This window comes from Solea senegalensis, linkage group LG1, assembly GCF_019176455.1.
Source record: "Solea senegalensis isolate Sse05_10M linkage group LG1, IFAPA_SoseM_1, whole genome shotgun sequence".
NCBI classification, from domain to species: Eukaryota; Metazoa; Chordata; class Actinopteri; order Pleuronectiformes; family Soleidae; genus Solea; species Solea senegalensis.
Window position 1 is genome coordinate 14241326 of NC_058021.1, and position 544737 is coordinate 14786062.

The 544737-nt window shown below is 41.6% G+C and overlaps 27 protein-coding genes, 3 long non-coding RNA genes and 1 other non-coding gene across 56 annotated transcripts; 13 read left to right on the forward strand and 18 right to left on the reverse strand.

Annotated features, from left to right (window-relative positions):
• Positions 1-41980: 41980 nt before the first annotated feature.
• On the reverse strand, positions 41981-43755 carry foxc1a (forkhead box C1a). The gene has a single exon (XM_044047548.1). It carries the CDS (start codon positions 43406-43408, stop codon positions 41987-41989), a length of 1422 nt encoding a protein of 473 aa, XP_043903483.1. The 5' UTR covers positions 43409-43755; the 3' UTR covers positions 41981-41986.
• Positions 43756-49498: 5743 nt separating this feature from the next.
• On the reverse strand, positions 49499-52785 carry foxf2a (forkhead box F2a). Its single transcript, XM_044019243.1, has 2 exons — positions 51496-52785; positions 49499-49988 (listed from the first exon to the last, which is right to left on the reverse strand). Exons 1-2 carry the CDS (start codon positions 52463-52465, stop codon positions 49816-49818), a joined length of 1143 nt encoding a protein of 380 aa, XP_043875178.1. The 5' UTR covers positions 52466-52785; the 3' UTR covers positions 49499-49815.
• A 1305-nt stretch (positions 52786-54090) lies between these two features.
• Positions 54091-55403, reverse strand: foxq1a (forkhead box Q1a). Its single transcript, XM_044035842.1, has one exon. The coding sequence runs from the start codon at positions 55226-55228 to the stop codon at positions 54374-54376; it is 855 nt and encodes a 284-aa protein (XP_043891777.1). The 5' UTR covers positions 55229-55403; the 3' UTR covers positions 54091-54373.
• Positions 55404-85173: 29770 nt separating this feature from the next.
• irf4a (interferon regulatory factor 4a) lies at positions 85174-91259 on the reverse strand. The gene is made up of 9 exons (XM_044019822.1): positions 91177-91259; positions 90387-90586; positions 90030-90216; positions 89021-89106; positions 88746-88920; positions 87640-87720; positions 87094-87495; positions 86369-86481; positions 85174-86062 (listed from the first exon to the last, which is right to left on the reverse strand). Exons 2-9 carry the CDS (start codon positions 90582-90584, stop codon positions 85916-85918), a joined length of 1389 nt encoding a protein of 462 aa, XP_043875757.1. The 5' UTR covers positions 90585-90586; positions 91177-91259; the 3' UTR covers positions 85174-85915.
• A 663-nt stretch (positions 91260-91922) lies between these two features.
• Positions 91923-96131, reverse strand: dusp22b (dual specificity phosphatase 22b). The gene is made up of 7 exons (XM_044018617.1): positions 95882-96131; positions 95523-95556; positions 95348-95430; positions 94639-94688; positions 93646-93720; positions 92411-92582; positions 91923-92321 (listed from the first exon to the last, which is right to left on the reverse strand). Exons 1-7 carry the CDS (start codon positions 95900-95902, stop codon positions 92181-92183), a joined length of 576 nt encoding a protein of 191 aa, XP_043874552.1. The 5' UTR covers positions 95903-96131; the 3' UTR covers positions 91923-92180.
• A 2843-nt stretch (positions 96132-98974) lies between these two features.
• Positions 98975-107422, forward strand: ripk1l (receptor (TNFRSF)-interacting serine-threonine kinase 1, like). 2 transcript variants are annotated; one of them, XM_044039388.1, is made up of 11 exons: positions 98975-99218; positions 99566-99728; positions 101005-101161; positions 101508-101645; positions 101748-101979; positions 102102-102251; positions 102740-102816; positions 102930-103005; positions 103133-103744; positions 103849-103992; positions 104661-107422. In XM_044039388.1, exons 2-11 carry the CDS (start codon positions 99568-99570, stop codon positions 104957-104959), a joined length of 2046 nt encoding a protein of 681 aa, XP_043895323.1. In that variant the 5' UTR covers positions 98975-99218; positions 99566-99567; the 3' UTR covers positions 104960-107422. The 2 variants fall into 2 exon arrangements, with proteins under 2 accessions (XP_043895323.1, XP_043895332.1); XM_044039397.1 differs by lacking the exon at positions 98975-99218 and adding an exon at positions 100526-100603 and having other exon boundaries at positions 99671-99728.
• Positions 107423-109861: 2439 nt separating this feature from the next.
• opn7a (opsin 7, group member a) lies at positions 109862-115398 on the reverse strand. The gene is made up of 5 exons (XM_044039411.1): positions 115230-115398; positions 114361-114523; positions 113597-113724; positions 111718-112052; positions 109862-110573 (listed from the first exon to the last, which is right to left on the reverse strand). Exons 1-5 carry the CDS (start codon positions 115315-115317, stop codon positions 109956-109958), a joined length of 1332 nt encoding a protein of 443 aa, XP_043895346.1. The 5' UTR covers positions 115318-115398; the 3' UTR covers positions 109862-109955.
• Positions 115399-122060: 6662 nt separating this feature from the next.
• On the forward strand, positions 122061-128790 carry mep1bb (meprin A subunit beta b). The gene is made up of 14 exons (XM_044025517.1): positions 122061-122203; positions 122324-122342; positions 122426-122476; positions 122571-122614; positions 122719-122797; positions 123780-123897; positions 124082-124260; positions 124620-124838; positions 124986-125138; positions 126091-126306; positions 126390-126857; positions 126954-127133; positions 127302-127491; positions 128373-128790. Exons 1-14 carry the CDS (start codon positions 122132-122134, stop codon positions 128581-128583), a joined length of 2199 nt encoding a protein of 732 aa, XP_043881452.1. The 5' UTR covers positions 122061-122131; the 3' UTR covers positions 128584-128790.
• A 61-nt stretch (positions 128791-128851) lies between these two features.
• phlpp1 (PH domain and leucine rich repeat protein phosphatase 1) lies at positions 128852-168446 on the reverse strand. The gene is made up of 17 exons (XM_044028248.1): positions 166535-168446; positions 143740-143936; positions 142607-142732; positions 141675-141823; positions 138911-139057; positions 137508-137735; positions 136326-136528; positions 135993-136053; positions 135220-135315; positions 134517-134672; positions 134007-134207; positions 133092-133254; positions 132870-133000; positions 132664-132777; positions 132068-132262; positions 131513-131741; positions 128852-131432 (listed from the first exon to the last, which is right to left on the reverse strand). Exons 1-17 carry the CDS (start codon positions 168144-168146, stop codon positions 130131-130133), a joined length of 5310 nt encoding a protein of 1769 aa, XP_043884183.1. The 5' UTR covers positions 168147-168446; the 3' UTR covers positions 128852-130130.
• A 1329-nt stretch (positions 168447-169775) lies between these two features.
• LOC122771176 (phosphatase and actin regulator 1-like) lies at positions 169776-214371 on the reverse strand. Of its 2 annotated transcripts, none has more exons than XM_044028585.1 (12): positions 214170-214371; positions 190473-190637; positions 184957-185037; positions 183015-183218; positions 181918-182260; positions 180156-180355; positions 179184-179340; positions 176886-176941; positions 175067-175128; positions 173927-174067; positions 172377-172453; positions 169776-172190 (listed from the first exon to the last, which is right to left on the reverse strand). In XM_044028585.1, the coding sequence occupies exons 1-12, from the start codon at positions 214279-214281 to the stop codon at positions 172175-172177; spliced, it is 1614 nt and encodes a 537-aa protein (XP_043884520.1). In that variant the 5' UTR covers positions 214282-214371; the 3' UTR covers positions 169776-172174. The 2 variants fall into 2 exon arrangements, with proteins under 2 accessions (XP_043884520.1, XP_043884512.1); XM_044028577.1 differs by lacking the exon at positions 214170-214371 and adding an exon at positions 194847-195673.
• Positions 200732-205231, forward strand: LOC122771191. The gene is made up of 4 exons (XR_006360588.1): positions 200732-201345; positions 202680-202897; positions 202997-203091; positions 203450-205231. It is a non-coding gene; the product is annotated as an uncharacterized LOC122771191 (long non-coding RNA).
• A 2127-nt stretch (positions 214372-216498) lies between the features above and the next one.
• On the forward strand, positions 216499-223945 carry LOC122781977 (NAD-dependent protein deacylase sirtuin-5, mitochondrial-like). The gene is made up of 9 exons (XM_044046116.1): positions 216499-216685; positions 217768-217875; positions 218036-218169; positions 219224-219449; positions 220863-220950; positions 221080-221133; positions 221943-222066; positions 222201-222316; positions 222927-223945. Exons 1-9 carry the CDS (start codon positions 216514-216516, stop codon positions 223000-223002), a joined length of 1098 nt encoding a protein of 365 aa, XP_043902051.1. The 5' UTR covers positions 216499-216513; the 3' UTR covers positions 223003-223945.
• A 3302-nt stretch (positions 223946-227247) lies between these two features.
• Positions 227248-232877, forward strand: LOC122777572. The gene is made up of 2 exons (XR_006361339.1): positions 227248-227317; positions 231612-232877. It is a non-coding gene; the product is annotated as an uncharacterized LOC122777572 (long non-coding RNA).
• A 1474-nt stretch (positions 232878-234351) lies between these two features.
• On the forward strand, positions 234352-265681 carry LOC122771664 (adenylate cyclase type 1-like). Of its 3 annotated transcripts, none has more exons than XM_044029362.1 (20): positions 234352-235306; positions 239111-239260; positions 239522-239640; positions 247284-247395; positions 254458-254585; positions 255288-255446; positions 256077-256218; positions 257286-257441; positions 260402-260599; positions 260694-260791; positions 260945-261029; positions 261470-261559; positions 261712-261977; positions 262593-262719; positions 263181-263342; positions 263433-263579; positions 263682-263780; positions 263887-264001; positions 264089-264213; positions 265219-265681. In XM_044029362.1, the coding sequence occupies exons 1-20, from the start codon at positions 234698-234700 to the stop codon at positions 265642-265644; spliced, it is 3513 nt and encodes a 1170-aa protein (XP_043885297.1). In that variant the 5' UTR covers positions 234352-234697; the 3' UTR covers positions 265645-265681. The 3 variants fall into 3 exon arrangements, 2 of the variants coding, with proteins under 2 accessions (XP_043885297.1, XP_043885306.1); XM_044029371.1 differs by having other exon boundaries at positions 263181-263297; XR_006360636.1 differs by lacking the exons at positions 260945-261029; positions 262593-262719; positions 263181-263342; ... (3 more) ...; positions 264089-264213; positions 265219-265681 and having other exon boundaries at positions 261712-261951.
• Positions 265682-267350: 1669 nt separating this feature from the next.
• Positions 267351-273185, forward strand: LOC122771678 (insulin-like growth factor-binding protein 1). The gene is made up of 4 exons (XM_044029388.1): positions 267351-271563; positions 271683-271825; positions 271916-272044; positions 272165-273185. Exons 1-4 carry the CDS (start codon positions 271218-271220, stop codon positions 272288-272290), a joined length of 744 nt encoding a protein of 247 aa, XP_043885323.1. The 5' UTR covers positions 267351-271217; the 3' UTR covers positions 272291-273185.
• A 934-nt stretch (positions 273186-274119) lies between these two features.
• LOC122777543 (insulin-like growth factor-binding protein 3) lies at positions 274120-277930 on the reverse strand. Its single transcript, XM_044038860.1, has 4 exons — positions 277451-277930; positions 276624-276871; positions 275854-275973; positions 274120-274257 (listed from the first exon to the last, which is right to left on the reverse strand). Exons 1-4 carry the CDS (start codon positions 277839-277841, stop codon positions 274132-274134), a joined length of 885 nt encoding a protein of 294 aa, XP_043894795.1. The 5' UTR covers positions 277842-277930; the 3' UTR covers positions 274120-274131.
• Positions 277931-286786: 8856 nt separating this feature from the next.
• On the reverse strand, positions 286787-318139 carry LOC122774096 (tensin-3-like). 2 transcript variants are annotated; one of them, XM_044033108.1, is made up of 27 exons: positions 317677-318139; positions 311241-311409; positions 310990-311040; positions 310378-310500; positions 310120-310184; positions 309008-309091; positions 308276-308388; positions 307755-307815; positions 307491-307566; positions 307262-307391; positions 306983-307048; positions 306211-306312; positions 299503-300681; positions 295992-296149; positions 295652-295784; positions 295446-295529; positions 293513-293645; positions 292850-293409; positions 292682-292768; positions 292456-292587; positions 290628-290723; positions 290267-290344; positions 289832-289909; positions 288732-288900; positions 288575-288643; positions 288328-288357; positions 286787-288101 (listed from the first exon to the last, which is right to left on the reverse strand). In XM_044033108.1, exons 2-27 carry the CDS (start codon positions 311388-311390, stop codon positions 287957-287959), a joined length of 4152 nt encoding a protein of 1383 aa, XP_043889043.1. In that variant the 5' UTR covers positions 311391-311409; positions 317677-318139; the 3' UTR covers positions 286787-287956. The 2 variants fall into 2 exon arrangements, with proteins under 2 accessions (XP_043889043.1, XP_043889051.1); XM_044033116.1 differs by lacking the exon at positions 299503-300681 and having other exon boundaries at positions 317677-318138.
• Positions 318140-319464: 1325 nt separating this feature from the next.
• dspa (desmoplakin a) lies at positions 319465-335747 on the reverse strand. Of its 2 annotated transcripts, none has more exons than XM_044026158.1 (24): positions 335280-335747; positions 333862-333946; positions 333474-333592; positions 333011-333149; positions 330693-330818; positions 330550-330603; positions 330273-330440; positions 330082-330186; positions 329896-329991; positions 329678-329803; positions 328958-329110; positions 328675-328829; positions 328211-328337; positions 327904-328090; positions 327580-327803; positions 327248-327429; positions 326973-327111; positions 326641-326834; positions 326333-326495; positions 326065-326148; positions 325829-325936; positions 325630-325728; positions 323703-325517; positions 319465-323184 (listed from the first exon to the last, which is right to left on the reverse strand). In XM_044026158.1, the coding sequence occupies exons 1-24, from the start codon at positions 335525-335527 to the stop codon at positions 319966-319968; spliced, it is 8115 nt and encodes a 2704-aa protein (XP_043882093.1). In that variant the 5' UTR covers positions 335528-335747; the 3' UTR covers positions 319465-319965. The 2 variants fall into 2 exon arrangements, with proteins under 2 accessions (XP_043882093.1, XP_043882101.1); XM_044026166.1 differs by having other exon boundaries at positions 325020-325517; positions 335280-335745.
• Positions 335748-344784: 9037 nt separating this feature from the next.
• On the forward strand, positions 344785-380595 carry slc22a23 (solute carrier family 22 member 23). Of its 3 annotated transcripts, XM_044031445.1 has the most exons (11): positions 344785-344847; positions 344959-345624; positions 353337-353440; positions 353568-353722; positions 367078-367246; positions 369227-369354; positions 374004-374106; positions 375503-375738; positions 376467-376499; positions 378034-378157; positions 378778-380595. In XM_044031445.1, exons 2-11 carry the CDS (start codon positions 345154-345156, stop codon positions 380024-380026), a joined length of 2772 nt encoding a protein of 923 aa, XP_043887380.1. In that variant the 5' UTR covers positions 344785-344847; positions 344959-345153; the 3' UTR covers positions 380027-380595. The 3 variants fall into 3 exon arrangements, with proteins under 3 accessions (XP_043887380.1, XP_043887373.1, XP_043887389.1); XM_044031438.1 differs by lacking the exon at positions 344785-344847 and having other exon boundaries at positions 344917-345624; XM_044031454.1 differs by lacking the exons at positions 344785-344847; positions 344959-345624; positions 353337-353440; positions 353568-353722 and adding an exon at positions 356955-357313.
• A 4369-nt stretch (positions 380596-384964) lies between these two features.
• Positions 384965-388959, forward strand: LOC122782687 (tubulin beta-2A chain-like). 2 transcript variants are annotated; one of them, XM_044047139.1, is made up of 5 exons: positions 384965-385181; positions 385542-385650; positions 385885-385893; positions 386738-386848; positions 387501-388959. In XM_044047139.1, exons 1-5 carry the CDS (start codon positions 385125-385127, stop codon positions 388583-388585), a joined length of 1371 nt encoding a protein of 456 aa, XP_043903074.1. In that variant the 5' UTR covers positions 384965-385124; the 3' UTR covers positions 388586-388959. The 2 variants fall into 2 exon arrangements, with proteins under 2 accessions (XP_043903074.1, XP_043903083.1); XM_044047148.1 differs by lacking the exon at positions 385885-385893.
• A 917-nt stretch (positions 388960-389876) lies between these two features.
• On the forward strand, positions 389877-393812 carry sec62 (SEC62 homolog, preprotein translocation factor). Its single transcript, XM_044046600.1, has 2 exons — positions 389877-389888; positions 391160-393812. Exons 1-2 carry the CDS (start codon positions 389877-389879, stop codon positions 391769-391771), a joined length of 624 nt encoding a protein of 207 aa, XP_043902535.1. The 3' UTR covers positions 391772-393812.
• A 144-nt stretch (positions 393813-393956) lies between these two features.
• Positions 393957-405413, reverse strand: nadkb (NAD kinase b). 2 transcript variants are annotated; one of them, XM_044020924.1, is made up of 12 exons: positions 405278-405413; positions 402972-403265; positions 402785-402868; positions 401948-402077; positions 400670-400778; positions 400375-400460; positions 399139-399241; positions 398869-399035; positions 396666-396765; positions 395204-395361; positions 394897-394979; positions 393957-394804 (listed from the first exon to the last, which is right to left on the reverse strand). In XM_044020924.1, exons 2-12 carry the CDS (start codon positions 403262-403264, stop codon positions 394648-394650), a joined length of 1470 nt encoding a protein of 489 aa, XP_043876859.1. In that variant the 5' UTR covers position 403265; positions 405278-405413; the 3' UTR covers positions 393957-394647. The 2 variants fall into 2 exon arrangements, with proteins under 2 accessions (XP_043876859.1, XP_043876869.1); XM_044020934.1 differs by lacking the exon at positions 405278-405413 and having other exon boundaries at positions 402972-405262.
• Positions 403212-409961, forward strand: gpr160 (G protein-coupled receptor 160). Of its 6 annotated transcripts, none has more exons than XM_044020971.1 (2): positions 403212-403288; positions 408013-409961. In XM_044020971.1, the coding sequence occupies exon 2, from the start codon at positions 408101-408103 to the stop codon at positions 409004-409006; it is 906 nt and encodes a 301-aa protein (XP_043876906.1). In that variant the 5' UTR covers positions 403212-403288; positions 408013-408100; the 3' UTR covers positions 409007-409961. The 6 variants fall into 6 exon arrangements, with proteins under 6 accessions (XP_043876906.1, XP_043876924.1, XP_043876915.1 ...); XM_044020989.1 differs by having other exon boundaries at positions 403215-403288; positions 408082-409961; XM_044020980.1 differs by lacking the exon at positions 403212-403288 and adding an exon at positions 405863-405987 and having other exon boundaries at positions 408082-409961.
• A 4940-nt stretch (positions 409962-414901) lies between these two features.
• skila (SKI-like proto-oncogene a) lies at positions 414902-443692 on the reverse strand. 3 transcript variants are annotated; one of them, XM_044042254.1, is made up of 8 exons: positions 443517-443692; positions 439890-441174; positions 422643-422732; positions 421768-421856; positions 420057-420199; positions 417295-417665; positions 416647-416877; positions 414902-415348 (listed from the first exon to the last, which is right to left on the reverse strand). In XM_044042254.1, exons 2-8 carry the CDS (start codon positions 441009-441011, stop codon positions 415082-415084), a joined length of 2313 nt encoding a protein of 770 aa, XP_043898189.1. In that variant the 5' UTR covers positions 441012-441174; positions 443517-443692; the 3' UTR covers positions 414902-415081. The 3 variants fall into 3 exon arrangements, with proteins under 3 accessions (XP_043898189.1, XP_043898174.1, XP_043898182.1); XM_044042239.1 differs by having other exon boundaries at positions 422643-422735; XM_044042247.1 differs by lacking the exon at positions 443517-443692 and adding an exon at positions 442694-443509 and having other exon boundaries at positions 422643-422735.
• A 9219-nt stretch (positions 443693-452911) lies between these two features.
• Positions 452912-481251, reverse strand: prkci (protein kinase C, iota). The gene is made up of 18 exons (XM_044036131.1): positions 480732-481251; positions 471272-471393; positions 467141-467230; positions 465377-465427; positions 464487-464572; positions 463988-464125; positions 463793-463850; positions 462498-462553; positions 461365-461538; positions 459808-459905; positions 458991-459077; positions 458754-458889; positions 458534-458621; positions 456350-456475; positions 455820-455899; positions 455407-455496; positions 453534-453649; positions 452912-453448 (listed from the first exon to the last, which is right to left on the reverse strand). The coding sequence occupies exons 1-18, from the start codon at positions 480812-480814 to the stop codon at positions 453361-453363; spliced, it is 1767 nt and encodes a 588-aa protein (XP_043892066.1). The 5' UTR covers positions 480815-481251; the 3' UTR covers positions 452912-453360.
• Positions 481252-482139: 888 nt separating this feature from the next.
• On the forward strand, positions 482140-494426 carry phc3 (polyhomeotic homolog 3 (Drosophila)). 5 transcript variants are annotated; one of them, XM_044045255.1, is made up of 15 exons: positions 482185-482204; positions 482282-482371; positions 483261-483472; positions 484858-485043; positions 485129-485206; positions 485653-485811; positions 485916-486005; positions 486105-486306; positions 487356-488114; positions 489461-489741; positions 490955-491117; positions 491198-491318; positions 492436-492565; positions 492682-492955; positions 493732-494426. In XM_044045255.1, the coding sequence occupies exons 3-15, from the start codon at positions 483296-483298 to the stop codon at positions 493884-493886; spliced, it is 2775 nt and encodes a 924-aa protein (XP_043901190.1). In that variant the 5' UTR covers positions 482185-482204; positions 482282-482371; positions 483261-483295; the 3' UTR covers positions 493887-494426. The 5 variants fall into 5 exon arrangements, with proteins under 5 accessions (XP_043901180.1, XP_043901170.1, XP_043901208.1 ...); XM_044045245.1 differs by having other exon boundaries at positions 482140-482395; XM_044045235.1 differs by having other exon boundaries at positions 482140-482375.
• On the reverse strand, positions 483402-485652 carry LOC122781553. Of its 2 annotated transcripts, none has more exons than XR_006361808.1 (3): positions 485615-485652; positions 485119-485223; positions 483402-483464 (listed from the first exon to the last, which is right to left on the reverse strand). It is a non-coding gene; the product is annotated as an uncharacterized LOC122781553 (long non-coding RNA). The 2 variants fall into 2 exon arrangements; XR_006361809.1 differs by having other exon boundaries at positions 483402-484124.
• A 1960-nt stretch (positions 494427-496386) lies between the features above and the next one.
• Positions 496387-503658, reverse strand: dapk3 (death-associated protein kinase 3). Its single transcript, XM_044044139.1, has 9 exons — positions 503589-503658; positions 502195-502286; positions 500297-500657; positions 499637-499766; positions 499416-499464; positions 499308-499334; positions 499061-499213; positions 498924-498969; positions 496387-497840 (listed from the first exon to the last, which is right to left on the reverse strand). The coding sequence occupies exons 2-9, from the start codon at positions 502254-502256 to the stop codon at positions 497304-497306; spliced, it is 1365 nt and encodes a 454-aa protein (XP_043900074.1). The 5' UTR covers positions 502257-502286; positions 503589-503658; the 3' UTR covers positions 496387-497303.
• Positions 503659-504528: 870 nt separating this feature from the next.
• trnae-cuc lies at positions 504529-504600 on the reverse strand. The gene has a single exon. It is a non-coding gene; the product is annotated as a tRNA-Glu (tRNA).
• Positions 504601-505185: 585 nt separating this feature from the next.
• On the forward strand, positions 505186-516633 carry sppl2 (signal peptide peptidase-like 2). Of its 3 annotated transcripts, XM_044022855.1 has the most exons (16): positions 505226-505305; positions 506515-506631; positions 507197-507379; positions 507490-507579; positions 508199-508338; positions 509351-509493; positions 509773-509869; positions 510136-510252; positions 510964-511045; positions 511139-511213; positions 511300-511362; positions 511473-511572; positions 512300-512377; positions 512820-512980; positions 513216-513256; positions 514797-514863. In XM_044022855.1, exons 1-16 carry the CDS (start codon positions 505258-505260, stop codon positions 514804-514806), a joined length of 1545 nt encoding a protein of 514 aa, XP_043878790.1. In that variant the 5' UTR covers positions 505226-505257; the 3' UTR covers positions 514807-514863. The 3 variants fall into 3 exon arrangements, 2 of the variants coding, with proteins under 2 accessions (XP_043878789.1, XP_043878790.1); XM_044022854.1 differs by lacking the exon at positions 513216-513256 and having other exon boundaries at positions 505186-505305; positions 514797-516633; XR_006360223.1 differs by lacking the exon at positions 514797-514863 and having other exon boundaries at positions 512820-513105; positions 513216-513230.
• A 499-nt stretch (positions 516634-517132) lies between these two features.
• On the reverse strand, positions 517133-540448 carry arhgef18a (rho/rac guanine nucleotide exchange factor (GEF) 18a). Of its 2 annotated transcripts, XM_044022852.1 has the most exons (21): positions 540299-540448; positions 534302-534364; positions 531433-531560; positions 530765-530871; positions 530440-530580; positions 528601-528851; positions 527614-527739; positions 527256-527373; positions 526472-526723; positions 525001-525077; positions 524500-524681; positions 524333-524388; positions 523821-524000; positions 523545-523688; positions 523327-523415; positions 523164-523229; positions 522988-523035; positions 522416-522910; positions 521012-521324; positions 520586-520690; positions 517133-518082 (listed from the first exon to the last, which is right to left on the reverse strand). In XM_044022852.1, exons 3-21 carry the CDS (start codon positions 531495-531497, stop codon positions 517922-517924), a joined length of 2976 nt encoding a protein of 991 aa, XP_043878787.1. In that variant the 5' UTR covers positions 531498-531560; positions 534302-534364; positions 540299-540448; the 3' UTR covers positions 517133-517921. The 2 variants fall into 2 exon arrangements, with proteins under 2 accessions (XP_043878787.1, XP_043878788.1); XM_044022853.1 differs by lacking the exon at positions 534302-534364.
• Positions 540449-544737: the final 4289 nt, after the last annotated feature.

Genomic DNA, 544737 nt, shown 5'->3' on the forward strand with positions numbered 1-544737 from the left:
GTCATTTGCAACAATGGCCACATGTGACGGTTATTCAATGAAGACTCGTTTATGCAGCTTTTATAGGCACAAAGGGATGTGTTGGTTTCACACGTTATAATTGTCCCTGCTCACTTATGTCGGTTACAAGGACGCAGAAAGAATATTAAACAACATGGAGAGGGGAGGAGGTACTGTACTTCTACAAAAAAAATAAAAAAAAGGCAAAAGCAACCTTGGCTGTGTTAGTAGCGTTAATCTACTTAAGCCCATTGTGCAGCGACCTGTGATACACGGCCACATGTTTTAAATGAGTGTTCCGTAGTTATACTATATAACTATTATGCACCTATGGGTCGGTCATTCAACTCAGCAGACAGACAGACCTGCCTCTGTTGTAGTTGTCACTATGCCCTGACACTTACAAGGTGAATCCACCGGCCGCGTTGTCATGGAAATAAACCCAGGTTTTGTTCAACAGAGTGCTGTGTTTTTTTGCAGCCAAGCCATTCACCCTGAACCCCTCAATAGAACCTCTCTACAACACTGAAATAACACACTACTTTGGTTAGGAAAATGTTGCCAGTAAATATAATCCATGCAGCCACAAACTCTTAAAGGAAATTAGTTGTACGTGAACTTATTTTTGAGGAGAGAGTGACAGATCGCTGGCTGCTACTGAGAGTTGTAGTCCTGCAGAACATGTTGTTTTGGACACTTTTGAAACAACACCAAACAAACAATCTTTTAACTGTAAATAGTTTCCTTGAAAATGCACGATAGTAGGTTAAAAAACATGTGTATTGACCAGATTTGTAAACAGGAGCAAGCTGTGTGCAATTTACTGACCTCATGTTACACAATTTCTGGGATTGTAAGTTGAAATTTAAGTTCATGTTGCTCAAGTTCATGTGCTGTCATTCCAAATTTTAAATAGCCGACATTGTGGGCAACCGGTCGTCTGTGCCGGCCAGTGAGCGAGCTACAGCCAGTCAAAGGTTTGACCAAAGGGACGTCCAAACTTGACCGTTTATGTCGGATAAAACCTCTGCGGGGAGAACCGCCTCGCTGTTGCCTTGATGAATGTGTCGGTTCTGTACGGAGACTGACTGGAGTATGATACCCAGACATCAACTTCCACCCAGAACTCCATGTCTGTCATCGTTTTTGCTTTAGCATGTACACAAACATTTGTGGGGCCTTTTATGTACACACATATGCACATAAATCTGCACTGAAAATACAGGTTACACAAAATATCATGACTTTTAGACATAACTTCGTGAAGTATATCTTTTTTCACATTATAATCATCTCACACTCGGTAGCAGACGAGGTTCAATCTAAAATGATTATAATAAGTGCTCAGAGGCATGCACATCCAATTTTAATAAACATTCAGTGTTGGGCAGGGTCGAAAAAGACCTCGAAAAGAGATTTTCTTGGAGAGCAAAAATTGACGGGCAGAAAATATTTGTTTATTGTCAATCTAAAATGATTGTCATTTAGCTCAGTTTGTCTGATATATACACGTGTGGGACTCTACAGCAGACATGTGGAGAGCAACAATGTAAAACACCGTTCCCTCAGTCAGCATCCCTGATTGCATCCAGAGCAATGGGGGACATGTAAAACACTGGCTGCATTTTTTCCTCCACATTTATGCATATACTGAGAGCGGAAAAAAATAGACCCATGGTTTATAATACCTTGATTTCTCTGGAACATGTATCGAAATGTAAACGAGTACAATAAATTCACTTTTAACTGCCTTCCTGGGAATAAGCCACACGGTCTGGACTTAAGGAACTCTCGTGCTTTCATTAAAGCCACATCATTCCTTGTTAAAGTAACAGTGTCCATCTCATAGAGGCTGTGCAGCATGTGTGCAGTGAAAGCATGTGATAACATCTGTGCACAGAGACCGTGTGCTTGAAATGTGGAGGTAATGAGAGCGCTCGCTTTTCACCAGGATCTCCTCACACGTTACAAAATTGACCTTTTTTTTATTGCTAATTTTCTTTTTTCATGGATCGCCTTGTTTATGTAGTGTTGCTTCAGCTGATGGCCTGCTCACTGAAAGATGATGACAATGGCTGCACAAAAAGCCTTCAGTAACGACATTTTAATATGCATCTCTAGGGAAGGTGGCTGAACCAGGTCAGACTAAAAGGAGTGGAATTCTGTTATGGGTGTGTAAATTAACTCTGGCTTCAACTGCATGTTGTAGACTCAGTAGCTTGCCACAGGATCACATGTTCTTTTGGGCATGCAGGATGTAAGTTAGCCCGGGAGAGGAAAAGGAAGAAGGTATGACATTTGCACTAAAACCCTTAGAATTTACAAGTGTGTTTATGCATGGAAACATGCATTATTCAAGACCGAAACAACAGCAACATTCAGAAAATATTTGCCCAGAATCAGGCAGATTCCACTTTTCAGTAGTCATCTAATTATAAAATAGATTTAAAATAATATACACCATTATTAACTGTTAATATACAAACAAAACAATGCATGTGCTCTGTATCAAGCTTTTCCTCGGAGCTCACAGGGCATCAATCAGCAGTCTAACATGTAAGCGTCTTGTTGTCTTGCCAAAAAAACATAGTCTGGGCAGTCAGAGGCAATAGGGATGGAGGGACCAAGAGTGAAAGGGAGAGGAAAAAGACAGCAGGAGAGAGGGTAGCTATGTGCAGGGGAACTGGGGAGCCACTGGGGCGTAATTTAAACAGGGGACGGCTGTTGCGCAGACAGGAAATGAGAGAAAGGCGAGTTCCTGGGATGGGACTGCAGTGAATGTTTCAGACCCAGACCGGTATCAGAAAGAGGAGACTTATGTGGCGTTGTTAAGGGTAACAGTAAGGTCATTGAGAAAAGCATTTCCTTTCCTGATCACTGAGTGAGCTTGTCAGCACTGCTATCTCAGTTCCTCCGTCCCGCACAAATAATTTCAATGGGTTGGATTCAAAGTCTGAAATTCAGGCCAGACCTGAATAAGACCTCCTGTTGCTCAGTCTGTTTATAAGCTCCTCTCTTATATGCTGCTGCTTTGATTTGAGGTTTTGGGCAGTTTCATCCGACGGAAGGAAATCAAGTTGAAAAGGCAAGGATTATTTCAATATTATGTATATAAAAAAAAAAAGAAGAAGAAGGAAAAAAAACAGGATTAAAAAAAAAAAAAAGATTAGTGCTGGTCTGAGAATGCCTGATGTGACTGGTTCTTTTTTTAGTCAGCAGTTTTGATTTAAAACAGACACACAATACCACAGTTAGAAACCCACTGTACCTAACCGTTCACATGTCAGTGTGCTGGAGGAGCAGGCGAGCCCGAGCTGCTCTGGACTGTGTAACAACCAGCCATCTTGTGAGTTCTCACTGCTCAGCCTCATGGAGTCCAGAGTCCAGTGCCAGTCTGCCAGATTACTGCCCCTAATCAATCTGATTAGCCCGAGAGGGCGGACACCTAGCCCCACATCTGGACTACATGCTTCTACTCCCCGCAGTTAAATACGACAGCAAAAGAGCTGAGGCATTCGGCTGCACAGGAAGCGAAGTCAGTGACATTTGTAGCAGCAGTCTTGGTGTTCTTGTGTATGTGCACACTGTTGTGATTCAGCCGAGCCAAGTTCACATTAATGAGGCGTGATACACACAATCATTGGAAGGATTTCTCACGCTCATTAAATTTTAAGTAAGTAAGTGAGATGTGATACAAGGTCTCAGTATGACAGATGGCATGAAAGGAACGTGTGGGAACTGAGGCTTCTGCACTTTAACACAGTCCCAATCTAGCTATTCAAATGAATTCATCTCTACAGTAAAAATTCATAGCGCTCCCCTGAGCTCATTTCAACCATGGTCTAATGACAGTGAAATACAAGGCCACACGTATCAGCCCAGTTCCCCTCACTTTCGCTGCTCGCAGGCAAGAATAACAGCCACATAAGTCATTCCAGGCCTCCTATTATAAACAGGTGTCACTTTGGTGATAAAAAATGACATCTTAATTCAGAGGCGAGACGGTTTGTCAGAGCAGATTAACACATCATCAGAAGCAATTTACTTTTATTGTGCCAGCATCATGTGGGTGGAGGTCGAGCATGTCAGGAGTTTTGGCCTTTGTTTCTCCCGGGGGAGCATCGGAGTGACAAGTTCAGCCTTGGTGTCTCTCAGTGGAAGGAGAATCTCCTGACAGGAGATTAATTCTGTACTGTCACTTCTGGGAATACGCAAGTGTGTATATAATATACTTTTTTTTTTTTTGGAATATGTAACATTACATCAGCCAGACTGAGTAGAGTTGCCTATTATTATCGCTATCATCAAAAAAAACAAGCAAAACATTCATGACGGATAATGAAGTGAAATGCCATACAATTATTCTGTTTATATGGACAGCAATATTCCAGATTATAATATAAAAGCATTTTCTGATGAACCTTTATCAAAATAAGGCCACGCTCGGAATATATTGTGTAACATAACGTCATGCTGTTTGTTGTTTCAAACACAGCGTGTCAGCTGTTATTTCACGTATCTAAAGGCATGTATATCATCACATGTGTTTGACTGCATTTGGAGCTCTTGGCAGTAATGAGGGGTGATGCTTTGCTGCTTTTGAATGTGGTTAGGTTTAGGCACAAAGAGCATCCGGTCAGGGCTACAGAAAACACACCACCAGGATTAATCCACAACAAATCATCTGACACGTGGTCTTCAACTGTGACCTGCATACACATAAGCAGCATTTCAAGAGAACTTCGTGCTGCTGCAGTGGCGACAGCAGTCAGTCCTCGGCCCCATCCAGCAAGCTACTGCATATAAAGGGAAAGAGCATGATTGCTGAGCAGCATGAGCTGCGTCAATTATCTCACCTGTGACTTTCATGAGCCATCTTCACACCTGCACTCACTCCCTCTTGCAGCCGACTGCTAACCACGCCCACCTCCACGGTGATATTTCAAAAAACAAATGAAATCTAGGGTGGAGAGTTCCTTGAAAGTGTAAAATGAGAATGCAATTGAGTTTGTGCGGGTAGTGTAATTCTTTGAGGGACTATTCTCTAAGCAAATCAAACAATAACAGCTTGATTTAGCTTCATTTGTGTGTTTGTATGATATATTCAGAATGTAGCAGCTGTGTATCACATCGACGCTCGACTTTCTTTCTTTTCAATCTACAGTCCTTTCATACTCAATCACAATAACGGAGTTAAACTCGCCTGTTCACTAGCTAACTGCACAGGAGAGCTGACATGCAGTGGTCCCCGCAGGCTTGTGCTTGCTGTGTTTATGGACACACCCGGCCCTAACCGTCTGTTTCTTATAAAGGATATCAAACAGTAAGAGCTGCCTGAGCCACAAAGCACCTGTTTCCGACACTTCCACAACACGTGTGTGCCGCTGTGTTCAAAGAGCCTTCAGAGGATGGACAGACAACAGTTGTCCAGGCCTTTGAAACCGCTGCACATGTAAGATTCAATCAACTGTGGATTATAAAGCTGTGCTATTTTGCCACTGCTATTCTGATACTCCGTCAGATTGTATCGCGCAGGTTTGATCTCCTCATTTTGAAAACACGATGACATGTTGCCGCAACACTCCTCTTTGTTCTCAGGTTTGTTTTACTGTCATTTAAACATGTTTTCTTTTCAATTCAAAGTTTTTTCGCACTGGCTGCAAAAACCAAACATGTAGTCATATCCTGGAGGTTATTAATGAGAACCACCTCTTGAAAAACAGACATTGCATTAAGTCAAATATTATGAAGACACTGATGGCGGTGATGGATAATGAGTGTTGTGGGTTGTGACAGGGGATGAGCCAGTCGTGATAAGGACAGGAAAAACATTTTCAGGAAGACAGCTGGATTTATGTGTCTCACAGCTCCTGCTGTATGAAAGGATACTACCATTTATAAACACACATCAAGTGATAAAGCCAAACCCATAGGAAGGAGAGGAAACTGTGTTATCTCTCTTGTTGTTAGTAACAGCAGGGTGTTTCAGGTGTGTGTGTGTTCACTCCGATGTTCAAATAATTGTTCAGTAAAGAAAACAATGAGTTTTTGCTCAGAGTTAGTAAAAGAAATGACCAAAAAAACAACAACAAAAATGATCAATAAATATCACTTAGTTAATCATATGGATCAGTTCGATCTATTATGCTGTGGTTTATCCCCTAAGCTTGCTGCAATCTCCAGATCATTTACATCCAGGTTAACCAGGTTACCGAACATGTTTTACAATGTCGCCGCTGTTTTGTTTCAGAGTTGTTACGTTAACTGCATCCCAGTTACGTTCTTTCTGCACTGCCCTCCATAAATAGAAACAGCCCATTGCTACTTTTCCACCGACTGCAAGATTTAGCATAATATATGTAGAGGTTTCCGCCAGTTCCCGACTGTTCAGCTGAACATGTCTCCTGACCCACCAGGAGGAGTCACTCACAGATTTCCCACCCATGAAAGTGGTTGGTTGGATCACCCAAACAAGCTGGTGGAATAACATAGGAGGGGTGGGGGTGAAGGTAGAGTTTGGGGAGCAAGATTCTACTCAATTCAAAGTAAGTGAGTATTAGCATTTAGGTTCAATGGACACTGTTTGCCAATAGACATGGAATCACATGCCAGCTCTGCAGAAATGGGGCCTGCAGAAGGGCCAGCAGTTCATGACTGAGCTGGAAGTTACCTAGGTGTGAAGCACAAAGTACCATTCTATGCATCCCCTGTGCTTTGTGTGTGTGCATGTGTGTGTGTGTGCGTGCGTGCGTGCGTGCGTGTGCGCTCATTTCTTGGCGGTTAAGAGGCAAGTCATATAGCTGTTGACCACATTACCACAGCAATCACGCAACACAAACAGGAAGTTGTCGAAGCAGATACAAATATGGATGCTGAGTTATGTCATGTCAGCCGACCGCAGTTCCTTAGTGACAGAGACCTCTTTGTACATGTTAATGTTTTTCATCTGGATGTCATCAGCTCTTTAATGCCGTCTTGGTCCACGCAGACTCTGAACCATCTCTCTGCATGGTTATGTTCAGTGGACGACTACATACATTTACTGTCTGAAACATTCAGACAAACATATACATTAAACTGCTACCACCACTCCTCCTCCTCCTCCTCTTTCTTCTATACCCTCTTTTCCCCCTGACCCCCACAGTAATGAAAACAAGATGTTTGTATTCTCCTAGGACAGTGGCGAGCAAGCAGTGCAACACTAGTTAGGGCTCCCACTCCCCTCTTCAGTTTGGACGCTCTATAAATACTCTTACGACATTCTTAAATATGTGACAAAATACATTAACACAGATTTTATGGACACACATTTGGATGGTAAAAATAGCATTACAACATCCACCAGCCTGGCACAATAAAAAGAGAGCTGAGCCTTGCAGACCTGCTGAGAACTATGATTACCGTGATCGACTAAAATACAAAGATTATTATACTAAAGGGGACGTGATAAATGTGTTTTTTTTTGTGCCTGAGGGCAAGTGTCTGAATATACTGTAGACCTATGCATTTTCCACAAGGCAAGGAGTATTACTCCCAGACTCTACACCTGATCTTCATTTTTCAATTTGTAACCAATCTACTCCCAATTAGGCACCAAATTTAAGCATAAGCACACCAGATATTCATCTTGTTTACATCAAAGCCCCCAAGGTATCACTGTACCCGCCCTCCTCCACCTCCTCCACTTAAGCCCCCTTCAGAAGTATCCCACCCAGGTGAAGTTCTGCTACAGTCTGTCACTGTTCTTTTCCTGCCACACATTATTTCTAATCAAGGTCAGTTCACTTTGGTACCTGCTTTGTTTGAAGTCAGTCATCTGTCTGTGTGTCTGAGGATGGATGGATGCTGTTTTGTCAATTCTGCATCTGTGGTCTCATAATCAAAAGATGCACAGAGGCTAAACTATTCTCCATAGATTTATATTTGCTTTGTATCTTAGCTGCTTGCTTTTCTAAACTTAAAAGTGTTCAGTTTAAAACCTGTGAGTGTGTGAACTTTGTCCCACGAGTTATCCATTAACTTTGCTTTTCTCCCCGACTTACAGGAACTGCAGGTTACATCCTGACAAATCTTTTGTCTGTATACCGTGTGCTATATTTTTCATTTTACATAATGCAAGAGCTGCTTTTTTCATGATTTCACTTTAGCAGAGGTTCCCTGAGGAGACCCAGCACCACCATGTCAGAACACTCTGTGCCTTTCGAAGGAAACCTGGGTTACTAATTAAAGTACAAATTCCCTAGTAACAGAATTACACGAGCAATGAGAGCGCAGGGATTTTACGGAGTTGTTAATCACCTCTCAGTATTTTCATTCGTCATCTATTTTTTTGTATAAAGAAAAAACAGCCCAGGCAAGTCAAATATTTGGGCAGTATCGAAAAGCTTTAAACCTCCTCACATGTGATGGAGGTGAACAGGTTAAGCAAAGCTTTCTACCATGTCACGTCTTGCCATTCAAGTCAAGCCAACGTGACTTTGCTCCCTTCAGTAAAACTTGGGTAATTGATAAAATCATTTACCATCAATTAAAGAGCACTGTGTGCAACTTACTTTCCGGTGCTCAAGCTAATGTTCACATACAATGACACTTAAAACTTAAATAATAATAATAATAATAAAAAAGCCTGTCTTGCTTTTGGTCACGTTACTCAACGTAAACCAGCCACGTCTGTAGTGTGGAACTCTTATTTTGAAAGCATTTATTATAAAGTCTGCATGTGCACGTATGTGGTGCGAGTGTGTATTTCTGTCCGTGTGCGCTTTGTTTATTCTGCCGTTTCTCCAGAAACACTTTAATGCACACTAGATGTATTGTAATAAAATGTTTGTGTGCGAGTGTGCATGTGTGTGCATTCCTTTCTCCCTCTTTGTGCGCTCTCAAGCGTGAGAGTGTGAATGTGCTGTGATTGACATCTGTGTTTAGGAAACTGTCTCTCTGAACATTTTTGGTCAACTGAGCATCTCAAGCTGCTGGTTGTTCCGTGTTTCTGGACTTGAATTACAAGTTCACACCATTGCTGCATTCGTGGAAATCACTCGTCTCAGTCAGCGGACTATTACCTTTATCAGGCAATTGTGCACATTGTCACTTTTGGTTTTAGCCCTGTGACTGCGAGGTCACAGAGGCCCAGTGTAACACAAGCCATGTGGACGACACCCTGGGCTCTCATATACAAGGTCTTCCAAGGGGAAGCACCCCCAAGGGGCCTTTTTGCATGAGCACACAGAAAAAGCAGTGATTCTCTTGTTTTCCACTGAGGTGAGACAGAGTTCCAGAAATTCCAAGCAGCAAAAATCGTAACATTCTTCAGGACTTGTTTCGGTTTAAGTTGATGTGATGGCGACCGTGTTTTTTCAAGGTATAGGCCACAATGTGAAGTGTGAGTCTAAACCTAATGCAGGTTTTTATACTGACCAAGCTGATTTCACTCATTAATCAGTCAGGGAGGCGGGGTGATTCAGTGAAATCACCTGGTGCAGTGATTAGACTGAAAACTTAAGTAGCACATGGACAGACCAACTGGTTTGGTCACTGTGTCGCAAACACAGCAGTAGCAAGATGCTGGATATGGGGGTGTTTGGAGTCATTGTTATACTGTGGCAATGTGGCATAATCAAGAGAATAATCTAGTGAAAGCTCTAACCAATATGAACACATCAGTGTTTTATCAGCATTGCACCGTGTCCTCACTTTTAGCCTCATAAGACAAACAAGCTGCGATTAGTCTGGACACTGTGCGTGTTGATGTGAGAGGGACATTTTTTGAAACAGACATTTTACCAGCCAATAAAACAACCCTGCAAAAAAAAAATGTAAATAATAATTTAACAGGTAATAAAGAATAAATGACGAAGAGCAACTTGTTAACAGATCTATGGAGTCCACTTCCTGTAGAGGTGCCAATAAGCAGCCAGTGACTGGAAACTATTAACAAAGACACAGAGAGAAAATATAAGTATACCTTTCAAATGTAGGTTGTTCAAAGTTAAAATGACGGAGGCTGTACACGGTTTAATTTGAATGTATAATATGTCAGACATTGAATGATATATAGTAATGTAAGATGGTACAGCATGATGCAGTGCACCCTCAGACAATCCCCATGGCAATATTTCCCATAAACGTTTCAGGGGAATATTTAAAATAGAGAAAGGCTATCCAGCACAAATATGAATGGCTGACTTTAAACACCTTAATGGCCCTGAGACTAGGACTTGGCACTGACTGGAGTTATGAGTAATATCCGTCTGCAGGCAGCTAGTTCATTTAAGGGACGAGCAATAAATGGCTCGAGTTAGGGGGAGGAAAATTGTGTGATTCATTTTAAACAAGGTATGGACTTGTCCATTTCCTTTTGTTTTTTAGTTCCAGAGTGGAAATCATAAATAATAAATAACAGCCTTGTGATTTCACATTTAGTGTGCAGCACAATTGTGCACTGAGAAAAGATGGTTAAAAAAAAAATAGAATAATAAAATCCAGATTTCAGGTTCGAAGGTCATTAATGCCTTTCTGATGTGAAGCTCCTTGTTCAAACTTTGACCTTCTCATCAGACGGCTCTACCCTCAAGCTATTCCAAAGTCACCATGACGGTACGACACACATTCTTCAACATGTTCTCTCCAGTGACACACGTTTTTTAAACAGTATGTGTCCTTTTCTGTTTTAGCCTTTGTAATCTCCATACTTCCTCCTCTAAAGCCAATCCTCATGTTTTCTCTAGCACTGCCTGTCCCAACTTTGAAGGGGAAAAAGCCCATTTCCTTCTGGTTCCAAGTTCTCCCACTGAGGGACGGAGTGTGTCCCTAAGTTCAAGCAGCACCCCAGGCAATGTTAGGGATGAGGAGAACAAGAAATTGACCAGTGCTAGAGCCAGGCAATACTCTCCAGAGTGTGGGAGAAAACTGCAAGGTTACTGACCTTACAGGGAAATAAGAAAAGCTTGAGAAAATACTCAACAAACAGGAGGCAGATCACAGCCTCATCTTCAACTCATTGTCATGATAAACGCTGTCTGCATGACATCAAAAGGTCACAGCAGGGTTTTAGAGAAGCCAATAATCAAACACTTACCCCCCCCAATCCTGATTTGTTAGTTTTACATGAGAAGGTTTGGTGGGTATTTTCTTATAACTCCATTAAAATGTTCTCCTCTCTGACTGATCTCTGAAGGTTGACCAACACCATCACATAATAATAATCCATCAATCCATTATCTATACCATTCATTAAACAAGGAAAGCTGGTACTGAGTGACAGATAGCACACACTCTGCAGAGTTTCCAAATCAATCACAGGGACAATATGAGACAAACCTGGGCATTTTGGAGTCTCCATTATGCTGATACCATGAAGCAGGAGCACAGGGAAAGAATGTACACAGATATGAGAAGAACAGGCAAACTGAAAGGCAAAAAGACCTCGGTCAAAGTGGGAAATTAAAATAATAATTTGTATTAATACACATAGATAATGGGCTTTTCAGTATTTTGTAACCACTCATTTTAACCAATTTATACTAACATAACAATTTCTTTTGGAGTAGGTTAGTAGAAATAACAATTATATAAATGCCACATCATGGATTGTGATGGCTCTTTTCTCTCTGTTTCCAGGGTATGCACACACACAAACACTCAAATTACATACACGATGAAAGTGATGACAAAAACACTCCTGCCCAAGGTACCTGCATTATGTCCCTGGGCTGAAAAGTTCCAATGCAACATGGGAGCACACACAATGTCAGCTGTACAACATGGACATCAACCGTCATGCTCTTTCAATGCTCTTCCCTGACATCTCACACATTCATCATTCAAACTTATGGCAGATACTCGACATGGAAAATATCATTGTGAAGAGAGAACTTGAGCCGTCACTTTTGCCTGCACCGGCACATGTCTGGATGGCACCACTGCCAATAACGAGAGTAGCAAAGGAGATTTCATCAGTGTCTGGGTCCATGAGTTTGATTGAGGGGGACAAGGGTTGAAAGACAAATTTTACCACAGGCCAAGATTAGACAGTGGCATGATGAATGTTCCCCCACGTCTAATGAAGCTCCTGTCTCGTATTAGCCCAGGGTGAGGGAAACAGAAAGGGAGAGAAGGAAGAGAGGCTGCAATGGGGGGCCAGGAGCAGAGAGTTATCTCATGCTAACTTAGTTAGCTGATAGGCTCCAGGGATACAGGAGGAGAAGGGTCAAGACCCCAGCCAACGTCCCCCAAGGGACCGAGGCACAGAGAAGTCAACATTCCTGAGAAACTCTGAGACCTTCCTCCCCTAGAGAGATGGAGAGATGAGGAAAGGAGTGATGGAAGGAGGAGGCAGAGCCTAAGAGAGAAAAAGAATCATAGGACTCTGCATGTTCTTTCCATGTGTCCTCCTTGCAGAACGGTGAATATACAACCACACAAAAACACACACCTCCATGCGTCTAGTACATTTCCCCGCACTTCTGCAATCTCAGGCATTAGTAGAAACTCATAAACTCGCAGTGACCCATGTACACTCATTCCTGTCATTATTTATGACATATTTTTAGGAAAACTCCTAAAATAGGCTTGCTCTCCTCCCCTTGGTGAAGACATTTCCAGAGCAGTGGTGGCTGGCGCCTGCAGAAGTCTGAGGAGCAAGAGGAATTCTTACTAGCTGTTTGGCAGGGAGCCATCGTTACAACAATGTAGCACATGAGGTTTATCATTTACATGTGTACGCAAAAACAATTTGCATAATCTCAAGATGTATTTGTTTATGAGGCACGGTTCTAAAGGAAATACACTCGCGTACTAGCTGATCCAACAGTATTTGGCAGATGCGGCGCTAGGAAATACCATGGGTGCAGCACACGGATGATGACATTATTCACCCTCTGTTATGTTTATTCTGATGATACTGGAGCTGTGTGCCCAAATTATGGCTGTCTCTTGCTTGGATCTGTGTGGTGGATATCCACTCATGATTATACTCTATGATAAGCTCTGAGATTTACAACCTGAAATCCCTGTTATTATCGTGCTACTCGTTCAGTATGTAAAGTGTGTAAACTATGTGTCCCTTGTGTTGCACCCACATTTTGAGGTTTGACAACAATTTAGCTCCTTCATTTCAGTGACACTGTCTGACCTCACAACTAAATCTCCATCACTCCCCCTACTGTACAGACAGCACACAAGGCTCACAGGGTTGTAAATCTGTGCGACGGCTGTGTCGGGTCACTGTTGTGAAACACTATACGTACAGTTTAGTAGGAGGAAAATGGACGGTTAAAGCTGAGGCGGCAGCTACATATTATTTTTGTATGCATGTTCCTCGTGCAATAGGAGTGCATCTGCAGGTATTTTTATGACGTCAAGCAACTGTGAGAAGAAAAGCAAATCACAGGAAGTGCAGAATCGCACAATGACATGTTTGTTTTGGGTTTCAAATCAGCTCAAAGTGAGTCCAAGCACCAAAAACAATGATTCCGGCCTGCTCTGTGGAGCAGACATTATTTTGTCCTGTGTGTCAGTGTTTATCCTTCTACATCAGATCTAATACAGCTGGGCTTTGACAGCCCTCATTCTATTCTCGATCCCAGCTTGTCATCCTCCTGTCACTCTTGACAGCCCACACTGAAGAAAGCCCATGCAAACATTTAGGAATGTATGGGAAATATAGCTTTTAGGAATGCTACTGGCAATTGCTGCCAGCCAACAAAGAAACAGAAGGCAGTTGCAAGCTCCCAATCAAACTTCTCTGTATTCTCCATCACTCATTGATAGTCTTATTTTGCATTTAAGTAAGACGAAGTAAATGAAGCATTGCCAGTAATGGCACAGTGGTGAGTCATTGGTTTGAGTGGGAGCCATGCCCTCCAAACACCCCTTGTCTGGGCTAAAACGCTGCAATATCTGGCAGTGGGTGGATGGTGTACTCAACGGGTGGAAGGATAGTCAAACTTTCATCGTTGGTTAAAAATAGCCTGCCTCCTCTCTCATACAAAAAAAGGCCCTGCTAATAATCACAGCTCTGTACTTGCTGTCTCAAGCATCTGGTCTGAGAATGTGTCATTTTTTAGGAGGGGCCTGGGAAACTGCAGACACCACGCTTTCTGCCCAGAATAAGAACCATGGGAATGATTGAAGGGGTCTTTTTTTGTGTGTGTGGGCCGCTGAACTACAACTCGCCTGTTTCCAGGACTGGACCGCCTTCGTCGAGTCTCTGGGCTGCTGAGCCAGGCATAAGTCACTCAGCGGCCGGTTTGCCAGAAACAGATGATTTTATGGTAACACATAAATGGAGGGAGACATGACGAGGTCAGGGAATCATGGACATGGGAGAGATGTCGTCTCTCCAGGGTCAGACAGAAGTCTCATATCACTAACTGCAAGTGTCTTTGAGTCGTATGTGACATGCAAATAAATTCAAATTACTATACTTTTAAATCACTGCTGGCTTTTGGCCTATTTTTTTTTTCCAATGCTGTCCTTTACACTTGAGGTTTGCTTGACATTTTCGGACATATACGGCTATTTGCCTTAGGTAAGAGCTGATGAAGGATTAATACCACTGTCATTTTTGTCTTTTAAATGAAAAGATACAGATATCAGCCTTGGTCCACATAAGCTGTTTTCAGACATGCACTGAACTCCAGAGATTGTGTGAAGGGCCTGTACGTGTGAACGTTGCGCCAAAGATTTTCCTGCTAGCTCCCTAGTCTAATCTCTGGATTCTGTCTGAGTGAGCTCATGTGAGAATGTTGCAGGACGAACGTCCAAGTGTAGTTCTTCCTGCATGCTTAAGTCAGGCATCACGGATCCTTCAAATTCTACTAATGCTGTGAATTTATCTCACCCAAAGTCCCACTGTGATCATCATATGGGCGCAGTTTCCTCCAGGGGGTGTCCACACTCAAATATCTGGACATTACTCAGAGTTCATGTCTGAAAACAACTATAGATAGACTAAGTGTCCCCAGTCTTTTAACTGACTGCTGGCTGCCACTTGGTATTTTTTCATGCTAATATGACGGATGTAAATCTTCTCAGCAAGAAAGGGAACAGATATATTTCCCAAAATTTCAAACCGTTCATCTGAGAGCACTAACTGTCTAACCAAAAATCAGGCCCGGTTTTTATAGCCTGAGGGATTTTGTTTTGCACACAGGACGGTTATTATACTTCCCATTCAAATGATAGCTGCGCCATTTCTTGATAAGATAACATTCAACATTGATATGTAAAAGGCAGTCGTCATAACAGTGCTAACTTTAAACACAGAGCATTCAGGACAGTTCAGGAAGGTTTCCTATACACAACAGTAGTCCTTATTGTCTTATATGAGTCTTATCAGCAATATGTAATCAACCAATTTGGAGGTGAAGTCAGCTAAACTGCTTAGTTAATTTTAAAATAAATTGTCTTATTAAAACTGTAACAACTGGGGAGAGTTTTAAAGGTCTGAATTAAAAATAATGACAGCCAAAACACGCAATGTATATATATATATATATGTATACATACAGTATATATAAAACATATAACTTATATATAAAATTTGCATGGATGATTTATTTTAGCAATGAAAGTGTCACAGAACTCATAAAGTATTACCGTTGCTATTTCTACATTATGCTGTGTGTAAAGTGATCGGTGTGGACTGTCTCAGGCAAGAAAATGTGAGCTGCTATGAATATCCCGACTGAGGAGAGTTTGCCACTGCCGTTAACCTGGCTAACAATTACCTGTTATAACAGACATGAGGTGTTCATGTGAGACAAACTGGTTAATGAGTGCTGTCGGACGAGGCCTTGTCATGAGCAGAAGCCTGAGCAGAGGAAACGATCATCAGGAAACAAGCTTCAGCTGATACACAGGACAATTGTGATGTTGCAGTTTTCAGATCAGATGTGCTGAATGTTAAATTGCACCATGGACTGGCCAAAACAACTTGTTTTGACATAATCCGTCTCCTCACATGCACAGAGCACACATAGTGGACTGTGATAGAACTCAGTCGGGCTGTGGTTTGCACGGAGATGATAAAGATTAACTCTGAATGTCCGTGGCATTCATCTTATTTGAGAGTAAACCGGTTAAATTTGAACGAGAACATTTGCAGACTTTCGCAAACAACTGCATATCCAACTGACATATGATGTGGTGCTGCACAGATCGGTTGTGATTGGTTGTCATAACTTTGGTGTACCAATTATGGCTCTTTATTTTCCTCACATGTCACTCTGTGGTAACACCACAAGGAGCAAGCGACAAACTGTGAATGAGGCACTTGATTTCTTCTTGGATTGTGGTTCTGCTGAGGAAGAAGTGGTAACAGAGGACATCTGTGAAAAAGAGAGTAAAAAAGAAAAACTGAAAGTGATCAGTTACTATCACATACTGCAACTCATGAACCAATGCAAATGAATCCTCAGCTCCAACAAATTGAAGTTCAATCACAAATGAGCCAGAGATAAGAAAATTTAAATGGCACTCTTCCTGTTATAATATGAGAAACAGCGCGCACACAGTTTAATACTAAACCACCATTTTGTTTATACATCGTCTAATTGCATACACTGATAAAAAAAACCAAAAAAAACCCGATACATCTCAGATGTGTTAGCTTTGTAGGTGTATGTCCTGTGCTCCAACGTGTCCTCGGTTGGGTGCACTGAGCCTGTCTGCAATAGAAATAAATCACATATAAAGTATAAATGTGTCACTCCATAGTTAGTGTGTAACCACAAACACAAAATGCACAGGACTGACAATCTGGAAATTCCACACAGACAGCAGCACACTGGGTTTTGTGTATAACATAACTCGCATTTTACTATTTTGAAAAGCTTAGAATATTTTTTTTATAAATATTTGCTGTACATTCATTGCTCTTCATGGATTGTCTTATCCTACAGTTTGAAATGTATTCACTGGAGGTCATAAAGACTGCAGTACAGTAAGGGAGCGCCCGGTGTGCGTTTGTAATCGGGTCTCCACTTACTACCAATCACAGCTCCATTACTACTTCGTTTTAAGGCATTAGAGATGTCAACATTGTTAAGGCATGTGTATTGTTTTCTCAGTCAAGGAAAATTAGAAAATGAATTCCTCTGGGCTGATGTGTGTTCTCAAGGGGGGTAAGTGAGGGCCGCGTGCATGTGTTGGGGTCAGAGGGTGGGTGTCTGTGTGCTGAGGGAAGGTGGCAGTGGGTGGGGGTGCTAAATTGTGCTCAGTCAGTGGCAGATCATTTTCACTGAGACAGCTGAATTGTGGGAAAAGAGGAAGCGTCGTGGCTCGGCCATTTGTTTTGCTTGCTGCAGCCTCTCTTGCTGAATATATACTGATTAAAGGTGCAGATACATGCTTTTCTACCAGACATGCCAGTGTTAGCGTGGCAGACAAACCTGTTTTGGAAAAGATTGCCTCTGCAAACTGCAATGCGCAGCTTTTTGACAGGATGTTGTGGTACAGGTATGGAAGGAAAAGAAAGAGCTCATAAACGCAGGCAATTCCTGTTTTTGTTTTTTTGTATTTCCATAGCATGTTCATTGCTTGCTCACTGAGAAGTAACTATTGACCTTAAACAAAGAAACTCCTCTCTCTCTAACACCCAACAAAATCCCCTCCCTCCTCCATTGCTTGCAGGGAAATAGTAGCTCCAACGCAGTTGAGAGCCGTTATGGCATTAGGACAACAGAGGCGTGGCTGGCCTTAAATGAGCGGACAAATTGTAGCGCAAGAAGCAGGAGGGCCGGCAGCCAGCAGTGGCACATGGGAGGTGGCTCCTGAGCAGCCCAGCAGGGTCAAAGCGGCCTCCCTGCCATGTGAACAGGAAAGGTGTGTGAACTTTTGCCTCGTCCCGCTCAGTCCATCATGCAGCAAATGGAGCACATCAGCCACATTGAGAGAGAGGCTGGCTAGAGTGGCAGTAGAGAGGTGGGTGGTGGGGGTAGGTGAACACCTCACACAGACTCCCTTTGTGTTCCGAGCAGTGGTTTGCATTACTATTGGGGCTGAGGGGCAGCTGCAGACTGCAGTAAAAGAGATGGGCGGGCAGTATTGGAGCTGTGCAAGGAGAAGACCGTATAGTTGGAGCAATTACTACTTAGTCATTATCATGCTCACACAGATGATCATCTGTCTTCTCATTTAAGGTGTCACCTGGTCTTCATTTGCTTCTCAATAACCATCCGTTATTGAGTTGTGTGTGTGTGTGTGTGTGTGTCTCAAATGGGACACAGTCATTTCTCGTCTAAGCAGTTGTCTTTCAGACACAGGTGGAACCTAAAGCATTAATAATGACTGCATTTTATGTGTCGGTAAGAGAAAAGTCATACATACTGACAAAGCTTCATTTAATGGAAAACAAAGATAATTTAATGTTTTCAGTTCCGTGTGTGCTTGCCCTGCTATGACTGGTCAATTAGTCATCTTTGAAAGATTGCTGCACTCTGTTTAGTTTCGTTATCTATTGTAGAAATATTGGTAACCAAGAATGCAATACGTCATGTTCACTCTTCTGTGCAGCATGTAAAGTAATACATCTATTGAAAATATGACAACTATTTAAGTTTTGAAATTCTGAGGTTTTCACCCACAATATTCTTCCTATTCTGATGGATATGTTGCCAGATTCTTTTGTTTCTTCATCACAGTGATATGTTAATGTAAATACCACATCCTCATTAAAGGTGTGGAGCTTATCTTTCTTGCATGTGACAGTATATAAGAGGAAATGCCTTTGATCTGGTGGGTATAGAAAGGCCTCCATCCAAACCTGCTAATCCCATAAAAAAAAAAAAACATTTAATAAGCAAAGATCCAGCCCCTCTTCCTCTCGTCATATTATTATACCCTTAAATGCACAATAACGTTTCATGCAAATGTACTAAATTTGATATTACTTTTACTGCAACGGACTCTATTCTGAGATTTGAGCAAATATAACTGGCCAGACTGCTTCACTTCCTCCCATTGGGAGCTGAGTGGGAGTTCAAAAAGATTTAGAACGGAATATTTTGAGATATGTTTATTGCTCTGGAATAGTTGTCGGGATATTTTGGTAAATTTCCTGTATATAATTTAAACGGTTAGAGTTTGGATGTTAACGTTCTACACAGCAAAGCTGCCATCGGTAGTTATATGGTTATTAATGGACAATTAATGGGACCCTTTGAGATCATATATGGTGTTCCTGTATGAAATAGACAACATCTGCTTTAAATATGTGTAGAATACATGAGACACAAACAAAAGGCACAATAAAGAATTATAAAGGTCCCCTCTGTTCTTTTTAGATCCCGTGGGGAAAGGCAACGATTGTTTTCATTACTGATCAGCATATATGGGTTGCATGGACAATTAACAATAAAGCCATACTAAAACAAAAGTTGAAATGAATCTACTAATTGTATTGCGTTTTAACCAGATCTGGGAATGTGAAGATAAAGAGAAATTCAGTCACATAATTGCATGGAGAAGCTAGAGATTTTGTTGATCGCTACAATTGATTTAATTAACTGCAAATCTCTTGCTATGACCCTTGTAATCCTGTTTTTTTGCCTTTTTTCACCCGCTAAAAATTAAAGTTTAACTATAAATAGAGGTGGATAATGCAGTTGACCTGTGGGGTTAATTCTCAGGCTTTTGGATACTTTCATCCCCTGGAGGCCCTCAGTCCATGCTCTCCTCAGGTTACATTACCATGAACTCGAGAACCACCACAAGGAAATGAGTTCATATGGAGAAATGAAGCCAGGATTTGGTCTGCTCGGGCACCTTTGTAGGCACTCCCAAGATGAGAGGCTGGGCCTAAGTCCCGATTAATACCCTGATTCCAAGCTGCGTCATGAGGTCAGTAGGAATTCAAATAAAGACCAAAAGTGTGAATCACTGAAAAGACTGCAGCAAACATGATCGCTTTGTCTGCATGTGTAGTAGTAGTAGTAGTAGTAGTAGTAGTAGTAGCTTTCCTCTTTCAACACTTTGTCAAAAAGATAGGCAAACTTACACGTGAATGAGATGAGAGAACTTTCAATGAAAATGTTCCAATTAATGCCAGATGAAAGGACTTGTTGAGTGCAGCCACTTGGATATGTGTCTCTAAGTGCCAGGGAGCCGCAGTTTTTCCTGACTAATTGGTCCTTTACATAATCCTTAAATGTTTTTACATAATCGCAAACACTGTTTACACATGAAAACGGAGCAGGATTAGTGTTATAAAGTACCTCATAGTGCCAGGATAAATATACATCTTATTCAACAGGCCCGACTGTTTCGGCATTTATCTTCCTCCATTTGTTCACTAAATCAAAATGCGGTTGGATATTTGTGTAACGTGGCGTGAGTACACATACAGAAGTCAAACAGCAGACGACACGTCAGTCAGTCTACACCTTAATATCCACTATTTATTTGCCCGTGTTGGTGACACTTAGGACCTCAGGCTATGGGATTTATGTCACACTACTATGATATATGCATCATGCTACAACACATTCACACTTCACACGTCACTGTGTTTGTTTGTACACTGTGGTGAGCACCGCCACAGTCACCCCCTAAATAATAAAGGAGCACTGATTGCCTGAGCAGCTGAGGGAAACTGACGTCTGGAAGCTCCATTGGAATTGCTACTGTGGTGTACTTGAAGGTAAAAGTGCCTCCTGGGGGGGCTGAGCTCTGGGAAAATGGCCACTCAAGATTTGTTACTGCAGGCATCGGCTAACACACAACTGACCATCATAGCATCTAAGCTGGAAGACCGTCATTAATGCAACATTTGTAGTCAATTCATTGAAAATGCACTGGATGTGTCATATTATAATATATAACTATATCAGGGGTTTTTTTTCAATGCAAATCATGCACATGAAGTTCCAAAATCCTGATGTAGATTATCAGAGGATTCATAAAACTTGATTGTGCATTCCTAATGTAAAGTTTATTAAGTTTGCTCGCACGTTAATGTAAAGCTATTAACATCTGGCTTTCATATGGGAACGGATGGAAAAAATGTGTACAGCATGAGAAACATAACAGCATGCTTTGCCCCACACCCTGCATAACCCATGATTTGATTTGTAGAATTTGTAGTAAATGGGTAAAACATGCAGAATCGCTGTTATGGTTTTGAGAAGCATGAAAGGTTTGCGTATGGATCACGGTTATGCCTCAGAAAATAATACACAGGAGGAGAAAAAGGGAAAAAGTTCCTCCGGAGTGTTTGGCCTGTGTGTGGCCTCACAGGAAGCAGCACCACAGATTCAGTGTAGCAGCAGTTTTGCTGCAAGGTTCAGACAGTCCAAAATGTGCTATGCACTCACTGCTGACCTTTTTTTTAACCTGTTTGTATGTAGAACATATATATATAAAAATGGTCAGGATTTATCAGTCTTTCAATTATGATCCATTACACACCTTACAGAACTAACAACATAGCTCTTGTCCCATGGCAGGATGTCACGCATGAGTCCCTCACAGTGTGCAAACCTGTCCCAAATCACTCCTGCTCCAACTGCACAAGCCCCCCCACCGCCTCAGCACAGCCTAGCCCCCAGTGCATGCATTAATCTTGTACACCGGGGAGGAAAAAAAATTCAGCAGCTGCCAGTGATGTCCCACCCAGCAAGCTCAGTCCCAGGAGTTCTACTAATTCCAAGGTCATGCGGCTGCATTGGTCCTTTTCCTCTCAGCCCGCCTGCTTACCTCAGCTGCAGGGAAAGGAGAGGAAGTGAGGGACACAACTGTGGTGGTGGACAGAGAAAGTGAGCCTGTCTTTCAAAAGCAGATTTGTGGCTGAAGATGCAACAAAGTCGAGAGCCCATGCTAATGAGATCTGTATTTCCAGAGGAAAGTAAATCTGATTTAACGGAACGTTGCATTGGCGTTCCCGCTAAATCTCATTGTTTTAGGTGACGTGAGAGGAGGGAGACTTGACCTAAATTAATCTAATTACAGTGAACACAATGGGGTGTGCTGCACGGGCGTGGGAGAAAATCGTAAAACAAAAGCCATGTCAATTTTATCCGTAAAGTTAATCTTTAAAAAAAAATAAAAAAAATGTAACATTGTGCACAATATTACCAATTCTACCGAGGAGCAAGGAAAACCACATTTAATCATGCAATACGATCTGGAAAATAGAATTTCCATATTTTTTGGAATGAACAACCAATTGCAAATTAAAGCAGTCAGACGAAGGACCTAAAAATGATTAGGCCACGTGCATTTTTAACTGAAACAAATAATGCTTACTTGTTTGTCCCATTCCTTGTCTCTTTAACTTTAGGCAACCACTTTAAGAACTGTTCATACACTCACATGTTGCGTCTGACTCTCGTACTTCAGTTCTGCATGAGCAAAGTCTTTTAGCCCCGTTTCCTCAACACTTCTTTTCAGTACAGGCAGCGTGTTGAAAGGTTGCCTTCTTTGTATTGGTCATAAGTGAGATACTCGTGGTAATAAAGGGCCATCCCTGTCAGCAGCATGAACTTTCTTGCCAACCTTGGATGTGCAGTGAAGGAGGGAACGGGTCTCCAACTCCCCATGTGCACAAAATATTAGCTTACAAATTCCCGCTAAGTGTTCCACAATACTGAGCTTGTATGAAAACAAAACGATCCCCTGTTTGAAGTCATGCACAGTGCAAAGATGTGCTTAACCTGCAGAGTTTAGCGCGGCACCTAAGCTTTGGTGTAATCAGATTTTACTTTTGTCCTTTTGTCAACCCCGGGTTTGGCTCTAATTCAATCAGTGAGTCCATATATTCTTTTGTGCTTCAAGCATGGGGCCTATCAGACTGTAGCATTAATCATGCCTTTAATCGAGCTCTCCCACCAGTGTCCAACAGACTCATTAGCCGGACCTGCGATGTGGTAGTCATAAATCCTTGTGGTATGTGACAACCATGGGAGAAATGACCAGCTTGCTGATCCACCTTGTTGGACATTGCTGAGAGACAGTTGTGAGAGAGATGCAGGGACCGGGAGAAAGAGGTTAGCTATCACCAGGTCCCACAATCCAATCACCAGCTCCGTTTGGTGGGCAGTGAGACCCTGACAGTGGGAGATGAATGGGAGGGAATTATCTACTCACTCGGCCAGATAATTGCTCCATTTGGCCCTGAGTTAGAGAATAGCTTCTAATTAGCTCCCTGCAGTCGCTTAGACCTTCACTCCTCCCCCAAAAGAAAACACTCTAACACATGTTGGAGGTTTAACCAACTGGGTCACTTTGATGACACCTAAAAAGTAGCAAACTCCTCACCCAGTTGGCAGCAAGTCTCATTTGAATGATTTTCCACTTTAAAGGAGAAAGAAAGTCCAGTGTTAGTAAACCTCGCTTACCAATTTGGTGCAAGTTGGCTTTCATGCTGTGGCATGACTGGAGGATCTGTCATCTGCAAGGGTTTTTTTCTCATCTTAGGTGTTTGTCGTATACAAATAATCATGGGGTGGTGTTAGAAAATGGTTATGTCTATAAACCTGCGGGGGGTGGGGGGGGGCTTCAATCTTTAATCTTTAAAGCTGCAATAACTGAATGTTAAGTGAAATGCACAGGTTTATTTACTGGTGTGGAAGATCTGAAAGTATGATGAATAGGAAGCTGCAGCTGCTTACATTTGCTTAGCATGAAAACTGGAAACAGGAGGAACAACAGGGAAAGGTAACACAAACCACCTGTCTACCTTTAAAGCCCACCACTTACCACGCTAAGCTATGTATGTTTGAATGCTTTCACTGCATACAAAAACCACACAGTAAAAACAACACATTGTGGTTTTCCATCCTTTGGGGAGTTATTGCTTCCAGCCAAGACTTAGTTTGGTACATATATTAGCCCAGAGAAGCTGCAAATCATGTTTACATGCTGTTACGTTCGCAGACTAAATAAAAATATGTGTTGATTTGGTGAGCTTTAAAGATGGACACATGCGCCCAAATCATTGTTAAATCAACTGAGAAAATAAACATCTAAAGTTACTACACCAGATTTGAAGAGCCTTTTGGGTCATTATCACCTTACTGGCAATAAAGAGGTGAGGCACCTTTCACATTGACTGGCATTTTTCACCATCAGTGGGGGGCCATTTACAACCCAACTACTCTAATTAGCATTGTGTTTATTTGTTCTCACAGTTCAAGAGCAACAAACTTCAGCCACTTCCTCCTGTTGCTGATAGGATTCATAAACTTCAGAGTCTCAACAGCAGCAGGGCCTTATACACCACGTTGTGTGGATGTTAGTGCAGCATTGTTGCCTCTATAATTGACCTCTAACCTTTGGAATGATACATGTGTTTTTTGTGATGAATCCAGATGCCTTTGGCAGATTGCTACAGTCTGAGACATACAATGAATGCGTAAGTGGTATTAAAGATTAAACAGTCCCGTTAGGCCAGTCGGGGCTTCTGTGTGGTAGACAACCTCCAGTCCTGGCAGCAGTAGAAGGCGGTGACAGCTTTAATGCACATGCCTGTGTCCCTGTGATTGGACCACATGGGGACCCCTGACACGTGGAAGCCTGCGGCGAGTGGCCCGACTCTGGGCTGCCGTTGGGGTTGAGTGAGGTTAAAGTGGGTGATGATGGTTGGAAAGGATAGTGTGTAAAGCATTGTGATATCCACTCCGGCGTGTGGCTTCTGCTGTTGACCTCTGATATGACGAGGACAGTGAGCCACAGTAGACATGGCGTGAATGTGACATGGTATGAGGTGTAGTTACACGTGTTAAAGAATCCAACAAGCAGGCAAAGGCTGTGTGTGGGGCTGTAGGAGATGGCAAACGCACCACTGTTGCTGAATGTAATGGTTGAAACAAGCCTCAGGCCTATTTTGCCTCTTAGTATTCATGAACATTTCATGACAGAGTCAATTTCAGGTTAATATTTTCATATTTGTGGAATTCCATCTCTTCTGTCAACTGTTTGTTTGAAGTGATCTGAGATATTCCAATGTAACCACAGGAACTAAGGGTTGTGGAGATTTCACTGACTAAAGGGGTGGGGGAATAATAGGAAAGGCACCATGGGAAAATAAACTGCAGCCAGTGATCCCTGAATGCAACACAATCCTTTCTCAAACCCCCCTGTTTATGGATGTTGGGATTTCTATTTGCAAGAGTGACATATTTCTCATCCAGATCACATGACTGATAGTCGGAGCAGAGATGGAATGCACGCAGGGAAATTGCGTGCACAATGATTTGTACGGCACTATCACATGATTTGTTGATTAAACTGACACATTCAAGTGCAGGCAAATACTTAAACACAGACTCGCTATCAGTCAAAAAAAAGGATCAGCAATCTCCAGCAGTATTATTAAGTCATTAGTCATTCGTTGTGTTTGACAAGCAAAGAATTATCACTATTCCCTAAAAGGAAGGTAAGAGCAAATAAGGTGTAAGAGGACCTAAAGGATTGCAAATAGGCAGATTAGCACCTTTTTGGTGACTTAAACACACAGCCTGCCTCTAAGGGTCTCTTAATCAAAACAGTAACAGAAGGAATAGTTTGACACCGTGAAGCAATGTGGAATCACAGGAATTGTTGTATTTGGGAAAGCTTTAGGCGCAGTAAAAGGTAGTGAGTCGTCCGGCTCCATTAGTGACAAATAAACACGATAAAATGCAAAAACAAAGACGACTCGTCGGCGATCTAGAAGTACAGAAAAATCTCCTTCCCCACTCTGGTGTTTCCCCAGAAGTTAAAGCTGCCATGTAAAGTAGTGTACAAATGTGGCTGCACATTTGCTACGTGCTTTACAGTAGACACAAAGGTAACAGGAAGTCATGCAGCTTGTGCTGTGTAATACACAGGAGAGCCGAGTGTGTGTGTACACAGTACATGTTGCTGCCTGTTCTGGCTCTTGTTGAATTCAAATTTCTGTGAAGCCTCCATGGTCATCTTACGGAATCGGAGACGGCGAAGCGGACGACGTGCTTAAAAGGTGACCCAGATGAAACTGTCTTGAATAGAAATACGCATCTCTATGGATTTAACTTCAGATAGTTCAATGCAGACATTTTACATATTATATCGTAAATGGCTGTATAAATCACCCCATAAAGCTGACAGTGGTGAGCTGAGAATGTGTCACACATCACCTCTGGGAGAGTGAGTGTAGCAGAGCTCAGCAAAGTGGATGGAGCTGATAAAGCTGGATTGTCTGGCTGTAATCAGAGCCAGATGTGGTCAGGCCCTCGCCATGGTGGTCCGACCACATCTGCAGCGTCAGGGGGGAGGAGGGGGGCGGGGGGGGTACAGCTGGATGACCTTTGACCCGGAGAAGGGAACCACGAGCCAAGGCTGACAGCTGCCATAGACGAGGCAGGCGACCTGCTATCATCTCCTTCACTCACATGGTTTACGACTTAGCTGAAAAGATTTGCATGGACATGTCGTGTCTTCCTCAGCTACTTTGACATGTATACAATTTATTAGTTCTACGTTATTATTATTTTATATTAATATCGGTTCAGGATTCAGCCATTTTGCTGTCACAGAACTCTTCGAGAAATGTTTTACGAGTGTGTTTGCTTCTAAAATAAGCTGAGCTAAAATTGATAATGATTAAATCTTGTCCTTCAGGCAGAAATGAAATATTCAGCTTTCGTATTAGCACCAACTTGGCCTCTATATCCTCAGCTGAGCTGAATGTGTTTGGATATGATACATAGTCAAGTGCACATTTATGAATTTTACCTATTTAAGTTTATCTTGACAATATCCTGGCATCTTGAGCAAACCGCTTCATATTACTTTCACATTTCATATATCTTCCCTAGCGTGCGTATACAGACTCACTTTTCTTCAATTTCTAATACCCAGCAAGTTCAAAAGCAATCTGATCTCCAAAAAAAAAGAGGGGAAAAAAAAAGAAAAATGCAAACATCTGTGCTGAGTTGAATTTATATTGGTGAGATTTAGTGATAAAATATATCACCTTTTACCCACATTTCCATTTTGCGTACTCTTAAATTACAAGAAAAGAAAATATCACTGTACCTTGACTTGCTTTAGCGAATTTACTTTACCGTTAATATTACAAAACATGGGCTATACAATACAAATATCCACATTTCCAAAGCTGCCAGTAAAAGCTAATTGCTAACAGTGAAGCCGTCACTGCGGCAGGTAAACTGATTGACATTATCTACACGTTCACTATTAACCCAGAGGTGGGATCTGTAGCCGGATGATGGACAGCCTTGTGGTTGAAGCATGCCCGGGGCTATTAGTAGATCATTGGAGGAGTTACTTTTCCCTTCACGTCCTCCACTGCCCTTGGAGGAGAAAAGGATATTGATGTGATTCAGCTGTTGAACAGAGAATACAAGATAGCTGTTGAGGTTAGTTATTTATACCACCGTCATGAAATCTGTAATCCTGTACATGACAAGGACTATTATTATGTGGCTTCTGTTTTTGTTTTTCAATGGTTTGCTGAAAAATGTCCAGCGCGCTCATAATTTGACATGTTATTTTATTGTATTTATTTTTCTTTCATATTTATGAATACTATCCGTTCATTCAAAAAAAAAAACTCCTCAGGGTAGCTCGATTACATATTGCATATTTGCACTTCTCATGAGCATTTGACCTTATGTATGTCATCTCATTATGTACAAAATGAGTTTTACATGTTTCATCAGTAGCGCACACAGGTAACACCCCATATTTCTGCCAAAAAAGACAATATTCTTTATCCTGCAAAGCCCTTTCATATCTGACCTTGATAGATATGGAGTACAGGCAGTCAAACAAAACTCCCTATATGTGGCGCAGCGATAGGGGTGAGTCAGCATCACCATGGCAACGGGCATTCTATCTCCCGTGCTTGATGATGGATTTGCCATAAGAGAAGAGATTTGTCTGTCTTCACAGCTCCAGAGATGAACGAGGTGCTGCGTGAAGTATCGTCACAACGACCTGTCTCCTTAGTTTCACTGCTTCAGGTGCCTCATGCTTCCCTCCCTGCACCCCCCCGTTTTACTACAATGAAGGTATGCATCTATCAAGACGAACAGACCTAAATCATTTCTTGCACCCAAGCTAGGGGTTGGAATGCCAGGGCTGATATGGCTGACCACATTTGAGCTTGAGTGTGCATGCTTCGCTCGTGTGCATGCCTCTGCTCAGGTACATATTTTTCTTGCCTGCCGCTCAGGTTTGCTCTGCAGCGTAGTCTAAAAAGGACGCGAGAAATGAGTGCAGGCAACGAAGGTAAGACAACCACCTATTTTAAGTTCAGTTTATGATTTTAAATAACCGGGACTACGAAACTATTTTAAGCAACAATGATGGGTAAATGCGGGGTTATTTCAGACACCTTTTGATATGAAGTTTCAAAAGAGGTACAGTTGTTTGGACTAATTAATAACTACACAGATTTAATGAACAGATCATCACTTTACAGTTATTATATTATGAATTAGAATCTGACTTGAAGTACAGGTCTGGTTCTGGAAGTGAACAAACGCTCCCATGGTGATATAATCTTGTAAACAGAAAACAAAGACGCTTTGTTCTAAATTATATCCTTAAATTGGCAACTAATGATTGGAGAGTAATGCACATGGTTGCAAATATTGTTACGGGTAATAATAATAATAATAGCAGCAGATTTAACAAATTAACTGCATAGCAACAGTCCCACTGAGATTTCTGAGATGTGTTTTGATTGATGAAGTTCAGTAGTAAAACCATTAGTATGTTGGCAACGACCTATTTCTCCAACAACTCCATCAATTACATAAATTAGTGGAGAGTGCATGCAAGCATTTCTGTGCTTTCAGAGGTCAAGCAGTGTCACTGCACTCCATTACATACAGTACGTGTGATAATACCAAGGACTCTGGTAAAAGAAACGGGCGAGAAAAAAAGATAGAGAATGTAAAGTACCTCCTTCAGAGCTTTGGCATTTCCTTCTGGGATATCCCCCCTCTTATGACCTCTGAGGGGAAAACGAGAGATGGTGGAGAGGAAAAAGTGAATGTAAAAGCTGGCAGTCCATTAGGGTGTGTCCTCTGGAGAGCTGAGGGGTAGCAAGCTACAATGACCTTTAATGGATTTGAGTGACAGCCAGTCAGTGCTGGATCAGCCAGCAAGGAGTGGCTGGAAAGAGGCCCTTTCTCTATTGTTCTCTCTGTGACGGGCTCTGCCATGCTTCAGTGAGGGCAGGTGCTTTAGGGTGTCAAAATAGGAAGACCCACAGATAGGCTTGGCTGCTGTCCATGCTCCTCTGACATGTGACAAAGGATCCACTCTCACCTCGGCACAAAAGGGAGACCAAAAGTGAGAGCAGGTCGTCTACAAAGACTCCGTGCTTTGCTTTAACGGGAAAAGGCTGAATAACCTTTGGACCTCAACGAATGTGTGTCTGGAAAGAGTTGGTCATCTCGTCTTTCTTCTTTTGTGAGTGTGCCGTAATATGAATATCACAATGATAACTGACTTTCCACAGATGATGATATACGACCGTCTTCGGACCAACTCAACCAAACAGAGTTTTCATTACCTTTTCAATGAGCAATTACAGGTGCGTATGCCACTTAAAAAAAGATTTTAAAAAAAATAATTAGAATGTAAATCAATATCTTGCCAAGTTGAACGCATAATTGATGAATAAAAGGTCGCGCGGGAAGAATGGCAAATCAGAGCAGGACAGTGTCCAACTGAAGAGCAAAAGAAGGAGCCAAGTTGTTATCAAAGCCCAAGTGATTATTTTCCACAAGATTTTCCTGTCAGGATGTTATGAATGTCTCCATGTTCAGTGGCCAGTGATAAATGGTGTCGCTTTTGCTGTGCTGATGTCATATAACAGCCTCAAGGCCCAACTTCCTCTCCAGTAAGTGTGCTCTGAAGGATGTACTCACTATGTCCTGTTCAGGATAAATGGTGTGTGTGTGTGTGTGTGTGTGTGTGTCAGAAGTATATAGATGTCTCTGTGTTCTGTAAACTTTCCATCACTGTAAAAAAAAGATCTTCTGGGGATTTTAGCCATTGGTGACTTACACATTTGCCCCTTTTTAAAATCTCAGAAGCCTGAACACATTTCTGTACAGAAGCAATCAGATCACTCATTACAGTTGTGTGGAGGGCCATTATTTACACTAGTTACTGCATTATTGATTATATTCCGTCCCCAAATGTGCAACGTGAGGGTGTAATGTATTTATGTTGGCAGTAAAAAAAAAAAAAATTCTCCCCTCTACAATAATGTGTGCCATGGCATAATATAAATAGCTTCTTATGCCGTGTTTGTTTTCATAATATATCTCGCTTTACAGTACGACTGAGTGATTATGTAAAGAAACCGCTGCTGCTTTGTAACCGAATGTGTTTTTGACACTAAATGCGTTTCAAACATGGGACTTCTCTTCAACAGAGTAGATTTGTCAAACGCAGAACCTCTCTACTCAATAAAGTGTAATCTAAAAGTTTTTGGGTTTTTTTTAAAAAATACAACAGCAAATAATTGAAAAATTTGTGTTATGTGACATAAATGTTAGCATGAAGATGTTGTGAAAAGTTCAATTAATGAATTGAACTTAGTTTTTTGGTTCGTTTTGTGACACAAAATGAAGTTATCTTTACCTTGTTAACCAGTTTTGTTAACAAGGTATCTATGATAAACGCTGAAACTGGTTAACAAGGTAAAGAAAACCTACTTATTTCTAAAAAAAAATCCAAAAACCTGTTGCTAACATTTTGAGATAGTAAGCAGAGGAATATTGATTACCTTCCCAACCAACTCTCTCTCTCTCACACACACACACACACACACACATACAGTGAAAGAATTCAGGCAGAGTAGACCTAGCCCTCTGCCGCTGTGCCTTCTATAAGCAGACCACAGCCTTTCACATGGCTTCAGACAAGTAAGTGAGTTTGATTTGTAGGTTTAGGGCCACCCTCTCATTTAAAAACATTTCTGATGTATGCATGTGCACATGAGGATGTTAAGAGGAAAAACATGCATGTTAGTGGGCAGCAGAATGAGTTATATGCCAAGCAGCAATGCATGAAAATCAGGCTAAACGTGGTTGTTTTTATTAAAGAACCCATGTCTCACATGGTTTGAATGTGATCAGATCACATGTTGTTATGTTACACAGCAGAGGAACATAAAGCTAATCCTTTCCTGGACCTGCTCTTATCACTGTCTCTCTCTATTTTCTTTTCTCCAGGTCTCTCTATTTTGTTCAATATCTCTTCCCTTTCCACCGCCAAGCTTTGATTGATGCAGTCTTTTCACTTTCATCTTTACAAAAGTAAACGCAGGATCAACTTATAATATTACTGGCCAGAAGTAGATTAAGAATGAAAATGAGCACCTCATATATATATATACATATATATATATATATATATATATATATATATATATATATATATATATATATATATATATATATATATATATATATATATATATATATATAGATATAGATATATATATATATATATACATACATATGTATACATATACATATACATATGTATATATATGTACACATACATACATACATACATATATGTATATACATATACATATATACACATACATACATACATACATACATATACATATATACATATATTGTTGATTAGTCAGATAACCTTAAAACAGGGCGGAGCTAACAGACATTTTACCAGATTGCCACCAGCAACAAAACAGTATATCATCTTTCTTTACTATCAAATCCTGCTTATGTTCAGTGCAGAAATTGAAACTTCTGATATGTGTAATGTATTTTCTATAATGTGTTCATCCAAGGGCACTTCAAGGGTTAGAGACATCCAAGTTTAGTGGCTTGTAATCTGAAAAAGAAAAAAAAAAGAAGCTGATTTTTAAATCCATCTGTGTCCCTGTGCTCACGGGAGTGAGTGTAATTGTTGGATTACTTTCTCCTTATTTTCCTCTTAACTTTATCTTCTTTGTCAGTGTGTCGGTGCGATTGCAGGCTGACTAAGTTTCTCCAGTTCCAGCAAAGTATGTTGCCATTGTTCTCAAAACTCTGCAGCCGCTGATGGACAACACCACTGATTCCCTCGCTCTTCCTGTACAGACCCAGACAGAGCGGTTTGCTTCACTGCTCTTATCATGCATGTCACTGTGCCAGGAGTGCAAGAAAAAAAAAGTGGGAAAGCTGGGGGAGTTTGTAGAAGAAGAAGAAGAAGAAGAGGGTTTTTCTTTTATGCTCTTTTGCCAGACTGAAAGCCAACATCCAGTCTGAGTCGACGACTGAAGGAGCAGCATATTAGTTTCAGTGTGTGCATTGTTTGCGACGGAGGTGGGAGTTAAATACCCTTTTTCGATTGATTCAGTTTCTCCCTGTTTGGGCACGACAAGATGCAAGATTATTGCCACTGATAAGATAAGAATGTAGCAGTCGCCTGCTCTGGTTGCTGGTGCAGAAGGAGGAAATTCCTATCTGATGGGGTTTTCAAATAGGATTTTGAATGGCCAGACAGGGAAGGAGAAAAAATATTTACACTATTGACATCTCCTGGAGTTGTAGGCTTGGCCTCTGGGAAGTGTTGTAAACAATAGAAACACATAAAATAAAACAGTTAAAGTGAGACTTGCTCTCAGGGTGATTTGTCGCCGTGTGCGATGTGTTGGTCTATATATTATGTCTTGACGTGTGCTGAGAACGTGCTCAGCAAATGTTTAGAGATGATTTGCTCAATGCAAAAAGAGGTTGCATTGTTTTGTTTGTTTGTTTTTAGACACAAAATAAGATCAGACTTCTATCAACGTCAATCAGCCGATGCCAAATGAACTTATATCAGTTGGAATGTGCTGAGACTTTATGCACATATAAGGAGTTTTTGTCATGCTAAGAGTGACCTCAGACCCTCTGCATGTTAATTCCAGTATGGCAGTAATGTTAGTCAGCATAAAAACAAGGAACAGAGTTCATGTGGGAAGATGAAGCAAGAAAGTCAAAGTCATGGGCCAGGCTGCTTTTTTTTTTCCTTTTTCTTAAAGACATTGGGCTCAGACTCAAACAACATAAAACTATTTTGTTACATTATTACTCTGGAAATCTTTCTTTTCAATTAGTATTTGAAGCTACTATTTAAAGTGAATCATTGCAAGTGAATTCCCCCACTGCGGAATCGATCAAGTCAAATTTAATCTATTATAATCTAAAGTGAGCAATCAAGTAATAATGAACCTGGAAGAACGGTCACTGTTGTTTTATCGTCTTCCCCAGAAAAAGGTCAAATCTAGTCTAGTCTATTATTCCCACAGTGGGTCAGGATATAGGTCCAGGTGTTCTCGATGCTTCCTTCCGTCTCCCTGACCTTACTGTCACTAACACATCAGGTCACAAATATTTCCCAGACAAGATCTTTGAGTCAATGTGTCCACATCAGATATATATACAGTATATATATATATATAAATTCATGTTGAGGTTTATGGAAGAAACACAAGGTTAACGCATATACACTACATATTTCTGTAATGCTCACATAGTCTTTGCCAACAAAGGAAGCCCCTATTATACATTGCATGATCCTATCATTTAAATCACACACAAAGCTACTGTGTTTATTTTCCCTCAGCTTACATTTTCTGTATGGACTCGAGACAGTGGGAGTCCTTCTCCACTTTGCTTTTGCTGAATCCTGAAAAAACACCAACAGAAGCTCGAGCCCAAGACGCTTGAAAGTGGGGCGACTTTACTGGACTCTTGACCCGACTGTCAAGCAGTTGTCAGACCCCTTATGCTTTGTCCTCTCGTGTCAAACGCAAGTCAATTATTGAGAAAGTGCACGAACAGAGGGGTCAATGTGTATTTACAGAGGTTAAATTAAGTGTGTAACCTCCGAGCTGAAGATTGATGGTTGCCTTATACGAGCCAATGAAACACACAGCCAGGGACTTTTGTAAACTTTAGAGTGGCGAGCAGCCCTGCTCCTCAATTTGCATGAATTGCTGTGTGAGGTGACTGAAGTACAGAGCTATTTATTTCAGTGAACTGCTGGGGGACTGCAGCCCTGCAAGCAGGCCCAGCGCTTTCATGTTTCCCCCATACGGCATGCCCCATGCAATCCGCCCGCCTGTTATGAGCATGAAGTAAACAAAACATTAGGTCATCATAAATCACCGGCCAATGACATGTCTGGAGCTGAGATTAGACAACCAGAGTAGAGCAGTGGAGCACGGAGCAGGGAAGCCAGCCTCTCCTCCTGCAGCCTGCAGCTAATTCTCTCCTCCTTGGTCCCAATGTGTAAGACCATTATTAAAATTGCAGCTCAATTAAGATAAGGCTAAATGACTTTCTCTGTCTCCCGCTTTGATGTTGAGGGGATTTTTCTCCTTTCTACATTTGAGAACAGGGCAGTTTAAAAGGAGCAGTGGGAGATCACTTTGACCACGCTTTGATGTTGGAGTCGTAGACTTGCATGGGGTTTTGTGTTTGATTGGAAATGTGCATGAATTTATTTTATTTAAGTGAATGCTACATCTCATTTGCTTCATGGCAAAGTCAATTAAACCCTTTGACAGGATGAGGTAAGAGTTGTGGGTCAAGCACTGATGTGTGCAAGGCTTTTCTTTTTTATTGTTGTAAACTTTTCATTTTCAGTTTGCCACAGAACCTATAAGCACGGAAACGTGGCTTCTTTTTTTTTTTTTTTTCCCTGGGTCAGCTCACGTCTATGCTGAATCAGTGTAACTGAACTTGTTTCCTACTGTGTGTAGAGGGTGGTGTGCAGACAAGAATATGCATATGTGCGTGTATGTAAAAAAACCCCAACAGGATAAAACACTGTTTGTTAATCCCAATGGAGGATCTGATTGCCACTGACAAGAAATTATACAATGCAACGCATTGTTAATGTGCAGTAGAAGAAGAGTGACTGATGTCTTTCAATGTTTGCTTTAAAATCCGCAACATTTTAATATCCACAAAAACATTCTTGGCATTTTAGCAGCAATATATTCTTCCACCGCAACTAATTCCGACGCTGAACCCACTCCGTGTCCTTTGTTCATCCTTGCTCTCTTTGTCGTAAAGTTCATGTATTTGCCTGACTTCTCACTTTAAACACAATGGCAGAAACATCAGAGGCCCCTGGACTGGGGATGTTTATATGAGCAGAGAGAGAGGCTGGAGATGGAACAGAGATACGAGTGCTGATCTGTGAAAGGCACCACCGCTGTATCGCTGCCGCTCGCCATCACACACAAACACCATCTGGATGCCTCTCGCCAGACAGAGAAGACCTCACACCTGCACACTTTGCAGTAAACACACACACACAAAGAACAGCTGATTTGAATTGAATGAAAAGTAAAGCACTGGCATGGGTTTGGATTTAGAGAAAAAAAAGAATTTATTTGTTTTTCCCTTCTTTTTTGCTGCATTCCACAGACTCTCAGCTGTCATTTTGTTTTGATTGCTCTTAACAATGCAACTGAAAATGTTTTTATATATATACATATATATTTCACAAATAAGATACATTTATTATGTGTGCAGTTATAAGAAGATTTATTTTGTGAGCCTGAAATGTGTGCTCATGTTTATGGCTTGGAATGAAGTTTGTGATAAAACCACATAGTAAACAGAAATAGTCTGAGGTATTTTTTAAGCCATCCATTCATTTCCTTGGACCTCATTCACCCAAACATCACCGACCAAATGTGTTAACATTAGAAAGACTGAGGAGAAATAAGAGAAAGGAATGACACTGCTTAACACCCCCCACCCCCGTCTGGATGTGCAATTGCTGACATGTTGATTTTCCGTGTAGTAGCTCTTGAGTTTTCATCACTTTTCCATCAGATAATTTCATGACACGCTGACCTGAACTAAATGATTGACAGAGCAAATATGTGATCAGATGTTTTCATCTCCGATGGATCTAAAAAGAAATAGCAGCGGAATCTGTTTTTAATAAATCAGCTCGCGGAACACTGGATTAGTGTAGTCCCCAGGAGCACACAGCGGTGTTTAACATTGGCTTCTTTTCGATTGCACACACTCACTGCTGCCATGTGATCTTCAGAATGAAGGAGAGGGCAGCAGAGGGAAGGTATGACAAGGCAATGAGTGGGACATAATTCAAGAAGTAGTCTGCTGTGGATAGTTTTGGTCACATTCATTTAAAACTGGATCTCCTCTTATTAAAAATCTGTTTTCAACTTTCCCCCCTTTATTTTAACGGGAGATGATCATTTCTCTGCAACCCAATTCATCATCGTTTCTTTGTCTGGATAGTGTGACACTCTTGTTTTCTTTTCTGTTTTTCAGAAGAATTACAGGAGTCAAAGATGAGATGGATCATCTCCAGCACAAGGACAAGAGTCTCCTGAAAACTGATGATATTTAAACACATATTTAAATAAAATAAATTCCAGTCTGTGTGTGCTGTGATTTCATTATCTATGTTATCTTTGGTGAATTTACTGGGTTATTTAAATTAATGTACACATGTCTCTATTCATCTACTCACTTTAATTATTTTTAAATATCAGGAAAACGATTTTAGATTTTAAAACAAATATGTATTTTGTCATTTTCTAATCCTTTTTGTCGCCATTATTATTATAATACCAATGTTTCTTGACCTGACTGTCGATATTAATGTTTCTGACCATTAAAGATGTGACACTTTTTATGCCTTAAGTCTTAAAGACTGAGTCTGTGGCTTCCACCGTCTGAAATTGACACGAAACCCCACGACGGGGAGACAGACACCAGACAACTGCCACTGTGGCTCAGATAGCAGGAGCTGAAGTGGTCGTCTCATGTCACAAGTTACACATGTTCAAGGTTGTTGATTTGAAGATGTGCACAACATGTTTGCTCGTGGGGCAAACTTTGTTTAACCCCATGAGAATATGCCATTTGCAGTATGCACGTTCTTACTCCATGACGCATATTTAATCCACTGCGTAATAATACAAAAAAAATCAAATCAATCAAATATGAAATTGTATTTTTTAAAATATATATATATTATAAGATAATAATTCTGAAATCAAAATAATTTTAAAAGCTGGCAAATTCGTCATTCAAATCATGTGTCTAACGCTCCGGTTTATTTAATGGTTTTTAAAATATTGCCTTTCATTTGCTCTTACATACATATTTTTTTAATGGTAGTATAAAAGGAAAACAATGTGTGAAAATACAAATTCAATCAGCCAGTGAATAAATATACTGTAAGAATGTTCCCTTTTTATATACCGCACCTGCGACAGAATTAAACTGACCCCGCGATTCAGATTAAAAAAGAAGGTTGTAAAATCGACGGGTATGAGGCCTTAAAAAAAAAAAAGAAAGAAATAGCCAATAACCATAAAATTAAACTACCTGACAATAAATTACTGTGTGTCATGCCGGTATAATTGAGACATTCAAGTGGCTAAAAGGGTGCTATAATTAGAAACCGCAAGCTCGAGCTGCAGAGAAGCAGGTTTTGTGTCACTTGAAGGCAACTCTGTTCGTTTTTTCGCTGTACTCGTCAGGGCTGTCGGGTTATTCGAAGGTCGGCCGTCCCCCCCGTCCCCCCCTCCGGTCTGAATCCACAGTACCCCATTATCCCACCTTTCTCAGGTCTGCGTGAGTTCACTTCATCAGGCTCGAGGATGCCGATGCACGATTTCAAGATCCAGAAGCCCCTCAAGTGTGCTTGCACGTTTACGCGCTGCCTGTTATGACAAAGCCGGGTGAATCATTTCTTCGACAATTATCATTTGTCTTTAAAATGAGACGTGCAGGACGAGAGGCTGCATGCAGCGGGGTTGTTGTTTTTTTTCCTCTGAGAGACAAGTGGTGGACCTCCAACCTCTCACTCGTTTGGCCGCAGTGCAGACAGAATGTGAGTCTATGGAGTCTTAATTAGAAGCAGATGGCGCACGGAGCTCGACTCTAGTACACTATATAACACAGTTAAACAAAAAATAAAACAGCCAGCATTTTCCATACTGAGCTGAGTTGGTCATACAGGTGCACACAGTCTGCTGCAGCGAGATTCCACTGCATCTACTCCCTTTCCCTGTCCTCCCCATTTAAAGCGAATGGAACATGGGATGGGGTAACAAAGAGCGCATTACAGGGGTTGCTTCTGGGAAACGGTTTGGCTCTGTTGCACGTATTTTACGCACAGCTACCGCCCTTTACAGCCAGTGAGGATGGAATAACGATCTCGTCCTTAGATTAACCAAAATTTGCAAGCATTATAGAATATGGACTCCGGGGTCCAAGACTGTCTGTGTGAGGAAATCCACCAGAGAGACGGTGAAAGAAAATTGTGGTGTCTGATCCCCGTCTACTCCAAACTACATTAAAAGATACAAAAACAAAATGACAGATTAAATAAAGACAAAGTCTACAAATACATATATTTCTGTTATAGGCTCCACTATATTTGCTGCAGCTTCAGATAATTTATCAATTACACCCATCTGCCCTTTGGAAAACCACGTCCATGGCGGTAATGAAAACAACACAACATCAAAGCTAAAAGGTCAAGTTTAGCTTTGTCACAATATCAATTCTATTCAATTTGCTTTTACTCTATCTTGTCTCCACATAATCTGTAAATAATTAACACGTTTGCAAGCAGCTGTTTCTTTTGTTTTCTTTTTTCATTTTCATAACCTCCAGATTATAGTGGATCACTAGACACTCCCACTATCAGACGTAATCCAGAATATAGCTACATATACAAAATGACTGTATAGTTCAGATTATTATTGTTTAATCGAAATTATGTTTCAGGCGAAAAGGAGAACATTAAATGTTTGGGGTTTTTTTTTAGGCATTTTAAATGAAAAGAACAAAAGAAAAACGTATATGTAGTTTAGATTTGTTGAATATTAAAAAGGCATCTCTTCCACAGGCGCTTTTGTCTTCGCCATTTGACCCAAAGCAGTGAGGGAAGTTGTGCATTTTCAGGAATGTAGCGGAACGTTTCAGGAAAAAAGGCAGAGTAAAGTCTCAGTGCTGGCTTTAAACAGCTGGGTCCTTCTCTTCACATGGGTTACAGTTAAAGAGCCCTAAAACTCTGACTGGGAAGATTTTACCCACATATGCATCTTGTTTTCGTTGTTGTTGTTGTTGTTGTTGTTGTTAAAATAACAGCCCTTAGCGTTGGGCTGGGGTCGTATCTGTTCAAGTAAATCTACCACAATAATTGCTCATATGACAGGAGGGAAATTAAGTAGAAATTAAACATTTTGCTGCAGGAGTTCAGGGGAATGATGAAGGTTTCAGACAAAACGCAAATACAGAGTATGATCTGATCTCACTCCCCTGCAATGATTTCCAGCGCCAAACAGGCCACTAATATTATCCTCTTAGATTGTTGTTGTTATTTGTTTTTATTCTTATTTTAATTGCAGCTTTAATTTACAGTTAAATAATTGCAAGTCTCCCTTTCCCTCCTCCTCTCTCTCTCTCTATTGTTGATGGTGCTCTGGCGGCCGACATCCTCCTCGTTGACCCCCGTCTCCCTCTCTGGCTTTTCCGTCTCGTGAAAAACGATTCCAGCTCTCTGATTGAATTTTATTCCTTCCTGACCTGGTCCATTCTGTGAGGGCGCCATCAATCTTACGACTAACACGACGTTTGTTTATTAGGCCTAAACTTGGGAAAGTATCTAATGACTTTTATGGACCTGTGATTGTAGTCCGTGTCGGGACAGACAAGCGGGATTTTCACTGCAAAGTCTTATTTTAGGTTCTGGCGCGCGCTCACACACAGATGCCACTGTACTGTCTGACACATTTAAAGATGCCTTGTTGTGATGGGTTGTGTTTTTTGTTGCTGTCTGTGTCTCGCGCCTTGTTGTTTTTGAGGCACAGAAGCAACCGAAAATTAGATTGTTCCCCACTTTAGAAGCTTCCATTTTAAAAAAAATAAATAAAGACTATAGTTTCAGAATAACAATTTACACGCTGTCACGTGACACCGTGTGTCACCAGCTCGTCTAAGGGAAGAAAAATATGAATATGCAAAAATATTATAAATTAATAAATATAGTCTCGAGGCTGTTTTTGGAATTTTAAATCTGCAAACTGTAGTTTGTCGTATTTATTTATTTGTTGATATGATGTTGTTGTTATATTACATGCAGGCTGTGAAACAATGGCGCTCCTGTTTGGTTACTGACCTTTATTATTATTATTATTATTATTATTATCATTAAAATGATTGTAATAATAACAATAACAACAATAATAATAATAACAATAATAAATAATAGTAAAATATAGACTATATTTTAAACAAATAGTTTTTTTTACTGGCAAAATGTGTTTTTGCTAGTGATGTGTTAATGACGCTTATATTATTAAACATTAATCTATTATACAATTGTTGTTGTTTTTGTTTGTGGCCCTGTGAACTATTTTTTTTTAATTATTTTATGAGCATTTGCCATTTTAAATTAATATAAGCCAAATAATAAATACAATTGAATGTTAAGCTGCTTTGACGCATTTGTTTTGTATTTACATGACTGATTACAGTTCTTACCGGGAGCTTCTTAACAAGGGGCCTGCGGTTCATAAATACGTTGATAGAATCGTGTAAACACATTTTGGGGACGGTCTAATTCATGATTTGTCTTTTAATGTGATTAAATGAGACGGAGTCTGTGTCACTCTGAGAGGAAGCAACAGTGAAAAGGCGTTTGAGTCTTGGATTAAAACGAGTGCCAAAACCTGGATTGCAAATAAAACCTCAATTTGACATGTCCTCCATATTTGGGCAAAAACAAAAAAATCTCCTCACTCTCGCAATCAATGTTCCCAACAGCCTGGAGTACAGGAAGAGTTCAGAGTACATTTTAAAAAACAAAAAAAAAACTGAGCTTGAGGGTCGTATTTTGTCCACAGCCACGTCAGTGTCGTGTCAGGCTGCTCAGAGTTCAAACATCAGGAGTGAAGTGACAACGCCACTGTCTTTGGCATGCGTGGTATGATATTAAGGAAGCACTGGTATGCGCCAGTAAACACACAAACGCAATCCAAAACAAAGTTGTGATGCGTGCTGTTTGTATTTTCCAGGTCTGGGCCCTCGAGGTCATCTTCACCTCTAACCATCTCTCGTTATTAATGTGCGAAAATAGAGGGAGAAAATAAAAAAATCCATAAATATAAGAAATGATTTACGTCTATTTTCTTGTTTGTGGACGTGCGCATGAATTGTTTTCATCGCATATGCCCCCAGAGAAATATCACTCGCACATACATATTATTTTTAAAAAGAAGATTGGTGTTAGCAGCTGGGTTGGCAGTCTCCATTAAACTGGCTATTTATTTCTCAACTCACATCATTTCAATAAATGGAAACTGCAGGGAAGTCAGATCAGATTAATGACGAGGCCTGTTTTCCCTCCACACAAACCGAGCACGGGTCAGATTGAGTGTAAAATATCAGCAGCCCGTTTTCAAGTCTCCAAGAAACGAGGCGTGACGTTAAAACTCACATAAAATGACAAATTTATTAAACAAAAACAAAACAAAATCCTTCAAAAATACGTTTCAACAAAAATGAAGAATCTTTGAAATAGTACGGCGATATACACGTTCCCTTTTTTTTAACTTTTATAATGGAACATATTTTTTGGACAATTAAGGCAGTTCAAATTAGAAACACTTTTTTTGGTGTTTGGTCCATAATATCCTGGCTACAGTTTAGAAATAAATTACTATATGCAATTTACACGTCCATGAAAACATCTTAAGCATATCACATAGAAGCCACAAAAGCAAAGAGAGACTTACGTGTTATTTGGCAGTAACACTGTTCTTTAGAAAAACCAAGATCAAGTCTTTTTTTTTTCTGTTTCTGTTTTTGTTTTCTGTCTCATATTAGTCCGTGTGGTGTGGGCGGAGGAGAGGAGAGGAGAGGAGAGAGGGGGGACTGGGTTTTATTGAAAGAGTTCAAACACCGTGAGCAAAAAACAAAAAAAAAAAATATGGAGCCTGTCTTTCTTATTATTCGTTTTCTTTTGGTCAGAACTTGCTGCAGTCATATACAAAAGCTCCCGAAGTGCGATAGATGGATTGGCTCGGGGGGAATGACATCTGACAGCTGTTATTCCCATTCACCGGCGAGTTATTCAAGCCAATTCTCTGGGATTCAAACATCTCTCGGACTGAATGGAAGTTCTGCTGCTGGGCTGGGTACGCTGCGCCCAGATGGCCCAGGTCTCCGGCCTGGTTGAGGTACCATGAGGTCAGCCTCCCTTGGTGAGGATGGTGGCCCTCCTGGCCAGAGTTTAGATTACCGTGGCTCAGGGAGGACGCGGTGGTCGTGACAGAGTAATCTGGCAACGTTTCGTCCACGGTGGTGCTCGGTGCCAAGTGGCTCGATCTGTCCCCGGCGTACAAACTCATGGCTTGCATGTTACAATGATAGGTTGCATTGGAGGTAGTGGAGATTGAGTTTTGGTTACACTGTGAGCTAAAGACAGACGTCTGATTTGGGGAGTAGTTTAGGGACATTGACGGTGTTATACCTGTCCTGGCTGAGGCGCTGAGGCTGGAGTTGAGCTCTGTGGCCCCTTGTGGAGACCCCCGGAGCGAGGTCATGATGTTGTCCACGCTGAAGCCCTGCGTCGAGGCCTGGCTGTGGTGCTGCTGGTGGTGCTCGGAGCTGTCCATGCCAATGGAGCGGCTGGAGGGGATGCTGTGAGGGCTCCCGCTGGACATGCTGCTGCTGTCCGGGCTCTCGATTTTGGGCACGGTCCTCAAAGAGGGTGAGTCGGCCTGTGGCGGCGTGACCGTGCCGTTCTCAGTCTTAATATCCTGGACCCTGACAGGCTGGGAGCCCTGCACCGGCTGCTCCTGATCCCGGCCCTGCTGCCTGGGCGGCACGTCCTTCTGCTGCCGCTCTTCTTTCTCTCTCAGCGCGTCCTTCTTCTTGAACCGCCGCCTCCTCCTCAAGAAGCTCCCGTTTTCAAACATATTGTAAGAGTCCGGGTCCAGGGTCCAGTAGCTGCCTTTGCCGGGTTTCTTATCATCACGAGGCACCTTGACAAAACACTCATTGAGCGACAGATTGTGCCTGATGCTGTTCTGCCAGCCCTGCTTGTTGTCTCGGTAAAATGGAAACCTCTCCATAATGAACTGGTAAATCCCGTTCAGGGTCACCTTCTTGTCAGGAGAGTTTTGGATAGCCATAGTGATGAGCGCAATGTAGCTGTAGGGAGGTTTGACCATATCCTTAGGCTGAGGCTGCGGGGTGTACGGTCCGTACGCACGGGCCATGCTGGCTGGGTACTGGTCATGAGCCGCATGAGAGTACATGTTCATGGGTGCTGGCATCCCTGTGTATCCTCCACCGGCAGCGGCCCGGTAGTAGCTCGGATCACTGCTGATGTACGGCACGACGCCCAGTGAGTTGGGGCTGGAGACGGAGTAGCGAGCCTGCATGTCTTCACCTTGATCCGACGACAATATAAGGTCCCAAATAGGCAGACGGTCACGGAGAGCTCCACTTCTCCCTCCTCTGAAAGCTGGTGCGCTCAAATCACAGTCCCTCACTGCTCACTTTAAACTACAAAGTGAAAACAGAGAAGTGGCGTCTAAACAGATGCTGGGTCTCTGGTGCGTTCAAGCCGTCCCCATCTCTGTGTCTCTGTGAAACAAACGCGCATTGAAAAACCTCTTTGGACTCAGGACATCCGTCACCAGACAGGACTTTTTGCGCAGTTAAATTCTTTCCTCCTTTTTGCTGCCAGTGGAGCTCCTCCCCAAATAGTTGAGCGAGCCGTCCAATGGGAAGGCAGGGGGAGCAGTGAGAGCGCTCCTGGACTCACACTGGGCTTTTTAGTAAAAGCAGAGAGAAGGTGTCGGTAACTCCCAGCTCCACTTCAACAACGACCTCAGACGTGCCATAGCAACTCACATGTACACAAATCACACCACTGAGTATATGTTCCCCGCACTCTATACCACAAAACTACACCATATATAAGACCAATAGAAGTTAAATAGAAGTATATGGTCTATAGATTAATATATACATGTTAAAGCGTTATTTAATTCTGAGATTCGTCTAAAATTCAGCTGTTTTTACGCATCCACCGAATTATTTGATCATGATTTTCTCATAGCTGCCGCCTTCATTCTCCACTTTAAAACTGTTAATTATTCTAGGAATAATAAACCTATAAATGGTTCAGTAGTTTGTTTTTTTTTTGTTTTTTTTTCTGGAAATAGTGGAGAGCAGCAGCAGATCTCAGTGAAATCAAAGCAGTGCAGAAGCTCGCGTCGTGAAGTGCGATCTAATTAAAACGGAAAGTAAAGAGAGTCTGTGCTGATAATGAGAGCAGAGACGGTTTATTCTACATCAACGTTAGAACCGAATGGAACAACCTTGTTTACAGACTGTCTGTAATATAGTGCGTATTTTCGACTCATTAATTGGACAAAAATAAAATTGATGATAGGGCTATATTTGTAGTCCTGGTGCACATTTATTCATAAATTATTTCCATTTATGTTTGCTTCTTACTTTAATTTAGTCACATATGTGATAATGTACTGAATTTGTCTTATTACAAAAACAATCTGGTGATTTTATTCCGTGCTAAAGCAGAGTGGGGATTTTTTTTTTTTTTTTTCAAGGCTGAGTTTTGAGGAGTAATTAAAAAATAATAAAACTTTGACCACAGATTAAAACGTTAAAATAAACACACCTCGGAGGCCTCTCGGTCTCTCGCTGCTGTCTCAGGCGGCCGTGTATGAAAGTTGTTAGTGGTCATTGTGAGGCAACGTTACAGCGTTAAGTATCGCTGTAATCCTCTGCAGGTCGTCTTAATTAAATGTCCGTGCATTGGCCTGATGCTGCGCCGGTTTCTCCTTACATGGACCTGGGCATGAACTTTTTCCACCGCCCTGGGCTGTTTACACAGTTCACGACGGGCCTTAAACCGCGGCCTGCCCACCCAGTCCACCTTAACTCTTTATTACTGAGGACACAGACGACTGGAGCGCGGCTGAATGACACGCTGTACGCGTCAAAATAACACAAACAACAGGCTAATAAATCATTTCATTTACGAATTGAATTGCAATATTATGAGACGATCGTTATTGCACAGATTTAATTGGTTTTCTAATAACATGTCACGTTTTATTGTTTGTGTTTTATTTATTTTGGACTAGTTTTACATATTTTAAAATAATCCATTCAATAAGCTGAGTATGAAAACGGCCTATACTTAGCTATTTATATAATGTCATCATGCCACAATATACACATGTTCTTCAGGTTTTTTTATAATTATTATTGTAGATAGATAGACAGACAGACAGACAGACAGACAGACAGACAGACAGACAGATAGATAGATAGATAGATAGATAGATAGATAGATGGCTCCCTCTAGCGATCACGAAGAGTCAAGCGTAAAGCTCACAATGCATGTCTCAGTTGATTGTCCAACCGAATTCTCTAATGAACTGATGTGAAGTCAGATTAGGTATATATTTTTAGGTCAGAGGTCTCAATCTCGCGACCCGAGGACCACATGTGGCCCCCAAATGGATGCCATACGGCCTGCCACTTGAGATCATGTTGTAAATTTATTAAATTGTTTGTTGTTTCAATTTTTGTTTTACTGTGCATCATTCCATGCCAAAACAAACCGTCCTTTTCACTAATTTTGAATCCTTTGGAAATTGCCATGAATATAATTTTCTTAAATATCACGAGGCAGTTTATTGTGATATTATGAGCACAGTAGCTGTGTACTCTAATACAGAGTATAGGGCCATACTCGAAAAAAAGTACACTTTTGAGTATAATGTCGTAATTCTTCAAATGTTTTTTTTGTTTTTTTTCCCTCAGTGTGGCCCCAATACTAATTTGCAGTCTTTCACCCAAAAAGTGTGATTTGTTCTTTATTTTCTTCCCCTCCTGATCAGTCTAGATGCTCATTGGCCTCCAAGTCATTTGAGTTTGAGACCAAATTAATGGAAGTCGATGCAGGGTCCTAAGAATAGCTGTGCAAACTTGTGTGTGTTTGAGGAAGAGAGGGAGAGGGAGAGAGAGAAAGAGGCAGGGTGATCTACTCAAATATCGTTCAACAATGAGTGCAGAGGTTCCAGATCATTTATGTGACACTGCTGCCACTATGTGGTCAACCTTAGTACTGCAGACACAGAGTGATCAGGCACTCAGAAATGAGAGGGAAAAAATCCAGGGCCTGAAAAAATGGAGATGTACTACTGTAGTATGGGTCTTGTATATGCATGTATGAGTGACGTAATCATTATAATAACAAAGGCAAAAGCAGCAGAGGCTCTTAAATGACTTGTATTATTATGGTTTTCTTGACAAGATCCAAAACAAGAATAAATTATTTAACTCTCAGTCTGTGATAGCAAAAAACAAACAAACAACATCTTCAGCGACATGGGCAGTGACCATAATAAACTACAAACTCCCATTAAAAGTCAGCACAGTACAAGTGTCCCATTCAAAATGCCTGTTCATAAAAAATACTGTCATTATTTTAACAAGCTCACACACTCAACAAACCAAGCAGCAGAATTCAGTAGAAATATGATTGTAAATCCCCAAATTGGGGGACCCTGACAGAGTCAGCACGAACAACTTTCGAAGAAGGATCACGAAAAAAATTAATCCTGAGAGAATTTTTTTTTTTTTTTCTTAAATATTTTAAATGTGACAAACACAGCTCAAATAACAACTAAATGAATAACCACATATCAAACTTCGTATGGAACCGCTGCGTCAACCCACTTGGTGCATTTCACCGCATTTCTGGATCTAACACTGTGACACTTTGTCCAAAACACACGGCATCCAGACTCCATTGACTACAAAAGCAGTTAACAACAAACCATTACGGAGATAAAAGCCAAAGAATAAAGACCACAGAAATCGATTCCCCGAATGACAACTGTAAACAGCTCTTACCTTTAATGTTTGTCAGTGAAAACGTGATTTTCTTTTGATTTTCGGCTGGTCAGACGGACTTCCTGTGTTACATTTAAAACATTCCTGGCGCACTACTATATCATGAGGCAGAAGCCAGGTCGCATCAAATCCGGATGTTATATTGCTTCTCATTGGCTATTAAAGCTGTCAATCAAATTTTCGAGCCGACAGGCTCCCTCGCTGAGATACAGGCCAACAAAGAGAGACACAGCTCAATGGCCCCATCTAGTGTTCGTTTTTGGAATGGAAAATATATTAAAGTCTGCAGGAACGTTGATATAAGGCAATACACTGTTCTATTGAACATTAACAGTGACATAAAAGTGGGAAAAAAGTGGTTTAATACATGAGAAAATACAAATGGCATAGATGTTTCCAAAATGGGTCAAAGTCCTCGTCTGTACTCTCTGTATTAAAACCTCTCTAATTTTGTTCCGCTTCACTTGATCAAAGTCAAACTTTGCAGAGATGAGGTTCACATGTTGTACTTTGATTTGATTGAATTTAGAGCTTCATCTCCATCATTCCAAAGAGATAGTCTTAAATAAATTTAATAAATAAAAAAACTTTTTTTTTTCATTTACTCTTCACCAGTAACACATGCAGTGATATTTACACATCTTAACAAATCCCACAAGTGTTCCCTTTACCATGACACCCAAAGTATTCAAATAGACCTTGTGGTTGTAGTGATATACTCATTTCATTATGAGTGTGCAATTTTCGAGCAGATATCTACAAAATAGGCTTAGGGCTTAAGGGGTGATTCTAAAATGAACATAGTGGTTATTGCCAGATGGGCTGGTTAATTAATGAATGATTATCATGCACAACAATCTCCAGGGTTCACAGAGGTGTCAGAGGTCAGTGGGGAATAGTCACGCTGGTTTGAAATGAAGGGCAACACTAACTCAAATAACCACAATGAAGGACTTCAGACCATCTCAGAACAGGTCAAACCATGTGAAGCAGATGAAGCAGATGCAGCAACAGAAGACCACTCCGTGTGTCACTCCTGTCACTGTATTAGGTGTCCTGTGTACCCAATAAAGTAGCTGGTGAATGCATGTTGTCCCGCAGCCATGAGCCCATCATACTCATGTATCATCATGCTCATACTCTGCATGGATAAATGAGAAGGACAAACACATGTGGCACCAGATAATAGCACTGACTTGGCTCTCTCTCTCTCTCTCTCTATGTGTACTTGTATTTTTTAACTCTTTAGGACCATTTCTGGCATAAACACTAACCTTGTCAGGACCGGTAGTCCTCATGGAGACCTAAACCTCGTCTTGGTGTCATCCTTTTCTGGGGAGCTGGTTAGGTTTAAAGCAAACATTTGAATTGTGGTTAGGTTAAGGCTAGGGTTAGACGTAATGGCTTTGGTTAGGCTGTCTAAATGAATGGACGTGTGTGTGCGTCCTCTTGTATGGGTATCTTTATGAGGACCAAAAAACACAAGACATAGGGAGTGACGACATTTTGGTTAAGTGGGGACATTTTGGCTGGTTCTCACATTCTGTCACCCCTTAAAATGACTTTTGGGGGGTTAAGACGTGGTTTTAGAGTTAGGGATAGAAGAGTTAGGTTAAGGGTTAAAGGTAAGGTGTTTACATGGTTAAGGTTAAGGAATGCATTATGATGAATGTCCTCATTACTACGCGTGTGTTTTTCAGCACAATTTACAGTGGAACAAACTCTTCTTCTTATAAACCCTGAATCCATTGTCATAATATCTACTAATTATTTTTAATCACGTGAGTTTATTTTTTATGAAGTCAGGCGTTAGCTGCATTTGTTTATAATGTATCTCATAGTGATTATTTCACTTAAAACAACGTCTTAAGTATGATTCATAGGCCTGTCTGTGTAATGTATGTATTGTGTTTGTGAATCAGGAAAATAGCACTGTATTTATTTATTTATTTATTGTCTCTTCAGTATAGCTGCTCTACATAATTATCTGTCTTTCTTTTTCCCAAAACTAGATATATGGGTTAGTCACCAATTTTAGTCCTTTAATTTTCAATCTCCACAAGGTGGCAGTACAGTTCCTAGCAAGAGGGCTGATCAAGACTAAAACATTAGCGTGTGGTATCCACAGTTGTCTGGAATAAATGTTCATTGTTTCTCTTTGCCAATTAAACAACAAGCATCAGAGAGTTTTTATTCAGAGGAAACTAAAACACTGATGGCTCTAAAATAAACCTCAATGTAGGAGCAGCTAAAATAATGATGAACATTAGTTTACTCTGCAATTTGTAATGCCAAAGTTGTGTCAGTAAATACTAAGATTTAAAAGTGTTTAATGTCCGTAAAAGTAACAAAGGATTTGAGTTTTCGGTGAATATATGGATTTTTCTTTTTTAAATCTCAAAAGCTAATTATCAATTTATTGTTAACATTAATCAAATAATTGAACATCAACACAAACGTTTCTACATTTTAATAATGTAATAATAATAATAATAACAATAACAATAAAATTATATGCTATCACTAACAAAAAGAACAGCTTTTAATACATTAAAAACACCGAAACTATTCTTTGAAAATAAATCTCTTTAATGACGTAGAACATCTTTCGGGTAACATCAAGAAAAGAAAGTTAAGTGCGCAAATAAACATAAAGGTAAACAACAAAAAAGTGTTCTAGTTTTCAATTAAAGAAATGTAAATACTGCTTATGCTTCATGTTCTGAGAAAGTGTCACAACAAGCCCTCATATTATCACACTCGCCATTAAACGGTTTAAAGGTCAAAATGAACTCAAATGAAGTCTGAGTCTTTAGAAAATAAAGATACTGTAATAAAAGAAGTGTTTGATTCATCAGTGGACAGTTGTTGTTTTTTTTTATCTTTGCTGTCACATGACACAGGGCTTCACGTCCTGACACACACTCTGGTGATGGTGATGGAGCTGATGGTAATAAGATCCTCCGCTGCTGGGATGGAGGGAAGAGATTCCGTTCAGGTTCAGGACGAAGTCCTTCCTGTCACACACAGGAGCTGAGTGGCTGGAATATCGAGACAGACCCACTGTAAACAAACGGGACAAGTCAGGTGAAATAATCACTTTTTTAATTTGGGTCAATCTGGATTAGTTTGCCACCTGGTTCACATTTGTCAAATTGTATTACAAATGTTGGATTAAAAAAAAAAAAAAAAATCTGTGCTTTAGGTTAAATACTTAAATTGTATTTACATATATATTTTTCCCTAATACTTTGTTATTATTATTACTATTGATGATTGATTGATTGGCTTTGATCAAATATTCACAATACTGATTATTCCGTGATCAGTGTCGCTGAGGTTGCCAGGTTGTAGAAAAAATAATTTGGTTGATATTTACCTCTTTAGTCTGTAATAACACAGTAATATACAATTTAATAATGACCACATTTTCTTATTCTTCAATTAACTATTGATATAATTTCTTAATTGGCGGAAACTGATGTGACTGTGTTTCGCTTAATAGGCGGATTTTTTGTTGTTGTTTTGTTTTTCTGCAGCTTTTCACCAGAAAGTTGGTCTTGCTGATGAACTAAATAGCTAAAAAGAAGGTATAGATTATATTGGTAAAGGAAATTAAACCTGGTAAGATGCGCTTATTGTTTAATATGAAGGACCATTCAATCATTGGTTGATTACTTAGCGCACCAATAAAAAAATACGAGCTTATGATTATAATATTATAATTTATATTATAATATAATTATCATTTTGTTTGTATTATTACAAAGAGGAACCACGTTTGTTCCACTGTGGACTAAAACAAACTCGTATCATGCAAAATTAAAAGATAATGAAACAGAATCAACGATGATGATGTTTTACTGAAATCACTCATATCTGACTCGTGTGTTTTTCATTGTGTCACATTTAATTTCCCTGTTCAGAATAGGCCTATAGATTTGAGAGAGTCTGTATGTGTTTTATTTTATTTTTATTAAGTATTATTCATATTTTTAAAATATTGTACTGTGATATATTTGATAGCATATACGGTATCGAGGGATTTGGGTTTAACACAAGGTAATGGTGACATGCATTTCACACACAGTTCAGCGATGATAAATGTACGATTCATATGACTCAAATGTGACCACATGGTACTCGTTTTGGAAGAAGTAATATGTTTACATTTCATTTCTGTTGTGTGTTTCTAGTTTACTTTGATTTATATGGAGCCTTCAGTCTGAAATAAAGCTACAGTAATGGATGAAACATTTCAAATTCCAAACGTAATTTTGGACTCTATTTGAGTTTGTCAGTTATAGTTTAATCCTTGAATATTTTCAGGGTGTTAAGTCACAGATGTATAGTTTCACGCTTAATTTCCTTTTATTTATTTATTTATTATTTTTAAAAAAGGCTATTGCAACTCTAACACACTTAGATATAATATGCATTGTTAAAATCCAATTTTAGGCACTGTGTAAATTCAGATTATGTATGAAATGTTACTGTTTTCACTTTAATCCTTCCTACTCATCAGGAGCAGACATTTAGTTTGAAATATCAGACTCAGAGACGTTCAAACCTGAAATATCAGAAGAATCTCGTGCGTTATGGTGCAGATAACCCTGGTCCAGAGAATACGACGACATCCCCGTGTGCAGTGCGGAGGACGTGGGGCTGCTTGATGCCAGTGACTGCTGTTTCATGTATGAAGCCACGCCAGGTGAACTCCAGTGTGAGGCTGCATTTGCGTAAGGCGACTGACAGTCCAGAGGTCCCACCATCGCTGCAGAGGACTGCAGCGGGCTGCTGTTGCTGTCCGGGCAATAGTCCGCGTTCGAGGCCGCCTGACACGCAGCCATGTACGATGACCCGGAGCTCGATGACATGTGGGGGACGTGGTGACCCCCTGCGAGTCCCTCAAAACCACCTGGCACTGGATTACCCATCAAGTCTATGTTGTAACTGCCATGGCACGTTAATGAGCCTGGAGGCGACTGGAAATCAAAGTTTTGTGGCAGCATGGACGCACCGAACCCGATACCATTCATCATCCTGTACATGGGCTTCAGGGCTTGACATTTCCTGCGGAATCCCCGAGGTCTACGGCGAAAGGAGCCCTCCTCGAACATGAACTCACTCCCCGGGTCTATGGTCCAGTAGTGTCCTTTGCCAGGCCGACCGAGTCCTTTGGGCAGCTTTATGAAGCACTCATTCAGAGACAGGTTGTGTCTCACGGAGTTCTTCCATCCTTGGTATGAACCCCTAAAGAAAGGGAAGCGGGCCTGCAAAAACTGATAGATTTCACTCAAAGTGAGTCTTTTAGTCGGCGAGCTTTGAATTGCCATCACAATGAGGGCGATGTAAGAGTACGGTGGCTTTTCTGGGCGCCTCAAGCCCGAGTTTCCCTTCTTTCCTTTCGCTGATGCAGTGTGCGCGCTCTCCATCACTGGCTGTGCGCTCAGCAGAGTTGCATTCAGAGCACCGGCCGCTTGGTTGCACCGTGAGGGATTAGATGGATCCAAATGTTGGTGGGAGCTTTCTGTCGTCATGGTTGCGCCTCTTTTTTGGATATGACCACTGTGGTGTCTCTTTAACACTTGGATAACTCTCTCGTCGCTGTCAAACTGTTTTTTAAAGGTTGCCTGAAGTGATAATTAAAGACGTGAGCGTCTCTTTGCGATGCTCCGTGCACGAAACGCCATCCGCTGGGCCACTTTGCTCCCTCTGTCCATTGCTGGCAATAATCCCATATGAGAAGGGGAATGAGACTCCTCCACTCTGCTTAGGGTTATCCACTCGTCCAAACAAAACTCGACCACCTATCAATTCTTAAATCTCTCTCTGCCCCTCTATCCCCCCAAATCCCTCCAAGAAATCGCCAGGAACTACTCCCTCCCCATCTGGCTCGGATCCAGACTAGAAGCCGGACACGGCACAGTGGAGTATAAGACAAATCTCCTCCCACGACTCTCTTTCCAAACAACCTCCGTCCACATTTGTCAGAGCAATATTTGTCACTATAACTTGACAAGTCGTGATAAATAAAGAGACGAGTTTGGATAAATGACTCCCTTTGTATGATATAAGTGCAAAAATGTGACGATGTGGTTTCGTGTTATAAAGGTGCACATGCAGGAGAAGGAGTCCTGATTTGTTTAGGATCTGTTCAGGGTTAAAGCTCTGACATGAGAGGAAGCATGCTTTTTCCATCAGAGCGTGCCAACATACCACACACAGTGCACAAGTGTCAGTTTACCTCTTGGGGCCTGGATTACATCTCTGGAGAAATGAAATGATTGTAAAATCGGGAGAGTAAGGCACAAAAGGAGTCGAACACCGAGATTTTCAAATATCGTTTATGTAACTCTGTTGCTGTAAATTGATTCTTCGTGCAAGGAGGCAATTTGGAGAAAGTCGTTACACTTTAATACCACCCCCCCCACACACACACACACACACACACATACAGAAATGTCCAAATCCACATCTATGATGTAAATAGCCGCTTTACAGGATATTTGTCAAATGTTAGAAGAATAGGTCCACATGGAAGACGTTTCTGTCTATTGTGGATTTCAGCTGAGTTCAGGATGCAACATTTGTATAAAAAAACTCTTTCCTGCGCATGTGGTGACTGAGGCGACAGCTATTTGGGGCGCCAGACAAAAAAAACATAAATATTGAATGACCCTATCCGGCTGCAGTGACCCTCTTGAGTGTTAAAAAATAAATACTTTTATCTTAATTTATCAGCAAAGATGAATACATACAAACAATAAGACACAATAATAATGATTAGTATTTTTATTATTGTAATAATAATAATAATAATAATTATTATTATTATTATTATTACCATCATCATTAGTATTATTATTATTATTATTATTATTACTGTCTGTAAATGCATGTCAGGTATGTACGTGGGAGGTTCTCCACCTGCAGCCTCTCCCACAGCAGAGCTGTCTAAGTATTTTAACGAGGAGTCACGTGACCACGTTGACTGTGTCGACCTGTCACGCAGGTGCCTGATTTGACTCCACAGCAGCCTCGTGTCTGCGTGTACTTGTACCATCAGTTGTGTTAGAGTTAGAGTTTGGTCAGTTCTTTTATTTTAATTGTGAGGAGCACAATTTCAAACAAACAAGAAGAAGAGACACAGATACAAGCATAGTCGATTTTAACACGTTTATTGAAATAACATCAACATTTACCATTAATTCAGTAACAGGTACAACAAACACATATGTTTATAAAATATTATCTTTGATAGTGCTGTAAAGCAAATGACCAGAGGTACAAAAATGTAACACCATGCCACCACAATAATATCTAAGTCAATGTAATGCCAACGTCATCCCCAACACAAGTGGGAAAAGTCGTTTCTTTGGTGTTTGGTCCTTTCCCTCCATCATCAGTGCACGTTGAAATCATTTAATCATCACATAAAAGAGAGTTTATCTCTGATATTCGAAGACTGTCTGTGAGGCGTGCAGGCCAAAGCCAAAGTCGTTTGACACATGCGGAGCAGCACAGGGCTCCATGTGGCACTGCGCCTTTACGCACGGAAATGAGGCAGGTGTATTCGAGTGAGGCGTCATTAGCTCAGTGTAGCACGGCCAAGTGAAGGCAGGGAGGGGAGGGAACGGCTCCTTGTTTGAGTCTCTCTTGAACGGCGTGCTGAGAATGCTGTCTATTGCAAATGAACTGGTGAACTTGGGACCTGAGTGCGTCTTGGTGACGGCCGCAGACGGCGCACTGCTCCGCGGCTCCTCCGCTCTCTCGGAGTCTTCCTGGGCCGCGCTGAACCTCTTGTTGATGCGCTTTCTCCTGCGCCGAAACACGCCGTCGGCAAATGTGTATTCGCTGTGGGGATTCAGCATCCAGTAATTGTCCTTCCCCCAGGGTCTCGATGGGTCCCGGAGCACTTTAAGAAAGCAGTCGTTAAGTGACAGGTTGTGTCGCACCGAGTTTCTCCAGCCGGTGTAGCTGCCCCTAAAGAAGGGAAACTTTTTCATCAAATACTCGTTTATTTCCGCCAAAGTCAGGCGACCACACTGGGAGTCCCGGATAGCCATGGCGATGAGAGCGATGTAGGAGAACGGGGGTTTGGGTCTCCGTGTGTACGGCTTTGACTTGCTGCTGCCGCACGGAGTAACAGGTGGAGGAGGGCTGTGCGCCACGCAGTCCCCATCCGACCCCAGCTCCTCCTCAGCAGAACTAGAAGAGCGCACACTTCCTCCATCTGCATCACTCGACATCTCGAAATGTTTCATGTCATAGTGGTTCCCGCACAGCACTTCCAACTTCATGATTTCTTTTGTCGTGTGTGTGTGTGTGTGTGTGTTGTTGATGATGTTTTTTTTTGTTGATCCTCTGTAATCTGCCCAGTTGTTGTCCGCGTCAAGTCGGTGTGTGCGTCAAGATGCAGCCTGCTTTGAATATGATCCAACGATTCCCTCCGCTCCTGTCATACCTGCATGTGGACTGAAGCCTATCTCACCTACAGTGTGTGCGAGCAGCAGTTTATAGCAGGCTCACCTCAGGACCAACCCCAAGAAGGCGGGGCTGGACGGTTCAGAGCATCATCCAATATCTTCTCCTTGTGCGCACGACATTCTGTAATAAAACCACGGATCATAATAAAAGTGTCGTCATGACTCCACATGAAAACATTTACTATTGATAGGAGAAAAAGTTCACCGGAATCTCCATTCACTGCAGCTTTATCACTGTTTCACCTATGAAATTTGATCTGGCAAACACCTTGGGACGATTTCACCTGAGACAACCAGGTGGCGTATTTTTCCTTTGTATTTCTAAGGTGCGGTGCCTGCAGGTACACGGTAAGTCTGTATCATTTGTCAATTTCATGCAACATTGTAATCACAGCCATAACTCCCTGTCTCCCTTTACACATACCCTCGTCACAGTGAAAACAAATCTTTACAGTGTTTGTTCCATGTTGAAGTGAAATGTATAAGTCAGTAAGGTAAAATAATGTCAAATGTGTCAATAGCATATATAGTAATAGTGTCAAGATCTATCATCCCAAAGCAAACTCACAGTCTTATGAACTTTATATATTGAATGAAAAGCCGAAACTGGAACTAGTGTTATTGTGTTTCTGTCCTTCAAAATAAATGCCCAGAACCACATTAGTTGGATAGTTTTTTTATGAACTATTGTACATTTCTATTACTACCTACCAATTTTCTCAGTGTGTGTGTTTATTTGTTACCTCTTTAGGACTTTTCCTCGACTGAACACTGACCTTGTCAGTGCCAGTAATCGTCACGGAGACCAAAACCTGGTCCAAATGAGGCAGGACCTCATTTCTGAGGAATTGGTATATAGGGTTACAATTTGAATTATGCCTTAAGACGGATGTGCAAATGTGTGTGTTTGTGTGCACCGTTTGACAAACATAAAACAAACCCCCAACGTGAAGATATATATCTAAACACTAAATGATGTCTCAAAATAGCAATTGAGCCAGTGTCTCATTCCAGTTTATTGCCACTCTGCAGGTCACGTCTCCTCCCCCCCTCCTTCCCGGAGGTTCACCTGGCATATGTTGAACTCAATAAACCCTTTAATTGAAAGTCTTATTTCTTGCAAATTGTTTCAATTGGTTTCATTGGTTTTGCTACAACGTTGTCACAGAGGAGTCAGAATGGAAAAATAATATCCTCCTTCTCCACCTGGAAACCAGTGTTGTCATCACACTATAGCCACTGAGGTGTTGTTTCTGTGCCAAGTGCTTTAACCTCTGTTTATGTCAACCGTATTTTTCAAGCTGCTATTTTACATGAAGGTTACACATGTTTGTGCTTGGCGTGAATGTTTTGATTTTCAGGTAATAATCGGTTTGTGTTAAGTGTGACACCCAATCCACGGTGAAGTCACTATTTTGAAAGGTAGCATGTCAAGGATGGATTCCTGTAAGCTAACCACACAATGACAAGCGCTCACATACCGTGTATTCATTCTGTTCGCTGCATGTAGCAGCTTGTGAGGCCATCGTGTTCGTGTGTACATCAGTATCTGCTTAATAACAGCTTATCTGTTGCAGCTTCACAGGCAGAGCCACAGAAGAATATGCTTTAACTCATATACAACCAAACATGATGGGGGGAAAAAAAAGACACCACTTTCCAGTTCAGCATTTTATTTATGAGTAACTCCTTGTTTAATTTGTGGTTAATAAATCAAAAATGAATAAAAGTATAGACACAGGCAGCATGGATTAAAAATAATTTCATTAAACAGGAGATGGATTGCAAAACATGTGCCAAACTCGAATTATGAACTTTAGCATTATTACCAAATGAAAAAAGATAACATCTGAAAAGCACGAGTAAATCATTTCTATTAATCATTAAGCAGGCCACAGTTATTAGACTGAACTTTGTTGTCTGATGATTTTTATCTTTACTGTTTTGTCTTAAAGAACACAGTTTGTTCACTTTTACAATGTAAACACATGGCTGTGTAAGTATTGTATAAGTATCTGTGAGAGCTATTTTAACTTATCAGTCACAAATGCTTGTACCGTTATCATAAAACAATTTGCACTGAGTTTTAATGTGTGGGTATATATAGTTACACTTTCCCCAGTTATGTAAATATTGTCATTATTTGATTTTTTTTTACTACAGGCTCTTATTGTATCGTCCTTTCTTTTACATAACAGTAATGTGGTGACTACTATGCAGACATTTTCACTATAGAATGCAGTATGCACCTGCAATTCCTGTGAGAAAACAACGGTAGTGGGACGAGCAAAACATCACGTGCGAGAAGACATATAACATGCAAATTTGATGTCACTGTTAATGTGATTGTGACCTGGAGGTGTCACCTGTTGATGAGCTGGAATGTGAAACACAGTGACGCATGTTGTCAAACTCCACACTGCTTTTTTTTCTTGCTCAGTGACTCTATGTTGCTGTGTTTTCAGCTTATGTAAACTGAAGACAACTCTTTTTTTTTTTTTGTCTTTTTAAATCATGTATGTCAGACTACATTGCATGCATGCTGTGCGTTTATAAATACTATAGCCACAGGAGAACATACTCGGAGTTGACTGAATCTAAACATCAGAGAGCACGGGATCTCTGCAGTCGCTCGCCAATTCTTGTACGTTCTGAGCTCCACTTAAACAGTTAATTTGCTGGCACAGCAGGAACCCATGATAGAGACACAATCCCATTATTTATAATACGTTCCCTCTGTCTGGTTGTTTGTGGGAGAAAAAAAAAAAGGTTTTCCAATCTGATGGAGGGCACAATGGAAAAAACATAAATCTTAGTTGACAGCAAGTGAAAACAATAAAAAAAAATATTAGACATGTGGTTGTTCTGAATCAAATGTGATTATTGTTGTTCCTTTCATTGAATTTTACTTTCAATGTTCACTCTCGGACTTTGTGTGTGCAGTGTTAAGCACTTTGTTTTGGTACGTGTTCTATAAATAAAGATTATTATTATTATTGTTATGTACAACTTGTTTTTTCAGGCCAACATTTTCACAGCAGCAAATAATATTGCGTAATATTAATAATCACTGACCCATTGATTGGCATGCGTTTTCCTTTTCATTGTTGCAGCGTTTGAGACAAGAGTAAATAGTTCCGTGACATTTCCAAAAATAACACAGATGATACAAACCTGAGGAGGCTTTAGGAGGATTTAGTGTGCATACCTGCCTCTGACAGCTTCTCATGTTAAAGTGTTTTTGCAGAAGATTATGCTGCTGAGAGTGTAAAGATCACTGAGTGGCTTCAGAGTCACAGGTGTAGTCAGCGGTTCAAAATAGAAACAGGATTTAATGTTGATTCCACGAATTCCTTCATGCTATTTATGGCAGTCGTGTTTATTATAATTGTACAATACAGCCCCACCTTGAAATATTTCATAAGCCACTAATTATAGTATTTTGACAGGTCTGTTTTGAAACCACGTTACCAGTGTCTCAGTGTTTAACTGGAGCATCGGCTTTGCACAAACATGTGCATGTTCTTACTCATCATCAGGCAGCTTATAATAGCGATGGTTTCTTTGTGTGTGTGTGTAAATGGTCCCACCCTCATTCTGTCTTTTCAACTGAAAACGTCTGGTAAATTATCAAAGTTTATGTTTATGTGTTTGGAGCCTAGTTGTTTTGTTGACCATTGAATGCACGCGCATAAGTCATCGCTGACATACAGACTCATGCAGAGATGACACCAGACAAAGTCAAAGTACTCTAATCTCTGTGGGTGTGAGAAGGAATGAATACAAGGCCTGACCTTGTGCTACTTTGGGAAGTTTCTGTTTGGTCTTATTTACTTCAGAGGTTAAACGACAGAAATAAATGAGAAAGCAGCTGTTTTCCCCACTTCTAATTTCTAATATATTAAATAAAAGTAACGATTAATAGGTGAATATATCTTGTAGCGTAAATTCAAGCTGCATATGTTCAATTCTAGACTGCGGTACACTTCACATTTACTCACCAGCTGTTGTTATTGTGTATTTTTCCGATGTTTCCATCTTTATAAACAACATTTGTCTCAGGCTTTATTTGCACGATAATAAAGGTCACTGACAGAATAGCAAGGTGTCCTAGAAAATACTGTACAATGTTGGGATAAACAGAAAAAAACAATTAAAAAGAACTGATGTAGTTTCTGTGAGGGCTATCTTAGTTTAGTTCAGTTTTTGGTAGAAAGGGGGAAGCCATTTAGTGCAGAAGAATATGTCCTACGCACAAGCCATCTGTGTGAGTTTGCAATTGAACTCCTCTCTCGTGTTTAGACAAAAAGAAGGGTGTTGAAGTAAACACTGCCAAAGACACAGCACAGAGGGCGGGGTTGTCATTTAGGCAAATGGGGAAACAATTTCCTCGCAGAGAGGAGGTAAAACATCAAACACCGTGAGTGATGACAGTGAAAGCATTAAGAGAAGGGGCCAGTCTATGTTCCACATTTATTCTCCTCGGCGTTCTGGGTTCTGCTTCGGGGTCAGACAGAGTCTCCTAAGCTGTGACTGACAAACAACAGTGCTACAAATCTGTCACCGTCGTCACAAAGCAGTGACAGCAAGAGTCAGATAAACATCTCTGTCCGTGTATACAGTATAGTATGTAGTAAGTTGCTCCTCGGTTCTTTTACTTCTATCCGTATTAACTCCTCCTCCTCTTTGTTTTGTACTTAATGTTATTCACTTCAGTCTGGAAACAGCGGACAACAGACTGTTTTGCAGCGTCATTGTATCATTTTTTTGCATTTGTCACCTTGTGTTCCATAAACAAATAGCTTAGATGTTATTCACAGGCACACGCAGCAACTGTTGACTATCACCTCTCCCGATCTCTCAATTTAGAGACACATTGTCCTAGAGCAAACGGTAAACTATGTCCTGTGTGCTGAATGGATTACGGTGCACGTTTAATCACTACAAATGAGCACTTTTACTGTTAATTGTTGTCTTTGTACTGAAGATACAAGTCACCTTTTAAATGGACAATTACGCTGCCAAGCAATTAGTGAATAAATAGTTGACATTAATGTAATCTAATAACTCAAAAACACTTTCATTCAAAATGACTAAAGTCAAAACCTAATTTCTGAAAAATTTGCAGAATTATACTGTAGATGCAAATGTGGAACAGGAAGTGTACATATTACGTTTCCTCACTAGGGTTATATTTATTTTATGTAATAAATAGTTTTCTTCAAGTATTCAGAACATTTTAAAATGTGTGTGTGTGTGTGTGTGTGTCAAATCACACTTGCCAAACAATAGAAGAAAAAGATAATTGCTAATATAGTCATCATCATCCTAAAAATAAATAAATACGCTCATGAAAGTAATGTGATGAGCGACACCAAAGCAAATCTTTTACACACATATTGTTAATATTATTATTATTATTATAATTACATCCACAAACAGTGTTACATGGGACTTACTAACATGGGTTTAAATGTTGCTAAGAGCTAAATGTGATACTTGTGAGTACAGACCAGCAAACCTTCTTTCAAGTTCTTTGGATGTAGCAAGTAAATGCTAAGATTTTAAACAGGGAAGTAAAAGTGAATTGCTGGTTTAAAAGAGGTTGGATATGTTGGGGTTTTTTTGTCTTAAAAACAAGTCTGTGTGCCAGTGTGACTACTGACCAGTAATCTGCATCATTTATCTGCAAGAACAACAGTTGCGTGAGGCCATGCTCTGCTGCCCTGTGCCTAAACATTTAACCCTGCTCTCCTAAATCAACATGTGGGTTCTTGAGAATTCAGACGCTATCAACATTTTTGATCACGCTTGTATTTGGATAATCTCGATTATTCAGCTTTCGTGGTCACACTGACCACATGAGTGCAACGTTATCTCGGGTCCATAAGCGATACAAAAACCCGAATTCGATATCAACAGCCGCATGTCACCGAACAAAAGTGTCATATGTACTGACGTGCATTATCTTCACCACGCTATTAATCTGATGTGTACAAGCTGACAGGTTCTGGCAGCTCCTGTGTGAAAAAGTACAATAACTATTTACAATAACCTGTTAAAAAAAGAATTAAAGCTGTTCGCAGGGCTTAGCCTGCCCCAACCACACTCAGCTTGTTTTGCCTGCCTTCAGGCCTGGAGGCATCATTTGTGCTGGCAGGGGAAAAAAAAAAAAAAACGTCTGTGATGGGATCCCCTTCAGGTGAAGTATGCTTAGATAATATCACCGTTACTGCGTCTACACGACCTGTTTGGGTTATTTTCAAATGAGAGAAAAGAAGACGGGGGAAAAAAATGCTCACAGCGTAGACAACAAAGGCACCTGCGTGCAAATGGGAGGAGTGACTCCTTTAGGTGAGTGCCTGTAAAACGTTGGCTTTGCACGAAAGCAACACAGGTTTACCAGCACACACCTTAGTTACGCCGATTCAGATGGGAGTCAATCAGAGGGCAAATACCATCTTGTCAAGAAGATTTAATATTCTGTGGATCCAGGATAATAATCTTTATCATCTTGTTTAATTTTAAATGTTTAATTGCCATATTATATATTTGTTGCTTTTGTTACCAGGGTGTCTTTCCTAATTTAATTACCCCATCCCTGTAAAACACCACAAGGCAAAATAGCTGTAAAAAATATTTACTCTCGTGCATTTAGCTGGAGACCAGTAACCCCAATCCTGTGTGTGTTTGTTCTTGTTTATAACAGCAGGTTTTTGTCTGTGATCACAGCATAACTTTATAATCCTTTTTCCCCAAAGTCAAAACTAGATTTTGGATGTAAATGAATAAGGCTATTTAGATGATTTGTGCTTAAAGTGAAATAGAAGCAACGTCTGTTTCTCGTGTGGTCTCTGCCGGATACCATAAACAGATCTCCCAGGTGGTCTGACTGTGAGTGTGTGTGTGTGTGTGTGAGTGTGCGTTGTATCGTGCATGCATGTGTCTGTTTCTTTGTGAGCGGTGGTTTTTAGCATGTTAGAACCCATGTATGTGTGTTTAAGAGGGAAGGAAAAAAAGGGGGGGGGATACAGCACTCGTGTGGAGGATAGCCAAGCTCTCATGGATGGAGGCGCACTCATCAGAGCCAAATGCAATCTGACAGCTGAGTTTAATGATATTTATTTCCAAGCCACACACTTCCAGACCTGCTCTGGGTCCATTCTCTCCACTGGACCTAAACTCAGCGCAATGTCTGAAACCTGGTGCGAGTTTACTCGCAATGTCTGTGAATGGAGAATGTTTACAACATTTTTTAAGAGTGTGTAAATGAAGTGTGTATGGCTGCACATTCATCGTACTGTCTCTATAAAAATGTGACTGCACACACGCTGACAGGCATAATGGATCTTTTATGACAGTCTGGATAGGCACAAACCTAACTGAAGGTGAAGTAACCTGCTCCTATACCGGCCACCCTGAGGAGATTAATAATCGTTTGCGGCAAGTCCACACATCACTGTTTTTCGGCCCCACCGCAGAGCTGCATCTCCTCGCAGCTCTGTTCAGTGTTAGCCCGAGCACCACAGGCCGCAGCCGAGCTCACAGTGGAGCTGCAGCAGACACCGTTTTCTGACCAGATCCATGCTTTGAAAGATTACATGTTGGTTGTTTGGTCCCCCTTTTTGATCTGTGTTAATCTCACCAACTTCTAAAAAGGCTGTTGACAGGTATTTATAAGGCAAATGTGTGTTACCCTATTACTTGAGATGAACGTGCGTCATTTTAAATGAAATTTCCCACCAACTATTGGATAAACGGGCATTAAAGGTACTATATCCTTGGATGTACAGTGCATGGATATCACAAACTAAGTTTGTTTTTGAGCCATCGTCAAGTTGCAACTTGTCCAACACTTGAGAGTATGACTAAATACCGTATGTGCAAAATCAGTGACATTGCTTAATTTAATGTTGACATGCTACTAAAGTGAGCTTGGAATGCCTTTGTTAGCGAGCATTAACTTATAATTTTCTGGCATTAGAATGCTGACAGAAGCATTTATCCCAAATTACAATCATGCTGTGAAGATGTAATAACAGACAGTTATTTTTGCTGAATTTTAAAGAAAAACAACTTTGTCAGGTTGGATTTGATGTGAAATATCAGGGTAATACTATGTCACACAAACTAAGACACACACTGTGTGTATATATATATATATATATACATTATATATCTATATACAAATATATACTCAACAGGTCTATACGCTCAAGTTTAAACACACAGGTGAACAATAGTGAACTATAATTGGAACAAATGCAATCATTTGTGAGTGCATACAAACCATAATCTCTGGTTGGGTGAGATCTAGTGTTGATGTAAATTGCAGTTTATGGCTTTTACTTGACTGACTTTTGTTTTCATACAGTCCAATACTTGTTAAGACACGGATGACCTAAATATTTTGTAAGTGAGCTCTACAAACAGTTGCCATGCATGTCAGTGTCTTGACACCGAGAGAAAAAATCCTCCACGTTTTAATTTTTAAAAAGAGACAATCAAAAAACGTACAGTTGCGTTCAACGGCAATACTGGGTTGTTTACTGTTGCTGACATAATGAGTGTATGGAAAGGAATGTAGGGGGTGATACAAGTATACAAGAGGAGTGCACATTTGTTGTACTTTTGTTGTAATTTACTTTATAACTTTTTAACCGTCATGTGGAGGATAATGTGGTAGAAGATGAGTGAGTGAGTGTGTGAGAGTGAACTTGTCTCTTTATATTCTTTTTATTATCTCTTATCAGGTAATTATATTTTCCACTTCCTTTATTTAATCCTTTATTTATTTCCTTTACAAATATGAATTGTATATCTCCATTTATTTTCTTGTATCCTATGCAGAAAGGAAGTCAAATAAATAAAGTTACGTCAACAAATATTTGTGCGTGTGTGGGAGCCACCATTTAGAAATGAGTACAACTCAAGTGTCACGAGAACAGCCTCCCGCAGCATTGTTTAGTCTTGAGGATCTATTATGCTATCAGCTGTTTGGAACAACCTTTGACAGTTTGTCTGTCGGACAGCACACGTCAGCAGGCAGTTAAAAAGAATGTCACTACTCCAGATGTCTCGCCCATTTTACGCATGAATTACTGTAATAGGATCTGACAGATAGGTGAAGGTCACATAACTCATGGAAAGAACACATTTTAGAAGTGCTAATGCAATAACTTCCACGCCAGCAGTAGTCTGAGCCAAGCCAAAGCACGTCTCTTTACCTTATATTATTATGCCTTGATGTCCAATGTAAGTAAATATTATTATGAAATAAAAATTCATATATATGTATATACACATATATATACATGTATATATATATATGTGTATATATATATATATATATACACATATATATACATATACATATATATACTGTATATATATATATACATAAAATAATAGACTATGCATCAGCAGTAATTGGTTTCGGATTAGCAATACTTTTAATTTTATTTGAGATATAATATATCTGAGGTCATGTTAATGGCTCATTTTTCTTGTTTTGCATGAAGTCCACTATAGCTGATTAGCTGATGCACTCAAAGACAAACGTAGGTCAAGGCTCGCGCTGCAGGACAAACAATCATTCAATCAGTCCGTGCCAGTAAAGTGCGTGAGAGGCTCTGCTCCACCCCATTTCATGAATCATTCCTCATCTGTCCAATCTGTAATGTCAGATAAAGCAACATAAATCAGTTGTCTATATAAACATTCTTCATAAAGGCTGGTGAACATGTGTGGTTGAAAATGAGCCAAGTCGTTGTATGATTCATGTGGGTAAGGTTCAGGCCAGACAACAGAATAATTTAATTTGCATCCACGATCTGGTGAGCTGGAATTCAACCAGTGTAAATAAAATGTCAAGTCTCTTATGACCTCTTGAAATTTCCTTTGCTGCTGTGGTAGATCCATAGACACAAGGTTTCGATCACCCGGCATTTTGAGAAACTTCAGTTTGGGGCTTTGTTCTCTACAAATTGGTCCCCCTAATAAGTGTTAATATGATATGAATCAAGATTTCCTCACGAACGGCTTAACCAAACACATTCTGCAGCATTTCAAGTGAATCACAAAGATTCATTTGGAAAGGCAGAGTCAACCAGCAGAAATCTTTCCAGTGAACAGAGACAAGTACATGCACAGTTTAACTGAGCTCAGGCTGACTTAGACAGGCAATCGGACAACTTGCCAAGTCTGAGTCTACATGTGGAAGAGAAAATTGATCTATTGGCCATGTATGTCTGACTCCGCCTCCATAGGTGGTGCTGTATCTCTCTATGAGCTAGTGTGTATTGAATCAGTTTCCTATTTCTCCTTCTACTTCCAGGTTAAAGACCTGGGAGGAAATTCCAAAAAATGCCAAGTCTGTCTCTAGTCCGACTAAGCGTATACATGCAGGAGTAATCAGACTATGGCTGGCATTATCTGGGAATATTTGTTCGACTAAGACTAGCTCGATTTTAGTCAGACTAACGTGTTTACATGGCATTAAGAAAATTGGATTATTGTCTGTTAACTGACCGACTGACCCATGTTCAACTGCTGTTCACATGGAACCCTTCTCCACTTCGGCCTTCAAAGTTCTCATATGAATATTTTTGACTACCATACAGTTAAACATACAGTGTCTTGCAAATGCACATTCTGACAGTTAAACTTGCAACAAAAGACCCTGAAATAAAAATATACCAAATAACCACCAGGGAAGTGACTTCCCTGGTTGCAAAAAAAGTCAGTTTGAATGGAAGTCTATGGGAAAATAAACCCACTTCCCACTTGATTTATAACATCAATCAACATTGTCCTGAAGCGTTAATGGTCTCATTCACTAGTTTCAGCTCTTCTTCAATAGAATATTATGTCAACGGTGTAAATTATGCTCCCTTTTGTGGGGAAATAGAAAATAAAGCACTGCACCTACGAGTGAACAGCAGTGTGATTGACAGGCTCTAATGTCCAAAAGCCTGCAGTTGCAAAATGTCAACATGGCGCCAACCAAATCACCACAATGTGACAACCAGGTAGTACCTGTTTATAAAACGAAGACTTCTTCTCATGAGATCATTTTGAATGTGGATATATCAAAAAAATATGTACAAGAGAAGTTTAGCCTTTAAAACATTGAAGAATGAAGAAGAAGAAGCTGCCGTTATACTGTGTTCATTCACAGACACACAGCTGTCCCACTCTCTGTTTTATTTTTTACTAACATACCACCTACAACCTATTCGATTTTCATGTGTCAGTATAGCGAGCAGAGACTGAAAGTGAAAGTGTGCCCTCAGCAACACATGATGAGAGGAGAAGATAACACAACAATAATGGGCTGTGATAACAACGAGGGGTTTGGCTAACCTCGGCTAAAGCTCTGTGTTTTGCTTTGTTATCCACACACTGTCCACATTACGCCGTCTATATTTTATCTCAACTGCAGAGCCTCACTTTTCTCCTCCACTGGCCAAGGCATCTTCTTAGTATAGTGAGGATTTTGTTTACATTTGAAAACATTCTCCATTTCCACCCCACAACTACAGCTTACTTTGTGAGTGACAGGGTCTGTGGTGCAACCAGAGGTGCTCTTACACTCTGCGGGGGCCCCAGGCAAAGGAGCTAATTGGGGGGCCTCCACCATAGCTCCCCACCCTCATCACCTGTACACCATAAACCATTTCAAACAATAAAATCAATTAAATATTCTCTATATAGCACGCTCTCGTTGGTCGGAGTATTTTGATAGTGGAGACCTTTTCCCCCACCAGTCAGAAGGGGCCCCATTAAGGGGGCTTTGATGTAACAGTAGTGAGCTGCATATTAGTGGGGTTTTAGGGGCTTCATGGATGTCAATGCAAAATATAGCATTAGGCCTGGCTCTCTGGGGCCCACTTCTTATTTATGTTTTTTGGGGCCCAAGAAGTGCCGCTGCACGACACTATACTCATAAAGGGGCCCTGTTAAGGGGGTTTGTAAGTAACGGGGTGAACTGCATATTAGGAGGCTTTATGGTTGTCATTGAAAATGTACCAAAGGGGCCCCCTTTCTTGGGGGAATTACCTGGTACGCCTGTCCTGTTGGTGCACCTCTGACCGCAACCAAACCACCAAAGCGAAACGTAAGGAGAGTTTGCAGCAAATGGAAGTTTAGATAGAGCCACTTAATTCATTTCAACCTGGGGGAAAATGCGGCTTTTGAAAAATAGTTATGAGCATGATGGTACTAAAAACCTATAATCCCTTTGTCATCTGTTTTGACAAGGCAAAGACTTTTCTGGTGTCTCCAAAAGACACGAAAGACACAAACAAAGGAAAAGCCATGCACATGTGCTTACCCAAGCTTTGAACCTTTGAAAAAAAAAACAAAAAAAAAAACCCAATCACCTCATGACAGACTAAACTTTGCTTGCATATAAAAATAAAGTTAAGGGAAAGTAAATATGTTGTGTGGAAGCAATCTTATGCAAAAAAAAAAATGTGGAGAAACATTTTTGTTTGGTCTGCTCGATAGACCAAACTTGTGTGTGTACTCTTCAGTGCCCACTACAATGAGTCACCAGCTGTTGTTGCTAAACAGGGAAGTTCAGGTTCTCTGTCAGTTTTCTCTGAAAAGACTTTACCTTTGTCAGGAAACTGGCAGTGGGACAACTCGTGAAAAGGATGTTTTCTTTACTACACCCAGTGTTTGTCAGGTCTGAGGAGGGAAGGTGGGTTATGAGGAGGTCGATGGAGAGCTTGGACCAACTTCTATTTCAATCTCTCCAAAGGACGAGGATGTCCATCCTTTTGGGAGGAGTGTGTCGCCTGTCTCTTACCTTTAACCCAGACTGTGACGTCAGATGAGAGGAGAATGCAAACAGACCAGAAAGCAAATCCCAATTTCATAATAGTTTTCTTTGCCAAGGCCATTTGTTGAGTCTAAGGTGTTTGTAGCTATTTTGTTGACAAGAAAATGGGGAGAGAGCACACTTTAAATGTAGAATATTTACAACAGTGACCTTTGACATTTCAACTTGTTACTGCAATCTCAACCGACAACACTGAAGAGGTGTAGTTGCCCGGTTTGACCCTAAAATATGGAAATAAGATGCTGCACTTAAACACACACATGCACACACATAGACATGCACGCCGATCACACTGCCTGTTTTATTTTATACACACTGAACCTTTTTTTCGCTTGTCAGCAACAAACAGAGACTGAAAGTGAAACGGTGGCACAGAATGATCACATGATGAGAAGACCAAAAATGGTTTATGTACATTAAATATCCACTCACATAATTATTGAGAGAGAGCTTTAACACCAGCGCGTCTGTCTCGGCCCATCAACAACTCCCCGTCCACTTTCGGACCCTCATTTTTCTTCTCTCTGTGGTCTAGATGTTTTTGAGGGCGGTGGTGAGGCTTTATAAGTCTGGTATTGTTCCGTATTCCAAATGCTAGCAGCTAGCTGCTCCGCTTTGCTGGTATCCCATGTGTTGAGTGCTGCTAGCAGTGTTATTGGGCGGTTGGCAGTGGATGGCACAACAGAACAAAACATCAAACCAAAACATGAACGCAGTTTTAGCCTCCACTATTGTTATCAGTAAAGCCACGTTTCTTGTCATCTCTGATGACACATGTCATGTTCTTTTTATGTCTTGTATAATACATTTCATTCATAATCACCTTTAAAGCATTTCAATAGGTGCCGGTTAAGCAAAATCACAATCTAAAAGGGAATATCTGCTAACCTTAGAAATTGTGATTTGCTGCGATGATGTTTTTGCCCTGTAAAAAAACGTCACTACTGTAAACACATTAGTGGGAGCTTTTAGGTGTGGGGATCCTCTTTCTTTTCAGACTTTCTTGTATATTTTGTGACACAGTGTTTGGTACCTGATCTGGGAACAAGAAGCGTGAACTTAGCCCATAAACACAATGGTCGGCCAGAGTCAAAGAGTCAGACACGATGAAAGCACTTCCCTTCCATTGACCTCTTGTCATTCCAAGCCCGCTGTGTTGTGGAGAAAGATCAAAACAAAAGCCTTTGTAATCTGATCCTCATTCACCATCAAACAACCACTACCAACAAAACAACAAACAGTGAGGTAAAAGGCCACAAAAATAGTTAAGGAAAGGCCCATAATGCCTGACAGTGTGGAACTGTGGAAAGAGATATTCGGGGCTGTCTGTTCCCTTGTCTGCTTTCTGCAAGTTGGTCTGGACACACCTTTCTATTTATTTCCGGCAAATTCATTGGACATAATCTCTCCGCTTAAGTTTCCATGGACAAATTCCAAAAATGATTTGAGAAAAAAAAAAAAAAAGAGAAAAAAAGATAGAATATCCTCAACAGTAGAAAAAACGCTGGTCTCTCAAACACATGAGAAAACCAACAATTAGTGCAGACTATCAAGTTACAAGAGAGCTAGAGAGTAAGACTTTTGGAATCGCTGGAATTCCTCGCAGCGCAGGTGCAAACATTGTAAGCTCAGCTACAGTGAGTGGGGAAAAAAAAAAAACCTGCAGCTTTGCAGAAGATATCAACTGTAATATGAGTATTATTAAAGTCTCACATGTGTTTGCTGAGTTTAGGCCCTTTTGATGCAATGAGGGTTTTATATTGTGCAGGATTAAAATGGGAAAACATCAGCAAGCACCACCTAAGTGTAGGAGGTTGTATTGTCCTTTCAGAAAGCCACTAACAAAGCATGACTCATCGTGGCACTTAAGGACGGCCTGAGAGAGACATTTTTTTCTTAATCCTCTGTGGCTTCCCTTAGTACGCAAACTATTCAGATATAATGGAGAAGGGTGTTGTTTTGAATTATAAGAAGAGAAGACGAGAACAAAGAGAGTGGAATAATAAGAGCACTGAAAAATGCGTGTGGATGAATGGCAGTTGTTTTTGAGCATATCACATATCAACAGGTAGTATTGTCTGTCTGCACCTTACCATTTATATCCATGTGCGCAAGCAGCACAGCACAGAGACAGTAGACAAATAAGCATCAAATATCTTAAGAGATGACCTTTCAGTACACGTCAACAAATAAACTAGGGTGGTGCCATGTTCCTTTATTGCAGCAGCTGTCTTAAAATACACCCATGTTTAATGCTCGCACTGACACGACACAATAGCTGCTGGAATACTTTGGAAGAAGTCAATAAAAAAACAACAACAAATGATACCTTAGATTTTGTTAATTGTGGGTCACATCGTAATAATGTTTTTTTAGGAGAAACTGACTTCACTTTAAAATGAAACATAACCTCAAAATATGCCTTTTTTATATGTGCTGGGCCTTACTTTATCCCAAAAGGCTGCCATAATTCACTTGGGAAAGAGAGGTGAATGGGGGAGTCCTCTGTCTTTCCACCTCCATTACATGAGATGTAACTATTTATCAAACAGTGGACATTTAATTTTGTGTTGCACACACCAATGGAAACACTGTTAGGTAACACATTCCCCCAGGGTGGCACAGTTGGATCACATGAGTAAGAGGTGGTTCAACTTGAGCAAAAAAAAAAAAAGAAAAACAAAAGAAACAGACAAACAGACCACGCCCCAGCCACACTGTTGGAACCTAACGTGTACTCAGAGCAACCATCTGTGCAGTTGACACTTAGGTTAATTTGAGGTAAATTGGCATTGAACGATGAGTGAAATGAATTACATCAATAGATAATATCGATTAAGAGAAGTAGAACAAGACACAATCAGATGGAAAAAAAACAATAATTAAACGTCTCGGTTTGGCAGCAAATGCATAAACAAAATTAAGGTGCTTGGCATGATCACTGCCCAAAGTTTATGCTTTGTGTTTTTCAGTTCGAATGAAGTGCTGTAGGTAATCAGGTTGTCTCACTAACCGCGGTCATTGCCCTACGTGATTTCACTGAAATATAAATGGGTTCTGACACTCCAGTGCTATCAACGACTGGCGTTTCACGCCTTAGAGATCCGCACAAGACGGAACAGCAGCCAAAATATACAGTGCGCGGCAAGTTGGGAATTTCTCTTTCCATACATCTGTGCGCATAATTGTACGGGATTGCTGTTGATGTAATAACAGCTCTTTAGAAACTGCCGTGCATAAGCAGTGAACGATGTTTTATGACTGTTTTCAGCCTGTGTTGAGTGGATACGCATGCTGCTAAGCAACTGCTGTTAGTAACACTGAAAAGACATTAAGATTACTGTAGCTATGAACACCTTCTCATTATGATTTTGGCAAAGGTTAATGGCATTAAACACACCCTTGTAAAATGAAAAGGCTATATTTGGACCTTTGTATTGCTGCTAGCTTTATCTTCACGTACAAGCTGAGGTAAGGTAAAAAAAAAAAAAGTATATATTGACATCTTTTGACACTGAAATCAGATAAGGATAAGTGTGTTAAGACACCCGTCTTAACACCTGGACGCGGACATGCTTGGAGTCATGATGGCGGACGAGTTTGACACTGAAAGCAGCGTTACAAGTATGAGAGCTGTCAGTTTGGGTGAGGTGCATTATCTAAACAATCAGAGGAGAAGTAATGAGACACACATACAAACAGCCATGAAATGCCTAAGTGTAATTCCTCTGGGAATTTTAAAGCTTATTTAATAAGCCACCTGATGAGTAAGACACAGAGTAATGACACAAACATTGTATATAGTAAACAGTAATGACTAATGTCTCTATGGAAGGGAATTCTCTCGGATTGGTGTTGACATGGGTGACTCCCGTCTGGCACGCGATGTGGGCTTAAGGACATAAACAAAACCTGTGTCTGGCTCTTCCCAAGACTCTTACCAATACCCAGCTTTCCTGATACAGGAATGTTCTGGTCCTGATAGAGACCAGGCCCATGTATCCCACTGAATCCATGTACTACTGACCCCTGCCAACTCATACATATGACATATGGGTCTAATCTTATCAAGTAAAAGACATACTTTCCGTGATTTTATTCTCTTTTTCATAAGAGGAAAACAACCTTGATGTATCTCTCCATGGATCGGGGCATGCAGACTGCTGTGAGGCAACAATGCTAGCCACTTCACCACTGTGTGCAAAACACATTTAGTTTCTGCTGCTTCTGCAAAGATGTTATTAGTCAATCAATTTTTTTTTAACCTTCTTGAAAGAGAAAGTCGCTACGTTTACAGTATATATAATCTATTTTGCTCAAGTTCACATATTTTACCTTGAGACACGTGTTCTTGAGTCCACTTAAGCTCTCTTTTACAAGAGATAAGATGTCAGGTTAATGCTTGTTACGTTCCCTTTGTTTTTTATGATAATATAAAGTTATATGATACCGTCTTTTGAACAATGGACGCTGCAACGTTATTGCCTTTATAACCCATATGACCCAACTCGAGGGTTACGTCCTGATCTGACTCTTAATGTAAAGCGTGTCACCCTTAACGGTCGTAGTGTGTAACAATGAGACATCGAATGGTGAGACTGCGGAGTGTAACAAACGGAGACTTTATTGCTTGCATCTCCCTTTCCCAAGAAGTCTCAGACGTATGGTACGAGAAAGGATGTAAACACTCTTTCACAACTCTGTCCACTCTCCCACCCGTTCTGCCATTTCCTCCTTCTCCATCGGTTTGCGCATCGGGGTTTTTGGAGCAGAGTTGTTTCTCTTTCGGCCGTGTGGAAATGGCAGCCTTCACAAAGCAAGACCCTTGCCTAAAGTACGCACATAATGGGCTCATGCTGAGGCTGCAAAGGCAGACGGTTTATTTTAAAGCACTTGTGAAACATACTTAAAAGGTGCTGGACCTTAAAGATTAGAAAGAAGTCTCACACACGCAACACACGACACATACACAAGATGGGGTGGAGCTGTTTGTTGAGCTGTTGCTGTGTTACTGTGAATATAATTCTTTATATCTGCAGCCCTGCCACCAGGTTTGTGTAATGTCTGTTTAATCTCCTGGATCATGTTATAAACGTGGTTGTTGACCTCATAAGGGACTGTGATAAGTTACATCTTATCGGCCGCAGGGTGATCTCTCGTTTAGTGCTGTGGTGGGGGGGGAATGTGGAAACGCCGCATGTAAAAGGTGAACTGATAAAATAAAAAGGCTTTGCTCATGATGTCCGGATTAAATGAGTTGTTTAATCAATTAGCACTAATCTATTGATACAGTCATGTCTGGCACAATCACGACTAGTTTACTCTTTCATCAGCAGACACAATTCACAAATAGGCTCATAAAGCAATCCCTTTCTATGGGTGTGTGTGTGTGTGTGTTCTTGTTAACTGTTTTCACAGCTGAGGAGCACCAGAGAGGCCTGTCCACACCTCCTGACAGCTGTGTTCTGCTCAGTCACGCTATCAAGGCACAGCCATGGTCTTCTCCTTCGAGTACAGGGCCCCCTAGAGTTGAAGTTACACATGCAGCCGTCTTCTGAGAGTCTCCATAACAGAATACAAAGTGAAACCAAGTTGAAAAAAAAAGATACTAATAATAATGCTAATAATAATAATACTAACAATACTAATAACAACAACAACAACAATAATAATAATAATAAGAATAATAAATATTCATGTCATGTATGTCAGATGAATATTACACCTGCACTTGATAATGTAATTAATAGTGTAATAACTGTGTCCTTTGTCAAGTGTAAGTGCCCTTACATCAGCTTTATGGCTGATAAGACTGATTACACATCAGCAATTAATCATCCTGTTGAGCAAGCAGTTGTTTATTTGATCATATCAGGGGGGAAAAAAGTAGCAGAGAGGGAGAGATAGTGAGGGCAGGAACCGAAAGGGTGAGATTAGGAGCATGGAGATAGTAAGCATTTTAAAGATGTGGAATAGTAAATGAGAGACATTATAATAAAGCAAACTCTGCCGTTTCGTTCAGCTCAGGGTATATAAGAGTGTGGAAATTATCATTATGACGCAATCAAATAAGAGAAAGCTACAATCAAACTGGGGAACTCACCTGCGAAGCGGATACATTTGACCGTTGTGTTTCCTGCTGATGAAGAAAACGAGGGAGTGAATAGAACTTTGGATAACTTGGATAACTATGGCCTTGAAGAGGGTGTGTGCTGTTCACACACACCTCTCACCTAATATGCTCTCAGACCAATTAACGAGCATTATGTTTGCTTTACTCCATTATCATTATTATTATCTCAAAGGGTGCAGTTTTCACAAGCTTTACAAAGCTCTCGCTATTTAGTTAAAGGCATTAGTGCTTCTTTGTGTACATAGTGTAGAAAATAAATTGACAGTGAGTGAAAATATACAATATTGATCAGTGTATACATACTTAGGTTTACAATTCGGTTTTGCACCGCTGTCTGTGACTCATTTTACAAAACAGCTCAGTAGCTTTAGAAAAGCTTCTTTTTTTTCCAGAAATGTCTCCTCATGACATGGTGTTTACAGAAAGTGGTGATGTAAACTGTTTAGACATGACTTGCTCTATAAACTAATTGCATAGAAAGTTTTTATCTTTGAAAACTAAATGTTATATTTTGAATTAAAATATAAACCAAAGACAGCCGAAGACAGTTTTCGGTTGTCCTTAATTACAAAAAAAGTATTCCTGCCAATCACCTGTGCTAGACTTTCTTTATTTATTTGACCGTGTTTTTTAGTGATATGTAATTCTGTATTTTTCACAGCCCACATCACTGAAAACTGATGTTTTATCAAATCTTGGTGGCCAGCCGTAATTTGCCCTTTGATTATTTCATCTGCATTTCAGTTGAACGGTCCAACACATCTCGGTCCAAAGTCTATGAGATCTTCATGCCTGCGAGGGTGAATTCATATTGTTTTTGTATTTTTGGACCACTGTCATCATGTGACCCCATTTTGTTTTGCCGGTTTTTCCCTGTTCTTTTTTTCATAATGATCACGCAAAAGTGACAGAGAAAGATGTGCACAGACAAGGTGAAGGAAAACAGTGAGTCATCTACTTAGTCCAAGACTCGGAGGAAAACATACACTCATCACCTCATAAATTATCCAAAACAGACTAGTGCTGACAAATATTCTGCAAATAAGGCGGTGTTGATGGCCATTATCAGGTCACAAGGTTAAAGCAAAAAAAAACATTTTTATCCACTGACAGAAAAAATGTGTTTGTAATGTCGCATTATATCTGGTCCAAATACTGCAATAGATCTTGAAAGTCGTGAAGACGTGAAAGCAAAGAAACACTGAATTAAAATGCCAGATGTGAGTGTTCATGTCAGGAAGTCATGAGTGATAGAAGGAGTTTGACCTTAATGAAGTGACAGTGGGAAGATCAAAGGTCTGATAGTACTGAAATGGAGCACACACACAGACACGGAGCACACACGTCTAGCACCAGTATGCCACTATGGAACATAACGCATAAGAGATTGCTTTATAACGAAACTCATGTCTTCTTTTGGTTTCATTTCTTTGTGTCAGCAGAACAAAAAAAAAAACAATCCCATCAAACCTGTGCCATTGTAAAACCTTCCATTATTGTAAAATAAACATACTATAATAAACCCAATATACTACTTTCTTCCACGTGGGCAACATGTTCAAGTCATTCTCTGGATGCCTGCTGAGCACAGAAGTCTGAGAACGATTGTATTGTTATTACCATGCAGTTGAAAGCCGCGTGTCAAAGAGTGTGTGTGTGTGTGTGTGTGTGTGTGTGTGTGTTCAACAGTGCCCCCTGCTGGGGAAAAGACCAGTTCAACTTTATACAGAATGGAGGTGAGCGCTCAGTTATTTGTTTTTGCGTGCGGAAAGGTGCAATTAAAGTGGTTTTATTAATTATCTCCAGTTTATTTATGGTGATATTACATCTATTTGGAAAATGTGCTATGTGCTTCCCTGCTCCTACAGGACCATATTGTTTCATTATGACTCGTGTGTTCTCTGAAATCTGAGAATAATAAGTTATACCAAGGCCATTGTTAGAAAATTAAACAATATGTACAATTAACAAATATGATCATTATTACAGTTCCATTCTTTTCTGTTTATTTCAATTAATGTTGAATTAGCAAGTATTTTATGTAAGAAATATAATTTATAATAAGTGAAATTAATGAAAAGTAAAATAGGAATAGTCTGTTTGGCAAGAATAACAAATGTTTCGTGAACAATTAGAAGGTGTGGACTGCATTGTGAGTTTAACATTTATTTCCCTTTTAAATGTTTAACTTTTTCTTATATCAAGAAATTGAATGTGAATTATGTGCATGATGCATTTTCTTTTATAAAAAAAAACCCATTTTGTATTGCCACGTTGACTCCAAACAAATGTTTAAATAGTAAAAATTTAGCTTAATGTTCTAAATGGTCACTTGTTTTCAAAATTGCAAAATAAGGAAAATGATAAATAAATATGATATTATTATTATAATAATAGCATTTCTAATAACAATGTCACATTTCCCTTAAATCCCATAATCTTAGGAATGGACTTCATTATTTATTAAATGAATTAAATTACACTATAATATTGACTTCTGTGACGCAATCTAAGTACATCAAATATTTTCTATATATACATATGAGAACCCTTGTCTGGACAAACCCACCGCATGTCATGACTAAGACCAGACTGGCTCACTATTTAAACTGCAGCCCGACACACAAGAGCCCCATTCATATTCTATTGACAGACCATCTTGTCGCTAATCTTTATTATCACACAGCAAATGAAAATTCTTTGAGCAAATACATCTGGGAGTTGCTGCCACCGATGTTCTGCAGGCTGTTTAACCCAACACCGAGGTTGTTTCCCTGCTGTACCCGTCCTAGAATGTTGTTCTAACCGAGGTTGTTTCAACCACAGTGCTGTTAAAATACATTCTCCAGGGGCCTTGCAGAGGACTTAGCATTTAAGCAGGACAGAAAGCTTTAAGTCCCATTTAATGGAAGGTCAATATTGATGTTAAGTTTTCAGTGTGCCCTTTTCATTTTTACACCCTGAAGAATGTAATCGCAGTGGTGCACTTATCGCTGCGTTATTGTGTTTTCCCATATTCCGATTTCAGCCTCCGTCCTAAACTGAACACAAGTCAGAGGCCGAGTGGACTGTAAATCGCACTGTTCTGTGACATCTGAAACTGCTTTCAGACACAATGCGCATCTTTAATTTATAATTGTCCTCATTTTTAACAATGTCTTCGCCAACGATGTACAGAGAGAGTAAGCACCCATAAAACAGAGAGATGACATCACTGTGTAACATAATAAAAGAATTACGAGTAATCGCAAGTTATTGAAAGTAGAGAAACAAATACGTAAATAAATAACTCCAATCAAAATAAACACCTAAGAAAATGGGGTAAACAACATGCATAGTATAAAGCAAGGTTATGCAAGCCTCGCTCCTCCAATTTAGCCTTTTAGCTGTGGTGGCTAAGTGTCTGCAGGTGTAGCAGTGTCAGTGCCACACAGCCATGGCTGCACTCCTGCTCTGACTCAACTTACATGATATCAGACAATGAGTGCAAAATATTCCTCAAAATGAGAAAGCCAGTCTCTGCATCTGTTTAGATTGAGGTTGTGCAGCTCAGAGTTGAGGCAATCGAGGATCTCCTGATCCCTGTGTTTACACTTGGTTGGTTTCCTGTAAGGCTGTTGAGGGAAGGGACACAGCACTCGGAGACCAATCAAACATAAACACTGAACAATGGTATGATGGAAGGTGGAGGATTTGCAGACAGCGTTTTCGGGGTTATTACTGGTGCCATCCGAGGACAACTGAATCCACGTGGAGGTAAATGATTTATAACATAAGTGCATACACGAAAAAAGGATAAACCATTATCTCGGGCCCTTCTCAGAGGCTTTATCTCAGTGAGCCTCACCCTTTCGGGGTGATTTGTAGTGATATGCCTAAGAGCCATATCTGGAGTGAAAGTGACTTTCATGACGCAGCTCTTTTATTCTCTGGGGTAATTATGCTAAGTTGTATGTTTATGTTTATGCTGACTAATAGGCCCCATGATGTCCAACAGGCACATGTGCTCGACCTAGTAGCCATGAGACTATCAGACGTGGATCTGACAATTATCAGAGAAATCTTGTTACACTATTACAGCACCATGTCTCCTCCGAGAAGGCTTGTCTTGAGCTCTAGGACCCTTCCTATGCCTCCAACAACTGGACCCCCAGATCCTGGGTGGTCTCCAGGCTTAGCTGCATAATAACGGTGCCTCCAAGAAGATGTGGAATACAGTGAGAATGCCTCATTTCAGCCAGATTAGAATTGCCTGAGAAACTCGATGGGACCGATAAGGCAAGACGGTTGAAGGCTTGGTGTGTCACAATAAGGTAAATGAAATGTTTGCAAAATGGAAACGTGAACCCAAAAAATCTTATCAAAGATTACAGTGATTTCACGAGTATAAAGTATCAAATTCCTTGTATTTGTTGTCTTGTAGGAGTGGTAATAAGGGGAGGAGCATACAATAATGGAGCTGCAGGGGAACGTGCAAAACAGCCGAAGATGGGGCGCTGAATGCTTTGCTCTCTACTGTGTCTACACTGCCACTGTCCCATGTCCCTGACCTGGACCTGGACTCCATTCAGGAGCAGAGGATAGAGAAGGAGGTGTGGTCTCCTCTCGTCTAACCCATTTCCTGCCTTCCACACCAGCTCTAATTGGAAATTTGGGTGGCCCTGTTTATTTACATGGTTGAAATGCGGCGAGGTTGTATTTATATTTTCATGGCGCGTTCTCAGCAGTGCTGCATTACATAGCCTTCCCCTGAGATCACTGTGGGAGTGGGAGAGGAGAGTAGGCTCGCCTGATGGTTGTGTGTATGTGCGTGTGTGTGTGTGTGTGTGTGTGTACAAAAACACAGGGGAAGAGTGTGGAGGTTGTACGAGGTCTTATCTCCCTCACCGTGGATCTGTACTTAACGATCCAGTTTCATTGTACAGAGTGGATGTGAAGACATTCTCGTGAGTTGGGGTCTGTCTAAAAAAAATATGAGTCGGAGAGAACGAGTGAATGGCAGATTTTTCAAACACATGCACATCACAAAGAATGCTAAATCATAAAAGACAGACTCATTCGACACAAAACAAATATTTCAAAGGCAGTTCACAGGGCTGGGCCTGACAACCAATATAAGTGAATGTAAGAGCATTTGTCAACCAGGGTTCAAAGTTCAATTCAGTAGATGCAGTAAAAATGCAATGTGGTGCACTCCCCATCGTGAAATTCAAATGTAAATATTTAAAAACATTAAATGCAGCTCACTTTTGTCTTAAACGCCGATATGGAACGACGTCTATCAAAGCTACAGATGAAAATGAGAAAGGAACTGTTAAGAAAACACTCTTTACAAGGCTATAGAAGCACTTAATTTGCACTCTCTAATACAAGGGTCTCGCCGGTCCTGTAAGTGTACATGGATAAAAGTGATCCTTAGATGAGCCATGTCAGAGTGGTGGCAATGTGTTTATCTTTCAGACTGGGCCTGCTGAGTGGTGGAAGGCAGAGCTTTCTGGTCAGACCATGACTACAGAGAGCCTGGACCTGACACTGGATAAAGTAAATACTTGAACACACAAACACACACACACACACACACAGGGTTCTCCCGTCTTCCTCCCTGCCCGTCAGCTGGAGACCACACACCCAGACCACACAGAGTCTGAGAACGGCCTGAGTCAACTCTCACGCAATGCGGCCCATGAGCTGTCACTCTGACCACCTCCGTCTCTCTGTCGGCACTGGTTCTTGTGTGTGTGTGTGTGTGTGTGTGTGTCAAATGACACACACACACATAAAAAGAATCTTTTAAGTTTGGAAGGACAGAGAAAATGAGGAACCTCAAGCTCTCACATTGTATAGGGTTTTGTTGGGGGTGAGGGGCAAAATAAGTTTGTGAAATTGAAGCAAAATGAATTAAGGAAATCAAACTGTATGCATGTGTGTGTGTGTGTGTACACTCCCACATGTGTAGGCCTAATAGATGTAGTATGTTTGTCTTAGAGGAGGGGGGTATTACAGAAAGTCACGCCCCTGAGCCATCAAGAGTGATCAAATGTTTTTTTGTTTTTTTTTGAATGCACCAACTCTTGTAGTCCAGCTCATTTAATGTGGGACCATTGTGTTCCATAGTTTCGCTCTTGAGCAACCATCCAATGACACATCACTCCCTGCTGGTCATTTCGTATACTGCACCTGCATCCACACACACAGACTTGAACAGTGAAACTTGGGCTCGCATTGTTTCATACTGTACATCCCTGGAGGGAACCGTGGTACGATGATATGGTTAAAATAAGAGCAAATCAGTGTTTCAGACTTTTCTATATTATCTCCAATGTCAGTCCAATCCAAACTAAACAGACAGTCAATCCCCTGCATTCATGCCAGGTAGCCCGGCATATTGTTCTGCTTATCAACCCATATCTGTTTATACTCATCTCCCAAAGTCATCTGATTGTTTCTCATTACTTACGCTGCTCCTCATCCGACAACTGTTTTTGCTTTCCTGCCATCGTAATGTATTTGGTCGAGTACATTGTTATCGGAAGAGGCTCACATAAACACAGGCATCTGAAAACAATTCAAGCTGATTAATTGTGATGATAAAAAAAAATATATACAGCTGACGAGCAGCATCTCTGATGCCACCTGTTGGTCATGTAAGATAATTAATTTATTGTTATTATAATAATAATAATAATAATAATAATTCCAAGTTACACCAGTGATGGATTGATTATGTGTGTATAGACACTATATCATGTGTTCTGTCTGTTCATATTTTTCACTTGTGCTCTGATTGTCTGCTCCCGTGCTACAGCGTCACGAGAGCCAGACCATGAGCCGGTGAGTGATGACTGGTGGATTTGCAATGTCAGTTTGAGAGGTCAGATGTTTTAAAAAGGAAAATGAGGTCAACACCTTCCCAACCCCGGGGGTCAAACAAGAAGGATCGGCTCGAGCTGACGAGGGTTAAACAGCACTGTCATCAAATCCAGGGGTCTCACAGATTCCTGAACCTAAACACACAGAGGTCACTGACTTTGAGTCTAATGGGTTTTCTTTTTTTTTTGTTAAATAAATAAGGAAATTTGTTGCACAATGAGTTTTGAATACTAGTGTGCACAGACACTTGAGGCAGATCCTCAAATGGGAAAAAAAAAGACATCCCCCCTTTCCTGATTATTAATAGGGAGAAAAAGCAATATCACATATTTATTTATTTCTCTCACACAGATGATTAATAAGCCTCTACTCGACATCCTTTCACGTCACTGCCACTGCTCTGTCTTGTAGAAGTCACAACTTAAATGCATTTGTTAAGTATTTTTGATGAATGCACACTTTTAATAGGGAGCTGATGTTATGGGTCACGTAAAAACAATAATGTAATGTGTGAAGACAAAAGGGTTTGTGTTTGTGCAGCACCTGGGGTTTATTTATTTATTTTAATTTGACCTTTATTTAACTAGGAAGATTATAACTTGTATTGTGATCGCCCAAAAAAATGCACTTTAACAATTCTGGCTTGTCATAAGTAACATGTTTGTTTTGTATATTTATTATGTGTGATCTGGTCTAAAAATGTCAGTGTTCATATGTTTCGCCTCCCGTCTTATTTGTTGTTGTCTCTGTGATTTTGCGTTGCTGTTTTTTGTTAGCATCAACCAGGGACTGAAGATGGAAATTAGCTTCTGGCTACAATCTTGTATATTTACATGCATGCATGTCTAGTAATATGCCTGGTCCCTATTTTAAATAAATAAATGAATGAAAAAAAAAATTTAAAAACCAAAACCTGACCAAGAATGTAAAATGTAATTTCATACTGTTGTGTCAGATTTGTATATGCCAATTGTTCTGCGTTCTGTCTTTTTCTGCTTGACACCGTCTGGGTGGAAAATATCCTCATATTGTGTAATTTATCCAGTGCTTTTAAGCCACTATGACCACATCTGGTATACATCACCAACAAACACGTATAACAGCCCAGAATTGTACTGAACTGAAAACGAGGACTGAGTCGACTCATCTTTACATTGTGAAGCAATAAAAGCTCAGATCAATTTCCTTTCAAAACAAACGTAACATGAAGAGTCCCTGCTGTCTAAAACTACCGCTACACTAACCAGCAGATGTCAGCATAACATGGTCAAGTTTTTCTCGTTTTTTTTTTTTTTGATGCTTCAGATCCTTATCACACATAAATAGATAAACACAAATCAGTGCTGCTATTGATAAAAACTCATCACAATAGCTTTAGGTGTCTGTGAGAGGTGCAGTGAAACACCAAAAACAGAAGATGATCCGTGTATTCAGGACAGTTAGAGTGGGACAAGAAAGCATTACACAGTAAATGTAAGTGTCTTGTGTTTCATATGATGTGCCAACGGCAGCCTTATCGGTCAAACGTATCATTATCACTGAGTCAAGATGGAACCAATAGAGTCGAATACAAATACTGCAGTTGAGCTGTTGACAGTTTCATTTCTCTCTAAAAAAAAAAAAAATCCTGTTTGCCATTGTTCGGGAGACTAGGTTACGATTTAACAGTTTGTTTCAGAGGCTTCGAGTGAAGGGCCCAGACGGTGTCGCTTGGACTAACGGCTGATATAGGCGGATGAGCTTGAGCCTGACTACAAATGATGTGGCTTCCTGCAGAGGGGAAATACCATGGCAAATGTGTGACTGTCTTTTTACACCCCTCTAACCAAATATGAGTCTCCTTCTTTGCAGCCTTTGGTTACATAAAGAAAAGAAAGACAAAAGAAACACAGCACATGTACAACAAAAGATTTGATATATTTGATATTTTGACATAAATCATTCATACATCCAGTTTATATTAATCATTATATTAACCCTTGTCTTAATCATAACGCACTGTTTTCCAGCATGCACACTTTTAGAGAATTCATCTGAAGCTGGCTTTGCATATTTTTACTGTAATCAGTGTGTGTGTGTGTGCAGGTTTGAGTCACTAATGTTGTAGGTGGGGGAGTAACATTTTTTTATCCATAAATGTCAAATTCTGATAACAGAAATACTGCAACTGTGTGATATACACCCACCCACACAATTTAAACACACATACACACGACAACTGGTGTTCTAAGTATTTGTTAAATTGTCACAGCAGACAATCTGGTCACATGGTCACTGGAAAAAAAACGATGTATGGTTCACACAAAGACAGTGAGACACATATACACGTCTTGTGCAGCTATTCTTCTTAGGACAGTGCATTGGCCCAACCTTATCCTTAATCTAACCACAATTCAAATCAGCCCTAAAACTAACCAGTTACTCAGGAATGGGGTTCTGCCTCTTTAGGACCAGGTTCTGGTCCGACAAGTGCGGTGTATGTTCCAGAAAATGTCCCGAAGAGGCAACAAACGCGTTGTCTCACACCCTCACAAACGCACACTCTCAAAAGTCATTCCCGCCTCTGATTTTGGTCATACTTTTGAAGCCATTGTGAAAGTGATGTGGTTTAAGTGTGAAGGAAGTACATGCAGAGATCGAAACTCAGGACCACAGAAGAAAAACACAACACAACCTGTATCCCTCCAACTGTTACATCAGTCTTTGGGAGTTCAATGACAATCTCCACCTCTGACTTTTGCATTTTGTTATACACACACAAACAGACACACACGTGTTTTAATTGTGTGTCTTTCTTGCTTTGTTTTTGAGGTTTCAAGTATTTCTTCTGGGATGTTATACAGCCCGTTGTTCTAGGACTTGGGAACTAGAGCGCTACTCTCTGGCTGAACCTGCATACAGACCATAGAGGTAGTTTTCCTTCCCGTTTGTGAGGCCACTAGTTTCAGGTCAAGAGGAACAGGTAAAGGGTACCTTGCGAGTTATGAGATGAGTGTGATTTTTCCAGCCAACGTTTCTCTACAAAAGACCACCCACCAGTCTTTTCTGGTGACACTGGCCTCAAGCAGCTCTCTCTTAAACATGCTATTAGGATTAACAAACAGCCATGTTTACTTGCAAAGATCTACAACTGAAATTACAACCATAAAGTATTTCACAAGAAAAAAAATAAAGAAATATTTACAGAAGACTCCAACGAATAATTAGAATATTTTACAAAATAAAAAGAAATATTTACTAAATCAACTGCTTTCATGGATTCTCTATGCATTATGATTTCTATTATCTTTATTATTATCATTATTGATTCTACAGTTGTCTACACAAACTCACAGGTTTAAGATCTAATGCTGACAATTACTGGACAAATATGTGAACACTGGCTTTGAAATAAAAAATAAAAAACAAATAGTGAGCAATTGTCAGCTTGAACATGTAATACATAGTAAATTGTCACATGGAAATAGTGGCTCAGTCCATCAAAGAATCGCAGAAACTGCATTTTCTAATTTAGTTTTGACAAATGATTTAAAAGGAATCAGATGTTTTTTTTCTGAGCCAAAGAAATTCAGTAGAAATAGGTTCAGTAGAAGTAGGGTTCAGCAGAAGTAAGGTTCAGTAGAAGTAGGGTTCAGTACAAGTAAGGGTTCAGTACAAGTAAGGGTTCAGTAGAGAAGTAGGGTTCAGTAGAAGTAAGTAAGGATCAGTAGAAGTAAGAAGTAAGGTTCAGTAGAAGTAGGGTTCAGTAGAAGTAGGGTTCAGTACAAGTAAGGGTTCAGTACAAGTAGGGTTCAGTACAAGTAAGGGTTCAGTACAAGTAAGGGTTCAGTACAAGTAGAAGTAGGGTTCAGTAGAAGTAAGGGTTCAGTAAGTAAGGGTTCAGTAAGGTTCAGTAGAAGTAAGGGTTCAGTAGTAAGGTTCAGTAGAAGTAGGGTTCAGTAGAAGTAAGGTTCAGTAGAAGTAGGGTTCAGTAGAAGTAGAGTTCAGTAGAAGTAAGGGTTCAGTAGAAGTAGGGTTCAGTAGAAGTAAGGGTTCAGTAGAAGTAAGGGTTCAGTGGAAGTAGAAGAGGGAAAATAATTGAGATAACGGCCTCATTACGACACCACAAGATGAATGATTTACATCTCATAATACAGTTTGTGTGTGTTTCTTTTTTTTTCCCTCTACAATGGCCTGTGCGCACGGATGTTGCTAACCATTTTCAACAACAAGTACTAGATGTCCCACTGATAATAACAATGGCCGTGTCAGCTGTTACCTCTGGAAAATGCAATAAGTACTCGTTCACGCTCGGGTTATTTCTTTGACACATCAGTGTTAGACTTGGGGGCCACTCTTCCTGTGCACCTGTGCTAGTACTTCCTGTCTCAGTCGCCCTCTACCCCACCCTACCCTCCCTCAAACCGCATCCTTTACACTGTCACAATAAATTCTTTTAGTGAAAAAAAAAAGACTATGGTGCTTAAATGAAAACAGGGTCTTCCCCATCTCTACCCCTCAGACAGTTCCTGCCATATACAGTACACACTACACGACAAGACATGATAAACACTCAGTGGTTTACATTCACCTTCATACTCTCCAGTGTGTGTGTGTGTGTGTGTGTGTGTGTGTGTGTGTGTGTGCGAGTGCATGAGTGTGTGTGTGCTTGTCACTCCTGAATATGCTGTAGAGGTTTCTGTGAAGGATAGTCGATTGGAGACGGGCTCTGTCCCTGGATGTGGTCATAGCCTCGCAGATGGTGGCCATTGTTCTGTTGGTAGTAGTACACCAGTTTTCTGGCAAACATTGGCTCCACCTAAAAAAGGAAATATTAATCCTCAGTCAATAATTATGCACATGTAAAGTGACTGCATTTTTCACATGCTGGACAGTCTTTTACCACTTCATCTTGCTTATTTACAGTCAGTTTGACTCCCAATTAAATTTTTTTTTTTTCAGCTAATCCACAGGTAGTGCAACTGTATGTTGCTGCTGTCAGGATTTAACCCATTTGTACTTGGTGTGTGGGAAAAGTTATAAATAATGCTAACTGTGTTTTCACTATAAGAATGAAATGCTTTAAAATTGGTGAACCGAGTGATGGGGTGATGTTTTGTTTTACCTGTGCTGTGATTATCTTCCTTTGCCGCTGTGGGTCAGGGTACTCGTCTCCAAAACACAGCACCACCTGGTGTCTCGGTAGATTTCGGCCATTATGGGCAAAATCTTGAAGCTCTGAACAAAAGACAAAGAAAAGAAAGGATACACAGTGAGAAACGAGCCTTCCCCCCCCCCACACACACACATACCATACCATTTAAAAATACAGTGACACTGAAAACTGCTCATGACATTTTCCTCAATTATGACAGATTTTCTGGAAACCACTGATGGGATGACGGAAATTTTAGTGTGAAATGGCACAGAAAAGATCATTTTTGTCACACTGTGGTGGCCCACACGAGGTGGGTGGGGATTCCACACACACACACACCCTTGCTGAGAAAGTGACTATAGCTTCTTAGCTCTAACTCAAGAGGGACTTACCCAGCTGTGGCACCTGCAGCCGCTCCCTCATCAATAACATCAACATCATCATCACAGCCTTCATCAGCATAACCACATCTATCATTGTACTGTGAATAGATGACGCAGCACCGTCATTACTGCATTTTAGTTATTATTCTGCACCAGGGATGAGACACGACGACAGAATGAGAAGCTTTATCTGACATATCAGTGTACTTCCTCTACCACAGTGAGGGACACAGAGTGAGCACACAATAATACAGTATTGTCCAAAGGTTTTAGTCTAAACCTGTAGATGAAAACAGTATTTGGTCTTACCAATGAGGAATTGCTGTGTGTCAAAGAGTTTGCAAGGCTGCTCCTTCTCCAGCTTATTGGGTTTATCCATATATGGAGCCAGAGGTCCTTCCCAGTATACTCGCCCCTGGCATAAGCGCTTAGCATACAACCCGTCCGGCATCATCCACAAACGCACCCCCTTTTCCAGGACGTTAGGAAGCATGTCAGCACCTTGCCTCTGAGACTCGGGGTACGGGAACGGAAAAGTGATGGTTTCTGCCCCACTGTGAAACTTGTCCTCTGGGCATGGGGATAAGCGGGTGGAGGAGGATGGAGAGGAGGAGGAGGAGGATGAAGTGATCCGACAACCCTCTGGACTGGTGGTAGTAACCTCCTTTACCAATGAATCTCTGTAGTATAGAGACACATGTAGGCTGAAATCTGGAAGAAAGACACAAGTTTTAAGCCATCTTTTTAAGTGCTTAGTTTCATTACTTAGCCGGATTGGACGGACATAAAACATCCCGCTACATATTGTACAATGTATGATTTTAAATATGCCACGACCCCAAGATGATGCTATACCTGTGATTACATGGTTGTGGTCCATTGTATAAACAGGGGGTTGTGACTCTGCAAAGTAGGTGTGGAAGGAGAGCTGGAATCCTGTGCAGAATAAAATAAAATGATTACTAACCAACATGGGGCTTCCTTTCCAAACATATGGAAATAATCTTTGTTCTAGATCGTTTCCCTCTAATCTAGAACAAAGGTGAGTAGCGTGGAGAGTGAACGAAAAACCCCATTGCATGCCTTTACTGTAATTGGTCGGCACCTTGCAGTAAAGGGACAGAAGTAACACGTCTCACATCTTCCAGGCATATGCAGCAACAACTGAACTGGCCGTTTCGCATGAACAAATTTGTCTCCAGTTGTTTGTGCACACACCACTGATCACGAGGCCATAGCCGTTTCACAGCTCCCTCCTTCCTGCATCTATGTATTCATGGCAACTGTATATGTTTGTCTTCTCAGTGCGAGTTTAAACTCATTTAATTCTGTTACTGCTAGTTCTGTAATGTCCCCCTTACACACAACAATCAATATAGGATTATTCCCATCGCAGAAATCATGTGATGGGATACAATCTTAAGTACATTAATGTCAGCTTATGAGAGGGAAAGAGAGACATTGAATTTAGAGAGTGAGACCGGATAATGAACAAAGCAGAGAATCAGACCCACAAACTCTTCTTTTGTGATTGTTTAAAGCACAAGAAAAAGGCTTTAATGTGAGTACAGCCATGAACTGAGGCAAGTGCAACTTCTGTCTCCGATTACAGACACGTGTCCTCACAGACTGCACTTCACCTAATATGCTGCCGCTCCCTGACACAGAGGCTCTGTCAGGAAAATGACAAGACATTCAATACTGAACCAAGACTGACTACTTAATGACAGATATTTCTAGTACTAGTCGTACTTTCGCAGTGACTACTGAGCATTTTTATCACACTATGAAACTGAGAGTGTAGTCATAATGAAGTTGCAGTTAGCCAGATGCATCTGCATAAAAAAAAAAAAATGCCTGTTGATATTTTACAGGTGTGTATTTTCAGTTGCTCATAGTTTTGCATAGTTTCAGGAAAAGAACGTCTCCACCATTACATGATGTGTACAGCTGGATCTTACCATTTTCTGCATGTGACCCAGGCCAAGCCCGGCTGAGTGCCGACGGGTAGTGACACTGGTCATACTGAAGTTCCGCATGTGGCCCTTGGAGATGAGGAGGAAGAAGCGGTTGTGGTTCTGCTTGGGAGTATTCCCTCCAGTCCCGTCTCTCCTGAGAAACCATGTACCCGGGCAACTGGGAAAGGAAAAGAAGACGCCATTAAACCAAAAACTGTTTTGTTTTCAGTGAGCGAGGTCCAGTTTATAGGATGCAGTAGCAAACAAAAATTGCTGACCTGGTTGTGCAGAGGCGCATACTGAGGAATATAGCCAAGGGCATTTACATGTGATTGCGTCTCCTCTATAGTGCCTGCCCTCAATCCTGTAAATAAATAAAAACCATCAGTTCACTTGTCAGATCATTTACCCACAAATCATGTCCATGCTTTGCTATGAACTCAGCACTTATAACAGTATCTTCTCCTCCATGGAAAGAGAAATAAACCTCTCATTGAAAAATAAAGATATAGTGATATAGTTGAATTGTGAGATAAGATAATCCTTATATACGGGGACATTTGCAGTATCACAAATATAACACAACAGTATATAACAGTATATAACCCGGATATATGCAACATTGTACAGGTTTAACTATAAACTAAAATAAATGAACAATATTTTGTTGACCTAATTAGCCTGATAATTTTTCTTTTTGCAGGTTTCAAACTGAATATGCTTTGTGCACCTGTGAAGTTTTGCTGCAATTAATTTTAGTGTCAGGGTGATTTGCTGCAAAGTGAGTGCAACACACGACTCCGTCAGGTGCCTCAGTCGACAATCGGCTCCAGAGAGAAGGTTTCTGCCCTGACAATAAAAGCTGTTGTACTGTGGCAGAGACTTTGTTATGCAAGGCTGGAGGTCGTCAGGCTGCGTTATGTGCACCCTGCACTTAGTAACTGAAGCTCTCTAAAAAAAGCACTCTGGCCTTTTTGGTACATGCTTTGGCTTCCTTTGTGCTTCCTGCCTCAATAGAATCAACAGCGATGGTGCATCATGTGAAAAATATGCCAGCAGCCTATAAACAATGTGAGCCGATTTGTGAAATGTTGCATCATAGTCTATATACAAATGAACCATAGACATTGCATGGCTTTGAATACTGTTGCTGTTTGTATCAAAGTCCCACTACATCATAAACTATTTTACCCAAACGCCTCGTCTTGCAAAATGTTACACTACACATGTGGTTAACAAAAAAAAAAAAAAAAAAACACTGCATCTTGCATGTATTTTATTAAATACCTTTCTTGGCTCCTTCTGGAATGATCCTGTAGACTTTGTAGGGCTCAGAGATGTCCAGCTGGCTTCTTTCTACTATCTCATCAAAGTCATTGCTTTTATTAAGTGCACAACGTAGTCTAGTTTTCCATGTGGGGGGATCTGGTTTGTCAACGCCTTCCTTATACTTTCCTTTGAACATGGCCCATGCCTGAAACAGTCATGGAATAGATTCATTTAACTTCTGTTACGCAGACATACAAAGCAATGCAATATCTGCACATCCATAAACATCACTCTCTTCTTTTTAAAAGTAACTTATGGCGTTGTCAGTTACAGTTCAGGTTGCAGCGTGAGCAGACATGGAGGGGATGACCTGACCTTGAAGAGTGCAGCATCCTCCTCTCTGTTATAATCTTGTTTCCCTGCATGTTTCCATGGGATCCTGAAAATACTCTTTTCGTCATTCTCCCAGACCAGACCAGGATATCGCTGGCTGTCGATCTGCTCGATCAGCCACTGTCTCAGTTTGCCGTTGCCGCAACTGACTGACAGGCCGCTGTCTTCATCCAGGTTCATTTCTGCAAATGATTTGATAAATAAATAAAAAAACTGAGCATTGCAAAAGAGGGGACGGCATAGTGAGACTTTGATTTTCCCTGAACCTGACAAATATTGAAGAACTGATTTAAAACAGTGATCAAAAATGTGCAACTGCCCATTAAAATGTAATTTGTCTTTTGAAAAAAGAATGTTTTGCCAAGGGTTACTTGGTTGGCTACCTCACTCTGAAAACTTACAAGCGATGGCTTTCTGAGCATTTTTGTTTCCTGTGATGTTTTTGACACTAGGTCACACTTGTATACACGAGGGCAAGAGGTAGTGGTTAAAGTGTTCAACAAGAGCGTGACTCCTTTGTGATACATGCATGAATACAGACAGAAGTCATGTATAATCATGTTACAGAAGCATGTTGCAGTTAAGCCTATAGCTTGTAGACAAGTTTTTGAGAAACTCGTGTTTCATAATTTAAACATAATGTAAAGATTTAAACTCATCCCCTAAAGTTGCTGTGATGCCTAATAATACCAAACTTCTAATGGCAAACGCAAATTCATTTAACACTTCTTTCTACTGATGAGGCTGCTGAAAATAAGGAGCGAAATCTTACCTTAGATCATGTGAGCTCCTCCACCGAAATCTGTTTCAAAGCCCTCTGTCGTTTTTTTAAATGTTATCACATCTTGAATTCGGTCCAGGGAGGAGCCTCTCTGGCTCTGAGAAGTTCAAAAGGAGATGCGCAGCTGTCAGCCGTTCATTTCTGTGAAACTCAGCGCCCACACGGCACTGCAGTGGGGAATCCCTCATAGTGACACCCTGAGCAGACACCCAAAAGAGTGGAACATTTACCTGTACCAAAATATCCACCCACATATTTTTTCACGTTTCTAAAAAATCTGTGAGTTCAAACCAACTGCTGCTGACTGGAAATAAGAAAGTCTGCAGGTTGTTATTGGGGAAAGTTTTAATTTGGCTTGGTGACTAATGAGAAACCAGAATTGAGAGAAGTTGCACATGGTGGAGGAAATGTACTGTACTTTTCTAAAGTACATTGTTGCCATTACTGCCTTCCAGTGGTTATCTATACACATGCCCACCAATCTATAGCATTTGTAACGACTATCGTACTGTAGTATCTAACCATGGTGAACATAATGGAGTTATTGTTGGTTTGTAGTTTTTAAAACTAGTTGAACAGAAAGGCTGAGATAAGGACACTGCCATGGTGCTTTTGATGACACAAACATGCATGACCTCCACTGCACATGAGACAAACAGGAAGAGAACCAGGAAACAGACATGTAAACATAACACAGAGTGTTTCTTATCACCTTAACATGACAGTCCACTGACAAATCTCATTACTCCTTTTATTACACTGTTCAAAATCACAATGACAAAAGGTACACGAAATGCAGTCCACGACATTTATAAGTTAGAAAAAAAAAAAAAACTGAACCAGAAACATCAATAATAGTAAAAATGGATATGTGCTCTCCATAATAACTGTACTGGTGATTTTCAATGTCCATCATATATACTGCAAAAGCTCATTAGACTTCAACACAGGTCCAGAATCAGACTCAGCCAAAATATCACATTCAACAATTCTGATCAAATACCTACAGGTGGGGTATTTGTCTCTTTCTTCACCTCTTCACTATTCATTTTGGACACTGTGGCAAGCAAGTCCCGTATATCAGTGTCATCGTTGAACGGGTTATCCTCGTATTCCCTGCGCAGCCATTCTCTGAACTACAGGAAAAGAAAAAAAAACAAAAAACAGTAAGACGGAGCATTTTGTCTCCAACTCTATTTTCCTGTGCTCACTTCTCAGGACTGACCTCATCAACATGAGCAGCTTCGAACTCCTGGAGCTGGCGCTGGAAACCCAGGTTGGGGCCGGCACAGGGCCGGGCCACTCTCACTGCAGCGAGTGCCTCCTGCCAGCCCAGGCCTGTCACTGTCATGATGTAAGCTACTACAAGGGTGACGCTGCGGGACACACCTGCCAAACTGTAGAAAGTAGTGGATGAAGAGAGTTGAAGACCTTAATATTGTCGAATACGAAATTATGCTGGTAAGACTACATGTTGAGTGTGATTGTCACATGAAACTAAAAAAAAAAAAACCAGGATATGACATTTAAATGTCATATCCTGGTTTTTAGACATCTGAATATGTTTGCATTTGCTCACACTTTTAACAAAACAGTAACTTCAAGAGTGTATATGCCACAGTATCCTTGTTCCTGAACGATGCAAATTCTTGTGAAAAAAAAAAAAAAAATGAAAATGATGAAACACTTAAATCCTGACAGTGGATTCAATTATTGCTGAAAATGCTAAATCAATTAATCTGTAGGTTTTCTACAGTATTTGTCCATGTAAGTATCATAATCCTTACAAATGACATAAAGCATGTCAACATACGACATGCTTTATGCTTTAGAACAAGATGATGAAAACACCTCACCACAGTGTAAACATACACATGAACAAATTACCACAGTAATGGAAGACAAACCGAAACTACACAGACGGAAAGAAAGACACGGGCATTGACATGGGTAAAACAATAAGGAACTGTTTGGAACAAAGGCACTTTAAGTAAATAATACATTCCTGGATAAATCTGAGTTATTTTTGACAAACATGTATTAAATTAAATTTTAAAAAAAACGGTGTCACTTCAACCCCCCGCACTCCTCCTGTGGAAGATAAAGCGGTAGAAAATGGATGGATGGTGTCACTTCAAATCTTTTAAACAGCCACTTGTTCCCCTGTGTTTCTGAGAAAACCCTGCGTCGAACACAATGTGGTCAGAGTTGTTACTGTACTCTGTACAGTACTGTTATGGGAAGTACAAGAATAAGCCTTTGCTTATCATACGATCTGGTCTGTGCAGCCGTTCCACATGGGTTCACCTGTGTACTTAGCTGATCGCAGTTGTCTGTGTGTTGTGTTATAAGATAAATGAAGTCTAGTTCAGAACAGGAAAGCCCGGATTCAAAAGTCTGTGCGAGTGAAAGTCGACTCAACCTTTCAGGTGAAAGCATGACAAGGACACTTGCTCTTACCAGTGAACGAGGCAGCCCTCTCCTTTGAGGCGGGACTCGTGCATGAACATTATACTCTGTTTAAAGTGCTGGGTCCTGTGGAGAATAAGAAAGTGAGAAAATGCCTCTTATAATAAGCAATGAACACATTCATTGGTGACAATTGTAGGAACTGTAGAAAAAAGGTGACGTGCTATGCTGCTAGCTATGACATGGAGACTTAATGCCCCCCTCTGGCCTTCTGTAAATCAAAACCTGGTCCTAATGAGGCAGAACCACATTTCTGAGGAAGTGGTTAAGTTTAGTGCTGAATTGTGCTTCAGTTAAAGTTAGGGTGAGGCATTAACTGGCTATGAATAAGGTTAGGGATAACACTTTCTTAAGGCTGTTCAAATAAATGGAAGTGCAATATCCTGTGAAGAGTAGCTGCATAAGCCTGTGTATGTGCGTGCGTGCGCGCGCATGTTTGCACCCGACTTGTCAGATCCCTTCATTGCTCACCCTGGATGGTTCAGAATGCAAGAAGAGTCATATTTCACATAACAGATTTTTAACACCTGACCACCAACTCTGAACCTATTGTAAGAGGTATGAGTCAACTGGTGCAGTAAGGGATATTAGTGTGCTAAGTATGGTGTAGTTTTGACTGTGTGTGTGTGTGTGCGTGCGTGTACATGTGCATGTGCATGTGCATGCATGCGAGCTAAAGGGGTATTCCCTTGCTTGCAATATGCACACCACCCTTATCTCATGTTACCTTAGAGCACCTGGAGTACAGTCAGTACATGTCCTTTACACATGCACCAAGAGCTGAACCCAGTTGTGCTTTAATGCTCTAGCGAGAGAATAACTTCACATTGAAATGCTGAGCTTGTGAAAGCGTATCATTTACACGTTAGCTTGGAGAATGAACCTCAAACACCCACACAAAATGGATATTTTACAGAGTCTCTTTCTTTTTGCCTCGGCGTTTCATTGTTCTGTAGCGTCTGTGCTGCACATGTTGGTACTTACAGGTTCTGTGTGGGCAGGTCAGCTGCTGAAATGCAGAGATAGGTCATCTCCTGAGGGACACAAGGGCACTGGTTACCGGTCAGCAGTCACTTGCATTTAACAGAAATCAACAAACAGGTAGTAAAAGCTCTCATCAAAATCTCCTAAAGAATGCACCCATGTTTTCCTGAGGATGGACATGGATTGTTTCCTTTTTTGTAAAATAGCAAATAAATTGGTATTTTTGGAACTGCAGCTGTAAAGAGAAACTTCATACCAATATCAAAAGCCATTAAAAAAATAATAATGACATGAGCCTGCAAAGACAACACTGGCCAAGGCAAGCTAAGCCGCCTACTCTTAAACCCACGCAGGCACACAGCTCAGCACACAGTCAGTTAACAAAATGGTATCTGCTGGCATCTGGCATGATACTCCAAGTATCACATGAGGAAGAAAATGCACTCCTCATTGTTTACGCATGCGGTACTGTCACCTGTTTGCTCATGAAGCAATGCCATTGGTGACACCTCATCCTGAACAACCTGACAGACTGGTTTACGAACAGTGTCCAAGCTCAGTCAGGTGCATCGAATTACTACACCAAGGTCTCCGCCAATCAGACGCGTTCAGCCAAATCTGCTTGATCCGTCAACTTAAAACTGATCAAGAAAATGAAGGTGAAGTCTGGACACAGGTCCAGTGCATGGGGAGGTGGAGAACTTCTCACCTGGAGGATGGGAGCTGCACTGTCATGAATGGACAGGATGTGTGTGATGTTGTTCCTGGCTAACTGTTCTCGGTCTCTTGCGTCTGACAGAAACATCACAGGCAGATCATGGGGAGGGTGCAACCACAGAAAGGAATCAAACCAAAAATAACACAGCATACACTTAAAAACACACCTTTGAAATTTCCCAGGTATAAGTCAGGCAGGACCTATAGATGACAGGGAGGCAGACAAACATCAATTATGTAGAACATCCGAGAACATACTGTGACTCAAGTGTAAAGCACACATTTGTTTAGACTTGCATTTGCCACAACAAACAGATCAGATGCCACTATAAGCACGCACAATGTTAAATGTATTGTTTATTTCCTTTGAATGGGACACGTCTGCATTTACTGAATCAAACAAATGACACAACTTTTTCATTCTTTATTTTTCAAAGCCTACATGATTCCAAGCCCTCTCCTTATTTACACCACAAGACCACTCGCCCGTCAACTCCAGCGCATGCAACAACAAATGGAAACATACCTTGTTGATGCCATTACCCATGCTGAAAGAGCCGGGCTGAAAAGAGGCGCCACGCTGTGCTTCCTCGTCGTGGGAAAAGTGCTTAAACCAGGCAGCAGCACGGTGTCTGCAGGGGAACAAACGCTGCAGCTCCGCGTACAACAGCCAGAGAGCCGAGCTGAGCTGAGCACTGCTGCCAGCTGCCACTGTTGGCCAGGCTACCGCACAGGAATTCTGGGAGTTGTAGTTTGTTCACCTTTAAATAGCGAGGACCTAACGAATGAGACAGGTGTGATCTTGACACAACCTTGGATTTGTGTGATGCTATATATATATATATATAATATATAGCATATATAATATCCTGCCACATGGCCCAGTGACACCAAATACGTAATCCCTTCAAATGTGATTGATTATGCCACAGAGCAAAATTAACCAGACCTCATAGTCATTTGGGATTAAAAGGCCAAATGTGGTGTTTAATGTAATACCCACGTGTGAAAAAGAATATGAAATGACTCTTTTATAGAAACTATAAAAGAGTTTCTTCCACCTGAACCAAGGGTCTAAGGACAGAGGATATGTACAGATTGTTAATCCCACTGATGGACTCTTTTGTGATGATTTGATTTAACATATTGCAAAATAAAAATCATACATTTTCTTTATAGGGCACTTTTAAGAAAGACGATCTCGAGTTCAAAATCACATGTCCCTCAACTCCAAAACATCACATAGAAAACATAAGATTATTCACACATTAAAACAGCTTTAAAACAATAATAATATTTTTTTAATTTAAAAAGTGAATGATTCCTGAACAGTGTTGTTTGAGGAGGGAGGTATGGCTATGGAGAGAGCTGTGTCACATGTATGGTGCTTGGTCCTGTGTGGAGGAAAGAGGAGGTTGGAAGTTATGATAAACTTAAATAAATATTTCTGGGTGAACAGGAAGTACAAGTGACTATAATTCTCAGAGAAACTGCTGCACAGACACGGCGTACAAATTCAGTGGCATTAAAAAGGACGGGCAGGACTGGCTAAAGTGGTTATGCCATTGTTTTACAGCCTGGAAGATTTTCCAGCTTCAGAGTATCATCTACCCATACCATCACTGTTGAAAGGTAACATTAAAGTACTTCTGCACAAAATTCACATATCTGTACTGTACTTTGTATTTTTGATATTTCTATTAACTTTTACTTTATTAAATAAGTACTTTATGCCATTACATTTTTGCAACTGAATTACAACCATCTTCATTACCAAATAAAATAGAAGAAAATATTGCTTTTCAAGTCTTGATGACCACTCAAAACTGCTTTACACTACAGTTTTGCCATTGACCCAGCACATATTCTATCACACTTCTTGTTTTCTTCATACAGCTGTCAGGAGCAATACGGGGACAAGTGTCTTACCTGAGGACTTGCCAGCATATAGACTAGCCCTCCACGTGAAGTACTTCTGAAATGTAAGTACATTTTATATCAGAAAATTACTTTTGATACAGTAAATGTCATACTTTGACTATATAGGGACCTGTCAAATCCCAGGGCAACAACGAGCACAACTAGGGACACAACTCTCCCCAGAGAAGTCTTGCAAAACCCTAGGGGAAGAGGAATACAGCATAACCAATGGGATGCTTCTGCTTCTGCTTTGCTCTGAACAGGGGAAGTAAACCACACGGAGGAACACTGAACCATCAGCTTCCTCTTAGTAAGATGATCCAAAATCCTCTTGATGTGGCAGATGGCCAATAATGTCCACCAATGCTTGTTCCTGTAAACTATCTTGTATCTCTGTCACAAAAGCCATTTGGCAGTTTTGTACTAATACTCCTTAATGACATCAACAGGAAGTAATATGCACTGCCCCATACTGGCACAGGCCACACAAAGTCATACAGTAGGTGGATAGGTGTCAGCTGGTTTACATTTCTGATGAACGGTTATTATTCTTCATGGCGCCGCATGTGACCATATCTTCAGACTAAAGACGAAGAGGCAAAAATCTCCCTTTATTCTTTTCTTTATCACTTAGATATCACTTAGCATGGCAAGTTTGTTTTTTTATTTTCTTAAAAAAGACAATACCATATTTCATTCATGACCATGAGACCTATAATTTACCAGAATATGACTGACAGTGATGGAGAATATTTCACATACAGATTTGTTTGTGATATGATAGCATTGAGTAAACTAATCTGGCGTGGCTGGGGATTTTTCTATAAAACCTGAAGATTACCAGCAATACATGTGAGTGTCGGAGAAAACACAAACAAACATCTCACCCAGAGAACAGAGACAAGGCAAGACAGGTAAATATGATACGGCATTGTTGTGGTTTTGTGTGCAAAAGGAGGAATTTATAGTGTGGGTGTTTACAGAAGACTGCGCTGAATGTAGGTCTACGCACTGTATGTCATTCATCACCCACACCGTCAGACTACAATTCAGGTGGTTTCCCGCTCTAGTTTCACATCAACCCTGTTTCTTCAATGAACTTCAGTTTTTTCCCTCCCCACGTAAATCATTTAGCTGAGCTTCTTTATTTAGAAATCATAAAAAAAAGGGATTTGTTGGCTTGTTACATTTCTTTACGTCTGGAAAGCCAGAGGTAATAACAGACAGATACAACATGCATTCACGCCATCAGGCTGAGGTGACTCATTTATTTTACCATCAGTGTGACTCAGACCTGAATTTCCCAGTGCTGTGTGGACACAGAAATGCATCCATCAATTCCAATATTCAAATCAGAATTGTGTTGCCTTAGTATGTCGTCCTTCGTCGAATATATAATGTGGCCATGTGTCAAGAGAGAATAGTCCTATTGGAATCCATGCAACCGAGAACAATTGCATCAATGCAAAAGTGAAGATCTTTGTATATAAATGTGAATTGTCAGATCTCATCAGTGTTGAATCAGAATTTAACAAAGTGGCTTGTAATGTGAACGTAGCCACTATCACTTCTCAAACTGACAAACTGAAGCTGCTGCTGTCCTGTTGTTGATGCAGTTGTTCTGTCTGCAATCATTGTTTTTGACCAGCATGTGGCAGCAACACCACACGACAAGATCACTATGGCTTACTCCGAGTTTTATAAACAAATTCAAAAATGAAAGACAAATTAAAAACACATGCCGAAGTTGTGTTTACTTGTGGAATGTGTTTTTGGGCCATTTTAGCCACAAACATCGGAATCTGCTCGTTGTCCTGCTCGCTGATCTATAATCGACTTGTATGGCTGGCTGTAGTTTTTGTGTCGCCTTTCTGCCTGAAGACGTCGAGGAAATCCCGGAACCACAAGCAAAGTGTACCTTGGTGACTTTACAGCCAGTTTAGGTAACCGTTTTCTCCGGGTTTTTGTGTGTTTGTGCATAATATAGTATTTTTTTCAGGTGGCGGTTACAGTCAGTGTTCCATTTGTTCGCTATTGTACCGTAACTTTAGTCTTGTTACCGAAAGTTTTGTTAGTATATCAGGCGTTAGCTTGAAGTTTCACTTGTGGGTCTATCACCGTGTTATTACTGTCACGGGTGAATGAGTGACAGCTTCCCTCGGTGTTTTGTTTTATTTACTTGGTGGTGGTCTTTCTCAGCATGGCAGTGTTTACATGGACGGTACACACCACGGTTGACCACTTATAGATGAGAGTTTATCTGAACGAAAGTGTTTTGACTTCATTCCAGAGATGGCCACCGCGCCAGAGTCTTCATTTCAAATGAGGTCGGCCGATCTTATAAAAAAGGAGCCGCTGGACTATGGAGGATTTGGAGACGTTTACCTGTGTTACCATGCAACCCTCGGCCAGGTGGTGATTAAGACCTTGTACACCGGCTCTCTTCGTAACGAGTAAGTTCGGTTTGTGTCTGCTGGGTATTCCCCTCCGACTAGTGCTAAGCTAGATCATGTGTCTGCCTGGAGACTGAAGACAGGCTTTGCCTATAGAAGTTAGTGACACTGATTTTCTGTATTTGACAGGACATACAACGACGGTATATCGTTATTACATTAGAAAAGACATTTTATAAATTCCCTTGTGGAAATTTCTATATTCAGTAGCTCATTTAAAAAGAAACACAAACGCATTTAAAGCAAACAACCATACACAAACAGTGAAATGTTACAAGTGGGGGATGTGTAAAAAAAAAAAAATAGAATGAATAAAATTGCATTACATGCACACACACAAATAGAATTTGTCATTGTAGAAAAATACAATGGAAAAAAAGAACACCGCAGAAAAGACTTGCTGAAGCGTTGATAACATCTCAGGAAATGAAAACCTTTCCAAGTACAATATGTCGATCAAGTGCAATTCAGTTGTAAAATGGACAACATATTCCCCATAAGTGCTTCATTGCTTATAATCAAGGTGCTACTTTCTTTGATGAGTCAACAGGTCAAAAAAGTCATAAGGAAACAAAGGAAGCTAAAAAAAAATCTGAATATGGTTCAATAATATTAAAATACTGTACATCCCAATCAAACTGCACAAAAAATCCCCAGGCACTCACACTGTAACCGTGCTTATACAAAAAAAACTAATTTAAATGTATGAAAAAGACATCAGTATACAGTATGATACAAATGGACTATTGCTGAATGACTTTGTAAAGTTACTGTTTGGCTTATTTCCTTGTCCGTAGTCTCCACCAAGAGACCTGACATTTCGATTTCTAACCACTTCCTTTCAACTCAGACAAGACACATCAGTTATGTGAAAGGCAGGTATAGTTACAGCATCTGTTTCCATCACCAGGGCAATTAAAGAATAAAGATGTTATTTGACAAATAGTATGATTTCATTGGTTATATTTTCTTTTAATTGAATTGACACTTCATTATTGATTTAAAACATGTATCACCACTTTTATAATGTATTGCAAGAATACGAACTAAACATGTACATTGATTCCAACATGTATGAATTACATCATCTCAATGATTGTGTCCGAGAGAAGAAACAATTGAACATCTGTCAAATTATGATTGATCGGATATCATTTGTTTACAATAGTACAACCGGTGCATCCTCACTAAGACTGTTATAAGATGCAAGAAGAGGCAAGTGATGTCTCTTAGTTTGCTGCCATCTAGATGTCACTGTATTTGCTAAACCTTCCAGGGATAATAAAAAGTCACTGCTGGCAGAGGGGAACATCATGGCAAGTCTGAACCACGAGCGAGTTGTCAAGTTGCTGGGCGTGATCATGGAGGACAGAGATTGCTCACTAGTTATGGAGCTCATCCCCAGAGGCAACCTGCTGGCCATGCTAGAAAAAGTGAGTAGACACGAAACACTGTCACGATAAGACTAATTCATGCCTGTAGTTTCCAGGGCTGCAACGAGTAATGGATTCATCAAGAACTAATCAGTCACATATTAACAATTATTTAATAAACAACAAATTGTTGTGAGTGAGTGTGTTGTTGTTAAATAAAACATGCTTCTTAAACATAAGTATGTTCTGGTTTCTTTGCTCTTCTATGACAGTAACTTGAAAATCTTTGTGGATTTGGTCACTATGACATATGGGAATCACTGATTGACATTTATCTGAACTACCTGACCGATTCATTCATTTATTGAAATGAAGGATAAATTGTGTGGTGTCTCCTTGTTCCTAGGTCACTGTGCCACTGTCCATCAAAGGCAGAATCATATTAGAGATTTTGGAAGGGATGGTGTACCTCACAGAAAGACATGTCATTCACAAGGACATCAAGCCAGAAAACATTTTAGTAGACAAGGATTTTCACATTAAGGTATTATACACACACTTTTGTCTAAGAACACATTTATGGTGCGGACATTGTGAGTAACACAATTGTGGTAATCTGATCATTTATATCCACTTTTTTTTTTAGATTGCAGACCTGGGCCTGGCCACCTACCAGACATGGACCAAACTCACGAAGGAGGAGTCTCGCAGGAAGAGTCGTTTGGGCCAGACTGCTGGGACAAGAGGTGCTGGCACACTGAGCTACATGGCTCCTGAGCACCTGGAGAGTATACATACTGTATCCACTGAGAAGTCTGATGTCTACAGCTTTGCAATCGTAGTTTGGGTCATTCTCACACAGGAAGAGCCATATGCAAGTGAGTGTGCGAGTCAAAAAAAAAAATGCCCCAGTCCTAACAGCGAAATTAATTTTATCCCCAAACAATTTGCGTGAATAACTGGCCATATTCGTAACCCAAGTGTCTTTTTTTATGGCCAGATGCCAGGAGTGAGGACCATATCATCCAGTGCGTTCGCAAGGGTGACCGACCAGCGGAACGCCTCATTCCAGACAACACTCCCAAGGAAATAATTCAGTTTATGAAGGATTGCTGGGATCACAATCCAAAGCGACGACCAACATTTACAGGTAATCACATGTGTTGTTTTAACCAGTATATGAAAGAATGGCTGTGTGATGTGACCAAAGTCACTTATCTGATAAGGCTGCTTGGGTTCTCACTACACTCCCCTATCTCACACCAATTAAGTTAAAAAAAAAAAAATAATAATAATTTTGCATTCTGATCACCACCAAAATCTAATAATTTATTAATTGGACCAAAACCGACACACCCAGAAAAGTTGTTATAATTATATATTTAAAAAAAACAAACCGGCATCTCCAGCTTTTCTGGACTGTAAATAATGCATAGATAAAAACACCCACTGTTATCATACTTGTGATTTTTTGCAATATGATTTGCTTCAGGCAAACTGCTTCTTCTTTCCAAAAATCAGAATAGGATTTTTCACTGCTTTTATTTTCAATTTTTCTTGAGCTTTGTCACTACAAAGTTTCTTCCCCCACACACGGATCTTTCTTGTCATATCCTCCCTCCTTTCCTTCCATTGCAGAGGGCTACGCCATTTTCTTTCCCTTGTACAAGGAAAAGCTTGAACCACACATAGAGGAGGATTTACTTCAGCTGAAGGTAAATATTTATATCGCATTTGTCAAGTAAAAAAAAAAACCATTTACTGTGTGAATTTGAAGTTGAAATATATAGTAACAACAGAAATTATACATTTGTTGTTTTTTTCACAGAAATCATATGAAGGCCCAGATGATCTTGTTGATAAGATGAAATCGTTATCAGTAACAAATGAATGTTTTTCAGCAGGTGAGCCCTCTTCGTTATTGCGACCTAGATTGACCTAGATATGATATGCACACTTATTTCTGTTGCCTGATTTACATTGAAATTATTTTTTGGGGGGGATTGCGTCACCCATCTCCTCACCTGACAGATTGCCCCGCCCCATTGTTGAGTTCAGACCGAAGTGTATCAGTGCCAGTCGAAGCCAGTATTGAGGACCTGCACGAGTACGAGCCATCGGTGGAGCCCATTCAGACAGATGCACAGGTTCTCATCCCCCCTCCAGCTGTGGATGAGAAACTGCAACGGGAGCTTCAGTACCACAAATGTGGTAGCTATAACGCTAATGCACCGCTTGACATGGATCGGTGCTACCAACACAACAACTCAAATCCCTTCCTGCAAAACAACTACAGCACTTCAGATCAACCTATAGGGCATCCAGAACAGGATAGACTCCCTGTATCCTCTGTCCATTCCTGGACTAAAGCTGAACCAGTGCAGCCCTCCAGCCACGACGAGTGTTGGCATCGCCCTTCTTCTGGTCTCTATGAGTCCATGAACTCTACTTCACCTACTCCATCCCACTTGTCAATGTCTGCCAGCTATCCCTCACTAGACCAATTGAACCAGATACCTCCACAATCCAACTTTGACTGCTACCCCTCTTGGCCCGGTTACCCGGTGTCTGATACATCTGCTCCTGACATGACCTCTGGGCGTCTCTTGAGCCCTTCTAAGAACGGCATGGCTCAAGATACAGGTACTGAAAGCATTTCCTGAGCAAATTTGAGGAAAATTTGGTGTTCAAAGCTCCGCCTGTCACTTTTGATAGTTTAAGTATTTATTGTTTTGTGCTTGTTGCAGGATCTGTTTTCATTCAGCATGCGAGAGGCATCCAGATTGGAAACCACAATATGATGACTATCAGAGGTTTAGAGCCCTTCCAGAGTGCATCTGCATCTGCATCTGCAAACAGTTCTCTTATCAAAGAGGGCATTCAGAAATATGGTAAATTATGATTTTTACATTCAACATGTAGGAGCATATTCCTGTTGAATCATAACTATGCTTTCTTTAGGTTGCAGCTCTGTTATTGTCATTGAACGGCACCACGCCAGCTCCTTAACTTCCTGTTAGTTGTTGTTAAGGGGAAACTAGGACTTTGTAGGGTAACATTAGTGATTAAAATCAAAAATGTTCACATTTTCTTTTAGTAGTAGTTTTACTACTGAGCTCTGAGGGATTCAACATGAACTACATTAAATCAAATGTCAACAGCAGATCACTGATACATCAACTCCCTAATCAAGCTGGCCTATCGAAAACCAGGAAGTGATTATGCATGTAGTCAATTTATAAGTAATATTTTACTAGTAAAAAAAATGTTTTAATCACCAGAACCCAAAGACATTCAGTTTGACAAAATATTGTGACCTAATTTTTAAATTAAGTTTCTGGCCTGTAAATACCATTACATATAATATGCAAACTGAATATGGAATATCAAATAAAATGTATCTTTGAAACAAATAATCTCTATTTTAATTCAATGCACAACAATATGTTTAATAAAAGGAATAACTACCTAATTTTGTACTTTAATGCATCTTCAGTTAAAGGCTCCAAAAGATTTAAGGCTCTACTAGATTAAACTTAACTTTGCTCTGTGTATTCAGAGGACCATGCAGTGACTGAGGAGCACCTGGATCTGCTGAGGGACAACATTGGAATCAGCTGGAAGCGTTGTGCACGTCTCCTGGGTCTGACCAATGTGGAAGTAGAGACCATAGAACACGGCTACCAACGTGACGGCCTGCCAGAGATGGTGCACCAGATGCTGGAGCGCTGGAAAATGAAGGAGGGAAGTATTGGCTGTACAATTGGGAAGCTTTATCAAGCGCTGCAAGGAAACGTAAAGTTGGATGTCTTCCAGAAAATGGTGGACACCTGCGCTGCTTCTTCCCCGGTCTCATAACTTTTTTTTCCCCCCATCTTCTACCAAGATTATCTCTATTTTTCTAATTATGGGAAAAACAAAATCGTTGTTAATTTCATACTTTGCCGTGTAGAAAAATAACCTTAAGCGTATTATTCCACTTCCAGCACCTGATAATGTTAAGGTTCAATCACAGCAAGGAAAATCTGTTTCTCAGAAATCATCAATTGTGTTATGGAATAAACTTTGACTGTTGCTTTAATACTTTACCCCTAGTGCTCATGCAGCACAGATCTGTGCCGCAGGTGCACCCATGGTAAATTGCCATGGGAATAATACACAACTCCTTAAATGGACATCATGGGAGTGTGTGTTTATAGGTCACGTATTCAGGCTTTAAAAAACTTTTTTTTTTCTTCGTCTCGTTATGTGTTGCGGAGCCAAAGTCATGATTCATTTGATGTCACATTTTTAGTAGTGATAAAATAGCAATAGTTGTGCAGAAGTCACAAAACTCTTTTTGTTCATAAAAACAAGCCAAGTGGAATTTGTGAATTTCACAAATTCTATCCAATTTTAAACATTTTGAGCACACTACTCAAGTGTGTTTATATGGTTGGTGAAAATTAATTTTTTTGTTAATTTTGTGCTGGAAAAAGATACAAGACACTTTATGTTGGACATTCTTATAGCCTCTGTATATACTGTATGTTTGAATATAGTTATGGAAAAAAACAGCCAAAATACTCTGTGGGCTAATGCTACATTCAGGGACAATCATGTGATGTGTGGTTAACATTGAGTCCAGCCAAAACAAACAGAACAAGTAAAACCAACAAGTCTGATAGAAGCTGAAAAAGGTGCTGTTGTGAATACAGTTTCCCCCATAACAGTAAAACAAATGTACATTTTATTTTATTTCAGCCCCATCTGAACGTGTCAGACCCTCAGACCTGCTTCCAGGTCAGAAACATTGTGGCACTGACTCTCATTTATAACGTAGGCCACTCCCACTTCACACATGTGCTGGCAGTCACAATAATTAGCCTCCACCTGTTGGGAGTGAGCAATCAGTCAAGGAGAGTTTGACATTTTATCCATAGATAAAACAGAAAATGCTAACACAAAAAGTATTTATAATAGATAGTACAGACAAGGTTTTGTTATCAAGCAGACATGTCTTAAATACCTTTTTAACTTTACTATATGTCAAAAAAACACTTAAGGTCAATGTTCAGTCCATGTAGTGACAGAGTTTTTAAATGGTGAATCCAAAAGTGTTCACTCCTTAAAAGTAAAACCTCCACGGATATTCAGATGTTTATATTCAACAAAGTGTACTGCGACTGGATAGTTCATATTTACGCGCTTATGCCTCTCTGTTCTGCAATTTGTGTTTTTGATGTTCTGTTTTTATGGCAAATATAAATATTTTTCCACACTTTAATTCATGTTCTTTAATAAATCTGTAATTTACATTGGATTATGACCTCAGATCGTCAGATGGATTATCAGAGAACATGAATGAATGTAATGACAAACCATTTTCAGCAAAGAGGATTTTAAATAAAACTGTTGTTACTTAATACAGAAATACAGAACATAAGGTTCTGAAAAACAAAGCCACAACTAAAAAGTAACTATGTGGTAAGTTATAGGTGTGTAAAACAAGTGCATTAAAAAAAAAACATGAATTGCAGAACACAGAAGCATGTTTGGTACAAAAATATGAACTATTTAACTACAACTTTGTTGAATTTAACCATCTGGTTTCTGGTTTTGTATAATTGGCATATTTATCTCCTTTGTATACAGAAGTAGTACATTTAAAAGGTGTTTTATGTCACGTATACTGATGTTAAAACCTTGTCTGTGCATCTATTAAAAAACGTTTTTTGCATTGGTAAATTCAGTTTCTTTGTAAAACAGTCAAACTCTCACTCCTGGCTGATTGCTCACTCCAAACAGGTGGGGGCTAATTAATGCCATTGCCAGCACATGTGTCAAGTGGGAGTGGCCTACGTTATAAATGAGAATCAGTGCCACAATGGTTCTGACCTGGAAGGAGGTCTGAGGGGCTGAGAGAAATGTTTTTTTTTACTGTTTTGGGGGAAATTGTGTTCGCAGCAGCACATTAGACCACTTTTTGTCACAGTGTTTCTGGTCTTCAAGGAGACCTGAAGGCTGAAATGTCATCTCAGTGAAAAGTGTGCGAGACTTATATCGATTTTTAGTGTTGTTTGTTAGTCATCAACACCACAAGATGATGTGTGTTACTGTTTTCACTATAGGTAAAATGAAGTAGCTGTAAGGATATTCTCACATAAGAAGTTACTTGTTGGCCCTGAATGGTACCAAGTATTTTTGGATTTCATATCTCATTTTATTTCTTGACATGTCACTCACTATATATATACCGGTTTTTTTTCACTGATCTTTATGCAACACTCTTTATAATATGTGCAGCAGCACAAAAAACCTCTAAATAAATTGTTAACATGTGTCATTGTTAATGGGTGTATTTTATGAATTTAAGGTTCAGCATTTTATATATAAAATGACTAAATGTTTGCCGCCCCAGTCAGATTGTAGATCAATACACCTGAGTGTAAAAACACAAAACCCAAACACGTGCGAGGACAAATCTTTCTGATTGCTGTTGTAATTGTCGTCCACCGTTTTTGAAGCGTATTTTAATGGATTCCAGATATAACTGCTGTTTTTCTTACACAGATGGGGATTGATAAACAACTCCGCTAATGTGAGAAAATGACTCCTTTCAAGTGGTGAAGGATTAACGATAAGGGTCTGGGGATGCAAATGTCAGCGGGCTTTTTTCCCAGTAACTGGAACAATTCAATCAGATTTTAACAATGCTATTAAAATGGCACCCCGGTGATCAGTAGATAAAATCTAATTAAATACTTACGTGGGCTTTGCAACATGAAATGTAAAAAGAGTCATTTGAAAAGTGGCGAGACGATGTCTTTAATCTGATTTTTAAGTGAAATGGCCGTGTGCTTGTGAGAAACTAACACAATAGTTTGAGATGTTGTGTGATATAGATTTGGTCATGAGTATGTTTATTTTTCACAGTGAAATAACATACAATAACTACTATGAACAACTTGGATTAGTATTATTTGTTTGACTTGTACCTATACAGTGAGATAATAATAATAATAAAGTGAGTTACTTAATTTGAGAAATAGTCCATTTCCATGCCATATGAAAATGGCATGACTTTACCTTCCAGTCATACAGGTAGACAGGAAGTGTTGTGCCATGCCGTAATGATAATAGGCTGCAGTGTTGTAGTCTGCAAACAGCATGAAATTGAATAAGCACCATTAACTATACACCTGTGTAAACGATAGTGTGCTGGTGTAGTCAAGGAACAACTCCACGACAGGTCGGACTATGGCTGTCACCACATACACGTTTTTACCCATTTCACAAGTGAACCATGAACAAACCGTGGATATAAAGGTACTAAATAACGTTCGCTGTAGGAATAATGATTTACTGAGACAAGCAGCCAGTGACCTGTGCACAGCATAGAATTATGGCTGAATGGCGAAAAGTCCACTTTAGTTTGACGATGCAACAGCGATGTAGTGACACACAATCTGTAAACATGTTTTCAGTTTCATTTTTTGGTCTTTTGTTCACAGAAAACACGTAATGTCAAATTATGTCAATTATGCTCCTTCAAAAATGTTGGTGTTAAAACTTTAGGATTGTATGTCATTGTCAATCAAACCACGCTTATGTTCTTGGTTAGATTAAAAACCAGAAATCCAAAAGCGACAGAGTTGATATTAATTCACAACTCGAAAAAAAAAAAGGCTAAATCAATTACAGATTGGACTGAGAACAAAATCCATTTCGAAGTAAAGCTGTTACTCTTCAAGCTCATAGTCCTATACCCAAAATAATGCATAGAGGTTAAAGTAATAAACGACATGTTTGTAGCATGTGGTACATTCCTGAATGAGATTTCCTGAAATCAAAGAAAAGGCATTCTGTAAACATTGTAAATTGAGATAAATTACTGTGGAAAAATCTAAGGCAGGTTTGCTGTAAAATAAGAATGATTTTCACAAATATGCATTTGGATTGTTTGAAATGTAAAGTAATCCAACAGAAGACATGTTTAAATCAAATGGTACACTTGCACAAAGTTGGGGAATATGTAGGATTATATCATTAAGTGAAACCGAAGTAGTCGTGTGGAAGAGCCAGACTCTGCTGCCATGGTGAGATTGTGGAGGAAAGTTTGATGTCACAGGTCAAGGTAGTTACAAGGTCTCTCTCAGACAAAGATTTCAAAGCTGACTGGGCTCTTTTGAAGAAGCTCTAATGACACAGGCAATGTTGACACAGCCAAGCACACTGAGTGACCAGAAGTGTTCACGGAAGAATGACAACAAGGCCAAGAGACTCAGCTATGCATCAAAACGATGAGTCAAAGTGATTTGACTGTAACAGAAGGCAGAGAGCAGGACAGTAATGACTGTCTGCAGGCGACAGTGAAGCTTAATGGAGGTTCCTTGCAAGTATGGGGCTGCATTTCTGCAAATGGAGCTCGAGATTTGGTCAGGATTAATGGCGTCCTTAATGCTGAGAAACACAAGCAGGTAGTCATCCATCATGCACCATCTGGGAGCCGTTTGATTGGCCCCAAATTTATTATGGCCCCAAACACACAGCCAGTGTTGGTAAGAACTATCTTCACAAGTAGTAGTGATGATGTGGCCTGTACAGAGCCCTGGTCTGGGATTACATGATGAGACTGAAAGATTTGATCCACAGACGATCTGAGGTTAGTTCTCCAAGATGTTTGGAACAACTTACCTGAGAAGTTCCTTCAAACCCGGTGCAAGTGTTGCTAGAAGAGCTAATACTGTTTTGATTTGATTTTCATTCTTCTTGGCATCATTCTGCATTTTGTAAAATGATTTAAAAAAAAAAAAAAACAATTACAATTTATATTTGTGAAAGCAGTCTTACTTGACCCAACACCTGCCAAAAATCAAGGCCAAGCCACTCTAGCATGACCTGGGACCATCTCTAAGTTAATATGGAGGTTGTCTGTGTCGGAAGTCTTTTGTGCACACATGGCGGCCAGCAGAGATTTCTTGTGGCACACTCTTTGGGGAACTGGTGTGACTTTATCCACAGATGAGTCTTTACTAGCAGCCGGGTTTGTGACGCCGCACATTTGAGGGTAGCGTTTGAAGCATTCAAACGCATCCTCGCACTTGTCACAACTGTGATCCTTTGACGACACCATAGGAGGCTGAGCTGCAGAGTTGGACGAGGGGGTTTGGTTGGTCGCTCTGGGAATCATGCGAAGTCTGACCCTGATCTCTGGCCTGGTGCAGCACTTTGCCGGGCTCTGGGAGCAGAAGCAGCCTCTCAGACAGACGTGGCACAGGGTACCCACGTCCCTGTGCATCATCCTGCGGAAGGTTGGCCTCAGCATTAGGTAGATGATTGGGTTGTAGATGGTGGAGGACTTGGCAAACATAGCCGGCATGGCAAAGGCCAGAGGAGGGATGTTGTCGATGTGTCCAAAAGCGGCCCACATGGACACCACAGCGTACGGACTCCATGCCGCAAAGAAGCCGATGCAGACGGCAACACTTAGCTTGAAGGAGGAAAAAGGGCACATGGGAGAAAAGTGTACTTTTAAAAATGCAAGCTTTGGAAAAAAGGTTTGTTTATTTATTTAGATGTATGTGCTGTCTATATTATGTAAATGGGTTTATGAGCTGTGCAAAGACAACATATAATTGATATTAAATGTTTTACTTTAGATCTGTGTCAAATAAGCATTTGTAGTTTTCAGTTTATAAAAAAACACAATTAATTGGGTTCTTTAGCTTTTACTCAGGAGCGACTATTAATCACTTACCACTCGTTTTGGAAATCTTAAAACGGAGGGACTTCATAAAGTACCAGGGCAAAACAGGTTGATCAAACATTAGCTGAACTAGATTAAACGGTGTATTTTCGGGGCTCTGTTTTCCGCCATGAATCAATACTCATTGTGTGTGGTAGAATATGTATCACAGCAGGATGTAATATCAAAGGATAAAGCAGCAGTAGAAGATGGATGGATGTAATATGGGACTGATTTTGAAGGACTTAAAGTATCAATGATGGAACATGAGACTTACTCGAAAGAGTTTGTTTTATAAATGGCACAAAAATATATTATCGTACGATCACGACGCCGACAACCATTCTGATCTATTATAAACGCACAATCCAATCTATGACGCTCTCTGGATTTGGGCGTTATTCTACACAACCTGGAAAAACCTGTAGACTTTCTCCTTGATTTCAGTCAGAGATAATATGGAGAAGAGATGACGATGACTATTGGTCAGCAAAAGCTGTGGCATTCCATCCATCACAGAGCAGACCAGAGCCAATTTCTGCTAATGAGAAGCTGCGCCAATGATGCATCTGTTGAGGTCACTGCCGATTTCTTCAACAAAAGAGGAACTCTCCAGAAAGACAAACTCCAGGGTCTAAGAAGCGCTTGTCTCTGTCACTTGTTTCAAACATTCAGATTCACATCAGAAATGGGAATGTGCCAAGACTTGACGACTATTTTTGTCTGTGTATGTGTATCCTGCATGTAGTTAAGAGCATTAATCAAGAAGATTAATAATACTCTTCTCGGGTGTGATTGTTTTCAGGGGAGATGTGAAGTTTACCAAAATATGGTACGTCTAAAAAGCATGAATTTGTTTTTGACATGACGGAAGTAATGTCCAACTTACCTTTACAATAATAGTCTGGATGCTGCTCATCTGCGTCTGCCTCGATGCATGTTGCTCCATCGTCTTGCGGGTTGTGTGCACTGTGACCAGAATGCCCGTGTACGACGCTACGATGGCGCAGCACGGAAGGATGTAGCAGAAGGTGAACAGCACCACGGTGTAGGAGCGCGCCGTGCTGTGCTGATTGGATTGTGTCCAGTCAATGCAACAAGCGGTGCCGTATGGTTCGGGTCCATATTCCCCCCAGTGGGCCAGCGGGGAGCAAGCAAATAGCAAAGCATAGACCCAAGCACAGGCAATCAGCAGATGGCTGTGAGCGGAATTAAACCTGTTTCCTGTCAAAATGAGAGTTTATAGTTTGTTATTCAAGTAGTTAAATGATCTGGGAAAGATTATTATGTTCAGCTCTTACCAAATGAACATGACAATAAAAACAACACATGCACAAACACACACGCTTACTCCATCTGACCACACATGAAGACAAAGGTGTTTTTAGATGGTCACGCTAAAAGATCATCAGCATGCTATAATTGACATCAATGGGCCATTTTAAAGTAGAGATAACGGCACACACTTTCACCAGTCTTTCCTGGAAGAGAAGGTGAACACGGGGGTAGACACTCATAGAAGAGTTTGTCAGGGAAGGGGTTAAATGTATGCAAAGCTCAAGAATTGGGTGAAAAGCACAGACCTATAGACCAGGGGTCTCAAACTCAAATGACCTTGGGGTCACCGAGCATCTAGTAGCATCCAGTAGGAGGCGAAGTGAAACATTTTGGAGGAAAAAGCAACTATGCAGTAGGTTCTGGTCGATATGAGCTTTAAAATGATATCACAACATCCTGTCATGATGGATATTTCACAGGATTTCAAAATAAAAGTGTGTTGACATGGAACGATATTTAGTACACAATAACGATGTACAAAAACATTAAGAGGTGGGTCACATAAAGTGGATTGGAGGGCCGCAAGTTTGAGACCTGACATAAATGGTTTGAAAACGCCTGTTTTTGAACAGTGAGACAGACTCAAACAAAGGTTCTTTTAGGAGAACACTTAAAATAACCAGATTAACTGTTCATATTTCAAATTTAACACTCAAAATCTGGTGTTTGTGTACAACTACTGTGATAGATTTCTAAATAAAATGTTTCGTTTGTGTTTATACACTATTTTAACCAGATATGAAATGGGCAAAAGCCCTCACTCGGGACATTTTCTGGCCATTAAAAGAAGTCTTTGAGGCTTATTTTAAGGGTTAATACTTCACTGTTTTAGTAATGCTCTAATACTGTGTTGTTTCATCTGCTGCTGATACCACAGAGCTGATAAACATTTTCTCATCGATTTTTCACAACAGCGACAATAAAGAGCTGTTCTATTCTATTATTACAAAGAATGTGCAGGACAAAGGCCAAATGGACAGCGCGCTATACGCTAACTCCATGCCTTTTTGAAGCAAAAGGATGTAGATGGATGGCGAGTGACGTTGCATCAGCCTTAAGTGAGGACTGTATTCCTGCAGTGCGTCATAATGAAATGAGAAAGTGAAGGTTGGATTAAGGTGGGTTTTTTTTTCAGAATTAATTGGTACAGCTGGGAATTAGCAACTCTTTTGTGTGACTACCGGGGGAAAACACACTTTCTTGGGGTTAAATAGAGGGCCTCTATCGCACTGCGTTGACCAGCATCACACATAATGCTTGAGTGCAGCCCCTGCACTTGTTAGGCATCAAAGTCAGGCTAATGTGCAGCGCTTCAGAGGGATTATCATTTCGCTTTCCTTCCACAGATAAATCAACAATCAGCCACTTAGGGATGTGGTGCTTAATCCTGTGCCATTTTCAGTGACAAAACAGCTTCTCTGCACACTTACCATAGAGTGGGTAACACACTTTGACAAAGCACACCATGCTCAGCAGGGTTAGTGTGGTCAGGCTGCAGATGCCAAACAACATTCCACAAAAGGCATATACGGAGCACATTGCTTTCCCATACAGCCACCTGTGTGGGAGGCCAAGTGGGTGTGGGAAAGAGACAGAGACGGAGGAAAGTGCAAGAGGAAAAAAACGGAGTGGAAGGATCAATGAGAAGGTGAGGGAGGGAGAGGAGAGCGTCACATGAGCGTCACACACCGTAACTGCAAAGTCAGGCAATCATACTGCGACCTAACCATGTAAATGAACCATGATAGTTTGGATTTGTATGTAATCCGTACCTAAACGCAGTCTTCCTGATTATGTGAAAGGCAGTGTCAACACTTAGATCCTCCTTATATGGACATCCTGGTGTTAGTAGATCACATATTCTGGTTTTTTCATCGTATCGCATTTTTAATAGTGATATACAGCAATAATTGTGCAGAAGTCACATAAATAGACTGTTTTTCTTTTCTTTTTGTTCATAAAAACTGTGAACTTTGAACTGTGACACATTTCCAAATTTCACAAATTCAATACGACTGTACATTTTGATCACTTTTTGCTCAGGTTTGTTATATAGTTAATGTTTTCTGGGTTTTTTTCATCAGATTGTCTAGGTTGTGCTTAAAAAAAAAAAGGATGCAAGACACATTCTTATACCCTCTGTATATACTGTATATGTTTAATGCTACAGTATGTGCCAGGCGGAATACTGTACCTGTGGTAGATGCTTGACGTTATCGCCATAGGGTAAAGGGACAGCGTCAGGCCCAAGTCACTGACGGCGAGGTTGACGATGAAGTACTCGGCAGGTTTCAGGAGGTGCTTTTTCTTGTAGGAGACGTACAGCAGCATGGTGTTCCCAAACAGTGAACAAACTCCTGCAGGAAAAGGAAAAAGTTTAGATTTTTGGGGATTTACACAGAAATTGAAGGTACCACTCCATCACCTGAGCAGTTACGAAGAAACAAATTAACATGTATACAGGGAAATGGGCAAAACGGCTGGCTGTATGTGCTGATAACATGAACCCCTTTCATATACTAATTACTGTATACAGATGTGCACAGAGGTCCATGAGCATAGTGCATGTAACTCCACCCCACTGAACATTTAAATACAACTATGCTCGCTGTTTAAAGTTAGCGGAGCACAACTTGAATATGAAAGAAACACCATATAATTTGGCTTTGTAAACTCAGTGGACAGCCTATAACCACATTGATTATAAGGATTCTTCAGTAATGCTGCAATAACCCAAGACTGAGATAAAAGTTAATTATTTTTCCATTGACGGTCCACCCACAGAATTTTCATTTGCGAAGAACCCTAATGTCGTTGGGTTATTACAACAGATAAAACATGCACTGCATTTCCACTATGGCCACATTTCCACTATTGTGTGTCTGTGCCTTCACACTGTGATGACAATATACTGATAATTACAGTGAATACTGTATAGTAAGTGCTGCAGATGACGGCTTCACAATGAGACGCCGTGCTTTGTTTCACCTATTTCACCTTGAGCAGAAGAAATGGGTAAAATCGATGGTTCTCTTATTTTCAATTTTACAAATGTTTACTCACCAAATAGAAAGTAGACAACAGCCACTGTTATATCCACTGGCACGGGTATGTTGGATCGGAATGCGAGGTCTTCATCTAACAGCCCCATCTGAAAAAAACAAATTTAAATGCCATAGAAAGACCTTCACAGAGAGGCAGAATAATGAGAAACGAGGAGGACGCCGTGTCTCTTTTGTGTACAGTTGCATTTCTTTAGTGCAAAGAGCTCATACAAAAGCATGTCTTCGAGCCACACATGTAGGTCACGTGACTGACACTCTCAGTTGTCATGTTCTCATTCTGCCTCAGCAGCTGAAGTCTCACAGTTGCAGATCAATAAAGTATACGAGGGTCAATGCGCAAATGGTTAAGAGAGAAATTCGTTATCAACAGTCACTCAGCAGTCAAGGCTCATGGAGCATTTTGAATGTACAATTAAAAAGCAGCTGTATAACTGTAACAGCACTCACTTGCCACTTCATTAGGTTACGCATGACCCCTAATGAAGTGGCAGGAGTGGCACATTGTGCTGTTGTAGCTCATCTGCTTCAAGGCTCTGTACCTTTGGTTGTAACAATTTTAATTCAATGTTGCTCTTGTGGAATTTCAAACCTGACTGACCATTCTGCTCTGACGAAACAGAGGGACATTTTCTCTTTTTGGACCATTGTTGTGTGTAAAAATCCCAGTAGATCTTCAGTTCCTGAAATACTCTTAATAACACTTTCTGCCCCCCCCCATTCTGATGCTCAGCTTGATATCTATGTCAACATGCCTAAATAAATCTAGTTGCTGCCATGTGGTTGGCTGATTTGATATTTGCATTAACAAGCAGTTGAACAGATGTACCTATAAAGTGGGTGAGTCATACAAGAATCCTGGTGGGAGCTTTTGTTATTCAGCATGCCGAAATCACACTGCACCTTAGTATCCATACATACATGTAAAACACTTTTATTTATGTTGGAAATGTATAAAATCATGATATATAAATAATAATAATAATAATAACTGATTACTGTTTTTTTTTTCTTCACACAAGAATGTCCCTTAATCACAGAATTACACTTAATGAAGAATGGCTCAATGAATGTTTCTTCATGTTGAAGATTGATTGTATATTCTGTTTTATGAATGAGACTGACACATCAATTTCCCCCTCAACATGTTTCAAAGTGTGTGTGTCTGTTACTATTTTACCTGTTGCTATTTTGTCAGTTCACACTCTTGTATAACATGTATAGCCACGAGCACCTGGAAGACAAACTGTTTTGTCAGATTAAGATTATTTGATGATGATGATGATGATAAGCATTCTGCTCATCTCCCTCATAGATAATAATAATCGGTCACTGTCTGGCCATACATGAAAAAACATTTGCAATTGTATCTGTGCAAGAAACGTGCATTGGTGAAACGGATAACAAAACAAAACCGGTTTGGGCAACAATTAATACTTTAGATTAGCCTTTAATATTATGTCGTAAAAAAAAATATGAAACAAAAAGCATCCTGACTTGAGTAGTAAATGAAATTTGAATGGCTCCGTGCGTAAAAGCGCAAAAGTCACCCAAAAGCGCTTTCCTGCTCGAGTGTTTGAGGGCTTCAGGGTAATGTCTCTGTTTCACAACAGAACGAGACATTGTGAGGTTGTCACAAATGTTTCTAGAATTGGAGCACATATCTGCGCACATTCCAACACCACACCTTCATGGACTAACACAGATTCCTTACCTCGGCGACCAACTTGATCCAATGAAGGGTCCCAGTAAGTTTCCCAAATATCACTTTTCAACCACGTTTCATTTCTGTGCCAGTGATGCGCGCTCTTCTCCCAGCAGCGATCACACTGAGTGGAAGCAGGAGGCTGCACTGCAAGCTACAGATCCCACCAACTGTGGGCAGCTCTAATCAATTAATTACGTCACACATACACACAGGTTTGCGCAGCCACTCTCCTTAAGAGAACCTAAACAAACCTAACCGTAACCTATGAAATCTTAGCCTTAACCTAACCAGTTCCTTGGAAATAAGGTTATTTCTCCTTTAAACGGGGGTCTCCTTAGGGTCTACTGTTCCTGACAAGGTCAGCGTTTATGCCAGAAAAGGGTCAAGTGCTGTAGGAATATTAAATATCTGAAAACTCAAACGATCAGAAAAACAGTTGTGATTATTAATCCATTAATTTCTATTGTAGCATCATGTGTGTGTGATGGGATTATTACAGCCCGCCCTCATCCATGTATGTAAATGTGTTCTCTGTTTGAACAACAATAATTTTGGAGTCCTCTAAGTGAGATACTGTTCATTTGCTACATTTAAACATGGCAATTTGAAAAACATTTTTTTTACTCTGTATGCAAAAGAAATACGACTCCATTTATAATGTGTTTCCTTCACCTTAGGCACATCCCCCTATAATTCAGTGTGACGTACTTTTAATATGAGACGCAGCACAGTGGGGAGGTGGTTCAATGTGGGGTTTTACTTCATTTAGTCCAGCTCACATGCAGCTTATGGCTGTTTTTTTCCTGCGCTTCCTCTTCCTCTTGTCCACTGTCGTCTCCTGCAACTCCTGTGCACCAAAGGACGATGGATAGACAGTAATGTTTAATCTTTGGAAACCTTGCGCTGTTCCATTGACTTCATTGGAATTTAAATTAAAAATGGTTTGAGCAACCTTGTTCCAAACACAGGTGTCGTTAGTAACGTGGCCCCTATTGTGCTCGGCACACTGTGATGGTCTATGGGATTCTTGTCCATGTCCCTCCTTGTAAACACACCTTTTTTCAATTGTGTGCATTTGGCCCGCGGTGATGTTCAAATTCTCACACAAACATAAAAATCAATCAGTCACGGTGGGTCAAAGGCACCTGTGGAGGAGTTGAAGAAAAATAATTTTGAATTTGTCACAGCAAATGCGGAAAGGGAAACAATCCAATTTGTCACACCTTGAAAGTATAGGCATGAATTATCTTCAAAAGAATTACACACAGTGGAAATATTGGCATGCCTGCCACCGGAAACTCTTCTTTCTTACACACACACACACACTTGAAACAAAAATCCTGAGCTGAAAGCCCAATTCAGTGTGTGATGGTGACGTCAAAGATTTAATTGTGACGGTGTCTGAGGGCTATATTGAAATGAACGTCCACGAGGAGGTTAAATGCAGTGCGGACATCAAAGTGGTCCAAATAGGAATACAGGACCAGCATTTAACACCAGCTCTGTGTCACCAGGAGCGTTTCCTCGTGCAGGTGCTAATGATGAGGGAGGATTGGGCGGAATATTAATTGCCTGCCTTTTCCTGAAACAAATGATCGGTAATGTGTTTGTGCACGCGCAGTGTGCCTTTCTGTGCTTTTGCTTATGAACGGTGCAAGATTACATTTACTTCGTTTGTGTCGTTTCTGTCATTTCAAATCTGCTTCTTCTTCGTCTTCTTGTTTATTTCACCTGCAGTATAACCGTAATAGATGGAGCAAAAATACAGAACGGGCCCTTTGCTAACCTTCTAGTTAATGGAATAGTCCATGTAAAGCCTTGCTTGCCTCAGGTATGAGGAGGTATGAATAAAAGCTTCTTTTTGCTGTAGTTGAGATCCCCAAATAAAGACTTGAGAAGCAAAAACTTGTGACTTGTCCGTCACAAGTTTCCTCTTTGCAAAAGAGGACGTAACCGTCGTACAGAACATGAACACCACACATTGTACTCACAAAGAGCCTTGAAAATCAACAATGTCTTATACAGTGTGAGAGAAAAGTGTGTGTGTGTGTGTGTGATTATCGTCTGTCCTTGAGCAAAGGAAACAAGAGTGAACAGAGTGGGCACTGATATCAAAAAGAGACAGTGTCCCGTGTATGAATCGAAGCAAGGGAGCACATATTATAAAAGGTCACACCAGGGCAAACGGTAAAAAAAAGAATAATTCCATTACATAGTGGAATATGCATTCTGGTTTTAATGGAGCGGTACTGTATGTCCTCTGGCAAAATAAGAGTCTCCTCTCGATCATTTATGTAGGACAGACATTACTGATGTGAAATCAATCAGAAAACTCGGCCATAGAACGTTGAAACATTTTAAAGTGCTGCACATGTTGCCACATTTCAAACTCTCCATATACAACCGGCATGTTGAGTTTGATCCATTCAGCAATTTTTTTTTTTTTTCCCCTCTGGACCCCAGAGCAATGAATCTGCTGCAAAGCACTCTCACTCATGCTGCCACGCGCTGGACTAAAGAGCCACAGGCAGATCAGCTGAAATAACCAGGACTTTTTGAAGAATGTTGCTAATTTGTAGCTTCACACGGCGTCGGGTGGACATTTATTCAGTCGTCCCATATATGAACATGGAGGACTTTTATTTTTTGTATACTATATAATGGCCCAAGGAAGATATTATAAGATGTTGTTGGGGATCCAGATGTGGATTCAGGTGTGTGGAGGAGACACTGAGAGACATCTGTATGATTTTGAGTATTTGATAGTCTTTTTCCAGCAGGTCAACATCTTGCATGGATCTTTCAAAGCAGCCATTAGAGTTTGACAGTTCAGGTTCATAAATCCACTGAGTCCTGACTGTGAAGCTGTGAAGTACCAATCCCCAGTGGCGGAGAATGAAGATGGTGGGTTCACTTTAAAGTGTCATAACAGCTGTATGGTGTTGAGTACAGTGTTTTAATGTCCATCTGTTTTATCTATGACTAAGTAAAAAATGGGTGGTTTCTCATGTTAGAGAAAAAATATCACTTTTCAGGAAAATCAAATAAAAATCAGTGCTATTACACCAGGGAGCAATCAGAAGTGTTACTATTCTCTTAATCTCATTTACTAAACTTATTTCACAGGTTATTTTAACCATTCCATGTGTTGACATGATCCCCTCACATTACAATACAGTTATGAACGTTTGAATGTTAGAACATATTGATGAGGGAGAAATGCACTTGAATATCCCTGATATTTATACTTTTCTAAAAGACAGGAAGTTCTCAAAACCAGGTAACGTTATACTGTAAATGCAAGTGGCGAAATGAATAAGCCTTGGTTATAATAATACTTTTTGACAAAAAAGCATGGCTTGTTTTTCCTTTCCTCATATGCATTCATAACAAGAACTTACAAAGTCCAAAATGTCTTTGCGTAAACATTTTTCAACACCTTTTGCAATTACTATGGTGTTAAATTCCATGTGAATTAGCAACATTCGTGTGTATTCCACAAGAGCATTTCAAAAGTGGACTCCATATTCTGAAAAGGAAAAAAAGGAATCTCTGTAGATATGGATACAGAAAATAAGAGGGAACCTACATGGCAAATACCCTGCAGTTCTATATTCCATTATGAACCAGAAATCAGAACTCAATTCAGTCATAGGAAAAGGGTAAAGCTGATTCAGATGAATTCAAAGGTAGCATGTCCTATAACACAATTTACAAATGTCTCAGACTTAGCGAGAACAGACGAACCAGAACGTTCCCTCAAGATTCAAACCGCGCTGCATTATTCTCAAATTTTGTGTGAAATCACAGGGAGAAATGTGAGCCTGAACCACATCAGTTCACCTCCATTAGTTCCATCTATATATCATCTATATAAGCAGACGTGTTTTAAGTAATATAAAGGAAGGGACTGGAAATATCAATAAGTAATCACCGACGCGTAATACACAAAACCACCAACGCACGCAAGGTTTGCTTGAATGTGGCAGCTGTGTTTGATTGTCCTACTTCGACTCGACTAATAATGGGCAAAATGAATGAGTCATAATAACAGACGACCTCTTTTATATGCACATCATCATAGAAGACTTGATATTTCTCCGATCTGACATCTGAAAAGGAAAATAACACAATGTATTTTCTATAAAGTTCTGCTGTTGAGGCTAAACTTCAGCATGAAATGTGTCCTTGTCGAACAGAGAACTGGGGATTGGTTTGTAACTGCAGAACGGACAAAGTAAATAAGGGAGTGGGGTTTCTTGATTATCCATCCGTCCAATTTCAACCGCTTTATCCTCCACATGAGGGTCGCAGGGGGTGGGTACACCCTGGAAAGGTCGCCAGTCCATCATGGGGCCACATGGCGATAAACAACCATGCACTTACACCTGATCAATTTAGTGTCCAATTTATCTAATCCCCATATTGCATGTTTTTGTGGGAGGAAACCCACACACGGAGAACATGCCAACTCCATTCAGAAAGAAAGAAAGAATTCTTCAGCCCGGGGTCGCGAACCTGGGTCTTCTTGCTGCGAAGGCAAGAGTGCTAACCACTGCACCGTGTGGCTCTGTGTTTTGAATCTGACATACGGGCATAAACGGTCAAAGGTCAGGTACATCTATATAGACACCTTTTTCTAAATGGATCCATACAGGTAACTTGAATGTGGCAAAGCTGGTGGTGACCGATGGCGGTTTGAGTATCTCAGAAACTGCTGATCCACAGGGACTGTCATGCACTGTCGTCTTTAGGGTTTAGGATGGTCCAGAAAGAGCAGCATTTCTCTGGGTAGAAATATCTTGTTGAGGTCAGAGGTCAGAAGGGAATGACCAGACTGGTTTCAAAACGAGTCGACATGTGTACCTTATTATAATAATAATAATAATAATGTGTGGCCTGTGATTATATTTGTTTGTTGGAATCCAACTAATTCAGTGCTTTTTTTAGTCGACTGCGTGGCTGTCGGGCTGCCCCCAGGTTTACTCGTTCACTCGGGCTAATCTGCAAATGTGTAAAGATTTTTTAACAGATAGCAAAGCAGATTGAAGTTGTTGTTGTGCAACTTGGACCTTTTACGGCTCTGTCAATCATTGACCCGAGAACTCATCTATTTGATGTTATTACCTGCAAAGTCTTCAATTATTGCATCGAGAGAGTCGGAGATCGGTACGTGTCCCTTGCTGTCTCAGAAGATGGCAGGAAGACCCACGGGTTTACTTGTTCTTCACGTTGTTTGCATCCTTTGTGGCCTGACGCTTTGTTCGGTGAGCCATGTATATAATCTGTTTGTTGCTGTTAACTAGAAAACGTGATCTATTTTTGATTTTTTTTTTTAAAGAATTGCATGTGTAACATTTCTTACTTTCCTTTGTGTTTTGTTTTAGCCCACAGCACAAATACCAGGTAAATGTTTCTTTAACACAAAGTGAGGCTCAAGTTGAAGTTTAACTTCTTTTAACGACTTAAATCCTTCGTCTCTGTCACAGACTATGATGTGGACAGCGGACAGGACCTTGACATTTTTGACATAAATGACGGTACGCAGATTATAAAAGGGCAATTTTGCTGGAGACGTGATTAATATTCAGTTCACTGCAAATACACTGTTTTGTGTGTGTGTGGACACTACAGAAGCTGGACTGGGTCTTTTTGAGGGAGACATTGTCCTTGATGAGGTCTGTTCATTTATTTGAATGTTTATCATTTCCGCACGATCGCATTTTGTACACACTCATTAAGCCATTACTGTCCCTGTGATTGCTTTTATTGACCACTCAAGAGGCAGACTCGGAATTCCATAATAGGGGACGAGTACAGGTGGCCAAAGACGATCCCATACTACATGGAAGATGACTTGGGTAAGAGTGTTTGTTCAAAGAGCAATTTACGGTCATTTATTTGGTCGTTTTCGAACGTAAAGAAGAGCAAACGGCCAATTCACAAGCAAATCAAACCATTCACGTTCTTCTTGTGTTTGAAAAGGTGTGAGAGGAAGTCTAAAACTTGATTTAATCTCACCCCTTGTCCATGAAACGTGAATTAATTCATCAACGCGGCTTCCTGTCGACATCTTTCTGCAACATTGCATCACATAATTTCATACATATGGCATATACAGTAGGAGGAAATGAAGGGGAAATTAAAGATTGAATTCATTCATTTGTATATTTTCAATCACTTAAATGCTTTTCTACATCCACGTCTTTTAATGATGTCAGAGGAAAGGATATTATTTCTCAAGTCATCAAGAGAAACTTGAACCAGCAGATCATTTGGAAGAACCACAGTAATGTTTCCCACAATGATAAGGAATATGAATAAATATAATACATCTCAAACTGGGTTTATGTTCTGCCTCCATAACAAAGATTAAAATCCAAACACAGAATAAGGAGTCATCATGTGAGAGCATAGTTCTCGACAGAAAATGAACATAAATATAAAGTTAATCTCAAGAAAGTAAATGGCATATGAATGAATGAATGAATGGACTATGCAATAACTATTTTGTCCTATTTATAGTACATGAAAAGTAGTGGATTGTGTGAAGACAACCCCCAAAGGAACTCAAATTAAAGGAGAGAAAAATAGAAATAGAAAGTGCTTCAGTACAAATCCACAACCCAACTCCATACCATGTGTTTGATATTTACCCACTTACAACTGAGGTAGTGAGTCAGAGACACGTGAACTTGACTGACTTTAAAGGCTCTCACATATCCACCAGAGGTCTTTTGTGAAATACATGCAAAATTACAGCCCGACTTGACAGGGGAATTTGAAAGATTTACAAGTTTATGCATTCTTCATTTAAAAAGAACTGACTTATCTACTCTGCAGAGATCAATGCAAAAGGTGTGATTCTGAAGGCCTTTGAGCAGTACCGGCTAAAGAGCTGCATTGACTTCAAGCCTTGGAGCGGCGAGGCCAACTACATTTCGATCTTCAAAGGAGGCGGGTGAGACAGAGAGAGTCGCTTACTTTTTTTTTTAATGGTCTGCTCAGATGAAAAGACGGGTTTGCTTTACTTTGTGAAAGATTGCATGCGTTATTCTATCATTGCAACATTGCATGTCCTAGATGGCAGAATATTTGATCTGTTTTTTTGTTGTTGTCTTTCCCACCCCGCCCCCCAAAAAAAGTTGTTTCTCCTCTGTGGGAAACAGGAAAGTTGGGAAGCAAAGATTATCTATAGGAAAAAACTGTGACCGCATTGCCACCATTGAACATGAGTTCCTTCATGCGTTGGGTTTCTGGCATGAGCAGTCGAGGGCGGACCGCGACGACTATGTCAGAATCATGTGGGATCGCATCTCAGAGGGTATGGAACCTTCTCGCCACAGAGTTGCCAATAACTTGAATGCTGTCCATTCTCTGTCATGATTCCATATTTGCATATGCATGATTACGTGACGTTACAGTCAAATGAAAGGAGTTCATCCAGCATTGCTTTGGTTACACGAGTCATAAACATAAACATCTTCATATAGATAAGAAGTGTATCACAGCTTTATTGACCTCTGCTCATTTGATTGTTGATAAGTCAGATCTGTTAATGGCTGCGATTACTGAATTTATTACTTTAACCGCAGCAAACTTTCAGCGAAACGTGTCAGGCATTGAAAAACAACTTATTTTGCAGAATGTGACAATGAATTAAACACTGTTATTCGACTACAGGTAAAGGACACAACTTCAATACCTATAATGACACCACCTCCAGCTCACTGGGCGTCCCGTACGACTACGGCTCCATGATGCACTACAGTAAAAACGCCTTTCGCAACGGCAGCGAGCCCACCATCATCACCAAGATCTCTGCTTTCAGTGATGTCATCGGCCAGCGTATGGAGTTCAGTGACAGCGACCTGCTTAAGCTGAGCCGCCTCTACAACTGCAGTAAGAATGAGTACTCTTACTGTTTTCAATTCAAATTCTATTCCTGCAAGATGTCACTCACATGGCTTATCTGTGAATCCGCATGAATGTTTCTGTTATGTGCGATTTAGTTTATAGCTGTTCAAAGTCCTTGCCCTGTTTTCCTAGCTCAGGGTTCCACCTTCCTGGACTCATGTGACTTTGAACGTGAGAACATCTGTGGTATGATCCAGGGACAGGGAGACAAGGCAGAATGGGTCAGGCTGGACAAAGCTGCTGGAGGGCCTGACAAGGACCACTCTAACATGGGCAAATGCACTGGTGAGAATCACTGTGTGTGGCATAGCACACGGCACAACAAATGTTTTATTCTAAACCATGGTCAGATGACACACACAATGCTGATTAAAGCCAAACGGCTCCACGTTACCCTCTCTGTATGAGTCTGTGCGACTCTCTCGCTTTCTTTCGGTACAGCAGTGTGTTGTTTTGTTGGTCTGTGTGGAGTATGGAAAGGTGAGGCAGAAGAAGCACACGGTGCAAGTAAAGTGAGACAATTTCATAGCTGCAAAGAACACGAAGAAGAACATTTAAGTGGATTCTAAATATAAACCTGGATGTTCAGTAAGACTTTCCTAAGGTATTTTAATCACAACGCACATTCCCTGCCATGTTACTGTGACTCACTTGTTGACCAGCAACCTGATTTATATCCCAACACGAATAAACTTTATTTGTATAGCATCTTTCATACAAGGATTGCAGCTCAAAGGGCTTCACAATAAAAGGACAACAATAAAACACAACACAGGGTGGAAGGAAAAGGAAAAGTCTATAGTTTCAAGAGGTTCAGAAAAAAACCTGTTCTAACTTTAAAATGAACTAAAAATGTAGATGAAACGCAACACGGGGTGGAATAAAAAGGAGATGGTTAAAGGCTAGAGTAAAAAGATAAGATAACTAGTTAAAACGAGTCAGATATGAAGAAGCTTCTTGGATGAGAGGTGAAATGTGTTCAACTCAAGCGAGTCCAGTCGCCTATAGCTGGACTGAGAACCTTCACTGACATGACACTCAACAATATTCAGATCCAGATCTAGTAGACCAACTCTTTAAGTTCAGACAGACCCATGAGCCAATTATTCCTTAGACACATGTGTTATGCTGTCAGGACATGAGGATTACCATAAATTAGAAAAAGAGCTATACACTACTTGCTATACTGTTTACATGTAGACACATGGGGATAATCCAGTAATATTTGGATCCTCAGGCTCTGGATATTTCATGCACTTCAACACTGGCACAGCCAAAACTGGGGACACGGCACTGCTTGAAAGCAGACTCCTTTACCCCAAGAGAGGTTACCAGTGTCTGCAGTTCTTCTACTACAACAGCGCCGGCCCCAGCGACAAACTGAAGATCTACATCCGAGAGTATGACAAAGCACACCCCAACGGAACTCTACGCTTTATCAAGACCATAGAAGGTGACGATTGGGAAATCCCGTTACTGCTCAAAATCTTGGTATTGTCATTGTGCTGGTAAATCAATTCTGTCTTGTTGTAACAGGATCCCCTCAGGAGCTGTGGCAGCTGCACCACGTCAGTCTGGATGTGAAAACAAAGTTTCGTGTTGTCTTTGAAGGGTGCAAGGAAGGCACCGGGCTGCCAGCAGGCGGACTATCGCTGGATGACATCAACCTTTCTGAGACCACCTGCCCGGAGTTTATATGGCGCGTGAAGAACTTCGGTCACGTTATAGACAATACTCCAGTAAACACTTCTATCTTCAGCCCGCCGTTTACCTCAAAGGAAGGTTACACTTTCCAAATGAAGCTGTACCCCAGTGGAAAGGCAGGATACCCTGGTGAGCTGTCGGCCTACGCTCATCTAGTGGCCCGTGAAGGCGATACCGGGCAGAAATGGCCCTGCCCCTGGAAACAGATAACCATGATGCTTATGGACCAGCACCCACACATCCAAAAGCGCATGTCTAACCAGCGCAGTGTGACCACTGACCCCAACATGAAAGTATCAGGTGCAGAAAGATCATACCTCTCAGACAATCTTTGGGAAAAACATTATTTGCTGTAATACAACATTCACACACCCTTTTAACGTCTTTTTAAAACAGGCTCTGACACATTTTTCTGGGATGACCCACGTAAGGTGGGGCATGAAGTCACAGAAGCAGACGGATCCAAGTACTTCCGAGGACCAAGCTCCGGAACCCCGGTGTATCTCACGCACCTCAGAGCCAAGAGCAGGGATTTCATCAAGGGAGGGGACGCCATATTTCTCCTGTCAATGGAGGGTAAAAGCACCAGATACGTGTGACATATGAATCCTCTACTGTGTCCAAACATGAAAGGTTTACTACCCAAAGAGAACTAAGCAGTGGATCTAAACACCAGTCAGTCATGTAATCCAATCGCTGCCTGTTTATTTCATGTTCATCAATGCCTCCCTCTTCCATTTTCAGATGTGTCACATCTGACCCAGACCCAGACCCAGCCAACTACACCTCCTGCCACCATCACCACCCCCATCCCCATCACCACCACCCCCACTCCATCGTCCACTGGCGCGGTCACACCCCCAGACGTCTGTCTCAATGTTCAGTGTCAGAATGACGGCATCTGTGTGGTGGATGAAGGGAAAGCTGCCTGCAGGTGAGGACGTTTCTGAACGCACCCACTACTCCGCCGTTCTTAAAGGTCGACTGTGTGAGAGGAATTAGTCACATCTCGTGGTGAGGGCGCTGATTGTAAACAACAGATGACTGCACCCCCTCACCCCCTTCTTTTCCCACACATGTCAGGAAACTACTGTGACCCCCCCGTCCCCCGCCCCCCGCATACCAGACAGGATGTTTTTTTTCTTTGCGTACTAAGCTTCCGCTACAAGACACGAAACACATGCTGTGGCTGGTTCTGTCTGATCGGGCACATAACATGTATCTCCATAAATAAAAAATATACATATAAAAGGCTTATTCTGGGACTGCAAAATACTTTATACTTATGTAATGTTAGAAACTCACTAAGTATTATACAGTCGTAAAAGTAGTAGTAGTATCTCTGCCAAAAAACTGTCTATTACAAATTGGTCCTTTTTCAAGAGGTAATAAAAAATTGCAGCTTTGGGCCGCCCATGGCCAAGTGGAAAAGGAACTTGAAAGGTTGCTGGTTTGAGTCCCTACTAAGGCAATGAAAGGGCTGGGGTACCCCTGAGCAAAGTACCCAACCTCCATTGCTCTCTGGGTGTTGCTCAGTGGCTGCCCACTGCTCCTAATTCTAGGAAGATTTCATTAATATGTCACATTCTCAAAGGTGTTTGCTTAATTTGTACAAAACATGTGTTACCATTTTGTTACCTTAAGAGTTATCTTTGAACAAAGACAAATAAGCATATTTTCCATTCCTTGTTGCATATATTGTTCTATTTCTTCTGGAAGTAAACATTTCTTTTGGATTTGGATACAAACCAGAACAACATTTCATCTTGATATACAGTATATTTTCACTACTACTTTACTCATTTGTTGTTCCAGATGTGCAGTGGGTGATGACTGGTGGTACTACGGAGATGGCTGTCAGTATAAGGGCACCCTCATGGATAAGACCACGCTCGCACTGGCCACTTCTCTGTCTGTGCTGGGAGTCATGATGGTGGTCACGATAGTCAGCGTCCTCTGCGTGAAGAAGAAGTACAAGAAACGCGACGACGGCGGCTTTAACATGTCAAACATCCACGCCACATAGAAACTGTACCGGAATAAAGCTGCAAACTGAAGCAAAACAATTCACCACTTCCAATGAAATGCTCATGATACATTGCTTTGGCTTAAGATTTCACTCCAGTTCAACTTGTCACATTATGCGAGATTGCCCCCTTCTGGTCATTCACAGTAACACCACTACAGAGGGAATGAGAATGTTATTGTACTAAATAAAACTGCTTTTAAAAACTTTCGTTTCATATGCATTTCTTTACGACACAGGCACAAAAACAAGACCCAGACTGGAAGAATTATATTCACAAATTTAAAATTTATTATTATACCAAAGACAGGAACATTTATGTTGTCACTTTTCCATGTGGATATAATTTGCTCGTATTACTGAACTTGACACAGTCATGCCAGTGATAACAGTGGGGGGGGGAGGTGAGGGGGGGAGGAGGGCTAATGTTAGCTGTGTGTCCGTGTGTGTGTGTGTGTACTGTAAGTGCATGCATGCAAAGATATGTCAATTAGTGTTCATTCGATACAATGACGGTCTATTTTATGGAATGCCATATTTCAATTGCACATAAACATTTGTGTGTGTCTGTGTTTCATATTTGTGGGTCTACTTCATGTAATTCAATGTTAGTGACACCTCCATCACAGCAATCTCTTGGCGAACCACATGTCATCCTCCCTCTCACTGACATACACGTACGCAGTTCCTTTTAAAAGCATCAGTATACAACATTTCTCTTATTTACAATCATGGGGGGGGAACAAAATCACCATTTCTCTCAGAGAAGATTAGTAAAAAAGTGACTGAGTCACCATAAAGAGTATGCAACTCCTAGGAGTTAGTATTTAAATTTTCTACAAAAAAATCTATGCCATTTTACAGGACAAGAGCCATGATTTACTGAAGAAAAACAGTATTTTAAGTGCCCTATCTACAACAGTTAAGTGTGGTATTACTAGTGTACCATTCAACAAAGTTCACTGATAATAAAAAGATTATGCGTCTCCGTTTTCAAAAAAGTTCTTCCAGCAACGTTGCCGCTTTCACATTAAAAGATATGGTAAGTTCTTACAAAACAAAACAAAAAAAAAAACATTAAATTGTTATCAATATTAACAAGTGTTGTGGTGAACTAATGCTATTGCAAAGAGACTAGTGTCAATAACATACTCAGCTGGTTGTCTCGTAAAAAAAAAAAGAAAATCAAAGAAAGAAAAAAAAAGATTCCAGTCATCGAGAAGGGCGAGATCATAGACGTCCAAAGCTGTGTCCACAAGCTTTGACTTTTCAAGAGGGTTAAGTATCATTAAAGGGCTCGTTTGCTCATTTTATTCTATGATTTGTCTCAGTAAAAACCGGCGTAGCAGTTCCAACTTCATGGTTCTTTCGAGGATAAGGCTGTGTAGAGCTTCAGGCTTTCATGTGCAGCGAAAGCCTCATGAGGGAAAAAGAAACGCACTGTGTTTTGTGACCGGGTAAAAATCAGAGCGGTTGATGTGGACTTTTTTTTTTTGTGCATGCTGCCACCACTGGAAGGGAGATGAGGCTGCAGTCGGTGTTGCTGCTCAGAGAGGGGTGTCGTAATAGTCCATGGGCTGATCGGTCCCCGAAGACTTCTGCTGTTTCTGCTGATGCTGCTTCATGATTTCCTTCACCTCCTCCTCCAGCTCAGGGGGGATGATGAACTGGTCATCGGGGTCAGGCTGGGCAGGAGCAGTGAAGTAGCCTCCGGGTTTCTTTGAGGGAGCATCAGCAGCCACCTCAATGAGGTTGTGACTCTTTTCCTGGCACGCCACTGACCCGTTAACCCTCCTCTTCCCTGCTAACTTTCCTCCATCCCCACCTCCCTGCCATGACTCATCCCTCTCTAACCCATTCTCAACCTCCCCGAGGCTCATGTCAACCCCTTCGTCCAGCGGCTCTGGGGTACACGGCGGCGGCGGCGGCGGTGGAAGAAGAGTCAGTAAGGTGCGCTCCTGGCTGGTGGATGACGTTTGCGGAGATGAGGAGGAGGAGGTGGAGGAAGAGGAGATCTCTGCTTTGAGGCAGTGGACATCCGCCTCCACTTCCACACGGCTCCCATTAGAGAAAACACCCGCGATGGGCTCCTCGTCCTCGCTGTCCAGCCCACTGGAGAATGTGGCACTAGATAGCTGCCGCTGGAAGGAACCCGCTAAGCAGGCAGGGTGTAGGGCACAGCAGCTGCGGGCAGAGGGCAGCTCTGAGCCTGGGAACAGGTACTGACAGGGCTGAGAGGTGGCGTGGGCCTGCTGGTGCTGTAAGGACAGCAAGTGAGCCGGATGATGCAGGTGGAGGTGCGGATGGTGCGGCTGGTCATGCAGCAGCACCAAGGAGCTCTGCGGCGGTTCATCGGACGAGGCAGTGGAGCCCACTTCACTGCTCATCTCACTGGTGCTGATTTCACTGCTGATTTCACTGCAGGAGGAAGGGGGCACAGGTAGGGATCCGTCTGAGGGACGCTCCTTGATCGCAGAGGACGACGAGGGATACGTGCCCAAGCCAGGGCTCGGTGGCGGCTGGGGAGGCTCGGAACAGCAGCACGAGCAGCAGTCCTCACTCACACTGAGCTGGACAACAACAGCGCTAAGGCTGTCGGTGCAACCGTAGCCCTGTGCTAGTGTGCAAAGCTTCTTAGCCGCAGCAAGGCCATCCGGGACATTTCGAACAGCTTCTACAGCCTCAGTGGGAGACACAGTATCCCACAGGCCACGGCTGCCTACGATGAAGAACTCGTCCTCGGATCTGAGTGTGACTGTTTGCACATAGGGACAAGGGATGACTGATGGGTAGAGGAAGGAGTAGCCCATGATCCGCGTGGAATCGGTCACGCCATTCACCTTGTTGTCCTGTGGAGAAGCGTATGAATGTCAATACAGCGCTTACGTGAACACACTCGACGTTCATTTCCACTGGCAGTGATGTTTACCTCCGTGATGATGGCCCTGTGCTGCCGTATCCTGCGATATTCCTCTTCCAACCCTACATTCTGGAGCAAGGACAGCGACACCGGCTTCCCGTCACGGCACAGGATGACCTGGCACTTGCCCACGTTCGCTGCTGTGAGGGTAAAGCAGCCACTGGGCTCAGTGGGGTCATGGCGAATGTGACACAGAGCTGCTGAGCCGCCCAATTTCTGACCAGCAGTGCCGAGTTTCCTGCGGGGAAAGAGGAGTTTAATTGTGTGGATCGTTCACTTGGTTATCAAAAGTACCACTTTCTGCATTCCATGTCCACAGAGAGCTGCGCACAGTTCCATTTATAACAAATGCAATGCATTTCACCATCACTTGTATGTCCTTAGGTGTCTATGTTTATGTTGTTGTCTCTTTTGACCAAAACAGGAAAAGTGTTGTGCTACAGGGAGGCTACACAGTCAGTAGTCCATGCATGGAAATGAGCGGCTTATGAAATCTACTTTAAACTGACTTTAGCAGACCTCGGTGGACACTAACATATGGTCAAAAAGCAAAATTCTAATGACCTTTGCATGACGAGGAAGGTGTTGGTCATGTAGTCCTCTTCGCTCTTGGTCTTGTGTAGTTCTTCAGCCAGCACGTCGTTCATCGTGCACTGCAAGAGGTATGGCACTTCCACGTTCCGGTCCCCGTCGAACACGCCGTACAGAGCTTCGCGACTTCCACAGAAGCTGTTTACAGAAAGCGCCGCGACGCACAGTCTGAAACGGAAAAATGACAAAACAAAAGAAGGCGTTTAATAGAGACGCGTGCTCTGTTGGGAAACAAAGACTACCGGCTCTTCTGTTCACAAATGAATCACAATACACGGCACAATATTAGCCTTGGACACGACGCGTTCTATCTTCTATTTAACTTCTAATGACTGCACAACAGAACCATCATCACTACCTGCCTATTCAACATCAACTATGGATCCATAGAATCAATGTACAGTGCACTACCTATTGTTCAATATTCCCTTCATTTGAGTAATCTGGATTTATGTGTGCCCATCAAGAGGCTTGAATCAGTGAGGTTTTCTTTTCTCAAGTAAATGTGACAGCCGTCATTTTATGTTCTCCTTTTTATTTTTTTCCATCATTGTCTGAGCGGAACTCACTTGTTCTTGACGCCGGAGGCCTCAGTGTAACCATGGCTCCACACAGCAGGCCCACCGGATGCCTCATTGGAAGAGAAGGTTGGGGGCGGATCAATGCGGAAGCAGCGGATATTACTGGAACACCACAAAAGTAATCAGATCCACCATATAGCGGATATAATGATATATGAATCACAGAGGAGTCTCATTCGATGACGGTTACATACTTGAGCTGCTCGAGGGTCTTGTGGTCCAGATTGAGACGAGGGTTTCCCGTGAGGTCCAGCTCCTGAAGCTTGGGAGGCAGGTTCTCCGGAAGATTGATCTCACTCAGCTCATTGCAGCTCAGGTCCACACACTGACACACGGAGGAAGCAAGATGTCAATACTCAAAAATCAGATGCACACAGAGACGGCTTGTGGGGATGTTTCACTGCTCCAGGGCTTACTTTCATTTCCATCAGCTGCATGACCTCAGGAAACACCTCAATGGCGTTGGAATGGGCGATGAGTGTGTGCATCCGCCGGCAGTTCATGATGGTGGTGGGCACAGTCTTCAGCATGTTTCCGCTCAGATCCACCTCCTCCAGCTCCTCCAGCTTAGCCATTTTACTGATTGGGGAGAGAAAAACTATGAGTGAGGTTACATGCGCATGTGGAATAGGACTGAAAGACGTCACTTAGTTAGATGACAGAAAACCTGAAAGTACAAGTAGTGTGTGGGTGGTAACTTTTAGTAATCTGACCCTTGCTTTCACGATTAAGCAAGTGAGAATTTGTCGTATTTGCTTTTCTTTTTTTTCCCCACAATACTGCACAGCAAGCAGCTTTAAGACTCTTGTTCTGACAAAAAACGTGATGTTTTAAACACGGTAACTGGTGGAGTGACTGGCTTATTATGTGTAAACGTTCTGGACATGACCCAAGCTTATGACTATTTGGGACGACGTAAGTGTTGGAGATTTTCAACACAGACCTGCCAAAGGACCCCGTGGTATCACTACTTGGTATTATATTAGAGTGGGCACATATTCGCCTCCTTCAGATCCTTTTTGCTGCAGCTACTGTACCAGAAATTCTACAGCATCAATAGGAATTCACATTTGGTAAATGACGGAGACCTGCCGTGTTTTTATGATTGTCTTGGTCCAACTATGTGTTACTTTTATTTAACAACACTTGCCACTATATATTGACTTTTTTTTTACATAGCAATGAAATGTAAGTTTTGTGTGCAGGGTATTGAGAATATAGAAGAAGGGGAACGGCGGGATGAAGGTGGTAAAAGATGTCTAAAAATGAGTTCCAGGGGGAAAAAAGTAACTAGAGAAAGAAAGAGAAAATGGTTGGAGAGATATATATACCTGGCTGGGAAGGTCTGCAGAAGGTTGTAGGCCATGTGCAGAACTCGAAGGTGCGTATGGCCGGTCAGCATGGGAACACACTTGTCTGTCAGCCGGTTGTTGGTGAGGTAGAACTCCTGCAGGATGCTGTGACTCTCCTCTGACAGGCTGGAAGGCGGCAGGTGCTCCAGCTTGTTGGCCGATGCATTTACGCATCGTAAGCTGAACGTGACACATAAAGGAGAGACTGTCAATAAATTGCGACGAGTGACTTGAATTAAAAACATCCCACTTTTACCCCACCCAAAACTCTCTTCACCTCCTTCTATCCTTGCGGAGCTCACTTGTTTTATATTTGCCTGTCATTCTTGCCCTTGAGCAGCTTGCCTGCCGTTGATTAAAAAAATCCTATCCATAATTTCTGTCCTTGGCCTTGATGTACCTTCTTTTCCCCCGCCGTGCTTAATCTTCCTGTCAGATGATCTAATGAAGACAAAAAAATGCGTTCCGACAACGATGATTTGACGCTACCTGACGGATTTGAGGAAAAGGTTGCAGGGCAGCTCCACTAGTTGATTGTGCTGTACGTCCAAAACCTCCACCAGAGGGCGCTCCACTCTTTCAGGCAGCTTCTGTAACTGGTTGTGTCCTGCACTCAGTTTCCGGAGACTGTTGCTGCAGAACAACCTGCAGCACAAGCAACATGCAGATGGTCAGGAACTAGACCAGATGGTTCATAAACGGATGGATGGATGAATGACAGATAGATAGGTAAATAAGTAGATATAGATTGATAGACACAACTGGACCGACATGAACTGTAACTGAAGTTGACTAAAATAGTCATGGAAATGAGAGTAAAAGAGGAGAGGACGACGGGGGCGAGGATGAGCATGTGAATTCAGAAAATAGCAGCGCCTCTAGTGGAGCCTGCAGCTTAAATTAATCATCCTGACACTTATTGGGTAAAAAATAAATCTGCAGACACTGAGGGGACCAGTGGACGAGACGAATAGAAAACGGGAGGAAGTGAGCTGACCTTCCAAATCTATACAAAGAGACAGAGAATGGGTGAAGGCTGTGGAGGTTACAGGGTATCTGTGAGATTTATGAGGCGTCATGGGGGACAGATGACACGCCAGCAGAGGGCGGGGAGAGTCTATCTTGCACTGTACTCCATTTACAGGCTCACAGACACAATCCCTGAGAGGTAGCGAGACGGCGAGAGACTCACCGCGCTGGGAGCTCCGTGATGAGGTTGTGGCTCACATCCAGAACCTCCAGTTTCTTCCCTTCACACAGCCAGTCTGGCAAGGACTCCATACGGTTTCTGCAGGAGGACAGGAGAGTGATGACAATGATAAATGCTGTGCAATTTATAAAGTGAGACACTGAACATGGGATATAATGGGGAAACCGTGTGCATTGCAATTCTCAGCAGTCTTGCTCCAGAAAGAAAACACAAGGCGGGGATTGCAACTCTGAAAACTTCTTTTTAATTACTTGTAAAATGAGTCAGTTCATCAGGTCGCCAGAGTCTCAAAGGCACCGCGCTTCACACAAAAACAACTCATCATCACAACTCGCAAGACATAATCTGATGTGCTACACTCTTGTCAGCCAAGTTGGAAAAGGGATTTAAGAAGAAAAGGTTTTCCTAATAAACTGGGTGCTTCTCAAAAATCTAATTGTACTGCTCTTTCCATGACCAATCGAAGCTGAGCACAGATGCCTACCTGCCACTTTTGTGAAAGGTCAGGGCTGATGTTAAACAATAACAGACTTTCTGCTTTGACATTTCACCACATTAGGAGGAACCTTGCGTTGTGTGTTTATGTCAATATACAGTTACGGGGTCTTTTCGGATGAATTTTCTCACTTACAATCGACAACAACAACCAACAGTTACTGCTCTCGTGTCCTTGCAGGGCACGGAGGATCAACTGTAAATGCTTCACTCACTTTTTCTGACTGTGCGTGCGCACTTTTGGGTTTTTTTTTTCTCACCTTGAGATGTCCATGTAACTCAGATTGGAGGGCACGGGACTGACATCCAGTTGGCAAAGCTCTGTGGGGGGAAAAAAAAACAAATGCATTAACCTACAGCAAGGACAGACACAATATAGTACAATACAGGTAGATGGAAAACGGAGGGGAGAATTTGTATGGGGGGTGCGACAAGTCAGCCAGAGAGACAATGTGACTGCAGCATGGCCTGAATTTATTAAGAAAATACAGCAGTGATATGAGAGGAGAGATTAATGGCTGTGATTTCCGTTTTAGGGGAAGGTAAGACAGCGGAGATGTGACACAGCATAAAGACCTGACCGACAAACCCACCGTTGTTGGAGGCGTAGATGCCTTTGAGCAAGCAACCCTTGACCTTGAGGCTGCCGATGCAGTTCCTTTCACAGTGAAGCACCTCCAGTCTTGGGAAGACCGAGGCATCCAGTTCCATCAGCCTGTTATCCCTCACATCCAGCTGGGTCACATGCCTCAGTAGGTCAGGCTCATCTGGCACCATGCTGGAGATTTTATTCAGTCTGACAGAGGGGGCAGAGATGGAAACAAAGGTTCAACTCCAGCTGGACTGGCTTGAACTGCACATGCCGGTGATGCTAATATATTGTGCAGGTGCTTGAGTTCTGTATAAGTTTTTCAACAATACTGTCCAGGGCAACAACTGACAAATAAGTCATATTATTCTGTTCCAAAAACAAATGCCAGCATTTGGATCACAGTTTCCGATTTAATCGGCGACAAACTGAAGTTCAAAAATTGGTTATTTTAAAACAAAAAATCAAAACGCTGAGCTGGGTTCTTTGATCACTTGATCTTTTCACAATCTCATGGTTATATTGTCCGTTTATCTTTGTGGTTTTGTGTTTTATTAAATACTACAAATGTCTCTGCTGTAATTAATCCAACATTGTGGTTTAAACCCATTAAAAAATGCTGATTCATTGGTTGTCTTCAAAAGAAAATAAAATCATATCAATCGGCAAACGGAAAAGTGGCAAATCCTCACAACTGTGAGGCTTAGAACAGCAAATCTTTAATACTGCTGGGGACGAATTACTGGAACACAACTCACTGGATTTATTGAACGTGTGAAAGACAATACAAAAATCAGAAATACAAAGTGATCTTTGCCCAAACAGGTGAGCGATGCTGGAAAACATATTGATTGACCCAGTTTAAGCAAAGCCGGAGGGAGTCAAGTATTAACTGGAAAATACTGCAAGTCACTCCAGCTCTGTTCTTTTCCAAGCAATGGGAAGACACCTGATGGAGCCACCTCAGGCAAATGATTTCCTGATTCCGTGCTGTGTCGCCGTTTGATCCTGCTGTGGCTTCCTCTTAGTGTTTGTGTTTCTATCCTTAGTGGACAAATCTGTCATTGAGTGCAGTGATGGACACATGTACTCTATGACTGGGACATTTTGACATTTGTTGGATTATGTCCTCATCAAGATCATTTTTATTTATACTAATAACATAATTCGCCCACACTTGTTGTACCTGAGGTCAATGTGTTTGACTCGGAGCAGCCGGAAATTCTGCAAGATGAGTATCTCTAGGTTGTTGCCAGCCATACACAGCTTCTCCATGGAGGCCAAACGCTCCAGAACCTGGGGGACGTGGTTGAACTGGTTGAAGGAAAGGCCTAAATAGCTCAGTCTCTGGATGGAACCCAGCTCATTGGGCAGATCCTCTAGACTGTTGCCGTCCAACAGGAACGTCTGCAAACTAAAGAGAAGGAGATGAGCACGGTTCTTTATTTTCCACTTGCAGCGTGTTACAGTTGACACCGTACGAACCGTGACTTGGTCTAAATTGCAGCGTTTGTGACAACAGCACTTTACGTCCAGCAGATGGCAGTAGCATCATAAATGCCCTGCTGGCCACTGCAAGAATTTACAGGCATACCAGACCATACAGGCATCTCATCCAGCTTTGTTTCAATCCACATACCTGTGAACTTATTTTCAAATGAAACTCTAGTTTAAAGAATGTGTCACACCTACAGCGAAACGACGGGACAATGATTGTACTCTGTTTATATATTTCTGAATATTATGGCTTTACCACACGGGAGAGAGCTGATAAGTTTAAACCCTTTTGAGATATACTATGAGGAAAAAGAATGCTCTTTACTGCGTTCCATTCTCATGTAACTCTTGATGTAGAATTGTTTTGGTGCTGAGTAACGTCACAAGGTCAGGGAACAAACTGAATATCATTTTTCAGCCACGAGAGCCAAGTGACATCATTCATGTAGGAGATAACAGCGTCTTACTGGCAATAGAGTCCTAAAAGTAATTGAAGGAGCTTTCAAGGAAAAGGTGTGTACAAGAAGAGGCGGTTTAAACTATCTGCACAACAGATTAATAAAAAGATAAGGCAGAAAAACACCAGTGATGGGCCATGACTTATAAATGTCAATGGAAAGCACCACAGATGATCAGAGGGAATTCAGTTTGTCTTGTCTGCTCACGTGCTGAAACAACAAAGTAAACCGTGGCAGTTGTTTTGCCATGTGCTTGCTGTTGGGTAACGTTTGGCTTTCGTAGACGTTTGACACTCAAACCAGCAAAAGAATGCTGTTCCCCAGCACCGGTTGAATGAAAGAGCTGGCTAATTACCAACATCATAAGTTACCAAAAGTGGGGAGAGGTAAGGTAAATATGGAGAGAAATCAGTGACTCGGCATTGAAATCAGCCACACACCGAGAGGAAGAACAGCTGTGGTGTGTTTTGATTGGAACTGAACTTTAGATCCCGGTATGTTTATCAGAGAGTTAGATCTTGATGAAATGAAACCCAAGACCGCCTCACAATGCGGCCGCAGACCTTCGGACCCCTCTGTGAATTTAAAGTTGGTTCTCATCAAATCAGCGTCTGTATCAACAGTTGTTACTCACTTGGTCATAACTCCCACAGAGCCGGGGACAGAGGCCAGGTAGTTACAGCTGAGGTTGACCTCTGTCAGGGTGAGTATGTCACAGATGGCCAGAGGAAACTGACCGAGGTGGTTGTTGGACAAGTTGAGGCTTCGCAGGCGAGAAAACCTGCAACACGACAGAACAATGAACTACAACATGAAGTGAAGAGCAGAAGATTCATGACTATATGAATGAACATATTAATGGGAAATGGCAGCAAGAATAGCTTACAGTGAATTCGACACACCCATAAGCAAAGACTTTCTTTCAACTACTTAGATTGTTGAGCAAATAAGCAAGGCAGTGACGTGTGTGTTGTTCATTCAAACACCGATGGCCACTGCTATTTGGTGTGGTGACCTTCAGAGGGGTTAGCCCGTCAGTGGGGAGGGAACCGAGGGAAGAGGGCGGAGCAGTGGGAAGGACTTGCTCTGGCCTTATTTACCCATCCACACAAATACTCACACACACACACACACTAAACCCTGTATCACTTATCATGTGCAGAGATAGAGCAGCTATGTCAAGTCAGACACTGGCAGCACACCATATTAGCACCGCAAGCCTGGAGCAGGTGCCTAAATTGGCGAGATGTCAGATGTTTCCTACCCATGTGCACAAACAGGCTGCTCACACACAACCACATGTAGTTCATCATCATGATGGAGGGGGGGGGAGCAAACAAGATGTCAGGGCTATTGATTAGGACGGGCCAAATCATTCCAGCTGAGGGAGACTCCTGCAGGCAGTGTGTGGGAAAATGTCATTTCATCATTAAACAACCCCCCTGCAAACTGCTGAGTAATGCTCATACCCCCCTCAGACTCTCCGTGTCTGTGTCATGCTCTTTCATTCCATCCGATCGTGCTTATTCTTCCTCGCTGCGTTCCCTGTGGCTCCGTGGAGCTTTTTGGTCTGACGTTGCGGTACTATTTTAATTTTCCTCTACACAAATGTTATCTGTCTTAAAATGAACAGCGACACAACTCTAAATATTGGCTAATTATGTGACATACAAGTGCTAACGGTAACAACTTTTTGACGGTATTGTTCTTCCACTGTGCTGTCGCTCCTAAGAAGCCAAAAGATTGGTTAAAGAGACTTTAAAATATGCACTTGGCCTTAAATAACCACACCCCCTTATCTCAAATTCTGTCTTTCTTCTACAACTCTGACCTCTGCCGTTCCCTTTCCCTCGCTCATTTCCCGATTCTTATGTCTGCTCTCTGTCACTGACCTGCTATACATATGTAAATAAACAGGCCAAAGATTCAATCGGACGCATGGAACGTCAGTCTTTACCCTAAGCGGGTGATGACCTCTGTCTCGGAGTGAGATGCATGCTGGGGGAGCGAGAGCTAGTATCCCAGACAACTGATTATGCATATCTGATTGGCAGTTCAGCCACCAGTTAGTATGTGGCCAGAGAAAAGAGAAGGAGAGAGAGAGAGAGAGAGAGGCGTGTGGCAGGTTCACACATTCCACTGCTCTTGGAAAAATACAAAGCACTATGACTCCATGTTAAATGTCAGGGAAGGCCACTGTTTATACTGCAACAAACACACACTCGCACAACTCTCCACACCAAAACACACACACACACACACACCCAAATTAACAAAGTCTGCAGTCCATTTTTTTATTTACTCCAGATCTTTTGAATTCAGTCCCTCTCTCTCTGGAATAATGTGGCAACGCTGCTACATTTCTCCTTACGTCGAAACTCCCCTTTTTTAGCCGCTCATCTCTTCTCGTTACTGACCTCCTTTCCTCTCGTGCTGGGTCAAACGCGGATGAGCTTACTTAGGGTTTGGCAGCACAAAATGAACGCTACCTCGCCTGACTATCAGGGGATCGGTGCATTACTTGGTAAGATTTAAAAATATTTCGGTCACATTTTTTTTGTTTGTCGTTCAAACAAACACGAGTGACCTTTACACTGGATTATATATACGTCCTGACAACTTGATCTAACCTTTTACCTAAAAAAAATCCAGCAAGATTTGTCAATATAACGTGCCTTTTGGATCTGTAGCCTGCAGCCACTTTTTCAAACAGGAAAGCTCTCTCTCTCTCTCTCTCTCCCTCTCTCTCTCTGCAAACACAGACTAGAGCACAACTGATTCACATTCAGTTAGATGGGGGGAAAAAAATAAACTTTTTGCAATAATCTTCAGAAAAAATGACGGCCATGCGTACATGCACGTTTATGCACACACACACACACACACATACACATGCTGACTAAGTCTTGGATGTGGGCTTTAATCTGGGACCCTGATGAGCATGCAGCAGATGGTGTCCACAGAGAGAGAGAGTGAGGGAGGCCGGGGATATTAAAAGCTTCCCTGCAGAAGTAACAACCCCTTTTCACCTTTGAGCTTGTTTGGCCTGGCCTGGTACAGCTCAGCCCGCCCTGGCTAGCCCTTTTGGACTCCTCCATGTGCCAATGACCACAGTCCAGTCTAGATTGTTCAGATCAATGGCATCAATAGGCAAAAACTTCACCTGTCCAGACGAGGCAGCCACAACCTGCTGCTTTTTAACAGCGCAGTCCATCTCCCATTGTGTCCACATTATGTAAAGCTTCGCTAAAACCTTCCCAAGTCTCATCTTGCCCACTCAGCACAACAATCTCCTCGACCTATAATGCCTCCTCACGTCCCTGCTCTCCTTTCTCGCCATCCACCTCTTCCTGCGTCTTTGTCTCCTTGTAATTCATCCTCAGGTGTGTTTACTGTACCTCTGCAGCTGCTGCAGCCGCTGGTCTGTGGGCAGGAAATTGTGTTTGAGGTTGAGATGGGTGAGGTCGTGGCTGTAGAAGAGGTTGGTCGGAAGTTGCTCCAGGCTGCAGCAAGACAGGTCCACCGAGTTTATTCTCTGGGACACCATCTAGATGGAGGTGGGGGATCAAAGTGGGCAGAAAAAAGAGAACGAGTTAAGAGTTTAATAGGATTAACTCCATGTAAAACTCTACTGGTTTACTGTGTGTAAGCTGCATCTAATGGGTCAAATGTCATTCCGTAGCTCATCTTTTTGAGGCAGAGCCCGGGGAAAGTGGAGCTGACCTAAAAAATCAAACATTACATCATCATCTAAGGTAGTTAACTGCAGGTGTGCAGGGCCGTTAACCCCTGATCATTTGGTAGTCAAATGTACAGGCACACGGGCGCTGCTCTCTACAATAAAACAACAGCATTCAAACGCCGGCCTCATCTACATCTACAGCACGTGAACATGAGCCTTTTTCGGAGGGGAGCGAGGCTTGAGGCTCAGCAGTTGTCACTGGGGCACGTGCTGCTTCTTTCCAAGCTCCTATTCTGAGTGGCCCTCTGGGTGCGGGTGACATGCATGTCCCTGTTAATATTTAGAAAAAGGGTTTCTGGCTATGGCCTACTTGAGTTCAAATGAGAGAAAGAAAAAAAAAAAGAGAGAGAGAGGGAGAGAGCCATGAGTGGTGTTTATGCTCCCAGAGACACTTGTGTACACTACAGAGTGGACAGCAGTGAAATGTGCCCTTTTCATTGCACTTAGCTTAAACGCTCCCCTATGTTCATACTTCAACTCGCAGTCGTGCGTAATATGACAATGCAGTTGACGCAGAAGTATCATGGAGAGCACAATGCTAATAATCTCTGCGTCTTGTGCACACACACACACACACACATGGGGTACCTTGGCAGCGTGTCTGTGCCAGCGCAGGTGCTCTGTGAAGCTGTCAAAGCTGACGTAGTACGTTTGACTCTGAGGACCCGCCGAGCTGAAGGCCAAACAGTGATTGTGCTTCTTCACCTCCTCCACCTGCAGCACAACACACAGGAGCGACATTAGCGTTTGAAAAACGTGTATATAAATGCCAAAAGCCCATGAGCCTACAGAGTCACACAGTGGGAAGAAATGGAAGCAAGAGGAAAAGCTGAAACATGGACATCCCAACAGATTAGTTCACTTACGAATCGGCTTCTGCTGAAGGAAATGCGATGCCGGGGAACAATTACGGTCAAGCAGAAGTACACTTATATGAGGCACGCATGATCATATGATGGACATGTGCGTGACATCAGCAAGAATGACTGTATGTGAAATAGCTTTATTCGACACACACACACAAGCTCTTAGGCACATGGACTTTGTGAATGAATGGCTGACGAGTTATGGGGACTGAAGAGAATGCTGGCACTCACAGCAACAAACTCCCCACATGCAGGCACGTGCAGACGCAATGTGTGCACGAATGGTTGGGCAGAGGTCATGTATGTGTGTATGTGTGTGAGAAGTGTTAAGGTGTGGTGTCTTGTTTGTATCAGGCTTTCCTGTGTGGCACTACAGATACAGATCCATAAAGCTATAAAGAGATAAAAAAGCTCATTTTTACGTAGGCGGTTTACAGAGGGACAATAAAGCAACTTGGATGTGAGAGGGATCCGTGAATAAAAACGAAAGATTTTAGCGTGTCTTGACTTCCGATGAGAAGACAAAAAAAAAAAAAAAACACGTTTTGACTTCGTTAAGCCTGGCTTGCATCATTTCGGTTTGACCTTGAGCTGAAACGAACAAAACAGGAAGCCGTCTCACAACTAAAGGACAAACAGTTGTTGAAGGTGAAATGTCATCAAGGACATGTTTCCCTGCAGTAGTCATTTGCAGAGGGTAATAACACTTTGTCAGGTCACTCTCTGCTGATATGACGATGATGGAGTTTAGCATCCAAAGCATAAATTACATAAAAGCATGAGGTGCGGAAGGAAAAAAAAAAAAAAGTCTATGCAATGCCAGTCATGTCTTGCTGCTGTGCAACATTTACGTACTTTTCCTCCAATGAGCGGCAGGATGTGCATCTTCCCTGTCTGGCTCTCCTTGACAGAGGAGACGATGAGGCAGGTGCCGCACAGAATGACCTGCCGTCTGGTCCAGCGGTTGACTGGCAGCTGCAGCTTCCCTTTACGAACGTTGTATGTCCCTGACAGCTGGACCCGCTCTGAGCTCTCAGTGCTTTGTGGTTTCCCTGAAACAGAAAAACAGAAAAAAGATGACAGTGGTAAATGAATAAGTGACCAATGGTGGCACAGAACTTTTCCCAACAGACACAAAAGCACATGATTAAAGGCTCCATCTTACACTCACCGCACAGCAGCAGCAGCAGCAGCAGCAGTAAGTGGTGAACTATCAAGTGTTTATGGACATAGCCTTAATCTACTGGAACTATAAGAGCCAACAACCACACTAGCAGTGTTGATGAGACCATGCATCAGCACATGTTTAACAGCAGTGTCCTAACTTGCTCACAATGACAATACTATGCTTACTAGACCAAAAATGTAATCAAATTAACAATAACAATAATAATAATAATGATAATAAACTGTATTTGTATAGCACCTTTCATACAAGGAATGCAGCTCAAAGTGCTTCACAATATAATGGAAATACATTTTAAAAAGCACATAAAACAGTAAAACACAACACGGGGTGTAGTAAAAAGGAGCTAGTCGAAGGCTAGTCGAGTAAAAAGAGTATGTTTTAAAATGATTCATTCAATTCATTTCATTCATCGCATTAGCTAAACATTATGTGACATTTATTTTTCAAATGACCATATTATTACAATTCATTCAGAAGCAAACACAGACAAAGTTTTTTTTAAAGTAATTTACCAAAAAATTACTTTTGAATGACCATTAGGGAACTATTACTTAAGTTTTGTTCAGATATTTTATCGATTAAATCATACAAACTCAGATATAACACAACTATGTATCCTCAGAGCACCACGGACATCTGTACAGAATTCCATGGCAACTCACTCTTCAATGGTTGCTGGAACATCTAGACCAAAAACATGAAAAAAAATGAGAAATACACCCGTGGTGGTCAGTATGTGTTCCCCATAAGATCTGAATGCATCACAGTTGTTAGATGTCCTACTTCGCACACAGAATTGAGACATTTAAGCGTCAAACTCGATAACTCAAAAGCAGGTGCACCGCGTCTACATCATGCTCTTACAGTCTCTGAGTTGCCTGTATTAGGTTTTTAGCCATCTGTCTTGCTCTCCTCCATGTGCCCCGTACTCTTGCTTCATCACTAGCCTGCCAAACCTGACAGTCAGGCTGCTTATCAGGCGTTCTGTCAGCCAGGCTGTTTTATCGTTCTGTCTAAACATACACCTGCTTTGTGTCTACTTCCACCTCCGCAAAAAAAACCTCCCCGGGCTGGCATGTGCTGTCCTCCTCCCCCCCTGTCATTTCACTTGTATCTGTCCGGCTGCCTGGCTTTTGCTTTCTCCAGTCTATCTATAGTCCTGTGCTTTTTTATTTTTATTTTTATTTTTTTAGCTTGGAGCATGTTTAATCTCCCCAGTTTTTTTCCCATTCAGCTGAAGAGATTCATGGCTTGGTTTTGACGAAAATGTTCCTTTCCAAGCGACAGATGGCATTAGAAAATGTCTCTACGTGTGCCACGGCCTGCTATAAATTGGCTGCATCCCTCTTGCTCTTTCACACCTATTTCACTTTCACTACAAATACACGGGAGGCTCTTCTACGAACACGCCCCGGCTATGCTGCTGTAAAGGAGTCTGCCTATGCTTGTATACACTAAGCGAACAAACATGCTGCCACCCCCGAGCGCGACTTCACATGGCGTGCCAGCATGACGGAATCAGAGGCGTGACATGGAGCGTGTAAGAACGGCGTTGATGGCGTTTCGGCCTACTATACTGGCTCCCCCTTTTTACAACCACATCAGTCTGTCTCTGTGACTTTATTCCACAGCGAGATGGAATAAAGTCACGAACGTGTCGCCTTGAGCCGGCATCACACATGTCGCTTTACTACACGCACACAGATTGAAGCACCGAGGAAGAAAGATTCAGTAGGGCAAACAAGTGCAAGCTTACTCTCGCTCTCATGACTTTAAATAATTCAGTTTTTCACATGCCGTCTGTACTGAGCCCCGCTTTCATCCAACACACTCGGCAGAGTGAGAGCGAGCATAACAAGCTGACCAATGTGAACTGATGTGGCACATATGTACACATTTTATTTGAAAGATTTTAACTACCAGGTACACACAACGGTGACTACGTCGACCTTCGCTGAACAATCAGTACGCCTGTTTGCGAGAGGATATTTGCTCTGATTGAAGGCCGAGTGTCGCACTGTTGTTAAATCTTAATCAAGAACTCGTGTTTGACGGCAAGGGTGAGTTGTGCTGGTATGCTTACAGTACAGCATAAAGAAAGCACACGAAGCTAGAGGCCATATGTTAGAGCAGGAGTCTGTAGAAAGCTTGTAATAATTAGGGTCTGGGCGCACAAAATGTATTACTTACGCTTTCTGGAGAAAGAGCATCGCTGCTTACTGTACTGTACCACACACGAGACCCGAAAACCACCATGTATAAGATATTATTTCTACAGAAACTACACTCATGATTCAAGATTCAAGATTCTTTATTGTTATTAAGCAAGCATAACAAAATTTCCTCCCGACATCGACAAAAGAGTTGAAATTACTTTGATTTGTGGTTGTCAGTGGTTCTGGAGATATCTTACACTTTTACAGTAAGGGCTATTTTGGACCTTCTTCTATAATAAGCTGCACATACAGTGACTAATTAAGATGCATAAAAATGTCCTTCGGAGTTTTAATAACTGACGGGTACGACCAGGGTGAAGCGGGAATGATAGGGAACATGATGCAATTATCTGTTGGTTTAGATATGCAAAGTGCTACTACAATTAATTAATCTGCCTAACCTAAGGAAGAGGTAAAATCAGTCAATTAAATCAATCCTTAGATGAGCTATCGGAGCCACCGAATTGCATCTAAATCCATGTGATATCTTGCTACCAGACAGACAAACCAACTGGGATGACTGAACAGACTGATTCCCCCCCTTTCCAACTGCAATGGCTGGCAGAGCAAAGCAGCAGGAACATATTTTCATGACTGAGCTTAGGAAGGGGGTTTGTGTTGCATTAGACAAATTATTCACAAGCTTTTAGCCTCAATATGTCACATGGGCATAGTCCTACTATTTTTAGGTCTTTTGTTGGAACGTGCTCTCTCCCACACAAGCATAGGCACAAATACTCACACCATGCTCCTCCTCCTACTCGTCCCCCTTGCTGACATCCATACACACACACACACGTTGACTGACAGTGATTAACCATCTTCATATTATGTGCATCCTTAATGTTCATGGACCAAAAACAGCAAAAGGTTTTTTTTTTTTTTTCTTTTCCAAAGTGGGAACAAATGGGGCTGCTTTCGTGAGAAGAGAAGTTGGGAAAGGATGTTGTAGCTTTACGACTATCTCTCGTGGATGTGGGATGACTGGACGGAGGCAAGCGTGTCAGTCTAACCATGGGACTGCGCGGTGGAGGAAGCTGAGAGATGGGTGGGACTCCCACGTGAGCATCCTGTTTGGAGCAGAGACAAGCGGGATCTCGCGGTGACCTTACAGCAGGGGAAGGAAGTTATAACAGACAGTTACATTCCAAATGTATGAACCGCTGGCCACCTACACGAGGAATATTTTGGGCAGCCATGATGTTAGTCATTGTGGTGCATCCCATAATCTGTGGGAGATGCATAAAATGAGAATTTAAAAATAATAGATGGGGCCCAGCAAGGTGGGTGTGTTCATGTGCAGAAGTCAAGTCATCGGCTATTCCTGGACCTACTGCATGCAGGAGCAGGAGTAATACAGTGTGTGTTTGTGTTGGTTACTGGAGAGGACTTCCTTCCTTTTTCCCCAAAGCTCAGGAAAAGCAGTTTCCCCTCTACAATCGGTCCAATACCCATGTGTGTGCACCCCTACCTTTCTCACACACACACACACACACACTGAACCAATGAGACAAAACCTTCTATGTCTAATCTCACTTTCAATGGTGAAAACTATCTCTTCAACAACATCAAGGCAAGATCAGTGATTCCACATCAATGAATTGTACATGCTGTGAAATGCTTGGTTTTTAGATATTAAAATAAGTCAGTTTCATTGAATGGTAAATTCTGTAATATGGTAAAAATATTTACCATATAGATTTCAGTGTCCTGCTACAACAAGATCCGAGGCAATTTCCTAACAGCGAGGACACTAAGCCCGAGAAACACTCATTACTGTATTATCCATGTATAAGCGTGCAGATGTGTAACAGCTGCTAGTGACTGTCAGCAAGTAGCGCTCTCTGAATACTAATATTTCTTCAGGGAGATAAAACACAAAGAGTACAAGTCCAAATAGGTCAGGTCAAAGAAAACGATCTCGAAAGGGAATCGTAATCAACTTCCCGACAACGACGATGACACACTTTGGATTCATTTACTCAATAAGACACAGACAAAAAAAAAACACATGACAACTGCTAGTCTTGAATCGGCCTGCAGGACACAACCACTTCCTGTTTTGAGCCACAGTTTGAGTTGCCTTGGAAGACGGTGAAGCTGGAAGTGAAAGCAGAAAAAGTGGAGCCGATGGCAACAAAAGTGATGGCGGAAGCTTTAGTCTGTAGAATATTATTAGCAGTGTTGTAGCTTACTGCTTAAAACCATTATTATAATATATTGTTATTAAACCTCAGGGTTTTTGGGGCTATATCAGCAAAATAAACTACTATTAATATTACTATTCACTATACCACCCTTGTTGGACGCCCTTCTGCCCCTGTTTTGCATCGCTGTTATCTGCACCCAAGGTTGACCTCTCTCCATTCATCTTAGATTTACCGGATCAATGTTTCTTTCCTCTAAGTCTTCTCAGTAACGACAACAAGGATGGGTCCCTGGTTAATCACCCTGACCTAGTAAATGCAACCTGACATCAGCACACCTCCACTACAGGGCTGGGCATGGCGTACCGTAGGGCATCGATGACCCACATTAAGTCTCAGCAGAGCATGCGTAGCAGCACTCTTCCGTATTCTATAGGCGGTGACAGATGTGATGGTAAGATTGTAGGACCTATAAATACTTCTAAGCCACCATAGTGGGTTGTTTTATCACCACTACCAATTCTTTTCTTTTAAATGTTCAGCTCTTAGGATTTATTTCAACTATGAAAACATTTAAAGGGCCACTTCACCCAAAAAATATAATTATTTTTACAAATTTCCAGAGATACATGTGTTACTGGATCATCAGACAGTGGATTTGAGATACATGTCTCATCCCCACAACAGCAGAGGATGTTGGGATTGAAATAAATGAATGAAATTGCAAGTTCATTATTCATTAGGCAGCGATTATAAAAACACAGTCATCAAGTGTTAGAGATACTAACTTGTAAAGCGCTAACAGGAGTTGAGGGAAGCTGGTGGAGAAGAGAAATGGAAGTAGATGTAAGGCTATTACAGTAACTGCACTCTCCTCCTGTTACGCACGCACACAATGTTCAAATTCATCCATTTAAAGGTGTGGGGCTGCAGGTGAGGGAAGGATAGGCTTCCCATATCTGATCAGATATGGCTTTAAGCCCAAATCGCCCACTCATTTACTTGCTTCTCCATCTCTCCTCCCCGTCTCTCCCAGTCTTCGGGGATGACTTGTGGTGATTACCCAGATCCAAAGTGACAGGCTGTGTTAAGCCAACTGTCTGCTCAGGCAGCAGTTGACGAGCCTTGCTAGAAGGTGGCAAAGGCCATCACGGGTGACAGGCTGCTCGCTGCACTCACCTACAGTACACCACGATCCCCAACCCCCACACACACACACACACACACTTTACTTCCTTGCACCTCACACAAGGATGCATGTGCAGAACTGTGAACACGACATGTGGTGATGGGAGTTTTTCAGTAGCGCCGTTTAGCTTCACACGTTCCGACATGAGTGAACCTTCATTAGCAGCCTCTTAATCGTATAAACATCCTTTTAAAAGTTGCCACATGTGCTCACATAAATGGGCCCATGGAGGAGCAGGGGACGCCTCTGCCTCTGGGACTGACGAGACGTTACCGTGTGGAATTTGTCAAGCAGTCCTTTTGTGTTAAAGAAGACAGGGTAAATAAGAATTCACAAAGGTTTTTCTATTCATATCTGCTTTTTATATATCCCCACAGAACCAGCATTTTTTGGGAGCTACGTCATGTAAATAATGTAAAGTGTGGCGTTCAAGATGGTCCATACTGAGATGTCAAAACAACTAATGAACGATGCTCTCCAGATGAAGTCCACTGACGTTTCCCACAGCAACACATTTCTGGTCTTGAGTAAAACGTCTCAAGAATTAATGTTTGAATTTCCATAAAGTTTAGTGCAGATGAACTGTAACGCATCCAGAGATTCTCTAATGTCTTTCCCCTGCCATCATAACATTTGTGACAGAATGATCCCGACCATAGTGTCCATATTATTTATAGTTTTTTTAATTCATGCAATGTCACCTCAAAAGTGTCAGCCAACTGTGAAACAGCTGTGTGTGTGTGCAGTGTTTGGACAGCTCCATAAGCACTTGATTAGGTGGATGATCATTTATTTAATAATCCACAATGCAGCTTGCATTTGTTAACTGTTCAATGACTGAAACCATTAAACATGATTAGGTTGTGATGCCTTTGAGATCGGTGAATGTTTGTAAAAAAGTCTGTTAGCGTCTCCTTTTTTTAATCTATCAACAGTATATGAACATACACCAGGAGTCCTTCCACTCTTTGTAAAAGCTGAGAGATACTCTGCTTTGTGCTCCTGTCCATTGTCAGTCATCACCAAGTATCTTTCAGCTTAGAAAAGCTCAGCGGAGGTGATGCGTCTTAACCCCCAACCTCCACAGCTATCAGCTGGTGATACAGCATTGTGTCCTTTGACCCAGGAAACTCTGAGAAAAAACAGCCACTATGGCCCGAGTGACCATGACAAATCCACCCATCCATCCCCACAGAGATGGCTTGATGGACGCCCTCAATTTCTGATAGCTCATCTCTCTTAAACGTGTCACCAGGAAGGACACAATCGAACAGAAACACATGCACAGGCAGACACTATACAAGACCTTCACTTTCAGTCCGGTGAAACACATCCTGAATCCAAATGAGGTCACAGCCTGCAATATCTTCCCCATCAAACCATTATTACCCTTTGTCCCTGGGGAGAAGGGAACTAAACACCCCACTGCTATTAGAGGCATTGTACAACTCCAGCTATTAGGTCAGTGCATTACCACCCACTGCCTGTAGGGGCAGTGTATGAATGCATAAAAACAAAAGGGGATGAACTGAAGAGGATTTGTAGTGCTCTGTAATGCTGAATTATCTTTTCTTTTTACTTGAATTTGACCCACTAGCTCTTCTTTATATTCAATTCCGTATATGACTTAACACCTGAGAGGAAAACACCTAATCTACTTCCCATCCTCACATATCAGATTATTTTAACCTGATGGGCAGAAGCAAAACGTGTGTATATCATGCGTAGAAGTGACAATAAGTCACTCATAACTCACGCTTGACAGCTGGAATGACGAACTACAATAACATAAGGCCCCATAGGAGCTTAATAAACCCCACTGTGCAGCTATGAATGTATTTAAATAAAGGATTTATGTATCCGTAAGTGAAAGGCATAATAGCGTTTCCATCGGCAGCATAGTCCCTCACACCGCTCACTGCATTGTGCACATGCTTCGCCGTGCCATTCAATCAATATCCCTCCAAAAATAGAATCTGCTACAGAGGACAGCGAGGAGAGTTGCATTATGGATGCTTTAAATGGAATGTGTCGGCATCAGTGAGTGAAAAATTAAGATTTTCCCCAGTGATTCCCTCTGTAAGTGGAAGGATCGGAAGATGACGTACATAGATGTGTGTGTGCACCCCCTTCTCCTCTCCCGGCTCCACTCCTGCTGCTGTTATGTAAGAAGTGTGTGTGTGTGTGTGTGAGAGTGTGTGTGTGTGAGAGAGTGTGTGTTATGAAACCTTACATTGGAAAACACGAGCCTGTGATCAGCCGAGCACACAGACACACACACACACACACACAGGGGCTCCAGAGACTGTTTTCACCTACTTGTTTGTGTATAAGTGAATGCAAATGTTGTCACCATGGTGGACAAAAATGCCTGTGTGTACTCATGCAAATAACATCTCAGTACGACTGTGAGGCTACATGAACATGAGCAGAGCTCCCACATTAACTATTTTATTATGTTTTAAATGAGCATGTGTATAATTATATTAATAAAACATGTATTAGAAAATGAATAAAATGCCATGGGGGAAAAACACAGTGAAATGAATAGTCCGTAGTTGCACACATGTAGCAATCCAAGTAAATTATTTTATGGTAAGAAAAGAAGGGAGTAGGGTTAGCAAAATGCCATTTCAACATACTATTTTCAGGTATAACACATTGGTGCTGGTACATTTACAGCTACCAATAACCATTCATTTAAAAATATATAATGCTCCAATTGTGCAACAAGTATTCAAATGGGGTAATAAATAACCCACAACATGACTTGATTAAAAAAGTTTTGATTTAAATCTTTTTTTTTTTTACAAAGAAAAGTCTGAAGTCTAATTGGTCTGGTTCAATCAATGCAAAAACAATTCCATAAAGAATAACCACTTGGATATGTTTGTAATAAACACATACTATAGCTACACAATCGATTAATGCCACTACTTGATAGTTAATTACATTAAACACAATGCAGGGAAAAGTATCACATTGCTATTAGATAAGGTGAGAAGCACATTAACCATTAGCATACCCCATTAGCTGTAAGTAGAACGCATAAATAGACAAATAGCACACCTTGGCCACATTATCTCAAGGGGACTTCAAGGAAACGTCAAACACGGAATGTAAATGATGTGCTCCGTACTTGACTGGATTCAGTGAACCAGTGCATGTGCAAACTGCAAATAATGTGTACCGTGCACATATTCTCATGACATCATCTGGACTGAGCAGCCATCCCTAGTCATGTTCAAGAGGAACCACATGTGTTTGCTCCACGTATGACTCAGCTGCACAACTGTCATGTCCTCTTAGGCCCAGGATGTGCTGCCGGCGTGTGTTCCTGCCCTCAGTGATGTCATTTAAATGTGAGCTCTGGGACTTTGAGCCTTTTCACCCACACCTGGTGTTACCAAAACACCCAGAACTGTATTGTGTTTGCTTTGTCAGACACTGTGTCTCAGCCTGCTCAGAAATCAACTTTGTGATATAACATTTACAGCGAGCGACCTAACTAAAAGCACGCATGTGGTAACGTTACATCGGCAGAGGCGATAAGAGAACAGTGAGGTCTATTTACCGAAGCAGACACGTTTTGTGACAAGACCTTACATCATAGAGCTGCAGACTAATTTCACGCTTAAGCTTTAAAAAAACCTTAAAAAGACTGTGACGCGTCTGTCAGCTGCGGTGTGTGTGTGTGTGTGTGTGTGTTTTAATACAATGCATGCAAACTGTCAGATGTACTCTCCATCAAACCCAGTGTTTATGTAACGCTGTTCAATGAAGACTGACATAAAATGCATGATGAACTTGTTCACTGGTCCGGAAGAGGATGACTATTCCATGTTGGGAAATAATGAATAACCAGTAGGTCATGAATGCGTGAGAAAAAAAGAAAATGGGCGGCCGCATTTCCACACACAATATACGGCAAGCCTGCACACGTGTGAACCGAGTTACTGCTGTGTGATAGTAAATAGGCAGGAGAGCCATGGTGCCCAGTTATGTAATGTATCTCTGTCTTGCTTGCCCTCGCTCTCGCACACAGATTATAAGTACAAAGGTTTGAACTGTGTGTGTGTGTGAGCGCATTTTTTAATGTTTCAGAGGGCAAGGAATGTCTCAGTTAAACTGAAATGTCTTAGTTTATACGGCTAATCTTCCTTCAAAGCTCCTTCCCCTAAGTGTATTACAGCAGGTTTCTGGATCCCCGGCTGCCATCCACACTCTCAAATCCTCTACCTTTTTTCTTCTGGTGCAGATTTTCTGTGTGAATGTTTCATGCGTCCGTCCTCGGATTCCTCACTTGTGACCCTGCTTACTCACAACATGACGTCTCCATCCAGCTTAGGCATGCAGGTATAGCAACACAAAGACGTGTTGCTCCGTCACTGATATTTCTCTCTGACTTCCCCATACGATGATTAAAAAACGAAAAGGGAAATTCCAAAATGGACCACGTGTCCTCAGCACAGCCTGTGCCATCACACTCAAGGATACACTGTTGACAGCTACGGGTCACTGCTGTCCAAGCACAGGGTGGCACACGCTCATGAATGTTGCAGCACTTGCTTTAAGCCTGACAGATCTCTGTCGAACACATGAGGACACACAAGCGGGGTCGCGTTGGGCATAGTGTGCAGCAAGAGAAAGTTGCTGCACGTAGTGAGGTTGCAATTCAAGCTAAAGTCAACAAGCTGTACGACAACACCGAGACAGGAGCTTATAACCAATGTATGACATGAGGCTTACATTGCCACTGTGGGCTCCATTAAACCATGTGTAACCCACATCACACTAAAGCTTGGAGTCATAACATATGGAGCACAGATGAAGACCATGGGCAAGCATGGCGCATACATATTTTCCATGGATGGCTGCATTTTCAATTTCTCGCAATAACAGGAACGAGTCAATCCATTTGTGGACAATATTACAGAACTCTATTTAAAGATTTAGTATCATATCACCATTAAGCTGAGTCAGTGGCAAGAAAAAGAACAGTTACAGTTGATGCAGCAGCACTTTCTTCCTTGTACGGCTCAAGTTCCAAAAAGCTGAATCCAATATTTTGCCATTATGCAACTTCCAGGTCAGTAATAGGCGGACCTCTGTCCAGATCTGGACCCAGATGCAATCCTATCGTAGACCTAGACCTAGACCTATTACCATAAATCATTGATAATGTCCACATTTTGACAGAGCATTTGTATTTTAACTGGCCCAGCTTTTCTAGGCTTTATGGCAGTAGCGGTCCATGATACTAGTGATATATATAGAGATGTATATACCATAGCATAATGCATCACAGAATGACTTGCCTGTCATTCGGGGACAGCCACACTGATCATGTGATACATGATTTTCAGGGGTATTTCAAGTTTGTGAGCGAGTAAGCCCCACTGCTTTTTTCTTGAGGTTAGAGCGCTCGCTCATCTATTTCTATCACAAGTGGCACACATTTCATTGTCATCTAATGTCCTGTTCCATTTTCAGAGTTTCACTTCCCAAAATACATTTGTTTTTTCAGCAATTTATATAGTAAAATATTTGCAGAAGTGACTAGAAAAGCCCTGACCTGATTTACTTGATTACAAAGCAACATTTAAAATCATACGTTGGCATTATGGAAGGTAAGCCCTGTGTAAAAGCATAAGACACACACTGCCTGTATGAGGAGGGAGGAAGAATGGACATTTTAGTCAACAAATTCAATTTAAATCACTTAAACTTTTCATTTCAGTCCATAACATTATTTTCACATGTGCATCTACAGTGCATTTTCATTTTGTAGGCTTTTTACCTTTTATGTATATTTCATTTTTATTTATTCAGTGTTAAAAATTTATTATTATACATTATACTTGATTTGAAAGTAATTTGTTGACATTTAATAGCCACCAATGCGAATACGGCATATTGGGTTTGGATTTAACCACTTAACCAACTACACTTGGTCATTATGATGTTTCAGAATTTTGCTTAATGAAATTTTCCTCTGGCTAGACCTCTTGGGATTTTAATTAACTATCTCTGCTCTACATTAAAAGGGAAATATCTTATACACTTGCTCAGACAGTCAATTCAAATATAGCTTTTGACAACATGTTTTTTTTCAGTGCCTATTGTCAATATATCTGCTTTTAAAAAAATATTCTCAGGTTATCCTTTTTTATTTTACCCAATTCCTACAAGCAGTTTCTTAATCACAAATATTATCTCATGGTTCAGGACACTGGTTGCTCAATAGCAGCGTCACTGTGTCACCTCAACCTCCGCATTCTGTCACTCAGGAGTTGCTAATGGTCTGTGCACAGCAGCAGCAGCAGACACTCCACACTGCTTTGATAACAAGCAGCACCTTATGCTGGATTGAGGGAGGGGGGCTTAAAATGAGAGCAAGAGAGAGCAGAGAGAGAGAGAGGTATTGTAATCTTAAGCACCAGTACAATAACCCCCCTCCATGACACAGAGGTTTATGTTTACCCACCTAGAACTCAACCACCCCTTGGGGAAGTGCATCAGGGGAGGGTGAAATATGAGAGCCGGGGATGAAGGGACAGCAGCGATACAGGAGCAGGCTGACGACACGTCCCTGTGATACTGAGGCTACAGGGGTGAGGCGAGAACGCTAATTGGTGAGATGGTGTCACGCAAAAGGTTAGAACGGATTGTGGCGGAGTGCACGTGCATGAGTTTGTGTGTGTTGAAGTGTATGTCAGTGATTAATTATCTTGCAGGCACTCCCGCCTGTTTGTCGCCCTGGGTTTCCCCAGTTCATTTGTACCACTGTATTAATAATGCTTGTCGCTGACAGAAATGAAGCAAGGACATATTGCATTCAGAGCTCGACGCTCCCGGTTCCTTGAGCCAGAAGTACTTCCTAGAGTGTCTCCTCCTTCGGCAGCATTATAAATCTTCTTTTAGCCAGTCTGACAGACCACAGGAGCTACACAACAACAGACATCCAAAATTAGTCCTTTCACGATGGAAGGAACACACAATTGGTGCAAATACCCTGAATAGAATCAACTTCACCTTAATAGTACCCTTGCATCCGCAGTTGAATTTTAATTACTGCTTAAATCTTTATTTTTAATGCCACCACAATCAACCAAACTTTAACTGCAAAGGAACAAACTTGAATGACCAATGAATAGCCCTCTGTATTCTTGGATGATTTCACAATGCTACTAATTTAGTCCACTAACACAGGCTGAAGGCCAGCATGGATGATTCAATTACACAGTGATAGCTTAAATGTCACAAAACGTTGCAGCACTGATCTGAATTCTATGATATTAGCCAAATATTTTACCATAGCAGAAATAAGAATCAGTTATACCTAAACTAAAGAGAACATAGCATAGGTGCAGCAAAAGGAGTATGGGTCACATGTGACGTGACGGTGTCAGTCTGAACTCATAACTCACTTTCATATTGTGCATTTTACATACATTTTCAATCACATCCCGTTACCACGGTAACACACAATCGGCATTTTTAAAATGATACAGCTGTGGAATTAATCAAAATGTGTGTTTCAATTACGATCCCAAGTGATTAAAAATCAAAACAAAATGGGGGCTTTTATTCTGAAAATGGTGCTTTTAATGTTGTAATGGTGTTTGATTTCCTGTCCTGCTTGTCAACCAGTCAACACAGGCATTCAGGGGTTAAACACACAACGCAAGTAAAGATATATACAATCATTCATAGTTATTTTAAGGTAACTTCAAAAGGTTCATTCAAAATATCACGTTTCAAGCCCCTTTTTTGGTTACGTGCACTAAATTCCATTTGTGTCAAGTTAGTGCGTAATCGTTTGAAGTAATTTATTTTGACCCATAATCGAGCAGCACTAGCAGTGTGAGCATTCACATGTGCCACCAGTTGACAGACTGAGTGATTCCTGAGTAGAGAGAAGAAGATTTGACTAATTTTTAAATATGAAGCACAGACTACCACAGCAGGGTACTGCTGTGCCTGCTTCAGGCTGCTGTCTGATGCGGTTTTGCTCGAATAATTAAAGTCAAATATTTGCGCCATTTAAAACCACAATTCCTGAAAAGCTGAAGTACGTCCAAAATGAACGGCGATTGGAAATACAGCGAGTGACTTGCTCGCTGTAAATAACGAGGTTTAAAGTCTGCCAACAAATCTGCTGTCAAATCCATCATCGTTGCATTACATGTGATGCCAGGAAATACATTAACAGTGTGGTGGCAGTGGCCTACAGAAGTTTGCATCATTGTCTAGAATTATTAGCTTCTAATCCAAGATAAAGGAACGGTTAAACCACTTTGAGTTGCAGCTTCCCCCCCGAGAGCGGACGAGCGACACAGATTATCATTTGTTATTGTTTGCGCTTAACCTCTAACGCCGTTAATATGAGAGGCTATGAAGGACTCTCATAGCTTAGCTAAATCTGGTAGCAAACCACTTACATTAAAGGCTGCCATGTTGTGGTAACCGCTGGACAGAGGAAAAGACGCAGGGGTGATCTAAAACAATAATTAAGGTAAATAGGAAGTGGTACATTCATACGACTTTAGAAAAAAGTGAGTTATTGTTTTAGTCCGACTCAAATTGGACTTTTAAAATAACACCCAAATCCTCTGCATGTATACGTTCAGTTAGAATCAGGCTGGCAATGGAGCTCCATACAAGCTTCACAGCTCCCACCCCTAGCTTTATAATAATAAATAATAGAAATAGAATGTAATAAGTACACAGAAGACATGGAGAAATCCAGACCTGTACACTTTTTAGGTCTGATGAAGAGACTTTTTTTTGCTCTACCAGCACAAACAATTAAATACTGTTAAGTTCGTGGATGGTATGATGACTCGCGAACAACTACCACGTCTGGATAACTAACAGTTTCCACCTAAACCCGAAAACCCGCAAAATATTAACAAGCAGAAAGAAGGTATATCACCACCTAGTGTAACCAAGGCAGACACACTTCATTCAATAAATCAATTCCCCTCTAGAGCTTGTATACACGGACCTTTTCAATAATATATGAAATTGTGTCTGATGCCGGAGCCGTGGGATCACTGAGGAGAGAGTTGTCGATGAAGACGCACAGTTCCTGTTCCTGAATTACAGTGAAGCAGAGTCCACAGCGTAATCAGACCCCAGATCAGTAGTTAAAGCGATCGGTCCGGGTCACTGCAGATAGACCGAAAGGGGAGCGAGAGTAGAAGAATTAAAGGGCAGCTCTCTCCTGATGATGCACAGGGAAGGGATAAGTGAATGAATGAGATTGTGATGCTGTTGCACATTCCCCTGCCCCCACGTGCTCACTTTTTCTCTTTCTTCTCCTTCTACCCCCTCCTCCCTTTCCTTGCCTTTTGTTTTGTTTAAAATTTAACAAGGTCTGGAACAGTGGAGAGCTGAAACGGGCATCCGGGGTGTTTTGGCTCGGCTCCTTGTCACATGCTGGGGCCATGTGAACACAGTGGCACAGGGAGGAGTAGGAGGAGGTGGGGTGCTCAGTGAGAATCGAGGAGAGAGAGAGAGACTAAAGAGAGGAAGTATTTAACCAGAGGAACTGGGAATCAGAGGAAGCCAGAAAAGAACTGGGTGACAGCCAAGTGAATGTTAATAAAACTGTACTTATAAAAGAGACACCACAAACGAAACAGGAACTGGAGACAAAATAACAAATAAAACCACGAGCAGAAAGAGCACGCACCAAAAAATGCAAAAGAGACGGGCATGGAGAGGAGAAGAGAAAAGTAACTTCCTGGTGCAGCAGGTGAATCATCATTGCTTTTTTCTCCCAGGGCCTGAGCGGTGGTTGAACTGCACAGCCGATAGCAAGTGACATGTTGATGATTTGACACTGGCTGCACGTGCGGCAGTGAGTCTGTCTGCACAGATCACTGGACATTTAGTTTCACGCATCCAAAACTCTACTACACCGACTGGCGCCGGAAACTGTGGGGGAACGAGGGCACGTGAGCGCAGAGCGGGAGCGAGTGAGCACGCGGCGCAAGCGGAAAAGGCTTTTGGCCAAAGCGTGAAGCACATGCTTCAGCTGGTGATCAAAGATGTAATTAACGAGCATGGCAACACTAACACGTCAGCACACCTGGTGAAAAGTGTGCCTCAAGGCACGGGGGAACACAGGGGAAAACAAATGATGGTTTTCTTTTTTTGGAGCATGCACAGAGCAATATCACTGGAGTGGAGTGACAAGTGATAACGTAACACTACAGTTTAGTGTCGCGTAATACGTTGAACCATTTTGAGGCTTATAATAGTCTGCTTCAGGATGCACAGTTTGATTAATCTGTTCAATCTGGATGTTAATCTGTAATGACACTGATAATGATGATGATAATGATAATTATAATACTCTTCCCGGGGGGGAGATGTCAAGGGCCGAAGGGAAAAGGGACACTACATTAACTGAAACAAAAGCAAGCCAGTGACATTGGACGCAGTTAGCGGGTTTCCAACCATGGTGTGATTGCAGCCCTCTGCACATTGCCAACCATAGATGTCTCATGAATTGTCTCCGCTATGAACTAATGTAATCAGCCGTTACCCAGAGCCACCTCTTATATCTCAAGGCCCAAGGCTGCTTAAATTCCCGTAAAGAAACGCCCCTGAATCTAACTTTTCTGAAAGGTCACTTGATCTGTATTGTTGATTTTCACATTTCACTTTATTATATTTCTGGAGGCATACAGGGAAAGTGAAAACAAGCTAAGAACACAAACGCTGATGTGTTATTTCTCGTCGTCATGTCGCTCCCTGACAGATTGCCTATGCTTTGAGTTCTGTTTGTGGTCTCTACCAACACCTGTGGGAAATATTTGTCTCCTCAACTGCTAAATGCTCTACTGTGTCCCTCCGCTATTCAGTGACTTTGTCAATGACTCCCTGTTGTCTGGTGCTGTGCAGGTATCATACAGGCAGGATCTTATTCGGGCTTATTTGCAGTTTGCCTGTTCCGGTGGAAAAGACAAAGCCATTAGAGCAGTGAGTGTGACAGTAGCATTAATGCTGCAAGAACCTCCTGAAATCCAATGACATGTAAGCAGTCACATGACCCATTAAACTGCAAACACATATGATTATAGCAAATTGTATTTGATAAAAAATTCAAAAAACTTCTGTTTCAGAAAAGTCTGAATACTTTCTCCCAACACTGAACCACCACAAACAACAGACTGTACATACTGTATTTACAGTATAGTCAAATATTGCAAAGACAGATTGCATTGCAGGTTTTCTGTACTGTACTGTACTGTATTGCTGCCTCGGATAAGTGGAGGAAGTTAAATGGAGGGCTGATAACTGATCAGACAACGCTGAAAGGGCAGTTAATGTTCGTGAATGCCGCTTCAACAAACATACACAAGATATAACTCCTGGGAGAAAGTGCGTGTCTGGTAAATGAGCCACTCTAAAACTGTGCAAAGTTATACCTATGTCCTACTGTTTGCTTTCAAAGCCCTTCCCCTAAAATAATCAGTCACCAATGAGGAAGTGTCATTCTTGTGCTTCAGCATTTTTTTGAGAGAGAGAGAGAGATGAACTTTAAACTGGGTCACTTCATATCAACAACTCTGCCCCCTCCTATTAGAACAGAGTCCATAGAAACAGGATCAGCTCCACTCAACCACACCTTATGTATCTTTGTCCAAATTAAACAAAGACAGATCTGTGGGCAATCACTCAAAGTTCCAAATTCCTTGTTTTCAAGACACTCATCTATTTAGGTTTTTCATTTCTGCATGGCAAAAAAAAATGCATCTAGTTGAGAAATGACTGAGAAATGCATCTACTTGCATTTCTCCTGTGTGTTAAATAAATTGAATTGCAAATATGTTGTTTTAAACACAACATGAACAGGCTCTCTGGAGACTAATACTTTGTAAAGCAAATCAGTGTAAGCACCACTGGAGCGTTGGTATTTGAAAACCTCCCATCCAGGAATTGACACACTTGTGTCCTGTATACTCGCGGGCGGACATGCAGGCAGGCTGTGCGCTCCCTAATCGGAATTTCTGGGCCTCTTTAATGCTGAGAGTTGCAGATGTTGTCTGGTATTAGGCTGTGCTGCTGTTGATCAAAGCTGGGGAAAGTGAGTCCCCGCTGGCCAGCCTCTAATCCTACCCCCACCCTCCTGCATGTGGTCAGCGTAAGGGCTGGTGAGACTGTCAGTCCGCTCCATGACCCCCCATTGAAGGGGTTTCTTCTGTGACCGTTCTCGGTTTCTGGGAAGGACTCAGCAAGGGCAGTTTGACAGACAGCTGAGAGGCCAAGCTGCTCCCATAGGGCAGGAAAGCCCCTGCCCTTCCCAAACCACCACCCCCTTTTCCTCTCACCGCTCCTCTTTACCAGTGCCATGTCTTAGACTGTGCCGGCAGGCAGACAGGAGTGACAAACCAGCGTGACATTGTTCAGCCTAGATTCAGCCGCTTACCACAAAGCAATGAGAATTTCAAGAGCATAGCCTCTCTTTTTCTTTTTCACTTATGGTCACAGGGGAACACAACTGTACATCAGAATACTCATGCTCACTCTTCTAAGTGTATTAGATATGTAAGAAATATTCAAATGTACTGTTTAAGTTTTTGTCTATTTTTTTTTTAAATATTAATAAGGGGCAGACCAGTACTGGAATGAAAAGCCCTATGGAGGGATGAAGAGATATGGGAAGAGAAATGGAAACTGTCAGATGGTGTGAGGGAGGAGGAGATGTGAGGAGAGATAGCGAGAGGAGAAGGAGGGGGAATCGATCATGAGAGAAATTGAGGGAGGGAGGAAGATTCGGTGTGAGAGGAAAGAAGAGGAGGGTGGGAAGATGTCAGCCAGGAAGGCAATCTATATTAGACAGAAAACAGTTCCCTTGGCTTTAACTGCTACAAGCTGACACCACCATCCCGTCCTTGTCTGCCTCATTTGAGGCCTCAAAGACACGTACACATCCCGCTCAAGCTCCGTGTATGGCCATGTTCCATTTAAGGCCGCTTACACACATGGGGTCAAGCGTGAAGAGAAATAACGCACATGAATCTGATCTGGCTGATTGTTCACTGAAGGTTTTTGCATTCACTGTGCACTTGCCCGAAATCAAAGTGCACACTGGTGTATTGCGTACTGGATTTGAGCTCTGGAACGTGTGAAATCTGATTACACAATTACATAATGACTCAGCAATGGGCCATTTAGAAAGACCATTAGCTATGGAGTGAGAACATACAGGATGAGGCGGCTATAATGTATGAATTGTTGAGGATGCTGGGTGTGCTAAACCAAGCCATGTTTTATAGATTTAAATGAAACTGTATATTGCATTGCATAAATCCCTGGTGACTTGTAAAAGATAATTCATATTACAAAATTCACAACCTAATCACAGGGAGGGATCCTCCTATTTTTATCAGGATAACCTGCGGCCGCTCATAAAACAGCGAACCTGATGACGGCCTGCTCTCCTGCATTTTGAAATGGTTCTCATGGAGAGGCAGGAGTGAGTGAGTGTGTGTGGGCAAACGTGGGGACGCTAACCACATAAAGACGGCGACGTGGCTCAGACAAGACGGAGTGAAGGGGGATTCTCTGCTTAATAGCTGCCACAGAGCTTGCTGGAGAAAGCTTCATTAAGCCTTTAAACCTTGCAGAGTCACTTAAGACATCACGTCACCAATGGCAGCCTCGTCAGAGGAGGCCTTAGCGAAGAGTGGAAAGATACAGCCACGGATTGAAACTCTTCAAAGCTTTCAGAGAAAAATCTCCAATCTTGTAATGTGCCTACATGGACTAGGAGACGTCGAGCCTGTTACTTGTGCTCTTGAGGGCAGCTTTTAGTAATACTGATATAGTGGTACTTTAAAGTCCTGGGGTCATGCAAAGGTTTTTATATCTGTAATACAATAGATCCATATCAAGTTAGATAGTGAAGCAGGAAGTTGTAAATAAGTAAGCAGATGCAACAGTTCTTATAAAGATAATAATCATTTAGTCATTTTTGACAACCCAGCTCGACCATAGAGCAATGAATTCACGAATAATTATTTCAAATTCCTAACTAAGCAGAGTGTAATTGAGCATGAAATTGAGGTGAAAGAATTAAGATAAATACACAGTCCTATAACACTGTATGAGTGTACATGTGTTGTTATGTAAAAGTAAAGTCATTATCCTCAATATTTCACTGCTCGCCACTGTTTTTATTAGTTCTGCATGAAGAGTTCTTCGTGCCAAGTTCACCTTGCTGGCAAATACCTGAAACACTCTGGGAATTACCTGAGAATTGGGTGCAACATACTGAAGCTGTTATTGAGCCCTATATTGTTTCACAGAAGCCGGAGCTATAAACTTGCATGAAGCTGAAAGGAATAATACACTGATAGATTCTAGGCCAGTGTGTGCCAGTGGTCATTAATTTCACTCAAAAAAGGAGGCCAAGTCTTAACACGACTCTGGGTTTACAAGAAACTGCTCTTAAAAATCTCAACATTAACAGCGTGGGTAGGAGAGAGTTCAGAGAAAATGCAGCAAGTTTGCTGAATTATGTGGATGAAGAGCGTTTGTGAAGCTGAGTAGGCTAATGAATCTAAATTATTTACTGCTCTGCTTTGATTTGGTTAAGAACTCCAGGTCCTTCGCCTCTAAGGAACCCTGTGCCAGTGTGGGTTAAAGCTTAGAGTGCCATTTCCTTTTCTTACAAGTCTTCACACGCAAGCACAAACAACCATGTTACTCTCTACCTCTGGCTACCTCTGGCTACCTTTACTACTTAGGGCTGTCCTTGGAGAAGAAGCACTAATTAAGTCAAGTCCAGTCAAAGTTAGTAAGTGCCACAATTACCTGTATCCTACACTTATCGTATATGGATGAACGTTAACAATTAAGAAAAAAACCTGTCAACCAAACCTCAATCTCTTGAAGAAGAGCGATTTATTTAAAGCTATGGCACTCTACGTGTCTGCAATAGAATGTATATGTATGGATTGTGTGACACTTTCATTTGTTTTCTCCCTTCTCCTCAAAACCCTAATGAAGCTGGCTAAGGCATGACAAGAGGCTCCAGTGTGGGCAGCTCTGAAAGGATCAGCGGCCCTTTGATCAGCCTTCTGTACATGCTTGTGTGTGTGTGAGTGAGGCAGTGTGTCATGTAGCAGGGCATAGTGACTTCTCTGGCCACTAGAGTCTGCACTCAAAGCGTGACCTGACCCCTTCAAAGTTAAACTGGCCCAACGAACCTGGCAAGACGCACCATGGCAACTCAACGGCCTCACCCCGTCGCTATCCTGCTTCGCTACTCCTGCCTCATTTGCCTCTCTTATTATCAACACTAGTTTACCATTAAATCAGCACACACAGTCCTCCCACTGAGAAACGGAGCAATAAAATAGACTTTAGATACTGGACTTCCTGTATCAAAGGCCACTCTGCATGCACAGGCATGCAGACAAATAGGCCTTTAGTGTGACTGAGGTCTACAGTTGTGGCAGCTGCGCCTGAGAGTCAGCCAACAAGTCAGCTGAGGCTGTCCCTATCTCGACTATCTGTGCAGGACAACCATTCAAAGCCAGCTCAACATATGTCAGCACGGTATCCCCTCGCACACACCCGTCCCCACCTCCCTTGCCCCCTCACTCTTCTTCTTCCACAGCAGAGGTGTCTGACATTCTAGGGGAGCCAGCGTACATTCCTCACATGCTTCGCTCATGTAAGGAAACGGCAGCAGTTCCAGCGAGACATGTCACAAGGGCATTTGTTCCACTTTCCCTTTACAGTAAATTCCTCTGTGTGCATGTGCTCTTCACTGTCCTGAATGAGAATTTTGCCCTAAGCCTTCTCACATGGGATCTGGATGTAGGATTTATTTGTTTTTTTTCCTAAAAGCACATCCATCCACATGAGCCCAGCTGTGACTGCTCATACAGCCTTGAATAAAAACCTGTGTTAATTAAAGCAATTTCAAGAGCACAGCAGTTGATGAACCTCATGTGACTGTGAAAATGTGAACAGAACAAAAACTTTTGACCATTTCAGTTTGGTACTGAGTAACCTTTAGTTCAACAGCCTCTTGGATCAGGAGGCTTGAGCTTCAGAATGATAGTGCCTCTCTTAGTATCTCTCTTCCATACATGCGTGGGGAAGAAAGGGGCTTTCTGAGCTTTGGGAGAGCACGTTAAACCAGCTTGGCAGGCTGTTAGTTAGTGTGACAGAGGCTTCGCTGGACGCCAATAAGACAGGCACTGTGCAGCATCTCAATGACCAGAACTCAGTGTCCACAGAGAGGGTTTATGGTCTCCCAGCCATACTGCTCCCACCCCTACTCTCCATCCAACCACAAAGGCATTCAGCGTTTTCATTAGGATGATAATGGGGCAAAAGCCGGAAAGGGCCCCATGTCTGAGCACCATAAGTTGCCATGATTCCTTTGTAGCAATGTCATGTGTGTCCATGGGGGCACGTTGTGCTGCTACAGTCCAACAGAAACAGTTCAGGCCAGAAAAAAGAGAACTGGACATTTTAAGGAAGTCCCTAAGAGAAGGTGGAGCTGGCAAAGCAGCATCCTCTGGACCATGAACTCACTCTGACCCCTTCATGACATCACACAGTTAAACCATCAGTGGGAAGCACAGACCTTTAATGAGACCACTCTAAATCAATTTTGCACTTGTCAGCAAAGGTCTAGTGCTGCACTCACCTTCTCTGACAGCATTCAAAAACAATATGTGGAAATAACACCTGTTACAGAAGGGGTACAATGATGGTTTTGTTCTAATGTGCACCTGGCTGTTTGTTCAATAAAGGTAAACACTGCAACACCAAGGCGTTGCTGTCCATACTGAAATAGGCAAGTAAAAAAATGTACAGAAACCTGATGATGAGAGACTGCAATTGTACACAAAACCATAATTTCACTCACCAGCATAAAAACGTAACAAGGAGCCAATTTCTGTGTTGAGCCCTTCCTCCTGAACTCTCCACGGATCCTTAAATCCAAGCTTAAAGAGAAAGTCATTCTGGATCTGCAGAGGCCTCTCATCTGGGCTAAGCCTCCTGATAGCTTCGCCATGCAGCTGCACATAGAGCGTGGGGCTGGAATCACATGGATTTCCATTGTGGTCTGCTGCTGACCTTGATTTTTCATCAATTAAGCCACAGTCCGGATCTTGGGTGTCAGGTGTATTACCTGTAGAACATGCTGTTGACAATGAGCCGGCACTACTGCTGGTTGGCAGGCTGCCCAGGCTGTGTGGGCTCTGTCTGCTATCTGGCCCAACACTTTTTAGCATGTCATGTAAAACTCCCAGGCTGCATTGCTTGTACTTGGCAGTGATGCCAGTGGTGTGGTGTTGGGAAATGGGGTCCATACTTGTGCTTGACACAGGACAGTCAAGGTCCAGCTCATCCGAGGAGCTTGCATACATGTCCTGACCCTCTGTGGCACTGTCAAACGTGGGGCTGAGGATGGATGCCTCAGTGCCCAGGATCATGTCATCGCTGAGAGAGTCCCTGTGTTCGCTGAGCCTTGTACCGGAGCTCAGGTCATCAAAAGCACTGCTCTCCACATCAGAACCAGAATTTATTCCATAACTGTCAATGCCATTCCTGTGCTCAGAGTCATCGTCATTGGGAGTATCTATGTTAGAGTTTAAATCTGACAGTGAGCAGGTTATGATATCCTGGGACTCTGATTCAGGGGTGAAAAGTTTTCCATCAACGTCCTGTTGCTTATGCCTTTCATCTGCATTCTCCATGAGCAGCAGCCTCAGTCTGTCACTTGGATGGTCCCTTAATTCTGTGGCCTCCAGTATAGGCAGGTGGTTACATTTCATACTTGGGTCTTCGATCACCTTGCATGAATTATCATCACTATATTCATACTTCATGTTGCAGTTTCCATTTTGGTCTGTCTTGGGGCTGTCTTTACTAAAAATGCGCACAACAGAACTGGACTTACTGCTCACTTTACCCAGACGTAGCGCCACCTCGCCGGCTGTGGTGTCCATAGTGCAAAGGACCGGCCGGGGATGTGAGGGCGTCAGTCTGTCATGGACATGTAAGCAGCCCCGGTGGAGATCAGCCCTCACCCACTCGCGATCTGCGGACTGCAGCTGCATGTTCTGCCGGTGTTTAAGCAGCGTCTTTCTGTCCAGACTCCGGGTGTGCAAAGACGCAGAGGACAGGGCCGAGTTCATCTTGGCACCGCAGGCGGCGGTTACAGCTGAGGTGGCGGTGGCTGCAGCTGCGGCGGAGAGGTTCCTCTTCAAGCGCCTTCGTCTCAACAGGAGGGAGCTGGAGTTGCTGGATGAGCTCCGGCCATTAGACGCCACAGCTCGGTTTGACGCACTGGATCCCGCGGTATGAGACAGGCTATTCCCGTTCCTTACCTCTGCGCGGGAGGGTGCCAAATGTCCACCGCCATCATCCGTTCGAGTCCCCCGGGCGACGGACAGTCCGCTGGGCTTCTTCATTAACTTCGCCGCGCCTCCATCCGACGCGCCATCCTCAGCGATAGAATGCACGCTTTCCATCTCTCCCAATGAAAAGTCCCCCACTCGAAATAAATAGTGGTGCGCACTCACTTACACCTCTACATTTAAAAGCCTGAATGCGTGCCCTCCTTGCTAAATGTCCCTTACCCAGTCCCTGTCGGAATCTCCTCCGCTGCTCCAGAAGAACATTTTACCCATTAAATCCAGTGGGAAGAGGCAGGGCGCAGCGCAGGGCGGAGACGAGGAGCCGCGTCCCATTTGGAGCTGAACACAGTGCTGGAATATGAAATGAACGTCGGCCGACCTCCTACGCAAATAGTGCCTGTTATATATTCATGAGGAGGGCACAAGATGGGGTCGTTAACAACAACGCGGTGCAGTGTGGGAAGTGTAGTGCGCCCACAAGAGGCTCAACGGCGGAATGAAGTCGTCGTCTAACTACGTTTCCCATGATGCTTTTCTCCAAGCGAGGCGGTGAGCGGATGAGAGGAGTAAACATAGCTCGTATAAAATGTTTGGGGTGCTGCTGCGGAGGTACGTCCTCTTAACTACTGCAGTGTTGTGTGTGTGTGTGTGTGTGTATGTGTGTGCTAACGGCGCACTAACGAGCTGTCACACTGCTCAATGTAGCCGCACACTCAACAAAATGGGAACTCGAAAGCTGTCAACTGTTGAATATGTGGAGTTCCCACGGTTAGCTGCAATCACTGTACTTATCCCCCCCCCCACTTAATGAAGTCCTCCAGATTCCGGTGCATGGAAAAGTGAAGCTTCCCTGTGGGTCCAATTATTTTTAGACGAGTGGTGACGAGGCAAATAACTTGAGCACCATCTCATCAGGACGCCATTTCACAAGACCGTAGCTCAGACTGACTCAGGGCACAGCTTCTTTTCCTCTGTGATTTGTCGCCATCTAGTGGAGGTTCCCCATTTTCCACGATGGTGAAGCCACAGGTTACTTTAAAAAGGTTCCAGCATGTGACATGAAGGAGGGTTTTTTTTTGGCATAAATGCAAAATGGAAACCGTAAATATGTTTGTACAAGTGTATAATCACTATAAATACAAAGACAAGTTTGGTGTCCGTACCCTTAGATGAAGTCTTTCACATGTAGGCCTACCAAAGGTGAGGAGCTTGCTTTTGTGGGGCCACATCATGCATTTCACATTTTAAAGCACTTCTTTGTTGCAGCACATCTCCATAATTTGATGACTATACTTAAGATGGAGAGGTAAAGTACTCTGAAGCTGGTATAAACTGTACAGATGTTACAGGCAATATGCTGCTAAACAAGATCCACTTTACTTTGTTATTTTTGTCATGTATTGTCATGTCACACTTATTGTAAGTCATTTTGGATAAAAGCGTCTGACAAATGACATGTAAAGTAATAATGCGTCATGTAGGACAACTGTTTCTGAATGAACTGAATTTGTGAGATGTACAAATAGTTAGTACTATTGTATGTCGATTTATCAAGCACTACAGTCTTAAATGGATACACGTGGAATATGATTTAAATCATTTAGATTAAGATTTAGGAGTGTTAAATGATTAAGTGTTAAATTACTAAATGTCCCTAAAAATGCCATATATGCAACTGGGATTTTGTTTTAAATAAATATACACATTTTAAAAATAAATAAATAAAAATACAGTACAAATGTATTCAGAGATGGAATTTAATCTGCATGATGTATCCTTAACATGGTATGCATTTCAAAAATGAAAAAAAAAAAAAAACATTTTCAAATGCATTCATTTGCTCCATCAACAAATAAAAGGAAACTGATTATTGCTGAATTCATGTTCCTTGACTCCAGCAAAATGGAAAACATCATGCTCAGCCCAGGGGCTCATGTTGTTTTTGTTTGTTGTTTTTTTTGCAACCAAAAATGAGAATAGGAGGGTTTTTATATAAACGCGTTCCTATTACACTAAACTGTACTGAATCTATGAATAGAGAAAATTCTAATAATGACGTGATAATACTGGGACCACACAGAAAGTTACAAATAAAAACAATGTCATTCAAAGTCTCTGACGTAGTCAAATTTAGATTAAAATGTACCGATCCAAAAAAAAAGTGCTCAGAATTGTGACAAACCCCCCACGGCTTCACATTCAAACCATAAAGTGCAAAAATAATTGTCCGTGTTCTCAGTCAGTCATTTATCCATCACTGGTTGAGACCATGACATAAAGGGAGAAAATGTTTTCTTCTTTGTTGACGGATGCATCATCAAGTAGCCAAAAGTTTCCACCGCTCCTATTTTCCCCTCATCTGACGAACAGGAATTTCATATTGTGAAATTAAAAAGAATACGATAAAAATAATACAAAATATTCTGTGTACATCGAGCATAATGAGAATTGGAATACTGCGTACAGCGATCGGGTAACAAGACTGTGAAAGTAAAGAGACAAAACTGGTCACGGATCAGAAATCCAAAAATATTTGTACATACTTGGGCCCTGAATTTGAAACAGTGACCATTGTAAAGCCAAGTGCAAACAATTTTAGCAATAGAAATGCAAGAATCCTGACTTGTTGAATCCACTAATATCAGTGCTCGTGTTGTTTTCTTTTAAAAATGCATCATGTTTTGTGGCAGATTTGAGAACTGATTCAGATCCTAACCGACTGTCAATGAGCCCTCGAAGAGGCAGCTTTTTTGAAAATATTTAAAGGTGGATCAGTCAAGGAAAATGCAGAGAAAGTCCTCCTGAATAAAGCTTTTCTAATGTAAAGTATAAAAGAAAAATCAAAACCCTGAAGTGAGACGCAGTGTATAAGCACAGTAAAAAATGGTGGGAGTACACCTGCAATATAACCTTTTACTATACAAACAGCATATTGCTTGGTCAAAATGACATGAGTATAAAAGTAAAGTGTATAGTACAGTGATATTAATGAGCAAAGATCATTAAATACACTGTTGCAAAAAATTAAATTAAATTAAAAAAACACAAGAGAAAATATCATGGCGAGTCTATCTCTCAATATTCTATTTTTAAATTCATCTATCCAAAGAGCTGGAACACGTAAGATGTTGTTGCCTCTATCAAAAAAACAAAATAATATAAAACATAATTGTTGCACACAACGGCAACAAGAACGTGTCCGTCAGCCGCAGACGTACTCATATTAAATTTATATGATTCTGACGTGAATGAAACTTGATCAAGCATAAATCTTTTTCTTCTTCTTTTTTGTTCCTCTCTTAACGTATCCTCCCTTACTTGGTATAAACAAAATGTACATTTGGAGAGCGCAGTCGTCTTTGACCAATCTCCCGAATTCACAGTTAGCAATTAGATGTCAACATTGTCGGTACAGTGAGAATTTACACATAATGAGGGAAGAGACGTCAGGACTACATGATAATGACATGAAGCAGACTCCAGGGGGTGCTATAGTCTAGGGAAAGCTGAAGAGAAAACTATATTGCACATAATCTTAATGTTGGGACTCCTCCCTCCCTCTATCCCTCCCTCCCTCTTGTGTTTCTTTCTAAGCAGTTCCTCCTCAAGTCCCAGCAGGTGCAGCAAGAGATGGATCTCCTGCTGAGTGAACTCAGAACAATCAACACTGTGTACTCATACAGAGCTGCCCATAAGGGCCGGAGGAGTTCAGAGTGACGGCATAATAAATAGGCAGAATTAAAACATGTCCACTGAGACAAGTCCACTGGTGTCAGTCGATGAAGTGACGGTACAGTTGCCCTCTGCAAAAATAAACACAAAACCCGTCCGCTGTCCAAACTGCCGGTGAGCTGAGCGCCTGCCGCGGAGCTCAGCAGAGAGGCGTTTGAGAGACAGTCGAGCCAAGTCCACCGAGGGGCGATGTTACACAACTGGAGCCATTGTGTGCTACTACAGTGGATCGAGTCGTGGGCGTCTGCATCCTGTGGTGTAGTACCGACTCAGTTGTGTGGGTCTTGAAAAAAGGCATTTCAGAAGACATGGCCTTATTGTAGAAACGGGCACCATTTTACTGTCCAGCACTTAAGGTTCTCAGTGGAGGAGAGCACCAGTGCGGCGCTGCTCGAGACAGTGGTGGTCTACTATGGTCTGTGAAACCTGGAAATACACACACACATAAAAATAAGAAGCACTGTTTCATCTCATTTCATCACCTCGGCTTAAAACCCCAGCGCACACACTGTCAGTTCAGCCAATTATAAACTGCAGCACATGAACGCCACCGCCGCCGCTTTCCTATTTAGGCATGCACAGTCACATGCACATACACGGATTCTGCATTACCTGGTTAAATGGCGACTTGACTCGTGCACCTCCATCTCATTGCTTTTGAAATCATTGAGTTCCTTCCGTATCGCTGCCTGCAGAGCACAAACAAGAGACAAAGATTGAGAGAAGACGCAAAAAAAGGGCTTAGTAGGCAAACTGCAGCCTCTAAAGCCCGGCCTCTGTCCATTTAGCATGCTTCGTGAATCATTTATGTTCATCTCAACGCCCATAAATGATTCTGCTGAACTCTCTTCTCACTCCAGTATTGTCCTCTTGAGACGTCCAACAACTACAATGCTCTTCAGTCTGTTGCTGGTCTATGGAGGTGATCAGTCTGTGCTTCTTTTTTTTTTTAACCATAAAAAAACAAATGTCAACCAAAATGATCTTTAAGCACCTCAACGCATATTGCTGTATATTCAGGTGTTTCCTTACGGAATTAGATTTGTGTCAATGTTTTCAATCACCACTTTTTAAGAAGCAAATCATGATTTAGTCATACAAAAATATTGTATTTTATTGTATGTGCTTGTTCTTGGTTTTTTGTTTGCGATTCAGACCATGGGCGGGCCTTAGGAAGCTGCCTGCCGATTGGCTACCGAGCTACCATCCGTCTGGAACTTATAATTATAAGTATCTAACCTTTGTCAGATTATAAAACGTTGGATATTTACAACCAAGCGCGCGACTACTTCCCGGTCCATTGAGTGGTCGCTCCAAGATATTGACTTTCAATCATTGCAGTAACAGCGTGAAGAATGACAGTATAAGTCACTGTAAACAAATGGCGTATGATGCACATGATCGACTTAGCTTTAACAATGTTTTTTTTGGCCATTCATGTAGATCTACACATTCAGATTTGGGACACTGTAACACTGCTTTGCCCAAAGCCACGATGTCTTGCACGATTCTCATCGTGGGGACGAGCCAAGAGCTCCTAGAAATAAAAACTGGTGTGCTGTGCCATTTTAATTACCTGCACCACCCCCCCCCCTCCATAAATGTCATGTGTAACATCAACACAGCAAGGATATGGCTCTGTTTATGGTGAACAGCATGACTTCAGGGTCTGACAAGGAGAACGCACAATATTCAAATCTGTGCTTAATGATATAAAAAAGGAGGCCACAGTTTAGCGTTGCAGATGAAGGCTCCTGTGGTAATTCTTCTTGTCCGATCACCCTCTTATGTAAGGAGGAGCTGTTGCGTAATAAAAGCGCAGGAACCCCGCGATCTTCACGAGAGGATCTCAGGTGTGAGGATCCGCAAAGCAAAGGAGGCAGAAATATATCTGCCCCATCAAGCAGTCATTAAAACTCAGAGCCAGGGACTGCTGGGCAGTGAGCAGCAGGACAGCTCCAGGGTGTTTACTCACTAACGGAAATAAAAACCGCTGAGGTGGAACTTTGCCGGAACAAGAGAAGGGATACACGTCCTTTCAACCACAAATCCCTGTGGTAAGGACTGCGTCAAATGAGGCAGCGTGGGGAGCATGATGATTGTTTTTGAAGACATTTGAAGGAAGGGGCCTTGAGTATAAGGTTAGATTAAGTGCTACTGGCCTTATCGGCTGCTGTGAGCCGGGTCCAGGGTTTATCTGCCCGTCTGTCGTAATCCTGGGCATCTGACACCTCCACGTAGTCACTGAATCGGATGAGGATTTTGGCCTGTCTCAGCTCCTCTACAGTCGGCCTCTGGCTCAGCTGGAACGAGAACAAAACAAAACGGAGATGAAGTTTTTCTATATACTGTGATTGTTGGCAGTAGGGCTGTGTAGGCCAAGAACCTGGTCATATGATACAGTACATATCCCAATACAAGAGCAATGATTTATTGCAATGCACTGGTTTAATATAAGCCAAGTGATATGTTGCATTTTTTCCCCATAAAATTAGTCTATTTAAAAATAAAAAAAGCAAGAGTGGAAGGAAGGAAGGGGAGAGAGAGATGGCTGAAAATCTGCAGCCATTTAGCAGTTGTACACAGAAGCATTGTCAGAAAACCTCCATCAAGGATATTCCCATGTCGATACTGCACTTCAAATAACAGAGATAGTATCACACAAATAAATATTTCAATACTTAAGTGTATATTGATATTATTTTTTACTCCCCCAGTTTGCACATTCTCAGGTTTTGTGTATTTACCAAATCCAACCTTCCACTTCGCGAGGTCACTTTGCACTTGACAAAGAATTAAGTCCAGTGCATCACTTGAGTTTCTCTCCGCGAACGTTACTACATTTGCTACGGTAATGTGAAACGAGTATACCATAAAAACTGTTTACATAAATCAAAGAACAAACAGACTGATATGCACATAAATTGTCAATTAAATAAATGACATATAGTAACATAATCAATAGTTTATTTTCCATGATGTAAATTATTCTGCTCGTATAAAAAAAACAAAAGGGAGATATTTTTATTTTGAGCATGTCTGCAGGTGAGCACAGAGTGTTATTCATTATCTGAATGTGATGGGAACATGCTCAACACCTCCCAGTGCGGTCCGAGGACTTGGCAGCCAACGTGCTGAAGGGCCAAGGGCAACAAGGACACGCGTGTCTCCCGGGGTGAGCCCGACACACAAGACTCCTCTTCCCACCACAGATGAGCCACCAGCACGGCGTTTGTTTGTCGGCAGGCGCTCGTTTCAGAATGCATTTCATGTTTGGCTTTTTGCACATACTTTAGACTCACCTTTCGTGTTAGCCGCCGTTTTATCTCCCTCTTCTCCTCAATTTCCTCGAGTTCGTTGCGAGCTGTAGGAGGACGAAATGATTAGAGTTGATGCTGCCAGTGTAGACGCGAACAATCAGTGGACCGTTTACGAGATTTAACGGGGACCGAACCCAACATTTGCATATTGTGGCTCATCAGAATCCCACTAAAAACAGAATACGTCTGTCATGCACCGTCAGTTGTGTTAGTTAGCTTTAGTTCAGTGTCACTTCCTGTTTTATTTTGTGTTAGTTTTAGTTCAGTGTCACTTCCTGTTTTATTTTGGTAAGGGGTTTCTCTACTTCCTGTGAGCACCTTGTCTGTCTTGTTCTGTGTCTCGCCTGATTGCCTGATTGTGTTCACCTGGTGCTCATTACCCTCCCTCCCTACATATACTCCCTTCTCCCACCTTCAGTTGCCAGTGCGTCTTACGTATGTTGTCAGCGTCTGTGCCACTCCACGTTTCGAACCAAGCAAGAGATCCTTTTGAAGTTATAGTCAAGCTAAGGTTTTGTTTGTTTTCTCATGTTTGTGATCTAGTTTAGCTTAGCGATTAGCCTTTTTTCAGAGCTGTCCAGCTCACCTTTTGTTTGTTGGTTTGAAGAGTCAATAGAGCTCTTTAAAACCTCTCTCCCCGTTTCTGGTCTCATGCATTTGGGTCCAAGCTTCGTGAAAGTTCATAACAACGTCTCTCAAAAGCTGTTTAATACTATTAGCTATGGGTATCGGGGGAGAACGATTGTTTTGTTCCTTTCAAGTTGTCCCGTGGCTTTTTTGGTGCATGTTAATGATGAACAGATTTTTGAAGATGCTGATCAAATTCTTGTTGCGTCGCTCCCTAAAATCCATCCATATGTTGCTCTGTACATTCTGAGCCAGTTACAGAAATAAAACCTGCAAATCAGAACAAGGGAGACGAGAGCAAACAAGGACCGTACTGAGACACTGTTCCTTGTTTGAAGAAGCCTCGGCTGTCAAACTGCATTTGTGCTTGTGCTGAACACATAGTATACTACACGCACACACAAACATGGGACTGGGTGCCTCTCTAGTAAAGAAAGGCCCTTTTGTTTAACCTTGGTACTGCATGTGTTTGAGTGATGGGAAGGACACAGCTCTCAGTCACTCATGAATTTTCAGACTTTTGTGTATTTGCTAGCTGCACTGTGCCAATCACACAGGGGCTTTAGGGAGCTCAGGATCTGCTATGAAATCAGTCTTTGATGTGCGAGCTGCAGAGTCCCAGGCAACAGAACTGCTTTTTTTCCCTTAATGGTGCATGTGACATGAGTCCTCTGAGAGTCCTGTTGCCTGTTTCACATGAAAAAGCAGACCCAAGGAGGAATATGTATATCACTAGCTTTGACATAACTTGGCCTCTCAAATTAACGGGATGTGCTACATGATGCCCGTTTTTTTCAAAAGGCTGCGACAGTACTGAGTCCTGTACCACTTCAATGTCTATCACACAAATATTTAATAAGCACCAGCATGGTTCTCATTCAGACTAAAAACCAAAGTTCCACTGCCCCTGTGTCATCATGAGCAGATATAAACACAACAGTGGCAACATGGTGGATTAAAATGAGTTTATGGGAGCATCCCTTCAGTTAATTCAGACAATCATGTGTCCTTCTCCATTTTCTAGCTTTTACTGACAAAAATCAAGGTTTTCATGTTCCGACCCGATCTATTTTCAATGTAATAGCCTCGGTTCAGGAACTAGAACCATGCTGGAGCTCAGACAGTGGAAAGTGCCATTAGAGATCATGTCAAATAATAAGTTTACCACACTCACGTTTGAGGATGTTCCTCTGTTCAAGCTCCTCTGCTGTGGGCCTTTGACTCAAGCGCCTGGTGAGAAATCGCATACAAGAAACCACTGAATCAACATGGAGGAAAAAGTTTTTCATGTGAGAAAAAAGTCAAAGAAAATCTGTGCAAATGATACACAAATGAGGGAAAAGCTACTCAATTCATTTCTTTTTCATTTTGCAGAGTAATCACTTCCCTCCTGTGACGGCTGCTCCTCACAAAGTTGTTTTACTCATGAGCAAAGCATATTCTTCTTTGATAGCTGAAGGGTTTGCATTTTATCTAAGCTCTGGCCTCCTAACACACAGACCATGCACTTCCCACAACGTCAGTCAGCCATGACCGGGCCTCTCTCGTCTACATAAGCGATAACAAATTGGTGCGATAGAGAAAGGGGGTCTGCAAAAGGACTGATGCTGAACGGGGCAAATGCAATTATGACATTTTCAAATGCAAACTGAAAGGTTATTAATCATGAGACATCGGAAACACAGTCGCGATCACACTTTTCCCGTCACGTCAACATCCGGAGAGAAAATCTTTTACAGTCGTCTTCAATTCCCTCTCAAATCTGTGATCCTTATTCTCATAACCGTGCCAGGGCTGTGCAGAAATAGACCCAATTAGACAGTGGATCAATGATGGTCTCCATCTCGTTAGAGAAACTTTTTGGCCCGTAAGCGACTGTTGGCAGAGTGAGGTTCGCTCCGCTCTCAGCCAGGCTCGTCTCGTCTCATTTCTTGTGTCTCCCACCTGAGGGTTATCGTTCGGTCAAGTGGAGTTCTCTGCCTAACTGCACGGTCTGGGCAATAACACATCTATACAAACACAGCCATTGAGGGGGGGAGCATGCACAAACATCAGTTACCAAACATTTTCTGTCCGTGCCTGGTTTATTTTAAGGAGTGTCCATCTTGTTGGCTCTCTATTTGCCTGTTGTGGCATAAAATGTTTGATGGGTATATCATACTGATGCTGATAAAGCAGAGAATAATTAACTCACCTCTGCAGATATCCGAAAGTGTTTACAGGTTGAGCCTTAGGCGAGGATACACGTCCATGATAAGCTAGCCTTAGCTAAGCTAGCCTTAGCTAAGCTGACAATCTCCTCAGAGTATCCTCTACATTCCAAACTATTTCGGTGAGAGGCAAAAACTAAATAATGTATGAATTCTTACTAAAAAGGGAGCAAAAAAAAAAAGAAGAAAAACAAAAATCACAGCAACATTCTCAAGGGTGAAAACTCAAACTGTTAGAAATACAGCTCTCCAGGGTTTTCCCAGCGAATCAGGTCAACAGAGGAGAGCTAAAGTTAGCACGTCCTTAAATAACATCGTCATTATCAATCCGAGTGGCCCGACACAAGCAACATTGCCGCACACCGCGTCGGGGTGGCAAAAGAGCATGAAATGAGGAAATTTCTAAATGGGTCCGACACTGTGCGAAGGACACAGTCAGTGACAGCACTTTTTGAGAACATGTCAACTAAGCACAGTACGCTGCACGCAGGCCTTCTGGGTCCTGGGTTCTAAACACAGTGGGGGTGGCGATGTTCAAAGAACGCGTTCACAGAGCAGTGAAGTCGAACGAGGCTTGTAATCCGTTGGGGAAATGAAAATCACCATGTTGTTAGATCTGCCCATTTACTAGAATTCAAATGTATGACACATGTATACAAGTTTTTGTGATTTGTATAAACATTACACACTAGCAGTGTGTGTGTGTGTGTGTGTGTGTCTAAACTGTTGGTATGAAGTGTCTTGCGTGGTGCTGTTGTGTGGAGGAGTCGGGTGGATATAGTTTGGCACATGCATCACCGTGGTGATTCAGTGAGCGAGGGAGGAAAGGGAGAGAGAGAGAGAGTGTTAGAGAGAAGACAAGTGAAAGAAAAAGGAGAGGAGGGGGGGGGCAATGTATGCAATGTAGGTCAGCTCCATTTTCAGAGCCTCATTCTAATGAGATAAAGTGTTTTTTTTCCTTTATCGGATGTCGAGAGGGAAGGGAAAAAAAACCTGATATGATGTAAGTGTTTCAGGAGGAAAAAAAAAAAAAAGGCACATGTTTGCATCAGCTCTGGACTGCGTCACAGCGTAATCAGCCAGGATATTGGTGCCATCGTCAGCCCAAATCAAGACAAAATGCTTCGTCTGGCCCGAGAATCGTTGGTGCAGTTTCCCAGTAGAGCTTGTTAATCTGGCTGCTGCAACATTTCCTGAAAATACTTGAGCCCGAGATCCATTTAAGTTTAAAATAAATAAATAAATAAATACACGTGTCTCACCTTGTGAGTTTGGTGCCTATCTGCTGCCTAGACTCCAGCCTCTCCTCATCTGTCTGCATGGGCAGGATATTCTTTTCCTCCAGCTCTCGTTTGGATGGACGGTTACTCAGCTTAATGGCCAGAGAGTCTTTTCTCAGCACCTTCTGAGCCAGGGAGCCTAAACGTGCACAAAAAGGTCAAACGTGAGCTGAGATGACAAAATAAAGCACAGATCCGGGCGCAAATCCACTTGCTCCTGCAGCTCATACACATTTAAACACATTATACCACGGTAAACAGGTATTAGAGGTTTTGGCTGTGTAGAATAAGATAATAGAAGCACCAGTGAAAAGTTTTAAATAAGTAAACAGGGACAACATAAACATAAGGAAATATGAATAATGTATACAAGAAGATAAGACCGGGGTGTAAGCACTAAGCAGGATTGCTTAGCATCTATATAAGCTAATTTGTCATCACTTACTTTTAATTACTCCCAAAATATTGCCTTTTTTTTAAATACACGTTGTCTTTATTTTCTGGTTTGGATTATATCGTTTGGTTGTTCACACGTATAGGGGTTGTGTTGTTTAAAATGTGTGTGGAAAAAATGTTTTGCTGTTAAACCAAGTTTACTTTAAAGTGCAACTTATCTTTCCGGTGCCACATTAAGGTCACGCTTTAGCACATCGGGCAATTTCCCCTCACACATGACCACACACAACCTTTTAAAAGCTCCAGCACGCGGCCATGTGAGGACGTCACAGACTGCCCTACACAGCTGAGCAGATTTGGCGAGAGGCGGTGAAAAAAAAGTGTTTCCATGGGCGACGGCATGATTCTGGCCGTGCTTTGAAGGTCAAACTACATCTGCACTCCATCTGCACTCCTGGAGCCTTGAGGTAAATCTAGCAGTGCAGTCAGGCAAGTTTTTTGGTGAGTTTTTCAAAAAAGAATAAATAATCCATATATTTATTAGATTTAACCACTCACTTGTAAATAGGGAGTCGTCGTCGTCCTCGTCGTCCTCGTCGTTGTCCACTTCGTCGTCCTCGTCCTTGTACATGCTGGGCAGGTCTTCGTAATCGGACTCGTTGGGCATGTTCTCCTTGTCGTCCTCGTAGTCAATTATGACAGACGGTGCTTCTCGCCTGTCCAGAGGCAGACACTGGCCGAGGCCATGCAACGCCGAGCTGGTGGAGAAACAGAAGACATACTGTGTGTTAGCAGAGGAAAAGAAATTATACAACCCCGAAAATACACAATGAAAACACGAGGGTTGATCGGGCGACTGAGCACCGGGACCGACCTGACTGAATAAGTCTAACATTCATTATGTTTTGATGGTGGGAGGAAACCGGAGAGCCTGGAGGAAACCCACGCAGACACGGAGAGAACATGCCAACTCCACACAGAAAGAGCGGGAATCGAACCCAGCATGAGTCACTGCTTATGGTATAGGCTACACCATTTGAAAAATAAGAGGACGAACTCCGGTACAAGGAGAGGGCAAACCTCGAGCACGGCTGCTTAGTTCCTTCACAGAATCAAAACACTGCACTATCTAGCAGGGTTCATTATTTAATCGTGTTTTTTTGGAGGGTTGTTTTTTTTTTCATGCTGAACAAATCCATTTCACCAACAAAATCTAATCATTTCTTCCTTGGGCCAAGACTTATGTCTCCAGGAAATATAATTTAACCTCACTTTTTTTAGTTAGTTTTGAGTTCGGCAGCTCACAAACATTCGGAGTTTAAGAAAATCTGGACATTCTTATGCAATACTCTGAATTACAAAAAGGATTACGTAACTTCTATTTATTTATTTTGAATTTAGTGGAAACAAAAAAAAAATTTGCAAGCGCTATTTTGCACACATTCGATAAGATTGATTAATCACAGACTCATTAGAGCCTCTTATGACGAGACACTGTTATGTAACCACTTGAGGCTTTCAGACTGATTGTGAGCCATGACAGGACCATTACTTCCTTATCCGTGCCCAAATGGCTCTGGTGCAAGAGAGATCCTAATGTAAGAGGTTACATAATGTCCAATCCACTGCCCTGTCCCTTTTTTCCCCCCTCTCTCTCTTTCTCTCTCTCCTCCAAACAAGAAGCAGTGTGGCACTGATAAAGAGCAGCTGGTCATGTTCCGTCAGGGCAACCTACACCGCGTGGCCCTGCCCACACATACACACATTTACTGCGAAAATTAGGCCACGCTGCCCTGTGAGGCAGTGGACTAATTTAGACCTGTACACCAGTGCTACATGGCAGGACATGACCTCAATAACACCGCGACAGATTTGAAGGCAGTGGAAATGTGGCCACAAAAAAATTGAAGAGGCAACAAACACAACAGGATGATCGATGTTGATTATAATGTTCTTTGGTTCAGTAATTCCTCCGATGTGGTGTTGTTTTGACAGATTTCCTTTTAATAACTTGCCTTAATAACTTCTTTTATATAACTTTAATAACTTCAATATTTGTTTTTGGTTTTTCTTATAAAGGAAATACGTTGTGAGCCAACAAAACCAAGGTCAGTCATTTAAGTGTGTAACATTTAGGAGACTTTATTGGCAGAAATGACGTATCCTACTCATAAGTATGTGTTTGAAATTCTGTAGTCTCACTACTAAATGTCACCGATTGTTACAAAGTGGACTTTTGAATACACTCAAGTTTAAACCAGGCAACAAAGAAAAGACCGAGAACCATAATCCCTCTGTGACTGACGCTGTCGCTACTGACCTTTCAAACCTCTGCATGGAGAGCGCCAGCGTTTTGTTCAGTTCCTCAATGATGCGGCTGGGTGCATGCAAGCTGCCGTACTGGAGCTGGAGTGGGTGGCCGTGACTCTGGTGATGACCGGACAAGCTGGCGAGCTGGGAGGGCAGCAGGGTGCCGTGGAGGGACGACATCCCTTGGGGAGAGACACACTTTTGGAGAGCGCTGAGGGGGTTGGGCGACGGGGAGGGGGAGTTCGAGGAGTCCAGTCCCCCTGGAGGCACACAGATCATCACTTTCTTGGGAGGCAGAGGCGGGGAGTGTTTTCCTCCGGGCATACAGGGCAACTTCACTGGCTGGCAAGAATCTGAAGGGAAAGAAAACGGATTTTTACACGTGATGTTTCATTTTATTTGATGTTTTGACAAGCATACAGTACATCTATGACGTTGCTTTATTTGTGCGTGTACTCTATGTGATGTGTGTAAATGTTATGGTTGTTGTGTCTTTGTGTTGTTCTGACACTGATGTTTTAACTGCACACTGTCCCCTTTTTTACAGAAAGTCATGAATAAATTATAGTTCTAGCCGCATTTAAAAACTTCCACTACACTGCGCCGTTAGAGACAGATAAACAGAGCCTGCGGACGATCGGACACGGCTCAGGCGTCAGTGCCGAGTGGTGGAAATTAGGCCAAGGTAACGCCACTTTCCTGTAGTGACAGATTGACAATGACAGAGAGAGAGAGAGAGAGAGAGAGCCCAGCTGACCTAAGCAGAGACGACTGTAATGAGACTAGTGTAATCCTGTGCGCAGGTGGGGTTTAAAGCAAAAGCAGTCATGGCTTGGCTATCAAAACAAGTACTGAAATACAAGCCTTTCCGATGTATTGACAACCCAAGTGTGCGTGTATAACAAATAATAAGGTACAACAAATAAAAACAAGAAAAGTCAAACTTAGAGAGGTGTAGAGATACAAAAGATACAAAATGCCTATTGCGATATGCACAGCAGTTTGGATTTTGCATACGTTGTAATAATTTATTTTAATAACAACAACAGTCTAGAAAAATGAGACTTCCAAATATCTAAATAGAGAGCGTCATCTTAGGCGACTGACCTGTGCTATGGTTTGGGATTCTAGAGAAAGGCTTTGGAGGGAGAGCAGGAGGCTGTTTATGGTACAGCGGTGGTTTGGCGGGGGTATCCTGAAGGTCACCTGGAAACGTGACAGATTTCTTGGTCGGCAGGACCATAGACGACTTCATGGAGGGCTCCTGAGCGTAGATGCCGCCGTCCATAGACGAACGGAATTCAACAGTTGCTGAAACAGAGGCGACAAAAGTTTAAACATGAACTTGTGGCATTACGTTTTAAGAGACAATAGGAACGGGGGCAGGATTCCACGCCGAGACTCGAGTCTTTTATCACCAACGGAGGAAAGCAGTAAAGCACTTTGTCATACATTTTGCTTTTTAAATCGTTTACACTGCCGAGCCATTCGACGGTTTTTGCATGGTCACATTTTATGGCCGACATAACATTGTGCAGTTCACAATGCTGCTCATATTCTGACGAAATTGGCGCATTTATATTGAGGTTCCTACGTTTTATTCTAACTGAACAGTCTTTTGAACGAGATATTATAGTCAATCTCAGAAGCTATCAAACAATATTAGTCTTAGTCATTTTGAGTTTAGTTACTTTAGAAAACTCTCCACCATTTAATTATGAATGAAACTGGCCATATCCAGCCCAAGGTCATACTCGAGATATGGTGTCAAAGCAGATTAAAACCCAGCGACCAATCAGAGGAAAGACTAGAAAATAGGTTTTTCCTAGAGTAAAAAAAACAAAACTTCTTTATCAATGTGTTATTTCTTTGTGAATTAAGCCAAAGCAAAAGTTTTGGATCCATATGTCAGGGCAAGGTCATGCTGTTAAGATAATTGAAATGCAAGGCATGAATAGACCATTGCTGATCTATCGAGCTGCGCACAAGTTTTTAATTCTTTCTTTTTATAATGCAAAGTAGGTTGTCACTAGGCAGGAGAACTGAGCACATCTGGCCTCATTAATATGTATTCCGAGAGGTGACACAGTTATTGTGTAGAAAATGCTATTAAAAAAAAAAAATCATTCTTCAAATCATACTACTGGTCAATTAACTTGGCTGAGCAGCATCTGCACTTTTGACTGTAAGCCTAGTATTTGTTGTGCAGGGACCCGACTAAGACACAGACCCTTGACCTTACTCAAGACATGGCCGCCATTATTATTAGGTGTGACTTAGATATAGATATTTTTGTGTCGCACTAAGAACATTGTAAAAAATACTGTCAATATTTGGAAATGGGATAAAGTAGTAAAGTAAAGAGTGTGAGTTTATACTTCTGCCTGCTCCTTGTCAAACATGTGACGAGATGTAAACGTGTCTTAATCTAACCATCTATGTTTGGTTGAAAGCATTGCGCTATCATCTGTTTTATCTTTTGTCGCCACAGCCTGGCAGCCATGTTTTCAGTAAGGGGAAACGTCCCTGGCTCGAACCAGTGCCAGTAACACAAACAACTGTACTTCATAAAACCCCGACTATCCCTTTAAGGTTCACCCCGTTCTTTAATGGTACATCATATGTGCTTCATTTAAGTGGAACGCGACTTTTATAGTTATGTAATGTCTTGATAATGATACAAAAAGCTTCCTTTGCTAAAAATGTTCAAATAAAAATTCTCATTCACTCTCCTCACATTTTTGGCAAACTTCCTCAGCTTCACTAATTTTGTTTTCAATGCGCTTCGGCATGAAAAAAGCCCCTGTCAAAACCCTCGCTTCGAGTGTGTCTAAGTCAAGAAGATGAAAGAGTTCATAAAACGCTGCAGAATATCTATAATGAAAGACGGGATCTCTGAGTGACCCGTGCCTAAATTTCGCAGAGAGGAACAGTCGAATGTGTGATTAACGAGGAAACGGATAACGAATGATTCGCTGCTCACAAACTCTCCTTGCACTCGTCGCTTTTTCCCTGCTTGGATAAATTTGCACAGTTTAGATCGGCTCACCTTTTTCAAAGATCTCCTTCAGCACTCCTCTCTTGATCAGCTCGTCTCTGCTCTGTCGCATTGACATCTTCCTCTCCAACGCTGAAGGGGGGAGGGGGGGAGGAGAAAAAGATAACATGGAAATTATTCTCAGCACATAATCATCCTCCTTGGGGCTTTTTAAAGATTCACTGATAAAACGTAATCAAATGTATGCTTCATTTATTTATCTAAAATAGGAATAAATCTACATTATAACAACTGTTTTTGCTCATGAGAGAATGTTTTTCAGACAAACCACTGGGTCTCGGATTTAAAAAGAGGTTAAAGGGTGAAAGGAAACACTCCAGCAACACTTCTCGTGGTCATGCATTATGCAGAAGAAGACATGTCCCACAGCTACTGTTTGTATCGAACTTCAAAAGTTGTGCCAATTAACATCTATTATCAGCGGGCTGAGCGAAAGTGCTTCCCATTCCATTTGAAAATCTACCCCTGCATAGAAACCAATTAAGAATGTGAAATGAGGCTCAGGAGCAGCACTTGAGGACACTGTGCAGGAGTGACCCCGCGTGTCCCTGGAGCGGTGTGCTTTACATATGACCCGACAGGCCTGTCCTTGCTTTGTCAGAGGGCAGCACGTGTTCAGCGGGCAAAAACAGAACCACACAGCGTGAATCCAAGAAAGCACCGACGCCTTGACCTCTCCTTTCCTTGCCCTCAGACACGACGCGGAAATTTGGATAGTTCTGCGCTCCAGTCGTCCACGGCGGAAAACAAACCGTGCGCTCCATTTCGAGCACCTCCAGGATACCAGATGTTCAATATCACTCCAAACTTCAAACATTTTTATTTTCCAAACAAGATGACAACAGCTCCAAGCCAGGAATTATTTAAGGACATAACCAAAACATCACCAATATGTTTAGTTCCACTGCAGCCCGATAGGAAATGGGGACTGAAGGTAGTGTGACATGAAAGGAGACCGTGGCTCTTGGAATGCTAATTCCCCCCAGTGACAGCACATTTAACATCAAGTGGACAGTAAATCAGCTTAAAGAAGTGACCAGGAATCAATGCAAAGGATTGGACGGAGAACGAAAGCTGACACATCATTTAATTGTCTCCCTAAACGGGCATTAAGAGACGCTCAGTCACAGAGCATTTTCATTTCACTGAAATCTGAATATTCAGGGTTTTCCATTAACAAGGTATCGGGTTATGAAAAAAGTGAATAGTGCGGTGGATTGAAATTAATTTAATTCTCACTTACTGTGAAACTGAGGGGGTTGGTTCTCATAAAAATCCCCATAACACGTTATATCTGAGAATTATTGATGAACACAGAGTCATAGAAGTTAGTGAGATATTATTATGGCGGTCATTAAAGCTAAATCAGTTCACTGAATAAGTTCACTTCAGTTAGACGCAGATATCCCAACAGTGTTTTGGGGGTTTTTTAAACAACAAAAAACAACAACAAAAGAAGATATTTACAGATATTTTTAGGGACGCACAATATTAACGGCAAACACAGCAACATTCGCCAATATGATTATGACTAAAATAGTCGTACCTCCTTGACTTCTATGCTAGCGCCCCCTACAGCTATTGTTTTTTAATGCTTATTTATTGTGTACAATAAAGATATTTTATACTCACATCTGCTGCGACACGAGTATGAAAAATAGCAGGTTAATTTCACTACAGAAGAGACTAAATGACTTCAGCAGTTCAAAAGGAAAGACGTACATTATATATCGGCATATTGGATATCAGCAAATAAGTAATAATAGTTGTTTTTGGTCTTTGGTCATTTCTGCTCTCATTTTCTCACTCGCTATCAAATACAGATTTGTATCTAATAAAGTAGAAATGATGATTGTTGAATGTGGCAAAACAAAAACAAAAACAAAAAAAGACCAATCTCTCTATGAGACATCAGCATATTTAAGAGGGGGGAAACCCACGGCTAAGCCGACGTTAAGCCGACGTTTCACCCGAAATGAAAAGTAATTACTCAAAGCTTTATGACATAACCGTCACGGGGTGTACACAGTTACACAATGGAATGAACTTCGAAGCCGTTATGAAAAGATTTTTTTTTGTGTGTGCTTCAAACTAGAGAGGAAATCGGTTAACCTGTAATGGAAAACTGTAAATACACAATTTTGTTTAACATTTATTGAAATGAGTGCTCACTTCATAAGGAAAGCCTTGTGAGGCTGATTGACTGGGTCATCAGAGAAGTGAATTAGCAGCTGTCAGCCTGCACTAATTCATATCCGAGTATGAAAAATCGGACGCCGTCGTCCTGTAAGTCACCCCTCCGGTATCATCAAAGTCGGATTTCGCACGGCCTGTGTTCGGGCTGCCATCGGCGTGTCATCGCAGCCCAACACTGCAGCCGCACAATCTGTGCCAAGATGAGAAGATCACACTCTCACCAGGGAATATTAGCTGAGAGCATATTAAATTAAACTGGCATATCTAAAATACAGTCTATATTGATCTGAGAACACTGCGCTTAGTTTTTGGGGTGTTTTTTGTTTTGTTTTTTGAGAGGGGGATAAAATATATTCCACTGTGAAGTGACCCACATATTCAGAACACATCCCACCGACCCTGAGGCTCAGTAGCTCAAAGTGGAAGCTTTAACTGAGGCAGTTGCCCTCAGCCTGGCTGTATCAAAACGTTTCAGCTTTCAGATGAACACATCAGAATGTGATAAAATATGACCTTCGCGTTCTTCTCCGTGCAATAACTGGACAGGTGCGGAATCTGCAACGTCTCAATGGAGACCATTTAAACGGCCGCTGTTCCCGTTGACAAATTTGAAGAATCACTGCCTGGTACCATCTCTCCCCGGGTAAGATGGGAGAGCATGAAAAGACGTCAACATTGTCAGCCCTCTTTCTCTCTCCTGAGGTGAAGAGTATGTCGCCCCCCCCCACAGAGCTGGCCCTCATGTGCTTAATATCACACACACACACACATTCATAATCCTCCTCGACTGCGCTCGCCGTCCAATTATCTGTAACAACATCTGTATACCCAGTGGCTGGTCTGCTCCCCGCTGACACGGGGGAAACATGATCAACAGTAAAGCTCTGCAGACCCCACAACTATGTGTGTAAGAGTGCATGATTGCTTTGAAATACATTATATGGCCTTAGTTCATATGGATTTCGGGGCTTTGCTTTACCAAGGCTGCCGTGTTTCTACAGCAGCCAGAGCACGCGAAGTGGAAGCTCACGACTGACAAAAGGACAAGATCCTTCCGAGCATTCGGAGACCATCATAGTTCCCTGACACACCTGCAAAAGGAAGGGCTGAGCAGAGGAGTCGCCCTTTTGTTCCAATCTGCCATTAGATCATTCTTACACATTGGTCATACTGCATGTTGCAGCACTTATAAACCAAGGCAATCCTGAATCCGGATCCAGTATGTTTAACCACCAAATTCTAAATCATTTCTTTCTTGGGCCATCACCTACAGTACATCCCCCAGATGATGTCACCCACATTTGTCCTTTACTTTGTGCATAAAACCCGCTCACTGTCACAGAGACAAACAGCCGAAAAGACATAACCTGCTTGGCGAAGGTAATTAAATGAGGGCAAATGTGCAGTGTTCCATTTAAAAAAAAAAACACACAGATCAATAGCGGGACAACAGGTCAACCAAGATCAATACTCTTCCCTGGATGAGATAAACTGAATTTTCATCACAATTAAAGGGGCTGGCTGGAAAAGTACTGGTGATTATGTAAACTGTCTTTCCTGTGATAAGTAGCATCGATATGGAGAGTTACTTTCCGAGTATGGAAAACTGAATCAAGAGTCGTATCTCTGTTCCACAGTTGTCTAGAGATCCATATATAACGTTAGACTCTTGGTTCAAACCAGATTAAGGAAGAGATTACCCGACAATTTGATCGTATCACCGCATTCTTTTGCACGCACTGAAAATATTACGCTGGATATCAATATTTCACGCCAACACTATGAAATACAGATTACCACAAAAAAAAAACTCCCTGAGCCACTTCCTGTCATTTGAATACACAACACTGAATTTGACGCCTGTGTGGCCCCATTTCGCTCATTTGAGTCTTCAAAGAAATAGGGTTCATTGCATTCCATCCTGGAATTGATGTGACAGTACGGGCGTCGCTGTTGTTGTGGCGCTGGCGCTGGTGCTGGTGCTGCGACTGAAGAGCCCCCGCTTTTGCGACTCGCAACTCGGCCCGCGCGTAGAAACTAGAGATGACCTCACAACGGGGTCGCACACGTCAAGCCTCGCGCTGACATGTTGAACGACGGATGCTCCTTGTGCAGTATCTCAGCGCCAAAAGAAGCAGCAGGAAATGTACGCTCGCAGCTCACACCGTCAAGAAATGCTTTAGCTCGTTTCATTTCAAATGGACTCGTCTTTGATGTTGTGAAGCCCTTTGTAATGGAAATGTGAAGAAAAAAAAAGTGATCTATAAATAAAGCGTATGGTTATTTATCATCACGCAAATAAAATGAATGCGACGACATGATCAGATCCAAATGCTGGCCGCCATCAAAATGGACTGAACAGAGCAATAGCTGGCTTTGCGAGTTATTTGGAGACAGCGGCATTATGTTAGTACAAAACAAGTGGATGACAAAAGCAATGAAGAGAGAGCTTTTACACACGGCACCACTGTGCATTGACTCCATTGTGACACACACACAAAAAAGGCCCCTTTGTTGCCGAGTACTGTTGTCTCTGACTTTGGCAGGACAGATGCTGTTATCACAGGGCGTGCAATCGACAGACACTCTACAGATTTCCTATCGCTTTTGTGCTCATCTTTTAACTTAACGTTGTGGGAAGCTGCACCAGCACCAGTGGACCAGTGGGCAAGAAACTTGAGCGGATGGTCAAATAATATCAGCCAGACAGTCAAATGCATATTTTGGGCTTGTGAAAAGCAATGGCGATAACAAGAGAACACATTATTCCCAGCGCTCACAGAACACAGCGGCGAGATCGTCTCAAGTCACCGCAAACATGATCAGATCAGACCGAGAATGATTCAGTCGGCAGATTCACACCATGGAATAAGAACGTCCTGTCCTGTTCAAACCACATTCAGGCCTCTGTGCAACAGGAAGAGCAAGAACAACCAGAGATGAAGAAGCAGTCGGACTAAATGCCGCCGCCTCCTCCTCCTCCTCCTCCTCCTGACCACCAGGCTGGCAGCAGAATCCAAGGCAAATAAATAGATAAAGCCACTTCTGAAGAGAGCGTGTCCTTCACGCGCCCGTGACAACACTAGGCTGCAGGATCAAAAGGAACTCCAAAGTGAACTCAACACACAAAACTCAAACTCTGCACTTTCCCTGAATCAATTTGCTGCATTTGCAATCACCCTGGAGACTAAAGCTTAATATATTTATTTTGCTTTTGACCAAAGGATATCCACAGACTCTCTCTTCAGGGTTTATACCGCGCCCAGTGTTTGCATTAACATTAAATTAACCGAAAAAATTAAGCTACATACCAGCAGAGGTCTGCTTGAACTTCTCACTCTTCTTCTTCCTCCACTTCCACGGCTTCAGGAGACGTCCCAGAGTGGCAAACTTGCTCCGATTACGGATGGGTGGAGTGTGAGTGCCGGAGAGCAAGGACTCGGAGCGCATGGCGGCCAGCCTCTCTATTTCCTCAGCTGTATGGGGAAGAAAAAAAAGTCACGTCCAAATGTGGTGATATGACAGTAATGACACAGGAGAGGGAGCAGTTAATGCATCACAGACTTTTTGATTACAAAGATCCGAGCACAAAAGAAAAGAAAAAAAAGAACCGGTGCCAGTTGGCCTCCATTATTCCCTCGGAAACGGCATGAGGTTTGCGAGGTGATAAACAAACCTCAATATCAGATAGCGTTCCACTCCCGAGTACTGTCTGAGGCTCCATCACACTGAGTGGTTGACTTGAGCTTGCCAAGACACACTAAACAAACTGATAAACACCTCATTAAGAGGGAATCTATCCGCTCCTCATCAAATATTCACAAAGCACAAAACCTTTCAGACCTTCAATTACTATCGGACCGCAAAAGCTAAATCAGAGTTTTGCTCTGATAAAACGGTCATTGAGCATTCTTGCTCTTCTGAAGATTGTATGACAGAGCAGGTGATTTAAAGGGGAAATATTATGCAAAATAAACTTTTTAACCATTTTAATACTTATATTTGTGACTCTGGAGACCCTACCAGTCGCCAAAGTGTGGAAAAACAATACTCAGTCATGTTTAGCCGATGTTGAATTCCCTGCGCTTATGACGGCAGCATGCGCAGTTCACCGCAAATGTTACCGCCCCACCAATAAGTTCACTTGGAGAGCTCCACCTTAGCTCCACCTTGTCCCTGCGAGAGTGCAGGCGAGGGAGGAAGAGGGCGGTATTATGTCAACGCGGAGGGACAAGTGTGCTGTTGGTGGTTTACACAATCTTCCAGCCTCAGAGGATTTTATATATGAAGCTAATGTGCCGGATAAAGTCAGCAAACGTGTGTTCACACCACTTCGCATCGCAAATTCAACTCCTGGCTGATTGTACTCAATTACATTGTAAGTCGCTTTGGATAAAAGCATCTGCTAAATGACCTGTAATGTAATGTAATGTAATGTAATGTAATGTAATAGGGAAAAATAGGGTATAATATGTCCCCTTTAAGTGGATCCAGCCACTAGGGGTGCTGCTGATCTTGTGAGAGAGAAGGAGACACACACACACACACACACACACACACACAGTGAGACATGTGTGTGGTGAGTGGATGAAGTGGTGTTGCTACTGCATATCGGTTGATCCTCCATTAGTGGTTCCGTGTGCGCCCTGAGAAACGTAAGTTGTGTTGTTTTCTTACTGGATGCAGTTTGTCATTTGTCTGTTTACAAATCTGCTCGTTGAGACTGTATCTGGTACTTGAGTGTGTACCTCCAGCAGTGTTAGGTCATTTATGTTACAGCAAGGCCACGGACTACTTCTTTGTTGTCAGTTCCATAGATGTGATATCATATCATGTTGATGTTCCATATAATGTTACACTATGCTAATTAGATCACTATGTTCAGGTTGTGTGCTGTGGTCAAGCATAGTGAGAGGTGTTTATTGATGGTTGTTGTGGTTTTGGTTCATTCCAGAACCACATATCACTTTTGTAAGTGTTTACACTGGATTAAAAGCAACTTAAAAAGGATCAACTGTTTCCTGCTTCATTCTCATCCAAGTCTTGGGGGAACGTTATAGACTGTGTTCTAACAGAGTAAGATGTCAGCTGCAGGCTGATCACAAAGTGTATCAAAACGACATCCGACTCAGATTTAACAGTTTTTTAAACAGCTTTAAAGCGAGCGTTTGTTAGCTAATAGTGGTGTTTGAGGGCAGTTTGCATCCATTACTGCCGTTCTCCTGCATTTAATCATCCAATACTTCATAAATCTTCTTCCATTGTTTTCTGGTTCTTGGTGTTTTTCTTCCATTTGTCCCTCCTTCCCTCTTTTACCCTCTACTCTCAGCGTCTGTTTTTTTTTTTTTTAATTATGTCCCTTGTTCACAGTAAACAGACGACCAGGTCTAAGACTTTTCATTGAAGTCATAGCATGAAACCAGAGTTTTTGTGATTGCATGAAAGTTTTGTGATTGCATGAAGTCTACTCTCCCTTTTTTTTTTTGTAGACAGACACTGGTTTGCTTTCATTTCCCATACGGCATGAAAATCAAATTGTCTCAGGCTGTAATGAGTTACCGAATGACGATAAAAACTTGCAGCTCTGGGCAACTAATGTTGTCGAGCCGTGGATCTCAAACTGTGGTACACGTACCACCAGTGATTCACAAGCTTCCTCTGGTGGTACTTGGAGGAAAATCAGAAATGTATCTTAAAGGAATACGTCACCGATTTGCATGTAGCTTTGTATTACTAGAATAGGGGTAGCATTTTTGAAAAATGGTGCTTCCCAACCTCCGTTTCCCCTGAATTGAGAAATATCTTCATTCTTGTCTTTGTTACGTGCCCCCCAGTGACACTTGGTCCTGTTAGCGTAACTGTTAGCAAAGATGGCAGGTCCCGTCCCCCTACGAGTGGGTCTAAAAAGTGTGGAATTAGCGTTGCAGTTTCAAGGCTCGGACCAAGTGTCACTGGGGGGCACGTAACAAAACAAAGAATGAAGATGTTTCTCCACTCAGGGGAAAAGGTTAGGAAGCACAATTTTTCAAAAATACCCATATTCTAGTAATGCAACAGATTATAGATCCCTGACACATTATAATAAAACAGATATGATTCTTCCCGTACAAAACAATGCAGGAAAAGTATAGTTTTCCGTAGCCTAAGCAACAAACCTGTGGTCCTCCAGTGTGTCATATTGGCTACTGTATCACGGTGTATTACACGCCAGTCAACTCCTCTGTGCCTCTCAGGACAGCGTGATAAATCATGTGACTGTAATGCAGGGGAAATCACTCCCATGGACCATTACTTGGATGCTCCGGTGCCTCGGAGTCAGAGCCAGCCATCTTTGCATTCCTGCCACCACCCACTCTATAAATACCTCTAAACTAAGTCACAGCTGAATGAATACAGAAATGAGTTTATATGCTGAAGACAGCAGGACCAGGGATCAAATCCAAGCCAGCTGAATCGCCAATACTTTAGTACTCTGCTAATGTAAATGGGGAAAAAATGCGCAACTGAGCATCGTTTCCACCACATCAAACACTTCATTCATAACACATCGCTGTCATGTGGATGAAATAAAGAAAAGTGTGCAAGTCATGATTGGTGGAAAGGGGGAATAGAGGGTGAGAGAAGGTAGAGAAGTATCATTGGTGAGTGATTGTGAAATGTGGTCTTCATACACTCTGACTCTAATGCGATGTAAGTAACAGATGGGATTGGTTTTAATTAAAAAGCACAAGAGATCTTACCCCCTACGGTAAAATCCCCAAACCAGAACCCCGACAATTAAGGGGGAATTATGATGTAACTCTTTTATCATTTGCTCAATTGATAAAGAAAAATGTGGAAGATTCTCTTTCATGTGTCAGCATGAAACTGGAAACTGAAATGTGGCAACTCTGACACACTATACAATATCCTTTATTCTTCATCATTTTCTGGAATTGCTAACAACTGATGGGACTACTTTTTAGTTAAAAACAGAAGAAATTCAATCCTTTTAGCACTGTATAGTCAAGAAGGGGGTGTGTTCCTTTCAAATTCAGAGTAACTACAATTTGGGAGTGTGATGCAAATATTGTCAAAAATCCAAGCAAAGCTCAATCAACAAAGAAGGGTAAAAAGGTAGAAGGTCATCAAACTATAGCCTTCCTTCCAGACTGTGTTACACATAGCCTCCATTCACTGCAACACAAGCAACTGATGGGTCTGCTTTTAATTAAAAACACTTGTTTGTACACCAAGATGGCTGAGTGGTGATGTAATGACACTTAAGTGGAAATGGCTTAGTGCAAACAGCCTGCAGACTCCCGTGCCTTTTTAATGACACCCATCCATAGGCGAAATAGTTGAGGGGACACAAAGACACATTCCCTCCTGATTTTTGTGATGCAAATATAACCGACAAGCAGCAGCAGCTCAAGTCCGAGCACGAGCACATATGGGAAGTTGTTATTCAGATTACTACAGCCCACAGAGACACATCGACCCACTGAGCTGCAGGACATTATGACACCAGCAGACGCACGCGGGGATGGAGCGCGTGATCCACGGGCCAAAACGCGCAGGCAGCGCGGCACACAGAGGCATGGCCACGACGAGCACTCCGTGGTGCATGATGGCTGTGCCGCAAGGCGACTTCATGGGCGCAACCGCACACACATGCCACTATAGTGTCGAGTAGAAATACTCACCGTCCTGCGTGTCGTTCCCGCGGCTGCAATTGCTGCAAATGTGCTTGATCTCTTTCCCGATGTGACAGTGGATGGAAAATGGCATGTTGTGGTGGTGGTGGTGGTGCTGCTGCTGCTGCTGCTGGTGCTGCTGGTGCGGATACTGGCCGTGGCCTTTCTTGCTGCTCAGGGACATGATTTTGACCAGGCTGAACGGCTTCTTCCGAGGTTTCTCCACCGCCACGGGCACGCTCTCTCGGCAGCCCGTGGAAAACCAAGTGCCGTGCATGATGGTGGGCGCGGGATCCACCGTCGGGTAATTGGCCGTCTTGAACATTTTTTTTCTTTTTTCAAAACGAAGCGGTGCCTCCGCGCGCGCGGTGTGTGGGTTGGAATTAAAGGGCCATCAATTGAGTCCTATACCTGTCCACTGCGCACGCACACACACACACATACAGCGTCCACGACCACTGAGCCACAATCTGTCGTTCTATACTCCCACACCTTTACCTGAGATCCCAATATGAAGCCTGCAGGCTGCAGCTACAGCCACCTCTGCTGCTGCTGCTGCTGAATCCAAGAGAGCTAATAATAAAACGGAGGGTGAGTAGTGAATGGCAGTGGCAGCCTCTCCCTCCCTGAGCTGCACACTGCAGTCGGTTAAAGCTAATCCGCGATTAGTGGAGCCGAGCAGTGAGTGTCTGTGATTGGCTGCGCAGTGAGCTCTTCTAATAGGCCAATGTGGATGTGGAGAAAGTTGCTCTTTCAAATTGTTTTCACTTTCTTCTTCTTCTTTTTTTTTTTTTAATGAATATTCATTTTTACAAAGTACAGTGTATTAAACCACGAATATTTTTATGTAAATCAATTCATAGATGGAATAAAGGAATGCAGCAATGGTCGACAATATTTGCCTGACAATAGATACATCTTGCAATGGAATTGTGCAACCTGACAACTGTATAAGTTTCTTAAGTATGATAGTTGTGGTCTAGACCTAATGTAAAGAAGAGTGGATCAAGACAGGAGCCCTGTGGAACCTCAGCGCTTAGAACAGTTAAAATATTAACAAAAAAACTACAGCATTTTAGCTGAAACAGTAGAGAATGAATGAATTGTGTTACTTATTAGGGGATTGTATCTACTTTCAATGTGTACCATATTATTTATTAAAGCTGTAGTGTGTACGTTTTTACATTCAAAGTATTGTCAGATGAGTTCACACAATATGAACAGAAGACAGCAGTTAAATTTAAGTTAAGTTCTGGTTCTCTGAAACTGCTAATATACATGCGAAGGAGGTGTACATGTATTGGCCATGTACGTCTAACTCTGCCTCCATAGGTGGCGCTCTATCTCTCTATAAGCTAGTGCGTATTGAACCAGTTTCCCGCTGACCTTTACGCCACAGACAGTTCTGTACATGTGAACCGTGATACAGATTAGATCGAGCATGGCTCAAGACGCCGCCGCTGTATGAGTTCCGGCAACAGCACTGCAGTCCATTTGTCATCTCCTTCTACTTCCGGGTCAAAGGTTGCAGTCATGGTGGTGTTTAATGGTATCCCGGGACACCTGTGAGCACAGTGTTCCAGAGAATCCAGGAGAAATGGAACTATGAATGGCATTATCCAGGAATGGTAGTCCATTAGTCGGACTAATGTGTTTACATGACATTAAGAAAGGGTAAAAAGTATTGTCTTAGTCCGACTAAAATTGGTTACCCACTGGATTTTTAAAGTTCAGCTTTTAAACCAAACTGCACTTTTTTCCCTCTCTCCATTCCTACACACATATTAATAATCAACTAATGTGACTTAATCCATGAATGACAGCAGAGTAAAGCCATATACAGCTACTGTATGCCATGAAGAACAAAAAAAGAAATCCATCCGTCTAATTTGAGCATAAAAACATACAAGAGCTGAGAGAATTTAGATCAAAGAAAAGACAAACAGCGATGGGACCTTCGTCAGAGATCAGACAGCTCAGCGCTTCAGCCTGTGAAGTAACAGAGAAGCATCGAGTATTCCCTCTTTTGTAAATCCCAAACTCCAAACAGCAGTTGATCCCTGAAGGTCGCTGTGCACATTGATGGCCGTGTTAATTAGGCGTTAATCACTGGAGAAGATAACAGAGCCCTACGGCATTTCCACTCACATTTCCCACAGAGAGCTGAATGGTTGTGGGCCTGTAGTGAGCATCTTTTGATGTTCCTTCAGTGTCCTCTCTCTGGAATGAGGGACAGAGGCAGTTGATTTACTACCACCATGGTGTGATGATGCAGTTGTCTCTGTCTGTCTCTTTTGTTAATATACCCGTTTTGGAACTGTCGCAATTGAGAGATATTATTTTTTCTGTCTTTGCAACAGAGGGACAGAGGTTAAGGAACAAAAAGGAAATGATACAATAAATTGTGACTGGGTGTGAGAGAGAGAGAGAGAGAGTGAAGAGAGGAGGGAGAATGTATGGTTTAATCTTTGCAGCATCACTGAGAGTCATAACCACTCTCTTCATATGATTCTGTATTCTATATGGAGCTTTCTAAAGATTTGTCCCTCAAACGTGATCGTCCCTTGACTTTTTCTCTCCCTGTATATTGTGCAGCAACTGGAAGGGAAACGCAGTCGAGAGCATTCTCACAAATTAAAGCTACAACACTGGTTGTTTGTTTGACTGCAAAGGAGAACGGTCACATGTGGCAATGTGGTTATGTAAGTGCTGTGTCAGGCAGTGCAATCAGGGCTCCATGTGGGTTTCGTCACAAGGCAAGTTGGGAATAAATAAATAACACTAATAGCAATAATAATGAGGAGATTGACGTTAAATACGACGAACGTATTCTCACGGTCTATTATCAATGTCAGCATGTTTCCTGAGGTAAAAAAAAGGACTGATTTATTTCAGATCATACATATAGTGTCTGGGTTTGTTTGTTTTTTACCCCTAGTCCTGACCACAGAGATAATTCCTGTGTGATAATGTTTTGTAGTTTGTCACACACAGATCTCATTGAACTGCTTTCAAACACGCCGTCTGTGGATCCTTACATGAAACTTTGCCTCATCCAGATTAAACTGGGATCAGCGGGGGGTCTTCAAAATTCCTGTGTGTTGAGAACATTCCCGACAAAAACTGTCTCAATAAGCTGAAGCTGGTGAAGTCAACTCCTCAGCCTGAGATGCATTTGCTGATCCTCTGTGACTCACATGCTTTCACACAGTGTTGTTGCCATGACACTTCATTAGATGGTTTTGTGTGTGTGTATGTGTGTGTGTCTAAAAAAGCATTTATTCTCGAGCAGACATTTTGCTTGAAATACAGTAGACATATTTCTTTTATTTTTATTTTTTTTTTAAAAAAAGGATTCTGGTTTGAACTGGTTTCCTTGGAAGTGGTTGCAGTTTTTAGGCGAAACAATCTTACAACTTCCGACTGAGCAGCCTGTCACCACAAATCTGCTGTTCCAGTTCTCCTTGTAGCTCTCTGTCTCTTCCCATCTGTCGCTCTCCCTCTGCGTTATTATCTGTCTTTATAGACACAGGCACGGCACAATATGAAATTAGGGAAGGTAAAAGTAGGGGTGCCTATTTGCTGTTAAATGATAATTATATGCTTATTTTAAGGAGCACCATTCCTCACTCTGTGTATGTGTGTGTGTGTGTTTTAAGCTGCAGTCACTGTATCCTCCTTTAGCAATAAGCTCTGTCAGGCAGCAGAGCAATGCAACGTGATTATATAAAGTCTGCAGACTGCAACACTTCAGATGGAGGAAAAGTGATGTACTGGTTTTGAAGAGAAGGACACAGAACAAGAGGCAAACAGATGTCAAAGAAAATAAACACTTGTGTGTGTGTGTGTTGACACCTTTCATTAGCAGTCACTGTGAATATCAATGTTAATATTCTGCTTGGCAGACAACAGGAATGCTCATACCGGCGAGTGGTGTGAGGGATTGTGGGTCAAAATGCCTGAGACTTCACTCACAGAAAGCTGTAAAGAGATGACTGCTTGTTAAATTTCACTCCTGCCTGTCTGTCCTCCTTCTCCTCTTATCTGTCTCACACAGTCTCAACGTGTTTCCTGTTTTCTATTACCTGCAGAACCACAATGTACCAGGATCTAATGTATTTATGAGAAATTTAAAAAGCCATGTCCATATCTTTTGTCTCTCTATGATTATTATTATTATTGTTATGTAAATGTCTTTTGATAGTTTCACCTGTTTCCGATGTGTATCGCAACAACTGTGCTAAACAGAACAAAAAGACAGACCAAAATAATGAATTCGTCCGAGTGTAATAACCATCTAACATGTAATGAAATAACATAATAAGCATAATAATATATACATGCAGCTAACCCCTTTGCTACTGTATTTGCATTACTGCAAAGCTGCTGCTGTTGCTGCTTAACATATTCAAAATGTTACAATGCTGCCATCTAGTGTGGGGTTTCCTGAATAGCACAATGTAAAACAAACAACTTTAAAACAAATATTGAATACATTAAAGGCAGCTTGTACATATATTTTGTTATATATATATTTTTTATAAGAATAAAAGAAGTTTACATAAATAGAGGAGAATTTGAATATTGTCAAACTATATGTTGATTTAATTTGTAAACTGGGGGATTTGGGGTTTGTTTCAGATTATTTAGGTTTATCAATGTAAATCTTTTTCTATAAAATAAAATTAAAGGGGAAAATGTGCCTTAATCCATGTCCTTTTCTCACAGATGTATTATTTCTTAAATGATGACATCAATCGCCGGTGCAATAGTCCACATCAACCCGGAATAATTTTACTTGAATACATACTTAAGTATGTGTACGTTTTTTCCTGCACCAGTATATTGTGTAACTTTGTAAATTCATATCATTAACTTTATTATTGAACATAGTTTCATGACTTCTGAACCTTGAGGTGCTAATGGAAGAGATTATGTATCCCAGCTGGCATTAACCACGAAGATAAAGGACTCCCCTTCCTCGACTGCGGTCAAACTGACGCTGACTTTTAACGCCCTCCTTACAAAGGTTTATACGGTAAAAAGCCTGCAATGATTTAAACTGATTTGAAAATAAAACACAAAGAGCGCAGTAACTGAGTGCACGTTTGAAAGCACATCTTTGAATGGGAAAAAAACGTTTCAGAGACCTAATAACTGGACTTGAGCACATTAATATTAACTAGTGTACTGGATATCAGACATTTATGTAGAGTCCCACATTGGCACTTTTTGGAAAAAAAAAGATCAACTTTGAGAAATAACAAAAACACATTCACGTTCATTCATCATTTGTATTAGTTATTTTTTTCAACAACTTAAAGTCATTTTTGTGAACATTTAATTTTGAATAATGAATTAAAGTAATTCATTAGCCTATGTAAATGTGGGACTTTGTTTTTTTGTTTTTTTTCCAGAGCAAAAATGTTGTTTTTATTATAATTTCTTCAATTAAAAAGTGTGGACGTTTAACTTTTAATTTTTCAAACTTACTCTCCGGTAAGTCATAGATGTCCTGAGTACAATGTTTTCTGTGTTTTCAATAAATCTGTTTTGTTAGAGTTTTCTTAAGGTTAAAAAGTGCCAATGTGGGACTTTTGACTTGAAATGTCTCTAAAACTGTAATGTAGAAATGTCCGATTTCCAGTGCTAGTAGATACCACTGTGCTGAACATGACAATATCAGTCTTGTTCAGGACTTATGCAGAACTCTCTTTATACAGTTGTTTAAAGTTCAGTTATCAGGCCTATGAAATTGAAGCTGTGATGATTTTCATTATTTATCCCATTCAGAGCACATACTCGGCGTTTTTATTTTGAAAACCGGATGTCGATACTCTAACAAATCAGCTTGACTCATTGGTTCACAGGCTTTTTACCGTAAAATCATTTGTAATGAGGGCGTTAAAGAAACGAGTGTCAGATAGTTTGACCACAGTCTTCCACTTACACAAGGTTCGATGTCTCAGAATGTTGTTTTTTTCATTTATTTATTCATTTCTTTCATTTATTTTAAAACCTGTTCCTAATGTCGTTCTACTATGTCTTGACATACGTGCTATGATGTTTTTATATTTGAATGTGATATAAATAAATACACACTCTTGTACGTACGAAATTACGTATTATGTTTTCCACGTTCCAAATGGAAGCAGGGAGATACTACATTTTAGCATGTAGCTTAAGTAAAACAAAGTCCACAAGAACGTAATGAGCAACACGTTACTGGACCATGGTGAGCGTACAACGAGCATTAGCTACACGCTAATGTTAGCGTTTAGCTTGACAGGCGACAGCATGAACCATGTCGGCTCCTGTTGACGGAAATGGTGTCAGAATATTGAGAGGCGTGTGATGGCATCTATGCTAACTTGGTCGCTTGTGTCGCCGGGTTCTCTCTGCGGCTCGTCGTGCCTCCTGTGCAGCTCGTGTCGGCAGCTCTGTGGCAGATAGTGAAGCAGGGAGCTGTGGTGCACTATGGTCTGCTGGAGGAGTCCATCAGCTCAGGGTAAGAAGAAAAATAAATGTGCCACTGCTACTGCTGCTGCTGCTGGATGTGTCACTGTAATTACAGTGGCGGTGATGCTGTATTCATGTAGCTCTGTGCAATAATGCAATGTAATGGCAATTATTAGCAACGTCATTATAATGTGTTTAGTTGAATGTTCTCTTTCATTATCATTGTAACAGAGTTTAATAGCTACTGTATAATGTCTATATTATTATTATTATTATTATTTGGGGTTTAATTTGTTTGAATGGGTCTTAAACGTGCGGCCCTCCAATCCATCTCATGTGTCTTTTTTTTGTATGATATATCACTTTATTTTGAAATTCTGTGAAATATCATCCCAGATATTGTTATTGTGATATCATGATGCATTATCTTGATATAACTTTAAGCTTTTAAGCTGAAAGGTTTGACTTTTCTTTTCCCTTCCTGGTCTGACTACATGCTCATTAGCCCCCAGGTTATTTGAGTTTGAGACCCCTATGTTAAAGGGATAGGTTTTTTTGTTTTTTTTTGAAGGATGGCAGCATGAGCTATTGTCAAATCATTAACCAGCCTGGGACATTTACACTCTCCCCCACTGCCAGCTGGGTCAGAAGGGAAAACCGTAGATAGTGTTGTATAAAGTGGTTTAGTGGTTGAGGGCAACCTGTATGTGAAAAAATATATTGAATAGCCACTAGGGGGCAACTCCTGATTGCTAAAGTAAGTCAGTTTGAACAGAAGTCTCAAATGCATGTTTTATGTCTTCTTCAATAGAGAACATGATGTCAGTTTTCTATGTTCTCATTTGAAGACAAGAGATGATAAAGTAACGTACGGCACATTATGGAGACCAGTTGAGCTTGAACTCAAATCTAACTCAAGTCTAATTTGATGAAGAATAAGATCAAGAATGTCTCACAATGTCTTTCTTTTGATACTCTTGCCTTTGCAGCAAGAAGACCCGGGTTCGAGCCCCAGTTGGAACAAGGGCCTTTCTGCATGGAGTATGCATGTTCTTCCTGTGTGTGCGTGGGTTTTCTCTGGGTTCTCAGGTTTCCTCCCACAGTCCAAAAACCTGCAATATGGGGAGTAGGTAAATTTGGACACTGACCATAAGTGTGAGAGTGAGAGTGACAGGTTGTTTGTCTCTATATGTGGCCCTGCGATGGCCTGGCGAACTGTCCAGGGTGTGTCCCCGCCTATCGCCCTATGTCAGCTGCGATTGGCACAGCACCCCCCGGTGACCCTCCTGTGTAGGATAAAGCGGTAGAAAATGGATGGGTGGATGTTTGTATTGATAAAATCTAGCATACCTTTCTATTGTGTGTCTTTTGATATGCCAACAGGTGGTGCTAGAGTGTTGCCGCAGTCCTGTTTTTATCAGTTCCCAGACCATCCAGCTACATCTGAGCAGAATGAACAGCGTCATCGCAAAACAGGATAATCGGTCTCCATCGCTGTCTGTTTTTGTAATGAACTCTGATTAAAGATCTGATTGACAAACTTCCTGCAGCTTGTTCACGCACTATTGGATGAGCAGTTCCAGAGGGATGTATTTTATGAGGTGAGTGGATGATACTGGAATTTATGATTTAAAAAATGACACCATAGGGGGCTTGCTAGTATAATGTCAAATGTAATGAATGGTTGTTTGTTTTTTCAGTGTTTGGCCCTAAATATGACTCTGCTCCGGAAACAATAATGAGGAAATTTCTCTTAAACCTTCAGAAGCTGCTGCCTGTTCCAAACCTTGAACAAGTAAGTAGTGGGCATACACTCCCGGGGACTGATGCAGTAAAAATAATATTATAGATAGCAGCTGTTGTTTGACAGCTGCAATGTTTTTACGACATCTGTTGTGTTTTTGTCATGTACTGTAGACGTCTCTCTGGCTCAGTCTCTCTCCTTCTGTCTTGAAAGAGTGTGCAGATTTCATAAAACAACCTGATCCTCTGAATACACTTATTCAGCATCACAAACATCACGGGCATGAAGTCGCACAAAGTCATTATTTTAATTGCAATTATCTTTTGTATTAATAAATGTTTTATTTTATTTTATTTTATTTTTTAGATATTGGCTCTATTTTCTGTTCTGTTTTGTAATTTATTTATAGCTCCGTCTCCCTCTGGCGATGACTGCATACTGTCCAGCCTGTCCTACCACCTAACAAACGCCGTCAATGACGAAGGAGATAAAGTTGTCATATCTGGATCCACGTGTTTCACTGAGGACGACCGCGGCGGCAACGCACTTGTAACCGAGTTTAAACAGGATGAAGAAGGAAGTAATGTGACCTTTTGATGGAAGTGAGTCTGATGATGATGAAGATATGGACAAAACTTGCTTAAAAACTCACACTAGGACTAGGAAACATCAGAGCAAATGTTCCACAAAACGTCCTCGAAGAAAAAGGCAAAGAAACACTAACCATTCTGTCATCGGTGGGTGTAATTTCCAGTCACCTGACAGTGAGACAAGTTCTGAAACAAAGGCAAGTCGAACTGAACCACCGAAGAACTCCACAGGCCTTGCAGATGATTCTCACGCCTCGTCCTTCACTATCAAGTGCACCATATGTGAGAAGACTTTCTCAGAAATCATTCTATTGAACTGACACTATGCCAAGTTACTTAAAATCACAAGCTCGTACCCTTGCGCTTTGTGCAAGAGAACCTTTGTGAGGCTGTGCCAATTGGTGCGGCATCAGCAGAACCAACCGCTGTATCAGTGCTCCACCTGTAAGAAATGTTACTCTAAGCAAGGACTTTTAGATAATCACAGGAAAGCACACACCGACACTGTAACGGCACACCTTTGTGAAACGTGTGGGAAAAGCTTCAAATCGCTCGCTTATCTGATTCCGCACCAGAGCAAGCACCAAGAACAGCAGCCCAGTGTGTGCTCCTACTGTGGCAAACAGTTCAGCACAAAACACTGCCGTGAAAGCACACATGGTGAGGCACACAGGTGGTTACCCGTGGCCCGTGTGCAGAAGGAAATTCTATCAAAAGACGTACCTTAAATGGCATCTGTATAAACACAACGGGCAGCAGCCATACCTCTGCGACACGTGCGGGAAAGGCTGGACCAAGGTTCACATGGTCCAGCATGCTCACCAGTGTCACTTGGTCCGAGGCTTGAAAGTGCAACACTAATTCCGCACATTTTGTTTGACTGTGTGAATCATTTTCTGATATTTTCTCCCCCTCCAAGGCCTACAAGAAACTCAAGGTCGTTTAACTCCAGAGACTCCAGTTGAATGAAATTACCAGAGAAATATACTATAGTATTGGAAACTGTCTGGCGAAACATGCACAAGGCTGTATGACGTGTGCGGCCCAGAATGATTTTATTTTCTACGTGGGAATGGAAAAAAAGTTATTATTTATTATCACTAAACAGTGAAATTAATGGACAAGGAAAAACAGAGTAATTAAAGGGCACATTCACTGCCGTGTTGTACTTCATATATAATTTTAATAATGCAATCTTATGTACAATCATCTAAGAATTGACTGCAGGAAAGAAATTATTTGATGTCATTTGGTTACTAATCAGTATTAATCAATTAATCAAGTTACTGTAATATAAACATATCAATCCAATAAATAATTTCAGCATTAATACTGCACCTTGTGCAGGAGCCCACTGTTGCAGGAACAACTTTGCTCCACTAGATGGCAGTGGTGCTCCATTAAAAACTGCCCAGTTCAGCTCAGTATTTTGAGCTCTGTAACTGCAAGTTGATTTAGTCATAATTTCACAGACCAACCTCCCATGAAATTGAGACGACACCAGATTTCTATAAAAGCATGTAGAGGCAGTCGGAATTAAAATGTGTTCTGAACTACATCATTTTCTGGTATTTAAACTTATTATGTATGAGTGCAATCACCTCTAGGGGTTTCGGGGGAAAGATGCCTTGTTCCTCATATTGCCTGCACAAAGAGCGAAACAATGCAGTGTTCGCTGTTTTCTGCAGAGCAGACAACACAGTTTGTTTCTCCATGTTGTCCCCCTAATTAAGAAACGGTGTTGTGGGCAACGTGATGGAGTCGCAGGCTGCACTTCATGCATGAACAACTCCGTAATGACTACACAGTAATGGATGCATGTGAGGACTTTTTGTGTTTGTCATCTCGAATGAAAGGTTTAATAAAACAAAAGGTAACACTGCACACTTGAGCGGTGGACAGGAAGCTATAAAAAAAGCAATTTTGAGGTAATAAGGTTTGGCTGTATTGTATGCTCACCACATTACGCTCTTTGACAGCCGGCAAGTGTGTGTCATTACAGAAAAATAAAGTCAGATAAAATGAGAGCTGTGAGCGCCGCAACACCTAATGGTAGCAGGCTGTGCTGCTGCCCTCCTCTGGGGTGCTCTGTCTTGTCTCTGTGATTTCCCTCTCAGTGAAGCTGCAATCCATCCAGCCTGTTTTTTTTTGATGATGAACACCACAGTATGGAGTGGTACTTAAGAGCTCAGGCCTCCTGTGGCCTCTTGTGGCTCTGCTAAAGTTAGGATGAGCACATCTCCTCCTCTTCAACGCAGGTAACGATGTTACATAACCTGTCACATCAGAGGCTGGCTTTTTTCTTGTTAGTGATGAGCGAGGACTGTTGACACAAATGCACATATTACTATCGGATAATTCTCAGTGGATGGAAATACAATGAGTCACCTCAAATCCACAAGGCCTTCTGGAGCCGACACAGCAACGGCTCTTGATTTGACCCCATGCCGTCACTGACACAGAAACAGAAATAAGACCAACTCTCGGTAACACTTTGCATTATAGTGCAATAACAACATCGTAAAGGTATAGTTGTGCGGTATTGATTAGTAAAGTCCAAATAGCACTTTTCCAGTCTTGATGACTGGGCACAGCCGTCAGGAGCAACATGGGGTTAAGTGTCTTGCCCAAGGACCCACAGCGGTTGAATTGAAAGACAACACGCTCTACCACTGAGCTACCGTTGCCTCAAATGTCCACACTATGATGCTGCAGGATACTACGGGCTTACTGTGTATGATCCGCATACAGTATTTCATTTTATTTATGCCGGAAGCCCTTCCTGTCACAACCCTCCCATTTATCTGGGCATGGGACCAACACTGGGTGGCTTCCCTGTGGTTGGGGTCAATTTAGAGTGTCCAATTAACAATGAGCAATGGGGATTAGGTATCTTAGCTCAAGGGTACCCAATCTTTTCAATTCAATTCAATTCAACCCAATTCATATCCATCCTGTACTGATACAAGCTACAAGATATAAGCGGATATGTAAATGGGTGTATTCTATAAATACCTGATGGTAATCCTCTCCAATAATAGATTTGTGAATCTGAGGATTAACAAACATCCAGCTCATGAAATATACTCCCAACAGTGTTTTCTGCCTCATTGAAAAACCTGATCATCTTGGCCAGGTTTGGAAGTGTAGGAGAAAAAAAAAAAACAAAACATGTTGTGAGCACAAGCGTTGCAAGCAAGACGATTTGAAGTAACACTGCTAAGTGGTGCAATGCAGCTTTGATTGAATTGAGTCCCAGTTTTGCAGCAGTGTTGAAGTGGCTCCGACTCTGGAAAGTCTCTTACTCAGCAGAAACGTCCTAAAGAGCTGGTGCACTCTGGGAACAGCTCTGGAAGCAGCGAAAGCCTCGCAGTCATCGTTTGTCATGTCCATTTAATGGTGTGTCCCCGCCATTACGGTTGTGGGGATATCCTCCACCCACCCCTAAGGCATCTTGCTGGATACTGTGTGTTGTTTGTTTGAGAACTTCATGTTCTCTATTGTTTTTATGCGTCGTCCTAATCTAATGTCAGTGCATTTTCTTTCTAATGAAATTGCCATCACCGTTCAAAACTCCTTTTTATCTCACGGAAACGAAAAACCCGCAGTTCTTTAACAATTTCTTGTCAGATTACAGCGGCATCTTTACCCCCACTCTACTCGATGTGCTGCCACACTAACAATAAATATGAGCCACAAGCAAATCGCCATGCAGCTTTTCCTCACATTGGGAGGATTTCGAGAAAAAAAAAGGTGCTATTTCTCAGCTGGTGTGTGTGTGGTGAGCATTTTCTTTAAACCATCTTGCTACATAGGTTGGCAGGTGTTGTTAGCCAGGCGACACCAGTGGTTTATTAAATCCTTTTTTGCAGTGGAGGATAGTCAAGGATATAGCTTTGCTATTATTATCTGATTTCCCTGCTCATGTTTTATTCAGGCCTGGGATGCCTCAGCACAAGAAAGCCTATATGTGCAACCATTTGGGCGAAGATGAATGCTGATGCTCACTTTTTGTGATGCAAGGCTGTTACAGCCGAGCATATGATGGTCTCCTTAAAGCACGTGCTGCGTGCATGTGATTTGGGTTTGGGGCGGTAAAAAAGGAGGGATTGGAAGAGACGAAGACAGAGAAGTTACAAATCTTGGCACTAATTATCACCACTTTGCAAAACACTTTTGCAAATTGCCTCCAGTATCTCTTCAAACATCTAAAAATATTACTCATTCATCAGACGCTGCGCTGGCTCCAGCTCAAAAAGTGAATCTAAAATTCAATTTACCCTGTTAACAACAAGTACAGAGAGCTCAATCTCCCTTCTTCTTGACTTTGTGGTCACCTTGTCTTTTGGATTCCAGCGGGGGGGGGAAAAAGAGAACTAGATCTTCAAAGAGTTCAAACGTGCAAAATCAGCACAGCACAAAATATGCACACGTGTCCCGTTTGTGCCGCGCTGTGTTTTCTCGAACGCAACGCTGCAAATCCGCAGGTAAACCAAGCAGCTACATACAACTGTGCAGCGTGAATATGTCCTGTCCCACTATGCAACCGTCAAGTATTGATTGTGCTCTTTCGGATAACAAAGCTTTGCTGGACACAGATTGCAACGAAAGCAGCAAAAGGAGAGAGAAGCAGAGGGTGGTGGGTGGTGAATGAGTTGAGTTTAGCTTTTTTTAGAGTCTTGTGGCTGCAGCACTGAGCCTTAAAACATTCAGTTTTCGTACACTCCCAAATCCTTGGCATTTGTTAAGCTTTTGCTTAAAGGATTTGCACATTACTTACAAACGTAATGCTGCCATGTTTGTTTGTCTCTAAATGTGTCCCTGCGATGGACTGGCGATCTGTCCAGGGTGGTACCCCAACTATGTCTGCTGAGATTGTCACAGCACCCCCCCCGCGACCCTCACGTGGAGGATAAAGCAGTAGAGGATGAATGGGTGGGCGGATGCTGCCATGTGTAACTGCTATGATGTTATTAAACTACGTCCTCCACCTGAAATCTCTGTCAAACAACACTTTCAGATCTGACTGAGCTGAGGGAGCATTTGCGCATAAAAGCAACTGGTAGTGACATCACATCACAAGAACCCAAACTCATGTTTTGAAGCTTCCAGAATCACATGTTAATATGTGTCACACTTTATTGTGTATTTTCCTCTCTATGGGAGCATCATTTACAAAATGGTCTCTTTAATGTGCTATTATGTGCTATTATTGACTTCACAGAGGAAACTGGAAGACTTTGGTATGAAGTGGCCGTACATTTATCCCATCAATCCCATCAATCCCATGTGTTTTTCCACAACCTGTTCAACCCATTTGCAGCCATTTCCCCTTTACCAGCACAATGTTGCCGTTGCCTCCATTTGACATAAAACGAACCACTTCCTGTGTGCAGTGAGGAACTGTCATCGGACCACAGACGATCTAAACACTACAAAACAGAGAGAGTTTATGTGGAGCAGCCACAACCCCTGGATTATCCCAGCATATTTATTCTGTTTGGACTCTCTCTTGGGTTTTGAGATATGTTTCTAGTTTCCTGTTTTATTTTGTGCTTCTTCCTAGTGTGTACACCTTGTCGAGTTTGACTTCCTGCCCTGGCTTCCCTGTTGATTGCCTGCCCCGCCCTAATGTGTTTCACCTGTGTCTCGTTAGCTTCACCTGTGTCTGATTGTCCCCGCCTCCCTAGTGTATTTAGCCTCTGTGCTCCCCATGCCATGTTTCAGTCCTGTCTGTTGCTTTAATGCCTGCCTTTCTTTTCTTTTTTGCCTTTTTGTTAGTTGGATTTATCAAAGACTCTCTTTGTTCATTTTGTCTGAATCAAACACACATTGGTTTACATTTAGAATCATTTAGAATGTACAAAAAAAATACACTCTTGAACAAAATCTCATGGGAAGTCCTCGTATTATGTCGCGCAACAGCTGCAATGCAGCCAGGTTTTGGCTTGAGCTTATAGTCTTTTTGCATTCAGGCCAAGTATAGTGGTCACAGATCCACACACCTCCAAACTGCATGAACCACCCAGCTGTTCAGCTTAATTAACATACAACTACTAATAATAGTACATACGCCAGGACAGGCCCTGATCATATGAGGACAAGTTGACCTGTGCGTCTGCGTCGCGGCTGCAACGTGCACAGAAAAACAACGACTGAATTCAATTTACAGTGCCATTTCAATGCTGCATGGCATTTCAAAACCAAGTGCAAATGCTGGCATAATGAGATAAAGATTTATTTCAAGATTGTGTTACATGCCATTCTAAATAAACTAAGCTATTTAAATGAACCCTTATTTTTTTTTTAGAACAACAAAAGAGCAAAACTACTCTGTTGAAACTACATACAAAAATGTATTTGCAAAAAAATGAAACGCGCATCATTTAATTTCATGGTGTTTCCCAAATAGTGTTCACAAAAGGAGTAGAATGGAGGGATGGAGAAGCAGAGGAAAATGAAGTTAGCCTGTATCATGTGAGGAAAGACGCTGTGTGTGTTCTCCTCAGTGGACGGATATCAGAGGAACATTTGAAATGCTAATGCCTGTAAATTGGAGTGTTTTTTTTTTTTTTTTGGTGTGCAGCATGAGTCTGCAGAGGAAAGCAAATGGGACCGGGCTGCTGAATGATGAGCAAACAAAAACAAGCAGACAAAGCTCTTCCATTGACACGGATGCTGAATTAGAAGCGATGCCACTGGTGTGCACGTACCACTAGTCCTGCACTTACATATGCTCACGTGCACATATCTCTGCATCTGTGCTAGATAAGATCCTTAGGTAAACAATAATGATTATTCCACACACAATCCCTCAGTTTTCTATAGTCCAGACCAAAGTGAGTGTGTGTGTGTCTGTACTTGTATTTATATCTTTGTGAGGTCCAAAAAAACTTACAAACCTATCTGTGTGAGGACATTTTGACCATGTGGGGACATTTTGTCAAGGCCCCACAACTTCAAAAGGCCTTTTCAGGGTTAAGACCTGGTTTTAGGATTAGGGTAAGGGGCTAGGGAATGTGTTATGTCAATGATGTGTCCTCACTAAGATATAAAAAAATGTGTGTGTGTGAGAGGGGAACTGAGCTGACAATGAGAAGATATGAAGTTTAATAACAGGCTGTAATCATTGAAATCAAACCCGTTAAGTAGGTCAACCATCCATCGACTCCTCCACCCTGTAATATTTTATGACAGGTGATAGTGCTGTTAATGGCTGCATAGTAACTGATGCCATCTTTGTGACTGCAGCGTGCACGGCCATTTATCTGTGGGGCAAATTAGATTAATGCAGATGCTAAACAGGCAGATGCAATGAAGCAATGTTTCATACATGCTCCCTGATTCCATTAGACACCCACGGCGTCTGTCATTTGTACGCTACAGCCTCATTTCGGCAAAAAAAAAAGAGTCAAAACCTGCAGCAGAGACTGAATCTACGCAGAGATGACTGGAGACCAGGACTGTGCAATCACAAATTCAGCTGGGCCGCATTTTCAACATTTTCTGTAAGTCATTTAAAACGTGCATCAAAAAGTGCATTTAAAAAATAATGAATAGAACTAGTATTAAAAATACTTTGGTCATACCTGTCCTACACACACCACAGAGAGCTGGAGCTATTTTACATAAAAAATGAAACATGTTTGTCATCTCAGGTGCAACTCAAAATGCATGAAATCAAAAAGGTGCAGGATATTAGCATTTGTTTCTCTTTGAAACATGTGTCATATACGAACCACAGACATCTCAAAGTGCCTTTAACAGAATACAAAAAGACTGCTATCAGACTATACTGTATTGAATTGATGTACAAATATTTGAGGTTACAGTGAAAAGTGTTTCTCTATATCTTTCCATCAGATCAGCATCAGAGAATCAAGAAAAATATCAGCTGCCTAAACACAAAACAAGAGAACAGGCTTGACCCTAATCCATTACACACATATAATACAAATCACACACAGCAGAGGCCACAGTAAACATGTCTTTATAACCTGAAAGTATTGGATATGAATGTGTGTTTTATAAGTGATGAAAACATTACAGTTCCCATAGCTCCAAAAAAGAAAAAGTGTTCTCAAAAACCACCAAGTATGTCCTTCCCCTGTGTCCCCCTTACCTTCCTCTATGAATGTGGTCATTTTTGTATGCAGCTTGTGTGTAAAACCATTATAATGACCCCATAAAAGCGTTAAAATGTGTATAAAACAAAGAGTAACCAAAGCTATTATCTTATTTGAACCTGCACTACAGACATAATTGCTTGGTTCTTGTTTCAAGTCCTTTGCAGCCCTCTGGTCATTCATCATTATTAAGCACCTGGGCGCACAACCATGAGACTTTTGGTTTCCTTGGCAATAACAAAGATGAATCCTGCTCCACTTCTTTATGTGGAAGTGAGTCAACTGTGCTGTTGAACATATCGCCTCCATGCCACCCCCATGCTGTGTATGAGGTCACTGTAGAGGAGGGTAATAAAACAGAACCATGGAGACACATTTCAGTGTCCTGTCATTGACAACTTGTCCCACCCCACAGGCTAAACGCTCTCTGGTTTGAACAGATTTGCATCAAACTGCAAAAAAAGGCTTATCTGAGAAAAACACACCAGAGGCTGCAGAGAAGGATTCATTCATCCAGGAGCGATTCATTCATCCGGGAGCGCACACCAGGGCAGCGTTGCTCTTTTTCAGCGCCGCCCATTGCACACCTGGGAGCAGCAGTCATACTGACACCAACAGAGACATGGCATGTGAGCAGAAATTAAATAAACTGATTCATTGGGCGTTCACAACCATATACAACTCTGCCAAAATGGCAGGGTTGGTTGTATATATCTGTCTTGTATCTCCAAAACCTGAATGTTTTTTTAGGATATGAGACTGTTGGTATGAGACACTCATTCATGCATTTTTTTTAAAATAAATAACTTTACCACTATACGTGTACTATACACAGCAACATATTGAATGTCTCTGACCAAAAAGCTTACTGTAAAAATGTTTTTTGTTGTTGTTTTTTTTTTACAAAAAAAATATATGCACATATAATATAAGTTATATATTTAATAATCTGGATATTTGGCATTTGGACAAAGTGTTATCCATAACCAAATCTAACCCCAATCTTAATCCAACCACAATAAAAATCTTAACCCTAACCAGTTATTCAGAAAATACGTTCTGGCTCATTCGAACCAGGTTTTGGTCTGGGGTCTACTGAGGGGGTCTACTATAGGTCCTGATAAGATCAGTGTTTATGCAACAAACACACATGTACAGTATATGTGTCATTCTCTGTTGCCACACAATAAAAACAGCTGCCAGAGCAAGACCACCGATATCTAAATACAATATAAAATAAGATGAGGATGACATAAAATCAAATGGGGAATGTATAAAGTGAAAACAAAGCATCTACAAATCACTTCCCCAAACTTAGCTGCAGCATAAGTTCTATTAAACCCCTCATTGAACTGGCCTACAGCCAAACATTACAGTGAGCCAGAGGCGTGGTATACTCCTCTCTCACTGACTGCTGAGTGGATAGATAAGGGTGTGACCCCAGCAAACCGAGGTGCATGGGATTACATAAAAGAGCACCAGCTTTCATATGCACCATGGGAACAAACAATGTGGAACTTGATGACGTCAACGCGATCATTACGCACGTGGGCACACACCAATCCTCCCGTTTTAATGTTAATGAAACTAATGGGAGAGACAAATAAGTAAACAAGCAGCTTCTACGCGATCTGTCCTCGGTCAAACACAAGGCGTGTGTCTGAATTACACTATGACGTGCAGACGAGCTGAACCCCGTTGACTGAGTCAGCACAAAAATGCCAAGTCACCATGGTAACAAGGGATGCAACGCGCTTTGTGAGGGCTGATGGTGGAGGCAGGAGGCAATTGACAAGGACAATCATCGCGGGTTCCTTCACAACAGTTTGAAATGCAGCGATGATAAAATGCACGAGTGATGCTGAATGCACCGGATGTCCCATTCCATTCTGCACCGCAGCAGCTGCCAAACGCTCGGACTACTACAGGTCACGTTGACGCTTCTTCACATTATGTAACTGCGTTGAATCGCATATAGGAAACATGCACCCGATCATAATAAACACGTGAAGCGAATTCAATGCAAGGCTACATACATTAAAATAGAGTAAACGTCATGTTTATCTCTAACGATTGCGCCAAAAAAACAACAACACACCAGCATCAGTACACAAAGTTGCATAACATTTTACAAACCCCCTCCTGTTTTACGGGAAAAGCACATCTCGCCATGTATTATTCCGAATTCAGCGGGGATCAACATTCAACTCAGATACTATAACACGAGTTATTAGTGTTGGCATGGCTGTTGTGGTGACATTGTGCTGATTTTAAGGAAAGTATTTGGGATGTGCAGTCCACCCACATGACATGAAATCTGGCCAAACATCTCACATGAGGAGGAGGAGGAGGATTTGGAGACAGCATGGATGGATGAATGGATGGATGGATGGATGGATGGATGTGCGCCTACCTGTCCGCAGGTTGAAGGAGAGTCGGGCTTCAACCAGATAAGGTGTGTCGCTCTTGGAGCGGAGTCTCCTGATCGGTCGTCGGTCTGTGCCGCTGTCTGGAGTGGTCGCCATCAATTTGAACCACTGTCCGCTGGTGATGCTGGCTGTGGTCGACGCGGGGCAGACGCGTAGCCGCGGACCTCTCTCTCTCTCTCTCTCTCTCTCTCTCTCTCTCTCTCTCTCTTTCTCTCTCTGTCTTCCTCTCTATTTTTCTCTATATTTGTCTCTCCCTCATTCACTCACACACACCAACACACATTGGGAGGTTGCTATTGATGGGGGAGGATGAAGTTCATACACAGTCACACACCCATAGAGAGAGAGGGAGAGGGAGAGAGAGAAAGAGAGAGAGAGGGGCGGGTAGATAAAGATGGAAAGCATAAAATAATAATCATAAAAAATACAAATTTTAATTGTAATCGATAAAATACTATTTTTAGGCATACATTTGTCTAATGAGCAAATGCAATTTTCATTTTAAATGTTTATTCTTACATGCAATTAATTTATAGGGACGGATTATTATTATTCAATTTCAACATTACAGTTTTTGGTACAGCGTTGTCGGTCTTGGACAATAAGACATCACATTGATTGAATAAGTATAACTAAATAACTAAAAATATTTTCAGTACTAGTTATTACTAGTTAGTACTAGCAGCGTGTGCAACAACCGCATCAGAGCGGGTCTCCCGTTCCAAGTTTCGAGGGGATCAGGATTCGCAAAGAAAGTTTGTTTGTTTTTTTGGTGAAAAAAAAATCCGAATTTGCATCGTTGCCATCGTCACGTCAAGATATTCAACATGCACCATCGCCCATGTGTTCTGAGTGTTTCCACTGATTTTGAGTTTGGTACGATGGTCCCTGTCAAAGTTATTCCCAAAATGGTAAAGAAATTGTGTAGATCAGTCACTGTATGGCACTTCCTGTTTACAAACGTGTTCAGGACGGGTCTCTGGTCTCACATATCAAGTTTTAGGTGGATACAACAGTCTCTGTTCGAGTAGCATCAAAAACAGTAAATGTCATATCATCTGCTGTCACCAGGGGGCGGTGTTTTCGTCTATCGTCAATCCTTGCAAGTTTGGTTCATATCGGACCAGGATTCACAAAGTTGTAACAGTTTGTTTTTTTGTCGTAAAATCCGAATTTGCATCATTGCCATTGCCACCAACACCATGTAATGATCAAATTCAGCAGACATCATCCATGTGTTCTGAGAAATTTTTAGTTGGATACAATGATCTCTGTAAAAGTTATTCCAGAAATCGTAAAGAAACTGATTTTTTTGTGTATTTTCTGCTGTTTTCAAATTTTGTTTGGTTTGGTTTGGATTGGACCTTCCATCGCTAAAATAATGTTTGTGTATTTAATTTTTTTTAAATTTTTCTCTGCCGGCAATTTTGAAAGGTTTTATTTGAGACACAATACTTTGAATTACTACCCTTTTGAATCTTGCACCTGGCAAATTCTCTGTATTACAATACAAAAACATAAAATCAAAACATAATAAAAACCAAAACTAATGACAAATACCAATCTATTCTAACCTTGCATTATACGCTTTTGTTTTATTTTTTATTCTACTGTGCATGTTAACTGCAATATTTTTGAATATCTATATTTTAAAGAACCAACGACCTTCCAGTTAGACAACTTGCCCTTCCACTGAGCCACCATGGCTCAATCCTTACTATAGAATAGAGTATAGAATAGAATTGAATAGAATAGAAAGTACAGTAAATGTCATATACTTAAAGACTTTTGCTTAATATTACTTTTTAATATATATGTATATATATGTAAACATATATATACATATATATGTTAAAAAATATTATTATTAAAAAAAATAATAATAATAATAATAATTTTCTGGTAATATACTTGTACTCAAGTTTCACTTTTGGGTACTGTATACAGGACTGTTTATTTTTTTCAGTTCTGGCCTCACAGATTTGCAGGTTGTGGTGCAACGCTGCCATCTGCTGGACATGCAGACCTATGAAGAAACCAGATACATATGAGCCTCACATTATATAATGATATCCCTTCGCGATATTGCAATAACAATACAGTATGTGTGACAGTAGTTCACAGAATGATGATTTATTGCATCAGCCCTATCACTGCCAGGTTTACTTGTAGACTTATATTTATAAGCTAAAATATTAAGGATTAATTTATATTGGTAAGGAAGAAATTATAAGACTTTGGAAATCGTTAGATTTTTTAAAAAAACCCATTTTTATACATATATACTAAGAACTATAACTAGTAATTCCTGAGGAGAATGAATGGATCATGTTGAATGAGTCATACTGCAATCTACAACTAGATGGCGCGCACAAACACAACACACATCAGAGCTGGAGTTACGACGGCAGTGGCAAGTTTACGGACTTTCATGTTAGTTGCTGTGAAGTAAACAGAACCATAGCTTTCTCTTCCTTTGGAGGACATTTCACCAAACACGGTAAGTACTGCAATGTTGTTCACAGCAATTCATTCAAATACAGATGTGTCACTCCCTTTTGCAGCTAAAAATGTCCTCAAATACGCGTTTGTATGTGAGCGTTTGCTCCTGTATGTAGACAGCTAACCTAGCCGAGCTAACCTAACTCACTACGTTACAAACGTAGCATTTGTAAGGGGCTATGCTGCATGTTTGCAAAAGTTAGTGTACTGTACTGTCAATATATCCTCATTTTTTACGTGTACAGGCAGTTAGTTTTCTGTCAAGTGACCAACTGCAAGCAGTCTGAGTTGTTATCGCTTTAGATGTTACACATGAAAACATGCAGCACTTTGTGCGCAGCTTGTAAAACTAGTTCATCCTTGATGGACGCGCCCAAATGTTTGTTTAAAGTGGCATATTTCTCATGCCTGCGTCCATGCTACCATTTAGTATTTATCTCGCACAGTATATGTAATAGCAGTTTGGTTCTTGGTGTGATTCATTTTGGCACTTTTAAGCAGTTAAACAGTTGCACAAATGTTTTGTTTGCCCCCCCACGGATTGTATTGTACCACATGTAATACAGATTGTAGAACATAGAATATATTGTACTATACATTAATATACACACAATATATTTGTTTCTACACTTAGTTTTAATTATTAAAGGTGTATATTTTATTGATCAGAGCTTCCCAAACCTCACAAAAAAAACCAGCAAAGGAAATCTATTACATTGAAATGAGATTATATTGTCCCTATTCCTAATTAAGGTGAGTTCTTGACCTTACCATGTGAAGTGTCTTCTTGATATAATGTATGTTGTACATAAATTTAATTGAATGATATATAATTGTCTCTATTTTCCAACTGTGAGTGACAAAATAAAACATTAAACATATTTTAATATGTTTAATTTTAATATTTAATATTTGATAAATAGATTAACTCTTAAGGCCTACCTGCATTACATCCTGCAAATTAGTGAAAGCGAGAAGAGAGTTTATTTTGATATGTGGGGTAAACTTAAGCAACAATTCATTTCCTCTTTGTGTTGTTATTCATGTTTTTTTTCCTCTCTCTCTGCTCCTGTGAAACAGTAATGACAATGCTTCTTCAAAGCCGGGCTGTGTTTACCCTCGGTATTCGCATGTGCTCCACACATGTGACAAAAGGACTTCTGAAAGACACAGTGAGGCCTAACTCAGGTAAAAGGGAGTGAGTGCACCTGGATTACAGTGTTTCATTATGTCGAGGCATAATGAAAATGTCTCTTCTTAACTTGAGATTTGCCTGAATAGCATAATCACAAGTATCACCTACCTTAAGAAGCACCTGCTGATTGTTTTAATTTTCTTTCCCTTTCAGATTTGTCTGAATTCCGGGAGGTCTTTTCCAAAGCTAAGCACATAGTTATAATCACAGGGGCAGGTGTGAGTGCGGAGAGCGGAGTGCCAACCTTCAGGGGAGTACATGAGAAGTGGAGGAAGTGGATGTCTCAGGTACTGAATACTTAAAAAGGGAATACATTTTTAATATTTTCAGGGTGAAATTGTGTCTTTGGTATGTTTTTTTTAGTTGAGATTTAGAGTTTGTGTGTGTGTGTGTTCTATGCTTACATAATACATCAACGCAGCCCAGTGGATTTATCTTGGCCAGCAACAGCCACTATAGGGAGAAATGGTGTATGTTGCATCATTTATATTCTCGTCTTTGCTGCAGCAGTATTTATATTCCCCAAACAATCAAGAGATTTTAATAATCAAAGCAAAAATCAACATCCTTAATCGTCCTTAATGAACGCATTAACATATACTGATTTCCTGTTATTATTTCAAATGAGTAAAATATTATTTCATTGTAGATTTGCCAGAGTTGCACATGGTGCATTGGTCTTTTTAGCCCAACCAGTTGTGATGTCGCCCATAAGAAGCAAAACTCCTGTTTTAAGGCCTCTAGAAAAATTTTGTAGTCTATTTTCCACTAAGGTGGAACAAAATTTACAAAATGGACATCATGCTCTATTGAAGGAGAACCGAACCAGAGGTTGAGACCATTAACTCCTCAGGAAAATGTTTACTGATGTGAATCAAGAGAGAAGTCGGCCTCATTTTCTCATAAACAATTTAAAAGGAGTTCTATTTGTAGCCAGTGGAGTTGCCCACTGGTGACTATTTAATATATTCTCATTTCCTGGTTGGCCTCAGAATAAAGACTACATCAATGTTTTATATACAGTCTATGTTCACCAGTTAGCTGTAGACAACTGGACCTGAGGTCAAAGTTAAGGTGAAAACATTTCACCTCTCATCCCTAAAGCTTTGTCAGTTCATCAGACATCAGAACTGAACTCCTGAAGATGACTGACCTTGATGACGAGAACCTTCACAGACATATACAGTTTAGCCTCCTGTTGGCTCCCCTCCCCACTTCTTCTGTCAGCTTTCATGTGATAAATGCAGCATACCTGCTTAATTCCTGCCTCTGAAAAAAATGACATTCCTTTTTGCTAACATCGTAGTTTTTAACTATGATCTAAAATATTGATGTATCTAGGACCTGGCCACTCCAGAGGCCTTTTCTCGCACACCATCTCGGGTCTGGGAGTTCTACCATTACAGAAGGGGGCTGACATTGAACAAGAAGCCAAATGCTGCTCATCTGGCGATAGCAGAGTGCGAGGCCCGGCTGAAGAAACAGGGACGTGAAGTGGTGGTCATAACCCAGTGCACAGACGACCTTCACCGACGGGCTGGGTCCAAACACATTCTCCAGATTCATGGTGAGAGCTAGAATGGGGCAAAACTGCCGTGCATCAGAGTGTAGTTTGGAACTTTCAAAGGTGATAATAGACAAGATCATGCTAGTTTTCTGTTGCACAAAGAAATAAATGACCCTAAAATACAACTGGTCAAATCTGTTTCAACTAGATACAAAAATCCAAACATAATTATATTTCCAAAAGCGTCATACAGTGATTGATAAAATATATGCAAGCAGATTGCATGCAAACTGAAAGTTCAGAGTCAGTAATTACTGGGAAATATGACCGCACCACAGTGAACCGCATGGTTCTACTTGGATATGGAAACATTTTGTGAATCATAGTTGTCAGTCTCCCAAATGAACATCCCTTAAACCCACAGAGTTAGTCACCAATTTTAAGTGCCCATGTTGTGTTTTTTCAGGGTTTTTCTATTTCCACTAGTGTGTCGCACAGTTGTTTTTGTGTGTGCACATAAATGCTCTGCAAAGTAGTAACACATACATGACATAGTGACTCTTTCACTTCAACATTGCTCTTCAGCTCTAATCACCTTAATGTCATTATCCATTATTTTATCTGAAATCCAAGCAGCCTTTATAACACATATGTAAACTGTCTAAATACTTGCAGTCGTGATTGTATGTCAGAGTTGGGTTAGGCTTTGAACTTAACCAATGCAAATCACAGTGGTGTAATAGTCATGAGCAGAGAGTGACCTCATTCTTCTTTGTCTTTATACGAGGGTCTCTGCTTTGGTAGCTGGTCTGGCAAGTGTATCTGAGTACCTCAGGAAACACCAGACCCTGTATAGTAAGCACATTTGAACACTTCCCTGTCATATTTATGTATTTAGATATTTTTTGAGCAATTTTAAGCCTTTATTAGATAGAATAGTCAGCGGTAATGGTGGGTAAAGAGGGGGAAGATATGCAGCAAATGCCAGCAGGTAGAATTAAACCCAACCCAAGAATTCTCCCAACTGAGCTATCTTATTTTTTTCTTAAAGCTTCAGGTTCAGAATGTGTCGTGTATAATGTGTATGTTGTGATTACAAGTTTAGTGACACAGTGAGTAACGAGCCGCTGGTTGTGACAGAAAGTAGGTCAAAGTTCCAGCTGAAAGTGACTTTCTGGCTTCACTTCCAGGTTTGTTCTTTGGCTGAAAAGGTTTTAGACAAGGAACTGGATAATAGCAAAATAAATATTTAGTAACTTGATGCATACATTGTTACATGTCTATTTTCATTGGTGACTGGCCAGAATGGGCACGATGGTTTACTTGAACTAGCTGTCCCAGTCTCTCTTGTTTTGGTCTGATGTTTGTGTCTAACTGTGATGGTGCTTAAATATTGCACATTTACAAATCCTGTGGATGGTAGATGTTATCTGGGTCTTTAGAAAGCCTGATAGAACCATATTGTGTTTGCAGGAAACCTGATGGAGACACGCTGCATGAGTTGTGGAGATGTGACTGTGCACGCGCGCAACCCCATATGTGCTGCCCTAAAGGGCAAAGGGTAAGTGGGCGGCACCTCTGAAATATGCGCAAACACTGAGTAACGCACATTCGGCCTGATTTCATCAGGTTGACCTCTGTGTGCTCAACGTGCTATTTAATCCACTGTGTTTGCTCTGTTATTGTGCAGTGCGCCGGGTCCAGATGTTCCTGATGCCAACATCCCAGTGGATAAACTGCCCAGGTGGGATTCTTGTTTACTGATATAAGTGCAACATTATGCAACCCTCTGAAAAAAGATGTTTTGAAATAATTTTTTTACGGGAAAAATTGTGCCTCTTCCACCTGAACTCGCAGTGCATTATGTAAGTTTGGTGAGCTGTTAGGAACACTTAATGATAGTCATTGACTCAAACTGTCAGAATCAGGAGCAGCAAGTTCAGGAGTAAACACTGAGCTAAAGAGGTGGAGGTAATCAAAGCTCTGCTTTCACAGTGTTGTGTTTGATAGAACAACATATCCAGCAAAAGTTAAATTCTGCAGATGCTTTTTCTACTTTTTTGGGTATGTATTTTCACGCCTATGTCTGAGATGACAGTTCCAGGATTTATCAGGCTCAGGTTGTAGAAGAATGGTTCAGGCAACATGACACATCCTTTTCTCACTCAGTCATTACAGTCCAGACCTTCACCCTATGAAAGTGTTGTGAACAGCAACACTTAGATTGTGGTGAAGAACACAGGCTGTACCTTTGAACCGCGTAGATCAATGGGAGTGCTATCTCTACCAAGTTATGTCAAAAAGAGCAGCTTCTTCATTTGTTATGTGTTGTAAACTCCAGTATGTGACTTCTATCACCAAATATAAAATGTTTCATGGATGCTTTCTGGTGCTCTCGGCTGTACTCCAACTGTATGAAGCTGTCTTGCTTTACTGACACTGTACGGTTCCCCGGGGACACAAAAACAAAACACTGCTATACTTACAGAGAGAGAGTGTCATGTGGAGCTGATAGGCCGAATCTGCATTGTGTGAACTATTCTGTGTGTCAAGGTGTGAAGAAACTGACTGCCATGGTCTGCTGAGGCCCAACACTGTGTTCTTTGGAGAAACTCTGGACTCCCATATCCTGACCAAAGTGGAGAAAGAGATGGAAGTCTGTGATCTCTGTCTGGTGGTGAGTTTATCTCTGCTTTTGCCGCCTGCGTGCATCTCACGTCCGTCTTTTGTGTAATGTTATGTATTTGTTCAGAATGCATTTTTTCCAATGTCTCGATGCTGGTGTCATTGCTCTCTCTGGTTTACCCGCAGGTGGGCACATCTTCAATCGTTTACCCGGCAGCCATGTTTGGGCCCCGCATTGCATCCAGAGGCGTCCCAGTGGCAGAGTTTAACACAAATCCAACACCCAAATCCGAATACTTCACGTAAGTCAGTCAAAAAAGCTAAGAACATCATAAAATAGTGCATGTGTATATTGCTATTTAGTGCCATCTGCTGGGCCATCATAGGCTACATCCAGTTCTTGAAAGAGTGGCACACTCCAAAGCACTTTGAACCAAATGCATGAAGTGGAAGGTTTTAACTTCCAGGAGTTGTACAGGTGCTTGAAATCCTTGAAAATGCTTTACATTTAATGTTGTGTTTTCAAGGTTTGTAAAGTGCTTGAATTTTGGGGAAACAAAAATAAATGGAGAAATGAAAATCTGAAAGCTGCTCTGTCTGGGCCTTGCTTTCCCTGTAAGTCTACTTACAGGCAGGTGGAATATGTTGAAATAATAAATGTCTGTGTTTTCCTTTTTATTTCTTATTATAAAACACAGCTTTGGTTGCTCATAGTGATAATTTTTGAGTATATGCTCTGTGTGTTTATAAACATATTTCATCCACAGTTGTAAGGTGCCAAAAAAACCTTGCAATCGACATTGAATGTGCTTTAAAAGTGTGAATTTGACCTTAGAAAACGTATAGGAACCCTGAAATTCTGACCTTCAGCTTGTCCTTGTTTTTCTTTCTTTGTGTGTGTGTGTGGTATAGGTACCATTTCCAGGGTCAATGTGGAACCACACTGCCACCGGCTTTGGCACCACATGAGTCTGAGGTTACTCACTGACTGCACAGACAGCAGTTTGTCAGTGGCTTCTATAATCTAATGCAATTCACAGGTTGTTTTTTTTTCCCTTTGCCTTAAAATCAGTTAAGCTGTTGATGCTTGGTAGCGGGCGAGCTGTAAATACAGTACTTAAGAATTTTACGACTTTGCGATGGAGCTTTTAATACTTGAATATGTAACTCATTAAACTGGAAATGGGATTTTGACTGTTGTATAATGTAATGCTTTTGCAGATCAGAGGAAATATGCAGCTTGATTTAAGAAAGGAAATGTACTATAGTTCTTTGCATAGGAAAACATTTCCCCGGGCATCGCAGGGTTTTGTTATTCATAATATATTAGATGCTGGGAAGGGATTGCTGTATTTTAGTTTAAGATATATTGTGCTCTAAAATTATGCTTTTTTAAAAAAACATGACTTCTGTCAGTGCCAATGGAGAATTTTCCTCTTTTCTATTTTCACCAAATGAACTAATGTACAGACCGAAACATAATCTTGTGCCTTTCAATGCTGTTTACACAACCATGACCAAATGCTCACTTTAAACCTCAATTGAAATACTTCCTATGTTACAGGTCTTGGCTAGGTTCAGTTTTGTTTTGACAGACAGAGCAGGTCAGAACTATTATATCCTCTTGCTGTGTAACTCTAATGAGTATAGTTACATATTGTGGATTATTAACATTCATGATACATTTGATACTTTTTTTTTTTTTACACATTTTACTGTCTGTTTTCGTAGCGACGCACGTGTTCAATCACCGTCTCTAGTAGTCGTCCAGTAGATTATTGTCAACAAATAGAGAGCGACCATATGATATTTAACGTTTTGTAAGGGATCTTTGCGGAGACGCAGACACAACATGCAGTTTCTCACGCTGTATTCATTTGTAACTTTCGATGTCATGACGCAGAGTATAACCATTAAAACACTAAGTTGTACGTTTGCCGTTTTGTGTCATTGTTACAGTGGAGTTACTGTGGCGTGTGCTACACTGACTGCACTGTTATTACCCAAAACAAACAGTAGATGCCAGCATGTAGCTTTTACAGTAATATATACTCTGAGAAGGAAACAACCTCATCCACTCAGATCCTTCCTGGCATAGCGAGGCCTTCGATGAACTCAGCAGAAACAGTATCCGCCTAAGGGGGAAAGATTAAATAACACAAAGTTGCAGTTATGTGATAGAGATCTTTATGAACAGTATTATATTGTCGTTTGTGTGTGTTTTTTCTTTCAGATAATTCTCTGCAAGTAGGAAAAATAACATACTAACTTTACATTGCATTGGCAGGAATTAAAAGTAATCTCTTGATCAGAATGAGCTTTTTATATTCATATCAGGAGCCTGGTCAGCTCAATACATATGACGCCATTTTGGCCACAGTAGCTCACAGTGGCCAAACAACATCTTTTGACTTTTAATAATAGACGGCTATGGTGGTTCTCCATCACCCTTGGAAGGGAATTTGTAAGATGAGGGATATTCAGCTGCAGCAAGCGACTCCACCGTTGAATGTTTACACACCATACTTTTCCCTTTTCTTGTGCTAAGTCATTTTCAGAGACATAATTCTCCCAACTGTGTGACAAATAATGTTCTCGAGAAAAGGAGAAATGAACAGCCTAAACATGACTCAGCTGAAATACTTTTTGCTGGGTTTTATTTACATTTTTACCGTCTGGGCATAGTGAAGCATGTGATTTATAGGTTTTTAGATTGTACTGGATTTTACTTTTTTATCTGTCCGACATCCAACTGACCGATTACTTAAATATAGTAATCAAGGACAGATTTCTTTGTCTTATTTAATATTTTTGTATGATTAAGGTATAGTAATGCGTTTGTAATAGTAACATAATTGTAATGCCTCTTATTTCTGTCGTATCCCCAAGTAGTATATTGGTAATCATAATGGAAAAGCGTACGACATAAGGGAGGATGAATTTCAACATTTTAATATGGATATGATCAATTTCTATTCATAATTATTTATCATATGAAGGTAATGCACTAAGAGCCTATAGTAATTCCCATTGCCAAGCTTTTATTGGAGATTACTTTGGAAATAATGTGATATTACTGTAATATTATGTCCTTAGTCTCACACTACTGGCAGTGTTATTGGAAAGGATAATGAAAATTTAATGTGTATGAAATATATTTGGTTTCCTCTTCCATTAATTGTCCCACGATCCCTCGGAATGTCTCTGGCAAACCCCCACTTTATGAAACACTTTGCCTCGTGCTTCCTTAAGGCAAAAAAAAACCCCTCCCAACTCTTTAAAATGGTTTATCTTCATTGACTGACTGGTCTTACAGTGGAAATGAGAGAGATATAACGCCACGAGCCATTCATATCAGACGTTAGATGTTTACTAGTCAACGGTATGATACAGTAGTGATGGCCATAAAGGAATTAAGAGAGTGTACAGTACCTCTTTCATAATCTGTCTTTTATATCTTGCGGGGGATCATTTACGAGTTAGTTTGTGTCCCTTCTGCAGCTCTATATAGATATATTTTAGTCAGAGCCACAGTTGTTCTCCACTGAGACTGCACATGTACTGTGAAAATCTCCTCTCCTGTTATTGCTGCTCCAATGCGTCGCCTCGCCACAGCTCTTTCTTTGCTGCATAATTAGTGTCCAAATTAAATCCTTCTGTCTTCCACAAAGTATCTCCACCTGTTCATGTACACCATTTCCTCATTTCCGCTTCTGTTACCCCTGCCAAGTCCCATACTTGTTATCAGGAGTGTGGGGGGAAAAAAAGTTCCTGGAGATGCTCTGGAAAGAAATCTCAAGACGGCTGATACAGGTTGCCAGCTCTGCTCCTGTGGCTCATTCATGAATGTGTAGAGTAGAAAGGATGAAATAGTGTAAGTGGAAAGGTCTTCCCCTGACCCCAAAGTCTTTGGGTTAATAGAGTCATCACCATTGGTGGCAGTTCTACAAATACCTTCCTGCCTCTTTGAATGAGGAGGTAAATTGACCTAGAGATGGCATTTGTGAGTGAGTGTGTCGGCATATATTGGTTTTAATGTGACTGTCAATGGGTGTGTGAGAGAGACTGAGAGGATTTGTCTCCGTTGTTTGGGAAAAATCTGAGATTGGTTTTTGATGGCCTGCTGCAACGTGCGTAGGTGTGCTTGCATGGGTTTGCACCAAAGGGAATCGTGTCATTTTCTTATTTGCAGACGCATCTGAAACTCTGTTCTACTGTATATACCAGGGTATGTGATCTGAGGAATTTTGACTGGAGTTCGTAGAAATCGAAAAACAAATGACAAAATAATTTTTAGAGTCTCCTTATCTTTTGCTCCATCTTAATCTACTTTCACTATACCAGTATGTGAAGTATCTGTGAGGATGAGAGAATATCTGTGTGAAAAGTCTATAGCTGACTTTCCTCGGCCGATATATAACACGTTTTTTTAAAAGTTGGTGATAATGGTGTTACCTCAAGAGCTCAATGTTTTCTCAGGTGGTATAAAAAGTTTGATAACTAGACTAAACTAACTCAGGCTGGGTGAGGAATGGCAAATCTCATTTTGTTTTAAGTCATTAGTATTTGTACTTTCAGAATTGTTTTATGTGATGCAATTGCATCAATGAGCGCACCGTTTGACGTGTTTTATCAGGGAAAAGCACAGGTGTGAATCATAACTTAAATAAATGGCTCTGTCCCAGTCCTGCAAGTCACAGGACAGCGTGACAGCGAGCCAGCGTGCCGCCCTGAAACTGACAAAGCTTAATGGAACTCATGGAACTCGGCCATCATTAATTCTTTGCTGTGCTATTCTTACTCTGACCTGTCAAAATACTTGCCATGAAAAAAAAGCTGCTCGAGGATAAATTAGATGATAGGATTTTGCTCTGTTGTAATCTGCAAACAATGAATCCCCCACTGTCTTACTTCCATTTTGTCTTGAGACACACGTGCTGTGTATCTTTTTGACTTTTGTTGTAATCTCACACTCGTTTGGCATAGTTTGCGAGGATATTGTTTTATCATTATTTGCCTGGCATGCCAAGGACTAGATGTAATGTCATAGAAGGAATTTAACTTAAATGTATGCCAAAAATATAATCTCAAAGCACACTATGCAGCTCCATTTCATCCATTTGTCAGCTATAGGGTAATCCATCCGTCCATCTATCTGTCTTCTACCACTTTATCCTCCACATGAGGGTCACGGGGGGAGCTTTGCCAATCTCAGCTGACATAGGGCGAAAGGCGGGGCCACACCCTGGACAGTTTGCCAAGTCTTCAACTGTATCCTATGTGGAAACAGAGGCTTATGAAAGGTGAGGTCTTTTTTCTATTTATAGCAACTTTCAAATCACAACACACACAACAGAACAGTCTATACACACACATGCACTAATCTCCTCACGGTCCCCTGTTCCTGACCTTTCTCTGAACTCTGTGTTTTAAACAGTCTTGGCTTTGTTAATAAAGGTTTACCATTAATCCCCTCATCATTTGCCACGAGGAACATAATTGCTTGGCAACAGTGTCAGTCATCACCCTCCGCACGTCTCTCTTTAAAAATCAACTTGTTCCCTCCCACCTCACAGTGTATTTTCTATATTCATTATGGCTTTGTTTTAGTAAATTAAAAACAACAGTTTTTTTAAGTCAGTCTATTCCCCCCATTCCAGAGAACAGCACTACATTTTGCTGATGCTGCCGTGTCTCTTGGTCCAATTGTAAAGGAGTTGTTGTTTGAGAAAAGCCGAGATAGGGGCTCAGGTGCGGACTAATCTGCTCTAACCCTACACTAATTAGGATCAAGGCTAGTGGCCACTTTCCTGTGGTTATTGATCACCGTCCTCACTACACCCCGAGGATTATTTGGCATCATACAGACAGCACATGATGTTGTCCTGAATCTTATTTGTGTCGTTGAAATTCAATATCCAGCTCGTATTCAACATCGCGCCTTTCCAAATGTTGCCGAGTCTCTCCTCAAGTCAGGCCTCCCGTCGGCCTGCTGTGTTTTCGTCTGTTTCTGACCCCGCTCAATATTCATCATCTAGGCGTCTGTCTCCAGCTCTCACCCCCCCATCCCCCCCGATTTCTACCCTAATCACCGTCTCTCTGTCATTTCACTTGAACTAAATACAGTATGAGCTTTATTTGTGACAAACACATACAATAGTATATTCATGTCAGGTTTTAACCTGCCGAGACATGTAGAGTGTCCTGACTCTCTAGAGATTTATTGTACTTTATTATATCTGTCGTCATGCTCCATTAGACTTAAAGCTACACTGTGTAACTTCTTTCGACACTTCTTTGTCATTTCAGTCATTCTTTTGTAGCTGTTTTGCTCCATCTGATGCACTTTACATTATACTGAGAAACACTATGGCCCCATTGACACCGGGCATCAGAAAGCATTTCATGCGATCAGAAAGCGCTTCACCACATGTACAGATTGCAAAAGATTTCCAGCAGCATGGTCTCCTCAAAAGCGGAATGGTAAACAGTCTGTATTTATATAGCGCTATTATAGTCTTGATGACCACTCAAAGCTGCTTTACACTACAGTTTTGCTATTCCCTCACACTTTCGTACAGCGCATCTATGTGCATTCCCGTTCACGCGCACGACTAGTGGCGCCGTGAATGACTAAACAGTTTTGTCGCCGCTTTCACGTTAGCTGTGGTTCGGTAACTTATTTCCAATCACAAAGTTGTTGTGAGGAGAGACACACTGGTGCTGCATCAGAGACTCCATCCATTTTTTCATCTTTTACCACTTTAACCTCCACAGGAGGGTTGCGGGGAGTGTTGTGCCAATCGCAGCTGACATAGGGCGATAGGCAGGATCCACCCTGGACAGGTTGCCAGTCCATCCAATTTACCTAATCACAAATTGGATTATGTAGAACGGCTCCATGTAGAAAGGCCCTTGTTCCGACCGAGTCGCGAACCCGTGTCTTCTTGCTGCAAGGCCAAGAGCGCTAACCACTACGCCAATCGCGTGGCCCCATCGGAGACTCATTGCATTGAATTTACACTTCTTTCTAATCTGGTCACAACGCGTCTTTGACCCACCTCCCGAAGTCATTTGGCAGACTTACAAGTGGTCAGACGCTATCCCAGGAAACGCATTTTAATGCCAGGTGTAAAGGGGGTCAGAATCCAGAGGGCAGAGAGCACTTTCAGTCACTGAATGTGCAGCGTGTGACGTAGTTTGGTCTACGTCAGTGTTTTTAAAATGACCACATTTCTCTCCCGCTCCCTCGCTGTGTCACTCTGAACATGACAAGCATTCAGATTCAGCGGGCCAGCTGACACTGTGGGATGACAGCTCTTGTGGGAGGGGACAGTTCGGCGCACGTACTGAATGCAAACGCACGCTTAGAAACGCGCCACGCATGCACACACTCTCACTCCCCGCCTCTCCCAGATTACTTGAACTATCAGAAGCGTTAAGAGGATTTTACCATGTGAGAGAGCTGCACTTGAATCTCATGCACCTGATGGCTATTGATCCAGCCTAAGCTTGCAGAGACAGACACAGATGTAGTTGTGACTCCTTTCTTCTTCTTTCTTCTTCTTTTTTTTACCACAAACAAGCACGTGAATTTGCTGCTTCTTCATTTTCCTGTGTTTCTATGGTATGTTCAGGTGCAAAGTACAACACTTTAAAATAGCATAAAGTACCATTCAAGGAAACAAACTGATCAGCCTCATATTTGATGGTAATGCAAGGGAGCGGTGTAAAATTCAGGTGGGTTTGTTGGCAGAATTTGTTGTCCTTCATTCGGGACAATAATTGATACACCAGGGCAAATATCGATATTTTTAACTAAAAAATTGCGGCGCTCTAAAGTAAACTGTCACTGCCAGGTTCACTACATGTTCAATACATAGACTCTCTGCACTTTGTTCTCTATGTGGTGAATAAATAGAGAAATCCTGCTCTTTTAACTTTTCACTTTTCACTTGAGTGTCTATATGAAGGAAAGTATCGTGTATCGAATCACATTGTATGGCATCGCGTTGCATCGCGATTCCCACAAGGGCTTTAACTAACTTTGCACGTAAAGAACCACCTCTTTGCTCACTCTCAACCCTGAATTCTGAATTTAGCCCGCTGGCTCGGGATGAGGCTGATGATACCAAAATGTAATTTCTAATTTATTGTGTTTCCTACATATTAATGCAGATCACAAACTGAAACATACATGCAGTATATTTTTTTTTACAAAATAAAAGCTAACTAACATAATATACTTAAAGCACCTGAAAATGAGTATTGTTTTTCTATGGCAAGAATACGTTTGTCTCACAATAAAAGTATTTGTTTTCCCCAATACAGTCAAGCGCTGTTCAGTGACCTTGTGTATGAACTGCTTCTGCATCATGGATTCGTAACATTTATCTCTTGTCTACTATGTGTTTGGAGAGGCGACCAATCACTCCCTGTGCTGAATGGAGGATAAGCTGGTGGATTTTTTTCCCCGAGTCCGGCTTTGATTTGGTTATTATGTGTGGATTATGTTTTCAGACCTGACAAATGGAGTTGTGAGGTTCCTGCTCAAGGCTGGATTTGGACTCATTTCTTTTAAGTTTATGTGAAATATAGATGACTTTTGGTCACATTTGATTCATGCCCTCTATTCTCTATTCTCTCTCTATTCTATTCTATTTCATCAGTCAAAGGGAAAAGTTGTGAGAGTAACGTGACAAAAATATCATGCATATCAAGCTCTTATTCTCAGAGAGTTGGCATGGTTTCGCCTTTTGCTTTTCTTTTTTTTTTCTCCCTTCCGAGGTGCAGCTGTTTCTCAGAGGATTCTGCACACCTGACTGACAATCGTCAGAAAAGGTGTTTTTTTTTTTTTTTCCTTGTCTTAGCACATTTTAATTAAGGCTGACATTAGCTCATTCACAACATGCATTGCCAGTCTCTCCTGGGCCTTTCTTGGCTGTTTCATTTGCTGGTGTTGAGCCAATGTGTCTGTGTTTGTGAAACCTGCAGTGCTTTAACCACATCTGGGCACTGGTAGTACTTCACAGATGTGGTCTTACTTTTACAAAATGATTACCCGATGACAGCAAATGTAACGCACTGTTTTAACTGAGGCAGCAACTCTCAACATTACTTATTTTTATTTGTTCTTTTTTTTATTTATTTTTTTATTATTATTTCCTTTTCATCCCTCATGATTTGCGAGCTTTATGTTTCCAGATTCAGAACTAATGTGCCGTATGGGGAAATTAAAGGCTGTTGAAATAATCTTCAGAATGTGACATTTCTCACTGCTCCGTTTAAAGTTGCTAAGATCCCCTTTTCTGCTATAGATGAGCTTTTGTAAAAGCTGTTATGCAAATAACACGTGGCGGTGAAGATTTTAATTGCTCTAAAAACAAAAAGTCTTTAGTCATCAAGCTGACATTCAAATAACAGTTTTGCAATGTAAATATGCCAGACACATAATGAGCTGTTTGACATAGTTGTTTGTGACGCTCAGCTGTTTCAGGACTATCCATCTGTGCTGTAGAAGAATAAGGGACAGAAATAAGAAGACATTTTTAAAAAAAAATATATATTTATGTAATTTGTCGTTGGTTTTTTTTTTAGGGGGGAGGAATGCAGCAGGACACAGGATGCTGTCTCCTTGTCCGATGCCCTTGGCGTGCAGCTTTGCAGTGTGAACTCCCATAAGACCTCTCTTTGTTCTCAGAAGATGAGGCCTGGCAGAGTGTGACCACACACTTACCTGAAGCCATCAAAAGCAGATGGAATTACACTTTTGTACCATACAATGCCATTGGCTTTTATCCCGCAGGCCAAGACAGTCCAGTGAAAAATACGACACACCTTTTACTCAAATGAAGAAATCAACTGTCAGTCACTGGCCGTTTAAAAAACAACAACCTAGAAATCTGCATGTGTAGATACATAAATGGCAAATTGAATGTCAGATCTCAATCTCGTCGGAATGCATATTTTGACATTTACATCAAAGAAATGCGAGATGTGTTATGAAACTGCAAACCACAGCTGTAATTACTGAGATTAATTGTGCAACTGTTACACAAGAAATATTGAAATATTGATTAAGGGCGGTGACAGAAAATCAACAGCAGATTAATGACACTTTGCAGCAACAATGACAGCCTTGTTTTTTTTTGTTTTCCCATTTGCATATTACATTTGAGAGAGCCCTGTCACGGTCTCCCTGTCACTGACAGACAGACCACAATAACGCGTTAGTGTTTGTGTCTCAGTTAATAAAATCCAGCGAAAAGTAACAAGAGTAAAAAAAAAACCTTGTAGATAAGACAGACAGCGATGTGTCCTATATCCTGTGTCCCACATCTTTCTCTCAGAGGAGCAGGGAGAGATAAGACAGAGGAGTGAGACTGGAAGGCAGACGAGAGGGTGAGGCAGGGGCCAGTGTTGGATAAACATACACAGACAGAGCTACAGTATATCCCGACAAATCAATGAGAGAGGGACGGCGAGTATTTTGCAGTTATCAGTTAATAGTCTTGATTTGTCCAACTCCACATGCATGTGCTAGAGTAGGAGGACAAAATTAGGGTTTTGTATTTTCCAATGGAAACATAATAGACATATTATTTGTTTTTTAATGATTCAAGAAGGGCTTCGATTTCCCAAAGGCCAACATCAGTGTTTTCTTGTTTTTGTTTTCTTTCTGGCAGAGTACTGAAAATCCAAAGGTTACAATTATAATTATTATTATTATTATTGTTGTTGTTGTTATTAATAATAATAACAATAATATTAATAACATTTGCAAAGCTTTGTCACCTTGTTAGCAGCACATTCAGACGAGTGATTTATTTAAGTATCCTATATAAAACAAGCTCTTTGATGCTTCTCTGTGGCCTGATTGATGTTTTTTTCTTTTTTACAAAGCAATGCTTCTGTTTTCTTTGTTTCTTTTTTTTGCTCAGAATTTTGTGCCACGTTGTGCTTTTATGATGCGTTCCTATTTCCATGGAACAGTCCATCCATTTGTCTCTCTCTCTTTGTTTACCTGTCACACCGATGTAAGATCAGTGAGAGCTGAATATTAAGAGAGAGAGAGGGAGAGAACAGGAGACGTGTGAGTGTTGATTGGTAGCATGGTCAAGTGCTGGACTTTGGCATGGACCATCCATCTGTCACTTTCTTACACCCACCCTGGCACTGACGGGTCATGGCAATGGCAGCCTGAGACAGATGACTAATCTTTCCCTGGTAATGAATGTGACAGCCTCCCCTGAATGCCAAGAGAGCGCTGGTCGTGAAGGTGGTTCCCTTTATTGGGACCAAGGAAGTCATATGATGGATATGATGATGGTATGCAAGCATGTCAGTGTCTGCAGTGCAGCTGCTATACATGCTATAGAAGAATCTCATGAGTCATGGTGTAAAAACATTGACACACCAGCTTCCTTGGGACCTCTTCTGGTGTAATCATTGACTTTTTCATGAACCAGCAACACAAACCTGAATTGGTTAGGGTTAAAGGTAAGATGTGAGTAAGGGTAAGGTTATGGTTTTAACTTGCTATGGTAAAGGTTGGGGACACAGTTTTAGTAAGTCATTGCAGTGGCCTGAAAAGAATATTTGTGCATGTAGTAGTCTGCGAGGACCAATTTTGATTCAAAGCTATCTTTGTCCCTATTTTGACCCTTTGTGATGTTAAGACTTGTTTTTTTAATGGCTAGAGTTAGAAGTAGGTTAGAGGGTTAGGGTTAGGCTTTTGGTTGTGAGGGTAATGGGCTAGGGAATTTATGTCTGAGTGCCCTCACTAACAATGCTGTACTGTATATATTCTGGTAGAAACACTGAGTTTATTTTTATTTTTTTTTACTTTTTCAGGACCAGCTATTCTCATGGGGACAAAAAGCCTGGCCCTAATGAGGCAGAACCTGATTTTTGAAGCTCTGGTTATAGTAAGAGGAAACACGTGAATTGTGGTTAAGTTAAGGTTGGGGATTAGTTTATAATTAGGCTGCCCAAATGAATGGGATTCCATATGTGTGAGTGTGTGTGTGTGTGTGGAGGAAGGATAAGGAAGAGCACAAATGAATGACATGTAAAAAATTAGATTGCACAGGATGTGGTGAAGGAAACATGTCATGTGGAGGAGGAAAATATGAAGGGCCTTGTTATTATGGATGATGCATGTATACAGTATATGCACTACTGTCCTGTCAGGTTGGTGAGTGAGTGAGTGAGTGAGTGACGCTCAGAACCCGCACCAGTCAAATCGTCTTGACTGTGTTGAGAAGCTGAGACCGGTCTTATCTTCACCTCATAATGCGCAGGCGTGATCCTATCTGAGCCCAGCAGAGAAAAAAAACACCGACACCAGCTGAACTAGACGTTGTGTGCGCTGCTTCTCATGTGGCGCGCGAGCGAATGCATCATTATTATTTTTTTTGGCAACGATATTTGTTTACCGCTCGCGAGCAAACACAGCAGAGACATGACTGTGTCTTCGGTGACTGATCTCGCCGAGCAACACAATCCAACCTGTGGATAGTGTGCGTGGAGCGCGCCTGTGGCCACCGGCCAGTCTCCGCGGTCTGGGACGCTCTGCCTCGTCCAGCCCCGCTGTGCGCGTCTTCCACGGTTGGTTCCTGTCTGCGTCGGTGTGGGACGCGCTGTTCCCCGCCTGCCCTCCGCTGTGAGCAGGTATTCAGTTTATGAATGGCACTGACATGGAGGAAATACCGTTTCAGAAAGTCAAAACCAGGCGGAAGAGAAGTCACTGTCCTCCGAGTGTCCCCTTGAACACCATCGCGTGCGAGGACGAGTTCGACTGCAAGGAGCTCGAGTCCCTTTTCCAGAACTACAACCTGAAGCTGGAGCAGACGTCCACGCTCAAAGCGCTGGCCGTGCTCATTTTCATGTCCTCGACACTGGCCGTGGAGGAGTTGCTGTCCGGCCCCAGTCTCACCATCTCCAAAGGGTCCCACCCGGTGCACTGTGTCATCTTCGTCTCCCTGTTCATCGTAACTAATGTCAAGTACCTGCAAGTGACTCAGCTCCAGCAGATTGTCAACCTGACGCTGCTCTTCGGCTTCACTTTCTCCTTCCTCTGTTGTCCCTTCTCCCTGGGCGCGATGGGCATGGAACCCCCGACCTCCCCGGAGCAAGGCATGTGGCAGCTCATCCTGGTCACCTTCGTCGCCTATGCGCTCCTGCCTGTGCGGACACTCCTGGCTGTTGTGTTTGGAATAATGGTGTCCATCTCGCATTTGATTGTGACAGCCACTTCAGTCACAGTGAAAACACAGAGACTATGGAGAACGGTACGTGTATGCTGCAAACTGATTATGTTACACCCATACTTTTCCTTAGGCCTGCTGTTATTGTCATGATTTAATAGTGTGCGGGCTCGTGCAGTCAAACCCAGCCTTTCGAGACCTCAGTTCAGCACCAAGGACAGCTCCATGTGGTCAGACTTCAGGGTATTTGTTCAGGCTTTGATCAAATTCTTTAAAAATGTATTTCTGTCACTACTTGTTCCAAATCAGCACCAACTGGGTCAATAGAACTGTGAGCCATAAGAAAGCCTTGGAGATAATCAATTTCTTTTTCCCTAACTCTAAAAATTGTGTGAGGAAACATTTTAATTGTTTTCAAATCAGTATTGAAAAAGAACACAATTGGCAAATCACAAAGGTTGCACTTTTTCTATTTTCGATTGTTCTGTCTGTTATGCAAATTTAAAAAAACACCCTCACATGTGGTCGAAACGATTAATATATTGAGATTTAAAGTTTTCCATGTTTTGATGTTGTGTGATGTGCAGTGACACCACATGACAACCCATTTTAACATTTCAAATTCAAGTTCAGAGCCCCAACTTTACATAGTGACACAAACCCAATGCAAATATAAGTCAGAAAAATCACAATTGGATATTTTACCAATGTCGTTCAGTCCTAATTGACAGGATTTATTTAATTTGCCATTTAGAAAAGCCACAAAGGTTCTAAAAATGCCAATATCTACTAATAATGGTTGGTCGTAAACCAAATAAATTAAAACACTTCCTTTCGTGATGAGTATGTGCATTAATTCAACTTGAAACAGAGTTAAAATCATTGTTGCATATTCAGAAACGCTCATCAACACCTGCGATTACTGGCATGAGCACCACGCTGCTCACGAGAAATGTACAAAAGGAAACATGTCTTCAATTTATGGTTTCGACACATAGTGAGCCACTCTATAGGCCGTCGCTATAATTGGTGCATATCGAAACGCCCGGGAAAAATAATGAATATAGATAAAGAAAGAGGAAAAAACACACAGGGTTCTCTCTGCCCATGGCTGTTTCCCTGGGGATATGATTCAGGCCTGGAGGAACAGGCTAGCAATGAAGAACCAAGTGTGACATCCTGCTAGCATCAGAAGTAGAGCAAAACAGAAGGGGCACACACACACAGACTATGCTTTAGTCATGAAATAGAGGGCAAAGTGATGCATGTTATTGGAGAGCTGAATTGGAAACTGGTCCAGGACTCTGCATTTATATCTTTATACCTGTTTCCATGTTTCCATGAAGTCACACATACACACACACATTCCTGACTGTCAGCAGGTGTGAGGAGGGATGATATGTCACATCAGTCAAACCCTCCCTCCCCTTGGTAATGGAACATCTCTGCCTCCACACAACATGAAGATTGTGCATTTGACCAAAGTGAAAACAAGATTTGATCAGTTCATCACTACCTCAGATGATGACAGTTATTTGCCGGGGAGATTGTTTTTTTTTTCCCGTATGCAGGCAACGAGATAACCCGCATAGCCGTGTAAAGGACTGTATTAGCTGCACTAGCAGAGAAACCTAACCCATTAAGCTTAGCGATGAGCGGCGTGGTATGAGCCTGTGTGGCCCAGGAGCGCTCATACCCACCACCCACCTATACTGTAGGTCCCAGGATACGGTGCATTTATGGCTCAATCCAGCTGTAACAACGTATTATTGAAGTGAAGGTAAAGTAGAACTTGGAAGAAAAGGATGGTACAAAGTTGTCATAAACGGCATGCGGCCGTATATGACGTTGTTGTCCAGTTTAGGGAGTTTGCTTTTATGTTGCTGACCTCTAAGGTCAATTAAGAGTGATAAGACCTTCAATTTCAAATACTAAAGTGATGCTGTGCATGTGAAGGTTCTCAGTCATCCAGGTCATGATGTTCTTCAGTAGTTAACTGTGGGGACAACTGGACTACTTAAATTCTGACTATCTAGTGGGAAGAACTCTGAGGCTGACACCGGTCGAGAGTCGTTGAGTTGAACAGTGCAGTGTGAATGGGCCTTGTATGCTAAAAGTTATTGCACTGAGCGGTTGTAATTTCCTCAGCGCGTGAAGGGCCTGTCTTACCACACTGGGTGCGATAGCTCCAGGAACGAACACGGCGCAACAAGGTCAACGATTGCTATCTGAAGGGAAACTGGGTTACCACTGCAGATAAGCAGAGGAGTGAGCGTGCTACTCCACTCGACTGAAATGTCTGCATTTACTAACTGGAGGCTACAAAGTAACTTGAGTGTCATTCGGAGAGGTCGCCGCATGCCCAATCGTCTGACAAGCACAATACCTTGCAGCTGCCTGCTGAGTACACTTCTTCCAAGGCGTCCTGTTGTCCACTGGACTGGGAAGCATGCATGAGATGTTAGTGAAATGTGAGAAAATATTATGGCAGTGTGTCTGTGATGCTCCCTGGAACATGAATGCCATGAAGTGAAAGTTGGCCATATTCTGTAGGGTCGCTTCTCATGAGGTTACTGGGGGAACTGCTCATGATAAGATATGAATAGAATATAATTATTGCTTGTTTGTGTGCATGCTAGAGGTTGAACACAGGACCTTGTTTGGTTTGGGAACAAATACATAACAAGTCAACCCGCAGTCAAGTTGAAAAAGAGCTCTTTATTTTCTGTGTGCCCTGCACAAGGTTGAGGGAGTCATGCTGCTGTGCATCCGACATGATGGATGATCCAGAGCACCGATTCTCAGTTTTAATGTCACCGACACATAAAACAGATAAACAACATGTCCCACCGCACTCTCACCTCTCTGAAGTTTGTCAGGCCTGATGTAGGCTTGATGCATTTTACTCCACATGTTGGAATCCACAGTAAAAAAAAACCCTGCAATTAGAACAGTCCCCTACACGCAATACTTCATCATGGGTGAGTTCGATACAAAACAGCTTCATTTAGGCACATGTCAAGCAATAGTATATATCAGTCTGTCTCCCAGATCAAAAACTATGTAATTAATCATTAAGAAAACAGAGAGAGACTCTGGATTAGTGTTAAATGTACCTCTTTTAACACTAAACGATTTAAATACACATTTGAATAGTGTCAAATGTAACTCCTTTGTGCTACTTTAACACTGAAAAAGGTTCAATTTAACACTACTCCAGAATGTACTCAGTCTTGGCCATAATTTTTGTTCAAGTTACTGTTTTAGTGTTACTTTGACACTTACACATTTGCAAGTTCAGTGTTGTTCACTGAATTCTATTTTCAGGGCATTTCATTTCACCTACACTTGCAAACGTGTGCATACTGTATCTTACATGCTCTACGTATGGATGTGTTTTATAATATACATGATTTTATTTAACCAGGTAAAAAGAGATTAAAAATCTCTTTTTCAAGCGTGACCTGGCCAAGAAGGCAGCACAGCAACATGGTCACGCGTTACATTGAATGAATTAAACGCAGCATTCAAGGACAAAACCAATTATGATACAGGTGCAGTTTCTAAAATGATCTTAGAAGCAGTCACATCCACCGAGGGAGTTTCCCCTCTCCATCCCTCAAAACCGACTTAAACTCCCCCACAGAGATCAATTTTGACAATTTCTGGCAATAACAAAGGCATATCCTTTGGCGCACACATGCAGAACATTTAATGTATCCTGATTTGACTAGTTATGTTGTATTTATAGGGACATAGAAAAAAAACAAACATTGCAGCAACCGTGCGACAACTGCTACAGTACATTGTGTGTGTTTTAAACAACTTTAGTAAAGAATTTAAACCACATGGTGGTGCTTCTTTCTTTTCTTCTTTCCCTGTTTGCAGTTGGTTGCCAACACAGTGCTGTTCACAAGTGTCAACCTGTCAGGGCTGTTTGTGCGCATCCTGACAGAGCGAGCCCAGAGGAAGGCCTTCCTGCAGGCTCGCAACTGCATCGAGGAGCGACTCCGCATGGAGGACGAGAATGAGAAGCAGGTACAGGGAAGTGTACTGTACACTGGTGAATCTGTGGGTAAAATTAGATGTGTGTCGCCCCCACCCCACACACACCCCCACCCCCACCCCCACCTGCTCTGGTGCTGTGAGTCATTTTGACACGTTATTCGTTTCTGTTTAATTTCATACCTTTCCGTCTCGCACATTTGTGATATCTATCCTATTTAAACTTACTTTATCTTTCCCTTTCCCTTTCTCTGTAACACACACACACACACACACACACACACACACACTCAGGAGCGTCTGCTAATGAGTCTGTTGCCCAGGAACGTAGCTATGGAGATGAAAGAGGATTTCCTGAAGCCCCCAGAAAGGATCTTTCACAAAATCTACATCCAGCGCCATGACAATGTCAGGTAGGATCCTCACATCAACCCGATATATTGCATTTAGAACCAACGTTATCCAAAAACAGGAACCCATTTTATGATGGAGTTAGATATTTTCACTTTATTGAGTATACTAAATTATTACATATGTGTACAAGAATGAATCCGCAATGCAGTTAGAGCTCTGTTTTCCTTTGATTAACGAGACAAGCAAACATTTTACTGTAAGTAAAAAGAAAACGCAAGAAGCTACAGAGTAAGAATACAAACAGCTAAAAGCATGTCTTTTATTGTCAATATTTTTCAATATGTAGTTTCAATATGGAAATGCACAATGTTTCCACTGTTCCGTTTTCATTGTGTTTTGAACAAAGTTTGTCTGCATTTGAGAAAAAAAAAAGTGCTGCTGTGACAGAGTCTGTGAATTTTGGTAACTGCGGTCACTGAATGCATTCTGTGTGACAGTGAGCTCCACACACACTCTGTTTTGCTGACATTGTGAGTTCAGTTTTGACCTGTAAAACTGTCCGTTTTTTGGATGTTTGTCAGAAAAATGTAAACTGTGACAACATGATGTTCACATGTCCAAAATTTTTCTTATCATCACTACCATTATGTGGAGTCACTCTCTGCATTACTGAGTCTTCCTTGTTTCCTTTTTTTATCTTTTCCTCTTCCTCCTTTCCTCTGTGTTCTGAGAGCAGCAGGGAGGCTTGAGCAGGAGAGTTTGCTTAGCCCCAGGATTAAGTTGCTACAGGGGATTAAATGCAATGGAGACAAAATTCGTGTTGCATAATGCTGGGGGTGTGTGTGTGTGTGTGTGTGTGTGTGGTATGTACAATTGTATTTGTTACCTCTTTAGGACCTAAACATTGACCTTATCTTTGACCAGAAGTCCTTAACATAAAAGCAACCTGGATCTAATTGGGCAGGATGTCATTTCTGAGGAACTGGTTAAGTTTAGGGCTAACATTTGAATTTCACTTAAGTTAAGGATAGGGTTAAGCATTCCAGTTTTGTTACATTTTCAAAACTCGTCATAATATGTCTGCATTACCATTTCATTCATCTTAGCTTAACAGTTTATATAAAAAAAAACCACATTGTACATGGCTCAAAATAAGCACATTAAAGTCTCACTCTGGAAGCAAACACTGTCACTGTCAGCACGCTGAACTACAAAATACTACAGCGAGAATTACATACAACACATGTTATCTTTAAGGTTGACTATTGACTGTATCATTTATTGTATTTTGTACCAAGAATGAATCGTCAATGCAGCAATCTACGTTTATGTTTCATATGTCTTTTCATTGTGATTTAACATTTGGCCACATGTTTGTTTTTTTTTGTTGTTTTTTTTTATCAACATCACATCTTATATCTTCCTTGGCCTTGGCAGTCCACCTTGGGAAGAGCCTTTTAGAATATCAAATCAAATCCTGGCAGGATTCGGGACAAAATATATCTGCTCCTTGCATTCATGGCGCCCAGCAAGGACAGCTTGTCATGTGGAGAGTGGTCATAAACCTTCCACCTCCACATGGAGAAAGAATCGTTCTATGTGGTTCAGGAAGGGCAAATATGGAGGCAAAAAAAAAAAGCACACACATTTTTTTGGATGTGCAGCAAACCAGCACATTGGTGGAAAGCCACATTATCCATTCATTCATTCATTCATTCATTCATACATTGTCTACGGCTTTATCCGCCACATTGGGGGGGCTCTAAATCTGGAGCCAATCCCAGCTGACATAGGTCGAAAGACAGAGTACACCATAAACATAGATAGGTCACTAGTCCATCTATTCACTCTGTCCAAATGAGGGGAAGTCAATGCAGTGTCCTCAGAAGAATAGCTGCACAGATGTTTGTGTGTGTGTGTGTGTGTGTGTTTACGTGCAGTGTTTAAATATGGACACCTCTCGGTGGAGCTCCGCTGATTGCCTTTGTGCCTCAGACTCTTTCAGATAGCGCCACCCTTTGAGCGTGATCTGGACTGGATGCAGATGTGATTTATGTGATTGGGCTGGACTGTAATTAGAAAGTAAACAGTGCACAGTTTTCGCAGGGTTTACTTCATTATGTTCTGAGGCTGTGGGCAGTGTTTGATCTGATTAACATTCCAGCCTCGGAGATATTGTAGCAATCAGTCAGTAAGAAAGGAATATGGCTCCAAAGTGTCAAATCTGAGGTTTGTTTAACAAGATACATAATGGGTAATATTAAAAATCCCAGAACCCCATGCTGATATTGACTTTCCCCTTTTTACACTGCCAAAGATATAATGGTTTAATTGATAAAGCATTTTTATTATTCATATAATTCATAACATTCATTGATTATTATGAGCCTGCACTGTTTTGTACCGTGTTTAATTCACACACATTTTCATTATACCCATCTACTTTTGTAAATATAAAAAAACAATAATTCACTCCAAAATTAATAAATAAATTGTTAGAAGAATGTCAAGTGCAGTAGATTGAAATGTAAAATGCTTCGAAAGCGCTCAATCATAAGCATATGAGAAAAGAAGTGGTTTGTAGTTTGTTCCACTTGTGTGCAGCATAACAACTAAATGCTAAAGAATGGAAAACAATGTTAAGAAATCAAATCACATTGCAAAATGTTGAGTGTGGGGTTCCCCAGGGCTCAGGGTTGGGACCATTGTTTTTTATATTGTATATTCATGATAAATGTGAGGTTTCCAAAACACTGAATTAGTTTGAAGATGATACAAATTAAATATCCTGTGAGGATAATTTGGACCAACTCTTGGACACAGTGGGGGATTTATACAATTTAGTTATGGGTCAACTATACCTGCAAAAAACTGATCGACTGTCTCTCTGCCGTTCATAGATGCTCATTCATCTTGCAATGTAAAATGTAGTTGGCACCTTGCATTCTCCTCTGTGTTACCCACATTTATTGTCCAGACATCAGCACATCCTCTGCCCACACACTGCAGCTCCACAGGGACCCATCCAAAACTTAACCTATCAGTTGCCACATGGCTCGTGTCCTCTGCTTTGTGATTAAATTCAAATCACATTTGCCAAATTAGCTGGCGGTAATGCCTCCCACAGAGGGAAAGGGGAGATCATCGTCAATGGGGGAATAACTTTCCTCAAATATGTGCCGTTGGAGAGGACATTCTGAATGAGAGTTTGAGGGAGTTTGAATTAGACATTATTAGATAGTAGATAAGTTCTAGTTACCAGAGGAACAATCATGCATGGCTTTTAAATGTTAAGTGCGGAGATTTGTCTGGCGTTGAGTTTAATGAGTCAGCAGCTTGAGTTTGGGATTGAGGTCTTGACCTGTGAGTAGTGAGTCGTGAGTAGAGGCTGCAGTGACTTACAGCTGTGGCTGCGGAAATATTCTTAACACAACTGTACCCATGCAGATACAATAACCTACATACACAAACTTGTGTGTGTAAATGCGACAAAACGCTGGAAGCACGTACTCCCCAACTGGGGAATATTTACATAAAACAAATACAAGCTTGACACGAGTGTCACCCAAACAGAGTGCTCTTGCAGTAGCATCATTTGTGACTCTGACCACACAACCTTAAGATCTGGTGTCAGACGCGCTACCATTGCACCACAGAGTCTGCCTGTGCCTGGATCATCTGCCTCCATCTTGCCCTATCCCTTGTGTCTTAGTTACTGAAAAATCGAATGGCTTCTCCCGTTTGATTCTTTATTTTTATGTAAGGTAGAACAAGTTGCTAGTGTTGTATTTGATCACACCGTTGCATTACCGCCACCTTTTTGTATCTACCCACAGACATTTGAGAATTATTTTGTTTCTACCAGCCGCTTTTGGCACAGAGAATAAGTTTACAGACAATGCCACCGTAATCATTTCTTCGCCAAACTGAAGTTTCTGCTCCCACTTTGTCTTCAGTGGTACATTACAAAGCTGACCTTGTCTTTGAATGCAACGCAGCGCACACATGCTGTGAAGTACCTGTGGGTGAAATGAGGAACACAGCCAAAAATAACCGACTGCACTGAAGTTCGCATGAGGTTGCACGAGGCATTGGCACTCAATTGGCTCCTCTGTGTGGTACATCATGTCAGGTTCACAGACACACACAGGTGCATCGGTTGTACTTTGTGATCCAGAAGGTGCTCCGGTTAATTTGTCCCCAAGTTCCTCTGACAAACCAAACCTTGTCCCCGTTTTAAACATGTGTCACATGTGTATTGCTCTGGACAGACGTTGACGTTTGACTTCAAAAATCACAGAATCTGAACTAGTTTGCCACAAATAAACGAGTCAACTCCTCTAAATAGCCACCAGTCAGTTTTCTCTCTTCACTGACCTGCTCGGTTCTGTAAATATGATAATCATGTTTCAAGTTGTTTTTATGTGAGACATTCATTGAATTGAAGACTGTGGTAATTCAAATTTAGGGAAAAAACAAAACAAAAAACCTGAGATGACACCTAATCTACTCATGAATGATTCTTACAAATGAAGCAGTGAAGCGATGTTTACTTTTCCGCCCAGCTTCTGTTTTTCCAGTCCTTCAAAGCCATTCACAATAGGCCAGAGAAGTGCAGGTGAAGTTGCTGATCAGCAGTTTCACTTTTCAGAAGCTTTGTTTAAAACAATTAACAGTAAGAACTGAAATGGTTTTGGCTTTGTGTGCAGAGCAGTGGAGAAGCAGAATTACTCGTGTTACCTCAAGGGATTAAATAACTGGGCATGTGTTGTGTAGGCAGATAACTCCAAATAAATTAGCTATTTATCCAAGGTTTTTTTTTGTTCTGTTTTTTTTTTTTTTTAAATCCCATCGTGGCCACTGATCTTGAAAAACAATTACTGCTCTCAGATCAGCTCCTTTTTTTCACAGTTTAAGTGAATTACACTTTAAGAGTTTACTCTAGCACACAACACAGTTGAATGCACTGAATATTTTGTTATACCCACAGTTGGTGGCAGATTGAAGTCCAATGCCCCTCATCACAGTGACATCTGTGAGACAACAAACTGACATTTAGCAGCTCCCCTTACAGATCCAGCACTCTGTCACGTCATTTCAGCCCACATGAAGACAGCAGCCTGGCATGAGTGCGAGGGCTGCAGACATGCAAGTTGTTCAGGACAGTCAGAGAGTGATGGCTAATCCCCCTCACTGTTCTAAATTAAGACATTAAGAAATCTAGAGTAACCTTTTCCCTCCAGGGCACATAAACTCCTCTGTGTAGAGTTTAATGTCGAGCTATTGACACTTTTTGCGAAAGGAATTTTTATTTTTGAGTGGAAACGTGTGTATATACCTCAGCGGTAGTCCCTTTCGATTTATTTATACATGTTTAGTTATTTATTAAACCCAACTGAGCTGTCTGTTAGCTGTCTCTCCAATAATAATATGTGGGAAACTAAAGTGCCACACAGTTGGTGTGGTGGTTAGCACCAGGAACAAGGGTCTTTCTGCATAGAGTTTGCATATTCTCCCCGTGTGTGCTTAGGTTTGCTCTGGGTTCTCTGGTTTCCTCCCACAGTCCAAAGACATGCAGATTTGGCGATTGGGTAAATTGGACACTCTAAATTGACCATAAGTGTGAGAGTGGATGGTTGTCTTTATATGTGGCCGTGTGATGGACTGGCGATCTGTCCAGGGTGTCACCCCACCCTATGTCGCCCTATGTCAGCTGAGATTGGCACAGCGCCAAGATGGATGTATGGAAAGTAATGAGTAACAGGTAGTCCGATAATCATTTTCAAGCCCCGTGTTTGCAATTTCGAGAGCGGCATCAAAGACCATATTTGGAAGAGAGGGAGGAGCTGGGGAAGAAGAGCATGGCGGAGCTAACTGAGAGCATGAGTACCAGCAGCTGTCAACCACACCATAGCCTTGTCCTAAAGGTTTGGTGAGTAAGATAGATAGATAGAGAGATAGATTTTATATATATATATGTATATATACATATATATACATATATATACTTATAAAATATAAATAAATAGAAAAAAAATAATCTAATGACTAATTTTTAAAAAACACTTATACCAATGCCCCCAAAACTGAGGCGTGCAGCACGTGTCACTATACATAATGTTAACCTTTGCCACAACATTTAGATTCTCAGAATCATTTAACCGGCAGATGAACCTGTGCATTACATTTCTCAGAATTCTAAGAATTAGTGACATCTAAAGGTGAGACTGAATATTGTAATAAGGACACCTCCACTATGGTTGACTTCACGTATCACAAAGGTTGCCATTCTTCTTTGTTTGCATTGTAAGCTTTCCTTTCAAAATGGTAAACGCATGCGCTGGCTGGTTTGCCTAAAGTTCATATAGAAGTCCACTTAGGGATTTAGCAAATCTACCAATTTATGTATGGTAGTATATTCAATTTCTGTCAGTAAAGCATCCTAAATGATACACTTTTTAATTTGAATCTAAATGGGGCCATCATTTATAATATGGCATGTCATGCTGTATTGAAGAGGACCTGAAACTAAACAGGATTAAAAATGTGACACACAATAAACCAAGTGCAGTCGTTTCTCATAAACGTACATACAAACAACAGTCATCTTTTTAAAACCTGTGGAGTTGTGGCGGTGGCGTAGCAGTTAGCAATGTTTCCCTGCATCAGAAAGACCCAGGTTTGTGTGTGTATATGTGGGTCGACACCGGGTACTCCGGCTTCCTCCAAAAACATGCAGACGGACACTCGGACGGACAGATGGAGTGTGAGAGTGAATGGTTTGTCTCTAAGACGGACGGGCGAACTGTCCAGGGTGTACCCCGCATTTCACCCAATGTCAGCTGGATTTGGCACCAGCTTCCCCGTGACCTGTATGCGGAGGATAAACTGGTAGACAGTGGATGGATGGATGGTATTATGTTACATGTCCCCTGGTGGCTATTTAAGATAATACCAATTTTAACACTTCCACAATGGCAGCACTGTCTTGACCCAAAGACGTCTATGTCTCAAATGATTCACTGCCCCATCCTCTGACCAAATTACTCTCAATCAGAACCAAAACTGCATGACACGGCCGACAACATGTATTAATATGTTCCTCCACTTATGAATGAAAAAGTCAAGTCACTTTAAATAAGCTAAATTACTCCCCTGCATGAGTAAAAATTGAAACCTCAGGCACTTTCAGTCTGATACGCCAACTCTCTGAAGAGAATAGTACACGTTCACCTCGAGAGGTTGACAACACCTTGATGGCTGCATTATTTCTAAGAATGGCTGCTCTCCAGCTCCTAACAGGACGTGTCTCCATCCTGATCCCCGTGAGAATGCTCTCATTTCTATTTTGAGTTGCTCTGCTCGACTGTGCTGCCTGTCAGTTAGAGAGAGGGAACAGGCTCTCTCTCTCCCCTCGCTCTCTTACACACACACACACACACACACACACACCCACCTTTTTTTTAACTCCTGCTACAGGTCATTAATTTCACTGTTTGATTAGTTTGCCGCAAACACGTTACCCAATGAGAATGTTCAAATTGACTTTGGCAGAGGCTTCCTGAATATCATTTAAAACAAATTCCTCGGCGCTAATCTGATCAGGCACTCAATAATCTTGTTTTTCGTTTATACAGTATAACACGGCGCTATAAATAACCTGCATTGACTCATTCGCTTCTTTTCTTTCTCTCTCTGACAGCATCCTCTTTGCAGATATAGTTGGTTTCACCAGCCTGGCCTCCCAGTGTACGGCGCAGGAACTGGTTAAACTGCTAAACGAGCTGTTTGGAAAGTTTGATGAGCTCGCCACGGTGAGTCCCTTCCTTGATCAGATACTCCTCGGCAGCGTTCAGTTTTGGGTTGTGCGTGCGCTTGTCCTGCTCTGGCCACAGGCTGCCGGCCGGCACATGCCACTGCGGCCCTAGCTTAGCATAATGTCACAGAGAATCCTGAAGGCCCATATGATGCTTAATGTGATTATCCAGCGCTTCATTTGAGAAAGAGTTGACAGGCCTCTTTAATCTAGTCCAGATTTACCGTGGGCAAAACCTCGCCTCCACTCTGGTCGCATGAATGAACTGAATGAAGAGGCCACTAAGTTGCACTCATCCCAGTCTTTCCTGGTTGGCGTGTGGAAAAGATTTCAGCTCGCCCATCTGTCATTATTTTACCCTTTGTGATTTCAGTGCTGAAAATCCTCTCAACTGCTGCTGTTGACACTCTGAAATGTGGCGACACCGCCGTCAAAATGTCTTCTTGGCTTCATGTTTTTACTCATAATATCGTTATACAAGAACAATGCACAAAGAAACATTAACGTAAAGTACTAGGTTTTAGCACAGTTGCTATTTTCCACCCGTAGTCCATGGCATGGTACTTAGATTAATAATTAGGAGGAAAATCATTAAAATTATTACTTGATTATTAAAAGCATGCAGCGCTCCAGAATCAGAATAAACATGTCCCTCCAAAAAGTATTGTGTCCACTGGGTTTTTAAGTCAGGTGAACTCCTGCACATCGTCCTGCCACAACTTGTCTGGCCTCTATTACTTACACCAGCCATATGCCTTTGTTAAATCCACTAATCCATGGGATTACAACTAACCCCTATTTATTGTCATAGAAGTTTTCATTTTGCTTTTAAGACGATCTATTTTAAACTTGTTTGTTTACCCTGGACAAAATTATAACAACAAAAAAAAGACTCTGTTAATTTTGGATCAATGAAGATACACATGATTTTGATGTTCTGAAGGCATTTGGTTTGAAGAGACGCTGTCTTCAGTTTATTTTTGTGTCTTTGTGATTCTTTTAGTCACACCTGAATAGATCATTCCAATTTCCACTCGGTTGTTGGCACGGAGCCTCGTGTTTCACCGAAAGGCCGTCCCCAGCATGGAAACATGTCGTTAAATCTTCTAGCCTTTGCCCCGACACAAAGGTCCACTCATTCTAATCCACTTTGGCAGGAAGTGGCAGCATCACCAACTCATAGCTGTGGTCACTGTGGCCACGCAGACTCTTATCGTTCCATATGAAGAGCGGGCGATGCCACATGGCCACTGGTTATCGTCTCATTATACCATTCCAGCACCATCCCCACACCACCTGTCCACTCTTTAGACTCGTCAAGCTGCATGGGAAGTGGGCCAGGAACTCAGTGTTCTTCTGAAGTGCTGCTGGTGGAGAAGAACAATTCTTCCTCTCCTCTCCTCTCCTCTCCTCTCCTCTCCGTTTTCACATTTCATTAATTTTTCTAAGAGAAATTAATCAGTGTGACTTGTGAAAATTCTCTTTTTGACTGACACAGTAGTCTACATATGTATGTATGCTCTGGCGTGGCATGTGTTTCAAGTAGATATGCCTCACCCAGAGGGATCTACCAATATACATTAATCTTGCGAAGGTAATGGTCAGTAATGAAAAAAAAAAAATACCACAAAGAGCCTCGGGTCCTTGTTGATCCATGAATAATAATTTTGGCAGTAGTAGCCAAGTTCAGCAAGGCCAGGGTCTTAAAGATGTGGATTTTTGCAGTTCTGTTTAAAACAAAGTCCAGGGAAATGTGAACTGTGGCGTGTTACGATATTATGGTTATTAGAGAATGACAATCGATGCCTTATGGCCAGATTTATAGAAAATGCGAGAGAGTTTCTTTCTGTAGAACAACTATAAAATTGTGTTTATGGTTCCGATGCTCGCATGGTCGTCTCTGTATCCTGTTTGTGGTGTCGAGTAAGCTCTTATGGGCTGGGCACTGTTGAGTGCATGGCACTTAAACAGATCAATTCAACGTAGGTCTGTGCAGGCAGAACGACTCTTTCGTACAAAGTTAGTATGTGCTGTCGGATCAAACCAGAAACAAGTGCAAAGGTAGAAAATCTACATTTATATAGGAGACTTTTTCACACTGATCAGTATTTGCCATTTGATTCCCACCACCCACAAGATGAGGACACAAGCTGAGAGTAATTATAACTCTTCACCACCAGGCTGAGGATTTGCCGACTGGCACTGAGACAGAACACGTGGGGTGCAAACAAATCTTATCACCCCCCCCCAAACCAGACTGATACACAGTCATTTTTTCGGAACCAATTATTTTATTTTTTTTACTTTTTCTTTTGTTTTGATTTTTATTTAGTTTGCTATTACAGATTTGCATAGCACAGATTCGCGATAGCAGTATTTGATTCTTGGGGATAGAATCAATAGAACACGTGAATGATAACAAGAGTGTAAACTGACACACCAACTGGTCGTCAGCTGTCCCTAACCACTTCCTCTCTCTCTGACTGTTTCCAACAATCTGTCCAGATCCGGAAACGACTGTTTCTGTTGTGATGAATAGATTGTTTTTTTGTGATGTAACAAAGCCACATGCTTTATATTCCATTTTGTGGTGGCAGAATTTATACACTAATAGATCGCTTCTGGATGTGTGTGCAGAGTGTATAAAGTTGCATGTATGTATGCGTGCATGTGCTGTTTCCATGGCAGAGATCCACAAAGCTTTTCATTCTTGTCTGTCTTTTCTCTTTTCTCTCACAACACCTCCCTGCATCACAGCTTTCAAACTCCCCCACTCCTTGTCTCTCAGCTTGTTGATTGACATGCAGCAGCCTACTTCCCTCAACTGCGTCTTTTATGCCCCATGGTTCTCAGCACTGTGCCTCTGTCAGGTTTCCATTTTTAGGATGGCTCGGTGATGTATCCGTCTACTATCTTCCTACATCCTCAACAAGTCAGAATTTCCCAATTTCTTTCAGTTGTGACATTTTAAAACAGCCATGTGCAGCACATTTAAGTCCATTCAGAGTCTATTTGCACTTTTCCCACACTGCGTTTGAGAGAATAACCATTCACCCAAGAGCATTTCTGATCTTCATTTGCCAGAACTTTCATATTTGAACATTGTAAAAACAATCCTTATTTAACAATAAATAACTTGAGATTCGGTCTCACGTTTTCTTTTCGTGAGGAAGCAAATTGTCCCTCAAAACACTAATTGCAGATGAGATAACGCAAAATCTCATGCCAGTAATAAAATCACACAAACATGGTTAAGATGTTAAACTGTGTTATTTTTAGATTCTGATTGCTGGCTCCCATAAACTACAGTCTGGGTGTTAATGCAGTTCAATGTTCTTTTTTTATACCACTGAATCCCTGCAACACTGCAGGATTTCCCCCATAATGCCATTTTGCCGTGCATTCGATCTAACGAACGTCGTGAAATCATCTTGCAACACTGAACATTTGTTATTTGTTATGTCTGTTAAATATATCTAGGTTTGCTTCACACATCTCTAACACCTGCTCACTCCCACCCACCAAGCTGAGGTGTGGAGGAGGTGTTGATATGTTACATTATTTGTGTTGCACATAAATTATTCCGCATTAATTCAATGAGCGAGCTGCTGACAAAAATAATGGAAGGAGTCACTGCTCGCTTGCTGTGGGAGAACTCCGGTGGGGGGAAATGTTGAGGGAAATTGTAAAGATTTTTTGCTAAACACAGCTCCATTGCAATGAATCACTGTCTGCCAATATTGATGAAGTGTTGACATGAAATCCTTCCAGCCAGGGCAGATCAGAACAATGTTTTTATATGTATAGCCTAATACGGAATGCTAAGAGCAGAGTGATTGCTTTTCGTTAGAACAAGGAAACGTAATTTTGAGCTGTGTTCTGCTACACTCTGCATTATTCAAACCAACGGAGGGCAGATTCAGAGATAAACAGGAAGCAGAGATACTGTCTCTCGGTGTCCTTTCAGCCTCCCAAAGTTACAGAAGTGGAAGCCATAATCTGCAGTCCATCAGCAATGTGTACACAGCACTGATCTTTGTCTGCGCATCAAACGCTGCTTCTCTCTCTCCTTCGAGGACTTGTAGGAAATTAACTGCTGCTGCTCTCAGCTGGCTCATCTTTTTCTCCCATAATACTTTACCGCCCCGTGCTTTTCTCTTTTGTCTCTTTTTGTGTCTCTCTGTGTTTGTTTCTGTGCACTGAAGTGGTTGCAAATTTGCATCCCCTGTAAACATATGCAGCAGATTACTGTATATGTGAGGAGCCTGGTAACACCTCAGACCTCAATGAATACAGTTTTTAGAGAAAATAAAATAAATAGTGCTACCAATTTTCTTCTGCACTGATAACCAACCAGATTGCCCACAATGCTTCACATGCATCACATGACAGTGGTAATCCTGCTTGGGTCTGAATCAGCGCCTAAGCCTTCACAGTTGCAGATTAGCATAGGAAAAGTACAGAGCATAGGAGTCTCTGTAAGTACCAGGGCTTTCCCCTGCTTCCTGTAGCTTCAGCAGTGCCTTACAGTCCCATCTGTTACGGCTCCACTGTGACCGCAGTTACCCCAAATTTGTTTCTGTCACATTCAAACGGAAACGTTTTTGGTTTTTTTTTAATGAAAGTGAGGAGCGAAGTAGCATCTGTGTTGCACGTTGAATGCATTTCCAGCGTTGGGGTCATTTTAGCTCAGTGCTTATTCCACTGACCATAGTCGGTTTTACTTATGTTTGATTTGAGGAAAAGAATAAATCATACTTTTTTCTGTTTAAATTCCCACAAGGAAATTAAGAGAGGCACAAGCTAGGGAAGAACAAAAAATGTAATTCATGTGCATAAATTACATAAATGCCCACCTTTATACTCCTAATACTGTGTATTATAAACATAGTTGCAGCATATGAAAATCAAATAGATGGATATAAGTCAGATTTCATTGCTATGCATTGCTGTTATGTTTGCACCTATTTTATTTCCCATGCTAATGCACACTCAAAGCATGACCACAGCATGTAGAACTTACTGATATTTGGCCCCAACAATCCTTTGCTCTTTCACTTTTTAAAAAAAACAAAGCAAAACAAACTTGCATGGTAAATATAGAGCATCTGAGCATCCATCTTGTCTTGTGCCCACGATGTGCATAATTATGAGTCTTTGTGCTCTTCACATGCATGGCCAGTGATCCCATTACCTCCATGGAAACAAAAAAAAGGGGGTTATGAGAAGGCGTCTGCGGTAACCCAGTCTCTCTGGTAAAGTGAACGTCTGTTGCTCATATCCTCTAATAATGGGTTATATATTTGTATGCCGCCTTTTCATGCCTCTGCTTATTGTCCCTAAAAAAGTGAGAGAATGACTCATCTTATTCCCTACAGTGAGACTGATCTGTTGATTTAACTTGACATTTTGGGAACCATTTCAGTGTCGGTGTATATTCAACATTTAATTCATGTAAATGTAATGCATTTACTGTATAGAATTATATTTATTTTTTTATTTTTTATACATTTCCTGATTTATGTGGCTATTCGGTTGTAGTAAAATCCAAGTATCCTTTACTACTTGGATGTTACCAAACATTAATACAGATGATTGGTACATCCATGTATCAGTGAGGCTCTTGGCACCTTCTTTCTGTCAACTTTTTATTTAATACATTTGCATTGGGGCCACACGGTTGGTGTAGTGGTTAGCACTCTTGCCTTTGCAGCAAGAAGTCAGGTTTGCGACCTGGTCGGAAACAAGGGCCTTTCTGCATGGACTTTGCATGTTCTCCCCATGTGTGCGTGGGTTTCCTCCCACAGTCTAAGAACATGCAATGTCCGGCCCGCCTTACAAATGTAATCAACCCCAGAGATAATATGTTATGTCTTTCCTGCTCCTTAACTGACACACATATTAGGAACACACATCAAGTTCTTTCACCCATAGAAGAAGTCAATTAAATGTGAACTTTGAAAACACACAGCCGGAACCAGAGGGGGGTTTCGCTGCCTCTCTTTTAGCTTTATATGTCTTGTAAAAAAATGATTGAGTGCATCAAATAATGCTGCTAATATTTGAAGTTATTTTGTGAGTACTCCAACTGATGTGTTTAAAACTTTGACAGGCGTCCAATGTTGATACTTAGCCTCTTCTGAGGCTCTTCCATTTGCACTCTTAACATGACACATATCTAATTGAAAATGTTTATCTCTACTTGATTTGTTTCTCCATTTAATCTATAATCTTGGTTTGTTCTGAATTTTATTTGTTATTATTTGACGTAACCAGGCCCTCGATTTGGACGCAGTTTTAAATGTTGGCCCCACTTGTAATGGACTTTGACACTGCTGCACTAAAGTGAGTGTTTGGTTCTATGTGGTCCGGTGATGGACCCTCATGTAGAGGATAAAGCAGTAGAAGATGGATGGAAATGTGCATGGCTCTTACAAAGAGGTGGTTCACTGGACAGACTGAACTGCAAAAAAATTAAAATATGTATTAGTGTAATTGACTTGAATTCAGTGTATCGCCATTTTTTTGGACTTATTAAGGCTGAAGATACTTGAGAATTTAACTAATTTCAAGGTATTTCTTTCCTTGTTTCAAGAAAACAAGTGCTATTTTCTTGCTACACTGGAAGATCATTTTGCTTGAAACAAGTAGGGTTATATTTTCTTTCTTTTTTAGAGGCATTTTTTGCAGTTTACTCTCACTTTGAAAAATTAAAAAGGAAACAAATTGTATTTGCTTCTGAGAGTCTGAGAGTTAGTGTCTGGACCATAAACTGTCTATAAAAATGCATGGAGTCGCCCAGTTCCTGGTCAATCAGGCAGTTGAATTGAACTGAATAGCCACCAGCAAAAAGAAGTTTGTTTAAATGGAAGTCTAGGGGGAAAATGAGCCTACTTCTCACTTGATTTAGTCAGTAAACATTTAATGGTCTGTGAATCAGTGAATTGGACCAACATGTAAATTCTGTTGTGTAGAAATCCTGCATTTGCACATAGTGGTGACCTGTTTGGTCCTGTTCTCATAGGAATGCCTCTTTTTCACTGTGTCTTTCTGTTGACAGGAGAATCACTGTCGCAGGATTAAGATCCTGGGGGATTGTTATTACTGTGTGTCTGGACTGACCCAACCGAAGACAGATCATGCACACTGCTGCGTAGAGATGGGCCTGGACATGATTGACACCATAACGTAAGTGAACCCAGTTTGTTGCTGTATTGAAACAGGAAACGTAGATGAATGAAATTATCTAATGAGCTTCCGGAGAGGCACCGAAGAGGCTGGAGGAAACATTTTTCTCTTACTTCTTGATTTTTCCCCATGATTTCCTCCAAACTGCAGCCTGTGAGTAGCCATGTGTGCTGCGAGTGCATTCTAACACTGAACATTGGACAGCATTTGGCTGAGAGAAAGGCCTGTAGAGCTTTTCTTTACTGAGCTCGAAAGGTGCTTGTTTTACCTCGTGTAAGCTTTGCATAACATGGAGGTGGGGGGGGAAGGAAAATGAGAGACTGAGATGCAGCAAAAGATCATATCAGATACTTTCATGACTTTTCAGGAGGCGCGTTAATTAAGATCAAGCTTTGTGCTCTGCGCTGATTAGACAGAAATGCTCAACATAGCAGTTTTTCCTCTCAGTCAAAAGTTGTGTCAGTCATCTGTACCATAACACATGAATATTTCTGTTCATATATTATTCTGAGTCCTCTATAAAACTGTCAAAAGTGTCACAGATTCTATTTGTGGCTTCATTTGTAATATGTCTTTGCCAATGCCTCATTCTGTGGATCTTTTTAGGTGATTCCTAATCACCGATATAGATTTATAGATTCTGATAGAGCTATAGATACTACATATTGTCTCTGATCCAGCCCTTGTGTCCTGTTCCTGCAGGTCTGTGGCAGAGGCCACTGAGGTCAACCTAAACATGCGTGTGGGCTTGCACACAGGTCGCGTGCTCTGTGGAGTGCTGGGTCTCAGGAAATGGCAATACGATGTTTGGTCCAATGATGTGACCCTGGCCAATGTGATGGAGGCTGGAGGGTTACCTGGGTACGTACTAGACTCGGTGCCATGCGCGTTCATGACTCCTCCATAACGGTGCACTGAAAAGTACTGTGTAGACTATATGGAAATGGATGCAGTCATGATTTTACTGGCACAGTTGTTGCAAGTGGAAATTCACATTTATATCACTTGCAACAAGACTCCTATTGTTGACATGCTTTACTGACTATTTCCCTCTAAATGGGAATATAATTTACACAATTGATACTGTGTGCTGGAGAAGAGCGGAAAGAAGTGACTGAGACATTTAACTCCCCAGGAAAATGTTTACTGTTATAAATCAGTGGGAAAATAGACTTACATTCACACTGAGTTCTTTTAGCCCCCTGGTGGCTAACTACTGCTTGTGCCCTCCTACTACTTATTCTACTTTTTAAGTATAGAGTCTTTTTAGTATTATTATTATTTCTTTATTATTGAATGTCTACTAATATTAAGTCCACATCACGTAATAAAAAAGCTGCATTTACAACACTTAGAACAATCTCTTTATATCTGCTGAGACTAAAGATTTGTACACAGTCTGGATATTTATATTTAAGTGCAGAATTCAGACTAGTGGTGGGGGGACTAGTTGTGTTGTGTGTCATGCATTCTGTCGTCACTGTTCTACAGGAAAGTCCACATCACCAGATCTACACTGGAGTGCCTAAATGGAGACTATGAGGTGGAGCCTGGAAACGGTCACGAAAGGAACGCCTTCCTCCAAAAACATGAAATTGAAACCTTCTTTATAGTGCCATCTCACCGACGGAAGGTGAGGCAGACTCGTTCTGCACCGAGGATTCTGCATGTACTTCTGTGAGGCAAATGAATGAGATGACAATCGCATCGATGGCTCCGAATCAGTCATATGTCATGGTCTGCCTTTGTATTAGTCCTTGTCCTTATCTAAACCTCCTAATACATAGGCTGCGCACTAATCCACATTAACAGACCTGATGTACGTACGTATGTGTTCAATCAAAGTAGGCTATAGGTTAGGAAAGCAGGCTTATCTTGGCCTGTCTTTACCTCTGTGCCAGTATCGAGAATAGAACTACCCTTTAAATTAGAAACATGGTCATCTAGTGCAACTGCAACATCTCTTGTCGAGCTTATGTGTCTTACAGCCTGAAACATAAAGGACTGTACACATACAGCGATGTGCAGTGCGTGCTAACAGATGTGCCACAAGCAGCTGGAGAGAGAATTTCAGCATCTATTCGGCATCGTCCTCCTCCTCCTCCTCCTCCTCTCCCTCTGCCTCTCCTCGTATGATTATTTCTTCCTGCAGGTTCCCATGTTATGGGAGATAAGGCTTGCACATAGGTCACACACGTGTCCTCACGTGAACCTGCAGCATCCCGGTTGCGTGTACATTTCTTTGATATGCAGGAGACTTGGCTAATCCTCTTAATATAGCTGATGGTTAGACTTCATCAAAGGCATGGCTCAGAGAAAGATGTGCCCTCACTAAGCTGCGCTGTATGGGCTGCCACTCTCTCCGCTATAGTGTCTTTAATTACTTCTGCTTAAGGACACATTCCCATTTATCAAACAAAACGCACACATTTCTTCTGTGTAAACGCCACACAGACATTTCCTCAAAACCTTTGACATATACTCAATCTTGATTACATCTTCTAAAATAGTGTTTTGAAGGAGAAACGAGGACAGCGGAGTAATAAAACTATTAAAATCACCCAAGGGATGGAGCCACCTCATGTTATCCACTTTTTTCTAAATTCCTGAAGCCATGTGTGCGCTTACATAATACATATATATATCACTGTGTGGGGTATCATGATTTAATCCTTGTTCCCGTGTCTCATCTGATGACAGATATTCCCAGGATTGATTCTTTCGGATGTCAAGCCCGCCAAAAAGATGAAGTTCAAAACTGTGTGCTACTTACTCGTGCAGCTTATGCACTGCAGGAAGATGTTCAAGGCTGAGATTCCGTTCTCCAACGTCATGGACTGCGAGGACGGTGATAAGGTAAATATCAATACTTACCTGTGTCTGTGCTGGTGATGTATCTGTGTTTATGCTATGAATTAAATAACTACAGACTATTCATATACAGTCTAGGGGCTCTTGTAGGGTAAAATATATAGTAAAGGGTTGTTTTAATTACCTTGATTTTTATATGACCCCATCTGGCTTTAAAAAAAAAAGTGATTTATCCAACCATTATTATTGTTAATCTGTATTTTAGGCTGGTCGTTCCGCAGCATTTCAGGAATCTTAGCCGCAGGATTCTGACTGTATTTTTCCACATTGTAAATGTATATAATCTGTAGACATGAGCTCCACAACAAACTCTCCCAACATATAGACAGTTGTGCAACATGCAAGACACAATTTTGAGTTGTAGTTTTGTCTCAAGGGGGATTGTGTCACCCATTTTTTCCCCCACTTGCTCAAATGAAGGATACATTTAAAATCAATATGCTGCTGTGTTTGTTTAATTCGACCAAATTTGACCATCTATTTCAGATCTTTTACTCATAAAACTTGACAGAATCACAGTGTAGAGCTTTTATTTTCTTTTTTTTTAAATCCCAACTTCCTGTGGGAATGAGACATGCATCTCAGCTCTGCTGTCTGATGATCGAATGACACATTTATCTCTATAAGTGAATAAAAGACTGTATATTTTTTGGGTGAAGTGGCTCTAAGTAAGTGATTCAGTAGATCAGGGGAGTCAAAACTCAATTAGAGCATGGGGCCGAAATTAAAAACTGTGTCCATGTCGAGGGCCAGATGAGGTAATATAAAAAAAAGATCACCACAGATGATTTTCCACTGTCGGTTTCCATCTTGTCTTGTCTTGATTCCCTCTGCTGTATTTCAGTACTATTTTTACTAGATGTATATAGCTCAAAGAGAGGGAGCCAAATACAAATTAGGGGCTGAGCCCCCTTATAAGCCCCCTCTGGTTCCGGCTATGTGTTCTCAAAGTCAACATTGAATTAATATATTTACTTATTTATTTATTTATTTTTATTGGCAAGATAACTTGATTTGTGTTATATAAGATCTTTTTATTTACTATATATGTGTCGCTCAATTAACTTACTACGATGTCGTGTGTATAGAAAGTGATTCAGGAGTCACAGGAATTCAGAAAGCTCTAAGAACTCCCCCTTTCAACTCAGCACAAACAGCTCCCAGTGGACGTACAGTGTACTAAAGCATAAAAAGGTATAGAGGGTGAGTTGTGTTCAGAGTGTACAATCCCATCATCTATAATGACCTCAGCGTGTTGCTGCTGCCAGAGACCAACATGCCATTTACCTTACATATACTGTCAGTGACACTGGCAATCTGGTTAAATGTCAAAGAGCTTATTTGACCTTGTGTGAAGCCTGGCAACTGTACGGTGTGTGCGTGTGTGCGTGTGTGTCTGTTACATACATTGTGGCAACAAGCAAGATCAATCAAAATGATTTATATGAGGGTTAAGAATCACTTAAGAGTTTGCGAGGCATGTTGCCGTTACAGTTAAGGTCAGGACAAACATATATCATAACGTGTGCATGTGCATGTGTAGCACAACCAATTCCCCAGTTTTATTTTGATGTCGCGTAGATGTCAAGAGCTGTTGATTTTGAATGTTAAACATCCGATGAATTGTCGTTTTCACATTTTACGGCATTCATTACCCCCACACTGCACGCGTCTCCCCCTTATATGTCGCCCTTACTGGTAAAGACGGCGTCCTCGCGGCGCAGACAGGAGGTAGATTAAAATAAAACAGACAAATGTAATATAAAAACAAAGGAGAAAGGGGTCGACAGGTTAAGTCTCATATGTGTACACCCTCTGCTGAAAGGTGGTTTTACATTCAGGCCACACACTCACAACTATGTGAAATGGCATATGCAGTCACAGCACGACCAGGGAGCAGTAAGGACAGGAGATGAATGAAAAGGATTTTTGGTGCAGCAGACATGTCGACATGATGTGTACTACGGTGAGCACAATATGGAACGTAAGAGAGGGCGTCAGTATCTGCAAGCCACCGTGTTGCTGCTTTATAAATAACAAAAGGCGAGAATGTGACTGAGGCACAGTGAAATGAGGGAGATTGGGAGGCAAGGAGAAAAGAAAAACGAGGTGGAAGGAGGGAAGGAAGAAATTGAACGGGGGAAAGGAAATATGAAAGGAAAGATGGATCAGGGAAGGGAAGGGAGGTAAGACAGAATTTACGGAAGAAAGGGAATGAAAGATACAGGGGAGGTTTTTAGAGAAGCAAGGAAGCAACTCACTAAAAAATGAAGTGAGAAAACACTTGGTAACCGTTAAAGGAAAAAATACAAACGTAGAGCGATAAGGCAGGGAATATAATATGAAAAAATAGACAGGTAGGAAAGAAGGCAAGGGTTTTGATAGACGCAAGAAAGCTGAAGAAGGATGCACTGGAGTTGTGAAGGATACAAGGAAGTATTAAAAGGAGGCATGCAGATATGGGAGAAGCAGGGAGGGAAGGAAGAATTAAAACAAAGCAACGAAACAAATCAGGACACATGACTGAAGATCAGGAAGGAAGGAAGTGAGCTGTACATGCTTATATATCACCCTTTGATTCGTTGTTCACCCTTTGATTTCCTGCATGTACTAGCATGCTCACTTACATGTACACACACAGCATGAAGAACCGTCCATACTGTCATGTAAACTCTCTGGCTTTGCTCCAGTGCCCAGTGTTTTTGCAAAGCTGCTCACTCTGGCTGCCGAAGACACTCAGAGCCAGCAGGGTGCATTCAGTAATTAAGTTAAGTGTCAGGGCAATGCCCTAATTTGAAAGTATAACCAGATGACCATGTTTATTGTTGACTCTTATTTCACCCCTGTTCCTAATGCGATAATAGTAGCACAGAGGGTACAGTGCTGCTACAATTCTATCTTGTGAGTGAAAATGTTCTCTCTCTTTCTCCCCACCTTCCCAACAGCGGAGAGCCATGCGTACAGCTCCACAGAAGCTGAGGAACCGTTCCAACACCAACCAGGCTAAAGTGATCCAGAGCAGCCCCCGAACGCGGGTCAACCGCTACATCGGCCGGCTGATCGAGGCCCGGCAGACGGAGTCGGACACGGCTGACCTCAACGTCCTCACACTCATGTATAAATGCTCTGAGCGTGAGCAGAGGGTGAGGGGGGCTTCAGACACAGTGGTTTGTTTTTGGACGCGGCCTCCACCGTGAGCGTCGTCGGTGTAAACGTTTCTTCTCTGTCGTCACACAGTACCACCAGATTCCAGACGAGTACTTCACCAGCGCGGTGGTCCTCTCTCTCATCCTCGCTGCCTTGTTCGGCCTCGTCTATCTCCTCATCATACCACAGTACGTGCTCAGCGCTCCCATTTGTTTCCCCTCTCTTCTCACTATTGTTGTTTGTCACCTTCTGTGCTCACCTCTCAGTTACTCGGATTCTTGATTTTTTTTCTAACAACCAACCTCTCCATCTTCATTACTCCCCCCTTTTTTTCCACTCAGGGGCAAAGTGATATTAGTCCTCCTCGTCTTCTGCATCTGTTTCCTAGTAGCTTGTATCATGTACCTGCATATCACTAGAGTACAGGTAAAGAGAGATGCTTACATTTCTTATCCTTACATGTGTTATTTATTTATTGGAATTCAGTGTTTGTCTGTGTGTTTGTCTGACTGTGAGCAGCATAACTTGAAACATTTTCTAGGTTATGGCCTAAGGGTAGAAGAGATTTTATGTGGATACAGATTGGGATTGAGGATTTTTTTTTTTTTTTTGAAAAACTATTTTTAACCTTGCCGGATAGTGGACTGTGTTAACACTGTGGGAAACCAGAGGTTTGCACTCTCTGAGTTTTTATTCTGTCTTTATTCCTGCACCAACTTTGACTTCTGACAGATTAGTTATACGTTATGAACTATATTACTACCGTATGTCCTTTAATTAACGTATAATAATATAAAGCTATATGTGCAATATAAATACAACACATTTAATGATACTCAGGCATCTATATCATCCTTCTTTCTTAGTGTTTTCCAGGGTGCCTGACCATTCAGATTCGCACTGCTCTTTGTATTCTCATAGTGCTCTTAATCTACGCTGTGGCCCAGGCCTGTGTGGTAAGTGAGAAAGCAAAAGCAAAAAAATGTCATTTTGCCACAAATGACCCACCATACTGGCTAATTTTTGAGCTGTAATTGAATTTCCTGTTTGGTGTGAAACTGCTAAGCCATCATCTTTATGCCCGTATCCTCTTGTGTGTGTTTGACAGGTGGGCTGCATGCCCTGGTTGTGGGCAGGTAGTGCCAACACTAACAGCTCCATCGTCATCATTGATAACATCAGTGGCACCAACCGCACTATGGCGGAGCTGCCTTGTGACGGTGCCCGCTACGCCTTTCTTTCCTGTGTTGTAGGCACCCTCACGCTGGCACTTTTCCTGCGTGTCTCCTGGCTGCCAAAGATGGCGCTAATGCTCCTTCTGGGGGTGCTGTATGTCACTGTGTTGGAGCTCAGTGGCTTTCGCAGGACTGCGGGGTGAGGTTCACAGCACAACATGACCGGCACCCCCCACACACACACACAGTTATACAAAAACACTTGGACTTTGTATGTCCGGCATTTCCTGAAGTTATGTGATCGTAACACACACACACATCAACGTGAGAGGCCTCACATCCAATTATTAACAGGAACAAACGACCAGAAGTACTTTTACACCGTACATGTGCTGAGACGTGTTTGTGTTTGTGTCTGTGTCTCTGTGGAGGAGTCTTTGCTTGTCTCCAGCCTACACATTCATTTTCCACCCTTTGAAGCAGCACATGTGCTCATTAGTTCCAAATCAGAAACCTGAAAGGACAATGTGGGCTGGATGATGAGGGAAGCATATAAGCTGCTTCCACCCATGAATGAGGGGACTGGTTATTAAGTTATTAAGATTAGAGATGACAAACTCATTGCTTAGGTGCAGGTATGCATCGGTAAATTAAGTTGCGCTTTGAATCCATACATTTAATTTCATTAAATGTTCACTTTCACGAGTAAAATCTTTCTCTTGACACAATGGGGGGTCCATTTTAACCTGCCCGTGTTTGTAGTCCTCTGTGTGGTCCAGTCTGGTGCTGACTTGTGCGTTGGTTTCTTCCACAGTGGGGGGTCCTTCCACATCCGGGGCTACGAGCCCATCCTGTCTCTGTTGCTCTTTGTCAGTGCCCTGGCCCTCCACTCCAGGCAACTTGACCTCAAACTACGCCTGGACTTCCTATGGGCTGTGCAGGTCAGGAAGTGTGTGTCTGTATGTGTGCATGAATTGAAGAGAGGCTTACATTTCATTATTATGATTATGCACATTTTAATGGAAGTGTTCTGCAGGAATGCTGCCATTACAGCTTTGATATATGTAAACTACTGGGTTATGTAGGATGGATTTGTATTTATAGGCTGCCAGCTGCCTGTTCTTTGGCAAAAACAAGGCTAAGAACCTTGTTTTTGCTTGGTTTCATTTGGCATCAGAGGTGTAAAAAAAAATTACTATTTTGCATAGTGGGAGTGAAGTGTTAAGTTAAGATATTTACCCATTTTGACTAAGCAGAATTATTTGTGGAAGAAAGCTCAGGTTGTCCACGAGGATCATAAGGTGTTTTACTGACCCCGTGTGGTGAAAATGTGGAACAAGCTGTCAAGCGCTTCTCAGGCCTGTCTGAGTGCATGTTGTGTGTGTGGTGTATGTGTTGTCAGGCGGAGGAGGAAAGAGATGGCATGGAGAAAGTGAAGTTGGACAATAGGCGGATCCTCTTCAACCTTCTGCCGGCCCACGTGGCGCAACACTTCCTGCTGTCAAACCCCAGGAACATGGTGAGCCCCGCTAATACACAGGCAGGCAGACAGACAGAGAAACAGGTAGATAAAAAAAAGGCAGAAAAAAATGGAGGAGAACACCAACAAACATGTTCCACACTGCTATTCTGTGTTCTTTATTTTTGCTGTTAGGACCTATACTATCAGTCCTATGCACAAGTAGGTGTCCTGTTCGCCTCCATTCCAAACTTCAATGACTTCTACATTGAGCTGGACGGAAACAACATGGGCGTGGAATGCCTCCGACTCCTGAACGAGATCATTGCCGACTTTGACGAGGTGAAACGCTGTTGTGTTCTTTTGGTCTTCTCATCTCTGAATATACCCCTCTGTTGCTTGTTGGTTGCATTTTGCCCTTTTATGTGAATGTGTGTCTTGCAGCTCATGGATAAGGAATGCTACAAAGACATAGAGAAAATCAAAACCATTGGCAGTACATACATGGCAGCTGTGGGCCTCGTCCCCACCATTGGTACAAAGGTGGCATCTCATTTTGTGTGTTTTAGTGTACGCGAGTGTAAATGGACACTGACAAAAAAAAGTCATATACAAAATAGACACGAGATGTCCAACTTTCATTTTTCAGGCCAAAAAATCAGTTTACGACCATCTGAGCACAATAGCAGACTACGCCATCGAGATGTTTGACGTTTTGGATGAAATCAACTATCAGTCGTACAATGAGTTTGTCCTGCGAGTGGGTACGTCACACCTAAACATGACATATAAAAAAGTGTGAGTATGGGGAAAGCACATGTTATATTGTGCGTGTTTATGTATTTACACAGGTATCAATGTTGGTCCAGTGGTTGCAGGCGTGATCGGGGCACGGCGACCTCAGTATGACATCTGGGGCAACACGGTGAACGTGGCCAGTCGCATGGACAGCACTGGAGTACCTGGGAAGATACAGGTACCAGGATAACTTGAAATGGAAAACTCCTAAAGCTCTTCCCTAGACTGCTGCTCCTCTCGTGGCTCCGATTCCCATTACGCTCAAATAAACCATCGCCATCATCCGTCCACTGTCCACCACTTTATCCTCTCACATGAGGGTCGCAGGTCACTTGAGCCAATCCCAGCTGAAGTGGGGGTGGCGAAAGGCGGGGTACACCATGGACAGGTCGCCAGACCGTCACAGGGTCAACACACAGAGACAAACGTTCACTCTCACATTCACACATTCACACCATTGGGCAATTTAGACATCACATCATATTCAGCATAAACCCCAGGTGTTCTGTGATTTTTACGTGTTGTACGTTAGGAAGCACAGAATGCTTGACCTTTTTGAGTGAAAGCCTCTTAGTTTTCAGATTCAGTCAGCACTACAGTAAGTGGCTTTGATTGATGCGACGCCCTTTAACAAGCTCCTCTTCTGCTTTTTTAACCAGTTACAAACTGCTGCATTTACAGAGATGAGTGTTCTGAAATTGGAAATTGAAATGATTAAAACTTTTTTTTTTTTTTTAATCCTGTATCCAGGAGCCCTTTAAGGCAATCTTTCATAAGGTCATGTCCTGAGTAATCCTGTCAGTCAGACTAGCAACAGTGGCTCACTGGTAACGACTTTTAACACATAGGTCGAAGGTTTGACTCCCTGTGTGTCCCTGATACAGAGCGCCGCACATCGACGTGTGCAACTGCAGTGTAAAACAACAGATATGGAGCATTTACAAACACACATAAATGGCATAGTCCTTGATACAGGGATTATATTAATTAACATTGACATTAAACCCGTTTTTAGCACAGAAACATATCTTCATTAAATGACACTTGAGGGAAAAGACTTCTTTTCATAAACAAGGGAGACAAATAAAATAATATTTCATGTATGTGTGGAATGTACAGATGCTTTCTCAAATGTGAATCTACAGTAAATACCTATATTATTTTCCCTGTCTCTGTTACTCAGGTGACAGAAGAGGTCTATCGCCTACTGAACACCAACTATGACCTGGTGTGTCGTGGCAAAGTCAGCGTTAAGGGGAAAGGTGAGATGCTGACCTACTTCTTGGAAGGGAAAGTTCAGGGTGTGGGCACAGCAACCACCTCTTCAGTGGTGCGTTCCGCCAGCTTGGCGCGTCGCATCCACTCCTGTGGGAAGACGAGCGTCCCGACCAATCTGGGCAGCGTCTCCTCTGCCGCCAGCCTGACCGTGCACGCCAGCATGGGCAGCAACGTTCTGTTGAACGCTGCCAACAGCAGCAACAGCCAAGTAACATGCCTGCCGTCTTCCTGCGTGCCCGCAGTGGGTGAGGAGGACGAGGAGGAGGAGGACATAGAGGTGACGGAGATCCAGATTAAGGCTGTGGCAGCTGTTGCCGATGTAGCAGTGTAGGAGGAAGGATGGGGACGATGAAAACTTAGAGCTAAAAGGAAAAAGGAAAGGAAAACCCTGGCTGGAGGCCTATAAAAGACAGGGCTGTCCAGGCGTTTACTTTAAAACCAGAGATGCTGGCAAAACCCAAAATAAGCTCATTCAGGACATGAACTTTTGGAGAAATGATCTGGTGATGCAGACAATCATTCTCACTTTTAGGGATTTTTGAAATGCTTTCCACGCTGTGCAAAAGTGCAGTGAAAGAGGAGAGAGAGATATTTGCAAACTTACTTGCGCTTTTAATAACATCTCTTTACCAGATAATTAGCTGTGTGGCGACCATGGGTTCCCCATCAGAGCCAGGTATTATGTGCATCTTCATCATTTAATATGTACAGTACATTATATTCCATGTGCAAGGGGATATATGTGCACTGGTATTGTTTAGAGACGACTGAAACACTGCGCTACTGCTTTTGTACTGTCTTTCTGATTATGGCAAGGATTCATTGCATTATTTACAGGATACAACGGTGTTGTTTCTTTTCGGTGTATGTAAGCATGCGCGTGTGTGTGTGTGCATGCATGATTAATTCTCAATTGTAATGAAACAGCACAAAATCTTTTTTTATACTCAGAGCTCACTGGACAAAATAGGCTTTTTTTTTTTTCTCCCCTGAGATTCACTCACAGCTCATGCATGACTTTAATACTTTAACACTAAGTTGACAGCTATTCAGGAGTTCCCATTGAATGAAAACCAAAGTATTGAGCTTTCCATATTTCTTGTTTTAAATTTCACCCCATGTGTTGCCTCACCATTAAGGCGAGGTTGAGATGTGGCAGTGGGTTGGACATATGTGGCTTGTTAATCAGACATCATCAGTAAAATGAAAGTGTTATGGTTTAATAAATACCCAATACTCTTACCAGGTTGCACACAGATACTGAAGAGGCAGTACAGGACATTGAAAGGGTACAAACTTAAAAAAAAAAAGAAGCTATTTTTACTGGTTGAATGTGAGCTGCTCTGAACACGGAAAATACATTACATAGAGGACCAGTGCACATCCTTGCGTGGACACACAAATAGACACCTGAGCAAGTCACGAAAGGCACACAGAGGAGAGCACATCCATTACTTGAACACGCACAATGAGCACATCACCTCAACAAATGCACAGCCCTTTCCTCTGCAAACAAATCATGTACATTCACATATTTACTCGGGACACCTGGCTGCTGCTGCTGCTGCTGCCGTCTTTCAGGCACATGCAGAACTGCACCCACCCCACACTATATTCAAGATGCGTCTGAAATTGTAAGCTTTAGCACATCTCTCTCAGATAGTCTCGGCAATTGTAAAGCGCATTCAGATTATACTCTGGTACCGTCCATACCATGCGCGTGATACTCTTGCCGGACATGCAAAAGTGTAAATACATCATATTTGAAGTTTTTTGCCTTACTCGATAAGCTTACCGTGATTGCAACCTGCCTTTTTAGATATATTCACTTTGATATGCAGATCATACTTTTTTTGTAAATAGCCAAAAGCTGTAAACTATGTTGTATCTTGTACAGTGTAAAGTTGGGTTATTAAATATTTTGTAATAAAGACAATATTGGTGTATAAAATACACACACGAGTATGTCTGTGAAGGATCAGCAGGTCATAAATTGTACTTTTTATGGGCAGTTTCCCCCTGTTAGTTTCACTCTATAAAATTTAATTTCGCACACTTAAGTTTATGGTTCCTAAAAAAATGACACAGCTCCTACTTTACAATAAAAATATGGCCCGACAATGACAGCTTTATTATGCCAGTCACTGTTTTTTTTTCACAGACTATAAATGAATAAATGTCACAAATAGTGATGTTGTGTTTTTCAGCCTCTTGGATCATTTATTTCCAGTATGATACAAATTATTATTATTTATGATGAAATAAAGCAAAATGTGTTCAGTGACAACTGGCAGTGCGTTGGTTATATTCATGTGTTCTCCTTACAGAATGTGCAGCTGCTGTTGTTGTTGTTGTTGTTGTTGTTGTCACTGCCTGGTCCAATTTTACATTAGGCAATGAAGGGGAATATGAGGTAAATGATTGTAATAATAATAATAATAATAACAAAACGGCAATTTCAATATAATATACATTTTACCCGTTCGAAAAGATCACAACAACAATCTCTGGAAACAGCACCAGCAGGACAAGCGGATGATGAGGACAATGCAGCCCCTTCAGGTAAGTGTTTTGCTACTTTGTTATCTCTGAATGAATTGATATGATAATTCTCTGATCAATGCATCTGTATGTCAAATATTACAGCACCTTGTGACTTTTTGGGGGGATTTCAAATGATATTGTATAACAACAATCTTTTTTTTATTCTTATCACCATCAGACAACACTTCATCTGTAGCTGAGATGGAAACAGGGTCGTCAGCTGCTGCAGCAATGGACAACACAGGTGGACAGCAGGGTGACACACTGAACATCCCTGCATTCACCAGGGATCGACTGGGTGCAAAAGAAGTGGAACAGAACCAGGAAACTAGCTCACGCCAGGACCAACGTGGAGCGAGTTTATTGGTTGTGGTGTCGTGGTCGGCGGGACCTTCACTCCGAGGGTTCGTATGGGTCTAGTCCTTTCACTCCTTCTATCTTCTGCAAATACCGCGCCTTTTCCTTCGCGTTTAATTTCTCTCGATATGGACCCGCTGCGTTCGCCTTCGCCCTCGCCCGTTCCATTTGTTGAACTTTTTCGTGTTTGTGTTCATTTGTGTGCGTCGATAGTAGCTAAAGAAAAAGACGTAAACAGCCGGACTATTTGGGACTACCGGCATGTTGCCTTTAACCCCCCAGAATGCATTGCGTGTTGGTCACGTGGTCTGGTGGGCCCTAACTGTCAAAACGTATACGGACCGTTAAGCCTGCACCTACAACAACAACAACAACAACAACAAAAAAGCGTCACCACCTGTCTTTGGATTGAAGCTCCCACACCTGACGACAATAATCAGCTAATGAAAAGCTAAAGCTGCAGGTCAAGCTCTGTCATCCAGCTGCATGGACGTTCAGCCGCAAACTGTAAGTTTTTAAAGTGTTTTTTAAATTAAAAACAACCTTTGAAAACGTATCACTGAGCTGAGTTGCCGTGTTAATATCATTTAGTGTTCACTAAATAACACGGATGTAAACGATACAGTGGCCATATCTGGAGCCCATCCAGGAGGAACCGGAGCAAGAGGATGAAAGTAGTGGAAGTGACGCAGGGGAAGGAGGAGATGAGGATTTTCAAGTTCAAGTGGGAATGGAGACTGAGGATGAGGATGAGGATGAGGATGATGATGCTCCACTGAGGGTTCTCAGGTCAACAAGACTGTCTGAAAGTTTTCTTCAAATTCAGTCTACTGGACAAATGGAGGAGCCACACGTGTCAGATCTCAGCACAAGTGAAGAAGCCACAACATCTGAGCAGCCGTCAGGAAGCGAGAGGCAGTCCAGGAGTCCGCAGCGGAGGAAAAAGGTCAGCATTATTATCACATTTCACACAATGTCAACACACTGCTCAAAAATGTGATAGTGAGGTGTTGATTCTAAAGATGCCTAAGATCAGGAAGCAGAAATGTGTATCGCTTAAGAGGAAGAAGAAGAAGAGGAGAAGCAGCAGGGGGTCATCTCTGGTTGTGAGTGGTCATTTTATTGTAGGCAAAGATGACTCCACCTCTAAAGATATTCATTCTCATCTATGTGTTGTTGTTGTTGTTGTTGTTGTTAAATATCCAGAAACCTTTTTTCACGGAGGAGCTGTTTCCTCCGTGGCTGGTGGAACTGATGGTCAACATCGAAGAGGCAACAACACACCAGCTGGTGATTGAGTAACAATCACGCGCTGATTGTGGGGATGTTCAGTGATGTCGCTCATGTCAGACATTGACCTTGTTAGTGAGCACAGAGCAGGAACAAACCTCCCACACACAAAAACACACAATAGGAAGAGTCGGCACTGCCACAGAGGAAAGACAGTAGATCAATGCGAGGGTCACAGTTGTTGTTTTTCAAATCAATAGTAGTGAATAAACGAAAAGAAAGAAAAGTTTATGTACCATAGGGCATATTGTTTTTTATATGGTCACCTTAGGTTGGAGTAATTTTATGTAGTGTAAAGACCTGAGAACCCGTGTCTATTTTCCTTTTGACAGAACAACTGGGGCCAGTTTTTCTTTGCTGGGTTAGACTTATTTTCACAAATTAAGTGGAGCAAACGTTTCAAGAGGTGAACATACAGTATTAAACGGGCTTCACTCGTACTTCATCACTTAACACGTTAAAGCAAAGAACAGTTCACAAAATTCACCTCTGTCACTTTTTTTCCACACTCACTTCACAGTAACATTTCAGCAAAAATGATTTCCAATTGGTCTGACAATTCAGGATAAACTAATTATACTTTAAGTGCACCATGACCTGTTTGGTATATTGCCATGTGGACTGCCATGTTTTCACAATAACCCAGAGTTATGAAGGCTACACAGTAGTTAATTTTGCTTTATGTAACATTCTAGATATAGAAATAACTCAGTATTATAATATATATTATAACTCGGCCTAAACAAAATAACAATACATTCCAAAATTTAAAATAAATTAATATAGAATAAATTTAAAGCATCAGCAATAGAGCCGGAGTTGGCTTGTGACAGTAAGGAGAATAAGAAGCATTATTTAATTTGATTTTAGTCAGATTTCAGTCTATTAAACTAATTTAGCAGGACATTTCTGTTCAAAGAACAAATCTCTTAAAAAGGGAAAGCCTGTGGTCATACAGCGTTCCGAAACATGATGTTAGTCTTGTGCTCTTACTGTACTGTCGAGGTTGGCATTTGCCATAGATAGTTATGACCAATACTACACCAAGGAAGCAGCCATGCAGTTACTACTGACTGTCTTCAGATAAACATGTTGTGATTCTAGCAGGGCGATCCATAATGTTAGGCTTATGCAATGTTGAAAGCAAATGACCTTGTTTATCTGTCTCGCTGATAAGAGGAACCTCCACCAAAGAGACCAAGTGGACAAACAAGGTTTTTCGTGTCAAAACAGTGTCAAAGCACAACTTTGGTCGGCGTCGCTGAATTAAAATAAGCGTTTGACAATACAGTCGCACCTTTTCCCTTCACCCGGCATCATCTGATCCCCTTCTGTGTTGACACATTTCTTGACAAACCAGTATCCATGTGGTGGTTTTCATAACCTGAAGTACAGACCAGGATCAGTAATTTGCTCATACGGAGACAAACAGGGTTGTTTTGATGTGCCAACGTCAATATTGACGACCAACCCCCGTGAACCTGGATCCACGCACATCCAACGGGGTCATCCACGCTTTACAGCAGCTTTGTAAAAACAATTTTTTTTTTTTTTTAAATCTACGTACACTGTCAATCATTTACCTCCCTGGAGGCCAGATCTTTACATAAATACTGCTGCTTCGGGGAAATCCCATTAGAAGGAAAACTAGAGTCATAGAGAGCAAGTCTCAGAAGTGAATCCAAGAGCCGAAACTTCAGCAGGATTAAGGAGATGCCTGGATTATTTGAGAAGCTGACATTTGTGGCAGGAGTGGCCCTGGCTGTCGTCGCTGTAGTGAGGTCTTCCCCTTTCGTGGGACCGGAGCCAATACGCTGTGCTCCCTGCACGCAAGAGAAGCTGAACGAGTGTCCCGCCGTCCCAGCAGACTGTAAACAGATGCTGAAGGAGCCGGGCTGTGGCTGCTGCATGGCCTGTGCCCTGGAGAAAGGGGCATCCTGTGGAGTTTACACTGCCCACTGCGCTGTGGGTCTGCGCTGCACTCCCAGGCCCGATGAGGTCAGACCTCTCCACGCTCTGACCAGAGGACAGGGGGTCTGCACCGAAGATGTGGACCAAGGTAATCTAAGATTTCCCAGGTTTCATAGCATGTGCTACACTTTGATTAAAAAAAAGCAAACCTTGGAAATGAAGCTCAAGCTCAAACAAGTTGGTCTCTTTCACATTTATTTGACACAGAGGAAGCTGAGGTGCTCCCTGACCACAGCTCCACGCACCACTTAGTGGGTCTCAACCTTCACGTCGACCACCAAGACAACACTGAGGGCCAAGAGAGCATCAAGTCCAAGGTCAATGCCATCCGCAACAAACTGATACAACAGGTGAGAGGGGAGAAAAGCAGCTGACCTTGAGGGAGTGTGGTTCCACAGAAACGATTTCCTTCTGACTCATGTTGATGCTGTTTTTCACAGGGACCCTGCCACTTTGAACTCCAAACAGCTCTGGAGGTGATCGCCAGCGCTCAGCGGAAACTTGGAGAGAAGTTCACAACGTTCTACCTCCCAAACTGTGACAAACACGGCTTCTACAAGGCCAAGCAGGTGGGGGGGCACTTATAGCATTTCACAAAATAAGACTTCTTCCACTTTGTCGAGAAAGATAGTTCTGAAGCAACCGAGTGATTTACTCATGTGGTTTCCCGACTCTTATTTCTCGTACAGTGTGAGTCATCTCTGGTCGGACCGCCTGCCCGCTGCTGGTGTGTCTCCTCCTGGAACGGCAAGAGGATCCCAGGGTCGAGTGACCTGATCGTTGATTCAGAGTGTCACCAAGAAGTCACACTGTGAGGGACACACATACACACACTCGCCCCCCCCCCCACTGCATGTGTGAGCACATAACATGTTTCTTAAGTTAATCTCTGTCTGCAACCACCTGGTGAAGTGACTTCCTTTTTAACAAAAAGACGTTTATTCCTTTTTATTTACATGACGTATGCATCGAGACTTATTTATTCACTACTTGTATATTCTTCCAAATGTTAACCATTTGTTGTTTTTTAGATTTTTATACATGTTTGTTTGTTTGTTTGTTTTCAATTGTAAACAGGGCAACAGTGTATACATTTGTGTTTCCGACTAAAAACTCCAGCGCTAGAAACCACTGGTCCACAGTTATGTCAAGCACATTTTCAGGAGTCTTCAGGATTCTTTCTTTTTTTCACTCATTCAAAACTGGAGCTGTGCATGGCACGAAAACCATACAGCTGCTCATTCATTCAACATGTTGACATTGTCTGAATGTATCTCCATTGGCGTTTCCTCAATGGGCATTGGTGGAAATACTTAAAGTGCCACAAGTATGTGCATAGTGGTCAAGCACAAACATATCAGGGTTCATCCAAGCCGCTCTGAGATTTGGGACTCGCTCTTCTGCATTTGTCTACCTCTTCTAGGACTGCAGGTCCACAGGTTTAGCGGGTTTAGAGGGTTGCTTAGGGTTTTGTTTTTTTTCTCGGGTACAATTTTCATTGTTTTCTCATATTCTACTTTCTTTATTTATTACAATTCACCACGTGTTTATGCTTTTGTTTATTGTTGAGGTCACATGTGGTGGACAGTTTTTTGTGAATGCTATTTGCCAGGAATGCTGCTATCCCACCTTTGGGTTGTATAAAAAACAATGTAGAAAGTCCTCTTACTCTGTGGATTTGCATTCAATTAAATATATTATTTAATCCTTCATTGGCATATTTTTGTTTCATTTTATTGTCTCAGTTTTGTTTTCACTTAGTCACCCCCCCCATGACAAATGCAATAACTTGGTGATTTTATATTGCCTTTATTAAGGAAAATAGACCTTTGAGAGTTGCATTGAACATGCAAACAACATATGCCTAAACCAAGGCAAGTGAAATTATCAACAGCTACAAAGAGATCAGAGATAAAAGTTTGTGGCCTTTATACATACATACACACACACACACATATATATATATATATATATATGTGTATATATAAATCAGCTTATGCAAAGTGATAAAAAAAAACAACAATCTCTTCCTGTGGCTTGAGATCCAGCTTAAAAACTTGCACTGTACTGTTTTAGCTGTAGTGCAGTCAAACCCCCCCCGAGTAAGAAACCTCTGCAAAAAGTGGAATTCATAGACTTCGGAGTTCATAGTAAGGCACTGCATGCTTTCTCTGAGAGACATATCTCGATTTTCTTTTATGGTCGTAATGGCCTCACACGATGGCTTTATGACAAATAACGGGCACACAACATCACAAATGCGGTGTGCGGATTGCGTAAATAGAGAGCACTCTGATCATTGTCTGTGATGAGCACAAATGTCCCCGTGTCTTATAATCCGAAAAAAGCTGAGACATCGTCCTCTCAGATGCCCGTCCAGCTTATAAAGTGTCCATGTGTCACAGAAGCACAGACGGCGTCTGAAACACTTTTTTTTTTTCTTCCTTCCTCCAGGTCCTCTTCCTCTGTTTCCCTTGCACTGCCTCAGAAAAAAGGTCCCACAGGCAACAGATAGAAATAGCAAACATCCACATATCGGTCGAGCCATCTCTTGACCTCTCTTCCAATATCCTCAGTGTTTCCGTTTGTTTACAATTCTTCTTGCTCTCACACCCACCCTCCCTCCCTCCCTCCCTCCCTCCGTCCTGCTCTGTTCCTATTGGCTCTCGGAGTTGTAGTACTGGGTGTCTCCTCGCTCCTTCCCATCGAAACCTGGCAGAGGCTGCCCGTATTTGTCCACACACCAACAGAAGCCGCGCTTTCTGCCTCGAGATGGACGGCACTGAAAGTGAAGGAAGGGACAAGGTGAAAGGAGGAAAATTGTAAATCGTCTTGAATGTGTAGCATTATGGCTAACAGGCCACTTTGCTCAATGAAGCAGGGCAGCGATAGTTAGGGGGCATTAATGGTCAGATTGTGCTGAGTCGACTGAGCCTTGGCTATCCAACACACTGTGGTATTTTGAGCTGCCTTTATGGTCAACCTCCTGTTACACACACATATAGAGACCTGTAAGGTAAACAGAAACCTGGTAAAATATTTGCTTAGTCCCGTTTGTGAACAACTGAGAACCAAGATCTATTTTCAGAAGCTGGTGGCCAGGACGAATCATCTGTTGCTGATTATACCCCACAGCTCCAAATTATGGGTACTACAAATGACTTACAGAGTCTGTGGAGCTACCCAAGGGCTGTTATTTTACTGCCAATTTTACTAAAGGTCAACCTCCACTCTAGTAAAACATGTAGCCATTCATTTCAAGGGCTAAAGCAACTGTGCTGCTGCTGCTGCTGCTTCACTGAGGAGTCACAGCTGATGCAGAGAGGAAGACATCCTTGTTTTTGCTCCATATTTCAGCAGGGGATGATTGAGAGTCTGATCTGAGCTGAGACAGAAATCTCTTGCTAGGGTTAGGGTTAGACTCCTGTTGCACAGACCTTTTGGAAAGAGGAGGAACTTGTAGAGTCATGTCTACGTCTTTTGTTCGCGGACAAAACGAATTGTTTGGTGGCAAAACGCGTGCAATGAGTAAATATTTAAGCGGGATTTACCCTACAGAGGTGGCTGCTGCCTCCATGAGGCCTTTACTGTTATTAAGAGCTGTAATAAGAGATGTTTTGCTTAAAATCAAGCAAACGTCTAAATTAAACTAACCAACGAATGAAATGTCTGCCACTCCTCCAGCGCCCGAGGGCTCTGCAAGGTACACTAAGTCCATTCTACATAAACAAAGACAATGAGCCCAGCGTTGTGAGGCTGGTTATGAGATGATTGCAGGTCAAAAAGAACACTTCCATTAAGCAGGAGGGACTGCTATGTAATAAGAAAAGCTGCCTTAGTGATGCAGTGGCGTGGGAGCCCTAAGTGCCTCCATATGAATGCGTCAGAACCACTCATTTATTACAACCCGATCGTGGGTGAACCATGTGAGTGTGGGGATGGCTGCAGCTCTATTTCTGGGCCTGCCTCTGAAAAGTCCAGCAATTATGGGGCGAGCACATCGGGTGCCGGCGGCCACCTTGACGTCTGTCTCCCTGGGAGGGTTCCCGTTAGACGGCCATCGTCCCAGCCGTCAACCCCACTGGGGTTTGGCCCCTGTGGTTCCTGTCTCCAGAGTCAGTGGCTAGGGTCTACCTCACTGGTGTGGTGGTGCAGTGATGAGGCTCTAATAGCTACCAATGAACACAGAAGGACAGCTACAAATCTGTAATTGGGCTGCAGGAGACCTGAAGTTTGAGTCACTAGACTCCAGCGTGTTTTTTACACAAGTCGTAAAGCAGTCGGGAGTTTTATCAAGTCAACGATATGTAGACTGCACGGATCTGTGATTGTCCCGCTGTCAGTGTCAAACAATGGTCCTCACATTGTGCCGCTTTACCTGCTTTTTCTTATAGAAGCCCTTCTTGTCACAGTTTGGTATGCGGAAACCTCTGGGGTTGAGAATGTCTGTAATTTTAAGGCTGCTGAGAATGCTCTCAATCTCTCGCCGACAGGGACCCTACAGAGGAGGAGAAGCGTTAGACAGTTAGTGCACTTCCCATGATACGCACACACACACAAGTCTGCTGTAATACTTTTAAAACAGTGAGGGCTGCAGTACGAAAGAGGTGAGATGCAGTGATTTCCTCTGAGCGACTTGTAGGGGGATTAACGTTTTGCCAAAGCTGCTTAGAACTCATGTTCTTCACACAAAAGGATGGGGATCGAGTGAATTCAAAGAGCTCATAGACAGAGCCAAAAGGCTTGTGCTCAAGTCCAAGTACTCCCAGTCACTAATCAAAGCAGCCGGTCAAACCCCATTACTTGCGTGTGCTCACTTCTCTGTCCAAAGAGGAGATCGAAATAGCAGCAGGGCTTCCCAACAGCCACTCACATAGACCAATCCATCATTTGCTGGCTCTCAGTGCACCCGGCACGCGGACGCCTTGTGGCCAAACAACCGCCTGACCCAGGTCAGCCGCAGGGCCATCGTACCCGCTCGCTGCCATGCCATTCTACTGCTCGTGATGTCTGCCAACCGTCCGCATGCGCCGCTACCCAAAACATCTCTTCACCCGCAAAAGAGGGGCACCAAAACACAGACGAAGAAGAGAAAAACATTCCTCCAGTGTGCTCTGAAGACAGAAAAATATTGGTTGTGGTACTTACATACTCAGGCTCCTGTTTGGTCTCCAGAGAGTTTTGTTGGTCTGTGATGAGTGGTCCCGGGAGCTCGTCCATTTTAAAGCTCTGGGTTCGCTTCTGCTGCTCCTGTCTCAGGGCTTCTGACTTGGCAGAGGGGGAGAAAGGGTGAAGCGGAGGTCTCACGGGTCCCGAGGGTCTGTGGGTGCTGTACAACACCTGGAGGCCTGGGCCAGTGGAATTACGCTCCTTGTCCTGGTTGTCGATGCTCTCTGCTGAAGTTTGAGGAACAGCGTGTTTTTATGGTGTCGATTCACAAAAGTGTACGTGTATATTTGCATTTGTGATGATTTGGACAACAGAGCACAATTTCTTTGTTAGAAAGCATTTCCTGAAGCCATATTCATCCTTCCATTTTGACAGGATATTTAGAGAAACATGCACATACACAAATGTGTTTTTCTTTTTTTTTACCTAAACATTAGAGCTCATTCAGTGTCTATTCGATGGGCTGAGTAAACAGTTAATTTAGTCTATTTCAGGACAACGATTCAAAAGCATCCTAACCTGAAAAATCAGCACTTAGTCTTTGCTAAATGATGCAGAGTGGCCCGGGTCCTCCCACCTTTCCTGACATTAAGTTCCACATTTATTTTGTTAGTCTAAAAGGTAGAGATCAAAATCTTAAATGACCTTTAACCTGTCCCATCATCCACCCATGTATTTATTTAGTTATTCTATTGGTCAGCATCATTTGACACATGAATCATGCCACAACAACAATCTATCCAGGTGTTATCAACACATCTGGAGCTGTACAGTTTTCCGGGACACATGTGGACTGACGTCTTTACCTGGTAATTCATTGACTGGAAGCGTCGGTCTGACGGTCGCTCTCTTGTGAGTTGCGTTCGCACAAATCCCCCGTCCCTCCAGCAGAGCCTGCAGAGGTTTCGTCTCGCCGGGCTGATGTTGACATGTCAGTCCGGAGCCACATCTCCCGGTGTACACGCCGCACGGCTGACCGAAGCTCAGCGCGCAGGTCATGCAGCAGCCGCAGCCCGGCTCGCGGACTCTCTCCGCGCAGTCCTTGGGCAAGGGTTTGCACAAAAGGCGCGCTGCGACGTCACACGGCTCGCATCTGACAACAGGTCCGAGCGCACCTGACCTCCGCGTGAACGAGGCGAGGACAAAAGTCATGCAGAGTGCGCGAAAGCAGGAATCCATTGCGGCGTCTTGGAGCATATGGTGTCAAAGAGAGGAAAGCACTGTGGTGACTTTTCTCTGGGCAGCTTCTCTCTCATTTACTTAAAGCCACCGGCCAAAACATCTCAATATATAGACACCAGTAACTGTAGTCACACCCCCGAATAGCTTGTGGTCTACTGATGAATTGCCTCGCCTGCGTTATGCCTTTTAAACCACCAGATAAGTGTGCTGGAGCAGCAGCAGCAGCAGCAGGGTTACAGTTAATGTATGGCTCTCTAAGAATTCGGATTGAAATAAATGGGCTGCAAGGAAAATGATTGCCCAGTCATTTTCATTTTCATTTTACTTTTTATCTCCTAGGAGATTTGGTTGAGGTCTGGATTTTCTGCATCATTTAAAAAAAAAAGGAAAAAAAGAAAAGAAAAGTCAGGTTTTTAGACATGCATTCTGGGAATTATTTATGCAAATCCAAGAGCAACATTATCAGGTCTCATTTAGAGAAGCCCCGAATGCTATGTGCAGATTCATTCATAGGGGGCGCCAGTGTGTGTTGTTGTTTATCAATGATGCGACAAAGCTGAAATAAGGTGAAGGGGGGAAGAGAATGCTCACTATGTTCACGTGACTTTTTCCATTGATCTGACATCTGATTTGAAGGGATTTGAATGCATCAACTGAAGCCAACCCATAATTATTACAGCACAAGCAGAAACAAGTAATGAATATGTAAACATGAAAAATGTGGAATGTAACAAAAGTACTTAAGTACATAAAGGGATAGTTTAAGTTTGAATGCACACTGATGCATGCACTGATGTTTCCATGAACCAGCCCCGGGGGCACAGACACCCACTCTCCCTGACAATGTGTGCCTTCTACAATATCATAAGAATGTGATATGTTATTTTACCTTTAGACAGCTTTTCAAAAAAAACTGCTCACTTTCCTGCACCAAATATAATGGAGGAAATCTGCATTATTAGCTCATAAGGGAAACAGGAGAGAGAGACGTTGGTGCAGGGGAACGAGAGTAGTTCACAAACTTTCAGTTTCCAGACGGAAATGACTCTCAAGCGGCAAGAATAAAGCGGCAAACACACATTCTTAAGATATCGCAGACATAAGCAGGTGTAGATTTTATGAGGTGAGTCTTAAGAAGTCTTAAGAGTCTTGTTAAGAGGCTCAAACCCTTTCCCTTTTCCCCCCCTGCAGTCCCTGTTGTGTGGCAGCCATGTTGGGTCATGCAAATGACCGCAGTAGTGCTGATAATGTGTCAATACCTCATACAACCACACTTCAAAAAAATATATAATATAAGTATCACATCAGTTACTTTTTCTATTCGCCCTCATTTACTTACTACTTCTTATACTTGAATCACAGTGTATTTATATGATAATTTAGCAGCGTGATATCAGCATAAAGCAAATTAATTGACATTTCTGCAGATTAAACCAGTCAACAGTGTCTGTTGCCATCTAAAAGGTGATACGATGTTTATTTACTTAAAATCTGGGCATTCTGTAGAGCTATGGCTTTGTTTACTTTTCTTTTTACAAAGGCTGGAGAGATGAAAGTCAAAATACAATTGTGCCAGATTATCTGCCGCTGATTAGCTCATTACCAGAAATCCCACCATGGCCAAACTCAAGTCAAGATGACCTGCCCTTTGATATCCAGTGTTTTTGTTTTTATGTCACGCATAAAGAATGTCCCTCGCATACCTCGTGTTTCTCCAACATACAGTAAGGCAAGTGGTCTTTGAAACTTGTTAGGATGTGTGGCATAGCTGGGCCTGTTCTTGGACATTAGTGAATGCCACAAAGCACAGACCTTCAAGTAAGGACACATACCACATGTGTAAGTGAGAAAATTCCTACGTAATTACATCTGTAGCATTTTTAGGTCCTCTATTAATTGGTTTCAGATGAGAGAAGTAATACAACGGGCGCAGAACGTCCAAATTACCTCAAAAGAATAACAGCAGGGGAGAGGCGAGGTGCACAGTTCTCTTGGACCCCAAAGTCAAATCCGTTGCCAACAAGCCCTGGCGTACTGCCGCCTGTTAACAGACAGGTCTACAGCAGAGCAGCACTCTGAGGAATGCTAAACATTTGTTTCATATGCTGAAAAAAAAAGAAAGCCTGCTGATTTTCCTCCCTCTCCTCCGCTCTGAGCTGTGTGGAAGGGGGTCTCTCAGCCACCTGTGCATATTCAGAATAGCAGAGGAGCACATCGTTCAGAGGGAGTAATGCACTGGAGGAATGTCGTCCCACAGAGCAGCCACTCAATAAAGCGGGAGTGTGAAGAATGTGCTTTTGCACACACACAGGATATTACTGTACATGTGTTTAACATAACCTGCTGTCAGAGGCTACACTGGCCCGGCCACAGCTGCTTGTCTAATCCTAATCCGGGGCAATTTTTCAACAGTTTTAAGATGACCTGAACAATTCTGACACGCTCACTCAAAGTGTCCTGCACTGAATCCAGTGGCCAGGATGCAGTTTACTGTCAGCTGTTGAAGTGAAGCCCTAAGCTAAATATAAAAGTGCTACTTAATAGGTGTTGGGAGCCACTGTGAGCAGTTATTTTCATGCTGGTGCTTTATAGTGCCAGTGACAGACAAGGCTGGAGGCATTATGGTTTTTTGTTTTGATGTTCTTTGTCCATAAGTCCCCTTCTTGTCAGCATTGCATTTCATGGAGGGAATTGTTTTAAATTTGGCACAAACGATCACTTGGAGTGAGGATGAGGTAATTACATGTCGATGGTCAAGGTCACTGTGACCTCCGCAACCCGTTATTATCAAGAGAATATTTTCAACATTGGCGCAAACGTTCACTTTGACTCACAGATTAACTGCTTCATTTGAGAGTCTATAAAGCGGCGGTGTCAAACCGCAGAATGAATTTGTTGAAAATACAATCTCAGTTCTAGATGTTTGTGCCTTTGTAGCTCTACTGGGATTTGTAAGTTGCAATGCACACGTGCAATTTCAACAATATTATGCTTAAGTTTACCATTTAATCGTATTTATCTCAAGACATTTTAGGTTGTTTAGGTCTATTTGAATACTGTGGGTGTCATGGTAAATGGAACACTTGTGGGATTTAATGTGTAAAATATCAGTACATGAGTAAATGAAGATGACACACCATAAAAATGAAAAGAATTCAGGCTCGTCTGAAAAAAAAAAAATCACAGTCCAACATGTGACAAGTCCAGGCGAGGCCTCATTTGTATTTTCTCATGTATTAAACAACTTATTTCACTTTTATATCACTATTAGTGTTCAAATAAAACAGTTTGTGGCTTTGTTTCAAGGCTCCTGCAGACTTCTATATGTTTTCAATTCCAAAAACGAACACCAGATGGCTCAATTGAGCTGTGTCTCTTTAATGGCCCCTTATCTCAGCGAGGGGTGGGTCTATATGAATGATCGACATCATTGGCTTCCTTACTGCCAATAGAAGCACGCTGTAGTCTTGATTGACAGCTATGTTAGCCAATGAGAAACAGCAGAACGCCCGGATGTGACGCGACTGGCTGCTGCCTTTCCCCTAGGTTTCTTAAGTGTGTTTGAGACGCCCGGAATGTTTTGAGTGTAACACAGGAAGTCCGTTTTTTGTTTTCACTGAAAAATCAATGGATAAACGTCAAAGGTAAGAGCAATTGTAAAGGTTTTGTACGCTGTCTTCATTCTCCGTGATGCTTTGTTGTAGACTGCTCTGACTACTGTCAAAAACAGCTTTCAGTTGGTTTGATGCAGCGGTTCCATACAATGTTTGAGATGTAGTACTTCATTTAGTTATTATTTGAGCTGTGTTTGAGCTGTGTTTGTCATATTTGTATACAGCCGTGTAGCCCGGATTCTGTTGTTTAATTTGATGTCCAGCATCAATATATTCTCTCTCATATTCTCTCACTTTTCTCGGGATCCTTCTTCATGATTCTTTTATGCAGAACCTCTCAGTGTCCCCCAATTGGGGGAACTTTAGAGTAAAGATAATGTAAAACAAAGGAAATATGTATTTATATGCTATTATCTGACTGGTCCAGCCCAGGAACTAAAAATGAGTTTGTCACCCCTGGTCTAGAGGTGAAAAGTTAAATGTACAGTAGTCATTTATACCACTAGCTGTCACTCAATCATGACAATAACAAAATATCTAGTTTGATGGTATTGGACGGTGTGGAATCATGGGATTTGTTGTCTTCCTTGGTTTCTCTATGTGTTGGCAGAATGCACAGCAAACAGCAAGTCTGTATGTATTTAACAAACAAACAAACAAATTACAAATATTAGAATAATATTCGTGGCTCGGGCCCTAAAAAAAAACAAAGGACAACACACTAGCTAACTTGTAGTATTGAATATTTCCCTCGATTTTTACCCGGGACGTTACAGCACAGAATGTAAAGCAGGTGACGTTGCATAGAAATAGATATCTGTGGTTTTAGAGAGTGATGGAAATGTTTTGGCTAATGTAAATCCACTTCTCAACAAACTATATAACATTAGTCTTGTAGGTTTGAAATATTGTAATATTCCATATCTACTGTATATCTTAAAAGTCCCAGTGGCCATAAAACATGTTTTTGGCTTCAACATATTGTATAAGACTGGAAAAAAACCATTGGCCAGCAGAGGTATACAACCTCTGGGTGGTAATTCTAATTTAACAGCAACTTCCATCTGTTGAGGCCCGATTCACTTGAGATATTATGCAAAGTTAATCTATGGCAGTGATAAAAATAGTTTACATTATTTTACATAGTTGACATTATTCATGTCTGCACAGGGTGCCTAGCATTCCTCCTATTAAAAAAAAACCCTCAGATGTATGTTTTTGCTGCATGCCACATGTAATCATGCTTCTTTTGGTAGCGCACCCCACATCTGGTACTCTTGAGTGTGATTTTGTGTTTGAGTTCATCACAGAGATACAGCGGATGGTGTTACCGTAGCAATGTACACACATCTGCAGAAAAAAAAAGCCAGAGCTCACAGATTGAAAATGACCTAAGTTTAATTAGCTGTGTGTGTGAGGATGTGTGTAATCAGCTCCCTTTCCTTTTTTGGGGATGGATGTAAGAGTCCATGTGTCCAGAGAGCAAGTGTTCATGACGAGCGGGTAGAATCTGTTCAGGAATGAGACTGTGGCAGATCACATGACTAGTCTTGTAAGGTCACTGTTATTCTTTTTGCCCCAATAGTCTCATGGCTGTCTCATAATTGTCCTGTCCTGAGAGCTTTTTGAAACAGGCTCTCATCACAGATGAACTGGATGTAAAGGTCTTTGTTTTGATTAATATGATCATCTCTTTCCTTTGATTCCGCTCTGACTGGCACCCATACAGAGCTCTGACAATTATCCGATTATTAGATGTGGTTGGAATAGTGGACAAAAAAGCCAAAAGGGCAAAGGCCACCTTTCATCTAATTCCAGGGTCAGTTAATTATTTTTTTGGAGTGGTGTGTTCATGGAGCTGTCATGGTCCCTGTTTCTGGAGGCTTGGCCCCTGAGGCAGTCCAAGGCTGTAATTACGCCTGAGCGATGTGGAGGACGGCGAGAGAGGGAGAGAGAGAGAGAGAGAGAGAGAGAGAGAGAGGAGCTCTCAGCACTCAGCCTGACGGATTGCAGAGCGCTCGGAAGTGGGCTGAGAGTGGCGCCGCTCACTTTGGGCCCCGAATCACCCCCCCCGCCACTGCTCCCCCAAGACTGTATCACTTCCTTAGTCTGTATAACTTCTTGTATACACACCTTTGAATGTGTAATCACACATGCATGCACTGCAGAACATACAGTCTGATTTTTCTCAAACCTTGTTATTTAAAGCTGCAGTGCGTCACTATGGGGGGATTTTAGTTTAGTAGCCTGTGTTTGGTTGTCATGAACGGAGACATTATTGCACCGTACCTTTTTGCTACGTCCTTCATGTGAACATTTTTTCAGACCTGACTGAGGGAGTGTTTGTGTATATATATATATATATATATATATATATATATATATATACAGTACCAGCAGTGCAGGGTTTGGTGGGGAGAAGAAGCAGCAGAATTTAATTTTGACCCTTCTGTTACCATCCTGTACTTCTCATCAAAACTATGGACTGCTGATCTGTCCAGGGTGTCAGCTGAGATTGGCATAGCACCCCGCGCGACCTTTGTGTGGAGGATAAAGAAGTAGAAGACAGATGGATACCGGAAAGCAGAGAAATAGAGATTCGCGCCCATATACTTGTCATTATGGTAGTTCTCAGGACTACCATAATTGATCCTCGGGATAGAACGGCCGTCCAATCACAGACCAGGTTCACCAGCGCGCCACACGTTTGTGACGTCAGCTTCTCAGCACTGTATTCCTGAATGTTTCAATAACTGCCAGATATGGAATGTGAAAGTTATCTGGAAAAAGGGGCAGAAGCAGTCACTCATTGAACATTTTTTTGACAATTCTACAGCCATAAAATCAATATAAATCCAATAGAACGCCAACTTGTTTGCAGCCGTCTTGCATTACTAGTGTAATATTGCTGTTGCCTCAGTCTGTCTTGCCATGAAAGAAATCAGTCCCTGTGTGCAATACGGATATGTCACTAGGTGACATGACATGTAAACACTGCTGTACTGCTCTAACAGAGAGAGTTGTGTAGAGCTGATGGGCTTAATCAGTAGTGTGTGAGATTTGACAGTGGTTTGGTACAGGAGATTTGTATATAACAAGACATACCATACAGTTTTTTTTTAACACGGAAAGCATACTTGTATTAGGCTTAATTCTACATATCGTTTTGCTTTTGATCCCCAGCGACGGTGTAAAACAATTTAAATACAATCCAAACAGACAATCATTTCTCACTGACACTGACACGCCATCACTCATCGTAAACAAAGACAAAATTGCAGCTGGTAGACGATGAGATATCAGACAGGCCCTACAATGCTCCATTTATTTTATAAGTGATGGTGGTCTGTGCTTTCAAGGTGTGGTGTAGTGCTGAAATGAAAAGAAAAAACAGAAAAGAAAAGACATGATACCCAACCCTGACAACTTAATCTGATTTGCCTTCTACCATGTCAGTATACAAGTCACATTACTTTTATAATTTTTTTTGCCCGTTATTTAATTCTTATTTGATATTATTTAATAAAGTGGAATACGTCAAAGGGGAGAAAAGAGTAAATGTAAGGGATCTACTCGACATACTGTACATGCATGCTGTGTCATTTAAGATCATTTCACTGCTTCCTGCTAAAATCACGGTCCCTTTACAGCAGTGATGGCCGTGAGTAAATGTCATTCCTTACTTTCCACCTCTGCGTATATACATATACATAACATCTCCTCCTTTGACCCGACATGAGCTTTGGCCTAATATGAGAGCTCAGTTTATCTCACAGTGCGTGTTGTGGTTTCATGGTCTGGTGAAAGCTAAACAGGGGCCTCAAATTGTGCAGCCATCCCAGAATGCACTTTCTATTTTTGCTCCCCAACCTTTGTTGTGCCTCGGAGGAAAAAGATGAGCCCTGCCCCTCTAATTAAGTGGTCCTTAAAACTTAAAACTGCAGAGCTTTTAGAGAGGGGGTTGCTCGTGGACTGAGGGTGCGCTCTGTCCGCTTGATAAACAAGACTTTACGGGCAAGTTGGTTATTGTACTGCATGTGACAGTATATAGTTTATATTAGCTCACATCAATAGGTGTGATTATGTTGCAGATACTCATCAGTAGTGGTGGTGTTTTCCCCTTTACATAGGTCTCCCATATTAATGATATGCTTGGTAAATATTGCAACATGTAAATCAAACTTGAAGGAGAGTTACTGCAGTATCTCCACTGTCGCTCTCTCATGGTTTCACACACTGTTATTACCTGTGTGAAATACTGTCTCTGCTGACAGCTTTTTGCTCTGTATTCCAATGATGTTGCTTGGTCTTTCTGGACTTTCCCCAGATTCTTTTAGTCCGAGGCCACCGCGCACTAAATAACAGAGGAGGATGGGCTCTGGGCTCTGTGCAGTTGCCACACCTGGGCCCTCACTTCCTTCCTGCCCACCCCGGGAATTCTTCACTTTCACTACCTGGAGGGGGGACAGTGGAGGGGGTGGGGTGGGGTTAGTCCTGTCCCATTATACCTTTCCTCCCTCTTAAGCTTGGCTGTGCAATTGTATCCCCTCTCGGCACCATTACAGTAGCTTGTCCTGGCTTGTGTGGAGGCATGGCTCCTCTTTTACTACACTTCAGAGACAGTGGACATGTGTTGTGCGGTGGATAAGTGCGAGCACACAGCCACAGACGAATGAAAATGCACTGTATGCATGTGCCAAAAACACAGGTATCATAGGTATCTGTTAGGTATCATAGGTATCTGTTACCTATGGGAAAAAAGGGGAAAACAAACTATATTACAAACCATTCCTCTCATGTGCAGGTTTTGCGTTGGTAGTGACCTCTGCTGGCCACAAACTCAACTGCAACTCTTCCTTTCTCTTCAGTGACAGTACATGCACTTTTCTGCTATGCACTGTAAGGGTCATTGCTGCTGATGAAGGACAATTAAGCTGGAAAACTTCCCAGGATTTAAGAAAAATGTGAGGCCTGAGTCTTAATTCGCCAAGCCAAGCATTGTTCAAATAACGAAGCAATTGCAAAAACATAAACAAAATGACCGAAAATAACTATTAGTATGAAAGTCTATAATAGAATTTTAGATGAGAAGCTGTAGCCATACACAACTAGATTCATATGCTATCAGAGAGCGCGAAATCCAAATAACAACCGTTTGACATTCACTTTTAGATTATAAATGTTTTCTTTTGTTTATTTACAGGACACATAGAAAAAAAGAAAAGACGCAACATCAATATACAAATAACACCGTTCACATGATGCTTGTTATAAACAGAGGCACAGTACTGTGTGAGATAAGTATGAGGTACAGATAATAAAGTCATGGAAATGATAAACAATGGATGAATATAAACAGAGCTTTATTGTGGTGAAAGGTCCCCCTCTGGGTAAAATGGCTGCCTAAAAAGGAATGCGTTTTTTTGTCATCGTCTCATATACAATAGAAATTCAATGGGTCATTAAACGTTTGTGTCTTTCTCGCAGAGAAAGTACAGCGTCATTTGTATACGTCATTGACAGATGACTGACTGAATATGTCAAATACTTAATGTGCGCAACTCTAACACGGGGCCGCTTTCTTTCATCTTGCTTTTACTGACGGTCAGTATTTATGACACTGAGTTACTTTAGTACACGTTATTTTTTTTAATACAATTTGGCAGATGTGAGCGGAATCTTGTACACAAAGTACTGCTGTGTATTTAAACCAACTTCTGTCAATATATATTAGCAATAAAATATGTTTCTATGGTTCACTCACGCGCACGCACACACACACACACACACACACACACACATAAACTGGCAGCTTTGATGAGTTTTCATATAAACAAACATCGAAGAAAACAATTCAACAACTTCAGAGACGCCATGTACATGCTGCACATGTACAGAAGGCCTTGGTTTCAACAACAAAATAATAATTGCATAGATAAAATACGTTTATAAAGTCCAAACACAACATTTTGATATACTTCCTCTGCACATTTTAACCCCCGAGACTAAATGTTGCATGCTATACAAATGAGATTTAATGACTACAACTTTACAGAATGTAAATAGCTTAAATGAAGTTTTTTTTTGGGTAAGAAAAACAGTAACATGCAAACAAAGGATTTTCTTGATTTGTCCATACAAAAAAAAATTATATACATGACTAAGAAAAGCAGCTTTTACGTATGTACTTAAAATATGATGGAAATGAAAAGTATATCTTGCTGTATGAGACGTTACAGTTCATCAGATCAGTAGAAAATTATAACATACTGTATTTCATGTGATTTTGACGTTATCTAACTTATTTGGCTAATTTACAGTTCATTTAGATTTTTTTACCTTAAAAGGATAATGCCATAATGCTGGTAAGTGATAACAGTGTAAGTATAATATCCAGTTATCATCCAGGGTTAATGTTCACGTCATCATCTTCGGTCCAAACATCGTGTCCCTTGTTCAGTCTTTGCTCAGCATTTATTTGTTGTTCGTGCTCTCAGCCTGCGATCCGCCGACTCTCTACTTAATCTTGTGTGAACTGATCATCACCTTAGAGACAAAGTTGACGATGGCGCTTGCGGGCTGCTCGGGATCGTGCTCGGCAAACAGGTGACAAATGTTGTCCATGGAAGTGCCGCTCTTCCTCGCCACGAAGCCAAAGATCCTGCAAAGAGTAGGGCAGTGTAATTGAGAGCCTCAAACTAAGCCAAGTCCCTTTTAAAAAAATAACACACCAGAAGATGTTTCTACCTCTTCACTCGTAGATAATGTCCATTTCATTTTAATGGCAACAAAAACATTATTTATTATCTATAATGAGACTGTGAAAACAACCTGTTAAACTGAGTCTTGACAAAACACACAACTTTCTGAAGCGATCGTTTACTTACTTTGCAGAGGGGCAGCCATCTTTCTTCCACCTATGTTTAGTGAGAAAAAAGGATACATGAGAATTTGCTTTATTTCCATGGGTTGATTTGTTGATATTCCTTTGCTTATGTCATTTCTTGCTCAGGCTGTAATTTTCCTAAGAAACATTTTGTCATGCCACGCCTTCTTGGGAGTAATAGCAGGTTTGTGCACCAATATCCATGACTAACACTCAGTGACATGTGCTCGCAGACTTTAAATACTCACTTTCTGTCTTGAGGGTCCAACGCACAGAATATGACCGTATTGACATTGTAATGCCTCCTGAAGAAGAGCCTAAAAAAGAGACAGAATTATGGTTATTGTGATAAGTGGACCTCTTCTCGTACTGCGAGTGTGGTGTAATTGTGTGTTTGCAGCGTACTTCCTCTGGTTGTCAGTGAGGGTGATTCCCTGGGAGGAAACTTTGAAATGGACCACAGTGGACGTTGGTGGAGGGTTGGAGCTCAGTGTCATACTCGTGGCCTTCTGCACGGCCTGGACGCCTGTCAGGGACTCCATCTCCACTGATCCCAAGAACCACACGTTACAGGCTGCATGGGCACACAGATTCAAATTACACTTAGTTTACACCAGCTCAGTATAAATAACTGAAGTGTCTATAGTTGTTACTTACAAATAATAATAATAATAATAATAATAATGACAGTTCTTTAAAAGGAGACTCAATGGTACTTTACTTTTAATGACAGACCAGCTTATACAGAGTTCAGTTTCAAATAAAATTAAATACAGTAATGTTAACAATCGTAAAACAAAAAGTTCATCTTTTTATGTGTATTTGAATCAAAGTTATGATTCATTTTAAACTGAGAGTAGTGTTAATGTAGAGAAGTCACAAAATAGACTGTTTTTTATATAGCTTTTGTTCATAAAAAATTCGATTTTGAAAATCAACGTGTTCACAAATGAAAAATAATAGTAATTGAATGTGATTGCCCATAGGTTGAGCTGAAAAAAGCATATAAGACACTATAATGCGCATTCCTCTAGCCTGGTGTTCCCCCACCCTGGTCGTCGGGGAACACTGCCCTGCATGTTTTAGATGTTGCCCATGCTTCAACACACCTGATTCAAATGATCGGCTCGTCATCAAGCGCTGCAGAAGCCTGTTAACGAGCCATTCATTTGAATCAGGTGTGTTGAAGCAGGGCGACCTCTAAAACATGCAGGGCAGTGTTCCCCGAGGACCAGAGTTGGGAAACACTGTTCTAGCCTCTGTATATATATGTTTTAACATAGTATGGGGGGAAAAAGCAGGTCTCAGGGTTAAACTAGGACAGTGACAGTGAATTACAACACCAGTTCATAACAACAGCAGGAGAAAATAACTAATATGTGAGTACGCATCCATTTCCCAAAGTGTCCACAAGGACTGTGCCAGTATTTAAGTACAGTGCCATCACTGGTTTGTCATGATGTCTTTAAATATCTATGAGTGACTATCTATGAATGCTCACTTACCTGCGCCCTGTTTCAGCAGCTCAGCGGCAGAGTTCATGACCGTTTGTGAATTATTTTCCACAACATCTTCAAGGGGATCTACGAACAAGAGAAGCATTAACGTCAGTGCTAGTATTTAGTGACAAAGACACACAGCAATGGGCCATAACAAAACAACAGAATAACAAAAACCATTGACTCAATCAAAACATGTGTTGATTCACAAAATGATTCAGTGACCTGTCGTCACTCTACAATAGCAGATTTTCTTTTAGAATGATCAGCATTAATCTTGAGAAATGAAAGAAATGGGATCTTCCCAGTTTGTCGGTATTAATAATACAATCTCTTCAGCAGGCATGCATAGCAAAATCTAAGATGTATTTATTTATTTTATTGTAGACATGACGTTCCCAAAGAAAATACAACTTTTGTGACTGTGTTTTTAAAACCTACCTCTGTCAGGTATAATGAGTTTGCAGGGCAACGCCAGGGGAGTGATAGAGTGTTGGCAGACCAATGCAGTTAAACTTCCTGTAAAAGAACGACATTTACATCAAAGTTATTAAAAAAATAAAATATTAATTAAAAAACTTAAATTGTATTACAGTAAGCAAAAAAACAATTGAACCATATAAAATCAGTTGTTACAACTGTTTTAATCACATAACACACCAAATCAACTGCCGCGCACCAGAAGAGGGCAGTGTTGTGCATGAATGCTTGATCTTTGGCGCAGTGTAGCCAAACTGCCAGCAGATGTCCCTGTTGCGAGGCAACACTGCAAGATGGAAGTTTAAAGCGAGCAAGTACTCACCAAAATAGGGCTCATTGGGGCACCCCTTCAATCGAACTCCCTTCTGCGTACACTCAATCAGAAAGTGGCGTACTAGCTCATTGGACATATCACCCCCTGTTGGAAAAAAGGTCAGACAAAGGATAGAGACATAAATGTTTCCTCACAACCGTATGTGGTGTGTTTCTAACTAAACTGTCCATCCATCTGAAACACCCTACACTTCCTCCGACCTAAATTATAGCTCTGAGCGTTTATCGCAATACGACGTGTAATTTCCCAGCCTGGAAGAGTTACATAAAACATATTAAATCACCACATTCAATCTCTCAGGAGATTAATGGGATTATGATTCAACAGCAGCGCCTCTGAGGGAGCAGGAGGAGTCTCGAGTGAGGAATGTCTGGATACAAAGGCTTGGAGAAAGGCCAGCTCCTTAATGTGGGTTGGGTTTCACACTTTTAAGGAGCCACAATGCCCTGAGCTGAAAGTGGGGAGAAGGACCGTGTCATGATGTCACCACAGGTGCTGTTGGACTGCAGAGGGGTGAAGCAAACAAAAGGACAGGTGTGAGTGGGGGATAAAATTAAAGGGTTGAACGCGGTGGTGGGCTGATTGAGGAAGGATATAAGGGCATCCTTTGTGTGTTGTTGTTGTTTTTAAGAATATTCCAGTGTGCTTTGTTTATACGTTGGCTGAGATTTAACATTCTCTTGTCCTTTTCTGAAAAGGAAAAAAAGTGATGATCCCTTAGTCTTTGTTTCGATGGTGGAACATAGCCAGGTCATTTCCTTCAGAAGATCATGTTAATAAATCATGATAATAATAATATTAAAAAAAAAAGAAATCCCTTCCCCTACTTCCTGAAACAAACAAACTGAGAATGATTATATCCAAGCAGCTTGTTTTGAAAGCAATCCCTGGACATACAGTTAAGTGGGACAGGGAGCTTCCCAGGAGAAGGCCCTTGGATCAGAGTCAGCTTAAGGACTCAACACACTCTTTGTGAAGGGGGGAAACTTTAGCTGCACATCGAAGACTGCCAATAGGGGTCTGTGTGGCCTCGTCGCAGCGATGCCCAGGAGAGAAACACAGAGTCGGGAGCTCGAAAAACACACAAACGAAGGAGGGGACTCTCATGTTCCACCAGGAAGGCGAGTACAGTGGGCTGTAACTGTAGATGGCTTTGTGTGGGATTGTGGGATTTAGGATTCCCATGAACTCCGGTCGACCAATCCCTGATATCATATTTACATACAAATACATATTCAATCTGTATCGTATTCAATTTTGAGAATGGGATGAGAAGCTTGACACCACGCTTGCTGTGTTCCTCTGCTGCTTTCATGTCATTGTGCTAAACAAGACTACCACCGGTTTACCTTCTGCCTTCAAAACAGGTGCCAAAAAAGCAAGAAGGAAATAATCGAATAACACAGTACACCCCATGACCACTTTATTAGGTAAGTGGGGCACTAAATAAAGTGGTGTGCAGCTTGTGGTCTTCCACTGCTGTAGCTGCATCTGCTTCCAGGTTCAAGGTATCATGTGTTCAGAGATGATCTTCTGCTGCCTTTCTATCATTTCAAACTAGTATGAGTGGAAATGCCTTGAGAACTTCCACTCCCTGGATATTTTCTCTTTTTTGGACCAGATCCGAAATACTTGCAACAACCAAAATAACTTGAATCACCTTTCTTCCCGATTCTGATGCTCGTTTTTGAACTTCAGCATATTCATCTTGACCACACCTACTGTACATGCCTACATTGCATAACAAATAGTTTGAGCAGGTGTACCTGAATGAAGTGTCCAGTGAGAGAACATGGGTCATTCACATGTGTCTTACCTTTCTTAGACTGTTGGAGAACAGAGGGTGGGGGTGTGGCCACTTTCATTGCCAATCCATAGGCTCCTCTGAAGGAGTGGCTGTCCCTCACGATGAAGCAGCCAGGCTCCTTGTCCTTCAAGACTAAAATGGCTGAGGGATGAGAATTAGAATAATGAGGCTACGCTACACTTCTGTATCTTTTTCTTTTATAACTTAGAAAAAAAAGTGGATGCACAAGGCCTACCTTGATCCCTTGAGATGTCTGGCTTATACCAGAATTTTGAAGTGTCCTGGACAAATTTTACAGTCAACTGCTTGTTGGCTAGTACATCTAAAAAAAGAAATACAACTGTGTTAATTATATAAAATGATACTAATGGGGCCAGGGTTTCTTCATCAGTTCATGGTTTACCTGGCAGTGGCGAGGCTGTGCGCGGGGTCTGAGATGACAGGTCAGGCAAAACATTAGGGAAAGGAATACTGACAGAGCTCCCACTGTGGGGACTTGAGAACCCACTGAGGGCCGGAGAGGCCGTGCCCAACGAATGCTCCCCATCTGACGTCCTCTTCTTTTCAGGCAGAAGTGGGGGCAGCATCTGGGATATCTGTGACTGATTCTGCCCATCCAGGGATGTCAAAATATCCCTGTCCATGCCTCCGTTTCCCAGCAAAGGCAAGCCGGAGTTTGGGCAGTCCGTGCCGTACCCGACACCAGAGTCATCCTGCTCTTCGAAGCTTTGACCTTGATTGTGGGTGAGAGGGTAGCGAGCCATGCGGCTTCGCTGACTGCTTCGGGGAGAGCTGTGGGCGTTGGGCACAGGGTGAATGAGGGGATGGTGCAGTGGAGGGGAATGGTGGCCGTAGTCAAGTGACATGGAGTGCTGCACTGGTTGTCTGGATGAGTTGTAGCTGCTTAGGGAGGAGTGGCGGGTCAGGACAGGATGCTCGGGCCAGGACTGGTTAATGCATGAGCTTGATTTGAGAACAAAAAAAGGTACAAAGGACATTAATATTGTTTCCTCTTTGGTAATATCACAAAAACCCAAGACTAGCAGACAGTGATATCACTTTCTACCTGTCTGTCTGTTGAAGGGTCCCAACCATAGAGGCAGAGTGGGTTGTATTTAGCATTCTGTGGCAGCTGATGGAGGAGTCTGGCAAACTTTCAACTCCAACATGGCCAATCATCTCTGAATATTCCCGGGGTTCTGTGTGAGGGCAAGAAAACAAACAAGCGTGTTTATGAACAAAATCGAGACGGTGCTGTTTGTGTTTTAAATCAAATAAACATAAAAAAATAAATCTTAAGAAGGAAAGAAAAACAAATAAGATTATATGATATGGGAAATCCACAGCCACAGGAAATGAAAAGAATTCCTCAGTGAAGAGTTCTGGGTTTTTTCAAGCAGCAAATAATCAATAATAGAGTGAAAATGAGATGAGAAATCTATCCACATGGCCTTGAACCTGGTCATCAATCTACATTAAACCAATCACCATTTACCGCTACCACAATCCATGAAGTCAGCAAATCAAATTTGATTGCAGCTAGAAATTAAAAGCCTTTAACCATAATTATCTAAAAGCTTCATTTTAATCAGTCATAGTATGGAGCCGCTGTGACAGCCTCAACTCTCGGTGACCATGTTCCAGCTGAGGCTTCACAACCAGCGTTTCTCTGGGTCACTGGAACAAGAACAGAGATTCAGTATCTTCTTGTCCCTGTTTCCATTGTTTGTGTACACGGAGACAAAGTTTTCCTGTGTCATGTTTCTTGGCTTGCTGTAACCACGGAGGCAGGCCTGAATGTGGCTGCGCTGTCCGAGGTAGTTAAGAGACAAGAGACACAGCAGGGGCACAGATCTGCTCCCACAGCCGACAACCTTTTCACATACTGTAGATCTCTATGGAAACCAGCCAATAAGAGGTCAAAGGAGAGTAAAAATTCAAGTAAAGGTTGAGTTCATGGATGAATATATGTGGGTTGTCCCCGACATGCGCAATCTGCGACAACACTGATGCAAATACATGCCAAATAAAACATAGTTAACTCAATTCAAACCATCTGGGATGCAACATAAAAGGCAGCAGACAGACTTCACACCAGTTTTTCCTAAGACGCTTCTGTAAATACGATCAAATAACCAGTGAAAAACAACATGAAAAGGATTTTTGAGTCCACAAATGCTGCTGCTACAAAGTGCTATAAAGTTTCACATCTCCAAGAACAATCTTACAGCGAGTGCGCTTTCCACCTCCTCAGATAAACAACACCAAAAAACGCTTCACACCCACCGAGAAACACAGTTTTAGGGCCCAGTTTTTGAACAAAGAGCAACACTGTTAATGTCTGAAAAGGTTTTCTTTGGGCCGTGACCACACAGCAATTCTCCAGGAACCAAACGAGACCAGTGAGGAATCTCCCTGCTTTAGCATTTATGAGATGTCTTTGTCTCACACCCAGAGCCCGCCCCTTGTGTCAAAGTTGCTAAATTTACACAAACAACAATCTCACCATTTCAAGTAAAGCCGAGGGGACCTCAGATAGCTCTGCTCAAATGAGATAGAGGACACTAACAAGCCATCACAACACAGACTTGAAAGAAGACGCCTGCAATTACCTCCCACTCGCTACATCTCGCCATATATCACTACTTTTTTCCCCAGTGGGAAACACGAGTTAATAGAAGGATTGGGGGAAATGCAAAGAGTGTGTGCACAAAGAAAACAGTCAATATGGTTTTTTTTCCCTTCATAAAACTTTGGTCAATTGTTTAACTTTCCGTAATAAGGTGTCTCAAATCCATAGAGTTACTGCTGATCTGTATTTTTACTTCACCACACAATGGTGCCATTTCCGCATTAAAAAAATACATACCGGTAATTATATGGAGACTTGTTTTTCTATACAGCTCCACTGTGTCTAATTTTAAACGCTGCTGCTGAGTTCACAAAGAAAGACTATTTTCTTCCCTCAGACTGAAGGAGTTTCGTAACAAAAAACCTACCATGGTCTTGTCTGTAGCCTCCATACGACTGCAGGCTAGGAGACGGCGTTTGTCTGAGGAGATTGAATTCTGACATATTTTTCACTGCAGACACAAAGGAAACAAGGACTAAATTAACCCCCAAGACAACAAATCACGCAAAAACAAAAGGGACATAGTGCACCTTATATGACATGCACGTGACACAGGATGCCTACACTGCTTACCATATGGTGTAGGTGGAGAGATGGGGAAGGCAGGAGTGGGTGGAGCCATGGCACTTCCGGCATCGACTCTGTTGTCCATATCTGGGCCCTGGGCCCTGACGTCAGCACTGTCACTCCTGTACAACACACGAGTCTGTACACACAACCGACATACACATCTATTCAGAAAAAGTATATTCAAACTTGTGCACAATTTATCAACTACTACGTAGTTATATCTGTAAGATGTTTGGAAAGTTATTTATACACATAAATTATGAACATTCCGCAAATTTCTCCCGCGACCCAGCCTTTGGGAACCGCTCCGTTACATACTAGTGTTCACACATGCTGTACTGACCTGGGACTGTGGCAAACAGGGTGAATATGTCCTCTGGCCCCTGTAGTCCTCTGTCCCACGCCACCCTGAACTACAGAAGCCCGACTGATCCGTGACGTCACTTCCTTGGCGACTCAAACTCCGCGTGACACCCGCTTGCACCTCACTGGACTGAACACCTGGATACACACATAAAACGTCATAAAACGTTAATTTTTTGATTTACAAGCATCACTGGTTTCAAGGAAGTAAAGGAAGCACACAAAAAAAAACACCAAGGAAAAATAACAGAGCTGTGAGTTTGGTACAAGTTATTCACCTGGACAAACATAGTTTGGAAACCAATGTCTAGATAATATAATTAAAGCAAATGTCCTCATTTATAGTTCTGCGTTATTGCACTTCAACTCGACAATGTTGCTGTTACGTTGGTCTGTCTTGGCATCAAACCAATCACTTCCTGTGTGCAGTGCGGTCGCCGGGTGACACACAATTCTAACACTGCTACACTGCAAACTAGAGCTGCAACTAACGATTATTTTCTCGATTAAACATAATAAATTATAAATGATCATTAAACCTTAAAAAAGGTTGATCGGTGTTTGTCAAACCTGGAAATGATGTCTCAAATGTTTTGTTTTGTCGTTATCCAGAGCAAATAAATTAAGAAAATACTCACATTTAAGAAGCATGAACAATCGGAAATCTTGTTTTACTTACGAAAAAAGTTTCAAACCATCGATTCTCAAATTAGTTGTCGTTTAATTTAATAATCGATTCCTCGGTTAATTGTCTCGGCCCTACTGCAAACACAGAGAACCGTGTGGAGCTGATAGGCAGGATCCGCACTGTGTGAACTCCTTTGACGATGACTTGAATGTAAAGAAAGTTACACACTACAGTTTAAAGTTACGCAACTTACATTGACTCATGACTTCTCACTGTAAGACGGTGGGGTCTGAAGACATTTTTATTTTGTCAGCCCATCCAAGTAAAATGACCACACACTATTAACACAAGGGACAATTACTACACTACACAATGTTTTGAAAGGACAGCTGAGCAGTTCCAGGACACCGGCTGGTGGGCTAGAGTGTGTGTGTGTGTGTGTGTGTGTGTGGGGTTCAATGTTGTGATGACTGTGAAGAGTGCTGCCACTCAGCACCGGGGTGTTAATTTGAGCCCTCCCACCGAGCTCTGGCCTCCCAGTCCTGAAGAATGCTAATGGTGCAGAAGTGTTACTGTCAGGGATCATTACTCACTTTGTTCTAAAGGTGACTGTATATGGATGACAGAGACGGGCTCACATCTACTTGGTGTTTCTCCCTGCATTTGCCTCTTGTTTACACCTGTCTGCAGGAGTTTGTATTGGCGTGCAATAACTGATTCAGCGGCTGTGTCTACTATGACAGCATGTTGGTTCAGAGGTGTGTTAATCAGTCATGGGCTTGAACACAGTCTGAATGTGAATAACTCACTTGGAATGCTGTCATTTGTGCACCCTGATATGATCTCATGAGTCTTGTAAGTAATACAATACAGGACACACTGAATTTGATAAATAAATATATCCCCCAACTAGTGCTTTTTTACTGAGACAAGGGCAGTGGTAATATATCATCTTCTCTAAATCTCCTTGCTCCTCGCCCCTATGTTAAACATACTTAATTGATCCCTGTGTATTATCGAAACAATTGACTTGGTCTGCTTTTATAACGCAGACCGAGTTTGCGCTAGCTTCATTTGATAATAATAACACAGAAACACGCCTCTGACACACCTACAAACCATTCTAATCAACATTAAAAGCACTTTTTTTTTTACTTCAGGTTACTTGCTAATTCACAAGTACTTAACACACTGATGAAAGAAGTATTTTTATAATATATACTTTAGTAATACCACACAGCGAAACTATGCAAGTCCAAAATACACAAGTTTTACATCAGCAAAATGTGCAGTACTTTAAGTAGGAAAGTATATATATTGCTGTGGGTTATAACTTATACTGTCGGGGCGTTAATTGTATTCATCATGGTTTTTATGATGTCCATATATTAAGCGATGTGTCCTATGAGAACTAAGTATGACATGATTTCATGAACCCCAGAAAACAGGCCACTTTCCTTTTAAAACAACGCTATTTCCTGCTGATCAAACATAGGCATTTTATTTAACTTTAAAAGGAGAAGACTTATTAACCCATTAACACAAATCAAAATCCATCTGCCCAACACAATGGCTGAATGTGTTAAGTCAGACTCCACCACTCGCCAATATGCACAGGCAGGTATGCCTTTGGAAGCTAATGGAAAAAACTTCGCCTCAGGGCCCGGTTGTTCCTCTTTTGTAAATTCCTCAGGCCTCCCCATCTTGTGCCCCCTGCAACCACACGTACATGCTGGAGTGTGATTCATGCACCACTAACTTCAACTTTTAAAACATGACTGCTTTCGGCATTCTCTTTGCCTCCTTGGATTCCAGTTTATGGAGTGCTACTGCAGTAGTATCACTATTCTACAGTCAAGAGAACTGAATAAACTAAATCTGACGACATTGTTATCGTTCCAACGCGACAGAAACGTGACATTTTCTTCATGTTTTATCACTACGGTAGGGTCAGGGGAGGGGGAAACAAACATGACAGTGAATAAATCGATTTCTATGAAGTGCTCACAGTGTGGTGTTAGAATCAAACACTCCGAGAAATTCTTTTGCACGGATCACAGACTGCATCCTTGACTATGGTTCAGGGATCAGTTTCAACATGAATGAAGGGGAAATAACTTGGAAATCAAGCGTAGATACAAGTCATGATGTTGCATAACTTCTGCAAGCACAACAAACCTAACAGCAACAGCCGAAGCAGATATTTTCACATATCATTGATAAGGAATCAGTTTCATGGCAACAACATGAAACAGTAATAGTAAGAGCAGCTATTAAAGATGACTAAATCAAAGTGTCCATGTTATATGCAGTACTTCACAAAGTCAGAGGGGAAGTCTGAGAAAAAGACTTTGAAGGACTTTGATATTGCAAATATCAGTATGCAATCTCCATGATCCAACATTACACTGCGGTAATGTTGAAAAAGGTCGATGACAGCTGCTCTCCCTCTCTTCATGTACCAAACTGATCCTGTAGTCAGATAGCTCTGCAGACAAGTCAGGACAGAACTCCGTCCTCAGAAACATCCGTAAAACATCTGAAAACCTGACAACAACCCTGCTATTTCTGCCACTAAAACACGCCTGGTGGAAGAGAGAGAGAGAGGGAGAGAAGGCCTGCTTTGTTCGGTGAACTCTGTGGTGCAGGAGAAGACAGAGGAACATCCGAACAACTCTTTTTGGCTAATATTCTCAGCACGTTCAATGAATTGATGTTATAACACATCCTCGACATGTTTAGTAGACATTTCTAGCAAAGAGTTTCATTATGAATGGATTACATTTCTTTTCTCGTCCACACCACATCATCACCACCACCACCACCACCACAACCACACCCAGACAGTATCGGACTATCTTACCTGTCTGCTGTGTGTTTGTCAGGGTTGCTGCATTAGTGTCGCCGATGCCGTTTGAGCATTTGCCGACTGAGCCGTTGACACATGCGCTGCCGTTCCTCTTAACGGAGCTGCTGCGGCTCGATACCGGCACGAATGTGGGATCCAGGTCCATGATCAGCTGGTTAAGCTGATCAATGGAGTTGTCGATGTCCTTGGTTAAAGATTTGAACTCGTCATCCTGATTGTTGTTGTTGTTGTTGTTGTTTTTCGTTGTCTCTTCCTTATGCGTTGCCATGTCTCTCAAAGAATCTACTGCTGTGTCTCTGGTAGAGCTCTGCAGTTCAGTGGGCAGGATCGCTTTCGAAGAACTGCTCTCCTGCGTGTTTCTCGGGTATCTTTCCGTATTGGTTCCTTCATCTGGCATGTAGATAAACTGTTGTGCAGCAACCATCTGCTGCTGGCGAACCCAGGACTGTGTGGAATAGCTTCCCTGTCTGTAGACATGCTGCTTGGGCATGGGGACACTACTGGGATTGGAGGAGGCCACAGAGTTGCTTCGGGAGCTCAGACAGCCCCTACCAGCCTCAGCATATCCTCTGTCATATTCCTCCATGGGAGGGGGAGCAGGATGGTGGAGGTGATGCTGGCTTTGGCTTTGCTGCTGCTCCTCTCCTCCAGGACATCCAAAGCCATCTGACAGCAGGGAGTTCTGGCTGCTCTTGTGGCAGGACGATGATAAGGTCCCCAAGCTATCCACACTGTGTAGATCATGACCTGTTATAACCTCATCATCCAGGATGTCCGTTTCCCTCTCTCCAGGACGGGGGTCTCCGTTGATGTGCACTTGGGCGGGGATTATCTGTTGGATGCCCACCCTAGGGCCTTGCTCATTCATCTCCTCCAGTGAGGGCTCCTCAAGACCAAAGCCACTTAGAAGGCGCTTCAACTGGACCTTCTCCTGCTCACTGGGGCCTTGGTTAGCCTTGATGGTAGTAGCTGTGGTGACAGGTGTGGGTCTGTCTGCCCACAAGGAAGTGCTGGACAGGCCCGAGTCACTGCTGACCGAGAGGGCGTGGTCGCTGTGGTCAGGGCTGGAGGTGGTGGAGGTTGAGCGGGCCCCGCGGGCCAGTGTTGCCTCTCCTCTGCTGGGGCTCCTCTTGTTAGTTGCTTTGTCCTGGGTTAGGCCTTGAGAGCGCGGTGCTGCAAAATAGAAGAGATGTAGCACTTCATACTGTCAGCTGGTATGGGCACACGTACACACACTGAGACGCACAAAACAGCAGAGACTCGAACAGACAAACACACACAAACTGCTAAAGATACAAACAAAGCAGAGACTCTTGTTAACAAGCACAGTCATGTCATCCCACAAGCTCCATCATTCAGAATCTGTTATTGAAGCTGAACACTTACAGTCGCACCTCACCTTTACGAAAAGCATTCCACAGAGCAACACAGAGCACCAGACTACAAATAACGAGGACATTAACACAGCGGCAGAGAAAAAACATGAGTCATATCACTGAATTGAGACAAATCACCTCAATAGATTAGTCAGGGAAATTAACACTGAGTAGATTAACCAAGCTTATTAAAATTCCTCTTTTTGATATTCTGAGAGCTTACTTTTTTAGCAAAATATGCCAATTATTTAGCTAATTCAATGCCCATGTTATATAAGAGGTTAGGTCCTCTGTCTGTCACTACAAGAGTCAGATGGCTGAGGGTCTTGAGTGTCTGACCCCTGCATTCCTCACCCTGCTGTGATTAAGCCACCCTACTCCCTTACTTGCCCCCTGACCCCCAGCATATGTCCAAACAATCTCCTTAATCTTCAGGAGTTAAAGAGGAAACACCGAGGTCACTCATTTTGGAAGGAAGGCACAATAAATTTAAAAAAAAAAGAAGTAAAATCTGCCTGAAGTTGCACAAAAGTAATGGTCACTAAATCTCAGCAAAAGAAATGACTCCTGTGCTTCTCTTCCAATTTACTGCCTTGAGTACTTGCCTTTCAGTTAAACCATGACTGGAGGACCTGCATGATAAAGGCTTCCCCTCCTCCTGTTCTCAGGAAAGCTCCTGCATGTATGTATGTATGTATGTATCTCTTGCCCCCACCACCACAAACACATGTGGAAGCTGCATTCTGCCTCAGTTCAGACCTCCACGGAGGTCATTTCTCCCGGGAGTTTTTACAAGTCCTCCTCATAACATTCCCTTTAAAAAAAAAAAGGTGCAAGCAGGTTTTAAGACAGATGTTTCCCCCTCTGACTCAACACTGACCATCTTTCTCTTTCTCCTCTGTCATCCTGCCTCTCCATTAACTTCCCTCCCCTTCATGGCCACCCAACTGTCTCTAGGGGGGAAAAAAAAATCCTCTTACCTTCACTGCAACTACTGCCAGGTGAGCACAAAAAACAAGCCCCATCTTAGGTAAAGCAAAGCTTGAGAAGGAGAAAAGGCCACGCAGACACCCAAGAGTGTGCATGGCTTTTAACCAGCAGATAGTGGTCAGGGTCAAATCAAGAGAGTTTGAATAAGTTGGCCCAGCTTTCTTCCTCTGCTGAGAAGGTGAGAGTGTTTGCACTCCACATAAAGGGGGGGGTTACCTTGAGATCTCCAAATAAGGGCAGAGGAATGTAAACAAGTGGGGTGGAGTTTTCTGCTGGGGGGCGGGTCGAGGGAGAACAGTAACCCGACCTTCTTCCCTGTATTAAGGGACTACCCCACTGGTGGGAGGGAGATTGGGGGGGGGTTCAGAGAATGAAAACAACATTCCTGCAGCCAGACTTCTTTACTCTGGAAAAAGACCCTTTCTAATTAAAGCGAAAACCTGCCTCTCTACTTGGTGCTCTGGGCATTTTTCATGAAAAGCAGCTATGCAGTCTTGCTCTTGTGTATCATGAAATCGCACAGCTGCTGTCCTACTCCTTCCTGCGTGTGTGTCCTCGTGTACAATATCCCCATGTAACAGATGGGCCTTAAACTGGGATTCAATTAAAACTGTTTTACCTATCGGGATTCCACTGACATCGACACAGACCAAGGAACGGTTAACCAGATATGTTATGACCTCGACAACAATCACTCAACAAGCATTTATAGCCAGCATTCAAGATGTGGATCATTGTGGTATAGTAGAGTCTCCGAATAATCCACCAATTACAGTGCAGAGAGTGGCGTAACAAGAATTGTTCCCCCCCCCCCGAGCTGCTCTAGTATCTGTGGAGCAGATCTGGTGGTGTATAGCTATGTAATTACCCAACCCTCTCCATTCTTTCTTGGTTACTATCATAATGTGCATCGTCAACCATTTTCTTCGGCCGACATTTCTGCGCGCGTATGTGTAGACGACAGCCCTCATTAAACAGGAACATACTGGGCACACAGTCAAGTACAGAGAGGAAGAAGCTACTCCCATGTCACTGTATACAGTTCACAGACTCTTTGATCTTGGAATTGTTTTTGAAATGGTATATGGCTTTTGTTGCATTTTTTGTGTTCTCCTGATCGCCACACTGGTCTTAAGCGTTATCTTGTCCCCCTGGGACACGTCAAAGAATTATAAAACCAAAAACAAACAAACCTCAGTTTAGTGAGATTATAGTTTAAGGCGTTTGTCTCTATATGTCAGCCCTGTGATAGCCTGGCGACCTGTAGCACGGGGTGTAACCTGTCCCTCACCCAGTGTCAACTGGGATTGGCACCAGCTCTTGTCGCGACCATCAACCAGTAATAGACCCGCTTTTTGATATGGTCAAAAAAAATTCACTTGTGATTATTTTGACGGATGCTACGGTCGCAATATGGTTCATAACTGGTACAACTGATCATTCTATCCATCTTAACTGGTATTTACTCATCTGCCAACCTACAAAACATTTTTTTTTGTCATCTGAAGAGCAAGTATTTTGGATATTGCACTTTGTCATATTGGGATTTTGATTATTCTATGATTAATTGTGCAGGCCAATGGATAAGCAGTAGCAAATGAATGATTGAATGAATGAATGAATGAAAGCTCATGTTGTTTCCCTTTAGAACCCTCACCAGGATCTATAAATTATAACAGTCAGCTATCAAGAGGAATTGTCATGGCATTATATTTATTTTTATTTGGGTGAAACAACCATAAGTAAATCTGTGAATATGAGATTGTCTTTCAGACTTCACCTCATGACCACATGATTTTACCTTCGACATGAGCCATAACCATAACAACATGTGGATTTTCAACTATTCACTCCTCAAGCCACTCGACAACAAGCTGTTTTGACAGTAAACTCAAGTAAACGTTCTTTCAGGGAAAAACAATCTTTTAAAATTCACCTGCCAATTCACACACGCGGAGATAAACACACACTGTTTATCTCACTGTCTGATAGATGAAAAGCCATTGAAGTAAATTAGGCTTTCTTTTCACAACCTTAGCACTGCAGTGGCAATGGTTTTTTTTTTACTCCCTCCTCGTTGCCAGCCTCTCAATGACAGCCCCTCAGAGGCAAATTGGGTTGGCAGGAGGACTGGTGAGTAGATGTAGAATTCCAACAAAGCTCCCCAATCTTCCGTCTCAGATATAGCGTTTACATGAGAAAACAAGGCTGTAAATATCCCACATGAATGCTCTGGAATAAAGGCAAGAAACAAATACAGCGTCTTTGCTGTGCCTTGATCAAACCCTGGCTGCTCTTTAATTGCATTTCCAGAGGTGAGCATAAAATTCTGCATCCATGTGATTGGACATTTAAAGCAGAAATTAAAAAACAACACACACACACACACACACAAGAGGCAGCTCATTTTAATCAAGTTGCTTATAAAAGCACTCAATGAATACTGGGAAAGGGTGGATCTGTGTTTTAATGCCACCACCACTTCGCTCTATTCTGGGAGGTTGTTGTGAATTCTGTGGCTGAGTGGAGAGCAGCGACCGCAGCAAGGACGGGACGCCCCGACAGGGTGGCTCTCAGTGTGTGTGTGTGTGTGTGTGTGTGTGTGAGTGAGTGTAGGCACTAGTGAGAATGTGTGTGTGTGTGTGTGGGATGGTTAAAGCATGCCTTTTCATTTGATGAAACAACAAAATAGAAATCTCTTGAGAACTCACTGTTCTCCCTCTGAAACCAGCATTCCCTACATACAACAACACTCCTCCCTACCCTTCACACAGAAATAACACCGTTCATCATACCGATCACACTGCAGCCTTAAGACTTTCCGACACTGGGGTGAATTTCAGCTTCCGTCTCTTTTCCTTGCAATAATATAACGCAGGCAGACACTGTGGAAACAAGACTTTATGTGCCACTCATGAGTAATAAATCCTGGTACCAATGTCTGCAACAACTGAGCGAGTGGGGACCTTGAGTGCATGTTAATGCAATCAAGCCACTCTCGCTCACTAACATGGGGCGCAGGACTATGCTGAAAGACTTTGTGGAAGTGAGCAATAGCACTGCATTGCCAGAAAGTAACAGTAATACCTCTTTTACACCAAAATAAGTGAGTATACCTAGGTTATTTTTTTATATATACACGGGTAAACCCACTTTAAAAGACGATTGACTAATGTCGCTCTTCCACTACACAGGTCCAGCACAGCTCGCCTCAGCTCGGCATTTCTTTTCAGTGTCCTGAATCATTAGACTCAGATGATTAGAAAGATTTGTTCACAGAACCGCCCAGTACTTCCTGCATGACCGTCACTAAATACGCAGGACCCCTCTGTTACATGTTTAAACATTGCCTTGCTAAATGTTGGAGATGCACGTCTTAAGGATCTACAGTTTGGCACAGTTTGGTTTGATTCTTGTGTCGCCCGTTGTGCTCATGACTCCTCGCCAGAGCAGGTACTAAGAAAGGTACCAGGTACCATCGCTAATGAAAAAGCAAAAAAAAAAAACAACAACAATGAACCAAGTCGCGCTGTGCTGGAACTGTGTAGTGGAAAAGCGCCATAAGTAAGTCATGTCATGAATACACCAATCACTAAAGCGGGAAACACAACAAACACATGAGAAGTAAGCACCACTGCGACCATTACTTATACTTTTATAGCTATTACTTCAGTTCCTCTATCAAGCTCAGAGCCGACTGAGAGAGTTTAGTTTGCTCGTCCTAACGTTGCACCAGAAAAAAAAAAAAAAATGAAATATTGTGTTAATCTGACTAAAACCAGACTTTTTGTAAACATGTAAGTCTGGTCATTTCGCGAGTGGGAGTTGAATTACTATGGCTTTTCTACATTGACACCTAGAGTAGTGGACGCAGACACATTTCATTCAACACTGTATATCAGTTCCCCCAGGACGAGGACCGTATTTCAGTTAAATGGTGTACTCAAGCTCAATATGACAGTGTACGGAAACATACTGAGTGTCAAATTAAAGAGGAAGAAAGTAGCACGTTCACACTGTTGCCTTTTTTTCAGTTTCTACTGATCGGAGCCAGTGCTCATGAAAACCAGTGTCTGCTGCAGTCTGAGTCATTTGTAATTGAGAGTAAATGCTGATGTATCCATCCCCCAAAGAGGCAAACGTCAGGTGTTAGTGTGTTTTTGACCAGTGGGAAGAAAAAAGCTCAAGAGAGAGGAGGTGAATTTAAAGGCCTTGTGCCGTCTCCCATTCATAAAACAACCACTGTCTGTCTTCCTGCTCCAATCTGGTTCATACAGGAGACTTAAAACCAAAAGAAAAAAAATGACGCATAACTAATGCAACATTGCAGCAGTACCTTCACCGTCGCAGATATTCTGATAGGAGTCCCAGCGAGTTAGAGGATCTGCTGTGTTGTAGTCCACAGTGACATCTGCGCCATTCTGCCATCTGTCTGCTCCTGGACACACACAAAAACATGATTGTAGAAACTTTATCTGGCTGTTTATCTCTGTAATGTTTATGTTACTGTAACATATGGACTTTTCTGGAGCAGAAAATGCTATTAACTATTAATATTTTACAACATAATATCATACATTTAATCTATATTTCCCAGTTTAAAAGCCGTATTTATACTGGCGCCCTTTGTTAGTGGAATTGGGCGAATATTTAGGTGAAGTAACAAAAAAGTTTTATTTTTCATATTTTTCTATTAACCTTGCAGATGTAGTTTAATTTTAAATGTTATCTGCAGTGTTTCGTGTGGCTGAGGGGCAACAATGACTGGACAGTCAACAAAACAACAAATCAGCCTCTCTGAGAAACAGTGACATAAAATAGTGTTATACTTGGGGAACGATATTTAAAAGACACAGCACGTTTCATTTCGGTGAGACTCCAACAGCAGCACATGCTGTGCTTCTTTACCCCCTCTGTCAGCACACACTTGTTAGCTCACACTGCATTTCCCCTCTGCAGCATTCCACATCCCCTCTCACCAGGAGGCATGGGGGGGAAGAACAGTGCACAGCACGGCGCAGTGGGGAAAATAGAGAAAGACCTGCTTTTCTAACCGAATCCCCCTGCAGGAAGTGTTGAAAAAAGCTGAAAAGTTATGAACCGTCTACCTGGGATTCTCTCTGGTCCCTCGGAGAACACCAGTTCCACTTTACCAAAATCTGGAAATCGGGGATCTGGAATAGAACCGCAAAATAAAGCTGTTGTCACACAGAAATATAAAAGATGAATTCTCTCACCACACATCGCATGTTTAGGAAAACAGGATTATCGGCCTCTGCCGAGTGTAAATTGAGTTCAGAACGCCTGAAGAAGCTTCCTGGAGAAGAGGAGTTACCGAAAGCTAGTGTTGGCACGTTGAGACCTGTTTTTTTTTTTTTTAAGTCTACCTTTGCTGGCAGTCTCCATGTCCTCTTTTTCAAACATCAGGTTATAGCCCTGCACTGCTCCCGTGTGGAACTGTAGCCGGAAAATAACGTCACGCTCCGGAGTGATGTCGCTTTTGTGATAGCATTTAATCTGTAAAAGGAACAAAAAATATATATATATTGTGATTACTTCAGTGACAACCGAGGTCAGAACTTCCTCTGAAAAAGGCCGTCCTGTCCCTTTCCCTACCATGATGTCCCCTTTGAGGAGCTGGGCCGGCTCCAGTGTGATGCACACGCGGTCTCTGTGGCCTGGACCAATATGACTGTTACAAAAACAACAGATGAGTCAGTCGGAGTGAGCCAGAGTTTGTAAGCACAGCAGCAAGGATTACAATCCCTATTAAACTAAACATTGACAGTAATTTGCTTTTAGGTGTTCCGACACTTTCTTGAAGTAAACAGTCGTGTTGAAATCAGTGCACCACATTAGAAATCAGTGCAAACTACTCACTAGATTCCAGATGAATACACTGCCTGCATTCCCTGGTAGACCCTGATGTATGGCCGACACACTGGGGACAGAACAAATGAAAGAATAAATATAAAATCAAAAAAAAAACCACAACAGTTGAGAGTGGCTTCTCACGTTGTTTTTCTCACAACCAGGGCTTGATAAGCTGTTGTTGTGAGAGCGAGATTCGTGATGAAAAACCTTTTGTTGTTTCAGTGAAATTAGCGAAAACAGCAATTTACTTGAAAAACATGGGTGTGAATTCCCATGGCTTTACTGAGAAACCATAATGACGTTCTTTACTATGTTTATATAGGTGCTCCAATCTGCCTGAGCATGCATGTGTGTGTGTATTTCGTGGGAGGACATAGAAAGTATAGATATGTCTTCATTTTGTTTACCGCTCCACCTCTGATTTGGTTGTGTCTGGGTTTGTTAATACTGCTGTGGAAGGGGCGACCTTATTTTTGTTGGAAACGCATCGCAGCTGTGTGTCGTTTGTAAACAAAACAATTGTTCACCTCCTGTGCCTTCGAAGTTTGGGATCCCATGGAGGATGAGACAGTGGAGGAAGAGAGGCGAGGCGTTGATCTTCATTGATCCACTTAGGAGACTGTTCAGGATCCAAACATACCTGACGTGAAAGTAAAAGAGTGGTCAGACAATACACGCAACAGCGGCCAACACATCCGGTCTCTTAGTAACGACAATGCCTGGTACACATTGGATTGGATGTTGGACATTGGATGATTGGACATTGGACATAAGGTTTTGTCTGCGCCCCGTGTTTGGACCGAAATGGGAAAAAAAGCTTTCAGTTTCTCTACCCCCTCCGATTGGAATACCCTCCAAACTTAAAATAATAATTATGATAATGAATACACTCGAGCTAGTACTGAACATTTCCATCTGTTCCTGTTTCCACTATATTGAAGGTTTAGTTCAGACAAACATGACAACAAAACAAAGTGAAGAAACTAGTTCAGGCCAAGTGTTAGTGACGGTGATTCATAGCGATACAGAGAGTTAGGTTACGCCAGGTTACTGTGGGATCCAATTGCCGGCGGCGATAAAAGCTCTTTCGATTGAAAGCGCCGATAAACAGCAGCAGGACACACACACACACACACAGAGTGTGTTTGGGACGCGCATGTGTTTGAAAGGAGAAGTGGGACAACAAAACAACCGCAGGTAGCACATGGCGAGGTGCGGTGTTGCTGTGCAGAAGGGCGTGCTTGTGTTTTGGGTCTTACCGTTTCTGCGAGGGTGTCATCAGAGCTGAGACCTTATCATCGTAGTATTTCCTCATGGCGAAGCGGTCCAACGCCTGATCAGCACTTTGAGGGAGACAGAGAGCTACATTAAACACTTTGGGCAATTACGTCTCGAGGGAGATTATACTCTTGTTGCTCTGTAATTGAAATGGTGTTAATCCTGACACACACACACACACACTCATACACATGTGTCATGGACAAGAGTGAAAGTAAGCAGAGAGACAGGGGATTCCAGCAGAGAGGAAGAGAATGCCAGCTTTAAGTAAACACAGAGGGGGAGAGGAGGACAGAGAGAGGCCAGAGTGTGTGCACAGCTCGGCTATTCAGACAGACCTTAAACCAACAGGCCATTCACCACAGCTCTGTTTCTCTCTTGTCATCCCTCTCCCTCTCTTCCCGCTGAATCTATTCTATTGTAAGCCCGCCTCATTGTTTCCCTATCTCTTCCTCTTTTTTTTTTTTTTGCCTCCTGTCTTTCACATTCACCTTGCAAACCCCCGGGTTCCCTCAGTGGGACACAAACACCACGGGAAGCAGAGATTGGCCAAATCGAAGGCTTATGTGTGCCCATGCCATGCAATGACTGTTGTGTGCAGAGAGGATCTACGCGGTGGCACGACACCAGGCCGTCCCGTCACACGTCTGCCACAATTCTTGACATTAGGGCTCGATAAGAAGCAGCCGCTTTGAATTTGTTTGACCACCAATTGCTGGCAAATTAGGAATGGGTTTTCCTTCACACTGAATAGAATTCTTGAAACCGACACTGTGGCCAGAAGCTACGACAGTAACTTGCATGTTTCAACGTCGATTCATGCAACTCAATACCTGATGACTCACGGTTTAAATTGTCTGCTTTTCCCTCAACTTTGAGGTGACTTTTCAGCCTGAATCAGCCGTGATTCACCGATGACACTGCTCTGCGGTCCACAAACGTACAACATGACCCTTCCACGCATTGCTGAGGCATGTCGTTGTTGTTGTTTTTGGTTGCCGCCAGCAATGAGTGGGCACATTACGATAAATCCCTATATTCGGGGTATTTATAGTTACATCACATGCAAAATGTGAGGCACGGTAGCGCTTACCTGGCTGAGACGTCAGTAAAATGTACAAAGGATGAAATCACGACGCCGATTCGACCCTTGCCGCCCTAAAGAACGAGACGAGGACAACAGGATATGACTCACGACATAGAAAACTTGTGGTGTTTAGAAGATATTAAGAAGACTTTTTAAAAGATGGAGGCCTTAAACCAAACCAAATAGCAGTTAATAGCAGTTAAAGTCAATGTCTGTGTACTTATGTGGCGCAAAAACGACATGGGAGAGCCTGTGATTCCTCACCCTGCAGTGTATAACCACCACGTGTAAAGGGTCAGCGTTGAGCCAGCTCTCCATGGCCTTACAAATGGTGCAGATCTTATCCAGAGGTGGAGCATGCAGGTCAGGCCAACCCGTATCCAGGGTCTGAAAACAAATCATCTACTTTGTGAACACGGATCATTTCTGTCGACAAAAACAGAGGTCACATCATCTATCCCCGTGTGTAACGAATCAATATTATGGTGTTTGTGGTGCCTTGTTGTTAGACGCAGCTCGTCACAGAGGATGAGTCAAATCTGCTTTGCCACTAAAACAACAGGCTGCTTTCGAACTGCACTGCAGTCCAGACATTTCCTTGAAATTATCCAGAGGGGCTGTATGTGAGAACATAAATGTCCACAAATGTCTGCTCTGGACATTTTCAGGAAGCTAAGCCTTCCTCTCAGGCCCCTGGTCAAGTTTCCAGACCATGCTAAATTCTACATATTCTTCTACATATTATGTGCAACAGCAAATCATGAATTTGGAGAATCCGGAGAGCTTTTGGTTCTTTTCCAGACATCTGCATATTGACAAACTTGTCTTGATAAGATTTGAGCAACTTAGGTGCAGGTAATGGCCACTTAAACTTACCTTAGGGTTCATTTTCGAGAGATCATGTCTTCTCTCTGAGAGGTTGATAATCTACAGAAAACAAACAACAACAAAGCCAATGATGTGAAATGTTGCAGGAACAATCACTGCATATCACACTTGATCAATTATCGCGTGCCAATAGTTCACGATAGCCCATCTGCACACTCGTCAGTGGTGTCTGCACTTTGACACGTGGCTACGACGCAGTTTAGGACGAGACAGCGAGCAGCACACAAGTGAGCACTGACCAGGTAATTATCGGCATGCTTGGACTTGAGCATTCGCGTGACATCCTTCAGGTTGTGTGAGTAGATCTCCTCTGTGCACCCTTGGGGGAAGGACACGGCAATGATACGTTCCGTGATATATGTGAGGTCTAGCTCATAACCTTCCTCCATCTCCACGTTTTGGGACTTCCTGTTTAAAAAGAAAAGGAAAGAAAAGCAGACATGAAGCTTGATTAGTTACCTCACACCATTTCCTTTTGCGGCAAGTGACACAAGTGAAGGTCAATATCTGACGGTCAAAGTCCTCCGCTTTAGTCATTGTGTCCACATTTCCCGCAGATATCTTTAAAGAATGGCACAGCGTGTCTTGTTTGCACAGCGACGGTCAACAGTACTGTACTGTATACAGTACTGCCCGAAACTAAAAAATTTATCAAGGGTCTTCTTGACAAAATACATTATTGCTGTTTATCTGGAACAACAGCGACAATGATTTAGAGTTGCAGTGTTCTGGATGAAACCAGTTGCTTCCTGAAGAGAGCCCACCCAGCCCCTTCCCACACACACACACCAGTGCCAACACTTAGTTGAAAACTAATCGATCGATTATTAATCGATTACTAAATGAATCGTCAACTATTTTGATCATAGATGAATCGGTTTGAATCTTTTTTTATGACTAAAAGAAGATATCAGGTTGTTTTAGCTTCTTAAATGTTCTTCGTTTCTTTGCTCCACATAACGAAGAAATCATTAAAACTGAATCATTTTGGTTTGGGGACAAAACAAAACATTGGAGAACATCATCATTTCCAGGTTTGACAAATACTGATTTGTCGTTTTTTTAAACGTTTTTTCAGACATTTCATGGACCAAGCGATTACTCGAGTAATCGAGAAAATAATCGACAGATTAACCTATTATGGGAATAATCGTTAGTTGCGTCTCTAGTTGTAATATATATTTAGGATAATAACTGTGAGTTGTAGCCTTTGCCAATAGTGGGCCACACAAGGGGACACCAAAAGCAAAAAAATGCTTCAGAGCCCAAAGTGACATCTTCAAATCACTTAAGTTACGTTGTTTACGCTGATGGAATCTAAGGCTCCAGTATTATATATTAATGAGGTTTGAACCATTAATCATCAATTCACATTCAAGAATGTGTCCACCAATTTATTCTGCGTCGTGACTGCAGCCCGCAGGCTGAAAGTTTGAATGGGGCCAGAGAGGGAGCCATATACCCCGGACAGTGCAGCCGCAGTTACTACCCCTCAGAGTGGAATGAAAGAGGCCATGTGTATGAAGAGGTCATCACTGGGGAAACAAGGCCGGGTGTTTTGAGAGCTTGTGTGTGTTGGTGGTGTGTGTGTGTGTGTCTTGGGGGTGGGGGTAGGGTTGGGGGGGCTTGGGGATTGGTGGAACTAATGGCGGGTTAGTCTATTTCCCTAGAGACTCCGAGAAAAAAAGTGTTGACTAATGGGAAATTAATGAACAGGTCAGCCAGTACTTAGGCTCTGTGTATCTCCAGGGCAGGGCTATGGGAGGAAGGATTAGTTATGTTTTGGAAGTGTCAAAGTACTATGCTAAGTAGAACTGGGACGAATAATTAACCAGCACTTAACCTCTACATGAAAGTGAGAGATTACTACTGAGACATTTCAAATTTTTGGGGGCGGGAAATTCCTCCATTTCTTTGAGAGCGTTTAATGACACCACTCATTTTCTACATGTATGTAATAGCCTGGGTAAACCCAGCAGAGTCTGTCAGCAATCAGTTATCTGGCAAGGACACCGCTTTGGCCAACTTCATAATCTACTAAAAAAGGGAACCAACCGCAAACCCTTGGCGTGCTAGACGCGACATCTAGCAGCTTTTCTATACATCTGTCTTTCCATTCAACTGTTGCTTCCATTCTAAGCGACTCGCTCCACGGAGCTGCAAAAGTCGTAAGAAGCCATTACTAGATATTGGCATCACTTCCAAAACTACGACGGGCAAATTTGTTGACACGTTTTCCATCATCTCAGTCGTTGGTCTGATTGGTTGTAGGTCTTCGATTGCGTACACCCATTCACTGCCAAAAAGTGTCCGCTGCCTCTTAAAAGTGGGAGGTGAGGGTATGTAAGGTAGGGATAATGAAGCGATTGTTGCTTAAGGCCAATTTGTAGTTTGTCTTGTCCACAAATCTTCTGAGGTCCACTAAGGGCAGCTTGACATAAATATCATAGTTCTCCATGACATATCATAGTCCTCCATGACATATCATAGTCCTCCTTTGTTGATGATGGGCATCCATATGGAACATGGAAAGTATGGAAGGGCGTTAAGGTTCTGTCCGAGTGTAAGACAATCTGAAAAAACTCAATTAAAAAGTTGCATCTTATGTCTTTAATCCACGCAAAGGCTGAGGATTGTGGGTTTCTAACTTGGTGCATTGATATTCTATACACGTTCCAAGACCCAGTGTTGCTACTTCTTTCATTTTTGGCCATGGTGTAGTGCTAGTAAATGGATGTTGTTACATCAGGATAGACCCAGGCCCTAAATCTTAATAAGTAATAATCATGAATGAGTATATTTACCAAAAATTTAATAAACGGTTCTATAATAACTCATATCCGTGTATATAAACAAAAACAAAAGTTTCTTCTTTATAATAATCATTATTAATAATAATAATTTCACAATTATAATTGCTTTGCATCTTTGCACTATAACCAACATCCCTTTCCTCCTAAGACCTCTCGCTTCTCCACTCATCGTTCAAACCAACACGAGCAACTTGCCCCGACACGCACTGAAGATAATTGGTCTTTAATTTGCACTGACTGCTTTTGTTCCTAGTTTGAGGCACAGCATTAGCTCACAAAGGCAGAATAAGCAGTGCCAAGGAACTCAAATCCCGAGCCCACCCATGGCACTGAGAGCAAGTCTGGTAGAGGAGTGGGGAGACTTGAGAAAATGGGTTGCCAGGTCTCCTATGAACAAGCTGCAACAGGTTTACTAAGGTCAGGATGCTGGGGGATTAGGGTGTGTCTGGCTCCCCCAGCGCCGAACTGTGCAGGTAAGAGCTTGACTTGGCTGAGTGGGTGCTGTCAGCTGCGTTCACACAAGCATGATCAGCTCCAAATGCCTTTTCCTCAAATACCGAGAACAAAACTGAGAATAAATGAATCAAACATTCCATTCACGTGTGGAAAAATGCAGTGAGGAGACTGAGTTGAACAGCGTGTTAGAGTGCTGGGATACAGACTTTTTCTAGTCTTTTCTATTTCAGGAGCCACACCCTTCACCTGGCACACTTGATATGGAATCTTCCATTATGTGTGAGCAGGTGGACCGTGAGATGAAAGAGGACGGCATCATATAATAGGACATAAAGTGCAGGGAGGACTGTATCGAAATCCAGACATCAGTAAGTCAGCCTCTAAGGGTTAAGCCTAATCATGTGAACGATGACCTCATGGTTGTTTTCATTTCTGTGTTCACTGTGGCGACAACACTCGGCGAAAACTTTGCCCGCTGGTCTGTTACAAATCAAAAACGTACAAAAAAGTCCCTCCTGGGCCTCCGAGTCGAGCCACAGCAACCAAATCCATTTACGGGAAAGTTTATTTGTGTGTGATTGGACTGGTTGCTACATGTCTACAACTGGATTTTCAGTTACGGGTCTCTGTGTGGTCATCATCATGCAGCTTGCTTTTACATAAGTCAGTGGATGAGGAAATACAGTAGAAAAAAATAATATATATACTATATATAGGCCTACATATACATAAAATGCTACACAATCATTTCATCATCAGCCATCAAAGCTTTACGATGTGTGTTTGTTTTCTTTTCTCCAGAAAGCAGCACAAAGTCCACAACACAAAATTTTATAGTGCTATGAAAAAAAAACGTGGAAGATTTATATACCGGAGAAGCTCAAACCACCAAACTTTAGTCTATATTTACCAAATGAGAGACTTAAATCTACATAATCCATCTTCATTTAAATTGCCGGGACGGATAAAATCATCCTGAAATCAATCACATAAAAAAAAAAAAAACTCCACAAACACGTTGCCTCCACACATAGGAAAGTAATTACGGCATCCCTCCCCCCACATTCACACTGAAATTAAACTCAATTGCTTCTGTTGGCTCGAACTTCTGGTTTATGATTGACATGTTGTGGCAACAGCCTCCATTTTTGACAACTTGAATGTTTGTAAGAGGTCCATTAACCTGGAAGTATGTGTCTTTAATAAAAAAGAAATGGGTGATATTTATCACTACTGGAATCGGGGGGGGGCCCGCCTTCTGGGAACTGGCACTGTTTTGTACCTATGGAAAACTGCACCTACACTAATAGTACACGTACATCTCTTTGGGAACCTCTGGACAGATTAATGATCTTCTAAGCTGTTTGTCTGCAAACCAAGTAACACCTAAAGTGCCGTAAATGCTTCAGGAAGTCTGGCTGCTGGGGGGGGGGCAGGCGGGGGGACTGCTGGACTTTTTTTTACTTGAACCATTTGTACTAAATTTCTTCCTAGTGCTTTTAGTACATGAAAAAGACCCATCCATGCCTGTTTACCACTCCATCAGATGAGAGGAGCTGTATAATTAGAAGTGATGTGTCTTGCCCTTGTCCTCTCCCTGTTGGTACTTAGCATTCACATCTAATAGCATCTAATAACCCTGATACCATCAGCTCCACTGTTCCAAACCTCCCCATATTCATACTTGGCACCAGTGCACACCTCATGCTGTTTGATAACATGTCCTCATGACATAACAGGCTGGTTTAAGAGCCCCGAGAGAGACACAAGGCCATAGTTATTCTTTTCCTGTCAGGGGCTCCATGTGTTTACGCTGTGGCTTTTACACCCATGAGAATTTTTTTTTTTTTTGAAATTTACAGAAGAAGTTTATTATGCAAGCCTGGAACTCTAACATGTGTTTGTGCCACGTTTTGATGAGATATTTTGAGGGGGGATAAAAATGACAGTCCCAGCTCTAAGCAAATCTGTGCACCCTTAAGGCTTCTTAAGTACTCCGTAATTACGTATTTTCTATCCCAAGGTCATAGTGGAATGCGTTCCAAAATGGATTAAATTCCCACTCATGCTCTTTTGCTTTCCCATCCTTCATGGCCTTTCTTTATGACATGCAGTCTCTCTCCTTTTACAGGTCTCCCTCTCTCTGTATAATAGCTTGCACATGGCAGCCAAGTGACCGAAGCACTGCTGTGACAAAGTGAAATGAGTGCTCTGTCCCATGTTGTTCCTCCCAGGGTTAGATCACAGTGTTCTGCTTACAGTCCACAAACCCAAGCCTTTGCCAACCCACCTGTCCAAACCACGCTATCAAGATGGCCATTCATCAGTTGCTCACTCAGCCCTTTGTAAAAGCCGCCTGTTATCAGCCGGGAGAAAAAATACCCGGACACTTTGGGTTTTCTGACGCTCATTTCTTTTGCCCTGAGGGGCAGATATTGTTCATACGACTCTGACCTCAAAATAGAACCGGCAACAAAAGCTGTAATTGCCAGTTCAAAAACATTTCTCCTGTCTTTCTTGGTCTGTAATTAAAGCTAATCTCGAAAGAGTTTCAGCCTCCAAAGTGCAGGAGAACAACCTGTAAGGTTTACATCGCTTTTTAAGGGGGTGGACAGAAATGCAGGTGTGTGTCCGATTTCCAAGCAGGTAAAGGGAGGAACTGACATTTAGGTGAGGATGTCCCGATGTGAAGGACAGTTGTGCATGGCATCAACAATGGGTGCCTGAGAAGCATCACCCAGTCGCAAATACCATGCAGCAGCAGTAGTGTGCGCCAAGAAAGAAAAAAAAACCCATGCTTTTTCAATCTGTTTGTCTCCATCAATATCAGCAGGATAGTCCAAACAGCACACACTGGGTCTGGTTCCTTTTGGAGCTCTGTGGACTCCTGGGAACAAGTCCTCCATAAGAGTGGCCCCATGTGTTTCACATTATAAAGATCTCCGGTACACTGAAGCCCACAACAGCAAGGAACCCCAAATTATAGTGCAAAACACAATTCATTGAGGGAAACAGAAAAGAGGACTGTAAAAGCTAAAGCTAAAAAAAGACACAAAGGCAAGTCACAAAGAGGTTCAATTCAAAGGCTTCTTTCAATAATACTCATTCACATAAAAAATAACCACAAGGTCAGTGCCTGCTCAGTTTGAATGAGTCCCTTCAGTAGGTTTTAAGTCTCTCCCTCTCACACTCTCACACACCTCCTGGTTTTAATAGAGCTCAAAGCCTAAGTAAATACAGACTGGTGCCATGTTGTTGCTGTGTAGATGTGACTAAGCAAAGGGCAAAAACAGCAGGAAAAGTACTGAAGTGTGTGTGTGGAGGTTTGAAACGCACTGACTTTAAAAAGCCTCCCTGCCATAATGACTGACCATGGAGATGTTCAGACACATCATCTTTACCTTACCTTTTCCAAGATGTGAGTAACTCCTGAGATTTTTCTCTTCTCTTCTCTTCTTCTTCTCTGTTATTCCCTTTGAGAGTCCGAGCTGCTGCCTTAGCTGCTGCTGCTGCTGCAGGAGGGAGTGGAGTGTAGTCCTGTTCTGAGTCAAAGAGCCTTCACACAGGCTCACAACACACTGGGCTCATTTTCCTCTGCTGGAATGCGCTCTCAAGTCTGATCACTACCAGCGCGGTTTTTTTGGCTCACTTTGTCCCAGATGAACTCGGTTCTCTCTCCTCGCGTTTTTCTCTGGTTTCCCAATGATGTTAATCTGGAAGTTCTTCCTGGCCTGAACTGCTGCTGCTGTTACTTTTCCTTCTCCTGTTGCTGCTGTTGCTCAGCCCCCCAAAACACTTCCTCTGGTCCAAGGTGCCGCTGCAGCCGCCGCCACAAGTCCTGGCACGGGATAGTCCTCCTCCCACTGCGCCGCTAGGGGCTGTCTCCCTTTCCCTCCCCCCTTCCACACTACCTTCCCCTATCTGTGGCCTCCTCCTCCTCCTGCTGCCTCCCTCCATTTGTTCTCACGCTTACCAAAGGGCGCCACTCGAATGTTGGGCCCTCGAAAAAAAAAAAAAAGAAATACTGGGCCCCCGACCTTAAACAAACTGAAATATTCAAACGCCATTAAAAGTAGTATTGCTGTGACGGAAATTTACTAATAACGTGTACTATTGTTCAAAAAAAATGTTTTGAATGTTTGTTTTTTTTTAGGATTAAGGTTAGAGTTTCAATTTGTGTTCATCTTCTGACCGTTAGCATAGCCGTTAGCCTTGTTTATATTTATTTTTAAGCAAACGTTACTTATTACAACCTGGGACAGAGCTCAATATTCTTTGCTGTATCTTTATTTAATATTTTATTTCATTTTATGAACACCACAAAAAAACCCTCATACAACTGAGTAAGGGACCAGTGTAAAAGTTCACATTGTCTGCGAGCACCATTGTGCGGTTGTTTCCAATTACACTTGTTATACGCATGGATCACAACAAACCAGTGCCAATTTTTGACATGGTTGAAAAACCACTAATTTTAGTGTGAAAGAGGCCCAAATTTACTTTTACATACAAGCAAAAGTGAAAATACAGAATTGAATAACTTTAAAATTACAAATACATAAAAACTCCAATTGATATTGTCAAAATATGAATATAATAATGTATGGTGTATTAAACGTGTTGTTTATTTGTTTCTTGTTCTATTATGTGTTATATGTTGCATGTTATTGTATACACAAAATGCTTTTTCCCCCACTGTAATAAGAACATTTTCAATCAAAATCCTACAGATAATCATTTAAGAAATGATGTGTCAAACCAGCTTTATGTCATTCGGCCTCAAATCACAACATTGTTCTATCAGATATAAAAATAAAACAGGTGCCTATTATATGAAACTGGTTTCCTTTGCAAAGTAATGGATTAAACATTTTATATTTTGGTAAAAGTAGAATTAAATTTCAAGAATAATTTCAATCTTGTCCATTATGATGACTGACATGTCTGTATTTTAATCCTCACCTTCTAAGATCTAATTTTCTTCACTTAAAGGTACAAAAGAGCTTCATTTGATATTTTTTTTGATAAGTCTGCTCACACACAGATGTAGTCTTAGCATGAGCCCTAGTGCCATCCATTGGTGACAATGGGTATTGCATTGGTGACAAAAGATATTCATTGACTTCTCTCTACAGTGTCAGGTTTTAGCTTCAGATGCAATAGCTGGTGAATGAATGAATGAATGAATAAATGATGTGTTGTGACAACTTTTATTTATTAATCGCTTGAATAACATTTTAGTGGCAAGAATAGTTGATCAATACACCATCTAGTCAGTTATCTATTAGCAAAATCTCCACATTTGTAATTAGTAAAATGTTTTTAAAAAAAAATCAACAATACATGAGCTAAGCTGACATACACAAAGAAAAATACAAAAAGCCTAATTTGAGGGCAAGCTGATGTTATGAAAACAAGCATTTTTTGAAATAATACGTGGTTACATTCTATTAAAAAGCAATGTTAAAATGAGTTGTGAGAATGGATATGTTCATTCTACATGTATGCAACAGAACAAGAGCATGAATTACATTCAGCATTATATTCAAACACCAATGCACCAACATCTACTACCAATACATTTAATATGAATCTGATTCAGTTTTTAAAACAAATCTCCTTAAATCTATCAAAAAGAGAATGTAGCAAAAGAAAAAAAAACAAGTTTAATTGTACTCTTTTTTTGTGCTATGCATTAAGAGTTGTTGCTGTAGGTGGTACTGTTGGAAGAGAAGCTGTAGGTGTACGTAGAGGAATAATCTACACTGCCTCTACGAGATCCACTTCTGGAGCCAGCATGGGAACCAGGTCTGGACCCAGAGCGAGATCCTGGGTTGGAGACATTGTAAGGGCTGCTGATGCCTTTACTGGATATTGAAGAGGCCTGCAGCATCTTCATACCATTGCTTTCCTCCACCATGCAGCCATCCATCGCTTGCTTGTAGGAGATCTTAAGTTTTGTCTTGGGACAGGTCAGATTCTTCTGGTGATTGCGTGACTCCTGAAGCTTCTGTGCCCCTTGACCATCAAGCCACCCTTTACGGATAGCCTCTTCAATGGTAATGCGACGTCCACTGCCAGGCTCAATCAGGCCTCCTGTCAGATACTGAAACTCTATAAATCTCTGACCTGCCTCATAAGGCAGCCATGTCTCCTTTACTGCTTCTGCTGCAGACATTTTTCTTTTAGTCTTCACATCCTCAAAACCAACATAGGCTTTCTGAGCAGGTTTCAGCTTATTTGCCATGCTTTCATCAATGATGCTTTGGCGGACCGCGTCCTGCAACGACAATCTCTCACCAGTGGCAGGGTTGATAATACCACCTGTGCATGCCTGTGCCTCAAGCAACCTTTGTGCTGTAATGGTGTCAACAATACCTCTTCGGTGGCCTTCAGGAATAGTGATCTTCTCCAGTGTCTCTGTGTCAAATATGGCTGCCACAGGGCTCTGGTCATCGAACATCTCAGGGGGTGAGACAGTAATAGAAATACTGTTGAGGCGTTTACGGACAGTAGGAGAGGATGGTGCAGCCTGAGTGGGACTGCTGCAGGTGACCATGTCATCAACACTGCTGGCTGAGATTGTCAACTCAGAGCTGCTGTTTTTGCTGATAATTTGGTCAGCGAATTGGGTCAAGGTTAGTGTTCCAGCACGATATTGATCCAAACTCTTCTGTTCAATGATTCCACGCTCAAGACAGTCCTGGATGTCATACTGACTTCCTGTTTTCCGATCCACTATCACCAAACGTGCAGAGCCATCTGACGCTTTGATAGTTATTTCCTCCCACTCACATTCCTGTTCTGACAAGTCCAGGAAAGTGTCATAATCAATCAGCTCTCGGTGATAGGCCTCTCTCACTGACATCTCCAGCCCAGTGTCTGGGTCAACGATTACAACCCGCCTTTTACGGAGGACATTGGTACGACTTTCCTGTGACTTCTGGGCCTTGTTCTTGTCTTTGAGTGGAAGGAGTATTAGGCCTGTTTTGGCATCTGTGATGCACCTGTCCTTCAGCTGGAGATATGTCAGGTTTTCCTTTGTATTAGGATCAAAAAACCCTTTTGTGTCATCTCCCTCATAAGTTAGGATCTCATTCATCTCCTCATCAAAATACCCCCTTTTGTACGCAACATCAACATCAATGCGATGGCTCTCTTTGGGGTCAATAATCCCACCACTGGCAATTTGTGCCTCAAGCAGACGGATTCCATGACCTTTCTCAATAAGATCTTTCTCAATAGCCTGGAAGAGGGAGATGATCTTTCCCGTGGCTGGGTCTTTGTATCCAGTTACTGCCTTCTCTGCAGACAACAGCTTATTCTTGAACTCGTTCCCTATCAGGGCTCTCTTTGAGGCTTCCTCCACTGTCAAGAAAACATTGTTGACTGGATCAACAATGAAACCAGAAGCAGCTTGTGCCTCAAGAAGCTCCAGAGTGGTTCCTCTCATCATTAGACCTTCCCTCATTGCTTGATAAAAAGGCATGATTCGGTCCTTGGCCTCATCATAAATACCTGCAATACAGGTAGAGCCATACAGATATGTCTTCAGCTTGTCTTCAATGTCTTTGCTGGTGAGCTTGCCCTGGTTGAGCTTGTCAATGTCTGTTTTATCAAGAAGTTCAGAATTTACAAGGTCTGTAATAGAGACTTCACCACGGAGACCCTTTACTGTCATGGGCTTTTCTGGACCACGGAGCAAAAGCAAGCCATTAACAGGTTCCACTGTACATTTCTTCCTAAGGTCACTATAACTTATCTTCTCTCCTGTTGCAGGATCCAGGTAGCAGGTGGGTTTCTTGTTCAAAGCCCTGTAGAGCTCCTCATCAATAAGATTGCGATCCAAGGCCAGATCTTTTGGAAGGAACACACTCAGAACAGGATCCAATATGCCTCCAACAGAATCTTGTGCCTGAAGCAAGCGGATGGCCGTGTCTTTATTAATGTGACCTTGTTTGCAAGCCTGACCTACAGACAACACTTTCCCAGAGTATGGGTCTTTAAAGCCTGTGCTTGCTGCTTCAGCTGTCACTAGGACGTCTCTGTCTTCTGAATCCACAATTCCTCTGGAACAGGCAGTATCGACAGGCATCTTTTCATTAAGTGTGGGATCCACTATGTAGCCTGTTGCTGCTTGAGCCTCCAGAAGCAGGAGGGCACTCTCTGGGCTGAGGAGTTTCTTGTTTTTGGCTTTAGTGAATGGCATTTTCCCTTGAGCACCTGTTATCATGCCAGCAATAATGCCAGTACCCTTTAAATTTAACTGGATATCTACAGCTACCTCATCCACTGACTTTTGTCCCTTTAGGAGCTGTTCCAGGGTGGCTTTACTGATAACGCCACAGTCGCAAAGCTGGTGGGCTGTGACTCTTCTTCGCACAGCATCGAAAACCAACTTGGATGGATCAATCGTCGGGACCTTCTCATCTGTCTGTGTCTGTCTGTTCAGAGTGCTAGGTCTCTGTTGCAGTCTCTGTATCTCTCTCAGCAGTGCATCTCTCTTGAGAGCCAGTTCTGATGCCTCCTTTTCAGAGATCAGCAGTCGGCTTTTGTACCGCTCCTCAATGGTCTTCAGCTCCCTCATGAGCCTCTCAATCTCACTCTTGAGGGAGAGTCTCTCACGATTACTCTTTTCTCTGTCTGATTCACACTGTTTTATCAGGCCTTCTCTCAGCTCATATTGGCTCTTCATAGAGTTGAAATCCTTGAGGAGGGAATTCTTTTCATCCAGCAGCCGCTGTTTGTTACGGACCTCTGTTTCAAGTGTGAGCTTGATGCGTTTGAGCTCATCTTCTGTGCGCTGGTGGCGATTCTTGTCCTGCTCCAGCAGTTTAAGTCTAGATAGCAAACTGTCCTTTTCCAGCAGAATTTCACTATATTTGCTCTGGGATTCGTGCACACTGATGGATGTCTATGAAGAGATAAAAAAAGACAATGTTATGTCAATGCCAAATGTTTTTCCAGAAGCAAAAAGCCACAAGAACAATTCATGAATTAATACATCCACATTAGTCATGAAAGTTATTAGCAGCATGTAGCACTGTTTAACAGAAACTGTAATTACTTCAACGATTTCACAATCCAATTATATGTTCTGCTGTCTTATATATATACATATACATATGCACAGATGTGTGCATACATTTTTAACATTTGTTAGTATGCAGCATTTCATTGCGATTCTTCTACTTAGTATTAATATCATGCTACTATAACTTATTAATATTATTATTACATTATTACGAAGTAAAAGGGTGAACATGCATATTCAAGCAAAAGTGTGTTTGCAAGTAAGTGAATTTCATGTAGTAAAGCGGGACTAATTTAATATCAGCCTCAAACACCTACAACCATTAATGCAAATGAGGAAAAATGATTAGATGAATTGTGAATTATAAAGAGATGATCCTTCAGTGCAATCAAAAATACCTCAATAGATTGCTTTTGGATTTTTTCTATTTCCAATTTAAGCTTTTCTCTCTCCTTGGTCAGGTCATTGATGAGAGCCTGGAGCTCCGCTGTCCTCTTGGTGCTACTCTGAAGTTGGACATGCAAGGCTGAGATCTGTGTGGCACTCTCTCCATCAATGGTGTCTTTGGAAAACTTCAGCTCGTCTCTGTCTTGTTTCACTGTCCTCAGCTCCTCTTCCAACCTCAGCCTCTCCTTTGTCAGGTTCTGTGTCAGAGTCCTTAGCTTTTCAATCTCTGACGTGTATTCGTTAAGCTGGCGACTCTTCTCCTCAATGGTCTTATACAGGCTTTCATTTCGTAGGTTAAGCTCGTGAATTTTCGCCTGTTCCTGCATGAGCTTCTGTTTCAGTGTCTTCAGTTCAACTGTTACAGCTGCCAGTTCCTCCTTAGTGACCCTATGTTCCCTCAGACTCTTGTCCAGAGCCTCCTGGAGCGCTCTCAGGTCCTTCTCATACTTTCCTTTACTGTTGGAAACCTCCAGTTGCACTGATTTCAGTGTGTTAATTGTGGTGGTGTGCTCTCTGCAGGTATGGGTCATCCTTTCCAACTCAGCTTCCATTCTCTTTCTACGTGTGAACTCCTCCTGAGTTGCTTTCTTCTGCTTCTCTAACTCAGCCTCCATCCCATCCAGAGAGGACTGGAGTTCTCTGATACGGCTCTGCAGCCTGGCAGAACTCTGCTCAGCTTTTGTTTTCTCACTGGTTTGCTTCTCCAGCTCCACTCGGGTGATGCGGATCTCTTGCTCGGACATTTTAAGCTTGTTAATTGCCTCTAGATAAGAAGCATTCTTTGCCTTCAAATCTGCCTCAGCCTGTTTCAGGTGATTGATTTCTAATTCCAGTGTCCTCCTCTTCTTCCCCTCCTCATCCAGGTTAAAGGTCAGCACACTGATCTGCCTGGACTTTTCCTGATTGCTTTTGGTGACTTCTTTTATTTTGAGCTCATCGTCTTCTCTCTGTTGCACAAGGGTTCTCAGCTGCACCTCCAGCTCACTGCGGATCCTTGTCTCTTTTGTCACGGAGGCCCTCTGCTGGCTTGCCTCCTGCTCTGCTCTGCCTTTTTGATCTTCTGTGTGAGCAATGGACAATCTCAGTCTCCTCAGCTCCTCCTCTAAATCTCTCTTGTCAATTGTGAGTCTGTCAATTTGCAGTCTTAGCTCGGCTGCATTTTCTTCTTTCTGCTGCGATGCTTTCAGGATCGTGGTCTTGGTAACGTGGATTTCTGTCTCATATGTCTGCTTAAGTTGTTTAATTTCTTGGGTGCACTGTGTTCTTACCTTTGACATTTCTGATTCAGCATTTCGTCGACGTGCTGCCTCCTCATCTAGCAGCATCTTCATCCTCTCTAGTTCACGTTCCTTGTCCTTCACGCTTTTTTCTAAGTCAATCTTGGTCCAGTTGAGCTCCTCCAGTTCCTTCTGTCTGCGGCGAACAGCCGCCTCAAACTCCTCTTGCTGGCTGGTGTAGCGCTCCTCTGCCAGCCTCTTTTTGCTCTTTTCCTCATCCAGTTGGTATTTAATACGGGTCAGCTGGTCCTTTAGATCTTGGAGTTGGCTGTGTGAACCGTCCAGGCTTTCTTTGGTAGAACTAGCATTCACTGCTATTATTCTCTTCTCTTCCAATATACGAAAGTGCTCTTCTTTTGACCGTTCGAGCTCCAGCTTGTAGCGAGCTAAATCATCTTCCAGAGACTTGTTTTTCTGATTAGAATCCTGAAAGTCTCCCTTCATACGCCTCAGTTCCTCCTCCAGCATCTCAATCCTGGTGTTTCTCAACTACGGACAGCAACAGAAAAAATAAGTTTCAACAATTTTCATATTGTAGAACAAACACTTCATTGAACTTCTGCCTTTGTTTGCACAACAATCAAACAAATCACATACTTACCTTTATGTCTTCCATATTCTTCCGCAATTCTCCTAAGAATTTGTAGTAGTCACTAGAGCGGGTAAGGAGCTCTATGTAGTGGGATTGGAGGTCAGCTGCCTGTGGATGAATAAAAGTTTATAGGCGTTTTTAAAACTACACATAAAATTGATGTAGTACAAGTAAGAAGACTAAATGTGTAAAACATAGAGTCACTTACCTCTTGTCTCACGACAGAGGCAGGGGACTGTATCATTGTCCTCTTGATGGGAATATTACGCAGAGTTTCCAGGCCTGAGCTGTAGGAAGCCAGCTGAATCTCATAGTCCTGAAATTCACATTCAAAAAACCTTAGACTTCACCCGTTTGTACTATTAATAATGAAGTATCAGCTTGGCAGTGTATGTGCAAAATATTTGAAGCTGAAATATAACTGCATGCAAATCAACCACTCACCTTAATAGATGTAGCACAGGTGTCTGCATTTTTATTAACATCTTCTACTTTGTCCTTCTTTCCTTTAATTTCAGTGTGAAGTGCCTGTGGGACAAAAAAAGGGGCATTAAATTCACTGATTAATGGTTCTTCATGTAGACATCCAGCTGACACTTTTGAAACACATTCCACGTGTGCCCCCGTATAATGTTTACACGACAACAACAGTGCTCACTGCTGTAAGCATCTCTTTTCTAGTCAAAACGGTGTAAATAAGGAAGAGGCGTGCCTTCTGTTGATTGATGTGGTCCATTAGGATCTGCATGTCACTGAGCTTAACCGTCTGAAGCGTGTCCTGACGCTTCCTGGCATTGTCTATCCACTGCTCCAGGGAAGTGCGGTCCTGCTGATAATGTTTCAGCTGATTCTCGTGCTTCTCCAGGTCCCACATTCTGAGGAGGGAAGTGTGTGTGTGGGGGGGGGGGAAGTAGGAAACAAAAGGAAAGTTTTCATGTTTTTGCCAACTATGACAAACATAGGACATGGGGAAAGAAAATATTTGGGGGTGCTGAGGAAATGTACACTATTGTACTATACCTGCTATCAATCTGGCTTTGGATGCGGCGCCAACGGTCAGACATCTGACCAACCAGGTCAGAGTACTTGGACAATTCCACGTCACATTTGTAGAAGGATCCAGATATTTGATCATTCCAGTGCACTGCTTTACCCAGGTTTGACTCCATGGACGTAAGCAGGTCCCTTTTTTGCTCCAGATCACTCTTCATTTGCTTTAAAAGAGCATTAGAGGAAATAAATATTTTTAATTACACATTAAAAGTGAATTTAATTAGGAGGGACAGCTAATTCATTACGAATATTGTTGTTCTACATTAAGTCTAAATCAAAGACATTAACTGGTGTCAAACCTTGAGTGTGCTGCGATAGTTTTCCACCTCTCGAAGGTCCAGGGAGGTGGTCTCCTTCTCTACAAGCCGAGCTTCATGGACTTGAATGATATCCTCAGCCTGGAGAAGGCTCTGGAGCAAGGCCTTTAGAGCATTCAGCCTGTTGTGAGGCACATTGTCATTCAAGAAAAATGCAGCTGCAGCTTCAGGACCCAGTTCATTATTCTGTGAAATATTAACTCAAACATGGATGGAATAAACAAAAACCTGGTGAAATCAGAGTAAAAGAACTGTACCTATGAAGGTAGGCTGAGTAAAGACCCTGCAACATTCCTATTTTCTGGTTGATGATTTCTTGTTCAGACCGCAGGAACTTGGCTTGCTCGGAATCAGCAGGTAGCCCTTCCAGCTGCTTAGTGATCCTTTCCCTGATACGCAGGTACTCGTCATGAATTGAGTCCAAATCCTGGTGCACCGTCTGGAAATCAAGAAGTGATTTGAAATGAGTTTGCAAGTTTGCTTGTGGTCGTCCATGCACGCGGTGATTTTGTGTTCTTACAATAATAATTTTCCGTTCAATTTAACGTTTTAATTAGATAAAAAAAAGTGAAGGGATGTGATTACATACTTGCAGCTTCTGGATGTGCACTGAGCACTCATGCACACTGTTTTCACCCAGGGGAATATGGAGATGACTGGTGAGACCGGATTCGGCCAGCTCCAACCTACGTCGAATTTCTTGCAGACTACTAAGCAGGACCAGGCTCATTTTGGGGACCTTGGGTGGTGGAGTTGTTTTTGAGGGTGCAACCTTCGTCTCCTCTACGTCGTTTTCCTCCCCTATAGTGTTTGCTGGAAAACAGTGCATACGTCAATTTGAAGTGGATAAAATGCACTTACAGGTTTATAGAACTACCAAGTGAGGGATCGGTGAGAGACATTTTACACTCACTGTTAGAAAGCAGCTGGATAACAAGTGTATCATAGTGGTTGTAGGCTTTATCAAAGTGGCCCTGGATGTTTTTCTTTTCGTCATCCCCAAACAACTCTGACGTTTGGCTGGTCCGCAGGAACTCTTGATAGTGAGTCTCCAGTCTTTTGATGATATTGCGGTACTCATCAGGATGCATCTTGGACAGCTGTCAAGTTGGTGGAGATGGAAAGTGAGCGAACGACATACAAATTAAACATTTTACCAATTTACATTTATATGCCTTAAAAACAATAAATCTTTTAAAAAAGTATTCCTGATAGCTTACCACGCTGACGGTGAGAGAGTTGATGTAATTGATGTCTTTGAGGCAATACTGCCATGAAATAAGACTCTTGATATTGATGTAGAGCTGATTCCAGATGCCCATGATGGCTTCATAATACTGCTCATTCCTAGGGACAAGAACAATCCATGACGTCGCCGTAAAGCAAATTACAAAACAAATCCACAACCTGAACTACAAAATATGGAACCATTGATCTATATGTGTTATAAATAACACAGTATGTACAGTGATACCTAAAGACAGTGACTCACATTTTCACATTATTACCGGCTGGGTTGAAATATTTTCTCATTTCTCGTTCTTTAAAACTCACAGTTTCAACTGGATAATCTCGACAAACCCTTACATCATGGTGGCAAAATTGAGGCTGATTTTTTGTAGTTTCCACCAAATGATAATTCCTCACATTTATCATTCATTCAGTTCATTTATTTATGTCTTACTTGTTGGCAAGTCCGATGCTGAGTGGGTTTGGTGGAGGTATGAGCAGACACACAGACGGAATTAACATGTCCAGGCCTCCGGGTCCGGTCACAAGCCACTTGCTGCGCTGGGAGTTGTCCTTCAGGATGCCTTCGTTTCCTTTAAAAATCCCAATCTGTAGTGGGAAACAGGACAATAACACACTGAGCTGCGGTTGTTGTGTTTCACTGTCTAGATCTGTTTGCGGGTGTATATAAATATGCAATTGAATTTGTGTGAACGTGGGTAGTGCGTGCATCCCACCTGGTCCTGTTTGAAATCACATAAAGCCTGGATGATGATGGGGCTGCTGCTCCTCTCCTCAGGGTTGCGAGGTTTCAGGCGGACAATCGTCTTGGACTTGCTGACCAGACTCTGGACCTGCCTCTTGTTTTCAATAATTCTCTCTCTCTCTCTCTGTGAACACGCAACAGTAGGTGTTGTTAACTGGGTCACTGAGAAAGTCCCGCGCGCTGCAGGTCGATTGAGAAGCATTCAGTTTGTACTGTCAAAATAAAACTGGACTAACTTGATGAACAGGCATGCGTATTTACACCCAGGTCAAACAACAGATCACATTTTCTGACAGTGTTTCCTGGTTATGTCCTGCAGCAGGTTTTCTTGCAAGTGAGAAACCATGTTGTCATGCTTAGAGCTATTGGCATATGGTGATATCTGATCAGCATTCTCCGAGGGAGCATTAGCCGTCAGCTATGTGTGTGTCTGAGACGACAGTGAGATAACTCATTGACAAAATGACGACGGCTTCTCAAGAGGTTAGTGAATGAACTGCACTGATGGTTTCTCTCAATGGAAGCGTTGTTTAGCTTGACAGTTGGTTCAGCCAATCACTTACAAAATATCTGTGGTTACTATGTTTGTTTTTTTGCAGAGGATTCTATGCAACAAACCGTCTGGTTCATCAGGTCATCACTACTACAGATAATTACGTATTTCCCTGGACTTAGGAGGGTATATTATTACCTCCAGGTTTTTCAGGAGATCAGTGAGGTTTTCCAGTGGGGTGTTCTTATCACAGGTGAACTTGGTACGGATGGTCTCGTGCTGCTGCTGCAGTTTTGCGTAGGTGTCGTTGGCCTCCTTGAAAAACTTGAAGTAGGCAGCAAAAAGCTTTGATTAGGGCTCATAGAAATACATAGAAACCAGACTCGTGAGCAAAAAGAGACGGGCTGCAAACTTACTTGGCTGTAAGCGGCATTCTCCTTCAAATGAACTTGGATACACTTGGTGATCTGAAGAAGCCAGCTCCACTGAGTCTGCAGGGTATCCATGTAGGCCTAAAGGAACACATCGTCATGAGTAAAACAAACAAAGAAAACACACTAAGTAATTTACTTTTTGAAAGTAAATTTAAAAAGACAACTCACTTCAATTTTATCTCCGGCAGGATGGTTGTTGTTCAGAAGTCCATCGGCTTTCATCTTCAGCTTGTTTAGCTCCTTCTCCTTCTCCTCAAGGTCGCTCATCATCCTCTGTCAGAGTAACAGAAAGTAAGGATCACATAGGCGACATACAGTATGCAACTGATCCTTTAACGATAATGTAGTAAAGTGCTTACCGAGTAGCTCTCCTGCTTCTTGGGGATGTAGTTGTCCATGTTTTTGTCTCCCCAGTCAAACATGAGCTCCTCCTCCTCTCGCTTATTCACCCACATGATGGCTCGAGAGATCTCCTCGATGATGTTCTGAAGCTCACGCAGCTGAGAGAAGCGGCTGTGGGACATTTTCTGAAAGAGACGCGAGGACGATTTATGAATGTGATTTTCCGAAAAAAAAAAAATGTTATCGTGACATCATTTTTAACAATCCAATGCACTTTTTTGTAGAAGATTGTACCTGCAAGCTATCCCATTCTTGGTCCAGGATGGAGAGGTTATACTTGTCACCCCTCTAAAAGACATATTTTAAATACAATAATTAAAAATCAGACACATAGATGACCATTGTCCATACAAACAAGAAAGGGAATGACCACTTACCAGTTCTTCTCTGGCGCGGTCTACTTCATGGCTCCTTTGAATGGAACTGTGGGTTTTGTTGTGGCTTAGGATTTGCTTCTCGATGGTGGCCGAGTCATCTCCCCATGGCGCTGTCTCAATCATACGCTACAAGATGTAGAATGACAGTCTTTGAACTAAATTCTACACACAAGTACTATGGCAAAATCTACCCTGAAATACAGAGAAATAATACATTTCAAGGACTGTTCCTTTAAGAAAGTTCGACCAAGTGAGACAATACGTCACTTATTCACTTTCTTAGTATCACCTTGATGTTTTCTGACCTTACCGCCATCCCACTTGTTCTAACTTTTACTTTTAAGTTATTTCCCTAAATCATTTTTTCCTTTTTTGCATTCATTTGGTCCTTGAAAAAAACAATACCATCCATTTACAGACTGTAAAAATTAAAATATCAATAAAAATCAGCAGCAGCATATTAGCCGTCATGTTATGGGCTGTTTTTTTCTATTTCTTCGTTATGGGAGAAGAATATTTGCAAGTTGGATAATTCACTTTTTGAAAGAGCTTACAAATGTGCACAAATGTGTTGTTAACAGCTTAAATTGTTTAAAAGGTCTAAAAAGACTGTATCGAACTGATAGATACTCATGTTTTTGATATCACTGTAGGTATCGGACACAAAAATGTTGTATCGTGCCAACTTTAGTATTAACCCAGTGGCAGCACTGATAAGATAACATAGTCCTTTATTTGTCCCGTAGTGGGGAAATTTACATTGTTACAGCAGAAAAGACAGTAATGATAAAGATAATAAATACTAATGAATTACAATATAAAAGATATTAACACTTAAAAATTAGTTAAAATAGAATGTAGAACATACACTATAGACAGTTTGCAGAATATACACAGTATGGACTTTACAGTATCAATATGTATAAGTATGTATAAGTATATTGCACTTTGAAGGGAGGAATGAGGAGCCTGGTTCTGTGTGGTCTACTGAGAGCTGTGTTTGTTGTACAGTCAAACAGCTGCAATATAATATAATATAGAACATTATCATAATAGGGCTCTTTGCTATTTTTCTCTATTAATCTATTAATGAGGGTGAAGTGTCCTCCCTGCCACTTATTCCTTTAATTGGTGTTTTTTCCACCTTTGCCCTCTAGGTGTCAGCATATGATAGCTAAGTCTGTTGTTAGGCAGGAAACTATTCCAACAATTCTCTCTTGATCTGCAGCCCTCAGCTTTGATAAGAGCTCTGCCAGCAAATCAACTTCAGGCGTGCCCTTCTCTTAACTCTTTACTCTCTCCCTCCCTCCCTCTTCTCTGTCTGCACTGTTAAGGCTTTTGTTCTTTCACCACTCCCTTTTCCTCCATGGTAACCTAAACTGAAGCTCAATACATGGTGGCTGTAAAGAAAGCCTAAACTAAGAAGTGCATTAAAGTCTAACGCTGAAAGGTTAACAGATACAATAGCAGCACTTGTGATAGGTTTTTTTTAAAAGTAGGAAGGAACATGGATGGCATTATACAGAGAGGTGAGGCTGCAAGTGGTGACAGAATGACAGGGTTTCAGGGTGTGTTTTTGCAGGGTTGGGGAGGTTGAGTGTGGGCGTAGGGCGTATTCCTTAAGCATGTTAGCAATCGACTGAACTGCTCTGCCTAACTGACTAAGAGTTTCAAATTTCACACTCCTTTACTTGTACTTTTCTTCATCGTCAAACCTCCCTCTGTCCTCCATTTCTGCCATCCCGCCCCCCACCCGCCCTTTGTCCAATGGCAGAGCTCCGTCATCTTCTTTGTTTCAATCGGCCTGCACCTCTCTTGGCCTCTTTCCCTCACGGATCGAGTTTTGGCTGAGCGTCCAGATGGTTTCAGTTACAGGAGGTCAGAATAAGTGATAGGATAAGTGCACCCCCCCCGCACACACACACCCATACACGCCTCCCTTCACAAAATGTAAAAAAAAAACAAAAAACAGTGCATACTAGTGCACCCACACTTGCACAAACATGCAGGTGCAATTACTCCTACTGCTCTGACAGGTACGTAACCGTTGGCCACGGAATCAAAGTTATACCGATACGAGAATAGAGTTAAACAAATCAGAAAATAACACTGGTGCACAAAGCAATATACTATTATCGTTTAATAAAACCTCTGCATAGATTATAAATAAATTGAGTTCTGGTTTTTGATAAACAGTCGTATAACTACTCACTTTCATTTCAGTATTTTCAATAATTAACACGAAAAAGTAAAATATGATATATTGTATGTTTTTTCGGCGGGTGTCCTTAAATGCCTCGTCAGTGTGAGGAACTCACCTTCTGCTGAGCAATCCAACCCATCGCATCATTGAAGACCCTGCCCCCGTCCAGAGAGCCCACACTGCCCCTGTTCCGTCTTTTGACCATGCCGACCTGCTGTTGGAGCGTAACCTGCATGTTCTGAAACTGGTCGACGCTGCGGAGTTGTGCAAAAGAGGAAATCCTTTGTGAATTTTCCACAGACACTCTTGATCTCTCGGCTTCAAAGAAGTCGGGGGGGTAAATGCGGCTGAGCAAGAATCATGTGCTGTAGTTTTTCCCTTCTCCTCAGTATTGCTCTCTCAGTATGAGTTTTGATACGAGTGCAACAGTTAAATTCTGGCAACAACATACCGCCCTGTTTCTGTTTAGTACCACGTTTATACCTTTATTTAACGCAGTCATAATTTAGCATATTATGCAAATTCAACACAATCTAATGTCCACTTGTCACACTTGTTTACGCTGCATCTTCTCTCACCTTTTGAAGACATCATTATGTATACGCATTTGCTGCATCTCTAGGCCACACATCTTGAGCTGTTCCAAGGTTTCCGCAGACATCATCAACAGCTTCTCCACCTCCACAGTTGGGGCCCCCTATAAGGTCACATAGAAATAACACCACACACAGGATTATACTTTAGAGAGATTATAGAAAAGAGAGATTACCTGCTTTTCAGGCCTCATCGGGTCATTTTATTTATCCTGACACAGCATCATCGTGTTGACATGTAAACAGAGACGTGTACAACAATGCAGTCTGTTGTCTTAACGTCATTCATTTGATTCACTTTCACTCTCTAGCTAAACAAACCAATTTCGTTATTTTAATTTTTTAATTTCCCCTAAAAACAAATTGTACTTACACCCTGGATCATCATCTTGGCTCTCTGCAGAAAATCATGACACTGGCTTGTCAAGTACATCGCTCTCTGCTGAAAGGCCTGTGGACTGAAAGGAAAACATAAAACATTAAGTGTTAAGACAGCAGTATACTGTGTGTTAAGCGCTACGTTTACAAATAAACACACAGGGATTATTGTAATTGTTAGAAGAAGAATATTGCAGGGAAAATGATTGAGCTACAGATGTTGTTGTTTATAAAAGATAAGAATAATAAAATGTGTATGTGTATATGTAGGCAAGCATAAAGAGCTTTATGTTAGCATAACATAAATACTATTAAGACAGTTAGTAAAAATGGTTGTTTAATAAATTATTGATGTCAAATCGACATTAAAAAAAACTGTTAGTGTTATGGACCCAGATGACCCTATTTAATAAACATGACATGGCTCTGAATTGCAGAAATCAGCTGTCTTTGTGTGGGAGATGGACATTAGTCACTTTCAGGTCACAACACAGAATGACTGACATCCTTGCACGCAGCATACAACTCCCCCATACATACACGTAAGTACTGACAAAATAAATAATCCTTAGAAACACAGTTGAGAATGTAGGGAAAACATTTTTCTATAAAGAAATAGATAAAGTTCTGGCACGGTCAGTGGGAGGATGGTCAAGGAGTGGGCGCACACATTTCCCCTTGATTTGAAATGGGCAACGGATGAGAAACGCCACATTAAAAATGGACTATACTTGCTGTGCTTCTATTATGAAAAAGAACTACAAAATAGCACTTTTTGGCAAATGGGTCATCACACTCTCTGCCTTTGGACTGATTAAACATGTTCTTTTATGACACACACTCACACAGTGTTGAGCTGTAAATCAATGACTATATGCACCGTGCTATGACTTTCTTCAACGGCAATACAACAAAAGGCCAATATACTGTATATTTTTATGTTTTTTGCATTGGCACAAAAAAGACACACGTTGAGGTATGACAGCTATAATATGTTTTAATGTTTTACCTTATGATAGTTCAAATTAATTAATTAATAAATGTATTTATTCATTGAATTGACTGACTTCAACTTTCACTGTTATTATCTGACATTTATTAATGATGTCGACTGATTTGAAAAGGTTCTATCTGTGTGTGTGTGTGTGTGCGTGCCTGCGTGTGTGCGCGTGTGTGTGTAATAGCCTTGCAACACAAGTACACTTCACGGAAACTGCGTGATGACACTCAATGACAAATGAATGTAAAATCATAATTCTTCGACGCCAAATGACTAGGATTCAAACTTTTGAAGTGTGTGCATTTAGAGAGAAAAAAACCCATTGCTTTTGAATGTATATTAAATGGTTACTTTGTTGTACATGTACGTGTTTCGTTTAATGGCAACAGGTGTTCAAATAGTAAAACTCTTACCTGATTCCACCACCTGAACCTCCGCCCATGCTGATGTGGGTCTTCTGGCCTCCGTGCCCCCCACCGTGCATGGAGCTCTTGGAGAAGGTGGTGTAGGTGTAGCCGCCGTCTCCGGTCTGGAATTCCGGTTGGAACCCGTTCCCACTCATCAACACCTCGTTCCGAAAACTGGCCCCCATTAAATCCGGTCGCGAGTTGCTTCTGGTGCCCATGGTGGCCAGCCTCGACGTGGAGCCGGAGAGACTCATGTTTCGCTGAGTTGTTGCGTCGTAGTTGTTGTTTGTGTGGCAGCAAAGTCCCGCTGAGCTCTGCCGTCCAGACTGCGGACAGACCCTGCGTTAGTTTCCCCTCCCAGTCTCTCCTGTTGCGCAGATAATGGTGCGACTGCTGTGAATAGGCGGAAGCTTCAGGCTTATGGTTCGGACAGAAACCACACCTTTGCTGTGTTCACGAAACATTCCTGCAACCGCTGGGCTGTGTGTGTGTGTGTGTGTGTAAAAGTCTGTGTGGGAAGATTATTATAAGATTGTGTGGAAAATAAACTTTGATAGGACTCGGTCTTGTTTTAGATTAATGTTTAATGACTTTGACATGACTCTGTAACTTTTACTCTCATCTGTTATTTGTCTGTCTGTAACCCTGTCTTTGACCAGGACCAGATTTTTAAGTTTTCTTGGTTCATAAATGAACAAATAAGTAAATGAAAGGATAGCAACTTAATAGAAATATGGTTTAAACTTAAAATGAGTGGCAGTGTGTATTCAACTTTGATTCTGAGGCTTCTTTCAGATGATTTATGATACATCATGACCCTGTAATTTGTCATTTTGTCTTTCTATGTCGACCTGCCAGTGTCCTCATGTCAAATATTTTTGTCTCAATGGGGCTTTCCTGTTTAGAAATAAATAAATAAATAAAAGGCTATTATAATAATAATGGCTACAACAAAAAAATACATTACAATTACAGTTAGATGGGGGCAGATGTCTACTTTATACTAATCTAGGTTATTAAGACGTAGATATCGCGTTATAAATAAACCTTTTGATACTTAACATTTACTGCGTTTGAACGTGTTATTTAGTGGATAAAAGCTTAAAATTTGTTCTTTAGTACTTTATGATGTTATACTTTTGTTGCTGTATTATGTGCTAATAACAGCTACTCAACATAACCATATTCTCTCTTATCCCCAAGTGATATTTTTTTATTTTAATTTACACTAATAGGCATTTTATTCTGTCCTATTATAAAGTGTATTATGCTTTATGTAGCTAAAAACTATACCTTACATTGTTCTTTAGTCTCTTAGTGTGGTTAGTGCACAATAGCAGATGTTTTTCTCTACAAAGAAAATAAATTAAAATAGAGGGACTCCCTCATGTATTTATTTCCCTTGCTTTAGTTTCACTCCAAAGAGCTTGATCAGAAAATAATCTATGACCTGTTTTAGATGACTATGATCACATATTACATATTTGCAAGCAGATGATCGAGTGTATGTAATAAAGTGGCTGGGGAACGAATCTGGAAGCATTTCACAAAGCCCCTCTGGCACTGTGCTGCCACGGAACCTAGTTTGAAAACCATTACACAGTTGTGTCTCGTTGGAACCAGCTTTTTTTTGTAGTGTCCTTGTGTTTTGCATATACAAAAGAGTATTTCATGCTACATGAAAGCACTGTTTACTACATTTTGGCAAAGATAGTGTGAAAATCTGCACACAAATACTGTTACAATCAAGTACACAGGTATGAATAGTTTCTCAAATTCCATTGTATTGTCACTAACAACGAACAAGGTACTCACTGAAATTCATTTATAAACGCATGAGTTACAGTTCTTATTTATGTTCCCAGCGATGTTTGGGGGGTAGTATTTGCATTTTTGTTGGAGTCATGTAAATCTTGGCAAGTGAAAGCAGCATATCCAGTCAGCAGTAATTAAAAAAACACAGCCCGACAGAGCAGAGATAGTGGTTGTGCAAAGAATTTCTCATCCTCGGTTCAACATTCTTGAGGTCAAAAGGAGATCATTTGAGTGTTCAGCCTTGAGTTGCTCAAGCCAAACACCCAGTGACAGCAGCAAGTTTTTACGAAATAAATGAGCTCCTTTTTTGGTTGAATGTTCGTTATTATTTAAAAAAAAACAAAAAACAAAAAAAAAACTCAATCTCCTTAAATCTTATAAAATGGATCACACATAGGCGTGTCTGAGCTCTGAAAAGTGAAAGGCAGATAGACAAAGACACAGATTAGGGCGGGTCACACATACCTGGTGTAAAGTATGAAGGTGACTTGGGTGTGGAACAACATTAAAAAAAAAAAAAATCAGCGAAACGTCTGGAGACTATATATAAATAATTAGTGTGTTAGTTGTGTTGGTGCTTGTGTGTTAAACGAGGCGTCTTTGTGAGGAAAAGGTACAAAAGATTTAGTTATAAAAACAAACACGTAGTATTTGTAATGCAGGCCTTGTAAGACGGCCTTTCATCCCCACTGGAGCAGGAAGTAGTTGGCTTTTGCTGACGGACATATTGTGCCCTCTGGTGTTATAGCCCTGAGCTTTTGCCATTACACACAAACACAGTCCATCACATGGGAGTGTGAGAACAGACAGAGGGACACACACGATGAGAGGGAGTCCTGGTCATTGGCCAATGACTCTGATGAACCAACGCCCAAAACAGGAATTTCCATAGAAGCATTACTATGCCTTTCTACACCACATTCACACCTGTTGGAGAAAATATTGGCACGGTTTGCTTGAAAATTAATTCATGATTATAATTTTTTTTCTTTTTTTACTTGCAACTGTCACATGACATTTGTAATCGTGACATTTTCTCGACAAGCCAGTCTCGGTGACTAAACACATCCACTTGCGGACACACCCTACACCCCCGCTCCCCATCCCCACCTGGTTCAGGTCGGCTTCGCTTTGCCGAGTTTCTTTCTTTCTGTCAGCTCTTAATACCACTTTGCAAACACCGTCCCTGCAAGACTGAACTTGTGCGACTTTCCAAACGTCTCCTCACTAATTGCAGCTCTCATGCCAAAAAGACATTAGACTGAACAGTGGGGCAGTGACCCAGCGTAAATGAGATAGCAGAGGTTAATAAGAGGCAGGGCCATGATTCGGGACTCTCGAGTTGAAAAGGGTTTGACCTCCTGACGTGAAGACGTAACAGTCTGTCTGCATTTGTATATGCTGTCATATTGAGTTGTCAGTGTCAAAGCAGTGACAGTGAGGTGTGGCAGATACTACAGGGATATTTTATTACTAATCCTTGTCTGCACCGGAGCCGCCCTCTGCTTTACACCTCCTTTTGCTGCTTCATCAATTCAGAAAGCGGGAGAGGGAACTGTTTGTGCACTCTCCATTCACCTTTACTTGGAGTAAATATTTAACTTTGTGTTTGCTGTCTACACTAAAATCCACTGTAGGCCATTGTTTCCCGGTTCCTCTCTCTCTCACACATACACACACGCACACACACACAGGTTAATTGTGGAAAAGTGACATTCGGAGTGAGAGGGACTCACACAAACATGTGTGGGAATAAAATATGATTCATCAAAAACAATGCAACAACAATACGACAGTAACTTCCCTCCGACGGCCGGGTTATGTTGATCAGACACAGATGATATCATTTCCAGACACTTGTCCTGACATCATTTAATGAGTAAACTGTGGAAAGAAAAAAAACTAACATCTGGTTTAGAAATTACATGGACAACTAACATTGTCTCACTTATTAACACGTCCTGATGGCAACCTGTAAACACACAGATGGTTCCTCAGACTTTCCACACTGTCCTCACAAAAGATTAACTAAATAATGTATTAAAAAAATACCTCATATTTCATGAAGCATTACACTGTGTCTTTATAGAATATCATAAGCTGTTTCGCAAGTATGTTTTACTACAAAATCGCTTTATCTAATCACCTTCTCTTCTTCTAGTAGCTTATCTACAAAAAGATAAACATCTTTTTTTTTTACCCCTTTTACAGTGTTTGTCCATTAGTGTGTGTGTGTGAGCAGGGTTTTTATATCCCCTATCTGCACAGGTGACATTGACTTCAAAGGGATAAATCACACAAAATTGCACCTGCTATCTCTTGGACTTTGACATGACATGGTTATATTTTTGCTTTGTGGACGGTTGTATTTATTCCTATTTTGTTTTTAAATAAAAAATATCCTTATTGACGTGGGGAGGTCACTGCTAAAAGTGAAAAGTTCACCAAGAACAGTGTGAATACCTCACGGCAGTGTGAACCCTCCGGATGACTTTTCTACACCTCATGTGCAACCAGACAGTTTATGACACAGAGATAGACGAGGAACAACACACACACACTCACTGTTGACTCATAGCATCGCATATAGGGGCGTATCCTGGACACACCTGCAGTGGATTCAAAAGAAAGTTTGAATGATAACACAGGTAAGATAGTGTGATGGTGTAACGTTCAACTGGTTTCTGTTGGAGCGCGTCCATAAAGCACAGTGCAGTGCACACACACCACGAAAGGCTCAGGAGGGAATGCAGATAATGTTGATTGTCATCTGTCAAACAATAGATAATAAAAAAAAAGAGTAGAATAATGAATACAAATTCAGACTTTTTGTATGTACTGTATGTGTGATTATGAGTGTGATTCTAAAAATCATACAAAGAAAGAAAGAAAGAAAGGAAGGAAGGAAGGAAGGAAGGAAGGAAGGAAGGAAGAAAAAGTTGCAAATGCTGCAAATAATTATAAGTGATGCTAGTATCTCACTCTGCCTGCAGGGGGCATCAGTGTGCAACTAAACACAGCAGGACATTGCAGGTCATTCAGGGCTCCTTAAGCCATACTTCATGGGGCCACTCGAGATCTGTCAAACGTGCTTTGCATGCACCAACAACTTGGGGCTGTCCAATAATGCGGAAGTTATACGTTTGTTTTAAATGTAAATGAAGTTGGGATCATGTAAAGAAAAAAAAAAGAAGCTCCAGTATAGTGAATTGTGTGAGCACTTTGTATTCCATTTCACTGCCTTCTTTCTGGTGATCATTGTAGTGCAAGATTCAGCACCCATTGTGTGTGTGCGTGTGCACGCGTGTGAAGTACTATCACAGTGTGGCCAGGAGGGTGAAGCATTGCTAAAGATACATGTGCTGCAGATAAGGTAAGAGCACACTATCACATGGCCAGATAACTATAGGCTATATAAAGCAAGTAGGTGTAATTCAAACATGACAGATTACAAACTACTATAATGTCTGCATATTTGTACTATTGCAAAGAAAAAGCTTGTTCCAAATCGAAGGCATAATTCAATCTATGTATTTTTGTTGTGTGTAGTTTATGCGGGCCGTGCCGTACAGAGATCACCATCTTGAGCTTCTACAGCTTGTTTCAGGCTGTTGTTTCGACAGCCGGAGTTTTGTGTTTTGACTGTTCTTTGAGTGGAGAACTCCTTCCTTCAACACACTCTGTACTCTCACCATCAGATGTCACTGATGCGTACACACTCGGCCACTTGAGATCATTGCAAACCCCTTTTTTGATGCAGACGAAATCGTGGGTTAGACATTTAAAAAGAGAGGAATTGATCACCGCAGCTTTAAACATCAGTAAAGAAAAGTTTTGAGTTGCCAGGTTGTGATTCTTCATTCATTCTCCTTTGGTGTTTAGTTGCAACCATTTCCTTGTTGGAAGGCGGTCATTGTCCTTTTTTTATAATTTAGGATGCAGTATTTGTTGACCTGTTTGTTTGACTATAAAGTGAAAAATATGATTTTTTTGCCTAATTTTATGGGATGCAATCGGACTCAACTAATGTGCTTATTGTTACATAATATTATTAACATTATTGTGACTTATTAGTACATTACACCTGACTTAGACACACATTTTTTTCATTCACTGCTGTTTATCCCAAATTTTATTGAATTTTAGAATGAGGGCGACTTCACAGAACTTATGTTTATGGTGAAATGATATCATCATCCTGTCATTGCAGCTGTTTGTCAGGTAGTTAAGCTATATCGGTGCATGTGTGCTCTACATTCTCTATGCAAGAGACGCTGTAAAGACTGTGGCACTGGATTCATCTCATTTGTTTATCTAAAATGTGGTTATCTCTGCCATGCATGTCAAAATAAATCCACATTACGTGATCATTTTTTTTAAATTTCATTATATGATATAGGTTTTTACTTACTCTAACGAACCTGCACAAAATGTTATAAACAGTAGGAATGACCTCATCTAAACGCTGCGCTGATCCGTCTTAGTCACAGACCAACACAGACAGTGTAACTGATACAGTGTCACCAGCAAATGTGAACTGATCAGAAACATAATTAAAACAACATCACGTCAAAAGTCTGTCTCTTACTATTTGACGTGATGCTTCTCTCAGTCAGACCAGTCAAGGACGGCCAAAAACATGACTGTTTTTACAGCGTGCTTGTCCTCTTTCCCAAATAAGTAATCCAGACTTAATCCATAATCCAGACTTTTTTCAAAACATGTCTTCAAGACCTTGACTTCATGTCGTTTTATACTTGCATTGTACCTGTTGTGTTCAGAAGAAAACTTAATTTTAATAAAAGCATGAATTAATGTAATGGTATGAATGAATGAATGAATGCAGAATTCACAGTTAATTATGTTTTACTGACGATCACAAATCCCAAAAGCGCATCAATTTCACAAAATTCTACAATGAGCTAAACTTTGTTTCCAGACTTTCACAAAAAAAGTCTACACTCGTTATGTAGACAAGTGTAGACATATGTTGAAAATGACATAATACGTGGTTAAGATTTGATTTCTTTTACACACTGCTTTACCACAGCATTAAAATCAGATCGGTTAACTGATTTATTGCTATGGTTGATTGTGTAAATCATAAGGTCTGATTTTAGTGTATTTCTTTTCTTCATTTTATATGATTTATATGATATGCTTGATCGAAAACCCCTATTTTTATTGTACATCTCAACATTTTTATTCAAGTAGCCTGCACACATCTAATCATTTACTACATATTTAATTTTGAACATTTGGTGTTACGTCACATGTGACTTCAGAGAGCACAAATAATCAGAATCAGGGGTGTTGCAGTGGGACAGGCAAAGCAGGCGTCTGCCAGCGGCCCTGACCTGAGAGAGGCCCCTGAGAGCAACTAAATGTCACAGTCTTCTGAAAACTCCCTTTGAATTGATGACTGGCTATATGTACAAGAGACCCCTGAAGACCCCCTAAAGATGCCACTATAGTCTGCTTCGTTATTCCAGAATGGCAATTTATGAACCATGAAGGGCACTTGTACTTCACAAAAAGTCAAAAAGAAGAAAAAAGGCAATAAATACCTTTTTCCCAGACATGAAATCCAAGTAATTTCAAGATATGTGGGTTTTAATATGTAAGTTGGCCATTGGCCTTCACAAGAGCAGGAGGATCTCTGGAGGGTCTAGATGAAGGTTTGGCACCAGGCCTGAGCAGGAAGCGGGACGTTCACTCATTCACTTGCTGTTGATTCCCCAGACTTTGTTGTGGTGCATTCTGACATGAATTCATTCAGGTATTAACAGATATTATGCTAAGAATCTGGCAGGAGAAACCCCATCATCACGACTTCTGGGGATTTAACTTCACATAGAATCCCCTCCAGACAATCTCCAGAGTTCAGTGCATGTCTGAAAATACAGCGAACATTAGTTCATCATAGCGCCACCAGGTTACTTTTCAAAATGTGTCATTAACAGAACAAGCTTTTATAATTTAGTTTGACTTAGTTTCGCTATAAAAGGTCTTATGATAAGACTGCAGATTGTAACGGAGATAAAGGACAGTCATTCTTTTTTATTTGCACCGTGAGCTTTCACTTCAAAAATCAAAAATGGACACTCTGGCTCGTTGCACTTAACCTTCGATTTGTTTTCACACTTGCAGTCACTCGAACAGTTCCGTGATTGGTCCGAATTTTGTGGGAAATTTGTTCTGTTCTCTGGATTTTTAGATACAAGTGTTCAGTATATGCACATTTCCAATTGGAGTGAGCAACTAAAGGGTAGACGGAGAAAGCAATGCCACATATCTCATGATGATAAGAAACTGTATCCAGACACCTCCTATTAGAAGACGTGTTCTGGAGGCATTAAATGATCTATATCCCTGACAGTTTGTATTTCAAAGACGCATCATAAGCAGCTTTTATAAGCGTGCAGCTCGAACTCTGTTTACCAAAGTTGTTTCTGGCTGTTGGTCGTACCGGTTCCCTAGGTAAATGCAGCTGAGTTGTAAATTGTGTGCAAACGAAGCGTTTCCCATGGAGCACCCCCGGTTTGGGGACAACAAGCTAGGTGTTAGGTGTAGCCCTATCATACACTCATGCAAACATAGTATTCCAAACTATTACACACTGAATCTTTATGAATAATAATGATAATAATAATAATTATTAAATTTGGTAAACATACAAAAAAAATCATCTATAACTAGACACCCCTCATCCCTATATAACCAAGCCTTTAAAAATAATGGATAAAAAGGCCCATCTGTTGGCTTCACTGCTAATTACTGAAAAAGTCTAACTTACTTAACTTTGAATCATTGGTTTCCAAATTTTCAGTGTTGTACAACAAAGGTTTAGTGCTGGCTAAGCGCAAAACAGAGCTGTACCCAGTCAGTGTTTGAGGTACATTAGGTTTAGTTGACTTGTAAGTTGTGCTTGAGTGTATGTAGTTTAGTGTGTAGTTGTTATGTATACATGCATTTTAATTTGAATGTGTTATGTCATGTTAGCATGTCATTCTGTGTTTTAGTGTAGTTTTAACGCATTTGATCATGTGTATGTTATTATACCGTTCATGTAAAAGCCCAACTAGGTTGTAGTTGCTAACAGCTATAAACTCTAATTTTGCAGCGTTAAAGAGAATTGGTGTTAAAATGAACTCTCTCATAAAATTCTATTCTATTCTAATACTAATAAATGAATAAACCGTTATTTTTGATTAAAGATGGCAAACATTTCCAAGAGATTTTTACGCATGTGTTATTGAAATCACATAAATATTAAGTAATAGGCATAAACTCGTGAATATAATAATGAGCATAGTGTTCCAGTTACAAAACACATTTCCCAGTTGTGAAGCCTTGAGATGTGTGATTTGACTGGCACGTGACAGTTTATTTTGCATAATTATTGTGAATGTTCATTACAATACTTTTATTATCCCGAAGGAAATTGTAAATTAAAATATGTTTCTGATTGTTTTGTTTTTATTTAAATCACCAAGTCAAGACAATTTGGTTAGTCCCTGTGAATGACTAAAATGCTAAATTATTTAAATTAGTCTGAAACTGTTGTGAGGTATGAGGCAATGAGCGTTTTCCCCCAGTGAGGATGATAACCAGGTGGCCATGTTGTGAGTTTAGAGTCGACATTATAGCTTTTGTGGGCAGGTGTGTTACCTGTGGCTCCTTCAGGAAGGAAGCAGCTCTCTCCTGCTGCTGCTACAGCTGACCGACGCGCACAATGATGAAACACACGACGGAGCAGGTCGTCAAGTAGCCTATCCCGCCTCGCACGGAGTCACTATCTTTGTTTGTTTGTTTTATTTGTGTGTTTGTTTGTTTACGAGCTTTCGGGGCTGCCCTCGGTTTGTTCCAGGTGGCGGCCGCGCGGAAGTGCCCCCCTGACAATAAAAGAGGTGCGTCTTGTTTCCACACCAGCGGACTGACTGCGCACGGCGTTCACCGCCGCCGGGGCTGAGGGGCGCTGACGCATTGTGGAGTCGACAGGGGGGAGTCGCACTGCAAAGCCCGGCTTCGCAACACAACGGAGGCATCTCTCGGCGGAAGCGCGATGGCCGTGGTGCAGCTCGACACGGAGGACCACCAACCGGAGAACGGCTTCGTGTCCCCCGACACCACGTCGCCGGGGCTGCTGACACGCATCGACGGCGCCGTGCTGCCGTTTCTCGGGGGCTTTGGGAAGTACCAGAAACAGCTGATCGTGCTGACATGGATTCCGGCGTTATTCATCGGATTCAGCCAGTTCTCTGACAATTTCCTCCTCGCCCAGCCGAACAGCACATGCGTCCAGCCTTTGGCCAACAATGCGACTAATAATCGGACCGCGGGGTTCTCCTCGCTGCTGTCGGACAGCTCACGGAACGGCAGCGCGCGGGCAGCTCACGTTTATGCCAACGGGAGTCACGGTGGCTACAATGACAGCAGCGGCAGCAGCAGCAGCGGCAGCAGCAACACGCAGTGTAACTGCAGCGAGTGGACATTCGAGCTGCACACGGGACTGGTGCAGAACGTGGTTACCAAGGTAAGGATGAGCGTGTTGAGGATGGGCGTCCTTTTCTCGTCTCTCCGTGGCACACTATCTCCTCCATTCCTCCGTGATTGAGTCACTTAAGTGAAACAGTGCAATTGTGGCCCTTATCAACAGCACTCTTTTAAAAGGACACCTTTCAGGCAGCATCACACACTCCAGGGTCAGTGTGTAAGCCAGGGTCACTGCTCTTCTCATTGTTTTATTCAATCAATTCATCATTGGGTTCAATACATGTAAGAAAATAGTGCAAAACGTCAATCAGTGACTACAGATATGTAGAATTATTGTTATTTACTTGAAGAAACACAGGGATTCATCCATGTTATGTCATGAAATGTCAAGAAAATGGTTAAAAAAAAAACCTAAATATATTCATTTTACTGTCAGGGGAGCCAAGAAAGCCAAGCATATACACATTTCAGAAGCCAACAAAGAAAACGTTACCACGTCAAACACTCCCACCGATGAATCTGTCGTCTAAGTAGCTGGCAAGTCATTTTAGTAGTAAGCAAATATATTGAGTCAACTGTCAGAGGAGCATAGAAACCAGAGCCCATTAGTATTTAACAGGCAGGGATCACAGAAATGGTTTTAATTTCATTATAAAAGAAACGCCCACATCTGTGATCAAAGCAGTTGACGAGTAATTTAACAGTTGATTATTTGTCGATTGATTCATAAAATGGCATTCATAAATGTCTTGTATTGTCCACAATCTAAATATATTCCGTTTTCCTGTCAGAGAATCACATTTAATAGGCTGAAAACACAATTATTAACACTCATAAGAAGTAATCATTCATCCCAATTGCTGGCGATTGATTTAGCGGTCTGTTATTAATTGATTAGCTGTTGCTCCTCCGAATACGAACTGTGCTTAAATCACGTTCCCTTGACAGCTTCTTGAAAGTAGCAATGGCTGTGCCTCCACTGTTGCGTCCGCTGCATGTATTTCCAGCTCTGAGTCATTTCATCACTGAGCCAGGACTTGGCTCAACATCGGACCTTTATAAATCTATCAGGAATGTAAATGGGAGATTCCAGTTCTTCCATTCCAGCTCTCGCCAGGGCTGACACAAAGTGTGACCTATGGCAGAGAGAAGTGCAACACGCATTGGCACTTAAGGCAAAACCTGCTGACGGGGCCCGGTGGAATTTGCCTGTGTGTTGTAATGCACACAACAGACACGGTGCCTTTTTTTTTTGTTGTTTTGATTTGGAGCAAAGGCCATTTGTGCACCCTTAAGCATAACACACAACCTCATCCCTGGACAAACATCACCTGCCATAACAGTGCCACAACCAAACAGCAGCGTCGGATGCACAACAGCTCCATAGTTGGTGTTCCTGCTGGAGGAAGAAGGCCAAGCTGCGATGGTGCTCGTTTACATCAAGATTTTATCGTTGTCTAGTTTGCGTGATAAACAATGTGCGAAATCTTCACAGAGCTTGAGGAACAGGGAGAGTAGCTGTGCTCATTGTTGAGTTTTTATCATTAAGAGTCAAAATCTTGACAGACTTCCAGCCATTTTTAAGAGTGCGATGTTGAAGTTGGGCTTTGTAGTTTCCCAGTGCAACGGCTGAGGTCGTCGGACCCCAAGCTTTACGTCCACTGTGATGCCAACAGCCTCGTCATTTTTTTTTTTAATCATTGTTAATGGACTCATTTGAAAGAAGCAACTAAAATGTAGCTGTTGCTTTTCAATTTAAGTATGAGCTCGGGAGTTCTTTTTAGTCTGGATTTCATTTTGTGTCCGTTGGGTGATTTGGTAGGTGTGGTTGCACAAGAAGCATTTTATTCCAAATATTCAAAACGTGCAGCTGAAAATGAAGTCATACTCTGGGGGAAATCAATCAAGTGGGCGTTTATTATTACAAATGAACCAAGAAATGTACTGAGGCTTCTTTTATAACCACTTCAGCTCTAAAACACTGTTGTGACCTGTAGATACAAACCTCTCTGTTGCCTTTGCACACATAATGAGAATGTCATGTTGACACTACCACCACAGCAGACCAGTGACGGGGTAGAAGTGTGTCGCAGTGCTCGTCTTCCCCCTGACCATTGCAGGCCACATTCTGACAAGGTCACCGTCGGGGAGGGATTGAGTCGGGTGACACGCAGACGAGTCTCCAAATGGAGCCAAAAGTGAAACAGAACTGACCCTGACCTCACAATTGTCCCTCCTGGCAACCCGTCACCTCGCTGTCCTTATTTTCCAGACACCGGGATGACACTTGCAGCAGGAAGTGATGACGTGGCATTTCGTTCCTGTGTTTGGATTGCATAGGCATAACTCCACATGACTGGGCTCAGCGGCCTGTGACACACGATCCCTGAAAAGCGGAGCCAAGGCTCGACACCGATGAAATGTGCCAGCAAGTGCTTACCGCGTACTACTCGGTTAACCGCGCCGTGATATCAAATGTGGTTGACATGTAAATAAATGTAGGCGTCGGCCACTTTAGGTTTTTACCGAATCCGTAGCGCAGGAATGCCTCCGTGCTCAGTCGTTTGTCTGCAGTCACAGAGACGACAGCCTTGATGGAGGCGGCAGAGGTTGAGGTGCTGGTGAAGGATCCAAAGTGGTGAATGTGGAGACTCAGCCTAATTGAGTCAAAGCTCTCCTCAGGGTCCATCTTAATTGGACTGAGCCTGAGAAATGAGAATGTATCATTACTCCGAGACGGATAGTCTCTCTGCAACTTAACCCTGAGCTCCCATTCAGATGTGGAGCAGCTGTACATGCTCTCTAAGACAGTGGACTGAGAGTGTCTTCACAGCGAAGATTAACCTCTCTATCGATCCCCCTTTTTGTAAGCTGGCTTCAGGCGTATTCATCAGCGACACGTGGCATTCAGGAACTGATAATGATTTTTGTGTCTGAAACTGAATTTAGGACTTTTGGTAATACTCCGCGGCTGGACGCGTCCCAAACGACAACACCGTCATGCATTTAAGATGCAGTCAATCTGGAACATGGTTTTTGCTTAGTTTTCAGTCAGTAACTCCCCTTTAAAATGATGAAGTCTTTCAAATTCTAGGGAGCATTCTAAAATCTCAATCTCGTCCATGTTTTTCTCTATTTTGCATTTTTAAACTCCACTACTGTGTTGAATTTGTCCGTTTTATTTTATATTAACTTTTGTCTGTTTGATTTATCTTCTTATATAAGATGTAAAGTGTTTAGAAAGGAGCTTACAAATACAAATTTATTATCCTTATTATTAGTTTTTCTGCATTGAAATGATGAGACTGACGCCTATATTTTGTCGACATGCGTATGTATATTAAATCCAAAGAATCATTTTTATTTTTTTCCATTTTATTGCGTGTAGATGTCACCATAATAATAATCGCAATTCAAAACTCGCTCTCCAGTTGATCTTCCCTCTGTGCCGATTAAAAAAAACTGCAATTCAATACATGAATGTTAAAAACATCATTTGGTTCTCATCCTAACATTACATCTTGTTTTAAACCTATAAAGACGGAATTAAAGCTCGACTTAAAAAGGTGTATCGCAGATTAAACCGCGATGTGTCAGAAAGAATTCTAATGGATCACGACTGCTCATTGCCGCTAAAAAGCTAAAGCTTTCCCCACATGGTGTGAACAAAACCACACCAGGGAATCAAACAATTCCCATGATCCCATGCTGCTACCTAACTAGGTCTTTTGTTCTGGTTTTGATTAAGAGAACCCTAGCGGCACAAAATGACATACTGTGCGTTTAAATGATTGTTTTATCGCATACATCGTCGTTGATTCATTTCTTTGTGTTTGTTGTCGAGCTGAAAGTCAGTCCACAGATGAACAACCGCCAACTCTTTACATAATGATGAAGAGATTGCTTCCTGTTGTCTCATGTGTGCAATGTTTGAATCTTACATTTTGGCCAATTGTGTCATTATTCTCTACAAAATAATGTGTAGTTCTGCAGCAAAGTACTTGGTCGTAGCATGAAAGTAATCATTTCTCGCCCAAGTTGACACCAAACATAGCGCCAAGTGACACAGTCTTTTTTTATTATTATTATTATTGGTTTTGTGTTTGTATTTCATGTGAAATGATGGCGCCGCTTCCCCTCAACCACATTTAAAGGCGGATCTGTAGAAATGTAAATGAGTGACGCTTTAACGTGAGCTCGCGCGTATCTGTGCTTTGCAGAACTACGCGTCGGTCGTAGCAACTGGGTTGGAGCGCTGTATGGATGTGATATGCGCGGCATGTTGAAAAGCACATCAGTAGGGACACCCAGACCCCAGCATGAGTATCTGGTGGTTACACGCCCATAGATGTGAAAGATGATACTGTAGTTGAACGCCACGCAGGCCTCATCTCTGCTCTGTCCCCCTTCTCGCTGTTTACCCAGCTGGCCCGGCTCCTTCCACAGACTCCAGATCAGTGTGGGACACTTTTGAAACAGTCTCAGCTGTTGAAAGGCGATGACCCCACTGCAGATACCCAGTCAGCACACAATGACAGCCACTCGCAGCGTCAGCTGGGAGGACAGACGCTTGTGCAACTGAAAGATAAAACTCGAGTTGAGGCTCCTTGCGTGTGTGTGTGTGTGTGTGACAAGAGTGTGTGCGGCACATCTGATAAGTACTGTTTTGTAACGGGGAGGAACGGGCGTTACGGGGCGCCTGACCCTTGGCCCTGCTTTGAATGTGTTTTTGTGGATCGCGCGATGGAATTCGTTGTCGGCGGGTCGTCTCTTTGGCGACCGCGACGTGTCGCCGTGCTCCTCAACTGTCAACAAACGCAGGCGATGAATAATAGATTGACAGGAAAGGGGTTTATTGTTGTTTCACTGTCACTGATGGTTGCCTGGAAAATGGAACTTTACAATCACGCTATTGTCGCTCCTCCTGGTGTGTTGTGTTGTGCCTGAATGCCACAGTAATGAGTAATTTGTCACATTTACATAATACAAAATATGCTTGAGGAAATGTCGCATCAGGCTATGTCTTCATTTCCTGGACTTCTTTTCGAGCTGAGATAGAAAGTCAATGTGTACGCTATAGATTTCTATTCCCTTTCTTTTTTGTCTCTGCCACCACATTACAGGATTGCATCCCTTGAGTGAGGCAGTGTTGCTCAAACTTGCACTTGGAAGCAGAAAGAGTCAGATAACCACAGTGATGGTCTGTTGCTAGGCAGTAACTATGCAGCAGTGTCTCCATGTTTTTTTCTTTTCCCCTATCCTCTCCTCACAACTGCTTTTAAGCATTTCCCTCTCTGCGGCTTCCTGTGATGCCATCTTTCCCTCTCCTCTTTGCATTACTCTCTAGCTCGGCTGTATGTTCTCTTTCTGCATTGTATAATCTCAATTCCTGCCTCCTCCTGGGCTTTCCTTTGTCTCCCTCCCCTTCCTCCCCCCTCCCTTTGAACCACCCCACCGCTCTCTAGTTCATCGAGTGCAGAAATGTGCAGCTGCAGCTGAGAGTGTCTTCATCTGAGCTAATGAGACTCGGCCGGTGTGTAGTCCGATTTGGCGGCCGGTCATTTGCGCGAGGTCGACAGACACCCTGGGGACTTTAAGTGACTTCCTCACGGCCCCTCATTGTTCTGTATTTTCTACCTAATAGATTTATATGCGTCTAACTGAACTCCATCTCACGCTGGCTCCTATTCATTTCTCCCAAATTAGCAAGACAATAGCAAGGGAGCAACTGGCAGAAATTACAAGCTGCATTTGACTCTGAGGTTTCTTTTGTTCTGATATAACTGAGAATCTGTCTATTTTCTTCTCTCTTTTTTTTAACACTCATGTTAATAGTAGAGTATTAGCCTGGAGAGAGAGAGACCCGGTAAATAATGCATACAAGTTGGGGGCAAATGAGGCACGCTAATGATACTGTAGCAATGACGACCTTTCATTCTCTTGCTCTCTCGGTCACACATTTCCAGCCCTTGTGAGACGCCGCTGCTCGGCCTGTGCCGTGTGACTTGAGAATGCTGATACAGTGCGACGGTATTGGTCAGCTGTCTGCGCTCGAACTGCAGCTGCCTTTTTCTGTATAGTCACCAAAATATTATCCATGTGACTAGCACTGGAACCTGTGTAACTGCAGACTCAGAGTTTAATTTCCATTTGTCATGGCCCTCGAGGAGGGAAGCTACTTTTTTTTTTTTTAGCACATTTAGTTTTGCTGTGATTGTGCAATGCGAACTTGTTTGCTTCCCTTTGTCTTTTTCCTCTGCTGACATCAATACTGAAACCATGAATGAGTGGCATGCCGGGATCATGTGATTGTCCCGGTGGCCCTGGGTAATCCTGGAGCGTTCCATTTTGGACGAGTCACTAAAGGGGAGGTTACAGCAGGTTAGAGAAATGGAGGAACAAACTAGACTGACGCTGTATTAAATATATATGAGTTTACTTGGCATAGTGAAAAGATGTGGTGAGGCCGCCTCCCTAATGCACCTGCTATGACCACCAAACCAATACTTGCTCTGTCCTGTTGGGAGGCACGAGTTGAATATTGCTTGTTGGAAGCAATTCTGTATCTATAAATGATCATTCTTGCATTAGAATATTGAGTAGGGCTGCACAATTAATCGAAATCTTTATCAAAATCGCAATAAAGCCTCCTGTAATTTTCAAATCACAGGAAGTGCAATATTTCCTGAAGCCAACATGTGTAAAATGACCATCCTTCCAGTCATCTTCTACCACTTTATCCTCCACCTGAGGGTTGCGGGGGGGTGCTGCGCCAATTTCAGCTAACAACCATCCATGCTCACAATCACACCCATGGTCATTTTAGTGTGTCCACTTTACCTAATGGCATGTTTTTGGACTGTGGGAGGAAAACCCACGCACGCACACACGGGAGAGAACATGCAAACCATGCAGAGAGACCCGGGTCATGAGTGCTGTGTGAAAATTACCATTTCAGATTCCTCCGGTAAAATAAGCGGCAATTAGACGTTCATTCGAAATCGAGCCATTCTATTTTGATGGCGTCAAATTACACGTTTTGATTGTCACAATGATCACACAGTCAATATTGAGCTGAAACCCGCAAGCACAAGCTCCGTCCCCAACTCGCAGCATCAACAGTACCTGCTCGGATCATTCCGTAATCATGTCCGATTGTTTGTCAAAGTTGCTTCTCGGTCTCGCGGCAAGTGCACATACCCCCCACCGGTCTTTACGTTTGCTGCTGCTGCGCCTCTGTGCAAGTGCGAGCTTTACGAGGTCTGTTTGTCACAACTTGTCTTGGCGTTCTCAGTTCATGCAGAAGGAATTACTCACTGTGCATTGTTTACACTCGGCGATCCCTCAGAGTTTCAGTCGGCAAGTAAACTTGGCCTGTAGCTTAGCATCTTAGTGGACTGCAGAGGGTGAGAGAATCAATAATAAAATAGGTCACCTTTCAGACCTGATTTCAGGAAACGAGGGCGATTAATGGAGATGACTTGATTCTTGCTGTGGTTTTGCAGATCATTTTGTACGTGGCGTCACAAGTTAGGAGTTAAACCTGAGGACATTAACAAGTGCATACATTTACGGGGAAATCACCAACTATTGTGGATGTTGCTTGATATTTACTGTACATGGATAAGGGGCGCTTTGTTGTGGAAGGCCATGATTGAAAGGGACAAAAATGACTCAATCAAAAAACATAGAATAATGAATGTCAAACTTGCTTGTCACTAATGTCTGTGTTTTCTTCATGTGCCTCGACAGTGGAGTCTGGTGTGCGACTCGGCGTGGAAAGTCCACATCGCAAAGTTCTCTCTGTTGGTTGGATCAATATTTGGGTACCTGGTGTTCGGGATCCTCGCAGACTGGTAAGCTATTCAACAAAGTGCAGTCACGCTCATATTGAATGGCACATACAGTATGTCCAATAAAAAATGATATATTTAAGTGCCCGTAATCCTTTTTCTTGTCTTTTTTTTCTACCATTTTTCTTAGGTTTGGCCGCCACCCAGTGCTGATCATATCAGTGCTGTTCATGCTGGTGTTTGGTCTGTCTGTGGCCTTCTCTGTCAACCTCCCCATGTTCAGCACTCTGCGGTTCTTTGAGGGCTTCTGCCTCGCGGGGATCACGCTCTCGCTCTACGTCCTCAGTAAGTGTGTAGCTCCCAACCCGACTCCCGCCCCCCTGTGGTAAATTGATAAATCATGATTTCAAAGCTGCAGTGCAGCCGTACTGAGGGAGCCTCTGTGGGTATACAGTAGCAACGCAGGGGCAAGTGGGGAAAAAGAAGTGTTTCACATTACTGGCACAATTTTACCGTTGCCTTTGGGCTCTCTTGAAATAGAAGGAGTCACTTCCTGTGTGCTGTGTGGGAATGTTGCCGGGCAACAGTGTTGTGTTAATAAATAATAATAATATAAAAAGTACACAGAGTTGTGGGAATATGCGCTACACCTTTTAATACATTCAAATAAGTAATCTTTGTACATGAATTTGTGTCTCCCCCCCTTCATGAAATCTGGCGTCTGTCCATTCACTATACCTGTGTCGATTGTTGGCCTCATTTGAGCCGTTTGAAAGCTACTTGTTGCTTTGACTCACTTGTGTAAGTGTTTCCTGGATTCAGTGTTTGCACTAAAGTAGGCTGTAGGTCAAACAGGTTTGTTTGAGAGGCTGCGTCGAGGAAATGGAGCCGCTCTCATTTCACTGGAAGTTCAAAGCTGTAAGGGGCGTGTTTTTTTTAATACGTCAGTATCACTGATTTGTATTGTGACCAAAAATGACACTGGAAACTACTACACATTTCATACTTTAAATTAAAACTTTATATTGCGCTTTTCCAGTCTTGATGACCGATCGTTGGGATAAATAATCATAACAGAGAAAGTGGCAATCTTCTTCGCTATTTACTGTTCATTGAGGTGCAGCAGCACGTCTTTTATTTAGATTGTAATCCACGTCGCTGCTCAATCAATACCCTGATAATGAATGATGGCCTCACTAACTTCACTCATCACGCGGAGATGAATCCTCACTCTTGACGTGACCTTTTCTTTAGATGAATAGCTCTGTAAGGAATGTTACGCGGGTTCCAAAAACTGTGCGCGAGCAGATGCTTTGATAGCCTCCTGATAATTGGTGCTGCAGCCGATGCACATTATGGGCTCGGCAATGCAGTTTTTTTTAACAACATCAATTGACCAGTTTAGAGGGAGGTTGCTGGAGTGAATGGAAGGGAGGAAACAAGGAGGGTGTAAGGTGATGAAGGAAGGAGTCTTCAGCATCCCGGTCTATATTAGGCCGTTTTATTACCGGGGTAAAAGGAGAAGGGTGGGGCAGATGGAGGGGAAAAAGCCTGCAGTTGGACCGGGCAGCACGCCTCTTTTATCATATTTAAATGAAATTGGCAGGAGCGTCCATTGCTTTCACAATAGCCTACAGTTTAGTGTTCAATAAATCAACCCTTGTGGTTGGAATCCAATGAAGTGAAGTGAAGTGATTTTTTACAACATTACCCTCTATGACTTCCATACAGTCACAGCTATTTATTTTCATTTTTTTAAAATATATGCCGTGCTTAACAAATATTCATTAGCCGTACCTAACATAAAAACAAGAAAACTTACATATTTTAGAAATCTTTAAAAGTGTCATTGTTATTTATTTAGCAAAAGACAAACTGAATTCACCCTTTTTATGCACAGATTTGGGCCGTTTTTAACTATAATTTGAAACCTGAATCAAGAAATAATACTGTGCTTTACTATTTCTTCTGTTTTTTTTTTTTTTCGTGTCATGGAAAATATCAGTTTGGTTAAAGAGCTTCTACATACTGGTGCGTTAACCATTACATTAATGATTTTGATCATTACTGCTGCAGCTAATTTATAGGGCAGCTGTGGCTTCGGGCGGTGGTCTAATACATTTACTAAGCACTGCACAAGAACTGGGAACATTTACTACATGATGATGGTAGAATGAAATGAAATGAAATGGTATAGCAATATTTAAATGTAACTTAGCTGAGCTAAGGTTTGACTATCCTTAATAATGCAAATGCATATATTTATATTCATGTGAGAGCAGAGCTACAATGTAGCAGGGCTGCATTCCAAGTAAATGACTGAATATCGTCAGCGAGAGTAAAGGGTTTTAATTATCGCTCATATATCCTCCTCCTCCTCCTCCTCCTTACTTTCAACTAACACGTCCTCTGCCCTGCTCCGCCGTTCTCTGCCTACCCGCTTCCTCATTTGAATCCTCTGCCTTTTGCCTTTCATGTGAAATTAAACTGCAGAGTGGACAGCGTTATTGCTCTCTTGCTTTTATTCTAACGTGAGATAACCTACTGTATGTATGTGCGGTGTTAATGTCACACTGTAGCCTCCACACAACGCGCTTAGAGTTTCTGCAGTCAAAAACAGCGGTCGCCAAGCTTGTCGGTACCATGATAGTGTGGAGTTTGGGTAAATAACTTGTATCGAACAGCAAACACAGGATCCTCGCAGTTTGCGGCTTTAGTTTGGACTTTTAAAGTTGGACCTTGACATGTTGTCCAATCGATGGGATCAGGACAATTTTTTTTTTGTATTCAGTTGCTCATGAAATAATGAAACGTATTCAGTCATTGCGCTGCTTTGTGTCCTCATGACTGTTTGTAATTGATCGTTCAGCGCCTGTTTTAGCACCGTGAAGGAAACTCGGCTTGCAGCGGGGCTCAGCCGGAGTGACGTTCCCTTTTAGCTTTGCATATTTGTGTAGGTTTCGTGTCGCTGCACTGCCACCCTTATCGCGCATCATGTGTGGCCTCGGTCACATGATATTTACCCTGTAGCTGTTCTGTATTGACAAAACTCCAAAGGAGTAGGTCCAAGAGGAGGAGGTGGAGGTGGAGGTGGAGGAGGAGCGCAGGCAGAGAATCAATGTGAAATTTTATTTCTGGTGCGGTTATTTAATGACATTTGAGCAGATGATGGGAGTTCAGCAAATGTTGCAGTGTACCACCGAGGGCTTGACACAGTGCGTCGGTCATGTGACATCCACGTACATGTAACGTAATAAAACACATGATCCTCTTTTGTGGCTCGCTTTGTTTGACTCTGCTTACAAAGGGAAGTTGAAGCCAAATCCCAGCTTTGGCTATGCTTGCTCTAGAGACGTTGCACTAATCCCCCTTTCTCATCGGTTTGCGAGCGATTCATGCCCCTTCAAGCCCAGTGCCGGTGTGTGTGTGTCATCATTTTGTTTTGAAAATAGCAATATGAGCATTCAGACTGTTCTGTTTGGAGTGGCTGACAGCTTTATTATATATTGTAAATTTTGTAATTAGCACCCTCCCCCCCTCCCCCCCATTGATCCGTGTAGGCATCCATCAGAAGAGCTGTGAGGATATAGATGAGCCTCTTTGTAGGAGTGTGAAGCGTTTTCGTTCCACCAGGAAAGGCCTTTTTGGACCGGCGCCCAGTGCAGTGGTGTGACATGGCTGATATGATATGACACTTACTCAGCTCCTGACGTTAACTGCCAACACACTGAGACAGAGCAGAGAATTGGTGGCGGGTTTGTTTTAGACGGTGGGAGGGAAATGGGACCAGCGAGTTCAGCGAGGAGGAAAACAATAGCCTGTACAGCTGCAGAGGAACATGGAAACTGCAAAGGGGGGGGATATAGAAAGTGAGACTTTTTTGACGAGTGTCCGACAAGTGGATCGTCTTTCGCACGATGACTGATTTGCTTGCAGGTTGGTGTGGTTGTAATGTTTTCTTTTGCTGACGAGATGTCATCGACACGATCCAAGTCACACTGGTCACATGTCTGATATTCATCATTGAGACTTGGGTCATGTGATGATGTAGTGTGAGCCCTGGAATAGGGACAAGGAAGTTTCGTTTTGTGTAGTTATATCATGCATTTATTTATCTGTTAGATCCAAGGTCCATGTAATCACTGCTCGGATCACTTTTTGAAGATTGCAAACTATTGTGACCCAATGCATGATTGACTGTTTTGCTGCCATTTAGCTGTAACACCTTTTTATTTTAAATAGATTAACCAGCCAATTCCAATAGAACAACTGCATTGTAGGCATGTTTTTTAATAAATGGCAATCAAATAAAAACCTTCTCTGATATTAGGGCTGCAGCTAATGACTATTGTCATAACTGGTTCATCTGTTCAATGTCTTGTTTTGTCCTCAAAACAAAAACACGGAGCAAAGACACCAGAAAATATTTGCATTTCAGAAGCCGAAAAACCAGAAAAACTGTTTAATTCTCCAAAATAGTTGATTAATTTAGTAGTCCATTAATAATTGATTAATCAAGTAATTGTTTCAACCAGTTCTCTGCTAATGACTGGTCTAGTGAGTGCAATCTCATGTTTCCTTTGTTTTTGAAGTCCGTTATCTGACGATCTCTCAGTTTGTGGCCAGTCTCTGCGGCAGTGAGACACCGCCTCGAAGGCTAATGCATCTCCACGGTATGTTGGATCCAGAGAAGTAAACCGGCTATAGCAAGTCATCTGACTCAACGCTGCCATTTATAATGCGGGGGTTCCGTCGGTGAGCGTCTATCTAGCGCTTGTAGCATCACCGCGCCGAGCGAGCCAGCAAAAAGCCCAGCTCACGGTGTCTGTGGTACTGCCCCCCATATACAAGCCCTCGCTGCAACTCGCTGAGTCATGCTCGTTGGCTGCACCGAGTGTTTGTGTGAGAATTTTAGTGATCAGCTTGAGGCGAGGTGATTGTGTAGCGGGGCAGTGGGCCAGAGCTTGCTCTCTGTTTATACACAGGCCGTATCATGCACTCGCATCTGTTGTTGTTTTTTTTTACCCCAGGACGGATCCATTTCTACACCAAATATCAGTGTGACACAAGGTTATTAGGCTGACAAAAGTACGCGTTGCATAACGCGCTGAAATTGAAGGTTAAAGTGCAGCTTCTTGCCAGTGAGCATACTGTCGGTGTGTGTGTGTGTGCGTGTCCTCCATCTTGTGCCTTCTAATTTAGTGAAAGCAACCGCTAAATAGTCTTAAAAAAAAAGCAGGAAAATTACACGTGACGTTAAACTCTTAAAGTGCTTCCTCAATTTCCATGTCTGACGAGGAGGTGGCATGTCTTTACATGACAGGGCTGTGTGTGTGTGTGTGTGAGTGTGTGTGTGTGTGTGTGTGTGTGTGTGTGGGAGAAGCCAGAGAGAGAAAGAGAAAGACAACAGGCAGAGCACATGATTCTGTTGGGTCACGCATCATAAAGAGCGTCATGACTTTTCTGTGGGTGACCTTTGACACACATGCTCATGATTGCTCTGTGTGTGTGTGTGTGTGATGATCTACAGCAGTGTTTCCCAAACTCTTTACATGGTAACCGACATGTTTAAAGATAAATTACATTGTTGACGAGAGCGAATTTGTGCTGTTATGTATTTTACTAGAGCTGCAACTAACGGTTATTTTCATAATCAATTAATCTGTCGATTATTTTGTCGATTCATCGTTAAAAAACCCCAGAAAATATCAGAAAACCTTAAAAATGTTGATCGGTGTTCGTCAAACCTGGAAATGATGAAGTTCTCAAATGTCTTGTTTTGTCCACAAACCAAAATAATTAACTTTGAATGGTTTATTTGTTATCCAGAGCAAAGAAATGAAGAAAATACTCACATTTAAGAAGCTTAAACAATCGGAAATCTTGTTTTAATCATGAAAAAAAAGCTTCAAACCAATTAATCAATTATTAAAGTAGTTGTCGATTAATCGTCTCTATATTAGCTCTATATTTTACCAGACCATTCAGCTGTCACTTCTAGTATCATTTTGAATAAGTAAATCAGACATTGCCAAGAGAGGTAAATACATTCATCCTCTATCAGTCTCGAAGGGGGAATTTCCTTCTCTGTATCCTCTACTAGAAACCTTCCTAGAATTAGGAGCAGCAGGCAGCCACAGAGCAGCACCCAGGGAGCAATGGGCGTTGGGTACCTGGTGGGGACTTGAACCGACAACCGTCCAAGTTCCCTTTCCACTTGGAAAGCCCTGCTTGGCCGCGGGGCTGCCCTATGTTTGCTGAATTAGTCACGGCTTTGTTTCGTGCACGTTATTTCATTATTTTATAATTAACCAGCCAGAGATCAGGGCAATCCCCGCAATGCCTTCAGATGGTGAGCTGCGTTAAATGCTCATCCAATTCATGTAATTGTTCAAAACTATCGTCCGAGAGTGTGAATTTGTCTTGTTGTCGTTCGTTTGGCAACACTCGCCTGTTAATATGCACCACAAAATGCCAATAATGAGACCACATCCTGCACTAGAATGACCTCGTTTTCCAAGCTGATGTAATTCTGTGGTTCGGAGTTACACAAATATACACAACATGCATTATTTATACAAGGACTGTTAAGAGGTTTTTTTTTAATTATTATTATTATTATTAGTGTTATTTCATTGTTCATGAATAGCTTCATTTAAATGTACTTGAATGAAATGAATGAAGCTACTTTTTATATACTTAGTATGTATTCTCTTCTGTTTTAATTGTTTTTATTTATTTTTTAAAAGATGGTGAATGTTAAAGGGGGCGAGAGGGGACTTTTTGTTGTTGTGTGTTTGTGTCATGATTGTAAATGTACTCAAGGAAGTGAATGCAAGCACTGGACTGTTTATCAGGAACACGGGGGAAGGAATGTGGTATTGTGGCAACATTAATAAATTCTATTAAATAAAGTCTATTGCAAAAGTCTATTGCAAGAGTATTTGCTCTGATCATGTGACGCTTTTGGAACAAATCCAATCAAGCAAAGCACAGACTGTTTCTGAGTGCACAGGCCCTCTGGCACAGCATGAGATACACAACGTCTACACTTAAAAATAAACACTCGTTTCATATAGGAGATGAGACGAATGTGCACTGATAAAATAAAGCAACACTCTCGACTGGTCATATATGATTGGGTTTGCCGTATATCTCAGTATCAGTGTGTAAGTTAAGTAACGACGTGTGACGACACATCCCCTCTCATCTGAGATGTTATGTATATGGGTTTGTTTCTGTATGTACAGGATGATCCTTGATCATTTTTTGACTGTAATGTGGGGACTACCAAAATACTACGGGCACTGAACCAAAGTCACTTGGATATGACTTGTTTTGCTGACTCTGTACTTTCACTCCTGACATTTGAACACAAATACTCTGCCTGTACCTTCTGTACACTCCTTACATTTCTAAAAACAGGCTCTGTAGGTATTGTAGTCGCAAACCAGTAGTCAATAGATATTGGATTGAAGTTAACCCTTTAAGGGTTTTTTTTTTTTTTGCTTATTTTAACCGGGTCAGAAAATGTCCTGTGAGTAAGTGCTTTTGCCAATATCTGGCAGTTATTTACACTTTACTGCATGTTAAAGTAGTGTATTAACAATTTAAAATGAAGAAAAACTAAAAATGTATTGAGAAAAAACACTGTAGTTGTACACAAACACCAGGTTTTGTGTGTTAAATTTGAAATGTGAACATTATAAAGCATATTTTCTGTCTCAAAGTGTTTTCCCAACTCTCTCCTCTGGTGACACAGACGCAGATTCGCCGGCTGGCTGGCCTGCTGCAACAGCGCGAGTGAAATTACCGTAATAACCCCACGTTGTTTTCGTCGTGCAACTTCTCAGCTTTCAGAAACTGTTGGAATTTTGCCGATAGCACAAACCGTCGCGTGATTACAGTAACGCAGAGTGCGTGCGCGCATGCATACGCGTCGTCTGTGATGCGCTCGGTGTTAAATACTGAATCAATATTTGTACTTCTGACTTCTGCACTTCTGTGTACTTTTGCTACCCCTGCCTGTATTTAGGTGGATTCTCTCTGTGGTAATAATACCACTGGTCTATTAACGTCAGCACACAGATGAGGTGTAAGGGTCACGACAGCTCTGTGGGATTTTCTGTGTACATTGATTCCTTTATGTCGCTGTCGGGTTCCCGTTTGTCGGTACAATCTGGGCTGACGGCAGAATTTTGTTTGCCGTTCTCCTCTCGTGTTTGCCACTGATGGATATCATTCAGTCTGTCCTCAGCTGAGTAACATGTGCCAGATCTGGACTCTGGAGAGAGAAGCTTTTCATTTCCTTCCATGTGGCTATGCCTCCCGGTTACAGCAGCCAGGCCTGCCTCACTCACACTCTCGCCACTGCAGAGATGTTGTGCTGCGATCGCACTGACCCGACTATGGCGACGTTTTATGCGTTCTGAATGTCAAGGATGGCTCTGAAAGGGAGGGAGGGTTCGACTTAGACTCTACTGTCTACACGGTGCGAATGCTTTTCAGTTGAAGAGTGGCGTTTTCCACGGTCCACGCATTGAACTGTTCTCATCTCTCCCTTTCTGGCTGTTTGCTGATTAATAGGTTAAGGTGCAGACCGAGTTGTGTTTTTTTTGTCCCTCTGAGCAGGGTTAAAGTTCCCTTTTTATGTGCAGCGTTTGCATGTTTGGTTGCCTGACAGACTTCCTCCCGTGACACACATTAGACTTACAGTACTTGACTTCCCACGTGCGTTTTTTCCTTTTCTCTTTCCTTATTTCATGATCTAATTGATTTTTTTCTCCATGTTTTTGACGAGTGTAAAAGACTGCATGACATAAGACCTGCAGCTATCTCACGCTGCAAATACCAGAGTGAAGTCCAGTTACCGGCCAAATCAGGACACTCGACCTTTGCACTTTATTTTGATGAAAGAAATAGATGCTGTGTCTTACGTGACACAGATGGTTCCAGTGTGTTAGGGAAACAAAAAAAGACTCCCATAGTTCCCATAGAAGGAATATCTTGGTTTTTGTACTGCTCTTTGTCTATGTGGGAGGAAGCAGGGTGAAGTGGTTTGGTAGAAACGCTATCAAAAAAGAAGAAGACGAAAGACCTCTCCTGGTTGTGGTTCATTTGATTGATGATTGATGGAAGTTTTGCTCACAAAGGTCAAAGGAAAGTGTGGCTCGTTGGGGCTTGTTGACATTCTTTCCAGCGCCTGATAAGAGACTAATCAATGACCTTATTCCTCATGAATTGGCCTCTTTTATTGCTTGGTAGATGTGGAAATACCTCAGAATTACTAAATACATAGGACACCCAATACAATAAACTTCTACTGCTGAAGCACATCTGCAAACTTTGGTTGAGTTATTTGAGTTATTTGAGTTACTGCTGGAAGTTAATGTTGCCTTTTTCAACTTGTTTTTCAAACCAGTCAATTCTTCTCTGACCTCTGGCATCAACAAGGCATCTTTAGCCCAGAGAAGACTGTTTACTGGATATTTTAAAACCCCCAGTGCGTGTGTGTGTGTGTGTAAATCTAAAATACTGATGCTCAGTTTGAACGTCAGCAGGTCATATCGACCACCATTGTCCACATACTTCGATGCGTTGAGTTGCGGCCATGTGATTTGCTGATTAGTTATTTTGCAGTTGAACAGGTGTACCTAATAAAGTGACCAGTGAGTTGACAATGTGGTCTGAGACTGCTTTATTAATCCACTTTGCTCATATTGCGCTCAGGTTTAAAGTCTGGTCAAGGTCTTTCTTGGGTTAATTTTTTTGTGGTGTGGAATAGAGCTGCAACTAACGATTATTTTCTCGATTAATCGTTTGGTCCATGAAATATCAGAAAACCTTAAAAAATGTCGATCGGTATTCGTCAAACCTGGAAATGATGATGTTCTCAAATGTCTCGTTTTGTCCACAAACCAAAATGATTAACTTTTAATGATTTCTGTGTTATCCAGAGCAAAGAAATTAAGAAAATATTCACATTTAAGAAGATTAAACAATTGGAAATCTTGTTTTAATCATGAAAATAGCTTAAAACCGATTATCGATTATCAAATTAGTTGTCGATTAATAATCTAATCTAGCTCTAGTGTGGAATAATGCAAATCTTAAAGAGGCACAAAATGTGATGAAGAATAATATGAAAGCTTAACAGAGGATGTTTTTTTTTTGTCTGTCATTATACTTTATTGTCCTGTCACACTGCCCTAAAATTCACTGTAAACAAAGCACAGCTTCTTTTGCTCATTTGTACCCAGAAGGATCTGGATTAGTACACTGTAGAATCATCAGAACACAAACTTGGAAATCAATTTTCATTTCCTGTCGTTAACCTGACAAAAGCCTTTGTTTCTTGTCAGCTGGACTAAGTCTCTTCATGCTTCGTCGGGACAGATTCTTGGTTGATTGTGGACCTCAAGCGAAAAGTGTCCTCCTCTCACAACCACTTTAATTAACGTGGGATAAACAAGGCTGCGCTTACACCCGCACTGTTGGACTTACTTTATGGGATTGCCGTTTGCTACCGAGGATTCAATTCACATTTCGATCCAGTCGACGACAGAGGTTCGTTTGGTCCTAATCAGGGAAATGCGACTCGCTGACAGTGCTGCACTGGCCTGTCAATCAGAAGTGGTACCACAAAAACTAATTAGCAGTTCAGCACATCCCTGAATTGATCCATCGTTATCCATCCGTGACTACAGCTTTAAGGGCGGAGAGGTTTAACAGTGTATCGATAAAAGAGCAGCAGCGATGGTGCATCTACCAAGTCGGGTTTGGATGAGCCTCACACTGTCCACCCACATGAAGATGAGCCAAACCTGTAAGGTCGGTTAAAATAAAACAAAACCTCCTTAAAACCCTTCATTACCTCCACCATTTATGGTTTATTAGTGTTGTTAACATTCATGCTATTATATACACAGGTGCCACTTTTAGTCCCCATTCAGAGTTGGTATCAGCACCCTTCTTTACAAATCTAATCTCGGAGCCTTAAGTATGCATCCTGGATGTGTCTGCTGTGACCCTATAGACGCATACACTGGTCTGTGAGATTAAAATGATGTTTTATCGACTCTGACTGTACAAAATGTGTCGGATGTGATCGGTCTCTAATCTGCCCTGATGAAGGATTGGGTTCATGTAGCTCAGGAATGTGGCCCCACGAGTACTCGCATCACCCCGGAATGTTGTGTTCTGTTCAGTTTGGGATCGTGAGTAGTCTGGATGTTGATACCAGGTCTGAACAAGGTCTTAAAGCAATAGCGCTCTCTGTACTCGGCAGTGAGCGGCGTGCCGTCGAGTGCTCTTCATTTTCCTATTTTGCCAAAGTCAGCAAACAAGCCTAAGCCTATTTGAGGATTGTCATTGGCGTTAATTGGCTCTTGGCTTGATTGTTGATGATGTCATGTCCACGTCCTGCGCAAATGCATTTAAATGTGTGTTTTAATAGTCCAAAGGTCCCATTTATGTTTTCATCCCAGAGACCCTTAGTCAGCTTCTGTGGAAAGTGTTTATATGTGACATCAGATTAGGTATTGGTAGATTTGTCTGTAGGACACAGGCTGCAGCAGGGCATTGTGGGAATGCTGATCTAGTGGGTTGTGGAGGATTAGGGTCACTAGGACTAAGGAGCTCAGGCTTCCCTTTATTTCATTGCCTCTTGTTCCCATGCTGAAGTTGAGTTCAGAATTTTATCCTCATTGACATTTATGGGCATCAGTTTGTACAACTATACGCCTTTACCCGTCTCACTTTGTAAAAACATGTTTCTATATATGGTACGATTCAGTGGTCCGGTCCAAGCACATGACGCCTTTTACATAACTGAAGTAGTCACATCTCATGTCGTCCATAACCAGTGAACCGCCACTTTTCTCCCAGAATCACACAGAGACTAAGTCCCGAGGTTAGTTGGTTCAAACTCAGCAGGTCTTGCACCCATCGCCCTCCACTCCGCTCATTGCCTCTGTCATTCCAGCTGCGATAGTGTCCGTGAAACAGAGGGCATTATTCATGTCCTCAGAAGGGGGCAAGTCCTAATTTAAATTCCGGTCTTTTCCACTGGAATGAACTGTGGCCGCTGACACCCACTGTATTATCCTGGCCCTGTCACCTTGAAAGACCCATCTACAGAGTGCTCACATTCCTGGGAAGCAGGCAAGACCCATTAGGAAGAAGGGAATAATGATGTATAACAAACGGGGTTGAATGAAGCAGGACAAAAGATTTAGGTGGGAGGGTAAGAGCAGGATTACATTAGTTTTCGCTCTCTTGGTTTGATTTAATGCTGTCCACTACACTGCAGTAACTAAAGGTCTGGACTGTCTGTGGTTGCTGACTACCAGTGTGGGGTGCATGCTAATGACCGAGTGAATGAATCAGTGCCATTCTGATAGCAGAGAGATGAATACAAGGAGCCTCTTTCTAGTTGGATCACTCTCACAGCGGCCTACTGTCTTGGTCTGTCTTCTGTTCTTCTGAACAACAACTGTATAAAGTGATTTGTCACCGTTATTTACATGTAGCTTATCCCTAAAAGCCACCTTTAATTCGTGCTTACACTGCAACACTGGGCCATTATTTAATTTCAACAAAAGGCAAGGTAAACGTTTCTTTCACAATTCTAATTTAAAGATAAAGTAGTTCATTTTATTCAACTGAGGACTTGGTCAGTTATGTTGTAATCATGGCAAACATTGCGAGTGTTGACGATGAATAAAACATTCTCTTCCTGTGGAGAAGCAAGTCCTCAAGAGTGGCTTCATGTGGAGTTCATCTTCGATATTACAACTCTTTACGACATTTGTGTGCTTGGCCCCACTTTATGATGCTGTATGCAAAAGAACACTCTTCCACCAAAGCGAGGTAGTTACCATTGGTCTACATTTATTCATCGATTCATTTCCTACTGCTTTATCCTCCACATGAGGGTTGCAGGTGGCTGGAGCCAATCCTAGCCAGGGGAACAGTCCCTCCCTGGACTAACATACAGAGACAAACAACCATTCACTCCCACATTTACACCTATGGTCAATTTAGAATCCAATTAATCTAATCCGTGTGGTTTTGGACTGTGGGAGGAAGCACAAGTATGCAGCGATAACCCATGTGCACAATGTCAGAACATCATACTCGACCTTCTACCTTTTTAAGGCGACAACAACCACCGTCTACGTTCACTGTGCCCTAACAGTGCCGATACATGCTAATGTAAAGGAGACAAATGTGGCAATTCTTCAGCTTTGAGAAGCTGAAACTACCAAATGTTGGATGGTTTTTTTTTTGTCTCAACACCAGAACTGCTGCCAAAGCACAATCCCAGTGTTTTCTATTAATGACATTGGTTCCCACACTTCTTTATTAAAAGAGCAGTCACTTACTCTATTTATGGTGTATCTCTGCGTTAAAAAGTCACAATATCAATACTACAATCAGTCATGGGAATGCCTTGGTGTCTGTGTTGCATTAAGACAAAATGAAAGCCTCTTTCTCAGACTAATCATCATCAGGATCCGTGCTGTGACCTGTCTGCCTCACCTAGTCAGAGGTGCCATTCTGTTTTGATAGTTGAGTCATCAACTCTGGGCCTTTTGCTTCAGATCCAGTGTTCTCATCATGACGAATACTTTTGTGATGCATTTTATGGAAAACCTAAATAAAAACATGCTCTCTCTTTCTCTCTTTCTTTTTTACAGGGATTGAGCTGTGCCTGCCAGGATGGCGTTTCTCCATGACCATGGTGGCCAGCTTTGTGGTGTTGGGTGGTCAGCTGCTGATGCCTGGGGTGGCGTATCTCTGCGGCGACTGGCAGGTACTTCAAGCCGTTATCATCTGCCCCCTGTTGCTGATGCTGTCCTACATCTGGTAAGGAGGAAACCCCCGAGTATCTGCTTCACAAAACACTTGTGTTGTTCTCTCTCTTCCTCGACAGCTGAAAGACACGATTCCTTTTGTCAAACGAATCTGTAATGTGTTACCCTATCAAGCATTAATTGTTTGTATAGCTTAAATGTGGCATCGGCCTTGATGAGCCAACGCTGCCGGTGCAGATGTTCATGCTCTGAACAGACATGTGGAGAAAGTCTTGCTTCCAAGGACATTTTTTACAGCAGGGAATTCCCAGCCAAATTAAACAGAACATCTTACCGTGAACCCATTTGCAATGACCTCTACTGTGAGCGCTGCAGCTTGGACTTGGGCAATAAATACTCTCGTATTCACCTTCATTTGTTCTATAATGATGCTCACAGTAGCAGAAAGTCAGCGGAAACAATAAAAAAAATTTATCTAGACATAATCACAATGTGTCTCAGACCTTGGCTTCCCTCCAGGGTTTACCTGAGCTACAATCGAGACTTAGAAATGATTAAAGGCACTCGATAGAATTATCTGTATTGGATACACATTGAAGTTAAGTTAATGTTGCTGTTGTGGATGATCTTACATTGCTTACGATCAGATAATGGAGCATGGCGAGTAAAATCAGGCACAAGAGTGTGACAAAAACTGGCAGTCATGTGTTCATTTGTTGGTCTCACTCATGAGACACAGCTTTACCCTGCAAATGGTGTGGTTTGTGACACTGATTTCCCTACACTATATAATGGCCCCGTTCAGACCTGGTATCAGCGTTCCTCCTCAGTCATCCGATCGCGTGTGGACAATGCAAAGTCATACTGTGTCACACCTGACATTACAATGCGTACTCCAGGATGTGTCTCCTTTTGAAAGCATGTGATCACATCTGGCATTCCCCCCACCCTGTGTTCAAACACGGCAAAAAAAATGATGCTTTTAACAACTTGTCTGGCTGTACAGATTGTGTATATTGTTAATGTTTGTAGAGATGCATATAGAGAGAGAGCTGTACTCACACTGCTTTAACACTAATTAACATTTGAACCATATTCAAAAAGACTTAAGGTGTTGATTCACCGATTTGCATATAGCTTTGTATTACTAGAATAGGGCTAGTAAAAATTGTGCTTCCCAACCTCAGTTTCCCCTGAGTCGAGAAATATCTTCATTTTTTCTTGTTACGTGCCCACCAGTGACACTTGGTCCGAGGCTCTAAACTGCAACGCTAATACAGCACTTTTTAGACCCACTCGTAGGGGGACGGGACCTCATTCCCAGAATGTAAACAGTGTCTGCCATCTTTGCTAACAGTTACGCTAACAGGACCAAGTGTCACTGGTGGGCACACAGCAAAGAAAAGAATGAAGATATTTCTCAACTGAGGTTGGGGAGCACAATTTTTCAAAAATACTACCCCTATTCTAGTAATAGGCTACAAAGCGCAATGCAAATCAGTATTCCTTTAAATTTGTGGTGGTGGCTACAATGCTACAATGCATGATCCCAAATTTGGCCTTAAAACGCTAAAAAAACTTAGTGCTGTCCGCATGTGATGGGATGGATTTGGTGATATATCGTCGTCCTCCCTCGTGTGATAAGATAATAAGATAAATATTGATTCTTTGAATGAACAAATGAAGACCCTCTAAAGTAAACAATCCCTGTCCTCGCTGCTCAAATGAACATGGGAAACTTGGGTGGAAGTTACCTGGCTGAAGAGGAGGGAGTTTACAGCAGGATAATGGTTCAAAGCATAGACTTTATGCACTTTGTTCTCTATGTTGTGACTAAATGGTCTCGTATCATGAAGTAATCTGTGATTCCCACATAGTCCATAGTCTTTGTTATGTAAGCACAAGACATATGTCTACATGTGTCACTGTCAGTGCCATGTCACCTCTCATCTGCATCAAAATGGAAGCGTGTCGATTTACATTAAGTGAGTCTCCCTCTAATTAATTTTACCTTCTTGTCTTTTTTCGACAGGATCTTCCCTGAGTCACTGCGTTGGTTGCTGGCCACGCAGCAGTACTGCCGCTCAAAGTGGATCATGGGACACATAGCGACTAAAAACAGGGTGAACGTGGAGCTGGACACAGACAACATCCTCACAGGTAACGCTGCATACATGGATTTGCTGATTTTTCAGAAACAGGATGTGTGCACAGACAGTACACGACCGATGTTATGTGGCATATTTTCATATACATATGCTGCTGTCTTGTCTTTTAAGTGCTTTTTTTTTGCATGTAGATGTATCCCCCCATCTGCGCTTTCCTAAATAAGCCAGATTGACAAGGTTATATCTATTTTCTGTCTTGTTACCATAGTAACACGCCACCTCAGAGGCAGCAGTGGGTGTTGAGCATTACATTATGACACTCTAGAAGGTCCATTAATTTCATTACAGCCCGGATGGGTGGACATGAGCTGCGTTGATGGTGTACAGATGCCAGATGGACGCAGGTCAGGAACTTTGACCCCTGTTAACTGTGGTCGTAGGACCTGCCAGAGGCAAAGAGCAAAGAGCAGATGTGTGTTTTGTTAAATGTTATAGCAAATATGGGACTGTATGTGACTCAAACAGTGCTGTGTCTTTTTACAGTAAATCTTTTTTTTTGTCAGCTCTGCAATCGCTCACTGACACGGGTGCTGTGTCAGATGAATTTCAGAGAATCTTTGTATGAGATCGATATAGATCTGGCGAAAATGTAAAATGATGGCGGTGGGATGTATGATGAATGTTTCTGGTGGCTCTGTGTAAACCCTGTGATGAGTAAGCAATTTGAAAAGTAAACAGTAAATGACCTGAAAGCAAATATTCATGTGGGCTAAGGGTGTGCACCAACACTCTAGACACTTCACCTGCTTTTTGCCTGCAGAGCGTTCCATAGCAAAATGTCATTAGCTTTACTAAGTACGTCTCAAAACCATCAGCCTCTGTTTCACGGCAACACAGCGATGATGGAAGATCGCACCTAACAAAACTTTAATAATCGCGCTGATTGCACAGACAGAAATCATCCTCATCAGACGTCGGAGAAACACTGTGGCAGCGATGTGACAAACGCGCAGTGAGCATTGATAATAATTTTCAATGTGTTGCATTTTTCATACACGCCACACAAACTTTTATGGGCCTAATGAATGATCAGTTGAGTGAATTATCTTTATTGCACATTTTTACTGCAGAGCCATTTCTCAGACACATTGCAAACAGGCATAAAAAATCAAGCCGCGTTGTCACAGTGAAAAAAACGTAAACTGTGCCTCTGCATCACATTTTCAGTTTACTGCTTCACATGTCTCTTTTTTTGTATTTTTTTTGTATTATATATAATTATATAATACAACTTACTATTGTATTTTTGCTTATTGCTCTTTTTTTTGCAATCATACCTGCTCACTGCCCTTTCGGGTGCAATAGATGAGAATAATGAGAGGACAGATGCTTACGACACTAGATGGTAAGCGAGGATCGTGTAAATGAATATGGTCTAATGATTCTCAACCGCAAAATCGCCCATGAGGAATAGATTTTAATTGGAGTTTATATGTAAAACATGTACAACAGTGATCTTTAGGATTTAATATGTATCGTAATGTGTGTCCGCAACATTTGGAGGAAGTGAAAGTGTGTCTGCTTTAGAGCAGCTGCAGAGAATTATCACGTGATGAGACGACAAGACGACAATAATAATACCATGTAAAAAAAATATATATACTGTATATGTATATATATGTGTATATATATATGTGTGTGGGTATATATATATATATATATATATGTATATATATGTGTATATATATATATATATATATATATATATATTACATGTCATATATTACATATATATGTATATATGTATATATATATATATATATGTATATATATATGTATGTATGTGTATATATATGTATATATACATACATATATATATACACATAGCTATCTAATCCACAAAGTGAAAGACAGAAGGGAGGGAGAAGTTCTCTGTTTTGCTTCCCTGTCTGGGAGAGTAGTATCCACACTGGCATCAACTTCCTCTCCTCTTTCAGTCGTCTAGTTTAAAATACTGTACATCCTCACTGTAGACCCTTGATTTTTTTTCCTCTCATCTCGTCCAGATGTTTTTGAGAGAGGTATTGAGGCTAGTATTGTTCAGATTTTCAAAAAAATGTGCTACGAGCTGCACTGTTAGGTGGTTGGCGGTGGTTTGTGCAACACACCGAAACACCAAACCGAAACATAAAGAGGGTTTTACGGCCCGCAAATAACATTTATTTTGTTAATATACTGGATGCACTGGTATTTCAGTTAAACAGTCGGTTTAGAAGTTTCCTGAATATCTAATGAATTTCTAATGTATAGGGAGTCGTCCTTCAACTCAAAGGTTGCAGGTTTGGTTCCCGGCCTGGTCATCACGACTGTAAAAGCTCTATATAACTACAAACCATTTACCATCTAAATATTAGTAACTTTGACAGACTTTGAGAGCTAAAATGCACAAAAAACCTAGTTCTTCTTCCTAGTAATTCACTACTATGTTTACAATCATACACTAAGGCTCAACAACATTCATGATAGGATAGCAGGCGTGCTTTTTTGTGGCTTCTCTGTGCCTGACGCGTTGGGTGTGCAGTGCAGTGACGGTGCCGAACGCTTGCTCTTAGACTAGGCTCACTTTGCACTCGTAACCAATTCAGTTAATGCATGATAACATTACAGACTAATGTGAAAGTACTCTGTCGCAGAGCCACTCGGTGGGAAACTGACGGCACATTTCAGCACCCAGAGACTGTGCTGGTGCAGCTGTGAGTAAAGTGCATTGCCACAGACACTAATTTATCCTCTTGCGCTTTTATAGTCACCGTCTGTCCCCAGTCCTTACAGCAGTTTCCCCGTCTATCAAGCGCCAAGCGTTACATTTCAATCAAGGAAATGGATTAATTACAAACTGAGCATAATATTTCGGCGATTGAACAGAATCGCAGTCTGTAAGAGTCTTTGGTGCGTGGCGATGTTGCTTGGTGACCTGATGAAGGTGATGGGGGATGAAGAATGATGACTCAGATGAGGCTGGGAAGACTTGGTGCGCGTGACAATAGAACTAAGACAGAAAGAGACGATAGGTTACATATTCATTACTTTGCCATCTATGGTGTACAACCAGAAATACTTCCACAGCTTACTTTTAGTTTTTAGCGAGAACATGGGTCACAGCACCTTCTGCTGGACAACTTGGTAATAAGTTCAAACTCTCTGCTGTGCTTCTAGGCTGTGTATTTTAAACCTAACTGTGTTTTTTAAGGTTCAGGTTTGAATAATCACCTGTGACTATACGACAGAGTTGCACTTGTGTTCATATTAAGGATCAGTCATTGGTACACCTTCATATAAATACTCTAAGTATTACTAAGTAACTACATTTGTACCTTAATTGCACAGAGAAGTGCTGACCCTCGTTTTCTTCACAAGATCATTTGTTGCTTTCTGTTCCGTATGCCCGTACTGAATTGGGTAACAGAGCTTTTGTCCATTCTGCACCTTTTGCCTGGAATATGTTGCAGAAAGGAAACTGAGTTCATTTTGTTGAGCACTTGTTGTGGTGCTATTGGTGTAGAAGAGACCAGCCAATGAACTGGTGACCTCAGCACTGACGCCCCGGGAAGTGAAAGTGGAGGAGATAAAAGCCGGGAGAATGGGAACGAGTCTGTGATTCACACAAAGAACAGACTGGTCCTCCTCACTGACTGATGCTAAATGTACTTAGCGCTGATGCTGCTGCTGCTGCTGCTGCTGCAGAGGAGGAGTTGGCGTATGATGACAAGAACTGAGACGCGACAAATGCACGTTTAATAATTGATTAGATCAACTGGCGTGAGCGACTGTCATGAGTCGGCCTTACTCAGGGAATCACTGGGAAAGCCTGCGTGATACAGTGGAAGATAACCCCCGAGGCAGTGGTGTGAAAGGCTGTCACATGACTGAGTCATCTCAGTGCCACAAAGCAGAGGTGTGTTGCTATGGCAACTCGCAGACTGATACCAAAACACCCAGTGTGGGTGTTGCACACAATATCAGCAGCAGCTCAAGGGGTGGAGCCCTGTCAAGGAACTGTGGCGTTTCCTCGGTAAGCCCCGCCGTACAGTACCTGTCTCATCTGGCAGCAGGACAATGATTGTGTGGGAAGAAACATGCTCATTAAAAATGCACGTGGAATTTTCTGTGGTTGAAATACATCAGGGGGCTGCTTTGTCCTATTAAACACAGATTGGTGTTGACAACTGGCAAACAAAGCAACAGACAACAGGATTTCATATGCTGCTGTGTTTGTATAGACTCAGAAGCTACTATTGTAGGGACACAGGACCCAGAGAGCTGCCCCTTGCTGGGTATTTTCTTCAGACCCTTCTCCCTAGAGATAGTTGTGCTTGGAAATCCCAGTAGATCAGCAGCGAATCACTCAGACGAGCCCATCTGGCACCGACAACCGTGCCATATGTTCAGAGTCAATGAAATCACCTTTCTTTCTCATTCTGCTGCCCGGTTTTAAGCCTCAGCAGGTGTTGAACAGGTGTACCTAATAAAGTGGCCAGACAGAATATGTTCAGACCTATTTTCTGAATATTTAAAAAGATATTTTTGTCAATAGTGTATAAATCGTATTGTGAGCTAGAGTTCCTTTATTTCAGTGTGGTGTGGTTTTAGAGATTCCCTGACCACACTCTCAGAATAATTTGATTATTTGTTTATTTCCAGAACTGCAGAGAGCTCTACAAAAGAAACCCAAAAAGACATGCATCGTGAAAATGGTCGGGACTCGAAACCTGTGGAAGAACATCGTTGTGCTCTGCGTTAACTCGTAAGTAGTTAATACGCGTTTGGACATTTACTATGTGTGACAGAAATGTGGGTAACACTTAGCATCACATTGCAGCAACAGTGAGGTCATCGGAGAGTAATATTATAGTACAACCCAGAGCTGAACCAATTACCAATTGTTTCAGCTTCTTAAATGTGAATTTATTTTAAATTTCTTTGCTCCATATAACAAAAACATCGTTAAAAGTGGATCCTTTTGGTTTGTGGACAAAACAAGACTACAAATTGTTACCACACTAACACCACGTTGCTACTGTACTGTATTGTTAAGTGTTATTGAGGCGTGTGTGTGTGTGTGTGTGTGTGTGCAGTGTGTGTGTAGGGCGAGGCGATGCCAGTCAGGCCATTTTGTACTGTTTAGATGCCACTGTTAACCTGGAGGCTCAATAAAGCATTAATCAGTGGCCCTTGATGCTTTTGCCCTTCCACACTTGTGCTCCTCCCTCATTTTCATCTCCAGTGGGATACCACCACCACCACCACCTCCTCCTCCTCTATTTTTTTCCTCTCCATTTGAGACCTCATCTCATCTCTAGCCGGGCAGACCCAGCTTTAGCTCTGCTCCTGTGCTCCGTGTCCCTGACTCCCGAATCAGCATAAATATTACATGAGCTGTGTCCTTATGAAACATTAGGCAGCCGGGAGAAAAGGGTGTGAGTGTTTGCTTGGGGTTTTATTTTTTTTAATTTTTTATTATTTTATGAGCCTGTGTGTGTGTGTGTGTGTGTACGTGTACGTGTACGTGTACGTGTACGTGTACGTGTACGTGTACGTGTACTTTGGGGTGTATGCTCTGTGTGTTAGTGAGCCAGTGTGTGCATGTGTATAGGACATAAAAATTGGCTGCTTTTTGAGATGAGCATGAACATGAGGAGGCCGTATATGTGTATATATGTATATGTGTATGTATATATGTGTGTGTATATATGTATGTGTATATATGTATATGTATATATGTATATGTATATGTATATATATTTATTTATTTATTTTTTCCCCCCGTCAACATCTGACAAAATAACTGTAAATATCTAAAGTTTGTCAGATTATTAACATTAGATACTTACAATTATTTTATCGGATATTGACGGGGGGGTTCCGGACGGACGGCGACTCCAAGCGTGCAACGACTTCCGATCCAGTGAAGATATCAACACAGATCTAATTCCAATCCTATTTAGCCAACTTTTTCAGTCATTAGTCATTATCAGGGGATCTTGGCGGAGTTTGGCCAAGATACATGTTGGTAATGGAGACTGTGTGAAGAGTTTTGAAAAAGTGGCTTCAGCATTGACCGTTGCTAATATCCTGTAATGTAATGTAGCCGCCGTACTCTCTGACACTCTCACCGCTCTCCCCTCTGCTCTTTAATGCAGGCTAACAGGCTATGGGATCCACCACTGCTTCGCTCGCAGCATGATGGACCCCGAGGCCGAGGAAACCACCATGTTCCACAACTTCTATGCAGACTATTACACCATGGCCGGCATTGCAGTGGCGTCCTGCATGGCTCTGTGTCCGGCCGTGGGCCTGATGGGCCGGCGCGGCGGCCTCCTCATGTTCATGATCATCACTGCCCTGGCATCGCTGCTGCAGCTGGGCCTGCTCAATTGTGAGTGAAGACATTTCAATTCCACTTACATGTGAAATTCAACCCGTTTCTGGTGTAATTTGAGTGTGCAGATAATAATAGATAACGTAATATTGAGAAAGCACTCTCAATATTCAAGAAGCTCTGAAATTCAATTTTAACGGGAGGACATAAAACTCTCCATTTCATCCAGAGTCCTTGGTTGCATTTTAGTGGCAGTTTGACATTTTGGGCAAAAGGCTTGTTTGCCATCTTGCTGAAAGTTATATGAGAAGATCAATACCACTTTCATGTCTGTGTGCTAAATATAAAGCCGAGTGCCAGTAGACATTTTGCGTAGCATAAAGACAAGAAGCAGTGGGAGAAACATCTACCCCGGCAACATGAAACTCTGTGTTTCTACACGACTGTTAGTTTGTGTTTAACATGTGTAAGTACATTTAATTGTGTCATTTTTTTTTGTGCATGTATTCGTAATTATTCTGTTAGTCAATGTGTACCAAGGGTTAGGGTGCACCAACAAGTGCATTTTAGTTAGTTACAAATGAGCGAGACTTAATGTTTAACCACAGTCAACATGTCAAGTTGTTATTGTGTGTTTTGTAACACTGTGTGATGTGTTTTGGGCAACACGTGTGCACGTTTTTGCTCTTTAATATTTGATCATGGATTGAATTCATTGCCTGAGTACATGTGATTTTGTTGTGTTCTGTTTCTCACTGACAGATTTGTCTTTTGTTCTCCTCTAGTGCTGGGGAAGTACAGTGGCCACCTGAATATAGGTAGGACCTTCTCTTTATTTCTCTGCTGAAGTCGTGTATTCACTGATGATGTCTGAGCTGGGCAGACAAACCCCCCCTTACTCTGCCTTTTGCTATCTGAATCATATTAAACCTTGACTTTCATCACGTGACATCATGACGTTGCACATTAGGCATATCATTTCAAACCCTGTGCAGAACCATAATGAATATAATGTGACTCACTTTTCAATTATTTATCTTTGTGTCCAGGACGATGAGCGTCTTTGGTTATAGAGCTGCCTATCTCTGCGTCGACCTTTGCTCACTGCTCTCCTCTGTTTACCAGTACATCTGCACACTAATTCCCCGCTGTAAGAAGCAAGAGCTGATCGCAGAGCAGTCTCATCTCCCTATGTCAACTTATCTTATTTATATAAAATAAAAAATAAAAAATAAAAAAATGTGTTGAACCAGGCTCCGGTTCTGAGAAACTCGTAGTGCTGGGATGGGAAACCTCCTGTTGTTGTTTTTTCTAATTTAGCTTTTAAATCTCCTCAGTGTAATGCAACATATCGTAGATATATTAAAAACATATCAATTATACACTTATTTGCAACATCAGATTCATTTTTAAATACTAAAACTGTTGCGTTTCATGCCTGCAAAGATTCCAAAAAGTGAATACTTAATTTAACTAATGTTCATTCAACGTGGACTGAATGCCACTTTTTACACTGCCAAAAATGCCTCTTATAAAACAATAAAATATAACCACTATTAGGGGAAAATGACTTGTTTCAAGCTAAATGATCTGCCAGTGCAGCAAGAAAATGTTATCTTGAAACAAGAAAAAAAAATACCTTGAAACAAGTCAAATTATCTTAAGTTTCTTCAACCTTAATAAGTAAATAAGTTTAAAAAATAGTGTGATTAGTTAACTATATTGAATTCAAATCAAATGCACTAGTACAGATTATCATTTTCTGAAGCTAGTTTTCTTCATAATTTGTGTTTTCATGTTGTTATTTTAACGTGCACAATGTCAGATTTGAAAAAAAAAAAAACAACAAAACTTCCTTTAACTCGGTTCCAAATGAAAAGTTCAAACTTGCACATCCGGGTTACAAAGGCTGTTCAGTTCAGCCGTTTGAAAATGATCCAACCACTTTTGTATCAGGTTACATCCCCTGTCAGTCACATGATCCCAGATACAAACGTTCTGTCGACAATAGACTTTCTAAATAACACAGTTTACAGGTATATATTCAGTGGTTTTTATTTGTTTACAATAGTGGGTATGTATGGGATATACGTTTCACTAATCGTTAAATAATAATAGTTTTTGCTAATAATTCCCATAATTTATGGAAGCTATTCTCTTCTCCTCTCCTTGTGTGTTATTGGTTCCATTCTGTATGGTGTTAAATGAAGCATAAAAGCTGAAATATTAGTATGTAATGAGATAAAATATCTCAATATTTTACTTCAATAAAATTCCAGCCCTTCTTTAAATGTACAGCACTGCTGTCTTTTCTTCACTGACTCTGGATTGTCTGTCCTGCTTTGTCTGCAGATAGCTCGGGTACGCTGAATAAGAACTTCTCCATTGCCTTCTCCATCATCGGCATGTTCTCCTCCCATGCAGTCAGCAACCTGAGCATCTTCTTTTGTGCCGAGATCACGCCCACTGTGATCAGGTAAGCTCTCCAAAAAGCCCTGCGACTGTCGCGCCACGAGTGGGGGGAAGAGGAAATGTAAACATTTTTGCATGAACGAAACACAGGGTTTTAGAATACATGTTTTTAAGGAGATCAGTCCACAATGTGTTCATGTGGCCTCTACCTTTTGAACGATTGTTGACCTGGCTTAAATGAATCAGTTACAGCGGATGGTGCTGCCACGGGAAACGGTGAGTTGCTGCAAACAACAGACTTGTTATCCACGATTTGTTCAAATTAGCCATACCTCCCTCCCTTCCTCCCCCACCCGGGAGAATATATGACACAAAGCTGCATATTCATGATCTCAGGTTATGTAAGTGGTATTGTTCTGGTGTCTGCTTGAAGGGCGCCATTCAGTGGTGACTATCGGCAATGGCAAGAAAAGGGATTGAGAGTGGAGGGATGTACTGCAGCACTCTGCTGCTGTTGGATAAAAAGGCTGCACTCTCCTTAATTTACAGTATAGATTACACTAATCCTCTTGTGTGTGATTAATATGTTAATGAGGATTTTCTTCTTCTTCTTTTTTTTTTTGTAGATATATCAGGTCTACAATGACTTAATCCTACAGTGATCACTCTTTCTTCTTCTCACAGGGGTGGTGGCCTGGGCCTGGTCCTGGCCAGCGCTGGGTTTGGCATGCTCACTGCACCCATAATGGAGCTGCACAATCAGAAGGGCTATTTCCTTCACCACATTATATTTGCCTGCTGCACTCTCATCTGCATCATCTGCATTCTCCTGCTGCCAGAGACGCGCTACCAGCCCCTCCCTGAGACCCTGGCTGACGGCGAGTGCTACTCTCGGCAACCTTTCCTTCACCCGAGGAAACCGGGCGAACAGCGCCTCCTGCTGGCTCAGTCCGAGAGCAGCAGGGACTACACGAGGGTGCATGACACACCACTCCACGAGGCGGCAGCCACCGCGGTGTCCACCATGGACTCCACTGCCTCCTCGGCGGTGGATTTGACCGCTCCGTCGGTGGGCGACATGTCCGCCCCCACGTTCATGGAGGTACACGCCGGCAGGCCTGAGCTCAAAGACCCCCACAGCCAGTCAGTGTCGTCTTTATCCACAACCTCCCTCACAGCAGTGGGTAGAGACAACATCATATGTGCCAGCAAAGAGCACCTGCTGTCTTCCACTCCTCTACACAAAGCGCCATGCATCACAGACCCGCTCCTCACGGGCGCTGAAGAACCTCCAGCAATAGTCCAGGATTCTCTGGAGCCCGCAAAAGATTCCGCCCTTCTTGAAATCAATGACGCCGGTCACTCTTCTTCAACGGAATCCGTCGCTTTAACTCCTCCCGTCCCCGAAACTGCGCCCACCTCCTTAATGGTCACGCCTATCATCGAGCCGCCACCGAGCTCCACGCTGGAATCCCCGAACCCTGTATTCAGTGACATTGACACCATCTCCATGGAATTTGACCCGACGTTGCCAGAGGACACTCGTGTCACTTTAGCTCCCACTACTACTTCTACTCCCCGTGACTCCCCTACTCCATCTATGCATGACAGCCTGCCTCCATCCCCTGCTCCCTCTCCAGTCCCTGTGACAGACTGCACCATTTCCACTGACCCTCCGCCTTCCATTAGCACACACTCTGACACCCCCATCCAGTTAAAAATAGGAGATGAATCTCCATCTCCTCCTCCTTCACCTAGAGACTCTCCCACACCCGTTGTTATAGACTCCCAGCCGTCAGAGTTAGAATCCACTCCCCCCCCTGTTAATGATATATCTCCTCGTCCTCCTTCTCCCCCGAGCCAAATCACCGTCTCCCCTTCAGCCACTCCGCCGCCCGCCACCACCACCACCACCACCACCACCACCCATTGACTCAGACCATTCACCCTCAGAGAACTCTCCCCTCCCCTCATAGATACTGTCAACACCACTGCACTGTCTGCTACCATCCTCCCCATCACAGACATTGTGCATAGCCCCACCCCGGAATCAGCCACGCTGACCGCTACAGACACTGTACCAGGTTCAGCCGCCTCCCTCGTCCTAGACACGGCGCCATCTTCCATCACAGATTCAGCCTCGACAGAAGCGACCCCCTCCTCCCTAATGGACTACACCGTCTCCTCCCCCATAGACTCTGGTGTCCTCCCCATCAGGGACAGTGCCAGCATAGAGAACAGCATTGCCAACAGCGTGGCTTTGTCGTGATGTGGAGCCGCAGCCAGGAGAAGAAGCTTTACGGCGTCCAACAAATTGCCAGAGAGAAGGGAGAGGGGGCAAGAACTATCCTGCTCACACTTCAGATATGTAACGAAGACTGTCACCACCTGGAGTTGAGTAAATATGTGTTAGTCGATTGTTGTATGTTTCTCAATGAACCCCCTCCCCTCTCCCCCCCCTTTTTTCCCCGCATTTAGCCAATAAATGAGCCCACCAAGTGAGAGAGTGCCAGAGGCTGGTTTGTGACAACGTGACAGTATCTTCTGCTCCTTTTTTGAACGTCACTGGAATTCACCAGCCTATAAAACTATTTTGTTGTAACTGAACGTGAGATTTACAGTTTTGCCATTTTAAAAAGAGACTCACAACCATACCTACAATCGCTGAGATGTGAACAAAAACAAACACATCTAATCACAGGTACTTTTTGCTCACGTATCATGTCTGTCTTAGAGAATAAAATCGCTTTACCTGTGTGGGCGAGAAAACCTGAACGTTACAGTACTCTTTACTGTTCTACAGAGAAGAAAAAAAACAAAAAAACATCCAAATTGGGAGTGATTTTCTTTTTTTTTAATTTCTAAAGACGATGCCAAAAAAACTACTCTGACCAAAATTAAATGTAGACACAGTGCTAAAACATTTGTATTGACACAGTATTTTTGAGGAATACCGTGTCGCGGTCCCCTGCCATTGAATGTATGTGGATTCAAGTGATTTAGACGAGGCTTCTTTCAAAATTTAGAAATACTAATGAAGAATTAAATTCATTCTGACAATTGAGAGATTCATTAATTAATTAATTGTACTAAAACTGCTTTCATAAATACGTAGTATTCCATTTTATGGAAAGTGATATTAGGCGGAGAAAAATTACCCATATTTTGTCGGTATGAAGAAACTTATTTTTCCAGTCGTTTGAGTCGATAAAAAATGTATGGTATGCAAATGCTTTTCTTTTGTAAATGTGATATTGTAACTAAATGCATAATTAGTTGTTGAGCTTGATTGATCTTTTTTTTTTTTTCTTCATCTCAAAAGTATTATTTTTGAACAATCTCCCATCAGCGCGTCCTTATCGTACGAGGCTGTGCTTCAATTCTAACAGTATTTGTGGCACCTTCCATATTTTGCAGTAAGGGGACAAAGCATGAACATTTTTTTTTTTTGTGAAAAACAAACGAGCAAACCGTAACGGAAAAAAAACAAGAGAAAAAAAAAAAAACAAGACACAAAAGCTATTTTTTGAAATGAAACCCATGGATGGCAACTGTCACGTCACTAACCTTCGGTGTGTTTTCCAAATCGTGCTCTGGAATCAAAGTACTGTATGTCGGTGTCTTCACGCGCAACCCGAGTTTACCATTAAAAAAGAAAATGCAATATTTCATACATTTATCGTCATCACAGGTCAAATCCTTATTTACAGCTAAACTTATTAGTGATTGTGACGCGGCAGAGTCGTTCTCAAGGAGGCACTTTGGCGACACTGAGGTGCGTTCGTGTATGGACAACGTTATACTTAACTGCGGCGTGTGTGTGTGTGTGTATGTGTAACTTGACAGCTGTGGTTACGTGCTTCATACAATGCAGGTTGTGAGAAAGATGTGCGATTATGGATAGACTACTGTTTACAACAATCTTCATAATAATAATAATGATAATGAGTAATAATGCTACTTACACTGTACTGTAAAACGTCAGAGCCAACTAAATGATGTCTCATCATTTCAAATGTAATATCTGACAGTATAATATATGTATCATCTTACATTTACTGTATTGATGATCTATTAAAATGTCATTCAGGAGATAAAGACAACATTTAACAGGATTAAACGGGACATTTTCTGTTATTTTCTCCTCCTGGGTTCAATGAAGTACAACTTCACAGGTACTTTTATTCACCAAAATTTGATTTTTATCCAAGTTGGAGATGCACTGACAAAGCTACTTGTCTTTTGGTATATGAATGACTGGACTGACCTGGCTGTGTTTTTCTTTTTTCTTTTTTTCTTTTTTCTTTGTTGTGTTTTTTTTTTTAACTGAAATTAAGTTTGAATCAAAGTATGACAGCTTGTTTCAGGGTGATCCTTTAATTAATTTATCCTCAAATCAACTAGCTTCCTTTTTAAGTGGATTCATTTAAAGGAATATTTGAATGTCCGATGTATGTATGCTATGCTGCTAAGCCTCAAAGCACAATGCCCTGAAATCATGTGATAACTGGTTTGGTGGAGCTTGACATCTTAACAGTGAAAAAAGGGAAATTGGATTGGGATTTTTACTCGTTTAATTACAACGTTTGCAGTAGAGCCATGTGTGATGTACTTTGTGGGGACGGGGAGAGGAGCCTGGATTTTTATTGAGGAATTCTTGGCACCTGCAGTGGAGACTGGGTTGACTTCATTGGTCAGTAGCTTCGCGTTTTCCCCCCGACCTCCCGTTGTCTGTGAGTGTCGTTTCTCTCTGTCTCTGAGTGTGCGTATTGCAGATATTGAACTATGTGTGTCCCCAAAACTCCACCCGGCACCAGTGTGAAGACAATGACTCATCAAAACACAGGCAGAACCGTTGCTTCCATTTGAACAGCTCCCATGCGGCTCTTTCACCGTGACCAACGGAGTTATTTCATGTTCTTTGTAAGCATTTGGTTTGGATTAAATTTGGAATAAAATGACAATAAAATTCAGTGAAAGCAATGTTAGCATAAGTGATAGAGACAGACACTGATAGAAAATGGTTTCTATCTTTTGTAAATAGCAAATGTGTGGAAACACCTAGGTTTGATGACTTAAAAGCTCCTAGATGGTAGTTATGGATGGAAAAATATGGTATAGATTTTCAAGTTGACACGAAGTCCCCAGTGTACACATTTCAGGTTTTGATTCTCTCGACCTTTGCGACTCAGAATCTCCTGACGGGAGATTTGAATGAATGTAAAAAAACCATCGATTGTACCATTTATATCATTTCCAACTGTTTAGTTTCATTGTCATTGTTTTTTTTTTGTTTTTAACAGACATAATGCACTTGTATATAAGCCATACTAGTTGTTAAAATAAACCACTATTTATTGATCAACGGTGAACCTCTGTGAGTGTTTTCTTCTTTTACAGTAAAAGTCGAGTGTGTAAAAGTGACATCTAATGGTAAGACCAAATACTCCTCCACTCATTCCTCCCTTTCCCAAGCACACCAGGGAACTACGGTGGCCTTTGCATACCAGAATGGATGCGGTCATGTGATGTATCTCTGGCTGAGAGAGACAAGCATGGACAAGTCAAACCACTTCCCGCTCGTCATTTCATAAGAAAATGTTGCTAACCTGGAATATGATTTACAGAATTATCCTCTTGCTGTATTGTTTAGTTTATTTTGTCGGGTTGTTGTGAGGTTTAGGAGACAGGAAAAGAAGGGAAACAAAAGCTTCTTGTTCTCCTTTATCTTTTTATTGTGGTTGGCAAAACATGTGAAGGGTGTGTTACCGCAACCCTTATTGCTCTGCCACTGGCGTGCTAAGAATTCTGGGATGTGATGACAACCCACGGCGCTGTGCTGTGGCACATCCGGACGACGAGTGCACACTCGGAGCACGCAGCCTTGACTATTGAGACCGGGTTTTCTGAGCAGCAGTGCAGGAGCCGATTATGTTGAATGTTGGCATGTCACACTTTTGTTTACAGATATTTCACAATAGTATTTCGTCTGCACAATGTGAGTCACACAGGTGGCAGGAAATCACATACACAGGTGATGGGGAGGGCGCACAGTTCTCACCAGACCATATGAACAAAACCCAAAACCCATATCTTTGTCAAACGATCTACATCGACAAATAACAAGAACTACGATAAAACACACGGGTCTGTGCAAGGGCGTAGGTTTGGTTACAAGACGGGTGGGGACACTCGCACTCTCCTCACAGCATTTGCGCACACATACTGTACATATTGCCCTGTCTCTCATATTGGTATGGACCAATATTGTCCATCGTCCATGCGCAAACCAAATGTGCAATTTGGCAAAGTGAAGACTCCAGAAATTGACTGTAGGTGTGATTGTGAGAGTGGATGATTGTTTTATTTCTATGCGGTCATGTGATGGACTGGCGAACCTCATGTGGAGGATAAAGCGGTAGAAGATGGATGATGGGTGGAAAACAGATTTAAACTGCCATTATAAGTAGAATTACCTTCTTAAACTTTTCGTGTTTTCATCTCGATTTACTAGCACAATGTTGCTATTGCCTCCGTCTGTCTTGTTCCCAGATGACAGGAGATCATGGGTTAGCGTGGAGCGGATAACCCGCATTGTTTGAAGTCGTTTGACAAAAGGCATTTGTTCATATTTAGATTTAGAAGTTACATACCACAGCTTTAATCGACACACATTACCATAGCCCTTTTTTTTTCTGATTTCCTGGCAGGAAAATCACTAGACTTGACAGGCAGTCCACATCTCCTCTGCCCGGGACCGAGTGATGTCAGGAGGATGATGCAGCAGGATCCTGTGGTCCACTGCATCAACCCGGAGCGCTCCTATTGGCCGACGCGGATACTGGGATGCTGCGCCGAGGTGTAACGTCATCCGACCAGCAGCACGTTTATGAATAACGCCGGACCAACACCCGCCCTAGAAATGAGGCTGTAGGTGCTGATTTGGACAAACACGTCGGTAAAAGACTGAAGACGGCACGCCGGTGAAGTCGAGACAAACACGCTCTCTCTATCCGCATCCGCAGCGCACCATGAGGGAAATCGTTCATATCCAGGCTGGGCAGTGTGGCAACCAGATTGGGGCGAAGGTAAAACTATGACTAAATAACTATTAAGATGAGAATATAATATATCAAGTTGGCATTTTAATGCGCGTTATTGCCCCTGGTCTTTATTTCCCACTGATTAATGTTGATTAAAATAACCAGTTTGGCGACCTTTAGGGCTCCGTTTATCGTTTTTTTAAAAAAAAGTTGGCGGTAGATTTATGATGCGTTTATGTTGATGTGAACGGTTCAGCTGGGCTGGGGTGAGCTGCAGCTTTGAGGCCCCCACCACTGCAGCTGCATACGCAGTTACACACACAGACACACACCTGCCGCAATGGCTCCTTATATTACCTTATTTCTAAATGATGGTGGTGATCATTCTGTTTGTTACATGCTAAGTTCTGGGAGGTGATAAGTGACGAGCATGGCATCGACCCCACTGGTACTTACCAAGGTGACAGTGAGCTGCAGCTGGAGAGGATAAATGTCTACTACAATGAGGCGTCAGGTGACAATCACACTTGTTTCAATGATTTATATTCGTGCATGTAGATTTGTTATAGCGCTCATTATCTTTGCATGACCTTCCACGATAGACCTCATTTGAATGACACAGCAAGAGGAAAGTAGGTCCTACCATGAGACTAGGAGAAATCAGGACAGTGAACCTGCTAAATCAATCTCTCTCTCTCTCTCTCTCTTTCTCTCTCTCTCTCTCTGTGTGTTTTCACTCTCTCTATAGGAAGGACAGGTATCTGCAGTGTGTCACTAGCTGCCCCCAAGCTCACCGCGCCACTGTCTCATCTCAGTGTCTGATTTTATTGGTGTGGCATGTTGAAGGTCATTCCAAATGCATGTGTCACCGGCTCGCACGGCCGCTATTTATTAATCATGTCAATTAGCGAAAAAAGAAGACGGTGGAGCAATGATGCTTTCAGAAGAAGTCAGGGCAGACCGACGATGAGATGTACCCACGGGGTCATACGTCACGCATCACGTGCTTTGGCTAAATAAAAGGCCTTGCACACAAAGCAAACACAGGCTGCTGACATCATATTCATGAACTGCAACCCTATCCCATTTCCTAGCAGCAGGCATAATTGATCCTTTGTTTCCATGTTGCATGCTGACATCAGAGTCACCTACTGGGTTACTCGTGCATGCAGCACCCACCTTATCGAATGTTTCTTTAAAGGGAAGAGAAAGAAAGTGTCAGGCTCTTTACATAGGCAGGTAGAGGAAAGCAGGAGGCAGGGGAAGATCACATTTTTGTTTGAATAGAGTCTGCAGAGCTCAGCACTTGGAACCCCCGCCGGCTCAGGGTAGTGCAGCATGCGGAGAGGATGCCACAAGAAACAAGCTATAGCCTGCACCACTGCAGTTCTTAAATATCAGGGTTAAAAACACTTATAACCTTTCTGATCAGTTTACTAAATATGGAGACAAAATGATTTGTTGAGATACAGTGGAAGGTTTTTTCCATAGCTCAGTACAAAATGACTTCATCAGCACAGAGACTGCTATTTCTTACTCCACCCTTCTATCCATTACTTCCCTCTGTCTCTCTCTATTTTCTGCTGTTGTTCATTCAAAAGGCAGCAAGTTTGTCCCAAGGGCCATTCTTGTGGACCTGGAGCCAGGAACCATGGATTCCGTTCGCTCTGGGCCATTTGGACAACTTTTCAGGCCTGACAACTTTGTCTTTGGTGAGCGGACATTAATTCGTCGCCGTGCGTATACAGTTTAATAGGTGTGTGTGTGTGTACGTCAGCAGCTGCGGACTACCATGTCCTATGAAGGTGAGTTTCTCCTAGGAGTACTGCAGAGTACTGTGTGTTGGGAACACGCAGTACTCTGCAGCATCTCTGCGCTGCATTGTCCACATGCAGCGGTGTCAGGCTGAGTAAGCTGTAATGGTGACTCAGCGAAAAAAACAACAACAATCTGCTCGGCAATACTGCAGCAGTGCTGATTACAAATGAGGATGCAGGAGCAAAAGACTGCAGCAATGGATGGCTAGTGATTTCTGCTTACCAAGAAAACACACAAAGAGGAATTGTCTGTCTTTTTTATTACATATAAAAAGTATTTCAAGGTCCAGTGTGTAACATTTAGGGGGTTGTAAACTACCAGAGGCAAAAAAGAACAACATTCTTCCTGGGATGCAAAAGCCACTGTGGTTCCCTGATGCCCGAGGGAGAGGGAGGGGCAAGGGGAGGAGTCCTCCACCAACCACCATGCTGGACCTTAAGGGTCACAGTTCATCATGTTTAGTCCTTAATAATTTGTAAAGTATGTCTTAGCAGAAAGCAGTGCAATAATCTGTCAAATTTGTTGTTAAATTTTCAAAAAATACAGGTCAAAGTGGAGCGGGAAACAACTGGGCCAAAGGTCACTACACTGAGGGAGCTGAGCTGGTCGACTCCGTTCTGGACGTGGTGAGGAAGGAGTCCGAGAACTGCGACTGCCTGCAGGGCTTCCAGCTCACGCACTCTCTGGGTGGAGGCACAGGCTCAGGGATGGGCACGCTGCTCATCAGCAAGATACGCGAGGAGTATCCCGACCGCATCATGAACACCTTCAGCGTCATGCCCTCCCCGAAGGTGTCCGACACTGTGGTGGAGCCGTACAACGCCACTCTTTCTGTCCACCAGCTTGTGGAAAACACAGACGAGACCTTCAGCATCGACAATGAGGCCCTGTACGACATTTGCTTTCGCACCCTGAAGCTGACCACACCCACCTATGGAGACCTCAACCACCTAGTGTCAGCCACCATGAGCGGTGTGACCACCTGTCTCCGCTTCCCCGGCCAGCTAAATGCTGACCTCCGTAAGCTGGCCGTCAACATGGTGCCCTTCCCTCGCTTGCATTTCTTCATGCCGGGCTTTGCCCCTCTCACAAGCCGAGGCAGTCAGCAGTACCGTGCCCTCTCTGTGCCAGAGCTCACACAACAAATGTTTGACGCCAAGAACATGATGGCAGCCTGTGACCCCCGTCACGGACGCTACCTCACTGTGGCGGCCATCTTCCGGGGCCGCATGTCGATGAAGGAGGTGGACGAGCAGATGCTGAGCGTGCAAAACAAGAACAGCAGCTACTTCGTCGAGTGGATCCCAAACAATGTCAAGACCGCCGTCTGCGACATCCCGCCCCGCGGCCTCAAGATGTCGGCCACTTTCATTGGCAACAGCACAGCCATCCAGGAGCTGTTCAGGAGGATCTCGGAGCAGTTCACGGCCATGTTCCGCCGCAAGGCCTTCCTCCACTGGTACACCGGAGAGGGAATGGACGAGATGGAGTTCACAGAGGCAGAGAGCAACATGAACGACCTGGTGTCAGAGTATCAGCAGTACCAGGACGCCACAGCGGACGAGATGGGCGAATACGAAGAGGATGAAATAGAGGATGAGGAAGACGTCCGCCATGATGTTCGCCACTGATTCTAATAACACTGATTACAGTGACCTGGCATTTTTGAATGAATTCCCTAAGTCCCCGCCAATAGTAATTGTTGCTGGGCAGCCAAAACCACGCTAGTGATGCAGGTGTTCGACTACATATTGCATTGTGCGGAACATGATGAAATACAGTATAGCTGTTAAGCAAATCGACAAATACACTGCATATAGAAAAAAAAAAAGCACGACTGGTGTCACAATTAAAACATGTGCAACTGTTATATTGTGTGGTTTTCAAAGTCACGTTTTTGCCAGTGTCGAAGAAGTAGTATGGTCTTGTCCTAAATATTTTTGTAACATTCTCTTCAATGTGCACTCACTCCCTCAAGTCTCTAATAAAACATCCACTCCTCTCATTACGGCACATCATGTCTTTATTTGATACACAGGTTAAGTCTAAACTCATCACAATCTGCGGGAGACTCTCAACTTATCTCATGGAAAGACCAAAACAATAATGAAAAACAATTGATCAAGGTGTTTCCTGTGTATGACAATGGCTTTGTATCCTTCCTCATTTATGGGAAACACACTGTATCATAGGCTCTGTAGTTTATTTTAAATAGCTCTCACATTAAGTGTATTTGAAAAAAACATCACTGCAGTTTGAGAAAGTGCTTAAGTGAAATCTCTGGGAAAGTCTCTGGGTAAGTAGCAGCAGCAAACAAGTCACACAGTCCTAAAGAAGCGAGCGACTGACTCACGTTTGCTCTTCTTTCTCAGTTTGGTGTCATTTGTCATTTCTGAACAAACCCGACTAAATTATGAGTAGCAACGAGTGGAGCTACGTGGACTGACGGGTGACCACCTTTTAGGAGGTGGTTTGTTACACAGATCCACACACTGACACACTTCCTATAGAAAAAATGCAGACAAAGGAGAGGAGACTAGTTTGTCAGTGACAGATGACAGGACGAACCCATGATGACAGTTAAGTTGTTGTTCACACCAATAGTGAAGAAACTGAAATATGTTGAAATTATGGCCACACCCATGTCACAGCTGTCAAGGCCCTATCAAATTTCAAGAAAGGTTAACTCTATCTCTCTTACATTCTTGTCTATGTCTGTAAGGAGGTTCAATTCTTTAATGAAACTCAATCAGCTCTATCTTCAATTGGGAAACATACTGTTAAGATGCTTCTTTTTTTTTATCTCAAGGACATCTGTCTTTTGTCCCTATGTCTGAAAACGACAACTGTAATTATTATACTTATCTTACCTTCATTTAAACAGGAATTCCCCTGAGAAAGAGATCTCTTCACGAGGGAGACATGGCCAAGACAGCAAGAGGACAAAACTGTTTAAAGAGAGATGTTGTATTTTTCTATTTTCTGAGCTTACACAAAGGTTTGTTTTGCCGCTACAGGTGCATGATTAAAAAAACAAAAAAAAACTGCTGAAGTAGCTTCCTTATGTAGTCCTGGATGACCTGTGACTTTCTACTTTTCAGCTCAGACAAAACTGAGGTCATTAGTTTTGAGGTCATTTTTGACCAGGATCTGCCATTTGACTCACACATAAAACTATGACGTACTATTCCAGGGATATTCAACTAAAATTCTATTAGGTCCACTCCGAGAAAATTTTCTCAAGCAAAGGACCAGAAGATCATAATGTCTAACTTGCATTATTATTTAGTAGTGGGATAAACTGAAGTAGCCTAGTAGTCTGCATGTAATCAACAACTGACTGTCAAATATAGAAAGAACTCAATTCAAGAGGAGAAGAATTCAAAAACTTTACGACAATATTTATTGGGTGATTTTGGACGACATACTAAACTATGACTTTTTTGAGTAATTTTGGACGTCATACTATACTATGACTTTTTTGTCACATTTTGGATTACATACTAAACTATGACTTTTCTGTCACATTTTGGACAACATATTATACTATGACTTTTTTGGGTGATTTTGGATGCCATACTTCTCATTTTGGAAGACATACTATACTATGACTTTTTTGTCTCATTTTGGAAGACATACTAAAGTATGTCTTTTTTGTCAAAATTTGGACGACATACTAAAATATGACTTTTTGTCTAATTTTGGAAGACATAATAATGTATGACTTTTTCGTCAAAATCTTGTCGACATACTATACTATGACTCTTTGTCAAAAGTTGGACGACATACGAAACTATGGCTTTTTGTCAAAATTTGGACAACATACTAAAGTATGACTTTTTTGTCAAAATTTGGACGACATACGAAACTATGGCTTTTTTGTCAAAATTTGGATGACATACTATACTATGACTTTTTTGTCTCATTTTGGAAGACATACTAAACTATGACTTTTTTGTCAAAATTTTGACAACATATGTAACTACTAAGTGGCTTTTACAAGTTGCTGTCCCATCTTAAGCTGTGTCCTGTCCTTAAATTTGAGAGAATTGGTCCTGAAAAGTCCTTGAATTTGATCTCCTTGTAACAGCCATTTCCTCAGTTTATCCTTTCTTCACTCACCGTTTTCCCATTTAAACACAAGTTTTGCAATAAATGATGTGATGTGTTTCATTTTAAAACAATAAATTGTGCAGTTACAGTAGTTAATCTCACTGGTTCTCTCTCTCTCCTCAGCTCGCTGCATCCTCTTCCTGATCATCTGGTTGGTGACTGGTGGGCGCCATCACTTCTGGTTCCTCCCCAACCTGACAGCAGACGTGGGTTTCATCGACTCATTCCGGCCACTCTACACACACGAGTACAAAGGGCCACGGGCCAGTAGCAGGAAAGGCTCCGACAAGACGGACGACAAGACAGACGTCAAGGACGGCACCACGTCCACCAAGGCTCAGAAATCAGACAGCGACGACAAATCAGACGGCGAGAAGAAGGACGGGGACGACGACGAAGAGGAGGAGGAAGAGGAGGAGAGCAAAGGGGCAGGACAAGAGGAGAGCAAAGAAGCAGAGATGGAGGAAACGGGGACGGACCGCCAGTCGGACACGGACAGCGACCGGCGTGAGGACGAAGGCTCGCAGCACAGCAACGGGAACGACTTTGAGATGATTACCAGAGAAGAGTTGGAGCAGCACACAGAGGGGGAGGAGGAGGAGGAGGAAGAAGAAGACGACGAGAAAGAAGACAACAACGACGAGACACAACAGAGGGAAGAAGACGGTGGGAATGAGACTAAAGGCCAGACTGCTGAAACATAAACTTCTAACAATCCCATCACTCTCTACTTTTCTGTCTCTGTCTCAGTACCTTCCTCCCTCCTGTGATCCAGGACCCGTCTGGTTCCAGTCTCTAATTTGAGAGTCTTCATCTCTTCTTGTTGGGATTCCACCAAATGGTACCAACAGACCAGAGACCAGGGTAGACACAACATTTAAAAGTCAATGGCCACAAACGAAGGCAGAAAATATTCAACAACTGAAACTTTCAGAGAAAGGAAATGACAGAAGAAGCCTTATCACGGATTTGATTCCTCGCACTTAAACATGATTTATGTTCAAATAAAAACTGCCACCGGACATGTTTGCCTGAGGAAGTTGTCAACAAAAAAAAAAACATCACACCAACAACTTTGTCCTTTCAACTCCAAATATTTTATTTATGCCCCATCTCTACATTTAATCTGACATGTTTTGGAGGTGAGGTCAAATCCAAAAGTGAGAGCTGTGGTGCTGAACAGTAAGAGAAGACATGTGCTGCCACTTTTCACTGTCCTTGCTTTTTTTTTTAATGTTTTCATTACCATCTTTGAGCTCCATGTCACTGATACAATCACATCCTGTTTGATAGCTTTCTCAGGCGGCAACACTTGGCAGCAAGCTGACCCACGCGCGCGTCAGCTTTGTAACAAAGCCGGGTGGGTGGACCAAATCCTATAGTTTACTATGAAAATGAGAAAAAAACTAAATCAACCATATTGTTCCCGGATAGAGTATATGTGAAAGATCAGAGTAGCACGGCTCTTTGAGGTACTAACTTTCATTGTTTTGTTTTTTTAAATTAATGGTTCATAATCCCAGTCTGAAATATGTCTCGTTCATGTTTAACAATTATAATAATAACAATATGGGACTTGTGTCTCAAGTGTGAGCGACTGGGTCACAGCTGCCACACGTCATTTTGTTTTTCAAAAAAAAAAAAATTATGGCATTTTAAGAAGATAACTCATGAACAGAGACGCAGAAAAAGTGCCAAACACTAACTGCACATACAGTGATGGATGTGATGCATGCTGATTTAACAGGGAGGGAGTGCAGTGTCAAACTCAACTTTGACAGCAGCAGGTTGTTTGTGTGTAGGTTAAAAAAAACAAAGATTATTGGTCTCAATGAAACCGTTGGTGTTCACATCTAAACCCGTAAAAAAAAAAGCTGTTGTGTGAAAATAGTGGGCGTTGTTCCCTTCCTCGTGGCTCCAAGCTGTTTCTTCACATCTTCCTCTGGGTAGAAAGTGTTTTCTTCTGTAGTCATAGTGAGGATTATATTTAAGTATATTAAAAATAAAAAAAATAGAAATTTATCATTTATATATGGATTATATTGACATCAAATAAATACAGTAACAAACTATAAAACCGCTCTCTTCTTTTGTACTGGGAAAAAATTATTTTACTCTTATTATAATACTTGTTTTTTTTATATATATATGTTTAAGGGTGTACTCGTTATCTAAAGGCATCGTCTATGATTAGAAAACCATGGGAATATTAGAAATTGTCTTTAATTCTTTTACTTTATTTGTTACTGTGATGTTGAATGTGTCATGAGGTCGGTGGTGCTCAGCCACAGCTGCACTTCTCTCACCAACAGTAGTCAGTCATTAACCCCCGAGGTTATAAAACGAGTGACTTGTGTAACAGCGCAGTCTGCCATTTCCTACGCTAATAAAAACACAATATGTTTAAAAAAAAGACTTTGCGTACGCTCACCTCAACTGTATTCAGTAGTTTGTTTTCCTGCTCTCGTTTATTTTCTTTCATTCCACACATGGGCAAAGTGCATCTCTGTGTCCTCTCGATTCCTAAAAGAGAGAAAATAACTCCCCACTTGTTCTTGACTGTTATCAGTCTGTTGTATATCGTACTATTATTATTACGTCTCTATGCTGCTGCTGCTGCTTCTCATCGCACATTTCTAGGGGAAATAAAAATGTTTTATCTCTGGTCTTTGGATCACCTTCGCCGTTCTGAAGACTGTCTCACACAATATTGGAGTATAATTTAATAAAAAAACAACAAATGGATGTCTGGAAATATATCTGTATCTTATTGCAATAAAAACAAAAAAAAGATTAGAAAGCATGTGAGTATTGTAACATTTTCTACATCTTTGAAGTGAAATAATTAGTAGATCGTTGGTTCACACAGAACAGACTGGACCAAAAATGGAATGTTTTAAAATCTTTATTTTCTTACAAACTTCTGTTTCAGGGCTGTAACAGTATTTAGTTGTCGATTAATATTAACTAAGTTTTTCAATTTCTTCAGCTTCTAAAATGTGAATATTTTCAGATTTGTGGACAAAAACAAGACACTATCCAGGTTTGGAAAACACTAAACACCAAACAAGAAAATAATCGACAGATTAAGCGTTTACGGCGTTTACGATTCTCTGCGTAAAATATAAACGGGCACACAATTCTGAAAAACTATGTACGTTACAGAAACAGCACAGGACTAAAGATACACGGTAAAGCCTCTGTATCACAAATTAAAAGTTTCTCTTCTTGAAAATATATAATAAATAGGTAAATGAGGTCAAATAAATGAACCCTAACATCTTGTATATGTACACATTTACAATTGTCTAATTTTTCTAGCAAAGCTCGTCAGCGGCTGAAAAGAAACCTGTTTTACGTCACGTGATTACACAGCAGTGTTTTTATCTAATCTAAATGAGAGATATGCTTTCTCCCTGTGAGCGTCAGTTCATGGGAATGTAGTGAATGATGATGACTCAGTATAAGATACTGTATCAATGGACATGCTATTCTGAGTGGAGATGTGGAGACACCCTTCCCTTTATTCCCTTAATTTCACTAAATCACTCACTCACTCACTCAGCTGCCGGCCAAGAGTTTAGTTTTCAGTGTCAGAGTCGGAGACGTCGGCCAGTCGCGCCTGCCTCTTGCGCACGTTCCAGTGCAGACACTGAGCCAGGCTTTCGAACCAGTCGTACACCAGGTCGTGGCAGCAGATGGACGGCACTGGGTAACACGACGTTGTGATCTTGATGCTGTTGGCAGAGAAACACAGACTTCAATAATCAATAAAAGTGAGGAGGAGAGGGACATTGTACATGGAATTAACGGGGAATTGAACTCGTACCAGTCTCCGTGCTGGATCTCCTGTCTCTTCCTGCCGTCGAATGACACCCACGCAGTGTTTCTGGCATCTGGAGACAAAGTGATCTGTTTCAGGAGAGAAGAGGACAAAAGGAGACTTGAAGGTCTGCGTGTGTGCGACACTGCTGCTCTGAGCTAAATGCTAATACAGTCATAGTGGCATCGTTATCATGGTTACCGTCTGACTTCATTATATCACGCTGAATAGGGTTGTTCCTCGTGCAATACAATAATTGATGGAGACTTAGGGTAAACTTAGGGATATATTATAATAATAATAAAAATAATACCATGAGCTCCACCCCAGCAGGGACAACAATGGGCCTGAAGGAGAGCGAGTGAGGACAGATGGGCGTGACCATGATGGCGGGGACGTTAGGGTGGATCATCGAGGCTCCTGCTGCAGCTGCATACGCTGTGCTCCCTGTGGGCGTGGACACAATCACACCTGGAGGACAGAAGTAAGACATACAGGCAGTTTAAAGATACTATAGGCATTAAGCTAGGAAAAGTATTTAGGAGAAATTGACATTAATTGATCATTAACTATATTTTGAGCATTGATTACTCGTGTTTTTTGTTTTTTTTAATAAGTTTTAATTAAAACAAGCTTTCTGATTCTTAAATGTGAATATTTTCTGGTTTCTTTGCTAGTAGTTGATTGATCAGGAAAATAATCAACAGATAAATCAAACATTTATCGTAAGTTACAGTCCTAAAATCCAATAATAATAAACATAATAATAGTATGTTTTACTTGAGGCACCTTTTAAGACATCCACTGACACAGACTAAGCAGGTAATATAAATACCTACAAAGGTCAAACATGAACTACAAATAATATAAACTGGTATCTCATTAAAGGCTAATTCTGAAAAGTGTGGTTGTGATTTAAAAAAAACAAAACACAGTAGCAGTAAATGCACTATTTCACAGGGAGCCAGTGCAGGGACGCACAAGTCTGTGATAACAAGGACATTTGGGGGACGGACTTCTTGTAACAGACTATTCAACATGTCAATATTAGCAGAGAGAGAGAGAGTTTCACAGATGCAGAGACAGCTTTGGCTCTTCTGTCACACTGAAACTAGGGCGTTTATTTAGATGAATTATTCACAGAAAGAAAAATGGAGAACATTATAACATCATCTCTCTCCCTGCGGTGGCTGCAGAAACGCTGCAAACTCATCTATTTCTCTTTAACTTTCCACTTTCCTCCAGACATATTATGCACCATCAGAGGACAGACTCTCTCTCTCCCTCTAGGGGGAGCCATACAGATGCTCAAACTGTGTCTGTGCACTGAAGCACGCTGTCACAACCAATATCCACTTTTTTTTTCCACTCGTTTTCAACTGCAAAACACTTTTGAACAAACTGCAGATTTGGGCACATCTCGCAAGAGTCGATTCACATTTTATTCAGCTCGTATCAGCTCATCATTTTTCTATCCTGTAAACTTGTTTCTCCTCTTTCTCACATCTGCCCTCATGACTCACCGGTGCCCTGAGATTCATTTATCAGAGCGTGTAATTCATTTATGACCAGTGCATCTGTCAGGATACAGGGTGCTGAGCATTTTCTGTGAATCTGTGGCTGTCGAGTATTTTTCCAGTGATCCTTCCTTCTGCAGCTTTGACATAATATTAATAAACTATTAAAATATTAATAATATTTTCTTTCATTTAGAAAACAGAGACATTAAAACACAGGGGGCAGAAGTGTGTGTATGTGTGTGTGTGCATTCTCACCGTCTCCCTGCACTGAGGTGATGAGTCTTCCATTAAGGTACAAGTCGACATTGGAGAGGTAAGAGGACGGACCTCGATCGACCACCACCTCATTCAAAACCTGTACACACACACACACACACACACACACACACACACACGTTTGGGTACATTCAGCTTTTGTTGAGCACATACAGTATATTAATTGTGTTACTGCAGTGCCATCTATAGGCCAAATAATATAAATGTTTTACTGTAAGGGTACTGTGTATTCTATCTATGTCTACATCTTTTTTATGAAGAAAATGACAAAATAGACTACAAACAATAAAATATGTGGGCTGTGAGAGGATACAGACAAAAAGAGATATTATCGATACTGTATATTGTAAAGAGAATTCTATCCAATTAGGTGATTAATGAGTCGCCAATATATGCAGAGCTACAGGTCTGAAAAGTCCCGTATGACACGAGGAAAAGTACAAGCAGAGGAAAAAGCTGGTGAGCAGTCAGACAGCCGCGCACAGATCATGTTCCACACTTCAGTCAGTCAGTAAGAGAAAACACAGCAAAGCAGAGCAGAGCTGTGAGGTCTGGCAGATGAACTGACGTCAGCTGAGCACAACCCAAACATCCTGCAGACGTGATGTAATGTGAGGTCCAACTTTGGCTCAGAGACCAGAACAATCCATCACTGTGTTTTATTGATGAGACACTAAACACAAAACCCCAGGAGAAAGGAAAGAGAACACTGAACTGAAAACTCTGTGTGTGTGTGTGTGTGTGTGTGGGTGTCTGTGTGTGCGTCTGTGACAGTCTGCAGCAGTGAAAAATGTTGTTTAGTCACAGTGTGTCAGACCGAGAGCGTCAGAGCTCATTAAGTATTGACTGCCCTGTTGACGCCACGGTGTCCATGGCAACCGGCTCAACAGGACTTCACAACATCTGACTTTCTCTCCAATATTACCTCTATTATGACTGTCGCCCTGGCAACACAGCTGATGCTCACTGAGATAGTCGCATCTGCGTGGACACAATTACACCCGGGATGGAAGTAAAATGAGGCTGACACACACACACATACACTGCCTCCATCATCGTTGTGATGCTACAGCATCCTCTGACGTGCGATGATCAGGAATGAAGAAAGTGGACAAAAGACAGTCGCACCAGCTGTTTATGACCAAACACTTCCAAGAACTATGAAAACAGAGGAACATAGTGTTTCCTTTTAACTTTCCTGTATGAATTTCCACTTCATCTGCAGAAAAGTCAAGTTAGTTGTGATGATGGATTAAAACACAACAGCTTTTAAAATGCAATTCCACTGACCGAATAAAAACGACCACTTTAGTGCAGCTGTTGTTTGTGTTCACTAATCGTGACTAACGTCTGGTCCGAGTGCTTGTAATTAATGAACATAAAGAAAACATGCAGACCTGGACAAGCAAAGTGTCCTATACAAAGTCAATGACCTGCTGATTATATAATATTCACTGCCACTAGATGTCTCACTAGCAATAGCATCTCTGACAAATACAAATGCTTCATCAGACACACCTCCTTCTTCCTTCCTGTTCAGTAAGTTGTTCATGATAAAGTCTATATGAAAGATGTAATAAATCACAAAGAAATACACAAAGAAAGGCACAAATAAGTAAAGATATCCTGCTTACACAAGGCCAACAAAAGGAACGGTTGTGTCGACTGGTACTGTCTCTTGTCCACAGGTCGGTTCTACTGCCTCTGTGCTACAAGTGACGCAGAAGACACTTTGAAATCCTATCTGTAAAAATCTGATCAGAGTCGCATTCGAAACCACCTCCAGGTGTGGTTTTAATCAGCTTTTTTCAGAAGTCATGTGTTATTTAGCTGCCCAGACTGACATAAAAAATCAAGCTCAATACAATAAAAAGATGGATATGCTTAATAATCATAATAAACATTTGGACTGCAGTCTAAACAAAGCCATAGAGTTGTGTGGAGCTGATAGACTTAAATCAGCATTGTGTGAACTCATTTGATAATGTTTGAATGGAAGGAACATTTGTTTAAGTACACACTGTACTACAGTCTTTAGAGCTACTAGAGCAGTAGAGCTAACTTTGCCCCAAAAAAATACTACCCTTTAATAATTAGGACTTAATGTGAAATATATACACATTGTTCAGATCCTGGAGGGGCTTTTTGAAAAACATGTCCACCTTGACATCTTTGTCCTCACCTGCAGCTGCAGAGTGACCTTCCCAGCCTCACTGTTGGTGTGTACTTGAGTAAGAACTCCATTGTGCTCCTGTTGCTGTTGCTGCTGTGGAGGCTCTGGGCTTCTCTGAAGCATGTCTTTCACCACCTTGACCTTCAGACGACTGCGCAGAGTGATGGCTGCATTGCCTTGGGGAAAAGAATCCACATTTAGATGTAAAAGTTAAAATATTTTAAACATCTTAACAAGTTTGAAGACAAACTAAAGTTGCTGTATACAGCTGTACTCTACCTTCAAATACTTTGGCTACTTCCGTTTTGTATGACTCAAACTTGAAGGGTGTCAGGAAACCAAGTGAGCCAAGGTGGAAAGCCATAACTGGAGGAACACTTCCCTGCAGAAAAGAGGAAGACATTCAGTCTGAGATCCTCATTATTCATACGACATTCGTCGTGTGCAAACTACACACAGACATACTCCCAGCATTCAGAAATGATCCAAACTAGGGCTGCCACAAACGATTATTTCAATAATCAACTAGTCACCGATAACTTTTGCGATTAGTCGACTAATCGGATCACATGTAAATTGCAGCTTCTCGCACCAACATGCAGCTGCTCGTATATAACCATCATTAGCTTACAGCTTGAAGTGTTTAAGGTATGTGCTGACTAAAAATAAAGTCAATTTAGATGGTAGTTCATTTAACTTTTAATGAACTTTGCAGCTTGTAGCAGCATTTCTGACATTTTTTTAATGTGATAAATAAAATAAAATGAAGGCACAACTCTGGCCTTTAACATTTTTGTTAGCTGTAAGTGTTTTGTGCTTTGTAAAATGGAACCAAAAACTATGTACTATGAATATATATTATAAAACATTAGCGTTATCACATTTCCTATTCAAACATGATGTGGCTGTTATAACCTTACAGCAAACACATAGCATACATATGCTAAGGCTAAGAAAATCACCATTGTTAATATTAACGTTTACAGCTATAAGTAAGTAGCTCACTGTTGACGTTAATTTTACCAGCCAAATAGCCAATTACCTTACCGAGACGATAGTCCCTCTTTGTCAGAAATGTAATCAGCCACAACGTGCTTCCTTTTCAGATGCTTGTACATCACTGTCGTACTGACATGGAAGGCAAGTTCTGCCTTGCAGATTTTGCATTGCACATTCTTCTCTTTTATTTTGGTAAAATGCTCCCAAACTTTCGAGCTCCGTTGTCGGCTAGCCAGGATACTGTTTGGGCATAACTTTTCCGGTGACATCGCGGCTAACCAAATCTGGCTAAATCTCTCAATATTATGATGGTACATCCTACAAACTTAATTAAGGAGAGGACTTATTATGAACAACTAAACATTAAAATAAATCTTCAAAACAGTCAGAGAAAAGAATTGTTTTGAATTTCCACAAAATTATATTTCCAAAGTGACAATCTTGAGTTATTGGATTACTGTAAGGTAAGGTAAGAGATCCAAAATCAGATTGATGAAGCAAACGATGTGTTATTACCTGGAAGAGAGAGGAGGCATAAAGCAGTGTCCCATCTCCACCCAGACAGATGATCAGGTCAATGCAGTCAGAGATATCATCATAGCCTGCAGGTGGATGAAACCACAACTATAAAACACTCGAAACGTCTTTAGAAATAGCTTCATTGGGGGTTCAATCTTTTCTTAATGGTTATTTTGACAAGATTCGGCGAAGAAAGAACCACAAACCGAGTACTTCTGTGTTCTGACAAGTTCAGCACAGAGATGTGACTAATGATAAAACGGTGTCTATTGTGTTTAACAAGAAGTCTCACCCTCTCTGAAGGTGCAGAGCTGATTGCGTATGGAGCCGAAGGCCTCGTCCTTTGACAGCGTAGCATCATCTGCGACCCTGCGCTCCACATACACCATCATCTGCTTCTCCTGAAAAACCCAGATGTGCTTTAATAGTGACAACAGCCAAAACACACTCAGACACAGTTGAGCAAAGGCCAAACGTGTAATTTAATATGACAGTGTTTAATGGAAATTTGATACACGTGTGGTAGCTCCAACTCGGAGAGTTTGCTTTGAAAACATGGAACCACATGTGGTTGTCAGACCAGCACGTTATCAGACATACACACACATTCATGTCTGGACTACTTCCGTCCTATTCTACTACAGTGAGGTTACTAGTGAGGTTTTCTAATGCCAGTATACATCAGTTGTGTCTGTAAAGCAAACATACCTATATTTTTAAATTATGTTTGAGAAACATACAAAATACAGACTGAACATCCATAAATCACATTTTAATCACGAATATTGAACACAAGTCTTATTTATACTGTCAAACATTAATCTCAAAGCTCCACTGCAGAACCTCAATCACCCTCCATGGACTTCTGAGTAATTACCAAAGCAGTAGAGTTTCTGACCTACTTTTCTCTTCTGCCCCTCCACTCTCACACACACAAACACAGACAGGGGTGATGTCTTGTGATGTTTCCTTCTGCAGTCATTTTGTAAAGTTATCTGCTGTAAATCTGTCTTTTAACATACAATTACTTGTCCAGACTGCAACCAGGAGCTGTGTGGTGTGGTGAAGGAAATTGCAGCAGCTGTGATTGGCACATGCAGTCACATAGCACTTGGTTTGCTTTGCATTCTGTCAGTGAAGCACACGTTTTCAATACCGCACGATTATGTTGCGATGGAAATGCGATTGTGACATCTTCTGAACATCCAGGTTTATTTTTAGTAGTAGTTTTGAAACTTTTCATGGGGCTTAATGTTATTTTTATTCCTCGCATTCTTAGAATGTCTCAGCGTGCAGCTCGGAAATGTCACCACCAAAAAAAAACACTCACCACAGACACAAAAAACAAATCACTGATATACTGAGAGGAATAGAGAGTCACACAGAGTGAGTTGTGTGGAGCTGACAGGCTTAATTATCACTGTGTGAATTGAACTGGTTTGAATGTAGCAGACTTTTTTTTATATATATTTTACTGTTACACACCAACAAACAAACAAAAACTCACAAAGACCCACATCCCATTATGACATCAGAACATTATCACCATACAGCTTTTAAAATAATGTACCTCCACTAGAAATCTGCAGAGTTCTTTAAAAGGCTCCACCAAGCTTTCATCTCTGATTTTTCTGATGACCAGCACGTTGACTGGAGGTTTATTCCATGTGAGCCGCTGGCTGGCCGGGTCCTGGATGTGCCTGAGAAACAAGAACAGATACAGACCGTTGACGTGAGTGAGTAAACAACCACCAACAACTTATAAACACAATAAGAAAGATCTATTAACCACATAATTATAATTATTTCACATAAATTGATGACTGATTATGTTTGAAAATTAAGATTAAATTTAAAAAACTATGAGCTGATAAAGACAGACAGAAAAAGTGATTAAAACACATAAAACAAAATAGAGTCAGAATATAGTCTGTCTTTTGTTACATTTTCTGGATCGTGACAGCCCCAAAATAGTCAAATGTTGGAATTGTGTGTTCTCAAATAAATAAAGCTTACACTGCACTAACAACTGAAGTCATTTAGTGTAATGACATTTTTATATTACATCTGTGTCAAGTGAGGTCCGAATTCCAAACTTCAGAAGAAAAAAGTGTATCTTAATCTACTTTACCATTTGACTCTCCTCCTTTGCATAGTGAATGGCAGGCATTTTACAGATAGTATTCAAGGTTCAAGGAAAAAACTCTGATCAGCTGACAAAAAGCCTCTGTGATCTGTTCAGTGAGTCATCCCATTGAATATAACATCCAATCACAGCATTCACATCTATCTTATCTTACTCTGTTACACAAGCACGTTGTGTCAATGTCCCCAACAAACAGTAAAAGTATACTCTTGTCAGTTTGTTAAACACAAAGTTTATCACATTCAGCACCGTCAAGCTTACATGACTGATGTCGGGTTGGGAAGAATACAGGCTTTGGGTCCGAAGTGAGTGGCTGGATATGGTCCATGTAGAAAGTGGGCTCTCCTGTGAAAAAAAAAAAAGAAGTCAAAACACCATCACCTCATGTCCTGGGTAGCAGAGTTGTGCCAGTGGCATGGAAGACCAGCTGGCGACCTGCAGTGCAAACCTCTTAGGTGAGCTTTCCGATGTGTCGCTTGCTGACCCAGAGGGCTCCAAGTGCTCGTGTTGGCCTGGCAACCTTCGCCTCTCCATTTCCCAGAGCAGCTGTTCATGACCATCCCCCCGTCGCTGCGACCTCTTCACTTCCCGCCGTCTCCTTGGTGACTTTGATGGGTGCTCCCTGTGCTTGGAGGGCCTGGCTGACTCGGACAGCAGACCAGGGGGTCCTGAGGGTCGCACCATACTCCTGTCGGGCACTGCCGAGGTTCCCAAGGAGGGGCTGGTCTCTGAATTCTCCATTCTGCAAGGGAAGAAATGCTCTATGTAAGACTTTGAACTTCAGTATGATTGGTGCAGAAGTCACATGCCAGAAATCTGTGAAATGATCTGAAAAATCAATACTACATCGTAAATAAATCAATAACCGAACAGTCACATTCATGGAAAACAACAGCAACCACAAAAAGGTCCAACTGAAAAAGCTGAAACCAGAGAATCTTTATGGTTTGTTTTGACTTATCATTCAGCAATTTAAATCCAATTTTAAAATTTAAGTCTAATTAGTCCAAGTTAAACACAGATGGTATTTTTTCCTTGGGCCAAACAGGAAGTGAAAATATACCAAATAGCCACTAGGGGGCAAACCTGAGTTTGAATGGATGTCAATGGAAAAATTAGCCTCTACTTCTGATTTATTTATAACAATTTAAGATAATGGTTTCAATCAGCTCTCCTTCAATGGAATTATGGAATTATGTTCCCATTTAAAGGAAAATAAATTATAATGAACGGCATGTATCGGCCAACAGCAGCCTGGTTGCAGGTGATGTCTCTGAACTTTTGCTGCAGATCAGGATTTTAAAAATTAGAGATTAGATTATTTTGGGTGATGTTGCAACCAGTTGTCACCTGGTCGATCAATGTCCTGACCTACACTCAGTTATCACTTTATAAAGAACATTGAGCTCAAACTAGTGCCATCCCACATAATTATCCACGTTATGGATTAGATTTTGGTGGAGATCTAGTAAGTGGCTTGGTGGTAGAACTTTGAACTGGAAGGTTGTGGGTTAGATTCTCGGCTCCACTGGCCTACATGTCAATGTGTCCTTAGGCAAGGCACTTAACACCACAGTGTGTGTGAAAGAGTATGAGAGACATGTGAGTGAATGCAGTGTAAAGCAGCTTTGAGTGGCCATCAAAACTAGAAAATACACAGTGGGAAACTGACCGGCCTTAGCAGAAGTGTGCTGTACTGTTTGTTGTTGTTTGTATTTGTATTGTAATCTGTTGTGAAGAGTAAGAAGACAAGGTATTGAAATAGATGCACGTGAACCCACACAAACAGTCTGCTCCACAATAAATTACTTTAAACTGATGCAGCTAGGTTAGATTCTCTTTTGTATGTGGCTGCTAATGTTATTACTGTTGCCCCTATTGTAACTGGGATTATTGTTGTATTGTTGACATAGTTGTTGTCACTGTATTATGTAACAAAAGCATAGACTATCTCTTAGAGGTCTGTGGGCTGTACTATGAAAAGAGAATATTGGGTTAGTGAGGTACTAGAGTCTAAAACCAGAGTTCACCATGTCAAGAGGTGGCTCTCTTTTAACCAACTGCAAGCTTAACCTGGCCCAGACCAGAAATGTTCAGATTTGATCTCATGCTCTTTGAGGTGAATCAAACTACCTGTTCTCTCTTGAGGCACTAACGCTATGAACAATCTTTAATTTAACATAGCAGCATATCGCCATCAACGGGCCCTTGTTCTTAACTGCAAATTTAAATGAGTTTAACAAATGTTTAACCATTTTTGCTCTGCTCTGAGGACGTCGAGCCAGCTTAATCAGAAAAACCCTGACAGCCCTCAATAACACAGTTTGAACAGAAACGAAACATTATAAAATTAAATAAGAAGGGTAAAGATGAAATAGCGGTTGCATTAAACTGCACTATTTTCGCTGCGTGAAACAAATAAACCAATGAATGGGAGTATATCGAGCCAAGGTCTGCAGTATTTCATTTCATTTCACATTACATTTACAAAAGTCTGTTTAGGTCAAATTATTCTGCCCTTTTCAACAGTGACACCGAGTGACCGAAGTGAACACCCACAAAAATGACGACAAAGACCGGCCTCAGCTTGACAGCTAACGCTACCTAGCAACAGTTAGCACGTTAACCGCTCCGCATTCAACGTGGATACGGGACGAAACGCCGCCTTACGGTGTCAAGAAAAATACGCAAACATGCCAACGGTCAAATATGTATTCTAAGACAAACTGTGGACGTCAACGTCTACAAACTGACATTAATCGTACAGCCGGGCTGGTTTGCTGTCCTTCGTCGTCTTCTGTTGGGTTTGTTGGTGGTAAGCAATCAGTTCAAATGAGCATTACCGCCACCTACTGGACTGGAGTATAAAGAGATCTGGCAGGGAAAATACTACGACTACTACTACTAATAATAATAATAATAACAACAATAATGCATAGAATATGTTGCAGTGTATTACAAAGGGTGTATTTCTTTAATGTTAATGTAGATTGTTCCAACCGTCTTCTGCAATTCAGTGGGTACTGATTTAGAGAAGTGTGAAAATATGATGAATCAAATCAAATAATATTTTATTGTCCTCACATATTTTGATTATAATCAATAAAATATATTTATGTAATTGAGAAAAATGAGGATGGGGCAACAGTAGCTGTGATTGAAAAAAGCGTTGCTTATAGTCATGCTAAAAGAAAACTGTAGTATAAGGCACTTTTGTGGTTGTGTCACTCCCTGCATTCACAGCACGTTGACACAACTTCCTCATTCAGGGCCTGGTGTGTGTGTGTGTGTGGGGGGTGCTTGTGTGTGCTCCTGGGTTTAAAACACGCCTTTCAAACAAATATCTTTTCTTTTTTTTTCTTGCTGGGTGTAGAGCTTTTGATGACAATCAAGAGGGAAAAAACAAAGAAGCAGAAAAGCAAAAGTCACTCCTTTTAAATATCAGATGACTTTCATTCACAAAGGTAATCAATCCATCACTTTTTTGTCTCTGCGTTGTTTTTAAAATCAGACTCTCATGTCCGGTCTTATCAGGTGTCGTTTCAAAGGTCTGTTTCAGTTTGTTCATTAACATGATCTTGATTCATTTTGTTCAGTTTAACTGACTGAAACTTGTTCAATGAATACATATACATATATAATTTTCTCTTACCCTTTGCTGCAATAATTCACACAACAGTGTGTGTGAAAACTGATGCTTAGTTCTCTTGTACCAATATTTGATCAGTGTCACTTCCTTGTCAGCCTGGGCAGCTTTTCACCATCTTATCTGAAACAGTTCATAGTTTATTACATGAAAGGAGACCCAACAGGTGTAACGCAGCATGAAAATAGCATTGATCCCAGAGAAGGCATCGATGAGAAAATGGAACATACAGTAAGTGGGATCATTAATCAGCTACATCACTCCTTGGTTTTCAGATGGAGGAACAGATCGATAATTAATGCCACAGATGCAGACAGCGATCTGATTTCAGCTTGCAAATCTTCAACTACAAATCAATAACTAAAGCTCAACACTATTCAAATATCTAAATAAATATAGATTTCTTTAATGTCTTACCCTTAGAACACAGAGCAATTCAGCTGCTTTTTTCCATTACTATGTTAAAACATACAGTATATACAGAGGCTATAAGAATGTGCAATATAGAGTGACATATCCTTTTTTTAGCACCACCTCGACAATCTGATGAAAGAAAACTGTTAATTTTCCCAACTATATATTTTTTTGAATTGAATTTGTAATGTGAATTTGATTGAATTTGTAAAATTTGGAAATACGTCCCAGTTCAAGGTTCACTCGGCTCGTTTTTATGAACAAAAAGAAAAGAGAAACACTCAAATTATGTGGCTTCTGCACAGTTATTGCTACTGTATATCACAACTAAAAACGTGACATAAAATGAATCATAACTTTGACTCAACAACACATAAGAAGACGGAAAAAAAGCCTGAATATGTGACCTACAAACACACACTACGAGCAGCTGCTTACTGCCGTAGCTCGACTTCATCAACTCATTGTCTTTGTCCCTGTTTACGAGCACTAGTGGGGAATCAGTTTATTGACTCGAGTGCGCTTGTTCTTTGTGTTTTCAGTCATAACCCAAACTGTTGCCAGCCATTTCGCTTTACTCGTCCGTAAACCAAAATGATTGAGTTTTGATACAAAGAAAATATTCACATTTAAAAAGATAAACAATCAGAAATCTTGTTTTAATAATGAAAAAAAGCTTCAAAAAGATTAATCACTTATCAAGAGAGAAAGGTGACAGAACAACAACCTCCAGCATTTAAAAATGAAAGATTTCTATCAGGTTCACCCATACTTAACACATGGAGGAGGGCAGATCTAACAACGATAGGACCACAGCCTGTAAGGACGCACAGTCACAATCAGTGAACACTAATTTAAAATGACTTATACATTGTATATGGGAATGTGACAGCGTTCTGGAGGGAGGTGATGGACAAAATTATTGTGACAATTCTGTCCGTAAAAACCTCACTATATCAATTTATTAACGATGCTATATTACAAGCAAAGTGTCTGTTTGCTCTAAATTGGAGCTGAGATTAAGTGTATGGCACAGTGCATGTCAGTGGAGAGGATAACGCTGTTGTTGTTTTTTAAATAAATTGGGTGTGCATGAAGCGATCTGGAAACCATTCACTGATTAAGCAGAGAGCATCTACAGTCTTAAAATGTAAAACAACACTGACATCTGTACCTTGCTTTGCACTGCATAGAAAAATAAATAATAAAAAAAAACCAATAGCAAAATTTGAATGCAGTAGCTGGTGTTTGACCAGAGGGAGGCAGTAGATGCACTAATTCTTCTACAAACATCATTACTAGATGCACATACAGTATGCACTGGTTTACACCTGAAACATATGGTTTAGTGTTTTGGTCACACTTTACAACCACACATTAGAGTTTAGGTTGTTTTTTGTTGTTGTTTTTTTAAATGCTCTTCCTTCAGGCAGAAGCAGCAGCCGAAGCAGTGGTCTCCATAATGATCCAGAGTTCTCTGTGCTCTTCTGGTTAAAAGCTCCTCCAGACAACAAACCATGAACATCTCCATCACCTCCATCCTGCTCGGTCTGGGGGGGAAATGTCTGCTCAGCTGGTTGCTGGTGTTTCTCCAGAGGAAGCACATCTGCAGAAGCTTTATGGGGGTCTTCAGTGTGTCCCTGTCTGCGGTGGACACGGCCGTGAGCCTCCTCTTCACCACCATTCACATCCACGGTGACGGACACCTCATGCTCTTGGACTTGCGGCTGACCAGATACCACATATGTTTGCTGGTTCAAATCCAAGGGCAGATCTACAGTGCTCTGCAGTGGCCTCTTGTGATCGCAGCAGCTTTGGACCAATTCTGCACCATTTCACTGCAACCTCTCCCCTCCAGGGCAAAATGGATTGTGCACTCGTTTGTGACCGTCCTCCTGTGGCTCCTCACTGCTCTCTACGTCTTCCTGCTGTCTGACTTTGTTCCCGTCCTGGAGGATGTGTCTCACCACCTGCTGCAGCAGTGCTGGGTGTTTCACGCCGCCCAGATCCTGCAGGTCATCACCTTGCTTTTCCTGACTCTGGGCTGCGCAGCGCTGCACGCTGTGTGCAGCACACGATTATTAGAAAAGCCTCCTGTGAAAGAGCAAATCACAGACCACAGCAGAACTCACAGCAGGAGAAGTGTCGCTTGCCAAGTCCTGTGTATATTTCTGAACACTTGGGCGCCTCTCCTGATTTTTCTGGCCGTGCTTCTCCTGCTCCCCCTGGGAATACCGTCATACCTGGGTCTGAATGTGGCCTGGCTCTGCTTCCTAAACAGCTTTTTGATGGTGGTCATTTCATGTGTAGTCTGTCCAGCCTCACAGTTGGCACAAAGTGTGGCGGCAGTGCCAGCTGACAGCTTGTGTGAGTGGAGGTTTAATTTTAGCTTGGCTGCAGAGAGAGAGAGGGACACAGCATGACTACACAAACCACTTTTATGTAGGACACGCGGTAGACGAAATCAAGTAATACGATGAAATCTGTGGTCTGGTGATGTCTTTTGGTCACTCAGTCCAACACTGACTGAAATATCTCATCAACTATTTAACGGATTAGCGTGAAAATATAAGATAAGTGGATTTTTGGTAATCTGAACAGTTCCGTTTGGTACAGTGTGGTACAAATGTTTTTGCATTTCCGTACTAAAATAACTGATCCCAACCGCTCCATCCTTCCCTTGGGGTACCGGAATAAAAAGGTACAGCATGGTTAGACTGGCTCCACCCAACTGTCAGCCGATTGGGTGACAGAAAAACTTAAATATCCACATTCTCTATTCTCATACAAAGCTTGAAGTCTTGTTGAGACAAACAGCCACAAACCAAAGCAGGTGGATGCAAAAAAGAGCTGCTGGATTTTCGAATCTCTCTGATGCAGCCATCGAAAAAACACAGGCCTGTACCATTCAAAACCGTACTGTACCAAGCTGGAAACACAGACACTGACCTTTCAACAACTACAGCTTTTCCTTTTAAATGATTTAAACAGAAAAGCAAAGGTATTACTGACTCTATTACACAAGCGGTCACTAGAATGGAAGCAGTGGAGGTATCGACTGAAATGCTTCACATGTAAATCGTTGTCATGCGTCGCCAGACTGCGGTAACCAGCCATTCAAATCGTGTAAGGAAAATATTCCCCAACACAGGCACGAGCCAGTGGTGTCACATTTAAATGTTTATGCAACGTACAAATGGAGCTTTTCAGAGAAGCCACCAACGACGGACATCGACTGAGCGACATTAGCAACCATTGCTAGCAAATGCACCCTGACAGAACTGTGCTCTAAAGTCAGTCAGGCAGGAGGAAGTACTGAACAAGTCTTTTTAATGAACTGATTCTAGTCACTAGTTTGTCTGTGTGTGTGTGTGTCATGTGTAAAACGAAGTCACGCCTGCAGATGACTCCGCCCACGTTGAGTAGGTACTATTTTTGCAGTGGAAAACCAACTTGAGCTGTGCCGTGCGGAGGTGAGGTGAGGCGAGCTGGGACCGTAGGTGGAAAGGGGGCTATAGAGAGGCAATAAATCAATCATAAAGCACACAAATGTGTCCAAGTTGAAACAGAAAATGTAGGGGCCCCCCAGGACCCTAAAGTGCCTTGAAACTACCCTGGATTTTTCTCCACCATGAAAAGGCTTTTTAAATTGATTAAAAAGTAAATAAATTAGCTGCCTCCTTACTTAATATTTTAATATTTCACATTCAATTACATTTTTTTTTACTTCAGACCAGAGCACAAGCTGATGAGCGCGATCGCAGAGGAGAAATTAAATATTCACAGGTAAACCATTCAAAAAGGAGACACGGGAGGAAATAACTCAATGTTCGGGACAGTTTCCTTAAAAGATAATTGAATATGATAAATGATCCCTTTAGTACATAAAATGTGGGATTATTAGGCTGATTCTGCAACAGTTATAGTAAAAAAAAGATGTCACTTGGAGCTTCTTTGCACCAGATAACGACGAAACACAGACGAATCTTTTGATTTCTGCTCTAAAGTTTTCTACTAATGGCAGCAAACTGACGTCGGTGGTCGTGAAACTGAGGCGCGTTACTGTTGATGTGTTAATTACTGTATGTTCAGGGGCAGCGACTATAACGATCATTACCATTGATTCATCCGCAGAAACCTTACCTAATTAATCATTCAATCTGCATGTCAGACAACAGTTAAATGCCTGATGAGTTAAAGCCCTGATTAAACAATAAACTGATAAACCAAATTGTTGTCACTGATTAAGTTATTGATCGACTCGGTCGTCTCAGTTCTCGCTGTGATGCGCACACGTGTGTGTGTTTGCTGTGGGACGCCGGTGCGCAAGCGTGAGGAACGAGGATCATGTGCTGGTGAGAAAAGGCAAACAGACAGCAGTGGTTTGACACTACAGAACTTTACTTGAATTTGATCCAAGTTCATTGTCTATACAGGGCATATTTACAGGATCTGAAATCAGGGAAGAGCAAACAAAAAATAAGAAAAGAAAAAAAAACAGAACCCAAAAATAAACACTAGATACAACTGAGGTATTAGCTAAAAGCATTTACAGGTATGTCATTTACTAGTAAATATCAATGATGATAAACAGTTAGAGATGCAGTGTCTTCTGCTTAAAAAACATCTTTTTCTTTTTTTTATATCACAACATGAGGTAGGAGAACAGTGTCTCGATTCATGCAAGAACAAAAGTCTCATCACACTGTAGTATTGGCAACGTAGTATGCAATGGTCATACACAGACACTGCATTTCATGTTTCTCAACAGCATCGTGGGGGGGAGAAGGGGTTCTTATCAGCAAAGCCATAAATATTTACTTCTTTTTTTTTATCTTTTTTTTTTTAAATCAATTGAAATTAAACGGTAATATTCTCATCAACTCTCACACCAGCATAGTTTCATCACCTATGCCCTCGCCCACACCCCTCAACTGAACTCAAAGGTCACCTTGGATTAGTTCTCTTCACTCTGTAACTCCTGTATTTGAATGCACCTGTCAAATGTCCACACTCTCATAACACTGCAAAAAAATATATATATTTAAGAAAAAAGAGGGGAAAAAAAAGGCCCAGCACGCCTTGTTACAACTATCCTTTACTTATTTTCTTTTTTTCCATTAGGGTGTTCAATTAAAGATGCTAAACATCGCCCCCATGTGTTTACATTTTAAGCACACAGAAAATCATAATAATCATATTAAGTGAATTTGCTATTGTGATGGATTCAAATGTCTTTTGTTGTTGTCGTTGTTCTGATGAAGAGGTCATCGATAGAGATTAACACTGATTATCAATCAGAAAACAACTACACACGAAGAGCTACAAGAGCACTTTTCTTTTCTTTCTCCTCCTTCCCTTTTTCAAAGCTGCCGTGTGTCAGTCAGACGTGGAAATTCAAAACACTCACACACACACTCACATCATCTCTCTCTCTCTCTCCTATACGCACACACATCATTTCCCAACCAAATTCAGCTACATCTTATGTGGCTTATACTATCTAGCTTCTGAATCAATAATGACAAACTTGCACATATTCAATGTTCATGCATAGGAGCCATCTCTATAGTTTGTGTGTTACATGGGGGTTCTTCTTCACAATAAACTGATTGGTAGAGAGGCCCGGTGACACTTAACATAAGGGGCAGCAAACATGCAAAAAAAAAGAGGAATCTTTTTCATTTTTCTCATTTTTTCCTTTCTTCCAAAATGCATTTTCTTAAACAAATATTTTTTTTTCAATTTAGCAGAGAGGATGATGGGTAACAGGAGAAGTTACACAAACAAAGCGAAACAAACGCATCAGCTCAGAAAAGCGAGGAGAACGGAACATGTGAGACAAAGTATTATTTTTCCTATTCTGCCGTTTGTCCTGCGTCACCGTGTATCAGTAAACCATGCATTTCACTCCCTAACATCCGCTCGACAAACACGTCGAATCACGACGTCTGTAAAGATCACTCAACATAAAGAAATAAAAAAAAGAAAGCAAAAACATTTTGGCCGCGTGAAAGCCTTAGATCTGGTCCAATTTTTATAACCTTTTGAAGATTATTTATATAAGAACAGTTAATATATTAATGACTACTGTATTTACAAAGTGAATATAAATCTTTAGTTAATACGTTAAATATTTTTTTCTTTCATAGTTTCAATAAAGGTTTAAATGGAACAAGAGTAGAGTGTACATTTGTGGCATGGGCTTGATTTCACTGGTTTGCACCTGCACTTGCATTTGTGACCATCAACAAACCACGACTGCACCCTGCCCCGTCTTTAACGTCTGTTATTGTAAAGGGAAGCTGTGTAAGAAAATCTGCATCAAACAAGATGGAGCACAGTGGAATGTCTATCAATTTGCATTTAGAGCAGATGCATAAAAAAGCTCAGCCGTTTAGCCGAGGCCGATCCCCTTTCTCTTTTTGAACAGTTATTTACACACACACACACACACGCTCACACACACACACAGGGATCTCCTCAGTGGCAATAAAAAGCGCTTTTGCCTGGCAACTGACACAATAAAAGTCCTCTCTTCTTCTTGGTGGATCTCTGCTCGCTCTCCTGGGCTTCTACAAAACACTGCACACCCCCAGCTGATCTGGCACAGGAGATGGATGGACGGGTGAGTGAGATTGAGTGTGTGATGACAGGTCAGTGGGAGAGATGGGGGGGGGGTGTATCCTGTACAGTCTCACCCAAGGGTGGGCAGAGGCCCCCATTCTGATGGCACAAAACAAAAAAAGGGCTCCCTCTGTACCCCTGGCGCCCAGGCCACCCAGTCTGCTTGTGGGGGAAAGGATGCACCATTCCCTCCCCTCTCTTCCTCTCCCTGCCTGGTGCTGTTTGTTCAGCCAGGCAGAAGAAAAAAGCACCCCGGACTAACTGCTTTCACCTGCGCCCCACATTCTCTGACAAACAGGGTGGACGTGAAACTGTCTGCTAACAATGAAGTCAAGTGATTCAAAAAAAAAAAAAAAGAGGAGGAGAAGCCCAGAAAACAGGGAGCCACTGGAGCTTTGATCATCTGCTGGGAACGCTGGGGACCATTGTTCTGCCTGAATGCCCTGCACGGCGCTGACACACTTGAGAGTGTGCGCGCATGTAAGAATGTCGTATGTGCAGCTCCTGCAGCTCCTGCACATACGAGACGCCACCTTTCTTCTCTTCTCTGAGGAACAAGCTTGGCCGGGCTCGGTCGACCCCCGTGTCCAGACGCATTCCTTTCCCAGGAGACTCTGGAGGAGGAGGAGAGCACATTGAGTGCATTACACTGCTCATGAGCTTGTTCATGCCAAGCCTGAAAAGAGCACAGTGTTTCCTGTCTAGGCCAAAGCGGGTGAAAACCACAGTGTTAAGGAGTTTCCCAGCAGAGGGCAACAGCCCCAGCTTACAGCAATGGAAGGTGTGAGGTCTCTGTTGGGAGGGAGGAGGGCGAAGTAAGGGGTGTGTGTATGTATGTGGAGTCACTGGGCAGCTGGTGGATCAAACGATAGACTGTTTGGTCTACAACATGAGAGTCCAGGTGCCGCCAAGCAGAGTGAAGAGGAAGCTGGTCTGTGTTCGGAGCAGCTGGAGTCCAGGCCAAACAGTCTGTTAACTTTCTACCTTGTGTGCCTCACACTCAAAAACAGTCAATTCACTCAAGTTCAATGTCACTACTGGCATATTTTCCTTACAACATCTGCTTAGAATCTTTTTTTTTGTACAGTAAAGGTTCTCCTCCTCCACATAGATTTGATATCTTAACATGTTATACTTTTTCTTTCTCTGTATTTTATAGGAAGCAAAAAAAAAAAGAAGAGTTTGTTTAAATGTCTATGCAGTTTCCTGCATTCGCTGGTACTTGAGCACCTGGGCTGAAGGTACAGAAAGATGGAGAGGAGACACAACCAGGTGCTGTTACGTGTCTGTGGGCACCGGCTGCTGTGCCAGGTAGTATCGCGAAGTGACCGTGTCCGTGCTGAAGTCTGAAAATCTCCAGAATCCAGAGTGAGCGACAAGGGGTGAGGTGAATTGGGGGGGATGGTTGAGTTTGTCTCTCCTCGGCCAAACTCCCGTCTGTGAAGCAGCTGTTTTTTTTCAGTAAAAACTATAAATTAAAAATCATACATGCCACAAAAAATATTTAAATACCGTTAAAAGAGAGGACAGAGGGAACAAAAGAAATAATAATAATAATAATAATAATAAAAATAAAAAAAACACACACACACAAACCATAAAACTTTTTTTTAACTGATGTTAAATTACAAAAACAAAAGTCAGTCCTCAACTGAAATAAGAGAGACAGAAAGAGAGAGAGAGAGAGAGAGTGGGAGGGTGAAATCCACAACTTATAACAAAACAAAAAATGAAAATAAAGAAGCAGCCTGGGAAGATGTGGGGCGCCATTCTGCTTCAGGCTGAATTGTTTGCGTCTGTAGAGGCGGTAGGTGATGGGGATAGGAATGAGGGAGATGAGAGGGGAGGGGAGGCACTCAGAGGAGTGGCAGTTACTTCTGGCCAGACGCTGGGGCCTCTGAGATACAGGGAGAGGTGGAGGAGGAGGAGGGCGGGGAGTGGGCATTAGGGGGTCCAGTTGAAGGGGTGAGAGGAGGAGAGGGACTGCCTCCCACCACGGCAGATCGAGCCATCTGCTCTTTGAGTTGGGCGATGGTGTGCTCCAGCTTCTCCCGAGCCTCCCGCTCCCTGCGCAGCTCCTCCTGCAGTTCCTGACGGTCCGCCTCCGCCCGCTCCAGCCGCTGACGAAGCTCTGACAACTGTGGACGACACAGACATGAAGTCAAGCTGTGACTGCGACACATTAGGAGACACGCAGTCTAGTGTATATATACATATATACATATATATATGTATATATATATATGTATATACATATGTATATATATATACATATATATATATATATATATATATATATATTATAACAGGTGTGTTTACTCTCACATGAACACACGTGAGAATAAACACAATAAAAGTGTGTCAAAAACATCAATATTCATGATACCCCAACCCCACTGTAAAGCAGCAAATCCTCTCACTTCCAAAGTTATATTATCATACATCACTAATGTACCAACATGACAGTAAAACATGTAGATTAAAAATTAAAAGACAAAATTGTGGTGACATTTTCTGGGGATGTAGGCTGTGGTGATCCGAACAGGGATCTGGATTCTGCAGTTAGTTTAATAAAAACTACAGATAAACATCTGAATTCCCCAGAGAATATGACAAAAAGGACACCTGCGCATGATTCTACTATGAGCAAGGTGACGTGAATTCACAAGCTGGGACTTTAAAAACTTGTTAAATTGAAGAATTATAACAAAAAAAAGGACAACGTTTAACCTAAGTATAGTATTAGTCATAGCTACGCAAACATATGCACACCCTCACTCGCAAATTGGCAGACGGCCTGATTTTGATGCCAAGGAGGGCAGAGGTGAGGAGGAGCTGGAGCTTCAATAACAGAGACGAGGAGGAGGAGGAGGAGGATACTGCAGCACTGAGCTCGGGCCAACAAAACACAGTCTATCTCAAGATTAAGACTAGCTGAAACCTAAACAACGGATCTGAATGCACACATTTTGTCAATCACTGAAACAACTTGAACCACATCTCAAGGCTTTGGTAGAAAACAATCTGCACTGTTCTCAGGTGAAACACATGAAAGATGGGAATATTTAAGAGTGTAAGGTATGGTCATACTCTTCCCACCAAAACTCAATGAATGGGATCTGCCTCCATTTTGCCCTTTCCGTTGTGTCCTCTTCTGTCTGCGATATAATCACTATCCCTCTCCTCTGCACGGGACCAAACCATCCCAACCTTGCCTCTCACTAACGGTGTGAAATTGGTGCTGAGCTGAAATTCAAAGAACTAAGTAAGGCTTAAGAATTACAGATGAAAGACGCGAAATGAATTTATTTTGGTGCATCTCCACCTTCTGACGCCTTCTTGGCTTGAATTTGATTCCAACTGGAGTAAGATCTGAGATGAGCACGATGCAGGCCAGTGTGCATACTATATCATTCTGTATCAAATTCTCCTGTACCTGTGCTGTATAGTGAGCCTCTTGCTGGCGCTGTACCCCAGTTTCACATGCACATGCCTGCTGCCTCAGCTGCTCCAGACGAGTCTCCAGCTCCAGCTGTTCCTGGCGGGCCTGGTTTAGTTGCCGCGCCTGCTCGCTGTGCACCGCCTCCAGCTCGCTGCGGAGCTCCCGCTGCTCGGCGCTCAGCTCTCGTAACCTTGCTGCCTCGCCCCCACGCAACGCCTCCAGCTCCTGAAGGCACAAAGACTAAAGTCAGAGGACATCATGATGATGTGATACCTGACTGACCGTTGTCGGAAAAACAGCTCGACATTTCAGCTTCTATCAGGAGACAGGTGTCAAATATACATTTGGATATGGGCGACTGTAATTCTATATGTCCACGCTGTCCAATAATTACACAATGCTATGTATTAACCAAACAATGTCATTTAGATTAACTGTGCTGCTGCTGCTGCTGCTGCTGCGGAACCATCTGGTACCTAAATGTTTCATGTGATATAAGGGAAACATGAAGGGGCCAGTGGAAGGTGAACGTCACCTCCACATCCACATCAAGGACACTTTTAATAAGCGTGGACACTTATGGTCTAGTTTATCTTGGGCTCATTTATCTTGGTCTTTGTTCTTTCCAACAAACCGACTCACCAGTTCCAGCTGCAGCTGCTTGTGCAGGGTGGAGTTCAGCTTCTCCTGCTGCCTGCTGTACATCTGCATGATCTCCACGACGATCCTGTCCTTGTCGTCTTCCAACCCCCCCACTGCCGCTGCAGCGCCACTTGCGGCGGAGCTCGTGTCTCTTGCCGCTACTTCCGTTACCGGCGTCAACAACGATGCAGGCGGGGGAGGTGGAGGAGGGGTGTGGGCGGGGGTGTGGGAGGCTTTCTTGCAGCTCGGGCTGCTCGTCTCCATGGAAACTGCCTGGGTTTGGCATTCCCGCTCAGTGGCCGAGGAAGCAGCGGCATGTTGGGATTTGGCCTCCTCAGCACTAGCAGCGACGGGAGGTGACGCATGGAGATCTGGGGGGGAGAGAGGAGGATGAAGGAGTTTAGAAAAAAAAAAGAAGACAGAATACAAAAACAATAGGAGGAGGTTTAAAGACGGAGGCGCAAACTCCCGCCTACGCTTCGTAACACCCTCGCACAACCTCACAGAAGCTCACACCTCCTTTCTTACCCTGAACACGCACGCAAGCACAAGCACGGCATGGCAACAGCTAAGGAACGAAACACTCGCCCACAAATTCTCTGTGTGTGACCTCAGACACAGAGAGAAGAGGGAGGAATAGGAAGGCGCTTGTGTGGGAGCTTGCACCACTCCTTCCAACTCTGCCTTGTTTCCTTACTGTGGCCTTTAACGTCGCACATCATGGGGAAACTGATCAAACGGGGCTGTGTTACACTACCACACACACACACACACACACAACGACGACATGTGGACACATGCTGCAGTGGCGCATGTGTCGGCGAGCAGCGAAAGAAGTGGTGACGGAGAGAGCGCGAGGAAGACTGGGTTGTTTACCAGAGTAATGTATTCATACAGTATGTGTGTGTGTGTGACAGGAAACAGCATGCTCTGTACACAGCCTGTCTGGCGCTGGAGAGAACTCTCATTTACGGACTCAAGATGGCTTATGTGTATGTGCGCGCACACACACACACACACACACACACACACACACACACACACACACACACACACACACATGTAATCTGGAGCAGTCACACACACACAATAGTAGAAACACACAAATAAGAGGAGTGAGTCATTTGGTGGTGGATCAAAAGGATATAAGTAGCAGGGGAACAGAGAGAGCGAGAGAGAGAGAGCGCACAAAACGAGTGAAAGGCACACAGATAGACTAGTAGTGGAAGGCTTTCAGCGAGCAGAAAATAAGAAAGAAAGAAAGAAAGAACAGGCGGAGGATGGGGGAAGTGACAGCAGACTGAGAGGGAGGCAGAAAGAAAGGAAGCCGGAGAGGATGGATGGATAGAACAGGAGGTTCAGGAGGAGACAGATTGGACGGAGAAGAAAAAGGAGAGCACGATGCCAGAGAGATGAGAGACAGACTGACAGTTCAGCACTGAGTAATAACGGCAGACGGAAACTACTGCTGTGATTCCCTTTCTCACCCTGACACTCCACTGACACACATACACTCACATACTGTACATGTGTATACACACACATACACACACCTCTAATGCCTTAATATACACACATTCTAATGTGCACATAAACTCATACAGTAGAGAGAGGAGGTCACTGCCTTTTCACCCCTCATGCTCAGTGGTGAGGTTCCCCCAGAGTCTTTATGTGAAGGTCAATGCATGATTATGTGTGTGCCGCTGCAGGCTGCAATGTTAACTATGTGTGCGTGTGTGCGTGTAATGCTTGGTGGTTGTATGTTTACAGTAAGCACGTGTCAGCTCTTTGAGTGTGCTACATGTGCATGATCTGCATGTCTCTGCTGCTTATGTTGTATGTATGCAAATGGACCACACTCACTGTATATGTGCTCCATGTGTTTAGAGGAGACATGTCAGCCCTGATTGTGTTTCTACTGTACAGACAAGCTCGCACAGCAGCGCTGTTTCTCTTTATGTTTAATAATCAATTATCGTCCCTGCTGCCTACCACAGACTGTGGCAATCATTTAACCTTAAACTGGTTCTAATACAAAGCTCAAACAGTGAATTCTATATTCTTTAGGTGCAGCTTTTATGTGATTTCTGAACATGACATTTCAGTTAACTTGCCACCTCAGCCAATCATTTAATGGATGAGTTGGAGACAGTGCTCCTGCCCGTCCACATGTTTTCAGCTCTGCTGTTTTTATAACATAATTGCTGCTGCATTTACTGACACAAAAGTAGGTTTTTCTTTTATTTAATCTGATTAAACTTGAGTGCAGTGTTTTGATTATAACAACATGCAAATGAAGGTGTTTGACAAATGGATATTCATACTTAATATGTTCTTCAACATATCATGAGAACTTTCTATGGCGATGCCTGTTTTTTTTTACAGATAAAAGCCAATAATTAATGCTTTTTTGCTCCATCTGATAAGAAAATATTTAACACTTTAATGATAACAACAAAGTACAAAAAATTGCTTACCTTCAGTAATCGGTTATTAAACACTAATGGTTTGTCTCTCCTATCTACGTTTTATGTCTGCACTGCAGTATATGCAGTATTTTCATTAAAAAGAATTAGTTAAATCATACTACAACACTGGCGCTTTACAAAAGCAGCCTGACCACCTTTCCCCATAACAGATGAATGAAGCTTTGTCTGCGAGAGAGAGCATATGTTCATATTCCCAATTTAGAACCTGGATGTGTGAGTTGAAATGTGTTAAAGTGTGTGTCTCTGTGTATTAATGTGTGCACTGTTACTGACCCATGGGTGGCTCGACATGGCCCAGCACTCTGCGGCTGTAGTGGCACTTGAGCAGCGCTCCAAGCATCTCTGGGCTCATCTCCGCCTCCCGCTGCAGAGACACGTTGGGAGCCACCATCTTATCATACGTGTACAGGTAGTAACTGGGAGAGAGAGAGGAAACAGATAGAGGAAAAATTCATTTAAACATGTAGATAAACCCTTACTGTACACAGGACACTGAACATGCATTTGAAAGGTAATTTTATCCTGGTTCCACTTGAACACTCAGGTGTAGTAGTATGCTGTTAGTAATATTCATAGGCTACTCTGACACCAGTATCTGTTCTTTATTATTCTCACCATAATGGCAGCAGAGTCACCTTTCACACACTTCTCTGACTTTGCAGTTAAGACCATAAAACGTTATGAGTTATGTGCTTCACAGTGCCCATATATAGATTTAACAACACATATAATGCTGATGTGGCATTTACCTTTAGAAACAGAGTAGTAAAAGACTGGGTGACTGCTTTAGTCTACAATAAGTGCACATCTGAAGACATGAGTTGGGAAAAACACAGTGTGGAATATGGATATTTCTTATCATGTGTTTACAGGATATCAGCGCAAACAGACCTTCAGCTTATCACAAATGTTCAGGTAGTGGCTACAACCGAGACATAGATAGGGCCTGGAGATGCACTGAAGCCATTGACAAACACTATCTGTCTATTTCTGACTGCATGGTGGGAAAAGGAGAGAGGAGAGAAGAGAGCTGAGAGGAGAGGATAGGAGAGGATAGGAGAGGATAGGAGAAGAGAAGAGAAGAGAAGAGAAGAGAAGAGAAGAGAAGAGAAGAGAAGAGAAGAGCTTTGAAAACCCTCCCCCACAGCAGTCCCCTCCAGACAGCGCTGAGGCTGGAGCTGTGAACTAGGTTAAGCATGACAGCTCAGTGGGGCTCTGCCTGAAAAACTACAGCACAACCAAGCAGGCCCTGCTCCCTCTGCTCTGCATGGAAAATAAAGTGCCGCCTGCTTTGCCAGGATGAGAATGTGAGGCGCCATCATATGAAACGGCTGAGATGTGATTGAATAATGTAAGCAAGGCTCCGTTTAGACGAGTAAGCCACTAATGCGTTTGTAGCAGCAAAACATTTCATTATTACAAAGGCTGCAGACAAACTGCTCTGAAAAGGTGACCTGGAATCTAATCCTGCCATTTCATGTGACTCAATGTCTGCCAGCCTAAACACAGTCAGTATGTCAAGGCAGTCACGTGTAGCTATGGCGCCATTAACCACCTAATTCCATCCGCTAATCTGGGTGAGATTAGTGTGTGAGCGATCAGAGCAGACGGTATGGACTGGTGAGTGATATCGAGCTAAGAAAAGAAAATGACTGAGAAAGAAAAGTAATGCTTGTGATGATCTCAAGGCAGACAAACATTTCAGCCATAACCCATTTTTCACAACAAGGCATCCTCTTACAGCATCACAGCACTTCTCTGGAAGCAAGCAGAGCAAACTCGGACTTCACAAAGAGTCAATATGTTCAGATATTTATCAAACACAACAGGAATTGGAATATCGTTGGGGGTTGTAGACAGTTGGTTGAAGAGAATTTACAGTTAGAATACATTATAAATGCCTTTTTATTCCCACCATACTCGCAACAATATATCTGCGATGGTGTAGTAGTGCTGTTTAGTCAAGGTTAATAGGATGTAGTACCTGGGATGGACCAGGGTGGGGTGTCCTGGCTCCTCCTTGATATCCGAAAAAAGACGATTGAACACCAAAGTAGGTGGAGACGTTTTCCCCTGTGGAAAACAGCAACAACAACACACATGCACATAAATATGACAATACTGCAACATTTGTCTTTTTTAGCTTTTGTGTTACGGCAACAAAGACACAATGGCTGCTCTTCAATCCTCATTTATTGATCTTTGCATACAATTTTGCAGCTGAATGGGTGAATAATCACAATGGCAGATCAGATGCATGCCAAAGTGCACACACACACACACACACACACACACACACACACACACACACACACATACACATGAGTACATGGAGAGAAACAGCAGGATAGGAGAGGGAATGTGATGTACTGCACATGGCACTTGGGGTGCCATAATTTAATAAAGCTAATATATGCATGCATACATGTGGATAAGGAATCATCCATCAGGTATCACATGAAAGTCAGTGTGAGTGTGTGTGTGTGTGTGTGTGTGTGTGTGTGTGTGTGTGTGTGTGCGTGTGCGTGCGTGCGTGCGTGTGTGTGTCGGAGGAAAAATGATCATCATGATAAAGACCATCTTCCCTCTGTATGTGTGTGAAGCTGGTGTGTGCTGTGCAGTGATTGGGTGGAGGTAAAGAGCTCTATAAGTATATTCCTGACAGGTCAGAGAGGAGAAGTGTGCCGCTATGAATGAATGAACAGGGGGTGTGTCTGTCAGTGGGGGGTAGGGGTGGTGACCCTGAGAGCTGACCTGTGTGTAGAGGAGGGGGAGAAGTGATAGAGGATGGGACGCAGGAGCAGGAGGAGGTGATGGAGCGATGGATGGATGGGTGCAGGGGGGGAACTGACGACTGACCTTTCTGGCAGGGTCAGCATCAACCAACTTGCCACTGGGTGAGCAGAGGTCCGCAGAGGATTTCCTCACCTGGCTCTCCTCTTCCGCCGCCTTCTGAAACACACAGAGAAAGAGCGCCGGGTTAAACACACACACGGCAAAGTAAAACTGACAAAAATGGAGCGCACGGGAAACATTTGTACGGATCCTCGCAACAATTAAAATGATACACACTCGTGTCAGGCAGCCTGGGACCGAGAAGCCAAGAAGTGGAGGGGAAAAAATTACAGCTGGCATCCCGGTCACGGGGGGGGAAAATAGAGACAAATGGCATTTAAACCATAGGAAATAGAGACAAATGACATCCAAGAGATGGGAAATGGAGACAAATGGCATTAAAAGTGAACAGCCCAAGTGAGCTAGTGCCTGAAACAGCCGTGATACAGTGTTGGAGAGAATGAAGGTGGCAGGGAAATGGATAAGTAAAGAGCAGAGACTGAATGAGCCTGTTGAGGAAAGCCTATGAATAAAACACAAGTGAAGCCATGCTGGTAAGTCAACATGGCTACAACATGGCTTGTCATTATGCATTTCTGCACATGAGATTCACTGTTATACATACGATATGATTGGATATGTGCATGTTGACTGCTTATAATTCATCGTGTCAGCTTCGTACCCCATGAGCCCTGTACGATCAAATAAATACTGCCGGTGCCGCCTGTAGTTGTGCAACTGTGTGTGGGTATGTGTGTGTTTGTTGGTGTGTGTTTTGAGCAAATCCAGGCCACACTCAGCAAGAGGCCACAAGCTGATGGAGTTGATGCTTATCTGTGGCAGACAGGCCTGACAGTACACACACAGGCAGCTTGCAGTTTACACATACACACACACACAGTGCACAGTCACTGTAGGAACAAGAAAAATGTACCATATGAGCTGGTGGATAGACCTCAGCAACAGACAGAAACAGGATGGAGAAGGGAGGTGTGGGAGAAAAAGAGGGTGGCGGAAGAGAGCGGGAATCCAAAGAGAAAAAGAGTATAAAACAGAGAAAGAAAGAGAAAAGGAAAGAATCAATAATTGACTTACTAGCCTTTTAAAGCTAGTAAGAATGAGCACAAACGGACACACAACAGTCACTGAATAATAAACAGCCTTTCATCAGCTGGACTTATGGTCTATATTTTGGTAAAAAGAGATTTTACCAAAAGCTAAACAGCCTCTGAAGAAAACTGCCTAATTACTGTGACGGCCACGAATCACATTAGCAACTAATAATCACTCTGTGCCTGATGTTTCACACACCGTAACGATTACATGCCAAAACAAGGACATTACAACTTCACACGCACACGCGCACGCGCACACGCACACACACACACACACACACTCCATCTACACATTTGGTTGAGTCTTTTATCAAGCAAAAACTGACTTCTGAAACATAAAGACATGTTCCTGTTTTATATTATTCACCTCTGTGTGACATTTTAGACTGAATCATTCACTTTTCTGCAGTAAACCTTTCTATTTTGACACAAAAAGAAAACACAGGGAGAGAAAAAACACAAACAAACAACTAAAGAGCCTGTGAATTCATGTGTACAGTGTGTAGGGGATTGTCCCTTATTTACAAGGGCATGGGTAAATGAGCATGTGCATGCAAATGTAGGAGGCTGGAGCCATATGCGTAGCCAGGTATGTCTGTGAGTACGTATACAGAAGGGGGCTTGTCCGCTTATAGGCGCTTGTGGTTGGTGTTTTTTCCTTTTTTTTTCCTCCAGAAGGCAGCACTGCAGCACAGAGGGAGGGAAGAAGACAGAGAGAGAGAGGGAGGAGGGGGACAGAGATGGGACAGAGTAGAGAGGAGAGAGGAGAGAGGAGAGGAGAATTGACAGAAACAACAATAAACCCTCTGCAGTGGTGTGGAGGTGAGCTGGATCTGCGTCAGCTGGATTTTCTCCAATATCAAGGTTGTGTCTTTGCCTCTGTGGAGGCGTGGAGGTGTGTGTGTGACTGTGTGTGTGCGTGGGAGTTGAAAGCACTTCTAGCGATACATCCCAAATCCCCCTGCCCAGGTGTGTGTGTCTGTGTATGAGATAAAACGCAGACAGGGGGCAAGGACAGGGCCAAACTGACATTAACACCAGGTCACACAGCGGTCTTTCATGTGACTGACCCCCACGACAGCAGATGTGCTGAGGGGAGAAGCGACAGCTCATTATAAGGAGGTGTGTGTGTGTGTGTGTGTGTGTAATAAATTGAGGAAAGCATGAAAGGCATTTGTACATAGGTGTCTGTGTGTCCAGCGTCCACATATAGAACATTTATGTGTGTGTGTGTGTGTTGCACTAATGGCTGCCTGTGTCTCTCCCTGTAATTCCAGCTTACCTGACAGTTGACAGCTCGCCGCCCACCACCCACACACCCCCTGCTCGTTATTCCTGCTGCTTTATTTCTTAATGAGTGTGTGCGGGTGCAAACGTTGGCACATTTTAACACAACTGTTTTCCACTCCTCCTTTCTCCCCCCATCGCTCTCTCTATCTCCCTCTCACCATCCCAACCGCTAATGGGCTTTATTAATGCACACCATGCTGCTACTCAGTCCTAATCTGCAATAATGAAGCACCTCTCTTATGTAGGTTGCTACTGTGACACACATAAACCTACAGAAATGTGTGCGTACACACACACTCACAAACAGACCCTAACCCTCCTATGTCTCTAGTCCTTTGTCAGACTGAAGCTCGCCTTATGACAATGTGGATTAGCATTCCATACACTCACTCAACTGAACTCTGACCTGTTGTTCCTAATCACCAGCAGTCTGCCTGCCACTGCAGCCCCACACACACACACACCACTGTACACAGTTACATGACACACAGACATGTGAACTTTGTGGCCTATTTCTACAGTCTCAGTGCAGTGCCGCTACCATAAGCACACATAATATGTCTCCAACAGATGCATTAATGGAGCCAAACGTGTTTTTTTTCCTTGTGTCTGTGTTGCCTGAGTGCTGCTAAATCTGACAATAACAAGTAACATTGTACTACACAGCTACCATGGCCACACATTCCCAGTCTGGCAAACGCCGGAGGAAAAGTAAATGCAATTTCAGCCACAGACAAGAATTTCTGCGATGAGCTCCCGGTATTTCCCACAGCAAAGTACGACATCTAATATGAAACAGGAATACTTGTCTCGATTATCTTCTCAGCTGGAAATGTACCACAGTGGGTGCACAGGGAGACACAGAAGTTTATTTTTTAAAAACTGTGTTTGTTTTAAGCTTTCGCAAAATTACACCGAGTTTTCTTCGTGAATTTTAAGACAGAATTTTAACACTGCCCGGAGCGTTGGGTTTTTATAATTGGCTGGGGTGGAGGAAGAGCCGCCATTTAATTCATGAAGAATACTGTACATATGTAAATGGAATGAGGGTTTTCAGCTCCACACCCACCCACACACACACACGCGAGTTAAAAGCCACTCGTTTTTATTTTCATTGCCGAAAACTTGAGACAGTGAGAGTTAGTCTCTTTCTGCAGTAGTCAGTTTTTACCCATTCCAATAAATGAGGAACATTAAGTGTAAAATACATGTACATGTACACACACACACACAGACACTCACCCACATAGTCAGGCAAAGTGCAAACAAGTCTGAGGTCAAGCTCTTCCCTTCTTCCTCCCCCTCTATGTCTCTCTACTCCAGTCACGTGGACACTCCAGATGACTGCCGTCTCAGTGCGTGCACGCACACAGTTGCTTGTGGCTATAAATACACATGCTGTCTCTTTACATGTATAATAAAACACATACCCTACACACACACACACGTATCCAGTGAAGTGTTGCGTTTTCCACGCAGTGAATCTTTCTTTTTAAAATTTAGCAAAAACATTTAGCAAAAACAATTGTGTAGATAGCCTCTGAAACATTGACATAAGCTGCTGGAGTTTGATCAACTGGCAATGATCCTGAGAAGCTGGAGAATATCTGAGACACTAGCACAGTTGAATCAATTATAACACAGTATACTGTGTCTCTTTCATGGAAAGTAGCCAAACACTTTATTGTTTCAGTTTCTTACGTCTGAGTATTTTCTGATTTTATCTAGAAGTGTTTAAAAAAAATCAAACTCATGTAAAGAAAAGTGATTCTTATCTTCAAAGACTCAATTAAATACGTCCACAAATCGATTATTTAAAATAACATTGCTTTTGGTTTTGATTGGCACAGCCTGGCATAGACCAGTTCCCTAGAAAATGAAAGCTTTCGTTTTATGATGATTAATGATGATGAAGTGAGCCAACGTACGGTATGTCATACCCTCACAAAACTTTCTATGCAGGATACGTTAGAGCAAGTTTAGCTAAAATAAATAGACAGATGAGCTCTTTTGGCAGTTTTAAAAAAGACATTAACTAAATGTTTAAGCTGTTCAATCAAAGCAAGACATCAACACATCAGCTTAGACTGGGAGGCAAAACAATCAAACGTTTAAGAAAACATGACCAAGGGAGAATGTGCTTCAGAAAATCTTAAACTGTTAAACTCTGGCCAGGATTCATAACACACGAGCCCCAACTAGTCACACCCCGGATGGCAACACTTATCTAGGGCACAATAAAGAGGACACAGGCCTTTGTTTGAACTTTGACGGCCTTGTGTGTTTTTGTGTCAGTGAGTACGTTATTTAAAATCTATTTCAAATTCCTTTCTGGCCCTAAAACTTATAAACACTGTTGGGTCCAGTTGTTCTCAAATGTGCTGAAGTGCTGGCATCGGTGGCTTTGTATGAAAAGTGACACAAACCCCAGGCAATCGCTGCAATCTCATTCATGGGGCAGTAACTGTTGGCTCACAAAACATAACTGTGCCACCCATCCTCCCGCTTCCTCTCCTTCCTACTCCTCCCCCTCCGGGCCATTCATGCACCTGGCATTCAAGAAGGGGAGGAATAGGGCAAAGGATAGCGGCAGGCGGCAAATGAGGATGGAGTAATGCAGCTCATTCTCCTTTTTCCTCTTGCAGCAAGGAAGTAAAACAGCCTTTATTTGGGTTTCTTTTCATTCAGGCTCAGACACCAGGGGAGAAAAATAGGAACACACATACACAGACACTCAGAGACAGTCAGTCACGCCCTGTCTGTTTCTAAACCACATCCTGTTCTGCTGCGGTTGGCAACTGAGTCAAAGATCAAGTTAGAGATAACGTAAGATGTATACTTCCTGGACAGACCATGCAACAACAAGATATTGTAGCTCTTTCACTGCCTAACTTGAATTTGATCTATGTCATCTTGTCCTTTCGTAGCAGTTAGCATCAGACTTACTGTATAAGTGTTTGTATTGAGAATCGGATATATTCACTGAGGTCCGATGCTCTAGTGGGCACATATTTCCCCCCCACACTCACACAAAAGACACCAGAGGCCTTAATATGGAGGTCTTAAGCCAATAAGCTGCACTTAAGTTTAGCAGACAAATCAATATAAGACCACAAGGGACGCAAGCAGTTTTAGTAGTCTTTCTCATTAATTCAACACTGATATAAGAGTGCATGTGATCAGTTCTTTGGCGAATTACCTGCAGTGAATGCCTCAGTCTTACTGTACATTAGTGTATCATGGAAAAGTAACAAATATTCCAGTGTATTTGTTCCACAGAGAGTTAATTACTCAATCATCGCGAGGCCATGATTGTTCCACATATTCTGCTCAGACTACTCAAACTGTTTGATTCTTCAATGTTCAGCCACTGGACACGCAGATAAGATTAAAACAACGCAACATAGATGAGGACAGGTCTGACAGGTGGACGGTTAAACAAACAGGTGACACAGAGGAACACAAGAAAGGATAGAGAGAGAGAAATTAAAAGGCCGGCGGCAATCAGCCAAGGAGGCAAAGAGACAACATGTGACTGTCTGTCTGCCTCCCCTCAAACACACACACACACACACCTGTTCCTCCCTCTTTCCAAACACTGAGAGAAAACAGCAGAGCTAGACAAGCACAGTGATAAGGATCAGCCAGACTAGTCATACCAAAGTCTCTCACACACACACACACACACACACACACACACACACACACACACACACACAGATAAGGACGGTTCATTCCCAACTTGCTTTGGCTTAGGGCCTAGAGCACATTTTGCGTCACATGGGTGATCCGTCTAGACAGTCATCATGCACACACACACACACACACACACACACACACACACACAAAGTCAAGACACAGGCTTTCTCCTCCCAGCCAGCTCCTTCCTCTATAACTACAGCTCCAGTCAGCCATTTTACAGTCCACACACCACAGCATTGACAGCTAGAGCCAATGCTACTCTCGAAACGGTTAATGGGAGTGAAGCACGTTAAAGGAGTGAGGAATCCCCCCTCTTAATAAATGTCCACCTACTATACCATCGACAGCAGTTTAATTTGGAAACCAGCCTCAGTACTTCTCTATGATCCTTTACATAAAAAGCAACCTCTTTAAGCTTGCGCGATCAATTTCTCTATTCATCTCCTCTGTCTCTCTCTCTTTCTCTCCCTCTCTACTCTGTTTCTCATGTTTCACAGTCAAATCCCAGGTGGCAGTCTCTTGTCTATATTCATGGCAGTGCATGAGGGGAGTTGTAATAATGTTACCTTATAAATGGACAAACTGTCTGACTGGAATACAGCGGGCCACACTGTCGAAGGTATCCACCAACCCTACATTTCTCTCACACACACACCATACAATAAAGATTACCTTTCATTATACATTTATCTGCTTGCTTTTTCAATTCTCACTTATGGCACTTTTCCCACACACAGTACTAGCACGGCTCAAGGTTTTTAGTACCGGGTCATTTTTTAGTGCCTGCTCTGGCGAGGTTCCAAGTGAGCTGAGTCGATATTATACGTGACGGCAACAGACTGCCGGCCACAGAATCAAACCGAACAATGCCGAACTGTAGATCAGTTAAAAAGACTAAAAAGTCCTGAAGACGTGCGTTAATCTTCAACACTTAGCAAAGAAATGTCTAAAGGTGTCTGGTGTATTTAGTGACGGGCACTAAAAAAGGTCACTACATAAAACTAGGGCAATTACAATTACACGATTAATCAATTATAATTTGATTACTAAATAAATCGTCAACTATTTTGATAATCAATTCATCGGTTTGAGTGTTTTTAAGGATTTCAAACAGGTTTTCTGATTGCTGATTGTTTCTTAAATGTGAATATTTTCTGATTTCTTTGCTCCATAAGACAAAGAAATTATTAAAACTGTCATCATCATCAATCATTTTTGGTTTTTGGAGAAAAAACGAGAAACACTGATCAACATTTTCTCACATTTTATGGACCAAGCGATTACTCGATTACTTGAAAGAAAATAGAGAAAATAATCGACAGACTGATCGATTACGGAAATAATCATTAGTTGCAGCCCTACATAAAACCTCTCTATCAACCATCTTTAGCTCATGTCTGTCTAACCTTGTTTGTTATACGAGAAAGATTATGATCCAGCCCTGTGAAAGATAAGCCCAGCATGAAGGGTGAGAGACATGTGATGACTGAAATTTCCTGTTTGTCCTTTCGGCTGCAGTAACACAGGACAGACTGATGAGCATATGCTCTCTCTTACCACGTCACTTCACAGCACAACATTCTGACTTAAAAATTCACTCTTTTTTTATACCATGAGGTTGAACATGAAGCATTAAAGGCCTGCTTTAATTGTGGTCAGTGATGTCCATCCTTCGTAAAAGAAAATGTGAGTCAGTGAAAGTCATTTAAAATCATCTAGATGCAAAAGAGCATGCTGTATAAACTGTACATGTGCAGCTCAGGGTCTCTTGCACAGCACCTCGCTGTGTGTGCTCTACTTTCCTTCCCCATTGCCCCCCAGTGTGTTAATTACGAAAGCTGCTGGAGCTCACCTTTGTGAATCAACCAGGCCAAGAGACAGACACACATGAGTAAACAAAAGTCCCATCAAACAACCGCTCCATCAGACATCGGTGTACGGTGACGACAAGTAGAATGACGTGGTTTACTTCAAGTTAATTGTTCTGCACACATACACACACAGGCACGAGCAGACACATTTCTGGTTCCCAGGAGGGAGCATCGACTGAGAATGAGGCCAGTCTGAGGATGACAGCACTCATCATTTGAGTTTTATCTGGGCCAATGTGTGTGTGGGCTTTACCACCTCTAAAAAGAAAAGTGTGCTGCCATGAGACATTTGTTTTGAGGTTGGTTGGTTACTGGTTCAAATCAGCAATTAGGGATGTGCACGCTGCCACCACAGAAACCCAAATGAACTGCCTGGTTGTCTGCATGAGGGAGCTGAGCTTACTATTTGAATGGATAAAACAACTCAGAGTGCTTGGAGACGGAGGGGAGTGAGAGAACCGCGGAGAGGGTGAGTGTTGCTAAGCAGACTGAAAGCCGAGAGAGGCTGTCAGCAAGCCAGAAATGCACTGCTATCACTACAGAGAGAAAAAGAGAGAAAACACAAAATGGAGACACTGCCCAACCCTGTCTTGACAATAAATTACACAGCGTTTACTAAAAACGCCTCGGAAAACATGCTGAAGCCTGCTTATAACAGCTGTTTAGTGGCGACATAGGAACCTGCAAAAACTTAACTTGGCCATTTTATGTCTAGAGTTCAAGAACTTATACATGAGCTAATTCTTCTTGATGAAATTCCCGTGCTACATCTCTGAACACAAGCTCAGATGTTTTAATGAAAGAGTTGGAGGTACCCTTGACTAAAGTCCCTCCTTCCCTGGTATGCAGTCATTTATCGATCTGCGGTTTGTTTACTTCTTCCTCAGCACAGGAGGCTGCTCTGCCGTATTGTGGGATTCTGCAGTAAATGTCAATGCTTGGCTGGTTATCACTGTCTGCAGCGAGAGAGAGTAAGACACAGAGGGAATGAGTGTTAGGAGGCTGACCCGCTGCACACACAGCCCCACCTTGCCAAAATGTCTCACGTGGTAAAAACCTATTACAGATATGCTCAAAGAGAGACAGCTAAATTCAAACAGGCCCTGGATCCTCTGAATGTTCTGCAGGGAGCTGTGGTCTCATCCATATTACATGCAGGAGCTTGTTTGACTCCACTGCTCATCTCTGCATGGGCAGCTTGGCTTTTCTGTCCAGACCCCTGGGGTTCTACTCTCTCTCTCTCTCTCTCTCACTCTCACTCACACACACACACACACACACACACACACACACACACAAATGCAAACCCACTAGCTTCCATGTCTCTCCTTCTGTCCCCGTCTCTTTTCCAGTCACAAGCTCTGGTTTTTTAAAACAAGTCTCCCAAGACCACACTCGCTGTAGTTCCACAATGGCTGGTGGACTGCAGATGTCACTACATACATTTACTTCTAATCTGATGAAATTGGGGAATTTTCAAGAATGTTAACACTGACCGCGCACACAGAGAGCTACCAACATTTGACCCGAGGCTGCTATTCATTTCCATGCTGCCTGTGCTGATATTGAAAAACACCAAAATCCTCTGACAGATGATCACCAGACCTTCCTCATTAAAACAGTCACTGTCTGGGCAAGCTTGACAACAGCCCAATGTAATACGCGGCTGTGTTTGGCAAATGTCATTACAGTTGAGTCAGAGCTCTAAGTGAACACACCTGGGGGAAGATCAAACAAAGTGAGTGAGAGACTGGAACGGTGATAAATCTCTGTCCTGGCTCCACCGTGACGCGTGATGAGCAGAGCGCAGACCACAGCACTGATGGAGCACCGTGACTCACGCTGCAGGAAAGGGTTGGCGTGATGAATGGAGGAAGTGGTGAAAAGTGGTTTTGTGCAACACTGGCTGTGTTTGACCCTTTAACTTCCTTTAATCCTGAACATTGGACTGTCATCTGCACCGTGTCCTGTGCTGCTGTGTATGTGTGTAGGTGTCACTTGTCTGATAAGACATGCCGTCATATGGAGTCACCACTCTTGTCACGGTTAATTCACCGTCACAGAATTTCTGTGATTCAGCTCCAATGACACGAGGACAGAAAGTTACTTTATTTCAACCCACACAAGTATTTTTTGAAAATGGTAATTTACAGTGTCAAAGAGAGACAATATTGCTCAAATTAAACATCATCTTCCTGGAGGCAATTCTTTTTTTCTCTCTCAACATGAGTCATTTTAATCATAAAGTACTGTACAAATGGACTCATCTGGCATCCGGATGCCTCTCAGCCAGTACATTTTGATGATGATGACAAAGAAAATGTCTGGCATAACAAAGTGCACTTGTCACAGGAACTGGTTAAAATGTAGCCAGACTGTAAACCACAAGGCAATGTTTCACTCTTCAAAGGATAAAGTTGAGGGTAAAAAGGGTCTGTGATGGCCAAGTCGGCGCACGACCAAGGCTGTTTTCAGTACGAGCAACAGAGAAACCAGAAAATGAAGAGCACACAAAAGGAAATCGAACTTCAGAGGGAACATGAGTTAGCGTTCACTATTCTGTTCAAAGTTGACTCGCTTCAACAAATGCAACACGCAAAGATTTGCCCATAAGCCATAACTATACTGTAATATACCATACTATACTCTACTAGACTAATACATAATGAAAGCTATTATGTAATTAATTGCATCTGAAGGTCAATGACCTTGAAGACTATCTACTACTTAGCTTATACTAAAAGAAGCGCAGTGGGACTGTTGAAGGTCCAGAGGGAAAGTGTGCTCTATTTACAAACTCTAGATGAGCTGGTATGGACCGCTGAGGGATATGAGGCAAAGACGACTATAGGGTTGCATGTACTGTATGTGTCTGCCCTAAGAAATATCAGGGAGATGGATGATTCCCACGAGCCCCCACGCAGGTGGGAATAGCAGTGAGATAAACACATCAGCATTCTGCATGCCATAGGCAGACAGAAATGGAGGTCAGGTCAAACCACATAATGCCACTTGCCTTTGATAATGCAGCGTGTTTCCCACTTGCTAACTTTACAGCCCTGTCCAGTGCAACATTAGTCAAACTCCTGGTGAGTCCGGGATTTACAGGCTATGGAGGCAGCCAGCGGGCAGTTGAAGGGAAACAAATCTGTCAGGAGTTTGATGTTAGTGGAGCAAAGGTGAGCCTGCAAAATAAAGGACTTACAAGACAAGTAATCACCTACTACCCAGGCTTGGCAGGTCTGCATCTCACAGTGGGTGTGCGCTCTGCTTTCATCCACAGTGCAGGCAGAAGGTCAAAACTAGCAAGGGTCATGGCAGCACTTTCCCTGGAAGCCATTGTTAAACATGTGGTACCATTTGACAAAAGGACGAGGACACTCAGCCAAGCATCTCAAGCAGAATCACTTCCATAGGGAAAAGATGAGCTATTACCAAACATGCAAAAGCATTACTGGCAAAGGGGAGAGAGGGGGATTCCTTTAATCATACAGACTGTCTATTTTCTCCTGATTTCTGTGTTTGCAACATGCATAATTGATCAGTGTCGCGGCTAAGCATAATGTGTTGTGGGACTCATGACACAGCTTTGATATCCTGTATTTATCTCCTTGTCTGGGAGACTGTGCCTGTGGGCGAAAATATAAGAGGCGATCTAAATGCCTATACGGTATGTGTGTGTGTGTGTGTATGCATGTCTGTGTATATTGCTCCTATGGAAAGCGGTGTCTCTGAATCTCTCAGTTTAAATCTTCATTAATCACCATTCCCACTGGGAAGGCGGCAGAGAAAAGTCTTTCAAATGCAAAGGTGCTTGCTCTGCTCGCACAAAACACGCACAGGCTGGCTGTCTCTCTCCCACAGTCCTTTTACAGTATACCACCCTGGCCTCCGACTCCCTCCCTGCCCCCAACACAGCCACAGCCTGCTGGTCTGACCGTCTCCTGGGGGGACACCAGACAGTGGACAGTTAATCTTCTCATCAACACATCGATTAATTAATACCAAGGCTCCTCATTAATCTGTTTCCACACAAAACAACCCAGGCAAGCTTATCAAACATATAACAATGCAAACTAGTTTCTCTTCCTCCACTCATGTTTGAACTTGGTGGACGAAGAAGCAGCTGTGTGGAGCTGCCATCTTCTCTTCTCTGCGACATTCCTTCACTATTTCCTTGAGCTCATGGGGGTGATGCTGAGGTTAGATGTATTCAAGCAAACATTAGCTTAACATTAGTAAGAGGGCTTAAGTTTACGGAGTGCTGTTGTGAGTGGCAAATAGCCCTTTAAAAGCCTGTGGGGTATTTAGCTGGGAGGAGCTTTTGCCAGTTTGTTTAGTCTATGAGGCTGCTGGCAGACGTGGCACAGGCTCCACTGTATCTGAGTACCACCTATCTCTGGTGGCTGCTGCTGTGGCTTGTGCGTCAGATACATGTAGCAAAGCACTATCTTCTCCTATTGGTGAGGAAGGTGAATAAAGGTCCAAGCCAAGGAAATGGTCAAAAATAACAAACTGCAGCTGTGGTGGGAAAATGAGCACCATCCAACCAATAAAAGCATGTTTTTTAACCGTGTTGGGTTGTTGTGTACAGGAAAAGCTGTGAGCGGGTGGACAACTAATTCAAGTGGTTAACTGGACTGTGGCTGGGGGACGTGATCATTTTTAATTGCTGGTTCTGAAACCAAAACACATGAGAAGATTTTTCTTGCCTATTTACAACACAATTAATGACTTTGGCCTTCCTCCAATTAGCAGCAAAGCTGTTATGGAGCTGTGGTACTGGCACTGACCTAATGGTGACATACCAGAGGCCCCTCAGCTAAGCCCCTCCTACCTTGTGGGGCCCCATTTAGCCTTTTACAACAGACTGCAAACACTGGCCAAGGCTGAGGGTGTTGAGCACAAGGAACACAGATAGTCTTCCACACCAAAGTACATACAAGTGTGATACACTGTAGGTTACTCTAGACCAGCACTCAAAGAAGCTGCTGTGAGTGTTAGTAGCATAAGTGGATAATTACTCTTTGGAAAAAGCACAGGCACACATAGAAATATGTGTACGGGTATCCTGAGGTGGGGTGTGGGGCAAAGGAGAGCGCTCGGGAAATGCGAGCTCGTCAGCATGTGATTGGCCAACCAAGAGGGCTGTTCCAGTCTAGATTTGTGGTTCAGCTCAGGTCTTGGGTAGGTTAATTTTCAACTCAGGGAAAGAAGAGCTGGGGCCCAAGCCCCCTGGAACAACCTGCCTGACAAGGCTTATTTCATGGAAGACGACCTAAGTGTAGAGAGCAGTTTGTGACTGAACCAGCAGCCAGACACACCTGTCCCAGCCTTACCACCCCCTATCCTCTTACTTTCATGCTCTTCACTCCTCGTCTCTGCACTTAACGCTTTTACACAAGAGCCTCCATCAGGGCTAGTATTTTTTCTGACCACACATACCATTTTATGTCTGCTTTAAACTTCTTCTGTCTGTCTGAGTTACAAAAATGAAGGCAGGCAACAGCAGAAACTGAAGACAGGTCAACCTGAGAGACTGGTGAACATGTCTTAACATAAACAGGAACTTATGCAAAACCAGCTGCGGCCGTCGTAACCGAGTCTCAGTCCCTGTTTCACTCTTCTTCCATTTCCTCCTGCCTCGGTCCATCTCCTCCTCGGTTCAATGTCCATGACACCCGGCAACTCACCACATCCATCAAGGTCGGAAGCCCGATCAATAGCCACTGGCTTCCCTCTCAATCGCCTCTCAGACGCACACAAGTGGTCTTTTGCCTTATGTAACGATCAACTTATTGGGTCATTCAGCTGTTTATTTTGTTACCGTCTACTGACCGAGGCCCAGGGGCTACTGACTGTTTACAGACACATGTGGGCAACAGCAGAACGGCCTGGGTTGAGCGATAGATGAGTGAAAGATGACAGAGTAAAGAGCAGACAGTGGGCCATAAGTCAAGATGTGTAAGGACATGAACCCAAAAGAAGTATAAAGAGGGATGATTGACATCAAGCAATAGAGGGAGAATTTGAGATAGATAGGAGGAAGGCAGCACAGTCAATGATTAGCATGCCTGCCAACATTCAATTAGATGCAGCCCAGGAGAACGACTGACAAGTGGACAGACAGACAGAGCAGACAGTCCAGGAGACAGCCAGAGAGTGCAGCTGCACTGGTCTGTGGTAATGAAGTCACCGGTTTTCAAATAGCAAATAGAGGAAGCCAGAGAGATGCAGCTGTCTGCCATCTGTGCTGCAGCCACTGTGTCAGCCCAACCAGGGAGGCAGACAGAGAAAGGCTGTTCTCTCCGTCTGACATTTCTGACTCTGGGCCAAAACAACGCTACAAACAGGGTTGAGACAACTAAAAACGCACACAGCTATGTTCACAATGTTGCTCTACCATGAGGTGATGCTTGCAAGAGCTCAAACATTCCTAAAATATCAGTTATATCTTTTCTGTTTTATTTTCTGTACTTGGACCGAGATGAGATTTAATACGAGCACATTTGAGGATTTTGTCATCCAGATGTTTGGCACCGGCACACATTGCTGTCTGATAACATGCCATGTAAACATGTAATCCCAATAAACAAAATGTCTCTCCAGTGAGACGGATATTTCATAAGGTGGCGGGGACGATCATCAAATTGGAATTTCTATTACTTCCTGTCTTGCTGAGGAAAAGCAGACCCAGTGTAAAAGAGGACACATGATATTGTCACAGTGGAAAGTACAAGTGTCCACCACAACCCCTGAAGGCAAAAAGAACTCATTGTTTGACCAAAACTTATGTAACAAACTCTTGCTGTCTGTTAACGGCTTCAGTCTCGCAAATGGTATTTACCTAAACCGGGATCAGTAGACAGGGGAGTAGTACCTTAGGTCACAAAGCACCATTTATAGAGCGAAAGCTGTGGAGTTTTTAACTGCGCCCTCTCAAACCAAACACTCCTAACAGGATACAGGACCAGTAGCCGCTGGAGAAAGTGGGGAAAACAGCTTCCAGAAAGCTCCACTTGTTTGTATCTCTCCTCTTCTAGAGGCCTCTGAGCTCACCATTAAAAATGAACAGCTTGTAAATGTGCACATTGACACTGTGTGTAAATAAGGGCCACTGAGGGGGAAAAAAGGGGTTTGGCCAGCACAACAAGGGGAGCCATCTTTTTTTCTTTTTTTTTTTTAAAGCATGTGTAACTTTAAGCTGCCTGGCCGGCCTTCCACTAACATCCACTGGGATGTGGAAAGTATGAGTCACAGAGTCAGTGCAGTGGAGGCGACTGGACAGAGTCTGTAGGATGTTCAGGGTGAGGGACATGTCCGTCTGCCTCACTTCCTGTTCAGTGAAATACACACTTTCATCACACACAAAAAACACACACATAAACAGAGAGTGGTTGGTACTTGAGGGGAACCCCCACTTCCTGATTGAGTAAAGCGAGATGGTGCCCAGTCTCCTCTCGTCTCTGACCTATCATACACCCTCACATCCGCTGCGGTGGTGTGTTGAGGGTGGGAAGGGGGGGCATCCTCTTCTAATGCCAATATTCACCTGCTTCCTCTAGATCAGGGGTGTCAAACTCATTTTTGTTCAGGGGCCACATACAGCACAATTTGATCTCAAGGGGGCCGGACCAGTAAAAAATAGTAAAATAATAGCATAATAACCTATGAACAACAAGAACCCCTTTGTTTTTTCTCCTTTGTTTTACATTTACTGAAGGATAATTTTACAAAACATGAAATTTCTTGAGAAATATACAACAATATCATGCCTAAATTTACTATTTACACAGCACACTGGATCTATAAAGGCACAAACATTTAGTCACGGGTATCTGGAGCATTTGACATTACATTTAGATTAGTGTGAAATTTTAACAAATTCATCCCGTGGGCCGATTGGACCCTCTGGCGAGCCGGTTCTGGCCCCCGGGCCGCATGTTTGACACCCCTGCTCTAGACTCACAGGCATCTGTCTTTCCAGGAATGTGTCCATTTGTGTCCATGTATAACTAAGTCTACAGGGACTTAGTTAGCAGCCAAACCCCCCAAATACAGAAGATGAAATCTAGTTACTACTGTAAAACAATAAGTTAAAGATCAAAAATGTATTTTTTTTTTTTGAAAGTGTGGGGAGACAGAGGCTCCAGAGAGTCTGAAAGAGTGTGAGACGACGATGTGTCATACTAGCCACCAGTTAGCAGCTCACTGCACATACTGAGGCCGGCAATGTCGCACACATAACACAAAAACACACACCTACAGACAGAGAGAGGGGGACTCCTCTTTTGCTGTAAACATGTGTTTTTGCACATGTGGGTTTCCTCTGTGACATTTAAATCTCTATGACTCTTATATCTTTGAAGATAAATAAGTTAGACAAGAGTGGGAGGGGGAGCTGAGGATGACTGGAAAGAAGCGGGACTCCGAGTGCATTCACACAAAATTACACCAGCCAGAAGCAAAAAACATCTCCCTAAGGTACAAAAACAGATAAAAATTTGTTCGTTTATTCAGCTGTCTCTTACTTACAAGTCTCTTTCTGTTCATTGGTTAAAACCAGCTGGTGGTTTGATTGTGAACAAACCACAGTAAACAGACAAAGACACAAAACTAATTTTACCTATAACAAAACACACAAAGGGAACTCCACTGTGGTCAGAGGTGCATCACGAGACACCAGTTACTTGCAGGGAAACAAAGTGGAGCTCCCCCCTCACTAAACGCTGACTTTTCAATATGAGCAGTGCCCCTGTGGCTCAGATAGGGCATTGATTTTGTTGTTTTTACACAGCAATAGGGAGAATTGTCCCCTTTGGAAGACTCTACAGAATTCTGGCTTTCAGGATAAAATTCTATAAATAAAATGGAGCTATTTCACTTTCTTTTAGACCTAATTCATGGAGTAAATTCAACGGTTGCTTCCTAAACCTCATACATTGGCCTTTTGTTCAATGACATTTCCAGTGACCTCCAGCTGACCCGAGGGGACAAATGATGCAGTTCCCTTCAGCTGTGGCCAGCTGGTCTGAGTACATCGGATCAGACTTGACCAAAGAGAATGGTGCCACCTGTCCTCTGTCACACCTACTAGGTCAACGCTGGTTAAAGAAAACAGTGACTAGTTTAGTCAAACCTGCTGAACACGAAGGAAATTGGAATGGACTATTAGAGAAGAAGACATTATTCAGCTAACAACATTTTTTTTGGTTTCCTCACGAGAATGATGGTGAATGACAGTTACAAAAAAGTGCAGACATAGACATGGTATCATCCAGGAGTGCACTTACTTTGTCTAGTGACCTCTTGAGCTGGTAGTGGAACTTCTCTTTGACCTCATCCAGGAGCTGCTTGAGCTTGGGTTCCTCAGTCGTGCCCTGGTACTTCCTGGCGAGCTGCAGGTAGCAGGGCCACTTGGCTGAATCAAAGCCCCAGTGGCAGGTCCTCTTATCAGGTGATTTGTGTGAATGCATGACAAACTTCTGTGGTGAAAAGAGCAACTGGCACTCAACACACTGGATGCAGGGCGCCTCAGGCTGGGTATAGAACTGGGGCACAAAGAGACCCTGGCACTTCCCCAGACACTGGTGCTCCACCTGGAAGCTGGTTTCACTCTCCTTCAGCAGGCCCTGGGCCGACAGCTTACCACTGGGGTCGGCAGGCAAGGCCGCCCCAGGGCGCAGCAGAGCGTTGCACAACCGTTGTGCATCCGTCAGCGTAATGAGGCCACAGGACGGCGCGTTGAACGGCAGAATGCCCAGCACCTTGAGGATGTGCAGCTGCTCAGCATCGCAGCGTGAGCAGTAGACATAGAGCTCGTCGCACACAGTGTTGATCTGTTGCAATGAGAAGTCGCGGAGCACAGAGTTGAGCACCTGGGGCAGGCAGAGTCGCTTTTCCCCCCCAACAACGAAGCAGGATATGGACTCTCCCTCCAGAAGAGAGTGGGTGAGTTCAGTGGAGCTGTCACAGGGTACCAGCAGAGGGCCCCCTCCTAGAACAGGAGGGGATGGTAGCGGGGGCATACCAGCTGGAGACTGCTCATGGCCGGTGCGGGCTGAGAAGGCAGCAGGACCCCCAAGCGAGCTCTGGCTGCTTAGGGTGAACTGGGCCAGTGTGTGTTTGAGCCCAGGGCTCAGGTCCAGGGCTTTAGCAGAGCCCACCACGTGTAATTCAGCTCGGGCTGCCACATCCATGTCAGAGTCGTGGCACAGATCCTCAGTCTGCTCCCTCTTCACCTTGGGAGTTTTGGGGAGGGAATCCAAGCTGCGACGCTTCAGGTTGATCTCTGCCATCACGCGCTTCTTGATTGGTGCGTCTTCCAGTCGCTCTCTGTACAGCCGTTTCATGTTGCCCTTGAACGAGGTCAAGTCTTTGAAAGGGGTTTTCAAACTGGTCTGGGTACTAGCCATGTCTGAGCACTGGGTTATTGTTGTTTCTGTCAGCAGACTGACTTCTTGTATTCCTCTGAGTCTTTTGTTTTGCCTCCCGGAGTCTTTTTAAACAACACAAAGCTTCTGGTTGTCAGACACAAGCATGATTGTGACTGGAGTTCTCTGAGTTCTGATCCACTTCCTGTGCATGGAGGAAAAAAAAGGAAATCATAATTTAGAACACAGAACAGTTCTAAACCAGTCATTCATAGAGACAACGTTTTTTCAAGCCTTTTACTTGCGATTTCAGAAACATTATCTTAGGCACAGATTTCATTTCATCATGACTTATGTTGTTGCGATAGTCTGCCATCATTAAAAAGCAAGTCCCCACAAAAGAAAAGTTAGCAAAACATAAATCTAATCATTTCCTTTTCTGCAGAATAATACACAAACTAAAAATGATCCTATCAAATAAAAATGATGTGGCACATGAAATGTCTTCAAATGCTTTAAGGCTGTTTCCTGCTTGGGGGGCCAGAGAGGTCAATGGTTGTTTGCATGGACCACTAAACCAAATGGGCATTACCATACTTCACACAAACACATAGCTTTCTCAGCCCTTGTAATTGACCCCAGAGGAAATTTGCATCAAGGTTTTCAAGCAAACTTTCTGGCATGAAGTGAGAATTTTTACAAGTGAAACCAGTTGACCAGACACAACAACCTGAATGAAATCCCCCATCAACCACCCCCTGCCCCTCTCCCATTACATTGTTAATGTAACGGTGACACACAATGGTTAAAAAACATTTTACTTTGCAAGTGAAAGTGCCCTTCCCAGCCACACTGTGCCTTTACCCCAGTCTGCTTACGCCACGCTGACCCCATCAACTCTGTGAAAAACAATTGATAAAAGCGTTAACAGCAGTCGCCCCCTTCTCTCAGTCCTTACACAGCTTGACACCGAGCCGAGTGGAAAGCAGTGTTTTCCCTTTCATTATGGTCAGGCGTTTACCACGGGATTACTAAATCTAGCATAATAAGGTAAACAACACATCATCTGGTATCCTCTAATATAACACGCCATGTAAGTTAATAATGGCTACTGCTGCAATATGACACCAAGAGAGAGTGCAGGGAAATGCAGCATGCACTGTATCAAATGCATGTGCACTAGAAACACCAAGATTGCCTTCTTCTCAAAATGAGCACAACTGGATGACCCGAGGACAGTGACTAAAACTGCCCGCCTGCAAAAATAAATAAATAAAATCTGCATCCCATCCTCTTTTTTCCTACCGACTGACTGACATGCTGCTGCAGTGCAAACCTGCACATAGAAAAACCGAAACGGGTTGGTGCTTGTGGGTGATTCAGGGGAAAATAATCACTGTGGGACGATTGGGAAATTAAAAACAATAATTTTAAAAAAATTTAAAAAAACACTGCAAAATCGGATCAACAGCCGATCAATGCGGAGGGACAGCTTCTCCGTTTCGGCTAATACGTCTAACCTGGTTTCTTACTGATGTTACAACAACCGTGTTGGTTTGCTGGGTTTTGGTTTTTTTTCTTTGACTAGTATTACATATATATATTTCTCAATGCGGTGACGTCTAGTATCCTTTTTTGCTGCAAAAACAACGCTCCTGCTCTGCCCCATCCCCACAAACCCTCCTCTCCTTCTCTTCTCCTCTCCTCCAGACTGCAAACTGTACCTCGCCTCCTCTGTTGGCTCGCCACGACAGCGCTGGTATGCAGACAGCACTGATAATGACATTCACTGTCTACGCTACAGTCTGGTCTGTGAACGCACCGCGGACCAGCGTCACGCACACACACCGACGAGGGTGAGGGCACGGCGGGGTGTACAACCAACCGCGACTCGCACGTGTGTCAAACGCACCAACACACACATAAAACTGCCTGTCCGTCATTCCCAAACAGTATTTATCTTTTTTCTTTCCATTTTCATCTCTATCATTTTGCTGACATTATTGTATATCTCATTGACTGTGTATGAGATCCAAAAAATAAGCCCATTCCCTTGTTGGTTACGTTATACTGAAATAATTGAATATGTGTAAATGTGTTTGTATTCACAGAAATAATACTCTCTTGCTCTTTAACATTTATATAAAACCAAAATGATATTAAGATATAATAAAAAATATTAGTATGGCAATTCATCACTCGCTTGAGACGAAACATTAAAACATTACGCATCAGTGTGTCATCATTTTACACCCTTAGTAAAATATTTTTTAAAACAAACGTCCAGGTGAACGACGCAAAAATGTGCGCAATTTGTGTCGAAATCAAGCGAGGAGCGTGTATCCTGTTAATGGTCAACACGGACCGTGTTAGCATAGCTTAGCTCCACCAGCTTACCCCGGTTACACTAGGCTATAACCAGCGCTGTGGTGGTGGGCTAAGAAGCCCCCACAGCCAGGCTAACTCAACCCGCTTCTCCCGAGCCGTGCGAGCGATAACGAAGCAGGCTGAGCCGCTTGGTCTCGCCCAGCACACAGACGGTAATACCTGAGCAGCGCTGTCCGTCCGCAGCGACGGATCACGATAACCCGCACCAACACGACACAGTGACCGATAAAACAGGCTAACCCGAGAGCGTTTACATTACAGCAGGCTAACTAACTAACCCCCAGACAGAGAGCGACATCACGGGCTAGCTTCCCCCCCTCTCCCCTCTCTCTCTCTCTCTCTCAGTCCGTCCGTCCATTGCGACTGAACAATTTAAACTCAACCGTTAATCGTCAACAGTCAACAAACACAACCGCCAAACTGTTAAAATACATCCACGTAAATGCTCCGTCCTCGGTTTAGAAACACTTGCCTGGTCGCGGAGTGTGTGTCAGTGTCTTTGCGTGTGTCGTCCTCCCTCGCTCGGGGTCTCCTCGGTACTGGAAAAGTCTGGCGGAGCGTCAACAAGATGCAGCCAGAGGCTCCACTACAGCCCGGTAACGTCACACTGCACACGGGGCTGAGAGGCGGAGACGTCACCCGCTGACGGAAACTATGCGGGGGTGTCTCTGTCTGTCTGTCTGGCTGGTTGTCTGTCTGTCTGGTTGTCTGTCTCACACAGTCTGGGTCATGTTTCCTCCAGCAGTAGGTAAACAGAAAGAGCTACTTAAAGGTCCAGTATGCGACATTTTATGAGGGCTTATTTGTAGAATTTGAATATACTGGTGTACATGAGTGTGTTTATATAGCCATAGGGTATAATCAGTAAATAAAATAATTGTTTGGTTTTTGTAACCTTAGGGGAAAAAACATTTTATATGTACCTTAGGCTAAGTGGCTAAATTACATATGAAAGACATTTTAAAGGTCAAATGTGAAAGATGTTGTTATAAAATAAATAAAACAACACAGTAGGAATGAGAGCCACTGCCACAACCAGACAAACAGGTACTGTGAAACTATGGAAATTTAATTGTGAAATTAGGGCTGCAAAATAAAGATGAATTTACATTTAATCGAGTACTTGTTTGAACCATAAAATGTCAGAAAATGTTTGTATGTCAATTTTAATGATTTCTTTGTTAAACGGTGCAGAAAATATTCACATTTTCGACACTGAAATTCAGAAAGCTTGGTTTAATAATTTAATTAACAAAAAAGATTAATTGTTCGTTCCAACTACTAATGAAAAGCAAATTACTGCAGTTAAAATAGCTAAAGTGGATAATGTGGCTATTTTTAATGAACGACTATGGCTATTATTCCACTGGTACGCTCACCTGAATGTATGAATTGTTTTCATTCACCACAGAATGAGCTCTACATTTACATCAGGTAAAAACCAGGTGTGGGTCTTCTCTACAAAAACTGTGTTTTTAAAGGACACATTATAACTGAAGGCTGTACCCTAGTAGGTTCTCCTAAATACTTAAAATAATAAAAGGTGAGGTGAGAGATGGAGCTGTAACATACAACTGCACCAACAGGTATCGCTAAATCCTACACACTGTACTGTACCTTAAACAGATGCTACTAAATCCTACACACTGTACCTTCAATACAGATCAAAACAGTAAAATGCAATATCTCATGCCTTGATCATGAATCAATTCTTTTTAAACACTGTGTTGATGTGGAAATATTTGTTACAGCGGTTTTCTGACATTTGGTTTTTGTTGTATTTTAAGCCTCCAACCACTAGTTGGCAACTAGTTTGGAAACCAAAAAGAATGTCGTTCTTATGGCAGGTTTCAACCAGAAAAGTACCAGGTACCAGGTACTTCTTCTATTTTGCTCTGACGAGGTTCCAAGCGAGCTGAGGTGATACCATGCGTGACGTCGCCAGACTGCCGGCCACTGATTGGTCAGAGTCTGACACAAGAATCAAGCTGAACAATGCAGAACTGTGTAGATCAGTTAAAGAAGATTTAACAATCCTAAAAACATGGGTTAATCTCCAGCAATTACCAGGAAAATCTCAGTATTTAACAGAGGAGTCTGGTGTATTTAGTGACACTATTGCTGATTGCGACTGGCATTACAAACCCTGCCGCTGTATTTCCGTCCAGTGACTGTGGAAAACCAACCTAAACTGTGTGGTGCCGTGTCGTGACATAGTGACCATAGTGGAAAAGTGCCATTTTAGACTGTATTACAAGCTAATTTTAAAATTATTTAGAGTTTGACAACAGAACACAGCAGAATTTAAATGGCGGCATTTGTTCAAGTTTGTTAAAACAATGAATCACTTTATAAAGCCACTTTTTGCCATAATAATGAATTTAAATGAAAATACATCAAGTTAAGGGCTTTTCTCAGCAATTTGTAGGTGAGATTAAAAAAGAGATTAATTAGATTAACTAATTGCAGATCATAATTAATCATCTCTCAATTGTTTTTAATCGCTTGACAGCACTATACTGACCATCATGTCCGGGATTATTTAAGGCTCGAATCACGTCGTAGTTCACTTCTATTGACGCGACCTCAGCCGACTTATGCTGGCGTGTAATGACATGACAGTCGCTTTATCTATTTTGTTTGTGTTCCAGCCAAAAAAAAAAAAAACGAGCATACAAACTGACTGACTGGTCAAAAGGACGGTTTCCTCTCCCATTGTCCACCCCCCCTTTATGGAGCTGTTCTTTGCGGAAAGGTCAAAGGGCAATCCAGGCACTCTATTGTGCTTTTAGTGATGATGGGAGTTCATAAAATCCTAAGAGGGGAGGAGGTCAGGAATCAGATTTTTATGAATTATAGCTCCTGTGTTTTGATTTGAAGGAGACTTAAATCCCCCTTGGCAACTTTTCCTCTTGAGTCCTGAACACGCACAGTCACTCATAACTCAAATCTTGATTGCTAAAGGTTATTGTGCCCTCGTCTACATGTGCTATAGTTAGTAGTACAACGCTGACTAACTGACCCACAGTCTGATGTCACGCGTCTGCAAGAGCAGAGGCTTGATAAAGCTTGTGTCGAAAATACCAGTGTGAGAGAGAGTTTCACTGCAGCCTCTCTCTCTCTCTCTCCCTCACTGGCTCACTCTGTGACCGCAAGGTCAGCAGTTGTATTATGAGAGCAGATGTGCGTGCGCCCTGTCCAGCCCCAGAGAACAACAAGAGGGACATTGATTTTCCTTTTTTCCCCCCTGTAATAACATCGCTGTGCACTACGGGGAGCAGATTAATCTCATACTATGTGCAATAATGTGACCAGGGCTGATTGTTCATTAGGGTTATGAAGGGAAAAGCTGAGGGATGGTGACAACAGTGGGAGGAGTCAGGACTCACAGACGGAGAGAGAGCAACATTGATAAGCTTGTCCATTAGCTGAGACTCTAACTGTCTAACTGTTATTGGACTTAGTACTAAGTGGACCCCGGGGGCAGGCACCTCCTCACGCTGGTGTTTCATACATCCCGTCTGGAATCAATGCTGGATATTGAAATGTGTCATGCGTTGTTGAGTGGATGCAGCTGTAATTTGGTGTAATGATGGTGGGCTGAGGTGTCAGAGTCAGGTGGCGCAGGTTGCGTCAAGTCGTGTCTTTTTTTTCTTTTTCTTTTTTTTCTTTTTTTACTTATGTCCTCATCTCGGTCTTGTCGTTGAACCGCTTATATAAACAGGAGGTGGACATGATGACGGAAAGTCTGATGTCATCACAGCCATAAAGGTGCACTGGACTGTGTTTAGCTCTTTCTGCACTTGTTCCCTTCTAGTGCGACTGTGCTGGTTCCAGTAATGTGTTCCACGTGTGAACGTCTCATCCCCCGGTTTCCGGAAACATCAACGTATCAAAAAGTACATTTCTTGATATGTTTAAACCAAAATAAAGTCCCAGCACTTCCCCCTTCCCCATATGAGGCCGTGCACATCTGCACTAAACACTAAATGATGACAATATTCGGCAATAAACAATGTTAATTGATTTACTTATTTAAATATTTAATCCATTTTAAAATAACTAAAAACTGGCACACAGTCCATTTTATTTGCTGTTCCTGCACGATATACAAACGGAGGCGAGACATCACTTAACATTAGTGAAAAGTCTTAAACACCTAATTGTTCTCCTTTTTTCAGCTTCTTCTAGCTATAGTCCAGAATTGTTGGTTTTTAAAGCTCTTAACAGTTTGGCACCATCTTCCTCACCAACGTCTTTTTCTTAAAGTTACCCATGGAAATTATTTTTTAAATCACTTTTAAAGAGCCACCTCTTCTACTTCGGACACTTCTATGTAGTTTTTACCATTATACTAATTTACTGTTTTGCTTCTGTTTTTATTAATTTTATGCTCTCAATAGGTCTGATAGACTTTGTTCTTGTTTAAACATTAAAAAATAAAAACTCTATAGACACCAGAGACTATGGAAGAGTATTAGGGCCACATGTAAAAAAATAGAAAGAAAAATAAATAAAACAGCATGAATTCTGACTTTAATCTGATTTTTTCCTCAGCATCTCGTGAGAAGTGAGCGGACAGTACTGGCCCACTTCAAATCACTGATATACACTCACAAGCCACTTAAGGAATTAGGTCACACACATGTTCAACTGCTTTGAAACACAAATATCCAATCAGCCAATCAGGAGGCAGCAACTCAGTGGATTCAGACACGTCGACTCGGTCAAGACGACCCCGCTGAAGCTGCCGAAGCTGCTGAAGTTCAAAGCCCGTGTCAGAATGAGAAAGAAGAGTGATTTAAGTGACACTGAGACAGACTTTGCTCAGAGTATTTCAGAAACTGCTGATCTACTGGGATTTTCATGCACGACCAACTCCAGTGTTTACAGAGAATGGTGTGGGGAAAAAAAAGAGAGAACATGGTGAGCAGCAGTTCTCTGGGTGGAGATGCTGAGGAGAATTAAGAGTGGATTGAGATGTTGGAAAGGCAACAGTAACTAAAAATAAAGAAACATGCTTGCTTGGGAAGTGTAATGAGTATTACTCCTTTAAATGCCACTAACATTACTTGTTATCAAATGAATATGTACTGTATACATATCTAACACTTAACGGAAACACGAGTTAGTATTACAACATGGCAGCGTCCGATTCAGGTTAACATAAATAAAGATAGCCTCACAAAGCTTTGTTGTTATTACTGTTCTGTAAATCTGAATCCCATACATGACTTATTAATGTACAGATGGGTGTATAAATAAGTGTATAGACTGATGTATTGATAGATGTTTATATAGATGTATAGATGGATGTATATACTGTATAGATAGATGTATATATTGTATAGATGAATGTATATACTGTATAAATATATGTATAGATAGATGTAAAGATGGATGATGTATACCGATAGATGTATAGAAGGATGTATAGATGGATGATGTATTGATAGAACTATAGATGGCAGACAGACAGACGGACACCTTCATATTCCCTAAAGCCACACAGACGTCAGAGAGACATTGGTCCACCGCGTGTCCCTGTGGACATCTTCTCTGCCTGTGCTTTTTCCATTGTCACAGTGAGCTGATGCTCAGGAGGCTCCAGGCTTTGCACAATGGTTTCCCAGAGAAGCCCCTGCCCCCACCTCCTCAGAAGCCATGCACCTTTGCACACCCTACCACCAACACTCTGCGGCACTCTCTCCGTTCCTGATGTCAGCAGTGTGGGCAAAGTAATAGTGCAGATTTATGAGGATTTTGGTCATTCCATACATCAAACTTTCTGACTTTTGATTCCTCAAGCATTATCATGTGGAGGTTTTACACTGATGGCAGCCTATGGTCAAGTTATTTCCTGGAAATTACATCAGAAAAAGGTATTAATAATGATAATTACCATAATATGACCTCACTACTTCCATGCTCTTTCTGGACTGCAATGTAAAACATTAACAATAAACTGTCAAAAAATTAGATGGTTTTTTTTTCTCTCCTTTTCTGTTCGACACACTTTATTGTGCACACACTCTTAAGTCTCGCATGTTTAGACTCCAGTGACTATGTGTTTCTGTGTTATGTCAAGAGTCTACTCATGATACCGTGGCTCTTATTACTTAAGATGCCTCCACTCCCGTTATTACAGCCATTTGTCGCTACTGTACCTCACAATAAGGGTGGAACAAGCACATTCAAGTACTGATGCTGGAGATCACTCCCAACTACTCATTACTACTGCAGTCCTCGTGCAGCCAAGAGCCCTGGTAAATGTAGTGTGATAACGTGCAGACGCTGCCAAGTACAGCACTCAATGCACCTTAAATTGCAGTGTGTGTGTTTGTGTTTTACTAAGGGATCGCATTTAGCGTCACGTATGATTCTTACACTTCCTAATTAATCTCTTCAGGGACTAAAGTCAAACACCCAACAAGATAACAGCAATTAAAACAGGATGTTTCCTCAGTTACTCCTCCAGTTTACATCATTAATTATACAAGGTTAGTTTCTCCGTGTCTTTCATGGGGGGTGCAGCCACTGTGCCTGGGGGGGGAGGATGAACCCCCGTTTCCCACCAGAAAGGGCACAGGAAGTGTGTCAAACATGCCACTGTGGGAATACAGAATTATGTAAAGGTATTTGTCCTCGTCCTGCACACAGCAGTGCTGCATGTGTTCTGTGTCGTCGCACGAGGAGAGAACATTTCCATACAAGTACAATGGTTTTAGTGGCACAGCCTCACACAAAGGGTTTATACGCACCATTGTGTGAGTTATTGCAGCTCACAAATCAGTCCTTTTTTTTTTCTGATTTTTGATTCATCATCATTTCCATGGCCCGGCAGCCTTTTTTTCATCCTCACCTCTCAAAGCTCAGCAGTGTGTGTGTGTGTGTGAGGGCCAAGGGGAGAGCTATGGTGTCAGTGACCTTTTCACCTCAGAGTCTCTCCTCAAGGCAAAGCAAGGGTCACGTGACCGGCAGAGACGCAGACGCCTGGAGTGGAAAAGCTCCAGCTTAACGACTTCTCTCTCCTCCAGACACGCATGTGGGTGTGAGAGCTCGGGTCTGGCCTCGGCCGTAAAACTCACAGCCTGAAGTCACTGCAGACAGGAATGTGTTTGCATGAGGCAACGTGAGTGTGTTGTGTTTTAAGTAGGACTGACCAATGGGTAGAGGAGCATTTCATTTGCCTGGAGAACACATTTCTGCTCATTCACAATGCTGTCGAGCAGCCTAAAGAGAATAATAGTCAGGTCAAGACAGTATAAATCACACAAAGATAGATTTAAAAAAATGACCTTAAAACAGATGTGATAACATAAAAATATAAAGAGAAATTACTAAAAATAGGGATATTAACAATGTTTACATCCGAACATCTAGGAGTGGTCTGAAAAAGGCTACATACCTCAGGCTAGCCATTGTTAGCAACACCAGTTGATATCAAAGCTCTACATGGTATTTTGCGCACACAGTGACAGAAGTGCTATTAACGGTAAAACTAGCGGTGTCTTTGTAGTGGCAGCCATTTTAGAATACTATGTTGAGGTTGCTCTGGTTCCGAGTACAAATGGAACGCTCAAAACCACATAGCTTCTGGAGTGGGCAGATTCAATAGGTCTGAAAGCAGGAAATGGAAAGAAAGCATGCTGCAAGTATGTCAGACTCTTTTACGTGCACAAGTTTAATCGAGCTTAGGCTAGGCTTGCCCGCTCCGAGTAAATGTGCGGAGGAGAAAATCTATTGTTGTCCGAGCAAAGACAGTTTATACATCATCTCTTTCTACTTCTGGGTCAAAGACCGGGGAGGAAATTGTGGTGCAGAACGCCAAGTTCGAGTAATCGGACTATGAATTATATTATCCAGGTATGCTAGTCTGACTAAGAGTTGCACGAGTTGTAGTTGGTCTAACGTGTTTTAAGTAAACCAAATTATTGTCTTAGTGCAACTAATATTGGACTTGTAACATGTATGTGTTTACTCCATGTTGGCAAGAAAAGCCTCTGCAAAAATAACCTGATATTTTCAACCTTTAAAGCATGTAAAATAAAGAAGACATTGACGTTAATTAGCGTACCTGATGAGATGATCACTTCAAAAAATGATGACTGAGGGACGTGAATCAGCTCAAAAACCAGGAGATGAATTCTGTTTGAGGGATACGTTAAGAAAGTAACATGCAATTCCATTTGCATTAATAGATAATAGTGATAAAAGGATAAATACAGTTGCATCATACTTTATCTGGAGAGAAATGTTAAACTCAATTGGTCAAATGTTCCTTTAAATGAATGACAACCACGTTTTACCACAAGGAGAGAAATAAAATGTTTATTTTAACATGTGTGTTTTTTTCTCTCTCATTCTTTGCACACTAGTAAAGTTCAGTAGAGTCTTTGTGGGCGGTAAACACCTCCAAAAGAACAAAAAACAACAAATAGTGTTTCCATTGGGTTCACCCAGTAACATTTCGGAATCAATGTAGTGACGAAATAAAAACGAAATCCGATTCACAAAAAGTAACAATAAAGCAGTAGAAACATGTGTAACAGATGAACGAGTTCCTCCTGTCACCACGTGAGCCCAAAAGTATGTTCCATGTAGAGAGAAGCTTCGACTGGAGGAGAGTCTGGAGGTTCATGCACCGTCACTTAGTGTCTTTACAGCCAAGGCTCTTCAAAGCTTGTTTTTTTTATATATATATGCTTTCAAGCTGTTTTACAAAATGTCTAATGAACTGTGGGTTAGATAAGGTAAAAGAAAATGCAGCAGAGTAGACACAGATTACAATTTCCAAGCCACAACTGCACCATGTCCTTTCTAACTGAGCTCGTTTCAACTATCACTTAGCATTTTTTGATTTACAATAAAAAAAAAAACATACATGGAATGGAAAGTACAAAAAATATAACAGATCATAACTTTCAGAAAGGCAGAGTATTAAAAAAAAGAATATATAAATTCTATGAGTGAGGACAGCACGTGTCATATATACACTGTACCTTCTAATACGTACCAGCAAAGACATTTTTCAGAAAAAATGCTCTGTTTTTGGTCCTGTGTGAATGTTTATTTAACGTATGCTCCGCACAGCCAGACTACAGCCTGCGCTCCAGCGTTCAGGTATCGCGTGCTTCTCTTCCAGCTCGTTTTCCTGGCACAGTGAGCTCTTTCATTCACAGTTTTGAGAGTGTCAACTCTTGATTAGTGTTAGTCGTGTACTGCGGTTTAAATTCCTTCATTCTGGGACAGGAGACTCGACCTGGACTCCCTCTGTTTTGTCTCAACAACAAAGCCTGAACCCTCTTTTTGGTTCCGTCTGAACAACACATACACCAATTGCAATGTTGTTAAATAAAACATGAGAAAAATATATAGATTTGTATGTTAAATGCTATTGTGATTCTCTTTTTTCTTCTAGAGTGTTGGGACAAAGCTAACCCAAAATTACTTTAGGATGATTTTCGCTTGTCCAATTGTGGCTTGACTCTATTTTTTTAAAAAAAAGAAAAGAAAAGAAAAAGGCCTTGTCTAAGAGTTATCCTTAATAATAATTTCATATATTTTTATGTCTATGTACATGCACATAAAATGTGCAGTGAAAACACCTCACCAGCTGGAAGGAGAAGATGATCTGGTCATCTGTCCACTATACAGCAACAATGAAAGATCTCCGTAGCCTCGTCGGCTACTGATACAGAGGAGAGAACTGATATCAGTGCAGATTCATGTGATATAAAAATAATTAAGAAAAGAAGGTAGGCTTAAGGGCAAGTGGTTACAAATGGCAGAGTGCGAGACTGGTTTTGGCAAATAAGTGTTCTACTGTGCATGTGTGTGGCCCTCAAACAGACGGCTGATGACGTCTGCTTGTCTCATAACCATGCAGCTTCAGGACACTGAGACACCAGGCATGATGAGTGTGTGTGTTGGTGTATGTGTGTGGGTGTGTGGGCGGGCGGTATGTGTGTGTGTGTGCGCGAGCACAAGCGTCAACGTCCCCTCACACACACTCTTCCGCCGACATCAGAAGTGGGTTGATGTACTCGAAGCCTTCGAACTCGGACTGGTCGATCTTCCTGACCACGTCCCTGCAGTGGACAAAAGGGATGTTTAAAATCACGAGTGTTACAGTACACATGACGAAAGAGGGCGGGACTAGGGGGAGACACTCACTCGTCATCGGGCGTGAGCTGGATGGGTTCGTTAGTGAACTGGGCGTCAAAGTTGTCCAGTCCAAATTCCCCTGAGATGTTGGGCTTAAATGGAGGGACCACCTGCTTCTGCTCCAGCTGGAACAACAAGCACACAGACGTCAGACTGCGTCTTCTACTATAACCTGACTGTGATTTCACAATATGGATATTTACTATATTTAAGTCTTGATGACCATTCACAGCTGCTTTACCATTCACTCATTCTCTCACACATTCATACAGTACATCGACAGGTATAAGCAGCACATTTTCAATGTGGGGGTTTAGTGTCTTGCCCAAGGACACATCAGCAAGTAGACGAATGGAGCATGGATTCAAACCCACAACCTTCCCATTTGAAAGATTTCCGATTTCTTACGTCTGGTAACAACACAAATAATATAAAAGATGTTCTAATTAGAATACGAAATAATTCAATAATGGTTTCGCTAGTATGGCAAAAATGGGAAATTATATGGTATATACAGTATATATAAAAATATAAAAGATGAAGAAGTGAACGTCCCACATTCACTTAGCAATGGTAATGTTCCCAAACACACAATAATACTACAGCTGAGTCACCAACACCTTCTCCTTTGACTACAAAACATGTATGAGAGATCTGGTACTTGTGTCTCTACACACTCCTCCCCCTGCAGGTCACCAGGTGCAGTACAGGGCAAGCCTTTGTGTGTGTGTGTGAGAGAGAGAGAGTAGAGGGTGGAGGGGTGGAGGGGTGGAGGGAGAGGTGTAAGCCGATCCGTCCAGACACTCTGACCTACAGCTGGGTCTGTGCTCCAGACCAAACAGGGAATAAAGTAGTCACGATGATCCCTGTCTGTCTGTCTGAAGGTCAGTCTGACTGTCTGTCCTTCATGTCATCCACCTGTGCGCGTGTGTCTGCTCATTTGCTAAGGTCATGTCCGTCTGTCTGCCATGTAAGAGGTGATCAAGTTCCATAAGCCACGCTCACCTTTTCTCGATTGACATCTTGATTCAAAAGCAGCTCGAATTGAACCAGTTTGAGTAAATAAACTAGAGCAGTTGTTCATATGGGGATCCACTTTTTATGAACTACTGTAATATAATTCATGACAGCCAAAATACCACCAAAATCACTGGCCTTACTGTTTTGTTAATTTCTCTGACATTTAAACCCTTCTTCTTATTGTGGTTTTGCTAGTTTTAAGCAAAATGAGTCTGTATTTTGTCATCACACCAGACGTAAACTGTCTACTTATAGTCGTACATATCTCTGTTAGGAGAATTTGTCATGAGCCATAATTATTGTGCGTAATGCTGCACAAACCACAACTTCAGAAAATAATCTGAGACTACTGAACTTTATCAAAGCTTAATGGAATTCATGATCATTTCATGAAAAAAAAGTCAATATTTCTTGACCAACAGAGACAAAAAAAGTCAAAATGATTGAATGGTTAGGGACTAACAATGATGCTTGACTTATTAAATTAAATAATAAATTAAATATAAAAAATTATACCATTCGATGACTATGAATACAAGACAGGAAAGGCACATGCAGAAGCTGAAACCTCAGCTCAGTTTGCTTTTCTATCTTTCAATCATTTCCTTCTCAATCTCATCTTTTGACAGTGTCTACACCTACAGGGACAGAGAGAGGGACCGAGAGGAAGGGGGGGAGAGAGAGAGAAAGGACGTGACCTCATGTCTCAAAGAATTTCTGTTTTTTTCTCTCTGCAGGATCAATACGTGCGATTGATTTTGACTTATTTGGCAGCCGACAGGAACGAGCAGTGATTCCTTTCATTAGAAACGAGGACAGAAATCATGAGGTAATTAAGAGAGACTGAAAATGGATGACTCACTAGATCCCAGTCCACGTTTCGGAAGAATGGATGACCCATTATGTCGGCGAAGCCTGTCTGAGGGTGACAGCCTAGACGCTCCTTAGGATCCTGGATGACGGGAAAGAAAGGGGACAGGAAGTGTTATGGAAGGGAGCTACATTGCACACTTGTATTAGTATTCTTGGAACTGGTTAGGTTTAGGGCTAAGATCTGAATTGTACTTAGGCTTAGGTTAAAAGTGAGGCATTAACTGGTTATGGTTAAGGTTAGGAATAAGGCTTTGGTTAGGCTGTCCAAATACATGGAATCAATAAGGATTGCTGTGTGTGTGTGTGAGACCCTAAATCTGACTGATGCTGTAATATTCTCATTTCTAATAGGGCAATCAGGAGCCAGCCCTGTTTGAGATTGCCTGTCTGACCCTTTCTTACCTTATTGAGGAATCCCTTAAGGACACTGGCGGCTTTGACTGACAACGAGCGGGGAATTCTGATCGGTTTTTCCAATATAACTGCAGGAGGTTAAAGGGAAGGGGAGATAAGAGAGCACACACACAAAGAGTAGAGTGAGATACACAAGCCCCGAGAGGCTGAAATGACAAAGGACGGCACTGACACTGCTGCAGTTATGACTCCAATCCTGTGGGGCATCGTTGAACATGGTGTACAGAGAAGATTGTTTCCATGAAGAATTAATAATAATAAATTGTTTTGAAATCTGAGTCTGTGGTAGCCGTGTGGTAAACGGCAAGTTTGAATTCCCATCTATCCAAGACACATTTGTCATGCGCTGTACTGTGACAAGAGAAAAACACACACGTATTCACACATCTCCCTCTAACAGATGGTATATACCTAGTACTGAGAGAAATAGCCACCAGAGAGGTGTTAATACAAAGGTGTTACATGCTTCCACAGAGCTGTTGAACCCTCCAGTTGTAAATCTCAGCTCTGTGTGTTACCTTGGAAGAGGTAGTCTTCTGTGTTTTGATCTGGGTTGTCTGAATTCCCGACAATGTCGAAGGGCGACCGGCCCGCCATCATCTCGAACATCAGCACACCCAACGCCCACCAGTCCACACTAAACCCTGAAGACAGACACACACACACACACACTAAGGATTATATTACCAACAATAAACCAATGTATTTTTGCCATTTTCACTTCCGATACCCAACACTTCGTAGCCATTTGTGGAATGTAAATACAACCGTTTTTTGGAGGGCATCAGCATTGTGGAATGTCTTGCTTTTTCATTTAGGGGGATATCTGATTATCTGATTAGAGCAGCCACACTGCATGAATGAGACCATCATCTCTGGTGCATCTTGTGGCTATTGTTTTCTATAAGCCACTCACACAAAATTAGACAGTGAAGAAAATAATCTTTCACCAGTTTCCACATCTATATCCGTCACACTCTGGCATTTCAGTTCCTTGATTCCATTCTTTATTTTTTTATTAAACAAAACTTTATTTTGAAATATGTGCAGAATGCACAGCTTCATACAGAAGAGAATTAGAGTATTAAAAAGCATAGTTCATAATTCTCTAAAGCAGACCCTACAGTATGTAAGCAACAGCTCTGCAGCGGACGTTCAGCTGCCACAGAGACGCAGCAGACCAGGTGAGCAACATAATAAAGCCAGTACGATACTTTGGTGCTCTTCCCTTAAATAAACAAACTAAAGACAGAGCAAACCACGGACAGAATAACAGGTGGGTTATAAGCATGTGACCTTGAAGACAGCTGTTAGGTCAGGAAGGTGCTGCTCGCCCACCACCTCAGAAACACCTTCAGCTGCTGCACGCTAAATAATTTAAATGATCATTGGCTGTGTAGAAGAGCCGAGGAAAATTCAGTTACAGGTGTGTAATTAAATTTGTTTTACTGCTCTAATGTAATAATAATAATTAGACCCTTAAATAAAGACATAGCACTTTATAGTGACAACTGCTTTACAGACAAGAAATTAATACTCATGGTAATAACCAAAAGACAAACGCAACATAATGAATGACTAATTACGAAACAAATCTTTATAATAAGGATTTAAATACCAGAACACAGAGGTTGTTTTTTTTTTTTTATTTATGAAATGAACTGTTTTCAACTTTACGTTTTCATTAAAAGAAAACTTAAGCTGGATTCTTTTTCTAGATGTGGAACCACTGGGTCAAATTATTATAGTGCATCAAAATGAATGACATATGCATGCCCATGATGTCATTAGCGTGACAGAAGGCAGCATCTTCAATGACAGAACAGAAGCATTTCACAATGTGACGACTTTGGAGGAGAAAAAAAAGGCTTATTGTACTTGGGGAGGAAAAAAAAAGTTAACATGCAAAAACACTGGTATGATCCTTGAACAGTGAACCTTGTTGCTATGATACCACTTTTTGGTAACCAGGGAGCTCTTTTTTTCCTATTTTTATTGGCTTGTTGTTATAGATGTGTTAGTAGATGAGAAGCACTCACTTGTGATGTAGAAACTGCTTCACTGAGTTTACACAAATACACCCAACATTTGCAACAGCTGTAAAATATCACACTGTCATCCATATGCATCTTATGCAACATCCATTCATCCAGGTGAAAAATCTCATTAGAATAAAGCTGCTGCAGAAGGAACATTCATTTAGACAATGCCTCGCCTCAGATCAAGACTGCAATGATTATCGATTACTGATTGATTAAATTAATCATCAACTATTCTTATTCTTTATTTTCTATATAAATAATTAAAACAAGCTCTGATTTTGCAGCTTCTTGTATGTGAATAGATATATTTTTAACAGCATTTCATGGACCAAACAACTGATTTCTCGCTTAATTGAGAAAATAATCTACAGATTAATCAGTTATGAAAATAATCTTTAGTTGCTACTTCAAATCTTTTTCATTTCTTTATTTCAATGTTTTTTCTACATAATTTTGCCTCGTTGTTCTTAATTTTTTTTTATATAGTATCTAAATGTATTTTGAACAGTAATTCAAATACATACAAATATGGTATTGTGGCATTGCACCCACCACACTTATATGCATAACTGCCACTGCAGGCAGCGTCTTCATATTCTGCTTTACAGCAACTCATTAGGTAGGATTTCTGGTTAAGTGCTTGTGTGTTGTAATGCTCACCGTAATCCTCCCCTCTGAGTATTTCGGGGGCGATGTAATTAGGTGTACCACAGAAAGTGCTCGTTGTATCACCTGGTCTCAAGCCCTCCTGCAAAAACAAAAAGGGATTATCAGACGTGTGATCATCTAATTGCGCTGTAAACTGACACTTGTGCAGCTGTGTCGGTGCTTTATCCGCTATGATATCACAGAGCGCCCTACGGTGAACTGCAAACCGCACCTTGCACATGCCATAGTCTGTAAGTTTAATGTGTCCTTCCGAGTCCAGCAGCACATTGTCCAGTTTCAGGTCTCTGTAGATGATTCCCCGCTCATGGAGGTAGTTGAGAGCAAGACTAATCTCCGCTGAGTAGAATCTGGAAAAAAAGGGGAAATGGACAGGGGCAATTTTTAGACTCACATATGCTCACAAAGAGAAATGCCATGACATCAGTCTTATTCTTTTTAATGATTCTACCTGGCATGTTCTTCTGGGAGCTTCCTTTGTCTCTGCATGTGAAACATGAGATCGCCACCATTCACATATTCAATAACAAAAAAGAGTCTGTGAAAGAAGATGATGGAAGACCAGCGTTACTTTTATTCACAATTAGTCATTTGTTTTAAGATCCACTATGTGACATTTGGGGGGGTTTATTGGCAGAGATTAGAAACACTCCAAAACATTGTTTATTAGGCTTTAAAGACGAGAGCCTTGTTTTACAGGACAGGATGTTGCACTGCCATGTTTCCACAGTAATATGAATGTACATCTGTTTTAAATTTTAAAGTGGAATCTTTAGGAAGAATGGCTCCGCCCACATAAAAACCAAGCCCAAGAAATGAATCAATGAAGAGAATTAAGGGGGAAAGTGTGAAGAGAAGGCCACTGTAGGTCTCTTGAAGAGTTGTCTGCTTGTTGGGATCTGCAGTCGAACCATAAGATAGCACTAATTCTTTTACACTGAACCTTTAATCACCATACACATTTTTTCTATAAAAAAAACTAAAGATAAATGTACTAATCATGTTCTATTTCTATGGTTTGTCTCTTTTTACAGGTGTCAAATATCCACACATATTAAAAACCCTAGCAAAAATGTATCCAACCAAATGTGTTTTTACAACATGGAGCAAAACAGCAATGTAGAATGACGTTTATTTATTTTTTTACTTTTTAAAAGAATGTGGGTGGTCTTATTTTAATTATCTTACTATTTTTACCACATTCTGGCCAACTCACTGAAGCTGTGAAGAAACCATGTGACTTTAACAGGAGGGTAAATGCTTATCACCTGCTCTCTGTCTGGAAACAGGAGTGGAGGCCCACCAAGAAGGGATGATTAGAAGCCTGCTCAAAGACATGCTTTTCTGTTTGGACCCAGTCGATGTCCTGGAAGAGAAACACACAAAGACACACCCAAACATCATCAATCAGCGATCATTTTGACATCATACCCTTGAACATATAAAAGCTGAATAAGCACAGAGTGCAATCGACCATGCTACAGAGCCTGAGGTTTCCTTGTGTCCGGTGGGCGGCTGCAGGAGAAAAAGGCTGAGCCAACAGAGGCAGCAAGAGCAGCAGGCCTCTATTGATGGCTTGGTTGATAATATGTCTGGACGTAGATGCTGCTCACGTTGATAGGACAGCGACAGCAACACTTGGTCATTGATCGACAGGCACTTGTGAATTTGTCAATCACCCTAAGTGCATCTAATCAAGGCTAACTACTCTCATTGCCGCAGGCTGTGCTGATATGTGTGTTCACCCCGATCAATTTGTGAAGACATGATGGTTTATCTACACCTTCTTGGGAAGACTGATGGCTTTAAAGAGGACTGTCAACTTAACTCTGCGTGAGACACACGATCACCAATCTTCATTGTGCTATGAATAAGAGCCTGCATTGACTGTGATAATTACATTATGCACAGCAGTAATAAAAGAGTGACGACTGCACCTCTAACTAACCCTCTCATATCTCAATAGATGTGTTGTCGCACAGTATAGACTTACACAGTTTCACATGAGTAAACATCTTTAAACCGTTTGATAGATGACGGATGCTGTTATCACATTACAAGTAAAAATGTACCTAGTTCCTGATTCGCTTACACATCTGTAGCTGAAGTTGTTAATTAACGGACAAGTTGCTGAACAGAAAAGTAATTGCAACTATGATAGTTAGTCCTTAAAAGTCCAATGTACAAGAACATGTGACATCTAATCTAAGACTACATATTGTAACAAACAGAGTTGTGACGTCACCCACATGAATCTAACTTGTGTTTTGAAGCCTCAAGATTTGTGCCATGTTTACATTTTGCAAACTGAAATTTACAGACATGACCTGCAACCAAGGACCTACTGGATAGTAAATGCTGTCACACTGGTGTCCGCTCATCTCGTATTCGTGTTGCTTTAATTTGTAGTTTCCAAAATTGACAAATGAAGAAGACAGATATTAGCTATTGAGACCACTAACTTGTCAGGAAAAAGTTTACCGACACTGCAAATCAAATGAGAGCAAAGCTCATTCTCCCACAGGTCGTGTGGCTATAGAGGGTACTCTTACTTCCTGTTTAGCTTCAACTGGAAGACTGCGATCACTTCTTATATATAGTCTCTGCACAGAACAGACATTCTGGCTGGTATATCCATGAAGCTCCATGGCAGCCCAAGATTGTGGCAAGGCCTTTTCCTATAGTAGATAGGAGGCCACTAAAACCAGATGAGCGATTATACACTTACGCCAACATAACACCTTAAATGTTACACACTGCACCTTTAAGAGGGTGTTAAGTTTTAAGTTTTAGAATACTCATGTACCAAAAATGGTGTGGTTTACCTCATCGTCATTGACCAGCTCCTTCTTGACCACCTTCATGGCGTAGATGCGCTCGGTCTTCTTCAGCTGCACCAGCAGCACCTTGGCGTAGCTGCCTCTGCCGATCACCCTCAGCAGGTCGAAGTCTGCCAGGCCCAGACTCGAAGGCGATTTCCCCGTTCTACTGCTCCGTGCCTGTGTGGCAGTGATGGAGGGGGAAAAAAACGAGTGTTGTACAAACGGTAAACAAGTCAAATTTGTCACCCAACATTTAAGCCCATCAATCTTTCTCAACATCATTTTTTCATTGAACAAGTGATATGGGTGGTGATTTGGTTTGGGCAGGCCAGTGATTTCCTATGGGTGATTTTGTAAATTAGATTTTGGCAGCTCAGAGCTCCACCTCTTGAAAATAAATCTCGATAATGACTTTCCTGTCTTTATTAAACACCATTATGATGCCTCCATTACATGAAGCACTCTCTGTATTACAATACTACTACTACTACTCTGTAAACCCAACTACCCCTTCACTACTTCCTCACCTATCTTCCCCTCTTATCCCTCCTCTCCTGTAATCTGTTCTGCAGTGAGCCATTTCCAGTAGTTATCCATCTATCCTCCTTTCACATGTCAACCCACCTTCCCCAGAGTCAGACATGGAACCGTAGATAAGATCATTTAGCTTGCTCTTTTTTATCTCCGTCCATCTGTGTCCAACTCAATCCATTCTTTATCCATCTGTGGCTCTGCTGCTTCGTTCGACAAACCCCCATTCCAAACCCAAATTACACACTGGGCCATTAATCAGCCTTTTGGTGTTAAGAGCTTTGATAAAAGGTTATTTTATTAGCTCCGCTGAAGGAAATCAATACCCACAGTACTGCACAAGTGCCTGCACCTGCACGCTTGGTATATCACACATTCACAGCAGGTAGAGGAGGATTAACCCAAATGCACGACAAAAACAAAAAGCAGATAAAACCTGCTTCCAATTACAGGTGATCCCATTCTTCCTCCTCCTAACACAAACAGGCAACACATTCTATAAATATTCACCCGCGCACACACATATATCCATCTTGTCAGTTTGACAGGCTGACAGTCGGTGAGTCATGCAGTACATGGGTGTTTGAAAAAGACTTCTCGCTCACCTCCTTCTCCTCTCCATCGTAAGTCAAGCTTTCTCTGGAGTCTTTATTCTGAGGCCCTGAGAGACGAGAGGAGAACGTGACAGACAGAGTGAGAGACACACAGAAGGAGAGGGAGAGGCGGGGGAGATAATAAGAGTGGTGAGAGAAGGTAGATGAGAGACAGTCTGATGCTTTGTTCACAGCCCTGCAGGGCTAAAGTGATTTCTTTCTCTTTGGTTAGAAAAGAAAATACATGCTTGTTATAACAAACAAGAATATTTAAAATGACAAGCATTAATAATGTTCAGAAACTATTTCGTAGATAAATTCTAAAAGAAATTGTGGCCACTGTAGATTGATGAGTCTTCTTGCATTACAAGTAACTCCAGTTTAAACATCATCCGACGGAAACTCATTAAGCAGATGCAATCAGATAATTACCACTCTAGTCATGGCTCCATAATGTTATCCTACAACTACGCAGGTTTTTTTTTAGCAGAATCCCTCAACAACAGTAACAAGGATTCTAAGCTTTGGTCATTCCAGGCAGACTCTCAATCACCTGACGAGACTTAAGTCTGGTGTAAAAGGTAAAACCAAATGGAACCGAGTAGTTAGTGGTCTGTGTGGAACAAAGCTAGGCGGGCAAACCCTTGAGCTCAAGCGATTTAACCTTGTATATACAGTATACAACAATATACTCACTAACAAGTGTGATCTGTGTCATATTATTCCTCTGTCGTTCAAAAACAATTATAAATAATACATCAAGGAGACACACTTGAACAACATGACATGATCTTTCAATAAAAGTGTTAGTTTTCCTTCCCTCACTCAATCCCCCACACACCACACTGCTGCTGCTGTCAATATGCACTAGCACACGACATCAACTGAAAACACTCGTTACATCTACAGCAAACTCAAATCTGACTGTTTGGGACCTTTTTATTCACTATACATGTGGATCTTGGGCATCTGGTTTTTAATATTCCCAAAAGAATAAAGTGGCTCGGATGTCAGCCGCAGCCACAGACAATATGTCCTAAGAGATGGGCTAAAAGAGTTTAGATTTGAATCTTTTTAAAAGGATTTAAGGAAAAACAAAAAATGCATTACAATATTTGGCAGGTTTTGTTTTTTTAGGAATGTTAAAAACACCGGGAATGGGTTTTCAACAGACATTTAGGAGCCTAATTAAAAAGACCCAAAACTAAAATGTGCACTGATGTTTCAGAAGTGCATCCATTCCCAAACCAACCATACACTGCACTGTGTTTGACATCTGAGTTCTACACTGGCATGTGTGTGCTTACCTGGCTGTTCACTTTGGTCTAATTGACTGGATGGTGGATGGCCTTGCATGATTGGTTCCTAAACGACAACATTCAACATTTAGTCTATGCAGCATAAAAACAGACAACAATGTTGAAGGGTCTGTATTAGAACAGTAATACGCCCCTTCACACCATCATGCTTAGTGAGTGTGTCATTTGTTCACAGCACCTCACCTGGAACATTGGTCTGCCACACTCCACTGTCACCAGTTTATGGCATTTCTTGTGCACCAGCAGTTTGCAGTTGATGCATTTGTAGCCTTGTCTACCCAGACCCCAGATTCTGTCTGTGCAGATGGCACAATGTGCTCGCTGCTCAGGGAGATGGATTGAGAAAAATCATCAGCACAAATAGGCTCATAATAGGTAATGCTGAAGAGCAGCAGAACCACAGTGTGTACTCCTGCAGGTCTACAATGAAATCTTATTTAATAAATCTGTGCACAGAGAGATTACTAAGGGATAGTATTTCACATGTAAGATTTAAAATGCATACTGCATATATAGAATTTAGAACAGTATCTAAATGGAGGTATATGGGAAGATTAACCTACTTCTCACATTTTACACATTATAATGATTTAGCAACATAAAAAAACCCTCAAAACATTAAATCTACAGAAACTAAATATTTAAAGCAAAGAGTGTGAATAAATTCGGTGTCGCGTCTCACCCTGTTGAAGCGTTTGGCCTGAAAGGCGTGACCACTGGCATAATAAAGCTTCCTCCAGCGCCGAGCTCCTCGCCGATATATGGATTCTGAAGAGGGGAAAAAAGAGGGCTTCATCTGTGTACATTTGTGTGATTTTGCATGTGTAGAATTTAATTTTGGAGCCAAGTGATGAAGATACTTGTTCCTACAATAGGATTTTTTTTCATTGTGTAAAAATATTCAGTGTAAAAAATATATACACTGTATATAAGTACATATATAAAAATAGAATTTAATATTTGTATTGATATTTTATTATTTATATTTGTAATTGTAATGTATATAAATCTATATACAGTACATATATAAATATGTACATATATGTATATATACATGTACATATATATTTTATTTTTTATTTATTTTATTTTGCATAGTTTAAAAGAAAAAATACAAGATTGACAAAGAATACAAAGTAACATACAGTGCAGGAAGAGGCAGAAAGCCTAGTGGGCTTATTTGAAGCCTCAACCTAAATAATGTTGAAATTTGACAATATTTAAAAGAAAACACAAAATTAACATACAAAAACATCATCTAACTATATAAAAGTGATAACAAACTAATAATCACAAATTATATATAATAACAAAAAACAAAAACAAACCAACAATAAATAAAAACAAACAAACAAACAAACATTATACACTGTATATAAATGCACAAACACATATACATATATGATTTGATATTCTTTTAAGGTCATTGATTTAAGGTACAGTTCAATGACCCTTATGCGAGGCCCATAGGTTTGAACTGAATCAACAAAGGTGACTCGAATTTAAAGTTAAAATGTCGGATTCTTAAGTTCACACTTGTGCTTAATTAAACAAGTAAATGTTTTTACTCACTGTCTTCTCCTGGACAGGGCATGCCAGGTTTCTCTGGTATACATGGAAACACTGAGAGAGACAAAAAAAAATATCACACATTTAGAAAATATGTAAGTCATCATTAAATTGTCTGATGTGGGTGTTTGTCTGTTTCAGTTTGTGTTTCACTTCCTCTCACGACAACCTGTTGCCTGGAGGGGCTCATGACGGCATTCACTCATGTTCGTCATGAGCGGCAAAAACAAATAAAGATGAAGGAAAAGGCTCAAAGTTAAAGCCAATAAAGAGTGCGTGTGTAAAAGACATAGACAGACTGAATCAGACTGGGGGGCAGGGTGAGTCATAGGCAACGCATGTGCCCCAGCCGACAAGCTCGTTAACAAGCAGACCTAGCGACCCCCTGCGGCACCTTCACATCCTCTATTCAACCCTGCGCTCCCTCCCTTCGCTGTCTGCCATCACGCTGGCATCAGGCATTCACTGTACTTTTGACCCCTCACCTCTGACGTGATTAAAACTTTACATTAAGCACACAGCCCCCATCATGGCAAGCCCCAGGTTGAATGCTTACACACATACACATGCACGCACACAGATATCCTTCTGAGGACACTGCACTGACCGCCAAAACAAAGCCAGTTCCTCAGAAATTAGGTACTGGTTAAGTGGACCAGGTTTTGGTCTCTATGGGGACTCTTGGTCCTGACAAGGTCAGTGTTCATACCAGAAAAGTTACACATGCACGCACGCACGCACGCACGCACGCACGCACGCATGCACAGAGAGACTGTCAATCAAATGTTGTACAATCCCACATACAACCCAGTTAGCCTTGACCAGCAGTCCATGAAGATATCCAACTATTTGTCAAATGAGCTGAGCTCAGACAGGAAAGTGAACTGGCTCACAAGGACACACTGATGGATGTCAGTAGAGGAAATAATGTTGTTTACATGGGTCAGTGCAACATTAACCAGGTCTGAGGCTTCTTTGTTGTACACAACATACGTACATCAAGCTGCATGTTTTAGATGTTAATGCAGAATGAAGTTCAAAGAAGGCAGCAGAGTTTTATCACTATACCAAGAGATTGTTGTGTTGAAGACAAAACAAATCTAAATACGTCATTTGCATTTTTGTGGCTTGTCACGGTTAGAAAAACAAAATAAAATAAAATAATGTTTTCAGACAGAAAAAAGGTTCCACACTAAGTAAACCACATCTTTTGTATCCTGTCATTTGTTTATAATTAGTGATATATCAGGCTATACTATGTTTTTAAAAAATATATAATTTAGTTTATACTGAGGTAGCGTTTATTTCGTGGATCATTTTCCTTCTATGTAATAAATATCAATATTTAACTGATGTCTAGAGCAGCCAGTAACAAATGGTATAATACATTGTATTAAAAAACATTTATGTTACATTACATATAATATTAAATTTAAAAACCAGTACAAATAAAAATATATTTAATTCAAACCCATAAACATACACACGGTACTCATAGAATGTATCCATATACAGTCCATATTATATACCGGGTAATAGACTATACTATCTGGGATTTTTTTTATTAAATACTTTGTCTCCTCTTCATCTCCCCCTTCTGGATAGAGCAAAGAGCCAGAGATAAAAAAGACTTCTTATCTGGACCTCTTACTGTCCAAATTATGAATCACCCCTTACTGACTACAGTAGCGAGAACATCCTAATGGTTAAAGCCCAAACTCTACATATCATGTTATAAATAGTCCATGTGAAAAGCAGCAGGCTCACCGTGGATAATGAGCTCAGAGTCTTTGTTGAGTTCATAGAGACGTAGTGCTTCCTCCAGCTCCAGTTGAGACGACACAGTGCAGGGGTCACCTGACAGCAGAGGACAGACTATGTTATTCATCACATTCAGATACAAGAAACCAGGTTACTAGGAGACATGAGAGGAAGAAAGAAAACCAAGAGACATCTTTTACATTATTCACTCAACATGTGTTCCTGCAAAACTTGCAATTACACAATTTTGTCAACCATGTCATATTCAATGTATAACTACAGAAGTGGTTCCCAGCCCTTTGAAGCCACGACCAACCAAACTCAGGCATGTGACAACAATCTACCCGTTCTTTCTGGAGGTTACAGTGTCTGCAGTTGTCTTAACCTGCAGCAGTAAACTGTTCTGGTCTATTGAAATCAATGGTAAAAACAGTTAACAGTCTTTTTTTCTCTCCACAACAATCTGGCACAACAACCAGGATGGAGAATCCCTGTACTGCAGTACATTGAGTTGACAGTGCAGTCAAAAGGACATGCTCTGTATCTACAGCAACAACTAGTCGATATATCAATTAGCTAAAAGTGAAACAATTAATTTGCAGGTAGCTGGGAACTAAATAATGGTTTAGGTCAAGGTAAAATGTATTTATACAGCACAGAAAAGTCACCACCTTAAAAAAAGGGTCACACCGTTGGACCGCCTTTAGCTTTGATTACGGCACTCATTCACTGTGGCACTGTTTCCATAAGCTACTGCAATGTCACAAGATTTATTTCCGTCCAGTGTTGCATTCATTTTTCACCAAGATCTTGCATTGATGATGGGAGAGTCGAGCCACTGAGCAAAGCCTTCCCCAACACATCCCAAAGATTCTCAATGGGGTTAAGGTCTGGACTCTGTGGTGGCCAATCCATGTGTGAAACTGAAGTCTCATGCTCCCTGAACCACTCTTTCACAATTTGAGCCTGATGAATCCTGGCATTATCATCTTAGAATATGCCCATGTCATCAGGGAAGAAAAAAATGCATTGATGGAATAATCTAGTCATTCATTATATTCAGGTAGTCAGCTGACCTCATTCTTTGGCACATAACGTTGCTGAATCTAGACCTGACCAACTACAGCAACCCGTTACCTATTTGCTTAGTTAAATCCAGGTGGCGACTTTTTTTGGCCAGGCAGTGTATAAGAGGATCAATAAGAACTGCACCCATTAAAACAAAAGGTATGATATGTAGATTTGATGTTCCGTACATATGGCACTTTTCCACTATACAGTTCCAGCACAACTTGACTCTTTTTCCATTACTACAGTACCTCCTCAAAGTGGGTGGAGACATCATAGGCTGCATGGAACTGCTGTGACGTCTTTTTATATGCGACACACACAAAAGGAGTGACTAGTGAAGCAGTTATTTTCTGTGTAACTGAATCATTAGAATCAGTTAATTAATACTATTAGTTCAGTACTTCCTGCATGACTGGAGCGCAGACTCCGACTGACACGGTCACTGAACTAAAATACGGGGGTTGAAGAAGGGGTTGTGATGTGGCTCGTGATCACCGGCTCTCAGCAGTGCTGTTGCTAAACACACCAGACTCCTTTGTTAAATATTGAGATTTTAGAAATGTCCTTGCTAAATGTTGGAGATTAACGCTTGTTTTCAGGATTTTTAAGTCTTCTAAACTGATCTACAGATGGGCATTGTTCGGTTTGATTTCTGTGTCGGAAGTCGCGCTCAGAGCAGGTACTAAAAAAGTACCAGTTACTAGATACTATCCCTAATGGAAAAGCAAACAAACTGAGTACAGTCATGCCATGCAGAGTTGGGCTGGAACTGTGTAGTGGAAAAGCGCCAGTAAAAAACATTGCTTTTGGAATCTGTTATCTGTAACAATTTATTATGAATCAGCAGATAAAAAAAATTTAAGTAATTGCTTTCATTTGACTACATATTACTTATTTCTAATTTTACTGGCTTTCCTTTTCTCCTCTTTTCATTTTTTTGCAGGTATTTTACATTTTACATATGAAAACCCAGTTTGAGACCCGGCACATGACACGAACAGGCTCCACCTCACATACATGACATTTAAGAGATCAGGTAACATTTTATTTACGCATGCAGATAACTATGTGAAGACTGATTTTCATTCCTCAGGCCAACATTTTTATAGCATAGTATAAACAGTGGCTCAAACAGTAGGTCGGCATGACATTTAAACATATTTGTCTAACCACTGAAAGTATGATGTTACCTAATATAATGTTGAAAAATGTGTGTGGGTGCGAGTCAGTACATTTGAAATGAGAAAAAAGGAATTATCGTGGTAGTCACTCAAAAATGGATTAATGGACAAGAAAAAGTAATGCATTGTTTGTTTGTTTGTTTTTAAGGAGGTGAAGGAAGCAGCATGACATGGGGTTGCTGTGCCTTTGTCTCCAGGCCTGAACAGTTCACCATCATCACAGGGAGGAAAAATTCCTTCCTAGGTTTCCTGTCAATATCTAACAGATTACGTCAGGGAGGCTGTTTTGCTCAGGAGAAGGTGAGTGATGCAGACAGACAGATGCCCTGAACATCAAAGTAGATGCAGAGAAAACCTTGACTCGGAGGTGCTGTGAAATGACCCACAGTAGACATCCTCATGAATGTTTTGCAGATCTTATCCCCAGCTACAGAAAATGCTTGTTAGAGGTTATTGTTGCCAAGAGGTATTCAGCCAGTTTTAAATCAAAGAGTTCACTTAAATTTTCCACCAGCACGGTAAATGTTTAATGGGTGTGTTCCATAAAGATACCAAAGATTGCAGTCGTTTGTGTTATCAGCCTAAGCACATTGTGTGTGTGTCTATACGATCAGATAATATTTTAATAAGGCCTTATCCACATGGAAAGAGAGCTTTTCCAACACAATCTTTTACCTTTTCCTTTCTTAAAAAGTTTTCCATAACACAGCATCATTTCGAGAAATGCCACTATCCACATGAAACCCACTCTGGGACCCGTTTTACAAAAATATGGTGTTCAGTGATCCCAAAACGGTTGTTCCATGTGGATAAAAAGCTGATACGACAAAAACCTGAGCGGATTCTCCTGGATTTGTCTCCTATGGGCTTTAACAAGAGAGACAAAGAGATTGTCTCTCTGGTATTTCTGTCATTTTTATTTGAAAAATAATTCATAATCAATACCTACATCGAATTTATCATTTGAAGCTCTACGCAGAATACAAATGTTTATTTTTAAATATATTTGCAAGCTTATGGCCCGTTTTTCCTCTAGAATACGCAACACTCAGCAACTCTTACTAAATACATTTAAGGGTTTTAATGTGGATTATTTTAGTAAGTCATAAGGAACAAACTCTTTCTAAAACGAAAGTGTAACAAAAAGAATTGCTTTTACTTTTTGGAACAGACAATGCATATATCTAACTTTCTATCTATTCATTAATCCATGATATGATTTAATAGCAGATTTTGACTCGCTAATTGCATTGTTTCAAATGGCTATTGAGGTTTGAAAACAATCAAATGTTCAGACCTGCTGTGCACTCCATAATAAATGTAGTTACACCGTAATAAAAATTGACAGTATTGAGACGGTGACATAAATAATAAGCTGGAAATATTTTAATGTCCGGCCATTCGGGCTGACAGTGAGCACTTAATATGGAAAAGTGAGTGGGAGACATCCTATCACTGACATGAGTACTTCATTACAACCATCAAGCAGCTTTTCTTTCTCAGGCAGACTAATGACTGTAGTGACTGTATGTGGGTGGCAACCAGTGGGAGCTGATCTGAGCCTAATGAGTTTGGGCAGAATGACCTTATCCTGAGCAGAGCAATCTAACAACTCCATCTTTCCTATGACACTATTACTGCTGCCTGACTAACTGGCTGACAGCAAGAGACTAGGAGGTGGCGGTGGGGGGACTGAGCACTTTCTTTACTGACAATGAAAAGACAGTTTTAAGGTGTTGACATGAGCATGAGTACCAATTCACTTCAAGATGTGGTAGCAATCATCAAATTAATTTTATTTATTTATTTATTTTTCGGTGTATTTTTATTAGCTTCTCCTGCCTGAGGAACAAGTTAAAAAGAAAAGGCAGTAAGTGAGTTGTACCTTCCTCGTCGATCCACTTCATGGTGAAGAGCTGGTCGTTGTCCATAGAGCACATGTCCTTCACTTCTCCATACAGACCCTCGTATGAGATGGATGGTTCAAAATGTGTAATCATGATGTCCCTGCAAAAAAGGCAGACTATTTGACTATTTGACTTAAATGAGACAGAATCATAAACCAGTAACCAAATGAAAAGATAGGCTATTACATATTGCAAAGCAACAAATGCTTCCTTGAAAACAATATATATATATGTACACATATATACACACACACAGCAACAGTCTCACCTATCAAGTTCTAATTATAGAACAACCACCATCTTATGAAAAAAATATTTCTCTTGAAACACACAAGTGCCAATGGAGTAGAGCTGAAACAATTACTTGATTAATCGATTATTAATCGAATACTAAATTAATCGTCAACTATTTTGATAATCTATCTGTAGCTTTTTTCATTATTAAAACAAGATTTCTAATTGTTTTAGCTTCTTGAATGTGAATATATTCTCCGTTTCATTGCTCCATATAACAAAGAAATTAATCATTTTGGTTCGTGGACAAAACAAGACACTCAAGAACATAATTTCCAGGTTTGACAAACACTGATCAAAATTTTTTTAACGTTTTCTGACATTTTGTGGACCAAACAATTACTTGATTAATCGATTATGAAAATAATCGTTAGTCACAGCTCTTCTATGGAGCTCTCGTAGCTGTCACACAATCCCATCACACAACAGTCACAATCAAATCAACGCCATTTAAGTTCAAATCTGTCAGGCAACTCTTTACCGGGTGTATTCTTAAAAAGTGAAGATGGTGGATAGCTGTTGTGCCTGGAAATGCTAAAAAAAAGTTTATTCTACATGCCATCATTGCAATACCTAACCATTTCCAGAGTAGGATGGTGGCCAGTTTATCAAGTTGAAGTTGTTGATTAGTTAATGTCTGCTCCAGCGGTTTCCATTCTTGTGAAAAGTCAAGGTCAGATATATTCAGTCTGTTAAGATGTGCACTATATTGCTTGATCTCTGTGGAATTTAGGGGCGCAGTGAACTTTGATGGCCTGACACCAGCACTGGTGCCCGAAGCTCTATATAAGGTTACACAGTTGACAGTGCACTCCTTCATTCGTTCATCGCCTACCGATGTATCCTCGATATTTGGGGCGCAGGAACACTGGAGCCAATCCCAGCTGACGTAGGGTGAAAGGCAGGGTCAGCAGTCCATCGTGAGGGCAAATAAATTGGACAAGCATTCACTCTCACATTCACACCTGCAGTCAATTTAGAGTGTCCAATTAAGCTCTGCATGTTTTTGAACTGTGGGAGGAAACCAGAGAACCCGGAGTTCTTTTTATTGTTGCATGTCTGGTGAAAACTTTAAAAAGTAATGTTAGAATGTTATTTAAAGGTTGGTTAAAAATGTATGTCCAGACAATTTAATATTTTCCACAAGTTCTTCAGAACTAATCTCCAAATCTGTGTATGCTTTTCTTTTCATAATCTTTATTAGACAATTAAGATATATTACCAACACACTAAAAAACAAAAAATCAAACCAGCACAAATGTATGGAAGGTACATCAAAAAGTGCATTGAAAATAATAAAAGAACAGTAGCTGAACAGAATTGGAGGTACAAGCAATGACAATGAGGTACACGCTCACACCTGTCCTTTCCACACCTTAAAGTGTATAAAAAAAAGTGTTCAGTATTAGCTGTAACTATTTTAAATTAAATATTTGTCACATTTGAAACTCAAAGGAATGAACCCTAACCTGTACAACATTAGCAACAACATATTTCTTTATCTTTGAAATAAGATAACTTCATATTATGATGTGAGTGCAGAATATATAAGAACCATCAGCGCTTTCAAACCTTCTAGGAGTGCCGAATTCATGGTCAGTGCTACAGTGGTTATTTATATAGGAGAGACAGTGATGAGGCCCACGAACCGCCATTTGAATAGGCTTGGTTTCTACCTCGTCTATAAAAAAAAAAAAGAGAAAGAAAGAAAATCTACACATTTGAGAAAACGTTTTCTGTACCTTAATTTAAATGTTATGTTTTTAGTATATATACTAATAACACTTACTAGTATACTAACTTTTCCACAATGAAACATTCTGACCCATTCCCTCTTATTGATGCATTTAAAGGAGATCTTTGGAGAACACTACAGTTCGATGCCAAAAAACTCTGCTATTTGTGAGTCACAGTCTCGCAGCAGTCCGTCACAATTCTGTTAATTCATCTATACAGAGTGCGGGTGTGACAAACTGAGCAAAAGCAGAAACGAGAATGAGTACAAAAGGAGTGAGGATGGTCTGGACACAGAGACAGACAAACTAAAAGAGAATGGATTCTAAACAGCAATTGTGACAGCAATTAAAGATTGCTCAGAATGCGCTAAAACTAATCTGATTTTATGCATATCCACATTCTATCCAGAAAAATGATGTGATAAAAACCACACACAGAAGTGGTTTGAAATGCAATTCAAATCGTGCAGCATCCTCTCTTCAGCCCTTCTCTTTGGTGAAGCTGAACAATTAATGGAAATTTAATAAAAATTGCTACATGGCCTTCTGCAATTTTCAAATCGCAGTAGGCGCAGTATTTCTTAAAGCCAAAATGTGTGTCAAATGACCATTTTAGATTAAACATTATACACATCATATTCTACAGACTGAAGAAAACATCTTTGTCTCATACAATTTCAGTCAAAATAATCACAATTTGATATTTATATAAAATCGCTCAGCCCTACTCTTTAGCGGCATTTAAACTCACTGAATGGTGAGAGTCAACCAATTCTGATCTTTACCTTCCATGTGGCACAAATTAGATATGACCCATGACAGTGTAAGCAGGTAAAAAGCACATGGATTCAGATATCATCATGAAATTGAATTGGAAAGTATAGAGATCAGATATTCCACTTTCACAAACAAGACAGTGGTGAATGACATAAATACACATGTACACTATCTACTATCACACGACTCTCCTTCAACCTGTGCAATGAAGGACTCATGCCTCTTCAGCTTTTCAAGCAAGGACTAATTTAACACCTTTGAAAGAAATTGTAAGCAGGTCATCCAAAAAAAATCTGCAACTTATAAGACTTGCAGTGTAAAAGCAGCCTTAATGCTACACACAATGACAGCATTAAAACCTGTGATGAAAGCTGTGCCTCCTCCGTTGCCAACGCCAGGTTTTTGTCTTGTGAGACAGAGGGGTTCTGCAGCTTGACCTGACAGGGCAATTGTTTGGAGAGCGAGATGACACACCTCCATTTTTCCTGCAAACCATGCCACAAATGTGGGTACGTCTACGCAGTTACCAAAGCCATGCATACAGATAGATTGGTTATGTCTGGACACACACAAATTAGATTTGTTTACTTGCAATGAACAGTGCAGACAGTCTACAGAAAAGATCTGATTTCAGGACAAAAATCAAATCTGCCTGCAGTCTGAAGACAGCCCAGGACTCACTGTCCATCACCACACTCGATTACTTCCCTGAAGAGCAGAAAAAAGGCACAGAGCTTTCAATACATTACTCACTGCCTCTTCAGCTCAGACATAAGCACAAACACTCAAACAGTATGATGAGACATGAGATAAGGCGAAAAAGAAAGAGCTTTGATCCCCGTGGATGTGACCATCAGTCCATCATCATTTCACAGCAGCGCTAGGATTGATGTCGCCTGCTCCTCACCATGTGGTCAGCATCAGTGATGTTTACAACCCAAGGTGGGGGATGGAGAACGTAGACTGGAGCTTTTACAGGTCTTCAGGCGACAGGAGTCTAAGCTCCGCTTTATGATCGAGCGCAAGCGGGGTGGTAAAAACAAGGAGAGCACGGCAAAGACAGGAGTTAAACGGAGATAAAGAGGGGTGATGTCCCACCAGCCAGGGAGCGACCCCACAAGGACAAGTACATCTTACTCGCTTTACTGCCATCATCAAAAATGGACCCAGATTTTCATCAACTTGAGAGCTTGATAGCAAGATGATAAAAGGCCAACACGCAGAGGAAACAATGCACACCTTCAAGGTCATCTACTGCACAAGTCCAAGGACAGCGTATAGTGTATGAGGTCACTGTAGGGTGCACACATAAACATACTGTGCTGTCTGTGATTTATTAGCACACGTTTCAGTTTCACATTCATGATGAGCATCTAAAGAGTGAGGCTTCCTCCTGGTATTCAACTCTCTGAAACTACACACATGAAGAATGAATACAGCTTTGTGTGCAAAAATAAACTGACACAAAGCTCAGACTGATGCCTACTGCACCATCCTCCCTCTATTTTCTCACCCTTCCTCCAATCATACTGGTGTTAATCATTGGCTCTGTGTGAGTGCATATGTGTGTGTTGGCAAAAACATTCCTACAGTCGGATATGTCCTCTAGAAACAAAATGGCTGCTCAACTTCCTCTTGCAGCCCTGATAACATCGAAAAATAAAGTGCATGAAGTGAACAAATAGACATACACACACCTTAATCTTAACCAGTTAATGACTAGCCATAGCCTTAACCTAACTACAATTCAAATCTTAGCCCCAAACCAGTTGCTCAGAACCAGGACCAGGTTTTGGTCTCCATGACCGACTACTGGTGTTGACATGGTCAGTGTTTACGCCAGAAAAGGTCCTAAAGACACAAGTGAGAGTGGCAGCTTAATAATGCCAGCAGTTGACTTTAACAATGTCACGTGTATGTGGACCTGAGCTGTGGGTGTTCATTAGACACTGTGTCGATGCTGTAGTTAAAGTTAACCCATGTCTCAGGTGCTTTGAAAAACATTAATCGTGACACAGATACAGGCTCATGAAAGAGGAGCTTCCATAGTTACAGGAAAGTGACAGAGACCAAGTGATAAAAATATATTTATATATTTTTTATTGCTGATAGATGAAATTCAAAGGCAATTAAAAACAAATCTTTAAATAAGAATGTAAGTGCCTGCCCTAATTATATATACATTATAGATTAAAGAAATTATCATTCTTCATTACAGCTATTAACAAGAGTCTAATTAACAATAATAATAAAACTAATAATCATGACTTTTGGCCCTTTCGTTTCCTCAAATCTACTGGTGGTAAAATGTGGTCATTGCATACATAAGTTAATACATGAAGAAAAACCTTGATATACCAAAAGTCATTGATTACTTTGTCATTTTAAGTTCTATGAAATTAAAATGGAAGCCTCTAGGTTTTGAATTGTTGTTTGGAAAATAAATTAATTAATAGACGGGAGAATCCTCACCATCAACAGACATTGCACAGACTAAGTAATTGCAAATTAAAAAACTTAATTAATATTAGCTGAAGTATAATGATTTTAACTAAGCAGTTTAAGCACTTCTGTGTTGCATAATATTATTTTTTTTATCCAACAATAAAATTGACAGACAATGGATTCAGGTGAAAAGAAACTGGAATATAATCTAAAACGTGGTGACTTGTAGGGACAAAAGGAAAATAAGATGCATGATTCTTCAGAGTGACGAACGTGGATGGATTGTGCAGCTTATCACTGGTGAGTAACAGGGAGGAAGTGGCATTCCTCACAGACCTGGCATTCCTCCGCTCTCCTCTGTCCTGGAGTACAGCTAAATTAAAAGGAGGAGGAGGAAATGGAGAGGGGTTTGGCCTGTGCCCCTGGGGTCTTAACTGCCGTGAGTAGGACTCTGAAGCCCCATCTGCCCGGCATGAAGCCATTCGTCACCGGCGAGCGCTCAAGCAGAAAGAAGGGTCAGGGTGCCTCTCTAGGCTTCCACGAGCACCTAGGACCATCCATCTCTCTGTCAGCACTGCCATGGCTATAGCCCCCTGCATCACCTCTACACAATCCACATGCAATAGCTCCGAGAACAAGAATGACATGCTAACACAGACAAAAAAAGCACACTGTAAGTTAGAGTTGTCCAAAAAGAGCCAACTACGCAAAAAAACTGGCGAAAACAGGCAAACTGCCACCAACCCAACCCATGGCTCTACTGGTCCAGACTCCAGCATGCTGCCGTCTCCAGGCAACTACGTCCACCTGTCGTATTAAACGGGGGGAGCTTGGAGTCTTGCAGCACAACAGAACCAATCATATGCACCCAAGCTAAACCTGAGGACAAGGGCATTTATACCATGAGACAGAGTGGACACGAACACTTCTGCTGTGTTGAGTCCAACAGATACATTAAACACATATAAGCGGCAGATTCAAATCTCTTACACTCACACTACAATGAGTGGAAATGTGTGAGTGATTTGAAGGACAAGTGGGTGTGTTAATTTGTGGTTCAGCGCTTGAGGAGCTTTCAGAGGGGAAAAACTCAACAACATACAACTCACTGACAGCTTCCCGTATTTCATACAAAGCCAAGCCTTCCAAAGGAAATGCTCGTCTTTGAAAAAGTACAGCTCCTTTCAAAAAAATTAATGGCTCCATTGAGCCAATGTAATGCCATGCTCTTGCTTTATGCAGCAATCCTGAAGTTGAGACTCATAAGAATTCTCGTGTTTGTCAATGTTGCCAACACTAAAGACACTTTTTTTTCTTTGTAATTTTCACCTGACGTGGTAACACTGTGGCAGTAAAACCCACAAATCACAGCCTTTGCTAAGATATAATTTTGGGCTGCATGTTCTTCAAAAAGAGGCTTAGGGAAAAAGAAACTTGTGAAAACTATGTCTTATGATAGAATATAGAGTAACACAGATGCACTCTTTGTGAAGCTCCTGTTATAGTTTCATAAATGAATGTTCCATTTGCAACATTCATTTAAAATGTAATCTTTCTTTCAGAAAGAAACTTTAAAAATGCACCCAAGCATTACCCGTTTAGTACAAAGTATTTGCTCGTATTCCTTTGTTTCAATTCATCCACTTATCATCACTGTCAGTTTCTGACCATGTGGTCAAATATCCTCTATTGACCTTCAGTGAAAATGAGACCATCATGAAGACAGACCAGTGACAGACTGCAACTGCTACAGCCTGACAGCAATCTGCTGATGACACTCTACTGTCAGTAGATTCACTTGAGACTTTTTTAGAGCCATTTAAAATCTCCAACTTAAAATTGTTATTATTCTATTATTTGCAAATTATTCAAGGTGACAGGATGTTTTGAAATGTTCAAATAGTTATCTTCTTTCGGGCACCGGGAATCTAAACAGCCAAATAAATAATTCTATCAGCAGATTTCATTGGTGACTTCTTTGAAACAGAAAAACGAAACCGGACACATGATGTGCTCAGAGCTGCCATAGTCATAGTTATTTTAATTATCGAGTAGTTGATAATCAAAGTGTTTCAGCTCCAATGTCACATAAGTTACTCAACTTTTGTTAAGATGTTTAAACATCAAAACTCTTAAGGAATGTCTAGTGTGAGATAAAGCAGTTTATCAAATTAGATTGTCCAAACAAAAAGTAAGCACCACATGAGGCTACTACTGGATCAAATAGGTTGATTCAGAGAATCATTAACCCCACTAACCCACTCTTCTAACTGCTACAATTAATCAACAATATCATTGATGACATCCCCTCTTAATGCACCCCAATACCAAATACAGTGAGTTAAATCCATTTTTTTCTGCACTCCAACATAGCTGAGATTCCTGAGCAGCAAGCTCATAAATACTTCACATGCTTTGCTCTGCAGAATGACAATTAAACAACACACATTACCCAGATCCTGAGGTGTGTCACACAGCCAGTGAGAAATACAACAGGTCTGGCTGTGGTAACTTGCACTACATGTTTTTCAAGCTGGCTGAGCTCCAACCACTGGCTCAGTCAAACAGTGACAGTGGGACAGGGTGTGCCAGAGAAACAACGGGTGACCAATGACGTCCATCACCACATCCTCCAAGTGTGAAACTAAAACAAATCCACTGCCTCTGCCAGGCAGGGGGGCAATCACTATCCGACAGTCACACAACCACTGGCAGAGACAATCATGGATTGATAGAACAGTAATGTTTATGTGTAACATGCCCTTATGGAGAAGTGTTGCAGAGATTGCAAATGGAGCTAAAACTATTACTTTCAGAATGGATAAGTAAATAAAACAAACATTTCCCAGTGCTGGCTTCTTAAACCAAATAATTTGGATTCAGCTCTTTGACATTTGACAACAAATAACCATATGTAGACATGTTTTTACTTTAAGAATAAAAATAGAGTACAATTTACAACTCAGTATCTACTGTATATAGAGAGATTATATATTTGAATGCAACCAAATTCAACCAAACTCATCATTCTACTCACTGATCAACAAAAAATGTGTCTTTAGAATGCTATGCAAGATTTATTCAAATTTTCAAAAATCAGAAAAAAAGAAAATGTAGATTTATGTGTGTTCCCATCTTCTGCAGTTAAGTGAATATTGGGAGTTTTTTAACCAAGATTACAATAGGTGGCGCAAAACAAAAAGTCCGGGTCACCACAGAACGAACGATTTGCATGGCACACTTCTCAATGAATAACTCTCTGTTCATACCTCCTCTCGTCCACCAATTGTTCTATTTTTCCACTCCAGTGAAATGCAGAGTATGGAGTGATGTATCATGTGATTATTTACTGCATGCCATCCTTTATTTTCTGAATCTGTTTCAGTACTAGGGAGTAAAACTTTCATGTTTTATTTCCAATTAGGTTTCCATATAGGCTGCTTAAAACCCACCTTTGATTTCAATGCGTTAGTCCCATCAGAATATATATGTATATGTTCATTTTGTATATATATATACATACATATATAAATAAATATATACATATACACACACACGCATATATATATATAAACAAAACAAACAAACAAATGAGAAATTCAGAAAGAAAGAGTAGGACTTATTTGTTAACACTGTGGTCTCTATGATGTTCTTGAAATCACCACAAAAAATGTAACTATTGTAGCACTTACTAAGATAATGATAACGATACTTCACCTGTTCCAAACTGACTCCCTGTCACTCCATACATAAAGGTTTGAAATAAAATTACCTTAAAAAAGTGTCAGCAGGACATTCATGTTAGTGAATCAATGACGAAATACCTGGGTTAGATGTTAAAACAATTAAATCTGAGCTAGTTACTGACAGATACTGGGTCTGTAAGCTACTGCTAGCTGCAGTTAGCTCAATGAACAACTCATTTTGACAGAGTCTATAGATCTTGAAAAGTATATCCTTTGTTTTTAAAGTGACACCGTGAGTTGGGCTTTAAACTGACGTTGTGTGTGGACAGTTTCACCTGCCTGGTCAAGTTTACCGAAACCTGGTACCCTATGTTAGCAAGCCGTTAGCTGTTTTGCTAATGTTAGCTAACTGGTTTACCACCATTCCAAGTCTGAAACCACCGCAAACCGGCGTATGGACAGTATAAATCACATGTTGGAGATAACAGGGGGGTTCTTACCCTTTGTAATACGCTTTGACCCGGACTTGGTGGGAATTCTCGCCGGGGTGGGACATGGTGCTGTCCCGCAACGTCGGCATCATAAGCTCAGCCGCGGTCTCTCCGACTCACCGATGCCTTCCTTCCTTCCCTCCCTTCCTTCAGCTGTGTAGTTGTGTAACACGCCCAAACACTTAGTTTGTAAACTATGTCGACACGGCGAGTAAACGACGAGATAAGTGACGCCAGAAAACAAGACTCTCGCTGTATTTGGACCAACAAAATGTACATCTAAAGTGTAGGAAAACTTGCGAGATCCGCCAAACAACTCCCTACTGCAGAGGCCTAACACCGGAAGAGTCCACTGTCGGAATGTTTGGGGTGGCGTTTAAACTTGGCATCTTACCGACATGTACACTCACGTCAAATGGATTTTGGTTTAAAACATTGATACACACAAACATGTGTTGTTCATTAAGTGTAACAAACACATTTAGAGTATTTTAATTGTTGGCAATGTCAATCGTGTCCTCCGTCCAGCTTTTCGACTGTACCAACTCAAGCTTTTAGAGTGTGTAAGTGCTGCTGCATTCAAGATCAAATATCTGAGCTCGGAAATCGTAAAAACCCTCAAGACACGGTCCCGCATTCAAGTGATCTGGTTCGGAAATAACAACAAAACTGACCAAGCTTCAGAAGCAAATAAATAAATAAAGCTTTCTTTTAATTTAATTTTAGAAACGAGTTAGTTGTGTAACACTTCAAAGAAGGGGAATGTGATTTATTTAAAAAAAATTGTGAAGGTACATTACACAGTAATAGTTTACACATATGACATAAATACATGTGACAGCTTTTCAACATTTGCATTGAAATATATTTAAATAATTACCTACATGGTCTACACCAATAAAACACTTCAATCCTTCATGCAATGATCTAACCATATATTGTGTAGTACATTGTAATACAAACATTATACATTATACAAAACAACAATAGATCATTATTGAATACAAGATCAGCGTACAATATTATGCATGAAATTTCCCTTATTCAAATATGCTGAGGTTCTAAAATCTGGGAACGCTGCCTTAATGACTCAAGGTCGCGTTGTGCGCAAAAGTATACCAGAGCCTTAATGGCGCTTGTTCCACCAGCGCCCAGCGTAGGTGTCCTTTAAATTGTTCGCCTCTGTCCTTTATTCAAATGTCTGTGCATGCCACTGGCTTTAATAAAGGGCCACATGAAGTCTTGAGCCGGCCCTACTGAGCGGTCTATCATAATAAAGTGTTTCCCCATATATGCATTATATATATATATATATATATATATATATATATATATATATATATATATATATATATATATATATAAAGCACTGTTACTGTTAGTGCTGCTGTCTGTGTGGATGCGGTGAGCGCAGCAGCAAGCAGCAGCATCAGCAGCAGCAGCATCAGCAGACTCCCCGCATGTGGAAGGTCCTCCCGCACTGTGAGCGGTGCTGTGCCGGTGCCTGTTTTTTTTATTGCCTGTTGTTACAGTTAAAAAAATTTCCATCTCAATTTCAGACAGTATTGACGCAGCATCAGCAGCTTCATGACTGGGACAATGTGCCGGGGTTTGGTCAGTTCCTGATGGCCCGTGTCGTACAATAGCAGGCAGGTATACACCGCCGACAAGAGGTGAATGCTGTGCATGCGTCTGTCTATCTGTCTGTCTGAGAGCGACAGCCTGATTGTGTTTGATTCATCCTCCTGAAATATAGACAGTGCATCTGAGACGAGACTGGGTTTCGTGGTGGTTTTTATGCTTCATTATAATTCGCTATCTGGTTGCAATTAGCGGCTCTGCAGCAAAAAAAAGAGCACCCAATCAATATTCATCACCTCCCTTTATTCTCGTGTCAAACGGCAGATGATTTCATTAGCATTATTATGAAAATAATTCGTTGTCTGCCAGATGTGTGTGAGTGGCACAAAGCATCAGTAATCAATTATGGGAATGATTCACTTTTTTCTTTTCTAAAAATCCGTTATGCTGTCCTCCTCTTGTCCTTTGTTTCTAACACAGACTATACTACAGTATACATTTTTATGGCTAGATTTGAAATTAATTAGGTCAAACAACAACAAAAGGAAGACATTCCCCAATTCACAGTATGTAATGTAGATTATATGCAGTGTTTGCACTTTGACACTATTTTAAAACAAATTTAGATAAAGATACATTTACGTTGCATTATGGACCAGGGGCAGCTATACTCTTAAATTCAGTGCAGATTAAGCCTGTTATTTTTATAGCATGAAAGTGTATTTTCCTTGTCAAACATCCCAGATATAGAAGGAGGATCTTTCAAGAGTCCAGTTTCACCAGCATCTCTATGTGACATTAAAGGTGTGTAACACCGGACTAACTAACTGAGTTTTGATGTTAACTGAAGGCTGAATAATATTTATCCGCAAAATGTTTAAAATTTGACATACTGTACCTTTAATGTAACTCAAGACTCTGTCCCGGTGAATTAATGTCTCTCTTTTATCTGCACAGTTTCACCGTCACTGAGTCAGTGTGTGACCTGGGAGATGGAGAGGCAGAGCACAGGGGAGAAGCAGGCAGGGAAGAACAGAACTGTGGCCTCCATCGCTCCTGCCACATCAGCTGCCGTCACCATGGCAACAGTCAGCTCCAGTAGCACCACGTGCACCCAGGCGCCCTCAGCCTCCCTCAGTGTCCTGCCGTCCGAGAGGCAGGCTGTGCAGGTAATGGACGGAGAAGACCACAGATGCATGAGAGACAGAACCATGAGTATATAGTTTCCTTTTTACAGGAAGTTAGTTCTGTTAATATAGGACCTTAATCTACTTAGGGTTTGGCCCAGTCCCTACACCATTAAACTTGGAACCCACACTGACTTTAACACAAGCTCCTCAGTATTCATCCATCCATCTATTTTCTACTCCTTTATCCTCCACAGGATAAAGTTGCGGGGTCACTGTGTCTCAGCTGACATAGGGCAATAGAGACATACAGAGACAAACAACCATTCTGTCACACAGGGACAAAGACTTGGACCTAATTGCAGTGAAAAATCAACTAACTTTTTATTTATTTTCAAAGTGCAACAAAAATCCACTGCTAAGTCTTTCGAGGGAAAAACTAGAAAAAAAGGGCTTGACAAAGTAGAAAACAAAAGTACAAAAACCTGACGACACAGTGGCATGGAGCAGATACTGATAATTCCTGAAGACAAAGGCTTACGCTGGTTCTCTGGTTCACAAGAAAAGACAAACTGACACGGACAAAAGGAGACAAACCATAATAGAGACTCGGTAATGGGGAACAGGTGGAAACAATCAGGGTGGGGCCAACAATCAGACTGGCTGGAAAACACAAGGGGAAGAGACAAGTTGCCTGAAACGAGAAGAGAGATAAATTTCAATATAAAACAGGAACCACAAGACAACAACTAAACACCACCTGCTTTCTTGGTCATGACACATACCTACGGTAAATTTAGTGACCAATTTACCCAATCCCCATATTCCGCATGTATTTTTTTTGGACTGTGGGAGGAAGAAAACGCACGCACACACAGGGAGAACATGCAAACTCCACTACACCAACCGTGTGTGTATGTGTGGTCAAAATGTGGTCATTATGGAAACATCCCATGAAGGTTGGTCACTTCTTATGTGCCGGAGTTGTTGTTTTGTTTTTTCCTTCCTGTTGCCATGACAGGTTGGTGATTACATGCTATGAACTGTGGGTAAATAATACCTCAGGCAAAGGCTGCAGAAATAGAGTCGAACAGAAAGTGACCATATAGCTGAAAATGGCCAGAAGAGGGAGGACACTCACACACTTGACACTGTGAGGGTGGACAACGCGACTGGGAATTATTCCACACAATGAAGCTCACACCTAAGCTCTGTGTTCATACAATTCAGACCATATCGTGTCCAAGTAACAGGTGATGTTGTGGCTCTGCAGTGAGCACACCCAGGTAACAGACAGTGCATTTTATCATTTGAAAGGAAAAAGTAAAAGACAGTGGTAGAAGAATTAATGAAAAGAAGAAGAAGATGGCAGGCCTGAAATTTCATTTTGTAAAGCAGCTCGTGTTTTTTGTGACATGATGCCGCAGGTGATCCAGCACGCCATCCACAGACCTCAGAGCATGGCAGCTCAGTACCTGCATCAGATGTACGCAGCCCAGCAGCAGCACCTGATGCTGCAGACAGCAGCTCTGCACCAGCAGCAGCAGCAGCAACAGCAGCAACAGCAGCAGCAACATAACCCCCAGCTGCAGAGTCTGGCCACCATCCAGCAGGTCAGTGTGTGTACGTGTGAAGGGTCATTTTAATGTGGATGAAATGAGTGAGAGAGTTAAAATGTGATTTCTCACCTCTTTTCAGGGTTCAGTCTGTCAGAGGCAGCCACAGACATCATCCACTGGCAGTTTGGTTCAAGCCACTGGTGTTTCTTCAAACTCAGTAAGCATTATAAGGCTCTGATTGGTAGAAACGACCACTTTACTCATCAATGTTACGTCATCAAATCTCTGTTTTAACACAGATGATATGCAGAACAATATACAGCACAAATTAAGTGCGCTTCCTTTCTTTAGATGTTTTAGATTATTATTTGTCTATGCTGTTATTTTTTTAACTCCTCTTAGATATATGGATAGTAAGTGTAATCATCCCTTCAGGAAATTCAACTTTCCAGTATCATAGTTACCACACAGAAGTTAAAAAAAGCCACAAGGTATTAAAATGTATAGAATATACGACAAGTGCAAAAAGATAACAGAGTACAGAAGATTTTAAATGAGTTTGTGTCTCTGTGTCTTTTACTCTACATGTTATATGTATATTTACAGTATGTATACAAATATTAACCTCAGTAATTCTCCATTTTCACGCCTCCCCGAATCCAGATCACTTTGCCAACATCTTCAGTGTCGGCACAGCTGATCGGCCGCACCCACACATCCAACTCCACTGCTGCTGCCACCACAGTCTCCCAGCAGGCCATGCTCCTGGGAAACCGACCAGCCAACTGTAATCAAGCTCAGATGTACCTCCGTACTCAGATGGTATAAGTATTTTTTTTTAAGCTCCAGGTCATACTGGTACTATGAAACTGTGTGACTCATTTGCCCTACTTCTGTTTTTGCTGAATGTGTTTTTTTTTCCCTAGCTTATTCTGACTCCTGCAGCTTCACTGGCTGCAGTTCAGTCAGACCCCCCCGCTCTCACCTCCTGCTCCTCTTTGCCAACCTCCTCTCAGGTACAGATTTTGCCTGACACAGAAGAATAAGTAAGGCGTGAGTGCCATGTGTGACTTTTAGAGCTGTAGAACTTCCTCTCTCTCTTTGCTTATATTCAGGTGCAGAATCTGGCTCTGCGCGCTCACTTGCCTGCAGCACTGGCTACAGCTCACAGTGTCATCTTAAAACCGTCCGCTCAGTCCCAAGCGCGGTCTCCAGCTGCCTCTTTGTCCAAAACATCACTTTGTGCTTTGAAGGCCAACCAGCTGACCGACGCCTCGAGTGAAGCAGCTCAGCCTGGACCTCAGACTGTAACCACAGGTTAGTTCATGTGTTCTGAGGCGGTAACAGCAAAGTTTTCCACTGAGCTCATGTCTTTCAGTCTTAAGTGATGAGTCACACTAATGCAGGGGTGTTTTTTGCTGCCAACCAATTATCTCATTATCTTTCAGCGAAGAAATGTGTGTTCTAAGAGACGCTGCATGCTTCCCATTTCAACTTCATGCTTCCATTAATAGTTTTAAACAAATCAAGATGTCCTGTCAAAACGAAAGCTTAGCAAAGCCAACAGTTTTTCTTACCTTAAGGTGACAGTTGTGTGAGATTCTGAGACCCCAGCCTGAGACACACAAAAACACACATTTTAGCCACTTAACAATTGATGCACCAAATTAAAATGTACCCCTGCTTAAAGGAATACTTCACCAACTTGCATTTAGCTTTGTATTACTAGAACAGGGGTAGTATTTTCCTGTTACGTCCTGTTAGCGTAACTGTTAGCAAAGATGGCGGACACTGTTTACATTCTGGGAATGAGATCCCGCCCCCCTACGAGTGGGTCTAAATGTGCAGAATTAGCGTAGCAGTTTCAAGCCTCAGACCAAGTGTCACTGGTGGCCATGTAACAAAGAAAAGAATGAAGATATTTCTTGACTCAGGGGAAACTGAGGTTGGGAAGCACAATTTTTCAAAAATACTACCCCTATTCTAGTAATACAAAGCTAACTGCTAAGATAAGTCTATGATATCTTCACGTTCACTCGGGTTGGTCCATTTTGCCGGGCACGCTGAGACGTAGCGGCTCTGCTGAACCGGTTGTGTAATGATACTAAAGATCCTTTAAGTGACTAAAATTAGTTTCCCTATACTGGCTGCCCTGTTTCAGTACGAGCATGTGTGTCTCAGGCACCTGCAGCGTCACACAGCAAAGTCAGTGCTCACCATGCATCAGTACCTCACACAACCTCACCTCAAAAACCCTTACTATCCCTTTAAGGTTTTAAAAAAAGAACAACGGTAGGACTGTAACAAGTATAAGTCACTTTCAGATGTGTGCAGTTTTATTTTTCTATTCATCTCTTTTCCTGCAGCCTATTCTCCAGTGCAGTGCACCCATGCTCTGGTCAAGCAACAGCTGACCTGTCCATCAGGCCAGCAGGTGGCGCACCACCAGCTCATCCTCCAGCAAGCCACAGCAGGCGCCTTCAACCACAGACAGCTGCAGCCCATCGCCCTCAGAGTAGCTCCACAGGAAACAAACTCCCACCCCCTTCCGCTTTCACTGAAGAGACTGACCACACCCAGCACCCAGTCACAAAACACCAGTGACCCCCAAGCACCCTCTGCCTCTTCTTCTTCTTCTTCGTCTGTCACCAGTGGGTTTGCATCATCAGCTCAGCCACAGCCTCCTCCTCTGGTGGCCGCACCACAGCGTCGGACCTTATTCCCACACATGCAGAACCAGCCTCCACCTCCACCTCCTCCTCTGGTTCTCCCCAGGTTGCCCCAGAACCCCCCGGCCACCCTCCAGAGACTGTCCCTGCACTCGGTCCAGGCTCTGGCCGTGCAGTCGGGGCGGGTGATGCTGACAGAGCAGGAGCTTCCCGTGGCGGAGACGCTGGTCCGGATGCCGTACCAGAACCTGCCTCCTCCTCAGACGGTGGCCGTGGACCTGAAGGTGCATCTGGTCAGACGTGGCGACGCCCCGTCAGTGACTGAATCTCCGTCAGGGCCAACGTGTAAAGAGAATAGACTGAGCTCGGAGGAGATGAAGGAAGAACGTTCTCCAGGTCAACAGATGGACAGGAAACCAACACCTCTCACTGTGTCTCCTCAGCAAAATGGAGCAGGTAATTATATAATATAAATATATATATATATATATATATATATATATACACACATATATATATATATATATATATATATATATATATATATATATATATATATATATATATATATACACACATATGTATATATATGTATAAACAAACAAATGAATAAAATGATAAACATAAAAAGAAAATAAAAATGAGGAGAAAACACCTAATGCAATATAGATGATTTGCAACCAGGACGTTGACTAGGTTTATAGTCAGCAATAATTTGAATCTCACATTTTGATATATGCATAAATTATAAATACAATATTTCATCTTATATTCCCATTTACTGCATGTGAAAACCCCATAAGTATGTAACGACATAATTAAGGCATATATACTGTATATAAGATCAGAATAATGTATGTCTAAGTGTACATTATACAGAATATTTTATAAATATTGTATGAGTGACTGTTCATGTAAACAGTCACTGTGGAGGGAATTAAGATATAAAAAAGGGCCACAATATATTTAATAAAAAAGCAATACAGTAGTATTTTCCACTAGGTTGTCAGTCATTTGTCAGTTTTCGGAAATTTCATAAAAAAAATAAGTGGTTTTATGAGCCTATAACTGAAGCTTATCCAAAGGGGCACCCTTGGTAAATTGCCATGGGAATAATACACAACTCCTTATATGGACATCCTGGATGTGTATTTATAGGTTACATATTCAGGCTTTAGCGCCGAGTGAACTTTGAACTGTGATTTTCCAAATTTCACAGATTCAATCCGGTTTTAAACATTTTGAGTACTTTTTGCTCAGGTGTGTTTATATAGTTGGTCAACATATACATACATAAACACACACACATATATATGTATATATATATATGTATATATATATATATATATATATATATATATATATATATATATATATATATATATATATACATATATATACACATATACATATATATATACACATATACATACATACATATATACACACACATATATATATATCAGATCTAGGTTGTGCTGAAAAAAAGGATATAAGACATTCTATATTGCACATCCTCATACCCTCGCTGTATATACTGTACATTTTAACATAGTAATAGAAAACAAAAAAGCAGCCTAAATGCTCTGTCTTCTATGTGTTTAGTAGAATAGAAATGAGGGCCCATTGCACAGCAGCCATTTTGATGTAAATGTAAATCTGGACATCACAGGCATGCGCCCTGAAACTGAGGAAGATAAACGGAACTCAGCCATCATTCATTTGATTATTTATACAATGCAATAATTCAGTTTTACCGGTCTGTGAAACATTCTTTCATGCTTTTTCATGTTATTCTCCAGCAGGGATGCGTTCACCTGCCGCCCCGACTCGTGATTCAGTGACCAGGGCACCACAGGCGGAGGAGCCGTCTTCGCTCACCACCACGACCAGTAGCAACAACCCTCCACCTCCCTCGTCTCCGCTTCCCCCTCCCATCCTTCCCACTGCAGTAAGAAGCCCCAGTCAGCCTCCCTCTGCTCCCACCAGCCTGCCGGGAAGCCCCGACAGGATCCTCACCAGCCACGTCCTCACCCACCTCATAGAGGGCTTCGTCATCAGGGAGGGTGTGGAGCCGTTCCCGGTGAGTCACCGAGGGGCCTCGGCTCACTCCGGTCAGCGGTGGTGGACGCTGTAGCTCAACCTGAAATCTTGAGAAAATGATAGATCATTTCAGCAGTGTAATCAATGTGATGCCATGATCAAAGAATTCCACAGAATCTTTGATAAGACGTGAAAACATCAGTACAGAATCAAAGAGAAGTTGCCCTGCAGGTGTGTTTCAGATACACTGCACCAATTCTGCCCGTGGTTACAGCGTCAGTAAACTATTATGCAGAACAACATCAGCACAGGATGGAAAATATCACACGGTAAATCTAGGAAAACTTGACAGAATCTTAATCCACACCAATTAATAAATTCTGAAGGGAAAATGGAAAAAATTCCCAACACTATTTGGTTTTAATGTGGCTGTTGAAAGTTGTTTGTTAATGTTGAAATGCAAGGTTATTATATTACTTTTTAATCTTTAAATGTATCACAAATATAGAGTTTGATGAATTAGTTTTGGCAAATGTTACTCAATTTGAGTATTTACACCAGCAGGTTTAATAATAGGTCTTAATAAAGGTGCATGTCATGTTTTTGGATGATAGTGAAACTTCTTAACATGAAGGAACAATGTTTTACCAGTTAGTCCAGTTACTTCATTGTTGATTTTGCTCTTTTCACAGGATTCCCTAGAATAATTCTGAATATCACCAGCTATAGAAGATATTAAGTCTTTTCCCTTTGAACAAGTTCCTTCTAGGAGCAACCTCTGTCTCAGCTCTATCCTTGTATCCATGTATTCCAGGCCACAATGTTAGGGGTCACCACAGTGGATCATCTGCCTCCATCTTGTACTGTAACACCAGCTGTCCTCATGTCCTCCTTCACAACATCCATGAACCTTCTCTCTGTGGTCTTTTCTCTTTTGCTCCTGCCCGGCAGCTCCATCCTCAACATCCTTTGTCTAATATAATCACTTACCACTCAGCCTTGATTCTCTTACTTTATCTCCAAACCGTTCGACCTGATCTGTCCCTGGAATATGCTCCTTTCTAATCCTGTCCATCCTGGTCACTCCCAAAGAAAATCTCAGCATCTTCAGCTCTGCAACATCTAGCCCCTCCTCCTCTAGTGTCACTGTCTCCAAACCATACACAAAATATCAACTAAAAAATCCATTAAAACCGTAAAAACCTACTGTCTGTATCTTGACATTGCTCATGTTTTTGCACATCTCGATGCAGGTGGGTTCATTCTCGCTCTCAGGAGACCAGCAGGCTTCACTTCCAGAGTCACAGGAGATCCACACCAATGGGAACGCAGCAGCGGCAGAGGACAGTCTTCTGGATGCTGACCAGTCAGATTCAACAGACTTAGAGACGGAGAACGATGGTCCTGCAGCAGATGGTGAGGACTCTGTGTGTGTGTGTGTGTGTGTGTGTGTGTGCGCGTGTGTGAGACACTAACGAACAGCTGGTCGTGTGCAGTTGCAGAGCTCAGGGAGAGCGTGGCAGCAGTGCTGCTGCAGTGTGAATACTGCGGGAGCAGAGGTTACGCTCAGACGTTTCTGCGTTCCAAGCGCTTCTGCTCCATGACCTGTGTAAGAAGGTAAATAAATGAAAGAAAACACACACACGCACGCACGCACACACAAGACTTAAGATGTTAATATGCATATATGTTGTATGGTAGGATTTACCCTAAAAAGGAACAAAGCAGAACTTAGTCATGTCTCAGCAGCAAATGCACAGATGTTGCTTGATCACATTATTGGTGCTTTGTGCAGTTCATGTAAGTCAGGACAGTGAACCGGAACCCACCCAACATTAATTTGTTATTCCAACCTGTGTGCCCACGGTGATCTTTTCATAATGGCGGCTGAAATAAGAAGGATAGACAAGGTTAAACTTGCAGAGAATAAAGGGGAAACATAGACTAGAGGAGGACTAACGCAACACGGGTTAAACTAACAAGTAACCGGACGAAGTACAACTAGATGGGGAGAAAGAATACAAAGTACAACAGGAAACAAAACTAGACAAGAAACTACAAAGTATGGCACCAAAGCAAAATAAGGTATAAAATAAAGAGAATCCTTTTGTTAATCCCACTCTGGAGGAACGTCCAGTGTCACAGCAGCAGACAATAAAAATGTGAGCACGCAATATAAACACAAGAGGATATAAAATTGACACATTAAAAAATCAGACCAATATATACAATTTAAACAGGCTGTATTGTTTTCAAAGATTATATATTATTGAACGTAAAATATCAGTGTGTTTCTCTATAATACTGTTAGTCCACTGTTGAACACAGTGAATTATACATTATTATATATACATATATATGTGCACACAATTATTTCCAACTCTTGGACCAATTCTTGGATTGAGTGTGTTAAAATTAAAGGCAAAATGTTCATTTAATATTAAAAGATTTTGTTATCAACAAATCCCCTGAGAAATGATTTAACTGTAAGCCATGATTTGCCGTTTCATCTTCCTCTGTGTCCTAGGGCTAAAAACAATGATAAACACAAATGAACTCATAACTGTAAGTCGTCATTCTGCCACAAACACCCTGCACTTGTTCATCATCGTTAAATCTACTGCTGACAATCGTCCCCAGCACTGTGACTCAGGGGTTCAGGGGCCCAGTGTGTGTGTGTGTGTGTTTGTGTGTTTGTGTGTGTTTGTGTGTGACTCGCTCTCTGTGGGCTCAGGTTCAGTGTGAGCTGCACCAAGCGCATCACCATGCTGAAAACATGCCGCTGGGATCACAGGCCGATGGGCAGGAGAGGACGACCCCCGAGCAGAATCAACAGAGCCTCCAGAGAGCATTTCCTCAGACAGGTCAGTCCTCAGTGACCTGAAGAAGACCAGGAATATAACATCATCTTTTAAAGATACAACAGTAAACTCATAGCTCATATTAAATACTACAGGCGATAACTTGCCTTGTTCCACAGGCTCAGACTCGGCAGCAGTGTTCACCGAGGGAAGAAGAGGAGGAGGAGGAGGAGCTGCAAGAAGCACAGGAGGAGGAGGAGGAAGAGGAAGGAGATGAGCCTCCTGTTCCCATGAAGACGAGGCTACAGAAGCAGGCTGAGAGGAAGCGAGAGAGCGAGAGCGAGCAGAGGATCCTGGAGACAATCAGTGTTGTTTCTGACAGAGAGGACGACGCCAGCTGTCCGTCCCAGTGGAATGTGGAGCAAGTGTTTTCTTACGTCAACTCCTTACCAGGTACAGGACAGGAAGTGATTTATAATCTGCCACATGGCGCTGTAGTGGTTAGAGCTGTTGCCTTACGCGACAACCCGGGCCTTCCTGCATGTTTGGGTGTGTTTTCTCTGGGTTGATAGTGAAAACAGTCTCATCTCTCAGGAGGAGGAGGAGGAAGAATCCAGAAGGTGGCAGTAATGCAACATTATGGAAGTCTTAGAAACACAAATTCTGTTATTTACAGGGACAGTAGTTGATGCAACGTGTTATCAAACACGCTCAGAGTAAATGTTCATTCAAAAATCACTCACACATGGACGGTTTAAGAAGGGGAGTAATGCCTTTGTTTGACTTTTGGACCCCAGATAGACTTTTTTGGCAACATCCCATATGCTGGTACTGATGTTTTTCCATCATTTAGTCTCTTCTCTTGTAACATTAACATAATTTTTTTCATACTCATGTTACAGCAGATGTAGACGTAAAAAAAACCAAAACAACTTTAACACCAAATATCAGCCGATACTGATATAATGCTGATAATAGCATTAGCAACCATCATCGTGGAAGCAATCCCACATTTGATAGACTCGATTTGATGGTTTTAGGCAGCCCATGGACTAGAGGGGGGGAGGACTGCACCCAATCCCTATTTCTCCCTGGGGTGCAGATTGTGCTCCTGTGTGTAAAGAGGGAATGGTTAAAAACATTCTTTAAACTGACTCCTTCTAATGAGGGTCCACATTGACCCTGAACACCACTACCACCCAGCTGTCCTGTGTTGTCTTTGTTTCCAGGCGGTCCAAGTGTAGCCAAGGAGTTTCGTTCGCAGGAAATCGACGGCCAGGCTCTGCTGCTGCTCACAGAGGATCACCTGGTCAGCACCATGAACTTAAAACTGGGACCTGCTCTGAAACTCTGTGCCCACATCAACTCCCTGAAAGACACATAAGCTTTGAAACATTCCTACTCACACACTGACAGCGAGTTCATGTCGCTCTGGACCAGGACGAAGACCAAACTGAAGCGGGGGACGGACGCGTCTCCTCGAACCTGAAGCACCACTCTTCGTCTGACTCAAGGAGCCGCACGGGCTGCAGTTTTCCCCGAGATCACTGCCAAGGACTTCACTCGTGACGCCGCCATCTGTTCCCAGCTGTTTCGTCTGTCGCAGCAGACGCGTCAATCTCACAGCTGATTAACACAAAGACGAGCTGCTCTTCCTCTCTATTACCTCTGATTATTCCCATTACTGTGATTGTCGCAGCTCTCCATTTGTTTCAAAATGGTTGGAAATGTTATTTGTATCATTTGTAAACAGAGAGAAAACAACTTTAAATTTGCATTATTATTACACAAAGGAGGCTGTGTCAGGGTTTACACGACTGTCCATTGATTGTCAGCAAACTGTTGTATAACAATTATCAAAACTACTGATAACAATTTTATTTATCATTATTATTGTTGTATTATTACCACAATTAAATTAAAATAAATAAACCCAGTTGTAAAAACTAATTTCAAGATGGCACTTGGAGTTATTTCTGGGGGCGGAGTGGCTCAGTATTTCAAGTTGTAATGATTTTTGTAATATTCAGATTTAAGAAGCATCGATTAATAATCAAGTAATTGTTTCAGCTCTATTTCCATCAGTGTGTTATTTGGTTAGTGTGGTTTTATTTAGTACTTGGTTTCTACATGGATTTAAGACTCATTTAAAATCATATAAAACACGTTGATTATGTTGATTTTAACATAAAATATAATTTTTTTTGTGGGTCTAGTGAAATGGAAAAGTATCAACCACAAACATCATTTGTTGGTGCCACTATCTGTTAGGCTTCTGTCAAGCTTCACAGTAGAGTAGTGGAGTAGTTCTACAGTGGATACATTCTTGGATGATCGCCTACATATCACAAAAAACTGATGGATAATACATGAAAAACAACAGAGAACAAAATGAAGACTTACCTTAAATAAAAGCAGGGAGACTAACAAGGGATGAGACGCAGGTGTGGAGCAGGGGAGGAGGACAACAGGTGAGGAGAATGAGTGGTTAAACGTGGAGAAGCTGATTGGCTGAGGAGAGACCACAGGAACAGGGAGGACTAACGAGACTAATGTGGGACAGGTGAGCAGAAGAGACTGAGGGAGAGACCACACCCACACAGAAAGGCAGGACAACAGGAAACAAAGGAAAAAATACCAAACCTAAAAACATTAATTCTTTCAATTTTTCCATCTCTTTTTCATTTGCTACATTCAATTCAAGCACAAAATTACAGAAAAAGTATGAAAAACCACCCCCTTTTTTCCTCGATTGGGATTATAAAACAAAATAAAATGAGTAACAGTATATTGTAAAATAATGAAATAAAAAAAGGTTTAATTTTCCAATTTGAATATGGAGAGAACGAATGATGACACAGATTCAAAACCATGACACGGTCCTGATCTTTGTGATGTTACTGTGAAAGGTATTCAATTTATTAAAACGGTTAATTATTAAAATAAAACGGAAAAAAAACGCTACATTATTTTTTTCAATTAAATGAGAAAAATAAAATAAAATCCTACTTCCCATGTGTTAATAAACCTTTTAGGAAAACCTGTAATTTTCAGATCCATGGGAACTTTGGTGTGTGCATTTATATATTATCTATTTTTGCCAACACTGCAGCTGTGTTGACATTAAATACACACACACATGTGAAAGTGAAAGTCATGCTCAAGGCTCCTTTTAAAATATTCTTTGATATTTTCTTACTTCACCACCAGAGGGCCTTTCTGTTACTGTTACTAGGGTAATTTCAATGTTGCACCATACTCAGTACAAGGACACATTTTAGCCATTTAGTCAAATGTGGATGTGATACTTTTTATGAATACATATCTTCCTTATATTTATACAGAAATAAAAAAATATGTTAATTCACACAAAAACAACACACGAGTGTGACTCAGTTATAGTTATAACTTTGTTTATTTCGGTTCATTTTACAGCTCAAACAGATTACTATTTATTTTTTGGACGCTGCTAAAATACTTTTAAGTGCAAAGGGGTACATTTCTCTATTGAAAAATACTATTGGCTATATCATATATGTAGGATCTATGCTATACAGTACATGTGGGGAATGTGTTGCCTGAATGTCAAACTTAGAGCTGGAATGTTCCAAGTGTGCAGAGATGTCTGAATGAACACAGAGAGAGATACAGTTTTTAAACAGCTTTTCCTTCCCATGCAACACTATTTGGTTTACAAGGCTACTGTGCAAAGAGTGGTTTTGTGGGTTTTTTAAGACGTCGAGGGATATCAATGTGATAGATATGACGTGACCTCTGTCACAGATGAGAGGCACTGATGACTCCATACATTCTCACATCTGGCGATGCTTTCATTTACAGCTCCATAAAGTCTGACTTTCAGTTCATATCCATTTATTAAAAAAAAACAGGGATTAAGTTGCAAATATTGAATGAATAGTTAAAGCTTCAGAGCGTAACCTTTGGCCATCAGCAAACAGCCATCTCAGAGTACAAAAACTGCTGCTGCAATTGAAACAGAAAGAGGTGTGTGGAGCTTAATCAGCCTGGTGTGAAGTCATCTGACAGTAGTTTGACTCCAACAGTTATTAGTCAAAGTTACGCACTATGGCTTTAATAAATATTTAACAGATATTAAACCAGAGTAGTATTTTTCTCAAGTACTATCAAATTACATGATACCTTTCCAGTAAACTTAAAAATATATTTTGAAATGATGGACCTGTGAATGAAAGCATGGCCTTTCATTTTCTATGCTCAGAGTTTTCAGGTTTTTTTTTTTGCATCCTTTACGGTCAAAAACCCGCCCAAGCATGTAAAAGAAATTCAATATCAGCTGAAATTTAAGCACCAGAAAAACAAATACCAATGATTTGTGTGAAAACGGGACCACTATCAGCTGTTTGTCACGCTTTATCACATGATCTGCTAACCGACTATCTATGACTTTTAAAGCCTCAAGGAAATCTAGATTTAATTATAGTTGCTAAAAAGAGTAAACAAAAAAAGAAACAAAAGTCTGCTCCATCTGCAGCTGAATTACAGTACGTAGAAAATCTCTAAAATTATAAATTAATGGATAAAAACACAGGAATGAGCCTCTTTGAGGTGACTGGGTCGAGTATATGGCCTCTCTGCTTCTTGCTGGTTTTCTCGAGCATGACATAAAAAGATTGGAACACCTTTCCTGGAGGGAAGCAGCAGCATAGCTTATGATGACAAGGACTCACCCACTCAAACTCTGCTGTGCGGCACACGTGCAGAGAAGACGGGCAGGAGGATACTTGAGAGTAAAAATGTCACTGTTGGACATCCGCCCTGCTCATGGCATGCTGCCAGAGCTCAGTCTGTCCTTCTCTGCAGATATGGATTTCACCAGCTCCTCCACCCAGCGGACCTCAGACGCCACCTGCTCAGCCAGAACCTCGTAGCGCTTTTCCAGGCGGCCAAACTTGCGCTTGAGGATGTTGGTGGCCTGCATGGTGATGCGGGCGTCCTCCTGATACTTCTTGTGCTGCACCTGAGAGCGCTGCAGCTCGTGGCGGATGTGGCTCAGGTCGCTGGAGATGCTCTGGCTCTCCTCCTTATACCAACTCTCCTTCTCCTCGTAGATGGACAGCAGCGCCGCCACGTCCTCTTGGCACGAGCGCTGGTTACGCTCCAGCTCCTTCAGGCCTTCCTCTGCAGACGCAATCTCCTCCAGCACCTGGGAAAAGCGCTCGAAGTTGACATAGGTGTTATTAGGCGGCATGCTGGAGTGAGACTTGATGGTGTACTCCTTCAGACGAGTGGTCTTCAGGCGACGGCGCTCAGGCTTGTGGTCCCTCTCCTCTGGACGCACGTTTCGCCTCTTGATCACCTGGAGAGGAAAAAAATACAAGTATGAAATAAGTATGGCGATTTAATGGTTGTTTTTCTCACAGTTAACAGTTGCACTTGGTTGGCAACAGCTTTACAGCACTGCTGCTGAGTGGGAAAACTATGTATTGGAAAACTAACAGATTCTAAATAACCATAAATATATATTTTCTATATATATTTAAATATATTTGTTTTTGCTTTGAGGAGCTGCTGCTATATTTTACACAGTATTTGCCTTTGAAAAATGCCACAAATATAAATGTTTTAATGGACTAAATGCTCCTATGCTACAGAATAAAATGCCAGGACTCTTACGTGTGAAGATCCTATAAATATTAAATAAAGACCTTACTGAAAACAATGAATGGAAACAGGGAACAGAACAACTAGAGTGCTTTTACTTTGAAAGGGTTACAGGAAATGAGTTTCAGATGCACGCAACAGATAAAGCCAGTAATGTGCTAGTTTTATCTAATATGATCATGTTCTTCAGTAACAAACAGAGAGAGAGAGAGAGAGAGATGGAGGGAGGGAGGCGGAGTTGGTCAGTTAGTGTGTTGAGGAAAAAGGTTTGAGAGGATCAGTCACTCAACCAGGAAGTGAACTGAAGCTCACGCTTTTCTCATCAAATGTCATCAAACTACTAGGTCTACTTAGCAACGTTGGAAATATTAACAGTAAAGTAAATTCAAACTCTACTGATAAAGACATAATACTGATACACCTATTATTTACAAGTTTATAAAGTGCTTAATTAATAGAAACAAAAGCAAATTAAACTAAAAAAATGGAAAAAAACATGAACAAGGCAGTGGATTAGTGATAGCTTTTATTTATTTTATTTACTGTAATATTTCTCATGGTCTTCTTAGAGTCACGTCAAGTGAAGCCTGTGCTGTGCTTTTGTTCAAAAATGTGAATCTAAATAAATATATTTTAATAAATTATCATAATCTAGTCTTGGCAGGTTCAGGAGATTAAATGTGTCTCAGAAATATTTTTTATTACTGTAAAACATAACTGTTGAATGTTGAACTTCAAAAAAACCCAACATATTAAAAACCCCAAATAATTCACACACCTTAATCCAGGGATGCTCGAGACTGTCAACGATTGTCATTCTCTTCCTGAAAAAAAAGGAAAACAAAATGAAAGTGTTCAGATTTTGACGCGTTTCTCTCCTTTTCTTGTTGAGTTCAGTTGCAAAGTTCTTCTTACTTTGGATCCTTGACCAACAGACGGCGGATGAAGTCTTTGGCCAGCTCACTGGTGTTGCTAAAATACTCCTCATCAAAGTCGTAGTTGACGCCCGAGATGTTAGTCAGGGTCTCCTGTTTAGTCTCGCCCAGAAATGGAGACGCGCCGCTCAACCTGACACAGACAAGGACTCAGCGTTAGATCTTTATATGGACGAGTGTGAAGTGATTTGTGTTTCTTTACAGACAATTTCAAAAACACAACTCACAAAATGTACGTGATGACTCCGATGCTCCTGCAATGGAGAAAAGAAGATCCTGTCACGTATATCAGTATACAGCTTCATTAAAAAAAAAGAAGCATGTAGACATCTTACCACATATCTGCCTCCAGTCCAAGTGGCTCGTAGTTGACTATTTCTGGCGCTGTGAAGCACAGAGGAATGAATGCTTCAATTTAAACCAGATGTCGAGATTTTGAAACACACTTCACCCACTTCCCCACCACCACCACCAGGCCAGCGTAGGCACGAGCTAACATTACTTTCAAACATTTCACTTGCAAAGTAAATACACGAGAGCTGAGACAGAACCTCACCGACAAACTCTGGCGTTCCAAAGATGTTCTTGAACTCATTTCCCGCTTTAATCTGATGAGCGATCCCAAAGTCAATCAGTTTGATCCTGGGGTTTGGCACGTTCTTGTCCAGCAGCATGATGTTCTCAGGCTGGAAACATTCAAACAGTGAGAGAAAGAAGACTTTTTACAGACCTATTATTTAAATGCTCATTTAGGAGGTTTATCAGCAATGGAATATACCACCTACTAGTGTGGTTTGTTTAAGTGAATGACTACTTTTAAAATGAAAACTGTATGGTTGTCGTAGCCTTAAACGTTGGTGAAATCCTCATCTCCTCAAAACCCAAGGTGTGTTCATTGGTAAGACACAACTGAAAAAATAAACCCAGCTACCGTTTGCTTAAAAGGAAGATCAATTAAAGATAGGCGATAAAAACAGAATGATCGATAGACTCATCGTTACGGCTTTACCAAAGGCTGTAATAGAAGCTGCAGTGAGTCCTGTGGCATCGATGAAAAATCCCTCTCAACACAGAAGTGCTACATACTTGAAAAGCTACAGCCTAAACATTTCCTAACACTTAAACTGAACTTCTCACCAGCATGTCATTCATGAATGTTGGCCCTGCTTCTCAAAACCCCCCCTCCCCATAAACGGTCTTAACCACGCTCACTGACCTTGAGGTCAAAGTGGGCGATGTGTTTGGAGTGAAGATAGTGAACGCCGTCCAGGATCTGCTTGAGGAACTGAGTAGCTTCCTCCTCCGTGAGGGATTCCTTCTCAGCAAGGAAGTCAAACAGTTCTCCTCCAGACACCAGCTCCAGGATCAGGATCACGTCGGTCTTGTTTTCAAAGATGTCGTGCAGCGTGATGATGTTGCTGTGCTGAATCTCTCGCAGGATGTTGACCTCGCGCTCGATCTCTTCGCGACTCACCCCGCGCCGGCTGGATGACAGCCGCCGCTTCTTTATGAACTTGGCGGCGTACTCGCTGCCTGTGCTCTTCTCCTTACACTTGCGGACGATGGCAAACTGTCCACTGCGGGAAAACACGGTAAGAAAGACGTGAAACGTAAAGACAGGAAACTGTAATGGACCAAAGGACTTGGTCAAACGGAGAATTCAATAATGAAACAATAAAATCTAATCTAATGTAACTGATGACTTCTTTTAATTTCTTCTGACCTTCTAAGACTGAAGGTCAATGACATGATATAAAACCTATTCATCAGCTAACTTACAACAGCAATCAAATATTATAAATCTAATTTTCTTCAGCGACAACTGAAAGAAGTTGGCCACTAAAGTGACAATATTTCACAAAGTCAACTCTTTCACAATTTCTTCTAAAACACGATAAAAATTATGAAAAATGTAACTTGAAAAATGTCACAAACAAGCGTTTACAGAAACTTTAAGCCCTAAAGCAGAAACTGATAAATGACTAAGCGATAAGGACATAGTGGCTCTGAACTCTGGGTAACACGGGGCTAAACAATGAATTTAAGAAAATATACACAGACACACAGACAGAGACACAGACACAGAGACAGACAGACACACACACACACAGACAGACACACACACACACACACACACACACACACACACACACACTCTCTCTCTCTTCTTGGAACACTGCATTGAGATCCATTAATCTGGTGTCATCCCTAACTTTAAACATGAACAGTTAATGCCTAGCACTAACACTAACCCAAGCACAATACCTTAGCCCTAAACATTACCAGTCAATCAGAAATGAGGTTCTTCCTCACAAGGACCAAGTTTTGGTCTCTATGAGGACTTACTGGTCCTGACAAGGTCAGTGTTTATGCCAGAGAAGGTCCTAAAGAGGTGACACACACACACTTTGCCCTGTCCTTCAGAGACACTACACCACAGCAAAGGTGAGAAGCAGTGATGTCATGATTTTGCTGCATCACTGCAGAATAAAGTAGCGCAGGTACAATGTTGAGTAAAAGCCACTCAGATTTGATCACTAAATAGATACTGAACATGTCTCTGACACACTTAAATACAGCTCCTCACACCTGCCATCAAGGTGCATTAGGAGTCATGGTGACTACTTCATGGTAATTCATGTACTCCTTGTACTGTGCTTGCCCTGCACTTAACATGATGACAATTACACAGTGGCCTCTCTAAACCTGTACTTTCTGGGCTATGCACATCTTGTATGAACATAAACATCTACACAGAGAAGAGGGAGTATCTCTCATAACAAAGACAGACTCTTGAAGGTCAATAACTTATCAGTGCAGTTACATAAATGTCCTGTTTTTTTGTTTTTGGACAGCAATTGGCGTTCATAATGTTGCATTACATCCTGATTTCCTTTTTTGGGCAATCGTGTCATCCTGAAAAAACACATCACACCCTCTTCTGTTCTTTGCTCATTTGTCTTTGCACATGTTTCATGCAGCTGGACTGTGCTTACGTAAAGACCAAGTGTTGCCTCTTTACTCACTCCAAAATCGTATTGGCAACGTCTGTAAGATGTAATTTCACTACGCCTGTCACTGTCTTAGAAGGAGAAGTAAATCTTCTAAACATACCTGCCAAGCTCCTCTCCCATCTCATAATACAACTCGACATCCTCCTGTCTGAATCCGGCCATGATGTGATTGGAATGATGCCTCTAGATTCACTGCAGTGAAAGAGAAACGGCTGTAAACACAGAAACTGGCAGAAAGTGGAGTGGAAATACTAAACAGACAATACAGTGACCAAAACAACATCATGTACCTAGACCTGAGGGTTGTTTCACAAAAGACAAACATGCATTAAGGCAGGATTTTCCAGTTATCCTGGGTTAAACAGGCCTGGACTCTCTAAATTGTCATGGTGATTTATTCTGTGCAGCTAGTCTACTCCACACTGAGTTTAATTAATCCTGGTGTCCTATCTGCCCACATTGAAATTTCATAAACCTCCATTAGTTTCTGTTGTTGTAAAAATGTGCATTATGATTCTTCTACAATAATTGAACTTAAACCTGACTTGACCTAGCCTCACCTTATAAACCGAGGATGGACTGATTTAAGATTGACTATATCAAAGTTGTTTTTTAGTGCGGCATTGTGACACAGACCGTAGACCCTATACTTAGTCTACTTTACCTCTTGTTATGAAATGAGTTTATTTCCTCCTTATGTTGGTCTGAATCTAAACTTTACCTCTTGTTATTACCTGGGTTTCTTCCCTCCTTTTGTTAGGTCTGAATCTACACTTCACATCTTGTTGATACCTGGGTTTCTTTCCTCCTTATTTTGGTCTGAATCTACACTTCACCTCTTGTTGTTACCTGGGTTTCTTTCCTCCTTATTTGGCCTTAGTGTACACAGCTGGATTTTTTCTGAGACTCTGGCTGACGTCAGACATCTGCTGCATACCAGTCCTACTGACATCACCTCCTGCCCGGACCATGTATCCCTGATTCGGTTAAAGGGACGAGGGTTTAAGCTGCATCCTCGAGAATTTACACCTTGTTTAACTATAACTGTAATCTACAAAATATGCACGTATACATAATCAAAACTAACTTGTTTCTTAAATCTAGCTGATAACACACTGGTGAGAGCTGTAAAAGATTTAGAGGCGACTCTTCCTCTTGTGAGAGAGGACATTTTCACAGGCGATTTTCAAGAGCACAGGCAGCATACAGGTTTCTTTTAAGCCACAGATACAGAGGCGACCTGGTGCACAAGCATTAACGAAACACACGTTTTTTTCAAATAGGAATAATTCAATAAATTAAGGGAATTCACCAGCAACGGACGACGGCTAACGTTAGCCTAGCTGCGTTAACCAGCAAGCGCACGGCACAACAAGCAGCCCCCGCTGTTTTAAGATACTTTGAGGACAATATACAGTTGACAGCGATGAGATACTGTTAACAAAATAGACACACATTTAACAATATAAAACTAAGAGTCAACGCTGCACTTACCGTACAGTTGTCTACGAGAGCCGCATTCCTCTGTGGAGTATACGAACACTCGGCACTGTCAAGTAGCCACAACAAAACACTGGACATCCGGTCTATCTTCAAAATAAAAGCCTCTCCGAATTTGACAATTTCCTGGCTATTGATATATGTTTGTCTATTTTTGACACATTTCTCACTTTTACAACCAGAGCAGTGGTGAGTAGATTTTATTTTATATCTTACACGTGTTCAAGAAGGAATTACATTAAGATAGGAATTAACTAAGAGGGTTTATTGGATGAGATTAAAAATATTACACATAAGCATGGGAGTGTAATCTTTTTTTTCAGAACATTTTGTATAAAAAATATCAGAATATCAGTAGTTCCTGAAAAACTCAGACCAGCTTGTGTAGGGCAGATGATCCGCTGTAATAGGTACCTAATAAAGTGGCGGGTGGTTGTACTTTTAGAGTCGGAAGCACTTCTGATTTCTTTACATATACGCGGAGGACAGAGTTTGTGTTGTGAAAGCACAACTGGTCTAAGTTCCGGTGTTGATGCATGTTGCTTTCTGCAGGTAAACGTGCAGCAGCCGGGCGAACATATGGAATGACGTCATCACGCCGAGTGAATCATCCCGCTGCCCGCAGGATGTCAATAAATAACAGGATTGAGCATGCAGCAGCAAAGATTACAGACTGTCTGTGTCTGAAAATCTGCACATCGACAACAACAACTACAAAACAGCACCGGTGGTTGTTATGGGTGACGGCCTCTTGACCATCCCCTCCGTCTTTTCCTCAGCCACACACACACATACATTTTTTACCCTCTTACAAAATATTCTAAAAGTGTGAAAACAAGTGGACAATGGAAAAAAGCCGCAATCTTTAAGTTGTAGTCGGAACAGAACAAATCGGAATTATGCGAAGCGAATTGCGAAAAATGAAAAATACGTGTTCCCTGACCGGGAATCGAACCCGGGCCGCGGCGGTGAGAGCGCCGAATCCTAACCACTAGACCACCAGGGAAACTGCTGTTGATGTGATTTCATCACTTGAAGAATACATCAATGTTGATTGATTGTACTTCCTATGGTTTGAGCAATCTGTTGCATATGACAGAAGCTCTCCAGCAGATTGTAATTATAGTGAAAATAGACTCCCATGTAAGGAAAGCTGAGCTGCAGCGGTTTTTACTTCTTAAGTGGTGGTTGCAGGGAATGAGCGTGCTGTAAATAACCAACCACCCTGTGATTGACTGCGTTCATGACATTGGACATTCTCTGGCTGAGAATGAGCTTTTTGTTTGTTGAAGCATGAATTACATTGTATTTCCTATTATTTTTTAATATCTTCTTTTACATTCACTATTTGCTTTTATATTTATCTGTTATAGTCTGACACATTTCATATTTGAATAAACATGCAATTAAAAAATAATTATATTTTTCTTAAAAGTTTTTTGAAGTTTAAGCGATCTGGCATTGGGCAGTTCTGTTGTGACTTTGACTTCAACGAATCAGAGACGTGCTTATACCCTAGACATGATGACAGCCAATCAAACGCCTGAATTCTCAAAAACGGGCGTGTCTTGTGTGAACAGCTGGTGGGGGTTAGTAAGTGGACTGGAGCAGGGCCGTTTTGTCGGTGGTTGATGGGGGAAACAACAACGAGCCATTTGGCATCATGAGGCTCCGTGAAACACTGTTGTGGGCCGTCCTTTTTGTCCAAAAGGTGAGAGCGACCGGAAACGGCTTACCCGCGTGTCTATGTCGTAAAGCGGCGCGTGGTTGAATGTGGGTTATTGTTTTCAACTGCGTTCCGGGGGAGTAGTAGCACGGATGCTATGAGTGCTAGCCTGCGGAGATGACCGTCCGTGGGCCCCGGTGGAAACACACACTCACCATCACCATCACTCACCCTCACATGAAATATGAGGCGTTATCGCTTATTTACCAAGTCACCGAGGAACCGCAGCGTTTATAACCGACTGTACCGTGTTTATAACAGACAGCAGACACAAGTGTTAGCAAACAAACAGATCACATTAGACAACAATCAGGAAACGATTGACGACGCGAGGGAGAATATTTGTCTGAACATTATCGTGTCTTTATTTAAAGTTTATCCTCTATGTTTAGCTTTCTGTTTTGTTTTCATGTGGCGTAATAGACTCCCAAAGTCCTTAAGATGCCTGTTACTGTTTTAAAGGCCTTACATTAGGTGATAGATAGATAGATAAAACATAATTTGACACCATTTGACACAACTTTTACAGATAAACACTCGTACGATATTTACACTCACTATGAATATGGCTTACTATGGATATATGACTCAATTCATTCGTGCTGATGAAACCACTTCTTAATCAACCATTTCACAAACATAATGCTTCTACCATGTGTCCAATATTCTTCTTCCATGAGAAAGAAATGTGCAGCTCACAGCATGACTGATGTTAAACCCTATTACTGCTTTTTAATTAACATTAATTTTGTGAGTCATTCATGTGATATTTATTTTTTCTGTATACAAATCAGTGATTTTGACTTATATCAAACTGATCCCAATGCTCGATTAGCCTCATCCTTACACAATTTAAAAAAAGCAAGAAAAAAAAGCCATGTAGGACATTCATGTTGAGAACATGTCATTCTGTACAAAACTAAAGCATCATCACAAATTGCTGACTAAAACCAAAGCTTCTGCGTCCAAGAAGATGTGATTTGTAGATCCAGAAATAACATGTTTAAAGGGTAAGTGTTGTCCAGTCTGAAAAGTCTAGGAGGTTCACCATGTTTTATGAAGCTTACTGGGATTTTCAGAGGGTTAGGGGTGAAAGGTGAAATGGCAACAACACAGCCTGTGAATGACTGATCAAGACGGGTCAAAGTGGGAAAAAAATATACACTGATGTTAACACTGTTGGCATGTTGACAGGTGGTGGCAGAGTATGGTATGGCCCATTTCAGTGATAAGGTGAACAGCAAAGGGAAGGATTACTGCATATTCTTCAACTCTCAGTGGGCACGTCTACCTCAGGACCTCAACAAGGCAGTAAGTGGTTTTATGAATGAGACAATACATTGGGGGTGAAACACTTTCATGACCACAGGAAACCCTCAGGATCTCTCTTGCTGAGTTTTCACATGACCTCACAAAAGAGATTACTGAGAGCTGGCAGGAGAATCTCCAGAGTTTACATGTTCAGCTGTGTGAAAACCACTCAAGTTAACTTCATGATCACACGTGAAGTATTTTTAATACTTTAACTACTTCGCAGTGTAGAACAGTGGACGGATGTACTAATATGGAGCGTACCAATGCTTGTAGTGCCTGTTTTTGAGTGATATCAATATAATGAGTTATAGCCGGAGGGAATACTGTGTCAAAGTCATTCCAGTTATTTTTATATATCACTTTGTCATAAGGAAAAATCATCCCCCCCTCTAACAGTCTTCAACGAAGATAATGATTACAAAGAGTCGGATAGCATGACAGGGATGATCCAGCTAATTAGGTCTAGTGTCTATTAGGAAATAAACATTCATGTATTTCTATGAAGAGTTGAACCATAACAGAGATCCCCCCCAGCTTTGTTTAACACCGTCTTGTCTCATAGTCACGCCTGCAGATCTATGACCTGACAACATCAGTCCTGTGCTCGGCCTCTGAGGTCCCAGAGGGCGGCTTCCCAAATCACATCCCCATGGTGATGCGTGGCAACTGCACTTTTTACGAAAAGGTTCGCCTGGCCCAGATTAACGGCGCCAAGGGCCTACTCATCGTCAGCAAGGACAGACTGGTAATCTATAAATAACAGTTCAAAGCTGTTGCTTGTGCTCATTTGTGCATTGTTATGTTGACTTTAGAAGACTATATATTTTCTTTCTTTCTTTCATTTTCGAACTCCAGACACCACCAGCAGGAAACAAGTCTCAGTATGAGGAGATTGACATTCCCGTAGCGTTGCTCAGCTACTCTGATATGCTGGACATAGGGAAGGTAAGAGGTCATCTTTTCCTGATAACTCAGCAGTGTTGAAGAGTTCACACAATGCTGATTAGGTTCATCAGCAGTATAGCTGTGTTTAGATCCTGTGCCATTAGTTTATGGTCAAGTTGTTCAGCAGTTTGACAAGAAAGAAAAAAACATAGAGGCAGAATAATATTAACAACAACAATTTGCGCAAAATGCAGCTTTAAGTGTGGATATTTCACAGTCTGACAGAAGGGGTGGACACACATGAACGGTTTATCGTGCAGCAGACAACAAAACAAAATTAGATAAAAGGTAAATAATTTAATGGTTGTGTATATCAATGTTTCCACCTCTGCTCTCCACAGAATTATGTTCTCAATTTGTCTGCTCCTTCATGGATGAAGTGATTGGACTTTCTGGTCAATATTTAAGGATGCTGTGACCTCTCAAATCGCAGTTCTGCCGTGTACATGAATTATGTCAGGAATATGATCAGAGAATTTGTTTGCTTAACAAGTTTTTTATTCATTTTTGTCAATTCAACTTGGGGAAACAATTATTTAGACTGAAAGCGCAATGGTCGTACAACTCCATGACAGGCACAACGAACCCTAACATAACGCTGTTTTTCTAACTCTTGCAGACTTTTGGTAAAGGGAGACTTGTTGCCATGTATGCACCCAATGAACCCGTGCTGGATTACAATATGGTCATCATCTTCTTGATGGCTGTGGGAACGGTCGCAGTTGGAGGCTACTGGGCAGGCAGCAGAGACACCAAGAAGTAAGTGGACACGACTTTGGGACGGAGTTCACTGTTGGTTCTTTTCGAGTGTTTATTTGTATTTGTCCACAAATGACTGTGTCCTATGCTTTACTTACTTTCATAACAAAATGTAGAAGCATTTTTCTAGTGTTTCATTTTGGATCCAACCCAAATATAGCTCATGCTCTGTTATAAAAAGTAAAACTCTTACACAAAATTAGATGAAAGGTGCTGAATGAAACATTTAAAAACAAGAGACCTCAAAGGCTTCAACACTTCATTTGGATCGGTGTAGAACTTTACCTGCTTATAGATATTTCTACTATTATTATTCTGATAGCTATTTTTTATTTAATGAAAACATAACCTCCTTGGCAGATTAGGATTAGGAAGGATTTGAAATAAACCAATGTTAAGTCCAAAATACAAGGAAAGTATAAGGAAATTGAAAAAAAAAATCAAGTTTAATAAAGGTAAACAAAATAAATTAGTTTTTTAATATATATCTTGTTTTCGCATGGAGGGAAAATTGTGTTTGTCTAATATCTAAGTTGGTTTTTGATCATTGTGACGGCAGTTTTGCTTTTAGCCCACATTTTCTTCGAGAATACTCTGTGTTTCGTCATGAGTGCTAAACGTAAACAATCAGTCAAAGTTTTCTACAAAGTACAACAAATGGATGATTTCTCAAGTGTTTTCTCTTCCAACAATGTGTTTGCATGCGTTCTTTTCTGGACCGAGCAGTCGGCCATGAACCCTGCCACTCCTTAAAGCACAGTGTTTGTCAGTGACTCACTGGGTTATGTCAGCCTGAATCTGGGGACACATTCAGGTGTGACACACAGGACCACGGGCAAAAACATGTTGTGTTTTGCACTCGTAGTGAATGATTGTAAATATTAAGTGTCACAAACTGCCTTCCCCTTACTTCCTTGCTTTATGAGGGTAACAGAATCTTTATGGGGCGCTGATCAGTGGAAGATGAACATGCTCCAAAACACGGACTTATCACTATTTAATTCTCCCGCAGACGCTACATGAAGCACAAGCGGGACGATGGCGCAGAGAAGCAGGATGAGGAGACGGTCGACGTCACCCCTATCATGATCTGTGTGTTTGTGGTCATGTGCTGCAGCATGCTGGTGCTCCTCTACTTTTTCTACGACCACCTAGGTACAACACAGACACACAACATGCCATTGTTGTAACATTATTACATGCAGAATTAGGTCGGGGTCACACGGGATGTGTGACATTTTGCTGTTTTTGTTTTAGAGCAAAATAGACAGTGAAAATGATCTATGACCACAGTTTCAATGTCTATACCTGTAACCATTTCAAAGTAAGAACACGCTAGTGTTTCAATATTTTCCTACAAGGCTTTTATTGTGAAATATTTTATTGTAAAGATTAATCTTTAATCTCCCTCCACTGTTTTCCCTCACTCTTCAGCCATTTGGGTGATTGCAATCTTCTGCGTGGCCTCGTCTGTCGGCCTCTACAGCTGTCTGTGGCCTTTTGTCAGGAGAATACCATTCTGCAAGTGCAGGTGAGACGTGTTCACATCAGGATTGTTTCATATTTCTGGTTTCTTTGCTCCAAATAACAAAGAAATCATTAAAAATATTCTGGAAAGTCTGGGAAACACCAACATTTTCTGACATGTTATGGACTGAGCATCTAAAGGAGCAATCTAATTTTGACACTGTGCCTTGTATATTTGAGGGTGTATAGTGCAACTGCTGCACAATGGTAGCCAGAGGAAATGAAACAAAACTATATTCTGGTTGTAAAAGCTGGTTTTTGTGTGCACAGGATCCCAGAGAACAACCTGCCGTACTTACACAAGCGGCCGCAGGTCTGCACGTTGCTGCTGTCGGCTCTGTGCATCAGCATCAGCGTCACTTGGATGGTGTTTCGCAATGAAGACCAGTAAGTCGAATCCATCCTCTGCAAATGCATATGTTTAGTCACATGTCTGGAGAAATCCCAGCTGCTTGTATCTCGCTATGTCCACAGTGGAACTATGTCAACGCTCCATATCGGTCGTGTTTCTTCTGTCCCTGTGATAACAAGAATACAATAAAAAGTAGAGACCGCAACAAAGAAACTATTTAAAAGGAAAAAAGAGTTTGGAGTTTTTGGAGTTTGGAGACATGACACACAAAAAGCATTAATGTACAGATTTAAAAGTGTCTCATAAATATAACAAATGCAAATAATGCGACTGCACGTTGCCTTGCATTCTGCCACCAAAGCTCTCAGAAATAAAATAAGTCCTTTTGTTATTCTAGCAGCATAAATGACATACTGTGCATTCAATTGTACATTTTCTCTGAAGGAATCTTTCATTAATAAGGTGCTTTGTCATTTTAAATCTCCATAGCAGTGAAAATCCTGACACCTTTTAAGTTAGGATTTATTTTGACTCATTATTGTAGGTGTTAAAGATGGTGACTCTGAGCTAGAAACATAACTGACCATAGAGATCATTGAAATGGGAGATTTCAGGGGTATAGATAAATACTCGATAATGTCAATTTGCCCACCTCTGCTGCGACAGGAGGTGAAATCTTTTCTGTCTGTGTTCTATATCCTTGTTGCGTGTGTATTGGATGATGACGGTGGTGTTGTGTCCTGCAGGTGGGCGTGGGTGCTGCAGGACGCCCTGGGCATCGCCTTCTGTCTCTACATGCTCAAAACAGTCAGACTGCCAACATTTAAGGTGGACATAATCTTATTCTAAAGGTGCTGCTAGGCACACATTTGTACTGTGGTGGTTGAAAATCTTATTTTTTTCTCTCTTCATCCTCCACAGGCTTGCTCTTTACTACTGTCAGTCCTTTTTGTCTATGACGTGTTCTTTGTATTTATTACGCCCTTATTTACAAAGGTACGTAAAGGTAATTTTTTTCCCCCTCTCAGACTCATTCACACGTCTATATCCATACATCACGCTTGCATGTTTCCTCTTTACAGAGTGGGGAAAGTATAATGGTGGAGGTCGCGGCTGGTCCCTCGGACTCCTCCACGCATGAAAAGGTGAGTTCAAATTCCACATTGAGTTTTAGTGTAGTTCCGGAAACCAAACGCTGGGAGTCCCACTGCTCTAAATGCCTCCTCTAATCTGTGAATCTCATGTTCTCCTCCAGCTCCCCATGGTGCTCAAGGTGCCACGGTTAAACTTCTCTCCACTGGCTCTCTGTGACCGGCCCTTCTCCCTCCTGGGCTTTGGTGATATCCTCGTACCAGGTAATTCATTCCATGCATCATCACACGCACGCGCTTTGTGCTTCTCAAAAAAGAGTGACAACACACTGTAAATTACGCTCTTAAATATCTACTGTTCATGCTCTTCAAATACACTTGTCTGTACGTTGCATTTCAGATAACACCTGCTTTATTTCTTTGTCTTTTTAATGTTTAATTAAGCATATTTATGTCTATAAATGTGGTCAAATTCTGCTATGACACAAAATCTTAGGTTTAAATTAAAGAAGCGTTGTGTATATCTATATCATTTTGTCGATTCCATGTGTTTTGTAATCATTATATTTAAGATAATAAATGTGTTGATTATCAATGCAACAGCTTTTAAAATTAGGTCCTGACACATTATCACGTTATGACGACATCCAAAATCTATTTTTTTCTAAATTTTTATTCTACTCTATATTTCTATTGAAGTTGCCCTTTAATTGTAAAAACATTGCGGTGTTAAATATGAATTATTTTCTGGTTTCTTTTCTCCATATAACAAAGAAATGAAAGTGAAATAATGAAAAGTTAATTATTTCAGTTTGTGGACAAAACAAGACATTTGAGAACATCATTCTTTCCACGTTTGGCAAACACTGATCAACATTTTTCTTTGGACCAAAACAATCATTAGTTGCAGCCCCAGTACAGTGAATGGACGTCTCTGCATGATTAATAAAGTAATTGCACTTGAATGATCCTCTGCCTTTTTTCCTGTCAGGTCTGCTGGTGGTTTACTGTCACAGGTTTGACATTTTAACACAATCCTCCAGGATCTACTTTGTGGCCTGTACAATCGGTAAGTACATGAGATGGGGGGAGCGGGGTCATGAGAGCTTTGGAATTGGTTAAATGTTGCTGTAATTGAGAAAAAAAGAACATACACCTCAAGTAAAAAATCATTCAGAAAAGTTCTGGATCAGTCAAAATCTTCATTGCAATGAAAAGGATGGTGGAAAATCCTGACACCTAATTTCCTATTTCAAGGATGGTAATTGCTGCCAAGAATTGACTATCCTCGTTATTTTAAAGTGGTGCTTATCTTCTTTTTCAGTACTTCAGGAGGCAAAATAAGTGAACGTATTTTATGTAATAAAAAGCAGGTTTTCACTCACTGATAGCTCCCTGTGTCTCAAATGTTTGACGAGCAGCACAGAGAAATAACTCCAGTCCAAATGTGAAGAAGCAGCGTATTGAGAGAACTTACTGACCGTCTGTGTTGTTGTCTTCGTCTCTGCCAGCTTACGGCATCGGCCTGCTGATCACCTTCGTAGCCCTCGCCGTGATGCAGATGGGTCAGCCGGCCTTGCTCTACCTGGTGCCTTGCACTCTGCTCACCAGCCTGGCCGTAGCACTGTGGCGCAGGGAGTTTCACCAGTTCTGGACTGGAAGTGGATTTGTGGTGAATACCAGTTTGATATGACTGCCCTACTGCTGGAGAACAAAAAGACTTAAACAAAAACCACAAACCAACCCAAAATAAAAAAAAATCTAGTTAATTAACATGCAGAGTAAAGTGAATTTCAAGTTGAGTAACCCCTTTAAATAATTCCATTTGTTCCAACCGCTTGTTTCTGTTGTACTGTCTCCTCCTTCCCTCCCTCCCTAACCTTGTTTTTACTGTGGGTGTGTAATAGTCTGCTGCCGAGGACCCAGCGGTCTGTGAATGCCACTGCAGGTATTCTTTCTCTGGGCTCACTACTTTACACTTCACCATTAAAAAGGTCCAGTGTGTAACACTGAGCAAGGTTTACTGGCAGAAACTGAAACTACTAGTGGTGCTTTTCCATTATACAGTTCTAGCACTACTTGGCTCAACTACTTTCTTTTCCATTAGCGATGGTACCTGGAGCTTTTTTTTTCTGGTTCCTGAGGTTCCAAGTGAGCTGAACCGACTAAAATGTGATGTCAACATGTGACTGGCGGTCACCGATCAGTCAGAGAGTGTCGTCACTGGAAGAGTCACAAGCGCGACGTCAGACAAAAGAATCAAACCGAACAATGCAGAACTGTAGATCAGATAAAAAGACTTACAAATCCCTGAAAACATGCGTTAATCTCAACATTTAACAGAGGAGTCTGGTGTGAGCCGAATCACAACCTGCTCAGGCGGAAAAGTATGGTGCAATTTTGTGAACAAAACCTGATTCTAATGATTCAGTTACACCTAAAAACAACTACTTTGCTCGTCTCTGCAGCGCTATGGCAACTCTGCCCACGTTGAGGATGTACTATAGTAATGGAAAACAATGTATCGAGTAGAGTGCTAGAACACAATGGGAAAAGTGGCCATTAGTTAACTTTTGTTGAACTGTAACCTATTGATAACTGTTGACATGATCTAACCATCATGGTACCTGTAACTCAATAAGTGCTACAGTGGAGGAAAAGGATCATCCACTGTGTACGGCTGCAGTAGCCTGTGTGTTGCCTTCACTGTCCCATCATAAATATTAAAGTAATCTGGTTTCCTGGATGAGTCCAAACGTAACATATATAACAATATGTAATAATATGTAAAAATACAATAAATTGCCACCAGGGGCGACTCTGTTTGAGTCTATGGGTAAAAACTAGTTCAATTCTTTTTGGTTTTTTTTTTTTTTTAGGGAATTTTTGCCGATATCTCTGGCATTTCTTGTCCGAACAACATTAAAGTCAGTAGTGGTGTTGTCGTGGTTTTCGTGTGGCTGATTTAAGTTGCATATTTCAAAGCTTCTAAACGATAGTTCAGATAATTATCGGCGATTATTAAAGTATCAGCTGCTACGTTGTAAGTGCATAATGACTAAAATAAAAAATAGCTTAGTCTTTTATATATGTACTTTAGGCAAAGTCATAGCTTTAAGGAGGCCACTGTAACAATCTGCACTTTCACCTGTAGACGTCATTAATTCTTGAACACTGGACCGTTACTGTTGTTCTCCCTGTTTTGTGTGTGTTTGATAGATTAGTGACTATTTAGCAAAATACAATAATGATGGTGGCTGGTTTGTTATTAAGGGTTAGTGTGTGTGGTTTCTGTCTAGTTAAAGGTGTTTATTCTTCCATGAATGTTACACTGCTGACTACACTGACATCAGTGTAAAGCTCCTTTCATTTGATTCAATTGACAGAGGAATGATTGTATACTTTTTTTGGTTGTGGGTTTTAATTAAATTTAAAACGTTCTCTTTTGTCTCATATGTGCTGTGTTTTTTTTATTTTGTCCCTCGCAGCCTGCCATAGCGCTCGCACCGATCAACTGTACACAAACTGCGGTGCCACAGAGAGAAGGGCCGTCGATGAAAGCGGAGCCACAAACTGAACCCATCGCTCCGAGTGAAGAAGAAGACGAAGACCTGTGCCAGCGGCCGCCTCAGGGAATGCCACCAGCTGAGAAACCCGGCGACATGTGCAACTGACAGCGCTTTTCATTTTCACTTCATAGTTTTTTTTTGGTTATTTTTTTATTTTTTCCTACATTTCGTCTTAGTCAACGGACATTTTAAAGATGGACGTTAATTTGCACTTGTTGTGAAGGGACGAGCAGAGGAGATCTGTGTTTTACTGCTTTGCAGTTGGACTGGACACTAATTTGAGGCATTAAACAAACCTGGCAAACACAACGGAGTATAAAAAAAAAAACCCTCTGTTGTGACATGTGCACAGTTTGTACCAAGTACATTTACTACATAAGTACAGTTGTGTTGTACTCGACTTTACAACTTTAATGTTCCCAATTTTATTCAACTTATTTCAGGGGCACAAATCGTTATTTGGACGACACTACATTTATTCAGCAGCTGTAGTTCAATGGAGAAATCACAGCTTAAATGAATCTGGCAAGTCTTTGCCACTAGGTTTGGATGCACTGGATTAAAAACAAATAAAGTGAGAACTAGAACTGCAGTGATTTAACTCATTTACAGAAATAACCAGCAACATTTTTATGATTCAGTTTTGACCAGACCAAGGCAACCGCAACACTGCACTAGAAACGTGCAAACAGTCAAAAAGAAGAAAAGAAATTCCACTGTTCAAAGCAGTTTTGACGGGATAAAACACTACTTGTCTCCATCCACTCCTGTGCTGCTGCTGCATACACACAAACGTTCCCTCTCGTCAGGTCTGATGGTGTGGTTTGGTGGATTTTGCGTCATACAAATGTTACATCTCTGTTCATACACACACCAAACGGGCAGAATGAAGTCACACAAAAGTTACGCACTGCAACTTAGAAAATAAAGGTCCTTATTCCTTAATCTGTTTCATAACGCGCAGCATAATCTCCTCCAGTGTCAGAATATTAAATACAGCAGTGATGACAATGTGATGCTATCGTGGATGTTTGACTGAGCCAAAGTTATGATGATATATTTTTCAAACTGGAATTGTGTTGATATTTTTGTCATCTTTATATAGTTTTTTTCTTTTTTTGCATGCTATGATTTTTGACTTGACATTGTAAAGCAAGTGTATAATCTATAATACAGGATTTTTATGCCATCACTTCTTGTAGTTATTACTCATGTCATCTTAATAGCGGATGTCGGCCTTATGGCGCCCCCGTGTGGAGAGATTCGGTAGAATGTGTTGTGTGTTTAAAGTGGCTTTATGACAAACCTGAGTGCTGTATTCAAAACGATGAAGTGCTACAGTTTAACTGTGTTAACCGAGGAGTGAGTGACATGTAACGTCGTGTTACCAGTGTTCATAGATTACTTTAATTAAATGAAGCATTTGACAATATTTTTAGTAAATTTGAGCGCTGGCAGAGTTGGAATGTGTCTGTATATAATGTAAAAAAAAAAAAACAAGGTCTCAGTACACTCACGTCACTCTTTACATCTGTGTAGACAAATGTTGGATTCTTCTTTTTCAGATCTGAGGGAGTACAAAGGTTAGTACACCTTGGTCAGTGTAGTTGTTTGGATGTCACTGATTCAAAAGCAGTGTTTTTTTCCCAGGACATGAGATTACCCGTTTACCGTTTATATTTTGTTGTCACACCAATTGGTTTTTAATGCCTCAGTTGAGGAATACATATAATAAACAAACAAACCTTGTATTTGAGACTGTGTGGGTTGTTTGATTAGTCAATTTTGATCATCTCTATGAATGTCAGATAATTAAAGATTGATAAAGATTTGGCTCCTAAGTGACATTTGAAGTTATTTAAGGTCCAGTGTGTAACATGGGAGGGTTTATCGGCAGAAAAAGTAAAATAAATATAAATTTTTTTCAGAGCCTAAGAATAAGTCTTATTTGCACTCCGTCATGTTTTTACAACATGTCTGAAAAGACACAGAGAAAAACCCAAGGGAGAATGCCATCCTTTTATGGCAAGTGGAGGCCACCATAGTTTCCTGACTTGAATTAGAAAGGGAGGGTTGAGCAGAGAGCGCGAGTCCTGACATTAATATACAATATTGTATTGTGACATAATATATAGCAAGTGTCAAAGTGAGGGACTGAAGGCCGAGTCAACATTTCAAACTCCAGTGTTTCTGTTTTCTTAACTATTTTAGCTTTTCTTTAGCCACAAAGTCACTCAATAAAACACTCACGGTTGTAAAAGTCAACCATCTTTTTTTATTATTATTTTGTGACCCAATAGTTGGGATCTGGAGGATAGTTTGCATGAAACCATGAGGTGACAGTGGTTAAAGAAACACAATGTAAATGTTAAGTTATGCGCTAAAATGATTAACAACGGTGTCTTTGAAAACCTTAAGCATTCCAGCTCGTACCGTCGTGTTGTGGCCCTTACATGGTGTCCAGGCAGGAAGTGCACAAGGAGAAAAAAGCCGGAACTTTTCTTTCTTCACTTTCCATCATTTGAACAAGAACTTTACATCCAGACTCCAAAGACCCCTCGGGGAGCAGGTCCTCAGCAGAAGGTGACTGAATTCAGGTGCTGAGTACGTCATATTTTAACAAAATGTAAGCGTATCAAGTCCACAGCTTCCTCTCACAATGTTTTCATCGTTCATTAAATTAAAACGAAAGCATAAAAGTTAAGACACGAGTGCTATGTGGTTACAGACAACTTACTTTCATTTCAAATAAAATGATTGAAAAGGTCATTCGTTGGGCCAAAAAGTTTTCTTAAAAACAAAAATCATAAAATATCTTTCCATCTATCTCCTAAATATACAAACAGGCGTAGGTTTTTACATTTCTTTCTTCTAAAACATATTCATTTTTCTTTCCCCCCCCTCTTTACTACCAATTAAAAAAAAAAAAATTGGGTTCCCATGATGAAGTATCAGGACACTGGGCCCTGAAGACAAAGTCCATTCCTTTTCTCCATGTGTTCAAGTCTTTACGCTTCATCCAAACTCCGGTGTGAAATCTGTGATTAAAGGAATATTACCTTCTCTTTGCCTTTTTCAAGAACCTCTTTGGGGAACGGAGGTGGTGCGGGAGGGGGGGGATCGTCGCTGTGGTTGCTCTTCTTTTGTGTGCTGAAGGACTGTGTCGTCTTCACGCTGTAGCTGGCTCCTGGCTGTCTGAACGTCTCTGCAGGAAAAATCACATCAGGGAATAAAGTACAAACTAGCCACGGCTATGTGAGACAGGTTTTCTTTTTCTTTTTCTTATCAGTACTACATAAGAGCACAGAATGAAGTGTCATACTTTAAGCATTATATTTAATCATCCTTATTTCTATCAAGAACACCAGCACTGCACATATCTGTGTGCATTTGTGTACACAATACAATCTCTCTGATTTGAGTTGGGTGCCTGGTTGGCGCATGGATGGCAACCGGGCCGCAGTCACCGCACCACACCGTGCTGGGGTTAGACTCCAATTCGGCCCGCAGGATAAATCTGTGAAAGTGATCGAGTCCATTGGCCGAGGGGCCGAGTACAACGGGGGCGCTTTGGTGGGGGGTTTAGGACGGGCGGATCGGGGGGAAGCAGACCTCCGGGGGTGAACGTGGCCCAGACTAGAGCTGGTTGGGAGAGATATATCACTTTATGTTGTGAGTTTAAATGTCTTTGAGAAGGCATGTTGATTGTTTATTATTTTAGAAAGTGCACTTTACTATATCAAACATCAAACAACTTGTCAACTTGACTCCATCGACAGATAAGTCGATTGAGAAGTCATTAATGCCCTAGTATACATACAGTGGATGTAAATTAAAATTAAAAAAAGGGTACACTTCAAAACTTTTCTCACTTTTTTTTATGTGTCCTTTGACCTGAAGAAAAACTGCCCAAAGCATGACACTGCCGCCGCCACCACCACACTTCACTGTGGGTGTCGTTTACACACAGGGTACCGGTCTTAACCACTGAGCCACCCCATCCCATGGTGTACCATGGTGTATCCAGTGCTGTGGACATTTCTTTTGTACCCTTCTCCCTCTGATGCTTTGTAAGCTCTCTTTTTGCTGTAGCAGGCAACCGAGTAAATTATATTTGGGGTTAATCGGATTAATTACTCTTTAATTGACGACAGGTGCAAACCCAACGAGACTGAATGCTCTAATTCAATTGAATGGTGCTAGTAAGTATTAGTTTAAGGGTGTGTGTAATAACCCAACCAGCTTAGGACACCCTATGAAAACACGTGTTTTTTAATATATTTAGACATATGGATATTTAATACTGAGAGATTCAAGTAATATAACTAAACAAGTAAAACTGAAGAAAATACTTTTTAAAACTTTCTGTAAAACGTAATAAAATAAACATGCAATTTCTGGTGAGGAATAAATTAGGACACCCCCACATTTTTTCCCACTTAAAATGGCTGAAATCACACACAGGTATCACATCAAGTGCACATGATTAGAACATTGTTACTCATCATTTTGAAGGAACCTATTTAAACCTCAGACATTCAGTTTGATGTGCTCCTGACTGTTGACGTGAGCTTGAACATCATGGTGAGATTGAAAGACCTGTCTTTTAATCCCGCAAGATGCTAAAAGAAGTCTCCAAAACCCCTAAAATGTCATCACAGGACCTACAGCAGGCTTTGGCGACTGTTGATGTGAAAGTGCATGCCTCTACAATCAGAAAGAGACGGCACAAGTTTAAATTTTCATGGGAGGTGTGCAAGGAGGAAACCTTTACTCTCCAAGAGAAACATTAAGGCCAGACTGAAGTTTACCAGAGAGAACGTAGACAAAGAACAGGACTTCTGGAATAATGTTCTTTGGACAGATGAGTCTAAAATTGAATTATTTGGACAACAGAACAGAGGACATGTTTGGCGTACACCAAATACAGCGTTCCTGGAAAAGAACCTCATACCAACTGTGAAGCATGGAGGTGGAAGTGTCATGGTTTGGGGATGCTTTGCTGCAGCAGGACCTGGCCAACTCACCATCAAAGAATCCATCATGAATTCTACAGTGTATCAGAGGGTGCTTGAGCAACATGTGAGACCGTCTGTAAGAAAATTAAAGCTGAAGCGGAACTGGACCCTGCAACATGACAATGACCCTAAACATACCAGTAAATCCACAAAGGCCTGGCTGAAAACTAAGAAATGGAGAGTCCTGGAATGGCCCAGTCAAAGCCCAGATCTTAATCCCATTGAGATGTTGTGGGGTGACCTGAAACGGGCTGTACATGCAAGAAACCCCTTAAACATCACACAGGTTAAAGTTTTCTGCATTGAGGAGTGGGGCAAACTTTCCTCAGACTGATGTCAGAGACTGGTAGAGGGTTACAAGAAGCGTCTCACTGAAGTTATTTCAGCCAAAGGGGGTAACACTAGGTATAGGGTGTCCTAAGTTTTTCCTCAGTTAGAATATGCATTTATGTTGATGTCTTTTGTTTAATGAGATAAATAAAAACAAGATTAGACATCAATATGTGAACTTTTCTTAATGAGTAACTGAATATTTTATGCGGTGTCCTAATTGTTTCACAAATGTGAAAAGATGTGTATATATACACATGTGTATATATACACATATATAGCAGCATATATTGGCAGATATGAACTGTTTCGCTACTATTTTTGTTCTTGTTTGTAAATCAAATCTTTGACTGCATGTACCTGACTGGTGGAGTCTATGAGGACTGGCGTTCCTCTTGGCTCTCAGACTGCCTCCTTCCTTCCCCGTCACTCGAATGGGCAGCACCTGGTTCACGTCAATAGAAGCTGGACACAGAAAGACAACACATTTTTATGACAAATACATTTTAAAAACTACAAAAAAAAACAGACAGTAACCAAAACGTGAGGCTTTGCAATATGAGGTTAGCTATTTGCTGACTATGATGGTAACAACTTTCCAACTGCAGATCTAATTCAATTCATTTTAAAAACAGTTTTTGTCTGTGAATTTAATAAACAGTTGCAATGCATGGATGACAAAGACTAGTTTTTTTTCTGTACATGAGAGGAAAAGGAAAATAAAGCATGCTCTATTTTATGAAGACATGAAGAGATGAGATCAGGGGTGTGTGTGTGTGTCCTGACCTGCACTGTGTGTCCTCTGATGTGACCCCTTGGTCTTGAAGCCTTTCTCTTTTCCTTTGGACAGAGTAGCCAGCTTGGTGGGGATCTGCTGCTGCACCACAGGAGGTTTGTGTACCTGGTTGGTGGTACTGATCAGGTGCATGGGGAGATCGGTTTTGATGATACTCTCTCTGCGTGGTGGAACCTTTGGAGGGATTTCCATGGGATCGGTGGAGGTGGGGAGCAAGATACTGGGCTTTGGAGTCAGGGTCCGACTGCCACCTCCGTTCACTATGCTTCCCCTGAATGATGGGTAACTGGACAGACTCTGGCACTAGAGAGAGAAACGGAACATAAATTCAACTAATTCAACTGTTTAAGGTTCAGTCAACTCAGTTCACCTAGGACTTCTACTTGCAGGGTGCATCTGTTGATTCAAGTTATTCTACACTTTAATTTGCACCTTATGTCAACACCACACTCAGGTCTCAAAGTTATACCAAGGATTTTTTTTTAATTCTGATTATATCAGTATCATTTTTATCATCAATCTCTGCTGCTGCTTATATAAATGACATTGTAGTTCTATAAACATGTCATCACTGACTCAGAACTGTCCTGTCTAAACTTATAACTTGATACAATTGTTGTGTATCTGCACCTCCTCTCTTTCATCCATCTCTAGATCACCTCCCCCTTGTCCTTTCTTTCCCCCAACTCTCCTCTATCCCCCATTTTTTCCCTTTCACCCCAACCAGTTTAGGCAGATGTCTGCACATTGTTGAGCCTGGTTCTGTCAGAGATTTCGTCTTCTGTAAAAATTGTTTTTTTCTCTCTTCACTGATGCCTAGTGCTTGTTCATTGTGTGAATTGTTGGGTTTCTCTGCTCTCAATGACGTTGTCTATGTACAGTGACTTGAGATAATGTATGTTAGTGATTTGGCACGATAAAACTGAATTGAATCTTGTTTTAGAGGATTAGAGAAATTCTTACTATTCTAAGTTCACTTGCTGCTCCCCAACTACATTGTATCGTGCCATTTAGAATGGTTTACTGGCTGATATTGAATATATCTTTATAGAAGCCACCAGTTACTCTAAATTCTAACAAATTCTAACAAGCCTCTGTTGGCCTGTTGCTCATATTGCAAGCAAGTGCAGAAGCACACACAGACACACACACAGCCACCAAAAACAATACTTCACTCCCACTCCATGGGGCGATGTAACAACATTATGTCTGGTATGTGAAGGCCATCATAGATCCCTGACACAATTGGGAAAAGCAGGGGTGAGTGGAGCAGTCCTCCCTTTGTTGCAATCTGCAGCCTCACCATTATAGGTCACTAATTCTTACACACATGACATTTAAAGTAGGGATAAATGCACCATAATGTTGATTAATATTCAGTAATTCAAACTCACATATGAGGGATCATCATAGTTGGAGTGTCCTGGGTTTGAGAGGTGCATTAATTTTAACTTTAACTTTTCCTGCAACAGTTCCAGACGCTCCTTCTCGTGAGTCAGATGGTCCCGCTCCTTGTCCACAGACCTCGTCGACTCCCTCAGTCTCTCCAGGTCTTCCTGGTAACTCAGCCACTGCTTCTCCAGCTCATTCTTGTCAGCACTGAGCTTCTCCTCCCACATCCTGCACTTGTCCTCCCTCTGTTGCAACTGGGCCTCCAGTGTCTCCATCTGTAGCCTCTGCCGCTCCCTGTCCTTCTCCCAGCGCTGCTGCTCCTCTTGATGCTGAGCCTGCAGCTTGTGCAAGTTGGCGAGTTCCTGCTTATGCTTCTCCCAGTTGCGCTGCTTCTCCTGCTCCAGCAGCGTGTTGCTGTAATGACGCGTGGGCTGCTGGCTGTGTGACTGAAAAGCCCTGTGCAGCTCAATCTGGCTGTCCTGCTGGACTATGATTGCCTGTAAATTGAATTTAAACCAGGCTTAAAAATTCACGTCTTAGATTTTTTGGTTACAGACTTCAGCAGAGCATTTACCTGTAAGCTGTGGAGCATCTGTGCAAGCTGAATGAACCTGTCATACACCTGCAGAGACAAATTAGTCCAGTGGTAGACACTAATAATTATAATAATAACAATAACAATAATAATGATAACAATACAGATGAAAAAAGAAGAAAATAATAAACATATAATAATATAATAAGGGTCACCTCCTCTTCAGGAAAATGAGTGGAGGCTGAATTGCAGTTTGGCACTGGGAGTGTGTCGTCATCAGCCTTAGAGAAAACAAGTATGGGCAATATTAATACTTTACTATACTTAATTCTTTTTTAAAATCACAAGTCAAAATCGTTTTACACCCGTCTCACTCACAGACAGCTCCAGGCTTTCAGAGTAGAACATTTCCTCAGACTGAGGATTGCTCGGACTTCTCTCTCTGCTTTCCGACTGTTCTGGTTCATCTGAGGACATTAAATCACCCACATTTATTTAGGAAGGTTGAGTTATTTGGAAAACCACTGTAACTAGTACTTTCACTACTGATAAACAATTTTCACATATTTATAAAAAGAGAGCATGACACAGCTTACTTTTTACAGTGTTTGCATAGGAGTCATCCTCGCTCTCATCAAAGCCCTCAGCACGCTCATGCAGCCCACCTTCAATCTCGCTCTCATCCAATGGAAGGTTTGAGTCTTTAATCCTTGAAAAAAGCAGGTTCTGCAGGTTTTCCACTGTAAACAAAAAGACTCTCTTTAACCTCTTCTTCAGAAACATTTCAACTCACTTCAGTGAACTTCTCTGCTTTCTTATTCCAGTCAGTCAAAATAAAAACATCAACAATGATGATTGTCCCCTGCTCTTACCCTCATCAATGGCTCGAATTAGCAGCGTCTCCCCTTGCTGGAGGTCGGAAGCCTCTCCTCGCAGCATCAGCCCTTGATGTGGCGTTTCCTGCTCTGTCACATGCTCGTGAAGAACGGCAAAGATCTGTTGTTTCTCTGCCAGACAGTGGATTATCTGGTAATCTCTCTCTTTCAGAGCATCTGAGGAGCAACGGTCTTAATTCAATCGGGGGAAATAATGTTTAACATGCAAAACATTAACCTATTACTCTTCTTCTTCTTCTTCTTCTTCTTCTTCTGGCTGCTCCCTTCATGGGGCGCCACAGTGAATCACTGTCACACAACTAACTTCATATCCTCTCACTACATCCAACATTCAACTACTGCTATATAATATTATCTAAAATGTAAGAATAACACTCAGTTGAGATTGGTTTGGGTTCTAATTTAAAATAATATTCAGAATATCACTGCAACATCTTTACAAACCCTTTATTGATGTATTAAGGGTTTGATGATCTGAGCCGTCTTACCTTGACAATGCTGCAGTTTGGCCATCATTTTACGATGCATCTGCTCTTGTGGATAACTGGAGAACAGACACTCGACTCAGTATTTCCTTACATTAAATTAAATTAATTTTGACTTGGCATGAAGTCGATAAATTTTTTGCTTCTGAATACAACCTAGTCAGCTTTACCGTTCCACAGCTTCCCGTATGCGGCTCATCCAGGTGATGCGCTCATCTCTGGACCCTGTGTGGATCTCGTACATTTCTGGCAAGCTGGAGGTGCAGGCACAGATAAGGAACATGGCTTTGTCTTCATGGGCCACTTCCCTCAATATGAGCCCCTGAAGTGAGATTACCGATGGTTTGTTGTCCTGCACAAAGAGTCCAGATACAAAGAGGAGGTGAGTGTTGTTATTATTACTTAAACGATTAAAATTAATCATTAAATCAACTAAAATTACTTAGTTGCAGGAAATCTCTCCTTCCATCCCAGTTAAGGTGTTGAATAATAGTACAGAATATTGTATATGATGTTTAAGAGAGGTTGACCTTGCCTAATATAAAATATATTACTTCATATTCTTCCAGTGCTGCTATTCTCTGAAAATGTGTCACAACATTGTAAAAGTGACTTTTTCCTTTGACCAAATCTGATGGGATTTGTGAGGCATCACGTGCGGTTTTCCTTACCACAGCAGCAAATACAAGCTTCTGATCTTTCTCTTGTAAGAGGAGGAGAAAGTCCGACAGCAGCACAGCGAGGATGTCTGCGGGGGGAGAGATCAACGCTGCTCAGTATCAAAACAACAATAATGCTCAATGTTTTGACTTGAGCCACAGTGACAGATTGACTCACACAACTGTTCTGTCTTTGACACTTAAGTAATTACATAAAAATATGCCGCTGTACTGGTACAATACTGGTTCTCTGATTCCTCTGGATTTCACAAGACCAATTTGCCCCAATGAACTTCCGATAACACCCATCATCCCTTTTATCTTGCGGTAATCCACACTGAGCCTTCAGTATGTGTCAACTCTTCAAATTAAATGAAAAAAAACAAAAGGACACAACATATTTTTATAGTTTAACCTTTGATGAAAGCCATTACTTTAATTTAGAAAGGAAACAGGAGAGAATTTATGTGAGTTTTCCCTACAATTTTAATATGGTTAACCACTCTCCTTAACAAACTCTTAGTCTTGGTCAAAACGGTCTCCTATGGTTTCAGGCCTATTTTAATAGTTCACATCAATGGGTTGTTTCGCCAGGGTCTCTTTTTTCCAACCACGCTCCTTAACACACTCTTAGTCTTAGTCAATATGGTCTCCTTTAGTTTCAGGCCTATTTTAATAGTTCACATCAGTAGGTTGTTTCGCCAGGGTCTCTTTTATCCAGTTTTAATTAATGATTTACTGCAGATATGTGCAGACACAAGCTCTGCACTACATGTTTGTTACATAATGCTTTTGTTTAGATGATTTATTTGCATGTTGATGCTTCATCTCATTTTTTTTAATCTGCAAAACTGGATGGGGCAGCATCTCAAAAGAACAGACTAGATTAAAGTGCACTTTGAATACTGTTCACTCACATTAGCAGAACAAGACAAGATACTCATTTTTTTATTAAACAAAATGATCTATGGTACCACAAGGATTGTGATTATAGTCTGAGGTGGAAAGTAGTGAATTACATTTACTTGTGCTACTGTAATTGAGTAGGTTTTTTGTGTGCTTGTACTGTGTGCTTTAAAAAATAAATAAATAAAAATTCACGCACTGGAAACTTTGCCGGTGAATGACAGGTGAATTGGCCCTAATTACGGTTCCTGAGGGACCTTTAACCCATTTTGACTGATACATTATGGGTTGACATATTTTATTTTGTCAGCACTTTAATTTGTAAAGGTTTGCCTTTAATTAAAAAAAATTCATGCAAGATTGTTGTTCTTTTTGAACGACACAAGAAAGAACCCCAAAATGCTGTTAAAGTAACTAAGTCACTTTCACTCTGAGTAAAATTTAAACAAGCTACTTTTTTTACTTTAACTTGAGTACATTTTCAGACCAGTACTTTTATGTTAGCATATTTTAGTAATCTTTCCACCTGTGATTATAGACCACTGACAGAGACTAAGTCAGTAAATTCAGCACAAACCTTTCTGTTTTCCAGAGGACTTCCAGGTGACATTGCCTTCATGTAGCAGTGTCTCATTCATATCAATCAGATCCTCTCTGCGAAACAGATGACCGCTCTTCAGCCGGACCTGAGACTTGGAATCCAGGCGCAAAATAATATCTCTCAGTCGAGACGCTTTCTCATATTCATTAACCTGAGAGTCCACGTGGCAGATTGTGTTCTTTATCTGCGCCAAACCCTGAACCAGAGACTTGTACTCTTCTGTGTCAGCTGTAAGAAGCATGAAATGTAAAAATCAACGAGTATAGAGAAGGCAAGTGAGAAGCCAGAGCTTGAGGAGCCACAGCGCTCCTTCAGCTCTGCTGTTTGGGAAAACTATGGTTTCTCAGTAGATGATGAATTCGTAGATGGTATTTCTTACCACTGGCTCAGAAATTGACACATTAGTGCCTTACTTTATCTCTGCTAATGTTAACTTAGTGCTGTGCCTGGATTCTTGTGCTCCACACTCTCCACTGGACTGCTCCATCTTTCCTGATTGACCATTCACTCAGTGCACACCCACACTGTTGGGCTAAGAAGGTCTGAGGCTTCTCTCTGTCCCTTCATTGTCACCCTCTACTGGGCATGAGTGTGTCAGCGAGACTTTACTTCATATTTATAATGTCAAAAATGTTTGTTCATATATTAAACCAGAATTTGTTTTACAAAATACTACAGTCATGAGTTGAGCCAGAAAAGGAGTGTAACAACTGTAACTACTTGAAAAAGGTAGGTGGAGTGAAGAGTGGTGATATTTTACGTTCAGTGTTTTGGATGATTCGCTCCACGAGGATGGGATACTTTGTGATGCGTTGGGTCACCAGCAGAAAACATTCAGGGATTCCCAACCGTCGCACAAGAGGAAGTTGATCTAATTTCTGTTAAACAAAAGAACAATGGTCAGTGACATGGAAATATTCTTCTCAATTTCACTTCCTTTTCAACAGGTTGCTATTTTAGGTTACGCTATACTACATGTATTAACGCTATAGTACAGTCAGAGGATTTATTGAAAACCAATACATGCTTGATCGTCACTTTTTGCCCTCATGATACAATTAAAGACAAAAGACAAAACAACAACATAGGTCTCTCAGTGTGCCTGTGTATTTTCTTACTCTCATAAGAGTCTGCATCTTCTTGCTGTTCTGCAGCTGCTCTTTGTAGAAGCTGATGGCTTCAATGTGACGGTAGCAAAAAACACTGTAACACTCCATCATTCCTTCTCCCAGGGAATCTGAAAACTATTACATAAGATAAAGATAAATAGAACATTTCAAATATAATACCTGCTACTACAGCTAACACTGACTTGTCCTCACTTGCAGAGCTGAACAAACACACACAAACACACACTTACAGAATATACTCAAAGGTATGTGACTGAATATACTAAACTAAGAATTAGGTGTTGCTAAGCAGGAAAAACTATTGAAGAAATCCTCAAACGTGTTCTTGTATTTGTGTCACAATATCAACAATAACAGCAATAACATGTACAAAGATGGAGCAGATGGAGCCAAGTGGTTGTTTGCAATTTAAACAAAACATATAAACATACATTTTCATATTTAATTGACAAACTTACAACAGAAATGACTAAAATTGCAAATACATGCATTTTAGCCGTTTGCCTGGATGTGTAGATGAATGCATTCCCATATGGATTGAAATAATCTGTAGATTATTTTTTAGATTAATGGATTTGTTGTTTGGTCCATAAAATGTTAATTATTTCTTCCCAAACCTTTTAATGATTTCTTTGTTATGCGAAGCAAAGGAACCAGAAAATATTCATATTTGAGAAACCAGAGGAACTTGTTATAATTATTAAAACACTCAGACCAATTAATTGGCTAGCAAAATAGTTATTGATTCATTTAATAACCAGTTGCATCATTGCAGCCCTAATTTTGATTACACGCAAATAAGCATGATTCAAGAATGGTGGTGTTACCAACATCTTTTAAGAAAAATCATGATCATATTTAGTTTTTTCAGGTGAGATCATCGCTATTTTTGCAACATGTTCTCAATGACACTGCTTCAAAAATTTTAATTAAAATTTTAATTACAGTCACAGCTTTTAAACGACTCTGACCTACCTGAGAGAGGAGGATATCACCCAGCTGTGTGATTTGGTAGTTGTCTGGGCTGCCCTCCTCCTGACTTTGGATCTGGCGGGTTTTGAGACAATTGAGGAAGTGCTGATGGAGGGTGAGGAGGGACTCAATGCCGGGGAAGAGCCACTCCAGCTTGGCCTCATCCATCAGGTGAGACTGCCTCAACTCATGCATATAGACATGGAGGAGGATTTTTAAGGTGCGTACATGGTTCGCCTCCGTCTGCATCAACTCTGGGGAATTTGTAAAACAAAAAAAAAAACTGACAATAGCAGCAAAGACTGTCACAGTCACAATAACATCTCTAAAGCACTACCCCATAGAATTGTCAATACAATATAACAAACCATTCCTTACAGACCAGTGAAAAAGCAGACGCAAGTAAATGTGATCTGTGACTTCAAGTGAAAACCAGAAAATGCTGTGTTTTCTCAGGTTAAATTTTTCTGTCAGACAAAAGAAAATTGCTGGTGCCATATTGTCATGTGATTAGCGAGTCACATCAAAAGGGCTCTGCACATCCATCATCTCGATAATTACAGGCACGGTCTATAATACTATTGGCTTGCAATTACACTGCAAGTTTCACCTTCTTCACTGGGTGACTGTCACGAGGAGGCTCTGTCTATATATATATATGTATATGCACACTCTTTGAGAGGTGTGGGGTTGGTTTCATTTTTAACTGTTTCCTATTATTTATTTTACGTTCAATTTCCAGTCCAGTCGGTGGCGTGCTCTTCTTTTTCGTCTAAGAAGGCGACAAACATGGGCGACTGCCGTGTGCTATACTGTACACTGAATTCACTGGTTCTATTCCCATTGAGTGGCCACACATTCTCTTAAGTTGTTGGCCTTTTTTTATTAAAACCAGAAGAAGCAAAGGCTGGTTCAAGCACATTGTTGACAATGAAAAATCTGTGCACTACCACCATCTACTGGAAGCGAACCATCTCTCCCTCACTGCGAACATTGCTGCAACAGCTCGATCTTGCAGATATATGTTGCACAACATCAGAAGGATACGGCCTCTTCTAACCCAAAAGGCGGCACAGGTTCTGGTCCAGGCTCTTGTCATCTCACGCTTGGATTACTGCAACTCCCTCCTGGCTGGTCTCCCTGCGTGTGCCATACGACCTCTGCAACTCATCCAGAATGCAGCATCTCGACTGGTCTTCAACCTACCAAAATTCTCCCACACTACACCGCTCCTCCGCTCCCTTCACTGGCTTCCTGTAGCTGCTCGCATCCGCTTCAAGACTCTAGTGCTAGCGTTCCATGCTACAAACGGATCCGGTCCAGCCTACATCCAGGACATGATCAAAACCCAGCCCGCCCACTTCACATCAGCAAACCTGCTCGCTGCCCCCTCACTGAGAGGATCGCAGAGGCATTCGCAGAACTCAAGACTGTTCACTGTCCTCGCTCCCAAATGGTGGAACGAGCTCCCCATCGACATCTGGGGAGCGGAAAGCCTCCACATCTTCCGCCGCAGACTAAAAACACATCCGACTCTACCTCAACTAAGACGACGACAAAAAAAAACGTATACATCACACTTATGACTAGCACTTCATAGTTTGGTTTACTTGAAGCTCTTACTTACTTCTAGCTCTTATTTGTACCCAAATGTTTAAATGCACTTATTGTAAGTCGCTTTGGATAAAAGTGTCTGCTAAATGACATGTAATGTAATGAATGTGAGATATTTGTATGAATGGAACTGTGGCCAAGTCCAAGTATGTGCAGGTGAAATGTGTGGGGATTCTACGTGCATGGAACATGAAAAGTATGGAGGGAACCTCATCTGGTTTGGCCTACCATATATGACATCCTGTCGTTTCACAGCCTCTTTGTTCAGGGCCTTCAGGTAGTTCTGATCCACAGCAACACTCCAGGACTCTGCCTCCAGGTTATGGGCATCGTACTCGAGCTCTCCTTTCAGATAAGCATAATGGGAATCTGAGTGACACAAAGACAACTCATATTAGAACTTTTTTTTCTTATCCTTGGTATCTGAACACACTGTATATATTCATATTAGGTCAAAAACCAAGGAAGAAAACGCTATAAGCGCTAACAGGCTATCCAAATTCAAACTCAATTTATTTTAAACTGCCACTTCCAGCAGTTTTTCATTTCAGACCTTCTAGGTTTATGGGCTCAGCCAAGGAGGAAGCCAGGGACACGGAGTCTTCAGAGGAAGTCTTCAACCGCAGGCCGTCAACGTCATCCATCTGTGCTCGACCAGATCTAGTTGGTATGTGATGAGATATGGCTCAGCAGGCAAATTAAAAAATGTGATGTCAGCACAAAAACGGGCATGTGCGAACGCTGTAGGCCTTAATTCAAGATGAGCCCTACTAATAAACAATGATGACTGATCTAATCTATACGTATACTATACACGGCACTTCTCCAGTCTGTTATTGCTTACCTTCGCTGGCATAAAAAGCTTTTAATGCCTTAGAGTAAAATAAAAAAGATTCTGTCAAATAAAATCATTTTAGATTAAATAAATAACACACATTTTATTTGTGACCATTACTGTGCAATTCAAAGAAAATGCCAAAAAAAGTAAATGTTATATCAGATTTAATACCTATATATTTTTTTATACTGTATATTTGTCATAACACAACAGTTATAGCAAAAGGAAAAACAAGCCATCACATGAATCACATTTTATACCACACACTGTGTCTGTATCACATCCCATAGGAAGCTGGTGGAAAAACGTGACTGTTTTTTCTTCCTCTTGCATGAGGATTCAAGATAGAAATAAGTATTTAAAAAAAAAACATGTTCACCAACCTTGGACTTGTGTCGTGTGAAGAGGAAGCAGGCTGAGGACTGGATTTTTTAGGGGTGACAGTCATACCTGGTCTGTTGGAGTTGACAGGGTGGCCATTTGTAGCCGGGGGGAAACACTTTCCCCAGCACTGAGCGAGAGAAAGAACATAGGGGTATGAATGGTTAGTGAGATGCCAAATGGTCTGAAATTAGAGGCACAGAAGAATAAAATTGTTACATACATGTGTTAAAACTTTTTTTTTTTTTTCAGAGAGTTGCTATAAATACAGTTGAAACCAGAAGTTTACATACACTATATAAAAAGACACATATGCTTTTTTTCTCACTGTCTGACATGAAATCAGACAATCACTTTTCCTATTTTAGGTCGTTAGGATTACCAAAATTATTTCTATTTGCTAAATGCCAGAATAATGAGAGAAGGATTTTCTTAGACAAAGTTTATTACTTTCTTCAAAGTCAGAAGTTTACATACACTAAGATTATTATGTCTTTAAACAATTTGGGAAAGCCCAAATGAAGATGTCATGTCTTTGGAAGCTTCTGATTTCTGGTTTATTGACACCATTTGAGTTAATTAGAGACACACCTGTGGATGTATTTTAAGGCACACCTGAAACACACTGCTTCTTTGTGTAACATCATGGGAAAGTCAAAAGAAATCAGCCAAGATACCTTCATTTGCACAGTCATTATGGCACAAACTTAAAAGCTCAAGTGAAAAATGTAATTATTAATGATGAAAGGGCAACAATTTCACACATTGCCAGTGCAGTCGTTACCAAGATGAGACATGCAGTGGGGACACAAGGAAAAACTGATTTTAGCCACTTAAAAAGGCTCGCTTTTAAAATCTACACCTGCTAAAGTACATGATATTTTCAAAATAAAACCACTCACCCCCTACACCACTCATGGGCATTTTACAGAGCACTGCAGGAAGAATTATTGCAGGAAGGTTGTGGTCACTGCACTACACCACAGTAGTATAGTATACTAGTATTCATTATATAGTGTAGTCATTTGATATTTTTAATAGATTACTGGTTAGTAATTGTGATTATTGTGCGTTTGTATGCTGCCAAATTTAAACCAAAACAATACAATTTACTGCTTTTGAGATAAAATAGATAAAAGTAAATTAAAATTAATTCAAATTTGGCCCGGCCTTCAACAATATTTTTTTGTTTCTCATGTGGCCCTTTGGGGAAAATAATTGCTGCTTCCCACATCAGTAAGTGCAATTTTGTGACTTTGGTGTTTAAAATCCTTTGTTCAGCAGAAGACCACAGTAGCTCCCACGTCCCCTCGAGCTAAAAATTATTTTCTCTATGGACTGTGGTGCAAGAAAGTGCGCAGAAGTTTACAAACTTCATATTCCAGTCAGGAAAAGCCATCCAACAGTGAACTAAAGCTGTGAACACATTCTTAGGGTATCATAGACTTAAGCAGGGATATATTTTAATAGGTGAGCCTTCTATTAAATAGCTTGTACCCATTGTCCTTGCTTCCCCATGAGCAGCAATGTTTTTTCCTTGTTCTTTGAAAACAATACTGATTTCAGGCAATAAAACTAGGGATGCACGATATATCGGCATTGATATTGTTATCGGCCGATGTGCGTCATTTTTTAACATATCGGCATCGGTTCAATGAGTAAAACTGCGCCGATTTTAACAACCGATGTTTATACTCGTCTAATTGCTGTTTGTGTATGTGTGTCGGGAAAGGGGAGGCCATGCGGCATTTGTTTGGGCATATGACAGCGTCAGTGGCGCAAGCGCAGCATAAGATGTGTGTGTGTGTGTGTGTTGAGGAGAGATAATGTCAGCGGTGTGGGCGATTTTTCAGGGTGTCAATAGAAGATACGCGAAAAGCATCATGCAACACTTGCAAAGTCGAGGTAATGCGCGGAGGGTTCCGCGTCAAGTCATTCAATACCACAAATTTGATTATGTCATTTGAAAAACCCTCACCCTGAAGTACACAAACAACGGCCGGAAGCTAACGCTAGTAACATTAGGCAGCAGACAAAAAGAAAGCAGCGCAGCTGGGACTCGACCAAAGGAAGACAGTGGCCAGGGCAATAACGATCAAGGTAATGGAAATGATTGCTCTTGACGACCAGCTGAGGGTTCCGACGGTTGATAGAGCATATTGAACCCCGCAACAACCTGCCAAGTCGGCGCTACTTTTCCTATGTTTTGCAATTTAATAAATATCTGGTTGCCATGAATACTGGCAAGTTTGATAAAGTATTTTAACATGTTTTTTTTTAATTATGGCAGCTCTTAGTAGAGCTTGTCAGGTATTGTTTCTCATATCTGTTGTGTAGTTTTATTGTGAAGGGAAGTGGCGCGGTTGTTGTTGCCGGGAGGAAGGGTTGTTGACTTTATTTACGTACCCAGTATAGACGCCCTTATCTCAGTTACAGTAACTTTGGCAGGGTATTATTTTTATTTATGTTCATGTTTGTAATTTATGATCCAAACTTTCTAACAGGAGTTTAGTGAGTTGAGGGAGTTAAACTGTACTTTAATTTAGTTACACACTTGCTACAAGTGGTAAAGGTTTCTAAAAATCTTTACTTGTAGTTGGTTACTTGTGTCTTATGTGACCTTGTTATTTGGAGGTAAAACATGTTTTGAAAATAAAGGAAGACATTCAAAAATTCAGCTTGCGTGATTTTCATTCTGTACAAACTTTTATCATGTCAGAAACTTTTTTTTAAAACATATATCGATATCGGTAGATATCGGTTATCGGCCATAGCAGCAATATTAATATCGGATATCGGTATCGGCGGAAATAGTCATATCGGTGCATCCCTAAATAAAACAATTGGACAGAAAAACACCAACAAATATACCTTTAATATGTGTCACCAAAAAACCCCACTTTGCTGAGTCACAAGTTGTAAAACTCAGGAAACCTAGAAAGAAACAAAAAGCATGAGTCAACATTTAATTCATTGGTGTTGAGTCCAGACAAGAGTGTGTTGGAAAAACTAATTTCACCCTGTGGAGAGAGAACTGGTTTGGCAAAATGCAACAGCATAGCTCAGATCTGATCCCTCACAGGTAAAAAGTGAATGCAGAGCAGCATTGTGGAAAAAGCAGTTTCTGACAAGAGTAGCTTTATCCACATATATTAATAGACGTACAAACATCACAAGGTGCGTGTCAAGCTCTGATCTACTCAGCAATTTTCCCATCAAGTGTGACATCTGCTTTCAAATCTGGCATTTCATTATTTACATGTTCCTCATGTGAGTCTCTGTTCTTTGCAACTTTAAAGCCGAGCATCTCTAATGTGACAGACAATGAGTCACTTACTGACATATGGCTTGTTGTTCTATGTGTTATATATTCTACATTTTCCTCATATCATAACACTGGGGAGAAAAAAAAAAGATTCAACCCGTGGATTAAAATGAAAGAGGAAATTGCAGAAAGCGACGGTCTGGTTTGCCAGTCTGACTGAATTTGCTGCCAACTCAAACAGAGAGCAGAGTTTGTCCCAGTTTCAACACAGTGGTAAACACTGACCTTGCTGAATGTGTCCGTGTGTGTGTGTGCATGCTAATTGGCCCTTGAACTCAGTGAAGCTGATCTTGAGCAGCAGTAGCAAAGCTTGTGGCAAATCATAGAGAAGGAGGAGGTGGTGATACAAATTACACCAGACAAACAAGACATTAATCAATGTGTGAGAGAAAATGTTCTAAAAAGGAAGCAACGTATGACAAACAGCTAAAAAAAACCAGTTGAATAGGTAACTACAGCCTGCTATCTATCAAGTGTAGAGCAGAAAGACAGAGAAGCATTTTAGGAGAAAAGCAGCAGTGGTTCAAAGTCAGACACACCTAAAGAACACACAAAAGTGTTTGACTACAGAAGGTATGACACAAACTCCCACGGTAGCTCCCCTGCTAGCCTTGGGCCTATACTTGAAACACCACCTCCAATGTTTTATTTGTATACTAAAATAAGTTATCCTAAAAACACACAACACTTTAGTATTTAGTAGATTACCACATGACCTACTAAATACAGACTGTTAAATGTAATTTAAAAGGCAGCAGCAGTATATATGTATTCACAACAAATGCATTTGTTTGCAGCTTAGTTAAAAAGATGTAGAATGACAGCATCAGTTGGCCATCAGTCGATACTAAGGGTGTTGAAAATAAACATTTCCAGCATTCCAAAGCATTTATGGTGCTTTTCCATTATACATTATACATACAGAACTACTTGGGCCTACTCTGGCGAGGTTCCATGCGAGCTGAGCTGATATTAAAATGTGACGTCAACAGAGAGTGTCGTCACTCATGAGTGCAACGTCCGACACAAGAATCCAACTAAACAATGCCAAACTGTTGTTCAGTTAAAAAAAAAAAATCGACTGGTGTTATTCGCCAACATTTAGCAAGGAAATGTCTAACATCTCTTAACATAGTCATCTGGTATATTGAGCGACAGCACTGCCGAAAGCCGGTGATCGCGAGCCACATCGCGACCCGCTCAGCGACTGTGCAGACGCAATCCAACAGATTATAATATTATAGAAATAACAACAGAACTGCTTTGTCCGTCATTAGTGTTCATCTCGACAGTTTTGCACAGTCATGCTAAAATGACCCTGTCCACATTGAGGAGGAACTATGAAGTTATGAAAACGACGTGCCTGACACCAAACCGAGAATAGTTTAGCCGATTTGGTGTTAGAAGTGTATAGTGGAAAAGCATCATTAGATGCATCCTCTGTGGACCACAAACGTCTGGGTTAATAAATATTGTTCATATTTTTGACAGACATAAACACAGTGAAAATCATGGCTATTTCACATGCAAGGCTCTGACTTCTGGTTATAAGTAAGATAACCTCCTGCAACTCACACATTGACTACTCTGCACCAATGTGAAAAGCAATTATTTTCCTTCCCAGCAGTGGAACCACATGGAAATAGGATAACCAGAAGACCTGTTCAGCATTTATTTATCTAGTCACAAGGCCATACTGTACAGCTTGCAAGCACTTTGGAATGTGTGAAGTAATTACCAAGTTACCTATTTTGATAATTGATTCATCCGTAAAGGCCATGGTTAACCGTAGCTCAACTTGTATGGAGACGTACCAAGTGTATTTTTCCTCTTAAGGCCCCAGAGTCCATGTTGCCAGACACCTCAGCTGAATGTTTTCAGCTACTTTAGCTCATGTGGGGCTTGTTTGTACCATGGTAATCGCAGCCAAGAGCTTAGCAGTGCATCACTCTGCATAGAGGTGATGTTGTTACATTATTTTGATATTGTGATATCATGAATTGCAACACAGTGTTGGTTGTTGGTTAATCCACAGTAATTATGTTTACAGAGCTCATGCTCAAATGTCTTGTTGACTGAGCTTCAGCTCCAGCAAAACCATCTTGCATGTGTCAGCCCCACATGAAAAATATACAATGCTTCAAATGCCAGTGTCTTTTAAGTCTGCAAGGGTTATTGATTACTAAATTAATCATTAACAACTCTCACTTTTCTTAAATGTGAATTATTTTCTGGTTCCTTTGCACCAAATAACTAAGAACTCAATAACTGAACTAAAAAAACTGAATACTTTGGGTTTGTGGACAAAACAAGAAATTCAACCGTCATTTATAATTTTGGGGAATGCCAATCAAGCATTTCTGGACCAAACAACTAATCGATTAACTGAGCCTGAAAATGCTGAAATGGTAGGGCAACTTGTAGGAGCCGATTTGTCCATGGTGTCCACTTTTATTGATTTGCACCATGCCCTGCATCTGGACAAGAGATTGTCCTTGGGATCTTAGGCAAGTCTGTCTTTGTAATTTTCTTTAGTGAGACAGAGATGTTGGAATTTGCATTTCTCAGGCATCACATCGTGATGCATTTGTTCGCTCTTGATTAACGTTACTGACTCATTGTTCTGCATGGAATCTCAAGTCAATGGCAGCGAGAGACAGTGGAGATTGTCCACAACCCCGCTAGTAATTATGACTTTTTGTTTGTTTTGCATGGGGCTAGTCTATGTACATCAAGCAATGCAGAGCATGAAACAGTAGGTAGCATCGTAACAACAAAGAAGACATTTACCTAAATATCAGCTTAATTATTGTTTTGTTTATTGTTTGTTGCACAAAATTAAAGATCTTTCTCAAGCATGTCTTACGTTCTTTAAAAATGGACTCGTTTCCAAACGTCATGGTATGTAATTCAGCCACAGTGTGTGGTTGTATGGACAGGCCCCATGTGAGAGACAGCCACACCTCAACTGATTCACTCAGCAGCATGAAATACAGGTCATTCCCTGAAGAGACAAAACAAGACAAGCAAGTCTGCCAAGTATCCTGCAGCAGGCTGAGAGATAGGGGAAAACACTGCTACGCACTGTGTGCATGTGGAAAGAAGTGTCACTTACAGACACAGTTGCTAACCACTTAGGGACAAAACTATTAAAACAAGAGTTACAAATGTTATTTTCTGTAATGATAGGACAAAGTGAAAGGGCCTGGTCTTCTCCCAGCCATGCTATAGGTGGTTAACAACTGTGAAACTATATCCATTAGCACGAGGAAGCAATGAAAGCCAGCATAGAGAAACCAGTGATCGGAGTGGTTCCTGTTCCTGGTACTGTATATGCTCGACATCATCACACGGGTATTATTTAACAATCAATCACATAAAACAATGGCATCTGAAAATCAGTACCTACTCACTATAAGAGGTATGACGTACACTTTCTATTTTGTGGTCAGACTCACCAGCCCCAACATACTCTTAGTTACTAATTAACTTCAAGATACCGGCTGTGTTTTTATCTTTAGTGTCGTAAACACATGCCAATGTGTTTATGCAAGTGTGAATGAGTGAATCCATCCTATCCTTTATGAAACCAACAGCTTTTCGTCTGTACTGCAAATATATTAGCTTTGATCCCACAGGCCAAGTCACAAACCATACACTGTTGCACTATATCCTGCTTCTTTAAGAAAATTAAACACAATATGACCCATGAGCAATCCTTTCCACTCCACAAATTTCAGCTCCTCTCAGTACTCTTTACTTAAGTTCAGGCTAAAATTTACACCTCAACTATATTGGTTTCAGCAGTGATGACATACAAATGTGTAGTTTGGAGCTTTAGATGTTTTAGTATTTTTGACGAATGCACTTGATGTATACACAGTATATTATTTTTATGTAAACTGTGTTAATTTTAATTTCATGCAGGCACAAGCTGACGACGCATAAATAGCATCTGTCTAGAAGAGTAAGGCCAAAATTACGGGATTGGATATCAGAAAATAAGAAAAAAGGGAAATCATCTGTAAAATATAATTGGTATGAATGATGTATGTTTCATTAAATGCAAGCAACATACCTTTAATGCACGAATATCTGCAATGGTGCAATGGTTTGTTCTATTTCTATTTGATTGGGTTGTATTTCTATTCTCCGTCCTTTAACTGCTGCAACATGAATTTCCCCATCAATAGTCTAATCTAATCGTTTTTGAAATTGCTGGTTATCATAAGGCAGTAAATCCATTATGGCTGCAATGATTGTTTAATTATTAATCAATTACAAAATTAAGTGTCAATTTGTTGGTTTGTTTGTTTTTCAATAAATAAAATAATAATAATTTTCAGCTTTTATATATACACATACACATACACACACACACATGTAACCAAACAAGTACTCGATTAATAAAGAAAATAATCGTTTGTTGCAGCCCCGAAATCCATCAGCACAAATATTGTATTATAAAGTTGTTTAGGACTGGCGAAGTGTCCAGGGTGTACCCCGCCTATCGCCCTATGTCAGCTGAGATTGACACAGCACCCCCCGCGACCCTCTGGTGGAGGATAAAGCGGTAGATGATGGATGGATGGATAAAGTTGTTTAAAATGGGTAAAACTATATCAAACTGATATCTACAGATGCACAAGGTTGTGATAACAGTGACATCGAGCCATCCCAAATTTTATGGGACTTCAAATAAATCATATTGCTCTATTTTGACACTATAAATCAGTGGTCCTCAAACTTTATTATACCAAATACCAGGCAGATTTATTCCCAATAAGATAATTTGCTCTCTCATCATCCTAGTAGAACTGTATTTATGATTTTCCTCCAAGTACAATTAGAGGCAGCTCACATACCGCTGGTGGCACACGCACCACAGTTTGAGAACCATGGCTCTCAGTGAAATATGACCAAGTAATTTTATTTATTTACCCCAAAACAATGATAACACCAGACACTCCAACACACACACACACACACAAGCATCCATTTTAGGAGAACTACCATTGTTTTCAATGGGAATGTAAAGAATGCCATTTTGAGGGAGAAAAAATTGACCTGGATTCATTCCCATTGAAACGGGAGGGAGAGTGAATCCACCACAGTCAGGTGCTGCCGGAGTTATCAGTGTGTAAAACACAAACACATGGGGAAAAACAGCAGAAGGCTAAAAGGTGTCATATTAGCTCACAGGAGCTAACCTCATTAGCTAGCTTATTATACTAGCTTTGCATATTTAGCAGACGGACGCTAACTAATGCTACTGACCACACGCACAACCACAGAAACTGCGCTAAAGACTGCTGCAGTTGGTCCAAATAAAACCTTAAAAGAAAGAAGAGAAAATTAATAAATTGTCTCGGCCGTGTCGAGGTTTTTTTTGTAACAAACTTAGGAAACAGCTGTCTCGTGGTCGGGACGTCGTGTTTTTTTATTGACAAAACCAAACGTTCGCTTTACCAACCGTTTTTGTCGCGTCATTTCTGTCACAAGACAAGCTCAGTTAAGTTAGCAACAGGTTTTTTCCCTCTTACCTGCTGATGAGATGAAGCAGCTGCGGCTGCAGTAGCGTATATGAGACACACTACTGTTTACTTTCAGGTAAGAACTCTGCCAACAGCTGAAGGAGGCAGGCGCGCGCACACACACAGGCGAGGATGAAGCCTCGGGAGGAACAAGTGCACAAGTAGATGAAATGGAGCTGAAGGGAGGAGGAGGTGTGAAAGAGAAGAGAAATCCCAGCCCTCCTCCCTCCTCCTCTCTGGCTCCGTTCACATTACTAACTTCACATGACTCATAATATAGTAATATAGTAAAAATATTATTTTATTTTATTTTATTCAGACTAACTTCATTGTTTGTGTCCATATAGCCCAGACAGAGAAATAATCATCAAAACAAACAACCATTGAATCAGATTTGAAGTCTGGCTCTAATCTTATTAGGACCATGTTCAAAAACCAGGTTGAAGTGACTCATACATGTGTGACTTACTTCAGGGATGAAATGAACAATTGACTATATGCACGGTCACTTCCTGGTTTTCAATAAGTCAGCCAAAGAAGCAGAGATGTCCTGTAGTCGGTGTCTGCAGAAGTTAACAAGAGTCAGTACGCGTTTACATGCACAGTTTAATCGAACTAAGGCCTTAGTCTGACTAAAACGGGCAATCGAACAACTTGCACAGTTGCAAGAAAATCGCTTTATTGGCCGTGTACATCTGACTGGCTGTATCTATATAAGCCAGTGCATACTGAATCACCTTTACATCACAGAAAAACAAACAGCAAACAGCGTACACAAATTAAATTAGATGGAGCTTTGTCTGAACAAAGACACTGCCACAGTAGTGCAGTTTATCTCTTCTGTTCTCCTTCTACTTCCGGGTCAAAGACCAGGGAGGAAATGTTGGTGCATTTGCAGAACATCCAGTCCGACTCCAGTCCAACTAAGAGTATACATGCGGGAGTATTCGGACAATGAATGGTCTTATTCAGGTATGTTAGTCTGACTAGTACTGTTAGTCCAGCATCGAAACCGAGTGTTTAGTAAAAGAAGAGGAGGACAGGCCAGTTTTCATTATAAGTTCATTATAAGTTTCACCCTTAACGACAGTGGAAGTAAAGAAGCTGATTGTTACCTTCATTCCTCTCCTTTCTAGAGCATATCTCCACCTCTTGAGCTTTTCCTCCACCTGGTCTCTGCTCTCACCACAGATCACAATGTAGGGGGTGGAGTGGCTCAGTGGTTAAGACCGGTACCCTATGTGCGAAAAACATCATGGTCGCAATGGTCGCAAGTTCGATTCCACCCCTCGCTGACTGTACTCAATTCCATTGTAAGTCGCTTTGGATAAAATCGTCTGCTAAATGACATGTAATGTAATTACATGTCGGAGCGGCCCGAGAAAAACATGCAGTGGTCTTCACATGGCACCATCAAACTTCTTCTCTATTCCTCAGGCATTTCCTCACTCTCTAAGATTCTGTTGAATAGTCTAACCAGAAACTCTACTGCCTCCTCTCCTAGACACTTCCATACCTCCACAGGTATATCATCGGAACCAACTGCCTTTCCATTCTTCATCCTCTTCAGTGCCCCCCTAACTTCAGCTTTACTAATCTCTGCTACTTCATGGGTCACAGTAGTCACCTCTTCTACCCTTTGCTCTCTTTCATTTTCCTCATTCATTAGCTCTTCAAAGTACTCTTTCTATCTTCCCATTACTTCTGTGGCACCTGTCAACACATGTCCCTCTCTATCCTTAATCACCTGAACCTACTGGACGTCTTTCCCGTCACTATCTCTCTGTTTTGCCAACCTGTATAAATCATTCTCTCCCTCCTTACTTTCCAACCTAGCATCTCCCTGTACTCCTGTCTGCTCTCTTCAGTCTCCTCAGTGTCCCACTTTTTCTTTGCTTACCTCTTTCTCTTTATATACTCCTGCACTTCCACCACCAAGTCTCCTTATCTGCTTTCCTTCCAGACAACAGACAAAGTCATCTCCTACCTGTCTCCTGGTCCAGTCATCTGGGAGCTCTCCCTGACCACTAAGATTCTTTCTCAACTCCTCCCTGAAAACCATAGAACAGTCCTCTCTTTTCAGCTTCCACCACTTTGTCATTTGCTCTGCCTTTGTCCTCTTGGTCTTCCTTGCCACCAGATTCATCCTGCAAACCACCATCCTATGCTGACTTGCTACACCCTCACCCACCACTACTTTGCAGTCACTGATCTCCTTCAGATTACATCATCTATACAAGATGTAGTCTACCTGTGTGCTCCTACCTCCACTCTTATAAGTTACCCTATGCTCATGCCTCTCCTGGAAAAAAGTATTCACTACAGCCATTTCCATCCTTTTTGCAAAGTCTACCACCATCTGTCCCTCTGTGTTCCTGTCTTGGATACCAAACCTGCCCATCACTTCTTCATCATCTCTATTTCCTGCACCAACATGTCCATTGTTTCCTTCTCCTCTAATTCACATCCCACCTGTGTAACATAGCCACTAATAACATTTAACATCACACCTTCAATTTCAAGCTTCAGACTCATCAGTCTATCCGACACTCTTTTCGCTTCCAGGACATTCCTAACAAACTCCTCCTTTAGGATAACCCCTACTCCATGTATCTTCCTATCAATACCATAGTAGTACAACTTAAAACCTGCACCTAAGCTTCTCGCCTTGCTACCTTTCCACCTGGTCTCCTGGACACACAGTATATCCACCTTCCTTCTCTGCATCATGTCACTCAACTGTCCAGCTTTTCCCGTCAACGTCCCAATATTCAAAGTCCCTACTCTCAGTCCCAGACTCTTGCCTTTCCCTTCCTCCTCCTTCGACTTTGACCCACAGTTGCCCAATTTCCACTGTTACCCTGTAGGTTATCGGCACCAATGGCAGTCGTTGTTAACCCGGGCCTCGACCGATCAGGTATGGAAGTCATAGGTTCGATTCGCGTATTTGGTTTTGGCACAGGTTTTACGCCGGATGCCTTTCCTGACGCAACCCTCTGCATTTATCCGGGCTTGGGCCCGGCTCAAAAAGAAGTGACCTTAAACAAAAAGTGACAAAATAGAAGTAAATAATTATCTGATTTGCCACATGGGGCCTACCAGGAAGTAAGAATAACATTGAATAACCTCCAGGTGGGAACTGTGCAGTGATTAGTAACCTTTCACTTTATTTAGTGTCATATTAGTCAATATTTTCCCTTAATCACTTGTTTTAGGTCAATTTTGTAGATTATGGTCCCATTTAGAGGACGATAGACGATAAAGCAGGGCACTACAAAGCCAAAAACTTGAATTGAACACACACAACTGTTCATCCCATAATGGCCATGTGACTCCCTGTGTTCTACAGTTGCCATGTGTTCTACAGTTAACAGAATGTCGGTGTACTTTCTGAAACTTGTGGAGGTCATTTTTGGTCACTTGTCAGTGGACTGACCTGGTTGTCCATAACACGCCTCAATTAAGTACATTTTATATTAAAATTATATATTTTTTATGTACTAACACTATATAAAGGTACTCCCTGTTAGTTTTAAAGCACACCTGGGTTATGATGTGGTACATTTCTCATTGTCTACTAATGAATGACAGAGGAAAGGTAAGATTGTGTCATTTTACTCACTGTGCTATTGTTCAACTTCAGTTGTTTTGTATGTGTTATTGTAACAAACAGTCAGTTATTAGAGAATATCTGTTACAGATACTGCAATTAAATTTTTTTACACAATAATTTGTATAGTTACACAAAATTAATGTAATAGTTCATTTTAATTTTACACAGGACCTGAAGTTGTCATATGTGGAACTTTTAAAGGTTTTCTGTTCCCTCCATGTTCACTTTTGGGGAGCCTACCTATTATTATTATTTAACCTTTCATCTTTTGCTGCTGTATTCTGTGAGAGGTAAGCGACATGTGCTCGTTATTTCTTCACAACACAGACCGATATGATATTATATATAACATAATATAATACTGTAATTAAACTGTATAATCCCTATGAAGAGTGAAGTTACATTGCACAGTATTAGTATTGACACTGAACGATCATGTTTCAATACTGCTGTTGTCCAGCAGGTGATGTCATCGCTCCATAGTACTTTCCTGTGAGATCAGCTGCAGGTAAAAGGCCTGGCAAAGCAGTGTTGTTCAGGCACATTAATGTACTCCTTGGAATTATCCATATTTATATATGAATTATGTTAATGTTACAGTTTAAATGCTAATGAAGGGACTATGGTTTCAATCTCTGTACGGTTTAATTTTTATTACCCTTGCTGAGTTAAAGGTCCAGTGTGTAACAATCTACCGGTGAGGATGCAGCGTGTCTCAGTGGACCTTTAAAGCTCTTACTCCCACAGTTCTCAAACCATCACGTGTATGCAAGAGCTTCCTCGGTGGTACGGGGTTCTAAATTGTCCGTATGATTGAATGTTTTTGTCTCTGTGT

What these genes read in the sequence shown, in the direction of transcription:
- foxc1a (XM_044047548.1), bottom strand. Translation starts at nt 43,408, where the DNA reads ATGCAGGCTCGCTACTCCGTCTCCAGCCCCAACTCACTGGGCGTCGTG.
- foxf2a (XM_044019243.1), bottom strand. Translation starts at nt 52,465, where the DNA reads ATGACGACAGAAAGCTCCCACCAACATTTGGATCCATCTAATCCCTCA. An exon ending in AGATTCTTCTGATATTTCAG is followed by an intron (nt 49,989 to 51,495) that starts GTTTGAACGTCT and finishes GTTTGTTTACAG; the next exon opens with TGGGTCTGTCTCGATATTCC.
- foxq1a (XM_044035842.1), bottom strand. Translation starts at nt 55,228, where the DNA reads ATGAAGTTGGAAGTGCTGTGCGGGAACCACTATGACATGAAACATTTC.
- irf4a (XM_044019822.1), bottom strand. Translation starts at nt 90,584, where the DNA reads ATGAACCTGGATGAAGACAGCGGCCTGTCAGTCAGTTGCGGCAACGGC. An exon ending in TGGGTCACATGCAGAAAATG is followed by an intron (nt 87,721 to 88,745) that starts GTAAGATCCAGC and finishes TATTCTGCACAG; the next exon opens with GATTCCAGCTCTCCTTCCAC. An exon ending in GGAAGATAATCACAGCACAG is followed by an intron (nt 86,063 to 86,368) that starts GTAAAACAAAAC and finishes TTCCTTTTTTAG; the next exon opens with GTGGAGCCAATGTTTGCCAG.
- dusp22b (XM_044018617.1), bottom strand. Translation starts at nt 95,902, where the DNA reads ATGGGTAATGGCATCAACAAG. An exon ending in TGGGTAATGGCATCAACAAG is followed by an intron (nt 95,557 to 95,881) that starts GTATGTTTCCAT and finishes TGTCATCTATAG; the next exon opens with GTCCTGCCTGACTTATACCT. An exon ending in AAGCTGCTCATGTTGATGAG is followed by an intron (nt 92,322 to 92,410) that starts GTCAGTCCTGAG and finishes CTTTTCCTGTAG; the next exon opens with TTCAGAGAATGGCTGCGCAG.
- ripk1l (XM_044039388.1), top strand. Translation starts at nt 99,568, where the DNA reads ATGGCCACCGCGCCAGAGTCTTCATTTCAAATGAGGTCGGCCGATCTT. An exon ending in AGGATTTACTTCAGCTGAAG is followed by an intron (nt 102,817 to 102,929) that starts GTAAATATTTAT and finishes TTTTTTTCACAG; the next exon opens with AAATCATATGAAGGCCCAGA. An exon ending in CGGCATGGCTCAAGATACAG is followed by an intron (nt 103,745 to 103,848) that starts GTACTGAAAGCA and finishes TGCTTGTTGCAG; the next exon opens with GATCTGTTTTCATTCAGCAT.
- opn7a (XM_044039411.1), bottom strand. Translation starts at nt 115,317, where the DNA reads ATGGGGCTGTTAGATGAAGACCTCGCATTCCGATCCAACATACCCGTG. An exon ending in AGTGTGTTACCCACTCTATG is followed by an intron (nt 112,053 to 113,596) that starts GTAAGTGTGCAG and finishes TCATTTTGACAG; the next exon opens with GAAACAGGTTTAATTCCGCT. An exon ending in TCCAGACTATTATTGTAAAG is followed by an intron (nt 110,574 to 111,717) that starts GTAAGTTGGACA and finishes TCCTCCTTCAAG; the next exon opens with CTAAGTGTTGCCGTCTGCAT.
- mep1bb (XM_044025517.1), top strand. Translation starts at nt 122,132, where the DNA reads ATGGCAGGAAGACCCACGGGTTTACTTGTTCTTCACGTTGTTTGCATC. An exon ending in GAGACATTGTCCTTGATGAG is followed by an intron (nt 122,615 to 122,718) that starts GTCTGTTCATTT and finishes TGACCACTCAAG; the next exon opens with AGGCAGACTCGGAATTCCAT. An exon ending in CTTTATCAAGACCATAGAAG is followed by an intron (nt 126,307 to 126,389) that starts GTGACGATTGGG and finishes TTGTTGTAACAG; the next exon opens with GATCCCCTCAGGAGCTGTGG.
- phlpp1 (XM_044028248.1), bottom strand. Translation starts at nt 168,146, where the DNA reads ATGGAAAGCGTGCATTCTATCGCTGAGGATGGCGCGTCGGATGGAGGC. An exon ending in CTTTTCCTCAAATCCGTCAG is followed by an intron (nt 134,208 to 134,516) that starts GTAGCGTCAAAT and finishes TGTCACGTTCAG; the next exon opens with CTTACGATGCGTAAATGCAT. An exon ending in ACAGGGCCATCATCACGGAG is followed by an intron (nt 131,433 to 131,512) that starts GTAAACATCACT and finishes GCTTCTCCACAG; the next exon opens with GACAACAAGGTGAATGGCGT.
- LOC122771176 (XM_044028577.1), bottom strand. Translation starts at nt 195,162, where the DNA reads ATGTTCAAGACGGCCAATTACCCGACGGTGGATCCCGCGCCCACCATC. An exon ending in GTTCAAGCAGACCTCTGCTG is followed by an intron (nt 185,038 to 190,472) that starts GTATGTAGCTTA and finishes TCCCCCCTTCAG; the next exon opens with CGTTGGAGAGGAAGATGTCA. An exon ending in TCCATGCAGAGGTTTGAAAG is followed by an intron (nt 180,356 to 181,917) that starts GTCAGTAGCGAC and finishes TTTCTCCACCAG; the next exon opens with CTCGGCGTTGCATGGCCTCG.
- LOC122781977 (XM_044046116.1), top strand. Translation starts at nt 216,514, where the DNA reads ATGTTGAATGAGTCATACTGCAATCTACAACTAGATGGCGCGCACAAA. An exon ending in CACAGTGAGGCCTAACTCAG is followed by an intron (nt 217,876 to 218,035) that starts GTAAAAGGGAGT and finishes TTTCCCTTTCAG; the next exon opens with ATTTGTCTGAATTCCGGGAG. An exon ending in CCCAAATCCGAATACTTCAC is followed by an intron (nt 222,317 to 222,926) that starts GTAAGTCAGTCA and finishes TGTGTGGTATAG; the next exon opens with GTACCATTTCCAGGGTCAAT.
- LOC122771664 (XM_044029362.1), top strand. Translation starts at nt 234,698, where the DNA reads ATGAATGGCACTGACATGGAGGAAATACCGTTTCAGAAAGTCAAAACC. An exon ending in TGCATATCACTAGAGTACAG is followed by an intron (nt 261,030 to 261,469) that starts GTAAAGAGAGAT and finishes CTTCTTTCTTAG; the next exon opens with TGTTTTCCAGGGTGCCTGAC. An exon ending in GGCTTTCGCAGGACTGCGGG is followed by an intron (nt 261,978 to 262,592) that starts GTGAGGTTCACA and finishes TTTCTTCCACAG; the next exon opens with TGGGGGGTCCTTCCACATCC.
- LOC122771678 (XM_044029388.1), top strand. Translation starts at nt 271,218, where the DNA reads ATGCCTGGATTATTTGAGAAGCTGACATTTGTGGCAGGAGTGGCCCTG. An exon ending in GCAACAAACTGATACAACAG is followed by an intron (nt 271,826 to 271,915) that starts GTGAGAGGGGAG and finishes TGTTTTTCACAG; the next exon opens with GGACCCTGCCACTTTGAACT. An exon ending in GCTTCTACAAGGCCAAGCAG is followed by an intron (nt 272,045 to 272,164) that starts GTGGGGGGGCAC and finishes TTTCTCGTACAG; the next exon opens with TGTGAGTCATCTCTGGTCGG.
- LOC122777543 (XM_044038860.1), bottom strand. Translation starts at nt 277,841, where the DNA reads ATGCTCCAAGACGCCGCAATGGATTCCTGCTTTCGCGCACTCTGCATG. An exon ending in TCCAGTCAATGAATTACCAG is followed by an intron (nt 276,872 to 277,450) that starts GTAAAGACGTCA and finishes CTCAAACTTCAG; the next exon opens with CAGAGAGCATCGACAACCAG. An exon ending in CCAAACAGGAGCCTGAGTAT is followed by an intron (nt 275,974 to 276,623) that starts GTAAGTACCACA and finishes CCTCCTCTGTAG; the next exon opens with GGTCCCTGTCGGCGAGAGAT.
- LOC122774096 (XM_044033108.1), bottom strand. Translation starts at nt 311,390, where the DNA reads ATGGAGGAAGGTTATGAGCTAGACCTCACATATATCACGGAACGTATC. An exon ending in ATGACACCCTCGCAGAAACG is followed by an intron (nt 308,389 to 309,007) that starts GTAAGACCCAAA and finishes CTTTCACGTCAG; the next exon opens with GTATGTTTGGATCCTGAACA. An exon ending in ACTCATTATACCTGACAGAG is followed by an intron (nt 289,910 to 290,266) that starts GTAGGTTTTAAA and finishes TCTTGTTCGTAG; the next exon opens with ATCCCCTTGAAGATGTTGTG.
- dspa (XM_044026158.1), bottom strand. Translation starts at nt 335,527, where the DNA reads ATGAGTCTCTCCGGCTCCACGTCGAGGCTGGCCACCATGGGCACCAGA. An exon ending in ACTCTCTCACCGTCAGCGTG is followed by an intron (nt 328,091 to 328,210) that starts GTAAGCTATCAG and finishes CCAACTTGACAG; the next exon opens with CTGTCCAAGATGCATCCTGA. An exon ending in ACCACATCAATCAACAGAAG is followed by an intron (nt 326,149 to 326,332) that starts GCACGCCTCTTC and finishes TTTGTCCCACAG; the next exon opens with GCACTTCACACTGAAATTAA.
- slc22a23 (XM_044031445.1), top strand. Translation starts at nt 345,154, where the DNA reads ATGGCCGTGGTGCAGCTCGACACGGAGGACCACCAACCGGAGAACGGC. An exon ending in GCAGCTGGGCCTGCTCAATT is followed by an intron (nt 375,739 to 376,466) that starts GTGAGTGAAGAC and finishes GTTCTCCTCTAG; the next exon opens with TGCTGGGGAAGTACAGTGGC. An exon ending in ATCACGCCCACTGTGATCAG is followed by an intron (nt 378,158 to 378,777) that starts GTAAGCTCTCCA and finishes TTCTTCTCACAG; the next exon opens with GGGTGGTGGCCTGGGCCTGG.
- LOC122782687 (XM_044047139.1), top strand. Translation starts at nt 385,125, where the DNA reads ATGAGGGAAATCGTTCATATCCAGGCTGGGCAGTGTGGCAACCAGATT. An exon ending in GCAACCAGATTGGGGCGAAG is followed by an intron (nt 385,182 to 385,541) that starts GTAAAACTATGA and finishes TTACATGCTAAG; the next exon opens with TTCTGGGAGGTGATAAGTGA. An exon ending in GCCTGACAACTTTGTCTTTG is followed by an intron (nt 386,849 to 387,500) that starts GTGAGCGGACAT and finishes CAAAAAATACAG; the next exon opens with GTCAAAGTGGAGCGGGAAAC.
- nadkb (XM_044020924.1), bottom strand. Translation starts at nt 403,264, where the DNA reads ATGGAGAATTCAGAGACCAGCCCCTCCTTGGGAACCTCGGCAGTGCCC. An exon ending in CCCAACCCGACATCAGTCAT is followed by an intron (nt 402,078 to 402,784) that starts GTAAGCTTGACG and finishes CTTGTTTCTCAG; the next exon opens with GCACATCCAGGACCCGGCCA. An exon ending in ATGCCTCCTCTCTCTTCCAG is followed by an intron (nt 399,242 to 400,374) that starts GTAATAACACAT and finishes TCTTTTCTGCAG; the next exon opens with GGAAGTGTTCCTCCAGTTAT.
- gpr160 (XM_044020947.1), top strand. Translation starts at nt 406,348, where the DNA reads ATGAAAATAGCATTGATCCCAGAGAAGGCATCGATGAGAAAATGGAAC. An exon ending in ATGAGAAAATGGAACATACA is followed by an intron (nt 406,401 to 408,081) that starts GTAAGTGGGATC and finishes TCTGGTTAAAAG; the next exon opens with CTCCTCCAGACAACAAACCA.
- skila (XM_044042239.1), bottom strand. Translation starts at nt 441,011, where the DNA reads ATGGCTAGTACCCAGACCAGTTTGAAAACCCCTTTCAAAGACTTGACC. An exon ending in ATGCTGACCCTGCCAGAAAG is followed by an intron (nt 421,857 to 422,642) that starts GTCAGTCGTCAG and finishes TGTTTTCCACAG; the next exon opens with GGGAAAACGTCTCCACCTAC. An exon ending in AGCAGCTGCAGCTGGAACTG is followed by an intron (nt 416,878 to 417,294) that starts GTGAGTCGGTTT and finishes TTGTGCCTTCAG; the next exon opens with GAGCTGGAGGCGTTGCGTGG.
- prkci (XM_044036131.1), bottom strand. Translation starts at nt 480,814, where the DNA reads ATGATGCCGACGTTGCGGGACAGCACCATGTCCCACCCCGGCGAGAAT. An exon ending in CAGACTATGGCATGTGCAAG is followed by an intron (nt 458,622 to 458,753) that starts GTGCGGTTTGCA and finishes TTGTTTTTGCAG; the next exon opens with GAGGGCTTGAGACCAGGTGA. An exon ending in TTAAGGGATTCCTCAATAAG is followed by an intron (nt 455,497 to 455,819) that starts GTAAGAAAGGGT and finishes CCCGTCATCCAG; the next exon opens with GATCCTAAGGAGCGTCTAGG.
- phc3 (XM_044045245.1), top strand. Translation starts at nt 483,296, where the DNA reads ATGGAGAGGCAGAGCACAGGGGAGAAGCAGGCAGGGAAGAACAGAACT. An exon ending in ACCTCAGACTGTAACCACAG is followed by an intron (nt 486,307 to 487,355) that starts GTTAGTTCATGT and finishes CTTTTCCTGCAG; the next exon opens with CCTATTCTCCAGTGCAGTGC. An exon ending in GAGAGCATTTCCTCAGACAG is followed by an intron (nt 492,566 to 492,681) that starts GTCAGTCCTCAG and finishes CTTGTTCCACAG; the next exon opens with GCTCAGACTCGGCAGCAGTG.
- dapk3 (XM_044044139.1), bottom strand. Translation starts at nt 502,256, where the DNA reads ATGGCCGGATTCAGACAGGAGGATGTCGAGTTGTATTATGAGATGGGA. An exon ending in ATGGGAGAGGAGCTTGGCAG is followed by an intron (nt 500,658 to 502,194) that starts GTATGTTTAGAA and finishes GTTTTCCCGCAG; the next exon opens with TGGACAGTTTGCCATCGTCC. An exon ending in GGACTGGAGGCAGATATGTG is followed by an intron (nt 499,335 to 499,415) that starts GTAAGATGTCTA and finishes TCTCCATTGCAG; the next exon opens with GAGCATCGGAGTCATCACGT.
- sppl2 (XM_044022854.1), top strand. Translation starts at nt 505,258, where the DNA reads ATGAGGCTCCGTGAAACACTGTTGTGGGCCGTCCTTTTTGTCCAAAAG. An exon ending in TCGTCAGCAAGGACAGACTG is followed by an intron (nt 507,380 to 507,489) that starts GTAATCTATAAA and finishes TTCGAACTCCAG; the next exon opens with ACACCACCAGCAGGAAACAA. An exon ending in ATACCATTCTGCAAGTGCAG is followed by an intron (nt 509,870 to 510,135) that starts GTGAGACGTGTT and finishes TTGTGTGCACAG; the next exon opens with GATCCCAGAGAACAACCTGC.
- arhgef18a (XM_044022853.1), bottom strand. Translation starts at nt 531,497, where the DNA reads ATGACTGTCACCCCTAAAAAATCCAGTCCTCAGCCTGCTTCCTCTTCA. An exon ending in TCACACGACACAAGTCCAAG is followed by an intron (nt 530,872 to 531,432) that starts GTTGGTGAACAT and finishes CATACCAACTAG; the next exon opens with ATCTGGTCGAGCACAGATGG. An exon ending in CTGAAAGCCTGGAGCTGTCT is followed by an intron (nt 523,230 to 523,326) that starts GTGAGTGAGACG and finishes GTTTTCTCTAAG; the next exon opens with GCTGATGACGACACACTCCC.